We start from the raw sequence: 576716 nt of genomic DNA, 5'->3' as shown, positions 1-576716 counted from the left end.
AACATTCATTATCTTTTCATGACAGAGAAAAATCCAGTGACCTTGGCAGTATTTCTGTTTCTCCTTCTCCCTCTTTCAAAACAAAACTAAACCAAGGCAGCACCTCCCCCAGGTCCATCAAAGTCAAAGCCCCCAGCAGAAAGAAGCAGAGCCCTTTTAACCATTGAAGATGCTTTGAGATGGGCCTTTCCTACAGGGATTTCTGCATCTCCATTGCTGCAACAGCAAGCAAATGAAGTGAAGCATGGGCCACTGAGTCAAAGAGGGAGTAGGAGCAGGCGTAGTACAGCAAGTTATTTTAAATCATCATCCGAGATCTGTAGCTAAGCTCTCCAGTGGCCTGCTTCTAGCTAAAAGGCTTCCACTTGAGTGCCTCAGATCATGTAAGTTTGTTTAAGATGCATAATTCATGAAGGATACATAACGCCATCCTTGAATAACTTTTCGCTTACCACCTGCCTGACAGGAGAGAGCTGGCAGAGCAGTGTGACTGCAGAAATCTGGCAATGGCACGCTATGTGTCCTGGGGAGGGACAAGGATCCATTGTCTTAACTCCTTAGTTAGCACCTGTGCCTGAGGAAGTTAATTCCACAATTAGGACTATTTCCATCTCTTATTACTGACATTAAAATAAGAGAAACTTAAACAACATGGAGTTATAAGTACTTATGTTATACTTCTTGATAAGTGCATGTAAAAAAAAAGTCTGCTTTTACAAGCTCACAAAAAATATCTACTGTACACCAAAGGCCAAATACAACCATCACTGCACAAGCTGAGTAGTACCTTGCTACTCAGATAGTCCCACTGAAATCAATTTGGGGTTGTGTAATGCAAGTAAGAAAAGAACAGCCTGGCCTTTTTGAAGCAAAATAAGATGTGTAAGGAACAAATCTTCAGCTAAAGTTAATGGGATTTGCCTCATTGTGGCTAATGGACCTGTGCCCATTTACATCAGTCTGGAGCCCATTCTGTAACAGCGTGCCTGTTCTAGAGCTCTTGGGTTTTAATTACCACTGGTAAATACTCTGTCCTTAAACTTTATAGACCTTATATATTTGCACTACTTTATTTTGTAGATAAAAGCCCTACTGTGGCCTGATAGGCAATTTGGGGATGATTTATGGACTTGGTCTGCTGTTAGTAACAGTTTGTTCTGTCTGACAGAAGGGAGGGATTTTTTTTCTATTTTATTTTAAGATCATGGTTGGACTGGAACTGGCTTGTGTATATATAAATATAGCTGTTGTTTGTTGTTTTTTTTTTAAACAGGGATTTATTAAAAATGAAATAATATAATAAAATAGGGCAAGACAAGATATAAAGAGAAAAAAAAGACACAATAGCAGTGATGAAGGACCTAGCACAGGCAGGAAGAAGACACTGCTTTCATTATTTGTGCTGTGGGCCAGTTGTCCCAGCAGTGAGCCTCATCCCAAACCCATCCTAAATCCCTAGAACTCAATTGATTTCATCTCCTTCACAAGTGAAGTGAGCCTCCTGCTGTCAGGCTTGATGTGACATTTGGGTTAAGCACAGACACCTCTCAATTCCATTTAAAAGGCAGAAACAGCAAACACATGCACGCACATCAGCATGGGTTAATTTTCCAAAACAATACATTGAGAATGTCATCACTCTGTACACACGATCCCCAAAATAAACATTTCACATAAGCAATATTTTGCCTCCTGTCTACCGCAGAGCAGTCAAGTGAAGTGGGACTCCCATCTAGGGCACTCTGAGCATTTTAAAAGAAGGAGATTTTTCCTCCCTGGTGTTCAGACGGGTTTTGTAATTGGAGGTTTATATGATCCCACTGTGATTTCTGCCCTGTGCAAGAGTGCTGAGGCTACCTGAAAAGTGATTTTTGAGTCAGAGAGAAATAGTGAAATACATGGAGCTGGTGTGCTGATGTGCACTTTACCCATCTTTCAGTTTCTCTGAAAGCTAGCAGGGCTTCCTGCTTTTATAAGGGTCACTTGAGTCTTTTATCTGAGTCAAATCCTGCTCTTGTTTCCTGCAGGGCATATGAGAGAAATGACATCTTCTTACCAGAGGAGAGAATTTATCCCTGCAACATGGGGGCTTCCCATGGGGACAGCCAAAAAACTGACAGTGGGAAAGAACTGTCCATTCCTCTTGCTAATAGTTCCCAAGGTGTTGTTTGAAGAGGAAAAGTTGAGAAAGTAATTCTTTTGCATGCTTTCCTATGTAAATCTGGACAGCTGGGATAAGCACTGTTGGACATGGTAGAAGAGTACTTACATCTCTGCCAAATTCCTAGGGTCTGTAAGGGTCAGAGCCCAGCATCAGACTCTATTTTACCCAGAAGCCATCCAGCAAAGGGCCCACATTGACTTCAGTTGGCTTGATCCACTATTACCTGCGTCAGGCCCTGTCCTTTTCCTGCCTACCGTAGGTGACCTGATTTATTTGCCTGCTGATGAGACTGCACTCAAACCAAGAGACTGTCTCTGTGCAGGACTAAGCCTTCTCCCAAACAGGTCTGATGAAATAGTCTTTCAAAGTTTACAGAGTATTATGAGATCAGTACAGATCTGACTATTACTTATTAATTGTTCAATTCAAGGAATAACTATATGATAGAAAATGAGGTGGAGACTTGGGAAATAATGACAATAATGCAATCTCAGTGACTGATAGTTGGGAATATATTATTAAGTTTCTGCAGTGCAGCACTGACATTTCCCAATGCCCTCTGGAAAAGGAGCAGCATCCTACACTCCTGTGGGCAAGCCAGTGCAAAATAATGAAGTTGTTGATGTGCATTTTTCTCTGCATGTGAAAAGAATTATGTCTGTCCTCTCCAGTGAGCAATTCTTCATGACTTCTAATGGATAACATCAGAAGGCATGAAAAAGGCACTGAAAACTGCCTACCTCAAGCTGGCTGATGGGAGAAAGGCTTTGAACATGTCCCTTCTAAGTGCTATTCAACCTCGTAAAGGAAGGGTGGCTTAAAGGTTGCCCAGAGATGTGGTGAATGCCCAGTTCTTGGAAATATTCAAGGTCAGGCTGGACTGGGTTCTGAGCACCGTGATATACTGTAGATATCCCTGTTCATTGCAGGGCAGTTAGACCAGATGACCTTTAACTCAGATGACCCTTCCAACTGAAATGATTCTATGGTTCTATGAAAGGTCACTGTGCTGGACCTGGAAGGTAAAACAAAGCTCATCCCAGTTATAGATTCACTTTGTGACTATGAAAAAGGCTTGAACAGAACTCACTGAAAATCAGCTCTTTGGGACCTTGGGAAGACTGTTGTTGCACTAGAAACTAGAGTACATTATCCAACTAGTTAGGCAAAAGCTTACCTCTTGCCTATGTGCAACTCCTATTTACATAGGGGCATTGTATATCTTTACATGAGAGGTTCATCATGCTCCTGACCCCTATGGTAACTCCACTCAGTCAATACTGCAGCTAAATAGCCATCCTACCATTGCACAGCACTGTGCTAACTCAGACAAATTCACACTTCTGCATGCAGAAGAGGGAATAAATAAGTAAATAAATGAGAAATGAGTTCCTGCATGCTTAGATGCACAGATATTGCTTTTTGGCTCTACTCCTCACCCAAGTCATGCTCGTAGATGTGCCAGGCATGTGACCTGCTCTGTGCCTCGGGGACATGATGAATTGCTGTATCAGCTACATGGGAAGGGAATGAAGGTTGTGTCCGGCAGTGCTGAGTGGGTGAGGCATGGGGAGATGAGGCTCCCATCCCCAGCAGAGCTCCATTTGCAAAAAGAGGCCAACAGCATGGCAGGGCACATGTTCTGCACGGAGCACCGAAGGTGCAGTAAACCTTGACGTACAGCATATATCCACATAGCTATAAAGAGGTTAGGACTCTCTTGGTAGAAAACAGGAGGCAAGAGCTTCAGGAATGATTATATTTCTTTCCTGCCTGCCCCACAGGAGAACACAGGGAACAATTCCTCCTGCCTCAGCTAATGGCTTTTCCCCACAGCGTTTTGGTGCTGATTGAGGATGATATTGTTTATACAGGGATGCAGTTAGGATGACCCCACTTTAATACAGAAGGAAAAGATGACACCCAGTCTCAGCATCAGTATCACAAGTGGCACTGAAACAATTGAATCACTAACTGAATCCAAATTGTATATAATTTCATGTTTGCTATGCTGCAGTTTGGGCTTTTGCTCTTTATTTTTATTGTTGTTGGTGGGTTGGCTTTCTATTCCTGTTTGTTTGCTTTTGTTTCTTTGTGTGTGTATTTTTAGGTTACTAAAGTTACATGTTTTTAGGTTACCAAAGCTATCTGGTTTATAAAATCATCAGACAGCACCATGTTTCCTTGTGTCCGGTTAAGGAAATCCAACAAGATGGGTGTTTTGTGCTGTGAACATACATATATTTCATTCCCCTGTAATGCAAGACCTGTCAAAATGAAACTGAGAGGTAGGAAACAACTCTGCTGAAGAATCAAAAAGGAGAATAATTTTACTCTGACTAGTGAATTCCATTGAGTAAGCATCAGAGAGAAGAAATTAAGGAAGAAGGAGAACAGTAGGGTCTAACTGAGCAAGGAATACTGGGGTTTTAGATCTGCTTCTCCTGAGAATCTGCTGTATGACCTTGAGCAAAAGCACTTTTCTCTCCACAGTTGTTTCTTCTATTAGAGTTTGTTTTGTTTCATCTGTTTAAATTGGAAGCTCTTAGGATGAGTTTTGGCTCCTAGTGTGCTCAAACAGAAGCTGAAATGGAGAGATCTTCATCTCCACTGCGGGGCTCAAGGTGCTACAGTAATACAAACAATAATAAAAAAGGAATGATGCAGTATATTTGCATGAATAATAGGGCACCTTTTAAGACTGTTCTGCCAGATCATCTTTGTGCTAATAAGTTCTGTTTACTCAGGAAATATTCAATAAATAATAAATAAAACCTCAGGCTGAGACTTTTCCAAGCACAGCAGGTAATTTAGATGTATCCTCCATTAAAATTAATGCACAGGGTGCATCTAAATCCCTCAGCACTCTCAGAAAAACCATAGCTTTAATATTTTGTTTCCAAGTGTGGCAAATAGTGGGGTGTTCTCCTTATCCAGCAGAGAGTGGGGCAGAAATTAAGGGGAGTAATGGATATGTATGGGTGCAGAGCTCTACCTCCTCTGAGCAGCTTTACTGAGGTGGTGTTGCTCTTGCTCTCCCTTTGCTCTTTGAACAGGCTCTGGGAATCAGTCACTGTGTGCCTATACTGGGTAGGGCTCAGTGTCTGTTCCTTCCTCTAGGTTCTGAAGATCTTAGAATCATTAAAGCTAGAAAAGTCCTCTAAGATCACCAAGTCCAACCCCAAATGACCCCCACAGCGCCCACTACCCACATCCCTCAGTGCCACATCTCCATGGTTGTGAACGATGACTCCACCACCTCCCTGGGCAGCCTGTGTCAGTGCCTCACAACTCTTTTTGAGTAGAAAGATGCATTATGATGTCTACCTCTTCTACCTCCATAGAAATTCCATAAGCACTTGTTCCAGTCTGAAACTGGGCTTCAGAAATATCCCCTGCAGTGCTGCACTCACTTTTGGCAACAGCTAGTGGGAACCCATGGTATCTCTAGCAAATGGAAGCTTGGAGCAACTCTGAGCCACTTTCTCTCCATTCCTTACCTCCAGCTTACTTAAACCCAATGCTGGGGGAGAGAAACAGCACTACATTTAATACAAACGTCACATTACAATGTAGGACAGAACTGATGTGCTTCGAAAGGTGCTCACTGCAGCTTTGGTAGATCACTCCATCTCTGTCAACATGACAGATAACAGCCTGCAGACAGCTATGAACACATTAAAAATATACTTCTGTCTCCAAGCAGTGACATGGTGGTGCAATGCACTCTCACTATGGAAAGCAGAGAAGGCCGTACCTCTGAGAGAGCTGTACAAACACCTGTGCCTGCCACAGCTCTATTTTTCACTATTGTTCCTTCATGACAGTTTTGCCACCCCTGATGAAAATCCGAACAAGAGGAAAAATTAAATGAGTTCTTTCTGATGCGTGCATACATATTTAAGCATTTCTGTCACTATATGTTAGAGTTGCCGGCATGTTAACGATGCTGCTGAGTTCCTTGCTTTTTGCTTGGTGTCAGGTTGTAATATTAAGCTATGAGGTATCAGAAGCTGAACAAATCTCTTTTTTTTTCCCTTTTTTTTTTCTTTTTTCTTTTTTTTTTTTTCCCCCCATTTCATATTGGCCATTAAACTTATATTATCATCAGAATCACAACCGAACAGCAGCTCCTATAATTCTGTGAGGAAATGAGGCTGACAGAATCAGAACAAAATACACAACATTAACAAAGCCCTGCTCATAACAGTCTCAAACACACAGCTCTGTGACTGTTCATACTCTGTTTTTGAGGGACTCTAAGCTAAAAGTTGGAAATTTGGGTCTCCTGGGATCAGAGTACCAAGGAAGAATAACAGCTCCCAGCAATGCTCAGGGTATCTGTCTCTCCATAAACAAGGCAGAGACAAGTTTATCTACAAAATAAAGGGATGGCAGATTCACATTTAAATGTCTCATATCTCGCTTTTTAAAGAAGTAGATTGTGAATATTATGATGTTGGATTCCTCGTTAGAGGACAGAACAGATGGTGAAAGCACAGAGTACAGTCTCATCCCTATGCAGAGGGATTTCTACAATTGCATATTAACTGTTATGGAAGTTTCCATACACATGTAAATCCCTCTGTACTGGAAAGAGAATATCCTTTAATGCAAAGCATTACGTCCATTACAATAAGTAGCACGAGTAGCTAATAGTCATTGCAATTAAACTGAAAATCGATTTGATTTGCTGTCACTTTGTATATAAAGCAGGAATTTTATAAATGATGCTGCTTATTTAAACAGAACATTTAACGTCAGAGGCAACTTTGCAGATACAAATAGCTGGCAAGTTCAGTTACAGGTCAGTGAACTTCAGACAATATCTGAATGTTCAGAGCATACTGAGAAAGCACTGGTCTGGTTTAAGGCAATTCATACATATACTAACAACACAATATGTATGTACTTATATTTACTTGGGTGGATTTTTATTCTTTTTTAAGAGCTCTGTAAAACTAAAGAAAGACCAGAGTTCTGTAGGAAAAAGCTGTAAGCACTTGCCTTTAATAAAAACCCAGTGGAAAAGATTCACAGCCTAATGCCAAAATGCCACAGAAAATGCCCAGTGCTGGGAGCCCCCTGAGAGATAAGGTCAATTACTATTAGCATAGTCTTAATGTAGCCAAATAGCCTCTGAGACCTATGGCAGTCTCTTGGACCCACAGTTTCCAAGGGACCCAAGGTTCCTATAAGGCACCTGTGTCGAACTCTGGGAGCTACCATGGTATCCACGTTCCTGCACGAAGTGAAACAGTCACAGCTAAGCTCAGTTCATCATTTTCATTAGAAAGAGAAAAGAGATTTTGTTATTTCCATGCTGCAATGAGTTCCTGGGAGGAGAAATTCAGTGAAATGTATAAGATGTGAGCACAGCCATGGTGGCCCTACTGATAAGAAAGCTGACCTTGACACCAGTCTCTGGTTTCCTCACCAAGTCAGTTCAGTCAGACACAAAGAGATCTGCAAATTGTCTGCGCTTCCTTTTGTAGTCATCTGTGGTTTCAGAAACCATTATCCAAAAACAGTCATGTGACTCAAGTTACACCCTCAAGCAATGGTTCTCAATCTCAGAGCAGTCAGTGTGTTCTGCAGAGAATATAAACAAACAGACGCTTTGGATAGAAAATATTTGAACATCTGTTCAGAGCAGTCTTTGAGCATCCTGAACTATGCTAATAAAGTTACTTACTTTCCTCATTTCCTCATTCTAAACATTTTTGTTGCAAACGTTTAGTTGCCATTCTCTGTACTGAAGAAATTTTGCTACATCGGGATGAATTAAGCAGTCCCGTAGAAATCACTCAAAATTCAGTACTAGAAATATGCCCCAAACAAACTCAGAAAATATAAGCCTGAGAAATTATTTAGAATGCTTTCATTCATGCCTTGGCTTGGAAGCAGAACCAGTAAATATACTTTGCACGCTGAGTCACTATTAGTCACTTCATTGGTGTTATTTATCCTCAACCTCTCCTTAGCAGCATCCCTGGATGGAGCTCAGCAAATGCCTCTGCCAAGTGTATCAAGTCCATTGAGTCTGTTTATCACAATTGTTTTGTTTGGATCTCCCTGCCCGTCCTGCCTGACTACAGAATTTCATGAATCCAAAACAAGCAGAAATTATAAGAACTGTGGTTTATCTTCCATTCTTCTCTCCTCTGAAGACAAAGACCTGGCCTCTCATTTCAAGAAAGAATTTGCTTCAAAGAGAATTTATATCACTGCTAATGGAAAAATCCCACAAGCAATTCAGTTTCTCCCTGTAGCATTATAATTACATTCTTGAGGGGAAAAGAGTTGGGTGAAAAAAAGGATAAAACCCCACAGAAATACCAAGAAAAGCTTAATCCTTCCAAAACAAATGTTGCTTGCAAAATAAACACATGTACTGAACTGAAATTATTTTTGTCTTGGAAAATATTGTCACGCACATGTTCAATACAAAGCCTACTCATAGCCCACAGATAGCAAAGGTACCTTTCCTGTACGAAGTGAGCTTTCCTGTTGATTTCCATGTGGTTGCTTCAACTGAAACCAGTGTTCAAGTATTCTGTCATACTAAGTTCTTACTGTTCTTTCTCTTCTTTCCTGTTGGAGAGAGGACAAATAGATCCATGAAGGCATGGACAGATCTTCAAAGTGACCAGGTATTTCAGTAAGGCACACACAAACAAAAAGCTATGCCCATCCTTTGCTGCAGAAAGCCAGAGCTAAATTCTCATGCTTTTCCAGTGACTCTACTCCTTTACCTTTGGTATCATTTGCTGTGAGTGTGTGCATACGTGTACAATAAGTACAAACCTCTGTTTCACTCTAGAAAAGGAAAGGGGTACAAATGGAGGGTCACAGTAACAGTGCAGGATATGGGGAAGTCAGCCAAACTGCCCTTTCAGAAATGGCAGTCTTCCCAGCCTCACAGTCTTTTGTGGAAAATAAAATATTCTATTACATTATTTCCCAATTTCAGCTATGTCCCTTGCTGGGCTCCAGGGTGGTATACTTCCAAAAGTTCAGAAATATTTAGCTGCTCACCATCTGCCTCAATAGCTGGACATATTGGCCGCCAGCACCAGGCCCAAACATCTGTTGCCCAAGGACACCAAGCAGCCACCAGTGTCAGACCGGTGGGAATATCCATGCTCCAGATCTCTGCAACCTCACTGACCAAAAGCTGGTGGGCACGCAAAAATAAATCTCCCTATGCAAACTCCTTCTCTTCTTACATCAACACAGAGCTGCTGGGTAAGAGGAGTAAGAAGACCTGTTCTGACACACATATGCTTTCTTTCTCCTCCTTTCCCAGCCACCGTCTTTCTCTCTCACCCTCTCTCCCTCTCAGGCACTCACACATCTGAGAAAGAACTGCAGCTGGTTGTGTCAATGTATATTTTCCATCCTGTTTTCCAGTATTGGAAATCCAATTTTTGAGTTCCCAGTTTGGGGGGATTGTTCCTCACGGATTTTTTCTCAAAGAAAGAATAGATCATTCTGAGAATGGATTCCTCCCTTAGATCACACCAAACTGCCGTGGGGAATACCTACTATGAAAGTAATAAAAACAACAAAACCAGCCAGACAAGCCAGGCTCTGGGAAGCTTTACCCAGGCAATAGGATTTTAGACAGATTATCTCAAAAATATCCCCAGTAAGCTTTACAGCAGCTTCCTGGTTTTCTGAAAGCAGATGGGCAATTTCTTTGGATCTGGAGCAAAGCAGATGAAACATCTGGACTCTAGGTGTTGCTCTCACACAATTTCCCAGCTATGAATTCAGTAAATTCCAGAGCATTTGCTCAAGTCTCTCTCTGGAGACTGACTTGATTCGGGTGTCTTTTTAAATTGTAAAAAGTATCTCTGGACAAAGAAACTGGCTGGCAGCGGATCCCAGAAACAGGTCATTCATATACACACACAACGGCAAAACAGGAAAGGATGGATGTTGTGAATGCTGTAGGAAAAGATGCCCATACCTGGCTCCTGCTAGGACAACATCTGTGGCTTTGGAGCAGCTAGAAAAGAGTAAGAAAACAAAAATCAGAGCAATGTCACCCAGTAATTGAGCTGAAATTTCTCACTGCTTGTCTGTAGTCTCTCTCCAGAGCACACAAAAAGCACCCCTGGGACAGCTGTGTACGAGTTAATTGGCTGTGTCAGTCTGGAAAGGATCCCTTCTTGCTTTGTTAGACAGAAATCTGTTGGGGAAGGAGCTCAAAGGATACAGATAAACATATTCCTTTTCATTTCAGTGTCATCACACAGGTTTACATTACTGAAAGGCCTGGCTCTTGTCTACACATGGCTTGGAACAGAAGAAACATGATGGATTCAGGCCTGTGTAGAATAGCAGTACAGAAAATCTGTACAAAATCACAGTTTTTGTTAGAGGAAACTAAGGATGAGATTTGAGTTGCTGATGGAGAGTATGGGAGAAAAGCTGGTATTTTCAGGTCAACTACAAGCTATTGTATTTGGAAGTGAGAGGAAAAAATGGTTCACATTGCTTTTATGAAACGTGTAATTTTCCCTCTCCCTTGCCATGCCTTAAGAGCTTAATTGGACACAGTTGATGTAGACACCAGCCCAGCTCCTGTCTCAAGCTTATATTTCCAAAGGTCACAGATTTCACGCTGATCCTCTGCATTATGCTATCATTTCCACGAGAACCTGAGGAGGGGAACATTAATTGCCTGTGACTGTAATTGGCTTCATGATTGTCGTCAGGCCAGTGGCTGGGAACGCACACCCCAGAACAGCTGTCAAACATGTAACCTGGCAGAAAGTCACCAAGTGTCAGCGCCGTGCTCCAAGCAGGACTGACATTTTTGCTGCCCACAGTGGCCCTGAAATCAAGACAGATTTCTTGACATAATGATTCGCAAAAGCAACTAATTTGAAATAGCTTCGGCCGATGCAAAGCAAGGACACAAAGCATGCACAGGCTGCTGGCAACAGAGCTCATCTTAAATTGCAAAAGGGAAATGTGCTCTCTGAGACCAGCGTGTATTCAGGCCAGGATGAACCCACCGAGTGTGTCACTGATACAGCACTGATATTGCTGGTCACAGGTTAGGTTGGGAGAGCTGAAATCAAAGCAGAAAACCACTGGATAGCCACCATAATCTAACTGGCATTGATATCAGAACCTCTTGTGTTCTACTAAGTCAAAACCAGCCCTTTGTGATGGCAGGAGATCAATCAAATACCAACAGTCAGAAGGTGCGCTCTGTGTTACCAGAAATATCAGCTCTGCTCTCTCAAACCAATGAAAAACAACTGTCCTTCATGTAATATGTAACAGAGTAGAGAGGTCTGAGCGTGCTTTTTAGATCTATATCTGCCAGTTATATCTCTGCTCTGCAAGCAATTTCTTTTTCTCTCTGCTGGACCAGACTCCAGCTCCTTTTACCTTGATGGGATTCCTGCTTTGCAGTATCAGGGTGCGTGCTCCTCTCAAAAATACAACAGTAACCATTGGCTGCTCGAGTTATTTCTACTTTAATAGAAAATCCTCAGTTCCATCAAACTACAGGATAGTAGAAGGATAGTAGTATCGCTACCCACTTTTCTCCTGGGCTTGCTTTTCATTTCAGTGGAATTAATCTCAATTACAGCACCTCATTCACAACTTTAGCATGAAATACACTGCGAGGCTGAAGGCAAATTACAAATTCAAGTCAGTTTATACCTGTGGCAGCACATTTCCACATGGTTTTGAGAAGTGCTGTAAAAGCACCAGCAAATTGCTTTGGAAGTTTGTTCCACCTGCCGGCGGCAGGAAGATCCTATGCTACCAAGCAAATATATTCTTGGGCAGAGCTATGGGGTTTGAGTAAAGCCAACAGGATGGCTCCCCAGACTGCAGAAAAGGCCTTGCATATATTGCTCTGCCATTTGGACCTTGCTTCAAAGTGTGAGCTGGAAAATAGAGAACAGGAGCAGCAGTCATTGCAGTGACCTCTCTGTGAACCTGGCTGGGTAGCACTGTGCTCCCTCCCACACTTTAATTCATATTTCTGTGCTGACTGTAATGCTGTGTACTGGCCCCAGCAAGAATTAAATTAAATATTTATACTTTTGTGATGAGATACTTTGTTACTGCGTAAAACTCGCACATATGGAACTCTATTAATTTATGCTAATTCCTTATTCCTCCAGAAGAGCCTCTCTCCTCATTAGCATTTGATCGTTTAATACAACTTTACAGCACACACTAAATTGAAGCCCATAATCTTTTGTAATTGAAGCTTTGTGTGCATTCATTGCTATTTTTCCAAAAAAAAAAGGAAAAGAGAGGGGGAAGGGAGACGTGTGTCACATTGCCTTTGCATGGCTCCAAAGGTGATGAGCACCATGGGGAGCTGTTTGTAAGACCAGTTGTGAGAAACAGCATTGTGGGAGGCAGGGCTGACCCGGCTGCTATAGGGGAAGCATTTTCTTTTTGCTGGCCCCCAGAAGGGAAGGAGCAGCCTTCTGGCATGCTGCCCATGCCTGCCAGCTGTATGTGGGGATGGAGGCAGGAGGATAAAGGATTTCAGCCTGTGGAAATTTAGACCTGCAAAAAAAAGAGAAATCCTACATCTCAGCTTGCCCAAGAGAGCCTCCCTTGCCTTTGCCTCCTGTTATGGGCCATTGCAGTGCTCTGCTGTCCTTGCGGAACTCAGCCAGTTAAATTACTGGCTCTATTTCTCTAGTACTACTGGAAAGGAAATTAAATTAGTAGTTCTTCCCATAACGTAGCATTGTCCTTGACAAGTGAACCAAATTCACATGTACTTACTCACCGGTCTGACAGAAGGAAACAAATACCAAATACACCTGGATGGTGCAGACACTGTGCTCCTCATAGGGCTGATCTCTGCTCCAGTTTGCTCTCAATTTAAGGAAAACAGGTGGGACCAAGCAAGGCAACAACACACTAGGAGTATTTTGAAGTCTTCAGTGCTTTTGTGGTTTGGTTTTTTTACAGACGCTGACACTCAGCTTTATGTTGCTGAACTCTCTTCGTTGTCTTTCACATGAGTAAAAACTTTACACACTTGTGTCCTGCTACCATTGAACTTGAGCCTACAGAGTCTCATTCAGATTAGGACCTTATGATATGCTTATCTCAAATCATATTGAGTTTTAATATGGTCCCATAACTGCAGACCACATTCTGACTTCATAAAGTTCCAACATTTACAGCAATAAGTTTAACAGAAAGGCACCCATGATAGCTCAGAGCTAGAGCAGGGCTGAAAGAGCAGAAATCATCCAGCTGTGGAAGATTAATAATGGTAATGCATAGAGGTCCCACCACATCACTGGGGAGGAGTTTTTGAGCACTATCTGTATTCTTACAAATGCATAGAGGGAAACGCTGTACTGAACACTACCATCTATTCTCAGGGACAGGCTGACAAAGACATAAACAAAAGCTAAAAATATCCAGTGTCCCAGTTAAAGAAGACACCTGCACCTTAGCACTCATTTAAGACTCGTTGAATTTGGCGAGAGTTCAAAATGTGCACTGAATCAAGGTGTATAAGACCACATTACAACACCTGTGCTTCCATGTTGTGGACATAAAGTGATTTCACCAGCAGTACTGCAGCCTGGGGAAACTCATCGCAGCAGTGATGTACAATTGAAAGACCGACTCTCCATTTTTAAGTTTATAAAACACTTCCTATTTAAATGCAGTATAGTTTCACCGATGCTTGTTTAAATTGACAGTTAATCAATGAAATCTATTTGAGCTAGCAGCACTTCAAAGCAAATCAGTACGATCACCCTAATCTCCATTTAAAATTAAGTCAGTCCTCAATTCTGACCAGATCTAAGTCAGAAGTGAAAAACAAGAAGTATGCTTTACCAAATGCAGTTGTTGAAGCTCCCCCACTGCTAGCAGCCATTTATGTGGGGCAAGCAGTGTAAAGAAGAGAACTGATTCTTTCCTAGAATCCTAAGGCTTGTCTAAAACGCTATTAAACAGCTCTTCATGTTTCATATACACATAGCTCAAGCTGGGAACCAACAGCATTGATGTAGCAGCAAAATATATTCAGGTCCTCTATCAAGGTGACCATCAGCTAACAAAGGCAGCGTATTTCAAGTCAGGGCTCTCAGCCAGCTACACAATCTTTTCATACACTGACCATAAAATTACATGGTAAGTGCCTTTTAAAGACAGTTACCACATGGTTATTGCTGTTTTCCAAATTAGATTGTCATCACGAGTGTTAAGAAGTGAAAGATACAGGTAGGGAACCTGTTAATTCCTTAGATCTGGCAGGTTGGAACTCCCAGTGCTTATTCATTTCGCGTTAGCAAGAAACATCAGAACATCTCGGCTCCCCACACAAAGAGGTAAATTATTCCTGGAACATTGTACTTGGTTGCTTCAAGTTTAATTACCTTGTAATCTGCAGGTCACGCTATTACCTTGCGATTATGTGATTATTTTTTTTTTGTACCTATTTATACAGCCTATAAAAGAAAGTGACATTGGAATGATTTTTCCTAAATTGGTCCCATGCATATAGTTCTTCCAATGTCTGAAAAAATGAGATTCTGCTCTCAGTGTCTGCTGGGTCAATCTGTGTACTCTTTTAAGGACGAAAAACCTACTAATGTCTTAGCAAGGCACAATGATTTTCTTGTAAAGCCAAAACTGATACTAAAGTCAATTACTTTATATTAAGCTTTTGGGAATGGAGCACTTATTTGAGAAAGAATTTGTATTGTGGACAACATGAATTGCAGTTTTAAGTACTGATATCTGATCCCATTGCAGTTTGGGAATGTTCCCTGATGGAGATAATCCAGAACATTTTTATTGCAAAAAGTAAATTCAGATCATGAATTGGATCTCTCTTACACGGTATCCTATTTGATGCTTCCTATTTCTGCATATTCAGCCATAAGTAACAAGATTATTTGGTGGCTGGGAGTTAGTCCAAGCAAGTCCAAGTGGGGCTGAGTCTACATCACAGCCTGCATCCTTGGTTGTTTTTTTCTTTCAATAATAGTCTTCTCATCAAAACTTCTCTAGAAAGAAGAGTTTTGTGCTCTGATGGATCACAGATGTATACAGGGACATTTCCATAGGAGTGGAGCAATAATCTCCAACCTAAGGTCTGTTCTTTTGATAAAACAGAATATTTGTGTATAAAGATGAGGATTTTTTGGAGAAAAAGAAAAAAAAAGAAAGAAAAAAAAGAGTGTCGCATAGAAAGTTACTGTAACTACTGCTGATGGCCTGTTCTATATTGTATTTAACTGCATAAATATTTTAAGGCTTTCTTAATGTACGGCCTCCAAAGACATTAACCTTTGCAACAAAGAACGCCTTGAATTCTTTGCTGCATGGTAGTTGATTAATGTTAAATCAGCTCATTGTTTTTTAATTGTGGAGGACCTCAGTGTGTTATTAAACAGTGCATACATTCCTACTCCGCAATAGAAGCAGCACATACATATCTTGGTTGCAGGCAGAGTCTTTAAATATTTTTTGTCTCGGGAGCACTGCTAACAGATTTTACCCCCTTCAGTACAAGTTTTGTTTGTGTTCGTTTGGGTTATAAGAAACATCTCCAATGCCATCTGCTCAGTAATAGTTTGATCAGGAAGTAACTCACAGATCTGTTTGGGATGAAAGATGGGCTAATATGATGCGACTTACCTTGGATCTATGAGCATGTTTTTCTTCCTTCCCTCCTCCCCTACTTCCATGCTTCTTTGTGAATCAAGAATAAACCCCCAAAGCCCTCTGTGGTATGAAAAAGGGATGCGTTTCTGTAAGCAAAATTACTGAAGGCACTAAGCCTTGGGATTTCACCAGGTAAATCAGATGCTTGCAAGCAATTCTGTCTTTTTAATGGAATAGGTGGCTGTGCTTTTTTCATGCTAAACTACAATCAGGAGTGGTAATTTCCACACCTGAGTGAATAAATGTGCAGTAACTACAGCACAATGTGCACAGGTGGAATCTAATCAGGACTTTCTGGGTAGAAACAAGACAAACATTTTCCCTCTATTCCACTGAAGGAAAGTGCTTCGTACAAAACCAAAGGATGTCTTCCCAGTGCATGCAAAACATTCCAATATGTTTCATTTCCCACATGAGGAAGTAACAAAGGAAAGGCTTCTTGATGCAGCATGATGCAGACTTATTTCAGGTGCTGCTAATCGACAAAGCAAGCTTCAAGAGCCATCTAGAGGCTGTTTGGCAAGAGTCAATTTTACTATCGTAAGGAAGTGGCTTGTGTGTGCCAGAAACACAACCCTAGTTGTGCAGGTTTTGTTCAAGTGCACAGAACAGTAAATCAGGAAGATTTCTCAATCACTGGAGTTTCAGCAGTGTCAATTCCAGCGAAGGAGAAATAGCAACCTGACCATCAAGGCAGCTGTTTAAAGGAGAAGATGCATTCATGTGCAGCAAGAGAAGAAGCATTACAGAAGATGCTGTGTGAGCCAGAAAGCATTTGGCATGAGGACTGTGCCCCAGACACACTCCAGTAGATAATAGCAACTCAATAAGAGATAAGTAGATTTAGCCAAAACTGGCACACAGCTGGGATTTACTTAATTATGAAACTATTACACTCCCAATGGCATTGTCTGATCTATTCTGGCTTCCTCTTAAGTCTGTATCTAATCAAACCAAAATCAATAGTGCTTTGCACAGGCACTGGAGTTTGCAAGAGCATGGCAGAAAGAGAAGTAGGGAGGCTCAGTGAGTTCAGTCCCACGGTTTCAGACAAAATGTGCCAGCATTCAAACAGACATCTTTGGATGGACTCTCGGCTGTATAACTATGGCTGTATAGAGAGAGGAGAAAACAATGGGATGAGGCTTTTGTAGACACAGTGGAGGCAAACTGGGGGCAGTTCTAGCAGATATTTTTGTTTGCAACTGAATTATCTTTATAACACGTCATCCTCCAGCAACAAATCCAGTACAGTCCTTCTCTAGTGCAAGCTGTTTTGATGTCAATGCATTCCTTGCTTATCCCAATGAAAAAATCAGACTCAAATGTCCACATGTATTTTGCAATCCAAACTTTGCACTGACTGGTCCAATACCAAGCGTATCCATTCAAGTCTTCCTGAGTAGGAAGCAGGAATTGTATACACAAAACAACACAACAAGGCAGCACAACGCCGCAAGGATACATTCACCCTGCATAAAGAATATCTTTTGGATTTAGAGAAAACTGCCTGACATTTCCTGTGTAATTAATCTGCTGGAGGAAGTGCTTGAATACTATTTGAATACCACCCTGGAATGGCTGAAGCTCAGAGCAGGCAGGCTGCTGATGTAGCACCAGTAAAACTCAACCCGCATTGCTCTCCAGGGGTACATGGCACTGTGCTCCAGGGGAAGGAGCTCCCCATACCTTTGGTTCACTTGAATTTTCCACTGTGGCAGTTTTTTGGGGAACCAGAATGCAGCAGCCAGCAGCACGGGTTTAATTTCAGGATATTAAAACTTTCTAAAATGTTTCTAAAGTGATAACCCAAACAGCTGCCTAATGCATTCCCAGGGCTGCTCTCTCCAGGCCAGCGTGTGCACCTGTGAGATCTCTGCACAAACACTGCCTTGAAAGCCACATCCCAAGAGCTGCTCCAGCATTTGCATTATGCATGATCCTCATCACTCTCACCAGATGTGGGTGGAGAGGGGAACTGACACAGATGCTGCCAGGGTAATGGCAGGGGCTGTTTGAATCCTGAGAGAGGGAAAGAGAGGTTTTATCAATACTTATTATGAATGAGCTGAATTGAAATGTTTCCATAAGGGATTTCTGGCTTCGAGATGCATCAACTGGCTTCATCAAAATGCTGAGGGTAGGAGACAACAAAGAGGAAGGCTTAAGGGGCACAACTGGGTAGGATATGTCAGCTATTCCAGCCTTGCCTGAGTGTCATTGAAAATATACATTTGGTAGAAAGGTGGAGAATGGCAAACAAAGCCAAAAGGTTTCTTCAACAGAAATGTATTTCAGAACTGGACCCCCATTTAGGAATTCTATCCTTTGGACAAAGAATGGCATGATAAGAAAATCTGGACTTTTAAAAGACGTCAAATCAGAGCTTCAGTCACTGACCTTCACCATAATGTGACAGACAGTCACAAAAGTAAAGAAAGGGGATAAACCAAATGAAAAAATCAGAAAGTATAAATAAAAGATGGAAATATACGCATATATACATGCATATACACATACACGTAATACAAATACAAGGACAGCTGTTGTCATTAATTCAGCTGTGCTGCAGGTAAGACATTGCAATATGTAATTTGCTGAATGGGTGAGATCAAAATACCATAAATGACTGTAATAGTGTCTCTGTGACACACCACGGCCAGGGGTCTCCTGCAGAGCAAGGCAGGGCTCTCACTAGGAATGCATTCTCGGTTGGGGCTTCTGTAGGCTAGTGTAAAATAGGTGGTGAATGGGTTATGAATGTGAGTTTTGCATAGTAGTTCAGTACTCTGCAAAACCCCAAGTCTGTGAAACTCTAGGCTTTAATGGATAAGCCATTAAGGGTCCACATCCTCACAGTAACCACGCCTTCAGATAAAATCGAGCTGCCTCCACTGAGAATAAGTAAGACCGAAAAAAGACATTAGTAAGTAATGAATTATTGAGAACAAACTAAAGCAGCATGTAAACAGCATGTCCTTTAAAAGCAAGCTTTTGATGCCTTTTGGAGGCTTGAGAAATGCTCTTTTTGAGCCTAAGCTAAGTTGCTCACAGTCTATTACATGTCTGATTGCTTCTGACAGAGGGCAACACTTCAGCACAGACATAAAGAGCCTCAAATGCTCATACACATCAGTGAAATGTAAGAAAGAAATGCAGATAAGAGATTAAAAGAAACATCTTGGAATGGATGTTTGCTTCTGATTTCCTGGTAAACCTATCTGCAGCGTGGTCTTAGGAGTGATGAGGTCAAAATCTGCCTTTAATAGTAAAAAGCAGTCTCTTTTCCTTACCCAGGAATCAGAATTGTAATCCTCAAACAGTCCCACAAAATTTAGTAGGATTACTGTGGAGTAAGGAATGCGTGCGGGTTGCAGGTGCATCTATGTCCAATTTCAGAGGTAATATTTCCTCAACAAACGTGTTGGAGTTCTCCTTTGTGTAAAGTGACAAAATCTGAAGACATTACTTTTTAATGTGCCTGTAACATATTTCCAGTCCCACTTACCCCCAGAGAGTACTGTGGAGAACATAACAACAATAAAACTTGTGATATATAATCAGAATCTGCAGCGTTCAATTAACAGTTTCCTTTAGAATTTGCCATGCTGCCAGCTACACTTAGGTGCATGCTTTACATGATGGAGATGAATGTGTGCATTTTGAAATAGCTATTAGCAAATATAGAACCACATCCTACCTGTGGACATTTTCTATATAATTTTGTGCCAGTCGCAAGTCTCCGTGTTCATAAATTATAAGTGAAGATGTGGTCCAAAGCCAGGAACGTACGTCAGAGCCATGCTGCTTTCTTTACCTTCCATCTCCTGAAGAGCAATATGTATTAGGCAGAGTCTAGCCCTGGGCTCCAAAAGTAGTTTTAATTTGAATTCTCTGTAGCTGAAAAACCAAAAAAGAAGAAGAAAAAAAAAATCCATAAGAATGAAAATTTCAGTACGTGCCAATGTATAAATGAAATGGTGTCATGACCCTTTCTCTAGACCACGATCCTTGTAACCCTCTGACTTTGCATAGACTCAAATACTCCGTCCTCATCAGAAGACCAATAATGCACAGACAAGAGATGGGATCCTGTAAACTAAGGTATTTATGATTCCAAATGTCTTGCTTGCACAGCTGCTGTGTGCATGAGTTCCCCAGATACATGGGCTTAGTTTACCAGGCAAGTAACAGGCTTTCCAACAAAACCTGCCACAACTGTTAGTAACTTCCAACAAGTCAGTGAAGCTATTCATGTGATTAAATTAATTAATACACATTAATGTTTACAACACAGAAAGCAGAGTCAGATGAAGAAGAATGACATACATTAAACTCTCACAGAAAACAGAGCTAGGAAGGAGGAGGCAGAGCTATTGATGCGTTTGGTTTGATGGAGACAAATATTTCTAACCTTACCGAAACAGATCTTTCTGAACATCTTGAAATATTTTGCTCCAGCATTTTTCTCCTTAGCAATGGAATGCACTTTACTCTTCTTCTGTTTCATTTGCTATTTGTAACTGTTAAGTCTTTGTTTTCCACTTTGAAAAATGAAATATAATATAATTGCTTTTGATTAAAGTGCTTGAAAATAAAAAGGCACTGCCTTGGGCAAACATGACTCAGATGAACCCAGAATAACATTTTGTTTTAAGATTTCCTTTTACTTGTTGATTTCCACAAATAAAAACCAACTTTTCCTATCTCATGACCCCTAACTACAGAACCAATCCCGGATCTCAGCTTGGCAGGAGCTCTGCATGTATACAGGTGAGCTGAAAACAAGGAAGGGAATGAGACTCAGAACCCATGGACTTGGACCTTGCAGGAGGACAGTTATGAAGTACAATGCACCCGTTCTACATGTGACAACTTTCAGCTCAGACTATGAACATTAGGTTTGCAACAGGTCAATGGTTGTTGTCTGCCATATAAGATAGCATAACATTTAACAAGTTTTCTCCATGGATTATCATAGATAATGTCTTCTTTGTCTTGGCACAACCCTACCTTTTGCAGCATCCAGATTGAATTGGTGACTGAGACAACCTACATGATTGAGTAGAAGTATACTTAGTGGAACTGACCTGTGTTTAGGTCTCAAAACTGGTGACTTAGTTAAAAATCAATTTTTCCTATTAGCCAATCAATAAACTAAAGGCAGCTTAGAGGTCACTGGAGCAAAAATGTCCCCTGAGCCGTGAGCTGAGATCACAAACAGCTGGGTAGCCAACCTCGTAGCTCTCTAAGATCAAATTTCCCTTTTGCCTATAAAAATTCAGCAACCATTGCTGCAGTATCCTGGGATTCCAAATGTCCAAGTGAATAATTCTTGAAAGCTTTGCATGAAAAATATGATCAACCCCCCCCCCCTTCTTTTTTTTTTTTCTTTTTTGCTCTCTTGCATTACTTTCCACGTTGCTCATGATACCCTTTACTCAATATTCCTTTCATGATAACCTGAGTTTTACCCACATCAGGAATGGCTGACAAGATGATGATGGAAGGACAAACGAAAACAAGAGAAAGCTCATTAAACCCAGAGGCATTTCGGGCACACCTATCTACAATTCAGTAGATAAAATGCATATAAAATAGAAGATTCTGAACCAGATACTGAAGGGAGGATTTTCTGACACCAAACCTTGGCTTTACAGCCACTGCAGTGTTATAGGAAAGAAACTGAACATCCTGCAAAAGAAGCTGTGAAGTGAGGGTGAGAAGCCTAATATTCCCCAGAAATCTTATTTTTCTGAGTTTTTTTGTGGGTTTTTTTTTGTGGGGGGGGTGGGGGTTATTTAAGCAGTGTCTCTTAAAATACCAAATGCTGAGTTTAGTTCACCCCTTACTGAACTTAAATGCTCTTTTTATATTGTGCCGGGGCAATGTTCACACACACGTCAGTTTTAAACACAGACACAATCAATCACTGCTTTTTCTGACAAAACTCTGTCACTGACAAAACTCTGCAGAAATGTTCCATTAAACATCTGGTAATAACATGCCATAGATGTTCCACTGAACACCAAGTTTCACTAAGCCACACAGCATACCTGTAAAAATGGGAAATAAAATACTCATGCAATGGAAATATGTCTGAACCAGAAAACAATATTGTAGAAGTCATATGGGAGAGCTCAGGAAACAAGTTTTGATCTGGACTATAAAAAGCTAGAGGCAATCAAGAAAGACATGGTTCTGGTGACTGGAATGATGCCAGAGTCAGTGGCACCAAGGAAAGGACCTTTGGTGCATTTACCTCTTGAAAGTAGTGCTCCTTTCCCACTGCTTATCATCAGTAGCTCAGCATCCACAGGGTTCAACTTTGTTGACATTTTCCAGGCAACATTCTCACACCATTTTTATTACAAAAGCTTAATTCCTCACTCATTAAAACTCCAGTTGGAAATATTTAATTGTCTGATTTTGCAGAAACGCAAGATGTTTTCCACTTTTTTAACAAATCCACTTTCTACAAGTTTTTCCCCATCATCTCTTCTCTCTCCTCACCAGCCCTCCCAGCTCTTTGAGAGCAGGCTGTCAGGAAGTCACCAAAGCAGACAGAACCTGCTCTCTAGTTACAGGATTTTGTCTTTTTCCTCACTCCACTGCCAATTTTCTAACAGCTACTTGAGTTTCTCTCTTCATCAGTCTTTAGTCCTCTTGAGTATACACTGTCCCTGATCTTTTACTTTCTACTTTGTACACTTTTTCCCATGTTGGTTGTTAACTTGTTTTTCCCTTTATTGGTCACTGATCCTTGGCTCTTCCATTATCCTTTATCTTATACCTTTCCTGTCTACTGCTGTAAATTCCCATGTAACCTTTGAAGCCTTGAGTCAGAAAAACGCAGCATCTGTTAGAAGATTCTCTAGGCTGTCACCTTGTGGATTTAGGTATGTGTGTAACCAAGTGATTAAACTCCTTATTCTTTACTAAGGTCTTCAGGCTTGCCACTCTTCACCTATCTTCCTCAACTTGGAAGGAATCCTTAACATTAAATTACAAAGCTCTGATTTGTCTCACTGAGTGTGGATAGGTTTGTCACTATTCCCCTCCAATCCATGCAAATACATCTCCTTGTTTTGAAAGCCTTCATTTTCCAGTTTAACCCAGGAAATCTAGGCAGATCTTCAGAAAATCTGAATTCTTTTTAGCTCTGCAAAGCTGAAAACTAAGTTCAGTGGCACCAAGGGTTGCAAAAGAGATTGAACTGGTGGATCTAGAAACCCTAAACTTGTAACAACTTACATTAAGACCCAGGTTGCAGGCTTCTGGATATTGCCTGGTACAATGGACTGTGATTTGCAGCTCTTCAAGCACCTATGCTGGCAGTTCACCGTATAAAATATAACCCTTGAGGCTCAAATCAAAGTACAGGAAAAACATTTCTTCTCCCCAAACAACTGTCTCAATTAACCATCACTAAAAGCCTCCACTCTTGGTAAAGAAATTTTGCCTCATTGTCTTATTGTCTTACTTCCCATTTCTGAAGTGGACTAATCATATTCATTTTTTTTTTCACCTAACTCATGCCTATAGAATAGAGACTGTACCCACAGTGAAGTTCCTCATGATGCACAAGGGGAATGAAGAGACTGCCAAGAAAAGCTGTTTTAGAGCTGTCTATAGGATGGCAGCCCAAATGACGGTCACTGCACCTACTCCTGTGGTAGCATGTTTAAGTTTCTCTGGCCAAAGAGCCAGGAACACACCTTGCTGCACAGCACAAAGGCATGAACTCAGAGCTGCACCAGAATCTCCCTCATGCAGTATGATGGCAGTAGTAAATGTGGAGCTTTCCTCCCCAGGAAAACCACATCAGCATGCCCACGTACCTGCTGCACCCAATGTCCAGCATGAACAGTACAGCTTCTTCATATTCAGATCAGGGATGTTTGTCAGGGCTTTCTGCAAGAAGCTGGTCTGGAAAATAAAATCAGATTTGTAAAATTACAATGTATAATGTATTAGAAACGGAATTCTCAGGGGAATCTTCAGTGGGGCCAATGGCTGAAGATGATGAATGGATGCTGCCCTTTTCTCCTGCCAAATAAACATTTCGTCCCTCACCACTGGGGCTGGGCAGCAGATGCAAAAATACAGCACAGAAAAAGAGCATAATTTAGCCATAAAGATGTTGCAATAAGTGTGGTTATATAACTGAAATGCCACCTCCTTTAGTGCATCCACCCACTCATTTTACAACCAGTTAATATTTTTCTGAACTTTCACGCTGTATTCTAGCCTGCCGCCTCTGCAATCTTTTTGCCTATTTTTTTCTGCCAAAGCCATGAGAATAAAGCTGTCAGCATTGCTACCAAGCCATCTTTCTTGTCTGGCAAATTGTCTAGCAGAGACTATAACCTCCTGGCTGCTCCACTGTATCATCTAAGTATCCTATCTTAACAAAACACAATTTAAATATTCTTCAGATACAAGATATCTGCAGGCATCTGTGCAGAAACAAGTTAAATATATTTCCTTGACAGTTTTTACTTTTCTCCTGTGGGAATGGCACATTCATACTAAGCTGAACACGTATTGACATGCTTAGAGAGATGTTATACGACTTTTCAACTGAAATATCTCCAGGTATTTGAACTACAATAATAAATATGGCCGCTCCTGAGGGAAAGAAGAAGCAGCAAGAAAATTCCCCAGAAAAAATATGATTAAGAGCTAAAGTGAGCCAGTGGCGTACAGTAGTTATGTTTGGAATGTGATTGGGATTTATGATTTCAATTAATGCTGGAGCACAATTTTAGAGAATTATTAGCAAGCTACTGGCTACACAGTACACAGCTTATTTGTGCAGTCCTCTCCATTAGCTGTCTTGCTGTGCTGTTTACAAACAGAAGGCTGGATCCACCATGGTGTAACACGGAGTGGCACAGCCCATAGTTGTAGAGGAGCTGGGCTGGTACAGATGGGACAGAAATGTTGCCTATACTCTACTGTAGCATTTAGTGTTTTGAAGAAAAGAGATCAAATGAGAAACCCATAAGGGAACTCTCACTGCCTTTCCACTTTGCATCCCAGGAAAGGCCCAGGGCTGTGTGCTCAGCTGGTGTAAATTGGTGGGATTTATACCACTAAGATCATGTGCCTTCCTGAAATTCATTTGTGATTTAGAAACTAACCAAGGCCAGACCCAGCTGCACTTGTGGACATGTGCTGTATACACATACACATTCTGGCCTGTGCATATTTTCTATAGGCTTTCCACAGCTGCCTCCAAACTTCAGGATTTAGATGTCATCTGTATCTTTAAGTCAGGATGCTGCTCAGTGGGGGCTTTTTGTGCACGCTGCCCTCAGGAGAGCCCAAAAGCCAAGGTTTGGATCCTGAACATGTCCTGGCTCACTGAGCTGAATGAAGCTATTCAGAGAGGCAAAGAAAATCAGGTGTAAGCAGCTGAGGGCTAGGGGATTAATGAAGCATTCAGGAGGGAAAGCAGCTGAGTATTTTAGCCATGCCCCAGAGAACTGGAGCAGGGATGGGGAGAGGAAAGGAATGGTTACCCTTATTGCCACTAGTGGCAGTGAGTGCAGGAACCTGGCTGCATGTTAGTCCTCACACACCTGGCACACTCATAGCACCCTGTTTGCCTTCAGATCTCTTCTCAGGCACTGAGATCTTTATTGAAGTTCCCACTGTAACTACTTTGCTTTGTAATGCTGGTAATGACTGTCCTTCCCAAAAAAAGAAATACTAAAATCACAGGTATCTGAAATGCAAGTGACAACAGACTTAGGTCTCCATGTATCTATATACAAAATAATTCACCATTATTTTTACTGAACGGTTTTCTAGGAGAAGCATTTTTTCCTTCATTTGCAAAGGCTGCATATCAAAGCTTTGTGCTGGTTTTGAAGCAGTACTTTGGCTGCCACCATGAGTCACAGCTGCTCTGATGTAATGGTATTTGTCAGTGACTGGGAGAGAAATCCCAGTGATGCTTCAGGCACTTCCCTGTGACCACAGCGCAGAGTAATTAACTTCTAAGGATGACCATTTAAATCCCCATGCAACAAGAGAAACCTTCCACCTGCAGGTCTGGTGTGGTCCTGAACGAAGATACCCAGGCCAAATTGTTTTAAACTCTGCAAATGAAACTATAGAACCCACAGATGGGGTAATAGAAAAGAAATTCTGCTTTTTGGTAGCAGCTCTTATCTGCAATTCCTGTTGAAGCCCATGGGAGAAAAAAGCTCTGAAAATGAATCACTTGCTTAGAAATCTTGACACTGGTAGAAGCACCAGAGCCAAAAACTTACCCTTTGAAGCCTTGTTTTCAGTGTGCCCTCCCAGCAAGGCTCTTGGACACCAGTTTCAGCTTACCAGAACCTCTGCTGAGACCTCGGGCTGGCAAGGCAGAGGCAGCCCTGCTCTGTTTGGATCACAGTTAGCCCTCTTTCTATCTTGAGAAGAGAGAGATTCAAGATTAAGGTTCTGAAGAAGGCTGAGAAATATGCTGAAGCATCTCAGGAGGGAGTTTCTTCCTGTCACTGGGCATGGGGAGGGGAAAGAAAACCATTGCTTCTGAGTATTTCTGAAGTAGATATTAGTCCTTCATGGCCTCCAGCACATTCTTATCGTTACTGCACAGTATCTGTTTTACAGTTTCAGAAAATTGTGAGTAAAGTGTTTTTGGCTTGTTTGTTTTTCCATATGGCAAAGGCAAAGCTTTCCCCGTTGGTTCTGTTGGATCTAAAATTGACTGGGCTGTTTTTTCTTAACAGCTTGTGCAGTACCATATTCTGTCAAGACATCTTTGTTTGCCTACTAGCCACAACAAATGCAGTTAGCACAGGACTGGGAATACTGTTAACTAGTTAACCACAGCAGCAGAACTAGCAGATGGAGCATAGTATGTACTTGGTGAAGATCACAAAAGTAACGACTATTCTTCTCTTGGAGGAGACAGCAGCAAGACTAGGGCTGCCGGTTGTTACACAGAACTATTCCCACCAGCTTAACTAAGTTCCCTCCAGCAAAACAAACAAGCAGTAAAACAAAAAGTAAAAAAATTTGAGTCTTTTCATTTCTAGCATCCTGTACAATGAAGGAAGCATTGCTGGCATTGTTAGTAATCCCTGCAGTATCACATTACGCTAGTTTCCTTGTTTTCTTACAAACATCCCTTTCTCTACACAGTCTTTGCACTAGAACTTCCACACCTCAAGTTTCAATACCGAGAGCTGTCTGTAATCTTCAGGAGAAATGAACTTGAAGAATAAAGACCCACAGAATAAAGGGGTTTTCTTAGAACTCTGCTACTGTGCTATTGTTTGCATTTGGTTAAGGCTCATGAACCCTTTATATCCACGCTGTCCTGTTTATTTGGTCTTATAGGCAGTAAATTGAAGGGAAGAAGTCTTTCTGCATGTTGCCTCCACAGTGGAAGATCAGACCTCTGCAGAGGGTTAAAACTCTGTGGAAAAATAAATAAGTAAATAAACAAATAAATAAATAAATAAGAAAATCAACACCAATCACACCACAGCTACCCCCTGAAAAACTGAACGTGAAACACTTCCGATGACTGCATTAACACCTTCGCCAGATGTACCTTTGTAGAACATAACTTGCAGAGTGGACTGTACCTGCAGTGACACACAGAAGGATTTATGTTGTATGCAGTGATTTCATGATTGAGTGTCTTAACGCTTCATGCATCCAAAGAGCAAATCACTTTAGTGTTCTGAGCCTTCCATCAGCCTTAGATGTTGAGAAATAAATGCCAAATGACAGCAGCCATTCTAGCTACGGACCATGTAAGGTGTCTGTCTAGAGCAAAGGCTTTATAAAACTGAAGGAAATGAGCCATGGCCAGCAGAATGATTACAGTCACGATAAAATTCTTCATTGCCACTCTAACTCAGTCACTGGGCAAGAAGCACTGAGATCAGCAGTGGGACCCATATCTCTGGGCAACTTTTATTACACTGGGATATATTATGCCAGCCAGGTAGAGTTTAGATGCCACATCTAGCTCTCCTCTTTTTCTTCTGTTTTTCCTCCCCATGACAACTCTTGTCACACACATCCTTGCAGCCTACATCTATTTATGCACTAATCTCTGTAGTGGGAATTTGGTTTACATTCTAGCACCATATCCTCAGCAAGTTTGTCCAACCCTGATTAAACCAAAGGAATCCAACATTTTTTTTTTGCCCATAGGCTGCTTGCCATTGCCACTCATTTTCTATCCTTTTCTTTTTTACCCAAGAAAATAATGCAGTAACCTTCCAATTGAATTACAAATTAGTGATGCGAACAACAAAACATCAAGGCACCATTAAGAACAGAACACTGTAAGCACACAAGATCTTTGTTGACTCATTTTCATGACAATAAATAAATAAATAAATAAATTGTGGACTCCTAACGTCAGCCAATATTATTATAACCCACTGATAAATCGCATAACCAGTATCATGACTGCTGGACACTTAATCTGTTCTCAGATTGGATTTCATACTAGTAATAGAACAAAAAGAGCTATAGCAATTTTCTCAGAAATAAACTGTTCTCTCTGAAAGAAGAAAACATGCAGCAGACAATGGCAAACCTCTTCGACACAGAAATCTGCAAACAAAAGCAACAACAAAAAGTCCTTTTAAATTTATTTGTGTTTTGCTTCTGTGTCTAATAGGATCTCATCATCTCTAAGTGTTTGTGCAAACTCGTTTTATCAGCTTAAAGCATCTTTAATTCAGGAATTCTAGAAACCAATCAAAAACTAACTCACCATCTCAGACAGATAAATCTTAAAGGGCATTTGCAGAACACTTTGCTCTTGAAATAAAACAAAGTAGGATATCCACATCCTAAAGGGGGCTACCATAGATTTACTGAGGTCTAAGCAGAAAAACTTTTGTAGGGACATTTTCTAATCAAAATGTTTATGAATGGATAGTTGATAAAGATGTTTGGTTTAGACCTAGACACCCACATATTGGAATTGATTGAGCAGTCCCCTTAACAATTTTATAACACCACAGTACTATAGACATGCTATGGGAAGCCCAAACACAGGACACTGTCAAAACATTCACTGAAAGTCACATTTTCCATTTCAAAACAATTACTGATACTACAGTTTATATGATTTTAAATAATGTAAGACATCAGTTCAAACTTCACTGCTCTCTTTAAAGTTATAGCTCCAGTAATTTCTAATTCATATAAAAATCAAACAGAGGAGAGGCTTATTATGATCTAGGCTTGTAAGTACACAGACTTTCTCCTAGCAGAAGGACTTACAGGATCTGGCATGAATAAGATTGATTTATTTTCGATTTTATGTTTGATTTATTGACTTATAGGGGCATTTATAAAAGCGATTTGGCATTGGGCAACCATTCCATGAGTCTTAGAATATGACCGGACAGCTTGAGAGATAGGGTAAGAAAAAAAAAAGAGTAACAATGTTTAAATATAACCCTGGATGAGGGAGGAGACTTCCATCTCTTTAATCACTGATCTTTCACAAATACATGTAGGAAATTAGTGCGCATAATGTGTAAGAAGTAGTACAGTCATTATGAGTGGTAATAACTAGACAGAGACCCAGAATGTCCCAAGGATCTGCGCTGGTTGCAGTATGTCAGGAAGCTATGTTATAGTTCTCAGAAATATCCCCAGGACCTAAAGTTAAGAAGGATTCGAGTCAATTTCTGTATATATTTCTGACCATTTTTATATGCTTTTGACTACTTAGATTGTTGTCAAATGGGATCTTTGAAGGAGCCTGGTCTGCCATACAGCCCATATCAGCTCTGGGAGAGAAACCTCTTGTGCATGAATCTCATAGAAGGTGTTCACCCAATCTGCTTTTAAAAAATTCCCAACAGCAGAGCTTCCCAGCTCTTCCTAAGCAATCAACTCTGATGTTCACACTATCTCTGTCGGAAGAATGCTTTCCCCAGTATTAATTAAATTAATATAGTTCATTTACTTGAAAGATGCTCCTCCCTGTTCACTTCTGCTAGGATGTGCCAAGGTTACGCTTTGGGGATATGAATCAGAAGTGGCATCCAAAAACTTCTCACAACCTCATCAGAGAACCTGCAAAAGCTCTTATTTTCAAGCTTTCAGTAGGAGCATTTTATCGAAAGGACCCTTTCAGGTGACTTAAACCAGGAACTCAAGGATGCAGATCATCAGGATGATGCATACCTCTGGAAAGCATCAGCCAGACAGTTTATAATATGCGCTCAAGGAAGTCAATGTTCATCAAGACAATTAAATATCATGCTTTATACCGCTGTCACTTGTAATCAAGTTAGATTGGAAATGAAGAATGGGTTGTCTATGCAATTGCTAAGATAAACATCACAGAAACCGCGTGGAAAGATTCGCAATACAATACTAAGTTGCTATTATCTCGATGGCAGGTCCATCCTCTTACAGAGTGGTAAGTAATAGCTCCTTCACATTTGCAAAAGAAAGCAATATTCACAGTGCAAGGATGTGTCCTGTTAGTTTGAAAATAATGTCAGTAAGGTGCTCTCCTTAGAAACATCCCCACCATCCAATTGTTTCCCAATCACAATTCATTTGCTCAAGAACTGGACTCTGCTAGAGAGTAGGAACGGTCCTGCTTTTATAATTGCTCCTCCTACATTAAAACATCGACAGCACACCACCAATTCTGGCTGATTTAGTCAAGAAAAAGGTTAATGCTGGGCTACTGCAGCCTGAATATTTCTTCCAGCAGGGAAAAGTTCAGAGTATAATAAAACTTTTTCCCTGGCTACCTTTAAGCCATTGTGTTAGATCCTTGCTAAATACGGCTTCAAAGAGAAAGCAAACATTGAAACACAGTATTTCAGCATTGCACAACACTAAAATATGCATAACAAAAAAACCTCAACAGTTCTGAACCCCCTTCTTGTGCTTTACTGGACACTGCACTGAACAGGATTTAAGAAAAAGCCAGAACGCTTTACACACCCCAAGAGGAATTGCAGCCACAGACAAGGTTCTTCATCAATTATTGCTTTTTATGTCTTTTTTTTTTTTTTTTTTTCTTTCAAAGCTGTGACTTTAAAAACAACAATCTGATAATAACTAAGCAGTTATTTTATTCTAGCTTACAGTCCTCAAGATGTTCCATTCAAAGGAAAGTACTCAAGTGAGTCATAGTCCAAATTTCTTGGTTGACAGTCTTTGATCATGTTAAACTTTGGTAGTCGCAGGGTATTTACCACATCTCAACCAAATATATTAGATAGATTATCTCGAGTCATCTAAAGCAAAATACAGTTCTTGTGTTTTTCCATAGTAGAAATAAGCTGAACTAGCACTCATCTTAACAGATATATGCATGCCTACTGGCATTACTCCCATATTACATGAATAACAAATAGTTATTCACACTCGCAATAGAGCTATATTCACCCAAGTCTCACGTGGAATTTCAGCTGACTTCTTAGGATGCTAGACACTGTTCAAGCCTGGCACCAACAAGTTGAAAGATCTGTTGGAAATTTATTCTAGTCCACATTTTTGCAGGTGACAGATGATCTTGTGTGCCCCACACGTGATATAGTTAGGACAGGACTGATCTGTACAGAACGTTATTAAGTCATCCCAAAGAAATCATGCCCTTGTTACATGTCTTACAGCAAGCAGCCAAAAAATTTAACCATTGTATATTTCTGTTCGATGTTTTGAAAGGCAGAGAGGAGTTAAGACACCATGTCTGAAAGTGAATTCAGCATGTTTTGAACAGGGGTGGAGGCTAATCATTTGCTAGGTATATAAAACTCTCAGATTCTGATTAAGGAGGTTATACTTTCCATCGATAAAAAACAACTTTAATTGCAATAAGTGTAGGTGGCCACCTGGTGTATCAGTTGCTTTCTCCTCCTCCAGTGAGATAAAGCAAAGCAAACTGAAACTGTTAATAGTCATGCATATGAATATACTAAACAGCAACTTCAAAACTTCTCATATATATATATGCTGCAGGACAGCTGTGAGTAAAACAAGTATTTTTTAAAAACCAGTAGCCCTATTTACTCTGTCACCAACTCAGTACTTTATTTTTTTATTATTCTTCCATAACCACTGATAATTACCTAATATATTTTGTAAACTGCAAGTCCATTTTCAGAGCAGAAATGGCACTTAGACACGGATTGACTCCAATTGGCTTCGCCGTCTGCTCCACAGAGGAACGGCCATCATATGACTTTTAATCTCATATGAAACAAAAAGATTAAACTGTCAATATTAGGATGAGCCACCATGACGGCTGCCCTGATGGAATGGCGCTTCCGAACCGCTCCTAATAATATGTATGCAAGGAAAAGATTTTTCTTTATAATGCATGTAATTAGAGTACAGGACAAAATGTTCTGTTCAAATTCATGACATGCACAACTAATAGAAAGGGAGAGAATGAGGCCCTTGGCTATTTATTTGCATGAAAGGGCTTCAATATAGGATATACTTTAGAGAAATTAGTTTTTAATCTAGGTGACTAGATGAGATTTTGACCCTGAACTGTTTTTGAGTTGACCTGGGAGAATTTATGCAGAAATAAATGTGATGTCCTGAAAGCCAGACGGCTGTTGCTTTTTTCGTCAATTTCTTGAATGTCTCATGTAGTCAAGAGGAGCAGAAAATCGCTCCTTTTAAAGGCTCACCTTATGTGAATTTGCTTTGATGAGACACAATCCAAAAAAGGCAGATAGAAATCTTAGAAGGAATGTATTCTTTGTAAATTTGGGCATTCAACGAGTTAGATACATTGATTGAGCAGCAATTCCCCCTGCTTGACCTGTACAGAAGAGAAACCTACAACTGTAGCTTTCTATGAATACATTAAGTAGGGCAACTTCCTCTCTCAGCACAAACCTCATACAGAACAATACTGTTCTACAATCTCAATAACAACCAATCCAGTAAGTCGTTGAAGGAGGGTTTCAGAAAACAACTATCTTTCAAATAACATTGATCATTTAAGGGCTGATAGGGAAATGTATGACCACTGAAGGAGAAGATTTTGTACCAGGTCAGGGTACAATCCTTGTATCCCTGGGAAAAGGGTACTCTGAGCATACCTGAAAAGTGCCTGCATCTGTGTCTTGATTAATCACTGTTAACGGCATAAGGCAGGCACAACAATTATTCTAATGTGTCAGACCATTAAACTACATGTTGTTAGTAACTCTTAGCTTGAAGTCAGATTTTAGAAAGGAATTTGCTTTTTTTCCTATAAAAGCTATCTTTTAAATAATCCCACTGGTGGAGTTAACAGCACTTTTCTGCTAAGGGCTGTCCTGACCACCCCCTGGATTCAGCAGCCAAACTCCTTCAGATAGGGAAAGGAGTGATGTAATGAACACATGAATCACAGCAGCAGAAGACATGGAAACATACATTATTTCTGTAAAAATCATCACATTAATCAGGGGGAACACAGAATTTGTTTATGTTTTTAGGCTTTGAAAGAGTATTTGATGGTTGGGGAAAGGCAAGGGCAAAGTGTCTTCCAGTAAGATGACGGGTGAGCAGGTCACAACAGCAGAGGGAGAGTGAAAACTTCTGTTCTGGCTAATGAGAAGGATGTTTTTGTGAGTAATGACAGAGGTTGAGACAGGCCAGAGCCTTTTCCTGAGGCTTGGGTAATTTGAAAGACAGTCTACCCACAAATTTCTTTGGTAATTGCTAAAGCTGCTTTTCAGGAAACTCAGTTTCTAGCTTTTCCTTTGCCATGGTATCCTGGGAAACACAACGTGTGTTGCTTAGACTCTCCATGCAGCATGGCCTCCTTTGTTTGCATGGGACTAGAAGCCACGAAGCAGTACTGGTGACAAGTCACAGCTGTACTATGCAGTGCTAGGTGCTACAGCAATAGGAGGAGAGGCAGGATGAAAACCAACACCCTAAACCAAACAACAAAACACCTAAAAATGACCAACACACTAAAAATGACCATGGAAGAACAGTAAAGACTCTCTTTTTAACTAGAGCTCTTATGGATGAAGGAATAAAATTGAAAGTGTCTCTTACAACATACATCTGATTCTTCGGACTGTCCCTCTGTGAGACTTCGATGCAGTATTTCACCCACTCAGGTGACACTCAAGGAGTCAGCTCAGTTCAGCAGTTTCCATCCCCTATGGAGCCTTGTGACATGGTCCTTTGCTGACAGAGGCAGTTGGTAGCAGCAGCAGGTCAGTACCCATGTTCTAGTGCTCTAGAGAGGAAAAAAACAACTAAAAGAAAAAAAAAAGTTATTTGAGAGTCAATATAGATTATGCCAGAACCAATGAGTGTTTCTCTGTATCTGGAGAGTACGCATGCCAGCCTGTGAAGGGTGACATCCCTGGTGGATCAAAACACATTCTGATCACTGTGAAATCCAGAATCAGTAGGTCTGGAGGCAGCTTGACAGCTTTCTTGTGTGCTGAGCACATCTGTGCAGCATCTGGCACATCTGGGTGGTCTGTTTCCTGCAACACTCATCCCTTTGCCACTTGACATGATTCAATTCCTTTTATTATTATTATTATTATTTTGTTTTTGTTTGTTTGTTTTCTATTTTTCTAGAAGACCTTGATGGGTGAAAACAAGAAATGCAGATGGAAATGCATTTGGAGAATGGCAATGAAGGGCCATAAAGGGCTTGCTAATACAGACTGTACATTCATTGTAGTCTCGGCTTTCTTTATGGCCTAATTGCTATGCAGGCTCATGTTTGGTTTCCCAGCAGTTGGGAAACTAGTTGGAAGGTGTATGCTGAAGCTACACTGTCTCATTATGCTACATGCTTCCTCACTTGGAAAAATCATCTCTGACAAGCCACTTTCCTGGGTGCAGAGCTCAAAAGACGCCAAGAGGCTTGGGGCTCGATGAAAGGTATTTGATGTCAATAGTATTTGACATATGCGGGTTTGATACGTTCCTGGCTTCTAAGTGATGCCAAAAATGCAGCTTATGAGAATAATATAAAGAAAGAGGACAGAGATCTAACCTCCTTCAGATAATTGCTCGGAGTTGTTGCAAGGTGACCTTCATTTGCTCACAGACAGCTTATTGGTGGGAGTGCAAAAAACCTTTCTCTCTCCCCAGTTCCTGTGGGCATGAAGGAGGCAGACAACGCTCATGAGGAAATGCTGCTGACCCTGTCGGATGCACCAGTAGGTTGGATGGTAGTTGTATATGAGCATAAGGGCACCCACCCTAATACTTTCCAAGACTTCAATGTTCATGATGTAGTCCCCTTGGTAAAACCAAAAAATGTGGTTTGTAACCAGAAATGCTCTCAGAAATGCCTTCCAAAGGAATATGGCCACCATTCCCTTCAGCTTCCTCCTCCTCCCTGGCAGATATTCGGGCAATTTTGCGCAAAGAAAGAGGTGCTGAAGGCCAACACTGCTCCTTTTTCTTAAGCAGCAGGATATAAGGCTTCCAGCAGTACACACCTGCATGGCTTTGTCCCATCCTTTCCTCTCCTCAGAGCTCAGCTCCTGTCTGCATCCCCTCTCAAAAGTGTGATTTGCTGTGATCACGGGAGCCTTGGACTGGGCTACAAACTGCTTATAATTAAATTGGAAGTAGGGCAGAACATTAATAAAATGGAAACACAGCACCTGCATGCTGAGCAGCCAGCTGGACGCCCGTTCTTCCCTCAGACAGTCACACAAATGCAGACACAGACATGAAAGGCTCCATTTCCCATCACCTTCTCTGAGTTTCAGTGCAAGGCTGAGGAAAGGTGACAGGGGCACGGCTCTGAGCTGGAAGTTGGGCTCCCCCCAATTTCACAGCATTGTTTGGCTGTGGGTGTAATGCCTGAAGGGTCCATGCTTCTCTCCTTTCAGTTTGCAGCCCTGGCAGCAGTACAAGACTCAGTGGTCACCAGAGAGGTGTCTGCCATTTTGGACCAGTGTCTTCCATGGGCAGAGACCTTCAGAGGTCCTGAGACAGACCCACAGCAGCACAAAAGGGCTCTACAGCAAGGAGAGAAACCAAGGGAATGTGTGTGTGTCCATCAAAAACATGAGTTCTTAGTTCACTGTCCTTGTTGCATGCTACTAGATTTTTTTCCTTTAAAGTCCTTTCCTCTGTACAGTCCCTCCTGGTGTATCCATGCCTGGAACAGACATAACCCTATGCCTGGTAGGAGATACCAATGCTCAACAGCTTCTGCAGGCTCTTCTGTGGTAATTTCAGTAGAAAAACCCAGAATAAATGGCAGAATAAATGAGATTACTTCTAGCAACAAAGGCAAGGGGTGGCTGAGGTGTTCCCTGGCTGCTTAGACTCAGGTAAATGAATAGCTCTAATATACAGAGGAAATCACACAGAATCCTGTTGTCTGGATATTTCCACAAAATTTCCCTCCAAGGTAAAAAGCTGCTTTTCACATTGCACTCCCACATGTAGAAATAAACAGGAAAAACAAGCCTCTCTTTTACTGATTCATTTTCCTTGGTGTCAAGGCAGCACAGAGGTGTGAGTTGAGAATATTGATGATGCTCCGCCTGGCCAGGCAGCGCTGCTCAGGCCCTATCAACACATGCATTGAGCACTGAGAGGGTAGAGAATACATTTAAACCTTTCCTTTCTCATGGACCATTTCTGCCTGTGGCTTCCTTCTTTCAAATGCCAGCCTTACCTCTCCCTGAATGTTTCTGGTTGCAGATGGTTGTCAGCAAATTACTTTGCTGCTTAATGAGACTGGCTTCCATGTAAGGCTGCTTATATTTTACACTTCCTAATATGGCAGCCAAAGTAGTCTACCCTAATTTTGGGAAATGTTTTCTGCCCTCCAGCTGCCCCAGATCAGACAGAGCTGTCTGCTGAAAGCCTTCACCCATATAGGAGGCAGTTGCTCCTGAGAAACAGCCTGTTTCACTCAGAAACTTTTAAAAACCACCCTCCAAGTCTTGCTGCAAGCCTAGTATTCTTTTCTTGGCCACCTGGCAGACCAGAGCCTCCAGGGAAGATAGAACTTTTATCCACATGATTGCTGGAAGGAAGTTGGAACAGGCTTGCAACCAACCTTTACAGAGTGCCCATCCAGCTGCCTGTTCCCATGGGGCAAATGCTCGTCTTTTTGACACAGTACAGAGGTGCTAAATGGAGATACTTGCTTTCAGTTTGCACCCTTTGAATTAGATCTGATTTATCAACAGCTTGTAATGTCACATGATAGATAATGGATGGACAGAATGTAACGTACAACAGCGGGCTTCAAAATCATGTACCATGCATATGAGAAGCAATACTGCATACCCAGAGATATCAGGTAAAATCTCTACAACAGAAAATTGCATTTTTCTACCATTTTCTAGCCTGTTTGTGCATTCTACAGCTATCACTTATTAAAATCCACGCCTTTTACCTATTGATACATTAGTCCAGTGAGAGCCTATGTACTTCTAAATACCATAGATCACATCCCCTTTAGGGCAGGAACACAGTAAGACGTAACCCTAATTTGAAAGATGCAGACAGATAAACACTGGGGTACAAAACTCTGGAGTGGAATTCTTGTGTACCACTTATATCCTTTATGTAAGTTCCTAAAGTAGCTGCCCAGCTTGAAATCCAAGCATCAGACCTGGAAAGCACTTTTGAAAGCAGGAGCCAAAGAGAATGAGTAATTTGCTGAAGTCGTACAGGGAATCTGTACAGGAGCAAGATTCCCTGGTGAAATATAAAATGCTAGTCATAAAACTTGACTTAGTATAACACTATGCACCTGTTTCTCTGTCTTCTTTGTTGAATTTCTTATATATGCTTTTAAAATATCCTTTAATAACATTAAAAAGGAATAAAAAATATTCAGGTGCTTCTATTCAGGAGTAAGAAACTTTCTTAGAAGTTCACAAGAATTATATATATATATATATATATATATATATATATATATCAATGTGTTTTCCAAAGCACAATAAGATTTCTGAACAAGCCTTCTTTATTATTCAGTTTAAGCACAACTGAAATATATGGCCGCTTCAAATTTGGTTCCTACCTGAAGCATGCCTCGTAGAACAATGTTTCTGCCTCCCTGTAAGCCCCAGTTTCATTTGCCAGGCCTTGCGAACAATGATCTATCCATCCACGTCATGCATATTATGTCAAATTTATTACGGTAGCTTTTCAGCATATTTCCTGTCAGGGCTTCATTCTTCTTACAGATTCTGCAAATGAACAACATTTTTAGTTACAAATGCCTCCTCGTGAGGCAGCGCTCTTGACAATAGAACTGAACTTACTGTTCAGTACTTACTGTATTTCTTGAAGAACTCTGACACCGGTATAACCAATCATTATGACACATTGCTGAGAAACACCGTTTTGCTCTGCTGTTGATATATTTCCAATTCAAAATGAACAGGAGTGATACTCGGAGTCATTCAAGCCTTGATTAGTACTTGAATAGATCAAGCATACATCTTCATATCCCATTAGGAAAAGACAATGTAAAGAACTGGCCACCCCCAGCCAAGGCCCTGAACCCCGGGAGAGGTTTGTCCACAGAACAAATGACAGATACATGGAAACATGAACATCAAATATGCAGAGAGCGCATCGTGAAACAGAAAGAACTGCAAGATGTTCTTGACAAATGGTGGCAGTGCTAATGAGCGTCTGGACTAAATAATTATATTCCCTTTTTGATTGAAAGTGCTTACAGGTCTACATTAGCTCTGACCCAGCAAAGCATTAACACCTGCTCATAGCAAAGATGCAGAGACTTGTGGGCTGTGAAGGCAGCGCTCACGTGTGGGTAGATAAATGAACTGGGTGTTCAGGAGAGAAATGCCCCTGCTGGCTCTTCCCAAATGGCAGGATCAGTGCCCAATAAACATGCCAGTGAAATGTTATTCTTAAGACAGGAACCAGAAACTCCTTCTGATTTTGTCTGCAGAGGAGCCTTGAGCCAGCCCCGTGGACCTGTGTGTGCAAATTGCAATGCAGACAGCAGCACCCAGGCACCAGGTGAGTTCAGAAATGTTTATGAAAAGCTCTAATTCATTATGCTGAAAGTTTAACTGTGGTTTCCTGGTTGTTCCACCTCTATAAGCCTCACATTCCACGCCAAGCATAGCAGCAGTTGCATTTCTTTCAGCAGAAGTAAAGCACAAGGCTAGATATTTTGGAGCATCAGTACACATTAAATTCCCTGCTGCTCTGAGAACGCTTCTCATAAATACTGGGTGTAGGCTGTGTTACGAGTATCAGACACAGAGAAGAAGACCATTATGAATAATCATAAATGGACCAAGGAAAACTCATGTTGGAGTTCTGAGGATTGCTATAGGTTGTTCTTGGAGAACTTGCAAGTGCAAAGTTATCGAGCATCAAATGACTATTTAACCTAGCATGCCAGCATTTCTCTTGCTTTGGAAGTCTATACCAGAGCATGAAAAAAGCAGGATTTAAATAGCTGTCAGCAAAACTGAAAAGGCTTTGTGACTCCAAAGGTTTGGAGAAAATAAATACAATCACTCAGAGTAAATTTTAAGTCATGGACAAATGGCATTGAATAAGCTAACCATGGTGAATTTTATAAAGCAGTAAATAGGAGTATCACTCTTCAGCCCAAGATTTAACAAAGGAAAATGTCCTTTGGCAGATGAGAAAGTGAATTTCTTTCCCTCAGTGCCCCATGATGCTAACTGGGAGTCAAAAGGCAGGTTTAGTGGTTTTCCTACAAAGCAACACTGCTCTTGTCCATAGTTGTGTACCTACAGCTGATGACACCAAGTAATACTGCAGAGCTCAGTCCTGCAAGGTGCTGAGCTCCTTCAGTTTCTCTGCAGAGGGATGAGATCTGGTTTAATTCCAAGCTGGTGCTCTTCTCTCTGTGACACAAGCATGCAGGCTAAGCCATTCATGCTGACAACTTCTAATTCCCACCTACAGGGCAGCACTAATCCTGTTTTCCAAATCACAATAGTATCAAGACCTGTACTGGATTTTTCACTGAGCCCCATGCAAAGTGCAGCACAACGGAAGACCCTGTGTCACAATGGGGACTTATCCACCAGATTGGGTCATCAAGTCTTAAACTGTGTTAGGATTCTGCTGCAGAAATAGTCCCAGGGCTGAAGTTTAAAGCAGCAGCGCTGGGTGACAACACTGAAAGCCATGTGCAGAGGGACGAGGCAGTCTTCTGAAGGGATACAAACATTAAACCCCTCTGCAGGTCTTGGTTGCAGTACAGCTGGAAGTATGTGAAAGTCTAAAGAACTTTTCAGAGGATAAAGAGAACTAACAAAGACATCAGCATCCATCCATCAGCTGTCAGGGAACACAACCTCTGTCTTTCATCTTTGCTTATTGCAAAGCACACATTTAAGTGGTTTCCTGCAGTGGGGTGTCTTTGCTGAACCGAGGCCCGCCGGAGCCATTGATCATTTCCATGAGTAAACAACCTTGTTTTGCACTAAGCAGAGAACACATGGATGCAAAAATGCAGGTTGTGGTTCTGTAGCAAGCCCTGGAACCTCAAGAAGTATTTTTGGTATAAAAATTAAAACAAGCTTAAAGAAAAGTTGGGACTTTAGACTTCTCTCCCTCCAGTACACACCCCATGGCACCATCATCATCTTCTTCAGTAAAGCACAAAGAACATCTTCCATAACGTAACATCACAGGTAGAGCACAATTTGTGCATCCAAAGTTTTCTCATCAAAACCAGAAAACAACCAGGAAAGAACAGATGTTGATTCTGCTACGGTTTTGTCATGTGAATCAATCAAACACCGGCAAAACATTACTTTCGTTTCAGTACGAACGATCATTTCCACACTTCTAGTGAAAAACACCCATTCCAAATGGCCATTTGTCTCCAAGTGCAAAAGCAAATCTTCAGTTACAGTATTTCTAATTAACGTTACATTTCTAATAGGAAAAAAATAAATAAATCCATTTTCCAATCATCTGTGAGTAAAACACTTTGCAGCCTAATTCTAGGCAGGGCTCCTAGAGCAGAAGAATCCTTTGTCTGCCAGAGTATGGATTTAAAGTGGGTTAAAATTTTTGGGCCATTAACTGTAGCGATATGGAAAAGATACAAGCATTTGTAATTAAAATCTTCTAATTTAAACAATTCCATTGTCTGGAATGTTGAATTATTTACTAGTTGTTCAAAATACTCGCGGTATCTGAATAGAAATCTCTCAGGTGTTCGCATGCTTTGCATTTACTGCTATTTTTCTTTTATTTCCTGCAGATTTATACTTCTTTCCAAGTATGACCCAAGAATTAAGAGCTACAGGAAGGCAAGGCCAAGGAAAACAGCTCTAATCAGAATTCTTCAGGTAGGATTTTTGGTTGATGTGTTGCAACTACAGCAAAGTAAACAGAAGAATTTCTTAAGTTAGAAACTACTGAGAATCCAAGTGACCAGCAAATAGTTAAGAAACCAACACTGCATTTATCTCAGGATTAAAAGCTGCCCTTCTGAGGGGGTTAAAGATGCAACTTCAACACTTAGAAAAAAGAGGCATACCAAGAAATTAATTTCTCTTTAGCGTTTCCTTCAAAAGCGTTCCCATCTTCACTGTCTGCGAGTCTCTTTTATACCTGAGGGAAAAGAGTGCTTTAGCTGTGCTTTGGTAATCCTTAGATTCATCATAATTGCAAAGAGTTTAAAAAGAAAAACATGGTGATTTGCTCTTATGTACAAAAATTAGAACTGATGTCAGAGCTCACCCATAGCTTTACCGCTGGGCTCTCAGCTGACTTGGTCCTCCAGTTGAGGCCACATCCCCTTCTCTCTCATCAAGGTAAGGGAAACACTGACAGAAAGGAAAATGGAAAAAAAAGAGAGAAGGGAAGGAAAGCAAAAGAAAAGAAATTAAAACAAGGAGAAGAAAAGGTAAAAAAAAAAAACCCAAATCCTAAAGTTTCTTGAAATACATCCCGCCATGCTTTGGGCTGTTTTTGATAGGCTTCTGTATAATTAGTTCTTGCTCGCAATTTCTGTGATAATTGCACTCTGTATTAATTGAGCATATATTCTACTCCACGCAGTCAGCAAGTGATGAAGCTGTCGGTGTTTTGTTAGCTATTACACTGCCTGATTCTTATGGGTTGTTTGATATTGGTAACAAATTAGCCAATTTATACATCATAAATAAGATTCAAAAGCCCTGCTTTATCAGCTGGAGAGAAAAATACTGTTATCTTGGTTGACAAAGTGCTTGTGCTAAGATTCCCAGTGCCTTTTGGCAGGAATTCATCAGAGCAGATGTATTCCTTCTATTGGGCACCATTTGGTTCAATTATTCTTAATGTTTAATGGCAGAATAATTGGACAAAATGGTAATATATACTCCGATAAAATCCTTTCATCAAATACTTTAATTGCTGGATCTCCATAACTGTGGTGCTGAGCTCTTTACTCTGCTTATTGACATTTGACAGACAATGATCTTAATGGGCTATTTTTATAAATCTCTTGATGAGCTTCATCAGTGGTGAGCACTAAACCCATGGAAGCAGGTCCTACTTTGGTAAATGGGCTGGGGAATATGAACAAATAGGTACAAAAAGACAATGTGACATAAATCTGCTCCATGGTGCTACCTGAGGTAGGAAGAGGAAGGCTGGGAAGCTACTGGAAGATCGTTAATTACCTTCACTAGTTGCCATAAAGCAGGAATTGTCCATCACTGGGACTAGCGGTGAGAAGGAGAGGCTTAAATGTCAGGGGAAGATCTACAGACCAGAAGAGGATTGCTGGTATTCCAAGGCACTGACCAGTTGAATTGTGTTGCCTGTTTGGATGATGTGAGGTGCTATGGACCCTTGGTCACTTTTTAGAGCTCCTCACTGCCCTGGGACACAGGAATACATTTTGTTGTGCAAAAGGCATGCATTCAGAAGGCATCTTTCCCCACCCACCCTGTAGAAATATCAGGCAGAAAGACTTGGTGAGCACCTTCCCAGTTTGGATTCAGCTCAGCCTCACTGGAACAGGAGTGACCCTACAGGTGTGGGTTAGAGCAGAAACAGGACAGCCCTGCCAGGAAAGGAAATGGTGCTCCTGCAAACCTACTCCGAAGGAGTACCTACTCTTGAGTTGCCAAATTAATGTCGTATTGTGATTAATGAACCACAAGGACTGAGCTAGGGGCCTGGGACCACTGTAGAGATACTGCACAGCTGGTCCTGAAGGCTGGGAATGACACAGGCACCTTCTGAATTAGCTGCTTTTAGCACTCATCTTAGAAAAGGCTCGAACACAGTGGGTGGGTGGTTCTGTTACACCAGAAACAGACAGCAGAACAAAAGGGACCACACATAAAAGTCAGGCTGTGCTTTTGCCGCTGTTGCTGCCTGATCAGATCTTTGCAAGATCCGGAAACGACTGGGACAGAACTCATGCTGTGATGCGAGAGAGCTCCAGCTTAATGATGAAACCTGGAAATCAATCTTTAGGAGGCGGCACAGCTTTTGGCAGACCCCTTCGTGTCTCCTGAAAGGAAGCCATTTTCAAAGGGCAGCCTCATGAGGATGGATCTGGGAATTTCCCAGCTAGAAAAGCCAATGCAGCTGTCATGCAAGAACAGGCTGCCTTCAGCAGATGGAGCATGACAGCAAGAATTCTTCAGGCTTACAAGCAGCTATTTCTGAAATGGGTATAATCCAAAGAATAGCAGAAAAATCAATAGATGGGTAATGTTGAGGAAATCAATAGGATTGAAGCTTTAAGGCTGAGTTGTTCACATGGAGAATTGATGCTAGCCTGGTGTTGTCCTAAAATTTTTTGTCTTGATTCTAGACGGTGTGAAAGCAGCACAGCTCTGCACCCACCAGACAAATAATGGGAAAAAGGATTCGTTCTCACAAAAAGACATTATGCATGTCTGAGAAAACTCACTTCCTGAGAGTTCTCTGAAGCAATTCTAAGGAGTGATTTTCCAGCTGCTTGGTGGACAAGCTGTGGAGGTGAGTTACGCCAAACATTTCACCGGAGCTACAAGACAATGGTTATGGAAAGATAAATGCAAAATAATTTATGCTTCATTTTCCCCGTGTTTTGCACATGCTTCTTCAGAGCACAACTCAAAGGGGATTAACATCTCCACATCTGAAGTGGCAGCCCTGCTGTGCAATAAGGGAAAAGCACTTGGGAAAGCAGCAGAATAGGCTGCTGGCACTAAAAGCTTCCAGTTCTTCATGAACTTGGGATTTAGGCTGAGCAGCACTAATCAATAAACTACAAGGGATAGTCAGCTTATGATGGCCCAGGGAAGGGAAGGGCAAGTCACTGGCTCAGCTCACCCAAGTCTCTCCAACACCAACCAGCCCAGCAAAGCAGTCACGCACATCTTAGGCACCTACATGGAATCAGAGGATTTTAGGGCTGATAGCTTCTACTGATAAAAAACGAACAAGGATTCACACCATCATAAGAAGTTTGAGCTTGTCTGTATGTGGCAGAGGTGCAAAAGGGCAGAACCCAGGCCTGTTTGCTATGTAAACCCCATCCCACACATTTCTTGGTGGCATTAGTAGGATGAGCCCTTTGCTGTCTGATGGTAGAGCTGCTGTTCTCCTATTTGAAAGGCAGCACAAACCCTTCCAAAGCTGCAGGCTGTCTGCATTCACAGCCTGCAATACTGCAGCTGTAGGAGATTAATACCATGCTGCTGCCAACAGCCTTCAAATGAAGCCTCGGGACACAAGCAGCTGGGGAACACGTCCATTTTGCTATGCAAGCAGCCCACGTAAGGCAGGGCACTGAATGCCATGTATTTCTTGAACTGTGCTGCCCTTCATTGGCAAGTGATTGGTCACGAGGCTAACCAGAGCAGCACTCAGGTACAAAATGGCATTTTCTAAACCTCTCCACTGACCCATCAGGGAAAGAAAGGAGGAACGCCACTGTAAGTACTTGTTGCAATGCCCTTTCTTGCCTGTTATTTTTTACTTCTGTTTTGGTGTAGCTGGAGAGCAGCAATCGGCACCTAGCTGCAAAGAAGCTGCCAGATGCAATTACAGAGAAAGTCTTGAAGGACACAGTGCTGAAACAGAGACATCTGAAATAAAGGGAACTGCTTCGTTGAGCTGTGTGGCCTTTTGCTGCCCCGTAATTCTTTATGTCGATTATAATAGAAAGATCAAATTTCTCATTTTCCCATCTCTCTATCTAGAGCAATGCAAAAACTCACACACTTGATCTCTCTGAGCCCTCCTCCCCCATATTCACTTACTGATACTTTGTCACTGTCACCTCTCTGACAGCGGTCTCCTTGCATGCGTGCGTTCAGAAGACTTGCTCAGGTAAATACAAAGGACCCAGTTTCAAAATCCCATCATGCTGCACATCTCAACAGCACTTTTAAAAAATGGAGTAACCTACTTCTGTCAGCTGCTTCCTTCTCCCCAGACTTGGCTGCTTTTGTTAAGCTTCAATTCAAATTAGCTGGGATGTAATTGGGAACTGGGGGCCAGGCTACTTCCCTGTTGTCAGAGTCAAGGTGGTTTGGAATGAGGCATCTCCTGTCCCAAGGAGTTGGGAAAAGGTAATATATACCTTGTAGTGCTGCTTTTCCTTCCTCCTCCTTCACGACGTGGGAATGCTGTAAGGACACGCAGAGGACAGGGATGGGAAACTATCATGATTCCAATGTGGAGCTTCTTCATTGCCAGCAAGGTGGCATCACATCCATAACCTTTCCCTCTTAAGTGATCCAAGTCCTGTTGGAAAGGAGCACCCACAAGAAATGGAAAGCATCATATAGCTTCCAATACTGCTGTTCCTACAATACTCATCACCCGAGGACATGGGCAGGAAATGCAAAAGACAAATTCACATATGCTACTAGCTCTTGAATAAGGCAGTTTTATCTCACATGAAGAATAACATCCATTAATCCACATACACTTTTATTTTTAAGCTTTAGCTGGTACTTTCTGAGGCTGAACAAAGACAAAGATATGTTCAGGATTCTACCAAGGATGCATCTGTCACTGGATGAAAGGATCCTGACATCAAACTGAGTGCAGCTGGGCTGGAAAGTTTTAAATCACCGCGATCAACACAACTTTTGCACCAGAGTACAAATATGAATACCATGATTTCCTCTGGGTGACAGACAAATCCTGTTATTCTACTTATGAATGGGTCTCATTAAGTGAAAAAAAAAAATTGTTGGTGCAACCTGTTCCCTTTTAAATTAAACATATTAAAGTTGATAGATACCCCTAATTCTCTGCTCAGCCTTTTATGTATTGCAATAACACAGCTCCCATTGTTAGGGAAAGTCTTGAGTCTGCATAATCTGCTTTTCATTTCCCTGGCAGCTGCAGATCATTCTCAGTGACTAAATTAAAAACACCTTCTTTTAAGAATCCACCAGATCTGTCCTCCTTATTCCTCCCTGCACCTACAAGACACTACAAAAATAACAAAACAAAACCTTACCAACAAGCATTAAATCCTAGCAAATCAGGCTGGAAGGTCACCTCATCCAGCCCTCTGCCCTGAGGCAAAAATCAACTCTTCTTAAAGCAGCCCTGGCAGATGCTCATCTAACTCCAAAATGCATCCACTGACGATTTCACAGCTCGCTCCTTGGCTCACCTCTTGCCTACAAACCTGACCTACATTTCCTTTGCAACAGTTAAAGTGTCCCACTGCTTGTCCTGGTTGCAAGAAAGACTGTTTCTTCTTGGAGAGGCACTAAGGCTGGTAGGCTCCTAGATTTCTGTAGCTAAGCTGATTCCTTTCATGGTGTTGCCAGCACCAAGCCTGGAGAGCACAGCCCACTGGGGAGGCTGGAACTTGTGCTTTGGATGGCCCTTAGTACACTCACCAAGCACTGTGCACCATCCAGCACAATGGCACCATCCAGACCAAGCTGCCACAACAACCAGGGGCCTGAGAATGCCAGCAGTTCCCATGCAGGGCAAGCAGCACAGCTGTGCTCCCTATGGGTCAACAGGTTATGCTGCGGAGAAAAGGTGCTGCCGACAGATCTACGCCGATGTGCTGTTCCCATCACAGCAATTCTGGTGATGCCAGCTGCTTTTCCAGACACAGGGAAGGAAAGCCCTGACAAACAGGATAGCAAATGAATGTTAAGGATGTAACTCCAGAACTCCCAGCTGTTGCGTGCTGCTCGCTGCGAGAATTTCAGGGTATCTAGTTAAAGACATAACACAATGTCAGCATTAACAGCTTCCTCTTGCTTTCCCTTCTACATGCCCAATCCTACAGAGCTTTACTAATACAGGCTGAAATCTCAAGATCCAAAGGCAACTAAATCCCCCTTAAACTCTCACAGAGGGGATTAACTGGAACTCACTGCTGCTTCCACCGCTGCTGCTCTCCACAGGAAGGGCGATTCTCCCATGTGCTCCCCTTCATCTTTCAGTGCTACCTGCAGGACACTGAGCTGGAGACAGCAAACTTCACTTGTGCCAGGCTGCAACTCTGTATGCTAGAGCAAAGAGAAAAGTAGCCCTTCCAGGTACTTCATTACTTGTGATTTAGAACAGCTAAAACCACAGGAAATGTAACTAAAAGCAAGGGAGACCAGAACCAACTACTCACGTTTCCATGCGCAGAGAAACAACCCATCCAAGTGATAGCAAACCAGTTCACAGCACCGCACACAGCAAGCTGTGCATACAAAGCATGCCTCTGGTTACAGAAAGCCAGCGGTGCCATGGCAGAAGCACAGCATGCTGATTCAGAAACACATGCCCAGAGCTAAGGGAACTTTCAATGTAACAGCTGAAAAGTAAAAATGATACTATTATATTCCATGTATGGTTTAACAGGAATGAAACTTACATGTACTGCCACTGGATTATGTATAAGAAATGGGAGAAAGATTATTTTTTGATGGTATAAGGGTATATTGCATTAGCGAATATAAATTCCTATGTGTTGCACTTCATCAACCTCTAACAGAATGCTGAAGGGAAGAACACAGAATACAAAAAACCAAATTAAATGTATTTTCAAAGCCATTAAATGGGTTCATTTTTACATTTATTTGACCAAACAATTGGTGTAGATAATGTTAATCTTTGCAGAATAATCATATGCACACATAACAATGATGTTAGGACCCAAAGTAGATACACAGTGTATGACAACATTGCATAAACAGCTCTCCCACAGAATGCCTCGAGTTCCAGTATTAAAACACAGAAAAGAGTGGCTTTTGTATTTATAGTGGTGAGGTAAACATTTCTTCTTTCAGAGCTGTGCCACTTCCATGCACCTTCACAAGAACTGCTAACGACACCCTTCCGTGCCATTCAGTCACTAAGTGCATACCCAGTGGCATATTTATTGCTGTCCTAATGGCCATTCCGTTTTGCCTTGAGCAATAGGGAGAGAGAGGAAAGGAGAAGAAAAAGAGCTACAGAAGCTGATGACAGCAGCCTATCTCTGCTATTTGTGTGAAGCGGCAGAGATGAGTGCAGGTAATTTATTTCGAATGTGACCGTTTTAATGGAAATGCCAAGAAAAAAATTATTTACATTTTTCTAAGCAGAACGTGGTATTGATCAGAGCTGCTCAAAAATCACAATGAAGAATTTATTAGACAAATTGTAACCTCTCTCCCCATTTACAACCTCTTCAAGACTTGATCGCAATACTCACTCATCTGTTCACTGTTCAATTTATTGATGATTCCATGCAGCCCCTGAGCAGAGTGGGATCTGCACTGATTTCTGCAGTCACACAAGCCATTGGTACCATCTTCTGTTCCCCGAGTGAATGATTCATGTAACCAACAGCTTGAATTTGGACTGTTACAAAAGCATATAGAAACTAAATAAATTTCAGTCCATCTCTGGGTACCGAAACTCATTTCTAATGTAGATTTTTTGTTGATATCGTAGAAATGAAATACATTAGAGAACTTCATCTGTGTTTGATTCTCAATAAAACAGAAATGTTTTTGGGGGGGGCAAAGATACCTCAATTTAATAATATTCCATGATCCTGATAGAAGACCACTTCAGCATCTCACCTCATTCTAAAACCTCACAGCAGTGGTTTACTTCTTAGGAAAGTGGTTATTCCAAAAAGTGAGCAGCCATTTCCTACCTGACACATGCATTCTCCTCACATACCCTCTTATGTGACACGGTCACACCTAGAAGCACCGCACCTCATTTCCAAAACCTAGAAAACAAATCACATTCCACCTATTTACAGGTATGGTATAAGAAAGGAAAGACCAACTACTTGGTCTCTTCTACTGTGAGGTATACTTGTGAATCTACAAAAGAAAGTCATCTTAAGGCAAAATGTGTATTTTCTAAAAAAAAGAAGAAGAAAAAAGAACAGAATCTTTCATTGGAATAAAAATAGATATCGTGAGCACAAATTTTTTTTACATTCTTGTAAAAACCCATAAAAATATAAACCCGTTATCAGTTTGCTGAATCTTTACAATATAAAATTGACACTACTGCGAAATAGGTTTCTCAGTGTTTATCAGTGGCAATTCTGGAAGAAAAGGAGAAAAAAGATTTACGAAATTAAGTATTAATAAAACTCTTGATACCAAAAATTATCAAAGCTAAAGGCAGGCATACTTCATTGAAAAGTAACTGCGAGAATTTGTGAGGCCCAGTTTGCAAGTCTATTGTTTGCCACCTGTCACAAAGAAAGTCCCCCCATATGCTGATGACAGCCAAGGACAATTCCATCAATCCTCTCCGAAGGGACAACAGGAATGATGTCTTGTAAAACACGCACACTTCCCTGCAGATATCTTCGAGGAATTACTTTCTGGCCACACTTGCCACTGCTTTCTTTGCTGCATCTTCAAGGTCTCTTGCAGAGGTAATAGGGAGTCCACTTTCATTCAAGATGCGCTGGGCTTCATGAACATTTGTTCCTAATGAAAAACATTGGCTATAATTAGTAATTAACATTAACGAATAAATGAGTCTCTTCTACTAGACCTCAATTAGAAGTGCTGACACTTCAAGGTACGCAATATTCCATTTAACGCCATATTCAGTGACTGATTTAGACTGATCTGAGAGGAAGGAACTCAACTTCAGTGAGTTCTGAAAGGCAGTGCAATATGATAGCAGCCCTCCCTGCAAGAAGGACTTTGTGAAGATTAGAGGATCAGTCCAGTACCCAGCAGAGAGGGATAGAAAGATCCCACAAGCCAGAGCAGTGCATAATGGACCACGTACAAGGCCTTTAAAAGATGCTTAGAAATTCACAATCCACTCTTACCCCTCAAGTATAAAGGACCATGTACTGATGAAAATCTTAATTCTCTGGAGCTTTCCCCAAGCAAAGACACTTTTGATCACTGATGTTTTGAACTTCAAGTCAGGTAAGGCACTGAGCAGGTGGAATCCACCCTTCTGGAGTACATCAGCAATTATGCACAACACCCCAGCTCAATCCTCTTTAGGACCATTCCTACCCTCTCCTGAGCATAAAGTTTCTTGTTCATTTGCCACATCAAAACGTTTAATTACTTTGTAATTCCTAGACCTATCAAAATGAATTCTAATTATACTAGGAACTACACACTAATTGCACCCTTAATTATTAACCACGCAAGGAGCATATTCTGTATTGTACAACTTCCAGAATGCTCATTTTAAAGGGGGATTCTTTATTGTATAACGTCCGGCAAAAACAAAGTCTGAATTTACACAGTGTAAGTAGAGAAATTCCAGTCTATCTAAGCAGGGTCCCCAAGCAAGGGCTCCCACTCCTGGACTGAAAGACCAAAGGCATCCACACAGCAGCAGTCCCAGCACTTAGTGATGGGCACAGGACGTGGTGGGAAGAGGGGCACAGGCCCCATCTGTCCACTGTTGGATGGTGATGCCCGCAGAGGTCAGTGACTTGCAGAGGACACACACTGTGAGACAGTGGCAACTTGGGGAGGAGGGTCAAAGACAACTGCAGTCTCTGACAGAAGGGAGATGTGGTTGCATAGTAACATCCAGAATGGTCCAGAACTTTTCCTACAGAAGAGCATAATATTTCAAACAAGATCATACTGTTTGAGGTTTTTCAATCATCCTATACATTGTAGAGTGAAAGATGCTAATTGCCAGCAAAGAACTGTATATGAAAGTCAGAAGACCCTACATAGGTCCTCTTCCCCATTAAGTTTCTTACACTTGTACAGCAATCCCCACAAAGTCTCAAAGGCTTTATCTACAATTTCAATACAAGTGTGATAAACACTAAACACCTGACATTATACCAGTCTCTCAAATAGGATTCTACGAGTGTTATCAGGAGAACAAATGGAGACAGGGAGACATTTTTACTGGAAAGTTTCCCACATAGAAAAAGACGTTGTTTGTGATGCCTACATACTTAGTATTTGCTCTGTTCACCAAATTGCAAATATTAATTCATCAGCAGGTGTGAATAAAACAATACCTTGTCTCTACTCCGCACTGCCTGCTCTGCACACTGCTTGTCTAACATGCGTCACCAAATCAATATGAAACATAGTCCACCTTGAAGGGAGGGAGGAGTTTGTGCATTTGCATGAAAATATGGAAGCTTAAAAACATCTCACTGCTGTCACAGCACTAAGGTCACATACACTGTTTGTTAAATACAGCTCTATATGCAGGCCATACAGCCAGTTTTCAAGTCTTTCATTTGCAGCATTTTTTTAATGAAAGCTTTTTATCCTGTTTTAGAACAGAGAGCATGCAAATTGCTATGATGTCCTGTTGAAAGCAGAGTTTTAATGTGTTCAGGAAACGTGGAAACATTTAAGAATGTACGTAAGGCATCATCTTATTGAAGTAGATGTTAAAATAAAATAAACAATGCCTCTGTTCTGACATTAACCTCCTGCCACTGGATGGTGTCAGAGAACTGTACACAGAACCCAAACGCAGACTGCTGGAAGTAACTTGCTCTTCATCTGCACCGTCACTGAGAAAGTGAAAATGCACAGCACTGAAGGCTGCAGGGCTTTGCTTTTGTTGTTTTTTCTCCTCTTGTTGTCATTTGTTTTTTGCTTCTGTTTTTGTTCTACCTTTGCAACTTGATTGCTGTTAGGAGGATGCCTCTCTGATGAGAAAAAAGATGTTTTTTTTTTTTCCTTCTGACACATGTTACTACCAATGACACTCCAAAGAAATACAAGAAAGCTCTAATTTTATCAGTATAAACTTTCAAGACTTTATATTCCATTGGAAACCTGGGCTCTGAAACAACCTCGATATTTGTGTACATGTAATCTGGCACATTTACATTTCTATCACCTTGAAATCTCTGTTCTCCCTAGCAAAGTGAATCTACTCAACTCATTGCTCCTTGCAATAAATATTCTATTGGGGCCTGATTCCATGAATTGCAGGATTATATCTGCACACGCTATTAGTAATGAGACTGCACAGGTTGAATGAAAACAAAAAATAAAACACCCAATCATACTCCAGCAGGATCCTAAAGCCAGGATGCCGGAAGAGATGGATACAAACTTAAGTTCTAAACGTGACCTCAAAATGTCCCATTCTTCACTCTTGGCTGGTAATGCAGCATACTAAAATCACTGATAATAGATACTACACACGTTCGTGCTGACAAGCCATTGGGATTGAGATAGACAAACCAGAGCGAAATCTCACTAGTAGATTTCTGAATAGGAAAGTAAAGAGAGAAAAGTCATTAGATGCTGAAACATACAGATCATGGACCATACACAGCTAAATATATGAAGCTAGGGATTTAGGCATTTGAATAGAAGCCAGTTTGATTCTGTGTTTCCACATGTAAGTAGTTCTAATTCCTCCCAGTTCTTCTCATCCTAGGATGAGAGAAACAGAGAATTCATTCGCTGAGAGAGAGAATGGAAAATTTCCAGCACAGGAAGAAGGCACCTAATTCACAATTCTCTTTTTATTCTTTGCTATTTTCATCAAAGACTGAGCTACATACGTGAGAAACCGTTTTTGGCTTCCATACAGCAGTACTGGTTTGCTCTCACAAACCTTAATTGAAATACATTACATTTTAAAGGGGGGAACAAAGAAAAGAAAAAGCCCTGCATAAAAACAGCAGAAGCGAGTTTTCGACATCTGTAAAAGATAAAATTCAGAATATGCAGTTTCTCTGTTTGTCTGTGAGCCTTTCAAACAACAATAATCCCATGTCTCAGCTGGTGAGTTCTTTACTGATAAGGCAAGTAAATACATGTAATTGTAAAGTTACCATTTTCAAAGAGAAGAGTAATCCTTTCTTTATCCACTGGTAAAACAGCTTGTAATTATAATTCAACTGAGAACAAAGATTTGTCCACAGAATCCTGCTAAATCAAGGCAGATTTGACTGATTAAAACTCTAGTCATCACGACATTTGTAATACAGCGCATGTGGGCAAAGAGTCTTTAAAGTGCAGGTCACAGAGCTGTTAGATTTACGGAAATAACCACGAGCCTTCTATTGGAAAGATGGAAATCCAAAAGAGTGCTTGTCCCTTTTTCACCTTTTGAAATGTAAAGTGTTATCTTAAAAAGTCTTGGGTAGTCTTATTACCTCTACAGTACTCATTATTAATTCAAAGTCATTACATATTTGGATAACCCAGTACGAGTTCAAAGAAGAACAAGGAAGATGATTAAGGATCGAGAGGGATTGATTTCCAAGGAAAGATTAAAAGAACCAAATACATGCACAGTTGGGTTGGGTGATTAAGGAGCAGAGAAAGCTGGAGTTACATGCTAAAGCTCCTAGGTGTGACTTCTAAAGGCTGTAAACATCAGAGGTCAGCATCTAGAACGAATTCACAGGTAACACTAGGAATAACAGGAAGGATTAAAATACTTTTGAGGTAAATATTATGGAAAGGTGAGAGCTGAATGTTCTTTAATGGGACGCAACTTTCTAAGAAAACATGGTAACATTATCCACTGAATGACCAAGAAGCCTAACAAAAATATTACCAAACCCAGCAAAAAGTGTGTAATGATGGGAAGACAGCCAGTGCAAGATATTTGCATTGAATGACGTGCTGGACTTGCTAAAGACTGAGCTTTGACCTCTGGGCATAAGCAGCATGTGGCTTTGCTAAAGGTCATGGGCCCCAAGAGAGAAGCTCTCCTGATTCTCCCTTCTTCCAGGCAAACCCCATTGAGCAGCACCTTTCATATACACCCAAACATGAATATTTAAAGAGACCACAAAAACTCTACCTTTCCAAGTCTACTTAAGTAAAAAAGAGACGTTTTAAGCATATCAGTGCTGTGCTGATTTCAGCCAGTGCACTTTGTCTATTCAGTGGCAGAAATCTACCTCCTTCCTTCAGGATATTTCTCTGAAATCAGAAACAGAAATTCATACCCACTGCCTTTAAAGCAAAGGAAAGAAGAGGGGCCAGTAACCACCAAGGAATGCTTTTCCTCACCTCTTTATTATTTCTTTACTGGATTTCCTCTAAAAATTATTCAGTACCTGTAGCAACTCAGTTTTTTAATGGATTTTAGCTGGATACTTCAATACTTGGCTGAAGAACACACTGCAGTAAGGTCTCTCTCAGAAATACTACTTCTAACCTCTTTCTTTTAATTATATTGGAGAAAAATTAAGAAAACTATTTTGCTGCAGGTTTAGAAATAATAGAAATGCATTCAGCAAAAATCACATGAAAAGGAAATACCTTCCAGTGAATAGCAACTTGCATCAAAATCACTTCTATTTGCATTGCAAATGTTACAAGCAAAACCATAATGCTTTCATTGCAAAATTTCATCTCTTTGCACACCACCTGGTGCACCAGGGACATAGAAATACACAAGGAAAGAGAGTTTACTGGCCTCAGGTCATGCCACGAATAAAGAATTAAACACAGTGTGCACAGCGTGGACTTGCTTGTTTAGAGCTTAGAAAGCAACAAAAGCTGAAATACAATATTGTGAACATGAGAGAAGATTTTGTCTGGGACTACCAATACTCACCTTCCAGCCTGACCACCAGAGGCACTTTCAGCTCAAGCTCTCGGCAGGCTTTGGTAATACCATTGGCTATAATGGCACAGTTCACGATACCGCCAAAAATGTTTACAAGTATTGCTTCAACCTGTGGGAAAGAAGAGTGGGAAAGAATTATCTTTAATAAACACGTGTAAAAGATCCAAAGCAGGGTAAAAACTTCCCTCTGTTAGGCAGTTTCATTCACAGAAGGTTGGAAGCTTCATGGCTGTAGCTTGAAGAAGTCAATTTTGAGTGTATAGTTTCTATGGTATATAACAATGATTAAATGCCTTGGTCTAAAGCAGCATTGCAATGTACATCATAAAAGACACTACTAGGCAGAAAAGGAGAATTTCTGCTCATAAATTAACATAGAAACAGATAAAATAATCTACACTTTGGATTTGGAAGAATCTTCAGAGTTTGGGGCTCAAGAAACACTGGATATGTTTGATTTTCATGAAATCAACGATAGCAACAGTAAAAACTAATAGTAAAGATCTGTATCCTTCGCCAAAAACCCAGACTGCAAAGCCACTGTTTATCGCTGGCATGTTCAGTGCAATGCAGAACTCCAACGTCAGCTCAACAACCCTAAAATGAAGGTGACACTGGGAGCACATCGCTGACTTCTCTCAATACCCTCCGCTGCTCCCAGCTCCAAGGCGTCTCATGACACTGCCCTCAATAAACACAGGCCAACACCTTAATGTCATGTTAAATGCATACATTCACCAGTCGAGGGTTTTATGGTGATGCAACTATTTATTTCACCACTGTGTTCCCAGAAAGTCCTCACCTTTGTAGAAGCTACCAATGATGATGAAACCTTACAGGGCTCCTTCTCTGCTTTGCTCCAACTATCTACCTGTGCACATGCAAATATTCATGGGCTTGGGGTGTAAAAACACATTAAGGGAAAACAGAGCCCTTCGAAGTCTTGTTACATTAACCCCTACGGTAGGGAGCTACTTATGCAAAATGCTTTGATGTTGAAATGTACTGGGGATGTAACTCAGTAGGACAAGCCCCAGGCACTGATTTGCCCTTCCCAACACATGCTCCTTAATCATGGACATTGCATCAGGCATGTGACATATCAACTTAACCGAGGGTGTTTACATTATTAGAGATAAGGAGGAGGATATTATGCTCAGTACAGATATTTTAATTCCTAATGCAGACATTCTCATTTAAGGATCTGCTTTTTAGCTTTCAAGCTGAATTCTAATCAGGTCTTCTAATCCATTGGCAGCAAAGGGAAAAAAAAATGTTGAAGGAAATTAGATGCAGCTCAGATAATTGATGTTTGTATGTTTGACTTTAATAAAAATACACTGTTAAATTAGAGAGGAGTCTAAAAGGATTCAATCAATAAGAAACTGATTCAGGTGGAGAATTCAATCTTGGGTTTTATTGTAATCTTCCAAATAAGCCAACACATCAGTCCCAGTGATGCTGAGATTCACTTTAACTTCACTGAAACTTGTGAACATTGTTCATATATGCTTGTGTAGATGGACGAGATCTTGCATTTCTAGTTGAAAGAACTTTAACATTCAGACCCAGCATACGGATGAAAAGGTTTTCTGTATTTCATGTGCACAGAGAACGTGCATCATTACGTTACTCAAGTCTATAACATAAAACCTCTCTTTTTTTTTTTTTTTTTTAATTGGAATTGTAAAGTATCAGTGTGCTCAATATCTGTTGCATATGGAACAAGTGATTAAAAGCAAGAGGGTAAACTGCCCAGTACAAGACTTGGTAGCATTATTACCACATCTACCAAATAGTATCCCTCATTAATTTGTATTTCAGTGACATTATCGAGGAAACTCAAGATACCAGCATATCCAAAGGTTGGGCTTTTTCCATTCACCAAAACAACTGATGTGAATTAATTATAGACTCCTCTGGAGAAAGAGAAGAGCCCACAATAGCATTAAGATGTCACCATCAGCGGTGATAACAACCTGCAGGCTGCCAGCTCCAAGCAGAAGGGGTGGAAACTTAAGTAAGGGCTGCATTACTGCTGCCTTCATGCCAGGTACAGCATGAGGTTTTGCAAACACTGCACTGCCTGTTAATTTCACAGCTCTTCAATGCTGTATGTACATACATACAGACACAGCCTCCCCTCTCTTTATAAGAAATATTACCGTGTAGCCACATCTATATAAAATCTATATTGCTTACTACTAACAGTTCTAATTTACAGCCACTTTTTATTCAAGCAAGCCCAGATGAGGTTAGACACAGCCTGCAGTCATGCTCTAAACACCTGACACTGGAAAAATGAAACAAAAACCAACTAAAGCCAACAAAGTAAATGTAACAGACCAATGGCAGGTGCTTCAACTCTAACAAAACCCCAAATATCACATAGAAAAACCCCACCATGACTCATTAACCTGAGATTTCACAACCACCTGGAGATAGTCCAAGCACAGGTGGCTACCAGTGAGGGCTGTCTTGCCCTCTTCTTCCCTTATATGCACACACAGATGCAAGAATACTCACAATGAACTGTAAATATTATTGTAAAATCACCAATATAATCTCTGACCTTGTGCAAATTGTTATTTTATTTTAAAAGTAGCTACTCAGCAACTATCAATAAAGCCACACCTGCAGCAAATTAAAAGCTCTGCTAGCAAAGAGCTCACTTATACTTTGCTTTGCCAGAAAAAAAAGAAAACAAAACATAGCCACCTTTATACTTGGAGCTAACTGAATTCATTTATTAACCACTCCTAGCTCTTCCATCAGCTAACAGCATACGCAACTCTCTGAAACACCCTGTGTTTGTCACAAGATTTGTTATCCGGGATATTGCAGCTCACACCCACATTGAGGACAGTCCATCCATGGGCTGCAGTTGGCCAACTTATTCTTGCCTGGAGGCTTCCAGTGCTTCCCAAGGTTGTAACACAAATCCTATCTCCCAGTCCCGCTGGTCAGCAGGGTCTAAATCTGTGTCCTCAAAAACACGTTATTTTACCAAAGTAATCCATGAGTTCACCCAAAATTAAACAAGATAAAGCCAGGAGAACACCGTCAGGCAAAACTGAAATAAAAAATAAATAAATACACACATAAAATGGGATAGGTAGTTCTTCATTTTCAATTTAATAAGGCACAATTAATCTTTTCTGTTTTTCCACCAGTCTTTATATTCATTTATTCAGTTTTAAAATATTTGTTCCAAAGTGAGAAAAGCAGATTACCTTCAACTCCCAGCATCAAGGCACAAAACAGAGATGGCATACATTTGCATCTTTGCTCTTCATTTCTGCTCCAACTGATCCAAACGTTTCTAAACATCCTTAAATTACTCCACTTTTGTTTCAAGTCATAGTTACTTACTCTTATCCAGTTATGAAATCTTACTGTAACCTACTAGCTTCTTTTATCAGGCAACGCACATGTTTCTTCTGCAATTAAAGATTAAGCCTCCTGCATCAGTGCTACGAAAGTCACATACACAGCGACAATTGCTTCAGACACCCACTAGAGGACAGTGCAGCTCAATGTGGAAAGGGAATACAAAAATCCCCTTGGAGAGAAGAGCAGGGTTATTTTTCCTACTTAAAAGCTGAACTCTCTTATTTTACTTTACGAAACGAGAGGCAAAGTGATATTTTGCATCTTTAGGGTGGAATTTTCAAAGTCTGAAGGTGATAAAATTAAGGAGGATGAGTCATCCAAAAGTAAAGCAAGAGCGCCTGCAGTCAATAAATACCAATGCCATGCAATTTTGAATGTTTTTGACTGTTTTAAAATGGGTCAGGGTTTAAGATTCACTATAACGCACCGTTATATCACAGCTTGAAAGGAATGCTGATGAATCCTCCAAAGGTTCAGATTTTCTGGCGGGGGAGGGGGACCGGCTGACAAGCAGGAAAATCACAGTGAGCATTTCCATGATGCTGTCATTTGGGCTTTTATTTAAGAGGTTCCTGAGGATCGCGTGTGTCACAGAGAGCAAATGTGTGGCTCTCACTACATCCAGTTGCTGTACATCATTTGGGAGCAGAAACATTCTATGTGCACTGTCTCCTTCAAACTCCCAAACACCACAGCAGCCAGCATGGCAGCCTTTGGAATATTCATTTCAGTATTACTTTTCAGTGAGGCAAGTCACTGGAGAAGACCTCTGGAAGGGTTCCCCATCTGTGGGTCACACACTGGGCACACTCATCACAACGATGCCATCGCTGCTATGCAGCACCTGGCACATGATCACACTTCAAGTGTGTTTCACAAGATGCAAACCTTGCCATGTTTTCTGAGCTTGTGCTACTGCCTGACAACAGTCAGTCTCTGTCCAGAAACCATGTTCTCGACTGTGTTAACGTGATCTAATTAATCCTACTTCAGAATACAGGCAGAGCGGGCAAAGGAGTGCCTGCAACCATGCAGGCATGTTTTCACTGATAGGAAGCACAGCAACCCTCCCAGCATAATCATTATTTATAATAATAAGGGACAAGAATAAGGAAAGAGAGGGAAAGAAAAATCTCGAGGCCACGGTGCTATTCTAAAATATATTTGAGAATTGAGACAACAGCTTTTACCATCATTTGGGGGCTGAAATGCAACTGGCAGTTCCCAAAACAACTGTATTTTTGGTGCCAGTGTGAGAGGATAACGATCACAGGTACAAGGAATAAAAGAGCATAAATTAGATTTGTTCTGACTGTTGTTCAAATATCTGAGCTTCAGGGACATCAAGCCCCTGGATGAGCCCATGCAGATCAGAAGAAAACTAAGGGGTGATGACGAATACCTCCATGACTGCTCACTGCAAGAACAAAACAATGCACACAATCGATTCTGCATCTCACAAAGGTGCAACACTGCAGATGATTAACAATGTTCTCCTTGTGCCCCCAGAACCAAGGGAAGTTCAGGTCTGATTTAGGGAATTTATTGTAGCAAAAATATGACGCAGCCATCCACCCTCTCATTGGCATATTTGGAAAGTGCTGGTCATTAAACACTTAGGGAATTGGTGTTATTTGACTGCACCATATTAGCATAATTAGTTATAAATACTCTCCAAACCCACTTACCCAAGGTGGTTTATAGACTAGGAAAGGCCTCTTAAAATTGATCCAGTATTTGCTGAATTTTGCCCGTGTACTTTTTAATTTCTCAGAGAAATTATACTGTGTGCTACCGGTAACATTCATAGCATATGAAGTTGAAATCAGATTTCTGACAAACAATAATCAGCTTTCTGAAAAACAATGTAGCACAGTGATCCTCATCTGAGCAATGTCATACAACAGGCTGTGTGTGCCTGCTATCTCAGCGACATGCTGTGCCCCAGGATGGATCTGTGCACCGTCTCACTGGGGCTTTATGATGCGTTCAAAGGCCAAAGGCCAAATGATTTTACATCATTCAAACTCCAAAAACGCAATGTTCCTGGAAGGAGGGAGAAGACGGATAGATAAAAATGGAAGGAGCACAATACTCAACCACAGCACAGCGGCTGTCGGATAAATTGTTCACACTAAGTTGTGCTGCTCAGTGCATTTGGGGGTGTTAACAAACACTTGGCCAACGACCCAAACAATTAAATTTTGCAATCATGAATAACCACAGAACAACCTGACTAAACAGACCCGCTGATCTGATAATTAGTTTAAGTCTTCATTTCTATTTCAATTAAAAATGCATACGATGCATCTGTGAAGACCTTCAGGTGTGCCTTGTCTTGGCCTGTTGGCCACAGATGTGATTCTGACATGAAGTTCAGCTCCATTGCACCTTACTGTAAACTGAGAGAGTAACTTCAAAGTTCAGAACTGGTAGCAACAACCATCTTCATCTCTAATGGTACATTTAAAGAAAGAACAGAAATGCCGTATCTAGAGCGTCAAAATATTAAGTGATGGTAACCACCTCAAGGGAGAAAACATGAAGAATAGTGAATCTTTTGCTCTAGAGAAAATGAGATCTTCCTATTTTTTACCTGAGAACCATCTCTGGCACGTATTCCCCACACAGACAAACATGAAATGCTACACAAGCTCCTATCTAGGTCACACTTTTCTTATTGAGACAACGGAAACTTTTACAAAGGGATTTTATAATTCCAAAAGCTTAATTAGAAGTGTAAAAATGCATTGTCATGGGTACTGAACTGCGTGTACACGGCTGAAATCTGCTAATAATTAGAAACAGTTCTTTTATGGCAACATGCTAGTCATCAAAAACCCAAACTGCTGCACTCATTAGATTCTGAATCACTATCACATAAAATCAGCTAACTATTAACGCTTAAATGAAATCACAATGGAAACAGTAAAACTAAGGAAGGTACGAAGAAGGGTAACAAAGATACTGAACAAGCCTTGGATACAGAACGAGCGAACAGAACAAGGCTTTCTGTCTTAGAAAAGGGAAAGGTGAAACACAGTATTTAGGGAAGGCCCCAAGTAGCGAGCAAGGTGCAACACTGCCTGCCTCCAGGGAAGTTTCTTGCCTAGTCCTTCATTCGTGCAATGCCAGAGATGGCAAAGAAAACCCAGTAATAAAGGGGATGGTCAATTTTTCAGTCATTTTTAAAATACTGAATACTGTTACTGTGAGGACTGACACAGGATACTGTGGATGTGAAAAGCTTACACGAGTCCAGAATATACAGCCATATATATTCATGGAAAGAAAGGCAAAAGCTGGTAAATACAAGGATATCAAAGATCACTTGAAAGCAGGGGGCATGCATCAAAAAGCATCCTCACATACTTGTCCTCTTCTAATGCTCTAGGAACTGGGTTTTGACTGCTATTGGAGTCAGAAGATGATATATCAATCCAGATCCAAATGGTACTCAGTGCAGATATGGTCTTCCATTAAAAACCAGTATATCCATCATTTAATTCTTATTCTTATGCATCCCCTGCTCAAATTACATAACAAAGTAGTTAGGGCTTGAATGTTTGTTCCTTTATCTGTATCACTGATTATGGTACTGACCAACATCAGCAGTTTCCATTTAACACTGTTGAAGTACACGCATTTGGCAGATGACTGAACAGGTAAATCAATAGCCCACCATAAGGACTTGTTGCCACATTGGTGAGAACTTTTGTTCCAGAAACTTCTCTTTGGAAAACCGGTCTGCCTGGCATTATATATTGAAGACATTTAGATGAGAACAGGACTGCTGAAAGATGGATGACGATCCTTATCATTTGCAAGGTTTATTTAAAGTAATTTAAACTTAAAAAAAAAAAAAAAAAAAAAGAAAGAAAAAGTGACAGTTAAAAATGAATGACCAGTAATAATATCCTGACAAGTAGGACGCTAAGCTAAGAACGGTGTTATTGTGAAATGGGGTGACTCAGAGGCTGACGAAGTGGCTCTCCATCCTTTTTCGATTGTCTTGCTACTTGTGAAATCACAAAATGCAATTTAACATTATTGTTTTCCCTTAGAATTAAGAGATGGAAAAATGCCCTGAGAAATCAGCGACGTTACCTTATTCACTCAAATAAATCTAAACTCTCATCTTCATTTTCAGTAAACTTTTTTTTTTTTTTAACCTATTTTCTGCCTTGAAAAAAAGGAATCGGCTTCAGAGAAATAATTATTTGATAATGAACTACCAGACACTTTTCACAAATTTATCAAAGCATCTTATAATAAAAGCAGAGTGGAACGTTTTAACCACAACCCCAAAGCGATATAATCAGCAAATCTGAACTGTGAAAGAAGTTATACGGCTACATTAAGAAACAGATGGAGTGAGCATAAAACAATCACAGATAAGCCAGCATAAAGGAACTTAACTTAAGAGTAATCAAGGTTGAGATGCTCAAGGCAGCCATGGGGAGTCATAGACATTAAAATTAGCAGGAGAAGCATGTAAATCACAGTCTGCTTCTTCTACTTCAGTGCAGGTCTGCAACACAAAGAACTGGAATTCTCTCACTTAACCTATTACACTCCTTGACAAGAGAATCTGCAGTATGGGCAAGGAAAAATAACTAGGAGAGCCAGGCTGAGTAAAATCCAGATGTCTGTCAACTTCAGTGAGAAATAGAAAGTCATCGTAATTTTTCAACTCCCACATTAAATAGGAAAAAAAAAAGTCAAAAGCTGACCATCTATCACAAGGCCCAATGACCTCACTTGGCTAAATTCAAATCACTGATCCATAGTGTAACATATCACGAACCTAATATCAGTTCCTTGGAGTAGGAATCGAAACAGGAAATAAAAAGCCTACCCGGTTCTATTTCAATTGCAATATTACATACTAAGTGAACAGTTCAGTCCAGCGCTGTCTCATAGGCTTTAGTTTCAAAATCAGTTAAACAAGTCAATCTACAAACTGGTACCATAAAAGTGACGTCATAGTTTTAGGATCCTCTTGTGGCCACTTCTTGTACTTCTTTGCTGGATGACGCATGGAATGGAAAAGTTTGTCCTTCTCTTGGAGTCTGTTTCATCACCTACCACACCTTGTTTGCAGACAAGTGCCCAGAACCTATCGCAATTGGGCAAAGCTGTACAAATAAATGCAAATTCAACATCTCTGTTTCAAAGATAACAATGTAAATTCTTATACGTAAGGAAATTGATGCAGGCAGGAACAGTTTAATGCATGTACTGGGTGTCGATTTTGTTAATTACTTTTTAAGTACTTAAACACAGTAGTAGCTAAAGAGAATTTGAAAGAGATTTTACATACAAATGCTTCCAAGTGGGTGTTTCCTGCTGAGCCGCAGTCTGCCATAGCAGCACTGATTAATCAGCAAAGCCTTGCATTCACTTTCTAGTTCCTTAATGGCCCAACACCACCCCCATTCCTACCCTCTCTTCAAGAACCAAAAAGGCTGCTCCTGTCTCTATCCTGTATTGCCAGCTGATGGAGAACCAAGATCTCACCTTTTCAACTGAGTTACCTGCAATACAAAATCCCCTCCTAAGACTTAGAGCTCTTTTTATTACAGACTTGGATTTTATCCTGCATCGATGCACTATATGGCACAGTGGTCGTGGGCCATCGAGAGCCAGAGCAAGAAGAGAAATACAAGCAGTAATGACACTGCACTGTAACAGCAATTAGCCTCATCCAGCAGCTGCAAAATGACCGTTAGTTCAACAGGGAACTAATGTACTGGCCCTGAAAGCCAACCCACGTGCACTTCAAGCTATTGTCTTTTAATTCATTGCAGTTGGCATTTTAATGCTACAGTTCACCCCCATAAGGATAATGCTGAACAAATGTGGACACTTGCAGCCAGAATCACAGCGGTGGCGTGTGGACATACTCTCACCAGTACCAGCCCTAAACAGACAGATCTTAGTTCTGAGAAGCAAGAAGGTGACACACAGGTGTGTCCCAAAAGATCTTATCTGCTGCATACCTTTGCAACAAGTCCTCTGCAGAAGCAAAACTTCACCAATAACCCTATTTCCACTGGACACCAATCTGAAGCAGTGTGCTACGTTTGGTCTTGAGGGCACCAACACAGAGCTGAAAAACTTGGAATTCAAGAAGTTGCTCAGTTTGGTAATGCCATCTATCATTTAAGTGATGATGCACACTGAAAATCACACTGAGTACTCCTCTAAAACCAAGAAACCCTGCAGCACTCAGCAGCTCTTGCTTCAGTGACACCTTGGAGTGCTTACAAACAGCAAACAAGAGGACTCTGGCTTACTTCAGCCTAATTAAAATGTTTTAAAGGAATTTAATTACAATGTGCCAAACCACACAAATGTAAAGATCTTTCCTACAGAGAATTAGAGATGAATTGAATAATTTTATTTTAATCTAACTGTTGGCAAGCAATGTGGGTTTCTTGTTTGTAAACAGCCATACTAATGCTAAACATATTTATTCACAACTTGCCACGAAATACGACTCTGTAATTAATCATTTCCCTATCTAATTCAGACAAAATAAAACCCCAAACTTGTACCCCTCTCACATTATGAAATAGTCAGTTACACGCAAATGAATAATTATCTGAATTATCAACTATCTACAGATGCGCGGCTCCTTTCAGCCCAGACAATGGCACACCCCTGGTGCATACTGGTAATCTCTCACACATTCACTTATTCTTTGTTTTAAGTGAGAAAATCTTCTTACATATTAAATAAGCTCAATCATGGGCTATTTAAGCTATTGTTTCAGGTTATCTATTAATTGCAGGCTTCCTTATCTGCATTCACTGCTAAGATGCCAGCAGTCTTATTAATTGAAAAATGCCCGTGTGAGTGGGTAAAATGTCAAAGGCCACAGGTTGAGATTAATTCTGTAAAAATAAGGTAGCACTTAATTCCAGTGACAACTTTTCACAGCTTAACTGCTTGAAACCCTGTCTTATTGTGACAACACAAAAGCTAAGTCGCAAATAAAAGAATACTCGTTAGAGCTTATTTAATTTCACAGTCTTAAATAATTTGCAAGAATGGTTTGCTTTTCATATCAACAGATGTTTAAATCTGAAAGACTGTATGATTACACTTCCTGTAAAACAGTATTTTCATCTGAAATGCAACAATCAGGAGTCCACATGAAGACATTGAGAACTACGTTGTTCATGTAAAAAGATTAAGTTCTTCGTACGAATGTTATATTAAACCCAAATAAGGCCAGAAATGTAATATGCTGCTTGATTATGGTTTCAAATGTAATGGTAAAATTTGTATGTTTTTTTCTGCTCCGCTTAAAAGGGAAAAATAGATGCACAACATCTTCATAAGATCGTTGTGGTCTAATAGAATAAAAATAGCACACAGGCACGTCATGCAAGTGGCATCTTTGACAGTAAAAAGTTTCTGCTGGTAAAAACACAAGCAAAAACTATGACACAAACCACTGAAGACACAACAGAACTCACCACGTGCCACAACCTCAACTAGAATACCACAAAGCCAACACTCTATTTCATGGTGTTTAACCCCTGAACTAAAAAAAAAAAAACAAAAAAACAAATCATTTTTTGCAGACTCAACACAAGTTTTGCTCTAGGAGCCTCACTTAGAAACCAACCAACCTAATTTATGCACCTGTAACTCACTGTAGTATCACAGATTGGTTTTCAGTGGTGTGATGGAAAGATGAGTGGGAAAGGAAGAGAAATAATTAAACTTCATAAGCCAGGAAGTCAACTGAATGATTCTTGAATAACAGCAGACAATAATACACTTATCAAAGTTTCCTTTTGTCGTTTGTCTTTGCTGACTGCAGCTGACTGACACACTCTTTTATAATCCTGTGCCAGCTGCAGACTGAGAAGTCTTTTGAATCAGTCCCTCAGCTCAAGTCTATGAATTCAATTCTTTCCACAACTGACTGGGCAATGGTTCAAAACCTCACTTCAAGACTTGCAAGGCCCAATGTTCGACTTAGCAGAAGAACAAACAGGTTACTCCTTGCATTTGCAGGAATGCCAATTCATTTTAGAATTACAAACTGGATGAAAACTGTAGAGGTATTAGAAGCAAAGCACCATAAATGTACCTTTGCTCTTCAAACTTCTAAACAGTTCCAATTTTGATTCAAATTTGAGGCATATCTAAATTTATAGGAACTTCTGATAAGTAGGGTCTAAATAAATGCTTTTAAACTCACTTCATTGGCAACATTTTCTTTCCACCTAAACACCATAAAGTGGACGTTACTGTTTATAGCCACAAAGATAGATATTTAACTGTCTAAACTTTCTTTTTCATTCCAAAAGCAGAAGTTTATCACAGCTGAAACCATGTAAGCTTTACAAGAAAAGAAAATCCACAAATTAATGAAAGCCGAGGTAAAAGTACAGTCATCACTGCACCATTCCTTTCCTTTGGGATTATTCTGGTCTGAATGGTCATTCTGGTCAGAATGAAGATGTTCTCAAAAGCTCTGACCGTGTCCTTATGGTGTATATCTCAGAAATGGGGGGATTCCCATTTGCAACTCCAGGCAACATGTCGCTGCAATCAAAATTGATGCAAATCAGGAATGAGAAGCACAGGAAAAGTAAGCGAGGTCCTTGCTGAGATAATCAGAACATTTCGCTCCTAAATGCTCAAAAAACTTTCCACTCACATCTGTCATCATCTCTTGATTTTTTTCAACTAGACAGATGACAAAATCCAAACATTTGATTAAAAACGTAGCAAGAGGCTTCAGAACTCAGAACTAAAGAAAGAACAATCTGTGTCAGCAAGTTACGGCTGCTCATGCATTGTGATTAAAATAAACAAGCATTTCCAAAGGTTCTTTTGCAGGAGATTATCAAAGTAGTAACAGTGTGAAAAAAGCTGCATTAGGGCGGATCTGAATAAAGCCAGGTGGGATTCACAAAGAGGTGAGCAGAATGAAAGGGTCAGTGTTTATTCTGGCAGATATCTAGACTGAATGACTCAATGTTTCACCTAAGACATGCAGAAACTGTCTAGAAAGATGAGCAGTCACGCAGCCAGAGATATAAGGGAAGCAAGCTGGGTAGAGTCAATGTAAAGTAGAGGGAGCAATACAGCAATATTGAAATGATTCTGTTTACTCGCTTTTATTTTAGAATTTTAGGTTTTTAATTGTCTCATATAGCGTGTCTTTAGCCTTCCTCTTGGAAGGAGCCGTCTGTGAGAGGTTACCCTCAAAGAGATAGCTACTAGGAGAGATGACAATTCTGACTCAGACTGGTAATGCTTACGCCTGTTATTTACTGATTCTACTTTCTTTTCCTTGAAGGACAGGCTACTTTGGATGCAGCAGCTCACTGATGTTTCAAAGAAGCTTCATTCAAGCAAATTGCCAAGGGAAGACCAAGAACGTGTCATATCACTGTCCCCAGGATGTTTAAATTCTTAGTCTAAACAGTTACACCTCTGAAACGACCATTGTTTTTTTGCACTTACTTAAAGTGAGCACTCCTTCAATGTCATCATCTCAGTTATTTTCTGGCCTGGACTTCAATTTCCCTTAAAATTTCCTTCCCTACAAAACAACTGTGGTCCAGTTAATCACCATCATAGCCTGCCTCCGTTATTACCTGCTAGGTTTTGATTACCTGCACCTCAGCAAATCCAATATCACTGATTTCTGCCTATAGCTACAGCTGTGATGATGACTTCTAGAGAACAGTGGAACTGGCAGAAAATGCTGAAGTAGTTCTGCACTGACAGCTTGCTTTCCCGTTGGCATAAAATTCATGCAGAAGTTGCAAAGCTACTTTTGAAATATTTATTTATTTTTACTGTTCAGGCTTTAAAATCAAAAGCCAGCAAGACTTCACAAATCCTATTATTCGAATCCATCCGAACTCTTCTGCCATACTCAATACTGTTGAATTGCAACCCTCCTTTATACCCCACATTCATTACTGGACAAATGAAATCCGCATACACATCTAATGGGAGAGCTGTGAACACTCCCAGTGAATGGCTCACATGAAAAAGGCACTAAAATTCTTTCAAACACTTTGCTGCTGAAGAACTAAGAATCTACTTGTTACCAGCTCAGAAAAATCAGATGACTACACTGGCCAACATTTAGGTTAACCTACTGTGCCACAGCTTAAGAGAGGGAATCCTGCAACAGTTCACCTCATGGATTACTGGATATGGATGTTCGTGAACCTTGGTTCTAAACACCTCTGGTTTTAGCACTCATTAGAACAAGCATTCATTGCCCTAAGCTTGAGTACTTTCCAGCCTTCACTTTGTACATCATATATATTTACGTATTCAACTGAAACCATGTCAAACCACCCAAATATCAAAAAATAAGCATGGAATCCATTAAACACTGCACACAGCTGGGAGCGCTACAACTCCGATACAAAACCTCAAAGAAACAAGAACCATTCTATTGATTTCTGGATAGCTCTTCTGGTTTTCCAATTATGAAAAAGCTACAGGTAGCAGTTTTCTTCAGTATAACAAGAAGCTGAAGTTGTCGCCTATTTCTCATTAATTTTTCATTTCTACAAGTAAAAGTCTTTTCTAGGAGCGCTCAGTGGCAGTACAAGTCTGTTCCATTCACTTTTCAACACCAGACACGTATTTATTTCTAAGCTTTCAATTTCATTGCATAGCTTGCTATGCAACTTGCACACATCAGCCAAAGCAGCAGACAGCTTTTCACCAAAAACTTGTAGCTTGACACATACCTTGTCTTGCCTTAGGCTTAAATTGATTAATTCATCTTTCACTTGTGGTAAAATCTTCCATTTAAAATGTTTTAGTAGGAAGAGGCAGATTTTAAAAGCTGAACCAGAAAGAATACTTCCAGCCCTCTTTACATATATCGTTCAAATATAGTATTATGCTCTGCTGTTAAGAAAGTCTTTAACTTAAATTTGCTGTTACTACCTCCGTAAGTATCTGGTTTACATATATTCCTTCTTAGGCAAGAAGACTATAAAGCAATGGCTGTCTCAGGGATTTCTCCTCTTAGAGCTTTCAGGTGACTGAAGAGTTGACTGAAATTCTCACATCTTTTTGAGTTGAAGAATTCTACCACAATAAAAACATGAAAATTCACTTGACTTCAGAAATTCTAATACATTTTTCAATGGAAGATTACAGAGTACATTTTGTCGGTAAAATACTTGAGAAGGCAAGAATACTCTGCAACTTGAAAACACAAACTGAAGATTCTAATGTGAAAAATGGAATCATAGACATAAAATTAGATAAATCATGAAAAAGCTTACAGGTACATATATGCTACCTCCTAAATTAATTATGTTTGTATAAGAAAACTGAGAATTTCTTCTACAATATGGTATGCGGCCTATTCTGCCACAGGGCACTGAATTGAAAGCAGTGATTTTCACTCAAGAGTTCGCAGGAGGTCAGACAAGACATCATAATGATCTTTCCTAATCTTCAATTCTGTGTCTCAAGGAGTACATACAGATATCCTGAACACAATATATTTTATACACATTAACAACAAGAGTTTCTCAAGCAAGTGAAGGAAATCAAAGCTTGTGTTTCTGTGGATATATGCTGAAAGTCAGATAAACAGAAACAAGTAAGGCACCTTTTGTAATACTGATGCTAACAATCCATCAAGAAGGAGATGAAAGAGGCTATGGTAATTTCAGGGTTCATTAGAAACACAGGGGGGGGGGGAAGAAATCAGATTTTGCCAAATAGAAAAAGGGAAATCAGGAGGGAAAGTGGCTTTAATTTCAAGCTTATGAGTATTATAAATAAAGATAAAAAAAATAATAATAAACTGCATTCCCAAGTATTTGTGTAAGAACCCTTCAGAAATGCAGACACTAATTTATTTAAGCACAGGCTTCTGCACAAAAAATAAAGGTAGTACCATAAAGGTTATGAAGATGCAGCTCAGTGATGCTTCTTCATAGATGCCTCAAGCGTTCTGTCTCTTACTTTCCCTGAACACTCCCAGCAAGTGAATACCCAGTGACTGGAGAACACAGCAGGTGCTTCCTCAGCTGAGAGAAAGATAAAATGATCCATGCAGCATCAATCTGCCACTCCAGAACCTCCACTGGAACTTCCTAAAATCCAAAGAGAATCTTCTATTTTACTTAAGCAAGTGCTGGATGTGAGCAAAGGGTATCCCACTTTTCAGCAGGGAGAATCAGTAGAGACAGTAAAACAGATCCACCTAAATCCTCCTGCTGACCTTCAGTAGGTCGAAAAGGCTGGAAACATTGTTCGGTAGTTGGTATCTAGTGAAAAGGAACACACATTTTCAGTGAATATCTTGGTAAAATGTACCATTTACAAAGTACTGAGAGTAAGAGAGTCACACAGCATCATCCCATGGAACACTAACAGCAATAGCAAACTAGGTACACAGAGAACAGATGACTGACCATCAACATATCCATGAGCTGTTCTCTTGACAGCTCACTGTGATGGCAGGACATAAAAAGAGGCAAGTTTAACCTAGAAAAGCAGGCACCTGCAAAAGACCATGTTGAATGGAGACAAACAGATGAGAAAAATGAAAGCATTATTCACTCAGTTTTGTAACCCTAACAAAGATAAAGACAAGCCGGCTTTCAGCTGACATTACCCCTTTATCAGGACAAAGAATGGTAACGATGCAAAACACTCCTCATGTTGCAAACACTGTACTAGCAATGTACTGGAGGCTGCATTTTGGAGGTTGCTAGAAACACTCACTTCCATTTAACACTACTCCAGGGGACACCATCCTGTGGCTTGAAGCTGTAGGTCACAAACTGCAAACAGCAGCAGTGTTATTAGCTTGATTTTCACTTGTATTTAAGACAACCGGTCCATTTTTAGACCTTTTCATATACAGAGGAAGTCCAACTAGCAGGCAGTAAAATGCTACACCATGCTGCTCTGAAAAAAAAAAAACAAACAACATTGAAAACATCTTTGCTGAAGACAAGGAAAGACATATTCCTTCACACTTTAAGGGAAATGAGACATAAGCAAGTACCACATGCCTAAAGAGGGAACAGGGCTGCAGAATAAAGGATATTGGGTGGCTGCCATGACATCCTATTTAAGCATGAAAACTTTGAAGCACTGCTACGTGGCCTGTTCTCTAAGCACACAGCATTATGCACATTCCACTCACATTTCCAAAGCTGTATTTATCCTGATGTTACAGCCCGAATTTGTGAATATAATAAAAACAACCAAAGCAGTGGAGATCAGAAACTATTATTCAGCCTGTAGATTAATGCTGCTAGTGACACACAGTAGACACAAGGTAGATACTAAGCCATTCATACCCTGTATTTTAGAAGTACGTGAGATCCTTCCTTTCTTCCCCTCCTCAAATATTTATCTTCTAATAGCAATAATGACCTCAGATTTCAAGGCAGTCTTCAAAGATTAATGACCAATGGAGGCTAATGGTCCTTAGCTATTCTTCGAGCCATCAACTCCTCCCAGCCAGTCATTAATCCCCAGGAAAGGCCTTAATGCTTCACTTATTACTGCTTAAGCATCAGGCCTGTAAATTTTCAGGGCATTAAATCTCAAGAAGTAACCTTTCTCTCTTCATAGGGTACTATTTCAACAAAACAGACAGACAAAAGGAAATCAGTCACTTCATTTTTATAGGAATTCTCTCAGCCTTGCAAAACAGTACTATTCAAACCACAACACAGAGGAACTACTTGCATTCCACACTTCAGCTGAAGATGCCATTGATCTCTGCTACCTATATAAATATGCATACATATGCATGCACTTTTACATTTTCCCTCCCAAACTCAACAGCAGTGACCTCCTGCAGCAGAAGATAACACCGTCCAGAGGATGTGGCACTGCGTGACTCAAAGACATACAACAAAGCTTCTATTGAAGGCTCTGCTGCTGATATCTGAGTAACCTTGGGAAAGCCTCATTGCTTCCCGAGACCTTTTTCTCTTCCTGTTGTACCTGTTTAGACCAGATTGCTAATGAAAAGGAAGAGATCTTCTCAAGTAGGATTCTGAGTAAGAGAACCTTGATTTCAGCCCAGGGCTTCTATTCACTACTACAATGTAAACAGCTACAACAAATCTCTTCCAGCGGCCCATTAAACTCAATGTTTACATGGAAGCACTCTGTACACCACACGCAACAGCATGTAAGAAATTACCTTTCCTCCAAAGCATTTGTTTTTGGTTTCTTTTGGAAAGTTGTGATAAATGGTAAAGTACTTGCTTAATTGTCTCTGGATTCCAACAGAACAAAACAGCAAAACCAACAAAAATAAATGTCTTTATTCAAATGGTGAAATCAATCGGATTTAATCTGCATTCATTCAGAAGATCAATCATCCAAATGCATTTAATTCAGACTGTACCTGGTCCAGGCGGCCCATCAATCATTTAAAGGGCACCATTTCTTTGCCTTTTAACTTTTTCATTCTCCTAGTATTTTAAACAGACACCAAGAGTTACGTTCTTTTCCTATTGTCATTCTCCGGCTAATAAGACCTGTTCTACAAGGCATTTCCCAACTTGAATTCTCTGATGCTCAAAAGACAAAAGTATTCTCGAGTTCACTGTCCGCAGCTATGACAAACAAAGCAAGATGTCATTATTTTTCAATCATTTTTCCGTGAGGAAAACAGCGCACAGAAAAATGTTGACATTACATTTAGAAGATTAGACATATCTGACTATTATCGTACTCATTTATATTGGCACTCGACTAGCATTAGTTGTGAAGGCAACAGGGCGAGCTGTCAGACAACAACATGTGCAAATTGACAAGCTATTAGAGAATGCCAACTGGATCTATTCAATTAGAAAATTTACTCCAGTACTGGAAAAGCTTGCTTTCAAGATAAGGGAGAAACAACGTGTGTTGACTAGAGAAAAAAAAATGATAGAAATTAATAAACACAGAGGAAAACTAATCTCTTCCTTTTTCCAATAAACACTACAAAGAGATTAACTGTAAAATATTAACTCTAAAAAACTCCTTTAAAATATTAATAAGATGGAAAAGAAGAGGGAACGCTTTTTCTTTATGTCAGCATAGGAGACATCTCCTCTTGGTCTCCTGCTCAGATATTCCTAGATGTGCTGCTATGGGGCTGTTGTGACTACAGGAACTCTGTAGCATTAGCAAGGCGGCTAGAAATCCCATCTTCCAGCAAAGCAGCATTTCCAGCACTTGGTGGCTGTACTGCATTGTCCCCATCACAGCCTGTTTCCTTCTGGAAAACTGAAGCAATAAAAACACTAAAAAGATGACAGTCACACATACTACTTGGAAAATAAAACCAAAGAGGAATCTATAGTTTATGAAAACGAACCGCATTCCTAAACTGTCATAATGCCAGCATGAAGTATTTGCCTGCAAAATTCACAGTTATGTGAACACTGCTAAGGACCGCGTATGTGTGCATGCACAAAACTACATACAGCATCCCCTAGAAAAAGATCAAGTTAGTTCACTCTGCAGAAGAAAGAACTGCGTGGGTATTATGAAACCAATCTGATTTCAGTTAGATTAATACAAAACAGCACTAACACTTAAGTACCGGGGTTTTATAGCTAACAGACACTGAAAAGAATCAGACCTTGATTGCGCGTGGAAATAGATCTTTTTCTTAAGATAGTCATGACACTTCATCCATAACTCTAAAGAAAAAAACAAATCTGAACATTATGCTTAGTTAAATCCACAGAAGCACTGACCTTCAGCATCTACAACGTTTAAGAAAAAGACGCTTCTAACTGACAGATCCAGTGCAAATACAGCCTCAGCAGCTCCAGAGCCAAGGCTGAGAAATACAATCCAAGTGTCCAAAGCTCACTCAGTCTAACTCACTCAAGCAGGTTTTCCTCTACAATTCTCTCAAGAGAATTGAAAGATTCAAGATACAGCCCTTCAGTTAACAAGTAGTCAGGAAAGTACTATTATATAGGATTTGATCTTGGGTGGTGATATAAAGCACAAGTTCTTACAATATTCCAAGTCAACAGGGAAGTATATGCCTTCAACTCAAGCCTAAAATCATCCTTCATATTTACTACACAGAAAGCCCATAAATAATTCAGCTGAAATACTAAGTCTGAAAAAGCTTATTATATTTGAAATTCCATGCTGCAAATGAGACATACCTCAATGCAACATGCATGCAAGTCTAGCTGGCACAGGACAAACCTAACATGTTCACTGAATCTCTCCAGTTTGAGATTCCAAAATCAACTTCAACAAAGAGCACCCTTTCCCAGCATAAATCCTGCATCTCTGCCACACGAGCACTGACCCAGACAATGTAATGCTAGCACAAATACAAACCAAACCATGATGAAATGTCAGTTCCTCTCCTGCACTCTTCAGATCAACCTCCGAATCAACCCCAAAATATGAGAATACATCCAGGTTTCCTTGTGGGCTGAAAATGAAGAAAGAAGCACATGGTACGTGCTGCCTCTTCTTGTTTAAGTGGAAGATATTCAAAAACACTCAAAGAATTGTTGTAAAACCCGTAAAATTGGAGAGCATTGTTACAGCTTTAAGTGCTTTTGGCTCAAACCCTTCAAGGCCCTGTGTTATCTGTGGTGTTAGATAATGCCTCAGTGCCTTGTTACCTTAAAACCCATAGTTCAGGACTGAAAAGCTCTTGGATACGTGAGCAAGATCAAAGCAGGTAAGTTCAATAAACTGTGTAGCCACTGCTTAGGGGCTTGAGGGGCATCACTTCCACAGCATGCTGCAAGTAATTTTCTCTGGTGACACGCTATGTTTTGTCTTACTGAACATTTAACCTCTAGATTTGGACAGCACACATTTGGCATGGGCACATTTCTTTAGGGAACACCAGAGTGGTTACTTCAAGTGACAGTTTTCTAATTATTCTGTCAAGCATCAATCTGTGAAGTTCCAAGTTGCTCTCTGCCCTGACTGACAGGGCAATCAGCGCTTTACTTAAAGCCTCTGGAGCTGTTCTGTCCTGACAATCCCTTTTAAAAAACCCCCAACCAACCCCTCCTCCACAGCAATTGGAGGCTGTGTAAAATCTGACTTCCAAAACAGCTCCCCCGTTTCTGCCACTCAGCTCCCCAAGGTAACCGAAAAATGGCATCAGTGCATATAATGCAGCTGGGGAAAGAAGCACAGACCAAAACAGCATCTTTTTTTTCTGTCCTATAGCAATTCATTGCAGGCATTTTATTTTGGAGAAAATCAGCTGGTAAAAGTACATCAAAAACAGAGAAGCAGCTGATGATATAATGCAACCATTCTCACCAAAAAGTTTTCATCTCTTCTCTTACAAGGGAAAAAAAACAAAAACAACACCTACACAGCACTTCTAGGTTGATTCTGAGTTCCCCTTAATTCCTGAGCAGCATCATGCTCTGATGAGCATTGTGCTGTGAATTCTCTAGAGGTATTATGGTACCAGAGACCATAAGAAGTGGGAAAATGAAGTCAACACAGAGATGCTCTTCTTGGTTCCACTTAATGGAGAAGAAAAGACTCCATCCCAGTATGGGACAGCAGCACCAATGTGCCCCTTGTACATCCTATTGTGAACAAACTGGTATAAAGTTGCTCCCGCAGTTTTCAAAGTAAACTATGAATAATGCACATTTGGCAACTTGACTGTGAGCAAAACTGAGCACTCCATGGTACAACACACTTCAAATCAGCGACTCTAACAAACAAATTAATTACCAAGTCAGGTGTCAGAGCGGAAGAGTACAACACATTTGATCACAAATCAGAGTGAAATGCAGAAAATCTCTCCCTAGATTTAATGCTTAATTCTGTTTTTCTGAGGACATTAAATATGTAAATATATTCACACACACAAAATTCAATTTTTTTCTTGGATCTGAATCAAAACTCCCAGCACACAGACTACCTGTGATTTATGAAATGAAGAAAGGAAGCCTGTTCTAATCAAAGCTCAAGCCTAGTCGGAGCCTAGCAATGGATGCATAATTTTGTTTTTCTTGCTGGACAACTGAACGCTCGATGATTTCTACAAAGAAATTATCCTCCTCCTCAACAATGTGACACGATGAGTTTCCCTTAATGAACCAGATTCCTTTTGGATAAGGTTATGACAAAACAACATCCTATGAGAAAGCAGTTGCTCTGAATTCAACAGCAGCATTCAATGCTGGAGGCATTGTGCGATGCATGAAAAAATACCAGTCTGCTAACAGACCAAAGCTCAGGGCTGAAGCTTCCCTAAACCAGCACCATCCTCTGGGAGCTACTCATCCCATCCAGCAAAGCGTAGGGAGCCAATCTATTCCTGCTTTTACGGGTTTTGTCTTGCCAGGGCAGCTCCTCGTTGTTCGTTGCACTGTTGGATGAGCACCAGGGCACATCCAGGGAAGGAAGGTGCAAACAAAAGCACTAACTTAGATAAGCTCAAAATGCCACAGACCTGAGTGCCTCTGAGTAAAGGAAAGCCAGCGCTTGACTGCTGATAACACACACAGAGGAAGGAAGCTCTTTGATAAAAAGCCTAAATCTGCAGTGGTCAGTTAGGGGAAAAATCTGTTCCACTGGCAAGGGAAAAGGCTGAACTCATCTGTGTTCTTACTGAAGTGCAACAGATTTTTAACATTATTAAGGGAGATACGCTAATGCTGCTGAAATGTATGCGCTGTCTTTTTAAAATTGTTTTCATTTTATCTTTTCGGTTCAATTACTTCCACAGTTTGGATGATGAAATAAAAACAAAAACTTATTTTTTCTTCTAATACATACAAAAAAAACCCCACCCCAACCCACCCAAAACAGCTGCACGGGGCTCTGAGAAAGTTTTGATTAAAGACAAATCCTTCACAATTCAGAGAGCACATTCTCAATCAGTGGTTGAAGAGGAAAACCTCCAGGGTGCAGCAGAAACTAAACAATTCTGATAAGGTTTCTGTGGCTTTCCAGCAAACAGTAATTTGCTCTTTTATATTTCTTCAATGAGAAGTCAAGCATTGCAGTCCCAAACCATTAAATCAAATGATTTGCTGGGCATCAGGCATCCAACTTTCACCACCTACAATAAAATAATGACTCTGCACATTCACTCATTTCTATCCAATAATTGATTTTTTAATGATTTTTAATTTTTATTTTGCCAGTTACAAGCCTATAGCAGTGATCTAGGAGGGTGATTTCATCAAGATTTAGTTAAGGAAAAGAAATTCACCACATACTCAAGTTCTAATCTTGTCTACACCTTATAAGCAGGTATACCATTTGTTCCCTGAAAGAGATATTTTTACTCTTCCCCCCCCCATTACTATTAGAAATTCCAAATCTACCATGCATCCTTAGTTCACATGAAGGCCTCTGTCACAAAGCCAGCTTTTCCATTAAGTCAGTCCTGGAAAAACACTTGTAGTCTTCCTTCAATCCAAAGAAAAAACAAGAGTTTCCATGGAAAATCCAGGATTTTCAAATAGATCCCTTTACATACAGTGACCATTTCCACTATTACTTAAGACCTGCCATTGCAAGAATTCTATTCTACTTTACACAGACTCTTTCCCTCTATTCCCCACCCAGTGACAGAAGAACGAAAGCTGAAGACCTAAATCAGTTGAACTTCTGTGCGACTGAAGGAACCACGGTTGGTTGGGAATATTCCTGCTATTTCTCCCCCTTCCCAGAATGCACACACAAGAGAACTGGGCCATAGGAGATAGAATATCAAACATCTTCTGCAGACCATGTTAAGAAGTCAAGTATGAACAGTAAAGGAGATAAGCTCTCCCCTCATCTAAAGAAAACACCCTGTTGTAGGGAATGTCTAATACAGTAAAATACTGAAGGGTACAACACAGACAACATATTTTGAGAGACAGGCCTAATTTTCATCTTCCTATAACTGAGATACTTTTTCTATTAGAAGATGAAGCTAAACCTCTAGCAACAAGAATAAGAAATACCCATTTGAAGTAGATGTGGACTTGATTTACCAAGTACTTAAGCACATGACAAGCTTTAAAAGTGAATAGACTAATTTATTTCAGCTTTATCCATCCACTCAGAATAATAGATAATAAAATATTAAATCTGAAACAAGTTTGAATATCTTCTTGAATTGGAGCATGAATAATGAAGTTGTGAAATAATTCAGTCTCACCTGAAATAAAACAGAGATTCAAAGGAAAGAAATAGCTTCTCCCTCTTTCATTAAGCCATATTTCAAATAATTTTTGTCTTTTCCAATGCATTTTCATCACTCTGTGCTCCTCAATGCAAATGAATGGATGAACACAAGTCGAGGAGTACCTTTCTCATTCAAATATAATTAAATACATCCTTCTGACAGGAAAGAGCACATCCTGCTCCAAAAATGAAGTTTACATACGTCAGAAAAATATATTTCCTACCTCAAAATTATATGAAAAGGCATATACACAGGAATACAGAAAGCATCAGAAGATTCGGTGCATCTCAATTTCCATAGATACAGGGGGATACTCTAACAGCTCTTTTCCCCCCAAATGCGAATGAATTCAAAAGCTCCCTACTTGCCAGCCCTACACATTATTCTTAGTCACATCACTGTGCCAGACATTTCAGATGGCATATGGGATTAATAATAACTTAGATTATGATAGGTGATATTGTTCTATTTCCTTTATTAGGATGCAAGCCAGTGCGCAAGTTTGACAGCAGAGATGAGTGATACATCTGTATTTATTCATGTAATTTTCCCTTCTTTTCCAATAACCACATCACTGAACATGGCATACTAAAATTAAGCCTCTTTTTTATCTTAGAGAGAAAAGGCAAAAATCTCATTTAAAAACAATGCTGTTTCAGTCTTATTCCTCATCCAACCTCTACTCCTTCTATCTGCACTCCATCCATCAAGGGTGCTCTGGAAGTTGCAATTAAAAACAGTTTATATGCATTTCCCAGCCAGGAGAATACGTTCAACCCAGTGTAAATGGCTAAAAGCATCGAGCTGAAATATACAATTCATCATGTAGGTCTGTTTCTATCAGAAACAGGTGGGGATCAGGTGATTAGATTTCTTTATTTTGGTGGAAAGATCAAACCCCTTCCTTAGCAGCCACGACACCTGAAGCCCATTAAAAACAATAAGCAATAAAAGGAGATTTTCTCTACAGCGTAATTTAAGTAGGGAAACTAACATTTTTCTTATCACATTATTTCCTATTTATATCAATAAGTGATTATTCTTTCATTCTTCTGTCTGCTAGATGATCTATAAATAGATTCATAATAAACTACTCATCTCACCAAGATGAAGTGCCAAATAGAGATTCCCAAAATATCTTCCCCTTCTATTCTCAGTAATAGTGGAATGAATCACATAAATTTTCAAGACTTAATCAGTTTGTAAAGTACATTAAAAGATTAATCACTGTTCAGATGCATTACGCATGGCATTTCCTCTAACCCAGCAACTCTAACACACACACATAACTGCACATCATGTTGCACACGCTGCACACGAGACATACAGCATTCTGCAACTGGAGATGCCACCACAAGGTTCTGAAGATGGAAGTTTTCCTTCTTTAAACAATGGAAGATTCTCCCCAGTGTTACAATCCCCAGCTGTCACACTCATCCAGTATTTCCTATATTGGCTTTTGAAGTAACAGACCTTCAATACCACTCTGTGGCTACCAGCTTCCATCACTGCTCTCCAGCTCAAGTTTCTGATACACAGGATGTAAGAGCAAAATCTCTGCAAGACCTTTTCTTGCTTACTAAGTTTATTTTTGCATCCCCCTTTTAAGATTCATTATATTCAGCTTTAAAATGCCAAAAGGCACTCAGTTTCCCAGTGCCTAGAAAGAACTGTAAATTCACATTAAAGTATATTTACATATCAATTATCTAGGACTCAATAATACATATGCTTCTAAAAGATACATAACTCTTGATTATAAATCAAAAAAGTTCCATTGTGCATTTTAAAAATGCATAATTGTCTTCACCTTTTCATAAATATTGGCTGTATGCTAAGAGTCTATTAAAACGTTCAAATGAAATGAAAGAATGTCTTTTCAATACTTTAATTGCTCTACAAAATGACTAGCCACCTTAAATTAATACCTGTGAAACTACACAGACACATTAGTTGAAGTCATTGCTCAAATTCTATTAGGCCGTACTTCCTCACCAAAGCAACACTAATAAAAATTTGGGATAAGTTCTAAATTACTCCCGTAAGCCCAAACTCTGTAGCACCTGGAAAAGAACTACGAGCGTTAATACTTCACATCCAGATGCGCTCCAGTACCCTTGGTTATAGGTGAAGTACTTGTACAAGTTTCTGATGGAAAGCAGACAGTGTGCTTTTTTCAACTATGCTCAGCTCTACAGAACGTTTCTGTGCTCTAATCGGTCTTTTCTACATCTACAGACTGTCATCCTACCATAGCAATCTTAAATATTCAAAGGTTTAAAAAGACAGAGTCCATACAGAGCTACCCATTGCAGCATTAGGTTTAGGACAGTTGCAATCACCTGAAAGAAGAAAAGAAACCACAAGTCCATCCATTGGCCCCAGTGCATGATCAGCTCTTCCTGAAACACCCTCGGTAAGTTTTTTAAGGCAGTTCGTAAAAGCCTGCAGTGGTGGATAGACCTTATAGCTCCTTATGTAAACCACTGAAGGACTCAACCACCTTTTCTACTGAACAATTTCCAGAACACCTAACCTTTGCTGCCTTTGCACAGCAGACATTAACCTCTAACACTGGGCAGACTACCCAGCTTAACTGAAGGTTTCCTTCACCTTGCTGCGCCTTGTCCTTTCAACCTTTAAGTCTCTTCTAAATCTTAAGTAAGAGAAATGGACGGTCTCACCATACGTGTTCATGCTCCCCTAAAGCAAAAGGGGATCCCTCAACATTACTGAGAGATAACACTGAAAAGATGCCGTAAGATCCAGCTTCTGAAAACTACAATATACATCAGTATTTTATTAGACATCACCTTGCACAGACGTCAAAGTCAGAACAAAAAAACACTTTTATTGACTATGATTTTATTTTTTAAACTGCATATTTCATTTATACAAAAACATTTGTGACTAAAAAGCTGCCACTAGGATATGGCTGTGCAATAAGCAGTAAAAGAACAGCAGTATCTTATTATTTCCATAGCACTAGAATTCTTTTAACAGCCTTTATAGCTTGTGATTAGTCCTGAGAACCATCACCTATAGAAGATGAGTATTACAACCCACAGCTCACATAGTGCCTGCAGTCAGAACCCATTGAAGTACTGGGTTCTGTAGAGCACTGGGCTCTCATAGAGCACAGCCAGAAAAACATGCAGAGATGCTTATGAGGGAAGCAGGACAGGAAGAAGAGCAAGACTTCCAGGAAGGAGACTTCCAGCTAAAGTATGCCAGTGGGTGCTCTAGTTTGGCTGAAAGCAATAGAATGGTGGTCAGTTCTAGTCTTTGGAATTGCTTCCAGGTCTGATGCTGCTGACATACTGACACATTTTTCACTACAATAATACCTCAGCTACAGTTTTTAGAGTACTCAAAACAGCAGAGAATGCTTCACCTTCTTGTGTGAATCAGAAAAACACACAAGACATAAAGACTTTTCATGCTGTGTAAAGAAGAGCTGTGTAATGAAGTGTGTAAAGGGTGCATGATATTTGAATGAGAAAGCAAGAGGATTCCTAATGACTGTGTAAGAATAGGGTTCCTCTGCATTATCTGAAATGACATGCAATCTCACAATTCAAACAAATCCAATGCTAACACTATTATACATCTATAACCAAATGCTCTTTACATTTCATTTTGTTATTCACAACTATATACATGCTGACATAGGCCATGTGTGTGATACAACGAAGGTTCTCTGCTCCTATAGATTTATTATTATAACACTGAGAAATCCACTACAAGCAATTTGTCAGTGAAATGCAGAAAACGCACAGCAAATCACTCACATCCAGCTCAGTCTCTATGACAAGGTTCACTACCACTGCAAGTGTGGCCATTTAAACTGTTAAATTGTTGAAACCTTGGCACACTATTCCCTATTTGACTTTTAAAACTTAATAGCCTACATCCCCACTCCCCAGTGCACCTTCCTCTCACTCCACACAAAAGTACCAGAACTGACAACAATAACAACCACTCTCATCAAAAGACAAAGGCAACCCAAGAAGAAAATCAAGTTATTTGTTGCTTTTCCATTTCTGGATGTTGCCTTTGATGCTCAAGCTGCAACTCATCATAAATAAGACAGACTTGACAGTCTTGACTGACTGGCATGACAAATATTGCAACAGACATTCTGCAGATCCCATTAAACAGCTGTGCAAGCTGTCTGCACTCACAACTTGACTGCTGGTGTTATTCTTACTTGCTGTGATTACAATGTCTCAGTGCCCAACCCTGGATCAGGTATGCCCCTATGATAGTATTCATAGCATTCATTCCCCTCTTCTTCCTGCAGTCTCTCTGCTCACCTCCAAGACAGTCCTAGATTATACCTACTGCATGGAATAATTAGTTGAGAACACAATAAGCACCTGGCAGCCCGTAGGAAGAAAAAATTCACTGCCAAAACCTCCTTTTTGGCTCACGTTTGTAACACTACAGATAAACACTAGGCACAGATTCACTGAATGAGACAGATTTTTTGCATGACTTCCAGGACAAAATCCTCTGCTCTATAGTCAAGTGCAGTTGGAAGCCATACTCAAAAGACGCTTTTCCCCTAAAACTGGGAGCCAGTCTTTGATTCAAGTTGCAGAGTAAGAGCAAAGAGCCCAGAATCGTCCCAGCAAAGTCACTGTACTTCAAATTGCCTGAACGCTTCCAGATGTTCTAAACTGTCTAAACCGAACAAGTTCACTCAATTAGTTCTGAATTAGTTCAACCAAAAGGACAATAAAACCCATTACAAAAGGCAGCTATTTTTTTCCTTTTATTTCTGAAATATGAGAAAAGAGTATCACAAAGCTTTTGTCTTCGTAGAGAGTTATGCCTTCTGTTGCCACATAACGGACTGTAGCGTTAAGAAAAGTAATACCAAAAATCCCTCAAGCCAAATGGATAAACCAGTCATAAAAATATCTTATATAATAAGGATGGATAAGCAGTATTATTTTCACACCAAGCACAGCTGGAAAACAACTGAATTGCAAAATTATGATTTAATGATACCTTCCTTCAGAATTCTCTTCACTCTGGAAAATAAAAGCCCTGAGACTTCTGCTTCACACATTGCCACTTAACAGCTAGGCACATCAGTGCTGTTACTTCTCCCATCACCGAAATGGACAAAGAGATGCATCTGACATAAGCAAACAGCAAAGCAAAGTGACAGGAGTAAGAACACACATTCCACATTGAGTAAACAATAATCTGAATTTGGAGCAAGGAATGGCTACAGGGAAATCAAAAGTTTTGTGTGTGCTTGATATTAATTATTCCCTGGATACCAGTTACCAGATGTCAATACAGAGCATTTTTTCCAGATAAACGTCTGTCAATCTGTCAGGAGTTTTTTGCCTATATGGCAAGCAAACACTTGTTAACAGCAATTGATTTGATAAACCTTTTGTAGCACCACCAAGGACAGGAGCCAAAAAAAACCACCACAAACCAAACAACTTCAGCCTTTGAGCTCCTGTATTTCAGTGTTACTTTCTGTTAGGAATCAATCAGTATGTTCAACCAGTCAATGGCACGACAAACCTTCCACAGCTTACATCTATGCATTTTAGTGTCTGTTAGGGAGAGGCACGGTGTGCCACCAAAAACATGAGAAAAGACTGCACAGCTCGGTCACGTATTTGAAGCATACATAGAATTTATGCAAGCATTAATGAGAAACTCTCCTACACCAGTAACCTACACAATATTACATTTATTGTTATGAAAGTATGAGAGGGAAAGGCAGAGGAAAAGACTGTCTAGGGTTGTAGATGAAATGCTTCTAACTTCTCCCTACTAAGAGCCTACGTACTATGGGCTCTCGCTGAGGTTTTCAAACTTATGACATTCAAAACTCTCTGCAGTGAGTACTAAAAGGTTGACAAAAAACTTGTGGGTAATTTAGAAACATCAGCTTCGTGGGCTGCTCCATAGCAAATCAGAGGGCTGAGATGATCACAGAGCTGCAGTGTCCCAGACAGCAAATTTATTGACAAGACCACATTTACATCTTTAGCTGAAAAGCATGGGATGCTACAAAGAGGCAGTCTATATCTTCACCGTGAATAAAAATGAGCAAAGCGTGTGAGAATGCTTAAAGATGGGGACCTCAGCAAGAACAGCTGTACCACTGCTTCATACATGCAGGGAGGGGCCAGGCAACACTCAGTGCCTGAAATACTTAAGTTAAATGCTCTTCTATGTGCTTCTACATGGCCAAAGAAGAACAAGAAGGTTCAGTAGCTCCAGCTCCCAGAATCAAGCTCTCTTCCCCACTTTTGTTATGGAAAAGAAGGGTGACATTTCCTTCTGCCAAGCAGACACACTGAACAAACTCAGAGAAACAAGGCAGGCAGAAGGAAAAAAAGCCTGGAATTTAAATTGTGAAAAGAAGGGAATTCAGAGCCATAGCAATGACCTGCCCGACCTAGGAAGTATTGGATATGGCAGACTGCAAACAAGACCAGCGGAGCATAAAAGGGTCACTGACTCCAAAGACAGCATTTCCACCCAAAAGCCACTGCATAACCTTTTGCAGCAAACAACTTTTTTTTCCCCCCTCTTCTTTTTTAAAGGATTATAAACACTGACAGCAGGTAGATTCAACCAACAGCAAACCAGCAAAGATCGTTTTTCCCCTCACACACAATATCCCCAGTTTTACTAAATGGAATGGTGGCACACACAGACACACATGTATTTAATATAATACAGACATTTTAAAGCCAGCAAGAGAAAGGAAAAGAAATCTCCTGGAAAGTGCAGCTGAATATTTTCTTCTGGAAGATTTCTTTTCTTGCAGTGTCCTTAACACTGCCAGTGCCATATTTCAGCACAACCAGTCACATTGATGCCCTACAGACAGTTTTATTCACTCCTCAGAAGCCCCATGTTTTTGAACAAGGATTAACTGGCTTCAGAGTTCCTAAGAGCAAGTTCTTATATTCTCAAATAAGGTGTGAATTGGGTTAAAGGTTGCAGGGAAATTACTGACCAAATTATTGACCAAACTGTGAATGCTACGTTAGACAACTTCGTGTCTTAGGTAACATTAGATTTCCAGTCTCAAGAAAAGAAAGAGTTAAAGAAGATAATTGAATGAATTAACAAACACAGATGGAGAAAGGAAATGCATTCAACTGCAGAGCAGTAAGAAAAGCTACAAGAGCTTTGAGGTAACTGTAATTGTAATCTGTAACTGCCAGAGCTGCTACAGTCTCCCATTATGTACTGGGTTATCACTGGTAGTGCTGAGTAAGGTAACATAGAATGGAAGGTGGTTAGGGATTTACAAGCCAACATTGGGTATGCAGATGCAGTGCAGCTGAGAGCTACTGAAATGCCTTTTTGATTCATGATGGCTTAAACTCAGTTTTCGTCACCAAAATTAGTACCTGCTGCTTGCGCTGCAGCAGACAGAAAAATGTATTAGCATAGTGATAATCATAAGGTAATCTGTGCATTTAAACCTTCACCGCACCTGCTTCTCCACCACTAACACAAGTTTCAGAACTAAATTACATCTCAGACAAATCTTCATCATCACGCTAAGCAGGCACTGAACAAACACAAACAAATCTGTTGACGATGTCCTGAGAATACCTAAAACTGACACAAATACACACAAGTATATCAGTATCTACTAGCATCAGACAATGAAGGAAGCTATCATATTCTCTACCATGGATCCAAGTCCCATTTCCCTTCCATCCTACACAAGATAACCTGCTTCTCTACTTCTTCAAGTCCATGGTCTTTTAGATACATTACTAACTAGAGTAAGACAACAGGTTCTCTTACTGAGGGTATTGGGAACAACATAAACCTAGACCTCCACAAACAAAGAGTCAGCACTACCCAGGTCTATGAGAGTGGAAAAAGATGCAGGTGAAGCGTTTCAAATCTTGTTGATGACTCTAATAGTTGAGGCATCCAGGTACTGCATATGCCTTAAAAATATTAAGAATTGCAGCTGCTAAGGGTTTACAACATAAAGCCTACATGTGCTTATTTTGTACTGCTGATTTTCTTCCTGATTTTTGCCTTGAACGACTGCTGCAAACCTTTTCTATCTGAAAAATCACATTTTGTTGCTTACTGCTGCCCAGGGTATATAGTCACAGTGATGTAATTTTCACAGGAAGGTGACATTTAGATGGTTTGATAGCATACAATGAAAGTAAGGAAAAGGGAAGGAGACGAAGGAAGAATTTAAAAGAAAAAAGAAAAAAAGAGCCAGATCCACAAAAAGAAGAAAAATGCTGAAATTGGGACTTCAGTGGAGACGCTCAGGTGCAGAAAATGGATATGATGATCAAAGCCCTTTAGAGATCTTCCTGAGCAAGAGAAAAATCTACAGCAGTGTAGGTTTTGACAAAGAAAAGCACAACTCTCTGTTGGCAAGGCTGGCTGGCACTGCTCCAGTGCCAATGTCTGATCAATAGCCTCTCACCAGCTATTCTGCTTCTGTCTGCAAAAGGGCACCAATAACCTCAGCATGCTAAAATGCATCTCTGGAAATAGCTTCTGCTCAACACACACCGGTTAAAGTCTTCTCCTGTTGTTTAAGGAAAGAGCAACTGCACCTTCATCTCATGCAAAAAGCGTTAAGAGTGCACCAGGATCAGATGGCTGCCTTCATTCACACAGAGCAGGAGATCCCTCCATGCTTAAAAGTGCACAAATCAATTTTTACAATTCACTATCTGCTTAAATCAAATTTTCCTTCTCGCTCAGTGTGGCACAACACTGTTAGAAACAGCCTCTCCACAAATTCATCCCCTGTGTTCATGCTATTAACTGTATTTTCAGCATACTATTTGTAGCTCTGGAACATAGCAGGGCACAGGAGAGCTTCCTAACCAAAACCAGTGCTGAGCTTCTTATTATTTATTTCTTACCTTTGGGTCAGCAGTCAGCAGTTTAAATGCTTGATACACCTGTGCTTCTTTCACACCTCCTCCCAGATCCAGGAAGTTGGCTGGTTTTCCTCCATTCAGAGATATAATATCACAAGTTGCCATTGCAAGACCAGCTCCATTCACTGTAATTGGAAACATGCGATGTGTGAAAAGGATAAAGGCACCAGCGCAACCACATTAACATGGCCCAACATATTCCATAAATACAGCTCAACAGATCAGTACCTATTCAAGTTATCCATGGAAGTGGGTACCTATTCAAGGATATCCATAGCAACATGCTGTTTAAAATCAGGTACACATATACCAACATGTTGTTTTCTTTATGATTTTATCAATTATGTGACTTATTTATGCCCTTTCCCTTAGGCACATAACAGCATAGGAATGGAAGTTGTAGAAATTTGAAGAAAAAAAACCAACCAAACAAGAAACTTTCAAGAACAGGGATCCCAATACGAGCTCCTCTCCCTCCATTATGGCAGCAAGAGATAATGCTTAGTATTACTGTGAAGCAAACAACTACATTTTGTGACAAGTACTAGACATGCCTTAAAACTGTCTTCTGCTTTGTGTCTGCACCAGTCTGGAAGCAGTGCCATGGGCACAAATATCCTCTAAGCTAGTGACAGTAGATGAGAATTATTTGTCCCCAGTATGTTTCCCCAATGGATAAAATAAGACTTCCATATCATCAGGAATTTAACAGAAACATGCAATACTAGATAGCAATAGCAATAATAAAAATTAAAGAAGTGTTGACAATTCTCTTTTATATTGAGATTAAAATCTCACTGAAAACAGAGAAGACCCACCAGCTCCCTGTTCAGTTCCCCTTGTCCCCAACACATCACACATCCTGTCTGCCTGCTGCAGACCTCAGCGCAACTTCCACACAATTTCAGTTTCATTTCTGCTAGAAATATTCTCAAGGGTGAATTGAGCATCGGAATGTAAACAAAGTCTACACTGAACAAACATGAATGTCTTCAAATGCCTTTTGGATTTATTTGTTCTTACCGAAGCAAGCAATATTTCCATCCAGTCCTATATATTTTAAGTCATATTTGGCAGCTTCATTCTCTATGGGCTCATTTTCAGACTTGTCATCCATGGCAAATATTTCTTTTTGCCTAAATTCTGCATTGTCATCAAAGTTTATCTTGGCATCAAAGCAAACAACTGAAGAAAAAAACATAAAACAACATATAGGCAATTTAGAGAGTACAGTTAGACAGAGCTTCTGAAATACTACCATTGCTGAGTACTACAGGACAGACTTCCATTATGGTTTGGTGCTGAAGTTCCTGCATTGAGTCTAGTAGAAAAATACTGGGAGAAAGTACAAGGGCCTCCATACTACGCAGTCATGTGCTTTTGTTATGGCATGATCTTTTGTGTTTGCTTTAAACAGAATGAAGTTACAAAGGAAGGTTTTCAATCTGCAGCAATTTCATAAGGCTGTCTATGCTCTTAACCGATAACAGGCTATTGATTCCAAGCAAATACTAACACTTGTTTGAACTCAATTTTTTTTTTTTTTTAATTTTTGAATTATTTGAATTTTAATATCACCATCTATACACACCTTATTTCCCTGAAGATCTAAACTGAACTAACTTTAAACAATGAACTAACTTTAAACATGATCAAAACATGATTTTTATGCTAACATTTTCTATGGTTGCAAAAAAAAAACAGCTATCCTTGACTATATTAAATAAACTAGCTAGCAAACATAAGAATCATGTAAAATCAGACAGCAATAGAAATGCATGTAGAGAAACTGTTCTTTTGCCTATTCACTAACTCGTTTATGGGTTTGAATGGGCAAATACCTCATTAAATTTAAGTGTTCTAAGTAGATACATAAGACCATATACTTATCATTTTACAATTTCCATGATCTTGGTTGTACCAACTCCAGATAATTACTGACTGCAGCATATCTGATTTCTCAAAGCAAACCAGCCAGGTTTACAAGCATTTAGGTGTTGCATCCAGAAATTTCTAGCACCCTTCCATTCTCCTTTGATTCTTATTGCTTTGACATACACGTACGGTACACACACATCTACTCACAAGCACTGTACATCTATGCATTTAGAAGCCAATAACAAGTAGACAATTGGATACGGCTACCCATCAATAAAGATATCTAAACACAATACAGTTTGAGTAGAAGAATATAACTATTTAGCTTGGAGGAAAATACCACGGCAAGCAGAAAACAAACCCATTTAATTGCTCGACTTGCGTTTTGGCTTTTCTTGTTTTCAATTTCTTGTTGGTGGGTTGGTTTTTATTATTGGATCGCTTTTCTGTGTTTAATTTTTTGTTTTGTTTACCCAATACCTTGGACTTGTAACCAAATACCAGATTAAATTAAAACAGGATCTAATTTCATTTCAGAAACTTCCGTTTTAGAAAACCGTTCACAAATTTTCACAAGTAATAATTCTCTGTTGAGAGCCCAGATCCGACCTCATGACTCATCATGTGGGAAACTGCCAAAAGGAGAAATACCTTAAGCCTATTTTTTGTTAACAACAAACTGAGACCTGTGCCACTTTTCCTCTTCAAGCCTTCAGTTCCTTCAATTGTTCTAAACAGAAAACCCTCAAAACTAGACTAAACGTGCTCTAAGTCCTCAGAGCTCTAAGCTTGCCTTAGATATGAACATCCTCAATGACACAGTAATAGAACCTCATTTCTAAAGAAAACTCATCTTTAACAAAGGTTGTGCTGTACAAAATAGCAAAAAAAACCAACAACCACTTCATAATATTTATCAAACCATTTTCACCATCAAAAGCACATTGTTGCATGCATGACAGATTTTAGAAATGAATTTTTCTTCTGAACAAATATATAAAAAAGCTCCAACACATTTATGGAGTATTTCTGTTGTTTTTGTATAGCAGTATAGGATTTATGTCATCTGCCAATTCAGCAGCTTACACTGAGAACAAACAAACCAAAAAACCCTGGCAGTTACAGGCTTTTGACCCAGGAGCGCTAACAAAAAGAATTTGATGCAGAATTAAACAAAAGGAAGCACATAAGATAATGTATTTTCTAATGGAAATTCACACAAGTGAAAAACACAAAACGCAGCAAGAAATAAATCCATCTTAACCACTGCTTTGACAGGAATAATGCTCTTCGCATGCAGACTTATATTTCATTAGAAATAACTGCTTTAAGCTGCTCAATGGTTCTTCCATTTGTTTTATCTTTATTCTTAAGACATTTCAAATGGAGAAACTGCTAGCAGAAAAAATAAATAAATGAATGCAGGTCAGTATGTGTGTATGTCTGCCAGCAATGCAGCTTCCACAGCTTGAAGCCTGCTATGTTTCTGCTGCTCCTCAGTTTCCTGGATGCAAAATGCATAGAGAGAAACCTTGGAGAAAAGGATGAAAGCCATAGGAAAACGCTTAGCATCCTTCAAATTGTGCCTAAATCATTACTGTAACTTGGCCAAATCCATTTGTTTTTTGCACAGTGCTGCCTCAAAGAGTGCAAAATAACAACCCTACCCTCCACCCCCAAGGCCTCCAGCAAGGGTGCAAAGCTACTGCCACCACGGTCCTGTACATCAGCTTTTAGATCCGGCAGTTTTGTCTTCTCTCATTTCCAACCATCTCTTCCTTCACTTGCCCTATATTTCTCCCAGATTTCCTTTCTTTGTTGGCCAAACACATCCTCAGCACCTAAATAAAATCCCTTTCTTTGGTTACTTGACAACACAATTTTTGCCCTTCACTTGTCCACAGTGATCACTATTATCCAAGACGTACTTCAAGATCTTTCTGCTGAGATGATGCATGTACTGAATAGGGGATCTAGTTCTTTCCTCTGCCAAAACAACACAGTTATCATCTGTTCAACCAATTTTTAGAAGAAAGTATATAAATACGTACTTTACATTTTTATCAACATCAATTATCTTAAACCCAGAAAACGTACTACATAAGTACATCAGTTATACCAAACAAACATGCCAGTAAATCTGTATTAAAGTGACCTTCATAACCTGCTGGAATATTCCAGTACCTCTGTTCATTTTCTTTTCATTTGAATTATTCAACTTCAGAAAGTCAAAAATGTCACCTGTGCACACTGCAAGAACCAGAAAATTCCAGATCACTCATTTTACAAGCTACCACTTCATTGTTGTTCTATAACTTCACTGTGCAACACAAAAACCTCATTTCCAGATGGTTCTAATGAGGCCAATGGATCTATATGAACAGTGGGGTAAAGCAAATAACCTATAGAGCTCTAAAGGCATTCTTTTCCATTTCTATTTAAAATAGAGCCTGTACAAAAGAGCTGTACTGGTTGACAGCAAGGCTTTTTGTTTCTCCCCCAGTACACACTTCATAAATAGGCCAAGAACCAATGGAGTTAGAATTAGTTGCTAAGAATTTGACTTCCATTTATCAAGTTGAGTGAGGTTTACAATGCAGCAACTATTGATTCAATTTGCACATTATTATGGTACCTCAAATGAGCTGGAAATCTCAGCACACATGGCTGCAAAAGATTCTCAATGACAGTTAAAGTGCTCAGTGAAAATAATCCTCAAAGTGTAAAACCCACCTGGGGAGGTAAAGGGTTATGGTGGCAAGAACACCAAAAAACAATGGGAGTTTAAACAGTTCTGCTATCAAAGCACAACTCATGCACTTCAGCAGTACTTCCTTCTATCTTAGTTCAATCTCACTTCAGTTCATTAAGTCAAAAAATAAAACACCATGAAAAGCAACCTGGACACACTTCTGATCACTATTACCATCATCACCGAATTACCCTCAGATATAAACACAGCATTTCTTCATTGTATTTATTTTAAATACGTCACATTAACACACTGAAGGGGCGCATTTATGACAGAATGTAGCACCGTTTGAGATGAAATTTTGGGGGAATTTGTTTGAAATCTTTTAGAGTTCACAATTAGCAGAATTGTCGTGTTCAACTATGGAAATTTCTCTGCCAGTTTGTTCGCATTTGGTTTGTTCATAAAAATGGAAAATCGAGGTCAGAAGATTGGAAGAATGACATTCTTTCTAGCCACAATTCAGCTTCTGAATTCCTGACCAACTGAGCCAAAGCCATGGATTTTTAATGAAAAGCTGTTCAATTTACAAACCAGCTGTAGGCACAAAAAGTACTTTAAAAGCACTAATTTTTTTAGTTGTTTCTGACTTCTGCAAGGAGCTCACAGTCTTATCGGACAAAGCAGTGACTTTTTTACAAAAGTTCCCAGAAAAGCCACCAGCTACATTCCCAGTGTCTCAAAAAATGGGCCAAAGTTCTCTCCTTTTATGACTTCCACTTTAATCTGTAGGTGTATTCTCGAAAGCTTGTGAAAAGCTGGAATTGTCTGTCTTAAAACCCCACTGAAGAACACTAGAATACCCAGGAAATACCCACTACCACTTCCCAATATCAAAGACTTCTCTCAAATCTCACACTATTACACTTTAGGCAAGGCCTCCTCTAGGACATCGCTAGCAGGGTAGTAACTTGGATCTAATGGGATCAGCCTCACTGTACTTAAATATATAAGATTGCCTCTTTAATTCCTCTTCTCTCTGCCTTTGGCCAAGCTAACTGGAAAACCAACCTGCAGAACAACATGAAAGCTAAATCAGTTCCTTTTGTTTACCCTACTCCACCTTCTTGGACATACATTCCAGATGAGAGCAGATCAATTACCTTTTTTATTCCCAAAGCACGTAATAGTTTCAGCTGGAATTTCTCCTGTTCTCTGGTTGGTTGTGGAGTCAAGCACTTAGAATTTTCACTCTCCTATAAGTTTATAAACCTAAATTAACCTAGTTTTTTTCCCCCACAATCTCAGTAATTCCAGCAGTATTAACAGTAAAGCAAAATAAAAAGAAAAAACCTTTTGTACAAAAAGAGCAAAAAACATTGCTGTCTCTCATCATGCATAACATGTAGAAGCTGATACTTCCATTATTTGAATTAAATAACAAAAGATATTGAAATGTAAAATCTGCTGTGGGAATGTTTATGAATATTGCTTAAATTACATTGCAAAATGAAATTAATGCAAAGCTGCTGCCACCATCTTCCATGCAATTTAATTTATAGTTTGCATAAACAAAGAGTTCTAACACATTCATTCGTTTCTTACCTTGCCCTTCTGGAGTTTCACCAAAGGGATTCACTTCAACCTGAGTGGCATCAATTTTCAAGAAAAGATTATAAAGCTTCTTAATTTGATCTGCTGCCTAAATTTGATCAAGAGATTCACAATTACTGCACAGAAAAATAAAAGTTAATGCTTTCAAGGCAGAAGTAAGCTGATATTGATTATTTTTAATGTGTTAAATTGCACGCTGGCTGTAGATAATTATGGCTTTTATTTCTGTTTTAATTATAAATATAAATACTACCTAAAATAGCTATAAAGTAGCATTATGATGCTGCATAACACTTAGTAAATGTGCATTTAAAGACTACACGAACAAGATTTTCCTATGAAATAAACAGCATGATTAGTACGTACAATTTTAATTTCAAAAGTGCCTAACAGTTCATAATGACACATTCTCCAGTACGCTGAGATCTAAGTTGCATGCACGTTAATCAGCCTGAATTCAGAATCCATAAAGCAGTACGTGTATATAAGCATCTTTAGAAACAATAAGCATTTCTCCTTCCCACATCACTCTCAAATGTTTTCATGAAATTATATCAGAAGTATGCTTGTTTATTCCCTAACAGATATGCTTATTCTTTATTGCTTCTCACCACCTCTCTCTGTGACTACTTCTGGGGTCAAAGTATTGCCACTGTCTACTAACTACCAAGCTATTTGTCCATATGACATTCTTCCATTAAAAGAACAGCTTAGTCTTTGACAACAGCAACACAAACTTGCATTAAAAAAAAAAAACACCCTTTGGTTCATTACACAGCAACAAGCTATTAGCTGAAATGAGTCTGCAGATGAAGAAGTACACTAATAAAGAACTCTTCAAATTTGTTCCTTCATTACTGATCATTTAACTGAAGAATACAAACCAAAAACATTTGGGACCTCTCATAATAAGCAAATGAGAAGTCAGTTTTCTCCCATGACTTCATGCGCAAGAGAAAACATTTCAGTCAGAAAGTCTCAACCCCAGTGGTGCCATGCATCAGGAGGAATGTGATCTGCAGGTTGAGGGACAACCCTGTCCCCCTCTTCTCACTGATGATAAGGCTACACCTCAAAGCATTATGTCCAGTTTTGGACAGAGTTCAGTAAAAAGGCTTCCAAAATTGTTCTTGGTCAGCACATAACCTGCAATGAGAGGCTGAGGAGCTGGGCTTCATTACTCTGGTGATGAGGATGTGGAGGATCAGTGTAATAGCAGACTATGACTGCTGTGAAGAACAAAGATGGTGGAACTGAACACTTTTTACCAGGGGCAGACAATACAAAAAAAAGCACAACAACCATAAGCTGTGGCTTGGGAAGGTTCAAATTGAATACTGTGAAAAACAAAAGAAAACCAATACTTTTCAATAGAAAGCTTCTACAACACTGGAGAACGGTGACCAGTGTGGTCAGGGAACCTTTGACTTGGAGGCTGTCAAGGCTTGGCTAGTCAAAGTCACAGCTGATAAGATCTCATGTTTGCCATGGCCCCATTTTGAGCTGGAGAACAGACTAGCTGATCTCCAGACATCCCTTCTGACTAACACACCTAAGACTCTTTTAAGAAGTGCATTTTGTGCCGGCACATCACCAGAATTGCTTAAGTTTATTAAGGGCTTTTCTACCTCTCAGCACCTCTCTGAATCAGGGAACTTAATGTCACCATTTCCCTCTTTCAAGCCTCTGCAAGGCAAAGCATAAAATCCCAACCTTGAAGTACTGAATGCATAAGTAAACACTAGGATTCATCTGAATACAACCTATGTCCCTTCAATTCAGTGAATTCCTTTGAGGAGCTGATAGCACAAAGAAATGCATGCACTGCAGCATTAGTTAAATGTAATGTTGAGAAGTCCATGTATAGTTGTTAATTATTAAGTACTAGAACTCTTCAAGGGTTGAAAGGTTCTACAGAATCATTCCTCCTCATTAAACATACAGCCAACTCTTCAAATGTGTGTTAATCAACTTAATGGTTATGCATTTGTTAATTGCACAGTTGGGATAGAAAATAATTAAAACCGCTGAATTAAAAATAAGAGTTCTATAAAAATGACAGTTTGATACTACGGGAAAAAAACGGGCAAAAGCAGCTTAATATTGTATCTGTCTTACAGTTATCAATGTTAAACTAAACCAGTTTTTTCTTCTCTGCAAAATGATAAAGTCAAAATTCTTGAGTCCTTGTGTCTTGTGTTGAATTCCAGTAAATACAAGGAAAAAAAGATATTGAAAATACAACAAGCTCCTAGCCGTCCAGCTTAAGTTTGAGTTCAAGTAATAAAAAAGGTTTCAGTAACACAAAAAGATAAGCTTCTACTTTTCCTCATGTTAAGGGAAAGGTCTTCCAAAAAAGTGCCCATGTTATTCAATAAGCTCTAATAGCATTCCAGCGGAATTAAAAGAATTTCACACGGTGTAACAGCTTGTCATCAATTGCTTCTAAGACCAAGTATTTACAGTTTGGAACAACAAGGACCTTATTCAAATTGCCAAGTCCTGATGACAAGTATGGGTGCAATTTAGAATCTAAAATGTCAAAATGATCTCGATCTAATAGAAACTTAGCCTCTCGTGTCCACTTGGAAATCATTCACCATATAGCTTAGCTAAAATGTCATCAGTAAAAACTGAGGAAGCAGAGTCAAGTCACCTGCTGTTGCAGAGGTCCTTTGAATCCCAAATTTTTTGCCATCTGCAATGCCTGATGATCTTGTACGCCTTCGAAAATATCTATTTCTTCCTGTAACAACGACATGCATAAATATAACTAAATATTCTGTTGGAATGGAGATTTATAACTTCAAAAGGAAAACACTTAGTATATATTTGCAAATTGGTAATTAAAATGTGGCTGTTTGCCAAAGTTTCTCTGAGACTGAGGCTATAGCAGCTGCCTATAGGGTATGTTATAATTACCACACTATCTATGAAACAGTCCTTCCAAAAAAATATGTAAATCTTCAGAGTGGCATGCTGACAAGACAATGTGACACCAGTTTTCACTTTTAATTACTGTACAGATGGCGTTGACGAATATTTAGTCTGTTAATTTTTATGACATCTTCTGGAATATTTTCAAAGCGATGGTGTCACTGCCCAGTAACACTGTAGAGTTTATGTAATTTCAAAATATACATTAAATATTTCTATAATTTTTTCGCATAATTATACGTGTTTGTATCAATTATTTTCCCAGATGAGCAGCTTCAGTACTCATTATCATGCCTCAGTAACATCAAAAAAATATACTTAAATGTTATCAACGTTACGAAAGCAATTACATCAGTTGTATTGCAAATGCAAAAGTCATCCAGGTAGTAAGAAATAATTAACAACTCTCAATTAGGAAAAAACACAGCAAAATGATCATATTGGCCATGACCCACTTGTGAAAGAACTGTGTACCTTCCTGAAAGCAAGGCAACGACTCACTCAGAAAACATTTCATATGTCAAATTCAACATATCACGTAACAGCCAAATTCACGCTTTTAGAATCACAGAATCATAGAATCGCAAGGTTGGAAAAGACCTACATCATCATCTAATCTAATCATAATCAAGCTGCAGACACAAATGCTGACATAAATCAAATGTTATGCACACTTTATTTACTAGATGGTAGGTTCAGCCCCTTATTTAGTGAAATGCAATCTCTGGTTCTTGCTATCTTCTTTCCGTATTTGGAAGTGGCATGATTGAATTAAAAAGGAAAAAAATATGATATTTTATTTCTGATAACTAATAAGAAAAAACTGGATCTAAAATACTATTTCAATACCTTAAAGATAAGTTCCGGGCTAGTAACTGCGACTTCCTCTATGTCAACACCACCCTGTGGACTGCCAACCATTACAGGTCCATTGCAGGCTCTGTCCATCAAGATTGCAAAGTATGTTTCCCTTGAAATATTCAGTGCTTCTGCAACCATCACCTAAAAAACAATACAGGGGAGAAGAAAACAGAACAGTTCTGGGTGGTCCAGTGAGCTGGTGCCATCTGATCTGAGCACAGCTTTATTTCCTTTATGAATCAACATAGAGAGTGCTCTAAAATCTTCTGCATCTCGGCTTTTTGATGCATCCGTAAAAGTCATTTCAGAAACTAAGTAGTTTTACAGCTTGGAAAATGTTTCAGAAAATTCTGTGTTCTGATAGAAGAATACCAAATTCTCCCAAATGTTCCTCATCTTAAAAAAGAAAAACAAGAAAAATAAACACATCTGCATACAATCATTAGCAATTGTTCTTATGATTATAACGTGTGCCAAAATCTCAAGCGCAAAGACTGAGGCTCTGCTCTACCATTTTGCTTGTCAATTTGGAAGCTAAACAGTCACCTTTGCACTTCAACTCTCCCTACAGCTTCTCTTTCCGGCAATAGCTCTCTTTAGCAGAGCTACTGTTTTGTATCTTTCAATGGAATCAGCAGAAATCGTGGAAAACATTTCTTTAAGATTAATATAATTTAAAAAGAGTAAATGGCAGCGTCTCTCTAACACGGTCTGTTTATCAGGTGATGGTTTTGAAAAATGACCATAGACAAAGATCATCACTCTGAATGAAGCATAAGGTGAAATTCATTCTATCAGTCAGCAGTTCAAACTCCTGAAGTACAAAAGGAATCCACACACCTGCAGTATTAAAACTGTCTACCCAGCGAGATATGTTCCATCAAGGAAATATTCCTGGGGTTTTAATAGTTCAAGGACTATAAACAGGAAAGATGCACTGCACTGTACTTGCTTTTTTGACATTCTACTCTTGAGCACATAAGAAAGAATGTACTTACCTTCTGCCAGATTGTACATCTTAACAAAACAGGGGGAAAAAAAAAAGTAAGAGAAGAAATTAATTAAAATTAAATGAAGCCCTCTGTGGTCAGAATGGAAGGAGAGATGCTATTTCTTTATTCTTTTGACTTGGAAAAAAGAATTATTTATGGTAATTTTGCTTCCTTCTTTTACCTTGCTTTATTTACGTAACACAGGGTAACATAAAGCAATACTTCAAACTACCAACTGTTCAAAAGTAGACTAAAGAAAACTAAGGGAAAGGAGACAAACTAAGAATACAGAAAACTACCATACCACGTTTCTTACAAGCATCTGCCTATTTAAGGCTTCTATAAGGGGATGCTAGAAGCCCACGTCAGACACACAGCTCAGCTATCTGCAGCCTTTCATCAACCTAGCAGCAAAAACATCTGGATTTGTTACAATCAGACCTTTTACCTGCATGTGTAGTTTCACCTTCATACATATCCTGTATCAGTGCATCTGAAAAACTGGAGTCAACTGCTTTAGACACAAGTCAAACAAAACCATCTGGTCCTACTGGAGCTTCCTGGAGTAGTTCAGCTTCCAGAGCCCTCAGGATCCAGGCTTGGCTCATGTCAGAAATCAGCATGAGCCTTACAGACTACAATTTCATCACAGCAGGTGGGATTTAGGCTATTAAATCTGTGATCTGCTGCTTCAGATCCAAATGATTGTCCTCACCACTGTGAATTAACAGTGCCAACATCACCAGATACTTCTCTTACCTCACCAAATTACTGCTAGTCTGTCTACTCTGTAACAGCCAATATCAATTGTTGTCAGATTAGGCAATGTGTCACATCTCCCAGCAAAAAGTTACTTTCCTACATCATCCTCCATGTCCGATGCAAACCAAAAGCAGGTAAACTGGCACTCAGGGTCTATAAGCACTATTTGTTACTGTCTACCCACCATTCACATGACAAAACTAAAACAAGCACATCGATGAACACTTAAGACTGGTGCAATTGTATATACAAACCATTAATAAATCTAATATTTTGCCTGTTTTGCTTATGACAAAGAACGCAAAGTATTTTTAGCTAGTTTACCACATTTGGTTTATATTTTAAAACTGCCTTAGGGAAAAATATTTTTTCCCCAAAACTTCCTGATAACTTCAAGTTTTCCTTCTTAAAAACATCACCTGAAAATATAAGTCACATCTACTTTACTGAGTGTAACTGTAATGGCTCTTTTATACTGAATCAAATATTCAAAACATTAATTCTGTTATTGCTTGGGGAGAAAACACAGGTAGCAAATTCTCAGGTTGTCACGATAAGAAAAGACTGGCTTCTCAGATAACCAGACTCTCCAAATTCCAAGCTGCCACAAGAGGATTTTATGTAAGCTTACAAAACAGCTTCCAAGTTACCAAGTTACTGAGGAGACTGCTATTTATTTAAGGAACATCTATCTGAAAATGCACAAACACTTTAAATTCTGCAGTAGTTGCACAGGCTGAGAGAGCAAGCTGAAAAATCCACTTTCTGTTCCATATTACTCTAATTGTACAAAAAGAAGATCTTTTCCCCTTGCAAATACATTTAGAAGTTGTGTGACTTCCACTCCCTGCCTTGACACCAGCTCACTGTTTGCTTTGCAGAAAGTGACGTGTGACAAACGTACAAATTAGGCTAGGACTTTAAAAATTCAACTGTATCATCAGTGGAAAATGCCTGACAACACATGATCCACTTCTGCTCATGAAAAGTGTGGCACGGATTTATCATGCATCCAGTTAAAATGCTTGCAGTATTTCCTGAAATGCTCCTTATATCCTATATGCTATCAAGTCTACATTCCTGTACCACTGAAATTCAGTAGCATAGACTTCACATTAAGTTTCATATATTCTGATTCAGTAGCTATTCTGTACATGGTAAATTGGCATCTTAACATAATTTCTGTTTGGAAAATAATAAATAATCAGACCTTCCTTTGATTTCTATTAATTTCAAAGAAAAACTGGAAGTTCCTTTGTCAGAGCTGAACATGTAATTGAAAGAACAGACTTATGCTCAGACAAAGGAAGGAAATGTCCTGTATTGATATATTTTTAATTAGTTCAACTATGGAAAATGATAGAATCAAATAATTTATAAAGGAAAGCTGCTTTTTCAAAGCACAGCACCTTTATATGAGATATATATATATACACACACATATATATACCCTTTTTATATCCTTAGTGTTATCAAAATCTCTATCAAACATACCTTAATGCTGTTCCGTCTGTTTAATATCTAGTATTTAACAACACCTTATCAGTAGCAATGGCAATTTGCTGTCTGTGCTCCCCAAGAGAAGAATCACCTGAGCACTTTCCTGCAGCCCTCATTAGACAGCTTTCCAGACAAGTGTTCCCCTTCTATGCTAATACCAAGCTGTTCACAATATATTAAAAAGTGAGCTGCAGTTCCTTTCAGCTGATGCCAAGTTATCTCCTGGCATCAGATACAGTGTGGGTCTAAACTACACACCTGTCTGAAGAACTCTGCTCAGTAAAATGAAACAAGACAAAATAAATACACTAGGTATGGAATTGCTAGGATTTTCTGACTTTCATCAAGCTAAAAGTGAATCTTGTTGCAGTGCTATCTATGCTTCAGTTATTTAGACCAGCACATAATGACACGTTCCTTCCCAAAGTTTGTGGTGAATGAATTAAGACCATGATACTGCAAATTACCAGGTATATATTGCTTCCTTCAGTGGAAAGTCAATGAGCACATAGAACTATATCATACAGAGTTCTACCAGCATCAAGTACACATCTGATGAAGGATGAAACAATGAGAAAGGATTCTGCTCATTACAGGTAGCAAAAATGGAATTATTTTCCCACTACTAGGTATACTGAAATGGATAGACTAAACACATGTGCACAAAGAAAGAGTAATCGTTTTCATTTCTTTCATCAGCGAAATAGTAAAAGAACAGAAATTGATTGGTAAAGGAATGGGATAAAAAAATCTACAACATACACCCCAGTGTGTTAACACACAACGCAGCTTAACAGTTCTCAATTTTCAAGAGGCCTTACCTTTTTCACTTTCACACCATCCTTTGGAGTTTGCTTTGTTGACAGATTGTACCCAATCATCTGTTTAGCAAGCTGTTCGACAGTCTTAGGGCTACAAACAAAGGAAGAAGGTTAGCTTATCGAAAGATACTAAAAGACACCTACATAGCTAGAAGCAGTTTATGCATACTTTCTCAATGTTTAAGTCTTACTCTTTAGTTAGATGGACTCCTCCTTTCAATCCACTGTTGAAAGTACCTTTTCCTCTCCCTCCAGCCAGAATCTGTGCCTTCAGAACAATTTCCTTTGCCTCTGTAAAAGAAAAACATAATGCACTTCTACCAATTACTGAGCTTGTTAGTTTAAGTTTTAAAAGCATTTCCAGGTTAGATTGTTTAAAAACATCGAGAAGCTCAAACAATAAGAGGAAATTAAATTCACCATTCGTAAAGCCACATGGCAAAAAAGAAAAACCAATCAGACGTTGAAGAATAAACAGACAGTACCTATTAGCTGGATAAATACATCATTATTTAGACCAAAATCATGCTATCAATACTACATGACCTGCACAACAAGCTGTATTACCAGCACGCAACTTGACAGCTTACAATCTAGCATGGCCTTTTTAAAGGATGTATCAAGCCATATTTTGTATTGAATGCAGAACAAAAATGCTCATCAAGGATAATAAATTCCAGTCCTTTCTCTGAGTACGTGTAGGCAAGGCTATGGATGTGGTCATAAAAGAAGAAATCTTCATCCCCAAAGGACAGGTAATCGTAGAGCAAGGGCACGAGCTGTGAAAACATGTTATTCTGTTCATGAGGCAAGACATCATTTCAATCTGTGGTAATGTGAGTATAACAGTGTCAAGAAAGTGCAGGGAGACACAGAGACAGAATTAACTGCAATAAGATCCACATTCCAGACTGAAGGGATCTTCACATCCTTCTTATTAGAAGAGGAAGAATGGGAAGAAGAAAACAACAAACCAAAACCCAGACAAACTCCAAAGCACTTCTTGAACCACAAATGTCAGCTGGGTGGCTATGGAATGCTTATCAATAAAGAATACTGACACTTCTCTCAGCAGCCAAAATACTATCAGGTACTTTGCAAAATGTGAGACCCTAACAGGAAATTAATTGTTGTTAATTAACAACATTACGCAGTGCCTAGAAAAGGCTAACATTTTTGTTTCATGACTGACTCTTTCCCTCTGAACTCTGGGGAGATCTCTGACTGCAGTGGATGAGGTCACACCTTGAATCAAACTGGTTGATACAGGTACACAAGAAAACATGGTAATTTCACATTAAATTGACAGACTTGCTACTTAAATGGCACAGAGTGTATAGATACTCAGAGTCAAACAAACACCGGCTTCCTAGGCTCATATTACATGCAAACACTTTACGGATGATTGAATACAGGTTTGGAGGTGCAGTCTTTTTTTGGTGAAGACCAGTTCTAACACAGCATCATTTCAAAGTTTCAGTAACATAAACTTCAGTGAATAGAAAGCAAGTTGGATCTTAGGACAGAATAAATATTATGAAATAAATATTCTGTTTTGTGCACTAAGGCAGAAACGTATTTTAAAGATAGCTATTGGAGGCACTGTATCAAGAGTGACTGATTTCCAAGCTGCTCAAGCCCAAACCCTTCCACATATTTATCCGTTCAGTAACACCTGACATATATCACTCTGAACCTTAAAAGCCTCCTTGAAAATACTTCATGCATTTGAATATATGTTCTCGGCTCCCTATTACTCATGCCACTCCACAGCAGATAACAAGGAAATTTAAATGCAACAAAAAGTTTTATATCAAGCATTTTCTAAGCACACAAATTATTAAGATGAATTAAAACCATAAATCATTTTCCAAGCTACAGCAGTAGGCCCTAACGTTACAGTAGGTGCTGTGATAAAGAACCTGATATAGTATTGCTAATAGGTGCTGCTGCAAACATTTAATTAGGTCAGTTTACGTGCCGACCACACCGACAGGGTGGGTTTGGGATGTCAGTGAGACGTGATGTCAATTAGGGGAGCGCTGATCACCCCTGTGCACAGATCCTAAGCCAGCAGCTCCTTTTTACTCCTAACAGCACGGTACGTAGAGTTGATTTTCCTCATTTGGCTACAACAAACGAAGACAAAGAAAGGAATTAACGTCTACGTTTTCAGAATCCACTAGAGGACTATCAAGGCAATGCAATGACTTCAGAAAAACAACTATCAAAAGCATAAATAAGCACACTAGAAAGTAAGCATAACCACGTAAAGATTAGACCTGAGGAACTAATCAATGTGGGAGCTCGGCAGAGCACGGCACGGCAGGTTCTGCTTGCCCTGGGGAAACCAACAGGAAGCAATTTAATTCAATAGTTATTTGCCCAAGCTCTGTAAAATGAAGTAAACCAGCCAGATCTTATTTTACAGTAACTAGGCTTGATCATTCAGTACTTACCAAGCTGATTCACTACTTAACAACACCATTTTATTTAAAGAGCTGGTTTCCTGAAACGTTCACATAAAGTTGTCTGAATGCCATCTTCTGCCTGAGTTCCCAAATTGCTATGAAAATCTACCCCAAAAGACAAGCGTGGTTTTAGCTGGGATATATAAAGCAATTAATTCACCTTCACTTGTAGGCACTAGCAAAAACAAACAAGAACTAAAAAGGAGTATATAAAGTCAGTGTTACACTTATTAAAAACAAAAAGCTGTCATTAATTTAAATTAGCAGCCTTCCAAACTGTCGTAGAAAGGTTGGAAAAATGTTTTTAGGGTGGGTTGTGTAGTTATAAATACTGCATTTGAAGGCAACTAGCAGAAACAACGCGGCTTTACACCCCCGTAAAGCACAGTGCAACATTTTCAACTGCACTGCATTTGGTAATTAAGGCTCCAATGAACTTCTGTTTATGTCCAGTGACTGATAAGACTCTCTGGAAAATGAAAAAAGGAAGCAAGCAAAACAAAACCCACACGGATTGTTTCTTAAGTGCACACAGAACTGATGCCACAGATTCAAAACCTTCCTAAACCTTAAAAATAACAATAAAAAAAAGACTTTGGTGTCACTCGTTTAGCAGCAAACAGTTGCAAACTTCTTGCAGATTAATGACACATTGCTGGTAACAGTATGTGTTCTTAACTAATTTTAACTTGAATGCATTATTATCTCGGACTTGACAGTTTGCTCATTGAATCCCATACACATACATGTTTTACATTACCCTGCAGAAAAAAATTATATATATATATATATATATATATATATATATATATATATATGTAAATATGCATGTATATGTGTATATATTTTAGACCAAAATACAGCTCATGCCTAAGCCAGATGCCATTAACTACAATAGACCTGTAATCCCCCAAGTTTAAAATTTCACAACTGCAATTGGGTCCAACCTTGTTCATTTCTAACATTTCCTCCAAGAATAGAGGAAAAAGCCCTAAGTGCTTCTATTTTAAATAAATTCCATTGTTTCAGGAGAATAGGATACAAAAGTCCAAGGCACAAGCATCCCCCACATTGCATTCAGCAACACATCTCCTTCCCTACAGTCAACGCAGCGCATACCAATGGCGGAGCTGCTCCTTGCAATTGCAACAGGCTCAGCTCTATAATGAAAGCCTATTTAGAATCAATAAAATCAGTCCTGCTTTTGGGAGCTATGATTACTCTGGTCCACTGGTAATGCTTGCAGCAAAAATGAACAGCTTGTTCTCAGCCCACTGCTGTGTATATTTAACTACTGAATTCCTGATCGTGAAACAATATACTAAGAACCACAGTTCTACTTGTTATATGGTATGTTAATTTATTACCTGTGAACAACTTTCCATTATTATTGATACGACTGCGTGATTGCAAATTAGCCGTGTTAACAATCACATTAAAGCATGCTGTAGCTTACCAAAAATATGCTGCTGTAAAGAATAGGGAATGTAAGCCTGCACAGCACTAGGCCTCACTCCTGCCTGTTGAACAACACATCTGTGCTCCAGAGCACTCCGGCAGGGCAGCACATTGAGAGCACAGGGCTAAGCAGGAGGTAGCCTCACATGGCATCCTAATGACATCTCTGTCTCACCATGCAACCTTCTGCAGCTCAGCTTCTCTGTCTGCAGGGGTTCTGTGAAAATTAATTAGCGTTGGCACCTCTTGAAAATGCAGAGCCTGATTCAGTATTACATTTGTGTATTCTTGCCCCAGTGTAAGGCAACTGATGACAGGAAAAGGGCCAAACTCAGGCATCTCTTCTGTTATGAGGTTAGGACACGCTGCAAAAAGAGATGGAAGTAACCCATGGGAACAGTGTGATGAAGACACATTGAGGACAGGCCTAATTCACATCGTGCAAAAGCACTGTCTGCTCACTGACCCAAATGGGACCATAAACACTGAGTCCAACCTACTCAGTGATTTTTCTAAGCCTTTCCTGATTCAGCTTCCTCATCAGTGCTGATAAGCAAAGGTGCCCTTTAAGGTTTCTGGATAACATCCCAATCTCCCCCAAATGGTGTCTGCAGTTTAAAGCTCATAAAGGGAACTCTGAGGTGTGGAAGGCAGAGACAAACTCAACTCCCAGACTTGACCTTATTGGATTTGATAGTAAAAACTTTCCTTCTCAGCAAGGAAACCTCATTCCTGGGGTTTCAACTGTCCTCTTTTATTTTATTTTTTTTCTTGTTTTAATGCTACTGCAGGAGTTTCTAGCCTTCCTTTAGGAAAGAACAGCAATTCCTCTATACTGCTCAGGCAGGATCCTGCCAGGTGCTTACGGTTCTTTATATTGTTGTCCAGAGACACTCTCATGTACTTGCTTCAAGCTATAAGGTTAGATAATAAGCATAATATGATGATAGTTAAAAATGGTAACACAACATAATTCCCAAACTGAACACTGACTGTTCAAGTTTCTCCAATAATTTTTCATATTTGGGCCTCTTTACGTTGACTTTGAGACAATTTTTCCCAAGGAGCAGTTATTGCTTCTCCTGCTGCTACCAAATTCTGGGTGCTCCAGGGATGCCCAAGGTCCTTCCCCAGGCTCTGTCAGTGTGTCTTCTACAGACTGAGATGGGGAATGGGAGCTGACCACAAGGAGATTCCTCCTACATCTACAGAACTATTGCAGTGCTTAAACACCTTCAGTTGAAAAATCAATTTGAGTTTCTTCATCCCTCTTCTGATTTTAAACTCCTTTCTTCTGTTATTCCCACTCTTCCGCTCCGTAAAACCAAAAAGGAATTACATTCTTATACATCTACTTTCTATATGCTTCGGTTTTCAGACAAGTGTTGAATTAAATAAATCATCCTTTTCATGACTCCATGGTTTTGAATATATTGTATATTTATTGCTAGATTATAAGCCTCATTAAAATCTATAATGATAAATTAGTCAGTCTCTTGATTCTGTCAGTGCTGTTATTAATTGCTTTTGTAGCCATTACTACATACTCCACAAGTGATAAAAATTTTAAAGCTAGATAAAAATAAACTACACTAAAGTTCACTATTAACACTGCACCTTTAAACCTTGTAGTAAAAGTACTCAGGTATTCTCACTTATACATAAAGTTAAAGCTGATAAATTACTTATACAACAAAGAGCCAGTAGAATTAAAAAACCATGCATGTTGAGCCAGATATCCTACAAAGAAAAGTTTCCACATTAAAATTATTTGATTGTATTCATGTTATAAATTTGATCAGTCATCTTATCTGTGATATTTTCCATCCAGCAAGAATTCCTCTTTTCAACCTAAGTTCTCATTCAATTTAATGAAGATTTTACTCTGATAGACCCAGGGCTTATAAAAAAAACTATAAACTTTGGAAAAGCAAAGAAAAATCTCAGTAAATTCATTCCACTATAACCTTGTTTTGGTTTCAAGTTTCCTTTGCCTTCTCTCTCTCTTTTTTTTTTTTTTTTTTATATTTATAAACATATTTCAGAAATTAGCAGACTCGGGCAGTTCAACTGCATCCTAAATTCTTGATTGAACACCACAGCACCATTTATTTTAATGCAATTCAGAGAACAGGTTTCATGCAATCTGTAGTGCCGAAGTCAAGCAGTCATTAAGAACCAAACTCTGCTCTCCCCCCTAGCTGCAACAATACACACACCTGCTTTCCTGGAAGGATTTCAAAACTTCATTCTTTGAGATTACATATCAGGAAGACAAGCCAGAAAGACAGAAAGTCTTACTGACTGATTCTGCTTTTGTCCCTTACTGAACTGTTGGGACTATTTTGAAAAATAAGTAGTTAGTGTAGAGTATAGAAAAACTGAGAAACATGTATTAGTTGTTTCATAATTCACGCTGAGGAATGAAAGAGTTACAATAGAAGACGTGACGTTATTAAACATGGAGAACAAAATAAGAATCCCGAGTAAACTATCAGGAAATTCACATGGTAAAAACTAAACAAAACAGACATGAATGAAAAACAACAAAAAAAAACCAACCAACTCACAAATAAATATGCAGAGAGTAAAGATAACTGCCACGTCACCACCATTACTTGAAGGAGTGTCAACTCACTCATAATGTAATGCATGTGGTCATTACTTGCCAGTCAGCCCCTTGCCAAGCACAGCCTTACAACCAGGCCCACCCATGCACAATGAGATCCTTGAAGGATAAGCACTACAGACAAGAGGGCAAAGCTAAAAGAGATGGAACACATCACACCATGGCCACTGAGCACCAAATCAGCAGCCTCTGAAAGAATGAGAACACACAAGAAGGAAATCAGAAGCTGCTCTAGGCCCAATTTCTACATGTTTGGCAACAGCAGTGCGGCAGGACCCACTAACCCTAACCCTGACACCAACTAACCCCAAGAGTGCAAGATGTGCACGTGCTGCCCGGCCTCAGGCATCTCCCTGCTCCCTTGGCGCTCCTCACCACATCAGCAGCAGTCATCTCTGCTTCATAATAACTGAGAGTGATGAGCATGAATTCACAATACTGACACTTTCATCAAAACAGCTCATTATCTCCTTAATTTCAAGCATGCGCTAATGCCGTCTTAGCATTAGAGTACACGCATAAATATTTCACGAGCTGGAGTTTTGACATGTTTCATGAAAATTTCTTAATGAAACTCCACACCTAAAACTTTTCTATCTATTTAAGTAAAAGTACTTAATTGTTCTTAGCTGGAAATTTGCATTTTTAGCAAAATTAATGTTTCCTTCCTGAGACACCATCAAATAATACTGCTCTACCTCTAAGACTTGCAGCCCTCAGCTGTTCATTTTGTAGGGCTGCATTAAACACGACACCTATTGCTGCTCAGACTATAAATACATAAATTCACACCAATGCCAGAACCATGCAAAGGGACAGCAAATCTGGCAGTATTTTGATCTGAACCAATTCCAGTAGAACTGTTCTCCAGCAGTTCAAACCATCATCTGGCTCAGATAGAAGAGCTAAGTACAAAGATTTTTGCTGTAAAGCTGAACGTTTCCTGAACCTCTGAAGAAAATCGTGCTAGACTGGTCATCACCCGGGAAACAACTGGGTGGGAAATATTTGCTACACAAATCTAGTCTAATTTATGGAAGCACATTCTTTTTGGCAAAGAATATGATAAGGCACACAATGAATATAACTATCTCATTTAAAATAATAGTTTTTTTTGTTACATCTGGTAACAGGTCTGAAATCCAGATGAAGTAAAATCAAGGAGCAGAGCTGGCGAGCAAAGGGTTTGCACAAGGCTAAGTGCTATATAAGTTCTTTTGTAGATGTCAGTGGGACTTTGTAGATGATCAGGTATGGCCATCTGGCCATCTGGAATATTAACAAATTTCACCCTAGTGTGAAAAGAAAAGTCACAAAGAAAAAAACTGATGTGAATCGGTTCTGATGTTTCATTCCCGTTAAGGTTGACTAATGGCAGACTTCTGAGCAAAAGCTTATTCATTTCCAAAGGCCAAAACTAGAAAATCAAGTTAACCAAGTTTGAAACAGCCAGAGAAAAAAAATAAAAAAGCCCTCTTCATCTGAAGGCTTAAAAAAATGGTGAAATGATGAAATTAAAAAAATAAATGGAGAAATACATATTTAAAGCACAGAAACACTGCAAGAGGAAAATAAGCATATTTATTATGGCATTAGGCAGTACGAAGAAGAAATATCCTAGCCCTCTGGCAACAGGCAAGCAAAGTACTGCAAGCAGATGAAGTTTCATCTGCGGTAAGCCCAACTGTGTTTAGTTTAATGTAAGATGGAATCAATAATAAAATAAGCATAACGAATAAGGGAGAGGTTGTATTATAATCCTCTGTTTGCTTTTGTTTACTTATCATACATGAAGTAAGGGTGATGGCCAAAATAATTTGATATTGGAAAAAGGTTAGAGAGGAAACCCATTATCTAAATTTGCTACTACCTTATTCGGTATTTCAGACTTAATTTCCACCCACTACTCCAAAAGGAAAACTCACTGGCCAGTGATACACTGCTGAATTTAAATTCAAAGCCTAAAAAAAGTTTTCTTTAGAAGACAGTGCCAAACCTTTACCATCTGAATGACAGTCAATTACAGATCTACAAAGACAACCAAACTACATAATTCCTTCACACGCATGCATTAAGCTGAGGCACTCAACATAAAACCATTCAAAAACACATCCCTAATGATAACTGGCATCTCTGCCAATAGTAAGCTAAGAAAAATAATTACCTTTTAATGTTTTTTCTAGATTTCTTTTTCCTTCCTCTGTTTTCTTCTCTTAATTTCACACCACCTACAGACACTTTCCAAACACTCTGCAGAAAGACAACTTGCTCCAGGTATGCCAAGAAACATTTTAAGTTTTACTCCCAGTCTTGGAGATTTCTGTTTTTTTAAACTATTGTATTGAGAAAAAGTCTTCAGTTTTTAGTGTTTGGTGGAAACAAGATAACGTAAATGCTACAGACTTAGCTGTGAAGACTTGCTGCCTATTAGGAAAGGATATGAGAAAAACTCATCAAGTTTTAAATGTTGTGACTGCTGCTCCTTGAAGCTAAGATTGCAACTACTTAGTTGTGTAGATAGAACAAGTTTCTATTTGATTAGCTTTACAAAGGAAGAGAAAGTAAAACTGGGATAAAACCCTTTTCTCCCCAGAGATGAGGATTTTCTTCTACATTCACAAATTAATTATTTAGATCACACTGTAAAACAGTTATCAAAATACACAGTATCCTTAGTCTCAACCATTGGCTTTCCATCTGAACTAACAACATTCATGACCATGCCACTGTACCAATGCATGTAGTCTCTCTTCTTGTCTCAGCTACTTTTTACCCTTGCATTTTGCCTTGTGGATTTATGAGCTGCTTGTTACTATGCAGAGTTACAACATGCTCTGTATGAGGACACTGGGCAAGCTGTTAGCTCCATTAGCTTAATAATTGATTTTCAAGTGTGATTTTCAATTAATTTCATTTTCCCCATTCCACTGAAAACCAAAATTACAGAGCCATATGGTGCTTCGTAAGTAACAACTAAGAGTTATTTCCTAATCTTTATGCACCAAAAACAAAGGAAAAAAAAAAAAAAAAAAAAAGAAAACCATAAAAATCCTTATGGTCACAAGGGCACAGAGAAAATGAAGCTCTGGAATGTCTCCAGCTGTCCTATAAGCTCCAAGGACTTCCTCAACTTCTTGCCCCTTCACATATTTCTGGTCTGTGTTAACCTCCAGATAATCCAATTAATCACACTAAATGCCTCAAACCCACCATCAAGGTCTTTCTTCTGAAACAGCAACAACAGCTTTTACAAAGATCTGTGTAGCACATGGAGTGTTCTGATACTCAGCTTTACCTACTGAAATCCCTTAAGGTGAAATGGAAATAACATGGCTACCTGCATTACTGGACATTTCTGGAGTAAGGTCTACATACATTGACGGAAGTTTTCTTTAGAAGCACTTTGGATGACAGCTTTTAGTACTGCCCACTACAGGGAGTCACACTGATGGATAGAGAACACTTCTTTGCACAAGCATCCAGACATGCATAAGATACACTAGCCTTGGGTGCTTGGAAAGCAAGTCACCTCCAGTACAGGCAGATGTGAACACACAATATAAATGATTCCTATCATCTGCACATCTCCTGGGGATAAAATTGACAAGAGATTTTGTTAAGCAAAGAGCAATAGGAAGAAAATATTTTATATACTTAGGCATCAATGGATTACTTTAAAGTCATGGGGACTGTATGACTTTCTTAATATACCTATTTTTAAATCTGCTGAATTATTGCATTCAAAAATACCGTACACTACAATCCTTGTCAGTTCTCAAGAGTGCAGTTTTGTCATGCTCATCTTTCATGGAAAGACATTTTGAGGCTACATTGAAGGTAAGCCAAAGAGAATACAATGCAGCATCCTTGCACATTCATATTCACAGGATTATTTTCCCCTAACAATCTTTGTGCTACTTTTATATGAATGTTCATGCTTTATGTATATTTTTATACACATATACATATAGATCTACTGGCATAAAGATGTCATTAACATCAAATCTTAGAATTTTCATACTTTATAGTACAGAATACAAAATGTATGGTGACTGAAGGGACAAAAGAGGGGAAAAAAGCTTCCTCTCCATTGTGTATTTAATTTGAAATGATTTCAATTTTAACTGTTGTTTGCATAATACAGAAATATTCAATTAATGTCAAGCCTGTATCCTCCATTAATACTAATACAAACTAAAAGTACTTCACAAAAAAGATACCTACCTACGTACTTCACAGGTCTGGAATCACTTAAAAATGGGTATCTTCTATACAGACACAAGCTTACATACAATATTTTGCATAAACACACCTTATAATCTTAGCTATTAAAAGAGAGTACAGATGCTCAGCAATGTCGCTTGAAGGCATAACCATCTTCCCCCCAAATCCACAAGCACATTACAAGTAAATAGCTCTAATATATCTCACCAAACTGCATCAAGCCAGACATACTGTATTCCTTGCTTAGTTATGAAATGGCAACAGCAATCCTACACTTACATCTAGGCAACACATCACAATTAAAGAATTTGAGTGTTACGTAAGGACAAAGCTTATTATTGAGTGATGTGTTCAGCCTCCCATTGAGAATACTTCAACTTCTGCATTAAAGTCAACCTGGTTTAAGTCCCTGATCTGGTAGACACATCATTGGAGATACAGAAAACTAAGCCCTGGAGCTGGGATCTTTTTTCCTGGGAAGGTATATACAGCAGTTGATACATCTGAAGCCAACATCTGTACCGGGAGGCAAATCAAATCCCATGGTCCACTGCTCACATTTTCCTTCCTTGCTATGCTATCGGGCATTTCATGTTGGTATTTGCTTTAGGTTTTCTACAGCCTGCAACACGGCCTACATGATTCTATCAGTGTTAGGACACGACATGCAACACTGTGAAAAATACAGCAACCGCTTTGGTGCAAAACAGCACCCCACAGATATTTCCTTGTCAGAGAAGAGCTACAGCTTTTCTTTAAAGATACACAACCCCAACCACAGTCAGAGCAATCCATTTCACTCTTCAGAATGGTTTTTCAATATTCCATGCATATTTAAGCCGAAATACCATGTATTGCTCGAGAAAATACATGCAAGTCTGAATGAAGGCATCAACTTCCTCACATATGCACACATTTTTTTAGCAATGAACAAGGTAGTATAAGAAGTTACTCACTGTGTCTTAATTATGTATTATAAACATCAATAATGTTTTAACTACTAAGAAATGCTGAAAGGCAGCAATTCACTTATTAAATTACTGAAGAAAAACAGTTATCAAAAAAGTAGGCCTCATTGTACACTCATTCATCCCAAAGTGACATTTTTTAAGATCAGTAATTGATTTCATTTATAAAAGTAATTATTAATCAAACTCTTTCCAACTTCACCATGCAAGAAACGTCACCTCATGCACACATCCTAAACAAATGGATCTAAGCCATTCCTCATTTCCTTTCTTAGCTCTTCCTTTTCTATTTTCCCCTCTTTTATATATTCATTTCTATTGTTTCACAAGGGAAGTCTTTTTCGAATCTGTCACAGACGTAGCCATTCCCATATTTTTCTTCAAAGCAAATTGGACACACAGCCTCTGGACTGGTTTTAAAAGCAAGCATATTGGATACATGAGAAATGAAATCAGATAACATACAAGTAATTTTCTTTTACTTTATTACACCACTGATCTGAAGCTGAACATCTACAATCGCGTCCTTTCTTTCAATTGACTAACACAACCTGCTTTTCTGATATTACTTCAGCTGATGCTCGCAGAACTAAGTATGCATCTGCCAAAGGAACTTTCAAGCAGCAGTAATTAAATTGCTGTTGGGTCCTGCTCACCTGAAGCAAAGTTAAAATATCAAGTTTCCTGGGTTTCAGCATGGGAAACATTATTATGAAGAAAACCGATTTAAACAAAACCCTGGTGGGTCACAGAATAACGGCCTGTGAAAAACCCTCCAAGGCAGCCTGTATGGTATCCCAAAGGCCAAATGAGAAGATGCCAGAACAAGGCATAGAGGTTTGCCTTGCCCAGGATCAAGGGTAATTTGTGTGCTTGTAACCTAAGAAAATGGCAGCAGGACAAGAAACATGGAAGCAAGAGAGGAATATCAGAGTGAAGAACCTGAATTGCCTTGAGAAATCAAGTAATTTCCTCTAGGAGTAGAATTTTTCATAGCTCTGCACAGCGCAGCTCTAAAGAAAAGCCTCAGCCAGCACTGCAGAGAAAGGTGTTGATGGAAAGAGAACAAGACACCTGAGGCTCTAACCTTGGCCATCCAGGTTAGTGAGGCGTGCTTCATGCAGTAAACTTTTCATGAAGCTCTCAGCTGTCTTAGCCTAAAGAAAGAAGAAACAGAGCAACAAATAAAATGAAAAATCAAGAGCGGAATATTTTAACGGAGCTACACAAACTTCTGTCCACGCAGTGAAGTGGCACTGCGATGCCATCCCCTGACACCACACACACTCAGTGGGCAGAGCTGGCAGCCTCCTGTCAATGTCTCCAAGGACCTATTCTGTTACACAAGTCAATGAACAAAGGAAGAGAAATCCTGCAAATATGCAGTCAGAAGATCATGCACATTTTATTACTATTACCATTCCTCAACATGGCTTCTTATCAGTCACCTCTTTCAGAACAGCCATCAAAAATTAAGATTTAATTCTGCAGTATGTGAGCTACAATTAGTTTAAAGTGGCTCAAAGTCTATGCTGATCAAACACACAGTCAGACTTTTATCACTTATTGACTTCAGCCTTGCAAAGCTATCACACAGACATCCAAAATAAAGGTCCATGGGTTTGCTCTCAAAGCTCTCCTTGAGTACATCTGATTTGATGAAGGAGGACGTGGAGCTTCTCAGTGCTTGAGGAAGTCTGGATCAAAAAATATAAAATAAAATCACAGGCTAAGCATTATAAATCATTCAATCTCTGGCAACCAATTGAAAGCCTTTTATATGAAGGTTCTGTTGTTCAGATGCTACAGTGCAAAGTACCCTGCCCTGACAACTCTGGACTCCAAATAACCCAGAACTGTATGATAATTCTGCTGTTTCTGAAACTCCAGACCATCTGTATTTGAAATGAGCATTCTGTAGACAGTTCTCTGCACCTTTACCATTCCAAGACGTGCCAAAGTACAGAGCCCCAAATGTAAACACCTTCTGGCTGCATGGGTGAAGACAAACATATGGACAGTAGAAATAGTATTTCCCTACAAAGATGCACCTCAAGTCAGATGCAGCCTATTTATTATGCTTATAGTATCCACTGTATTAATATATTATATGGCAAGATCACTATTGTCTATACAGCAATCCACTTTAAAAGGTGGAAACACATTGAAGTCAAGCATTACTTCTATCATTCTCTACCCAACAAAGCAATTCAGCCACATACAGTTAAGCATGCGTCTTACAGTCCCAAGGCTCCTACAGCCACAGGGGCCAACTGTGCCTCCAGACCCCTCTGTGTGCAAAACAGAAATGAAAGCAAACAATTAGCTGCAGTATCACAGTGTTAACAAAAGATTTGCTTTCCCAACTGAGCTAAACTTATCGCGCCTGTTTGTTTATGTTTAATTTATGCAGAAAATAATACATTTTATTAAAGGAATGCCTTCAAAGTTGTTTCTCAGTTTGGGGCTTTTAAAGTTTTCACACTCTTCCCTTTTCTGTTTTTCCTGTTGACAATTTAACGTCCTCCTCTTGTAAATATGTGCCTCTAAGAATAAATCACGTTTTATTATTAAAGATAAAAATATGATTGAATATAAAGCAGAAAAGCCAATCTCCATAAAGTTTCCCAATACAGTGACTGAAATTAGCTTTTATATGATGATTCAAATATGCATCCAGCCAAGCATTTAAGCAAGAGTAAGAGTAGCCTAGCTGTGCGTGGGCCTGAATATCAAATGCATTATATACTACCCTTAAAAAAAGGACTCTAGAGAAGTACAATCAATGATAATTCTTTATAATGTAAGTATTCTGCAATGAGAACCCTGGTATATCTGAGAACCGCTGTCTTTATCAGCAACAGAAGTCCATAAAATTAATATAAGCCTTTTTTGTTTGTTTTTTTAAACATTTATATTCAAGTTTTTTGTTGTTTTTTTTTTTTTTACTCCCCATACTATTGATTCAGATGAAAAAAATAACACAGAAAAAACCCACTACTTGATTCTTCTGTAAATGTACTCTGCTTGGAAAAGTGCCTGCATGAAGCACACCAGGGAACAGGAGTGCCAGCAGCCCGTCCCACCTCACCCTTTGTTTAGGCTGTCAATTCTACCTTTTGATCTTTCTTTGCAGTTGAAGAACCAAAAATTGATTTTCCCTGTTGAACTGAAGTTATATTAAAAAAAAGGGGGGAAAAAAAGGAAAAAAAGGACAATACTTTATGTAAGATCCTTCACTCTCCCACATAAGCCTATTTCTTTGTTTATATACAAAAGAAACTGTGTTTATGTTCTGGCGAAAAGTACTTTCAGGTAAGGAATGTTCTCAGTGCACTGACTGTGGTTTCATAGTAAACTTTAAAAAAAACCTGGGGCTATAAGTCCCCTAAATTGGTCTCCTGAGGAGGAATGCACGTACCTTGGGAGCCTGCGGGACTTCCAGAAGCTGAACTGCAGGAAAGCAGCAGTCCTATTTCTTAGGTGACTTAGTCAACCTAGGCTGCTCAAGATCTTGGTCATAGGCAAGGAGAAAATGCAGTTTATATAGAGACAGATACAAATAAAGCCAAGAAAATACAGTCAGTATAAGTGTTCCACTCACTTTCTCACAATCTTCAGAGATAAACCACATAACTAAAATATTGGATCTTCTCCATACTAACATTGTGAGCACCATAAACAAGCAGGTGACCGTGCCATTTGTTATCTCCTTCCAAAACAGCAGTTAATCATTCAATGAGAAATATTCTGCATACTAATTGATTATTAAATATGCATTTTAACTCGCTGCATCACCAGGATTACCAAAGGTAGGAATTAATTCCTTTGTGATTACATTTGAATTTCAGCATGAAGTGCTGACACAGGCAGAAAAGAAAAAAAGGTTCCCTAACACCTACAGGTATCACTGGTAATAAGAGACTGCACACGTTCTGTAGCTTCTGGAAGGAAGCTGAGCTCACAACTTGTTGAGCTGATCCTGAAGCTCCAGAAGAGCTTTGGACAGGCTCATGACTTCCCACAGGGAGCACAAGCAGCCCATGCCCCTTGCAGGCTCTGAAGAGTGCAGCCATCCACTGTCTCCCATGGTTGCTCCAGCCTTCTAATCAGTCTTCTTCCATGAACTTGGGAAGGCTTACACAGCTTTGCCAAAGCATTTTGCTTGAATCAATTCAGCATTTGATTTGTCACATGGGATTTATTCAGAACAGTGGGTGGATAGCATACCAAATGCAGTGTAATTGGGACCGAGCAGTCTGTAGAGAGGCCAACCACTGACAAGTTTACATCCAAAGAATACAAGCTGTGACTCTCCTTAAGCTATATGATTACCTCTTTAAATCTTGCAGAAAGAAGGATGCATAACACAACCAAATTTAGTAGTGAAAAAGGCTCTTTCTAATCCGTTAAAAGATAGATAGAAGGCCACGGACACTTACATACAGTAGGCACTTTAGCAAGCCTCATAGTGTTGAACTGGATATTTAGAAGCTTTCTTTGCCTTCCTCATCCATTAAACCATCCCATGTAGACACCCCTTGGTCCTGTGAGATAAGGCAAGCATCCTACACACCAGTTCAAGCAGCTTACCATTTCTATCCCAAGCTCCAATCACTCATCACCTCTGCACCAAAGATAGAACTATATAGTACATTTATACTTAAGACTTAAGAGTTTTCCAGATTTTCTACCATTGGATAAGTGTACATAAATAAATGTAAAGGCACCAGGGAATTTTAGCTTCTCGTCTGGCAGTCAGCATTTACAAGGAAAGATGCATCTCAACACGGAGTAGAAATCAGCACTGCTCAGTTCCATTTAGGCTCACTGCAAGATGAGCCCTGGGGGGACACTGCAAGTATGTATATGCCTGGAATCTGCATTCTGCATGTTTTAATGAAATCACACAGTCCTGGCATCACAACGAGGGAGCAGTTGTAACAAATTCCAAACTGCAGCTTTCTCAATTACTCACACATAAAGGGAAAAATCAAAACACTGAAACTGGAATAAGCAGCAACCTATGTTTGCAAAGAGACCCGTATTAAACTTGTCAGCAGAGAACCATATCTAAACACCATCTTCATGACTGTGGTCCAGCTGAGAGTTTGAGTGCTCTGTCAGTCTGCCGTTTAGATGACAAATGTGTGACCTAAGCACCATCCCCACAGCCCCTGGTATGTATCCTCAAAACCAGATGCAGTGCCTGACATCCCAGTAACTATTAAGACCAGGTTAATATTTAATTAGCAAGTTGCCTTACCATACAGGGGAAACTCAATTCTCACATTGTTCACAAAGTCACTGAATTGTGCCTGCCTGGTTTACAAGTGCTGAAAAGAACATTACAATATATGACTACTTTCTTCTGCACTGCAGAAAATAGTTTCAGATTTTGTTGAGGTGTGAGATATAGAATAGGGCAATTTTTCCTCTAAGAAGCAGAATTCTTGCATGAGGTTTACCTGTGCTTCTGCTGCCTCTTCCACTTCACCCTTCTTTGAGATCAAGTTCAGATCCTCTGTTTGAGGAAGCACAAACAGCATTGGTGGGAACAGTCATCACAACTAACTCCCAGAATGTCTCGTGACATAATTTACCCACCTTGCTAAAACAACTCACAGAAAGGCAAGAGAATATATAATTAACATCACCCTGCCTGCTGTCAATTGCACTAATTACATTCCTTTCTGCACAACTGACAGTACAACATTAGATAGGCAACTTGAGTAGCTTCACTTAGCTACCTCTGATCCTAGCCATTCAGAGTCTCTCTCTAGTATTTAAGCTGACCCATTTACTTCCTTTCTTTAGTAGCTCATTCCTTTCTGAAGGAATACTTCATGCACTCTGTGGAAGTGAGTATGTATGTATCACTATTTACAGGATGCTAGATGTCAAAAAGTGTAAAAACAGCCATAAATCAGAATCTGTAACATTCTGATTGTTACAACAGCCACAAAGCTGAACAAACCCAGAAGAGGCAAGAGCCTTTTTTGGGAACTGAACAAAGTGCAACATGGAGAGACATGAAATGGTTTTCATCCCAAAACTGCCAAGTGACTTTTCACTAAGTAAGGATCTTCAGGCACACAATTTCTTATAAAGAAACAATTATTTAAATAAATACTATCTGCATATGGACTTAAGATCAGACTGTCACTCAAAAGCTATTTATAGTACATGTTAAGTGCTGCATTTAAATGGCAGATCACTTTATGGTAAGAGACATAAGATTTTATTTATAGGGAAAATTTGTATAAGCAACTAGTTTTGTTTTTTTTGTCAAATAGTTAAATTTGCAGTAATCTGCCACAAGTCTCTCTTGTTCCATTTTCATCCCAACCACATATAAAACAAAAGCTGCATTATACCGCAGGTAAGATGTGGAAAAGCAAGTAGCCAAAAGAAAATTCAAGCTTTAATGAGCTTTAAAAACCACCACCACCAACAACCCCACCAGAACCCCTGCATAGAAGATCCCTCTGAGATAACAGGCACAAAAGTGGATGCTGGACAAGCAGATGCAGAATCTGGATTGTTATGACAACAATCTTCAGTGGAGCACAATGCTCACATACCTGACAGGCAATGAGATGAAGAAGGCTGCTGCTCAAACACACAGGTGAACACCCGCAGGGATGAAGGGCTGAGATTTGGCAGAGAGTGAAGGGAAACACAGGGAAATAATGAACAGTCTTCCAGTGACTTGAATAGACTTAGGATGGGGCTAAGTGAGAGGTTTTTCTCCTTCTAACAACCCAAAAATGAGCATAAACGAAATAGTATTAACAGATCATTCTTGAGCAACTGTTAGAACTGCTCAAATACACTAAGCAATGAAATGATGCTTCAAGCTCAAAAATCTCACTTATCACAGAACATTTCAAGCATCTGACTTTTCCCCCCCAAGACTTTCAAAATAATTCTGCATGTGCACCATAGTTACACCGCTGTAACATTTCCTTCTTGCCATCTACCACCTCCTCTTCCTCCTCTTTTTCACCATTTATATCGTTTACTATTTATACTGTAAACTTCTCGAGGTTGCCTTACTTTCCTCTCCCTGCAAAAAATCCAGAGTTATTCTTAAGCATTTAGAACAATAAACATATTGAAGATTTATAGCATGAAGTTTGGCCCTATTTATCTTACTCAGGTGAGCAGTACAATTGAGCCCAAGGGAGGTGCAAGAAAAATGTTCTCCTTCACTATGAGGCAAGAAACAATAGCTGACTTGAACAGCAGGACAGGGGACAGTACAGCACGCGGTCAACTTGGAAATTTTGTAAGAAAACAAATATCACTTAAGTAATAGCACAGCTAACTTCTGGAACTAAGTGTTTTTCATGACAATACTCTCGAGAGTTAATGCCTCATTTAAAGTACACCATGGTACATGAAGTTAGATAGCATCTCCCAACTGAATTCAGCAGAGTTACAAAGACACATTACATTTTCATGAGTGTGTTTAAACGTTTTACTTTTCTGAAACAGCAAATATTGGAAGAAATGTAGATAAACATATTTTAAATTCACAGCACTTTCTCAAATAGGAGGCAGCAGATTAATGATGTCAGATCATCTTCAGCTTCAAAAAACTGCCCTACCACCTTCAGTTGAGATTATCTGCATAGAAAATATCACAGCCCCTTAGCGGTTGTACTTCTCAATTGCTGGATGTATTCAGAATATCAGATTGTAAACTCCTTCCATCTTCAAAGATGAAAAAAAGCTCTTCCAAGTCATACTAACCTTTGCAAAATAACGCTTAAGCTTACTCCATAGGTCAAAGGAGGCTGGGGGAGGAAGGGAGGGAAAGGAGATATCAGACAATGTTTCTATTGCTTATTTTGAGCTCTCTGAGCATTGTGCAGCTCACAAGGTCATCTGTGACAGAGATTTCCAGCTTGGTTCATAAACCACATATTCATATCGCAAACAAACAGGTTAATATTCTTATTCATTGATCACAGCCCCTCCTAAAACAGCACCTATTCCATAAGGACCGACATATTTAACAGAAACAACTGACTTAAAAGACGTTACTTCTTCAACTTGCATGCTGAAAATGGTTATCTAACAACTGTACTTTCCTGCTACATTCTGTCACCTACGGGATGCTGGTGGAGAGCAGGGAAATGACAAAGGCATCCAAGTAGGGCAATAACCAGAACATAACCCATAACACTCAGCACAAAAAATAGTAATAAATAAATAAATAAATGGAGCAATACTTCAGAATTCAGTTAAAGAAAAGCATCTGAGCAAGAGCTGTTTTTTTTTCAGCACAATGTTAATCATTCAAGAATAACTACTCAAATTTTACTCTTTGCAAAGTTCCTCAGTTTAACTTTCACTACATTTGGTCTGGTTCCTCCTACTCCTTAATATGTCCCCCTTCTGGGCTCTGATTACAAAAGGAAGAGTCTCTGCCAGTACCCAGGATACCAGTTAACGATGAGACAATATCAGACCTACTGTCATCTTTGCCCCCTTGAAGATGAAACTGCAGCCTCAAATAAAATCAGTTTCAAACATAAAAACATCCACAGTATGGAGGAAGGAATAAATAAGCTATTTCACCCAAGCAACTACTATCAAACTGCTGACCACACAAAAAGCTTTGCCACTGAGGACCTAAGAGATGCTATAAAAAAGGATTAATTGTAAACCATTCTCATCTCCAGGCAGTCATCATTTTAGTCTTAAATTATATACTAATTCAACGTAATTTTACTACTTGTATTCCCATTAGAAAAGCTTAAAGTAAAAATGAAACATTTTTACAGACGTAAGTATCAATTACATATTTTACACTCTTCTATGTGGGATTAAATACCATCACGCAGCCATCAATCTGAGGAGCGCTGTCATCTCATTTCCAGTTTCTAACCAATATTACAAAATTAATACTTGAAGCATGTCTCCTGCTGAGAGTTTGTTCCATGTAAACAGAAGAACTGCAATTCCTCTGATCAAGGTCACCCCAAAGATCACAACACAACGCAGCCGTGGTAATGAGCCCCAGAGAGGGCAAACTGCAAGCTGCCAGCTGAGAAGCAGATCTTTCCATCACAAGTTTAACCAATAGCATTGGCAGCGTTTGTTATCAAAATGTGCTGAGCTATAATTAATATCAACATTGATATTTATTTAAAAAATTAATCAGGCTTCCTATGAAGTGAGAGAATTCTCAAGGAAGTAAAAGTCACATACGGCTTCTGGACAACATTATTTGAGTCGTATGCTTTGTTAAAACACTAATGGCAACTAAATGGTCATTAAGCTAAGCTGGCATTTCTTTCAGTAGTGTATACTTGATATCACATGAAAGGCTTGTATTCCTTTCTACCTTGAAATGTACTCAGCAATGCAGTCGTTGATGGCAGAATCCTAACAAAACAACAAACAAAACCAAAAATCCAACACATTCATTCATCTTCCATCAGAAGCAGACAGGCCCAGGAGGGGATACGCTGTGGTATTTGGATAAAAGTATCCACTACAGACACAGGTGGATTTGAAAAATGGCTATTTGGTGTCACAGATGGATCTTTTTCAACAGAGCTTTATAAATTAAAAACAACACAAATGCTTTATCACATTTCCAGAGCGAGCCAGAGAAGCAAGGAGCAACAGAATTTGGTTTCAGTAATCAGCCCCGAACATTTTAAAGCAGATGGGCATCTAGAGAGCATAGGAGCGATTGCTCTCCTTTGCAGAGAAAAAAATTGTTTATTTTTTCTGATCTTATACATAAAGCACATCTAATGGTTCTGATCTCATGCATTAGAAAAAATGAGAATTTCATGCAGCTGCTTCCTGATTACACATCTGGTTATTGTTCTGAGGCTGCAAAACTACCCTGAAGAACTGTGAAATACGGTGTGACCAACCCGAAATAAACACCAGCACTCATTTTGTACCTTCCTCGTGACATGCTGCACTTTATACCACCTCTTCAAATTTTCATACCAAGAGCTATGGCTTCTGCCATCGCCTTGTTTTATAAACAAAAATCCACTAATACATTTAACTCAACAGGAATCTATAAGTGACCGCTTTCTCCGCCATGCTTTAAATATGATATTCAGTACCCCATTTCTAGAGCCTTTTTTCCTTCGAGTTCTTACTTCCAAGTAGCTATTTTGGTAATTTGATCAAAATATCCAACATAGGGAACAATAAGTCACAACAACATTAGTGTCAAACATCTGAAATGAGATTTTGATTTGTTAGCCCCCAAGCCATTACTCATATTACTATAAATCTATTAAATATGAAGACATTCGATGACAAAGAATAGTTGTAAAATACCCAACAACTGTAGGCAGTCCCCAGCTTGCATTTACCGACTTATATTCAGCATGTAATTTTCCAACAAAAGAAGCAGGTAAGACAAACAAAACACATTTGTTTGTCACAACCATGCATTGGAAATTAACTATTCCAGTATGTTTTCACCAGACTCAGGGTCTCTTGAAGAATTTTCATCTCCAAACTATTAAAAATGCTGAAATTTATAACTTATGCTGGATCCAGAAGGCTCGATTTGAAACACTTCAATACACGGTGACCAACTTGGACAACATCCTTTCATTTATTTTGCTTCAAAAAGAACAAAACCCATATTTGCAGTTAGGAAAGCTGGAATAGCTTTGTCAGTGTTTCTGGCACACAGGACACAACACGTGTGGCCGTTACCAACAAATGCACATGCTGTTGGACAGCTGCCCATCTCCACACAGGTGCTTGGGGCTGCTGCTCTAGCACGCATAAAGCCAAGTGAGGGAGCCCTTGCAGTGCTTACCAAGGACATTACATTGCTTAAACATTGCAGGGCTGAAAATTTTGCCCCTTCTCAGCAGCATCTGTGAAATAGTTTCATTGCATAGAACTCAGCAGGAGGGGAGCAGGGAGAACAAAAAGGAATTACAAGAGTCATAAACAAACCAACCACAACACGGGAAGAGGAGGCAGCAGTGGTATTTAGGGCTCACATCCAGGAAAAGGGTCCTCTGATTCTCCTGGATTTCTTCATCCAGCAGACAGGGTGAGCGAACTGGATCACTGACACAGTGGTCATTATGGATCCCACACACGCACACTAGTTTATTATTTGCATCGCTTTCAGACATGAGTGAGGTTTTTGATGTTGTCAGCACAACTAAACTTGGAAAAAATATTCTGACAAAAATCAAACCATTTCAACGTGAACCAATAGAGAGAGAAATATTATTAGAAGTGCTAGTGATCTTTACTTAATTTGTGATCATACGCACAAACATTCATTTCCCAACTGACTGTTAAATAAATGGTGGTTTCAGCAAAAGACTTTAGGAAAACAGAATAGTGAGTGTACTCAAAATACACAATGCCTTTCAGCAGAATGCAGCTGTTGCATTAATTCGTTGTAAGCAAGATATTATATGGCAGACTTCTGCACAACAAAAAGAGGACGAGCGAGCTCCCCATCAGAAGACACAAAGTGAGATGGCAATATGAAGAGACAAAAGGCAGACAATGAGGAAAAGGCTCTAAGAAAAAGATAGGAAAATGGAAAAGGGACAGATAAAAAAAACCACAGACCACAGCAAATTCTGTGGAGCTTTGAAATGGATGACAAAATACATAAACTGCACCCAAGAGGCACCTACCAAGAGAAGACTGGGAGTAACAGGGCAAATACAGGTATTTCCTAATACAAACTCACAGCAAAATGTAGGTATCATCTAGTATTGGATTTCACCACCTAGACTAGGCAAAATCCATTACCTGTGTGCTAATCCACTAACTGGATTGCTAAATGCAGGAGATGTTTGTTCTCAATAATGTTGAATGAGGTCCAGAACAAACTCAACCACCACTAGCTTTCTATTAAATATTGAAGTCTGTTTTCTAAACACTCGCCCCATTTGAGAATAGAATCATATTAGTCAATAACTTACAGCATCATCTTGTCTGAAAGGATAGTTCTGCAAAGACATAACTTAGGTACAATGAACTTTAATAAAAGCTGTCAGAGAATGTAAGAGGACTTTTGGGAGAGCAAGTCTAACAGCAAGCCAAGCTGCTGCACACAGCTTGTTGCAGCAACATGTGAGTGTTCACCAGATGCAAAAAAGTATAATCCAAAGGGCTTTAAAAAAATAACTGGTTAAAAAACATTAAGAGCACAGTGGCTTTTGGAGAAATGAAATGTAATGCACCGGTGAAAAACTATTACTACACAGTGAACCACACAATAACATGTAAGTATAGGTTAACTGTAGGATTAGGGTTTCTATAGAAAAAAAGAAAATTACCAATGTAAGGACCAAGTTTTGATTCCTTCTACACATACACTGCTTTCAAGTGGTTTTCTGACCTGTAATGTAGATGAATTTTGAGGTAAGGGATGTAAAACAACACCTACAAATTTAGACTTCATCTAAAAGTAAGCACAGCCAAGGAAAAAATCCCCACATGAGACTGGAAGGAACAGAGATCACATGACTGAAATCTCCACATTGTGAAAAACACAGTGAATAACAGTTGACAGGTAAATTATCTCATAGCAGAGGATTCTGAAGCCTCTTTCTGTTTTTCATAAAGTACTTTTACCTCTTTAGCCTGATATAAAAAGCCTGCCTTTTGTCCAGAGCAGAGTTCAGTCATGCATAAGACAACAGAAATCGGATATGTAGAGACTACATGTTCTTATATTTTTCTTGAGGGGAAAAAAAAAAAAGGAAAAAAAAAAGAGTGAACAAAGGCCCTGCACTCAATTCAATTGCATTTCTCTGTGATAGAGTGTGAACACTGCACCTGACTGATTCCTAAATGTAATGAAACACTCTAAGTGGCAACAGGCAGCACTCTATTGCTTTTGTTAAAAATCAGGCAAAGAAATGCCAGAAGCATGCCTAGCTTCTACCATCCATTTAGGATACTCAGCATTTTCAGCCCCCTCTGTAAGTTCTCTACTGATTCAAAGAGCCAATTGACAGTACATAGTAACACCCTCCAGCATAATTACAATTCCTTTCAGCTTTGTCCACCTACTGGTTTAAAACGATGGTTCCCCTTAACAGCTTCACCATCAGACAGAACATAAAGCACAGTGCAAGAGCTGTAGTAGACTTAAGTACCCTTGGTGGGGAAGGGAAAATGATGGATCCTAAATGTTGCACAGTACATCTGCTCAATGCAAGCAATGAAAACGCTCACATCCTAATAACATGCGTGTATGCATGCATAGATAAGGACTTTTTTTCTCCCCATCATATTGTTACTGTGTGAAAAAGGAAACTCCTTCCTGGGATAAATGAGCTCTAAATGTACACCTGCATTTAGTGAAAACTGGATCAAAAGACTTGAGAGTTAGTACAGGAACAGCTAGATTGCCTTACATTTCAAGCACATGCTCAGCTTCCAAATACTTCACATTGTTTTCCATTAAATAGAGGTACTTGAACTATAAGAACTTGTTTACAGGTTGTGTTTCTTCAGATGGCAGATCAAGCAATGCCTTACTGATCCAGCTAAATGGCACAGCACCTTTTTCTTTCACACCTAAAAACTTAGGAAATTCAGCATGAAACATGAAGCCATTTATAACTGCACTTCCTGATGGTCTGCAAATACTACCTTCTTTACAAGACTTAAAGCTGAAAATTGCTTAGCACGTAAAAGGCAATTAATTCCTTGGGATCTAATTCTGTATTCCTTACTGTACTCAACTTCTTTTGAAGTCAATATTAGTGATGTCATTTTAATTTTCTTCACATCTGCCATTCTTATCTTAGGAAGAAAAACAATCCTTTCATTCCATTAAAAATTCCTTGTAGGCTGCCTTTTGTACCGTTAAGTTTTGAAAATATCTCTGCAAAAATTAATATTCAGTCTATTCAGTATACACAAGAATAAAACAGAGCAATGGAAGAAATGAGCAAACTATAACAAAACTGCTGATGCCAGGTAAAAGTAAATGCATGTGTTTTTGAAAGGCTTAACACCTTCCTGACATGGCGAAAACAGCAGCAAAAATGGTGTAATCCCATCCATTCCCATTTCCATCAACAGGAAAGCCAACAAGTGAACACAGGCACTGCAGCAGTACAACCTGCTCAGTCTTCTCTTTTTGAGAAAACTATGAATTTAATTATTTCTCAGATTTACACTTTGTCAAATCTTCAATATCGGGAATTTCTGTCCCTTTATTTGCACCATTCTACCACATACAGAGATCCATGAGAATGACACAATGCTGCACGACTATCTAGCAAAAAAAACCTGCTTCTTCTGTATTCAAGGAAATATTCCTACAGAAAGAATCTTCTTTCCCCCAAAAATACCTTTTGAGTATGAATACCGTTTGAGTCTGCTGGCAAGTATCCCTTCCTGTTTGCAGAAGTGAAAGTGAGGCATATGATACCTAAAACACCACATTTTTTTTTAGTAGGCCTTAGCAAGGGTGATTGACCTCTTTTCATCATCTTCTACTGCAGAATGTCTGCCTATCAAAAATATCCCAGTGCTACCTCCATTCCTTATTTTATTTTGGAATATTTTGTGCCTGTGGTAAACTAAAGGCTTCTGGTTTGCTTCAAACCTTTTACCAAGCAGCTGCATATTCAGAAAACAACAGCTCACATCACATCATGCAGATAATACTGAGTGATAGAGATACTATTTGCCAAATGGATCACAAAGGAGATGTATCTGATGAAATCTTGGTACGACAACAGAAACAGAACGTGTTCTTGATTCTTAGTTTTCAAATACACATTAGAAATACAACAGCGTAGTATCAGAATGATTACAAGGATGCTTAATTATTTAGTGGGACAATGGGTTGTGTCAATCATTTCAACATGTAACAGCCTTCATACTCTACAATTCTTTAACGCACAGTAATGTAGACTGAAAATAATTCTATAAAACAAAGAAAAGCTACTTTTGACTTGTAACTTTTAACGTGTTAACAAGTGAGCCCAGACAAAAAGCATGTGGTTGACTTAATTTGATTAACAAATATCTTTTTGTTTTTATCTTTTTCAATTATTTGAATTTCAACGGGTTCCTTTAATAGACCAAAGCAATTTGCAAAGCAACCAAGCTACAGAAGGTTATTTAAAATAAATCTGGCGTCATAGAACAGAAAAGGTCTACTGCCTTTAATGGAGCAATTTATTTCTGCAAATAGTTATAGGGATCTAGAATAGTTACAGTTATTGGATAGGCTAATCCATTTATGAGCTCAATCATGGAAAAGAGAGCTTAAGCACTGAAAGATTTGTGGAAGAAAGCTGCCATAGCTTCATAGGGCATTTTCTGGTTTTCTCAGATGTCCATGCACAAAGAAACCCTCAAATTTTATAAGCTTTGCTTTGTGCTGGCATTTCTTCACTCTGCACTGACAAATGACCATAACAAAACCGTTAAATGCTTTTGCTTGAAATATATTTTCAGATGTTCTAGTTGACATAAGAAGGCTTTGATTACTGAAAAATACATCACCTTCATGACATTATAAAGATTTATCAAGCCATTATGCTAATCCTATTCAGCTACTTGAGGACTGATGAGATCTCTGAGATCAGTAAATTGTGTTATTTACTTTCCAGTGTGTAAAACTGAAATACATTTAACTAAGTGGCTTGTGCATTAAGTAGAACATTAAAAAAAACTTCCTGTTATTAGACAATTAGACTACAATAACATTTGTCCTCCGGCATGTTGATTTTAACATGTTCATTTCAACAAAAGTTAAATCAAAAGTGGAAAACTAGAAAAAATACTGTTATTAACTTCAGAAAAGTATAAGACCTTTTTGACATCCACAAATGGGTGAAAAACATACTTGCATGTATGCATACCCTTCGGATAGGACAGGTGTTACATAAATTCCTTTCTGATCCACAATCTCATCTTAATTACACTAAAATGAAGATGCTGTCTCCGGAACCACAACCTTCTCTTCTGGCCACTATCAAATCCTTTTGTGATGGTAACCAACTCAACTCACCTTTTCTCTTTTCCTCAGATGGAATAAATGTATGTGTGAACAAACATGTAATTCTCTGTTGCATATTTTATTCCTTTAAAGACAGGTAGAATAGCCGATGCTAATAGGTTCCTCTGGTTATTGTCTCGTCCACCCCATCTGGCTCAAAGCAAGATCTGCTAAAGCAAGTTCCTCAGACTGCATCCAATTCAGTTCTGAGTATCTTCAAAAATGGAGAGTTCAAAACCTTTTTCTTCTTCTGCTTTCTAATAGAGTAAATGTTGGAAAAGAACTTTTCCCACAAGTTTACTTTGGTTTCTTAAATTTTATCAAGTGTACACAACATGTATTCGCAAGGGAATTCTCTGTTCTAAATTGGCAAAATGACTTAGATAGTATCAAGTAAAGACTCCATGCTATATGTTGCCTACCCTTAAGAAATAAACTTCAGAGAAAATATTGCTGTTAAGCACTGCTGATCATAAATAAAATAAATATTTATGGCTTGAAAAATATATCAAACCATTTCAATAAACATCAATTTGAAGATTGTGTACAACTTATTAGAAAGCAATTTATTTTCCAGATTGCTATCTGGTGAAGCAGATTACTCCCATTATCAGTCAACTTACTTAGTCTCTGAGCAGCCTCCAGGGCATCATCGGCAGAATCAGCCACAAAGAATCTCTGAACTGTAACCCCGTGGTCTGCCATCAGCTTTTTGCTTTGGTACTCCTGCAGATTCAGCCATCGTCTAGGGGTTAATTGAACAGCCTAGAAAAATGAGAGGGGAAAATAACATAATGCTCATTAAGAACAGTTCATCAGACAGTCAACTGAGCTCTTCAGCCCCGTGGTTATCTCAAGCCAGAAACTAAACAACACTGTTTCAGAGGAAAGCTGAAATATGTTATTGATTCACTTAAACGTTAAGAAAATGCATTTATGTCTTTAAAATGTTCTGAACGCTACAGAATATATTAAGCTATGCAAGGTTCCCTGGGTGATCTTCTCTAGCTAAATCGTCTTACATTTAGTATTATCAACATAGACCAGCAAACGTCATTCGAACCACATATTGTCTTATGTTAGCCTGAGCTGTAGAAATTCTGTTTTAAAAAAAGTTGCCTTAAAAAAACCCACACATTGTTTCATACTAAATCTTTACTTACACTAAACTTCACATAATTTCGCCTACTAAAATTATTTCTACTTATTCTACGCATCTATTGTAGCACAGCTAGAAAGAACAAAAAAAACCACCAGAGAATTAGCATCACCATGTAGGAAATAGAATCCTGATATTTTCAGTGGTCCATTACCTGTGCTCAGTTGGTCACAAGCATGTTTTGTAGAAGAAGCCAGCAAGGCCAACAGCAGCTAGAAAATTTATACCTTCCATTCTCAATATGCATGCTTAGATGCTTCTGTATGTATATATGTTTATATTTATCACAAAAAAAAGATATGACAAAGTTGTACTCGTGCACACACATCATGTTTGCTTGTCTTGGAGGTAAAAATGTTTCTTGTTGACACTTCAGAAGTCAAAGGTTCCTTACTGAAGGATGTATAGAAAGAACTCCTTCTCCATGCACAGTGAGTTGCAGATAAAAACAAGAATTAAGGAGCTGTTAACATTGTGTTATTACTACAGTTCTGCAGTGTTGGTTTGAAGTCAGTAACAAGCATAATAAATACTTCAGGCACGGCTCTGAAAAAACATTTGAGTTAAATGCAGTTTTAAGTTTTTTGTTTTTAATCACAAGAAACTTTAACTGACTTTTTTTCCCCCTAAATGGTATTGAAAAGCACACTCCTGAAAATACCATTTGTTGATAATGATATGCTGATATGCATAGCAAAGTGTTCATATTTACATAGACCTAACACATCTAAGACAGACTGTATTTCAGGCATCCCGATGGACCAGTCAAGCCTCTCTACTATAATACAAAGGAGTAATGACATCAACTAGAAAAACAAGAGAAATTGAGAAGTTATTCTGAAAAGTCATCCTGCTATTCTGATTGCTGGCAACAGTAGGAGCACAGCTTATGTCTGAGAAAGATGCTGTTCCCACATGGAGAGACGAAGTGCTGTCCTCCTGGCAAAGAGCCCACAGCCAGCTCTTGGTTCCTCCTGAGGTTCAGGAGCACAGTGTGTAAGCTAGGACCGCATATTCAGAAACATCAGACAAAGAGGACTATTTACTACACTAATACTTTCATCTCTAACAGCATGATCAAAAATATTATCCTAATGTAACTTTATAGTGAAAACAAAAACCCCCATGCTAAAGTTGTTCAATAATGCATACCCTTTATCAGAACACTAGAATTTTAAATGTTGCATTGCATCAAAAGCAAACCTCTGCCCGCTCTTACTTGCTTTGAAAAATAACACAAAAGACTGATGCATAAAGGCAACACAAAACCCATCTTTTGCTGTATATAATCATGTTGGGGGGTTTTTTGTTGTTTTTCTTTGTAAAACTGACTCCCACACAGCTTAAACAGCTGCAAAAAGCTCAGAATTACACATCTGAAGTTCTTCTAAATGCAACCTGGTTAATAAATTTTAGAAGAATACAACAGCACATTGTTAGTATGCTCTATGGCTACGTCTAATTCCAGGTATCATACCAGCACCTCAGCATGTTTTATTCCCTCCACATTACTCAGAGACAATGTGTTATTATATTTATGCAGCGCCTTCAAATTACAATTTAAACCCACTTTCGTAACTGTTGACTTTTAGTTTGTTTTCCCTATTGTAAGGACTCTGTTAGACTCCAGCAGCTATTGCTTCATGACGACTCCCACGAAGGGATTAACACTAGGAGACATGAGAGGACCTGAAAGTCAACTCCAACCTCATATTAAAACAGGACAGAGAATTTCAACCAAAAGCTGATGCCACAAACCCACAGTTTGCCAGTAATGAGAGAAAAATTTGTTCCAAAGAATTAGCAAAGCAATCCCCAGTGAGACAAAGAAAATCCAGCCAAACAGAGTTTGGCACATAAAAGAGAAGCCTACAAACATAAGGTTAGAAAGCATATAACTTTGTCTCTTTCAATGTTACGCAATGCTTAGGGAGACCAACTTCTGAAGGCCAACAGAAGACTTTCAGCCAAGAGTACTGATAAAAGACAGACTCCTGGCTGTGAATAACAGACTTCCTAAAGCAAGTTAGCACAGCCTACCATCGCACAGCAGAGTACAAGATATTGAGGAAACTGACACAGACTGTATTAGAAGCTTTGAAGAGCACAGAACATGAAAAAATCACTTTAAAGCCCTTGCAGTATACACACCATATGTCTTGAGAAGCACAGACAAAATAAAGAGATGAAATAAAGCAAAAACCTTGAATCTGAAGATGACTGCTCTTTCAAGAGTATCTTGAAAACACACAACAGCTGTAAACATGTGTTTTAGGCTTGCGGCACAAAAAAAGTGACCATAAGATGTTAGAAATGTGAGTAAACATGATTCTCGAAACCAATTCCCAGTACAAAGATGTTCTGGTTGCAATAAAAGTTTGAAAGATTTAAAAGGAACAGCAATAAAAAGAATCAGCACAAGACTCTTGAAAAATCCTTGCAAAATGAAGTTCCAGACCCCCCTCTAAACATTTACAACAAGCAATCATAGGAATTTGAGATGGCCTTGAAACAGTGCAAGTTTCTTGGGCAGCATAAACTTCCAGGCACCCTACATAGAAATACATACTCACATTTGCCAATGCTAACACACACAGATCCTGCCTTCAGACAACCACCAGAGTATGCAGTTATGTTCAAGCAGTTTAAGACATACCTACTTTCTATCTGCTTCTTTATGGCAAGGTTGCACTGGAATGCAAGGAGTACAAACTTCATCACAGGAATTCTTGTGGAGAAAACACTGCAAGCGTTAAACAGCCTTTGCTGAGACTTAAGTCCCTAAAAAGCCTTTATATTTCACCAGCGTAAGAAGATGGCAAGGACTTGAAAACCTACAGGTGTCACTTTGCTATTATACTTATTCATTTTTTCTAACAACAAAACAAATTCAGAAACACAATTTACTAAACTCGTGTATTCCTTTTTACTGTAAATAAACCTCAACTTTTTTTTATCTCAAGCCCTGAACAGCCCAAAGAGGGGAAGCAGGATTTAAAATGCATCTTCCTAAATCCTGTTTCCCCTTTTATTAAATGACATTTTATTTCTTAGTATGTTAGCTACAATTTCTATAGAAAAGGAACACTTTAAAATCACTCCAAAGAGCAAATGTGAAAGAACTGAAAATCTACATGGTATATTTTCACAGCCTGGAACAAAAAGAAAATCAAACTAAGCCAAATTAAAGGACAGAAGTATTCACAGCTCTACTGAACACTTCAAACCGACCTTATATTACTACAATTAAAAACAAAGCTTTTATATGAGCTTTTAATGCTTTGTGTGCACAGTATTGGTAGAGAGCAACTCTTCTTTGAGAACGATATATGGCAGGTGAGTTGAAAGGGTGTTTTTTCTTTAGTTTAAACCACGAGCAGAAGCAAAAATAAATGACTTCATGAAAATAAGCAAAACATCACCAGCAGATACTTCCATGATTTTATATAGCTTATGATTTTAAATAACTATAATGGTCTTAGAGAGGAATTAAACTCTTCCTGCTAGGACATTTTTTTTTAAGATTAAATTTCTACTCAAAGAGATTAATAAACTTGAATAGGGCTCTCTTACAACTGATAACATTTTCTTAGTCTGACAACAGCATCAAAACTCCAGAACTGAAATAAGTGAAAGCTAAGGCCTCAAGTGAACAGTAAAATGAAGCAAAACAAAGCCGGAATTATTTCATCCAATACAAGTTTCACAGTGCATTTTCTCCTGCTGGCTAGAATTCTTTGGTACTTTTCACAAGTACCAATGATATGCATTTGGGGTTCCCTTCTATTCTCACTTCCTTTCTCTGCTTTCCAAGAGTTCTGCTACCACGTCAGACTCAGAAAAATATGGAGCAAATATGTACAGACAGACGAGGCTTTCAGAAAAGCACTGCTACAAGTAGTTGACTACTTTGTTCTCAACAAGCCTTATGTTCCATTACTTTATATACATAGACACCATGCATCTAGTCCAATTACACATGTACAGTGCTACTAAAATCAGCAACATAGGCATACAAAGAAGTTAAACATCTTTTCTTGACCATCTTCACGAGGCAACGTGCTTCATAGTGTAATGCTTTATTGACTAGTGCAGCAGAAAAAATTGATTGTTCACATAACCTGCATAACCTCTTATTTTTCCACTGCTTGGCTTGGTTTATTTTATATAAAATACTATGAGTAGCATACAAATAATGTATTCGGAGAGCAGCCAGATTAGATTCTTCCACTACTTGGTTTGCCATTTCTTCAGCTAGCAACAAAAACAAAACAAGATAGGCTAAACTATATGGATCCTTAATCTGGAGTGGAAATACAAGCACATTTTATGGCAGGAGTCAGTTTCAATACATGGGAAAAAAAATTAAATACAATTAGTGAACATTACAAAGAGACAATGTTGTCCTTAAATATATATGCACCATTAACTACTCTGACACCCCACGTCAGATGACCCAGGAGATCTCCTTGAAGTGCTTGCTTTTTATGTGTATTCTTCATTAAAAAAACATGAGAAACTACCCTGATGTATCCACAAAAAGTCATCAAGCTGCATGTTAACTACTCCAGCAAAACTGCTCAGGAATAACATTCCGTGTCTCCACTAATAAGAGCATCAGTAGAACAAGCTTCATCAAACTAAACAACCAGTATTTCTTCCTTTTAGGAATCAGCACGCTGAGGGGTCAGCTCAGCTTGTTTTTTCGTTCTCTTGCTTCCTTGGTGAAGCCACCTCTCAGGGGGGACTATTAAACAGTGTGTCCTTTCCTTAAACACAGATGAAATGCTGAACTCTCTGCCACAAGTATTCAAAGGAAGTGGAAAGGAAGGACAGAGAGGTTAATCCAGCCAAGAAAACAACTGCTGATCACTACTATGAACTTTCGGTCTTAAGCGTTGTACTACTGACACCCAGTTCCACATGAAAACACATTGGTTAGGAATGTTTAACTACACAGCTACCTTCCTCCACTGAGTTCAGTAATCACCTTTAGACAATTCCTTCTAACAAAGTGTAACCTTGAAGATACATTTTACCTTTGCAAATCTTTACAGGTGGAATTCTGTACTTCCAGAAAATGCCGTATGCAAATGGCACTATTAAAAAACAACAACAAAATCACCACTCAGCACATTTCAGGGGTAACTGAACATCCCTTGGCACAGCTATAAAATCTGAACAGCTCCACCGTTTACATGAACTTAGCTTAATGGACTTTATTACACCAATGTTAAACACAAGACAGACTTTAGTGGTAGCCAACATTCCCTTTCCATCCATAGCAGGAAAACCAGTATTAACTATGTGAAACAAATATGGACCACTTAAAAACACCTGAAAGTAAAGCTGGATAAATAAATGCATAATAATTTTCCCCTCTGCTGCTCCACTGAAATGACACAGCATAATAGGTCCTGCACACCATAAAGTGGCTCTGCCAACACAAAGTCTCTGGATGAATGCAGATTATATGAGAAATGTACATAACATCTAGTTTCATGAAATGGTTCTACCACAAAGAAGTTATCTGGGGTAAAAAACGTGGTTCTCTATAGATGCATCTTTCAGATGCAACCTGTCTCAAAACTATAAAGTGTGCATAACTTACATTATATAAAATAAAAGCATCCAGCCAAAAATCCATTTGCTTACCCATCACATTCTGCAGCATTCCAGTTTATTCGATTTGTGTAATACAATTCCAAGCGCATATGAAAGAAACAGATACACCATGATGACAGTAATGAAACAGCATACCATCCATCAATATAAGAAATAAACTTTTATTATATTTATTGACATACAGCTGCTGTAATTGACAAAGTTGTAGCAGAAGTTCGTAACAAAAAGCAGCATCAAAAATACAACTAAGTGGCAGGCTTCCTTATAAACCAGTTCAAAGAGCAATACATTTTACTATGTTATATACTTGAATTATGCCATGTCAGATACTGAAAAGAAATCAGAATACTTAGTTTGCTGGCAGCATGCATGTTAATAAATGAGTATTAGTAGCATTAGTCTGACTAGAAACAAACATTTAGGAAAAATGCAGCACACTGAGAGGAAAGTTTATCACATATGGAAGTCATGAAATGCAAACGCATGGAAATTACAACAAATCATTAACAGATTTGTTATATAGAATAGATATATAGATGTAGATATCTATATAGATATATAGATAGTTTCTATAGATAGTTTCTATAGATAGTTTCTAGAATAGATATATAGATAGTTTCTATTTTAAATAGAAAGACGGGCTCTAAGGTCTGCCACTTATACTAAACCACACATATTCTTCTCCACAGAGATGACTAATGCCATCTACCTATATGACACACGAGATGATGGAGAACATCTTTCCCAGGTGACATCATCTAGGCTATCACAAATCAGTTCTCGCCTGCTAAGACAGCAGCAGACCCCCAGACTTCAGAGTCAAAGAGAAAAGTATTTTCCACCAGCACCCCAAAGTGCTGACTTCAGACTGGGTACACAATAAGCACACTTTGATAGTAGCAGAGACCAGCTTCACCCGGCAGTGGGTGTTTTCAGCAACACTTCAGTCAATGCATCTGTGATATATTTTTTAACTTGATTATGAAATTCGTTTAATCCTTTAGGATGAAGCCTAGAATATTTTCCTGGCAAAAACAAGTTTTCCATGCTTTTTTCTTTTTCCCTCACAGCAGCTCAAAATTGTTTATTTATTGTTAAAATTTGTATCAAAACACTATAAATCACCTTAATATCAAGTAGTGTTGCTTCAGCTTCAAATCCTTCAGTTCCAAATTTACTGCTCAGAATGCACCACACAAAGCACCCTGCACAGTAAAAACAAACTATACCTCATAAGAAGAGAGGGAAAAAGAGTTCACGCTTCCAAGTCCTTTAAGGCTACAGCATTTTGATCAATAAACCACAGGAGCAATTTACTTTTTTACACCACTGACCTGTACACTCACTTTTCAGAATGAGTGAGATCTGTTGCTGCAGCTGTTGAGGTTTATGTAACACAGCTTCTAATAAAGAAAAACCCACGTGAAATATGCCACTGTGCTGCTGTTTACTGAAGCCAGGCAGTCAGTTCTGGTAGGCAGTACTTAATACTCCTCCTAACAGCTCTGTGACTCTTTGAAACGAGGCATGTTAAATAAAAAAGCGACTCTATCTGTGTGCAAAACAAAAAGGAGAAAAACTGGTGGTTTGATTAAAAGAGAAGCACCAAATGTTAATGTTATTATTAGGATTTTTGCTGGTAAACTGACGAAAGTGAGAGTCAAATGGTGGAGGGCACGGCCAAAGGTTTCTAAACTGTAGGTTTTATTTTAGTATGCAAACTGTTTTCAAACAACAGAACAGGCAATGGTTTCTGCTTAGAAGTTCATACTACTGAAAATCAGGTCACTACCTTGAGTGAATAAACCTTGATAGCAAAGCCTAAGGTTAAATCCTGCACTGGAAAAATCTTTGCCTAGCACTGCTTCAATATTGTTTTTCAATTACTCAAACGAGCTTATTCAAAACTGAGCATTCTGTAGTCTCTGCAAACATTAATCCACCCTTAAGTCATGATTACGCAAAAGGAGAAGTGCGTCAGCTCAGTCCAGAGGCAATTTAGTGACATTTAGAGAGCAGCACTCTTCAGCAATCAAACGATTGCTTCGTGTGCTCCTGCCATCCCAGAAAGCTGCTCCAGCCTTCAGTCCTGCCTCACATCTTCCTGTAGTTCTCCAACTGCACCTGACATTGGTTTAGGTTACACCACCACCTTCCCATACAACAATGACATTGCCTCACACATTTTATTGCACCAATGTTAATGTAACAGATTATAACAGCATCATATTCCTAAGAATGGAGAAGCCACGGTGCTTGTTGCTACAAGGCTGCAGTCTTCCTGTTTAAAACAGGGTTTAAAAAACTAATAATAATAATTACATATGTATATATATTATATATAATATTATATATATATATATATATATATAATTATAGGAGGTGTTTGCATCAAGATTTTTATTCTAGTTCATGCAATAGAAAGTGATCAGTTAAATCCTTCTCTGAAGACTTCCACAAAGTTTGTGGAAAAGCCTATTTCTCTTGTCAAGTTGCAAGGTTCTTTTAACAGGAGCCCCTGCAAAGGAGAGATAGGAAGGCAGAAATCTCCCAGCAGGAAACATTAGAACAGTAACAAACAAGAAACAAAGTTGCTAAACTAGTTTCTGTTTCTAATATTGGCATGTTACAGTTTAAAATGAAAACTAGAGAAGACATAGGTAGCCATTTTACCCATTTTAGTTAAAAGAACCTATCTCCTCTCCCATTGCCAAGCAACGGTGATTATTCAAAAGCAATGTAATAAGGCGAGGATATAAACTACACATTACCTACCTGCAGATAAAAGAACATACCAGAAACTAATAGATGCCAAGTGGCTCCACTCACCTGCTGAGAAACAGGCAGTTAGCAATTACTAACAGAACACAAATTTGTTTAATGATTATGCTGAGTTACTGAAGCCCTATCGGACAGACATACAGGCAGTACTGATGGGTTCCATAAAGCCCCAGATAACATGGCTGAATTATTTCAAAACAAACTAAAACAAAACATAATTGCACACTACGTAAAGGAATAATAAGCCTGGTAGTAAGTGAATTGTCAAGATCAGCTCTGAACAAGACACAAGTTTTCAGAACCATGCAGGCCAACAAACCCAGTGCTGCAGCAGCAAACTTCCCAACTACATATGATTATACCAAAGAAATAAGCCTACTGGATTTGACCCCAAAGTAAAATCAGATTGCCTCATTCTCCCATTGATTTCCTCACTGCAATGGGTGAACCTTCCCAAAACTAATTTGAAAACACATATGTGTGTGTCTCTTGCCATGCTGATACTAACTAGTTGGAAGTTGGAACATCAGGAATACATCCATTACTTTCAAAGAGTCTTGCTGTTAGCAAGGCTTTTTGCTCTACTTATCTCCTTCATTGAAGCTCATCTTCTAAACCTTTACCCAGCAGATCCAATGCTGAACAGCCCTCTAACAGGTGCTACAACCAGAGGAGGACTGACAGGAAGACAACACCAAACCAGCTCACACTATTCTCCATTTTGAAACAGACTTAATTTACGTCAAATAGATTGGATTAGAGAAGTAAAAGTCCCTGAATAGTTCCTGTTCCATTTTACTCCAGTGATAGCAAGGCACACATAAAAGAAATCCAAGGCTTTGTATAAGTTTTAGAGGCATCTCAGTTATGTCTTGAATATCTCTCAGCATTGCAGGTAAAACAGCATGGCTTAGTTAAACTTTGCCTGTTTCTAAATAAATGCACTCTGAGTAGAAGTGGGGCTGGAAAAAAACTAAGCAGTTACTTTAACGAAACTATAAAGCCTCCCTTAACAGCTCTCCTGAATGTTCCTGATAGCTCACTGCTAAAAGAAACATTTTTAGTTCAAGAGTTCCTGAACACTTTTCTCTACAACTCTATGCTACGTCCTTTTGCTTTTACCTCGTCTGCCTTCCTGTCCCTTTATACTCAGTCTGATTGCAAACTGATTGTTCCCAAGCTTAGCCTCCACTCTCCCCGAGGAATGACGCAGTGTGCTGCGATGTTCGTACACTGCACACCTCACTTGGGCCATTAGCTCAAGGAAGAAAAATAAAAAAAGATTAGAACACGACAAAGTTCTGTTCCAGCGCATCTTTAAGTCACGATAACAAATGCAGCTTTCTCATTTACCCTTCTGTTTACATCTCATGCAAAGAAGAAGAGACAAGAATGAACTGGAAGCAAATCCTTCACTCATTGTAGATTTAAAGCCTCCAGTAATGATTATACTTTACAGACTCTTTTGCAGCTTGCTTACACACAGGGATTTTGACAGCTATTCTCTAAATACACTCTCCCACCCACTAAGCTCCATTGTAAACTACAAGGAACAAGCACAGGGTCAGACTTGAGCTCCTTCTGTCAGCCTTATTCTCCTTATCTCGAAAACCAGCATCTGAGCCCACCTCCTTGTGCACTATGAGGCAGATATTTAGCAGCTACCACCTGGATAATCTTAATGGGTGTGTGTGGACATGCGTTTCTGAGGACTGCAGATCTCAGGGGTACAAGAGATGATGGCAGGAAGAACAGCCCCTCATCAGGAAGGCCCTGACCTCAGGGCTCCCTTTCCCACGCCTTGCCACCTATGGCTCTGTTCAGCAGTCACATGTTCATCCCAAATTAAAAGAGTATGCACTCTTTAATTGCCAAATCCTTCACAGCTCTTCACCACAATGCAGGGTAGTGGCAAGGTCTCTATTTACATACAAACACCAAAACAGAAATTGCTGCAAATTAACTGCCAGCACATTTTAGACACTGACAAGTTCTCTGATGCGCTCTGCTTAGCATTTAAAGGCTGAGCCCGCTCAAATCCCACCGAAGTTCAGCTGAGAGGTGAATCACTGAGCTCTGAAAACACAACCTAACTACAGTGGGCTCCTCATCCTACAGGATCACACAGAAACATTCCGGATTGAACAACATGCTTAAGGCTATGTGAGAAGTAGGATGTCAATAAAGCAAAGCTGCTTGCCTGGACACAGAGCTCTCAGTCCTCTGCCCTGGCTGGGCAGCATTCCCTCAGCTTACTTCAGAAACCATTAGGGAAAAATAAAAAAATAAAATAAAATAAAATAAAATAAAATAATGTATCTCGCATTCTTTAATTAAACTTAATAAATAAAACAATATTAAAAATACTTATAGTACATCCACATAAGAATCAGTTTTCAGAGCCTTTGCTTGGACAAAATAAAGAAGAATACAAACTCATGGATTCAGTTTCTCCTTTTGGCTAGCTATCAACAGAGCTCTTTTGCATTAGTAATTAACTTTAGTCAAACTGTGCCCATTTTGTTTGTTTGAAACTTCAAAGCTTTTGGAAAAGCACACTTCCCTGACCTAAAAAAATAAAGGCTTTGAAGTATCTGAATGAAAATCAACTTATCACCATATACAACTGAGTCATCAGTTGCAGAAAATACCATGATACATTACCTGACTTAGTAAATGAAGGAAGACTGCTGGTGATATGCATTTCTTAGTCAAAATAGGAGCTGCGCCACCTTCCTCACATAAATCAGAAATAGTCATTTACTTTAAATGCATTATTTCTGCTCTTACCTTATGAAGTGTTTAAGCTTCCTCATTTTTACAAGATTTTAATCACTTTATTATACAACTATGAAGAAGGGTCCTACATACTAAATACAGCTAGGAAAAAACTACCTTGAAAACTATTTTGCCACCAACCATGAAATATAAAGAGTATGAATATAAAGAGCCCACTATGATTTTTTTCCTACAGCTCACCCTAATAAAGCTCCCTGAGTTATTAGGAACGTCACAGCATGGTCAAAGAGTTGATCAGGAATGCTTCTGATCTCCAGCGTCAAATAATCACACCTATCAAAGACAGTTTTTGCACTTGCCATGCCCTGGAAAAATACTTCCTCAAGCATTAGGAATCACTGATATTTTAAGAAAAAAAAAAAAAAAAAACACGATTAAATGTCAATTTAGACAGTCTGAGCTCTGTTTCTCAACACAGAGAAGCAAATATGAAACATTATCAGAGGGTTTGTTTCAGCTCTTCGATACTTGCAGTGAAATCATGATAATTTCCACGCTATCTAATTATGTCATCACAAAGACTACAGCTTTGAGCACTAAGCAGCATAACACTCTAAAGCAATAAACATGCAAATGTCCATAGCAGTAGAGAAACATAGAGAAGTACCTGCAGTAACAGTCTTACTGCATCCATAAGTCATAACTGGTTTACCAAACAACTGCACTGTATGGAATGGACTGCAACACTTTCTATTCCAGAAGCACCACAAAAGTGACTGATACAAAGCTTTTGTTTAAATCACCTTGGTTTCAGGTAGACCACTTAGGCCTATATGCAGTGAATGTAAAGGAATGAACATACAATTGGAAAGACAGGCTCCTGGTTGTTTTTGGCACAGCTGCACAGAAATCAGAATGTGTCACAGAACAGAGGATGAAAGTATGCTTCTTTAATAGGAAACCAAAGGTTATGAGCATTTTTCCTGACTCCGTGGGACACTTCTTCTTTATTAATATTTCTTTATTATTCACTCTGAAAATTCACCCTGCTGCCATCCTGAAATCTCAAAGCATTTCTGGGACAACACGCGCAGCATTATCTCTTCATCATCAAACAGACTGACCTTAAAGTCTATTTCTACATTTCTTACACCACTGATCAAACATTCCAGGCAATGAAAGTCTATTTTAAGTCATCTTTAAAACAAAGCCATCTCCAGTTTCTTGCCTTATGAAAACTCAGACACGTTCACAGCCTGTGCTCAGTTGTTTGCAAGGACTGAGGCTTTCAGACATGTAGAAGTGCAGTGCACAATAAAAGCTCATCAGCGAGCCAAGGAGTAGAGGAGAGCAATCCTTCACCAGAAACATGTTCATCAAGCAGCTCTTTAGAAACACTACCTACCTGCAAGCTGATAACATTAATCAGGCACTAAGCAACCAAAGGCACCAATAAAGCCAATGCGACTGCTCGTAAAAGACAGCAGAGAACTGAAGTCACAAGAAGGCATGAGGGGGACAAGGAGAAAATCACCAACTCTGTAGGGTCAGCAACAATCAATGCTGCTCTGCGACCAAATCCTGTGTGAGTATCCCACCTCTACCGCGCATCCTCAGTTCCACATCAGCAGTCTGAAAACAGATTTGCAGACAACTGGGAACGATGGATGGTTTTTCTGAGCATCTTTGTTACTAAATCTTCAAAGAAATAAGGTGGGTTATTGTGGTGAGTGAATTAAAAATACGTATTTTACTTTTTAATTATGGCCTGCCCAAGGAGGTGGTGGAGTCACCATCCCTGGCAGTGTTCAAGAGGTATCTTGAAGAGGAGCTACAAGATATAGTTTAGTAGCTTGTGGTAGCAATGGTAAAGGGAGGATGGTTGGACGAGATGATCTTGCACGTCCTTTCCAAACTTGTGATTCTATGATTCATTTCACTCTTAACAGGAGCTATCGGTGGGATGTGACATGAGCCACCTCTGCACTGGTAGAAGAAAACACTGAGGAACAACCAGATTGCAACCCTGAATCTAAAACAAGTTCTAAGACTTGAAGAGAAGTCGAACCCCTCAGCTTCCTCTGTGTGGCATCATTTTGTCTCCCTGTATGGACTACGGGTTAGCTGGAAAACTGACTGACCAAAGTAACCTCTGTTAACATTATATAGAAAAGTAATTACTGAGAGGACACAGAGAAAGACCCCAGATGGGCAAGTTATGCAGGAAGGTTCCTTCATCTCCATCTGACATCTGACATAAGACCAGTGGAGCTCCTAGAACCCCAAAAGACAACAGTCCTAACACAGATCTCAGGTAAATAAAATGTAGCCCCAAATACATACTTTGAGTATGTATTATTTCCCAGCCCCACCTCTCTGTGTTCCACAACATTTAATACAAGCTCTAAATACCAGCTCCTCTGTTCCCTAATTTTACAGCATTGCTGTAGACTACTTCAGACTGAGCCATCTAACTGAGAAACAAACCCAGACTCAAACTCTGCATGAAAGAATTTAATTAAATACTTTCACTGTTTCCAGTGTGTTTAGAGAAGCAGAGTTGAGGAAGCTAAATAATTTAGTTCTCATGCCATCTTCAGACCTTAAACAGCTAAGCAAGAAAACTGTTGATAATGAAAAGCATTCTGCTGCTTTTAATAGCACTTTCATCTGTAATTTTCATAGATATCTATGTTATCTTTACCTATCACTTAACTATAATTTGCATATGTAATCTTTCCCATAACTGTAATTTTCCAGACAGTTTCATACCAATATTATGTAGAAGCAACTTTTTTTTTTGCAAGGCTGTAGCTGGTTTCTTGGCTGCCATTAAGTAAGCAGATGTCAAATTAAGCTGTTCTTTTTGCCCGTGGATCCCTCAGAGGAAGAAAACCAAACCAAAAAAAAGCAGCATTCCACAAGTGACTTGTTCCTGGCTTTTCATTTGCAGCTTCCTATTTTTTTGTCAAAAGTTTCAAGCAAGAAGACAACTCCAAATATAGTCAAACATCTCCCTTACTTTCCCATCCCAGGCAATTCCTATTAAACTTTCACATCACCCCAAGAATTTAAGCGGACGTGAGTTAGACACCAAAGCAAAGTAACTACAGAAAGAGATTCTTCTCTCCTGACACAAGTTGAGACTCTTGTTCATTGCTTATATTCCTCAGAGTCTATCTACCCCTGTAATACATTGCTGTTTTTCATCTTTCCCAGCTATTGCTCCCACGAGCTTGCTTATTGCTCCAGAAGTATTCTAAATGCACGCTGTACGAATGCGTTTGAAGTTGCTGCTACCAATGCTCTCAAAACATCTACCTATTTTCAGACAAACAAAATCATTCCCTTTACAATTTAATCATCAAAAGCAAACAAATATGCAAAAAGTCTCTTGCTCTGCATCGAGTTAATGCCCATCAAATCCTGAAGGCCATTACTGCATCTCATCCACCTTCCTTAACACAAACAGGACTTGCCGCAGCATTCCACCTTAACTTCCCCTATTAGTTGGGAACTAACACTTACCTGGTTAAAATAAGATCAATAGCTCACTATTAATTATGGATCAATGCTTAATTACCATTCCCAAAGTTACTGTCATAATCAGTTGCAGTGATAACCTGACTCCTGTCTGTGCCCTGTATTTTATTAAAATGCTGAGGTGGGAGATGTACATCCAGCTCTGATACACAGATGGCTAGAAACTGGCTTCATCAGCAGAGAATATTAAAGAAGGGAATTTTCAGTAGAAAATCCTTAGGGTATATGCTCAAAGCTGCAGATTATAGTCTCAAGCATGCACAGAAAGATTGGACTGTCTGAGGCAATAATGAGCTGAGCTGCTTGCTGCAGGTGTGGACCGCAGCAGCAAAAGAATAAATCAAGAAGGGTTCAGTAATCCCAGAACTGTCCTAGTAAGTGCCTCCTCAAGATGGGGCAGGGATCATTTCTAGGCACTAAAGTAATTTCCAACTAAAAATTAATATTCAAAACAAAAAGGGGAAAATTATACACACCTAAGAAACAATCAAACTTCAAGCATTTCTACACACACCTCACTTTTCTATATTCCCAAAAGAACTTCACCATCTTCCCACATCCCTCACAGCATCCTTGTTCGCAGTCAGACTAAATGAAACTGAAATAATAATAATAAAGAATTGCTACACACACCAACAATATTCCAGGGAATAAGAATAGGAGGAAAGAAAAAAATTCTCAGACACCCATAAAGGAAACAGAGTTTGTCTACTGACAGCAGTAACAAACAGCTCAGGAGGCTGATCAATGAAAAAAAGCACTTGCTTTTATAGGAAAACATTTAGTTAATCCTAACTGTACCCAAGCAAGGGCTATCTTTGGGTGAACTGGTTGGGTGTTCAGAAGGTGGAAGAGTTTACTGGTCCGTGGCCAGGTTTAAGAACATAGGTGTCCCTGGTAATTCACAACCAAATGCCATATACATAAAGCGTACCCCTTCTCAGCTCATTGGCCCTATATTGGAATATACCTAGATGAAGTATAAAGAATGGCCAATAAAAACATCAATATCCTCCAAAGAGGATTCTCCAACTGTGCTTAAGGGAACTGTCAGGAAGGAGTGGGCCAAACTTCCACTGCATATCAGCATTTCAGTGCTGCCTACAGATGAGGACTATAGTTGTTCTTTCTATTTAGGCACACATACTAAAAAATACCACTTCTGGCAGTCAGGAGGCTCATGTAATGCCTGCCTCTAAATGTAAAATATTAAGAATTATAGTGAAACTGATAACCAGGCAAAGCCAAACATAGAAGCAGACTGAACCCTCAAGAAACTTTCAACAACTTAACATAAAGCCAAGAAAAAAGCAAGACTTCTGGCACACGAGTAGCTGCTGAAGTCATAAATTACAAGTTATTGAAAATAACACTTCCCCTTGCGTGGAAGATCATTAACTTCACTTTCAGCTGATAACTTCTTAACAAAGACAAAACTTCCTCCATTCAGCATTAACGAGGCTTCACAAGTTGTCAAGTTTAGGAACTGAAGGCATCTGTAGTGAACAATCTTGTCTATTTCTAACCCACACAGAATTCAGTAGATTTTAAAGCAGGACTATTGCTGCATCCAATCTTTTCCTATTTATTTTAAAATAACATGCATGAAATCTGGAAATGTCAGGGTAGGACTGAGGATGAGTTTTGAAGGCCAGAGCAGGGCTGTGTAACGCACCAGCTATTATCTGATAGTTGTACTGGAAAATTTGAGAGATACCTTAAGCATCTTATTATGGCTCTGACTTAATTGTTCCTTATTTATATTCATCGCCGAAATTCACTGCATCTGAAGCTATTTTGAAAACACAGCACTCTCCCAAAGGGCCGAATCCAACTCCCATTAAAATAAACAGCCTTCAACGGAGCCTATTTGTTGCTAGCCAACAAGATTGAATTCTGCTGCAGAACGGTCCCTGGAGCGTTTGTCACAGCTCTTTACAAATACTGCTCCAGTAAAAGCAGGTCTAAATACGCCTGTCCACAAGCACTGCAGACAACTGAAATTTATCTTTTATCTTCTTGAAACACTTGGTCAGATTGAAACTCCAAGAGCGCAAAGAACTGAATCCATGAAGAAGGGGGGAAAAGGGGGGGGGGAAATAAGTTATAAGAAGTTAAAGTGACAAAGAGTAAGCTGAAGGATGATAAAATATTTGCATGCGATAGGATCAATGTGCACCATTTAGCCCACCCTTAAAGTTACAGAGAAAAGAAACTTTTCTTCACTTAGGTTTTTACACACACAAACTCCTCCGAATCCTTGTTTCAACAGCTGTGAGCAGCACCAATGGTCTTACAATCAGTAACTGCAACAAAGTGCATGAATACCACTCCTACCACCAAGCTCATGAGGAAAGATTTCAAATCCCATCAGGCATCGACTTACACAGGGTTATGAAAACACCAGAAGGCACTGGATCAGAAACAAAACCCATCTGCAGTGCTCCTGCCTGAGCCTCCTGGTACCAGAGCTCCAACAAACTGCTCAAGCAAATGCTCAGCTGGTTACAAGGCTGGGGCTTTCCCAACATGCAATAATGAGGAGAATCCCAGAAGAAACAGTTTTAGAAGTTTAAGATTATTTGTTGCTGTGGCTTTGAAGACAAAACAGGTTTTGCTGTTTTAGAGTAAATAAATTATTGGTGCCATTTTTGGTCTATATTAAGTAGGGAATGGGTCAAATGAAAGCGACTGTATTAATAAGAGGCCTCCCTCAGATTCCTCATCTTGCTACTTCATAGCACCGCAGAAAGCAGATCCTACACCAGGAGAAAGGTTTGTAGCTTGATACTGTCAAAGGTAAAGCATGATTCAGATATGAACTCTATAATGCAATGTTGCAAAAATGAAGGCCTTTCCATAGGAAAAAAGAAATGTATTACTTAAATAAGTTAACTTGTTGTTACATTGTATAAAAAGGGTTCTTGAAAAGTTTGCATGGAAGGAGCGTAACTGGGGAGATGTGCTTATTAGCTGATAGCTCACACACAAGAACATGTAATTTACAAGACAAGCTCGGTAGCTCTATTTTGTAAGTAACACACAAATTTAAGAAGTTGATGCGTTAATATGTTAATAATTTTGAGAATCTGAGCAGATATGCCCTATAAAAGCTGCCCAGATCAGAGCTCTACAGAATCAAAAAGAAGCCGCTTCTGGGTTTGGTACTGTAGGGTCTGAGTTATTTAAGCCATCATGACTGAAACACATCTTCAATGTAACACATGAGCACCAAACGCTGCTGGGGCTCTTTGCCAATCAAGGCAGAGTTAAGTGTGTATACATGTATCTGTATACACATGAAACAGACGTGCAAGTGCTCAAACTGCACTGAGTTCCACTGTACCCACCATCAGAAAACTAAGGCTCCCCCAGGCTCAAGGACGGTCCATACAAAAGGTGCACAATGCAAATTCGGCTCAGCTGATGGCACACAGCCACGAGCACCCAGCAACAGCACCACGCAGCACTCAATCCCAAACCAGCTATGCTCCCCCAGGAGGCTTTTACTCTTGGGAAAACATTCAAGTGCACGGACCAAAGATCTCCCGTGCAGCTGCTGATCTAATAAGAAAACAAAGTAAAGGAGAAGGCACCAGAACTAGCCCAAATGTATGTACACCATTTCATCTTCAGCGCCCTGCTGTTCCGTGGCAGAGGTGAACGAAGGCCTCCTCCCATCAGCCCAGCAGAGTCCCTGCCCCCAGCCGCACAGATGGGAGCCAGAGCCACCAGCTGAACGCAGCTGCTCCTGACACCGCTTAAACTTGCACTACGGAAGCGGACAAGTGACTGCTAAACGAAACTAATGACCAGCACCAAAAGGTCACGCGATTTCCTCCCAAAGACCGGTTTAACCCTCGAACCCCTCGGGCAGAGCCGCACTCCGACTCTAAGCTGTTTCCAGACCTTTGCCCCGGGCACGTGGCAGCGAGAGGAGCGTGTTTGCTGGCTCCCAACGCTACAAGCATGCTTGTTTCCACCACTACACATTGCTTGTTTCCAGCGCTCCCAACACAGCGGGGTTTCAGGCTCATCACACCTCCCACAGCCACAACCTGACCAGGGACAGCCTGCGGGGCGTGAAGAGGGAAAGCAAGTCACTCTCCAGAGACACGGGCTGAGCTGAGCCCCGCGCCCAGCGGGAACCCGAGGGAGGAAAGTCTGCTAGGGACGGCCAGCAGCAGGCTGCGGGACGGGGAGCAGGGCGGTGTCTGCAGAGCCTCCCTCCTCGGCAGGACGCGGCGGCCGGGGCTCACTCACCGGGAAGCTGCCCCGCAGGCGGGCGGATCGCAGGGCCAGGTCCCGCAGAGCAGCGCACGCCCGCGCGGTCGCGGGAAGCGCCATCTTGGCCGCGCAGCACGCCTGCCTGCCCGCCCGCCGGCCGCTGTCTCCGCCCTTGCCCCGCTCCCCGGGCGGAAGCTCGGCGCGGCCCCAGCGCTCCCATCCCTCCACAGGGAGCTGTGGAAACACCTCATTCCGTCCACGCGGGGATGGAGCGAACACAGGTGTGATGTGCGTTTCAGTACAGAGTCTGAAGATGCAGCTCCTTGATAGCATTGAGCAATAACGTATGGTATCCAGTATTAACCTGTGTATTAATGTTTGCTCGTTCTTTCAAATTGCTGTGTATTGGCTTCGGTATGATGATGGAGGAATATAATTTCATTTTTAGCTTCATAACTGTGGCTCAATAAGTGTAGTGTTTCCTATTCATACAAACTATTATGGCTTTCTGTGTTAGGTTTAGATATATAATAGGTATATAAACCTTCAGATAATGTGCATGGATTACACACAACTCTATCATTTAATAATATATGGAGCACTTTCACTACATAATATAAGTTGTGGAGAACCTTCCTTACTACACTTTTATTGTTTAGATTTGGTAAGTGGAAAAACACTGTGCAAACACATGGTCTGTGTTAGAGGTGCATCTCTAGTCAGAGATATCTGACTTTTGAAGTATGAAGAGAAAAAAAAAGTATAAAGATGGACTGTCTTCATGTTTAGTTTCCTTGTTCATAAACAAAAGCCAAAGAAATGAAGAATAGACTAAGCAGGTCTCACACAGCAGGGCAAGCAAGTGCCAGCTTCCTTGCAGTGTGGGGTAGAAGGATGTGTGTGAATGTTTGAGAGATGACACACCAATATGGATTATTGTTAGGAAACCTCACTTAAGATGCAGTAACTTGAGATCAGCTAAAGATCATTCCCAATGCACTATCCCCACAGGAACATAAAAATAGGGTCAAGGGAGACTGATTTCAAAGCACATCCCTTCTAGGCTTCCAAAGACACCTCTTTGTACCTCTCCTGGAAGTGCAGCATTAACATGCATTCCCCAGGATGCATATAAAGCTTGACTATAGCTAAGCTGCTCAGCAGTGGTTCACTGAATTTCAAAACACTACTGGTTGTTTTGCTTTAAGTAAGGTTCAAAAAAAACCTTGTATAATGCATGCTGTAATGTTCTTATGATCTGATCCTGGTTCTACATAGTTGATAGTATTTAGTGAGAGCACACAAGTTGCACAAGTAAAGAAAAGCATATTTTTAATGTTCTTGAATTACCTGTTCATTGCATCTGTATTTGTTAACGATAAGATTGTATGTTCATTTTCTCACCCATACAGATTACCTCCTGAAACATTATTTGCTAAAGATGGACATCACAGCCAGCACATGGATGGTGTGCCCAGCAGTTCAGAAAGGTTATTTATCATTAACTTATCAATTAACCATAAAGCCATTTGACAAATACAAGCTCATTATAGCTAGCAGAGCTGAATGAGTTTTTTTTCTTACTAATTTTTCCTGAGTAACATATCTGAGCTCATGCTGATACATGTCAGGAACAAAACCATTATTACAGCAATGAAGCAGGGAACATTTGTGTTTTTACAGAAAGTGGAGTCTTCTAATTTAGCCTGAAATAAAATTAAGACAAATAATCATTCATCATTCAGATGATTAGTCTTACAACTTCAAAGGAGTGCCTACGTGAGCCCTCACACTTCTAGTTTTTAATCACTGATTATACACTTGCCCTAATCTGCTTCTGATGGGTTGCAGCCTTATTTTCAGAGCACTGTTAGCACTGGGCAAAAAGACATTTCATCGTGTACTTATCACCTAGTAATGATACTTGTGTCAGCTGCAGAACAGTCTCCATATCCACATACATTTCCTGGTGAGTATGTTTCTGTGTAAGACATCTCACACACAGCATTCCCAGGAGTAACACATGTAGAGAAGCTACATGGAATTCACCAGAATACCACTGACAGTGGCTGAAGAACAGAAAATAAGTTCACAGACTGAGCCTTACAATGTGTAGGCTGAATGATACCTGCAACACTGAATCCGTTCTTCACATTCCTCATCCCTGTTCTCTGTTCATGTTTCACCTCCAAATACAGAAGTAAGAAAAAAGATAAAAATGTTATGGTTAGCAGTAGATATACCTGTGAGTAGAGGGAGGGTGGCAGAAGGGTGAAATTAAAATAGCAGCATTCAATGCTGGAACACAAAAGAATGAAAACTATTTAAAAAAAAAGAGGAAAAATAGAATATCAGAATTTGTAAATGACCTTCTAGGTCAATGAGTTCAGTCACTGCACACAGCCACAAAGCCTCCATTTGTTAAATAATTACTTGATCATAACATAAGGGATCCAGAAAGCTAGAAAGATGGAATGTTTCTTGGCCAAGTGGGATTGGATTTTGTGGTTGCAAGCTTGGACAAATATGAGCTTTATCTACTGCTGCATCATCAGTCTGTGTAAATATCAGTTTGCGTTTTTCATTTTCAAATTATATACACTTCTGTCATATCTAGTGGATATCTTGTACGTGGCCAGGAACAAAAGAATAAAGTGAGACTTAAAACGGTTCCTGAACTCTGTGTTTGATAGGGCAGGAAGTCAGGGAGCTGCATTGTAACACCATGTGATAACTTTATTGTATAGTTAATACTAGAAGCAGGAAATAAATGACTAAAATGAGGAAGGCTTTAAATAATAAAATGTAGCAATAAAGAGAAATAGCAGCAAAGCAATCTAATTTTAAGAGATTTTTAGCAAGCAAGGAAATTCCAATGGCAGCAGAATAGTAATATTCCTTCTTGATATCTAAACATTTGACCCCATGGAAAGAAAACATTCAGGAATTATGACATAAATTAATTGACTGAAAACAGTAGAAGTGATGCATCAGTCTACAAGTGATATCTTCCTTTTGCCAGCAGCCTGCTGTCTAATAAGGCAGGCAGGGGACTTCAGGTTTCTCAGCAGAGATAGACTATCGGTCTATAATACTCAGTTCCAACAATGTTGAGAATCCTGATATCGTGGATAGAAAGACAATTTTATTGAGCTTCTGTCAGAGACAATATAGAACTGTGAATAGAAAAAGTGTAGAGAACTGAGCTGTGGGATACAGTGGAAGAAATACTCTGAGGTTGGACTTCTTTGATAAGATGTGGCTCTATCCCTACAAAGGCTTGGAAGCCTTTAAAAACTATAGAGAGTCTAAATTCAGGGAAGAAATATCTAACAGCCCAAAAAAGAAGGGGGGGGGGGAGGTGAAGGGTTACTTGGGGAAGAGGAAAGGAAGTTATAATAGCAAAACAGCAATGGAATAAGTAGGTAGGCTCTATCATGTATGTGCTAGTAATTCAGTCTATTACTAAGGAAAGCACTCAAAAAAAAAAAAAAAATCCTCTGGCTTACCAAATATGAAACAGAATTACTAGATTAATATTGTTTTGTAAACTACAATTAACACTGAGTCATTACATTTAAAAACATACTCAACAGCAGGCTAACTAGAATATAAAGGAAAGCTCACAGATGAGGATGTCCAGTTAGATGTGTAACATCCATACTCAATGACACATGCTTACTAATAGGAATCAGTGGGCTCAGTATGTACTAAGTAATTAAGCTCTCTAACTATTTCATAGTAGGGCTAGAATAACCATGTAGAAAAAACAAAGGCAAAATAGCCTAAGCCAAAAGTAACCAAAACCTAACAGATTGTTTGTTAGGTAGGATTGTCTGAGTCCTGCACAGCCTCTGCAAAAAACTGAGCATTTTCCAGAAATGGAACCTGTATATATCATGACACTGTAGGCAGCTGTAATTGAGGTGTTTCCATAAGCAATATTTGCTTTTTTGGTAAAGAAAAGCTAGAGAAATTAGGAAAGCTATAGCTGTTCACATCTGTAGCTATAGAACAGATCAATACAATGGGAAAGATGTTACAACAAAGGTGTGATAACAAAAGGGTTAGCACTATAGAAAGATGCTATAAAGGAAGGGAAGAAAGTGGCTCACCTATATTTAAGGAGTTCAGATTTACAATGGAAAACTTCCCTAAGGAGAGACCTCCAGAAAGAGATCCTTTTCCACTGGCAGTCAGCCCTTAAATTAGGTCTAAGGGAGGTGCAGTCGGTGTCCACCCCTTCTGGTTGCACGCCTGAATTGCCTTCACCTGTGCTCCCAGGGCTGGCCAGGTCCTTATCCCAGGTGTTCAATCAGTGGTTCAAGCTGTGACTCAATAGTTACCATACAACATTGCATCTAATCTATGTTTTAATTGATACATTGCAAAAGACCTTTTAGCACATCACCCCAACCTGTTACAGGGCTTGAAATCGTCTATTGTAATTAAATTCTAAACCTGTAGGTTGAAGGGACTGATAATATGTGAGGGGTAATTTTTTCCTGATGAATTTTATGGATTACAGAGGGAGAAAAATTGATTTTTCTGCCGAATTAAGTATTGATTTAAATGTAGCTCTCCATGCTAGCTAGTTTGGGGTCATGGGGACCATTTCAGTGGATTTTGTAGACTGCGTGCTGTGTCTTCCTATTTCAATAAAATCTTTCTGGCATAGATGGAGGTTTCACTTTCATTACAGCTGGATGGACATCAGCAAGTGGTTCAGTGATTGTGGAAGTTCATGAAAACCATAAACTTTTTAAACAGCCTTTTTAAAAAGAGAACTGCAGCACTGCGTAAAAAGTCTTAAAACCTGAATGCACCACTAGAGAAAACTGAAATACCTGAACGCAAATCAGATATAGCTTCTGCTATGTAGATTGTTTGTCCTTAATAAATGTTTTGATGGTTTTGTTTCTTTAGGAAACCTGGGTGTGTTTTGATGCATAAGAATGAGTCTACAATCAAAATTCTACCCCAGTGGGTATTTGCGTACTCTCTGGCTGTGCTTCAGAAAAAGCTGCATTTTGTCTTAAACAGAAAAGCGGTGAAGGCCAATTCATTAAAAACAACTGCCATAGGAGGTATGTGATTTGTTTTGAGGATCATTTCAGCTCAAGATGCAAACAGTAATAAAAATTCAGAGAAACAATTGAAAATCTACAAGGACAGCTCATTTAAAGGCTATGGTGATTTTATGTTTGGAATTAAGGTAATGTGTTTCTAAAGTGTAGTATTCAGAGATAATTACTCATTTATTCACTTTAGATTTAGCTTCTTTGGCTTTTAACTTATTTTTAGTGAGTGTTAAGCTACATACTGAAATGACTCTGTGTGTTACTCAAGGCTACATGTGGTTTATGCAATTCAGAGTAGGATTCCCAACAAATGAGAGAGTTTGCAAGGATAAATGTCATGATTTTATCTCTGCTGGTCTCTGGGATCATAGTTATTACAGTGTTTGCGACCCATATGTACAAAATATTGAATTTACTTCATAATAGTTAACTGGTTGAAATGAATCTGAGTGAAATCTGAGTAGGAATACCAAAATGCAGCGGAAATGCTATGTCATGGCTTGAACCAGTGATGGAGCACCTGGTGGGAAGGCAGGGCCAACCCAGGGGAGCTCAGGTGCATGCAGTGTACATGAGTTACTGGAAGAGGTGGAGCCAGGATCCACCCATCCCCAAACCTCATTTAAGGGTTGGAAGTGGAGTGGGTATCTCTTGCTGGAGGTCTGTACCTACTTGAGGTTTTCCAGCTCTTTTTCTTTGCTTCTATATCTTTGGCTGCTGTATTTGGTCTTGTTCTCGTTTGTTGTAGCTGAAGACTTTGCTACCCTGCTATTATTGTACCATTATAGCATTACATCAAGTCATCAGGTGGTATTTATAACTGAAAGTATAGTGTGTTAGTAAATACTCCCTCAAATTCTAATGGAATTAGTGTGTATCTGAGAGTTGATGAGTATTTCCTTTAATAATTGTCACTAATGTTGCCAGACAGGAGAAAAGTAACAGAGCAATATTGTATGACTTGAATAACGTATACAAGTGGTTGTCATGTTTCAACAGAAAACATAGCTATTCTCATTCTGTGAAGCTGAAAGCACTCAGTTTGTTATTTAAGCACAACAAATAACTGAAGAATTTGAAAAATACTTCAGAGTTCTGTGAAGAGAATAATTTGTTTGGCAATGATTGTTATGAATTAATCAATCAGCTTTAATGCTGAGTATAATCTTGTGATGCAGCATATAAATACAAGCTTTAGTCAATACACGGGCAAAGAAAAGGCTTGGCAAGAGATTTGTCTCTTGTTCAGATTTTCTGGTAAACAGCAATGAGTCTTTATGCAACTCTCATATCTCAACATAAAGAACAGCCCAGCTCATGCTGTCTTACATTAGAAGCACAGGTCTAAGCAGTAGCAATGCACCTTCTGTAGACCCTTTATCACTAGGCCCTGGTGAAGCCTCTTACTCTTTTCAGGCCAGTAGGAGCAGTAAGCTGAAGATTTCTGGCACTATGTAAAGCTCTATATACGTATATTTATGTGTGTGTTTATGGGTATATATAATGTAGTCCTTTATTGACAGGATATTTTTTTATAATGATGTAAGAGGGAGGGAGAAAAAAAATCTACTAAAGGTTGTTTTTGGACATAAGAAGGCCTGCAGTATTTTTTTTCTGTAATGCCTCCATTTTCTTCCTGTGTTATTCAAAATTATGAGTAAGTTTCAGTACACCTAATTTTGTAGAGATTACCAGCAGAGTGAAGGTTAATTGTGTATATATGTTGTTAATGAAGCCCAGTGATTTCAAACTGAAGTTGTCTAACAGTAAGTAGCGCTTAAAGACACCAAAGGGCTGAGAGAGTGAGAAACAGCTCCATTAATCCCCCTGCTCCCCCCCTCAAAGTGAGAAAATCAGCCCTCAGTGAACTGTGAGTAAAGACCATCAGAGGTCATTTTTCTTGATGGGCAGATGGAGAAATGTGTTTTTGAAGGTAGGCTGTTAAGTTTTTGAAAGGCAACTATCAGAGGTCATTTAAGACTGTTGATTATGTCCTGGGCCTTAGTCAAGATTAAATAGCAAGTTCAGAAGTCTCATATGTACAGCAGAGTGAAGGGTACTTATCACAGATGAAAGTTAAAGAAAAAAGACGAAGTCAGAGGCAAATTCAAGGAGAAGAAGGTTAGCATGCTTATTGATGAAATGAAAGCCAGAGATTGTTTTATCATGTGACACTTTTCCTTCCTTAGCTATGTGAAACTGAACCAGTGTTCACGTTTGGTATTCAGTTTCTGTTCATCTTATAAAGAATGTTGGTGTAGTTATAAACACTCAGTTGTATACTAGAAAGATAAGAAAAAAATAGAAATACAGAAGAGGAGATGAGCATGCAGCAACTGTCATCCTAGTCAAAAAAGGCATTTAGAAGCACAACCTTATCTCTGTGATGTATTTCAAAGCTATTTAACGTAGATGAAGCAAAAGCTTACAGGGAGGTTTGATGCTGACTTATTTTTGTCTCGTTCCCTTTGTTAACTGCCAAACAATGCAGTAGTTATATATGACAACTCTCCTTTACAGATGAGGTTGCCATACTAACTGAATCCAGCTCATCTATAACTTAATTCTTGTGGTGTCTCTAGGCAAGTGGTCTGCACTACTGCTAAGGCTCCTGCTCAGATACCACAGTGAAACCTAAGCTAAGAGGTCCTAGCTCAAGGAAATTCTGTTCATGTGTAGAAGCAAGCCAGATTTTTCATCAGGGAGCTATTGCTTCTCATATATAAAGGAAAACATCAGCTACTGTGGTAATAATACAGAAAACCTCATTAATTACAGCACACAATAAAGAATAAAGTGAGTTTAAAGAAGTCTAACAGATGGTGGGGTATAAACAGACTTTTAAAAACAGTAACCTTCACAGTAGGGAATGCTATAGACAAGAGTGCAGACTGACTTCCATTAGAACATTTTTATTTCTATGTTTAGAACATAGAAGAATTTCCAGATATGTTCTTTACTTAAAGTTGAATTATTCTAGAAAAACAAAAAGCAATGCAATTGCTTTCTAATTACAGAGATTATAAGGTTGAGTGCTGGGGAATAAGAGGATACGCTATAATGTTTTTACTGTTTTTCTGTCAGTCCTTCTGCAGTTTTGTAACTCTCTAAAAAGTTATCAAGACTTTTTGGGGAAGAAGTTTTGTGATTAGTAAGGCAAAGAAGAAACATACAGACACAGGAGCACATGTAACTAATTTTGGGGTTAGGAGAAAGGAAGGTTAGAGATAGAGGCATCAAAAGAGGAGCCTTCAAGATGCCATTTTACCCAGAATGAAGCAAAAGCAGGGTGAGGGATTGGACAAGCATAGAATCGTCTGAATTGGAAAAGACCTTCAAGATCATCAACTTGACCTACGAAGTCACATCACTAACCAGTGTCCCTTAGAGCCATGTCCACCTGTCTCCTAAATACCTTTAGGAATGTGGACTCTGCCAGTTCTGTGGGCAGCCCGTTCCAATTACTGAAGTATTGTTATATGTTAGAGGCCATTTTAAGAGATAAACCCACAAAAGATACCTCTATCAAGCATTCTTCTGTACCTAGGAAACTAAAACATGATTTGCCAGATCCCCTTGCAAGCATCCAGATATAGATACAGACCTATAAAGTATTTGAAGAAACCATGCCTTAGAACTAAGCTTATGAGGTTTAAGAACTCAGTTCCCATCCAGTTACTCAGTAGCAGAATTGTAAGGAATGAACAGAAAGCTAAGGAAAGGCTACCCTCTGTTTCACTGCAATAGTACAAGGACAACTGTTCTTATCTGCTGATATCTTAACAGACCAGATCAGGTAGATGCTTAGTATCCATGCTATCTTTGTAGGCTGTCTGTTTATAAATTCCACCTGCCTTTGCAGACACTGAAATGAGAAAAATGTCTAGCCTTTTTATTTTTTCCCTGGTGTTGAGTGAGTTCAGTAGGAAAACAGGATAACAGCTGAGGAATGTCTAAGTGGGGGCTGAATCTAGACAATCATTACAGTCCTTTTCAACCCAGGCCATTCTATTTGAGTGGGGTTGTTGGGTATTGGACAGTTGTGATGCAGTGGTCAGGTGTCTTGAAAACCTGGAGTTGGGGGGTTTTGTTCTAATCTGTATTAAGGGTGTATACTTTTCTCTTGTGGACGGTTTTAGTTTCCACTCACTTTTCCATTATTATTCATTCACTTAGGCTTTATTGGATTGATCTTGAAATAAGGTACAGAACTGAAGTTATTCACAGTACCCACTCCTAGTTCTTTCAACTAAGAGCTTTCAGCTGCCTCAGTGATCTACGTATTACACTTCAGCCTGAAGTGACAGTAGGTTCAGACTAGATCTCTAAGGATTCCTTCCAGCCCCTACAATTCTGTAATTCAACTTCATTGTGAATGAAATCCTATGTTCATGGCAATAAACTGAGATTCTTTTACTTTTTATTCCTGATGTAATTGGAAATTAAGCTTGGTTTATTTTTAGTCTATACATTTAATTGCAAGAAAACAACAGCGAAATAGTCTTTGGAGGAAACAAAAAGCTTATTAAGAGAAGACCTCTGAACTCAAGCAACTGTTATTTCAAAGCTGAAATATACAGTCACATGGAATTGTAGAGATGAAGTTTGTTCAACCTTCTGAGCTGGCATATGTTTTGCAGCTGGACAGCAGGAAGCTGAGATACTTTATGCTCTAGCTCACTTATTGTCTCTGTTTCATTTGTTGTCTTGAGGTCCCCAGTGTCCAGCATATGATAGCACAGAGAATATTCAGAGTAAGGTCAAGTTAATGGCTATTCTTTCAAGTTCTGGGGTGATTCATTGCCAAAAGCACATGTACATTATTCCTTGTTTTATATGAATCAAAATCAGCTCTGTATGATGCTGCCATAGCCTTCCTTTGGATATCATTCCTACTGATACTAGCCTGTATCATAGTATGCCAAGCCCTGTAGACTCAGGAAGGTGTGGTGTTCTATTTTTAATGTATCAATGATCATGTTAACCTGCTCCTTGTATGTGGCAATAGCAAGAGAGAAAGCCTTGTCTCTTGAGGAAATCTTTCAGTTGTTATCAGAACATTCTGTTAGGTATCATTTCTGATGCATAGTTGTGTGTTCACAAAACAGAGGTGTAAAACTGTGACAGCTCTGAAGCTTAGGAAAGGAGCTCTTTGCTACAGTCTCTCAGTGAGCTGAAAAGAGAACAAGTATGTATGTATTTTATTGGTGTATTAACTTGTCTGCCCTTTTCCTGACGGGCATCTTGATTGATTTTTCTAGAGCACCATTAACATCTGGGGACTTGGAGAAATGAAATAATGTTATATTTGTTGAAAATCAGAATAGTATTTAAATATAATCTCATTAAGAGTTAGCATAATGGAACCTCAGTCTGATGATGGATACTAAATGAAACTGAGTGCGTATGTATGTGTAAATACATGTTTGTAACTGATGCGGTGCATTGGGTGTGCTGAGAAATGGAGTGCAGACATTGGTATGACAGTTGACGATAGTAGCATCATTTAGGTACAATGATAGAGGATTAACATTGACAAAGGATAAAAATGGGAGAGACAGTAAATTGCTTCCTCTATGAAATGAGACAGCTCTTCCTGAAAGTATTTTTAGATCTCTCTTCCCTTGTTTCATAATAAATGATGAAGAGGGTGCAGCTGATGGGCAAACTATGAAATCATTTGTTCATCAAATGTTCAAACTAGGTGAAAGAATATACCAAAAGATGCTGTGTAAGTCTCTGCATAGGTGCAACAAAGCTACTCTAAATACTGACGTTTTGTAGAAACATTGCTGAGCATGTGGTGCAAATCAGTGCTGAATTCCATTTCATCTTCATTTGTATGAAAGAATTAATTGGGGAACTCAGAAAGTGTTTTAGCTATTTCAAGATTTCTGGTGTTATATTCTGGGTGAATTTTTAAGAAAAGATGATAGTTTCTGAGCCTGTTCCTTCTTGTCAGCAGCAATATTTGGAGGAATAGTTTGATGTTTGTTTGTATCATTACAGGAAGTTGCCTTAATGTAGCTCATAAGAATAGTCTCATTAAAATCAAAGAGCGTGACTATATGGCTATGCAGACACCAAGTTTGACCCACAGAAAGATGATGTGCTAGAGTTTGTGACGTCCTCCAGAGAATTCACTATTGCTATTGATTTTTACATGAAGGTGCTCAGATAGTACAGTGATGGACGGCAGTATAAAACCCTAAGAGAGATGGATAGACATGATTAAGTGTTTATTGGCCAGTAGTCAGTACCTTATCCTCTCGGGTCCCAGTCCACAGATGATATGCTGTTACCGCTTTTAGCTACAGGGTTGGTCATTAAACTTGAGAAGAAATAGCTGATATATTTAGGTCCAGAGGTCTCCTGTTCATTGCTTGTTTATCTCTGTACTAGAGTCTAACACAGTTACAATGCAAAGGCCTAAATCGACAGAACTATTGTGAATATTTAATTTGTTAAAACCTTCTAATTCAAATATCAATCTCTACAGTTTTCAGCTATCTTGTCTGTTCCCTGGAGAATTTAGTTTCCCTTGAGATTGTGGTCTGTTGTTATTTGTTCCAAAGGAATCATAGAGATCATATTTTATCCTGGAAGGATTATTCTCCCTTTGTGCTTTGTTTAATGCTTTTAGTTGAACAGTGTAAACTTTCCTGAGCACATTTCTAGGATTTGTAAATTAATATCAGAGTTCTGATAAAGATCCTCTTTATCAGATAAGTAAACCTGGAAGAGAGTCTGAATCTTAACAGTGGGGATGGAGGTTGGAACTGTTCTCTTAAAGCAAATCTTATTGCATTTGAGTGACACACAAGATGGAGTGCCTTGATTTTGTTCACTGGTTATATTATTTCTACAGTAAAATACGTAAGCTCTGTAAGAAGGAACTTGTGGGATGTGGATGTATTCAACAGCAATGTGTGCTAAGAAGCAATGAAAATATTTTGTTGTTTGCTACTCTGTGATATCTGGATGGCCAACTGTCTTAAGAGCATTTTCAGATCCTGCAGATCCACATTCTCCTAGTTTCTGGACATAGCATTGTTGATATTGTCATCAGTGCCTTGCTATGAAGAAATATATTGTTCTGGATTTAGGCATGTTGTTCTTTCTCAGGGTGTACTGCACTTCTTTGCCAGCCATTGCCATCAATTAATAGGGTGCTGCTGGTACCTTAAACTTATTTTTGTCAATCCTGGTGGTCTTCATTGGAAATTGAGTTGTTGTTTATGTAACTGTGCCTTCTTCCTCAAGATTAATCAACAATTTATACCTCATTAGATCAAGTTTTTGTAGCAAATCAAAGCAGCCTGACCTACTCAATTATTTATGTTCCAGAACAATTTACTATCATAAAATTGTATAGGAGAGCATGGGGGGAGAAGAAAACCAAAGCTGAACAATCCTAGGAAAGATGGAAACTTTATGTAAATTCAAATAGTATTCTACAAATACATAACATCAAATACAATGTAGGAGGTAGAAGATACCAATAAAGCAGCGTAGAAGAGAAGCAATGGTAAATAGTGTAGTCAGATGTGCTAATATCATCGCTATGTATTGCTTTTGTAGAGTGTGTATTGTAAGCAACCAATGTTCTCAGATGGTTAGCTGGTTTATGACACTGGTTTATAGATGTTGCCTAAAGATTCATGATTCACCTTTTTTTCTTACTGAAACTATTGTACGTTTACCAATTCAAAATAATGCCTAAGCATTCAATAGAAGACAGAGGAAACAGAGTGACTTTATACCTTTGTGTATACTCCCAAAGAAAATCCCTGAAAGGAAATGGAGAGCTCAAACAGAATGCAGTAAATTTTGAACAATTGCACTATTTTTATCCAATTAGTTTGAGAGGATTTAGGTTGATCTTCTAGGAGGTGTTTGATAGTGATTGTTGCTGTGATAGTACTGGTGTTATGGTCTAGTGGTCTAGATCCCCAGGAGCTTTATCTCAGTCGGCAGCATGTGAAAAGACCTTGTGCATGTCATCTGAAGCTCCAGAAGAAGGAACACTGATCTCCTTTAGTCTTCTCCTTGCTTCCATACTACAGTTCACAGTTTTTCTTGATATGGTTGATATATTTTTTTCATGGTATACCGGCTGTAGAAGCTCAGTGAATTTAGAAGTGGGAAAAGACAGCTGTAAATATTACACAGAATTAGAGAGCAGTATTTAGAAACTAATAGAGTAATGTGCCTTCCAGCTATAATTTCAGTTTGCCTACAGAAATCCTTGTGAATTCTGATTCCTTTGCTTGGGTGAAAATAGAGGGAACGGATTATGAAATATAATTATTGTAGTGTCGTAGGTTAGCCTAAATGTCATAGGTTACCCTAAAATCTACCTGCACCCATGACAGGGGGGCAGTCGGCCCTCAGGCCGCTGGCCCAGAAGGAAAAGAAAAACAGGGAAAAGGAAATAAATACAGCGGCAGCGATCTAAGGAGGCACACTTATTTACTAAATACTATATCGGAATACAGAATAACACAATATAATACAATATAATTGGAATTAAAGCTAACAAATCAAGTAAAATAAGAGAGAGTGAGTCCCGAAACCGAGAGGCCTACTGTAACTCTAGGCGAAACGGCTGGAACGCTCCCACACGGCTCTCCCCCTGGCTGGCAAGGTCCAAGAGAGCGAGTCCAGCACTGAAGTGAGATTATATAGTCCTGGTCATTTGACTGACCGTGGTGCTCCCTGGGACATGTAGTCTTCTTTCTGTGAGCAGCAGATTCGTCAAAATTATCTATGCTTAACATGATGTTATGATGTGGAATACTGATAGCAAAATTACAAAATTGCAAAACCATGACATGTAGTCAAAGCAAGGAAATGGGGGCTGTTAGAAAGAAGGGGGACAGACTGTTTAGCAGAATCTGTTGTGACAGGACAAGGGGAAATGGTTTCAAACTCAGAAGGCAGATTTAGATTGGATATAAGAAAAGGTTTGTGGTTGTTTTTATGTTTGTTTTTTTAATGGGAAGGGAAGTGAAACATGGGAACAGGCTGCCCAGAGGGGTGGGGGATGCCCCATTCCTGGAGATATTTAAGGAGTTATAAAAAATGGAGTAGCCTTGCTTTTCCCAAGTAACTGATACATCTTAGAATGGCACTGTTTCCCTTGGGCGAAATGGTCTCTGCTCATCCTAACCTCATCTGTATGTCATACCTAGCCTCTCTAAAGAAGTGGAAGGACCATAATGATCAAGAACAGTCCAAAAATGGAGTAGGCCAATTGTGAACTAGGCTAGGGTAGACTGGTGGAAGCATTTTTTTCTATTAAGCATACATATGGTTCTTTGTCCTATGTTGACTGGTTGAAATATTTGTCAGACAGATACTCATTGTAGTACTGCTCATTGAAGTCTGGATAGGAGAACGATGTGCAGGATCACAGAGTCATAAGCTCCCAAAGTAGAACTGACAGCTCTGACACAAAGACAGTGGGTATTCTCAGAGCAGGAGTAGTAGTTTCAGGCCCATCATATGTAAAGCAATTACTGTGCAAGCTAATGAAATCAGATGCCAGCTTTGCTGTTATAACTAGTTTCACAACCTCTAGCCTTCTGAGCATAACACAGAATAATTCATAATGGGGCTGCACAGAACTCTTTCAATTAGATTTCAGCAGTGGAGCGAGTTATTTTAGTTAGGCAGAAGTATGCGAAGCCTGTAGGCTCTGGCACATGGTAATTGAATAAATAGACTCAGGCTTCTGCTATCACAAAAGAAATTAAGAACTCAGTGTAAAAGATGTAAGGGTGTACCTCTAAAGGACACCCATTCTGCTGAAATCATCTCGTTGCATTCGAACTCCAGTCTAAAAAACACTTCTGTATGAGGGGAGAGGTTGCTTTTTCTCAGAAAACCTCTCAGGGGTGAGGATGCCTTCAAGTGCAGACTGTGAGCGCAACTAACTTTCTCATGCTACAAATGTCAAAAATGCCTGCACTGCATAAAAGAAATTGAACTTTAATCAGTAAACAGGGACTGCGAAGACAAACTCACTCAGGGATGCTTCTTTTAATAAAGGCGATATTTCAGCATTTCAGGAGAGTATCAGTGCTAATCACTTGAACCTCACACAGCATAATCTCTTGTGTTTCTGCCTTTATTTTTTTATCCTTTTAAAATGTGTTCTCCTCCACTGTTTTGCAGTGTCTGCCTCCATGCCAAAGCATATTGCAAATAGCACCTAAACATTGCACCAGCTGAGCGTTTCTGAACCAGTGTGTTCACTGCCTGGAAATTTCTTCCTGTCTAAACCATGTTTTGCACGTTTCAGTTAATGATCACTGCTAGGTGATCAGGTCTTTGGTCACTTAATCTTTTCCATTATTGTTGGGAAGGCTCTCCCCAGGTGGATGACTTGTTCCCTAGACAAATCACTTCAGCCAAGAATGTTTGATCCAAGACTTTCACTCTGGGCTTCAGGTGCTTTCAAGTAGCAAACTGTAGGTGAACATCTGGCTGGTTAACTCTTGACTTACTAATAGACTTGAAGAAATCAGAACAAATTCAGGATTCTATGAAGGAAAGTTCCAGAGGTCCCTAAATGCCCTTTCAGCTGCCCAAATGGGCAGTAATGGCATACTGGAGAATAAGCTGAAATAGTTTTGTTTATAATACTTTTATATGGGTTTTTTTTGTTGGTTTTGTTTTTTTTTTTTTTTCCAGAAATTTGTTATAATCCTTCAAGTGGCATCATGCTGAGGAAGGAGCATTATATGCTATGGCAAATTGTTAAAAAATACTCATATGAATTTTGATGATGGCTTCAAAAAGGGAGAAGAAATAATTTTTGCCTTCTAGGTTTGAATAAGAATGGCTTATACTGAATACAGATTTTCCAGTCCATTAAGTTCAGTCAGTATGAAATGAACTTAACTGGCCAGACTGACACCTTGAGAATACACCTTGTGCTGGAGGGAATCCTCATTTGGGTGAAGCTGGTAGAGCTAATTCTGTTACTACTTGTTTCAGAACTGACATTTGTATGATTTTTTGCTGCCATATCTGTGTTTTGTGTGTGTGTGAACATTGTGAAACAATAGAAGAAACAAGAAAAAAAAAAAAAAGAAAGAAAAAAACCACAGGGCAAATCAATGCTATTCTGCTGCCATGTCCTCAATTAGCTAAATAAGCAGAGTGTGTGGGCTTACACCTAATGTCTTACTGCTCCAGAGCCATGCAGATCCTACTCACCTCACTCCCCCAATACTCGTATCTGAAATGCAAATGTTGTGATGTAAGACATCTAATCCTTTTGATACTTTCGTTTAATTATTATGGAGAACAGACATATTTTCTGGCTTACTAGGAAGAACTAATGTCCCTTCCCTAATAGAAACAGCATAGGATCAACTGCTGATGTAAACTATCAACATTATTGACATTCAGGCATTGAGAAGAAGATGAGAAAGCAAATGTCTTCTGGAGATGTCCTGGTCAAAAAGTAGAATGTCCAAAAATTGTTTGATTGTAATTCCTCTTTACCCTTCTCAAGTCTCCATTAAGTGATAGAGTATGATGTTGGCTGTCTTAGGGTTCATGTGATTCAACAGCAATTACACCAAGCCCAGTAGTTAACTGAGTGGAGTTGTTGCTGTTTAGTCATTGAAAACCGTTTTGCATCATAGTCCTAACAAATCATGAGCAATTGACTATCTTTTCCAAAAGCAGGAAATTGTGAAAGCTCTGTCTCTTCTACATAATGTCTGGCACTGGCTTTTAGTCTCTTAGTAACAAATGGGAGAGATAGGTTTCATATTGTCTTGGTTATAAACTTAGGAAAGAATTTTGCATGTTTTTATGAGAATGCTGCGGGGAACAAAGAAGTCATTAGAAGTGCTTTAGGCAGCCAGGCTAACTACATAACTGACCAGTCTGACTCACGCCCACCGGTATCCAAACCACATCACTTCTGAGTGCTTTTTTGGGAGACAACTTCTACCTTTGCATAACTCTGTAGGCAGAGCCCACAGCTGCTTTTGTTCTCAGGAGTGGGAGTGGACTGTGGAATTATTTCCATTGATTGTAACTCAGGCATTTGCATTCTCTTTTGTTTCTTTATTCCCTTCCCTTTTGAAGAATTGATCTAAATAATGAAGGCGGTAGCAAGAGAAGATTGGCTGTATTGAATTCACATTGAACTGATTAAAAAACACAGAAGTTATTAGAAAAATAAACATTTTTCCTTTTGCATTATGTAGTATTTCATCTCCAAATTTATTAGTTTAATATACTGTCTAAGTAAAAACAACGATGAATATTATTTAGCATCATTGGAGAATAATTTTGGCAGCTGGCAAACATATTTTTGTGTGCATTAGTTTGAATTTTTTTAATGAAAGAAATCGCATTTTTCATCTTATGCAGCAAGAAATGAATAGTATAAGGCTGGTCTAAACATTCACACTTCTAATTTTGCTTACATATTTTTCTTGATTATTGTTAAACCTTAACTATTGAAGTTAATCTTGGTAAAGTTCATTTGGAAAATAATTAAAGGATAATCCGAGCATGCAGATACTGTCATTATTTCTATTCTTCTAAGCTTGAGGTTTTTGTGCTGTGAAGAGTCGTTGTAGATGGTGCAGGAATCTGTTTGCAACTCAGAAAGATAACTGGCAAAACAGTCAGATGCAGTGCAACCACTGCCACAGGAAGGCCTCATTGATTTTTAGTATGAGCAGTGCCTGTCTGTGAGCTGGAGGAAAAGCTGTGCCCCAATGGTATGGTCAGCAATGCCTTCCAGAGGAACTGATGGTATATAAAGCAGAGACCCTAAGTACCTATGAATTATAAAGCTTTTGGAATAGTTTGTGTAAAGAATACAGGATCAGTCTGAATTAAGTTCCCTCAAGTATTCCATTGGGCATATTAAATCTTTCCCTTCTTTTCGTTCTTGGATGTGTAATGCTGCAATCTACTGTTAAACAGCTGATTGAAGACAGGTAAAGTAGTCTCAGATCTTTTACCTGCCTCTTACAGGTGTTATGAGGTTTAATAAACTTATGCACAGTAAGGTCCTTGAAGAATAGGTAGTATAAGGTTATATTCCCTGTTATGTTGCATTACTGGCTTAGCAGATTGCTTAGAAATGCAATTTGGTATGCACAGGTGGCACTGCCTTCTGCGAGCTCCTTCATTTGTGTGCTTTCCATGGGTCTGATCTTGTTCTTTATCCTTTAGAATTCCTTAATAAGGGGTAAAAAAAGAGAAGGCAGGTCAAAGAGATGCTTAGTGAAAGACATCTTGCAATGCATTACACTTTTCCAAGGAGGTCCTGTTGTATTGTCCCTTGTTCTGATCAATCATGGAATCTTTTTCTCATGAGCACAACTCCAGGAACAGATAATGAGTTTACACAAATAAAAGTACCAGAAGATCTTGATATGGAAAACAGACGTGCAGAGACTCTTGATGTGCTATGCGACTTTGCTATTTGTTTTTGTAATATCCCAGCAAATCTGTTAGGGCCCATTCTCAATCATGCCACATCCATATATGTTCAAAAAAACCAAAATGGCTTCCTGTTTTTCCATCAGGTAGCTGATCATAAGAGCCTTTATGTCTTTCTTGCTCCACTCCCTCAACTTGGGGTTGGACCAAGAATGTTTCATCAGTACAGCTCATTCCTTCTTTTATTGGTACATTTTCTGTTGTTGCAACTGTTAACACTTATTAGCTGATACTATTAGACCTGGGAGATGCAACTTTCCTCAGGGAAAAAAGCATGAAAAATTGAAATGACAGCATTGTACTGGTGTTGTGATGGCTGTGTGAACTCCAGCTCAGTCATAGGTTCTGCTGTGATATTACAGATGCCTTGTTGTGACTCGGGGAAATTATATCAGTGCCCACGAGCCCTACCACAGAACACTACACATTTTCCTCTTCTCTCTCTCTCTCAAGTGCATGCACTAACTCTTAGGAGTGACTACATTGTAATAAATGTTACACAAGAGGAAAATGTCATACCTGCAAAGTGCATTGACAGAAATTCAGGCAGTGTTTTCCAACCACTGATGTACTTGTTACAGCTTCTGATTGTCTAAAGTTGGATTATTCGGGGTATAGCACAGCATTTGAATCAACAAGTCACAATCAGAATTGGAGGGGTTAGAGGGAACCTCTAAAGATCAAGTCCAGCTCCCCATGACCTTAGAAACAAAGTGTGCTTCATATACAATAATGAGCCATGGCCTTAATGTATCTAGGAGCAGAATGAGGTCCTAAACCTGTATGATCAATAGTTAGGTGTGTCATTAATTTTTCATTGATTTCAGTGCAGCTCCCGGGCTGTTGCATTGTTTGGGCAGCTTCTCTGGACTGGGGCAGAATAGCTCAACAAAAGAAAGTTATTTATCTCTTTCTGGACGTCCCACTGTAAGTGGTTCTTAGATGTAGTAACCAGACTTTAGTTAAAATTCCTTTGCAAGAGCTTTCTGAGTGGTAAGAAGTCTGGGCTTTCACTGCACTTTTCTTAAAGCCATTGCCCAGATAGCAGCACACTGCCTCTCTCTTCAGGTAATAGGATGAGACACTTTGCTGACATAAGCCTGTTTTCTCGGTGACCTTTAATGATCTGCACCAGCTAAACGTATGACCCTTACATTTCATACTTATTTTATGCATCTGTGCTCATTAGTAAATCAAATCTAAATATTTGCTCACTTAAATGTTTGAAATCTTCAGGCTCACCTCTATTTTGTGAGTTTTTTCTTCATACTTTTGAACTTGACTAATGGCACAAAGTGTTTTGTATCACAGTGCCTGTGCATGATCCTCCCAGCTTAAAAATTCATATATTCAGTAAAACATTAGAATATTCCCCATCATGTGAAGATAAATACAGCCCATAAAGGCAGCCTTTCTTATATATTATAAAAAAATATATTTCCATCATTTCAGGTGAGTGCTGAATTCTGCTTGTTCAGATCAGTAACATAGACTGTACATCAGAGGTGTTGATGGGCAGAGATGGCTGTTCTGCAGCCATATGGAAGATGAGAAAACCATCTGAAGTAAATCAGGCTAATTTAACCTGTTACCTACTTTGTTCTAAAACCAAAGATTTAATTACCGGAGTTAACTTTCTGTTTGTTGAGAACACTTATTCTGTATAGACAAATGACAACATACACCACAGATTTAATTAAGGAGAACAGAGATAAGTACTGTATTGTATGCTAAAGTAATGTTTACTGTAGCAATTGATTACTTTGCAGACAGCTTGTTATTTTCCATTCCAATTTAAAGTGAAGATAAGAAATATAGAAGGTTGATAAATATTCAATCTGAATTGCACCTGTTAGGGAGGTGACTGAAAGATACTGAGAGCATTTATGAGGAAATACAGCTATAAAATCCACAGGTGATGCAAATTGGCATGTTTCTATTTGATGTTACTGAACGGTGTTTTATACTCTCTGAGAAACTGACTCCCAGAAGAAAAAAAGTCATTGGTATCTTCAGACCATTCTCAGAAGAGCTGAGCTTCTTAAATCAGTGTGCAATGGCCTGATAAATCATCCACCATTTCTTCTGAGAAAGTGAGAGAGAAATGATGGGGAACAGCATTGTTGTACTTTGGAAGAAAGCTTTGGCGCATAATGGAGGGATGTATCATAGCCCGGACTCACTGGTGAGTCCTCTTCAGAGCCCGTGGTTTTGTCATTTCTGCAGTTGTTGCTCAGTATTGCTCCTCTGATTTGGCCTGCTGGCTGTGTGTGCTACAGAAGATCAGGCTTTCTGTTGAGGTCATAGAGTAGGAAAAAGTGTTATCCTGGGCTCATTATATGGCTTTGGCAAACTACACTGCTACTGTATGATTCAGTTTCTTCACCGATAATACCCTTCTGAGCCACCCTTTCTGCTACCTCTTCCTTTCTGAAAGGCAGCATTGCTGTAGGTGAGAAGGGGGCTGGTGTTTAAATTCAAATCATTTGGACTGTAGCATTGCCCTGCCTCAAACTGCTTGTGTTTCACTCAGTGACTGGGTTATTCTGTCCCTGCTACAGCTGACTGAGTATAAAACAAGGACAAAACAAAACTTAATAAATGTTGAGCTAGAAGTCAGTAGGGCCACAGCTTGCCAGCTCCACAAGATGATGGTGTGAAGGGGAAAACAGCTTGCATCTTAAAGTTATCAAGGGAAAATTAATCCCTTAATCATGGCACAATGTGCGCTTCAGGATCCTGCAGAAAACACGTGGTTCAAGTGCTGGAGGAGGCTGCGAGCTGTGAGCACTGCTGGCTCCCTGCTCTGCTCTCAGTCATGCACTGAGCAGGGACTGGAGTGCTCAAAGCATTCAGCTCGCTTTTGTGATGTACCAGAGTAAAGGCAGGCTTCACATGTGACTAATTTGTACAAAAGGAGATCTGGATTGTGAGCTTCATCATTCTTTTATTGTTATTAATGTGTAGGTATCGCATGTAGTTGTGGCATGAGCTATGTTAATTAATTCCAAGTAGCCTTTTTAGCTAGGAAGTATATGTTGTATTTCATTACTGCAATATTCTCTGGCTTTCCAAGTTTCCTCAAAATAAAACAATTCTCTTTTCAAGTGTACATCACTGAAGCCAAAAAAGACATAATATTCCCAACTGTATAAAACAGCCCGTGGCAACTAAGTTAGAGCTGTCAGTTTTACACATGGGGTGCCTGAGAAACATATTATACATACAACTCAAGGCTGACCTTATACTGCACCTGAATTTAAATCTGTGTACTGACTGATGCTTTATATCCTAAATAGGCTGTTAACACAGTCTTCCAGCCCTTCCCTTTTATAATGGGCTGTAACTGCAAACTCTAAATGGTCATGAGCATCAGCCAGAAGGTAACACCATAAAATTAATTTTAACATAAAGATGTCAAATCCCTGCTGCATGCATTTAGAAAAATAAATAAATAAATAAATATTCTTTTAAATGGTTGCATGCTTGTGGATAAGAACATTTCCATCAAAACGTCATCATGTTTTCCAGTGTTTTAAAATGTCTGGTGTATCCAGAACACCTGGGATAAGATAACACATGGGTTGGTAGAGCTGGGGACCTTTGAGAGAAGCCCAGAGAGGAGGAGGTTTTGCAGATGAAGGCTCTGCAACCTTGTGCTGCCTCTCTGGAGGTGTGTGCCCTCAACCTGTATGCAGCCCGACAAGTGTGCACTGTGAGCCAGGGCAGAGCCCAGCCATGTGCTCACTGTTGAGCACTTTGCCTCTGAGCTTTTGTGAGTCATCTGAAGGCATTTCATGTGCAATTGCATGAAGGCAGTCCCTGGTATGGAGAGAGGAGCTTCTGTTGATGTTATACAGATTGTTCTTTACTGAACACTGAAGTAACTTCTTTTTTTTAACTAAAACCTCCTAATTTATCTGTGAGATAATCATCTAACTAGAAATTCTTGTCTCTACTTGCCTGGGGATGCTGAGATATTAGCCAGTATTTTCGAGATATGTAACAGTCATTTGCAGGGGATGAAATGCATGCCAGACTCCTGATGATTGCAGCAGGGTGAAATTTCCACTGTAACTTTAATGAAAGCGTGGATATGCAGCACCTGCAGAGAAACCAGTGGTGGTGCTTCTGCTTATGTGCTGGGGATGTAATAATTTGTTTCCTCCCTTACTATGACTGGAGGCATTACGAAGTCTTTGCAAGGGATGGTGTAACTGCAGACAGGGAGGCAGGGGGTGCTGGGGGAGGATATGAGCAATTTTCTGCAGCACAGCCTAAACTTCTGTACAGTATACGGAAGGCTAAAATGGAGGAGTGCTCTGCACATAGGCAATCAGACATCTCTTTTGGTACTATATGGTTGGAGAAGGCATCATGGAATGTTTCTATCCTCATCTCCCTTGTGTCAGATGCACTCTGTGTTGGAATGCTGCTCTCAGTAGCTATGCCCTTGCTCAGAACAAAAAACAAACTCTGACACTTGCTTTACATTGCTGTGTCTATCTTTCAGGTGCTTGTTGCTGCAGAGCTGTGCTGTTTGCATGTCAAATCACCTCCTTGTTTCTGCTCAGAACAAGAAGTTCATTCAGACAAGGCAGGCTCAGGAGGGATCTGGGGCAAAGAGCCTGATTTCAGACTGACTCGGGCAGTTGGAAGGTTGAGAATATAATCTCAGCCTGAGCTCTGTAAACCAGGCTGGGCTTTTCAGCTCATTTCCAGTCCACACAGGAGCTGCTTGTGTCTGGCTTTGGGCTTTGTCTCCGGGAGCTGGTATCATGCTTGGCACCTTGAGCAACATTTGGAAAGACGACTGTTTTTCTTGGCGTAAACAAATCCTTTTGGAAATGTTTTCAGGCATTTTTGAGGTCTGCTCAGAAGTATCTCACTTCAATCTGTAGGCTGCTTTTGCTATTCTTGTACATGCTCCTGTCAAGCACTGCAACTGATAGGTACCATTTGGGTTTAAATTCCTTTGGAAGTAAAATCCTTAGGATTAGTGTTTTTGTTTTCTTTGATTTGGTTAGTTGCCAGTCATTGACTCATGTCAGGCTTTAAAAAAAAATAAAAATGGGCTGCTATTCTTGCTAGAGAAAATGAAGACTAGGGTGTAGTGTAGCATGTATATTGTTATAGTTAATGAAATTATGGCTCACTGGTGATGCTTTACTAACAAACACTAATAATTCATTGAGTGGATTAGTTTCTGTAATTGATTTCCAGCTTTCCTATCAAAGCTTGTTCTCAGAAACTTTTAAACATAAGACAGTTCCTCTCCTTCCTCTGGAGACATCTCGCTTGTATGCATTATGAAATGGGCACATCCTATTAAGGTATTCTTCCCTGCTTGAATATGACAGATATTCCCAAAGGAACTAAACTCATTTCTGCACAATGTGCTAGAGACCTGAAGAAGTAAACTATAATTTATCTTCCCTGAATAACACTTCTCAGTTCAGTGCCTAAGGTAGATCACCTTCCCATGAACTCTTCATATGGATACTTATCTGCTGACCCAAAGCCATATGGAATTATTTTTATAATATACAAATCACCCTGTATGTAATGAAAACAAACTCTTTATTACTTACTTTCTAGAAATTAGAGTTGCCATTGACAAAAATTGACTAGTTGCACAGATTTTATTACATTCTTGCATATTGCTTTTTAATTATTCACTGTTTAATAAAACAAATGTCTTTCCCCTTGAATGATAGGTAGAGCATACGGACTCTGGCAGACATATAATAAAACTCAAAGTGGAGAAAAGGGTAGGAAACTGTAAGCAATTCCTTTCGGGTTTCTTCAGCAGCACGTAGTCACTCAAACTTTTTCCTTTGAGAGAAATGATAACTTGAGCAAAGTCATGGTACAGCTGCTGCAGGAAGTGCCTTTGTCCCTAGAGATGAGCAGGCACTAAAAACAAGGCAGCTGAATGTCCCAAATGTCAGCTTCCTAAGTGTGAATAGGTTGGCACCTGCTGAATATCAGCCTCAGCATCCCTCTGAGTAATCTGAACGTTCTGCTCTGAAACTCAAAGCCGTGAGACTGACTGTGGGTCAGCATCTCTTCATTTCTGTGTGTTCCTCACCAAATCCTGATATGTGCCTACATCCTTTGTGCTGCGTGGATATGTGCCCTCTTTGTGTAACAGAGAGGGGAATAACTCATTGAGATCAAAGAAATACAGAAAATTAGTTTAGAAAGAAATGCGAGAAAGCTAATGACTTCTGATAGCCTGTCTCTAAATGCTTCACTTCAGAATAGCAATGTTCTGTCTTTTCAACTTCAGGCATGTTTTTGATTATCCCAAGGCTATTTGTTTCCCTATAGCAACTGTTGTAATTCCTCAAACCATTCCTAAAATACATTTTAAAAGTAAAAATAAATGTAAACTGTAACAAGGATGTTATTCACATACGAAACCATGGTCTGAACTATTTTCCATGTGTTTTATTTGCTAATTGGTCTGGAAGCTTCCCAGAGTTTATTTTAGAGTCTACTTTATAGATGTGTGCAGCCAGCATAGTAGTCTGTGCTGAGGCATGTGTTTAGAATATATGCACAGAATTGCTTTATGTCTGTATGAAGAATAATCGTTGTTTTCTCCAGATTGTAGTATCACACTTCTAAAGAATCAAAGACAAAGGGCTCTGTATTACAACCTTGCCAACAGAATGAACAGTAGTTATTAGTACTTAAACTTTTTTATTGCAGTGTAAAAAATACTTATCTGTAGTTTCTTCTCACCTCTGCATGACATCAGAGGGTAAGGCTAAGGAGTCCTAAAACATTTCAATTTCTTCTTATATAAGAGACGCCAGCTATTTTCAATTGCTCTCGCTGCCAAGCAAGCTGGCAGCAATTAATTCTTTGAAGAACAACTATTATTTCAAGTGGTAGAGCTATTCCTTTAACAGCTCCTTCAGTTAGGAAGTTACTGGTATTTGGAGCCAGAATGAAGTGAATTCCCAAACCTTTCTTTGTCAGAGAAATTTGGCTCATAGCCATTGTGGGTATTCATACTCTTTAATTATAAGTGGAGTTTAAGATGTTTCTTCCCTTTAGGCTACTTTTGTAGACAGTGGAGAGATACTAACTTCTTCAGGTATGAAGATCCAGCATAGTCTAAGCCACCTTCTGGAGATGCAGAACGTTTTTCTTGGGATGTAGGACTTTTGTACTTATAGAACAGACATCTCTGGTAGATGCTTACACTGAGCTGAGTTGGGATGAAAACAGTCTTTCTGTGTGTCAGAAGAATATAGACTAAATTTACCCCATTTCTTTATTGGCTTAAAACTTTCTAAAGAAGAACTAGTTTATTGCTTCAGTGACTTTAAATCCATTCCTATATATCCATTGTGTAATAGGTTCATTCAGCTACACCTCTAATTCCCAACATCAGGCGAGTATAAATATATGTACAGTGTGCACATACATTAATGGATGCAATTGGAATCATAAAAGTTCATTTAAAATCAAGTTCTGACCTTCACATGCAAATGGTTTGCAAAGAGTATTAATTAGTTAGCTGCTGCCAATTGCATGTTAATTTACTATTAATAACTGTTGCTTAGTAACTCCAGGACAGGTGCAATAGGAAATGGTGCTATAGGTACATAGGTATAAATCACAGAATCACTAAGGTTGGAAAAGACCTCCAAGATCATCTAGTCCAACCATTCACCTACTACTACTATTTTCTCACAAAGCCATCTCCCTTAGCACAGCATGCTCTTGGTTAGATGTGAGTTAACTTACTGCTGCGGTTTCTGATACAGAGGGGCCATATATTCCATGGTCAAACTCAGATCAGTACATTTGGTGAGGCATGCTGTTTCCTCCCAGGAGAAGGAATTAGTTGGAGACGTAGCACTAGCACTGTACTTTTGCTCTAGCAGTACAGCATGTGCATTTGGAGCTTGGAATCCCAGCTTCAGCCCTTGAAGCCAGCTAACCTGGTTAAGTGCAGCATGTGCATCAGCAAGAACAGCTATCTTTAGGCTAACAAAGGAAGGCTCCCAAAGTGGAGGCTTCCATGCCTATACCGATGCTGTATTACAAGTAAAACATGGGTGCATTAAAACACTCAGAAGCTGAGTTTCCTATATTTTTGGCTGTGCTCTTATAAAAATGGCAACTTATCTGTGCTCTTACATACAAGAGAAAACAATGGGAATTTCTTAAGAAGTAATCTCAAGAGGCTGAATCACAGCTCCAGCAGAGAGATGTACCACTTCTCCCTATTGACCTTTGATATAGCTTCCACAGCATTCCGCAATCAATGCAATCTTTTCACTATGATCATAATGACCATTGTCCTGAAGACAATTGATACAAGTAGAAATAATATTAAATGAGAAAAATAGCTGAAGGGTTTATTTGTTTTCTTTATGGATTTTTTTTTCAAGTTGTGGCTGTTTTTGTTTTTTGTTTTTTTACAAAAAGTGAGAAATATTTTTACACTGGAACAAGTGGTTGTTCCCATTAATATTACACACCTTCCTCTGCCTCAATACGTTGCTAACAGTAAGGTATTATTTAGGGGAAAATATAAATGCATAATAAACAGATCTATACAATCATTACTGAAGTAAAATAGCAGTTAGGGAAGTATTTTTATTGTGAAAAATGGCCCTGTAGGACTTGCTGGCTATTTGTAATGTTGCAGTGTAACTCAGATAAATTGGTGCCCAGGAGTGTGACATTTCAAAAGCTTGAAAATACACTGCATTTTTCTGGAACGCCATTTTTGTAATTCTGCTAGCTACTTTGCAGTAGCGAGAAGCAATTCCTCTATGTCCAGGCAGTTCAATTAGAGTGTTGTAGATGTTGTCAGAAAGACTCAAATATAAGTGCCCCTGAGCAATGGTTGCGATTTCATGAAGTATCCAGTGGCCCTTCTTCCCAGCAATTGACATCTGTGGTCAGTTGTGTGCAATGCTATGAACTAACTTCTAAAATAATGACTCCTTTGTGCTGTAAACTTTGTATGGAAAAACTCTCCCATTTGGTGCTTTTCTCATGAAGAAGGGGTTAATAGGTGAAGACTCCTTCAGAAACAAAAGACTCAGTGTTTGTACTGACAAGCAGGAGTTCCTGCTCGGAGATCGGTGTAGGGCAACCTGGCAATGTTATCTGCTTACCCGTCATTATTCATAATACAGATCAGGAGTTCAGGAGCTATCAGAAGTCTGTAGTGAATCAAAGCTATGCAGTTAAAAGGGAAGATGTGGGTCAAGCACTGACATGGTTGACCTTTGACTAAGTAGGAATCCCAGCTACCTATAAGCTAGCACTGCATTTTGAGCTGCAGAATTCAAAGTCATTTGGGACTTTGGATGTGTGAATAAAAGTTCTTAGAATGTGGGTTTGTTTGTATGTTCTTCAGTTTTCCTTTTTCATCCCCCAGTGGTTTAGGAGCTGTTAGGAGTCCCATGGGTGCACAGTAAATGTTGTGAGGGTTATTAGGCAAGATGGGAGGAATGGGTAAAGGCCTTTGGTGCTGCACTCCATGTGGCTGGAATGTTACTTGGAACTAAAACCAGTTTGAGTTTCTGACCATTCCCATCATTTAGGTGGTTTGTTGCTGCAATCTCTTAAATTCCAGCAAGGTCTGGAACCTGTCTGACACCTACACTTCTATGTGAGCCAGGCTGTCATGCAGTGAGTAGAGGCAATGTGGGGATTCACTACTGCTGCACATCAGATACAGCCCATTGCACCTTTAAGCACCTAAATCCCAGTGGGTGCATTCTGAAGAGAAATGGCAACCATGAAGGTTTGAGAACAGCTCACAGGCAGTGCAGGAGTGGTGATAACACCATATTTCAGACCTTGAGCAACAGGGCTCAGGATTGCCATGGCTTTCTGGGAGCATAGACCTTGGAGCAGTTTCATTTTAACCGAGTGCGAAGCTTACAGGGCCCTTGCTGGTTATTCTCAGTCCTACACAGTTGCCTAAATATGTGCAGTTTTCACAGCTTTTCCTTTTTTTCCCCCTCACTGACTTCATGCAAAAGGAAAATGTTTGTGCATATTTAGAAGAAGTGAATTTGCTTCCTGCTTCTGCTTCTGTTTTCACACAATGCCCTTGATTTCCTTGCTTTGAAATGGGACAATAGGATGTTTTCTGATCAATCTAGATTGTACTTGCCCCTGTGAAGTTAACTTTTTGCAGGTTTTGCAAAGCAAAACACAAACTCCCTAGTTAACCCCCTGAGTCTCCTCAAGCTGAGAAATGGGAAATGCCTTCTACAGGTGAGATTTGCAAGGCCTATTTGTATTAATTTTCTCAGTTTCTACTGGAAGCTTGCACTGGCTGCTGCAAGCAATAGCTACTGACTAGTTGTCTAAAGACCTCTTGGTAACAGGGAAAAGTATCAGTTTTGCATTATTCAAATTGATTCACGAGTAGGAAGACCAGTCTTTATAGAGGTGGAGTTAGAATTCCAGCTCCCAAAGGTAAGTAGTAGCTTGGCATTGTGTGGTCTTTATGCCTTTGAAAAATCTGTTCATGTGATTTAACATCAGGGTATGCGACAGCATGACTTGATGCAGGCTTGGTGTTCTTACCCAGAGGCTTAAATGTCATAACACAGCATCATGTGATGGCATTACTTAAAAGACATTTGAAAGCTTGGAGATGACAATATAAAATAAAATTATGGACATAATACAGTGTTGACAGTTTCAGTTTCAGGAATCAGAACACATTCTATTTCTTTAGTCTACAGTTGTGACGTTCCACATTGAATCACTTAATCTCCCATTAAGTAGCTGTCTTATCCTATTTTTCTCATAGGCATTCATCCAGATGACATCAGCATCATTGTCTAAATAAAATCAAACACTAATACCAAGCGGGGAATTTGTGCTTATGTATATTTTATCAAGGTCTGTCCACTCAATCCACTACAAAGGAAAAAACAAACCAAATGCCTTAATTGTAGCATCATAGCTTCATCTATCTTGTGCTTTCTACATACTTCAATGTTGGTCTGACTTTGAATTTTCTTCTGGAGGAAAGTATTGTTGTTTTCTGTTGGTGAAAAGGACAACTATGGAGTATGGGGGAAAAAAAGCAACACTGACAGATATAGTGAATTATAATTATAAAAGTAGCACACAGTGCTTCCTAAAATTGCCTTTGGCATATGCTAAATTTATAGCATATCACTTGGAAATCTATTATCAGAGGCTGCAGTTAAAAAGAGCAGTTATTGTTATAATCGTCATGCCTGCATCTTGTTCAGCCATCTTGAGGGTGAGAAGCTGGGAGAAATTCTCTGGTGCATATGAAAAGTTCAGCCAGATTTTATCCATTGTGCTCAAATAAAGAGGGGGGAAAAAAAACACATGACTTACCTGGTCTGGAGTATTTTATAAATCAGCTTCTACAGGTGCTGCCACTGAGTGTCTCCATTATAGTTCAAGATTGGTTTGGGGTCTGTATTTAAATCCTTATCTAATGGGAACTGTAACAAGGAGCCGCGGTACACAGACATTACCCACCATCAGAGATAATAACCAAACAAACCACTGAACAAACAAGTAAACAAACTGCAACAGAGTTCTTCTGACAAAGTTATTCAGAAGATGATAGTACTATGGAGAGCAGTTATTGTTGTTGTAATCATTGTGTCTGCAGCCTGACAAACGCTGACAGGCGCCTCTTTACCTTGGCAATAGGGAAACAAAATGATCAGCTCACAAAACTCATAGACTTTGATATCTGATCACGTCTAGACAGTCCCTGCCTTTTTTAAGACAGTCGTCAAATGCTTTCCATCAATAATTTGATATGCTGCTGTTTTCAAGATGTTGAACATTAATGTCACCTCCTTGGATCCCAAGTGCCTGCCTCTTTTGCATTCATTATTTCTAGGCAATAATGGATACTTCTGTTTCTTCTGTATAATTTTAATAATCTTTTAGAACAACCAGATTCGATATCTGAAATAAACTGCTTTGCAAATTAATCAAGTGCATAACAAAGCCTTTTAAAGTACACGTCAGCCAATAAAGTCATTTGAGATGCATTATACAGTACGTAGCCTTTTCTGCTCTGCACTAAATACTATCACCAGCTGTGGAGATGGAGGGAACTCTGATTAGAAATCAAGTTCTCCAGGAGTTTTGACAGAAGTGTAAAACTTGATTTTATACATTAAGGCACAGTCATTTAATGGCGACCCTCCACTTTCAGAGGATTATTTAAGAGACTGCATGTCTCATTAATAAAGTGAGCTGAAAATGGAATTGCTCTTGTGTTCTAAAGAAGTCTTGGATACATTTGATGCCTTGCAGGCAGTTGTAGTTTGAATTTATCACGCTGGAAAATACAATCTATGCCTTTGTGTGAGTAGGACTGAATTGTTTGAGGTTGAACAGTAATGAACTTCCCTTAGCTCAGCAGCTGGCTTGTTGAGCTTTTAAATTCTGTGTGGTTATAGGAAATAGCTGAGTTATATGCTGCAATTTTGCATCAGCCCATCAGTGCGGTAGGAACTGATCAGAGCTATCATTCATTTCTCTTCTTTTTTTATTGGATATGAATAAAAATATAGTTGTAATATTGAGATAACAGTTCCTCTTGCTTCTGATAACTCCTGGATTACGTTTAACTCTATCTTCAATCTGTTTAACAAATCCATGTCCCTAGAGCCTTTATGAAAATAACATGGAGTACAAACTGCCAGATTAGCACTGATAGATATGCAGAGAAAATGATGGTTCCAAATGTATCATGCTGTAGAAGAGAAGATCTCAGTATAAAAATGATCTCCTGTGTAAAATCTATGTGAGATATATAGAAGTTACTACACAGAATATTGGCTTATTGCACTCCATAGATTTGAAAACATCCTTCTTGGATGACTGTGGGAAGCTTCAATATACTCACATGAATTATAAATGATGTCTGGTTTTCAAGCTCAAGTAGGTACCCTGTGTTTTTCTAACATAGACACTCCAGGCTTTAGAAAGCTACTTTATGTATGCACAAAAGCAAAAGACCTACGTGTGGAAACTTTTACTATTATTAATACCATTGCATGCTCTATTGTAAATATTTATATTGTAATTGGGAGTGCCACAGATATTCCCTTAACATGGGATTGAAATAATGGCTTTTAAACAACCGGTTTAGAGATGGAATTGATTTGGAAGAAGTAATGCCTGTGAAGACACAATATATGAAACCAGGATTGATTGAAGGCGACAATTCCTGAGTAGTGCAGACATTTTGGTGCCTTGAAATGAACATCTTTTCCGTCATTTCAGAAATGTAGCAATACACAACATGGCAGATCAAAGACAAGGAATCACCATGTTACTTTCCTGATTTTCAGCAGTGATGCAATTTACATTCTTTTAGATGTCTTTGTATTGTTTTCATTTCAAAACCAAGCATGTGATGTGGTACTGCATATTGGTAGCCTGAAACATCAATTCTCTGTACTATTTAGCAAATGGTAAAGGTTACAGTGATGACAGTAGTGAGTTCAGTACCTGAGCTGGATAAAATTCACAAGGTTGTGTGACACAAGGTGCTAGAAAAAATGACCTCTTAGATCCTGCATGGCTATAAACTTACTGCTGCTCCTTGGCAGAAAGCAAAAATCTGTACAGTCTTCATTTAGAGCAACCAGAATTCCCATTAAATCATCAAAACAGCAGTGCTTTTAGATTTGGCACGCACTTCCCAAAGACTGGATTGAGATGACATCGATTGCCATAGATCTTGCACAGCCCTATCTGAACAAAGCATTTTGGCTCTCCTGCAAGACCTGTCCAAATCCAGAGGAGGCTGGAAATCCAGCTTTCAGAGCTGGAGTGTTGCACTGGGGACAGAAATGTGAGCAGCTTCTCATTTAAGATCAGACATGAAGGGTTTTTATGCTACATAGATCTCATCAGGATCTTAGATGACTGAAGTGGTTGCTTGCAAAGCTATGCCTGTGTTTCCTGGAAAGCACTGCCCTCACTAACAGCACCAGACTGTGGATAACTGAGCTGATAAACAAGGCATTAGCCAGACTAACCCAGCAAAGGTCAGTCAAGGATAAATAAATCTTGGCAGACTACTTGATGTAAGAATTACTTTATGCAAAAAGGACTTAATGGGAAATAGAATGCGTTTCCTGGAAGAACAAGCTGACAAGGATGCAGTGCAAATAGTTATTATGTGTGCCAAGAACACAATGTAGTCTAGACTGGAGAGTGCCAATGGGAGTGAGTTTTACTCCATTTCAGACCTATCCAAACATGGGAAGGCTGCACACAAACTCCAGAAAATCTGTGGGATATTTACCTGGGATAAAAAGAGCGTATTGTCAGAACTGAGTTACTTTAAAAACTGTCTGGTTCCAGTCCAGCAAGAGTCTGTCTTTCAGCTGCTGCAGAACAAAATCTGAATCACAAAACCAACGCATTTCCCTGTCTGATGCCACAACTCGGGTCATTATCACAGATGCGATGCATTTCAAAATGTAAGGCTTGCCCTCAAGCAAGTGCATGAAGAGACCCATCACAACGAGTCTGATCAGTCGAATGGTGACAGCCAGAGTTAGTGTGACAGCGCAGAAACATGCCCACTGGTCACCTGTGCAAACAGGACTCACAGAGGGATTGAATGAAAAGACACAGACCTTAAGAGACCTGAGGTCACTTAAAAGAAACATGAGTTTGTTGGAGAAATCGTGACAGTGTTCAAAAGGGCACCTAACATAGATTGACACTGTGTAAAAGGAAAAACAGACTCAGTGAGGTTTCCTACACCATTGCCTTATCTAAGCTCTGACAGAGCACTTTTTCATTACGGATCTCAAAGCATCACAAAAAGGAAGATAATTATCATTATTTTTTTCTGCATGGCCTGGGTAACCCAGAAAAGAGGAAATACAATTTACCTATTTTCATGTAAAGATGAATACTAAGCTAGAATAGATGGGCTTCCTAATTCAGTCCATGCCTGCTATCATGTGGTTCCTGAAGTTGCAGATGAATGAACTGTAAATTAGAGAATAATATTTTGATGAATATTTAACTCACGTTTAGAGTATTTGGAATGATATATTTGCACCTTGATCTCTCTACTCATGGTACCCACCTGCACTTCATTTTCTGCTGCTTGTGTTCTATGCTTTTTTTTCATAGTCATGGCATCGTTTGGCTCAGCTGATATTATTAAAGGAAGTTGTTGAAATTTCTTACTGCATATTGGGTTTTTGACTTAGAAGATACAAACCAAATTCCTTGCTAGAGTAGTTTGATTAAAATAACTAGAACAGTATCAACTCAGCTTAAGAAAGACCTTTGCTTTTTGATTATCGTTAGTACTTCTATAACGTTAAGGCTTCAGCTCCTCAGGTTCAAAGTCTTTGTATAGCAGCTGGCATAAACTGAGTGTGAGGAGAGCATAGATGGAATCATCACAGTTAAGGAAAAGAGGAATGCTGGGAAGTGCGGTGTTCTGGAAAGAGAGGAGTGGGTGCATAGCGAAGCCATGCAATTCCTAATTGGCCCCATTACTCACACAGCTGTGCATGCCAGCTGAAGAATTAGGATATAGGAATCCTTGTAGTACATTCACTAAATACTTCTTTGTAGTTAAGAAGATGGCTTAGAGGTCTTCTTCTTCCATTGCTGCACTATTTATTCTTTTGCATTAGCAAATATCTACTTTGCCTTTCCCATTATCCTGTTTGTCATCTTTCAACTATTTTCCTTTGTATTTTATAATGTACGTGAACTAAATGCAATAAACCTAAATATATACAGTGCAGAAAATACAAAGGATCTCACACAGCTTTACATAAAATAATATCTGCAAGCTTTAATACTGAGCTGCATTTAATGCTGGAAAAGCCAGACTAGAAAGATAAGACTTCAATTTTGTCTTAAATGAATTCACAGAATCTGCATTTCTGATGTCAAGCAGAAGCGAATTCCATAGTTCTCATGAATAGCAAGCAAAAGCCTTACAGCTATGAGAATTTAATCTGATTCTTTTACTTTTCATGTCCAGGATTTTTAAAAATACATCTCTTTCTGTATGTTCTGAAACCTTTGTGGATTTTTGATCTTACGGTTGCGTGGCTACTTTTTTCCTCTGCAGTTGTACTTACATTCCAAATAGCTAAATGATACAGTCTTCTGGGGAAAAAATATGTTGTGAACACAATAAATAGCTTTGACATGACTGCCATGATTCATTGGAGTTGAATACTTTTAAGTGGAAAAGTTTCTCACTGTACTGTTTTCTCTTTGACAGAACCTATGCATTCAACAGCAGATGAGTACGTATAAACACAGTTATAATCATGCATCAAGAAAAGGTATAGAAATGAAAGGTTATCAAGAACTTTGGGGTTTGAGTGTGCTGCATTCTGTACTCTAATATATAGGACCACTAACCAAAAATGCAGTGCTCGCAGATGAGGTTTCTATTGCTGTGGTGTGCTTCTCTACCTCCTCCTGGCAATAATCACTATGATCTCAGGGCACATCCATATTGCAACGAATGTAGAGCTTATAGGCTGTCTAGGGTAGCTTTAAGCAACCTAGCTTGGTGTTGAGACCATTGCAGTAATGGCAAGATAACCACTGGATTCATTTAACAAGCCTGGCACCACCTCTGCTGGGTTGCCTAACATGAGGTGAGATGTGTGCTTTTTATGGCTACTGCATTTTTGCTCCCTGACCAGTTAATTTAACAGTAGTTTGGATATGTTAACAAAAACCAAGGGCACACAAGTACACATGCCTTTGGTGTGGCAGTAAATGTGCTAATCCATCCAAAGGTCTGATGGGCCCTGCTTTAGTGACTTTATCACTGCAACCAGCTGAAGGAGACAAATGCAGTGACCAATAATAAGCTAAATTCTCAGAAACGTATTATTGCATATTTCCATCTATAGCCAGGAGTGCTATCAAATAGTAAGTACTCCCTAGTTCCTTGTGTTCAGTGCAGAGTAGTGGGAATAACCCCTTTTCCCCTGGCCATGCACTGGCAAACTTGGAGGGGTTTCAGTGAATGTGGGAAGGTAAGGGACTGGAGAACAACTGCTCTCTGCAGTATGCTTGCCAGGTACTGGCAGTGATACAGGTGGGTACACATGCCAAATGTAATGCCTCACAGACAGAGAATACTGCTCTGGCTTGGGCAGAGTAAGTGTTGGCCATGTGGTTACAAAAGGGCAGATGTGTAGGGCATTTTCCAACTTGGCTGGCTCATCCAAATCTCCGGCAGCTGTTATTAATATTTGCATAACATACTAGCATGCACTATTTGGACTCAGTCAAGCTGTCTCCTGTGACTCCCCCTGTGCAGTCTGGTAAGCTGTGTTCTTTACTGCCATGTTTAGCCTCCCTGAAAGCCAGAACAGGGATGATGGTATGGGTATCATTCCCGGGGCATACGTTAGAGCAGACTTGGGGTTGCTCTACCATCTGTTATCAGGGAGCCTCCAACTCTCTGTTCCCTCTACCAGTCCATCTCTCACATCTGTTCCAGCAAACTTATTTAGTGAGATGCTGCTCTCAGTCTTCAACAGAAAGCCCTCTCTAGCCTGCATGTAAGGAACAAACTGAACAGAAAATATACTTTGACATGTGCAGCCTCTTCTGATTTCAGTCTTTGTAGTGGAAAGTCTGTTTCAGCTTCCTCTGATTGCAGAGTCCAAGTAAAATTTGTAAGTGGGTGGAAGAAAAGACAGGCATGGATCTGTGGCTCTGTCCTCTCAGATCATTTCCAAGAGCTGTTGTTTATTTACGTAAAAAGCTGCTAGCTGCACTTCTACAGAATTTCTAATGATCATCAGTGTCTCCCAAGATTTACTATAAGTTATATAAACTATCCCTTTCCATAGAGAGCACTTTAAGGGACTATAGATATCAGTGCCAGAGGTCCCTTTAAGGTGTTCATTGGCTCCTGGTATCTCTTGTTGTATCTCTATTCCTTCAAAGAGAAATCTTGCTACCATGGGCTGCTTGCTTTCTGCCTCTGTAAAATGTGGCTAACACATACACAACACTTACTGTAGCTAGGAGGTCAGAGCTAACGATGCTCAGAGAAATGCAGGTGAGGCAGTTTTGCACAGGCACAAACATATCGGGGTTGTTTAAGTGGGAATAGGTTTTCACAACAGTTTGCATAGTCAGATGCTGTTCATATCAATGTTCTATCCGTATGTGTATATCTATGAAATCCTGTGCAGGAAACAGTATCTCTCATCTACCTCTGTTCCCTGATGTCTGAGCCCTGAAATGTACCTACGTGGCTAAAAAGCACCCAGAGGAGCTTGAATATTCAGTGCTGAATAATTACCATGTTCCAGTGTGGGAGAGATGAAGGAGCAAGCAGTTTGGAATCAGTTCTAAATGAAAGTGTGCTGTGGGAGCGGACGCATCTCTCTGCAAGAACATCTGGCCAGAAGTAAAGGGATGATGCTGTACCTTGGTGAGAAATTGGTTTCTTAGTCTGCAGAGGTTTATAAAATTTCAGAAACAATAATTTTGAAATAGAACAAAATTGCAAGTGGAAAAATCCAAAGCAACTGAGCAACTTGTGCAGCATCACTTAAGATCTTCAATCGCTTTGAAAATACTGGCAATCTATTAGACTGGGAAATGAAACGTCTTGGCAAACAAGTTGTTTGCTAATTTTGGTATTTTGTGTGAGTCAGAAACGTGTGGAAGGAAATCTATTAAAACTAAGCCCTCCTTGTGAACTGCCTCAGGTTGCATAACTGACATTTGCCAATAAAATTTACATCAGAAATATCAGAACACGTCCAAAAGAAGAGAAATTAGAAGCTACTGCAGACACTCTCCCACATGTCATTAAAGGACATTGGTCACCCTGAATTTTCACAATGGTCAACATGAAAAATATCTGCTTTCTTCTGTGCCTGACTCTTGTTAGCCACGAAGTGGATGGGAATTGCTAAGTCATGGCCTGAAACACTGATTGAGCACCTGGTGAAGGGATACAGCCAGCCCTGGGAGGACCAGTGAAAGCAGTTCACCTACAGACTGGAAGGGGTGGAACTCACCCTTTCCTAAGTCTCATTTAAGGGCTGACTGCCACAGGGAAAGGGTCTCTACCAGGTGATCCCCCCTGTTGGAGTGTTTGGCAATCCCTGATCCTTGTGTCTGGTAAGCAGATCTTCCTTTCTTTAACTGGTTTGTGACCATCACCCTTTTTTGGGTAATTCAGAACTGGTTTTCTGCTATTGCTTTTCTCTGCTCAAGGTGGTTGTGTTTGTTTCTACACTTAAGAGTTTTCACATCATTACCTTGATTATAGAACTACACTGTCCCTTCTTATTTTATACTTTTGGCTGCTCCCTGAAAAAGTGGGGTGACAAAAACATGCTTGTTAAAAATGTGGATGTTTCATCTACTGATCAGTAAAGAAGTCGTGGTTCCCTTCACACCCACGTGTATCTAAAACTCTTAAACGTTTGATTTTTGTACATTTTAAAATGGAAATCATTGTTGTGAAATTACAATTGTGGGGTTGAAAAACACCACGAAGTAGTTTGATTTAAATTATCCACAATTGTCTGTTTTTCTTCCTGCTGAGAAACATGCCACAGGTTCTTAGTGTTTCCTCTGAGTGATGCTAAGAAGCCTTGCACGTTGCTTGTTTGCCTACTGTACTTCTGAACTGAAGCATTTGATGTTTGGAAATAAGCACTAAATATACTACAGTTTAATTGGGGAAAAGCAACTTTGGGAAGAATTTGAGCTTCTGCAACAGTTTAAAAGTTACAGTGAGATGTATTTATTCTTTCTGTCTTTATTTATGAGAGTCATGTTGAATTTCCATTGCATTCAATGGGCAAAAATCCATAAGGGCTACAGATGCTTGTGAGGGACAAAATAAAGTGAGCAAATATGTAAGTCATACAAAGAGTAGAGAACTTAAGTCACATTGGCGATGATTCAAGGTGAGTGAGGCCAGGGGTGAGTCCTCAGTGAGACAGATCTCTGTAGAGAAAAGGATATGCTTTCGTAGTGGGTTCAACTAAAGCCAAGGAAGGAGAACAAGGATGGCCAATGACTTTTGTTTGGGGTGGTGTTTCCCTGATAACCGCAAGGCTCTCTGTCTATGGTTCTCTGGGTGAAGTTGAAGGGAGGTAGCGTTGTAGCCATCATCTACTGCATGTTTGTTTACCTGCTTTTCTGTTGGTGCCGTTCTTTGGTTATTTTGCAGAAAGTAAAGCCCTGGTAAGAGAAGTGCTGTGTATTTTGCAAGGTGTCTGTGCCCCTGTATTGTCAGGTCATGTGGCAGCTTCTAACTAAATTTGTGTCTAGTATTTGTATTAGTGTCATAGCACCAGAAGAGACAAAGGAAGAGCAGTTGTGCTCTAGTTAAGTCTTCTTGCCAAGCTGTCCCCTCATGAAGTCAATGTAAAGTCAGCATGATGGCAGCTGGTGGGATTTAGAAGTGCCCTTACTCAGAATGTCTTTAGATCTGATTTCTTCTGTGTGGTGAGGAGGACGTTAAAAGGAAAACAAAACGAAACACCACATTGCAAGACACTGAGAGATAATGAAACAGAATTCTATCACGAGTTAAAGCTGTTTTTGGTTTTCAACTCCAAATGTGGGTTCTTTGTGGAGTTATTTCCAGTAATGACACGTGGTGGGTGGTAGGTTGTGTATTCAGCTCCCCAGTTAGTTTTCTTTGCATGAGCTCCACTTTTATCAAATTAAATAGAACAAAACTCGGGACAGATGCTGCCTGCTGATCAGGATGGTGTGGTACATATGCCACAGGAATGCTGTGATGAAACCACAAAGGCTGAATAATCCAGATTGTGATTTTGTTGTTGTTGTTGCAGCTAGAGTAAAAATTGATATTGATCTAAGTTCGAGCATCAAAATATCTTTGTGTCCTCCTTCACAACCTGAAAATATTCAAAGTTGATTTTTATTATGTCTTCAAATTCCAAGGACTCTTGGTTTCTTTGAATACACCAGGCTGGCATAACCCAGATCATAGTATCTCTGTCACCACAGACTTACTATGGGGGAAAAGAAAAGGAGATATGTAACAGAAACTATTCTGTACAAATGAGTAGTGAGAGAGATGGCAAGTCATTTTCCAACTCATAATTCAACATCTTGTCAGGGCACAGCAGAGTTGATGTGTCAGCTCTGAACCAGGTGCACTAGTTCTTCTCTTTTCAGCATGGCTTTGTAAGTCCACACATCTTCTGTGTCTCTTTGCTTTGAGAACATAAAGGAAACTCCTGACTCTGTGTGGTGCAGAGCCTTTCCCATGGAGGGATCTGTGCAACTGCTTATCCTGCTTCTAGCACAGGGATATCAGGTGCTTTTTTTTCTTTATCAATGGGTGGAATGAGAGAACAGAATAGCTGTGATGTTACCAGTGGTTGTGAGTTAACTTTACCATAAGTTCAAATCAATCCAAACTTCCCCCTAAATTTAAAATATTCTCTGAAATTATTTTGCTGAAATGCTTAAAGCATCCATCTCTGTCAGCATAGATTCCCTTTTTCATTGTGTATACATATGCAAACTGTTTAAACCACACGTTATGTCACAGATATGGAATGGGAAGAAAAGTGTGAAGGCTGTTTTGCCCATATGTTGAGGAAAAAATCTGCAGCAGCCAGTAAAGAAGCTGCTAACAGGAAAAGTATCTGAAGTTATGTTACAAGGTAAAAGACAAGACTGTGGCTGTGAAAACAAACTAAAACAAGAGATGGAGATAAAATACCCTTTACAAGATGAAGTGGTAATACTGTGATGCTGTAGTTCCTTGGAGGGTGATGAGGGTGTTTTAAGAGTGTGGGTGCTGGTACAACTGACTCTGCTGATATTGCACAAAGTTCCCTCTCATCAAAAAAATATGAAATGAAGTTCTGACCAGGTGAAAACCTGGGGGTGGGGGTTGGAAGGGAAGACAAGAATGCCTGACTGAGGAGGACAGGAGGCTGCATTACCCTGAGAAGGAGTAGGTTGTTTGCAGCTCGGGCTATGCAGCTAAGGGAAGGAATCTCCCCCCTCTGAGCTTTAACACTGGAGAGCTGTAAACAAGCAGTTGGATATTATGTTTCATTTGACATTAATAATGCAGTGCCTAAAGTATGCTGGATGTGCTTTACATGTTACGTGTGAATCCCAAACCTCTCTTGTAGTAATTTTAGGAAATATCCATAATCTTGTCATTTTAACAGCAGAACAAGTTTTCTGGCCTTTTCATCCTTCCTTATGTATTAGGAACTGAGATATGCGTGCCTTCCCTACATAAAGAAATTGTACAGTTGCTGCTGCCTTTACATCTATGCAAGCAATTGCTTACCTGATTTCAGACAAGTTAAGTAAATTAAGAGAGGATGGAGACCCAAGCACAATAAAACTGCTTTGTAGTCATATGATGTTAGCATAGAAGAGATAACTGGTCAGGTCCAGGTCTGGCATCAACAGTCATAGCTCCAGCTCTTACAGGAATTGATTGTAGACATCAAAGTTACCTTGGTATGTCAAAGTTTGTGCTGATTGGAAAATATTTGGGTTTTGGAAAGCAGATCCATTTGAATCATCAGTGCAGGGTTCTTGCCAACAGGATTTCCATTGGCTTATTTCATTATCCAAAAGAAGCATTACTGTACACCCAGATGGAGATTACCCAGCTCTTTACAATGTACAGCATGAGGAACAAATCTGATTCATTTTTCTACTCCATGATTTGCCTTGAATTAAAAAGTAAGTAGTACCAGAATGCATGCAGACAAACAAACGGGGGGAGATTTTTTTTCCCTGGGAAGAGAAATGTGTACACTTCCAGCTTGCATTAGTGGGACTTCTGAAGCATGCATGCAAGAACACATTTTGTTCTGTAGATATTAAAAGGTGCTCAGTCTACTGCTGTCAACAATACAAGATGGGCAAGTGACAATAATGCCTGCTTGAGCAAAATCAGTACATAAAGTACGTATGGATTTCATTTTTGTTTGGTTTATCCCACAAGTTCTGTATTGCTGGATGGCAAAGGTCACAGTGAAGCCTTCCTTTTACATTGGGAGAATTACTAAAGCAGACCTTAATTAAATAAATCTGTGATATATTCAAAGAGCATTTGCTATGTTACACCAGACCCGACTCCTCAAAACTAGGCAGTGACAGCTTCAATCTGATGGAGCCATAATGATTATCTTCCTATTTTCTTACTATTTGGTTGTAATCACATTTTTTTTTTCTGTTATATATGATCAAAACACTGTTTGTTTGCTTGGCTACTCCTACTGATAAATGCACCTACCCCCTGCTGTAGCTGTGGAGTAGCACTTCCAACAGAAGCTGTCATCATCCCAGTTTCAGTAGTGAAGAGCAGAGAGGGATGGGTCTTAGGAGAGCAATTGTCCTGTACAGTGTGTGACTACAGGCAGGTTGCGTCACCTCTGTGTTCTGCCTCTCTTTTTGTTGGCTTTGACATGCTTTGAAGCCAGGGATTGCATCTTTCCTTGTGTGTGTATGAAGCTCCTGGGGTGTTTTCCCACTGATGTTAGCTCTTGATCTTGAAAGAGGTGCCTGAGGGCACCGTGCAGATGTTTCTACCTTGCCAAATGTCCACATAGCGAATGGGAAAGCTGAGTAGCTCAAGCAGGAGGCTCAAACTGTGATGGATCTGTTAATTTCCTGGGAGTTAAAATTTCAGTGATGCCAGGTACAAGTCAAGTCCTTTGCAACCTGGTGGGGACTAGGGGCATGTCGCGCAACTCCCTTTTCTCCATCCCAAGAATAGGGTGTGCTAATGTGGGGGGTTGCAGTCCCCTATATCCCTTTGAACTATATCTGCTCTGGGAATAGCCAGATACGCTGCCCATGCACATGCGAGTGTAGAGAAGATCCTTCAGGAAGTTATTCAGCATGGAAGTCTTAAATCACACAAGTGTCACTTCGGTGATATGTGAGGGCACCCTTAGATAACAAGCAAACCCAAAGTGAAGTTAAAAATGGCTTCCTGTGGCCAAGACTGGTAAAACACAACATTTTGATGTGGGAGAAGGGACTCCGGCAGTGCTCCCGTGTTTATGTGGTCACTGACGAATGGGTATGTGCATAGAAAGTAGGGAACAGCTCCACAGAGAAGAAGAAAGCTGGGAAGAAGAAAGGAAACCACACAGAACTCGAGCTGTTAATCACATCCCTATGTTGATAAAATATTTATGAGATCTCATTCAATTAATTAGAATAAACTATGTAACACTGCAGGAAACAAATTGAAAATTTAATAAAGTAAGTTCACTTCCAATTTCTTTTGAAGAAAGAAGCTAATTATATTTAGTTCTGTAATTATAACTTTAATTAAAATATAATGCAAAATATTCCATAAAGTGAAAACAGTTCCATGTTAGAAAATGGAGCCTTTAAGACAACTTGCTTCTCAGATAAAAGTTCATAACAATTTCAAATGAACATTTTAATGTACCAGCTTCTAAAATCTTTTCTGGTTAATTTTAAAACAAATCCATCTTAGGACTGCTCATTAGTGTTAGCTTTTATTTAAATAGTAATGCCTTACCTTCCTGCCTCTATTTAGAAGTGTTTCTTATTCTGAGTTAATGATGTTTTTTACCTACTATATTTGAACTAGTGATACACTTCTTATTTATTTTTGCCTATTGCAGCCTGCAGAATCCAATTTTTGTTTAGAGAATAGTTTCAAAATACACTGTGAAGTGTATCCACATGGCAGCTGGCCTTCACTCAAGCAGCAAGGGAACAGAGTGCCTCGGGCGGAGAGGTCCGGGTGAAATTTGGGTCTAGCAATATTAAAGGAGAATATTGAAAAAAACATCTTTTGTTTATGTTTTTATGATAATTGAATAGGAAGAGAGTCTCCTAGGCTCATGTAAAATGAATTTATCTTTAGGACTAAAAACAATTTTACAAATGATTTCTAATGTACAGTTCAAAGGGGAGTCTGGAATGAATGTGTAGCTTGTGTATTGTGTACTGTCTGTTAATTAGCTGTGCAAAAAAGGTAGAATCATAGAATCATCAAGGTTGGAAAAGACCTAAAAGATCATCCAGTCCAACTGTCCACCTATTACCAATAGCTCCCACTAAACCATGTCCCTCAACGCAACATCCAGTTGTTCCTTGAACACCCCCAGGGTTGGTGACTCCACCACCTCCCTGGGCAGTCCATTCCAGTGCCTGACAACAGTGCCTGTTAATACACAAAGGAAAAAATGAGAAACATATTATAGGAAGAATAAGGGTTATTGCTCTTACCAGTGTTAATGTATGAGAGTGGTCCCTGATGGCATGTGTTGCAAAGGTGCTCTTTGCAGCTCTTCTGTCTGGAAGAGAGTGACAAACTTTGCTTATCCTTAGTTCCAATCCTAGGGATGTACCTCTTGTCATCGTTTTGAGAAAGAAGGGGACAACCAACCTTGGGGCTTTCTGACTTTGACCTGTTCCTGCCGTTGCTATAAAGTCACCAAACTACAGATCTACAGTGCTAACAAGAACTCCTTCTGTTCTCCCTGAGCAGATGAGCAGTGCCCAGAGTGAGTCAGTTCTAATAGTGTTATTTGAACAAGTGGGAACCTGGAATAGAACACATTGAAGGAAATGCTGGACTGACATATGTTGTTTTCTTACATTTTGAACGTTATTGAGCATTTCTAGTGCAGTAATCAGAGAGTAGGAAAATATCTGGGGGTGTTTATTTGATAGAGTTTTCATTATGTGGCCTGCCATTCAGCCAGGGTGGTGTTTTGTGATCTTTCTGATCATGTTCTTTTTCTTCCTCTCTTTGCCAAGGAATCTGTAAGGATCAAAGCTGAGCACTAAGTGACCAGGAGCTGATGTTTCAAAGTCTGTCTAGTGAATAAGAAATTCTTCAGCAGTGTAGTCCTCCCAGAGTGGATCAGAGAAGGGGCTTTTGTGTTGCAGAGCTGACTCCTGTTCTGAGGCCATGGCAGGGAGTGCTTTCATTTCACGCAGTCTCTAGCTTGCTCTGCCTGATGAGTTGATTGAGGTGGTGGCCTTTCTTTTCCTCACACTATAAATCCCTTCATCCTTCAGACCCCTTCTCTTGGTGTTTCTTCATCTTGAGGAGAACAACTGAAGATTTATGCTGAAATTGAGCTCACTTAGTCCCTGTTTGGCACAGCTGAGCTATCCGGTGACATTTCAGCCTCCCTGCAGATCTGGAATGTTAAAGATCTGGATCCAGGTGAAAATCAATACTGAAGTCAATGAAACTAAACCAGGACATAATTTGTGGAAATCAGTTTTAACACCACTAAATTCACTGAAATTTGCTGCCATGTCAAATGTAAACTAATCCTGCTAAAGTCATGGGATATATTGGGTGTGAAAATAACATTAGAATATACTTACTTGCTACTGTGTTTAAGAATAATCCTGTGTGTTGCTTTGTGCCTTTGCTCTGTAAGTAAACTTACTGGACTGAGCAAGCCTTGGGTGAAAATAAATGCTTAAGAAGAACCTAGGAAAACTGTGAAAACTGCGTGCACGATCAAACACACAAACAGGTTGAAATGTATTTTCAGTTTTTCTGTAACAACTGAAGAGAGAAAATCCTTTTCCTTGGAAGGAAAGCTTACTGCTTAGTGTTTTGTAATTCCCAAAGGAGATCAGCTCCCAAACCCCACTGCTTCCCAGATGGGACTACGAGAGCAGAGCATGCTTAGCAGAGGGTCAGGTGGGCATTTACTCTGAGTTAGTTAATACAGAACTACTTAGTGAATCTTAGTCACGGTGAAATCAAATCCTCCAATACAGACAAGGAATTATGCTTTTATTTTTGTTGTTGTTTGGTAAGTGGATTAAGAAAATTAGGTGCTCAGCAGCAATTAATTAAATTTGAAGAAAAATATAGTTTATATTCATATCTCTGCTGGTACTGTAGCATATTGTAGAAATCATCTGTGATTTCAGAGTATTTTCTTTTGCTGATTGTTATGGATATGATCTGAAAGGTGGGGATACTTACAAGACATTTGCAGTCTAAGAATCATCTCTAATCTAAACATAACATATTGCCAGGTGTGCCATGAATCTGCTGTACAACCATTTTCTCTTTTCTGTGCAGCTCTTTCTGCTCTGATCTTTTGCCTGTCTGGTTTACATGAGTTCAGTGTTCTACCGCGGGAATTAACCTTTATGGTATGCCTCTAAAATGCCTAGAATAAATGGGTGTTATGTCAGCGGGGAACTTCAGACATCATCATCATGCAAATAAGAATTTAATATGTAACATATCTGACCCTCTTTCTTATCAATGCTTCTTTACACACAAAGAAAAACAATAATGAAGAGAAACAGACTCAGTTGTCATACAAGAGATGTGAATGCTTAAATAGCTGTCTGCTCTCTTTCATATATTTAAGATTTAAAAGTTTGTGGGTTTTCTTTTTTTCTGCCTATGTTAAATGAAAATATCTTTACTTGATATTCATCATTCTACAATGGCTATTTTATCACCTAGACAACATGAATAAAAGTTATTATTCATAGTCATTAGTCACTCAGTCAGGAAAAAGAAAAATCGAATGCTTTAGAACATTTTACTTTTCTGTCATTTTAGAGTAAATGACATTCCTAAATGATGGCCAGTCAAACCTACAGAATCTATTAGTAACTTGATAATAAGTGTGGAGGGATGCTGGGACCCAAAGGAGTCTTAAAGTGGCATTTATCAGGCATGTCACATCATTGCTACTGGTAATAAAAGCATTTTTGTTTTATGCTGTAGCGTCTGTAGAGAATAATATTTTTTGTGCTATAGCCAAAAGTGATATTGCAACATTCATCACACTGTTTGATATGAAATAGCCTAAAAGCTCTGGAAACTGACTGTCATTATTTGTTTCTTCCTTTTATTTTTTTTCTTCCTAATCAAGGAGCCTGTTACAGTGGTGAGAAAAGTTTTCCTAGCCTTCAAATTAAGACACACTGACATAAAACAATTTCCCCATCATGATTCTGACCCTTTGTTTCTAGCACTGCCTTCTGTTTTGTGTCCTTTCAAGAAGAATATGATTAACTCATTTCTTTTTTGTTTCTCCTTCTGAATGTAAGGTTCAGGGTGATTGGTTTACTATCCCAGCCTTTCTGGCAAAACCTTTAGTGAACATTATGTGTTTAGGGACTGCAAGATGATAATTTTGTGTGTTAGCTTCTGAGTGTTAAAAAATCAGAAATAAAAAACCAAAAAAGAACAATGAAAATCCAGCAAAAATAACAGCAACGAAAACAAACAAAAAGACAACTCTGAGAGAGCCTGTCTTCTTTTCAGCTGACTTCTTTGGTAGGAAAAAGATCCATCAGTTACTTTAAATTGATGGATCAACCAGTCCTACCCTTGTACTCTGTGGCCCCTGTACAGCTGCAGCGAAAATGTATGAGAAAGCTTGCGCAGTTTCCTATGGAAATGTAAGGCTAGAATAGGCAAATGCATCACAGGAACTCACTCAATAGCAGAGAGGAAACAAAGCACATTCATCATATTGAATTCTTACCCACAGATATTCATCCTTTCTATGTAAAAAATGCCATCTGATTTTTCTCCCTCATAAACCTGGTGTGATGTTTTCCCTTCTTCTTGTTGTTATTTTGGTTTGGACTTAAATCTGTCGCTTTTGAAAACACATGGCTTCCAAGCTACACTTCTCTCTAGAAGAGAAAACTTTGGGGGACTGTGGGAGATAAAATAACCCTTCTAAATGGTGTCCGTGCACCTCGATGGGCTTTATTCTTACTTGAGCCTGTTCTGAGTAGAGGGGTTTCTCTCTGAAGGTAAATTCTGCCCTGTTTTCTTTTTCTTTTAGAATACAGAATTTGTCATATTGACTGTGGTAAGATCTGGCACATCTTATTAATACTCTTTAGCAAAGCAACCTGCTCTTTGTTTGAGACATAAAGCCATGCAAGACAGTTGGTACAGCTAAAGCAACCTTCACGCTCTGAAGGGGCATGACGGCGTCAGTGTTTTTGAATAGCCCTCTGCTCTTCCTTCAATTAATCTTATTCCCACTTTGCAACATGTGGACATATCAGCTGATCCCATGGGACATTCAGTCTGGTAAGAGGTTGATGCTTTGACAACTTAATTGAGGATTTTAGGAGTTCATGCAGCTGGTCAAATAAATAAATATATATATATATATATATATATACTACTGATATGTTGAAAAATATAACAAGTTTGGCAATGCTGTACCCTTAGTATGAATGGCCACATGCAAACCGGGTAAACAGCTTGTGCCTTTCTTTTCCTGACTTCTTACTGCTAGTTCTCTGCTCATACAACTTTGCACTTGTGGATGAAGCAAGATGCTGCTTTGAGGTCAAATAAATCACTCATTGAGTACGGTGGTAAAGAATGGCCCTAATCAAATACACCAACTTGTAATTAGCACTTATTGAGCTCTAGAAATCACTGTTTGAACCTGTTCAGACTTCCATAAAATGTGACGTGCCCCAAACCATGTGTTGAAATATCCAATGGTTGCAACAACTTGCAGATTGCACTGAGAGCTGCATGGCGAGAATCATTTTCTTTATGAATGTCTTTATAACTAAATACTCATGTCATCGTGCAGAGACTTTGTTTTTTCTACCTTTCCTTTCTCTGACAGCATTTCTTTCTGGGGCTGTTTTTGGTTTGGCCTTAGAAGTGCTCTTGCGTTGTGAGTGCTGTTTTCTGATGGTGGCTGTTCTCTCTATTCCTTACCCCTTGTTCTGGGAGCGTTTGCTGATTTACTTCTGAAAAGATAATGCATACACTAGCAGTCAGTTCTTCAATAATCATGTCTCAGCAGTTGTCTTTGGTCAGCAGTAATAAGAAGAAAGGAACGAGCTAGAGAAAATGCTCTAATTAGTTCCTGTAGTTCAGAACGCTGAAATAAGCCACATGTCTTCAGGGTTAATATCATTGTACTGAAATGTCCCCTTTTCTGGGGAAAGAAATTGCAGTGTTTTAGGGGGCAAACTGAAATGATTTCATCATGAAAAACAAACTAGTTGCAATAGGCTGAGGAGATGAAGTTCAAGCTTTGTATCTGAAAATCTCAAACAAGCTTGTATTTATATTATTAAGGATCTATATTTAGTTTGTTATGCTTAGTGCTCCACAGATATTTTCAGTGTGCAAAAATTCTCCTCTTTTCAGTCACTAATTCCTTGCTTGTTGCTTTCAAACAGCATTCCTCCTCTTAGTAGGTTTGAACTTAACAAAATGACCCACTTTTCTCTTGTTAGTATTTGCACGCAAAGCTAGAGATGTTTGCAAAGAATCTGTGAATTTATTCTGCAAGAAAATTCTGCTTGTAGTGCCAGCAAAGACAGTTTTCTGTATGTGAGCACAGTAAAATTTCACCAGGAGCAAGCCACAGATGTGTTGCATGAGCCAGCTTGGCATTTGTTAGTGGAAACTCTAAAGCTTCTAAAATATCACTTCTCTCAGGAGCAGCTGCCTCAGTCTCCACTGTGTGCTCGTTCTGTTGGGTAGGGTGGCTGTGCAGATTGCTGACAGCCATTGCATACACACATCCCCCATATGTATGCACTCACTTCAGGCTGTCTACCTGTAGCCTCTTCAAAGAGAGAGAAAGCAAAATATTAAGTGTTCCTACTCAGCTGTTTCTTGGTCTATGTTTATCACTTCGCAGGGCTGTATCTGGCTGTATGAATGGATTGTGAACGAAGTTAAAGGTCCATCTAGGTCAATATGCTGCCTCTCACACTTGTCAGAAATGGATAGATGGGGAGGAGCTCAGGAAGTGTCACATCTGATTCTCCTCCTTAAACTTTTGTCAGACTCCAGCAGTTCTCAATACCTCTACTAAGTAAACTTCAATGGATTTTGACTCCAGGAATGTTCAAGTCCTCTAACCACTCTAAACACCTAGCATCCACGATCCCTTTTGACCAAAGGATTTGCAGGCCTTCTATCTGTCTCATGAAGTACCACTTAGGTTTGTTCTAAACCTGGCTCAGAATTTCCCATTTCAATTTTTGTTTTTGTTTTTTTTTCCTTTTTCTAATTTAAAAATGGCTTGTAGCATGTCTGTGACCCCTTTCCTTACCTCCCTCATATAGTACCTTGCTTGGTGTACTACTTTTCCGTTCAGGACTCCAGCATTCTCTAATTCTGCTTAGAATCAGCAACCAAGATCTTAAGAACATAAGATGCTCAAAAGTATATCTTTTTTAGAAGATTCTCCCCTTCAGCTTTGCTGGTAGGACAGATGTATTTAAATAAGGAATATGCAGACTATATGTTTGAGGGCTGTCATCTCACTGGGGCATAACAAATAAGATCCACTCGTTCTATGCCAGTGTTTTTTTTTTTCTGCTACTGAACACATAAGAATTCACTTCTTATCATCCATTCAAAAACCATCCTGAGGCATTTCAGAAAAACATATCGGAATGACTCAGCAGTAGTAAAGTGTTCCGTGCTCAGATGTAAAGTAAAATGCAAAAACATTACAGCTTTAACTAAATTCTAGGAAAGAGAATTCTAGTTTAGGAGCCAGACTAGGTAACGAGTAGTGATTACCTTGTAACTGAGGTTCAGTGCTTTTCCAGCTGACTTTAGTAGCGTGTCTGACACTGATTTGAGTGCGCTCAATATCTTATGAAACAAATGCAAAAAAGAAGCTGAACTTGCATGGAAAGTAAAACACCAGATGGAAAGTCAGGAGGCTCTCTGTAACAGAGAAGCTTGAAACTTCTGTTATTAATCATGGTCATTCGAGTAAGAAGAAAGCAGTTGAGAAGTGTCTGAAAAATAGCGAATGTACCTTGATTCATACCTCTGCTACGTGAAGTATATATTTGATCTTCAGGAAACCAATGGAAGGGTAAATGAATTCTTAAATTCCTTATTTTCATGAAATGTTACTGATGCTCTAAACAGCTGAGGAAAAATGGAGTGATCTTGAAGAAGAGTAGAATGGTTATCTCTGAAGTTCTAGACTTATTACTGGATGCTTATAAACTTACAAGGAAAAGCTTCATTAATAAGGTTATGCTTGTTTGTCGATTTGTACAGATTATATATAATTATATTTATAAAACCACCTTACAGAAAATAATGTATTCATTTGGTATAGAGCCACTTTAATTAAAGCTGTGACTGTTAAAAATGTCACTCATCTTTAGCAAGCAAACTATGAGTGTTTTTGCACGTTCATCTCTTTGCAACAGTCCTCTGCTGTTTGTGGAAGTTAAGCACTATCGTTCCTTGGACATCCTTGCGTGCAAGAAATTCAGTGTCCCAACTTCCAGAAGAGGTGCATGCAGTGGTGAAATCAAGAATGCTGCATAAAACAACAGTGATAAAGTAGGCGTTGCATTCCTAGTTTTACTCTGCATGTTTAGGCTTTGAGAGGCACTTTAGATTTCTTCTGCAGCATCTTAGTTTTTGAGTTAGTTGAGTTAGTTTCTACAGCATCTTAGTGTTTGAGTATACTGTCTGTGTGTGTATGTAGTTCCAAATCAAAGCTGATGAAGGTGGGAGGAATATAGGAAGACAAAAAAGTAATGTTTGCAGGAGAAGAGCTGGAAAGAAAAGGAGAATTTCACTTGTCTGGACAGCTGTATTGCAGTGGAAGGTAGTACTTGATGGAAGGCCCATGCAAATGTCAGGCAAGAACGCAATACATTCTGACAACTATCGGAGATTTAAACAGAAAGCTGCCTCTGAAAAGTAAAATGTAGTTCTGCAGCAGCAACATCTCAGGTGTTTGGGTTTTTTGCAGGGTGGAGATGTGGCAGTTAAGACTGAGTAGAAATTGAATGCTTTGATACAATGTCTTTAAAATCCATCTGAAGCTGCAGATAGGGAGGGAATTGTTAAGCAGATTTCTTGCAGATCTACCTCCAGATATCTGAGCCAAAGATTGTGCAGAAAAAGAAGACTGCAATTTCTAGTGAATTCATTGCTTTTCCATACTACTCAAAGCCTGAATAAGCAAGCCGTCAATTGTAGTTCACAGGGACAGTAAAGAAATGAAAGACAAGGGTATAACAGGTTGGGCTGGTAGGACTGCATACAGAAAGGGATGAAAGGCACTGTATGAGTTTAAGTCTAGGCAACTGAGATGTACAGGTGTCACCTCCCAGTCTTCCTGCACAAAGGAACTTGCATGGTCAAAATCACCAGGTACTGCAAGAAAGTGCCCTTATTACTGCAGAGCAGATTGAAAAGGTGCAGTGTTAAGACTTGAGTTTGAGAAGACTGATAAAATATCTCAAATAACCACCATTTCCACTGCTACAGTCACTTTTGTATCAAAAATAAAGCAAGATCCATGCTTATCTTTCTGAATAACAGTTTGTATTGTAGTGGGAAGGCCTCTGTAAATTAATTATGTGTCAAAGACCTTATCTCCTGGGTAGGCAGTAGACTGTATAATGCAATCCCAGCAGCTAACGAAGGATCAGAGCCTGCTTTCCTAATCGTAGGAAGAGGGCAGTGTTCCTTTTAGTTCTAAGCATGCTTTTTTTTAAGAAAGGAAAGGGCAGCATGAGTGAAATATCTAAGATATTTCCTTTGCCTCCTTCTCTGGAGGAGGATTTTTATCACACATAGACATGCTTTGGATGGGGTAAGAGAAATTCTCAGCCCTGCCCACATGGGAAAATATCAGAGCCATAGATCTAAGGGAGGAATCCTGTATCAAGGCTAGGCTCATTTCCTGGCATTTAGATTTTATCAGGATGTAGGCTTCTGGGTGCTTTGTAGGTAACTGTGTCCATGAATTAATCAGATGGAAAACTCTGAACTGCAAGTTCAGCCAGAAGGCTGATTATTTACAGCAGCACTTTGCATCAATGTGTTGCAGCTTAAAGGATCAATTGGTAACATATAGCTATTAAGATTGAGGTCAGACTATGATATTAGATTATTTCAGGTTTTGGAATTTGGGGATATAGTCTCAGAACATGCAACTGTTTGAAAAACTGACTGTAAGTATAGTGCTGCTTTCCACGTCAGTTTCCATCACTGGTCATTGGGAGTACTTGGCCATATGAAGTCTGCTGACACCTTACCCTCAAACCTCTTCTCCTTTGGAAAACAAACAAACAAACAAAAACAACAAAGCCAATGTAGAGCAGAGGTTACTGACCAGCATCTCTGCCAGGTGAGCTACCATGTTTATCCTGCCCAACTGTCTATCTAAAACATGTGACTTAAGGATCACTCTTAAATAGTATATTTTTATAACTCAAAATAGGAGTGATTGTTATCTGGCCAAGTGGAACAGAAATAAGATCCCATAGTTTGTGATAATAGCTTCATAGTATGTCCTAAGGGCAGCTGAGCAACTGCAGAGCTATTGATTTGAGGATATTGCATACAAGGTCTTACAGTGTTACTGAATAGGATTTTCTTCTATTATTTGTTATGAATACAATGTGAAGCAACCCATAGAAAGTCATGTGGGAAGGACAGCTGAGATGAGGGGTGAGTATGGCTTGAGATGCTGTTGTAATGATGATGCCCACCTTGCTCTGATGCTGACAGGTTTGTGTTGAAGGGCCGCAGTAGTTTGGAAGTGGAGTAAGTTAGTAGTCCTTTGGCTCTTTTATGACATTTTTAATCCCGCAATTTAAAGGAAGTAAATTTCAGCCACTGACTTTTGCATTGCTTTCTAATAACTGTAAAATTGCCACGTTCCTTGGAAATTGCCCAAGGGTCATGCACTACAACAAACCTTTGAAAATATTGTTGTAAGTTCCAGATGCTCTTAGGAGTGTTTCCAACAGGCTTCAGTGATGAATCCTGGAAACTTTCCAAAGCTGTTAAATACATCTAATTCCCTTCAAGTCCAATAGCTACTACAACCTCCCTTGGTGCCTTGAACCACTTGCACGCTGGACTTTTGTTGGGTAACAGACTTAGCAGATGATCAGAATGTGATCATGTTAGCGGTGAATTTTACTTGAAAGCAATTCCAAAGTACTGCCAATCACTTCAGGTTTGTGAATTGCATCTCACTGAAATGGACCTGACTAGTAGAGGGAATTGTGTAAAAGTCAGGTAATCCTTCCAGAGAACTGCAGGAAATTCTGTAGCAATTCTTTTAAGCTGTTATTGGAAGATGAAAGCACTGCTTTAACTGTTGAACGGTAGTAAGTGGGGCTTTTTTTGTACACAGCACTTTATTTCTGGTCATCACTTGATCATCCATATATTTTAATCTGATATTCTAATGGTTTACTTCTGCTTTTCTCTTAGTTCTTCTCAGCTTGGAGGTGTTCTATTTCATTTACTTATGTTCTTCAATGTTTCCTTATTATGCATTTCCCGTTATATTCACTATTGTTTTTCAATGATTTGCGATTGGAAAGATAGCACAGTTATTTTACCTGCATGCATTCCAACCTTGATGGATTACAGAACAGGATTGCTCCTTTGCATAACAGTAGGTTCATGTATTAAATCCTTTCCTTTGGCCTGTGCCACAGAGCATTCAAAACTAAAAACTGTAAAAATAGTTGGCTACAGGTACATGACTAATTGCATTCTAGTTCTAACAGCTAACCAAGTTCACCTGCACAGCTGGGACTCTCTTGATAGCTAAATCCAACCTGTTTATCAGTCGGGAAAAACACAAGCAAACAACTGGTCTGTTTCAGAGTTCAGCTAAACTGTAGATTGCAATGTGAGGCTGTTCTCACTGCTGGAGCAGCCTGAGAAGAGGTGTCTTTTTATGTACGTAACTCCAGAATGGTCTGTAGAGGCTTCAGTGTCATCTGGGGGATGAAAATTGGATTTCAAGTGTGCCTAGACTTTCTAGCTCTCAGCCTAATCTTGATGAAAATAGGATAAAAAAAAAATATGTTCAGAGACCTGAGAACATCTGATGAAGAACTCCTAAAACTGTTCAAGTCAGTGCATTAAGCGAGCTGATCTCAGGTTATGTAATAGACTAAAGAGAAAAACTGATGAGTCTTGTGTAGAGTGCTTGTGAAGAACCACCATTTGCCTTCTGTGTGATAAAGACTGCAGGTGGTGACCTCTTGGTCTGGCAGAGTGCAACTCATGCTGCAATGTGTGGCACGGTCCCAGTGCAAAACAAGAGACTGTGCCACACAGTTTGCACTGACAGCTTGAGAGCCTGAGCATCCTTGCAGACAAATGTTCAAATTTATAACCTATTAGTTTTATGTCAAATCAAGCAGCTATGATCAATATATATTTTAGAGCTGTGTATTACATGAGACTGTGGAGAGGTTTTCTTGCTTCAGTGCCTCTTCTGGCATTCTTCAGGATGCTGAGATGATCAGGCTTTAGTGTCATCCACTAAAGCAAGATGCTGGTTCATTCTCTCAGTATAGGAGGACTCTAAAAATCGCTCCAAAAATCAATTCCATTATCTTTTAGGGGTTTATTTATTTATTTATTTTACCTTTACCTTCATCCATATTGAATGCTTCCAAAGACTTAGTGGAATTTCAATTATTAAGTTTTAAGCTCTGAACTCTGCCTGGGATTTATGACTTTAAATATGGACGGAGCTCAAAATGCAGGGCTTGACTTCATCAGCAAAGTTCTTCATCACACAAACTCTAGTAGAAGTATTTTATTTTTTTAATTGCAAATTTTCTTTAGTGTTTGTGGTGACTGTAATGTCACCATCTGTTCAAGGAGAAACGGAATAAGGTGCCAGCTCAGATGTGTCAGGGAGATTAAAGCCCTGAGATGTTACAAAATTTCATGTTATGCTAAATCTATTTGGTTTCATTTAATATATGTCAGTGCTGTTTGGTTTTTTCTATAGTCAGAATGCCCAACTAGAAGAGTCATCCATGAGAGATGGATGGATGACTGACAAGAGTCAAGACTGATGAGATATTTGAGACATAATCTTGATGCCAGAGAAGCCCAAAGCAGATTTACTTTTTTCTGACTTCAGTTTGCAGTGTTTCTGAAGTTCACTCCAAAAATTGCCTACTTATTTTGGGCCTGCTTTATGAAACACTTCAGTTCAGAGCAAACATTTGAGCAGATCAAGCTATATTCTCTCTGGTGCTACATTTCAGCTGTCATAATCACCAACGTTCAATGCTTCAGCAGTAATGATGCATTTATCTTATCCTTGTCTGAGGGACGCTAGACTATACTAGGTACAAGCTATTTACCTCGGTCCTGTGGTTACATTTAGATGTCTGAACATTTCCCTTTGTATAACCTTCAGAAATATACTGTACAGAAAGTACGAAAGTCTGACTCTAGCATAGCTAAGTAGTAAATCTGCTTAATTTCACTCTAACAGAAAACAACCATTGGGTTCATAAATGACCTTAAACTCAGTAATATTCCTTCAGGCATTTAGTTTGCTATCTAGAATGCTATCTAAGTAAGAAATGGATGCATCTCAACAGCAAATGTACAGTATTGAAACAGTTCCTCCTTTTGTGTATAAAACAATGAGCAACTCATCTATGCAAGAAACCTGAAGTACTCTTAGATCAGACATGCTCTGTAGGAATAGTTATGTTCTGGAACAATCTATGTTACTTCAGAAGGGAATCGGTACAGTTGAGATGACCATCTTTTCAATCTGGACAGTAAGATTATCATGCTCCTTGTGCAAGGCAGCATCTGGGATTCCAACAGCTTGTATGGCTTGTCAGGCAGGAATCCTTCCAAGATAATTCATCATGGAAGACTCTCAGTTCAGCAATTTAGCACAGTACCTGCATTATCCAAACAAAAATACAGAAACAGTGTTAAGAAATAAAGTGCTGGACTATTTGAGCTGTGGTATTTAAAGTTCAATCTGAAACAGAATTCTTAGCAATATACTTCAATAATTTATGTTAATGGTAATGCTAAAATCCAGATACTTTATTTCTACAAAATAGAAGTAGGTGGTGATAATATCCCAAATCTGTGAGGCTACTTTTTTAAGCATGTTTAGCCTAGAGCTTAGTCAGCATGAGGAAATGGATGAAAAAGGCTTTAGGCATGTTTAAAAATCCCTGAAACACACAGTGACAAATTTCATGCAACGGACAGCACTGGATGATATATACAATCCCATCAAGATCCTTTTCTACAGCGCAGCAGAGGCCTCTGGGCATGCAAGCTCAAGTGTGTGAAGAAGTGAGAAAATGTTTCTAGAGCAGTTTAGTTGTTTCATAACTATTGGGTTTGATCTTGCAATTCACTGTAGAGTAGGATCCCTACAGCTGTCCAAGGCACCAAGTGACGATGGGTGATTAAAAATTACAGGGTAATTATAGAGAAGGCGTGATCTGAGGTCAGTCATGCTGTCAGTCATATTTCTATTAATGGTTGGTGCCTAAAACCAGAAGGACTGAGTAAAAAGTATGATGGTATAAGCCAATTTTTTTTTCCTGATGGTAGAAAGGCAGGGAATAATGTTTGACCCTCATGAGCTGACTGGCATATGTCTGGAAGTATGAGTTTTAATTGAACAGATGGCAGCACACGTTACTGCTTTAGAAATGTGATTAATCATTATAAATGTTCTAGGTACTTTAAAAGAATGACTAGAGCATCTGGTTGTCCACACTGAGACAGTGTACACCCACCTGACAGGAATCCATCCCCATAGCATAGATGATACTTGTATTTATGTTAATTGCTTTGAGTCTTTATGCTTCAGCTGAATGGACAACTGCTGGCACGTTCTTTTAAATAAGATCAGTTTTGAAGCTAGATTGCTTTTAGTTTGTTTACTGTTGAATTTTGGCATCACTACGAAGCACAAAGCAAACAAAAAATATAGTCTTAGCCTACAACTTTTCAAGAAGCAGTGAGATGAAATTTCATGTACAACTTTAGACTAGAAAAGGCAAAGTGCCTTTTCCTGCTGTTGGAGTACTTTTCTTCCCTAAGCCATCAGATCAGTGAGGAATTTCATCACTCCTCAGCATATGCACTGACGTCAGTTCTAATGTGCTCTAGCTGGAGTGCTCACCTACTATTGCAGCATCTCCTGTGTTACACACTCTTGCTACCCAACTTTTTCCTCAGGCACTGAATAGAAATGCTGCCTGTCTGAAGTTCACTGTTCTTCCTGTATGTCATCCTGCCATTTGTGACCACTCACCAGGTGGCTTTGCAGCATTCCTTCTGCAGGTGCTTGGCAAGTGCCTAGCGATTTTTAAGGGGCATGAGTCAGGAGGAGCTGGCTAATGCCAACCAACTATTTCTGCTGGGTATGTACCTTTCAGATCCTGCTCTGGTTATGAGCATGGTGATTTATTTTTCTCATATCTCTTTTTTTTTTTTTTTTTTTTTTTTTTTTTCTTTTAGTCCTCTATATTTATCCACATTCTGTCACTTACTTCCATCTGCTCTACACAGAAAACTTAGTCTTTATTATTGAATCTAGTTCCACATAGTGCCATCATCTTGAGACTCTCAGTGCTTAAAGCTGCACAGGACTTTTGTTTTCCGCCTGCTTTCTGCAGTGCATGACTCAGTTCATTTATGTCCTGCAATTGTGCATTGCTGGCTGGATCTCTAAGCTATATAGCAGCTGTGCAGGAGCTGTTCAGTGCTTAGCAAGATGGAGAGATGCCCACAAACTGCTCTGACATTCCTCTTCTTGGAAGTCTTTCATTCATGCTCAGAGATGAGATGAGACCAGACTGAGGCTGAATGATAGCCTTGAGGTCGGTAGCCAAAGTTGCAAGGCAAGTGTTGTAGTCTTAATATTCAGATATCTGTATAGGTTTTTAAATATGTCTTCGACTGCCAGAAGTCAGATTAAGAGACAAAGATACCAGGACGAGGCAGCTTGCTGTTTGTTCAGCAGCTCTTGTTCAACAAACTGGTGGATTAACACTCTCTGTCATTTTCATATGACTCTAAAAGGCTTACAGAAACAAACTTACTTCAGAGGATTACCTTCTTGTTTCTGTGCATTTATAACTGCCATCTGTTCATATTTGAGAGCTGGGTGTTATGGTAACCTGAGTCTCTTAAACTTGAGCTAATTGCAGAGCTCATGCCTATGCTCATGGAGCACATTTAAGTGTGGGTGCATAATGCTGGCAGGAGCATGGAGACCAGGAACAGCCCAGAATTTGGGAGGCCCTTCAGTCAATGTTGTCTGCCCAGCATGCACAGGAAGGGCAGGGAGGAAGAAAGGAAGGTCTGTCTCCTTCACAAGCAATGTAAGGGGAGCAAGGAATGTTAATATGGCAGCATGCCTAGAGGCAAGAAGGGCTTTGCTCTTTTGACAGTAAAAAAACAAGCTTTGGGGAAAAAAATGATGGCAGGGCAAAAGTCTCCCTGCTGCAATTACCTTTTCCATATAAACTTTGTCACATCTTGTGGGTGTTTTCATGATATGCTGACTGATTCAACGTGAAGGTGTCACCTGTCTGCTTCCCTCCATCTGTACAAAGAAAAGCTCATGATTATTGTGGCCATGAGGTCAATTTGAATCACCGTGTGCACAGCTCCTTGTGCGTTTACTGTGCTTCTTAGGTTATTCTTCATAGAAAGCAATTTGGCATAGGAACAAGGTGTTGTCTCAAATGGTTTTTGCTCTTAAAAATGTCTTTCAGTTTATGTCCATGTAGATCTAATAGAAGTTAATAACACAATATCACAAAGTTAGATAGGTGCACAGCCTCATTCCCTGCAGTTGACTGCTGTATGAACTAGTATCTGTACTGTTTCCTTCCTCTATGCATCCATTAATTATGGATCAATTATTCAATGCTTTAAGAACTCGGGTGGTGCCCGGGCTACTGAGTTGTGAAATTAAAGCAATGCCACAGTGAACAGGAAAGAAACATACATTTACTATAGCACCATCATCCCATGATTCTGATAACCCTGGGATAAAAGCTTTTTTCTTCAATAACTAAGCCAGTTTGTATGGATGTCCCTTTTCTCCCTGCTGCTTCTAACTCTCCTAACATAATGCCTATCAAGGCTTTCTTTTTGACTAACAGTCCTTCCATGCATTATCTAATGGTGCAAACAAAATCGGAGAGCCAAATGCTTGTTGTCATCATAAGTGTAATTAGCTGTTTTTCCTAAACAAAGCACAGTGCAATTAGCAAAAAGAAAACTGCTTTACAGAACAGATCTTGTAGTCTAGTAATCTTTAGCCACTGAGGATCAGCCTAACAAAGTATTAATTTGCAATTTGAGGTACTGGAAAAAATATCAAGAATGATGGCTTTTCAGCTTCTGGGGCCTGGAGTTGTGCTCTCCAACACATCACTCACTGAGCAGTCAGTCTCTTGCTTAGAATTTCACAGAGGTGCCTGTAACATTTAGCTGGTTAAGTGGTTCCTCTTTACCTTTGGGGAGTGAAGTTTCTGATGACAAGTCTTTTGTTAGTGAAAATTGTTTGCTGTTGAAAAATGTTCTGTAGTGTAAGAGTGTGAATAGAATTGAAGGCAAATATTTACACAAATCGAAAATATGCTAACAAGTAAAAAGTATGGCCTACTTTTCATTGCTTTATCCTTTGTTCAGTCTTCTACATTGATCAATTAAGCAGCTAACTAAATTACTGGAAAAAAAAAAAAATCTAACGTTTTGTTTTTGTTTTCTTTTTTTTCCCATTGAGGGGAAAGGGAAATTAAGGTGTTTGTTTTCAGATATTTGTCATTTTGTTGAAGTGCTGCATTTTAAAGGAGAATTGTACTCAGTGCTCATCAATGGCCCTGTTATTAATCATCTTTAACATTGTAGTGGAGGTCAGGCTTGCATAGGGAGGAAGTGCCTTTGTATTGCTTCTCCATTGGGGCTGAAACTCGTCCTTTTTTTTACCCATTTCTTGCATTTCCCTGAGCCCACTTCAAGCACATCCCGTGCCATTTAATGTGTTTCCTGATTGCTTTTTCCTTTCTTTCCAACATCAGAATCCATCACATCAGGGACTGTGGATCTGTGACTGAACTTCTTGTGTTTGTCTCCTCCAAATACTGCCTGATGTGTCAGCAGTCCAGCTGCTGTGATGTTTTTCACTTCACTCTACATCTTGGAGGCAGGCAGTGCTAAGCCCTGCCCAGATGCTCTTGCATGGCTTTCTATGAAATCTGATGCTACATTCAACTGCACAATACTTGTAGCAGGAAGGGCAGGTCTTGAGAATGAAAATCAGAAGAAAACAGGCTCATCTCAGATATTGAAAATGCTTGCAGAAGTTCTATATTTCCGTATATAGGGCACTTCTGTTTTGCCAGTTTTGGAGTGCAGTGTGCATTAATAAGAGATAATAATGCTGCACTATAGCCTGAATATAGTCACTGAAGCAGAGTGAAATTAAAAAAGGTTACTTCTTATAAGGTGTGATATAATGATTTCTGTCATGCTTACAGGATATAATGATTTCTGTCATGCTTACAGCCATAAATGAAAGTAGCAATTCATTACACACCAAAACTAAGCAAATGGTTGAGGCTACAGGTAGTGCATAAGCAATAGAACCAACATAAGGACCCAGAGGCTGAATGCATTTTCAACTTTATTTATTACTTTTGATCCAGACTAGAATAGACGAGACTAGAAATAACCATCCTCCTGCTCTGAGCACCCTGCCAATTATTTCAGTTTACAAAACCAAAATGCAATACGAACAGCTCACGCTTCTAGCAAATACCCATTCAGATGTTCCCACCCCTTCCCACCACTTCTTTTCTACCAAGGCTTAAATTGACTTCTTTCTTGCTCCCAATGCTGGGTCTCATACATAAGTATTGCAAGCACTGCTGATATGTGCAATAACAGATTATTCTTTTTCTTTTTGTTCCTTTATTTTTTTGGAGTGAAAAGTAGGAAATGCTTTCATTGAACTTCAGGAAACATTTTACAGTCTGTTTAGAAGCAGCTATGTAAAATATTAGACTTTTGTTCTTTAGTCTGACCTCACTTAAGAGACCGGTTTTTGTCTGCTTTTCTGTGCTAAGCTAAATTATACAATGCTTTGACCTAACAGCATCCTATCTTTGCTACATTTCACCCTATAACTTACTAAAATGTGGGAGTATGGCTAGCAATATTGCTTTGAGTAGGAGAAAGGTATGTGAAAATCTGCCTACACTTCTAGCTACTTAACCATCTTGCCCGTATTTCTTTTAATCTCATTAGAAGTTAAATGCAAGAGCAAATAATGCATTATTCTAAAAGCATCAACACCTTACCAATTAACATTTTTAACAGTGACTTTAACAGGTGTTTCTATTGTTTAGAGACAGGCTGAGAGAACAACTTCTTTTTCCCAGACGCATAGAAGTGATGCTGCATTGCAGTCATAGTTGTGGTGAAATGTAGACAAAATGTTCATGCCCTGAAAGTCAGTGGTAGAACTTCCAAGTGTGCCAGTACCCCCAGTCTTTGAACAAATTAAATACCCAAACCCCAGTAGGCTGTTCTTGGTCTTTTCCACAGAAATCATTGCAGAACCTCTGAGGTAAATCTTGAGGTACCTTTTTTCCTGCTATTTTTAGTATTAGGAGGCAGTATATAAATAAATCTGGGAACTGTATATGATGGCACCCAACAGAATACCAGTAAAAAAACCACCCGTTGCTTCTATCTTGTCTTGAACAATGATTCCCTTCCCAAAACAGGAACCTTTCAAAGGATCTTACTGCAGAGACTGCAAACCAGCTGATGCTGTTGCTCACAGGAAACATGAAAGCCTTTGTTTAAGGAAAAGGTGTTGTACAACCTGTTTAATACTCATAAAATTGATTTCTGAGCAAAACTTAGAGATGCTTGATGCACAACTTGCCTTATGTGTTTTATAAAAAGGCTGAGAAGTGTTTCTGTGCTTCTAGACTGTTTCCTTCCTCTTTTAGTAACAACAACAGTTTCGTGTTGATCTGAAGTACTTTTGTTTATTGCAGAATTCTATTTGAAATGGCATTGAGCTCTTCTTTAAATACACTGTCAAATACAAGGGGATAAAATCCAATAGCTGCAGATTCTGAAATTCCATATTTGGTACCTTTTAAGTATTGCAATCCAATGCTCTTGGAATTCCTTACAGATATGTTATCAGGCTTAGAACTGAGTAAAGGTGAATTTCATTAAATAGGTTCATTATAATGGTATTTCATAGGTTTGAGCTTTTGATTAATGGATTGTACATTTATAGCTTAAGACTGGAAGAACACGATCATATAAATAGTCTTATTGAAGTTAACAGGGCTATTCTTTGATGGAAAATGCCATTCAGCAGAACACTTAAGCACATGCATGGCTCTATGCATATGTTTAAATTCAACTCAAGTCAATTTATTTGGTTTTAAGAGGGTTTGACTGTGCTTATGTTCCTTGAAACATCTTATTAATATATAGAATGGCTGCTTCAGCAGCCTCGGGATGTCATTAATATCTTAAAAACAATAGTCTTCTGAAGCACGTGTGACTGTTAGCTAAGGGAACTGTTAGTAGTTTGCAGCCAAATCCAAGCCCTAAAATCTCTGTAATCTGTCATATTTATTAAACTTCCAATGTGTTAAACAGGTGCAAAGAAGAGTATTTAGCTGTGTACCAGTTGCTGAAATCTATTCCCTGTTGTCAAATATTATAGATAAGGAGTTGCTAGACAAAAAGTACATCTCAAGAATAGTGGTAAGAGAAGCAGTTTCTGTCTCTAATTTTTCTAATTAGTTACTCAGAAAAAAAGACTTTGGATTTCTTCTGGAAGTCATTTTCCTCAGGCTGTTTAGGACCCTTCACATAGACTGTCAAAGTACCTTGTGGGAGAGTAAACATTTGTGGTTATCTTTTTCTCTAATGGGGAAAACACAGTGTGATGAAGGAGCTGTACAGTGAGATGCTGTGCTGTGTGAAAGTAATTTGAATGGAAAAGATCATTTGTTATAGTTCCGTAACAAGGGCATCTTTTGTCCTAATTACAAGAGATTAATACAAGAAGTTTCTACATTATTAAATGAGGATATAAAGGATAAGTGTACTTTTTGCTTTATACACTTAGGACACTGTAGATGCAAAGCCAGCTGTTAAAGAAGAACTCCAAGTCTAATCTCAAAGTCCTCATCATAGCTAATCTATCAAAAAAAAATGCAAAACAAGCAGCCCATTTAATCCCTCTGCTTTTTAAGTGTATCTATGGGTTACACGGCAGGATAAAGTGATGACGTGTTCCACAGAGCTTTATTTCCCTGATGGGAATGAAATCATACCATAATTTTTCTCCCCTTGTTCTCCAAAATATTTTTTACAAGAGGTCATTTTTATGCATCTGCAGTTATGACTTTTTCCAGAACTAAAGGATATCACTACTGTCCCACTCGTGTCCATAGTCCAGTTTCTACTGTCTTTTCTGCTGTGAGAAGCTTCATTGACATCAAAGAGGTACTACAGTTACTTTTGCCTTAGCATCCTTTTATCCAAAGTAAGAAAATTGAATCTAAGAACAGAAACAATGATGACTGATCAAAACTGCCCTCTTTATGTGTGAGCAAACATTTTTGGACATCATTTTGCCATACTGTCAGCAATGTTCTCAAAACGAAAGAAAGAGAAATAGAGGGAGTGTAGCATAGAACCTGGGAGCCTTTCTTAGCCATTTTTCATCCGTGGTCTGAACTCAAATATTCATTTGTTGCTGTCTTGAATAACAAAATTCTCATTTGCATAAATGGGCTGAAAATCCAACATTTTCTTTAAGTTAACTCTTCCAGATAAATGCACAAAAGCAGCAGAATTTTATCTCTGTGCTTTATGCTGGACAAAAAAAAACCCTGCCCAATTCAAAAGAAAGTCTGTTGTGCCTCTTTTTTGAGATATGCACAAATATGCATGACTCAAAAATAGGAGAAGTCCTTATTTATCTACTGGTACTGAGATGCAGAGTAATAGGTAAGTGTTGATTAAATGCCAGTTACACCACGCTGGGCAGTGCTTTAAGCAATTGTTTTATATACTCCTTAAAGAGATGCATGCTTTGAATTAAAAGCTTTGGGGGAAAAAAAGTCAGGAGTGCTCTACTCAGTTGAATGCAGAGAAATGGTAGAAGTATCGTTCTAACATTTTCAAGTTTTTTATGGCAAAGCTATGCAGGGCTTACAAAAATAGAACATCAGAAATGCAAGCTTTCAACATTGCTGTTCTGCTCCAGTAAGTGGCCACAAACATGACGTTTATGAAGTTTTGTGTTTGGCATTCGATCATCCAACATAAAACCTATTAAGTTTATAATTAGAAACATATTCTGTTCCGTTCTTCAAATTCCAGCCTGCACTCTGGAAGTCAAGGCGCAAACTTTCTGTCATGCACGCCGACAGCCAGAGATGAAGGCTCTATGTCAAATTAGACCCAAATTAACACCTCAAGAACTTTAGATTCTTTAATGTGTCTGCACTAGGCTAGGACTTATTAAACAGCTCAGATGATGATGGTGCAAAAGAATTAATTTCCATCTCACTCTTTTATCTCTGAGTTGGTTCTCAGAGGCTGAGAACAATTAAAGTAATTTCTGTCACAACAGTCAGCCAAATAAAAAGACAGATGTATGAAAAGGACATAGGGCATAGAAAAATGTGTTGTTCTTAAACTGCCTTTTCTAACTGCAGCCAAAGCCTGACTTGTAGTGGATATTCTTTATTCTTCATAGAGGAAATTCTTATGGAGCTGGCACAAGAGTGCTGTATGCAAGCAGTCCCTGGGTATTGATGTATATGGAGGTTAGGTGAATGCCATTTGTATTTCTTTGGTCAAGTAGTACCGTACTGCATTCACATGTTCACGTAGCATATATACACAGAATCATGTGGCTTGGGTTGGAAAGGACCCTGAGGATAATCAGGTCCCACCCCCTGCTACATGCAGGGCCATCAACCTCCAGATCTGGTACTAGACCGGACTGCCCAGGGCCCCACACGACCTGACCTACAACACCTCTGCAGAAGAGGCACCCACAACCTCTCTGGGCAGCCTATTGCAGCACCTCACCACTTTCTCTGTGAAGAACTCCCCCCTCAACATCTAATCTAAACCTTCCCTCCTTAAGCTTATAACCATTCCCCCTTGTCCTATCACTGTCTACCAGGGTGAAAAGTTAATTTCCTCCTTTTTATAATCACCTTTTAAATACTGGAAGGCTGCAATGAGGTGTCCTCACAGGACCATTGTCCAACAGACTCATGCTCAAAATAGTTGATCAGCAAAAAGGCATAGGCTCTTGCTTTGGAACAGCACCTATCATAATGTTTGTTGCTCTGCTTCTTAGCAAATATTTTGAATAAGATTTCAGAGGCAAGCTGTAAGTGTTCTTTTCAATTGAGTTTTTCAGGAAGAAAGATGGGCCTGTAACTCTTTGGTGTATCCTTGCTGATTTCTTCTGTTTTGAATCAAAATTAAGTTCCTGTAAATGGAAATTTCCTCTGCCATTTAGCATTTAGAGAAGCATTTCTCTAGTTGCAGCTTAGTGTGGAGGCTCAGGAATAACAGAAACTTTTTAAATTATAGAACTAATTACCTCCTTGCAGCTGATCAAACACTTTGCGCTTCTTGCTGTGAACACAGCTCACCACATCTGTTGGCCTCTCCCTGGGTAAGTCTACACTGCAACTTCTGCTGTGAATGTTACAGAGCAGAGATATACCACAGGCAGCACTAAACTAACCAGCTTTAGATTTGTTAGCATGTCAGCATAAAGCTTCCTGGTGGCTTGTTGCTGGGAATCTTCCCCAGCTTGGAATCACCAGTGAGTTTGGGGGTGCCACAGCAAGGCCTGTGTCTGTGTTTTGGTTACTTCAGCTGAAAGTTGGCTGGGCTACAGATTGCATGCAGTGCTTTTAGAGGGCAAGTTGGCCTGAAGTCAAATCCAAGCAGGAAGAGAAGCCAAGCAGTCTATGAGGTAGTTTGTCAGTCCATGAAAATTTTGACTATTCCTGTGTGAAAGGGGAAAGTTGTCTGACAGTCTTTTCTTGAGTACGTTACAATACATGTATTATACGTATATACATTACATAGTGTTTGCTTCCCACTCTTAGATCACCAGAATTCATAGAGCTGCAGAATACAGACACTACTAATGTACGATGTACTCATCCTTGCCAGTTGCGTGGATGGTTTGAATGATTGGGCTTTCGTAGATGCTTTTGGACTGTCTGTATTGTCTGTCTATAAAAAGAGAGATTTTCACATGCAGGAGTGGATGTTGGGATGTTGTCATTTGGGTGCCTTGGGAAAACCTTCACTGGTTCCTTCTGTATAACTGCTAACTTGTGCTGTGTCCAGGTTTAACAGTGCACAATAGTAACAGAAGTATGCTATATGATGCTCCATTGTATGTTTATGTATAATAATAATGCTAGAAAACCATGTGATGCTCCATATTCTCTTTGTGAGCAGAAGTGAAGAAGCAGTTGAGCCTGTTTTGTTGAGAATCACGCCGTTCTTCACCTACTGTCATCAGCAATTGTCAGCCCGCTATTTAAAATTCCCTTGTACTGCTCTTGTTTGTAGTACAGAACAGCTTGCTTTGTCTGACTAACAAAAACTTCTTTTTGTTATTATTTTTTCCTCCACTGAATGAAAGAATAAAGCCAAGCAATTTTTGATTTAACCTCCTGCTGCTGACTTTTCAAATTTTAAAGCATTAACAAAAGAGGCTGCGTGTTTTCAGCTCTGAAAGCTCTGACTGTACCACGGCACGGAGTTATAAAAATCAAACGCAGAAGGAGAATGGCAAGTTAGAGAGATTTGACTCTCTTTAACAACTGGTGGCCTCCTGTACTGGAAATTGAACTTTCTCAGAAAATGCAAGCTGTAAAAAAAAAGAGGCTGTTCAGCCAAGTCAGAGTCTGTATCCGTTGTTGATAGATTTAGTTAACCTGCAAGGGAACAACAATATTGACATATATCACTTTGAAAAATGCCAGCCGAATGAGACATTTTTGTTTCCTGGGTTACGTGCTGAAGCCATGTCATTTCTTCTCATTTTTTCCCCACTAACACACTCTGTTCCTGTATTTTATGACTGTGTCCACTTTTGAAACTGCTCTGGTGTTATTGATTAGACTTTTTCAAGTGAGTAAAAACAAACAGCCTACATGAAACTCTCGTGTTTGTTTCCATTTATCTTTAGACTAGAAATATAAACAAATGAGTCAAATTGTTATCATAAAGAGCCTGGCAAATAATTTTTGATGGATTTTTGGTTCCATAGATTTCCTCAGGTGACACCCCACATGAGAAAGTGTTGCCCTCAAAGGAGAAAACTAATGAGGTTAGTTACAGTTACAGTGGGGTGTTACCTTTGCGGCTATTTCCTGACAATAAATAGCTGCCTGGCTGCATGTCTTTTGAGTCACCATCCTGGAAATACAGTGAATATTGGGGGAAGGAATCTTAATGTATTTTAGATTCACCATAAAGGCACAGATGCAGCTACCTGCTGAGGCACTCGTGATGTAGAATCAGATCTGAGATTTTCAGATTCAAATCTGTTAAGATTCAGAGCATGATCTGAAAACCAGAAAGGGATGGACAATGTCACCACTGCTGTTACTTACAGCTTGTTTGGTGAGGAGGGTCGGGGTCAGTTTGTCAGGAGACTGATGTGAGCAAAGCTTTTACAAGAGATTTGTTCTCTCTTTCTTCCAGTCTTATTTCATCCACTTCCCACCTGCATAGGAAACAGAGGTCTGTGTGGGCAAAACCTGTATTCATTGCTGTTTGCTGAGCCCCTTCAAGTTAGAGGAGGCAGAAGCACTTGTATGTTTGCTGCTGGTGGGGTTTAGGATGCTAGTAAGAGATTAATTCCAGGGAAAGGTACTGCTCTTTATTTAGGAAGGCAGCTGATAGTTTTGATAGCAGTTTGGAGCAGCCTTGCTCCCTGGCCAGTGCCAGAAAGCAGATGTGTGATGTGCTGTTTCCTTAACAGATGGACATGCCATATGCCATTAAGAGTGCTTATCCAACATTCTCTCACACTGTGTGTGAACAGGCCCAAAGCATTGCCAGGCAAAAAAACAAAGGTGTTAACTCCTTGGGGAGGTGAGTAACTCAATGGAAGATTTCCCAAGCACCTCCCTGAGTTTCTTAGTGGTGAACACCTGTGTGCCTTTCAAGGCTTTGTCTGTCTGATGTTTTGTCCTCATGTTCCTGTCAGAAGGAGGTGTCCTCTCCCACTCACTGTCCTAGGATTATACTAAGGCACATCCAAAGCAGAGCTAAATTACTGATTTTTGTCTTCTCTCACTGTATAAATTTGATCTGTTCAGTTGGATGGACTGGGCTTTGGGCTGCTTGGTGTTTTAGGTGGAGATGGTGTAAAATGGGAGTAGAGAGGAAAGGATGTAGTCAAAATCTTCATTGGTAAAGTTGCCTTAGACCCCAGCCAGCTTGTGAGGGTGGCTGTGTTTCTGTCTCAGGTAATTCAGGGCCCCTAATGCAGGAGGATTAGGATGAATGGTTTTGATTTGGCCTCATCTTTGGAGAGTCTGCGGCATAATGCGAGACAATGGCCACAATAAAACCTACATGGATTGAATAATGCAGAATCAATAAGAAAATAGAAGTGTGTTACAAGGGTTGCTATGGCATCTCCTTTATTTAATAAAAGAATAAATAAAGGAATGGAAATGTCCTTAAATGGTCTGAGCACAAACGAGAGCTGTTCTTAACTGTTCTAATATATGCAGTATCATTTTTTGAAAATTAATTATCGTCTTCCTTAAACAATAATGTTATGTTTTGATCATGGCTGAAATTACTTTAATTTGCCTAGATCTATGCCAATTCTAGTTAAATAGTCACCAAAGCACTTGGGAAGTAGGGGAATTATTTATAGAGAGATTTGTACAAGTGTGTTGTTCAAATGCATTCTGCTGTTGTGTGCTGAATGTGTAAGAAGACAGGTACAAATACACTCCAAAATGCAGTTGTTTAGAGATTAGGGGACCTAAATTTCCAACTTGAGCCCACAGTTTTATTACTGGCCTTGGCAAAGGAGGGAGAGTGACAGGATCTACTCCACATGGTGAAACCAGGCTGAAGTTAGTGCTGGAGTTCACCTAAATCAGCTCTAAACTGATTCCCTAGCTAGGGTGCTCCTGAGCTAGAAAACCCACACTCAAATTCCAGATCTCACATGCTTAAAATTGGGTTCTCTAAGGAATTAACAGGATTACACAATGTGGGTGTGGAGAGATGAAAGGACAAGTAAGTTACATGCAATGCATAATTAATCCATGGAGTTAAGATCTGGTTTTGCTTGTCAAACATTGATTTTCTCATTTAAGCTCACTAGTACTTGATAATATCACACACATTCCAATAGTTGTGCCTGACTTTAAACTTTTGGGGTGTGTTGTTTAATTTTATGCAGTTAATCGTGTGACAGTTCTTCATCTTGAATAGGACAGCGCTGAAGTTGTGAATCACATCTTGTAGGTGTTTAGATGCCTGTATCATTTACTGTCCATAAATATTTCCTCGGTCATGTTTCCTATTTGTAAAATCATAGTATCATAGAATGGCTTAGGTTGAAAGGGACCTTAAATACCATATTGTTCCAAACCCCTGCTGTGGGCTGGTTGGCATCCATCAGTTCAGGCTGCCCAGGACCCCATCCGTAGCCTTGAACACCTCCAGAATTGAGGCACCCACAGCTCTGTGCAGCTGTGCCAGGGCCTCATTGCCCTCTGAGTAATGAATTTTCTCCTAACAGCTAGCAGAAATCTTTTTTTATTTTAAAGCCATCCCTCCTTATCCTATCGCTGTCAGAATGTGTAAAAAGTCGATCTTCCTCTTATTTGTAAGCTCCCTTTAAGTACTGGTAGGCAATGAGGTCTCCCCAGAGAGAGACCTTCCACACAGGCCCACTGCACTGTTTCCCATTTAGTTTGATTACTGATGCATTGACTGTGATAGAAGCCAAAAAGCCTCCTTTCCAAGCCTCCTTCGGGTGCAGGATTGTTTGTCCCCGTATTTATTCTCATCTGGTGAGCATTGTCTTTGCTCTTCTCACACCAGTTGCATTCCAGACCTGTAAGGGATGGGGCAATGAGTGCTGCCCCACTGCCAAACCTCTGCATCCTCTTAGCAGCTGCCTGTTCCTGGCCTGGCCTCCTCCTGCTACATCCCCCAGTGACCTGCTCTGGGACTGCAACTGCAGGCAGTGCTCAATTCTCAGTCGTTCCAACAGTTTCAGGAAAATGAATTGCAAAGGGCCATATTGTGGCCAAAAGTACTACAAATAACTTTGGGGCTTCTCTTCCCTTTCAAAATCGAGTGGAGGCTTCTCTGTGCTTAAATGTATCACACCCTCCTATCTCTTACTGTTCCTGGAGACTATGTCAACCTTTAAGTGAAGAGTTTAAAGCTAATTTAACTTTCCTCAGAACCAGTTCAAAGTAGCTGATGCCCACTTCTTATCACGTTCTAGGATATGTGGTGAATAAATTATCCTTTTCTTTTCCCTTGTATGGAACAGTCCTTACTTGTGGAATGCACTTGCTAGTCAAAAGTACATACAAACCACATTGCATGCTTTGTGCAAAAGGCCTTCACTTTCATGAGTCATGGGTGAGACTGTGCTTTGACAACAACAGCAACAAAGCAAAAAAGCAAATACCAAATGACAAATGGTTAATATTTGCTTAGGAGAAAATACCTATATTTGCTTAGGAGAAAATATCTATATTTGCTTGCAAATTTAGGCATTTATGTGGTCCTGGTTTAAAGCCTGCCACTTATCTGAAAGACTTTACACAGGTCAAGCAGCAGAGAAGGTGCTTTTTCCTCAGATTTTTGTGGAAAGAGAAAGTAATGTATGTGAATATTCAAAAATAGTATAGCTCCGTATTTCCTGCTGTTTGTTTTAGTTGGAACATATTAAAACAGAGCAAATATACGTGAAATGCTTAACCTTGTGAACCATGGCCAATAGATGATCCTGGCTGAAATGCAAGGAGGTGATGGGGCATGACCTCCTGCAGCCTGCTAAGGGGACTGCGAGTTTAGTTACTTACATGCCATTAATTGCTGATGTTAATTAAAAGTATAAATAGTTTGCAACAAGAGAGAAAATTATTTGTCCGCATATTGATTGCAAGTGTAGTTTTCAAATCCCTCATGATGTGGTGAATCCCAAATGCCATAAAAAAAACTTTGGGCTGGATCATTAGCTGAAAAGTCAGCTCCATTTGCACTGAGTTCTGTAGTGCTGAACAGCTCTGCAACACCAGCAGCTCTGCTCTGTACATCTGCAAGCAGAATTTGGTAGCTGAGTATTTTGCTGTCTGTAGTAAACTGTATGTGAGTGTTTGCGCTACCTCTCCTCCATGGATTCATATATCCTGTTACTCCATCCGCCTTCCTTTGGCATCGTGTCACTTTTCAGCAGTAATGTATTTTAAAATTTAACAAAGCTAAAATATGCCTGGCAGGTTATTAATTTGTTTTTGCTCATTCTTTAGGCCACATTTTTTACCTTTTTGCGAGAAGATCCTTACATATCTTTTGACCAAAACTATATAGTAGGGAAGTTTGTACAGTAAGAAAGTTTATGGCCACTTTGTTTTGTGAGGGGATTTCACATGTGCCTCGGGTAGGGACAAATAAACAACTATGTTTGCTATAATATCACTCCGTGCAACTTTCTCTTGCCACTAGTTAGGCCTTAATACGCTTAGAAGGTTGCTCTTCTAATTTGAACTGTGTGAGACTTTGGCTGGAGGCTACTTCTGTGTCCCAGTGATAAAAGAAGACATAAAACAAGCTGGTGCCTGATCATTCTCCCTGGCTGTCAGTGAATCATGTTTAATAGCATCTCCATTGCAGTTTTGGCCAATTTGCTTGCAATGGCATCCTTTTCCATGGGCTTACTGCTCAGCAGGCCCTGAAGCAATCTATGAATAACTTCCCAACAGATGCTGTTTATGAATTGAAGCAAATGGCTTCCCTGTTTCTCTTTTTTCTCACTTCAATAATTTTCAGTTACATTACGATGAATATTTATAGTCCTATATCAGTGCATAAAAATGGGAACAAGCAGACCCGTGCATTGTTTCATACGTGAGTGCTGTTCTAATGGGTTTTGGCTCAATGGTTTTAATAATGTTGTGTTGATGGACTGAAAAGAGAATGCAAATTGTAGATCAGTCACTTCCATTCACTGTTTTAGCAGACCGGGCATTGATGGAAGACTATATTAGAAGCATGTATAGTGCATCTTGTCTTCTGGAAATAATACACCCCCTCATACAAGCCTGCAGTACCTTTCTGCTCAGCTTTATCCCCAGTGAGTGATCCCAGCAGCACTGCTAAACACAGGATCTTATGCTACCACGGCAGGTACTTACTAGATTTATCAGAATCTTGATAAAATGTCATGTGATTTACAGTAAAATTAATGTTCGGAGGTAGGAGTAGTTAGTGTTACATGTATGTCATTCCTACAAATTAAGATGGAAAAACTGATTTGTGATCAACCATCTTTCTTTAGCAGAACAGCTCAAAATTCTTGTTCAATCCTGAAAAGGCCACTTTACAACATTTTATAGTTCTGTAACAGTTTTTTAATGTTGTTTTGCCAAGAAAAGTGGTGAGATTTACAGCTGTATATGTTTATTGAGTTTTTTTTCCAAGGGAACAGTTCTCAGCATTGCTTCATTCATCTTCAAATGTCTGATCTACTTTGTCATTTCTATTAAACACTGAAGGCTGAAGAAATAATGCTTTTACTATTACAGTAATTCCAGGATTAATAAACCCATTAAATTACTGGATACACTTGTACAAACATATTTTGCAGACATGAATACCACATGCAAACTTAAATACAGAACGTGTTAAAATATTTCATTTTCCATTGCTTTATAATAAATTAATTTATACCATACAAGTAATAGGAAATATGAATGACTACGTGCGCTATTCACACTATGTATCTTTAGCACAGCATTTTATTCTCTGGTACAGAAGTTGGAAGCAGTCTGACCAATTTCTTGTAACTTAATGTGATGGCACTCGTGATTTAAAAATCTGTTGTTAATAGGGCACACTAAAAAGTATGACTATTGTGCCTGTGAAACTCAGACTATGTGGTTTCATCACTTTGGACTCCCCTTAAATGAATGAAAAGCATTTACCGTGTTAACTTGTATTGTCAATTGCCATCTCAGGAAAGTAAACTCAGACATGCACTGAGTCCTGAGTTCTAGGCCATTAAGTAGCAAAATAAACTTCTACTTTAATATTCTGAAGTCTCTTGTAAAAGGCACTGATAGCTGATGCTTGGCATTTCTAGTTCACAGGATGGTGTGACATTTTAGAATGAGTTCTCGTTCTGTTTCTCATGAAATCAATACCCTGCCAAGCTGTCTGATGGGGTCATTCAGGTTTCCAGATTTGGACGTCAGTGTGAGGTCAGTCTCCCCATACTGGGTCAGTCTTGTGGCCACTGGAACTCTGGGCTCCAGCCTTATCTCTTCAGCTCCTGACCAACTCTCCTTCCTCTCCAGGCTGTGCCATCTCCTACAACTGCTTTATAAGTTACTGACGCTTTGTTTCTGCTCCTTTTGAACCATGAGAGTGCAATGTGAGTCTTTCTCACATCTTTGTCTTTTTCTGGTCCTCTCCATGTGACACCCTACATCCTGTATAGAATCATATATGTGTCTTCCCTTGAGATTAGACCTAATTAAGAGATCTGCAAAGCCCACAGTAATGGAAAGGCCTAATTTGAATGTTTCAGCATCTTTTAAAAATAAAGAAAAAAAAGTCATTAAAATGTTGAGCAGGTATTCACAAAAATGCCTTCTCGCCATCAATCATACAAAATGCTTTTATATTTAATTTCTCAATATAACTTATCTTCCTCTATAACTCATTTCCACAGCTCCCTGCTTCTTGGACAGGTTATTGATCTGAAGTGTACTGAGAGGGTCTTTTAAAGGCGGTCTTTTAATAATAATCACCTATGCACATAATCAAGGAGCTGTTTAATGTAAGCACTGGTAGAAATCCGATCAATGTGAGCATTACAGCATTAGGCATTAAATTAATTGTTTCAGCTTACAATTTTGGTAGCTTTGACATCATTTCAATATCTGTTCTTTTTGGAGTTCTGTCGTGGAGGAAATGTTATCTTCATACATCACTGTCAGCTAAGAAATTTTGCTGGGGAAGGAAGTAAAGTAAGTGGAGTAAACAGTTTTCCGCTGGAGGCTGGAGACTGAACGAGATCCCAGCCCTCGTTTCCAGCTCCCATAACAGTGATTTAATACCTCTAAAGTCCCCAGAGAAAGCAGGGGGAAAGATCCGCCCAAAACATTGGACAGAAAGCTGCCAGCCTGTTACAGAAGCGTCAGTCAAACAGGCAGCGAGAAGCAGCAATTAGTGGTGCTCGAAACAAAGATTGGGTCTGTATCTGAGATATGTATGTTTTTCTTTCACCAAACAGATTTTGAATGCTAAAAATGTTGCTACTAGTCACGTTTTCATTTTGAAAAAGAAGTATTGTCTATTTTTTATCCAAGGAACAAAGATCACCGCTCTAGACCCAATACCTGTCCTTGTGAACCTCAGCTAGGAGTGGTAAACAAACACTTTCTCAGGTTAATCATAAAGAATTGATTTTGTTTCAGTACAGACACCCAAAGCAACATCTCGACAGTGAGCTGCCGGGTTTGGGCACCAGTGACATTCAGATCACCCAGCAGGCAGCCTCCTGGCTCTCCCCATCGACCACCCTGCTGCCCTCAAGCACCCCTCAGTGATGGGAAGAATGGGGCCCATGGAGATGAGGGAGAAGGGTGCTCTTCCCAGGAGAGAATGCCTATGTAAACGTACATTTATTCCTTCAAAGGGATTTAATGGTTTGCATGCAGTTGTGAACAGCTTTAAAGCTTAGTGTTTCTGATGAGTTGTTTATTACTGTGGACCTTCAATTTGCCACACACTGAGCAGGCTATAAATATTGCTCCTCTATAAATTATTGATAAAATCAACCTCTTTTATCACTTTCTTGCCTGATGTGAACTATTTTGAGCCTTATGTCCTACAGATGCTTTTCATCCACCTCTGCTACCCTTGCACACACAAACCAAATATTTGCTTTTATGCTACTGTGGAAATGATTTTGCTGCAGCTACAGTAAATTTCCTCTGATTTTTTTACAGCAGGTACCAGTAACCAATACCAAAGTAGCTTTGTTATTGCCTAACAAAAGGCTAGCAAGCTTTAGCTTTAAAAATCATCTCTCTCCTATTGTTCTTTTCATCTCAGGCTTGTTTTCTTCTGTAGTTAATTATTTTCTAATAGACAAAATAAACCCCATTAGTACTAACAAGAGAGAGTCAGATTAAGGGCTCTCTCAATCACAGTTTTCATGTGATTTATGTCTTTAATTTATTTAAATCAGTGACCCTTCGAATGCAGACACAAATTAGAAGCTCAGCAAAAAAAATTCAATTGCCATAAGGAAATACTGAGTAATTATTTGCTCTCCTCCTGTGGCTGACAATCCACATTGCGTGAGTTTATCTCAAAATGAAGCACAGTGAGGACTCATCTAGCCAGAGTATTATTGGTCTGTGATTTGGGTACCAGGCTCAACACAGTGTAGACACAGATGTGAAAGAGACAACTTTCTCCCTCTCGCCCCCAGTCTTTTCAGAGAGTATTTGGTTTCAGATACATAAATCTGTAAGCATTTCATAGCAATTTTGTGACCAAATATACACTCTGTATTACTTAGGAGATTTTTCAGTAAGCCAAGAATGAGTCGGTGTCCTTGTATTAATCAGATGGTCATGGTTTCTAAGCTGCTGATAGCCGTGTCACATGGCCCAAAGGGGTCCATAAACAGCAAGCCTGCTCTGCAAGGAACTGAAACGAAGGGTTTTTTCTGTATTTTTTCTCCCCATTGGTTACAGTGGGATTTGGTTCAAGCTCAATAAATTCAACAACAAGCACCGGATCTTCAGCTGGTATAAATTTCACACGTTGCTACAAAAGCAGCCGCTGCCTTTCACGGTGGGAATTTTCCTGGTATCTTGGGTATACACATTTGGCAAGTGATGAAGTTGAAGTGTCCACCTCTGTAACTTCAGAAAAGATGCTTTGCATGTTTCCATGCTTTACTGTTGTCCGCACTCAGAGAAGCAGTTTTCTCCTCCTTTTTACTCTCCTTGTCATTGATTAATAAAATTATTATTTGTGCAGACCTTTTCCAGCAATACGTGAACAAATTGTGCTCGCAGCACAATGAGAAAAACATGTTCCATGTGTCAGGACGAGGCAGACAAAAAATGTACAGCATGAGATGTACTTGAATTTCTTTTAGGAAATTATAGTATTTTTAACAGTCTGGCCCGCCCTGCCAAAATAATCCAACCTTCTTTCAATGTTTGCTGGGAAAGCTACACCGATATATCGATCTTTAATTATAGAAGACCGTGTTTAAGTATAGAAAAAAGGGAAAATGTAATTCTTTTCAAGACACTGATTTCTTTTGCAGTCTCTGAGAACTAAAGCAACCTTCTTGGCCTCAGAGTGGCCACTAACTCAGAATCCAGGCGGTGTAAGAAGAGCTTGATGGGGTACAGTTTACTTGTGGGAGTATGGTGCAAATGAAACTCTTCCATCAGTGACTGCCTTACCAGAGAGCCAGCTCACCTTCATAGATCTGGAGTTGTGCAAGCACACATCAGAAAAACTGTTTTATCTCATGTAGAATGGGGTTTGTTCATCTCATGAGCTTATTTATTCCATAGGAATGTATCTTTAGGATTAGACTCTTTGAAAAGCAGCAAAGACAAGTTGCGCTTTCTAAAGACCACGATGTCGTATGTAAAAATTCCTTCTGAAATTTGACCATTTATATTATTTTATAAATGAGTTTGGTTTTGTCTTTTTCTTTATCCCCTCAGAAACTTTTATGCATTTTCCTTCTGAAGACACAACATTCCCAGGCTTTCTGACTGCCTGATCCTGCTCCACTGCCTGCTGCCATGCTGCTGTGTGACAGCTCCTTCAGAGCTTTGATAGTGATGGACAACAAGCACGGCACCCAGCTGTTTCTCTAGGAGTGTTTCAGCCACATTTAGATGCAGATTTGATCTGCATTAGGCATGGACACTCACTACATTTGTGTCTCATTGACAGGATCCCCTAACAGAGAACTTGTGCCAGGTTTTTTTGAGCCCTGAGAAAACAGATAATGCCAGAATGACAACCAGTGCAGCATATTATGGTAGAGACTCATGGTCTACTACTCATGGCAAAATCAAGCCCCACTCAGCCTTTCTAAAGCAAGTATGAGTCAGTAGGGTGATTTTATACAAGGTCAACTCTTTACATTTTGCTGCTGTGACTTAACACAAGGACTTCAGAAGCTGCACTTACAACACCATCATCAAGCCACAACTCCAACAGGAGTCTATAATCCTTTCCCAGTGTCATCTCCATTGATCTCGAAAGGAAACACCCTCTTGCCATACTCCGTGGATTATGGAGCCCTCTAATGTCAGGAAGCTGTACTGGGTGAAATGTGTCAGCTCCGTTGAAACACGGGACAGTATACTTTAGGAATGAAGGGCATGCATTATGTACACTAGCCCTATATGCATGCTTTTAAATTGTACTCCTTTTACACTCTGAAAACTGCTGACTCCAGTGGTACATCATCAAGACAGAGCTCAGCACAGTATCTTTAGGAAACTCATATTTTTCTTACTGTAGACATTCTTGGTGCAATGCTGACATACATTGTTCTATCAACTTCTGATTAGAAAATGAGGTAAATAAGTGCTCTGCATTGCATTACAGTTCTCTTCAGAACAGATACAAAGCAGATTTCTGGAAAAGGACATTGAGTTAAAGTTAAAAATGAAATCCTTCCATTAATACTGCACAAAGTATGTGGTTTCCAAAGAAACCAACAATACAGAAAGCCATGTCACCAAGCTTCAAACATTGCCCACTTGCTAAAAGACAAAGTAAGCTATGCTAACAGTAAAGAGCTTAGCATGTAGCAATGAAGAAATCTGTATTAAATGGCATAAAAAGCCACTCTAATTTTCTACGACCCTACATAAGCCTAGTAATACTCATTAGCGTCTAAATAAATTTGTTAAACCCTCTCAGCACTGAGAAAATATGACTTCTCTTAATTTGGATTTGTTTGCAGCTACAGCTTTCATATGCTGTAACTTTCATGGGAGTGACAATATCCTATATTTGAGGATTAAGGAAACACATGTATTCCACATCTAATCAAAGTCACTGATGGTGTAGTCTACCACCTTTCTCTAAGCAATCAAATGGACAAATCCCTGCCCCTTAAGTAAACAAGCTTGCCTGTGACAGCTGCATCCTGGATTTCATAATTAAGTGAAAAATTAGATGAACCCAAGTGAAGTTGTGAGTTGATGCAGCTCGATTGTAACAACAAGGCCATTAATAGTTATTAATGATAACTGGGATAAACTGTCAGATATCATCCATGTGTAGCTAGGTAGACATGAACGGATGATTAATAAATGTATCCTAAAGAAAAGGAATCCTTGGCTGAGACTTTGGTGAACTTGCAAGCTGGGAGAGCAGCTACAACAAAATGCAGAAACAGGTCATTTGTTTTAATTTTGGATATACTCTACTTTAACACAGACCCCAGCATCGCACGATGCAATGCCATAGAAACAGCAAAGTTACTGATTTTAGAAGTAAGTAACAATGAAATGCCCCTCTTGGCTCAGAAGCCTTTATTCACCCCTGACTAATTTCATTATGCTGCTCAAGCTGACATACTGATTAAAAGAAAGTCATTCCATTTACTGTTCCTTTTAATCATTAGGTAAACATAATAGGCAGCGCTGGGTACATTTAGTAAATATGGAGTAGATCAGTTATTGCTCCTCAGGTGCTGATAGCACCATCACACTGGATTATCTCCCCTGTTATCAGCACCCCATTCTGCCATATAGCAACTTCTTGAAATTGCAACGTTGTAAACAGGAGGCCTTTGGGTGTTTGCTTTCTCTTTTTCAAATACACATAACTGCTCAGTAATACCGGGATGGTTAAATTATCCATACAGCTAAATGACTTTGAATTAGATTTCTTCCTTAACTACACCGATGCCCCAAATGCCACTGATATCTATAGAACTGAGACATCAAATATTTTTTTCCTGTTGGAGTCGTATTCTGCACCCATTTCCAGGTTAAGGTGAATCTAACTGCTTGCAGAGCACACTCTCCTTTGGGTGAAGGACTGCCCAGTCTGCCCACACCGCCTCTCATCTGGTGGCTGCCAGACTCCTCTCCTGTGTCCCTGCTGTCACCCCATCTGAAGCTGATATGGACCCAGTTCTTCTCAAGCTGTGGGAGCTTTACTGTTGGTTTACATGAGAGTGGAGTAAGAGAACACCTCCCCAAACCTCTTTGCAGAAAATTGCAGGGCATATTTTAAACAACAGGAACGACATAATGTGGATTAGTTTTCCATGGGTGTCCATCCTTTCCCTCAGATCCACAGAAACACAGAGCCATGCTATGGTGCCTTACAGGGTACCACACAGAAAGATGTATCTTTAATTCCTGGTTAACTCCACTAACAGGGCTGTCCTACTACTCTGCAAGAAACAGCCTCCAAATGTCCTTCAGGCTGGAGTCTCAAAATCCTCAAATTTATAATTGGTTTTTCGTTTGTTTGTTTGTTTTGTTGTTCTTTTTCAGTCAGTTCCTGTCATATTAGTTATTACTATTACTGCCATTTTGGCCATAGCTGCTCACTCATTTTTGACAGAGCGAGGGTAAAATTGGAACTCAATTAATTTTTCCAGTTGTAGTCTCGCAACTCTGAAAACAAAAGAACCCAGAAGTTGTCACCAGCCTGCCCATTATCTTGTTTGCCTCACAGATCTTTCCCTCCTCAGCAGCTGCATCAAGATGAGCTTCTATATCTGATGCTTTGTTGTCATTTCTCTTTGTTTCCTCTTTGCGAGACGCTGATAGCTCATTGCAGGAGAAGGCTCCCGGCACGGCAGCTGTCTGGACAAGCTGCAGGAACAGGTTAGCAGGAATAAAACCTCCCCGAGACACAGGCTTAATACTGTTTGCATGGCTTCCACTCTTTGGCTTGCAATCACTCTGACATCAAAGAAGTGTTTTACGAGATCATACATTCAGAGCGTTGTAGAGAAAAGTATTTGTTCCCTTCAGCTACTCCCAGCAACAGCCTGACAACAGTTGGTACAGGGGAGGCGTTTTACCCTTCTGAGTCCCTTAAAGCAGCAACATCTTGTACGACCGGAGGACAATTATAGGTGCCACAATGTTTTTTACTATCATCCTCCCTGGCTTGTCTATTCCAGTTTAATACTCGTGTCCTCACCACTGTGATTTTCCATGGGCATAATTAATATTTTGCCTTCTGAATGCAGCAAGAGGCATTTGTTGGTCTGATGAGAGGCTGAGCCAGAATGCACTGCTTCTTACTTGGTAACATTTTAATGTTCTCAGGGAACACTGATGTATTTGTTAGTTTTGTTCAAATAACAAACCAGTCAAAACCAATACGAGTCTTTTCACATTAATCTTTCCAGTGTCCTTGTTTTAGGTGTGGATTTTCTTCAGTAGCTTTTTATTTACTTATTTGTCTATTATCAAGGACACTGCAGATGGAGAAGAATAAAATCAAGCAGGCAAACCTGCGGGCTGCTGAGAGGCTCCCATCCTAATAGCAGTGTACAGTGAGATGCAGTATCTGTCTGAGGATAAAAGTCTGGCCATGAGCAATGACCAAACTCACAGTCTCCAGGACATCAGCATTTCCTCCAGTGGCTTTCTTGTAAGAGCAGAGGTTCACTTTTCTTTTTGTCCGAGTCTTGCTTCCAATTAATTCTTTATCAACTCTTTCAACCCTACCAAGAACTTTATCCACTCTTTCTCTCCCCCTAAAGAATTATATTTCTTGAAGACTGACTATGAATTCTATGGAAGTATCCTGATTTAGGCAAAACCTCAGTTTATAGCTGTTTTTCTTTTGTTTTTCTTTTTCTTTCTGTAAAGAAGACAGTAAGATCATGGCACTACTTTTATATCAGTGCTGACAAAATGTAGCCTTCAGGCCTGAGTCTCCTCTTGCTTGATTTATTACAGATTTTTCTCTTATCAGGTGAATAGTTTCATCATTTGATTTCATTGTTGGTTTCTTTCCAGGTGCCAAAAGTAGTGAGTATTTAAATATATATCTGAAGTGCAGCAGGAAATTGAAAATTGATTCTCTACAGCATTTATTTGAGTTGTGGTTCCAGTTCTTGCTTCAGGTTAGCCATAGCAGAGCTAAAAGAGTCTCAGTGGAGTGCCGGCTAAGCAGACAGTCTGGAGTTGTTTTGGTGGCATCTTTGAAGAGAAATTCAGACAGTGTGCATTTTTTAAAGAAGCTTCTTGTTTACTGTTGGCACTTCTAAATAAACATGGAAGGTAAAAAGAGACCTAGAAGGATTCTGAACTACTTGTGTAATGTGCAGGCATCTTTCAGTGGAAACAGGTGATAAGTTGGCAAATCTGAATGATGATCAGATTACAACTCCTAATAGTTTTCTTTAGTTGTGCTGTGGAGTGACTACACGTTCTGACACAATTCTTGTGTTAGGTTTCATACACACAGACATAAAGCAGGTATCTTCTGCCCAAAGAGCTCACCCACAGACTGCAACAGGAGCCAGGCTGGAGAGGATAAAAAGCAAAGAGGGCACAAGATGGCAGTCCATTAGAGAAGCCTGAACATCTGGCAGAGAGACATACAGCCATAAGGCTGCTCCCACCAGCATCCATCCACTGCTAACCCATGTTGGATCTTGTGGCTCAATTTCTGCCATGAAAGTGAATTTACTCACCTTCAGCTTTCCAAACAGTTCCCCAGGCTGTTAAGTACAGCTGCAACACACAAGTGTGCTCCAGGAAGCTAAGTGCCTACAATGAAAGTAAGTGGCGAGACATGAAGTCATATTTACACTGATGTTTCCATCACTTTGATACACTAACAACAATATACTTACTCAAAATGGTAACCTTAGTCACTCTGAGTCTTATATCAATGAGTGGTTGGAACAACACTTGGGTGTCACACACTTTAGTGATGATATTCACAGCAAAACCAGTGAAATGGGTCTTGAACACTTGCAAGAACCTAATTGTGAGTTAGACCATTCTCTGCCTCAGTTTGAATTCTCTATAGCAGCACCTCCAGCGGTGGCCCATAAAATGCTGCTTGGACTCAGGGAGCTGTGAGATGTGAGACAACTCTAACCACCTCTATGCTCTGGCAGGAAAGAGAGTACAATAACAATTGTCTATTCCAGGCCCATTCAATACAGATTGATTTGGGTTCTCTTCCTTTCTGTTTAAGGTGTATTTCCACACAAATGAATTTGGAATGTTCCAAATTCCTAAAAAAATAACTCCACCAAAATTTTGAAATAAATAATTTTAAATTGCTCTCAAAAATCTACTGGAATTAGAAACAAATCAGCAGATTCTCTATTCAGCAGGAGCAATAAATCCTTTGACTATCACAGCGTACAGTGTTTACATTTGCCTAGGGGCTCTAAAACATTATGAGATGAAATGATTTTCCTGTTCCTTGGTGTCTGGCTGCCATAGAATTTAAGTGTTTCATGAATTTAATTGTGAAGAGAACAGTTTAACATTTTTCAGCCCCCTGTGGGAAGTGGAAGGAGGAGCCAAATGGATATTACACTGCCTGGGAAATGATTCATATTTAAAATCTCACTATGGTGACTCTATCAGCTGAGATTCAGAAGGCCAGCAAATGACCCCAAGTCCATCAAAGCAACGTGAACTGTCAGAAGGCAGTTTTGGCACTGTAGGAAGGGCCTAGCTTTCTATTCACGGTGAAATTTCATTCCAGGTTGCATAAATATCTTTATTTATGCAACATTAAGCTAATTTTCAGCATTTTCCTTAAAGTCTATTAGTCGCTTTCAGGCTCTCTGAAAGGTATCATACTTCATGGTTGTGAGAATTCATCTGTCATACTTTGGTGAGAGAGTTTATGCCTCTAGCAGCCAAAAGCTTGTAAAAAAAGGGCTGCAGTCTTTTGCTGGAGCATAGATTGAAGGAACAAAAAGTACCGCTGTTGCTTAGATGTAAAATGAATTATTATTTTTTTCACTGGAAAAGATTTTTCTGATTTACTCTCACTTCTGGAACCAAGGGAAACATCCAACCTAAGTCTGCCATACCATTTTTGTACAATGAAGAAAATGAGGGAGAATCACTGCAAACACTGGGGGGGAGGGGGAGGGGGCAGGGGGAGAAAGCTGACCTACTAGGTGAGCTTCCTTTAAACACATATCTGTTTATATTTTCATTTTCCAATCTCTGTCTTCTTACCTTGACCCTCTTTATTCATGTTCATGTTTTGCAAGCAGTATGGAAAGATTTCTGTGCCATTACGTACGCTCACTTGTTCTGACTTCTCTACTTGCCGCACAGCATTCAGTGTGACGTGAACAACAATTTGATGTACAGAGCCTACAATGCCAACAAAAGGCAGTGTTTTATTCAGAAGCAAATGACAACAAAATCTTCAAAAACCCAAAAAGAAGGTGAGGTAGTAAAAGGGATGTGTGGGAGAAGAGGAATACAAAAAAGGATCAAAGCAGATAAATTTCAGCTAGCGAGTGATAACATACTCCTCAGTTTCCTAGAGTTAAATCTGTAGCTTCCACTATATCTTAGTGACAGATCCCGCATAGCAAACTTAACCAAAATTGTCCCTTATAAATTTGTTTCCAAACAAACAAGCAAATAAGAATTAAAAATCATCTTATAAATTTTACAGTTGTTCTTGGGAGTGAAGCAGAATCAGCTGTCAGATGAAGAGCACTATTGACAATTACAGTGAAGAGCAAAATCAGTAGAGTATAATGTTCATAATTCCTTATTTGCTATGATAATTCAATCCCCCAGCATTCTGCATTGTGACATGCATGGCTTGCCTTGTTCATGATGTTACACACATTAATTCTTCAGGCATAGTCGTCTTCCATTGCCACCACCTCCATACATGCTTTTTAGGATATACATGCACTGAAAATGAGTGCTTCCAAGCTTCCCGACCAGCCCCACACCTCTCCACGTGCATACCAGATAACATGGAGATAAATGAATTTGCTTCCAGGTACACAATTGCATGAAGTGTTTCTTTGCTTCATTAAAACAACTGCCTGGATCCCCGCTCAATAAATGTTCTTTATCACTGAAAATTAGCAGTGATGCGAACGTGTCTCTTGAACTTCATTACTACAGTCGGGGTTACGAATGGCACGGGCTGAGTGTTGGGAATTGGAAGAAATAAAAGAGTAAATCTGAAAACAGAACAGACTGGAGGCTGGAGCACTCCTGCATCTCTCTTAGGGTGGAACTGCGCATTAGCAGATGGCAGCCTAAAAACAATATGTGCTGAGAGAGCTTGAGATGTATGGCAAGATTTTCAACACCTACGCAAACGTTCAAAAGAGTATTGTCTGTCAGGGGTGGTGGAGCAATTTACAAGTTGCCTTTGTGTGCATTTCTGAAGCTATTATCTACATAGGATCAGCTAGGAAATGTTGGAGGCAAATTCAAGGCAAATTTTTGCAGAATGGAATACGATAACTAGTCACAATATTAATCCATATGTTTTGATGTGAGTATTGTAAAACTCACACAAAGCGGCCCAGGCCCTTCCTATTGGCAGATCATGTAGCTGGGTTGTTTGTGCGAGGCAGCAGAAAATTGCAACTGAAGAGCAAATCGTGATCTTGCCATCTGCCTGGGAGAAATTATTATATAGGGTTGGCTGTCAATCAACCAACCTGTTTTGAGGCAAAAGCAGAACAGTATATGATTTTTATTTATTTATTTTTTTTCCAGTGTTCATTTTATGCACTAATTTCTTATCCGTCAGCTCTTCTTTTCCAGCTGCAGTTCAGCACACAGGGCTCTGGCCGCAGCACTCTGCCCAGCCCTGCAAACAAGTAGATGAGCTGTGGAAGGGAGTGCCTGCAGCGTTTTCCTTAAATAATGGCAAAGCTGGTGGCAGTGACAGGGAGTTAAATCTGAAGGTATTGTGTTCTTCCAAGCGATGGCATCAGGGATCCGTTGGCTCCTGTATATCACATAGTCATGTTGATTCTCACTTTGTTTTTTTGTTCCAGGGAATGAATTTTCCCCAACTTCTTGTTTCCGCCTCTTCAAGGGAGGCTTTTGTGTTACTTTCCAATGCTGTTTTTTGTCTCCTCAGTTTTACCATTTCTTTATCTTGTTCTCTCCTCCACCTCCCTCTTTCCCTGCTCTATCTTTCCAAGGATTTTCCTACAAACTCCAGGCTACTGTATCTTAAGCTAGTTTACTTAATTATAGTCAGAATTGCCTTATGGAACACCTCTAACCCACGGTGCTTCAAGCATGCTAAAATAGGGATGTGGAAAACACACCTGCAAAACCCAGGACATTTTTTTAAGCAATAAAGTGAAACAAATTTTAAGATCACACTGTGAATCCATTCTGAGAGCTGGCTTGCAGGGTGCAGGCAGCAAAGGACCCTCTGAATTTGCTATCTGCTTTCCACTATCGGTTTACTTTGTGGGGAAGTGGAAGAAATGCACAAGTTTGCAAACTATCTGTTTGGTTAAATGCCCTGGTGCAGCACAGGAGCTGATACTCCCTCGGCAGCTGAGACCAATGCAGAGTAAATTGACTTTTAAGTGCTATTTTCAGAGTAGCACCTGCAGTTAAGGGGCTCGAAAGTGATAGGCTGAAGGGCAGAGCTGGCTCTTCGGATTTGTCTTTTGCATAAGCACCAAGCACAGCTCTGTTTGTGAAATAAGCTCTTTTTGAGGACAGCTGCTGAGCTGGGCAAGGTGAGCATTCCTTGTACGCTGGAGCACACAGGAATGGGACCTGGAAGCATCTCAGAGCAGAAAAGGGCATTGAGCTCATAAACACGTTGGCTTCATTTGGTGTTCCCTATCACACAACACAACCCACTCTGGCACACTTCCCAAATCCCTCTGGTCACGTTATCACAGGGATTTATTCTATCTGAAGAAATTTTGTGTGGTGGCTTTGTTTTTGGATCTGTTAGAGCACCTGGACCCTGCACCAGGCTGTCGCCCATTAGCAGCTGAGGTGTTTGGGCTTGCAAAGCTCCTGTACCCCAGCTGGGGTGCAGCTGCAGGGAGTGAGGGCTGAGCTGAAGAGTTTGCTTCAGGACCGAGGTAAAGAAATGCACTCACAAACTTATAGAATTAGGTGCAGTCAGAAACACCACCTAAGCCTGCTTGATTGTTCAGAACTCTGTATTTTAAGGTTGGAGCTTAGGATCTAGGTTTTGGGTACTGTTGAAGATGCGAGCTTTCAGCTTTTGTGGTGAGCTGGGGAAGCTCTTTCTCACCCCATTGATATTCTATGAGGGACTGGGGAGAAGGGGCCACGTGGTCAGCATGGTCCCTGGATGTTCCTCCAGCTGCTCTCCTTGGGTTCAGCAGTCCGACCCGGTTCAGCTGGGTCTGAGACAATGAAAACTTACTGCTCGTTAAGCTTTATTTAAAGCTGGGAGCGTACCGAGGCAGAAGGGAACAAAAGCACCCCAGTGACCATGGCTGAACTCTCTGCGCTCTTTGCCTACCAGCACGTAGCAGGTACTTTGTTCTGGTTGAATTGCTTTTATTTATGTTGTGAATTTAGAAGTTACTTGCTCCTTCATATAAAACTTGACTTTTAAGCAGCAAAAGTAAGCACTAAACTTATACCTGGAGGCTGATATTTGATTCCCTGAAGCTGATTAACCCAAAACCAAGTGTCTTCTCTAACTACAGATGCACTTATTTTCAGTTCATGTACCCTGGCCCCTGATTGGCTGCTGTATCTGGATCTTCATGGAATGTTCTAGTTGCATCTGGAAGGGAACCTGTAGGCTAATGCTAGAAGGAGTTCCTTCCTAGGAACTGGGATATTTCAATAGAACTTCATTTAATGGACTCAACTGGCTAATGTAAGAATGCATGGGCTGAAGGCTCTTGAGTTTATGCCATGAAGACTTTGAGATTCAATGAGAATAAGAGATTCTGAATTTTTCAGATCAATGTGATCTCTCCAGCCACTGGATAGCTGGTAAAAGATAAAAAATAATGTTGCTTGACAAGATCACCACGATCAGCATCTCTCTAGGGCTGCTTTCACTTAGGTTTTGTTGTTAGGTTATTTTAGTTTTGTTTTGCTTTCTTGAAACTTTCTGAACAGAAACAAGATAAACAGCTTATCTCATTATAAGGCAATTATGTTCACCTGCCGTAGTGTGATGAACCTGTGTTGTTGTGGTTGTGTTTATAATATGCTTTGTGCTACTGAAGTTTTGTTGCTCACTGCTTAGAAAATACTGATCTAGTTGGCTAAATGCAAGTTACAGATAAACGTAGCAGAAATGCAAAGTCATGGCCTGAACTTAATGAAGCACCTGGTGGGAAAGCAGGGCCAGTCCAGGGGAGCTCAGGTGCATGTAGTGTAACTGAGTGATGGAAGGGGTGGAGCCAGGATCCACCCCTTCCCAGACCTCACTTAAGGGTTGGTGGTGGAAGTGGGGGGATCAGTTGCTGGAGGTCTCTGCATATGTGAGGCCTTCTGAAGGTAAGCAGCTTCTTTCCTTTATTTCTGTGCCTACAGCTGTTGCATTTCTGCAGCCTAGGACCTCACTGTTCTGCTGTCATTGCTGTGCTTTCCATTGCATTACAATAAGGGTTCTGATTTTAGTGCATTGTTCTATGTACTTCAAAAATAACTGGGACGCAAATGTCTTGATATGAATTTCCTTGACAAAGATAGATTAACTTCTTTACTCTCTTCTTTTTTTTCTTCTTTTTGTCTTAAGCTGGGGCAAGATGTAAGAAGCAGACTCTGCCTTCCAAGCATGGGAACTGTGAAAACTAGGCCTTCTCTTAACAAGGGCGAGTGGTACCTTAAAGGTAGGCTTTTGTGCTCTGCTCTCAGTTTTTCTCCTCATTCCATCAATATTTGGACTGGATTTTTAATTCTTTGTTGCTGTTTATTGAAAGTGACTTACAGTGCTCCTGTGTTTGCTTTCTAATGGCTCTGGCTTTGTTATCTTGCTGGTTGAATCTTTCCTTTGTGTTTGGGAGTGGCTGGAAAACAGTTTCTGTTAAGCAAGGCTGCTATGGCTGAGGAACAAGAAGGGGATACAAGGATGTGGTACAGACAGGATGATGGGAAGGAGCCACCAGGTATTCGTGTACCTAGCAGAGCTTCTCCATTGAATGTTGTGCCCTGATCTTACTCTATTCTTGAGAAGACCCCTATGCATACACAGGTGCCTTGGGAACAGAGCGGACTTCCTGGAGTGATGTGGTATGATAACCATGTCAACTAGTTCCTAAACTTATGAGGGAAGTGGTTTCCCTGCATGTGCTGTCTATTGGCTCTGGTTCTGCAGGCTTTGGTTGTGTGCTGTCTTGTTGTTTGACCAGTAGAGGCTGTGGTCACAGCCAGACAAATCACCAAACCATTCTTTGATGTTCTTCCTTCAGGAAAAATCATGTAGCTTTCTAGCTGAGGTTTTCATGCTCAGCATGGATACACATGAGCAAAATCACTGCATCTTCTTTCCACTGGAAAAGCTAAAAGAGAAGAAAACCTGTCAATATAGACTAAATAATTTAATGCTGTTGCAGAAGACATGAGAAAGAAATGCATTCAGTTCAAACACTGAGGTTACAACAGGCTCCTCACAAAAGAGGAATGAAGATGGTGGGGACTTAAAAGAGAAAGTGCCTGGGAAAAGTGGGGAGGTGAGATTTTCTTGGGAACATATAGAAAGTGCTGGAAAGGAAGTGAAATACCACTGTGAGCATCTGGCTGACCATAGAGGGTGTGCACATAACATCAAACACTGCTGCAGGTACTCATACATTAAACAAAGCTTATAAACATCTTTTTTTCTGGGCAAAGCTATGTCCACAAATGAGTTTTAGAAGACCCTCAGTCTTATGCTCTCCCTGAAAGAATCCTGCATTAGCATTCTCCTGTGGGAGGAAGCCACGAGTCAGAGATGCTCTGGATGAGGGTTGCTTCTTAGCTGTTTTTACTGAGAGCTAACAGCTTCTGTGCAAGCTATTACATGTATGCATACTGATCATCCTGTGCCCAGTTGCTGTTTCTTCACCTGGACTAGCTTTCCTTGGAAGCCGCTGTGGTGATGCGGTGGGATAGGAAAACTTCTGCTGTGTTGGATGTTAAAGATAACTTCCATAAATGTTGTGGACATGAGAAAATAGTCTGTGATTTTTCTTTCTAGTGAAGGTAAGATTAAAATGTACTGTTAGACTGCCTTGGCTCACCTGGAGAAGGAACATGTAGGTACTCATGAGCTGCAATGTGCACTGGCTGTTGCTCAGGCAGCAGATGACGCTCAGTTTGGTGTATGGGAAGGAGCTTTATAGGGTGGGTGGAAGCAGCTGGCTGGGATGGAGAATACAATCTGTGAAAACCGAAGCTGCTTTGTCCCAGGAGCACTAGAACTAATGAGCTTTGCATTTCAAAGGTGCTGAGCCTTCTTCAAGCCCTGTAAATATGCTCCTGGGATTTGTTGTGTTAAATCTCTACATGGGGTCAAAGGCGTATGTGGAGGAGGAGAGGAGCAGAGATGGCAGCATGAGAAAGTAGAGGCCAGAAGCCCCTATTTGAGTGCAAGTCCCCAATCTGCTGTCTGTGTGAGTCTGCCCGAGTTGCATATGCTCTCCTTTTCTGTCTGCATGGAAACTTCTAATAAATAGAGGCTCAGGGAGTGAAGAGCATTTATTTTTATTTGCCTATTTTTGTTGTCCACTTGGCATCTTTAGATGAATGGTGGAACCAGGAGGAAAAAAGCTATTCTTGTGAATACAATCATTGTTTGTGTAAGGCAGCCTGTCTCAAAGGCAGTTTGATGCCTGCTGACCCTTTTGCAACCTACTTTCACCTTGGAAATATCACGAGTGCAATGGTCTGCTTTTGGCAGCCCTGCAGGCAACCCCATGGAGTTTTTCAATCGGAGCAGTGGATAGGCAGTTTCCCATTTCTCTTTGTTCAGGGTAGCTTTAAACTCATGGTTTCTGTTCTTTTTTTTCTGTTTGCTGTCAGGTGTCATAGTGGAGGTGGATGGGCCAAGTGAGGAGGAGGGCAGAGAAGACCAGGCCAATGTGAGAAGAGCATTCACTGTAAATAGCATAAGCTAATAACTGCACCCTCACCTTTGCTGTCCCTGGCCTTTTCCATACCTAGAAGCCTCTCTTCATTCTGAGATGAACAGATGGCAGGCTACTTCAAATGTTTGGAAGGAGATGGGGCAAGACTGTTTAGAACACCCTGCATCCCTGTATTCCCACTTACATGACACTATGGGATAAACAGTGTCTTGTATTGTTGCCTCTGGGTGAGCAAACTGCAGCTCTCCCTGGTCTGTCTTTGCTTTTGCTACGTCCCCTCCCAAGAAGGTATCGTGCAACCCAGGGGCTGATCTCCTCACTGCAGGTCCTGGGTCCGTCTTATTCCAGTGCTGGATGGAGCTGCCATTCTGCTGGATGGATGGTGCAGCCTTTTGCTGCCTCTTTCTTCTAGAAAGGAATTTCTTTCAGCATTCCCTTGTTATGACAAAGGATTTTGAAATGTGCAGACTGTTGACTCCTATCTTATTTTCCTTCATGTTTTCTGTTTCTGGCCTTGTCAGTGTTAGCATCTCCAAATTCAATACACGATCCCGTGGGTGTATGTGAAGATGCATCCCCTTCCTGTCAAAGTCAGTGACTCCTGATGTGAGGAGGCAAAAGTAAAGCCCCAAAGTGTCAGATGAAGGAGATGCTGAGACAGAATAAGAGAAGCTTTTTCCAGTCTTACTGGTTAAAACCTACAGGAAGGGCACCAATACAGGTGTGAGGCTGCTACTGCAAGGTTTGCCAAGGCCTCCTCTGCTTCCAGCTAATGCCACAAGCCAGGGCAGGGAGGAGACTGTGCAGCCCATTTGATATTCTACACTGTCCCTCTGATATCCCTTTTGCCCCACAAAAGCAACATGTCCCATGTTTCTGCAGAGCTCGTCCTGAGCCATAGCAGCATCTATCAGGGGTTATGGTGGCATTAGCCTCATGGTGCTGGGAATTAGCAGTGCCTGGCAGAGTGACAGTTCTGCGGTACCTTACGTATATCTGTATCTTGCATAAATCTGACTCTGCCTCCTCTGCTGAGGTGTGTGGCCACAATTATTCTGATTCCTCCTGTTGTCCAGGGGGTCTCTTGCTTTCCTAGAAAATCCTTCTATCTTCTTGAGGCCTCACTCTTGCCTCACACCTCACCATACTATACCCTTCATCACCTTTCCAAGAGGGAATGTACCTTGTTAAACAGGTGCTATTTTAAAATAAACTCCCATCACCAGGTACTGCAGAAAGCTTCCATCTTCTTGTAGAAAGGGGGAAGGTCTTGAGCCTCCCTGTGGCTTTGGCAGCAAACCAGGGCTGCTACGACCATCAGCTCTTTGCCCATCACCTCCTGCTGTGAAATGGCCAAGGTTGGTTCCTCAGGCATCAGCAACCAATATGCCTTGGTTACCTCACTTAGCAGCAGCTTTTGGAAATACCTAGACCCTTCTGAAGCCAGAACGTAACAGCAACTGCTCCAGTTCTTGGCTTTCTTCCAGTATCTAAGGAAATTCTTGGGGGAAACGAGAAAACATTTTTAGAGAAGAATATTGTGTGCGCCCAAGTGAACTAGTGTCATGTGTTTCCAAATGAAGCACCAAAAAGAAACCCTGACCTCTTGAAAGCATCTCTGGCTACCACAGGGTTTGCCCTGAGTGCCCTACCAGGAGTTCTGTGGCAGTGGTGGCATTGACTGCTTCGCCCCTGTGTCACTTCGTCCCACATCACCATTGCTTTATTGTGGAAAAGCTGTGATGAAGAGCTGCCTTGAGCACTGTGCTGGAGATGTGTGTAAAGCAGTGCTGGTGGGGCCAAACTCTCATTACCTAATGACACAGGGGCTGCAGGGGAGTGTGTGCACCACCAGGTAAACTTGTCACACCTCTCAGCAAACGTCTCCACAGAGACATCTGTCCTTGGTGCGAGAGTGAGGTGCTTGAGAAGAAAAGCACTTATTGCTGTTACTTGCTATTGTTGGTGTCAGGAGCGGGTAAGCGGTGAAGGTAGAAAGCTTTTCTACAATAGGTTAAGTTGGAGAGGGGGGGAAAAAAACAGCGTTGTATTACAGTGTGTACACAGAGCTCTTAAAATGGAAGTTTGTTCCGTCTCCTTGCCTTCCTCCTTTTGTAGGCAGGCTTGAGAGCTGTAAAGCTGAGTGAATGGCATTGAGTACATACAGTGGCTCTTTAAGAAATAATTACACATGGTACAAGAAAGAGAGGAAACCACGCCATTCCTGTAAATGGCCACTTCAGATGTGGACAATAAATAAAGAAGTGTAACAAATAATTGTCACAAAAACAGCTTCAGCAAAGCAAGGCTCCTTCCTATTGTCAGTGAGATGCAGGGGCAGTGCTGGAAGGGAAGCTTTCCCCCCCTCACTTACAGTGAGGTGTAGCAAAGCCCCGCGAGTGTGTAGAGCTCACACGCGTGTGTCAGGGGAGTGGCTGCCTCAGGGCTGTGATGCTGTTACCAACAAGTGCAGGGGGACGCCTGGGGACAGCACAGCCTCAGTGCTGCACTGGGCGATCCGGAGCTGTGTCGCTTTAAGGCATGTGATACTTTCCTGAGCAGGGATGCACTGAAATAGGCTCCGGTACTTCCAGCATCCTATAGCAGTGTACGTACAGCTGCCCGGCGCTGCACTGCTCGCACTGGAGTGAAGCTGTTCCATCTTTAAATGCAAACTGCTCCTTATCCTTAAGTAGCCTGGAAGCTGCAAATTGTCTCGATCGCTTCAGAGGTCTCATCAAGCAGAAGGTGATGCTAGGAGATGATTTAAAGGTGAAAATGAGAAGGTTTCCACCCCTCAAGCCTCGGCCACTTTTCTGACGGCAGTGCCTGAGAGCTCAGATGTCGTCTTTACTCTGGGAACAGGATTTGTAACAAGAGATTTTTTTTTCTTTCCCCTCGTAATCCTGATAAAGAAGATTATTGGGAAGCTATTAAAAATCCCTTATTGTGGTGCAGATGGATTTTAAAAAGTGTTAGACCTTTCCAATGAACACTAATAGAGTGCTCTGCTCGTGGCTGGATTACTCAGGTAAGAAGCTTCTTTAGGATTTAGGATTCAGAAAGCAGATCTGGAACTCATCAGATAATAACGGGTGGAATACTTGGTGCTGTGTTTCTTAATAATGAGGAGATGATCTGTGTGTAGAACTGTGATAAGTGCTGATGAATGAGAGTGGAAAGAAATGCTTATAGGAAACGCTGGGGCTTCAGCAAGGGCAGTTTACAATAGGACAGTTTGAGAAAGGTTTGGGAAAAAAAGGTAGAAATAAAAAGCACTAAAAAAAGAGAGTGGGTTAAGGAAGTCTGCTGTCCATGTGCTTTGGAACATGATTCCTGAAGGCTGACATAAGCATTTAGCAGACTGGAAGTTTGGCTTTGCTTTGCTTTTTGTTCAGGATTTCAGAAGTTTGGTTTAAAATAGCCTGAATGTCTGAAACATCCCTGCGTGTGAGAGTGACCTCTCCCTCATGTAAAAAGCATGGGAGCACCAAACGTGGCATAAAGGCATTAATTCCTATAGAAGTGGGGAGCCTGCTGGGAGCTCCCTGAGCGGAGGGGACAGAACGTGTTTTGTGAGGGAACTGGGTGTGAGGAGAGGAGCAGAGTGCGCTGTATGCTGGAAGTAAACAGTCAGAAATGGAACCAATTATATGCTGAGTAGTGCTTCAGATACTCTGAATGGGGGAAGGAAGAGTCTCATGCTGATCAAAACAATGTTTTGCTGTTTGCTGTTAATTAGACTTGTCAGTTTATGTGGCTCTCTCCTGCCAGTTAGTCTTAAAGCTACCCAGAGGCTATGTCTGCTCCTTTAAAATTTGGGGGAAAATATTTTTCCTTGCGTATATTTTATAGATGCTGAGTTTCTCTCTTCTCATGCTGCTGATTTTCCTGCTGCAGAACCCCCTGATAGAACACACAGAATTATTACTTCCACCTTTTATTTTTGGAAAGGCACGATTTTTCTATGTGAGAGATTTAATATCTAAGTCTTTCTTCCTCTGTGAAAGCGATGTTCAGCTGATTGGATTCTTAGATAGAAAATGGCATCGTGTCATTGGCTGAATAAGGAGAGTGCCTCAAGTTTGATTAATTTAGCAATATGAAATGCAGCAGAAGGTGTTGTTAAGGGAACCGGACGATGTGTAGCATAGCTGAGCCTTACAAGCCTCCAGATCCTCACAGGCATTGGGAAAGAGCAGCCAAAGTTGAAAAGTCAGAGGGAAATTCAGGCAGATAGTACAATAGTGAACACCAGTATGGAAATGCTCGATTGTCTGTTTTGGATGCCCAAGTATGTCAGCGCTGGGAGACAGAAACAATGTGCTCTTTGCCTTTCCTGTAAGAGTTTCTGTAGAATTTTGGCACAACCTGCCTTGTGAAACAGAGCAAAGCTTTTACAGAGAACAAATGAAATGCAGGATACAGCCGGGCTGGTCCCTGTGCACATGCAGGTCAAACAAAAGAAAGCTGGTTGTACTTGGGGGTTAGAGGATAATTCTGAGAAACGGCTACTTTCTTTAGCAGACAGCATCGGAATTAAAAATTAATGCTCACAAAAGTCAAAAACAATAATCCGGTACCTTCTGGGACAAAACGAACCTCCCAGGCTTCAGGGTGGAATGCTTTTGCAATGCCTGATGACATTGCATGCCTATCTATAAGGCGTTTAAATTAGTTTTGTTGCTGTCTGGACATCAGTGTTTTTAGCTGCCTTTGTGATGTTTTTCTCGCAGCTGTAAATTAGATGTTGGACCAGCATGGGGAAAATTTCCCAGCCTTGTTTTTTTTTTCCCCCCTCTGGTCATCAGATCATTACAGTTTCATTTTTGTCACTGAATTATTAAAGTTCTCCTGGCTCCTGCATAGTGTTACAGCAACTGTCCTTTTTTGGACATGACCTTTGTTGTATGACAGTTGCATCCTGCAGGGGGGGGAATAGGCAGGGAACAAAAGGTTTTTAACCAGAGAAGTAGAAAAGTAACAGCATTGTTGTAATGGAAGCTGACTATTCTATATACTGCAAGGCAATGGATTATAACGTCTGTCTAATATTTTGTTTAGAGAATGGCAGTGGTCTCTGCAATGTCCTGGGTCCTGTATTTGTGGATAAGTGCCTGTGCAATGCTGCTCTGTCAGGGATCCCTCCATCACACTTTCCAGCAGCATCACCTGCACAGACCAGGTAGGACTGACAGCATCCCACAGCTGATCAAAGATTGCAGGCTTTCTGCCGTGCTCGTGTCTGTCTTGATGAATGACTGAATAATCATAAAAATCCATTTTGTCATTTAACTTTTCTAAGTTGACTGCCTTTATGTTACCGAGCATGATTGGTTGGTTCTTTTTTTTTTTTGGTCAAACGTGTTGTACTTTGCCAATCTGATGTTAGAATATTTCTTTTAAATGCTGTTTTCTAACGATCTAACATGGGAATCTCATTTTGGGTATCATTTTAGTCTGCATCCTTGTTTCTGTCCCCTCTTCACCCCTTCTCATGCAGTTTTGGAATGTACAACTCAGAAAGACATAGCAATAGCAGTTTTGGGTAACTCTGTAGTACTGAACCCAAACAGGACAAGGTTTTGCAGTTTGGAATGCTGGTACCATATCTCCTCAGTCTTTATTGCTCACCAGAGGTTGGGAGTGTGCCTCAGTGTACCTGAGAATTGAGCTTGTATACGATTCTCAAATTTACCTCTCGAAATTGATGGGGATGTGGATGTGTGGCTCAGAAGAGAGTTTGGGCTTGTCTTCCCATGGAGTTAAACACGCATAAGGTTGGAGTTAGTCCCACAGGTCTGCGGTGAAGAACTCAGACACATTTACCGCTGTGATCCATAGAGACTGCACATTAGTTTTATTGCACTTGTGTTTTTTATTGGTAGAAATTGATCATTAATTTTTCAACCGTTAGTTGCCCTTTGAAGGGAATGAGCCATGTTTAAAAACCAAGGAGTTGGCAACTTCTGTCATCTGGTTGAATTTGGATAAACTCAGTGTTGTATTACTAATCTAGATCCGCAGAATGAAGGGAGAGGTCTTAAGAGCTTAAGAAACTGAAGATGGCAAATGTTAACTTGCAATGATGCATCATTTAATATTTAATAAAGAAAACTTTGATTTTTTAAAAATCTTTCTTTATCTAATGACCTATCTTCAAAGCGAGCCTGCAGATCTTTAGCAACCAAAAGTTTTTCTGGCTATTTTCCTTGAGTAAAAGTCATAGATCTTCTTTCTTGGCATCGTCTGGTTTGCTTGTAATAAAATAAGCGTAGTACAGAATAGACCTAAGTCTTTAACAAGTAGCTACTCAGAGCTGATCTATCAATCTAATCCCATCATCTTTACCAGCTGCCACTGGAAGTCTGAGTCTTTGAAGTCACTTGCAGAGAAATGATAGAAATGTTTGTTACAATGCGTGAATATTACTCCTGGTTATTTGAATCTGTCCTCCAGTGAAGGCAATAAGAAAAAAGGGTGCAGCTAAGCAGATAGGTAAAAGGAAAATGTAATCTTGTTTTGCAAAAATTGGTTGAAACAAAGTGACATTATGAGAAAAAATGAGCTGGACAGATTCAGAACTCTGCAACATTTGCCTAAGCTTGAAAAATCGCCTCCTTTATGAGGCGAGAACAGTGAGACACTGAGTGCATACCAAGTGTTGGGGAAATGCGAAATATGACTAAATCTTTCACTCAGAGATGTGATACAGATAGAGTGAAGGTTTTACAGCTGCCTCATCACCTTCTTAGAAACAGCCCAGCTTTCCCTCTTGCGAGCCTTTCTCAGGCAGCATCTCCGCACCCTACGTGAACAAGATTGATGGTGTTCTGATCCCACGCAGCCAATTTCAGTCTCTCAAGAAATAATCCACTACACTGACAGATGAGTGGAATTTGACATGATGTTCACCTCTGATTCAGGCTGTGTGGCACCTGGGAAGTACCTGCAAGCAAACATCCTTTAGGGAAACCGTTCCCAATTTGGGGCAGTTTCCGCTGTCACAACTGAAAATCAAGAGTGTGTTTTTTATAAGGCAGGGAATTTGCAGTCTGCCAACCGAATGGAACACGTTGTATGTAAAGGGGATAGAAATATGTTAATTAGCAGCTGAAGTGATTTTAATGTATTCAACTGCAGTCCCTGAGCACACCCTATTTTTCATATTTATGATATTAGGAATGCGTCATTTACTTTTAGTTAGTCACTGTGTAAGTAAGATTAAAGTGTTCAGCTAAATAAAAGTGAGTAAAAAAAATGGATGCAGATGAACCAATAGGTGATTTTTAGTAATTTAATATCTGGTATATGATATTTCAACTTAGTGAATCAGCAAATCTAGCTGTAATCAATAGCATGCTCAGCATGCCTTTTCCTTCAGATTGTGATCTTCCATAGATAATTAAAAGCTCCGAAACAAGAACAATTTGGAGCTGTTCAGCTCCATTGTGGGGTTACTTTGGTACAAGATGATGAAAAAGGTAAATTCCAGGCAGTTGTGTGCTTCTCATACTTGATGAATGGAAGTCTCACTGAGCACAAGAAGGTGCAGTTAAAAGATAAAATCCTCATGGAGTGGATTTAGCATAATAAACTTGAACTGAACTCAGTGGATTAATGCAGTGACTATACCTATCTGTAGTGCTGTGGTTAATCCCATTTTGAAACACTGGAAATCAAGGGCAATATAGTTAATAATCAGATATTTCTGACCTTATTCTTTTCTATTCCCTCCCTGAAACTTTCTTAAGCGAGCGTCTGAGTGGATTGAAATAGATTTCTACACACAATGTGCAATCACAGAAGTTTAAAGCTTCCTTTCAGTCTAGATTGCAGTTTTATTATTCAGGCCTTTATTTGGTTAGATGACTTGGCAGAGGGTGCAAACCTGAAAACAAATGTGATAAACCATTTTACGTGACAGCGTTTGTAATTGAGTGGGGCTGTGTTTGCTGTGAAAGGTTGGCAGGAGGGCACAGGTAGTAAGAGGACAGTAAATATTGCTCCATGTTAAGATGGATTATTCTGTGTTGTCTGTACCTGTCTGTGAATTCCTTCTTATCTCATTAATGCAACAAAAAGTTTCAGTGCCGCTGTTAAGTACCTTCACGTGATGGTGTTTGTTCCTTTTTAGTTGAGACAAAGGAGAGGGGGGGCAAGGTGGGTTTTTGGGTTTCTTCGATAGAATCTGAAGATCGTATTTGGAGGAAGTTAACTGAATACCTTTACAGTGTGATTCCCCCTGGGTAATACACATCACTGTCTGCAGTGTTTTAATGAATATTTTTTCATTTTCATGAAAGCTGTTAGACAAAGGATGTATGAAAGCATTCATGGGAAATATAACTTTATGGGGGGAGAAAAACCTTCATTTTTTAGAAGCATGTCATTTCTGTGTGATTTAATAAGAACCGGCAGTAATGAGAAGAATTCCACGTTGGCCGCTTTCAGCTGTAAGATGCAGACGGTTGTAGAGCTGTTGAATTGGCCTGAGGATTAGAGTGGACAGGTTGTGATTTGCAGAGTTAGCCAAGTGCCTGTGATAGTCCATTGATCATCTGATTGACAGTATTGACTCTGCCCCAGAGACAGTGAGTAGATGCCGGCATTTGGCAGGAAAATGAGATATTTAAAAAGCGAGGGGGGTCTTAGGGTTTTTTCTTTCCCTAAATTAAAAATAATAATTTGAAAACCTGTGTAGTGTGCAGTTCTTAGGGAATTTTCTGGCTTTGCTCCCTAAATGAGGGATGTCTTGCACCCAGTAAGGACTGTTAGCTAGCACTGAATCACAGTGGGCAATGCTGGCAACGTGTTGCTTAAAGACGCAGGAAAGCACACTGGAGCCTGTAAGTTCATGCAAGATAACTAGCTACATATTAAGGAGGCCGGATTAGTCTTGCATACAGCATAAAGATGTGAAGCAGACACAGGCAGAAACATGTACTTACTATAGCAATGCTGACATTTGCAAATATGTTAATTAAAAATAAGTTTATTCAGAGGAAGGAGTCACAGACTGAATCAAGGATGGCTAGAATCTAAGTCTACTAAATATAAAAGTATCTTCATTGGGGCAGTTGTTAATGATGTGCCCATTAAAAATCATCTCAAGGAATCTCTATACCGCATACTGTGAGGAGGAAAATCTGTATCAAAGCAATTCTGCACAAGTTAATGACCAACGTCAACATAAGTGTTCTGAGCATCTTTCTTAGCAGACAGTGTTTTGTGGAAACTTGAGGTTGTGACTGTGAGCAGAACATCTTTGTTCTGATCTTGGCCTTCCCACTGTGTATTTTATAGTCTTGGGAGGAAACAGTATATTTTCTTATTTCAAAAGACTGCTATTTTCATATGCTCTAAGTATGTGGCTATTCCATTCAAAACAGCCTGGGAAAGAATGCTGGTCTGAATCTCATTCCCCAGCAAAGTGTAAATAGAATGTTTTCTGCTTGCCAAATGAGAGATGGAAGATGGATTTAACAGGGTTTTTGTTCTTGGTGTTGATAGAAGCAGATGGGGAACTAAGTAGTTAATGCACAGAAGTGTGTGGTTTCTGTGAGAACTGTATTCCATTAATCATATGGTGGGGATGCAAGTTGTTACCTTTATTATTCAGTGTCCATAATGGCATGCAATGACTCCACCTGTGTGCAGTAGATCAGCTCATGGACGTGAAATTTGGCAACTGGTGCTTCATGCTGTGCTAATTGGAAGAAACAAACTTATAGCTCTAACACCTGATTCAGTTCTCATTTATGCCAGTAAATGCACTTTGAAACATCTTGTTTATATACATCTTGGCTTGTTCAGAATCAGGCAATCCCAAATACCCATCTTGGTATCCCACAGGTGCTTGTTGGAATTCTTTCTCAGTACTTTTGTTGCACAACTCTGGTCTTCACAAGCTGTTCTAGAAAATGTGAAATTACCTACTGCAATGTAAAGCAATCCAGCCTGGAGGTACTGGCTGTGTTTCCTGGTCCCACACAATATATTTGGATATAAGTGGATGAACACCCTTGTGGTTTGTGTAGGCAGAGAACTGATGTAATGAAGCCTGTGCCTGAGGGTGAGGTAGGGCTGCTGCCTGCATGATAACACTGAGTTGCCTGCAAATCTTGTGCGGTGCATTTACTGACAGCAGCAGGCTTTATTAGAGGTGTTGCAGTAAGTGATTTTTGAGGAGTCAGACATCCAAATAAGAGAAATGTGGCTATAGGGGGTCCCTGCATCTGAAGACTTGGCTGTGTTTTTCTAGGGCCTCTGGGCTGGTATTTTCTGTCTCAGATAGAGAGGAAAGGGTCTGCAGTGCTGCTGAGGAGTATATGGCCCTCAGTGGAAGGTGGATGGCAGGGAGTGCCTCTCTCCTTCACGTGAGATGGGTGCATGGCTCACTTGCAGGTGGAGGAAAGCTGTCACCAGTCATGCTGTTGAGCTGCCTTGTTACTCCTGATCCAGGGAGGCAACACAGACTGTGGGGAGCAGGTGTTGCAGCTCAATGGGCTGTGAAGAACAGCATGGCCAAGGCGCATGATGGGCACTGGATACCCACTGCGCACAGCGTGGCTCTGTGAGCTGCTATGAGCGTTGCTGTCCTGTTGTGTGACAGCAGGAGCCCAGGGTGCCGACAGTGGTATTATGAGAGAGCTGTGTCTCTCACAGGTGCAACTGGCACAATTTCTCTGTGCTCAGGTTTGGTATGTGCTGCCCATGCCACCTCAAGTTCTCCCTCAAGCTTCTCTATGGGCAGTCATGCAGGCAGAAGCGTGGAACATCACACTGCAGGGCTAGAGCTGTTGTGGGGGAGTAGGGATGAAAAAGCCCCCCTGAATGCAGTGCCTTCCCCTTCTGGAGTTGCCCTGGGGCTCCATGAGTCACAGAGGGGACCTCTTGATGCTCTGCACTATTTGTAGCTCGCTGTCACAGTTTTAAAGACAGTGAGAATTCATACTGTGGTGGCTGAGCTCTAAGGAAAAGTTGGCACCTACAAATATAACCCCCAAAGGCAATACAGTTTGCTCTGCACAGAAGTATTTCTGCTGATAACATCAGAAGCCTGCCTTTAATGATTAGCCTACTTAAATCCAAGACTCATTTATATTTTAAAAGGCAATATCCAAGCACATTTCCTCATAAGATAGGCGTCTTTTCTCCCATTAAATTTGGTATTGTTTTATCCTATCCCTCTTACAATCTTTGGATTTCTTTGAATGTTTTCTTCTTCTATGCTGCTGTGAAATCAACCTTTGCTGTGAGCAAGATTTATTCTCCTGTTGGGATTCAGCATTTTTGCCATTTCCAGATGCTCTGTATAGAACAGTTCTCTCCAGCTAGACTTATTTTTTGCATGGTAGCAGTGCTGGAGACTTTCTTTTCTTTGTGCTCCAGGTAGGCACTGCTACGATTGCGGCACAGTTGGACTCTGAATTTATTAGACTCAGTCAGTGATGCACAATGGGGAATTGGGGTGTAAATTAAGCTGAATGAAGTTACAAAGCCCCATGTATGTATTTGTGACTCATATTTCTATGCTCTATTTAGAAGATTATATGACATCTCTCTCTCTTGCCTTCTTTATTCCTTTCAGAACATCAGTCTTCCCCTTTTCCTTTGCATTCAGTGAAGAAACCAGTCTTGCTGACCTTGGAAGGTCACTTGTCCAGTAGTAACTGTGGTTACTATTTAATGATAATTGTTCATGGTATTCCACAGTAATCCTTGTTTTTCTTTGATAGGATGGGGAAAAAAATCCCCAACAAATAAGAAATTCAAAAACCAGATGAGCTTGGGAAGTGAGTTGGAGGCACAAAGGAAGGACCTTGTTAGTTTTGGGTTAATATTGAGTAAGTTGGGATTTTAAGAATCAGCTCCTTAAATGTTTACTGTGATCCAAGCACCTTACACTCCAGTGGCAGGCACCCGTTTGCTTCTGAGCATTTCTGGAATTCAGCGCACTCTTATGGCTTAATCATTAACGGTATTTGGCTGGTTCTGCACTGCCCAATGGGCAACGTTCTTCCAAGGCTTGGGGCTTGCTTATCCCTTCAGAATCAAGTGAAGCAGGATGTAATTTCTTCAGTTATTTTCTCACTGTGATATTTTGACTTTGAACCTGGGGGAACACTGATCGACACCAGCAGTTCCCACTGAAAGTTACGCAGGCTGAACTTCTTATAAAATTGAGTCTTAATATTTTTCCTACAAGCTGTAGGCGTTGTATGGAGTTGGATGTCATGCAATAGGCAGTTCAAATAGAGATTAAATGGTAAGCCTTGTTTCTTTTTTTTTTTAAGAAAGCTGCTGCTTCCAGTATGCATTTAATCTGTCATTTGATGTGGTCCAAAGTTCAGATTGTGTAGGTGACAAATCAAGTTCACTGTGGATCTACTAGATACAAGGAGTTAAAATCTCTCTTGTAGTCAACTTGCAAGTGAGTGAAAGCCATAATACAGATGGAAGACTTGATTGGGAAGCATCTCTGATCATATGTGCTGCTTTGTTGGAAAGCAAGGAACTGGGCCTTTCAAGTTCTGGTGTGCAGTTGATAAAACTTATTTTAGTGCCCTCATTAATGCTATTAAAAATGCCATTAAGTATTTTTGTCAAGCAAAGCTTCAGTGTAATTTTAGTGTATTGTTAGGGATTTATTAATTATAATCTTTTCTCGTGGAGTCTATTTATTTGATCATGACATTAATTGGCTGCCAAAACAAACGAGAGTTAATTGTGTTTAATTAAGTGTTTGGGAGCAAGCAAGAATGGTTTATTTGGAAAATCAGTTTCATTGATTAGTATGTTTATTTTTAATAGGACACGAATAAATGAAGGGAACTTACTGTTTAGCAGCTTTTCCCCTAAATGCTGAAGAGAAATCATCAATAACAGCTATGACTTCAGACAGATTCAATACCAAAGCAAACCCAAAGAAGTTCTCATGTGTTCTAGGTGACACCACTCTCGTTTAGTGTGTGGAATTACTGAACAGTAAGGAGGACTTCTGTTACTAAAACTTGCTCTTCTTTTTTTTCTTTAACTTTCTCAGTCTGCTGTTGCAATAGCAACCAATAGTGTTGATCTTAAGTCTTGCTTAAATCTATAAGCCAGTAGGTCTACACTAAAGCTCTTCACTGTGAGTGTCATTAACTCATGAAGAACTTTTTGGCTGCTTCCATGGGGTGCTTTTGAATTTGAGTGGTCAGTCATCCAGAAGGGCACCATTGTGCATGGAAATGAGAACTGAAGAGATGAGTTGAAGATAATGGAAGTCTACGAATGAGTTTGTAATTGGTTTCAGTTTGCCAGTGCACGATTTGACAGAGAATGATTGCATCTAAGCCAGCTCCCACATCTGTAGTATAATTATTTCTGTAGTAAGATTGTATTTTTGTGAGGCTTTAATGACCTGGGGGGAAAAAGCTGCATTTTAGAAACTGGCTTTCCGTGGCTGAAACCTCAACCCTTTCTTTGCAAATTCAGCTGCCCAGGTGGTGTTTATCTTAACTTTGTTTTGAGTTTCTCCAAAACTAAACTGTCCTTTAGTTTTAATTTAGCTTCTCTTGGTATTTCTATTATCTTTCTAGTTGGCAGGCAAGAAAATCCAATGTGCATCAAATGAAACCATTTGTCACGGATTAGTGCATGCAAATACCACGATGACAGCAATAGACAAAAGCCTGAGACTGTCTGAATGCAACTTTGGAAGAGAAAATTAATGAGGCCCAAACACCACAGATAGCAGTCCCTAAATGAGTTGATTCAATGCCTAAGTGCAAGGCAGCTCTCTTCTGTTCATTTCCATAAGATGAAAAAAAAGTGAGGAAACTTTAAGATGTTTGCTGTTCCTTACCTAGTAGGAAAGGTGGCCTTGGGACCCCCTGATTTTTCCCAAGGCTACACAATGGCAGAATGTTTACAGCCTGTTAACACCCATCTGCAGTGGAAAAGAGGTATGGGGCTCTTGGTGAAGCAGATATAAAGATGCCCCATCAGTGGTGCTCCACTGTGCTGATCCCTGTTTGTCACAGCAGGTTGAGTGCAGGTGAGCAGCCAAGTAGGGTGCTCCAGTGACTCCAGAGGTGGCATTCTTCTTCCTTGTTGTCTTGGCTGGAAACTTTCTGCATTTCCTTTATCCCTGAAAACAAAGTAGTTGTTTAATGCTAGTCTCCCATTGATAACTGTCAACTCATTCAATTCCGTAGGTTATTAGATCTTCATCTCCTGCTGATATTTGTTACTCGAATTTCATTACAAGCCTACTTAGGACTCTGTAGAGTGTTAAAAGACAAATGTGGGCTTTGCCAAGGTTTCTGCTTAAAGAATGGTATGAGGAAGTGTTGGGGAATGCAGTTGTTGAAAAGAGAATCTGAAGATGCCCTGATTGGGTGCAGGCTGTGATTAGTGGGCACATGGTGTTATCACCCCTAGGAGAGCACCAGGCAGAGAGGCTGTATCTCACTGGAAGGTTCTCAGTGTAGTCAGGCTGGCTGCTGCTCCTTATAAGTTTTTAGCCACATGCATTCTCCACCCACCCCCTCAGTTTATTCTCTTTCTAAATGTCACCATTTGAATCAGTTTCATTTACGTATGCTCTTAAGGACCCCGCTTTCCTACAAGGTTCTGTAAAAGTCTTCAGAGCTGATGCACCTGGATGAGAGGTATAGCAACAAAATAACACTCAAATTCATCCCAATTAGAACAACATATGTATTTGTCCATCAGTCTCAACCATTTCTGTTTGGGGAAAAAGATTTGATATGAAAGATACATTCTCATTTTCTGACATTGACACCAAATTTTATTAACTGTATTTTTTAACACAGGAAAATATGATCTATAACTTTTTTCACCCACAGGAAAGACCCTTTCTGTGAATCAGATTTTCCAGTGGGGTAAGTTACGTGTTTTGTTTCTGTTCCTACTGCAGACTGTATACAAAGGAAATTTACCATTGCAGTGGTTTATGGCTTTTGTTTGTATTTTTTTCCTTCTGTGCTTGGATTTGTGTATTCGTGCAGGAATCAGACCCTCATCCTTTATAGCCCTAATTTTTTCTACTGCTTTGATGTTGTAGTAGAGTCAAGACATTGCCATAGAAATAAGTGTGCTGGTCAGGTTGGGGGACGCAGGCACTGGAAACCAACAAATGCTGGGGATAAAAATAGACACAAATTAAAGGGAAAGGGATTTCTGTTTTCAATGTGAGTCATTTGATGGTTTCCCCTGGTAAAAGAGTTCCTTGACTTTTTAGATTGGATTTGAATTGGCTTTGAGCTGCAGTGTTTCATGATGATGTGCTTTGTACATGCAGTAGGGTATCAAGTGGTTTCTTTTTCAGTATTACTCTTCTTCCGAGGCTCAGGCTGTGTAAGTCCCTCTTGAACTTAGTTCTTATGTAAATTGAATTATTTGCTTATGTTCTTGTTTTCTTTTCTAATCTTTCAAAGAAATAAAGGAATCTATAGAGTCTAGAGATGGAAACAGACTGCAGAGTAGTATCACAGTTACGTTGCAGTTCTTCTGATAAGGATTATGCCTTTATGGTGCTGCTCCCTGCCTCTGAGGGGGCTGTGCAGTTCAACAGGTGAGAAGGGATAATCCCTTTGTCCTGGTAGAATCTATGAAGCGAAGTCTGGTTGGGATTTCACTTCAACTCTATATGAATTTTCCTGCTTTCAGATTTAAATAGAAAAAATTGTTTTCTCTGTTTAGGTACTGACTACGTAGCACACCTTAATAAAAGGTTTGGAGGCCCTTCAGTAAGCTGTATCCTCTCTGCTTTTAACAAAGGGCTTTAATGGCTGTTTCATATCAGAACCAAGTATATAAACAAAATTCTTACGTACTATTGTTGGAAGAATATATGCTGGCAGCACATGTAGATCTCCAGAGCATCAATATTTGCTGTGAAGAGAGCACCCAAAGCAGCACCTGCTAATCTGTTTGAGGTGTCTCTTTCCCTTCATGCCCAACCATGGGACGGCTGATCCCCATGTGCAGCACTTCCACAGCATCCAGCACTGCATCACTTGAGGATACTGAGAGATCTCCATCACAGATGTATTTAGGGTAGTGGAGGCTCTGTTATTCTGTTCCTTAAGTGAGCTTCTGGTGGCTGTGAAAGAGTCTGTCCTCTCATCTGGTACCCACGGCAGTCATACTGTCCCTGGGCATCCTCCGCATGGCTTGGTGAGCAAGTGAAAGCATTGCTGTGAGCTGAGTGAGGATCACGGAGGCTTTTTGCTTTTCTCTTTTTATGAAATCAAGTGCTTTAGTGTGAGCCAACTTCACAGCAGCTTAAACTTTCATGGTGGTTAAGCTATAATCTATCTGACTGCCCCAGCTGTGAGGTGTAAAGAGCCTTCACGTTCACTTACTCCAGCTCAGTTAACAAACAAGTTGTAAAATTAGTGGATTTCTTTTCCTTATATTCCTGTTCTGAGCTGACAAAGAGGCTCAGCACGTGCAGATGGGCAGTGTTCTATTGGCTTCCATGTGCAACTCTCTACTTTTTGCTTAATTGCTTCTTTCAGGGCACGAGAAGGCTGGGCTTGTCTTTGGACAAAAAGATTTGTTTTAAGTGTGTTTATCTCTCCATGGCTGTGCTTCTTACCAGAGTGCAATGCTTCCAGTCTCCTGCAGGCAGTGTGACACCGATTCTGCATAACTTAGAGTGTATTTTTATAACACGTCTGACTTGCAAATCTTGTTAACTGCATGCTGTTATCTCAAAATGCTTGCAGGCTGGCTACAGCAGCATAAAAACTTGTGTCAAGATAAATCTTTTTTTTTTCCTAATAAGAGGGGAAAGAATCAGCCTACTTGCTGTAAATGAGCTTTGCTCTATTGGTTGCTTCTAAAGACATGGATTGGTCAGAGTTGAGACTTGAAAGGTCTTCCCCAAGAGAAAGATGCTGTGGAGACTCCTGCTTGGACTCACAAAGGCTGGAGGTGTGGTGGGAACTGGTGTTGAATGCTTTTTGACCAGCGTTACGTTTCCTAGAAGGGTTTTGTGATGTCATAGAAGCATAGCAGGAATCCCATGTCCCATCTCATGTTGGGTTGGACTGGGTTCTTCCACAAGATCTTCTTTCTCTCATGCAGTATGGCAGCGAAGCTCCAGCTGGTGGCTGTTATCTGGCTAGCAGAAGGTATCTAGAGGCTCCTATTAGGCCTTGAGAATCAAACTGGCACTTGATTTTTGTCTGTACTGTTGCGTTAATGTAAAAGTAATTATTTTTAACATCTTGTGCTTATGAACTTCTGTGTGCATAAGGAATTGTAGCAGACTTTTCATTTCTATTGTGACAATTGTTTATTTTCCAGGCAGGAGGAATACGCAGGGTAACACTGCATTTTGCAAAGCAATATTTCCTTTGTGTGACTAAAGCAGTGTAAATAATTGAATTTTTTTTATGTGACAGCCAAAGCAAGATATCAAATGCTGATTTGGCACAGTATTTATGTTTTGAAATTAGTTTAGAGCAATTTAATTGTTTTCCTTGCTAACTGGAAAAGAAAAAGAAAACAAAACCTGAAATAATTTGTCTGATTTCTAAACACTGAAAGAAAAGCAAAGAACAGCCAGATTAAATCATTATTTTATGGGAAGGGAGGGGAGGGGGAAGAAGTCTAGAGCAGAAGGTATTGCTTCTTTCCTTAAATTGGGTTTTGTATTGTATCCGATTTGAGATGCTCTTATTTTATTGGCTTCCTGCTCTTCTTTCTGCCAAGATGGAGTGCTGTGGTCTTATGATACCAACTCTGTGTGAGGTGGGCACAGACTGTCTGCTGTTCTGCTGCTGCGTTTTGGGACATCGGGGTCTGAACTGTGGAAACTGTGAAGGGGGTGTTTAGATTGGATATCAGGAGGAAGTTCTGCACAGAAAGTGTGGTCAGGTGTCATAATGGGCTGTTCAGGGCAGCAGTGGAACAGCCATCCCTGCAGGTATTTAGGAGATGTGTGGATGTGGTGCTTAGGGATGTGGTTAGACTTGCATGAGGCTGATTGTTGAATCTGATGACCTTAAGGGTCTTTTCCAGCCTCAATGATTCCAGTCTGTGATTTTTCTCTGCCTACTTCTGGAGGAGGCAAGAGCTGTGCCTTAAAGCCCCACTTCTGGCCACTGCACTTCACTCAGAACAGAAGCAGGAGCCAGTGGGGACCGAAGGTACAGCTTGGGCAGGTTGATGTCTGTGATGCTACTGCAGTATTAGCTGACTTCTGTCATCTCCTGACCTCCGCTAATTTAATGGTTTCACTTGTCAGAGTGATGTAGTTATTTGTCTGAGATCAGTGCTCCTTCTTCATCAAATATACACCTGTAGCACTTATTTGTTGTCCTTGAAGAAATACAGATTGGAATCTCACTTTAAGAGGTGGTGCTTCTAGGGTTTCACTTTATGTTTAGCTGAGTCTTTATATTAGAAATGTCCTTCTCTAAGTGATAGCATCGAGTTTTGTCATTTTTATATAAACCCAACTTTGCAAAGCACCACTGTTTTTTCTTTTCCAGAGAAAAATATGATTATCAGCACTGATGTTGTCTGTGCTATAATATTAATCACTGGATACAACAGTTATTTAAACTGTATCTACTTAAGCCTGTTTCACAAGCATTTCTTGGGGGATGAGTGGAGTGTTGTGGGAGACATAAGTGACAGCAGGACCAAGGGCAACATTGCTGCAGCTGTATGGGTTTGGTACGATACCTGCCTAGTTGTGTGCAATGTGTTTTTCTGCTGTCATGCAGCTCAGTGGCAAGCCAGTGTCAAATAGAAAACGTAGATTGGTTTCATAGGTAATTGTTTGTTAGAAAACAAAGGATGTCTGTGTGTTGGTTTAGTGTGTATTTTCACACCGCTCTCGTATCTTGACAAATTAAGATGAAGCAACAAACAGCCCTTGAAACCTGTCCATCTTTTTTTTTCCTCCAGTGATTTATGTAGAATGATGCCTATAAATTATAGAGGATATTGGATATTGTCAATGAGCAAATACTTTGTTTGCAGTTCAGTTTTGTGAAATATCTGTGTCTGCAGAAGGTAATGGTGCCATCCTACTAAAACCCTGCTTAACACATTCAGGACAGTAAGTCATGATGCAAAGGTGCATGTTTTTGATGTCTTCTTAGCATTTATGACATGAAAGTGTGAGTCTTTATGCTGGATTGTACACATTTCTTTTCTTGTTGCTTTTACTGTGGCATGTAAATGTCAAAAGAACAAAAATACACATCTTGTAACAGGAAAAAGATGAAAAAAATTCCATTTTGCTCTGGTGCTCTGAATACTTTGACATCTGTAATGTAACCATTTCTCAGTAAATAACTGACCCAGTTTTGGATACCCTCTTCTCTCTGAAGTCTCTCTCCCTTCTGTAGCTGGAGCTTGTGGAAAGATGCTCTAAGAAAGGAAGTTTGACTTTGTTCTGTTGCAAAGCCTCCTTATTCAGGGATATTCCAATCTCTTTTAATTTCTTTACCTTTAAGCTCAGCTGGCCAGTTAGATGTCAGTGCTCTCAAGGGTTGTGTTTTCTAACAAAGCACTTAAAATCATAAAGGATAAACGTATGAGGCATGGAGCAATATGAGTTGTCCTGCTTTTCTTCTCACGTGTCTATAAATATTTTTCTTACTAAATTTTGAGTTGTGGCTCCTGCAAGAACTTGTCAAATATATATTGGTGCAAGTGGAGAAAGTGCCTGTAGTGTGCTATGTCTGTTTCTATCAATATTTGATATCTGGCTAAGTGCACTTTATGCTGTAAACAAAGCTTTGGTATATTGGTGGAAGGAAGCTGAGGTGTTCTCATGTACATTCATATCCATACCTTAGCCATAAGCCGACTCATTTTCTGCTTTGTGCTTAATGCTATCATCTAGATTTCTTTGGTGGCTTTTTGGGTAGCTATACACTTAATGTGTATATGGTGAGATCCAGAAGTCTCAAAACTATACAATCAATCCCCCTGGGGATCAGCTGCTCATAACACCCAGGAGGGGGTGCAGTTTCTCAGCTGGTAGCCATGTGTGCTATGGCACCAAGGGGATGCTCAGGGCTCCTGGCTCTGTGCATCTGCCCTGCACTGTGCTGTGTTTTTGTGTGCGGTGCAGAGATGTGCTATTCAGCAGCGAGTGGAGATTGGAGGTAGTAGCAGGCTTTCTTTACAGTGAGCTTGCCAAACATTTTGGTTTCATCACACCTCCTTTGGCAGTGATGGATGTATTAATTAGTTTTTTTCTCATGTCGTTGTCTATAGCCTGAAAATGTCAAACTGTGAGCACATTTGTAGATTAAACTATTAGTGCTTTTCCAGGAATTATGTATAGATGTGTATTGCCAATAAATGAATAATAATATTAAGTCATTGTAGTTGGAGAACTGTACATCTGCTCTTGATTCATTTTTCCCCTGCCACCAAGACACACACAGACAGTGCAGCGTCTCACCCAGCTGTCAGCATCTGAAGATGTGTTCTCATTTTGAAGTCTTTTATATAGATATATATAATGTGGGGGAGTGGAAGATATAAAGGTTCCATTGGTGTGTGTTTCTGCAGCTTAATTTACATTTAGTATTTTTCTCGAAAGGAAATTTCCTCACCTGCGAGGAGAAAATGAGGTAGACTATAAAACATTGTTGTTAATGGCAGCAATGAAAATGTTCAGTGATTTGGGATGTTAGAGCAAGTCTGCTGGGAAGGGGATTAGTAGGCCAGGCAGAGGGTATTGTGATCAAAGTGCATAGTAAATTAATTTACCTCACACTTCTGCAATTTATCACGTAGATATCACCTCTGCACACGAACAGATATGAGTATGGATGCAATATTGCTCTTGTGCTTATATCTTATTCCAGAACTTAAATAATTTAACACTCCTGCTTTAACCTTATTGAAATATTAAAACCTCGAGATCCTTTAGATTTGCTTTTGTTACAACTGTAACATTACATTTTCATGTCATCATGACACTGGTTCATAATTGCAGCCCAGACAGATCTTTGGCCATTTGGAGAGAAAGCAAAACTGGCTTTGACTGGTAAGCACAGAGCAATTTTGGCTTGAGCCCAGATTCACGTTGCAAAAATGTGGGAATTATGGATTCATGGATATTTGAGGCCTTCCTCAAAACTAATTTGCTTGCTTATCCTTGCAGCTCACATTCTGACTTTGTCACTTCACATCTATGTAACACTTGGCAGTGGTTTTTTTCTGAGCTGCAGCAGTTACACTTCACAATTAGACTTGACTGGGAAACAATTAAAAATAGCTGCTTTAAAGTATAATGAAAAGTCTGTCAGAGTTTTGATGGAGAGTGGAACAAATTAAAGATCCGTGAATTGTTGCAGGGTTGAACGTGGTGGTGCAGGAAAGCAAAGTGTGGAAAGGGCAGAGTTAGGTCCTGGCATGGGCTGTGGTGCTGAGTGCTGATCTGTTATGCGTGGTCCAGGGCAGTGCCTTGACAAGGCTGCTCTGGTCAGTCTGTGCCTTAAGCTGAGGGTTGCCCTGACCCTCAGCAACTCCTTCCTATTAAAATCACTGTTAAATAGTTTCAATGCTATTAGGTTTTAAATATTGTTACCTTGAAAATAATCCTAATAATAAAAAAAAATCTGATTAGCATTAGTCACCGTGCTTAACTCAATTAAGCTGAGCTGATCCCCTTTGCTCACGGAGATGCTAAGCCCAGCATCACAGAGGAGAGGGCTCGCTCCTCCTGCTGTCCCACGTCCTCTTTGCAATCACTGCACAGCCATCAGCTTCTGGAGCTGGAATCCCTTCACTGCCTGCATTCTTCTAATTAAATACTTATCTCCAGGTCTTTTAAAAATTTCATAATTGGTGTATGTAGCTGGTTGTTTCCCCTAACGTCTGAAGCCATTTTATGTACAACTTATCTGAATGTACAATCAGCTAAATTGATACTAATTACCATTTGTGAGACTCCCATGAATTGTTCATTTTCTGAAGGGAGAGAAGTTCTCTTGACTGCTTTTTGTGGGTAGAGGTCATGAATATCATTGTGCTAATCTCTTTTTGATTACTAAAACCTGATGACTTGGATTTCTTCTTCCTAAAGTATGGGCACAGGGCCTTTACCTGCAGTGTGACAATACAGTGCACACCAGGATGGCGGGGTCGATGTCCTTGAGTGATGCCAGATGAACTGTGCTGTGGGAAGTAGTTCCAGGCTCTCCTGATGTGAGAGAAGGAGACTGATTCCAGGAGCCAAGACAGGCTGCAGGCAGCAGTGGGGGAGAACAGCCGATGCTGTGAGGGTGGCAGTGCTTCTGAAAGCTGCTAAATGATGCAAACTGGAGCTCAGACTCCAAAACTGGCAAGGAAAAGGTGATGGAAGAAGTTGCTACTCCTGTAGAGAAGACAGAACTCCTTCCAAAACAGGCATTTGGCACTCAGTTGAATTTTCATCGTAGTGTTACTCCATCAGCAGTCATGGGTTCTGAAACTGCACTGATTCAATGGCATTTTACAAGCCTTGCCCCAAAGTCTTGGGGCAGTGGAGAACTGTTTTTTGGGGTTATACATATATATTTTATATATGTATACATATATGTATTATATATATATATATATATATATATGTCTGTAGAACTTCTTACAAAGCGAGTTTTACTCGTTGCTCTTATGAAAGATTTGCTAAGTGATCCGTCACAGAAAGGAGTGAATGGTTAATAGAGGCTCTTGATCTTAACCACTGCAAAATTAACCTCTTCTACTGAGGCAGAAAATCTGTATCAGGACTACCACTGTTCAGTGCCATGAGGGCGGGTGATACATAACTGTGTCTGCAGGCAGCAAAGAGGTGTCTGGCTAGGACAGGGAAGGAAAAAGAAGCAATTGTCTTGAATAAAGGAGGCCAAAATTGCCAAACCCCACCTCACAGTGCACTATTATGACCACAAATCAACCACAATCTGGGATTCAGCAGACTAGAGGTTTAAAATGACTAATGAAAACATCTGCAGATGTGCTGTTTTCTGTTTGCAGCCCTTGTTTTAACAATATAGGTCTATTCACCACTTAATTTTGTCTGTAATGCGAATTTCAGTCATGCCTGCACAAAAATCTGCTCCCATCTCTGATGTCCTTATCTTTTGGCTTTTGACACTGACCACTGTATCTAGAGCATTGATTTTTACCGTGGCTGAAGCAGAACTCGCTGTGCCAAATCACACTTTCCAGTATCATCCCCTGAACAGCTCCATCCTTCCTGTAACAGTAGTGTCACTTTCAGCTCCTCAACTGTGTCACCCAGGCCACTTCTCCATTGTGCTGCATGAGCTGCCTAAGGTGTGATCGTTCCAGCTTACGTGCTCAGTCAGAAGTTGAGGCTCTTGTCTCATGCTCTGATTATTTTTACCTTTGCATGTCTACTCTTCGTGTTTTTATTCTGTCCTGATGTCCGTCTGTAAAGATGAAACAAGGTCTCTCCTTAGTCTGTATCTTCTTGCTGTTCTTATATTCTCTATTATGTCAACCATAAACCCCTTGATTTCATTTTAATAGCCTTTTTGGTCTGTCCTCAGCAGATTTATTCCCTGCTTATTGTGTTTTCGTGTATATCCCATTGTTCAGGCTTTCATGCGGTTCATTCACATAGTGCTTTGTGTTCTCTTTTAAAGTACTAAGCCACTTCAGGGTTGTTGTTGGGATAAGGCATTAAATGTAACAATCGGTTTGGTATGCTAGAATAGTTTCTCTGATAGCATACAGAAGGCTGTCTTTAGAAACTAACTGCAAATATCTGTAGTTTGGGTAAGAGATTTTTCTTGAACTCAAGAGACCGTGTCTGATCTATAAGGACCCCTCCTGGGGCACTGGTTTAGATTTTTATTAGGCACCTACTGTGATTAGGCATCTAGTTTAAAAAGGCCAATTGCACCAGGCTTTTATTTCAATGGGTCTTAGTCTTCTGAACGTTTCTTTCATAAAAAGATTATTCTGGGCATATCTGCATGCTCTAAAAGAAGACAGAGATGTCCTTGTTGGAGCCTATGCTGGCTCCAGAGCCAAGGTAGTTGCAGCAGGTGATATAAGCTTGATCTACTTGCTGTGTGTGTTTGTTGTCCTGCTACCCTAGCTGGGCTACCATGCGTATTGCTCCAGCATCACATCTGGTTTCTTTGCAGTTCTATGTTCTGTTGTTTAGCATAGGCTGGTTTTAGGGTGTTGTACTTCTTTTGAATACTCCTTTTAATAATTAAAAATTAATGGAGGATTGTCTTAAAATCACGTGTGTTGTGTGGTTCTCAGACTTTGATAAATAATTACTTAAAAAAAGCTATTAAAATGTGTGGGTAATACTAAATTAACCAATATTAAGTTTTAACTTATATGAGTATGCGTAACGTGGAATGGCCCTGTTGTATTAATGTGAGCCAAACTGTGCTGCTCTGCAAGAAGGAAGACGTTATTAAAGTGAGGTATATGTGTATGGCTGGGCTATAGGCTTACAAACTGCAGCTGTAAACCCAAGGCTTTGGAGCTCTCAAAAATATATAGAAGTGCATGTATGTATTTGTTGATAATAACAGTCAGACTTAAGATGTCTGTTAGTGCTTGTAGCCCATGCTCTGGCAGCAGCCAGCAAGCACTTAATTAGCATCTAAGCCCTGTGTTAGGGCCTTAAGGGTGACCTTCAGTAGAGGGGAGCAATCAGACACTTAATTTCCTAATTAGTGAGTGGGGCTAATGGATGCATGGCAGCATCAATTCCACAAAAACTGTTCTTGTTCCTCTTGGGTTCCTCAGACTCCTTTGCTAGAATCGATTGTATCTCTGCCCTGAAAAATGTATAGGCAGTGTGAAAGAAAGCTATTTTGGCTTGAGATGCTGTGAGATCAACCCTGCTGTAGTATAAAAAGTGATTTAAGTGATGCTCTAAAATGAGGGCAAGACATTGTAGCTCATCTCTGCTGAAATATGTTGCTAATAACTATGTTCTGTTTAAAAATAATACTAATTAAAGCGTGGAGTAGGGAATTCCTTCAGAGCTGGGAGGCTTACATTGCTCCAATCAATAGTACACAGAATACTGTCAGTAATACTTATTAAAGATGACTCTCTGAAAAGGAGAAACTTGCATTTCTAACATCTGTGGTGCTTCAGTGACCAATCTGTGTACATGTGCAGCATGCTCACAAAGCATCCCTTATTTGCTGAGGGTTGCTGGTGCTATGGCTCAGTAAGCTGCTGTTGGATTCAGTGGCGATAGGGAAATTATTTCCCTTGCAGCAGTGGGATACAGGGGCCTGCTTTTCCCCCTTTCTAGCTTTCTTTTCCCCTTTCTAGTATAGCTCAAGTTTGTGTAGTGACCTAGAGCTAAGCAATTACTGTGAGTGAAAGTGCATAGGCTTGCTGGAGTAAAATACTGATGAGTGTGCCATGATTATTAAATCAATTGGGTATTGGGCATCTTTTAGTGCTCTTCTCTAGTTTGTTTTTTATGTTTACTATGAAGAATGGTAAGTAACTCTCTTCTTGATCTTTCCATGTCATTAGTTACATCTTATGCTTTCCTTTGTCCATGCCCTTTGTTTGTACCTGCTGGAAATTAAGTATTTAAATAGTTCTTCACTGCCCTTGCTTATTTCCTGGTCCTTTTGCTGCTCTCTCTGTCCTGTGTTGCTCCCACTTCGCCTTGTTCATAGTGAGGATTCTGAATTGCATACTTGTAAAACTTGTTTCCTCTCTACTACATCTGTTTCCAAGGTATTATTTTTTCTAGCTCCCAATTCATATGACATTATGGCTGAACTGTGTTTTCCCAACTTTGATGTTGTGTGCTTTAGAAGCATATTGGAGAAGACAGAGTTGACCATTACGGCTTAAAATAGGCTTGCATCAATTTTGTTAACTCTTGTTTAATTCAATGTTGTTGTTTTTTTCCTTCTTAAAAACAAAACAACAACAAAAACTGGGAGAAGTCAATTGAAGCACCGTTCAACAAATTAAAATAACAATTAATGTTGACCTTCAAAGTGAGGAAGGGAGAGTCGATGCCAGTATTCCCTTAGAGCCCCAGCACTGTTTTTCTTCCTTTGATAATACCGACTAAGTGGAAGCAGCTTGGGCAGATTTGTGTGGGGAGGTGTAAAAGTTGTGGGAGTGTGGAAATAGAAAAATAAATTTATCTTCGTCCCACTGCAATGTGTCATTGCAGCTGTTTATTTCAATAGTTGTTCCACATAAAATACCGACACAGAGTCAGCTTCTCCACTGCCTCAGACTGGCAGGTAATGGGCCAATAAGCAACAGCAGCCCCTAAAGTTGGCTGCATGGCCACAGCTGGCTTGGTCTGGGTGTGCAGTTCTTGCTTAATTAGGTGACAAAAAGCCACTTTCTGTAAAGTGCACAAAGGAGCTTGAGCTGAGAGGATGTTCTTGACTCTTAAAGGCAGGAGCATCCCCCCCTTTATTTACTTTCTTTTTCCATCTCCTCATATAATTCCTGATGGAGCTGTGGGAGAAACAATGAAAAGGATTCTCCTCTCCCTCAGCCACCTTCTCCATCTCAAGTGCTTCTAGGAGACACTTCCCTTAGAAAAACAAAACATGAACTCCTCAGGTCATTGCTTCTGCTGCTGACAGTTTGGAGGGTGACCTCCAACACCACCCTGACAAGCTAGCATCTCTGCCCTTGTAGGGCTGTCTGTTTTGGCTCTGATATAAATTAAAGCCATTAGTTCATCCCCAGGCCTCCTATGGCACCCGTGAGTTGTCACAATGGAGAGCAACCTCGCCATCTGCTCCCAGCTTCCCTGTCCCTGACCAACGACTTCTAGCAGAGGTGTGTCTTTGGGCAGAAGAGTAAGAAAAGACTTTGGACAGCTTCAAACCTTTTCATTATTTAAACGTGGATTCTTTAGTATTTATTAAAACATAGTAACTGTCAAATTTAAACAGAAAAATAGCTGTTGCAAATGCAAATTATTTCTAAAGTTCAACTGCTGCTAAATGAGATTCTGTTGCTCCTATACTTAGAAATGCTTAACATAAATTATGACCTAATTAACATTTGAATGGTAATCTAGACTTCCTACAGCTTATTCTGCTAATTAACACATGACAAATGATCAGAAATTAATATTTCATTGAAACATAAGTTGTCCAAGAGAGCCCATTAATGTTGCAGAGAACATTTCATTTTCTTACAGTTTTATACCTGCAAAGTGTTTTCTTATAGTTAAGACTATTACATAATATTTGTCATTAAAATTATTTGTTATTAGCAAAATAGGTGTGAGAAGGACAACTGAAGGTGTTTCATCATAAATTCTTCTCAAGTTTATTAAAGTGCATGTCCTGACATGATCGCCTGGGTTAATTAGGATTTGGGGTAGCTAGGATTCTTCTATAGTACCCCACTGGACTTCAAACAGGCAGCTTCAAACAGATTGAAGCAGGTGCAAAACCCATGTGCTGTTTTTCACTTACTGTTAATTTGTAATGTGGTAGCACCAAAGTGTAATATCCATTCTGTGCAATGCAGTGTTAGGAGCAGATCTGCAGGTTAGCTCCAAGCAAGCCAGTATCAGTGCAGAGCACAGAGCAGTGCCACACAGAGATACCAGCTTGGCTCCTTAGCTGTTTCTGTATTTGCTGTTTCATGTTATTTTTCCCTTTCTAATGCTTCAAAACGTCCTTGTGCTCATTGCTGCTGCATTGGGGCCATGCTTCCATCACCCCAGTGGGACCCATCTCCTTTTCCTCACCTTTCTCGGGAGATGGGATGGCTCTTTGCAGGATACAGGGCTCAGAATTCCTGCTTTCAAGTTTCTCATCTGAAATGGGTGATAAAGTAGAAATTATCGCTAAAACAGGGAGAGCTCACTCTCCAGAATATTTCCTTTCTTTTGCTTTGGATATAAAGAAAAGAGCCCAAAGACTTGAAAAATGTGTGTAGGCTAATGACCACTTACGTCATAATTAGCTGCTAACTCATATATCCAAGAAACTGAAGTTTTACATCAGGGTTGTAGTTGGGATTACATGATCAATGCAGCACACAAACCCAATGAGTTAGTTCCTTGAGTTTGAAATGATTAAGTACTGACCATTCTTACCATGCTTTGTCAAGCATTTCTACTTCTAAGCAGTGCTCACTCTGAATATGAATAAGGATGTGTCTCCTTGGGCTAAAATACTAAGCTTGATTACCCTTTAAAAAAGTTAAATGGAAGCAGGTTGTTTCCTTCCTCACGCGTTCCTCTGCAAATAATACCAGTTAAAATGATAGATATGCTTTTGCAGGAATGTACGACTCATCTTCAGTGTCTGATCATCAGACACATCCCTACAGACACCACTTGCTCCATTTCTTTTAGATAATACATCATTTGTTCACTAGGCAATAAATCCTTAGTGATTAATCAATCAAAATGCTTATTGGCTTCAGGAAGGAATCCCAGCTGCTTGCAAAAAAGCAGGACCTGCTCTCACAGGGAAGAGCAGAAACACATGCGCACATTAGACTAACATTTGCTTAGTTTTAAAGTCAAATTAATTTAGCCTTGCCTGAAGCTGAGAAGGAACTTAATCATATATAGAGGGTCTGTAATAAATCCTGCGTGTCACCTGGTATTTTCCTATGAGCTCTCAAATGAGGGGGCACAGCAGACACGTGGGTCATGGACAAAGGTCTGGTGTTTATGAAGGACCAGTTGAACTCCAGTGTTTTGCATTTGCTTTTCTGCTCTTGCAGCACATGCCCTTGTTGGAAGGAGTTCCTTGCTCACTTTTGTTGCACATGGCTGCTTGTCACTATGCTCAGCCACGAGCACAATGTAGAAACGTATCTGAAAGCTGTTTAATAGGTGTTTCTCAGCTAGCCAGTCTCCAGTGTATAAGGTCACTGTCTAAGGTTTGAGCTTTATGGATATCATACCAATCAGTACTGCTATGCTGATGATCCTTATGCAGTCATTCTCCTGTTGCCTCCTTGGGACAAACTGAGTCCCAAATCAAAATGAGTACTAGCTATAATATATTGTGTAATTAACTATTACGGCTTTAATGTCATAATGTTCTGGGTATTAGTAGAGCCATATTTTTAAAATCTGCTTTTTGTAAGGGTTAAAAGAATTTCCTTCATCCACAGATGGAAGTGTAGAGACTGGTGATATTGATCTGCCAGGAGTAATATGTATTTTACAACAGAGCCTGGAAGATATCATCCCTTTGAAGCTCTCATTCTTGTTTAACTATTTTTCCTTTGTTCTCTTCTGTGTTCTGGCATTGATGCCCACGATGTAAGAGAGCTGAATGAAAAGCCTGTCAGGAGTCTAGCAGTCAGTGCCTGTTTATGTTTTTCTGCTCTGCATTAGGTACTCAAACACATTTGACCCTGAAGAAGACTTCCTTTAAGGCTTTTGATTCACTGTGACAGGTTACTTGTGTCTGCATTATGCAGGTGGCATCATGACTTTTGCCCTCTACCGTAGAGCTGGAGGAGAAAGTAATAACGTGAAATTTCATGTCAATCACTCCAACTGTAGGTGGCCTTTCAGTGCTTCCAAAAGCCTAAAGTGCGTAATTTTCTGTATTTCATGGAAAACACTGAAAGGTTTCTAGTGTGTGACTTGCTCTTAGTACAAAATACAGTGCCAAGTTCTATGTTTTCTTCAACTAATTCATAAACTGATTCTTTTGAGTTTGGGGAATCTCTGGGTCAGCTCTGAAGCTACAGATATTATACTCTTTCTTCAAAGAAACCTTGAAAAATTTGATTAAAATTAAGGTTTTCTTGGGGCCTTGAATCTGTAACAGCCTCTGAGTCTTTGGGCTTTTCAGGTTCAATTATATTTTCGTGTTCTCCCAGGAAGGAGCAGCACATGTGGCAGGATACATCTGGGATAGCTCATACCTCTGATCTCTAGACTGCCTTGTAAGCAAGGCGGAGTAGATATTGTTGGTGTCCCATAGGCCAGTAGTGTTCTCTATTTGCAAGTTGCATTTTGGATAAATTCACGTTTATCCAGGCTTATGTTGCACTTAATTGCGTTGAAGCAATCTGATTCATGCAAGTAAGTGACACTAAAAGTCGGTGCTTGTCTTCTTTAAGATAACGGTAATATAAAAGAAAGCATCTCAAACATCTTCAATTTATGACAAAAGGTAAAGTTTGATATGCAGGAGACATGGCACATCACCCATGGATCTGGGGATAGCAGATATGTCAGTTAGGCTCCTGCTTGCTTTACAGTAACAGCAAGTTCTTATCTCCAGTGGTCCTACATCCTCCAAATGTAGAGCTCGAATGCTTGTATCCATCTCCAGAGTTTTCACTTTGAACTTCTGAAGGTCAGCAGCAACTTGGGCTGCAGACTGAAATGAACCTTCAGCCATCAGCTCTTGCTTCACAATAATCACATAAACAGAAAAGATGTTCAAAGTTGGCTGCCTAGCTTTGGTATTGTGGAGTCTGGGGACCTGTGCTTTTTGACGTACTTATTTCTTTATCCTGTTAAGCTGGAATGTTTCATTGTATTTTGGCTCCTTTAGGTCTGCAGGTAAATGTACAGCTGCTTCAGGAAAGACTTTTCTTCTTTCTAGTCATTTGAAGCAAAAAATACCTCCAAATAGACAGCAAGTCATTATCAGTTGTCTTTAAGAAGCAGCGGTCAGTGCAGTAAGGAATGAACTGCCCTTCCAATTTGGCTAAATGCAATTAAATACTGCTACATTTGCTGTAACAAACTGATAAAGTGTCACAGTCATCAGCTAAAGGAGACACCTCTGGTTATTGAAGGCACTGCTCATTTCCTCCTCCCAGATAAAGGATCTGTCAGGTGTCAGTGATGCTGCTGTTACTGGGCTGGGCAGAGAGTAGCACACTTCCTATGTGTTTTTATGTATTTTTCTACTTGAGTTTGCTGCCTGTTTTGCATTTTCAGCTTCCTAAAAAAAGGGCTTGAGCTCATAACAGATGGAGTGCTTCCACTCTGAGCCTGGCTGCGTGAATTTGCAGTCAGAAGGGTTTTGTTTTCTCTTCTCAAACTCATGCTTTGTTCTGAATGTCTCTGGTCACAGACCATTGCAGTCAGAGAGAGTTAGGCTGAGAGAGAGAGAGGAAAAAGTGTCTGTTTTGGTGATTTCAAAGTGAATTCATTATGGGATAGGATTTTCTTGCTGAGAATAGAGGTCATGCTACCTGAATTTGGTCTGTCTCTAGCACTGGACTATCTATTACTCTAAGTCAATTGATATTTTTGCTTCTTGTTTTGCTTTTGAAATGGAAAGAGCACACCCGAGTATGTTTCCAGCATTAATTCTTGCCACTAATTTGAGATGCTGGAGAAACCCATGATGTGGCTGTGATATTCTTGTTTGTGCTATGGCCGCTCCTACTGATGTTCATTTTTCCTCATGTACTAATTTAGTTGGAGAAGAATTGTCCCTTCTCTGGATGGGTGTTAACTAGCTCTTTTCTGTCCTCTCTCCTCCAAAGCATCTGGGGCTCATGGAGCATCTGCCTGCATTCTAGGTTACTGCCAAATGAAAGTGGCTGTGCGCTGATGCACACATTGCACATTTTCTGACTTGTCTAGCTAGATCGATGCTGGAAGGCAATGTTTTGGCTGCTGGGGCCGGTATTTACATTTAAAGCTGAAATGTCTGCTTCTCTGCTTGGAGATGAGGTTGTCCATCCACAGCAACTATGTAACATCGGAGAGCCCCTTGGGCCGTAATGAGCACAGAGGATTGCTTTGCAGTGCGTCCTGTGGGCACATAACCCAGGCATCCTGCTGCAGTGCCCCCAAATGCAAATCCCATCCAACAGATTGTTGCAGAGCAGCCATGTGTATTAACTCTATTTATCAGATAATTAATTTTGGTCACAGAGAGCAGGGATGACCATAATTTACAAAGTACTTCAGGGCAGATGTGGGAAAAGAACGATGCTGCAGTGTTGTGGGCTGCAAATGGACAGTGTGAGTATGCTGTAGTGTCTCAGTGGATGTACTGAATACATTAGGGAACCTGAAGGTCATCCTTATGGAAACAAGAGAGTCCAGCTCACTTCCATCTGAGTGCCTTTCTGCACACATATTTCTTGGTTTTGATTTAATTTACTGCTGCACAGCTCACTAAAATGTTATTGGTTCTCTGGCGACAGCCATCTTTTAATAATCTTAACCAATAGGATGTTTATAGGCCAGCAAATGATTTTATAATAGTTTTAAGCCACAAATGCTGATTAGACCACGGGGTGTGGAACCCTATAAATATATAATTGGTCCCAGTGCTATTTCCTGTCTGAGTTTTGCTGCTGAATGCCCTGAATGACTTCACTGCTGTCTCCCTGCTCCTTACTAGCTGAAAAGGAGCAAACATCAGCTGTGTCTTCCCTGGAACCTTGGGAGCGCTGCTGCCTTCCATCCTTCACCAACAGTATGGGTGCAAGGCATGTGAGGCACGTTCACAACAATCCTGTCTCTTCCTATTCCCTCAGTATCTTCAGGCTCAGGGTTATCCTATTTGACAAAATGTGTACAACATGCATAGCTTTGTCTAATTTTTCATCACTGGAGTGCTTTCTGTTTATCAATAGCTCAATGATTATTGATATTACATTTCCTGTAGAACATGTAGTGTCTCTTTAAATTTATTCTCCTTCCTTACAGTTTTTCTTCATTTTCTACCATGTTTGGCTAGAGGGGAGAGAAGGAGAATGAGCATTCACTTTTATTTTCCAGTTCAGGATCCCTTTCATTCCTGCCAGCAAAATACAAATCATATTGCAAGCAGTAGATAAATGGCTCCCGTTTTACCTCATCACCAAGTGAAACTTGTTGCTCAGGTTTTTTTGCTGTTACAGTATGTTTGCTGTTATTCCAGTCTGATGAGGTCCTGCCATTCCTTCTCAGTAGATGGTCTCAAGAGGGCGAGTTGTTATTGTAGGAGAGGGAAGGGACTGGCAAAATTTCCTTCAGCACTGCTTAAGGTGCATTCCAAATGTGCGTTGTTAATTTGCTTTCTGTCTTTGGTAGCTGAGATTGGTTGTACTGAGCATTGTGAGCAGTAGGGATGAGATGAGGCTTACACTGACTGTTGCATTAGCATGAGGAGCTTGATGTTGCTTTGAGGAACACATCCATCTGGCAGGGAATGGCAGCCAAGGGAGATGACCTGGCTGGGAGGAGTTGTGGCTTTGCCTGGAGCAGTGTCCCTGCTGACTGTGACCTCCTGTTCTCTATGGATGGTGTGTGACCACTCTCTAGCTCTCCTTCCCAACAGGACATCAGATCTTGGGCAAGGTTGGGAAGTGGAACTTTCATTTGTTTTCACGTGAAATTTCTTTTGTTCTTCCAAATTTACGTATTCTATTTATTAATTTTGCAATGTGTTTTTACAAGTGAATAGTAGTTCGATATTCCTGCTTCTCTTTCATGTTGTATCTCCTTTCATGTTCTTTTGAAAGTCGGTATTGGTTTGCATTGATCAAATGCAGTTCCCTTTATTTAGAGCAAAGCGTCTGCTTTGAGATGCAATGAAGGGGAAGTCTGACACTTGTACAAACATCATACATTAAGGCATGTCAGTAGAAATGTAGTGCAGGATGTTACTATCATTGTGTTGCAAGATGTGAAATACATCAAATGCATTTCAATACACAACATCTAAATACGTCTACTAAATTTTCATTTTAGGAAGTACCTTATTGGAGTGCTTTATATACTGCAGTATCTTTGTTGAAGTTTTTATTGAAGTCAACAGAATCTGCAGAACAATATCCATTTTGACAAAGACTGGCACTTGTATCCAAGAGTCTACAAACAATATAGGATGGGGGGGGGGGGGGGAAGGCCCTTTATGACACCATATTCCTTGCCAGAATCTCCAGTAGATTGGTGCTAAACACCCTTTTTATACTTGGGAGCTTTTTCTCAATCAGCCTCTATTGTGGGAGAGAAGGCAAGAAAGACTTATTCTTTCAGTAAGCCCTTTTCTGATGGTCTGAAATCTCAGACACAATCAAGACTTTATGCACCACAGAACTGACTGGTAGATGTCAACCTAAATAGGTTAGATGAATTATTAATGCACCTATTTTATAGATTGACAATAATCGGATGAAGAAGACAACTCTATTTTCATGAGTAGTGTGCTCCTTGACACAGCACCAAATGGAGAGTCTGTGCTGGGGCCCCTTAGTTTGGACAGGAGAAGGCTGAGAGGCATGTGGTTATCAGATGGCAAAGGCAAGGCAAGCTGCTCACCAAACCCTTCAAAATGAAGGGTGTCCAATGAAAGAGATTAAATCAATGAACTTCTTCAGTATAGGGCTGGAGATGCTGGGGAAACGCAAGGGGATGGGATGGTATTAAGCAGTCACGACTCATGCACCAAACAGCACCTCACTGCTTCTGTGGGAGAGGGAGCATCAAGCAACCCCCAGGGCATTTCTTTTGGTAGAATGCCATTTCTAAAAAGTCTTCCTGCCTTTTCCTCATACATTCTGAGAAGGCAGCAGGTATAGGAATTTGAGCTGAGAAAGGATGCGTTGGCTGTTTCCCCCACATCGATGAATGTGCCTCTGTAATGACTGTTTGTATGAGGAAAACCTTATCCTACTTTCTAACTCTTCTCATTTTCTCACCTGCTAACAACAACACAGTCTCAGCTCTGGTCATCACCTGGAGGCAGATTGCTGCTTTTGAAGCACTGAATGAAATGTTGGTGATACGGACAAATACTTTTGAGATTAGTTTGCAACTTGCTTAATTTGTTTCCTGAGTAGATTCGCCTCAGATGGTCCGATATGAAATATTAATCTTCTGTTTAGTTCCCTTATTATCCTGTGTCCGAGCTTGTGCAAGGTATGCAGCTTTTTAGGGTGTAATGCTATCAGGCCTATGCATGCATAATGCATTAAACCTATTTGTAAACAAATACAGGATTAAGTTTACCAACATTTGCTACAAGCCAATCTTTTCAGCTCAATTTATATTGATTATTTTAGTCTCATTTCTGCCTTTTCTAGGAGATGTTTTTGAACTGATGCCCTTAATTCTGTCCTCAGGAGCTGTAAGGATGGCAGAAGTGATGCTATTGTGTTGCTCTTCAGAGAGTCGATGGTGGCAGTGGCAGCTTTCACTTCAGGTCCCCAGAAATCTTAGTGTGCGACTGATATTCCTATATTATTTTCTTCTCTCAGTTCAATTCCAAAAAAAAGGAGAAACTAATCCAAAAGCTGTACAATTCTATCACCTCCAGAAGAGAGTACAGTGGAGGCATTAACAGCTGGTACAGCTAACACCTCTGCTGCCCTTTAGAGCCTCTTTTAAATGACACAGAAACAACAGCTTTGCTTTCCAATCATGCACAGGAGGTTAAAATTTAATGATTGAACACTATCCCACTTGTAAGGTTGTCATGAATCTGCAGCCTGCTGAATGAAAAGGAGTCTCCTTGACAAGATACCACCCAAATCCCAAGGCTGAGCTCTCTTTTTAGAGGTGGAATTCTCCAATGTTTGCATGTTTTCCAGTTTGGCATTCATGGCTTATAAGAACTGTATGAAATATTTATGTGTTTTGCAAATGGCACTGCTTAGTTACTATTGGATACCTGTCGTTGGTACAAGGCTTGAATTAGAATTATGCCAAGTCTGAATTACAGAATGCAAAAGGAACCCCCCCAAACAACTCTGTTTTGTTGAAAGATGCTGATCCTTCAGTGTGAGGCTAAAAGATTCCAGATTCTGTCCATTTCCAAAGGGATTCTGCTTTTGTCTGGATTTGTTAAATCAGGAGAGAGGTGAATGCTTCCCTTTACATATTCTGTGAGAACAATAAAGATTTCTTAGCCACTGTATTCTAGGTTCTTAGATCTACTCCATAGGGAAGAACAAGTCGAATTGACCAGCCTGCTGCTTCAAGCTATGTCTCTCACCTTGTGGTTATCAGTTAGCAGATTAAGAACTGTGGTCAGCAAGATGCAAGATCTTATTTTGTATTTTTTTTTTCAATTAAGGTGTAATTATTATTTCTCCCTAGGAGCTGATGAAAACACTGAGCATCTCACACACTATGGTCAGTGCTTTACAGGACTGGTTCTGAAGGTGATGCTATTAGGGCTAATTTTGGAGGTGAGGATCCATGGAAGTGGTCAGTATTGCTGCTGTCCTGCAGCATCTGCTTAGTCCTGCTTAGCTTCTTAGTGTTCTGTGGTTCTTGGTAGCAAGGATAACAGCTATGTTGGTACCTGAAGATGCTACCAGAAATCCCCCTAAAGCTGTCTGTCCTTGTTGCTGTGAAGGTTTTACTTTTGTGGATCTGCCCCTTGACTCCTGGCTCCTTCCTGATCTTTTGCAGACCCTGCCTAAAATCTGTTTTGAGTGTTTTGAGTTTGATTTCGGATCTGTTTCTTCTTCAGAACTTCTGAGGCAGAGCCATCTTAGGTTATTAATTCCTTTGGAACCCTAAAAGATTGATAGACTTCTTTCTTTGATGGATGTGTACAGATGTCAGCCCCATTTGCTTATTATGGGGGTGAAGAGACCTTTAATACAGGTAAAAAGTTGATGACATCAGTTCTTAATCTGGAGTTTAAAATCTTGTGGAAGTTTTTACATGCTCTCAAGTTATGTTCATTTCGTGCCTTTGTGCTTCCTTCCACATGATAGAATGTTAGCAACCACCCCCTCTGTGCCTTTTAGGTACAGAACCACACTTGTTCCACTTTAAAGTTACGAGAATGGAAACACTAAGATTAACAGAGCCCTCCCAAAGCATTTGTCTAAAGGCCTATTTTCACTTATACTATTTAGGGATTCTCATCTTTGTTTCAACTGTAGTAATATGTTGATAATATGATACCTGGGTATGGATCTAAACCAAAATTAAGGTGTATGTAAATTTAATAGCTCTCCCTCTTCAAACTGATGCATAAACATTTCTGTGGGAACTAGTTGTATACGAAAATGACAGTCCTGCATACGTTGCAAAACCAATTAAGGTCTGATACTGTAATGTACATCTTTGGTCACCTCCCTGCTGTCTGCTCACGACAGTCTCAGTCTCTCCCCACATTCTGAGCAAGGCAGAGCTCTCTGCATACTTTTGGATCTGATGTGTTGTGCAGTATTTGTTGGTTCTGGATTTGTTCTTGGACCTGTTGGAGGGCTGAGATGGAATGAACAGTGGTCAACAATAGGGTTAACAGAGGGAATGGACTCCCTCCTTCCTGAAATGAGAAGTCATCAAGGAGTTCTGTGTTACTCACCTGGAAATAAACAACTCCTGTATAGAAAGTTTAGTGCAAAGTCATTTTCAGAAGTTTTTCAGGTGGGTGTAAATGTACCCCTGGTACTAAATTACTAGCTGAGAGAAAAGGGGAAAATTACTACAATTAACTTTAAATGCTCTATTTTATTTTATTTTTTTTTTTTAATGTTCAAGTATATTGCATGTAGCAGCATGGATTAAGGAACTCTCAGGAGTTCACAAACATTTCTTTAGGTTGACCTTCATAAGTTCCCTGGGACTTCACTGTCTGCATTGGAGACTGTCCTGATGAGTGGCAATTAAATAATTACACCAGACCATATTTTTGCATATATACATATACATATATATACATATACACATATACATCTATCTATCTATATATATGGGCCACCATGAACATTTCAGAACTTGTTTACAGATGCTGTGTTTTCACCACAGTTATTTGCTAATTCAGGCATACATGCAAACAAAAACGGTGTCTCAAATAACTCTAACGGTGGGAGAAATACTAAATTTTTAATTGTGAGCTCTGTGTATTCATGTGGTTCGTATTGTTATTTTAAATAATTGGGCCCAGAAGCCCCAGCTGAGAACAGCAGTCAATTGCACAAACTTGCATGAGAATGTGGCCAAATACTTTTGCTAAGGAAGAGAGCTGCCATTCATAAGACCTTCTGCTGTTGGCTTAATGAAGGTAGCTTTTAATTGAAGGTGAACCCAGAGCGTTCATTTACAGATCATGTCAGTGCAGGACATGAGGATATATCACAGCAACATCACACTAAAATAGAAATAACACAAGATGGAGGTTCATATAAAGCTCACCGCTGGTGTATCCTTACAGTTTCTTCTCACTTTGGATTTGGATTTCAATGCAATTTACAGTCCAGTGCTCATAGTGGAAGTGATGTTTCTCTTAAGCTGTAGTGATTCCTGTGCTTAAAGGGTATAGCTTAATAAAACACTGCTTCTCTTTGAAATATGAGTTATCAAAACTAAATACCCCAGTTCTCCAACAAACATCAGATGAAGTTGTGATAGTTGGCACTGGTGTGTTGAACACAAAGTGCATTCCCATTGTGGGACTTGCTTCACTTCATTTCAAAGTGGCTTATTCTGCACATTGAGCATTTTCAGTTGTAAGCAAAATAAGCGATGAATGAACTTGACAAGTAGCAAAAATTAAAATGTACTTTTAAGTGTGCGTTTGTAGTGCTACTACTATGTAAACTTTATTCAGAATGAATGGTCCCAGTTTGCTTATTTACTGAGCTCTAATCAGATTCAAGATTTTGGGCTGTTTGATTTTTATACTTTTTTTTCCCTCTGGTCAATAGAGAAATCACATCCAACCTGGTAAGCCCCAGACACAGAGGCCCCATCCTTTTCTGCCTACATGGAGATGACACCACAGAAATACCTTCTGCTTAGGCGTATCCATGTTAACAGTGCGGCCTCTTAAATAATCTGTTCCTTTAAAAGCAGCAGCTCATTAGATCTTTCTACTTGTAGAGCTTCAGAATGTTTTGCTTAAAAGCCTCAAGCAGTGGGCATTTGCAGTCACAGCTTCTGCAAGTTTTGCTTCACTGAGAGTAATTCATGGACAGACTGCTATGGACAAGTGATGCGTCCTTGCTCAGAAGCTCTGCTCTGTGGCTGTGCTCTGGGTCACAAAGCTGAGAGTCAGGTGCAGCTTTTCAGTGGATCCGTCAGGAATGAGGCACTAATGATTTCCCCCAATCCAGTCACTTCAACCGGGCGTACTGGGAGCAGGCAGGATTGCGGGTCTGTATTAGGAAGGGCAGTCAATTTAATGCTAGTGCTGTGCAAGAAGCAGAGCACTGGGGGTGCCTTTCAGCCCAAAAGTTCATCTGTGGGGTTTGAATCAGGGAGGTTTCTCAGCTTATTCATGACTGGGAACTGCTGGCTGACAGTGTGGAACCCCAGAACAAGGCTTTAATTTGCCAGTGCCTTGGAATGACTTTGTTTGCCCTCTTCCTGTTTTGGATGTTCTCAGGGCCATGGAGAGGCAGAATAATTGGCTTGTGGTGTGTGTCCTTCACACAGTGAAATGGGCACCTCTGAGAGGTGTGAGATGCACTTCTATTGGCCCTGGTGCAAGTGACAAAGACCCACACAGGGGTATTGACCACCTGGTGCTGCACAGGGAACAGGCAGTCATGCTGCCACTTGCTATGGTAAATCACTTGCTAAATGAGCAAGAAAGCAGGTGAGCAGGATTTATACAACGCTAGGATGTCATCTCTTTACACAAACAGGCACTTAAACTGCTTGGTGCAGTTATGTCTTGTTCCCTGGGGAGTCTGGAGTCACTCTTGAGAGGGGGCAGTTCAGTTCTGCTCAGAGCAGGCTTATCTGTGCTCCTTAATTTACGTCACAGTGAAAGCTGCTGAACTACACCAGCCTGTCCTTGCTCCCAGATGGTTGGGCTATGCAGTACCTCTGTTCCCCCCAGCAACTCTGTTAATTCATTTAAATCTCTCCTAGGAAGTAACTTTTGCAGTCTACCTTCAGATGGGGAGTTGCAGGGGAATTACAAAATCAATATACATAATAAAGACAAACTAAATTTAGAGAGACCTCTGTCAAAACAGTGCATGTACGTGTGCCTTATTTAAGAGAGATTTACTTTTTGCATTGTTCCCTGCGTTCCTCCTCCATCTGTCTCTTGATCCTTCAGATCAAATGTAGGAAAAAAACGCTATAGATTCTGAGGTGTGAGTTTATGTGTGCGTTTCGGTGTTTAATTGACTCATCTTTTTCATCTTGCTATTTTTTAGAAGTAGTTCACAGTTTGTGCAGTATATAAACACTATGGCGTGTTTGTATGTGTGTTTAGGAGGGGAATACTTGGAAGAGGTGCATTCTGTCTGGCTGAGCACATCACTGGGTAGAGAGGCAAGCCCAAATCCATCCCAGTTGCTCATCTGACTGCAGCTATTGTGTCAGAATAGGGAAGTCCAAATCTGGTTTTAGTGATCGCTAGAGTATGAAGCCCTGACATTTGGGGAGGCAATGATATTTGATGGATGCACGTTAAGTGCTCTGTGTTTGGATCTGGTTTAGAAAACATTGGCAAAGAGATGAGAAGAGTTTCTCTACAGTGCTGAACTCCCACAGTATGCCCAGCTCTTTAAATAAAACCCCCAGGACTCTGGCAGAGCACTGAGATTTCTTAGGAACTCAGGGAAATCTGGAAATAATGGCAACTAATGGGCATTAGCCTTTACTCAATTGGCACAAACCCTTAAGAAGCAAATCCTCTCCCTTTCAGGAGGAAAGGGAAGCCTCTTGGGCTGCAAGAGCTCTTCCAGTCCAGACCCTCATGATGGCTGAATCAGAGCCAGGTTTTAAAACTATGCAGGAGACCTTTTCCTGCTGTGCAAACCCCAGGCTTTATATAATATCCCAACATTGCTTCCCAGACATCAGTGAGCTGTTTGCAAACTCTTCCAACGTGAGTCACCATTGCAAGGAATGTAGAGTGGGATGAGCTGGACTGGTCTTTGTCAGGGGAAAGCTGGTTTGTGTTCCTGCATCTCCTGCCAGCTTCCAGGAGACGAAAGCTAAACCTGGAGTGCTATATCAGTCCTGAGAAAGCCATGCTTAAGCCTAATGCTTTCAGTCTGCAGACAGGGCAATTCTGACTTGTGTATCTTTGTAACCTGAGGCTGTCAGCCAAGGCTATCCCTGAGCCATGAGGGTTCAAAGGAAAAATAAGATAAAGCTGCTTTGAAATCATTATTTTGTTTTGGTTTGAAGTGGGTTGCTTCTTGGTTTGTTTTTAAACTACACTCACTAATCGCTAGCATTCGTATACCCCAGGAAACTCTGTCATAATCAAGTGGACACATTGGACATGTTTCCTGATTGCTGGTTTCTCAGCTGAAACTGAGTGCACAGCAGGCTCAGTTCTGCACGTCCTAAGATCAGTGCTGATCTTAGCACTCAATACAAACCTCCACCTCAGGACAGAAATGTTTTGCAATATTTACCCTCAGGAAAGAGCAGGTTTCTCAGATTTCTTCTGTTCAGTGCATGACAAAAATGGATGACCCAAGTATGTAACACGTGAGCTCCAACATATAGCTATGTGTTTTGTTACCTCCTTTGTCAATGATTGTGTAGGTCCTGGCACCGCCTCATTGTGTTGATGATCTTTAGTCTCATGCAGCATTTCTGCTTGGTGGCTTTAAGTAGGTAATGCTGTTTTACCTTTTATGGCAGGATAAAAGCCACCATCCACTCTGTTCTGCACTGGGGCAAGCGAAGCTCTCCTTTTTATCACTTGGAGTCAACTTACGAGCTTTGCCGAGTTAATTGCTACTTTCCTAGAAATCTTGTCTTAATGTTAAATGTTCTTTTTGTCCTTATTATTAATCAACTAAATAATGACTGACATAAACCCAGTATTTAGAAGCTCTTCTTTTCCATGGATCATGACAAGCATCAATTTAAATTGCAGAGCACTACTTTTGGGATGAACAAATAACATGTAGCCTCTGTCTTGTAGTTATTTCTTTATTCCGAAATCATCATCAACAACTACTGGCTATTTAATTAACCTTTCATTTTAATTACTTAGTTATTTATCTACCACAGCCTCATTATTTAACACTAAGAGAAGTGTTTTGCTTTCAGAAATCCTAGTGCTCTTTCTGCCTGGTGCTGCTGTTCTATCTGGGAGCTCTCATTACAGATTATTTTCTGTATTTGTTTTTGCAATATATATGAGTTTAGTATTCAGCCCTATGCTTACTGTGTACTAACTGTCCTCATAGATTTCTTTTAGAGTAGCGAAGATAGGCTATGTTTATAATTTGCTTCTCAGCAGTTTTCCTGTGTTGACAAGCCCTAAAACAATTATTTTTGACCCAAAGGTCTGGAAAAAAAATTTGACTGCCCAAAAAGTGAAAACATGATCTTAAGGAAGAGGAAGATTCAGCACTGACTGCATCCAGTGTTGTTCTTCATATTCTCTATAGGTTCTCGTGGGTTTCACATCCACACTGCACCTGGAAACCTTTTTGCTGTTTATTATGTAATATTGTTAACATCTGGTATGCATTTTCCTTCTCACCTGCTCCTTGGGAAGAGAAGTGTGAGCTGCAGTGTGCCTGGGTGTTTTTGTTTGGTTTATGCAATATGCACATTTCTCTGAGTTTGCTCAATTCAAGTGACTGGTCTCGGAAATGGGGGGTTGAAGGGCATGTAGTTTCTGTTTCAAATTGGGAAAGCTCACCATCTTGCACATGTGATAATAATCCTCATTGTAGCGTTATTTATCCCACACAAAGCCATCCTGCAGCACAGATTTCAAACCACTCACACTGTGTAGATTCAAAAATTTGGTAGAGATGCAATTTACCAAAATCTCTTAGCCTGGCTATTCAGAGAACTATGTTTCAATGTTGATGGAGGTATTTCACCTATGGCCTGAGATTAGTTGAGTGGGTGCTGGGTACCATGGCTCCATACCCTGATGTTTAGGCTGCAGTTGCGATTCTGGCTGTGAAAAAAGGGCTTTGAATCTTTCTGAGGTTTTTAACATAGAGAAAAGAAGAGTAACCTGATTGACTTGCAGTTCCTGTGAGCTACAGGGACTGCTGCAGCTTTCTGTGCTCCCTAGGGATTCCATGGCCAGCTCCTGTACACCCCTCTGTAGTAGGTGCAGATTTGCCTGAGTCTCAGTGGGCTGGAACCAGGGTCCTCAGCTGCAAGGGACAGGGAGCAACCTCTGTGTGCATGGATGCTTCATAGCCTCAGGCTTCTTCAGTCTTAATGCCGCTGTGAAACTCTTCTCAAGCCAGTAAGAACCTTGAATCCTATTTCAGCCACAAAAGAAAACTTCTAACAAATTTTGTTATTTTCTCTCAAGGATTGGAATAGACTTCATGTCAATTGCAACAGCACTTCAGATTTTCTATTAGTCTATGCTGTATCATTTCTTCATGTCAGTGATTCTTTGTTTGGTCTGCATCGCTGCAGGAATATATTAAGAATCTTTATAGCCCAGACATGCTTAGACATGATGATTCTTCATTTATTGTTGCAGGATGCACATTGCAGAGCAAGCAGAAGGCTAACCATTTAACACCAAGTGTCTTATTAATCAGCTTTTGTTTATTTAATAAGCAGCTTTTGACAGCTGTGAGAGTCTGGTCATATATTTAATTTGAGCAGCACTTGGATCTTTGCAATCTTTGACATCAGCCTTCCTGACACTTTGCAACTGCATGGCAGCCTTTGGGTCTTGGATTTCTACTTAGAAGTTTTGTCCGTTGTGCAAACCTGCTGGGGCTGAAAGGTTTACACTGCTTGGTTCTAAAACGTGGGAGGTAGCTGGAAGCACATGATGTTCAAGCAACTGTTTGCCCCTTGGCACCAAAACTTAGAGCAGCAAGTGCTAGATACTGCTGTCCGAATTCTCTCCTGGTGTTTGGGAAGTCATGGTGGCTTCTGTCCATCCTCCCTTCTTTCCTGACAAAAATATGCATTTTCATGCATCTGTGTTCAAGCAAGTCTCATTATTTTGAGGGAGAGATGAGGTCTAGAAATCACCTCTATAATTTCAGGGTCTTCTGGTTTCAATATCTTCAGGTTTTCTCAGATGTTTATTTTTAGCATTGAAAATGCTGACATGCCATGTGCTGCATTTCTGCACCTGGTGCTGCAGGCATCATCTCTTTAGGGATCTGGGGTCCAGGAGATGGTTGTTGTTCTGCTCCCACTCCTCAAAATTCCAGCACCTCTGGGAAGCTTTTCTCTAGTTTAATTTGTTTCACATAATCAGCATATATTTATTAAGTAATTAATTGGCTTGTTTGTTTCTAAGCTAGAAGATTCCATGTGTTTTCGTATCTTCCATTAGTTCAATCATGTCACGTTAGCAGGATGGGTTTGCATGTACTGCCTGTAGCTCCAGATGGCCTCAGGCCTTGTATGGGATCGAGCAGCTGAAGTTGGACTTGACTGTAGCTAGGACTGAAGAATTCTCCTTGATGTCCATTGCAACATGACTCTATAATATATGGAGGAAAATGAGGACATAATATTCCTGAAGGAAATTTACAGACACGTGAGTCCCAGGACGTTATTTTTCAAGCAAAGAAGGGATATAAAAAACCTTCTCCTACTCATGATAATCATGTTTGTGCATTTTTACAGCGCTAGATTGACATGGAAACTGTGTATTAAATTGACTTTATAAATATGTCTAATTCTAATGGCAGTGCTGTGGGCTATAGTACTGTGTCTTTAAAGATTGTTCAGGATTAAGTCTCAAACTTTATGATGCATTGCATAAATCGGTTAAATACCATGTAGGGGTGGGGAAGGGATTTTCATAAAGAGGATAATTTCAGTTGTTTTGTGAAATGCATATTGACAGGGTTAATGTTAATTTCAGAAACTCTTAAAAATAAATAAGAAACCACAAAAAAAACCCCAACCTACTTGTACTGTTGATGGTGCAGCTTTTGGCAGATCCTAATGTAGTCAGAGAAATGGAAAGATTGCTAACTGCGGAGTGCTACGTTTCCTTAGCTGCAAGGAGCCCCGTTATGCCATTCTGATATTCACAGGTTGATATGTCAGGGCCAGTTACTCGGTGCTGCAAAGCTATTAAAAATGAAATAAATCTGTTAGAAAATTCATTGTGCTGCCTATTATAAAATAATAACAAGAAAGAAATTCCATGCTTGGTAGAAAGCCAAGGGCATGGCCAGATTTGATTTTCAAATAGGTGGGTATGCAACTAATTAACATAACAAAGCTTTTAAACCCAAATTAAAAGAAAAGGGTGAGGAAGAGTTTTGAAGCGCATAATTCAGTTTCTCTTTCAATTTGTTCCTGTGCCTTCATTGATTTTTAACGGGCTGTTGAGTGGTTCTGTTGTAGTCGTTGGGGCCCTAATTCTCTTAAGAACTTATTAAGCAGTAAATTGTTTGCTTATGCCAGATCTTAGTGATTCATTGTCTTGAAACAAGAAACAGCAAAGATTGACATTGGAACTGTTATTTTTCCCAGTGTTATCAGGCAGAATAGTAAGATCAGCGTTTTCCAACATGTGCTTCTCTGCCCTTTAATTCGAATGTAGGAGAACTCCAGAAATGAAGGAAGTGGTTTGCCTAAATGAGAATATTCACATTCTATTCTGGTATTTCATCCTGCCAGGAATGAACTTCCACATAGAATTCTTGGTACCCAACATCCTCCATTTCCAGATGAACTGACCAGTGTGTTCAGAAGCAATTTAATATTCCTTTATCCACTAAAAATGGGACTTTCACCTTTCCAAGCAGGATCTGAAGCAAAGTCTTAAGAAACTAACGTGGGAGAGATAGCTCCAAGAATGGATCATTTCACTTACTATGCTCGCAGAGTCTATGTGGACATCTAAAACATATTTCTGCTTCAAATAATGTCACAAGGTTCATAAGTTAATTCTATCTAAATGCTGAAGTTCCTGAGGGAGGCGTAAGCTCAAATCCAAACGATGCTGTGAGCATCAGATACATTAATATGGCAGTAATATCTTTGGCACAGATAATGCTGAAAGTGGAAGGAAGCCTGTTGCCAAGCTTTGAGTTCCTTGGCTCTCCTAAAAAAAAGTATCCCTCTGAAAATCAGTCTGTGAGAGTTCTGTGCTCTAATGGGATGGCTGATGTGCAGAAGCATCACTGAGTGCTGTTTGACAGAGGAATTCTTGATGAAAGATATCAAAGATGGTCCCTGGGGAAGGGGAGAGGGGTGAAATTAAAGTTTTAAGTTGGAGGAGGAGTCAGCTCCTTACAGCAAAAGGCAACATCGTGTTCCCTGTATGGGAAGGGCAAGAACTCATCTTGAAATGAACTAGGGCCTGTTATCTGTTAGTGACCTAAAATGATGTGGGCATAAAGGAACTATTAGAGGGCAGTGGAGGGAGAGGGAAGAAACTCCTTTAAATGAAAAATAAGTCATTTGAAGAATGAGTTTGCTTGTATCTTTTTAAATGTAATTGCTTTTCTCTCTATTAGCTAGATATCAGCTTTGAGATGTGCTATTCAGGCTCTGGGAATTCGTCAGCAGTATTTCAAGTTTGTTTCTGTCTATTGGTTTTATAGACTTGTCAGCAGAAAATCATGGGAGGACATAAATCAAGAAATCTTTAATTGGGTATAACTTATCAGTTCATTTCCATGCATACTTCTTGATACTCTTATTTCCACAATAGTAAATGAGTGTATGCTTTTTTATTTTCAGCACGGTCATTCATTGAAATAAAAATATCAATAGAAGAATGTTTTCCTAAGTGCAATCTTGCTAGCATTGTAATGTTATGTCTCCGGACTCTTATTTATGCCAATGAGGGTATTTAGTACTGCCACTTTCACAAATTAAGATGCAGGCTTTTGCTCCTTGTTTGTTTCTTGCATTTTTATACACGTTTGGGATTTTAAAAGGAAAGAAAAAAAGAGAGAGGTTTGCAGGGAGAACATCATCCCTCTCCTTTCTCGTGTTCCTGTACCTCACTCCTCTCACAGGCAGTGTTTCACCTGCTCTGGTTTTCTTATTTCTGTTCAGAGCAGTTTATTTTGGCTTACACCAGGGCTGTTCTACACTGTGTTGTGGAAACAGTGCAGAAACGAACCTTTCTTTAAGACTGAGGAAGCCCTGGAGGTGTTTTGCTGGCTGCTCCCCAGTGGCCCTCAGTTGGCCAGATGTGGGAGCATGTGGACAGGCTGCAAGGACTGTGCTTGGGTTCACAGTCCTTTCGTCAGCTGCTGCTTCCACTGCTTTGCTTCCACTGAGCGAGGCACTTCCCTTCCACCCAGCCATCTGCCTGGTGTGAGCGTGCTCCTTCCCTTATACACTGATGAAGAGTTTGCACCATCTGCGCCTGCCCCCTCGTAGTGGTCAGAACCTGTAATGTTGTAATGGGTTTTCTAGTTGGCTTCCTTGTGATTTCTCTCTTTTGGAAAGAGCCCGGTGGATTTTAACTCCATTGCCCTCCTCAGACACATCTTACTGCTGGTTGTCTGTAATCTCACTGGCCCACCTCAGCCCTAATAGTGTCTTTTGGAGTTTCTGGGTACTACTGAGGGCTCTACTTTGGCTCAGCCATGCCTTCAATATGCTGCAATCATGTAAACACTCTGATTTACCCAGTTCTTATTGCTGTTGATAGAACACATCCTCCTCATTTGTAATGATAAAATACACATTTGTATCCCCAGCCTCAGCTTTGCCTTTCCTGGCTGCAACCAGGGTTGCTGTATTTTTTTCTGCATCCCTCAGTATGATGTAGAGAGCAACTGTTTTGTCTGTAGCTCTGGTTTACTCTGGGGAATATAGAAAAGCATTCTGTGGCGTTTCCTCCTTTGCGGAGGGATGGGACATCCCAGCCACTGTCTGTTTGCAGAGCCAAACAAATGGGTGTGATGCTTGCTTCGGAGCAAAGCATTTACTGCTTCACTAATTTAACTGCTTTAAGGATTTTAAAATAAGAATCATTACCTTCAGCTTTATTTAATTAAGTTTTTTAATTGCGTACTCTCTTTGCTGCGTGAAGTAATTTGGGTACTTCAAGGGAAAAAAAACAAAACAAACTCTTGTTACTGGGTTGTAGATTTTGTTCCTTTAAAGTTTCCCTCAATATGATACCCATAATATTAAAGCACATCAGGGAAGCATCTGCCATGTACAGTGTGGGAAAGATGCTGTGAGTCCTGGGTAAATGGTGACATGGCTGCTGGAGCAGGGTCTGACTTCTCAACAGCCCTCCAGTTGGTAATTGATGGATATCATTCCACTGCTGGGAACTGATGCTTCTTTTAGGATTAGATCACAGAATGAAAGCCATGGGTCATTTAAGCCTGATCCCAGTTCTTAATGATTTTATCATTCCTCTGAAATGGATATTGGAGAAGAGAAATAGGCCCGTGGGGTGTTAGGATCATGGGGTACATACCACAGTCCAATCCTTGCGTAGTCTGTTTAATAGAAGAAAACACACCAGAAGGATCCGTATGAGTGGTTTTAAGATCATCATCTCTCTAAGCATTGTCCTTATTTCCCAGCGAAATTTCATAAATGGTAATCACTGCTTTGGGAACAGACCACTGAGTGTCTGAGGATAGTTGGCAGTGCTTATAGCCCAGGGGCTTAAGGGCTTTTCCACGTGGGGAGATTTACTGCAGTAATTACATCAGTGCAATTATACAGCTATAAATGTACCAACGTAAATATCCTGTGTCTTCCAGAATGAGGGTGACTTCTAGCTCATTGTGTTGCTGTCATGATACGCTTTGTGCAAGAGGGAGCATACTTTGGCAGGCATGACTTGCCCTTACTAGGGAGCTGGAGCTCTTGCTGTGCCAAGCTGTCCACAGATGGACATCCCATCATCTCTCCAGCCTTGATGAATGATGTCCCAGCACTACTGTAAAACTAAGAGGGCTGCACTAACCAGTGGGGTCACCATGACCACGTACAAGCTGCTATTCTGTAGAATAGAAAGCAGCTATCTAGCAGGAGCCCATCTCTTTGGTGCCACAGACTCTGAAAGGGGATGAAGCAATGAGCACATTCAGCAAGATGATATGAAAGTGTATTATTAAACATCCAAAGCATTGCTTTAAAGCAGTGCAAGCAGCACACTCAGCAAGTGTTCCCTTCAGGGCTGGGAGGAGAACATTTCCAGTCTCAGGGCTTTCCTCCCAGGGTAAACTGAAGTGTGGGAGATGTCGTGCAGGTGAACTGGGAGTTAATTTACTGAAGTTTCTGTGCAAGCTCCAGTTAAAAGCATCAGGAGTCTTATTTGCATAACCACTGTTATTTGAAGAGACTGAACTAATTTTGGAGTTATTTCTGTTCAGGACAAAGAAATGTTGCTTCTTTCTGCCAGTCAGCATTAGTAGCCAGCTGGAACCAGCCTAAAAAAAAAAAGAGGTTTCTCTTTAGATTTGCAATTATTAGTTCTGATTAAATTAAAAAGAGGGACCTCATTTTGTTTTAAGCACACGTTCGGCTGTATTTCTGGTACTGTGGAAAAGAGCACACTATGCACTTAAAAAATAAATAATAATTACTACTCATTAATTAGATTCTTTGATCCTCAGAGTGAGAACATCCCACCTGTGCTATGAGGTGACTCGCAGTGTCTTCTTCGGGAATAAAAAGAGAATTTTGCTGAAAAAGCCCATCTTTTCTGCCATGTTATGCAAACAAATGTTTTTTTTCTTTTGGTAGGAGTTCAGTCTGAGCTCTTTTTCTTTTCCTGGCTTGCTAAAAACGTGCGATAACAAGTTGACTTCAGTGGGAGTTTTGCATGGGTAAAAGCTGAAGGATCAATCCCCATATTGTATGTGATTTTTGCCCTAGTAATTATTCTTCAGTGGAAAAATTTCTCCATGGCAACTGCTTCAAATAAGTCTTGTGTGTCTTCACCTATTTTTAAAGAAGGACATGTTAGGATGTATGTTTGAAAATTTACTTTCACCCTAGAAATGGAAGGATGGGAAGGACCAGACAGAAGCAGAGTATATAGGAGGATTTAGCCAAAGATGCCCTTTCCTCCATTCACATCCCCATTTTTCTCTGTTCTAGGAGGTAATATATATATATATATATATAGTTTAAAATAAATTGTCTACCTTGTCTTTCCACGTCCCCTTCCTGAGTATCAGACATTACAACACTGATTTGATCAATCATCCCACATCCACCCCGACGTTTCCTTAACATCAACTTTCTTCTCCCCACTTTTTCAGCCACAGTCTGCTTTCTGTCTGGCAATTAATTGTCCTACTTCTGTTCTCAGAACCGCCTTCTCATCAGCTGAAGGTCAGGCCTTGCTAGCTGCTTTGTTTTGCACCTTCATCCCAGAAACAAGAGGGAGGAATGTATTTTGTGACTGGATTATTCTCTCTCATATTGGACTCACCTCACTGGTTATCAGTGATGCTTCCACATGCTGTTCTGCTCCTAAAAAGGGGGGCTGTCTAGTTTTTTGGGGTTTTTTTGCCAAAGACTAGAAAACACATCCATTGTCAGCTATACAATAGTCACCAAAAAATCCAATTATTTTAGACTTAATTTTCTCTTTTCATTTTAGTAAGGCAAGTGTGGTTTCCAACAGAAATCCAAGAGCAAGGGTTTCATTAGAAATCAGCTTCTCTTTATGGTTTCCTATTGTTGGAGACCGCTGTCTTTGGGAATAATGCATTCTTTTGGAAGGTCTTTTTTTCCATGATTCATTTCCAAATGCAAGGTTATTGTTGTACGCTGGATGTGCTATTTTGTGTTCAATTCCTTATGCTGTGCCACATTATAGAAGCTAATGGGGCAAAATGGGGCCCCCTCCTTTCTGCTGAACGCATGAATATGCAAACTGGTGGATAAGTTCACCTGTCCTGTGACATGAATTTGAAATGCCGCTCTCTGACAGTTTTGCTGGCAGGTTTTCACCCGTGGCTTTTTAAAGCCGATACATAAAGCCACATTACATCTGTTTCACCTGAAAACCCACGTAGTGTGACATACAAAAGTCATTATCTAATAGGTTTCAGCAAGGCTATGTACAATGTGAAAGCTCTTTTGTCACATTTAAGGTTGCTTCTGGAAGCTTTTGCAGGTTGTGTCTAATTTTAAAATCATCACTCTTCTTTGTGAGAACCATTCAATGCTGACTTGTAGCAAATCCAGAATGACTGGTGCTGGCCCAGTCTTGCTTTCTTTGTCTGCTCAGCTTTCTAGTTATAAAAGGGTAGTGAGGCATGGGCACAGGCTGCTGGGGGAGGTGATGGAGTCACCGTTCCTGGAGGTGTTCAGAGCCATGGAGATGTGGCACTGAGGGATGTGGTCAATGGGCATGGCGGGGGTGGGTTGAAGTTGGACTTGGTAATCTTAGAAGTCTTTTCCAACCTTAATGACTCTATGCTGTTCTCAGCCTCTCTCTAATGGACATCACTATTGGAAATCCAATCTATATTATAACACAATGAAGAGCTTTATAAGCAGAACTAAGATGCCAACAAAGGGTCAACACAGGCTTGCTGGTACATTATGAAGCAGTGCTTTTTGCTGTTTTGCAGCCATCAAAGCAGAGGGAGTGATTAATAAAGCTAAGCTAGTTTTATTCAGTTAAAATATTGATGGCCTCTTTACAAAGGCCATTTTAACTCTGATATTTAACTACAGTTAACACTGTAGTGGGAAGTTTATCTTTCTACCTTTCTATCTTCTCCAAAACAACACAAACTTATGAGATCTAGCAGCAGTACCACAGGTGGGCTTGACAACAGGCTCTGAAGAGCAGCTGTCATGTTTGATACAGTGCCATTTGATAGAAGAAACACTATCTAGATTTTAAATAAGATGCATCTATTAAGTTTTTGTTACACGTATTTGTCTCAAACAGTTAAAGCACCAATTTAATTGTCATTTGGCATTAAGAAATCCATCAGCCGTATCAAAAGTGAAATAAACAGAAGGAGAAGTGAAAATCTAGGATTTTTAAAAATATATCTTGGCAAAAATAGTGATGAAACACAACATTGTCAGCCATGTTGGGAGAAGAATTTGACTCCTGAAAGCTGTGAGAGAAAATTTGTTATCCTTGCTTCTGCGCTACCTATTCTGTCACTTAGCCTAACATTAATTAATTCCAAAGAGCTCTCTTGAAAAACAAATAGCCCAGGATTCCTGCTGAAAATAACGGAGATGACTCCACTGGGAGAACAAAAGATAAACAATAGTTAATTTTTATCACGGAAATATGGACTCTTCTGCTTCATTGAGAACTATTGAAATTCTCAGAGTACTCTCTGAACAGAAGTTCACATACATTTCTAATGGTTAAAATGGACGTGATTTGGTACTAGTCATCCGTGCCTGTACAGGTCCTTTAGAAAATAAACTAAAAAATCATAGAGGGTTCTGCTTTGTTAGCCTTATTGCAAAGCTTTTAATAATAATTGAAACAATTAAAGCATTTCATGGCTTCATGTGTTTCCATGGGTCACTGTGAGTTGCTTACTGCTATCTTGTGGGCAACCAAAGGGAGCTGGGGCAGCACATGGGATCCACAATGCGATCCATGAACAGCCTTTGCTGAGAATGCAGAATTTCTATGGGCAATACGTTTCAATCAGCACCAGTTTCCCCATGTGGGAAAGAGAAATATTTTTTGCAGTAGCAATAAAATGATGGATGCTGTTGTTTTTTATTACAGCTAAGTCTTAAAGCATCCATTTATCCCGTTTGTCCGTACCATGCAGATTTTAAACAAAGTGACATCTTTTCCATGAGTCTCCCGAGCTTGTTCCTCTCCCTGAGGCATGGCTCCTTCAGTCTTTGTATTTTCCTCAGGACGCCCATCTCCTTGCTTGTATAAGTAGGATAGTGAATGAAGTATTCTTTGGTGAGGAATTCAGCAAGTTTATTGTTTCGTTTATTGCTGGATCTGGATTTTGAGCAAAGGCTGAAGCACTGGGATTGTGCTTTGAATGCTGAAGGGAAAAATAGATGTTGCACAGTCTGCATTGCCAGCTGAACTACATACTGATTTGGGCATGGTCCTGAGGAGCAGGGAGTTATGTACAGTCCGTGTGGCAATGCACAGGATTAATGTTGGAGGATTAGAACCAACAGTAGATTGGATCCTGCTTTTTGAGAACTTGACCTTGCAAGTTGAACATTCTTCTCAGTCATTTTGTGATTATTGTTCAGGGAGGAACTTTCTTTAGAGACCTTCCAACAGCTTTGCTGACAACAATCCTTGTAGTCTAGGCCTGTTTCACTTTTAGTAGACCTTGTGCCCTGCTGTATTATGGGTGTTATACTTCCCAAATTCAGCTGGTGACTGCACAGTGTGGCTATCCAAATAATGAAGAAATGAGTGTGTCAAACCTAGATGTGGGAGGAGAACAGAGCTTAATTTCCATGATTGCAACACCTGAAGAAGTAAACTTGTCATATCTGCCTTGCTCTTGGAAAATGATTTTCACCACCTGTTCTATAGGGCCCTATAGGTTAGTTTTCCTTTCCCCATAAAGCTGTCTGTTCATATTTGCCATAAACTGTTTATTGAAAGGAGAGTGTTGTTTAAAATAAGATGACGATTGCATCTCTTGGTTGTTCCACTGGCAAGAGATGTTGTAAACAAGGCAGCTAAAGTCCTTTTGTACTATAGCATGCCGTCTTGTTGTCAGTTAACATGTGGTAAGCCAGGTATTCGTTATCTTCTCAGATCAGAGCTTGCATCATGAGCATCAGACTAGATGGGAAAAAAATAATGTATCAGCAGTCCAGCTTACAATATTGAGACTTAAAGAAAAATAAAAAGCAAAAGCAGGGGTTTGTATGTGTTAATATCCCATAAACTTGAAAATACCAATTAAGCTAGGAAGTCTAACACATGCTCCTGTCAAATAGCATTTCTGGCTGTGGAAAGTACATGAGTAGATTAGGGTTTCTTGTTTTTCTCAAGGCGTGTTTGGTTAATCTCCATCACAATGTTACTGAAAGATCTGCTGTCTACATGTGTTTCGTTATGTCATTATGTTTGTATCACATGCCTGGATTTAGGCAGCACACGAGTGAAATTTTGCCATGTATTAAGCAATTAAAAGTGATCCTACTTTTCAAGAATTCATTAGAATGCAATAGAAGTAGTGACATTTATCTTGCAGAGTCATGCTTTTGAAATCTAAATGCATATGGAATATCTAGTAAAGAAATTTGACTCGCTGAGCTGGATTTTCAGGTCACGCTGAATTTTGTGCAGTCTTTTCTGAGGAAACAGCCTTTGCTGTATTCCTATCTTTGAAGGAATGTGAGATAATGGACTTTTGCACTACAACGTTTATACTTCTAGAAGAGCTTTTCATGGCCAAGAGCGATGCCCAAGCACTTCCTTGGCTTTGATAAGATTAATTGGTGAAGAGGCATTCTACATTTAATGAAAATGAGAAAAACATGTTTTGATGACTTTAGGGACTCTTTTGTCTTCCTAAAAATGACCGTTTGAGCCTGCTGAGGATGGAAAGGCCTGATACATTGAAATAAATCACAGAGAAATATATTAGCAGGCAGACAATGTAGTTTTGGATGTAATATAAATTGTATGGCTGTGATTATAGATACGGAGGAGAAATCCATGAGGTGAATTCTGCATGTAACTGTGCTTGTAAGCTAAGCCTTTGCAAAATAATAGCAGAAGGAATGGTGTATGCTGTAAGGTTGGACTCGAATAATCGTTCTGCAAGCTGCCTCCTTTTTATTTAACAAAGATAGAGGAATCTTTGTAGCACGGAGAAAATTCGGACTCTATAATGTGTTGATTATCCTTCCATTAAACGTTATTCTGACATAGAAATGGAATATAAGTTATCTTTATAGGGGAAATATTGACTAGACAGGATGGAAACGTAGAGATTGATTTTATTATTTAGGAAGGCAGAATATTAGGATACATGAGCGTTTCTTTTTTTAACCAAAACGCTCGGCTGTCAGTGGTGAAATATTACTGCAGGAGAGTTTTCTTTTTATACACAGTGGTAAGAAGTATGGCTTCCTTTCTCGGCACTTCAGCCACAGATGCTATCAGCTAAACCATCTGTGGTGACAGATTTGTGTTATATCACTTAAAAACTAAGCGAAACTGGTAGAGCCTCCCACTACAGGATATAAGTAGCTCCCGCTAAGGCTGCGACGTATTCCGATTCTTTCTTTCTTCAGGGGGCAGAGGAGTGGGAGGGCTGTGTGGATAGGAACCCACAATAGCTTTCAGTCGTGCCTTTGCTGGGTGTTGAATTGCTGGTGCAGATCTGCTGGGGCAGTGTTCATAGAAAGTTGCTTTCTTGCTGTACCCTACAGTGAGAAGTCTGGGCCAGCCTTGTTCCTTGTGAGCTGCTGGTAAGCCTGGCTCACCTGGAGAGGTCATGAAGAAACCTGGGGAGCACCCACTTCCAAGGAGGTCTATGATAGGTGGTACATACCAGGTCTGGGTTTGTCTAGAAGGATGAATCTGCCGAGAGAAGGATGTTTCCTCAGACATACATTGTCTTAAAATGGTGTCATTTGGCATAATAATAGATTCCTACGGCCCAATTATTGTCATGATTTCCTTCTGCTGATCTTCAAAGTAAGCAAGTCCTGACTATGGACTGAGCAGCTGAGCGCTGCTAGGACTGAAACCGCTCCAACACACATGCCAAACTGACCACACCAGGGGCAGCTTCGCAGGCATGGCTGTTCAAGAAAAGGGTGTGAATGACATACAGTGTCTGACAGCATTTCTGTGCAGTCAGATGTGGCAGTTGTTTTGGAAAAATGGTGAGCAAAGCTTTGCTGAGCCAAGAATGGAAACTTTCAGTCTTTGTATTTGTGACTGTCCAGAATATAGAACTATGTTCATCTGGAAAAAAAAACAGCACATCTTTTTCATGTCTCCATAAGCATTAAAGAAATGTGTTTTTAGACTGTGAAACAGGTTTTTTGCTTCTGTGATGTCGTTCTGCATACGTCCAGAATACTCAGTTACCAAATAAGCACAATTGAATTTAAGCATGATAGCTTTCCAGGTATTTTGTGCTGACAATTATGGGCTTTTTGCCCCATAATGCTGACAGCTCATTCTCTGTTTCATATTCTAGCAAGTAATGACAGCTAACAGTGTTGAGCACCTTTATGGGAGTTGGCATTTCACGATCTCAGGCTCCCCACTTAGAAAACAGAGATCATCCTCTTGGTCACGTAGAGAAGTGGCCTTGATTGCTTTCAATAATAGAACCCGTAAAACAACCAAAAATAAAACTATGTCATTTTAGCAAATCTAAGTTAGAACAAACACCTACTTGTCAGTATAGATATTCAAAATTGGCCTTCCTTTTTTAAGAGATGACATCCTACCAATAACTTCTCTTTAAATCCAGCAAAGAGACTTTCAAACAGATCATCTCAGGAAAGTGATTTTTGTCTTTGGGAGATTGGGCTTGCCATGCCTCACCCACAGTAACTTCACAGAGGAGAATCAGAGCAGTGGTTCCCCAGATCCCTGATTCTGTTGGGATATAATGCCAAAATGGTTTGGAGGATTTCAATAAAACTGCTTAGTGTAATAAAAAGATCTGCCAGTGTGTCAAAGAGAAACATGCGGAATTGTTTCCTTTCTGTCTCTGCTTTCCAGAAATAATTACTTTTTGCCTTTAAAAATGTGAACTGGCTCTCATCCATTTTAAAGCAAAACAAAACCAGCAACAGAGGTTGATGCATTTAATTTTGGGTTGTTTATTTTTTACATATCAAAAGTATTGCGTCCAATGGATTTGTATTATTAAAAGAGAGAGGAAATGGTGATGGATTTTACTTTGAGATTAGTGATGTCTCTTGAACTGGGTTTTTTCTGTATCGGGTGTTTCTCAGGAAGGTTTGTTTTATGTATTTGTATGGTAGCATTAAACTAAACTGAGCAACATTTATTCATTTTGCGGGTTTTCATGTTTATCAGGGGTGCTTATTTTGCAGTCTTTAATACCTTTAACTTGCTTTTACCAACTTTCTGCCCTGCTGGCCTTGTGTTAGAAGAGGGAGCTTCATGGTGTCTTTGCAGTGCCTAGGAGCTCTAGGAACATACATGTAACAGTTGTCAGACTTCTTGGTCTGTGCTTATGGGGAGTATTTTCATGAAGGACCTCAAGTTCTTGAGCATCTTCTTGATGCTGTCATCTCAAGTCCTGCTTTAGGAGACATTCCTCAGTGTCTGTGCTTGTCTGGTATGCTGCTGTCTGGACAACACATGGCTCTGACAAAATACTTCTGAAGGGATGTTATAAAACACAGCACTCAGACAACCATGGGTTCTTGTTAGTGGGGAGACACCTCTGAGCATCACCCAGTCTAACCTCTGCCCTCACAGCAGGGCAGGAAGGACAGGCTTCTAAGGAGCAAATCCAGTCAGAGTAACCCATGCAGTGTGAAGCCTTGGTGAGGTCTGTTGGTCAGCCTAAAATTAAATGCAGGCATGTGCTTCTGCAGTAGGAAAGGCACTACCAAAAAAAAGATCATTGCTATACAGTATGTAAAAAGGAAGACAAGAAAGCCAAAATCTGTGGCACAAGTTGACTTTTCTATGACAGCCTTCTCACGTCCTTGAAGTCAGGAAATCCGTCGGCTTAGTAGTTTCGGTCCAAGGTAGGTTCCGCTGCAGGGATGTGATGAGTCTTGTGTAAAGAAGAATACTTTATTAACGATATGTTTAAGTTATGTCAACTGCCAGCCATTCATGAACTTTTATTGACAGTCAGATGGAACCTGAATGACATGAGTTTTGGCTGTCATTCAAGGGTGCTTTTGCTTTCAGGTCTATCTTAACCTGAAAGCATGTAATTTATTTCACTTGTGGTACTGCATAGGAAATGAACCTAGGTCTCTAGTGCTCAAAGGCAAATGCAGTAATCATCTGCATGACTTGATTCCTTATTCCGGTAATATGAAAATTGTCAATTATGGATGAATTATGGGTGCTACCGATACCTGTAATTTGGTTCTGCAGTTTTGTAAACATGCAGCTGTATTTAATTGTATTTTGCTAGTCATGTAATTCATTAAGGTGCACCTGCAGTCACCTAAGATGTAGATATTAATGAAGTGAAGAGCTGTATTTCATTGTCTACTATTTATATTGACTTTTCTTACAAGTGTTTGCATTTAATCACATCTGTGTATCTGAGTTGCTGATTAAAAAAATCATGAGATAAACAGAGAACATAGTTAACTGCTATATTTTAGGTTTCTGAAAGTACTTGCTTAAATAATTAATTTAAATAATTGCCTTTCCATGCAAAGCCCAAGACTTTGGAAGGAGGTAAAGCTGTAGAATTGATTTTTTTGCAACTGTTAGCAAAGATGAATCAGTAGATAACTGATTTCAGGGATGTGAGCTAGTCAGGGCCTTGCTCTCTATTTCCATGGTCGAGCGATGATGGATGCTGTTCAGCCCTGCACGAGTACAGTACCTTTACCTTTCAGTGTTGAATACAGCTAGTAGAAGTTATTGGGAGCATAGTTTTAAAATAGATTTGTTATGCTGTGCACAAACACTTTAAATATGCACAACCTGTCCCTCCTCTGCTTCTAGATGTTCCTACCGCTTTGGTTTAAAAACCTAGAAAAGAAAAAAGCAGGTAGCTTTATTATCCATATAACCAGTCTTGGGTTCGGTGCATTTTGCAGAATATACAGGTAGAGCACTGAGACTCAGATCATACAAATAACATCTCGGGGTTCTTTTTTTTCCTGTTATTTTTCAGCACTTCTCATTTGGCCTGTTATTATGGGGATAAAATCTGGTCTTACGGTTTCAGCCGGTCCAGAGTAAACTCTGGCTCCACAGGGAACTGTCAAAACATTATTGCGTAGCATGAAGATGGAAAAGAAGGTGACACAGAGAGCTTCTGTTCCCGTCTGTGTCTCGGGGAACATTGCTCTGTGGCTGCTGTCTGTATGGGAGCACCCAGCAAAGAGTGATGAGCCCATTAGCTGCAAGCTGCTTAGGTGAAGCTCAAACCTTTCCATCAGCACAGCAGAAACACTCTGATCTCCTTTCACTGTTTGTGTCTGCCCATTTCTGCTCTCTGTATGAGCTGCCTCTCGTTTCTGACCAGGTGTGATACTCAGGTACATTCGTCTTATCATTTCTGTCTCCTTGGGCAGAGCATCGTTCTTCCTCTTTCCCTCAACTTGACCTCAAAGGATTGTTCTCATTCACAATGTTATATACAAAAAAAAAAGCCACACCACCAAAGTTAAATAGCACAGAAGCTGAACAGAATAAAATGACCGAGCCTGGGAGAGAGGTAGAGTCACTTGCCATAATTTAAACACAAAGGTACTGTGTGTTTCATGAAGAAGTCTCTTTTCTTTAAAAACAACAACAGCAACAAAACAACTGTTGGTTGCCTGAGGATCTTTTCTAGAAACTTGCTGTGTATTCCATGTTCACTGATTTTTTTGGTTATTTTTTTTTCAGGAATGTTCTTGCAGTCTAGCTAATAGAATACGCTTTCTGCCTCAAATAAAGTTGGTCTTTTCTGCCTTGTAATGTGGGCCCTGGGGCAAAAATAGATTGAATCCTTTCCATATATCTTGACATGTTCAGAGATGTGTAAAATGTTTGTCACAGGTTTTGGAGGGGAGGAGGGTTAAGTCAGTGTTTCAGAAGTTTCTGTGCTCTAAGAGAGTATGAGAACATAGTAGAAGGTGTTTTATGGCCTTGCCATCAGATTTTGAGATAGGTACTTTTGTGGTTGCAATATTTGTCACAAAACAGACTGACCCCATCACTCAGGTAATAGACTTTGTGCCTTGGCACCACCTTACCATGCAATGATGTTTATTCTAAGTGTAAGCTAAATATTCTTCATCATATCTAGGATGTTAAGTACTACCAAGCATCACACCTCCATTTCTTGTGGTGCTTGGCAGGTACAGTTTTCAGCTAGGAAAGTGCCAGGCAAGGAGATAAATTGGAATCAGAACAGCAAGGCTTGTGTAAGGGGACATGGGGAACTGAGGTGAAAGAGGCAGATACCAGGACAGGTGCCTTCAATTGAAAGAAATTGAGAGCTAATGTTATAATGAACTTCCAAAATAATAAAAATAAATAAATAAATACAGGAGATACTGGAATTAATAATGTTTGTTTCTGTGCTGACATCTGTAAAAATACTGGAGTGTCCAATGGTGGGACATCTGCATGGGAACAATAAAAGTACTCATGTTCTTCTTATCCTAGAGTCTAAAAATAGAAGAGATAATAGCTTGTATCTTCTGGTTTTCTTGTTTGTTTCTTTTGCCATGCTCATTAAGAGCAGGGAGACGAGTGAAGGAAAAATTAAAGTTAAAAGAACAAGAAACTTCCATTGTTGTGGAAATGCCTGGGAAATGAGGAAAGGTGGATGGGAGTTCGTTGTATGTTGGATTAGGGATAGTATCGTTCCCTATGGAAATATTGGTTGGACATCTGAGTGGATCCTGGCTGTTTCATGATTCTGTTCTACTGACTGTATTAAAATGAGGTATAAAAGGACAGATGAAATACAGAAAAATGTTAACAGTAGGCTACATTTTCCAATCTTTCTTTCCCAGCTGTTATTTCCAGGGAAGTATAGGATAGATGAAGTACATTTCCAATCCGTTATTGTCTTTGTTGGATCATTTTAGAGTCATCTTTCTGTGTAAGATCAGGATATGTAGAGATGATGAGATGACCAAATCCTACAGGTTGGTCCATTTACTAGGCCTTGCATTTAAGTCAATTCCAGTTAAGGTCATTTTCCTGCTTGGGCTCAAATAGTTTCCTCCAAAGCCTGACCTTCACTGGTCTTTGGATACTGTCTTTGCACTATCAGCATCTCATCTGCTTCTCTGGGAGAAGGAAAAAGATTTAGCTCTTATCTCTGGTTATTAACAACATCTGAAGTTGTCTTTAAATAAGATTCTCTTCCAAGCCACCTAGATTGAACTACAACAGTCACTAAATGATTCCTTCTTGTTGCTGCAAATCATGCAGTGTTGGAAAATAACTCTATTAGTTTTGAGTTTGCAAACCTATTGATTTCCTCTGCCTTTTCCCCCCTCTGCCAAGCAATGGGCGCTGCTTATGACAGCACTTATCTCTTATTTTTATGAGAAGGTTCCACACACAGCAACCAACTTCAGAAATGAATGGCTTTATGACAAACTTACAAACTTGTTTACTCTGATCATCACTTTGTGTAACAGTCTGAAGTGTTAGAAGAGAGGAGAGGTGCATTCAACTGCCAGCTGACCAGCGAGTGCCACATCTAACTGATTCTTTTGTGCCAAATGGAAACTGAGTTTTCTAGGCTCAGGAAAAAGTTCCTATTGCTGGCATTTGCTAGAATGTAAAGCTCTTCTGTTCGTGCTCATGATTGCCATAGCCACATAGCACTGTAATTAGCTTTTTGCTGTTGATCCCTAAGTATGCTGAACTAATGAACTTTAGTTGAAAATCTTAATGCTTGTTTGTATAATTGGTTCCTGCTGCATTGAACACTTACTCTTGTATCGCAGATCTTTTATTGCTGATCTCCACTCAGATACTTCAGTGATGTAGGCTTACCCTGGCCACAGAATTGTTCGATACACAATCTGAGTAATTCAATGTTTGGTTTCCTGCTGCAACACATATCAAGGATAGTTACCTTAAATTCAGTTTGTCCTGAATAAAGACAGAACTATTATTTTTTGCATCAATAGAAGACCGGGGGCCAGAAAAATAGAATCATTTTCTCTTTTTCAACAATATTGGCGATTTCAGGATGCTGCAGGATGCAACCTTTGCTAACGTTCAGCTTCCTGCTGTCCATTGATGCTTTCTGAAAAGATCTCAGAGCAGAACTCACAGTATGAAGCACACAGTAGCTGTGCATTAAACGCAGCTTTAATTTGAAAATAAGCATGGGACAGTTTGTAGTTTCTGACTTCATCTATCTAAATAAGGTAAGAAGAGGGTATATGAACTATCCTCTGTTCTGCAGCTTGCTTAAACCTCCATTCCCAATGAGAGGACTGGGAGAGATGGTAGGCAGCTCCAGGGGCTGGGTAACACCTTGGCTCAGCCCTCCCACTCCCTGGGTCAAAATAATCAAGCTGGCACCCACGTATGAGGAGATAACCCAGTCCTGTTATAGGCCAGTGGTAAATTGCTAGCTACGCTTTCTCTCCCACGGGAGTAGGTGACTGTGATTCAGAGATGCATCTCTGAGTCAGGTGGCTTCCTGCTGCTCACCATGGGCTGCTTGCACTCGGTTTAGTGTGCAACAATTCCCAAGAGTCAGTGCTTGTTGGAAGGGGCTAAATTGAGAAGAAAGTATCAGGAACTGATTTGCTCTTTGGGTTCCTACTGAACCAGTCTCCCATCAAGTCTTCAGTGGTAGAGAATGGTTTAGCATCCTGAAGTTGAAATTTTACATCTGGTTTTTCCAGCTGTTTTTTGGAAGTGCCTGTTATGAAGCATAGGAACATAATCATAGTAACTGACCCAAATATCCAAGAAACATCTGGTTTCTCCTCTGCTGGGCCCAGTCACTCAGTAGCTGTTCCTAGACAGTTAAATCTTGTCTTGCACAAGGGGGACAAGAGAGTTATTACTTGTAAATCTATCACTAGCCAACAATTGATTAGCTGAAAGTGTACACAAAAACCTTCCTTAGACAGGAAAGCGAATGACAGAATAGGAGAAATTCATGGTTTTGACATGTTGTAACAGTAAGTGTCTCAAAAGCATACAAGGTACCTTTTATTCCTGTCTTTTGAGCACAGTGCTGCTCTTGTCTTTTTCTCTCTGTAAAGCAGCTGTGGTACTTGTGAAAAGGCTGTCATCAGTGCCAGAGAGAGAAATACTGCATGAAAAGTGATGGTGGAAGTTTTTCTGTTCCACAGGTGTCCTTGCCTTGATTTTCTTAGGAGCTGTGTCGTAGATTAAAGGCAGTACCTTGGCCATTTTGGCCATTCAAGGAAAACTAGCTACAAACGTCTCAGTACAGTTGGTAGACTCTTCCCCATGCAGAAATGCCTGCCACATGCCAGAGGGCAGGCTATTCTCCAGAGCAATGCTTCCCCATGGGACTGGGAATTTAGCCTTTCTTTCCATTACTCTTCAAGACTCTTGGTGGGAACCATGATTGTATCCATCTAATAGTGTCTCAGAAAGGACATCTTGCACCTTGGAAACGATCTGATTGTTGATCCAGTGACTACACTGTTGGCTGCTGGTGTTGTTATGGGGAACTGGATGTCATGCTGTGACTGAGACAGGACAGCAGATTGCCCAAAGGATTCTGCAGGTGATTCACACTTCCCTTTTAGTGACTGTTTGCTGAGTACTTCTAGATTTCCTTACTCCTGTTCCTTTGAGTGAGTCCTCTAGCTCTAGTCTTAAAACCCAGGTTGAACAGTCAACCAACATCTCACATTAATGCAGTTGTTCCATATTAGATGATCCCACTTCATAGAAGTGCCTTCTCACGGTCTGAAAATTATGTTATAAAACAATAAGACCCTAGAAACACTAATGAATCACCATCTCCAGAACTGAGTTATCTGAAAAAACACTTGAAGTGCCTTTTTCTTTGCACTGTGTCCAGAATCAAAATGAGGAAAGACAAATTTTTAAGATAAATTGGTTTGTGAAAAATTTATGTGCACTTTCCTAGTGCAGGCAGGATGTAATCTGTTTTGTATTGAATCTGCTGGGAAAAAAATAAAGCACAATGATAATGAGATTATTTTAAAGGCACTTTTAAATTCATGCTGGCAAAAGACAAATAGTCGTGACTTTTAATTTCTATAAACTTAACAGCTGGAGACAAAATAAGCATTATTAACTTAAAGGGTGTAAGGAAGTTGCTTTTGTTTCAAGAACAGAATAAGCGGTTCTATTTTCAGTGTTATTCATCTAAGCTGTCCATCTGATCTTTCTGCTGATATAGCCAGGCCAGTGAGTGGTTTTATTTACACTGCTTTTATCGTTAGCTGTGAGAGAAGAGGGGCCACAAACATCTCCTGCCATCCCCATGTAGCCCAGCCCAGTACTGCTTGGAAGAGCTCTGCATATTAAGGAACAGTGCTGCAGGGACAACTTGCTTTGCTACTAAATAGGTTGTAGCCCATATTCAATACGTAAAATGTATTACCAAATAGTAAGGAGCTTCTTAACCTCGTTTTATTGTTTAGAAATATATTTGTTGTCTTTTCTATCATGACAGCCGTTAATGATAAGATGTTTCTTGTTGTCAAACTGAGTTCTAACGCTGATTTTAATTACATTAAGTGCACTTTGCTGTTATCAGAAGCCAGGTTATGTTGCTTTATCACCGTATGTTTTATATTGCAACAAGAGCTAATCTGATTTACTTTTTTTATATATATTTTTTTCATTTTGATTAGAAATTTAATGATAATTCTAATGCCAGCTATGGTTTCCTGTTGTTCTTATGTACCTGCTGATTCTTTTGACTGATATATTCAATTCTGTTTCAGTCAATGGTATCTTTTTCTAGTAAATATACTTCTTAGCCACCTGCTGGCTCCTCCTGTGTTCTCCTGAACTTCACCATAGAAGAAGTTGTAGAGTATATTGTATTAACAGTAAACCACAAGTTCATGTTTACGTACCATGGGGTTTCCCTTGAGTCCCGAGTCTTTACTAACCAATTTGTCATAGATGAGAAGGTCACAACCTCTGTGTTTAGGAAATCAATAGCAGCTGCCACTTCTATTAAGGAATGTTGGCTGAAGCTCTTCTATCTTTGCATATTGTACTGCTGTCTGTATCAGCTCATGGTCTGAAGCTAAAGCTGGGACAGACCAAAAGGTGTAGATGGTTTTTCACAACTAAGTGCATCTTCTCCCTCCAGCGTGGAAGGGCTGATCTGAATATGGCTTGAGGAAAAGGGAAGGCAGAAAAATTGATTGATCTTGATGAACAAGCAGCGTTTTGAGTTAGTGTTAAGTGTGGTAATAGCAGAGAGCCACACGACAAGAGCAGCTGTACATGCTGTTGTTATTTAAGTACTGAATCAATGCTTGACCCAAGGCCTATGGACCTTTACTGGGCCCCATGTTGCTGTCCTTTCCGTCATTTCACATCATCAAGATGCATTTTGTTGCTGGCTTATCTCTGAAGTGCAGAAATGCATGAGTGCACCAGCACGTCGCTGTCATTACAAAGTCAACTCACCTCACTACATTCTGGGGAGAAAGTGGGCTGAAGCCATCCATAAATACTCCTGAAGTCAGCATGTGCAATTGTGAAATGTGTTTCATGATTTCAGCTCAGTGCATCCCAATTGGCACTGACAAACGAGAGAGTCACTTAATGATCATACTGCATGTGCTAAGGATAAACTCCTCTCACTGTGCTGCTCATGGGTTGGCTCCTGAAGTTGGAGCACCTAGGCCTGAAGCATCCCAGCCATGGTGGTGTGCAGGTGGGCTAAGGGAGAACCTGTTTGCCCTGCTTTTGGTTTGTCATCTTGCTGCCTGCTGTGGTACTACATGTAGGTTGTGTTCTCTCTCCAATGCATTTCAGATGCTGAACTTTTAGATACTGACATGAAGCAGAATGATGCCACTACTGAGTGCTCTATTTACAGGTGGGGTGCTTCTTAGGGAACAAGCATTTCTATGAAAACTGTAAGAGGCAACTGATAGAAGTGTTTCTGTTAAGGCTTATTAAACACTATCAATTTTATCTTCTATTTTCAGGGATTTCTAATTTTGCAGAAAGAATTCACTCAACCTTGAAACTTGGCACCCACAGTTTCATTTTAGAAGAGATTTTATAGGACACAAAAGCAAAAACATTCTGGCAATGGCTTAAATGGATGACAACTTTCAGTCCAAGAATGGGCAGTTCTGAAAGCACTATGAACTAACAATTTTGCAACAGAGTTTTATCTTTGAGTTGCAATAAATCCTGTATTACTCAAGTGCTTAAAACTCTCAAAGGAGGCTGTAGTGAGGTGGAGGTAACTGTGATGGGATGAGAGGTAATGGCCTCATGTTGCACCAGGGGAAGTTCAGGTTGGCTGTTAGGAAAAAGTTCTTCTCAAAAGGAGTGGTGATGCAGCGGCACAGGCTGCCTGGGGAGGTGGTTGAGTCACCATCCCTGGAGGTGTTCAAGAACTGTGGAGATGTGGCACTGAGAGACACGGTTAGTGGGTAGGGTGGGGGCGGATTGACAGTTGGACTTGATGATCTTAGTGGTCTTTTCCAACATTTATGATTATATGGCTTGGCAATGAGCAAAACTGCACTGAGTTTCAGTACTCTTTAGACTTAACTGGAAACAGGAAACAATCTTTCTAGGTGTTAAGTCTTGGGACAGTTTCTGTAGGGCTGCACTGAATTTCCATTATCAGATCATCAGACTTCAAACAGGACAGGCAAGTAATGTGTCAGTAGTGGGCAGAGGGAGGGATGGACTCTCACATCCTTCAGGCCATTTTTCACTCATTTTTCACCATGATGTTCTTTATATACTTTGTCATTGGCACTGCTTATCCCTTTCCCTGTTTCACCAGGCGAGTCCTTTATAGTCATCTTAAGTGGGTTCTTATTTCTTAATGCAGAGCAGAGTTTTATGCTCTCAGTAGAGGTCTCCATTTTCCTGTCCTTTTTACCTAACACATCTGAGCCTGGTGTCGTCTTGATTTCATTGGCATTTAAACTGCTTGACATCTTTAGCCCTCAAGGATGCTCTGAGCTGTAAAGACTCCTTGCTGAAACTGCTGTTCTGGAGTAATAGGTGATTCACGATTGGTTGGCTGCTTTGTGCACTAAAGGAATCAGGCAGCATGTAGCTTCTCCCATTAAAAATTAACACTCTGCAGCAGGCTGTAAAGACCTTTAAATGTTTTGTTGTTAAGGAGCAAATAATGGAAAAACACCACCTTCTTGTTAAAGAGTGAAGGACGCTTCAAGTAGGGAGCTCCTTCCTGCTGTGTGATGTTTGCTGCATTGAAGCTGATGGTAAAGAGCAATGGCCAGCACTGTGATTGTGTGTGGGGGGTGTTCAGGTGTTATTCCACCATTAATAATCTCCCTGCTTCTACCTGAAATGGCCAATGTGTGTATGCAATATGTTAAGAGATGGATAAGTACCTGTGTGATTTGATAGTATTTTGGGTATCCATTCACATACCTTATGTGCACGTAAAGCTTCATGAGGCTGCAGATGGCTAATTTGAAAAGAGACCTGTGGGAAATTTGGCATAGAGCGTGTCTGCTAATGCAAATAACAATAATTCATGTGGGAAAGAGTGAAAGGATCATTTAAAATGGAGCGCTGATTCCACAACTTCCCAGACATCTATGGATATTCTGGGTGAAGGGGCTAAGCCTGTGCTGGGGGAGCCAGGGACTTGGTAATCATTCAGGGCTGTGGGAAGATGAATTGTGGGATGTCAGTATTCATGTCTATTCTGCACACTCAATTTGCAACAGGAGATTTGCCCGGTGCACGGGGCCCTTTTGCCTTGTTGCAGCTGTCTCAAGCTGTTCTTCACTCTGCAAAATAGCGATGAGTGGAAGTCTGAGATATCCGCAGAGTGGGATGTGGTGATTAGAGATGACCTGTGGACAGCAGGCACGTTTCCTCTGCCTGTCTGCAACAGCATAATGTTTTTGGCAAGGGACACAGTGAGAGAAATGAGAAGGGGCATTCTGTCCAGCCAACTGTCACTGCTCATGTCCACTTCTCCTCCTCCTCGCTGGTGCACTGGTCCTGGTTCAGTTGCACCATCTAAATGCTAAATAGCAGGGCTGCTGCGTGTCTGCAGCTAGGAAGCACTCCCCTGTGATGCTCTATGCTTCTAGCAGATGAGGGAAGAAAAATAGTTACCGTCTAATCAAAGATATCGGAGAACAGTAAAGAATTGCCATTGAAATAGGAGGAGAAGTAATGCTATAAGAATTAATTGTTGAGTTTGTTTGTGGTTTTTCTTGAAGAAGCTCTCTGGAGTAATATAATGTGAGGCTTTGCCATTTAACAGGGTTGCAGCAGGGGGTCCTTCTGTTCATCTGCATGGTGATGGGCTTCACTAGGTGTATAAGCCAGTGCTTCCAATGTCTGATTGAGAATAATTGCAGTAAACTAGTGATATAACACAGAGGAGTTGGAATAAATGCTCCTAATGACAGTAACAGTCATGTCTGTGCTAACAGGATGATTGGTGGGTATTGCTGGGTAATTGTTAGCTTTAATTTGAATTTCACAGAAGAAATTACTTATTGTCAGCCACTTGTCCAGTACAATGTGAAGGAAAAGCTAAGACAGATGCCTGTATTCAGGCTCCTTTGACTGCCTTACCCAAGTTGCAGTGTGCTTCCCTTTAAAGCCTGACCACAGCTTCCAATGCGCAACCTTTACGGAACGAGAACAGCAATGTGACTTTGAGGCAGATCCACAGGGTTTAGACCAACTTTCCATTTCCTCAGTTAATTACCGGCATAATCTCTAGATAATCTCTTCTCAAGTCTATGAAGATTGGCTGCCTTTGAATTCAGAGGACACTTGGTCTGTTTGGATCCCAGCCATAGATTAAACTTCTTCAGAGCGGAGATAGCTGTACTCTCCCGCTCTTGATTGAAACACGCTGCTGAACGCTTCTGAAGTTGGATAACTCCTCCAGAAAGGCAAACAATTGCTGGCCTCCCCTTGTCCTCCCACCTCAGAGGCGCCAAATCCCATTATAACTCATTTCTGTGCAGACAGTCAATCACAGCCCTGTTGTTCAATGTCAGAGTTATGCTAGGAAATGACAGTCAGAGTTATCAGTTGGAAATTACAGATGATCAAAGAGCCATTCCCACCAAACTTGCAAAATGATGTCTATAATGTGTTTATTTTTACATTTGGATTTTTATTTTATTTTATTTTATTTTATTTTCCATTGCTCTTGAAGGGAACGTTACAACTTTATTTTTTCTTAACTATTCTCATTGCAACCGAGTTCTTACATATCCTGTGTAAGGAGAGACCTCCCATCTGCAGCAGACTACCGCTGTCATTTGCACACCTCTGCTGCCTTCTGTCCAAGGCATTTTGGCATGCTCTGCAGAGAGCATCTGCCTCCAGAAAGGCTCTGAGTTTGTCTGACATCACCTCTGAGAGCTTTGCAGAAGATCAGAGAACTGTCAGAGAAAAATGAAACATTTCTGGGAGGGAAGGAAGGCCAATTTCTTCCTTTTTCTTTTTGGTAAATAAACAGATTTTGTGCACTCTCTCCCTCTGTACCTGTGCAGGTGTACGGATCATCTCAGGCCTGTCTATGCCTGCCTGCCTGCCTATGGCTGGGGGTGCAGACTTGCAGAAATCAATGAGGTTTCTTGTGAGCCCCATGAACTGTTCTCACTGGTGCTGGGCAGCCCTTTAGCAGGCTGTAAGGCCCTGTCCCTCCCTGCCCTTCTGGCTATACACTTCTAATCTTAATGGGCTCACTTAAAAATGCTGGCAGCTGAGGGCCTGTATCCCTGTATGTCACTGTGGGGGAATAAAGCTACTGATTTTATTTATTTTTTTTTAAAATATTGAGTAATTTATGATACAGCAAGAGAATCAAATGTTTAATATCTTCTTTCCTGTAGGGCATCATTTGAAATTAAATTTTGCTTGTCAGTGGGACTTATGCTTCCAAGCTATTTCACATCCAAAATATGCAGAGAGATACCTGGTCATGTCAGTGGGCTCTGTGTCTGGTTTCAGATGGTGTCCCTGGCAGCAGACTGTCACTTGATTTGCTGATATTTGTTTCCTGACTAAACTCTACCCTTATCTGTAGGTAACTCAGTGAATACCCACATGGTTCCAACAGGAGATGTCCCAGCATTCTGACAGATAGCCATAGAGTAATTTCCCCCGAGCTCACAGGAAAGCATTTTGTCTCCCAGAGGACCTCCAGTAGCATTTCCTATTGTACTCGTATTTCCTTTGCTTTCGAGTATTGCACTTCTGCCCCCAAGCCCACGACACACACAGGCATTCTGATTTCTGGGAGCAAGTTTTTGATCAGATTTGCTTTGTACTCTCAGGCTTTTTTGAAAGCTTACCATTGGATACAAATTTCCCTTTCATCAACTTCACGTGGCCTTCTCTTCCCCTTTTCCTCTGGAAACACCTGAAATTGGTAAGGAAGGAAGTTGCAGGCACAGTTTGCTTGTTTAGTTGGTAGGTGTAAGCTTCCGCCTCCCCTGCTCTTTTTATCTTGTGACACTAAAATCTGGAATTTCTGCTTATAAAGCCTAAGACAGCTCTTTCCTTCACAAGCTGTATATTTCTTACAAATGTCAGGCTCGGTTCTGAATGAATGAGTGCGTGCAAATATAGCTGCATGCTTAAACATGGTGCCATAATGGCACTGCAATAGGCAGAGATGGAGCTGGCACTCTGTGTGTGTGGGGGAGCAATACAGTGTTCTCTTCTGCCCTGTCTGATATTTTGGATGTCATCTGCAAAACACAACAGCTGATGAGTTTGCTAATCAAATCCTGCTCTCTACCAAAGCACTGATACCATGACTGAAATGTTTGTCTGTATGAAATGTTGAGAAGTGAGAAAAGTGGGTGAGAAATAGCTTTTAGAGAATGACAGTGATTTTAGTTTAAGCTGTAGGAAACTGGTTTGGCTTTCTATCGGGAAATAAGTAGAAGATGAACTTAAACACAACCTCTGAAGCCACTGATGTGGCAGGCAGCAGCCTGCGTGTTAAGAACTGTTGGGCAGGTAAGCACCATCCTGCTTTGTCTCTACCCATGGCAGAGGCTCTTCCAGCACAACTTTCCTGTACAAACTGCTTAGAAAGGCAGTAAGTAGGTTCCCATTAGTCATCTGTCCTGCCATTCCCACCACTCCCATGGATCAGAAGTGACCCGTGACCTGGGGGAAACTGCATGAAACATTATTTCAGTAACATGCTGCCTGTAGTGTTGCATTTTCCTTTTCTCCCTGCATCACTTCTATTTTCCTAAGCCAATGAACAGCATCTAAAAACCCTACAAACTGCTCCTGTTTATTAAGGTCTAATGCTGAGTCCAGAAAGCATAAAAGTAGCAAGAAAAGGGCTTCTCAGTTGGGACATACTTTACAGCTGCACATGCATGTATTTAAATGTGTTTGCACACCAAACCCTTTAAAATCTATGAATGACCTCTGATTGTTGATTAGTGTGGGATAAAAGGACCCTACTCAACCTGGTAGGTGAATGTAACTCCATACTGTGAGCCAGGCTCCCAGCTGGTGCCATGTGGTGTAGTCTCAGTGACACCAAGAGAGGGCCAAGAATTCAGTCTGCTCAGTCAACAAGTTTCAGAAATAAGCTATTAATCCATGTTGCTCTTAGAATGTTTTGTGGGGTGGGATGTTTGGAGACAGCAAAAATAAACAGCTCCCCAACTTGCTAATCTAGAAAAGACTCTAATGCTGCTAAAAGGTGTTGTTTTACTGAATGCAGCTTATTACTTGTATAATTGGCATAAAATAGAAAGCAGTTCATGATTATGGTATTGTTCATACTTACATAATTAAGATTGTATCAATGTTTCAAGGGCATAATACCCATTTAGAAAAGTGCATGCAATTAGAGTATTAATTCCTTGGGAAGGAGATCTTTAGCTAATTTTTATGGGAAAAAACACTGCTTTGGTCAGTGACCAGGTAGAGGAATCCAAAGAAAATGATTTTGTGTTCCAGCATGCCATCAGGTGCTTTGCATTCCTCACATAATTAAAGCCTAATGTAGAAGAGATGCCTTAACAGACCTAACCAGCAGAAATGCAAATATTAGACCGACTTAGTATGTTCCACTTTTGCACTGTATTAATTGCTGTAAATATGCAAAGGTATGCAATTAAAAGAGAGAACGAGTATTTCTAATTAGGATGGAACAGTAGCACATTTAATCAAAGTAGGACACAGTGTGCTACTTAACCACGTATATGTTTTTGCCAATTAGTCAACAAGGAATCCTCGTATGAACAATTGAGCCTTATATAATTAGAAAATGAGTGCTGAAGCACTAAAGTCCAAAAACAACATTTATGTGACCCTGTAATGCAACAGGGTATTTCTGGCCACCTTGACAACTGGGGAAGGGGACGATTTGTTGACAGAGCCAAATAAAGCACTATGTGTCAGTCTGGGGACACAGTGAGACCTGCATCCTTCCCAGCTCCCTGAGCAGCCCATGGCCTGAGCTGCTCTTTAATCTCTTTCGCCCTTTTGGATGAAGTTCTGTTGTGTCGTGGGGATTTAGAATCTGGGTTGTGCATTCACCAAGTTTAGGGGGTTCATTTGAGAGGAGGAAAAGCCATTTCTCTCTCGTGTAATAACACAAATAATTTTAGATACAGGCTCTACTTAAAGAACTGACTGGCAGCCACTGTGATGGATGAAATAGAAAGTTCTGGGGTTGCAGAAGCAAATAATGTATTTCCTACTGTACCAGGCAGCCTCTTGCCCTGCGCCATGACCCCTCAGCAGATATTCCTCCCATAACCTCCTGAAATATTCCCAGAGCTTCTTTCACGGTGAAAGGTAGCTTGCTTAGTGCTTCTCCTATGCTCAGAAGGTACTGGCTTGTAGCTATAAATAATTACTGACTGCTCACACTGCCTAGCACAAAGTTTGGGCTTGAACTTTCATTCAGGTACCTCTGTGCCTATTGGTGCTCGCTGTAGGTGGTAAAAGTTGCATCTTTTACATCTACCCTGTTCATTCCAAGTTAAGGCGATTCTGTCATCTGGTTGAGGTGCTCAGACTGGGAATTAATTTGGGATTTTATTTTTTTTTTCTTTTTCCTTCTTTTTCCTGAGGAAAGTTTCTGATACCTTTTCTTTCCAAAAGAAAGAAGGAAGATGGCAATCTAACTCTGGATCATTGCTGTCTGAGTATGCAACTCCTGCGCTCCACTTCGAAGTGCAACCAAAAGGCTTTTGGTTTGCCCTACAGCTGCTTTTAACTGTCCTCAGGAAGTGGGGAGGTCCCAGCCATGATTCGCAGCCCCTTCAGCCTAGCTGGATCCCATGTTTCTGTATGGGGGATATCTTTTGTTACCTGTCAGCCCTGAATGGACTGAAACTGAATGCTGATATATTTTTTGCAGCTCCCTCCTGCAAAGCCTCAAGTTGCATCAGATTTACCTCTGCTTGCCTGATCTCGATGCACCTCTGTGCAGTGTTTGTTGGGTCATTTAAGGAAGGGGAAAGTCTTCACGGGCATTCACATGGAAATTAATAGCAGTTAAGGGAAAGGTGTACTGTATCAGAGGGGCAGCATTTCACCTGCCCAAGCTTTGTTCTTAGGAGTTGAACGTCAAGTAGGTTTGTAACTACCTTGCAGAGGAGAGCTGCTCACTGGGGAACCATCTGCTTTGCAGGACCATACCCAGAGAGCTGTGGATGCTCCATCCCTGGGGGTGTTCAAGGCCAGCTTGATCTGATAGGGGTCAACCAGCCTACAGCAGGGGTTGAAGTGGGATGGGTGTTACAGTCCCTCAGCACTGTATGTGAAAGAAAGTAACCTTCCTGATGTATTGAAGGTGTTTAGTACTTTCATTTGACCTTAGCTTTAACTTGTTCATATTTGTCACTGGAAAGAAAGGTGATTAGGAAGATCTATGGCACCCCATACAGATTGCGGACAGTGGATGTGTGGTGCTGTCAGAGTGGGCATCTGCTGATAGAACTGTTTCAGGTGCTGTGCAGTTGGGATCTCAGGCTCACTTCTCTGTCAGCTCTATTTGAATATCTCCTAGCACAATTTCAATATTTACTTCGTGTAGAATAGAGAACATCTGGGATTTATGTGGCTGCTCACAGGAATAAAGAAAAAAGAAGTGATTCTGGGGCTTTGCTGACAAAAAGCCTCAACTTTCTGAGCAATGCTAAATGGTGTTTGGCATTGCTACAGTAGAAAATTAGAATGAAAATAGTAGAAAGGCTCCTGTTAGCACCAAAAGAACTTGTACTTCTGGAGAATTTGGCATAGCAGCATCGTGCATTCCCAGAACTCTCCCTACATATTCAGAAATAATGAAGTGAAAGCAAATTGGGTTTGTGGAGTGTATTATAGGTGCCAGCAGTCTTGTTTGTGTGTGTCTGAGATAAATGTGCTCGTGCCTGTGTTTGTGTTGTGTAATTGTTATCTGCTAAGTGGTGTGTGATTCCCCTCCCCCCTGGACTTACAACACTGCTCTATGATGCGGATATCAAAGAAATACTGCCTAGATGCTACCATTTCTATGGCCAGACACTGTTTCTATGGAAAGAGGCATGTTGAGGATATTTTTAATCCCTTCTGCTTTTAATTGCCGTTTTCCCTGCTTCATTCTCTCCATTATTGCCGTTTAGTCCTTGCTGAACTGAAGAAGTGGCTTTTACAGAACGTTCTGTAGTTATTGAGATATTTGGTTATTAAAGGTACATGCAGTCTCTGTTGCCTTCTGTAACAGAAATTTGCACGTGGGAGTAGTGAGGGCTGTGCTGACAGGTGGCCAGAGCCTTAGGAAACCCACTGACATGAAAGTGCTGCTCTGCTGTGCTCTGGGGCAGGATCTCTGTCACCTCTGTCCCCTCAAGGGTAGTGATTTTGCCAACAAAATAGGGGTTCCCGACAGTGTCAGGGCTCTATTATCCCAGAGAAAGCCGGCTGAATTTCAGGGCAGCACAGTATCTTCCCAGATGTTTGATGCTGTGATAATATATACTTTATTGACAGCCTGCAAGAGAGCTGAGTCTTTGCTCTCTAAATTAAGAGCCGTTCTGCAGTAATGGCACAGTGATTCCCTTCCTGCAATGCTCTTTTTATTCCACAAGTCCCAATTTCTTCCTTAGCTCAGAACAAAAATGACTTGCACCATGCCTTGCCTGAGCCAACTGATCTTTATGAGGTTAAGGCACTCAGGGCAAGGGCTCTTGCAAGAAGTCACAGCCCCTTGGTGCTAACTCAGAACTGCTGATACTGTCTAATTCCAAATGTTACTTCCTACCCTATATCATAAATATATATATACATTGTGAGTCAAACTTGGAGGTACCATATGTCTGGGGTTTTCTGTACTGGTGTTCCTTTGCAATGCTATCGTGTTTTTCCAAGTGAAAATTGCCCTGTATATGTAATGTTTTTCAGCTACAGAATAGTCTTTATTTGCACAGCTCCTGGATGTCATGGTCAGGGGTACTGCAGGAACACAGAAACCTTCTTGCTCAGGGAACTCCTTGAAAGGAGGCTGTGGTGAGGTGGAGGTCAGTCTCTGCTCCCAGATAACAGTAATAGGACAAGAGGGACTTTATGCTGTGCCAGGGGAGGTTCAAATTGGATATTAGGAAAAATTTCTTCTCCAGAAGAGCGGTGATGCAGTGGCACAACTGCTCAGGGAGGTGGTGGGGTCACCATCCCTGGAGATGTTCCAGTACTGTGGAGATGTGGCACTGAAAGATGTGGGCACAGTAGGGATGGATTGGCAGATGGACTTGATGATCTTAGTGGTCTTTTCCAACTCTCACAATTTCATGAAAGCCAAACTAACTCTGGTGTTCCAGGAGAGCATGGGCTTTGTTAGAGAACATGGCTCATGGCTACATGTTATGGTGTATCTCCATGCTGGCTCCTTTTTCAGAGTGGGTCTTCCTAAAGGGTGACCAGACAAGTCTGAGAATGGACTGATCACCTGGAGGTTATAAACTTGTTGGGGAGAAAAAAAGGGGTGTGTGACTGACTGGGGAAAAAAGTGGATAATCACAAAGGAAAATCACTTCTGCTTGGTAGTTCTCTATAAATGCGTCGTTATACAGAGATTTTACTAACATCTCTGTAATTGCTTAGTCACTGTGTCTCATATCACAGTGGAGCAATTCTGCATGTGTAGGTGCATATAATGAGCAGAGATGGTTTTATTCATCTCAGAGAGACATCAAAAGTCTAAACTGTACCTAAGCACTGGCATATATTAGTTGAATGAATCTTGGTTTGCGCTGACTTCTGTATGTGGATTTCAGCATTAATTCCACCATCAGGCAGCTACAGGTTGTCACTGTGCCAGGTCTAGGTATATTATTGCCATATCATTTTTGCATGGATGTGTTGATATTTATGCATACACAAATAAAACCAATAAAGCACATATCTAGTGCATATTTTATTACTAATGTAACATTTACAGCACTTTATTTTTAACATAAAATAACCATGTAATGATGGTACACATATAAAAAGCAAATGTTTCGGCATAAATCACTCTAAATGCTCAACCAGCATGACCATCTCCTATAATGTTTCCATTTATCCGTCAATATGTCAACATGCCCTGGTGCATCAGATGTAAATTATCATCTGAGGTATCTTTAACTCCTCAAAACATCATCCATTGACCCGAACTCATTCAAGTTCACCTTTTACCTTTTTCCCCTAGATGCTCACTGTCCATCAAGTGTGTGAAGAAGGTCATAAGTTAATGATTCTTAATTGGACTTCGTTATGTGCTAATATAGCACCTTGACTCCCTAATTATACTCAAATATTGAAGAACAGTGTCATAACATTAGGATGTAATGAACTGCATGCCATGAATTATCATGCACTGTAGCACTTCATGACTTGATATGGCTCTCTGCATTGTCTCCAGTGAGGTATAAAGCTTGGTGCATATTAATGCTGTCAGATTTCAGATCTGAAAATTATTTGAAACACATTTTTACTTGATGAATTTTGATTGAACGAATTATGTTGTAAGGCAAGGCCAGTATCATACGGCTTCTATTATTACTGTAGTATGTAGTTCTTTGTCTGTGATATTTGGGTGGGAATTGTATCCCTTCACCTCAGGTAGGGTAAGTCAAGCTGAAAAAATATCCTTCACTCAATGTCTCCCAAATTGTGTGATGTATATTTGCCATATATTATTGCCAGGTCTTATTCGGGAACAAAGAATTCAAGTAGTTCATTAGGTAATAAAACTTCTACTCAAAGATGGAATTAGGCTGTATCCTTTTCAGTTTCCATGTGGAGGGTTGCAGGCCGTGTGTAGAAAATAACTGTCCTTTGTTTCATAGCTCAAAAAGTCTGCTTTTAGGCTAATGTTTAGCAACTGTAGTATGGAAGATATTAGCAAAGGTGCTGCAAGATCAAAATACAAGGAAGGAATAATATGTGGGGTACACTGTAATTGCCACTGTACACACATGCATTTGTTTCCCAAATTTCTGTAATCTGCAACAATCCCATTTTGCCAGTAATTTTATAGTTGTCATTCATACAGTTGGTTTGTCCTCTGATTTGAAACAGGAGCCAGGTGCAATGTCTGGCTGCTAGAAAACATACCTGGTGAATAAAAGTTGTAGCAGAGAGCTGCGTAAATAATTGATAGATCTGTTTGTCAGCTGAGCTGTTTTGTTCTATTGTTTGTTTGTTTGTTGGCCTTCTTTTCTTCTTGTTACTGGTGCCAGCTTTTGCTCCCTGGGATCCTGAACAGGTCATACAGAGATGGCATGGAGCCAGGCACTGAACAGGCTTCCCGTACATGTGTCTGCTGCCACATTACTGTCCGTGTTTTAGGAGGTGTTTGGATAATGCCTTCAATAATATGCTTTAACTTTTGGTTAGCCCAGAAGTGGTCAGGCGGTTGGACTTCATGATCTTTGAAGGTCCTTTCCAAAGGAACTATCCCATTCTGTTGGCCAAAGTTCTTTGTGGATTGTGCCTTACAAATGCAATTTTCCTTGTGTGAACTATTCACTTTTCAACGTTTCCAACTGTTAGATTATTCATTTTAGATGAATTTTTTCTTTTCATCTTCAGAAGTATTTCCTTGCCAGGCAAAACCCAACCATCATCTCTTCTAACATTCTCTATTTTGGCAAAATCTTTCTTAACGATATGAAGAGTCATCTTTAAAAACAACGGAGAGTCATCTTTAAAAACAAGATGAAAAACAGTAGGGCAACTCTGAATATCACTGCAGAGAGAGAGAGAACTTTAGTTTGGCTTACATAAGGAATGTGCTGATTTTCCCCTGATGTTGTAAATGGCATCTAATTTAAAGTTGTTTTTATAAATAAATGATTCTCAGTCAGCAATGGAGCACCTCCATTTCTAAGCTGGAAATAGTAATTTTCTTGAGGACTTTCAGTTGTTATGAAAGGAAACCTCATTATACACTACTGTCTATACCATCAGGTGTCCTGCTTTGAATCCAATAACCAAATCCAGCAGCCTCAAAAGGGTATTAAACATCAATATCCTTTCCTCAGCGAGAACTAATCAGTTCCATCTCTCTAGCTTTCAGGATGAAATGAGGCTGCCTGGTTGCTGCAGGATTTACAATATTTATAGTTGCATTTTACATTCTCCGTTTCCGTTTCCTTGTTTCCATCGCTCTCTTTCTCTGTATTTACATAGGATATGCGTAAGCTGAGCGTAGCGCTGCAAATTGCTCCAAGCAACCAAACAGTAGGGTGTCTGCCTTAGGAACAGCTATGTTATTTCGCTCCACAAACCAGCGCATACATCATGTGTATATCTTTGTTATTTCCAGTCTAGAAGAACATCCCCCAGGGCTAAAGAACCATTGGGCGGACTCTTTGGACATAACCATGACATAGTCTTTGTCTCCAAGAACGTGCCCACATCTCCTAGGAGTTGGGCTGCAGGGGGGGGGCAAACCCCATCAGCCTTTGAGGTGTTTGATGTGATAGGATGTTTGGGGATGGCAGGCAGAGGGATTTCTGTTGCCACTAAATGCATCATCACGTATTGCCTCCATTCCTCCGAAAAGAAATTTTCTCTGAAAACAAAGGAAAAAGCATATAGATATAAATGGTCTTTGAAAGCATATCTGAACCCCTAGTAATTTTTAAACTGGTAAAAGACATTCCCCTGGAGCATAACACATTACTATTCTCTTTAAAATGTGAAATGAATACAAATAACCATTGACAGTGCGGAATCAACATTTAGGTGGGGTTCATTTGGTGGTATTCTTTGACGTTTTGATAGATTTCTGACAGTTTGGTTACATGTACAACAGTCACACACACATGCTCCATACCCGCAGGGACAAAACAGATTCCAGGAAACACAATGAGCATTCCAGCAACAATCACTATTCAGGACAGCGGTGTCTTCAGTCTGGATATCAGTGGCAGCATCTAATTATAAAGAAGAAAACGTCAATGCTTTTCCTTTATTACTAGCATTGTAGCTGCATTAAATCTAACTTTATTTGACAGAGACTACTCAAAATTATCTCCTACAGAAATGTGCTATCAGACAGCAAGTGTATATCTATGTCAAAACAGCAAGCAGTAGCTGCTGTTAAGCAATTTAGCAAATATGGAACCTTCAGGCACACATACTATATTTCATTCCACATTTACTGATATGACAATTAGCCTTCAGTGTCAAGATAAAAAAGATTATGGATGCAAATATGGCTATTCCTTTTCTTTCAGTTGATTGTATCTGATCACAGCCAGATACTTCTTGGAGTGATGAGTTTAAATATATTCTACTCTTAATGAAAAAAGAAAAGGGGGGAAAAAAAAGGAAATTGACAGCAGAGTACTTAACTGCTGAGATTCATATGTTCAATTTATGTATGTATGAAATGTAATTCAAGTAGCTGCAAACATTGACTAATCCAAGAATTCAAGCTTATTTGAGTTTTCTGAGGAGAAGCTTAGATTAGATCAACTTGATGAGTTCTTTTGAGTTGTGTATTACAGTGTCCTAAGGCCGAACTAACTGTATTCACACCAAATCCAAGCTGGGCTCCTACTCTCAGAACAGAACCAGAATTTGCATTTTCTCTTCAACTGAGGCAAATCTGCTTTTTGATTATGGGAGGAGTTATGCAGATTGTCTCATTCTGAAGCAGCAAAATGAGATAAAATAAAAACCTTATTGTGGAGTCAGTTTGCATATATGAATTTTTTCATTGTCATTTTGTAACCATGAGCTACGCTTCAGATTTGCAGCCTGGAGGTGGCTAAAACGTGTCCAAGAAATTCAGAGACAAAGTTGTCAAAAATATATATATATATTCCATAAAATTAGCCAGAAATATGAAAATGCATAAAGTGAGTCACTTCTATATGGCAGATCACAGAGGAGGCATGTGGCAGAGTCCATGGTGGGACCATCTATCCAATAGCCAGGCATGGAGGAGCTCTGCTGAAGGACTGGCCCAGGTTGGGCTTGACCAGATGCTTCAGGTGAACACAGAGGGCTCATTTCCATACCAGTCTCTGCCTAGAGCACATGGTAATGGGGACAGCAGAGCTTGCTGTGGCCACTCTTGAGTACACTCCTGGGCCCTTGAGAACAGAGACCTTTTCCTTTGAATCTACACCCCTCCCTAAAGGAGTTGTGCTTTTTGTATTTGTTTGTTGGTTGGGCTTCTTTCAGCTTATTAGCTGAAAAACAGGCATAGCAACACAAGGAGTGCATGTGTTAAAGAGATGGAGCTAAATAAAGAGAACAATAAAAGCTGCTGAGATTATGCTGCTGGCAAAAGAGTTGGATGCAGGTAAAAATCCAGCAGATCAGCTCAGTAAGATGAAATTCATTGAATGACGCTAGGAAATAATCAGAAGAATGTGTTCAAGCCACAACAAAAACTGAAAGGAAAACACGGAGATGGCCACAGCAGGTGCACTTTGTACTGCTGGCACTCCTGAGACCTGCCAGAGAACATTGCAGGCATGTGGCAGCAGAGTGTTTGAGTATAAAAGGAGCATAAAGTTGCCTTGGCATTCACATCTGATACAAAAGAAAAGCACTGCTTGGATACACAGAAAATGTGTATCTTCCAAATATTTCACACGGAGATTGCGGTGCTTATGCAGCTCTAATCAAGAGGACATTCATGGAAGAAACCAGCAAACAGCAGGCTTGAACAAATGCTTTCCTGGCTCCAAAGTAGGAATTATTTTTAATCATAAGACATAAAGCATCTATTGCAGTAAACCCCTGATCAGTATCTTGTTGTCATGCGAGTTGTTTCATTGATTTCAATGGAGCTGTTAAAGATAAGCATGTACTTAAGTGCTTGGCTGTGTTGAACAATAATGCAGGTAAGCGGTTTTTGTAAAGATACCTGAAAAAATCTGCACTCATTTGCAAATTAACTCCCATTTCATAGTTGTGTCCTTAAAGGAAACATTAGCTTCACTGAGAAGAAGAAAGGAGTCAGAGACCCAAACTGTACCGAAACAGAGAGAGAATGTTTTCCCTGCAGAGATTTTAACAATGTGCAATGACCTCCAACAACTTAATTAAAGAGAAAGTGCATGCAGGAGAAAACAGTACAAGGATATAGCTAGGGCTAACAATTCTGCTCCGCATCAAAAGTCAGTAAATCATTGTGCTTCATGAAAAGCAACTGTCAGTCTTTGGCTAACTACAAAACATACTGGGATGCACTGAAACAATGAAACTTTTGCTGACTACTTAAAACCCAGCATGCAGCTAACAGTCCTTTTAACTACCCAAGGGAATTAATTAATTGGGAATGAATAAACATCACAAAGTCAAGGTCCATGGGGGAGTTAATTGCAGGTATCTGCTCCCGAGCTCACCTGCTTCTTTGGCTATTGGTCCCCGGAACTGTCATTGTTAGCCACTGCTGACCTCATAATGTGAGGTTATTCTATGGGCTTGCCAAAAATTGAGGTGCTGTAACCCTGGGCAGCATTTGTACTATAAAAGACATGGTTGAAGCTTGGACTTTTACCTGTAAGTAGCTAAGCAGTGTAACAATACACATTACTAAAATCTTCTAGTACAAATCAGACTCGATAGTTTTTCCACAAGGCCACTTATTGTGTACAGTTTTGGAAATGTGGATGGAAAGAGTCATTTGGAATTAGAGCAGGTAACCAGCAAGACTTGCTGTACTCCTTGTACTTTCTGTTTCTTTATTGCGGTGTCTCACAACCATACAGAGTACTATTGCAGAATCCATAGCTGAAACTGAATAGCCAAGTAGGTCTTGAAGTATTTATTTGAGCTTTTAATCTATGTGTGTAGATCAGAGTTTACAAATGAAAACATGAAGGAAATGCTTCTGTTTCTTCTGAGTAAAACCCACAGGATTGCATTCTAACATCAAATTTAAGTTCCAGGTTCAGGCAGTAGGAGTTGTAAACTGAACTCACTGACTCTCACCTCACTGGTAGGCACGGTGATGTGGAGAAAGGTACTCTGGCTGTTAGTATGACATCTGTAGTAGTGCAGGCAGACGTCTTGTAGAGTGTGTGTTTCATCTGAACGGTACCATTTAGCAAATAAAAGCCATTTAGTAAGGTACAGTAGACAGATGCTGAAATTGGCCTATTAAAGATGCTTTAACAAATGGTGTAAAGAAATTCTCTGCAGCTGAGACGCTAGGCTTAATATGACTCAGAATAGATAAAGCAAATAGTGACTAAAAGTAAAAGCACTTTATAGGAGATAATTATCATTTAAGCAAGGTACTTTGCAGTTGTGAGGAATTTCTGCAATGTGCTTGTATTTCTGCTAGCATTAAAGGTAGTTTCCTCTCAGTAGTGACTCAATGTGGAGCAATTTGTTTCATAATTTGGGAGTTTAAAATGTAGTTTGAAGGTTTGCTAAAATACCTCAGACTCCTCATTTTGTGATGGTTAGAAATCAGCTGTGTATTTATGAATGATTTCCCCCCGAGTCTTTATTAACTAACAACCACAAACCCCCTCATCCTCCAACACAGACTCCTTGTGAGTAGATTTTCTTACTGCCTGTGTGATATTTTCATATACAGCAATGTGCTGCAGGGATACTCCGGTATAATTCTGATTAATAAGCCTTTCAATTTAAGGTCACATTTCAAATGCTGGTTACATATCATAGTTGCATGAGCGTATGGGGTCTGACTGGGTCATAAAGATGCATCCATGTTACAAATATATATCTGTTTCTGCTGTGTTCCAAGCAGGATTTCAATACCTCCTTCAGATATCAGTCCTCTATGAAACACTTTGATTTCCAGAATCTGAAGCATAGTTTTTGCTCTTCATCACAAATAAAGGTGCTGGGAGCAGGGAGGTTGAAGATGGATTTCCATCATGGGTTGGCGACCTTCTTTATGTACATCTTTTGTTGAAGTATTGCAGGATAGTTACGTTAGGAACAACAGCAAACAACTGGATGTGCACATTTTTGCTTTGGAAATAGGTCCTCTTTTGCATATTCAAGTCTCCAAACTCAGGCTCAACTTTGGGAGCCGTGTTTATTTTCTTTGTGTTTATGCGTGTACGTTTAAACTCTCAGTATTATGGTTCAGCACAAATCTTTTGGAAGTGTTCCCTGAACACTTGTGAAAACCTGCTCTGCTTTTTCCAAGTCTTCCAATATTCTTCAGAGAAGCAAGGCAAATATCTGTTATGCTGCCACTCATTTGCTTTACTTCCTCACTATTGCTTTAGTCATCAAAGTAAAAGCCCTGGGTGAAATACTGGCTATACCCACATCCATAAACAAAGCTTAATAATGAAATATTTTTTTCCATTACCTTCAGTTATTATACATAGTTGGAGAATGGTGTCAACTGGCCCAAAATAATTCTTAAAACATTGGTGGGATGTGAGTCCATTCAACCGTTGAAGTTCTAAATATTAAAACTAAGTAATATTAATAGCTCTACTATGGCTACTAAAAATGGCCTTCATAAAATACAATTAATAATAACTTAAGGGCTAGTGTTAACAAATCAGGAAGTAAACAGTAATTTTTCTTCTCACTGGTGTGTGTTCAAATCTGACTTTATCTTCAGGCATTAATGACTCTTTAAACTTACCTTTAGATAGCAGTCAACTAAAGGTAAAGAGAGACGCTGTCTGGATCAGACATGATCCATGTGATATGGCAGAGATGTCTCATGTGCTGTTTTTCCATCCCTTGCAATCCTTGTTTTCTTCTGGGCAGAGTGACTGCTTGTGGGTTGAGCTCTTGGCAGAGTGAGCCTCCCTGGATGAGGTGGAGAAGGTTGACACACACCAAAATGATTTTGCCTGCTTAAGATATCTTCTGAGATCTGATTCCTGAATCAGTTTTTAAGTAGGTGACTTGATTAATTAGATTTCTGCAGTATGTGTTACTCATAAGCAGTTTGGAAGCTTTTCCACCTCATCGCAAAGCACTTTTATTGCACCAGGCGTTATATTTATATAATATGCAATCTATTCAGCAACTGATTGCAGTGCACCATACAACATTTTTATGGGTGTTTCTGTATGTTTTAGTAGTCCAGGTAGTTATTGTAAGGTTTAATGTTTGCAGTACTTCTGAAACGAATGACTTTTCAGTGTCCTTAATATTTTTATCCTATCGGGAGTGAGCTAATATTTGAATGCAGGACAAGTTTTATATGACACAGCAGAAAAACAATATTAACGTACCATTACATTCTCATTTTGTATTGAAGATGTGACTGAGAATGACTTCTAAAACAAAACTGAGCCATGTATTACTGAATAAAGAATGTCCTGAGAAGGAGATGCTGCTGTTATGATGAGGTTAAACGGAGCTTTGCTTGTTGATAAAAATCTCTTCTTCTAAATACCTTTCCCCATCTGTAGATTAGAGCATGGCCTCGTTGTTTAGGTCTTGCCCCATGGAAGTGCAGCAGCAGCCCCTCCCACCTTCATTTAATTCCTCAGGCTGAACCCCCTATGGTGTGGTCACTCTGAGGTGCTCTCTTACCCAACCCTTTCCCATGCATCTGGCACGGTTGTACACATCTCTCCCGTGCCTTTCTGCCTTGGAAGGGCTCCACAACCTGTGCGGTGAGCACTGCAGATAAAGATTAGATTTATAGTCGGGCAAATGATTTCAGGGATGAAGCTATTCACACACACAGGTTGGAGCTGGCCCATAATGCCTCACTGAGAAGTTCAAATCAGATTTGCTGAATAAAATATTTCAGGGTAAATCCAATCAGAGGTTTGGGCTACCTGCACATGAGGAAATTTTGTTCCCTCACTTCCTTTTGCATCGCACTGCCTTCAGAGCCAGCCGTGTCCTGGTCTGGGTTGGCACACCTGGTTTACCTTTCCACACCGTAGCGATTTGCAATCCCTGTATTTCCCTTTCTTGATTTCAGTCCGTTCCCCCAATTTATCAAGATCATTTTTCTAAGCCTGTCCCCGGGAGACCTTCCTGACTCTTCCAACCTCTTGTCGTGGGCACGTTTCAGAAGTGGCTCTCTTTTCTAATTACTCACTGTGTAAAAAGCAGTACTGCTGCCACTGATAAAGACTGGTAATCATTTCTTTGCAGGCTGCAGAATTTAATGAGTGCTACACTGCTGCTCTATGAGGCTATAAATGGGCTTAAAACTCTCCAGAAGATGTATAATTATTTATTTAAATGCAGCGGGTTTATTGATTCCTGTGGAATCTGTTTCATTTCATCCCTGTTAAAGCCCAGGTGACTACAGAAGGTAGCCTCTTTGATAAATTAGTGATTGGACGTAATGAATTCTTAATCACGTCTCTTGTTCTTCCTCTGGTGGCGAGGGGTGCAAAGACCCCAATTAATTCCCTCCGCCCCTTGTTTCATTCGATGAGTTTCCACACCAAGTTCATTCCAAATCTAGAAGAATAATCTTAGGTGTGTTCTCTGCCTGTCCTGTTGGTAGAATGAACTGCATATTTGCAGTGTCTGAAACTTAATGAAGCTATTTCAGTTTTTCTTGCATGACTGTTTTAAACATACATGTCTGTTCCTCACCAGAAGGTATTGAATTCCACGAGTGCGTGCTGTGCTTGTATGTAAACGTGCACTCCTTCACCTCCAAATTATGGATCAAAACTGCAAGTGCTCTAAAACAGTTATTGAAATTACAAACCGTATGTTCACGTGGCACAAATACCCCATGAAACAAAGAGCCTGAGGATCAGGTCTTGAACCTTGTGCAGAGCAGTAAGTGGAAATCGTTTGTGGTACAAGAAAAATTGGTTTAAGGAAGCCCTGTCAGTGCTATGGGAGAAATCGGCCAAATGTACTGCACTCTGCTATTTGCTTCCATTTCAAAATCACTGTTTGCTCTGAAGACCCCATTTACTGCAGCTGCACACATCGCTTTTTCTCATGATCTTGACTTATCTTCTTATTGACCTAATGGGGGAGAACTCGATATTTTCTCTAGAAGATGGGATTACAGACAGCGCTGAACAAATGATCTCTCCTTTTCTCATCACGGCCTCAGCTACCTGGTGGCTCACTGGCCCAGAGACCAGCAAATCTGCTGCTCAGCGTCACCCTCAGGAAGCAGCAGCTTTGCAAAGCGTCCTTGATCTCGCTGAAGGATTTTTAAGTAGCACTACCTCATTTCCAGAGGTTTTATTTTTTCCCTGAATCATTTTAAAGCAAGATAATCTCTAAAAGGATTTATAACTTACCATTAGAAATCCTCTTCATTGCTTTTTATCCCTTTAGGATTTTGTCAGGATTACTATCGGGATTTTTATCTCTAGGGAAATATGGCTTCAAAACTCATATTTAAAAAAAAAAATAAATCTTCAGTACAGACTATCAATGAAGCAGCCAATGCATTTATATTCCTCTCTAGAATAGCTTGCCTTGTAAACCAGAATATTCTTAGCAAGGTGTTTTAATTCTTTTGCATGTTAGCCTAAAGCAGAGCTCTTCCTGAGGAAGTCTGTCCCTACAGATGTCAGCTAGACACTCCTGCTTTACTGTTTTGCTACCATATATGTTAAAATGCTTCACCTTTTTTTTCACTACAGCTGCATTCTTACTCACCCTGCTCCCATATTTAAATGCATTCTTAAGTCTAGCTCTGCTCAGCCATTCGGGACTGTAAGCATGTGCATAAGTAAATCAAACAGCTTCTCAAGTGCTTTCCTCAGCAAGGCCTCTCTGATGTGCCAAGGAGGAGCAAAGAAAGAATTAGGGACGTTAGTTCCTGCTGCTCTAGACCCAGGAGGCATTGTAGGGTACAAAGCATTCAAGCTCTCCTGTAAATCTTTTCTGTGGGCGTTAACAATCAGAAAACACACATGGGGTAAAAACTGAGCAGGCTCGACTGCAGATGTGAGCTTTATATGTGATGTTGTTGAATGGCTTTTCTACCCAGGCTTCTTATCCGGACTTAAAGCAGTTTTCCCACCTAGAGTAAAGGCAGTCAGCAGGTTTTGCATTCACAGCCTCCTGCTTATGCGGGAATGTTATGCTTATGCGTACTCTGTGAATGAGCCATGCAGATAGCTCATCAGCAGTGCTTTGTCAGAGACTTCTTCATGGCATCACAGTGTCTCCATGTTATACAAGTGCATCCATTAGCTGGGGAGTGGCAAGCAAGTGAGAAATAAAGCTGGCCTGCAGAAATGCTGTGTCACAGAAGAAAGTTTGTTCTGTCTGCCTTCCTTCCCTTCCTCCTGGTGCAAGCAGTTGATCTGCAGAAGGCATGGCTGGGCCGCTGTCCTTGTGGGTCCAGGTCAGAGCTGGGGAAGGCCCTTAGAGCAGGAGGTGACAACTCTGTTTCTGGAAGTGTCTTCCAAGTCTTGGTTGTGCCTGGAAGGTTGGCTCCCCTGGTGGGGCTGTGTGCTCCATGGCCACTGAGGCTCTGAATGCTGTTAATTGTAAATCAGTTAAAACGGTTATTGAAGTAACTGTTTTATTTAGAAAATTCTTGGCTTTTATTTTATTTATTTATTTATTTATCCCATATCTCCTTTTGCTTTTCTGATTGATAAAGAGAATTTATTGGTAAGTAACCCATCCAGCAGGCAGACTGACCCTGAGTTAATTGGATGAAATGCATGACACTGCAGAGGTTGGTGGGTCACGTCTATCTTTTACAGCCAATAACTCTGTGATTTGGAAAAAAAAAAATAAATAAATAAAAAAATACTTAAAATTGTGTGTCTGGGGATGGATGCACTATCAAAGCTGGGTTAATTTCACATCCAGTATTATTATGAAATTGGCTCTAATCTATTATCTCTTCATCTCAAATGCAACCAATAGGAATGAAATGTTGTGGTTATAACATTTCTAGCCACTGCGTAGATTACGTCTAGGAATTCTCCAATGCTTTGGAGTAACTTCTGAGTTATTTTTATGTTTATCTTCTAAAAACTTTCTGGATCACTTAACAGTAAGTCTAGATCCATTAACATGATGAGCAAGATACAGAAATTCCTGGGGATGATAGAAAATCCAAGCTATAATTAGCATAATCCATCCACATCTGCATGCTGAGGGATTTGCCAAGCTGTGACCATACGATGTCCATGAGCTGCATTCTGATCTTCCATTTACAGCAGTATTTAGGATGTTCTCCAGCACATCATTGTTTTCCTGAAGAGTATGAAAAGGTTTTGTGTTAAAAAGCTCTCAATGAAATGTTGTTCACTTTTAAACTGCTGAGCACAATCCTCACAGCTGGTAGCTCTATGCTATTTACAGCAGGAATTATCTATTTATATTTACAACAGGCCAGGTAGTGATTAATGGGGGCAGCTTTCCTTACCAGGCTCTGCTACCACTGAGGTCCTGCAACAGAGTCCTTTTCCCCATGTCTCAAACAGCCCACATCACCTTTGTCCGCCTGCAAACTCTAAGTTCCGCTTCTGCTCCACTGAATTATATAAGTCAAAACTCATGCAATTGGTTTAAATGTGTGTGATCTTTAAAAAGAAGCCTGTGTCAGGTAACTTTTATTTCCATCCTTGGCTTTGACCCTTCAGGCTTTAATCTGCTTTCATTTTCAAGTTCATCTTTGAACCCACGAAAGCTCTCTTGTCAAAGGCAAGATATTGTATCTAATCACTTGACTTCAAGAGATGGGCTTTAAAATTCAAATACCAGATAGTTAAGTTCACAGTAAGGACAGGAAAAGTCATCCATAAAACCAAAGTTAGCAGCATTTCTTTTTTAATCTTCCGTGCCATCTCCGAACCTCTGGCACAGCCCCACGGATGGAGCCAACCCTCGGAGGTGCACAGTGAGGGGTAGGGGCATGGCAACCACACAAGTTCTCAAATGTCACCAATACCCATCTTGGCAGCTTGCCTTACACACGTGGTTTGTTTTAGCAGGAGAGCAAACAGTTTAATTGCTTTGATTCCAGGCCCCGACATCAACTAACCTTAATTAATTAATTAGATATCGGCACAAGTCATCAAAGCAGTAGGTGAGCAGAGGAAAAAGCTTCTATTTTAAGGCCTATTCTAGGACCTTTCTGTTTGTCTTTGCCAGAGGAGAGGAGTGAGAAAAGTGCTTTCTATTGCTGTTAAAGCAAGATCTGGAGAGGCTCGGATGGGTGTGAGGTGAGCAGCAGCAGGCAGAGCATGACTTGGGACTCTCCTCCATGACCCATTATGCAGGAGTTCATGGGGCTCCTGTCACCCCAAGGTGGATAATGTCCATGTCCAAGCTTTACTTCTGACCAGCTGAATCTAGTTTATAGAAACCAAATGTACATAAGGGCAGGACTGCTATGGCTGGGATGGGTGTTAGATTCTATCTCATAGACAGTTTCCTTTAACTTTCTAACACAAAAGTGCAGTAGGGTTGGTGGTAAGCTTTGCAACAAAGATTTGGTGGTTACAGGGCAATCTTATCTCCAGGTAGAAGACTTTTAAGTCTATATACACTCTCTGGATAGTGAGGAGAAATAGAACCATCAAACAGGCAGTTTAGGAGACTCAACTGGTGAAACTCCTTCTCTTAACACAAGCCCCTGAGCTTCCTCCTGGGAGCAGCTGCCTCCACAAATATTTCCAAGGATTCCAGGAGGGAAGTGGTATCAGCAATAGCTCTCCTACGGCTTTGGGTGGCTCTAACTCAGCAGGACACAAGCCTGTTTGTCTGCAGCCTCAGATTTGGGATGTAAATGCTTCCTTTGGAAAGGGAAACAGAACTACCCTGAATAATTCATGCCTTTTTCTTAATTACTCAACAATAGGTGCCCATTCTTCTGTACTGAGATCCTAGATTAAATGCCAACAGTATATTATGTCTCTAAATCCCATTTTCAGGAGTAGTTTGAGGCCAAATTTTCAAGGTTATAAAAACATCTTAAGATAGAGATAGCAATTTGCAAGACCAGTAATTAAGCTGGGCATCCAGTTCCCTGGGAGCACAGCCACTGTAGCCATTCCTGTAAATGTATCTTTTGGCACCTAATGACCTTGGCATCTCTCTCAAGAACAGAGGACTGATGGAGTTTGGATGACTTCCTATGGTTAAATTGCTGTGTAAGCTTTTGTTAAATAGGAAATGCAAAAACGGTCTTTTAGCATGTTTATTTGGTTAGCTGCTCACTTATAATATAGCAGAAAAGACAGGTCTTGTAAATAGCTGAAGTGACAAGTGAACTAGTCTTGTCACTTTAGGGGAGAAAAAAATAAATCATGTCATGTTTTTCTTCTAGTTCATCTTAGATTTTATATCCGAGGCCATGGTATCAACTTTATATGGCGTCCTTGGAATACATGTATTTAAATTAATTTTACACCATGGGTTTCTTAGAAAGTCTGATGTCTTCTAAGCTTGGCCTTCCTAGCTGCACACCACTGCTACTTGCTTTGGCAGAACCTCAGCATGGCCACGGGTCCTTTCTGCTTTCTGTCCTCAACACGTTTTCTGGATCAGAGCTTTTGTCAAGCAGAGTGTGTGCAAGTGTCATGTTTGACAGCTTCAATCACTAGGAGGCATTTGGACCAGAGTGACTCAGTATTCTTGCACTGGCTGCAGCAGCAGCACACTTGTTTGGTTAGTTGAGATTCTGGTCTGTTTAGGAATAAAAGATTAAATGTAGATGAATGTTTTGATGTGTTAATTGAGGAGTTTGGTTGTTTGCCTGTTGTGTATGTGATCTCTTTTATGGTGAAATACTGTTTTTCTTTGCAAATCTATGCACGTGTGTCTTTACGGTCAATTAAATTAATAGCAGCAAGTGGAACAACAGAATGGAATGATTTAATAAAGAAGAGAAAGTAGCAAAATCTGTGGCGCATTGATTTCCATTTGATTGGAGCCCCAGCCTCCTCTGCTCCATAATGCAGGAGGAGCTCCATAATGTCCTTGCTCTGACTGGTGGGGCCGGTCAGAGCACTGGGATTTCTCTTCCCCCGAGTGCAGTGCAGGCAGCTGGCTGGGTTCTAGCAGGAGCATGGCCATGTCAGCAGGCGCTGGGAGGGAGGTTAATTCTGCTGCTTGACCTCAGCTCAGAGATCAGCGTGTTGGATATTATCTGTGATATAGACTTGCCGTGAGTTTGGAGTCTTTAAATGTATTTAAAACTGAAATATGCAAGTGATTCCTGGTAGGCTTGCCCAAAGGTCACAGATGAGGGCTGAGCGTGGAAGCAGCAAAAGCTGTAACCCTTTGCAATCCCTACAAAAAACAGAACATTTGTGGGAATTGCAAAGTGTGTTGGGCAGTGCTAGAACTCTGAGAAAAGCATTTAATTTGGAGAAATGAGCAGGACACTGATAGGAAGGTGGCCTTGCTCCTGGTGAATGTGTGCTAACCTCACTCCCTCCATCTTCTGGTACCCTAAACTTGCAGCTCCTCCTTTAGTAATAAACTAAACACCACAAGCTATTTACAGAAATGACACGGTAAACAACAGTGCACAACAACTATATTTGGTTAAAAGATAATCTTCTTGCAAATAATTCACAAAGAGGAAAAAGACAGGGGCTTCATATCTTCATATCCCTTCTTACTGTCTGAATTAACCTGGATTAAGGTGGCCGTGTCTTTTGTCTCTGTTTCACTTTGTGTTTCTGGAAAGTCAGCTGAGCAGGCATGCCTCAACTCAGCAACTATCTGATGTTTGTATGATTCAGTTCATATTTTGTGGATATTCAGAAGTAATATGACAGCGTGTAGGTTGTATACATTATTGTATCACTAGCTAAGGCAATGGTAATGCAGTAGAAGCAATAGTGAGCAACATCAAAGCCCCATGCAGGTGGGTAGCCATGTAGTCTTATGATCCCAAATAAGTTTATATTAAACTTAGGGATTTTTAGGCTTTAAGTAAATACATTGACCAAACTATCCATGACTTTTTATATTACTGTGAATGTAGAGCTGTTGTGATTTTTCCCATCCTGAAAATCCAGACACAGTGTTTTAAAATTGCTTTTCTGACTTTTTATAAGCTTCAAAGGTAAGAAGCCTATGATGAGCAGCCCAGCTTTGAAAATGCAGCAGTGTTCCTTTCCTGTGGTAGCTAGGGAACAGGCTTGAAAGTCAAGCTTATACATATATGCGTGCATATATGTGTGCTTATTTGAAATGTGTATATCAGTAGTTTTGAAGCCTTTAAATATACATATTCACAGATACACATATATTTACAGATGTAAAAATAATCGATTGATGTGAAGTCTCAAATGATTCTTAAATGAAGAACCAAAGTTTTCTTCCTTGCTCAAGAGATGCAATCCAGATAGCGTGCCAAGCAAAATACCAGTTTGAGTGCCAAGGTACTGGGGGTTTTGCCTATTTAAGAAACTGATTTCAGAGATGTTGTTTAACGAAAATGCTTGCTTTCTTTCACACTGGCGCTGTTTATTTTTGTCTGACTGTGGCTGGTTTATTAAATATCACTAAATGATATTTACAAGTTTGCAATGCTCCCACGGACCAGGTGCAATGATTCTTATGCATCTATCTATCTATATGTGATGTATATATATTCCTGATAATGCATAACTAAAAAGAGAAATTAATGGCAATTTCCCACCTACCCATCATCAGGAACATTACTGCTTAAATACCATAGCATTTTATCTCTTTTCAGTGTCATGCTCAGAGAAATGGATCAGACTTTATAGCCAAAAAGGCTGAATGTCAGATAGTTGTCAATGAAACTTTTGAGCACATAAAGGCTAGAATATCTCTGTCATGGACTCATGACCTGATTTTACCAGAAACTCCATCTGATTCCTTTACGAATCCCACAGTTACTGCTGTTTGAATTTCTTCCTCTCTACAGCCCTGGCCATCTGGAAAAGCCCATATATGTATCTACTCCAGGAGCTCACCATCTATTCCCAACTATCGGCCATAAATATCTTCTTCCTCTTGTACATGACCCCTAGTTTGTTTCGCCATCTGCAACCACATTTTAAGTGTTGATTTTGCAGTTTGCATTTTGGGATGCAGGTTGCCCTCATAGTTGTCGGTGTACATGTGTGGGTGCCTGCACAGGGAGCACCCAAGGGAAGGAGCACAGACACCAAGAGGGGAGTCCCTGTGACCTAATCATAATCCCATTAACCTCAGCTTCTGGCCATGGGGAAGGTCAGCACTGTGGGTCCTTTCAGTATGACTGCAAGTTTTGAGCCACAGATGGTTTTTGCAATTATTTGAGTGCTTTCTTTAAGGACATCTGAAGAAAACCATTATCTCAGCCCATTTTCTTTGTTGTCTTTAATTGTAAAGGGCAAATAATTTATTTTTTTTTCCCAATTTATTTTTTTTTTCCCCAAATTATTTCTGAACTTTGCAAAACAGTTGCAAAACTGATGTACACGTAAGTTGAATTGACGGCAGCATTGAATCAGCCAAACACTTATCATAAAACCTTGTCAGGTGCCAAATAGAGCACACAGCCACAAAGCATTTTACCCTCTACTTCTTCAGGGAACTGTATGGGTGATGCTAACTGGCATATCAGTCTGTGCTGCCCTGGTTCTTAGTACGCAGGTAGGGTTTCACCTGTGTTTATGTATTAGGAAAGTTGCTATGTGCTCTATGGTGGTTATTGCCACCTCACAGTATCTTAGAACACTTTAGTAGTTCTATTAGGTCTGTAGTCAAATTTTTCTGCTTAATTCTATGGCATTTTGCATGGTCCAAGGAACTGTGTGTTCAATCGGGGAAAAAGTCCTAATTCTTGCATGGAAATGTAGTTCACCTGTCACATGCCAAAGGTAAATTTATGACACTGATTCTAATTTGAGCCACAAGTGGTGTTCAACCCACCCAAGCACAAAGAAAGACCGTTTGATTGATAGAAAAAATATGTGATCTTCCTGTCTCTCGGGTACCATCTTTTCCCATTGTCCTTCTGAGCTCTCAATTCTGACACAACTGAAAACAAGGGGTCAGGTTCCTGCTCAAAATGGAATGATTTTATGCCACTTACTAATGCGATTTCCTTGTAGGCCAGCCAAAAATATGGAAGAATTTGACATGCTTTTCTGCTCCCTGAAATGTGGTTTTGAAGATCATATTAGCATACGCATATTTGTTCCATCTCTTTCTTCTAACATGTTCTAAGCTCAGTCTGAAGGAGGTTGCTCACAGGGTAGGAATATGCTTATTTGAAAGATTTCTTACATTGATTTTTTGACATAAAATCTGAGCTGTATTTAGATTTAACTATTGACAGACAAATGACTCCCCTGCTGCTTTCACTTCCTGTTATTTTGACATTTTGCTGGTAATTGTCACTGGTGAGTCCTGAAAATTAGCAAGGCAGAATCATCCAATACAAACAAAGTACTCTGAATATTGAGATACCGAAGTGGAATGGAAATACATCCACAACGACTTTCCTGCATGTTTTTTTTTTTTCTCCATAATCGCTTTGGGGCGGATGTTTATGTTTCAGAAACTGCAATTTATTCTGCTTAGATCCTTTCATGCAGAAGAAATGGACTACAAGGTGCTTTACAGACTGTGGTAATTTAACTTACAGCAGTAATATAGGCACAACATGGCGCACAGGCCTTCTAACTGGCAGAGCACTTAATTCCCACTGAACATTAAGCACCTCGGTAGTCCCATGATGAAATCCACTTTGAGACTGCTGACAGGCTGTTTTAATGTTAATCACATGCTTACAACCTTTGCCATATCAAGGACTTAATTTATCAACACTCGAACGGTATGCAGCCAAAGAAGGAAAAAATAGGGAAGATTGTAAGAAATCATTCCCATATAGAAAGCACTGCACTTCAAAAGTTGCTGAAATGGTCACACTCTCAGAAATGTTACTGACACTTGACTTTATGACAGTATATTGTACATTTTTCCTATCTGGACCATGGGTGAAAGATTGTCTTTAATTTCAGAGGGATTAATTCATTGGTTTGGGCAGTTGAATTTAATGGTCTTGTCGTTTTCTTACTTGCTTAGTTTTTAATGTAAATATATATCTTTGTAAAGATACATAGATTAATCTGTTTGGGATCCAAAAAATGAAATATTTATCTTACAATTATTAATATCTAATATTCTAAGTGGAATCTCACATAAAACAAAAGATGGAGAGGAGCAATAAAACCTTCCTCTACGCATTGAAACATACGTCACCAGAACTATTTTATTGCAGCTGGAAATAACAAGAACTGTGAAAACTAATCATTAGAGACAATAAAAAGTGTTGTTTGTTTGGTGTTTTTTTTTTTCCCCTCCACGTAGGTAAATCACTTTTTGAGAGGTAATTGTTAAACTAATGCTACACAGCCAGCTGTAAATACACCATCCATCCCAAGGATGAAATATATACTTTCTTCAGTCATAATCCTAAACCTCCATCAAAGATCTAATTTCCTCCCTTCAGCAGCAAAAAATACAAGCCTTTATCAAACAGTAATCCTTTTAACAGAGATGCCAATTAAAACTACCCTTTTCTTTCTAGTGAACAGTTCTTACCATCTGTCTTGCAGCTCAGTGCTGTAAATAAGAAGGGAAATAAGAGGATTCTAAGTTTATTATAGCTTTAACTGTAGGAAACAAAATTCGAGCATTCCCTTGATGTCAACAAATATCTCTCTTGGCACCCAGTGAAAACATGATTGTACTCTTGCACTTCTGCTTGAATTAACAAGTTTGAGCTTAATGCTTGGGGTGTGTGGCTGGGAGCCAGGGGCTTGTAACCTGTAACCCAGGGCTGGAGGGGCTTTCCTATATTGAGAGTGAGCAAACCATTGAAATGCTTTTGGCAGACCACGCAGCAACTCCTAACCAGAGTAGCAGTCAGCCTGGAGAATTTACTACATACCTGAAGAAGAGGGGAATGCAAATTGCATTGTGGCATAGGCACTTACCGTGGTGCTATTAGTAGTTCTCTATACCATCAATTAAAACGTTTTGGGAACAAATCAGTAATCTCTGTTGAGCATAACATTTCATTTAGTATGAAAGCTGGAAGTCTTCTGTACTTTTCTACAGAGCTGTGAGCTGAGAGCAATGTCCTGTATCATATTTGGAAGTAACATCTACCTCTTCTCCTTTCTCCATTGTGCCTACATAGAAAAATATCTCAGCTGCTCAAAATTAGAAAATCATAGAATCATTGAATCACTGAAGTTAGAAAAGGCCTCCAAGACCATCTAGTCCAACTGTCCACCTACCACCAATATTTCCCCACAAAACCACATCCTTTATTTTACATCTTAACATTTTTTGAGTATCTCCAGGAACTCAACCACCTGAGCAGCCCATTCCAGCACCTGACCACTCTTTCAGAGAAGAAATTTTTCCTAATATCCAACCTGAATCTCTCCTGGTGCAACTTGAGGCCATTCCCTCTAGGCATACGCACTCGTCTAAACTATTAGCAGTTTAAAATCACAACAGGAGTCAGTACTTCTTCATTTTGCAAGGTATCTTCAAAATCCTGCCATACTTTGAGATGTTCAAGAAGTTTTTTCATGTATAGGCCTATTTTAAGTATTCCACAACCCTTTTTCTTTCAGTTTTAGTACATGGTTAATGAGTTTATGCCATGTCCTCTCGGACTGATGTCCTCAAAGCCTTTTCTGGTCAGTTAGGTAGAGGAATCTGTCTGTGTGCAGAAAAGCTGAAACCTCCAAATTTGACTGAACTCTAAATTGTTACTAAAGGTGGCACATGAATATGCAATACAGGGTACAGAGATTTGTTTTTCTTCTTCTTTGAATTCTGTCTCTGAGAAATGTCCTTCCTGTCTGGCAGAGACACACAGTTGTTTGGCAGTAGAGGGCTATGGGACAGTGTGAGAGTGGGTGCCCAAAGTTAGTGTTGGTTTAGATAGACTTATCTGGTGGACTCTGTGGTATGAAGAATTCAGCAGCTTATTTCAGTGCAGGAAATGTGTGTTGCAATATGTACTAAACTGAGTGGAAATATATATATTTTTTCCCTCCTCTGTATAAGAATGAACACACGTCCTCCAACACCTTACTTCTGGTTATAATTAGTTATGTGCTTATTAGTGTTATAATATATTTTTCATTAATTTTTCCTGTTTTTTCAGCTTTGTCTCCACTGTGCTAATAGTAATTCTGCTTCTGATATACCTTGCATAAGCCTAACTGTGTGTTTCTACAAATTCCTTTAAAGCCAACAGTTTCTCCTCTGAGACTGGAGAAGCAGTGCTTTAATTCCCCTTTGCATTCAGGAAATACACTGCAACACTTGCTGCCATCCTACTTCCTATCCTTTTAATAACTCCTTTAACTCTCCCATCTCCAGTTTGATGGCTCGTGTTTTATTGCAAAGTGAGCTTTCCTCTTAAAGATAATGACACCCTTTGGTTCCAAAGTACCTAATAAACTGGTCCCATGGTGTCTTATGACTTTGACTTGTTGAAACATCCACCCCCATTCATTGTACAGCTTCTCTCTTGTAAAAATGTCTTTATCCACTTTGTGGCAGTGATGGTGTTTCCATGTTGCGCCATTGGTAATGACATTATTGATTAATCATCTGCACATCCGTGATATTGGGAAGTGGTTGCTGCCATATGTACACACACTGAGCTCCAGTCGTGGTGTGTACACTAACGCAGACATATGTTTTGTTATCGGAAAATACAATATATGCTGCATAGAAATTACTGGATTAATTATTGTCTTAACTGTTAAATTCTCTTGCCTAAAAATTCTGAGAAATGAGAGACAAGCGGTTCCACATAGGGGGCAATGTTCTAAAAGGAATGATTTCTATTAAGTCAGAATTGCTTTTTTCTACAGATGCCCAAATCTTACTACGAGCCATTTTTTCATCTGTTTTTCAGACAAAATTGGTCAGATTTAATTGTGCTTCCTTGAAACTTGACGGCTTGTAGGATAAATGTCAAATGTGATCCCAGCTGGCAGTAAATGTTGGGATATTCAACCAAAACTTTGCTGTATTTGTCTCAGGAGAATGCAAAGGACTTCCATTTCCAGCAATGTGTGTTTCTAGGGAGCACTAACCAGTTGTGCAAAATGGGAACCCTGTCACCCTAGAATGGCCCTATCACAAATATCCAGGAGAGTCTAAAGACAGTGACTCCTATGGAAAACATAAGACAACTCAGAAGCAGTCAGAAGAGCAAATAGCACCACTAAAATACTCTATTCTTGTGCAGGACATACAGGTTTCATTTCCCTGAGGGCTTCGTAACAGTTGCTACAGATGTGAACTTGCTTCAGGCAAATACAAGTTAGTGAGCAATGGTGAGCAATGCCACTGTCTGTATGACAGATATCACCACATTGATTAGCACTCTGCATACGTGGTAATTAATTCATTTGCTATGTAAAATGGAAAGTGGCTTTCTTGTGTCCCAGTTCATAACCAATACAAGTAATCCCCATGAGGATTGAGTCTTTTTTCCCAGCACCCCTTTCTGAATAGCTTCCTCTGAATGATCCGCTTGGCCTGCCATTCTTGTGGCTTTTGAAATACAGCAATCCTCCTTATGCGAACGCTCAGTTGTAATTACTAAGGCCACTGCTTAAATAACTCTGTTGGAGTCACCCGGTCTGTGAACTGAGTGAACCTACCTAAAATAATTCACTGTCCATGTAAAAGAGAGGGAGGGAGATACCTACAGGAAAATTGCAGATAGCCCCAGGGCTTAGTGGTAGGTCTGCTACAATTAAATAAAAGGTTTTCTGAAGGTGACCTTGCTGATGTTCATTTCTTACTCTTGTCAACAGTGGACCATGATGACAAGGCAGGCAGAAGGTAGTAATGAGACAGTTTGATTGATCAGTGAATGTCAAATTAATTCAGCGGGAAGCTTGCCAGAGCAAAACACAAAACTGCATGGTGCAATAAATAGGAGAGTGGATTTGATGCCTTGGCTAGAGTAATGCTCTGAAACCATTGAAGAGATGGCTCAGGCATGGAAAGGTAAAAAATATATATATCTATTCTGTAATGAATTACTTGTCATTCAAAACAAATTTGGTTTTACAACGGGAGATAAAAACTATACACAAATCTTAACGTCTTTGCCAAAAGAAGCAATACGTTAGAAAAATGTTACTGGAACAGATGACGAATATTCATTTATCTTTAGGCAATCTGCAAATTCAGCCTCTTAGATTAAATCAAAGGCACCAGTCTGGAGAATTCTGTAATTTAAAGCATGAAGGAAAAAAGCCTGGTTTTCTACTTTCTTTTATATGTGTAAGCACGTATCTCTTTATAGAGCTTCTTGAGAATCAATCTTGAGAAGATTGCTCTATTAAATATATTTATTTCAATTTGATTGCAATCATTTATGAGATGTTTATGGTCTGCTGTATACACAGAGGGAAACCCCAACCTACTGATGCAATGGCAAAGGCTCCCTGACTTTAGTAGGTGCTGGGTATTACTGCTGTGTGTACAAGGAAAAATTGCTCCTCCTGAAACCACGTTTTATCTGATTATCAAATATAGTGGCTATTTTTAAGCTTACCTAATTTGACACTCATTTCCCTTCTATTAGCATGAAAAATAACATCCAGTTCCTTAATTATATTGCTTCTTGAAAAAAAAAAAAAAAAAGAAAAGAAATTCACATAAGTTATGTCTCCAGATAGTATATCGTGCAGCTCTGTCCCTTGCAACGTGGCTGCACTTCCAAAAAGCCTTCTTGCTGCTGAATGCAGCTGTTCTGATACAACAGAGCTGGGAGGAAGAGAAGTGATGGGGTTGTGGGGAGGACAGGGCAAGCTACAGGAGAGCAAGAGGTGGGAGCACCTCAGGCATAGCCCTGTCAGCTGGATCACCCCATCCTGCTCTTCCCCAGGGCTGTTTTGAGATGTCCATGCTGTTGACAGGTGCTGTCTTTGCAACCACAGTGTTGTTTTGTTTTGTTTTGAAATACTAAAAATCTGGAACAATGAATGTGAAGTGTACACCATGGAAATGTCAGCACGCAAGTCGTGTCAGCTGACAGCAGTCTGTAACTACAGAACTGCAGGTTGCTACACACTCTCTTTTTCATTAAAAGAAAAGAAGAAAAGAAAGACATTGTCCCATATAGACTGCAAAGATACTTATATCAACTTGGTGATGCAAACATATGGCACGAAGTGGGAATTTGCTACTTTCACACAGAACAGTTATTTATGCCGCAATTGTAAGACCTGCATTTATCAGTGTACAAAGACATCTAGCTGGGCTTCATTATCAGCCCTGTGTGTGAGTGCCATTCTGCTGGATGTGGAAGAATTTTTCTTTCAAGTATAACACTAATGTTGAAAGCACCAAAAGAGCTATGACAACTGGAGTCAATTCAGTTGCTCAGTGTTTCCTGGGAAAACTCATTCCATCATACTTGTAAATGAATTTCCTTTGGCCATTCTGTGTTCCACTTGTGTTCATTTTCTATGAACGTTTCTGTAAGACAGTTGTATCAATACAAACATTCATAGAATGACTACGTCAAAGCCAAGCTATGTTTGCAAGGCCACTCCTGGTGCTCACTTGTGCTTGTACTGAAGGAAAGCTCTTGCATTGTTTGTAAGGAATTGGTTTTTTTAATGCCTGCTGAAAACAATAACAACTTAGACAAGTGGTTTTCCTCCTGTATTAACTGAGTTCTAGTGTTGCAAGTATAATTTGTTGAATGCCAGGAAAGGCTGATAGTAAGGTTACTCGGTACCACCGCATCTCCATTTCCTTGTGAGACTGTTCTGCAAGTCTGGTTTTTTAACAGAAGAAGTAAAAGCAAATTCCTCAGTATGAGCTGCCTGTGTTTGTGCCCATCAGTACCTGCAAGCTTGACTTTGCACGGTCTCAGATGCTGGGAGCTCATTCTGCACAGCATAAAGGGGCAGAGGCATGAGCACATAGCAGTAGGACCTGGGTCCTGTGGGTTTTCCCCACAGGCGCTGCTGAGCAAATCCAAGTGCTGGCACACTTGTTGTAAGCCTACACCAGGATTGCAGTGAGCAAATCTGGGTCTCAGGGCACAGATTGGATGGTGGGTAGAAACAAGACATGGGAGTTTTGCCACCAGCATCAGTGGGAAACAGATCGAGCCCAAGGTGTTGTCTTTTTTATGCATTTATCTGCAATGATTAATTTTTCAGGGAGCCAGGGGCAGCCAGCTGCCACTAAGCTCTCTGTTCCTAGGCTCCAACTGCTCAATAACTTCCCAGATGGAGAAGCCTTTTGTCCCCACCTCATCTCTTTTTTGGTCGCTCACATTATCACTCTTGATAAATATCTCATGGCACGATGCTCGGCTTTACCCAGACCTGCACCTCAGAGACCTCCATGCAGCTCCTGCCATCTCAGCCCCAGGAATGTAACGCATCAATAAAAAAAATGATGGCTTGATGTGACATGAAGAGAGACCTAAAATACCCCTGATGCTCTGCATTAGGTACATTTCAAACCTTCACAGGCTGCAGGGTTTAACAGCTTGCTACAGTTCTATAGGAAAACTTTACTTGTTTTTTTGATTCAAGTAGAAATTCGTCGTACACAGATGAATGGTTAGATGGACAGCAGAGTCTTTTGATCCATTCTGTACATGATGCCTATTCTTAGCTCATTCTTTTCCTGTAAGTGTATCAAAATACTTGCTTGGACACTATTTGTCCTTGATGAAAACTATTTATTTTAGTAGAGGTCAACACACCTTGTTATGCAGTGAAATGCCTTATAGAAGAGAAACTCCAATGTGAAACTTGTGGTATCTGGTTTCAGTGCCATGAATTAGGCTCCTGAATTATGTGCTGCCTTTCTTGGAGTAAACAAAGAGATGAAACTGACCACTGACGAGCAGGAGCTGCCAGTTTGTTTCAAGGCAGGAAACACTGCTTTTCGAAGGAATCTCTTTCTTGCTCTGCCATTGACTTCAGTGAGGAAGATGTCAACAGCATCTGACAACCCAGGCCTTGTAATTCCGGCAATTCTTTCTTGAAATATTAAGAATTAGTTTTTTCTCCACTGTGTTAATGTGATTTACCATTCTAGTTCATGTTAATTATAACATCTCCTAATATTTATTGTACGCATAGGAAACTTGATCTTCATTTCCCAATAATGTCTGTATGTCAAGGTGATAACATTTTGATTTTCCAGCTGATGTACATTCCTCAGTAATGAAGTACTTGAATGCACAGCCAGAGCTCTGATCTTTAAAGAGGTGTCTTAGGACTGGGATTAATGTATATGTAATTGAAAAAGTCTCTCCTATCTAAAAACAATGCACACACACACACAAATCAAGTGTGAGGCATCCAGTTGACTAAGGATTATTTAGCATGCTCGAACCGCTTTCCAAAAATGCAACTCTACACATGTAAAACTTTGTCACATTTCTGTAAACCTGAATGAGTGTTTCTGGCATGGCTTTTATTAATGGTAAATGAAGGAAAATGTTTTAGATTTATTTTTTTTTTTTCCCAAAGGAAATGCCAGGTTTTAATGTGATGAAGAGGACAACCATCCTTTGCTGAGATTTCTGTTGCTATGATTCATTTCCTCGTCCTACTCTTCTAGTAATTAACTTAGACTTTGTTCCCTTTCTGTGTTTGGCATTTCTGGAGCATCCGAGGGGAATCCTGGTGCTTCCCATTTCCATCAGCTGAAATGATCTCATTTCCTGGGTCACTTCTGAACACACACTTTGGCACTGTACTTCGCTATGAAGTTGGCTCCACGACCCTCCTTGACTGTGACACTAATTACAATGCCGTGTAAGAGCAGTCGGTGTGCTGCTGATGGACAGGTGGCATCTCAGAAGTGTCGCCTCAGGGGAGGGAAGTGTAAAGCCTATGAGAAGGAAAGGCTACATTGGAGATTCTTGGTGCCTTGAGTTTCTAAACTGGTGTGTGGATATGAGATTGCTGCAGTGGGGATTTTCCTTCTCCCTAAAATCTCTTATTGCATTTTGTAGTACAGTGCATTCTTTAAGTGGAAGGAGGGGGAAAGTAAAGAAGTATTAAAGATAAGGATTATATTATGGGAAGTGACCAGCCTTGGAGCCAACCAGCAAGTTAAGATTGAGGTGGAAGTGCAGAGACAGATTTTTGATGTGGATAATGTAACTTAAGACCATGACTATCACTCACAGCTTTACACACTGTAATGAAGGCAGACATGCAGCAAGAACAGTTTGTGAGCATCTGATATGTGAAAGCATGAATATATTAGGCAGTTTTAATTGCTTGACTTTTGGCGTCTCATGCTCCATTGTTGCTTTTCTTTCTAAAGAAGCCATAAATGTGTTCCTTAGATTTACAGAGAGCGTCGGACACAGAAATGTTGAAACCAATTGAATTGTTTCCATACTTCATGCTTGTAAGTGATCATTTTGAATGAGAGCAGCTTTTGCGATGCATCTCCCTAATTAAGCTACTTAAAGCACCCTTCCAAGTGCAGTGTATATTGGCCCAGACTCAAGATCTGCTTGTTGCAGAGGAGACATTCCAGGGAGCCAACTGCAGGTCTCAGACTTGCAAAGCCCATCTGCTCCAGCCTTGTTTTCAATTAGAGCATCTGAAGGGGTGGCTCCAGGTTGCCCCCGGTTGTTCTGTGGCCTCAGAGATGCTCAGTTAGCTGGGAACTGAGAAAAGGGAGATTTGTAATCATTGTAATAATTATGACTGGGTCGGTGACAGCTGAATATGTCCCCAGCTGGGGCCATACTATGCCCAGATGTGTTCTGTTATTGGTTGGGATGAGTGAACAGAAAATATGGACTCAGTATAATATGACTTTGCCATTTTAACCATCTTCTGTCAGCATTGTCTGCTATTCTCCTACATCTTCTATGAGGAAATATTGTTCTCACCAGACCTTTATGCTTGCAACAGAGTAATTAGGAAGGCTGTGAAAATTTAGTTGCAATCCACAGAAGTTTTCTTGGGATGTTCTTCTCAAGGAATCCTCTTTCATAAAAAGTAGAGGTAGTGACATAGCCTCACTGAATTCATTCAGATCTTTGATGTGTTGATCTTTGTGATATAATTCTGTCAAAAACATAAGTTAAGCTGTAACTTTTTTACCAAAGTAATATTTGATCTGCTGCCCTGGTGAGGCAGACACCGATAATGAGACTGGGGGAGGATGCGTGTATTGAACAAATGCACATAAAAATTATTCTAAGTATGGTCAGTATCTGCAAATGCCATATTAGCTTTAAGAAAAAGGTGGAGATTCTGTCGTCCTTGATTAACTGAAATCAAGTGGTTGTAGGGTGCCCTTTTGTAGCACACTCGCTGACATTTGAGGCATTTAAACTCATCTACAAAGGATCCTTGCCAGAAGTGGTGTTGTACTTGAGCAGCTCTGAGACTAAATTATGAAACTGTAAAATTACTAAAAGAAAATCTTCCTGCTGGATGAGTCAAGGACAAGCCTGAGGTTATGGAGAATTGAACCAGCATTTTCTTTAAATTATTCTGCCGGACTATTTAAGAAGGTTTTCCAGATGTGAGAATGTTGGAGATGGCTGCTGCATGCTTTTGTTGTATGTTTACGTTGTTGTGACTTGTTTAGGGGTTCCGAAATTTTATCTAGTTCAACAACATAAAATCATTATGGGAATGCTCGAGGAAGGTGCTGGAAGGCCACTGGGGAGGGTACCGGCAGCATTGCATCCCTGCAAAGTCTGTACAACAAGCAGCTCTGCTGGCATGGAAACTTCCAAGCAAATGGCTCTTTCTGATCTCCAGAATTCTTCTTTTGGATAGAGCTCCCAAGGGTCTCTTCTTTCATTTCCCCAATAGACTGAAGCAGAAACATCTAGGTGGTGCTTGGAGTTTGTTCTCTAAATACTGACAGAATATCCTTGCCAGGGACACCTTACATCTGAGCTTGAAGAAAACAATCTACATCAAAATGTTCTTTCCCTTATTTTTTTTTTTTTTTTCCTTCATTCTTACATAAAGTGAATGGATGGTATTTACAGAAAAATAAATCGCCAGGAGGAGACTCTTTGAGCACTGCACAACCCAGTTCTCTACCATCAATATCCACAGGATGATACTCGGGTCCAATATATAGATGTTAATGAAAACAAGGACCTTAATAAAAGCGTATTTTTGGGGTATTTATTTTTCCTATTTGCAGAGCTAGTACTTCACAAGAGCCATTAGGAGACTCCTCTAACTGTGCTCCCTGTTGGAGAAGGATGTCACGTCTTAAAATGTTGTCACCTTCAGAATACTGTGAAAGTCAGGGGCAAGTTATTTTAATACAGCAGTGCTGGAAGCTGTGGGTAGAATAACAATGGAAAACTGTTTTCCTTTCTATGGCCAAAGCAATAATCTCAGATTCTCTGTGTGGATGCTAGGAATTGTGTGGAAGGTGAGATTCAATTCTGAAGATTTTAGCTGCGAGAACAGTTAGCACATTGGCTCTGTAATGCATTACGAATACTTAACATTTCTGAGTTACCTAGCCCCTCACTTCATAGGTTTGTTGTACCCATGTCTTCTTTATTGCAGTTGGCTCTGGATACCTTGAGAGATGGAGAAATAGGAAGGCTTTCTGAAGGGAGTGATTGATTGGGGTGAGATAGGGCTCCCGCAGGAGGCGATTGAAGCTACCTGGCTCATGCCTTGGAAAATGCAACTGAACAACAGCACGACTTTTATGAAGAAAGAGATTTTCTGGAACAGGAGGGATGTTGTGTTGTGCAGGAAGAGCCTGATGGTGACTCTCAGAGGAAGGGTTAATAGGAGAGGAGTTTTGTAGTCGACATAAAATTCAGCTTGCATTGATGACTTCTTCACTTGGAGAGCTCTTACTTCCTGCAGGGGAAGTCACAATAGGGAATAAAAGAGATTTCTTACCCATTCTCCTCCAACTGACCTCAGGCCTTGCAATTTATGCATCCTGTTCTTTTCTCTCCCTTGATCCATCAGCTGCCTCCACCAACTCTGGTGCCAGTAGTTAAACTGCTTCCAGTTTGGGTTTTTCACAGCTTTGGTTTTAAAGTTTCATGTCTCTCTTGTAGGCTCTCATCCCAGATTCCCCACACTTACTTATTTATGCACAAAAGCTGCTTCTTAGCAGAGGTGCATACCTGGGCAGGAGACACAGTGACATGTCTAATGTTTCTGCTGTCTAATAGAGGATTGCTGGAAGGGTCAAGCCAGCACAGCAGAAACAACACACTTCACGCAGAGCCCAGGCAATGCATAGGGGAGCTCTGCTCAGCCTTGGATTTGTTTGTAGCCTCAGATTAACAACATTTCCACCCCACATCTCCTGCTGTGCTGCGCTTTGCTTGCCTGCCTGCTCCTTGCTGAGACCCAGAGAGCATCATGCACTCACACAGCCTTGGTAATTATCCCAACTACCTTGCCTCCTTCCTCTCCAGCCAAGGCTGCCAATCTCTATTCTATTGCTGACCAACCAGATTTGCCCTGTAAGTCCTCTTAATTGGCTTTTGGGATAACTGAAGTTACCCTATTCTGTCTGGCCGATTGGCTAATAAGGCTCAGTTGCTTTCCCCAAGCCTTTGCAGGCTGGAGAAGGATTTTCAAGGCTTGCTGAGGCTCAGAGGCTTTGGAGCAGCTGCTGGTGATACCTGGGGATGGCTTGCACTTCTCCTGTGAGAAGTTCCTTGCATGTGTCCAAAATGGGGATTTTTCTTGTTGAAAAAAAAATAGGTGAGCTGCCCACCTCTAGTGCTCCTTCACCAACCCCTAAATGTCCTCTTTTCCTCCTCACAAAGCTATACAACAAGTGCTGTGTGCCAAGGAAAATAATGAACCTGTGCGTGGTGTTTCACTGCGTCTTGCTATCTGTGTATACTGTGTCAGGTATATTGAAAGTAATTGGATTTATAACACTATTATGGTTCTGATAGTTGGCCATATCTACAGCTAATCTTGTTTTTCTCTGAGCTCCACTGTCCTTTGCTGCACTCTGATTTGATTTTTTTGAATGTAGTGATATCAATCTCTAGGAGGCAATGTTCTGTCACAATTAGAGTTATTAGATGGCACTGTATATAAAAAGAGGCCAAAGTGACTTGATAGTTATTTCTTTTCTTTTTTTTGTAGCTGTAGACTCATTAGAAGAGCCTCAGCCACTTGTGGCAGGCAGGCCAGAGCACACCTCATTAGTGTTTAGGATGAGAATATCCTGGCATGTGGCACCAAAGGTTAGTTACAGATGTGTTTCATGATAGATCTAAAGCTCTCCATTGTAACAGTATCTCTAAAGTAAAGCTACTGAACCGTGCCTCTGTATTACAGTGCATTAAAATGCAGTGATAATTACCCTCATTAAGAAAACGTCTCCTCATAGCTCTTGTGATACTTGCTTCAAAAATGTATTAAGGAGGAGTACGCCTGGGAGTCAATTCACAGAAGGGGGATGAACACTAAGAAAGCCAAAGTACAGGTAGACAAGAGCAATGGTGAAGAGACATCTCAGCCTGGCAGCAGATCCCACTGCAGAATGCTCTCTGTCAGCCAGGCTGTGTGCCTATGTGTGCAGTCACAAATCAGAGGTTTCCACAAGCTCTGGAGACAGCACATGATGGGTCCCAGTGCCCCTTTTTGTCTGGTACAGGTCTGCGTGAGGACTAACCAAAGTCAAAAGTGCTGTGTACAAGTGTGCTCACCCAGCACTCCCTCACGTGGAACTGTGGCTTTTTTGTAGTTGTGAGATGATAGAGTGAAAGGTGTCATAGCTGAAATCAGAACTCATTAAAAGTTAGGCTTGTGTTTCCAGCCTCGCCACGCTCACAGGGGGAAAAGCAGTCATTGTGCGTTGTATGTAACCCACAGGATTTGGTTTAAAAAGCTGCATTAGCCTGGAGACAAAGAGGGAAACCTTAATTTGGAGAAAAATAAGCAGGCTCTCAACACCCCTGAAAGTGGTGGGATACAGGAGAGGCCTTGTAGTAAAAAAGCCCCTTGATCTGTCAGGTTTCCACCAGTACTGCTGCCTGGAAAAGCTTTTATATTGAGTAAAAGGACAAAAGTAGGATTTATCTGCCCATACCAAGCAGTGGTAAGGCTTTCTGCAGTGTTTCTCTTAGCAGGGGGACAGCAGACTGATAAGGATCAGCACCTGATCCTTACAGTTTTGTGCAAAACCTCGCTGATATATGATGCCTTGTTGCTTGTTTGTAGCCTGCAGGAGGAACAGGAGCAGAAAACCACTCAGTTGGGCAATCGTAGTAATTAGAAGAGATGTAAACTTCCAAAGTAGCTGACACTTAGTCACTACACTAAACTGTCACGCTTGACTGAACTAACGTTAATTCCAATGTCCAATCATATCTAGCTGATAACAGTTTAAAAGGTAGCTGCTGTATTTCTTCAGCAACTTGCAGCTGTGGCATTGATTGCAGTGCACATTTGACAAACCTGAGATGTGTTTAAATGAAACTGTGCCATAGGTATTCTTTTGCGTTTACTGTTCAATGCCTTGTGGACTCCAAGCATATCTGAATTTCACCTCTAACATACTACAGAATCTGCCTGAGAGGTACAAGGGTGAGAGGATACCTTCTTCAGGTTGCATTTTTAGCTTCTTGGCTTCTTCAGCCTTTTTGATTTTAGTATGTGAATACAGAGTCAGCACGCAATGGGAGAAAAAGCAGGTCTTTAGCCACCACCACCATTTGCCTTGGGATTTCACCATGTACTAACTTACAGATCTCTGCCAAAGCGGAGCAGTCTAGTTGACACCAGCAGCCTTTGATGCAGGGGATGAGTGCAGCAGTTTTTTATTTCTAGGGAATTACCTCTATATTTAAGAGTTATTTTATCTTTTCTTTCTTGCTGCCATCAAACTGTTTTCCAGGTAGCGAAATATTCATTTTAAGACCTCATTAGGTTTCTGTGAATACTAAAACCTGAGCACATGGAAGCTGCTGGGAGCCGTAAGGGAGCTGCAGAGAAACTCTCCCTTCCAGGACATAAACTCTATGGAAGTGGTGAGCTGGGCTGCTCACAGAAGACCTTGTTCTCATGAATGTTTAGAGGACATGAAGCTTTCTTGCTCAATTCTTAAGTGATGTCTGTTTTACCCTTCTGCAAAGTATCCCACGTATCATTATGCTGTGAGTTATATAACCATCCATTAGACATCACATTTTCAACTTCTTCTTTGTTTCTTCATGCTGTTTGGGATCAGTCCGTATGCCACAACTGAAGCATGAGGAAAAGGCTGACAAATGTCCTGAGATAAGAAAACACGAGAAGGGAAAAAGAAAACAAAAATCATTTCCCTTTAATAAAAAAGTCTGAAAATTAAAAAGAAAGTAATAATAAAAAGGCAAAAGGCAATTACTTTTGTCTTTCTTTAAAGTCATATGCTGGTGCACAGCAAGGCAGGGGGAAAAAAAAGTCAGGAGCAGACCCTCAAACGTACATGAGAAATGGGAACAGCAAAATGAAATGGCAAAAGAATTATTCATAGATTTATTTCTCTGGCCAAAAAAACTGGTGACTCCGAGGACTTTCACAGAGACAGGCTTGCTGGCGTTATGAGAAAAAAGGCCAAAGTTCACCCCTAGCTAAAGATTCAAAAGCTGTCATCAGATCAATGTTTGCCTTCCAGTGTAGCTTGCAAAAATCGTTTCTCAGCTAATATCCTCAAGGACAAGATATAGTTTGATTTGGCTCTTCCAGGAGGTATTCTTGATTGCTTTGGAAAGCAATATTTTAAAATGGGGACAAGGGAGGGAGGGTGGTGTGGAGTTTTATTTTTAAAGTTCAGGCAAATCACAACATAAATCAGCCGTGAGGATGGAGACGCTGTTTCTTTCTTTGCAAAATGAGTCTTGACTCTTCTATCTTCTGCCTAATTGGGAATTGTTTTAATGAGTTTACAAAAATCAGCCTGCCTTCCAATATGTTTCAGGGGTTGTTTATGTTTGGGTTGGTGACTTCTTCTGCTTGTTGTTTCCTGCACTGCGATATGAAGAGTCCTTTGATTTGTCTGTTTATTTATTAACAATCTTTGCATTTGATTCATTTGTGGATAAACTCTCAACACTATAGAACCGGACTTGATGACCAGTTTTATCAAAGGTTGCATAGGAAAATGCTGGAGACAGCAATCGAGTAGCTCAGAGCCATTATGGAGACCAACAGTTCAGTTTTTTTTTGGTTTTGCTTTTGTTCCTTTTCAGGAAGATGATTGACACAGAAAATGAATGTGGTAAATAAATGTTCATGCTACGTTTATTTAAAGAGGTGCTCTGGCTTTTGGTGTGCATCCCACAGGTTATTTAATAAGATTTGTGCACAAGGCTCCCACACCGTGCTTACCACCTGATGAGTGCATGGCCACTTTTTAAATGTGGAAGCCTAAGAGGCCTAATTCCTATTTCTTTATTCAGTCAGCAGTGCTATTATTGCTCTGGGAAAACGAAATCTTGTATTTTCCAAAGCGCCGATATTCCCCCCAGCACTGCTGTGGCAGCGGTAGCTCCAGTGAACCACATGTGAGGAATTACTGATGTAGAAATACCAGCTGTAAGACTTCTCTGGAAAACGCTTATGCAGAGGTGTTTTTGCACAAGAAGACTTAGAGGGATCTCTAAAGTGAGAGGGTGTCATCGCAGGTTGGAATTCTCTTCATGTTGCTCTTGGTGGGATGGTATATTTGTGCCAGGAATTTCTGTAAAAAAAGAGATTTGTGGTATAGGCCCTCTGCAGAGCTATTGTTTCCCCCAGCCCACAGCAAGGTGGGTGGAATTCAATGATCTTGAAGGTCCATTCTCATCCAAACCATTTGTATGGGAGATTGGTAATCACAGCCTGAACCTCTGATTAATCAGCTGAGGCAAGTGTGGGGTCAGCTGTGGGAGCACAGGTGAGAGTGATGCAGCTGTGCTCCCAGAAGGGGTGGAGCTTGACTCTACCTCCTCTGTGACCTCATTTAAGGGCAGACCCCCACTGAGGCAGCATCCCTTGGAGACTGCTCTTCAGTGAGGACTGCCCCAGCTTCCTCAGCTAAGGCATCACCACTGGTGAGTCTCTCTTTTGCTTATAACCTTTGTACATTTACTACCATCTTTGCTAACATCTGTATATCAGCTACCTATACACCATTCAGTGATAGTATGATGTGCAGACTAAAGGGAACAATGGGAAAATTCTTTTCCCCTTTCTCCATATAGGTCACTACATAGCCTATAATGGCACATAGCATCATTGATTGCTCCATCTTTATACTGAAGTGGCTTTCAGCTGTCTTTGCTAAGATGAAGAAATGCCTAAATTCTCAAAGTGTGTTAATTACCATCAAAAGTGTATCTGTGAGAAAACAAGGCATGTCTTTCTAATGGCTTTGTTTCATGTAGAAAACAGAGAGGTGTGCTCTGTTCTGGTAGTGTTGCATATCATGTCTCAGTGATAGTGGGCCACTGTTGCTGACTGACTTTGTCCCCTTAATTCAGCCTGCTGTTTTCCTAGACCTTGGTGCTGTTTCTGCCCATCTATCACCAGGTTTGCACCAGGTGGAGCTGTAGTGCCTTTGGCTGGAGGAGTAGCAGTTCCGAGGCCAGGCTGGATGGGGCCCTGGGTGGTCTGATTTGGTGGATAGCAACCGTGTCCATGGAATGGGTGCTGGAACAACCTAAGCCATCTATGATTCTGTGAATGTGGCTACCAGCTCAAAAGTGATGAAAGTTACTGAGAAGCTAAAAATTTGCAACATGATGTGTTTTTTTTCTGCTACTTCCTCGAGTGCAGCTTCCTTGTATTGATTTAATTTGCTTGTTCTCCAGAGTCTGGTGCTTTTATCATTTAGTGAGAGTTGAAAACCAGATTAAGTAAAACTCAATAATTTGAACAAAGATGTAATCAACTATTAAAAAAAAAAAAAAAAAAAAAAAAAAGCAACCTTAAAGACGTGGGAATCTTTCATTTAGTGTCCTGTGCAATGATACTGGGCTGGTAGTTGTAACTGTTTATCACTCTAACATAATCAATACTGTAGCTAACTGCAGCTCTGTCTTTCAATACCATTGATTGCAGCAGCCCCGACCGGCAGTCGCTTCGTGTACACTACATCTGTAGCAACATATTAACATGACTTCTGAACGGCTGGGGAGATTTAGACTCAAAGGATGCTGTTGTACACTGATTTACAGCCCTTGCAATATTCCTGAGGCTACGTGGAATGTAAATCAATGGGGAATGTGGCCTTGATGATGAGCTATTCCATTACAGAGAAACGTTATTTCCTTTTTGGTGTAGTTACAGTATAGAGCACTTGGTATTACCTCTAAGATGAAGTTGGGTGGCAATGTTGGGATGTAAAACTAAAAGTAAATTGAGAAAAAAGAAAAGAAAAAAAAAGAACTAATTGTTCTTTGAACACATTTGCTTACAAAGTTATTACTAGCACTTCTCATAGATTTTGAGTCAGCAGAACTGCACAAACATTAGAAATGCATTCCTGGCAGACTCCCTTTGATCTGACAGCAGTTGAATGTACCTACCTGACTTTTACACTCTGCTTTGCTTCCTTGTGCTGTGAGGGTTGTTAACATGAGTGAGCTGTGAGCCTCCCTGGGCCAGAGATGGTGCCCATCTGCAGGAGGGTGCAGAAACACCAGGCAGATCCTAGGGCAGGACAGGGCCAGCAGATGTGCCCAGGTCCCTGTGGGCAGCCGGTTCTGTGCTGGTGCTCAGTCCAGTGCAGGCACTGTGTTACGAGTTTATGTTTGGAGATGACTGAAGTGGCTTTATTGTACTGATGGCCAACCCAGCCCCAGACAGCCTCGGGATCTGGAAGCAGACAGCATTTTTCAACATTTATTTCTCCTGGGATCACAACAGAGTCGCGTTCTGGCAGCTTAAAAGTTTAGTCTTTGATTTTTGTCTCTGACAATAAGTATAAAAAGTGGAAGGTAATTCCCTGTCAAGACAAAGCTACCATTACACTCTCCTCCAAGCCCTGGCCATTAACTGAGCTGAACAAATTGATGGCATTGCTTCTGCTTCTTATTGACAGCTTTTAGACTTCCCTCAGTTTACGAAGGCTGCTTATCTGGATTAGTGTGGAGGTCTGTTAAGCAATCTATTAATACTTCAGGCTATTGAAAGACCACCTTGAAATGCTTAAATTGCATTCATTGGGGTTGGCTGAAAATAAAAGGACTCTTAGAGTTCAGAGTGAGAACTATGTCTCCTCTTTACCCCATCCCTCCTTTAGTCGGGGTGCTGATGCAGTCATGATTTCTTTCTGCTGTACGCCTATTTCAAAGCAGGTCCATGTCTAAGCAAAAGCCACTATACAGAGTGGCACAGAGCATGAGAGGGAAAAAAAAAAAAGCATATGGCCTACATAAAATAAGTTCTGTTTATACTTTTCTTGCCTCCAAATCGCCAATCACAGGCGCAGAGGCAAAATCTGTATCTCTAGACTCCCACTGACTTGCAGTGAGAGATTATAGAGAGGTACCTGAGGCTAGAAGAGTTTGCCTGAGCTTTACTTTACGTTCTGGGAAAAGGAAAAAAGAAAGGGGAAAAAAAAAAAAAAAAAGAGCTAAGAACAAGTTGGAGCTCAGAATTGGAAATTAAAGACCCCAAGTAAATTATTTCTGTGCACCTACATCTCAAAAACAGGTTGTTTTTCCTGCTTCTTTTGTGCTGGTGTCTCAGATGCTGATTGCCTTATTAACGAGCTGACATGCCCTCTGTTGCTGAATAGCTGAGCAAATGAGGATATTGCTACATGTGTGTTTCTTGAAGGGCGTGCTTCAGCTGGGATTTCCTTCAGCATCTTGTATCTGTGCAAGTCTAATGTAACTGCTTTGTATTTAGTGCTCATGATGGTGCCTCTGACCTTCTGAGCTTCCCCTCTCTTCTTGGAGAAAGCACCTGCGTTTTTGACTGACTTACCATGCATGTAAATCACTCTAAGAGGCAAAATGATGACTTCTGATTCAACGCAGGGTACTAAGAACTGTGCTTTTGTTCCCTACACTACTGAATATAAGAGTTGGCTAACTATACATACTGTGAGAGCTATTGTATCACGCTGTTAAAAGCTAAGGACCTTTTTATTGGACTTTCATGCTAAATAACCTTAAAGGTACCACCTGGTGTTTTTATATAAATTATAAATGTTTTAAAATGCATCAGAAAAAATACTTTAATAGCACAGTTTCCTACTGTGGAGCCTCATGCTACGTAAACTTTTGATTATGGCTATTTCTCCCTTCCCCCACCAAAGACAGTTGGTTTCACAGGACTCGATTATAGCTATTTATTCATCTCGAATAAAAGAATCCTCCACATCTTTCATTCATCTTTATTTTGTAGGCAGGTAGGAAACAAAATGTTTGGGGTTAGTTGGAAACGCCCACAAATGTGATTTCTGCTTTAGTCCCTCAACAGTGGTTGTTTGTGAAAGGTGACATAAAGACCATCATAAGAGAGAAGCACCTGCTCTTTCCTGGAGGAACATGGAGTTTTCCTTATGTTGCTCCTACCCCCAGCTCAGCGCTGCACCAACACTGGGAGCGTGATCCTGCAGCAGCTCTGGAAGGTTCTGCAGGCAATGGGCCATTTTCCCACTGCAAGAGAAATCAGGTGTAACTCTCTACAGCCTCTGCCACAAACACGACTTCTCCTGAACATCATTTCCCTATGGTGGAGGAGAAGCTGTGCTGGCTGGTGGTTGCCATGGGCTAAAAGTGTGTGTAGGCAGCTGGTGCAGCTCCATGGGGCTGCTGGAACTTGTTAAGCTGCAGCAGCTCAACTGTGAGTCTGAAATCCAAGCCACTGGTGCTTCTTGACGATAAAAGAAATGTCCCGGGGTCATGGAGTGTTTCCTATTTCCCTTTCATGTGGGGGATTTGCTTGTTATCCTTCTGCTAAGGATTGTTTCAGAGCTGCCTATGATAACTCCTAGGACAAGAGAAGCTGAAAAACTTCTGCTCCAGGCAAAGGTAGCAAGTGAGCCCCAGCCAAACCCCCAGCCCAGCTCTGCTCCTCATGGAGTGCAGCACTGAATGTAGATGAAGGAGAGAAGCTCTGCTCCTCTCTGCACTGCTGGCACAGGAGAGCAGTTTATATTTAAGGTTCTATATGGAGCTGCACTGCTCTGAGATGAGCATTCATGTTGGCACCTGTGGAAATGGTGAAGAGAAAACCAGCTGACAAAATGCTTGTAAGGGATGTATAATGGGCTGTGCCCCATGAGCAGTAGTGCAAGGATAAAGCTCCTCAGTGAGAGAGGCTGCACGGGGACATTTGGTGTCCCCCCTCTTAAATGGTAGAAGCTGTTTGCTTTTTTAACTTAATTATTTTATCCAGGCAATTTTTCTCCCTTCTCTTTTCTGCCTTTTTCATTAACATTGACTTCAGAAGAATCTCTTGTACCCCATTTAATGAATACATGATCTTAGTACAACAGCCTTCTACATTCAGTTGGCTGCAGTGAGGGATGGAGCCCCAGTAGGGAAGGGTCCATGCTGAATCCACTGTATCTGCTGTGGTCCACAGTCTCCAGGAGGAAAGTGGTTGGGGTGAGGTTGGGTCTTTTCTGTCCTATTCCCAGCAGATTTTGGTGGTGAGTTAAATGATGAGCAGTGATAAAACCACAGGGCAGAAACAGGCCTACTCCCCACAGTTTGGGTATCACCGGCTTAGAGATGATTCAACAACAACCTAAATGAGCAAAGAAGCTCATTTGTATAGAAATCGGATTGTTTCTTTAAATATGTAGCTCCTTTTCATTTGCAACTCTTGTGACCATCAGCTGTGCTTACACTACAGATCAGTGTATAATACTACAGTATTTTTGAAGGCCTCAAAACCGCTGTCTGGAGTGAGATGCAAATGATGCATTACAACTGTTGACAGAGGAAAACTGTGTTTTGCATTCTAGTATGGCAAAAATAAATTAGGAAAATGCAGAACTTGCAAGCATTACAGTCCTACAAATATTATTTCCTTTTGCCTTACTGTTTATTCATACGTTTGTAGATGCCAAAGTGTCTTTTATCTGCCCTTTCGCAAGGGCAGTTCCCTAGTGTCATAGTAATTGAAAATTAAGAAGTTACAGTATCATAATTAAATTCTACCCTTTGAACTCTTGTAGACTGTAGCTGCATATTAACAACATCCCACTCAGATCATGAGTGGCAAGAAGTATTTTGAACACCAACTGCTGCAAGATAACATAACAAGCTCTGACAGTTCCCTAATTACCAGACTACCCACTAGTTAAAAACCCTTTAATACCGTAGCAATTCTCTTCTTTGCACATAAGTCAAAAGGTATAACTAATTTGTCCTTTAATTGATATCTATATTGCTGTTTAAATAAAAGACACATATTCCCTCAGTATACTTAAGCATTAATTTATAACCTATGAACCAAATTTAGAAAATAATTGGAATGACTATAAAGTCTCTTTTTCATTGGCTTTCATTACTTTCACCAGGAAATTTCACCTCTGATTTGATCAGTAGTTATGATAAGTGATCATCATTGCTGACCTAAGCAACGCCAAAGATAAAATGCATCTGTACCTTTAATATATTCCCACCATATCATTTCCCCATACTTATGGCCGAGTTGCAAATTAACGAGTAAATAAACCTAAAACAAAGGCTGCAGAGTCACAGTGTGTCACCTAAATCAAGTCCTGCCTGCTGTAAGACCCCTCATTTGTAGTCTGTGACCCAGCAGGATTAAGTGGGGGCTCATTTGCAGTTTGCTAATGAGGGGTTAGTGACTGCATTGCTGAACTCAGCAGCTCCAAACCCCCTGACCAATATCTTCTGCTCTCAACTGACAGCCATCCCTATCTCTGTGCTTTTGCTCTGGTTGTCTATAATTTAGGGGGAATAAAAAGGGACCCAGATGGTTTGCCAGTTGAAAAGTAAATGTGGGAGGGCGATATGGAAGCTGCTGAAAGTGTATTATCAATGCATGCATGAAGAATAAATTTCAGAGATACAAAAGTAGAAGTGGGTAAAACCAGGATGTTCTGCTCACGGGAGCACAGTGATTTCTATGAGAGATGAGGACTTCCACAAGATGTGACCAGGGTGCCTGTGGCCTCCCTGAAGGAGGCGGCTTGCTGAGATCGATACGTGCATCTGCCTGAAAAGCTGGCTGGAGAAATGCACGCCTCTCTTGGGGCTCCTAATGAATATGCTGTAGATTTCTTAACAACTTCTGGCTCAGTGTTCTTTGGCACATCGTGAACATGTCATGATTGAAGCTTCTCCTTAAATTGCAGCCAGAGGAGGTGGGAGACCACTAATGAGGCTGGTTTTGGGACATTCCTCATGCTGTGTAAATACCCCTCAGAGACTGTACTATATGTAAGATAGTAAATATGAGTTTCATTTATGCTTTTCTCTTTTGTTCAGTACCTGGCATGAGTTTAATAGAAATGCTGCCTCCAGTGCAAATAAATGCAATGTGATGTTTTGATTATGACTAAGGTTATTTGCATTATTTAAGTAGCTGAAGATGAAAGCAAGATGTTCTGTGAGCATCACTCTATGCCTTGCTCTCGTGAAGGATCTAGCAAGAACAGGGGTTCAAATAAGCTCATATGTCCTGGTATTTAGGAACAGGGGTTCAAATAAGCTCATATGTCCTGGTATTTAGGAACAGGGGTTCAAATAAGCTCATATGTCCTGGTATTTAGGAACAGGGGTTCAAATAAGCTCATGTGTCCTGGTATTTAGGAACAGGGGTTCAAATAAGCTCATGTGTCCTGGTATTTAAAGTCACATTGTGACTTTAAACCCACTTCATCCTTCTCTTCTGCCTTTTGTGATAAAGAGAACATACACAATGTGTTTATTTGAATCTCCCCCCTTCAACAATGTGCATCCTTTCCATGTATTTTTTTAGTATATCACTGCTGAATTCAAACTGCTTGCATTCAGCCAGTGAATGGCACAACAGATCTATGCCCTTACAGCACATCTAGAGATATGAGTTCTCTGATGCGTGCAAAAAGGCTCAAAAAGTCTTTCAGAACTTTTATTTGTGTTTCAGTTTCTCAAAATGGCAGGGCAGGAAATGATTGACCTAGCCCAGAAAATGGCTCCTGTAATATAAAAACAGCAAGCAGCTGACCCACAAGAAGATGGTGACCTATTTCCAAATTATTGCAGAGAATCGTTATTAAAACTTTATTTTGGCAATCATTTTTCCCTTGTAGGACTTTCTGGGTCACGTTTTTAATTTGATCCGAAGCAGAGTCTGAACTGATTGCAGCTGTGATTGACACAGTGAGGAAAGTGTAATTTAGAAGAACGCGTGATGGTACAAAATAATAACAACAATAACATTCTGGTTGTATGTAATATTTGTCATTAAACTATTCTGAACCAGTTGCATTTGCATTACTAGAAAGGAATATCTTTGTCTGTTTACTTTTCTCCTGCAAATAGATAGAAAATATCAGTGCAATTTAGCAGAAGAATGTCTGAGTAAATATTGAGTAAATACTCACAAATGCCAGTGCACAAAAAGCCCCTAATGTTGGTTCATGAGAAGCCAAAAGCTGAAGTACAGCTGTGGCACAGATGACGTTGCAGAGAGGAAGAGTAGATGCTCACTCAATTTGTATGCACGTATTGTAGGATGAATGTTATCCCCAAGTGGCTCTGAATATAGAAATGCACGTTCCTGTGATGTATCTCATGTAATGTATGCATGGGTCCATCATGATTGTCTGATTTCAGGAAATCTAATGAGAGTGGCCAGCATCTCCCTAAAGAAAGAATATTATATAGTTTATTGCACAGATGTTGTGTCCATTTGGCTTCTCCACTACCTCTATGTTTCCCTGGGAAACTTGCCTTCTTCATGCCACTGTGGGCCAAGTGGAGCTCCTTATGTGAAAGATGCATTGTCTGAATACCTTTGTGGTATGACAAGTTACCCAATCAAAATGATTCTCACCAGAACAAAAACTGTAGAACCAGCTAGAGGAAGGCAGGTGAGGAGATACCACAACTTTAAAGAAAATCTCGAGTCTCTTTGATTTTCTGGATACAACCACCTGGCTTTTTGTGCCAGCTTTGAAATGTGCTATAATCATGTAAAAGGGATCTGTAGGCAGAGATCTATTTTTTGTTCCTCTTCGCCTTTGTATTAAGTGAGCTCTGTTTTGATGTTGCTTTTTATACCCTATAATCATAGTAATTATGTTTTGTTGAATCTTTCACAGTAGTCTAACATTTAGTAACATTTATCTCACTGTGCTGGGACTTGAAATCTTCCCTGCCATCAGATGTTAATACGGTTATATTATTGTGGCAATATGGGAGCTGAGCCTAAGTACAGTTGTTCCTTGTTACCCTTGTTACCTTCAGCAAATTACTCCTGGTTATTACGAGTAACTGAAATCAGAAGGTCAGTGTTAAGCAAACTGTGAAGTTATAAGCAATAGATGTGTTTAAATATCCACACAAAGCTCAGAGTTCAGATTTCTAACGCACTGGTCAGCATCCAGCGGTCAGTGATACTTGCTTTCAGTGCTGTGCTCATTGCAACAATCATTTCTTGCTGAAGATCCCTTCATTTGTTTTTAGAACAGAATGCACATGTGGCAAAAAAATAAACAACAACTGCACATCCCTTTCTCTTTCTGTAACCTGTTCATTTGCTCTCCCACTTTATAACTGACATCATACTTTGTGTTGTAAACAGTTGCCATTAAACTTAATGGAGGCGCTTCCAGTCAACAGCAGAACTTACACCTCCGGTTTATTTCTCAATATATTCCTCCAATCTGATCTGCTGTCATCATTCCAAAGCAAGATCCTCAGCTAGAGGAAATCAGCTGAGTAAATCTGTATCAGTTAGGAGGTACCCTGTGATAAATGGGCTGTCTGTAAGATGTGTAGAGGGTTGACAGGTGGTTGGGCTGCGTGTTTGGAAGTGATAGATCCTGGACCAGCAGTGGGAGAGGCATCATCCACCCCAGCTCATGTCTGCTGCTCTCAGCTCAGTAAGTTGCAGTGTGGATCTTAATAGTTTTGTGCACATATTGAGCTTGAATAAGATTGATCAAACGGCTGATATTTAACTAAAAGCATTTCTCTGCTCCTTTTTTTTTCTTCCTTGTACAGCCTTTTCTCAGATGCTCATTAGCAAGGAAATGTAGTCACTACAGTTTCTGCCCTAAGGCAAATCCTGTGATATACCCTGTGCACTTAACAGAGAGATATTGCTTTAGTGAGAGAGGAGACTTCTGCCTTTAAATAGGATGACACAAGAGTGTTTCAGAACAGTAAAATTCTGAGCTTTCGTGTGTGACAGAACTGAAAACCCTTTGAGATTCTGTATCTGTGTTTCCATGTGGACCCAGAGAGCACAAGGTGGCCAGCGGGCAGCATCTCTCCGCCATGCAGAGCAGGGCTGTCTGATAACCACAGCAACACGAAGGCTTGGAGGGTTGACCTGACATCTCGTGTAGCTGTGAATGATATTTAAAATGCTGTAAAGAACATCTTGTGTAATTGTAAATGATATTTAGAGTGCTGCAAAGGCAAATAGATTTCAGTGAAGACAGGTTGCCACGGGTGGCACACGCCGTGTCATGAGTGGTTAGGAGTGAGAACCAGAGGAGGAATTCCTCTTCATCTCCTGCCTCTCCTCCCAGGCATTGATTGGTGTGTCTTTGCCAGGAGGTTCCCTCCTCCTCCAAGTTTCTTTGAACTTCTTGTCCTTTCTGTCTGGAGGCACCAACGCTTCTCCCTGTAGGTTGTGGTTTTGACTCAGCAAGGAGAGGGAGAGCAAACTTTGTGTTCCCTGCAGCAGCCATGGGAGCATGGGAAATGGTGACATGCCGGCAGCAAGAGGATCGTTTGCAGCAGGGCTCTAAGGAAATACAGAAAAGCGAGTGCTGAGATGCAGTGTAACCATGGCAGTTGATTTTTTTTCTTTTTTCATTTTCCCTTTGTAATGGCATCATTTAGATGGCCTTGTTGCTGTTGCTGCCTAGAAGGGGCTGGTGGTGCTCTGGGAAATGTCTCTTTCCTCTAGAACAGACTGTTTAGCACCAGATCTCTCTATGTGCCAGTAGATTCCCTGTGCCTTCAATATTTAAAAAAAGAACAATGATACATGCAGCATCCAATTATAGGGCTTTGTGCTGCAACAAACTTGTTATATAAGAGAAGTCATTATTGATTTGTAGTGCTATTAGAGTTTCTTTGCCCTCCCACCACTCTGCTTCAATGCCTCTGACAAGCAATTGGCTCTCAGGTCCTGGAACAGGAACAAGCAAGACAAATCCAATAAAGGATTTAAGCATCACTGTAAGGCTTGGGCAGAATTCAGGTTCCTGTGTCTGAAATTGCGACTGTGAAAGCTCAGGCGGCTACCTGCTTCTGGGGATACCTGAATGCTTTGGTTGAACAGTGTGCCTTGAGTGATTGGATAAAACATGTCAGTATTCCTGGAAGTGGGGTCCAGCATCCAGTGCTGTTACCTTCCCAGAGGTAGTGATCAGCTCTCCTCTTATCTCTCCTACCCAGCAGCGCAGGGCTGCTCTGCCTGTCATTTAGGACCAAAGTGCTCAGCAGAGGTGGATGATGAGGACACCTGAGTCTGTTTTGCTGGCTGAATGGTCAAAGAACAAAACTGCTTTCCAATAAAATGGAAAGCTCCAGCACAGGCTGCTACGTTTAAAAGCCAGAAGACTGATCAGAGCCCATGTTTTCAAAGAGAGGGCATGGCTGCATGTTTTCTGAGAGGGTCTTGGGTGGGACAGAAATGAGCTAGAAGTAGGGCTTTTGGTAAGTGGCACTTCGAGGTGCTTTATAAAAGAAGTAGATATAGCAACAGCCTTTACTAGGTCTGCTCAGACAAATAAAATATTCTTAGCGCATTTTAGGTCTGTGCTTTCTAATTGTACTTTCTAAAACATCTGATATGTAAACTATAGATATCAATGAAGAAGAAATGCAAGTGGTAGCATTAGCCACATCTATTTGCTTGTTTTGCATGGTATGCCATATTTTAAGCCAGTTTTGCACATTTTAAAATGCCTTTCATGCCAAATCACCCACGGAACGTACAGATCATCTCAATTGTTAAATTCATTAACCTAACAAACTGCAGACTAAAAGGCACATTTAAAACATGAGTCCTAGATAGTATTCTCATTATGTGGAATCAGATTAGTCCCTAATCAAATTTGACTTGGAACTTGGACCAAAAAAATAAAGGAGTGTGACCCATGATGTAAAACAAGGATAGGTGAAGTCAGTATCTAGCACCACAACATCTCAGTTTTGTTCTGTGCCAACTAATTCCCTCCTTTCTGATCAATTTCATCATCTTGTAAACAGATTTGTGCTTGTTAGCTCCTTACCTGCCAAGATATTAATGATATTCTTCCCAGCATCTTCATGCTTTTCCACATCCTTGCCTTGATATAACTTTAATAGCATGGACCAATAATAATTATCAAGTCTATTTTTGTCGTGCCAACAGACACAGCATTGATGGGACCCTATGGTTTGAGACATAACAGAGACAGAATGGAAGAAAGTGTCTGCTTCAAGAAGTTTACTCCATAAATAGAAAAGGCAGGAGGAGGTAGAATACACAAAGGAAAGGGGGAAAATAAATTAACAAGTATCACAACCAGTACCTTCCATCACAGAAACTGGTGGGGAAAGGAGATGAAGAACTGAGAAAGGCTGAATATAGCTCTGGCTCTCCCTTTAGACTCTTACACCTTCCTTTGAAATTGTTCCATTTCATACCCTTCCATATGTGATTCACTAGCTTACTGTCCACTGGCTAATTAACAGTGAAGTTGTTCATGTGTTAAATGAATACCACATTCCAGAGTTGGTTCTGCTCTTTGCTTTCTTATCCATAGTAAGATGAAAAACATGGATTTCATTTACATATTAAAAATTAAGAAAAGAATGTTTAATATTTCTTCTAAAAACATCCCTCTGATATTCAGAAGCCCAAAGAAGGACTGTCAGCTCTCTGGAAACCAAGAGACAAATGCTTTTCAAAGTGTGGTCAAGGACATGAGGTGAGGTTACTGCAAAGCAATTTAGCAGATAAGAGGGTGCACAGTGGTGCCGAGGTCGTTGCAAGCTGCTCATGTGCTGGTAGCAGCCTGATTTGTGATGGGGTTTTAGACACCTCATATTTGTTGCTGTCTGTTTGAAGCATCTAGTGCTCTGTCACACTCTTGTACATATTGCCCTGCAGTAGGGTAATGTAGTTCCTTCTTCTCCCTGCTTTCTGTAATAGGCCTTTCTGAGGGTGTAAATGTCTCTTTATGAGTTAGCAAGTGCTGTTTCTCTTTTCCTTTTTACATTTTCGTATGAAATGGATTACCTGAACATATAAACAAACCCATTAAAAAAACTCGTTAGTCTGGAGGCAGCATGCATTATTTAATCAGATCTGCAGTTCTGGTACGAGGTGATGTGTGCAATTGTATGGCACTAAAATCCATCTCAGAGTGATGTTTGGCAGGTTTTGGTGTGCAAAATCAGGGCACAAAGCTATCAGTGGTAATCTGAAATAGACAGCAGCCCTTCCTAATGAAATGGTGATTTTAGATTCATTTCTTTTTTCACTTTTTGGCACTTTTAAGTAAAAGGAGGTTTTGATTTTTGACTTTGATAATGTCTGTCTTTCTCACTCTTGAGGAAAATGCAGTTATAAAATGTGAAGTAAATCAAAACCTTTCTTCCTGCTGAAATCAAATAACCCAGTGCTGCCCGTTTAGCAATTACTCTCACATTGTCTTTCTGCCGACTTCTGGGGTGCTATTTGGTGTCAGCAGCTGAACTACAATTTGGCTGCAATAAATCACTTCAGATTGAAAACTGGAACACAACATGAGTATTGAAAAACAGTAGGGGTAAAAAAACAGGGGGGGGGGGGGGGGAAAGCAAGCAAGCATACCTTGATAGGTACTCTGTGGCTCACAACACAGCTTCTGTGTGAAGTCCAGTGAAGTCCAGGTTGGAATGTTTGATCTGGTTCAGTTAACCTTATCTGCTGGGAGAAGCATCAGTAACTCCCTTACCCTGAACCCTTTGTCTTTGGGTATAAAATAGAAATGTGACTATTTCCACCCAAGTTCTCACCTAGTGTACAAGTCCCCATTTAAATGCACAGAAGTTCTTAGGAATGTAGTTGCCAAGGGGGATGCACAGCTCCAAGTCCCTACACCAGCATCCAGAGATCCTGCAGCATCAACCTGGAGGACATCTGAGCACTGGTGTGATTTCATAAGTCTCTTGGGCTTCGATACCTGTGTTGGACATAAGAAATGTCCCTTAAAGAAGGCATGGAGCAGGGAATATATCATCAAATAGGAGAAAGCTGTGTTTTGAAGACAGGGTAGGTCTGTTGTGAGGGTCCTTTCTTAGGAAATCTTTTTAAGAATAGAAGTGCAGTAAGGACTTCCCGTAGTTCTCCTTTTTCTGAGGTTTTTAGGAGTTATTTTTTTTTTAGGAGTTATTTTATTGCTTCCTCTTGATAACTGAACTGATTCCACCTTTAGATCTGGCCACTACTTTACAGGACAACTAATAAATTAGTTGAAAAATAGGAGGTAGCTGGGAAGAAAAGAATGTGGGTCAAATTCTATAAATAGCTCCTGATGAAACATACAGGAACAAGAAAGAATTCATGGCAAGTACCAGAACGTTTCATTTCAGTGCTTTAATGATCCAACTCTTGAGCTTTTTGCTTCAAATCAGCATTATTATTTTTCCTTTTCCATAAAAGAGAACCTAGGTACTAAAAACCAAAACAAAACAAAAAAAAAGCACAATAAAATACTTCATTTTAGATTAAATGAAGTGTTTCATATTGTCCATATTCTACATGGAGAGGTTTTGTTGATAATGAGTTTTTTCACCTAAACCAATTTCCTTCTCAATCTCAGAATGGGCTGAGAAACTGAAGAAGCTGTTCTTTTGTCTCTTTTTTCTCCCTGTTCCAGCATTCCTGAAGCATTACGTTTCCTTAGAAGACTTTTCTGAGAGAGGACAGGTTTTTATGGAAGCAAACCTCTCCATCTGTGAATAGCGCAATATTCTCTGTTGAAACATTTTGCACATGCGTTGTTTCTGAGGCAGACTGTGTTGCTCTGTGGAGAACTTTCCTTGGCCTTGCACTCAGTGAGGAGTTATTCAGAGTTTATTTGTGTTGTTAGGATAAATTTAGGTTTTTCGATTCCTGTAATAGGAATCTGCCAGCAGTGAAGATGTGTCCATTGCTGCCTTTCGCAAAGACTTAAGGGTCAAATGATGGATCTTTGCTAAGCACAGAAGCTCTCAGGTTAGCACTGGTTAGTCAGAGTTACCTCAATCCCTTATTTTTTTTTCCAGTTAGGCTCTCTCCTGGCTGGAAAATACATCTCTAAAAGCTGCACTGACGTGTTCAATGATGTCCAAATGATATAAGTTTAGTGCTGCACTTTGGTATCCTTATCTCTCACTCTGGTGTCCTTATCTCTTTTAGTAATGCTGAAAAACACTTCAGGAGTGTGAAGAGTGGCACAGGCAGAAAATACAAAGACTGAATATTTTGCTCAGGACTCAGCTGTTGAAGTGGGTGTCACTCATCTATTGCTTTGTCTGTAACAAAGCAGCTCCTGTCCTCTTTCCTGTTCTCTGTAACATGAATGCCATGCAAACAGAGAAAAATACATGCATATCTAGCACCCCCTTTGTGGTCCTCCTATTATGAATGCTCAGAGGAGGTAATAGAGGGGAAGGGCAGACAACCAGGACAGCAACTGCAGTTGTCTCCGGTACTCACTATATTTGCCTTTTTCATTTCCTATAGCACCAGGATCTGGGTGTATGTGGGATATGATGCAGTCACTGGGGTCCAGCTTTGAGCTCACAACCAGACCTGCTCATACCCAGAGCATATAATGACAAGTTTACCCACAAACCCTAACTGATGTCCATGAAGTTCTTGCCTGAAATTTCTAAAATACAGTCCAAATCACACCAAACAGTACTGTGGGTCTACAGCAAGTCTTCATGCATATTCATAGAATCATAGGATGGCCTGTGTTGAAAAGGACTACAATGATCATGTAGTTTCAACCCCCCCTGCTGTGTGCAGGGTCACCAACCACCAGACCAGGCTGTCCAGAGCCACATCCAGCCTGGCCTTGAATGCCATTAGAGATGGGGCATCCACAACCTCCTTGGGTAACCTGTTCCAGTGCGTCACCATCACTGTATCACGGGGGTTGGAAAAGACCACTGAGATCACCAAGTCCAACCATTAGCCCATCACTACAGTGCCCACTAGCCACGTCACTCAGTGCCGCGAACACATACCTTTATAGGTACCTTTTAATTCTTTCTTAGCACTATCTTCCCAGTTTTCTGTTTGGGAAAGAGATGAAATCATAGATGATCATAGATGAAATTAGACTTCTGCCTGCTCTTTGCAGCTCGGCTGTGATTATGTGTATAGGGAAGAAGAGAGAGGAGAGAAAATTTAGGTTCTCACAATGTTATGGAACAAAAAAATTGAGAAAATGTTCATGAGGACAAAAAAAAAAAACAAAACAATTTGTGCAGATTTGCTATAACTTAGAGTAAAGCATTTCCTAGATATATGTATGTTATTATCTAGATGAAGAGTATTAGATGGAAATATCATTTCAGGCCCTAGTCCCAGTTTGATTTCCACTAAGTCAATAGAAAAGATTGTGATGTGTTGAATGGAAGTGAGATGCAGGCCTATAAACGATGCTTTCTTCTCGCAGGGGATGTTGCTTTGCTATTTGTACTCTTTGTTTCTTAGGAACGTCTCTCAGAGGTACTCCCTCTTTCATTTCTCTTGTCAGAAACATGTGATTAATGATCTCTTTTTAAGCTTTATTGTTCAATTCAGCTCACTAATCTGGTACACATGTGCATAGTTCTGAAAACCTGAATTGTCACCACATTCAGCCACACTGGTATGCGTACTCTTACAACTATCCCAGAATCTGACAAATCAAATCATTTTAATGAACCACAGCAAACAGTTCATGTTGAAACAGCTGTAAGCACAATATGCAAATCATGTTTACTGGTAGCTTATGCTCCAGAGAAATAATCTTTATATGACTGCTTTATTATTTACAGTAGTTCCAAAATTTAATTTTAGTCAACATTGACAGATGCCATCCATGCTAATACTTGGACTGCTATATGTGGAAAATGCTAAACATATGCAGAGATCTCGTGTTTGTGAGTTGATAATGTGGTTGACAAATGGGTTTAACAATATCCACTCATTTCGGAGCAGTCAGCTAAAATTCACCTGAGGTCTGTGGTAACAGAGTGAAGAGGAAGGTCAGAGGAATATGAATGAAGAAGAAATAAAGGAATGACTCCAGAGAGCAGCGAGTATAATAAAAGCATGACAGAGGATGATTAATTATATTTTAGAGTCAGATAATTCCCAGAGAATACGTGTGCATGATAAAACTTTCTAACCTTTCCAGTTGTAATTAAATGAGAGATACACTAATCTGACCAAGTGGAGACTATTCTCTCCCTATAACAGCACTAATGCACATATTAAAAATGTGTTATTTTAAATAAGCAATCCTACCTGAAATGAATAAAGGCAGAGGTATTAAATTCAGAAGACAGAACTGAGAGTAAAACTGCCAAATTAGAACAAAAAATAGAGATTGTTTGAGTTGTGAATTGTAATTTGTGCAAGTGTAAGACGCGGGGAACAGAAATAGCTGCAACATCTGTTGCTGGAAGTTCATGATTGAAACCCTCTAAAGTTCTTATCTATTTTTCATCCCAGTGCCTTCTGCTTTGTTTTGAGATTGCGTATTTACATCTTTGGATACTTGCTGTCAGTGACTTTGGTGGTTCTAGTAGAAGCAAATGGTTTTTTGCTCAGGTCCTGAGTGGCTGGCAGGCTGATTTAGGCAAAAATTTATGTGTATTCAGTAAGATAAAGCATGAATAGCAGAGAGGAGGGCTTGTCTTCTGTTACTGTTTAGTACCATTCAGTAGTATCAAATAATGAGGAATAAAATACCAGGTACAAAACCAGAGTGCTTTAGTTCTTAATTCACTCAAAGGGAAGAACTTAAGGACAATGAGCCATGCTCTCTGTTTACTGAACTTAATTTTTTGTTGGAGTTGGTATTTTCTCCTATAGCTAATGCTACAAGAGATATTATGACCCTCACTATCCTCCCTTGCTTTTAAGCACGGGGCAGTTGCAAACCACATTTGCAGTGTGCTGGACATGTTGTTAAGCAGGTCTGGATACAGAAACGTGGCACTTATTCCTGAACTAAAGCTGATTTCAGATTTCATTCCATTTATTGCACTTTGCACTGATTTTTAAGGGAGAAACTGATCACATTGTTCTGAGATGGATGTGCTGGTGATAGAGCAGTCCTTGGTCTGCCTTCATATAAAGAAGTCTATTGCTTTTCTCTGTTGGCTGAGAATCTACAAAGAGTATTGACTATAGCTGTTGTTTCTGGTATTTATTTTTTTTTTTTGCTCTTTCCTGCTGGTTTGTTTGTTGTCTTTGTGTGAGGAGCACCCACAAGAGCTCATATTCCCATACTTTTCCTCCGGCTGATCATGGAACTGTCCCCATTCCAGGCTGTGATTTCATCTTGGCCTCCACACCAAGGCAATATTGGATGGGACCATGGGCAGCCTGGTCTAGTATTAAATACGGAGGTTGGTGGACCTGCATGTGGCAGGGGCATTGGAGCTTCTTGATCCTTGAGGTACTTTCCAACCCAAGCCATTCTGTGATTCTACACTTGTTCCCAGCATGTCTTGCTGTGCAATATTCTTGCTGGAGGGAACAATGTTCCTTCTCTTTCACATAGTTTTCTTCATCTTCTTGGCCAGACTTCCTGAGAACCCCAAGCTGTTGCATCCCTGCTTTGCAGTTGCGGTGGTAGATCAAATAAAGCAGAGGTCATCCTAAGCTATTTGCAAGAGGTTCAGGTTGTTACTGTGGGCTTTCCTTCTTCAGATTCCTTGTGTTACTTTGCCACGTATCAGGGTGACTTCTGGTAGTAATTATATATAGCGGTTAAAAGCTCTAACCAAAAGAAGTGGGAAAACTCTGTCAGGTCTTCCATTTCTCTTAGAAAATATTAAAATACTCATTTGCTATTTGCTCTTTTTTATCCATGCATAAATATGGAGCATTTTATTGAGGTGATTGGTCACACAGTGGGGAAAAAAATGACCAGATCAAGATGGATTTGAGAAAAAGATTTTAATAGACCTGAATGTATCAGAAGCACTGCCGTACAGCAAACCTTTAGATTCATGGTCCACTTAGCAGAAGCCTGTAATTTGGCATTAAAATCTGAATCTGTGAAACAGTTAAACACATGTTTAATCATAATGGATTGTGGACCCACTCGTGTATGTCAATTCCCACATTTTTTCAGTTCTCCTTAAGTTCTAGAATAATAATGCAGTGAAATGTGCTGATTTCACCCCGATTTCACTTTTTTTTTTTAATCCTGCGGGCTTGATCAGCAAGTTTTGAATCGCAGCATTTCCTGTGGCTTCTTAGATTAAAGTTAAAAAACACAGCTCAGCTGTTTATATACAAACATGCAGCAGTTATAATGAAAGAATTACACACGACACCAGTGTAACTATAGTAACGTGCATTCATACAGATCTACTTTTTGAGGTGGTTAAAGCCAAACACATATTTGTTTCGCATAGACAATACCTTTCTTGCGGCAGAACACAGCAGAAGGATAGGAGCTATAAGGAAAAAATCAAACCTTTATACAAACAGAAGAGCAAAAGATCTAAAAGGAGCTATCTTTTGCATTTTCTTTTGAAGGTGGCACCTGTGGAGAGTAGACATAGAAGTCAGATGCTGGAGTTCAGTGGGTTTGGTTGTAAACATAAGCATAATGTACACATATAAAAACCTCCACATTCACAGTCTGCTAAATTAAATATTCAGTATTTGAGTTGTCTCTTCAACCCTGCTTTTTCTATTTTCTGTGAATAAAAACATAAGATGTGGAGTATCCTACAAAATAGACCATACTTCTGCTTTTGCAAATAGTGTGCAACCTCCCAGGGTTCTTCAAGCATGTCGGAAGATGGAGTCATTCATAGGCTTATTTCAGCACAAGAGCTGAAAGTCAGTTTATCCAAACCCTCAACCACAACAGTGTCCACTGGCAGAGGTCCCGTTGCTCAGAGCAGTGGTGACTTCAGCAGGATCGTGCAGGGCTGAGGTGATCCCTACCCCATGTGATGGGGTGTTTGGCCATGGCAGAGTCGTTTGTGATTGAAAGTGTTTGACAAAGAAAGGTGGAAAAAAAAAAAAAATGAAATGAAACAAATGGGAGGCAAGTGGAGGAAATAAAATAACATGTGGATATACAGTGCAATCAAAAGCTCCTCTGTAGTTTGTATGAACTTTGAAGGATTATGTTTTGATACACTTTATGATGATGCTCTGTTAAAGAGACGTGTTTTTTTCAACTCTGCTTTTGATTACAAGCAAGAGCAACAGCCGATCAATACATTCCTCCACTGGGAATGGAGCATTGCCTGGAAATGTTGTTAGCAAATCTATTTGGCGTATTGCCTTGCAGGTTTATTCAACTCCATCTTCACAATTTTTTCAGTTCTCGAATGCGGAAAAGTCAAGGTTGGCCTATCTCCATCTTTGTAGCCTGATAGTTTCATGTTGAAACAGTTTCTTTAGGGGTTGACATGGAAGACTGTGGTGGCTGGGTCCTTCTGCCTGCTGTCAGAAGACATTATTTGCCCCAGAACTGCATCCACACAGCCTGCAGTTTTGAAATATAAAGCAGCTTGAAATTAGCTGCATTTTGTTATGTCTGAAAACAAGAACGTAATTTCAAGTGAGCAGTACAGAGCTGTCAGCTGCTGCTTTCTTAACATCTAAAAGTTTAATGAAATTCCTTGTAGGTGAGGAAAGAGGAGAGGAAGTGTGGGTATGTGGAGGGGAGGCCAGCAGGTAGAGGGGTTTGTCAGTAAAACATGTCCATCAAATCTGAAGTAAAACTGAGAAAGTGAGTCAAAATGTAAATTATTTCTATAAATAGAAGGATGCATGAAAATAGAGAGCAGGCAACTGCACAGCTGGGGTATAATCTTTGTTACTACAGGTTCACAACGGAGGACAAAAGTTAAAAATCTTGCTCCTAAATCAATAAAGAAGAAAAAATGACATAATTTACTCCAGTGAAATGGCTTTTTGAATATCCATATATCCAAGTGAGAGTAGGTTGCCATGGCTACTGAGTGTTATTGAATGTCTTCATATCTGTATAATTGCTGAATATTTGTAGACAAACAGTTAAAATGCATCTTTCATTTTCTCTTGAAAACCTGGAAGACAACTAGTTGTTGATGTGAGTCCCCTGGTGTCTCCATGAATAATTGGCTCAACATTAAGCTACAATTAGCCCGACACAGACAAAAAGACAGATATTCAAACAACCTTCATACACACATACATCAGGCCCAGATATCATTATGTGTTAACATACTGCGTGTCTTAATCCTGCAGCGCTTTCCCCATTTAGATAAATCAAGAGCTGCTGAAGTGGTTGACTTGATTTTATGAGGCTTGCCTTTGAGCTGTTTGATCTTTGCCTCCAAAACTTGATAGCTATTCAGAGAGAAGTGGATCCCTTGGCATAGCTGCAGAGGTCCTGAGTGTGAGAGCTGACAGCTGTCTTGGGGTAATTTTACATGGAGTTATATAGTGTTTGTCCACAGTGCCTCTTTTCAAATGGTAGATAGGAGATCATCTCTATCAGGCATTGCTCATGTTGTATTATTTTCTTTTTTTATTTTCATTTGAGTTAAGCTGCTCATATGCAAAATGAGATTTGAAACTTCCAGTCTTCATATATTATGCATACATACTTTACCACATTTGCCTGCTAAATGCAGCACTTCCCACTGTCATAGAGCTAATTGATGTGTAGTCCCGGGTAAGCAAGAATCGGCCCAATGAGGCTATGCCCATAGCTTTCACTAATATTACTAACCTCAAATTTTGATTAATGTGTAATCATCCGGAAGTTTTCAGCTAAGATCTTGTGGTCTTTGAGAGCTGAGCTAAAACTGAAAGGAAAATAGTTGAGGAAAAAAAGATCATGAATCATTTCCATGTTTTTCATCCAAGGAATATAATTAAGTATTGGACAAACTAAAGGGCCTGCTTCTTCCATTTCACTTTTGATTAGGGTCTGCTTAGGTTCTGCTGGATTTAGGGTTCTCTCTCTTGTAGTTGGCTTAATTCTAAGAGTGGTATTTCTGTCCTCCTTAAGCAGTTTTTGAAGATCCACACCTCTACTTTGTTGCTTCTTTGCCTGTAGTTCTCCACTCTTCCTATTTTGCACACTCCTCTCTTATGCTGCCAAGCCCACCTATGGTTCCTGTGCGAGGCAAATGATTCTTCTGCTGAAGAAGAATTTATACAAATAAAGTTCATGTTAATTTTTCTTTAGTTTCTTCATAGTCATGGATTTTTCCCCATCACTCCTCAGAAAGCAGTTTGGGTTGCTCCATATGTAAGCATGAGTTCCAATACCAAAAATTTCATATACTTTCTCTTCATAAATGTCTTCTGTTACATCATTTTAATGAGTATAATTCGTGCAATTTTGAAGTTTTTCATTATTCTATATATTAACTCCAGCGAATTAGTTGGAGGCATAATTGTGTCAGATACTTGACTCAATCTCCTCTGTATCTGACCATCTAAAATTTCAACAGCTAAAAAAAGCTTAAAAAGGAAATAAGTGAATTAATCCTTTCAAGGTTCATGGGCTCAGCATTTCAAAAGTGCGTGAAACTTCTTTTTCTAGTATTTCATCGACTCAAAGATTTTTAAGGTCAGAAAGTGTCATCGGAATTATGTATTCCATTCTCTTGTGCAATACGGGTCACAGGAATTCATCCAGCTGTTTCAGTGCTGGGCCCTGAACGCTCTGTTGAATAAGCATATTTACCAAGGCAGAAGTCAACGAACTGAAGGCATTAATCGAGTTCTTCTCTTCTCTCAAACTGGCAAAATCCCCACTTGCCTCTCTGTTTTCAATCAAGATGCCAATCTTTTCCTAAAAGTTTATTTCCACATATAATCATAGAATCACCAAAGTTGGAAAAGACCTAAAAGATCATCCAGTCCAAACCTATTACCAATAGCTCCCACTAAACCATGTCCCTCAACACAGCATCCAGTCGTTCCTTGAACACCCCCAGGGTTGGTGACTCCACCACCTCCCTGGGCAGTCCATTCCAGTGCCTGACCACCCTTTCTGAGAAGTAATACCTCCTAATGTCTAGCCTGAATCTCCCCTGCCGTAGCTTGAAACCATTCCCTCTGGTCCTACTAGTAATGACAGGATAATGGTGATTATTTGTTTTCAGAACAGCTAATGAGCTCTTCGTTGTAAAGCAGACATGTGTGAGATGTTCCTTTGAACACACATGCTCACGCACACTAGTCTTTATTTCATAAAATCTTCCTGAGAATAAATTATCTTAGATCTGCAAACATTTGTAATCCCTCTGCCATGATCACTTCTATGTCTGTAGAATCCATTTGTTTTAGGCAATGGAAACTCTTCAGAAACTTCACAAAAGCTTTACAGATCAAATTTACAGAGTGGAGAAAATTCTGTCTCACAGAAGCGATGCTTCTGGAACGAAAATGAAAAATGTGTGGTTTGTGCTTGTTTGTTTAATTTTCCTCTAACAAACCTTCAGTGATCTGCTTATGGCATCTGCAGCCCGAATGACTGCAGTCAAATTCAAAGAGGAAGGAATGACTCAGTAATTAAGTTGAGCTTCCAACCTGGTAGAAAAAATGTCCCTATTGAAGTTGCTTGGCACTGGTTTGTCACTACTCCTGTTCCTCAGGCACCACAGATGGCCAGACGTTCTCTGGGTGCCTGCTGGCTCTGATTGCTGCCCAGGACACCAGTGGCCAACCTGATGCTTTCCAGGAGGGTGAAGAAGTCCTTGGAACTGAGGTGGGGTCCCCCCAGCCCATTCTATGTCAGGAAAGTAGCTGTGATTCATTATCCCCCAGGCTGGGGTTGGAATGAGGAGTGGCTGAGAGAACTGAGATGGTTCGGTGTGGGGAATAGGAGGCTCAGGAGGGACCTTATCACTCTCTGCAGCTCCCTGAAAGGAGGCTGTAGTGAGATAAAGGCAATAGGATGAGAGGTAATAGCCTCAAATAGCTCCAAGGGAGGTTCAGGTTGGATATTAGGAAACATTTATTCTCTGAAAGGATGGTAATGCTTTGGCACAGGCTGCCCAGGGAGGTGGTGGAGTCACCATCCCTGGAGGTGTTCAAGAACCATGGAGATGTGGCACTGAGGGATATGTTTAGTGGACATGGTGGGGATGGAGTAATGGCTGAACCTGGGGATCTTAGAAGTCTTCTCCAACCTCAATGGCTATGATTCTCTGGTGCTGGATGAGACATTTCTTTGTAACCAAACCAAGTGGAAGCTCCAATCTGTATTGTAACCAGTAAGAAACTGCTACAGAGAAGCATGAAACGGGGTGTTGTTTAGCCCTGATGCATATGGAGTGAGAAAGAACTTGACAAATGCTACGCATCAGTTGTTCTGCAGAATGTACTTGTTCATGGAGAATCTTAGGAAAAATTGAGAGAAAAATCAGGTTCTGTACCAATGCCAGCAGAAACTACTGACACAGCTCTTGCTACTGATAAGTTGAATATCCTGGGAAAATTTTAGTACAGTTTCAGGTACCTGGAAAGCTTCAAAGCTTAGAATAGTAAAATCAGCGAGGTTGGAAAACACCACTAAGATCATCTATTCCAACCATCAACCCATCACCATCGTGCCCACTAACCGTGTCTCTCAGTGCCACACCTACCACATGAACACTCATGTCCATAAATACAGAGGTACAACACATTTCTCAAACGTATTATCACACCACATAATGCTACAGCTCTGCATGTACATCTGAGAGGATGGAGGATGCTATGCAGGAACCATCAGCAGTCTTCCCGTGCTGGCTCTCCCTGAGTTGCAGGCAGTGACCACAGCAAGCAGCTGTGCATGAGTACCAAGCAAGGGGATATTCATGCAATGGAAAGGCCAGAGTAGTCCCCCCAGTGCATTCCACCTAATGGCTCGTTTCTCCACTGAGCTGCTGCAGTAAGCAAAGGGGGGCAGGCTGAAGTTTCAGTGCTGGAAAAACTGACGTCAAGGGAAAGTGCCACTCAAAAAAAAAAAAAAGTCTTGTGCGAAGCATAAAATCTTATTGAAAATAAGATTTTTCATGTCTTAATTGTAATACAGAGAGTATCTTTTATTCTTCCTATGCCTGAGATGGCAAGGTAATTTCAGAACTGAAACTGATTGTCTCAGACATTCACGACTCAAATATTTAATCTAAAGGGGAAAATTCCCAGAGTACTTCTCTCATCATTCCTCAGTTCTATAGAGAATAAAAGCTTCAGCTTTATATGATCTGATATTATTTCCATTATTGGTATTATGCTGGAGGCAAATATCCTTCAAAAGGCAAAAATCCACTTCCCCAGCGCTCAGTACGTTACGCATCACAAAGGCCCAATCTCTCCTCTGCAGTGTGTTCTGGAGATGCCTTGTAATCTGCCGAGAATTTAATAACAATTATTTTACTTCTTGTAGTGTAGAGCCTATAAGATGTAACATAAAATATTCATCTGAAATCTGCTGTATCCAAATTTCAGGGGCAATTTAGGATTGAAGAATGAATTTTTCCAGCTAACTTGAGAGTTTTAATAGTAGCATGCATCTGTGCGTGCGCAGCTGTGTACCTCTCCATGGGGTGTGCAAGGACTTTTTCTGGTACCACTCTGATTTTACTGTTCCGATAGCGAAAAAGACTGCAATGAATAATAGCTTACTCTTGAGTAGTTCCTACAATTTCAGAGCTCCGGCTTGAGAGCCAAGTATATAAGTAACAAAACCATCTTTGGGGGATTTTTTTTTTTTTCCTACAACACCTCTGTATTTTTTCCCCCTTTAATAACACCTCAAAGATTTTCATATGATAGATCAGAGTTCAATTGCTTTCATGTAAAAGTGCTTAAGAGCTGCGAGTTTTCTAACAGCATGTAGTATAATGTGACAAACTAAAGTATTCTGCAATTGAAAACAGTGGGTAATAGAATGCACTTTACTTGTAATATGGAAAGAAACTCTTAATAATATCAGACAAATTCCAGATGTCCCTTTTTTTTTCATATCTTACTGAGTAGAAATCCCATTGACTTTATCACCTCAGTGGGGAGGGATTTTATCCGTCCTGCCTGATACCATAACGACATGTATATGGATTGCTTTCTATATTTATTGCAATGCAAGGGAATATGCTTTGTAATTATGCAGAACAAGGTTTGCAAGGCTATGAGCTGTGTGTGTCTATCTGCACATTAGCCACAGACATGCAAGCAGGAGATGGATACAGTTTCTCTGCTATTGATCATTTCTAAATACAGAGTGTGATGGTGGGGAAGATTGCTTAATGCATCTGCACAAAGCAGTTGCTGCATCTACAGAAGGAGCTCGTGCAAATAAGCGTGAGGAGAATAAATGCACATGAGTTCAGGGACACCTGGGTGATAATTGCATGATAATTGCATGATGACACATACACAGAGCAGCAAGATCAAAGATTAGACAGAAATATTGAGGCACACAAATGTGCTGCATCACCAAAACTTGTTGCTTTCTGTGTTTTGGATATTGCTGGAAGACATGATTTGCTGTATTTAGTTGTCGCATCAGATTTGGAGATGTCACAGTTGGGCTTTGGTCAAACAATGGAATAATGGAATCACACACCAAGAATAAATAATTGTGATTCAGGACTGTGTAATAGACTGAGGAAAGTGCAGTCACAACCTGAGCCAAAAAGTAAGAGTGTTAATATGTGCTTAGTCTGAATTTCCATAAGAGTGCAAACTAGGAAAAGAATCCACTCTGGATACCCAAAGAGAAACCAAATGAGGACAGAAAATGCAATCATTTAATAGGAGATGCTGCAGGCAGCTCATGGTGATGCTTGCTTTGTGAAACAGATTTTAATTAATTGAAGCATTATCAGCTAGTCATATCAAGCCATAACAGTTACCATAATCCACATAAGTTATGGATCTATTTCAAGATTCTGATTTTGATATTTTTAAAATATGAGGGAACAGAAAAACAAATCAATGAGTTATTAAACCTGATAAAGTTAATTACCATAACAGATCATCCTTTCTCTCTCTTATCTGGGTGTATGGGGAGGTAGTATTCATTGGTTGAACTGGGGTTATCAGCAAATTGTGACATTATATTGGAGAAAAGGATATGTATGTTCACTTTCTTACCTAACTTGCAAATAGCTAGTAAATGTCAGGATATGCCAGATGACATTAAGAAAGTTATTCAAGCAAAGCTATCTTAAAACACTTGCTAGTGCCTGTGGTGTTTTTAGATAGAAGTAGAAGACATCAGTCAGCTCCCTCTTGTTTTGGTAATAACAGCAGGTAAAGGCAGAACAGTTGTTCCAGTGTACCTCGAGCTATCTGCTAACAGCACGTATCTTTCAAGACAGTCACAGACTTCTGAGGAATATACAACTGAATTTAAAAGCCTGAGCTAACCGAACCTTTATGCATATATATGTTTAAAAATGAATATGTTTATAGGCATGTACACACATTGTAGAGATATTCCCTCCATGTGCAAATACATCCTTAAATGACAATATAATCTCCACGTAAGTACAGAACATGCTCTGCTTCAGTCAATAGATAACATTTCTCTTTTCTCCTTTATTTGCTTCCCCCCCCCCCAAAGATCACAGGAGTGAACTGCACTCAGACTTGATTTTTATAGGTAAAAATAGATAGTATCATTTAGCATTCATTGATGATGCTTTCATTATCTTCTCTTGCTTGGTCTCTAGAACAAACATAATGCAGCTTACTGTAGCATGAAAGCCGTACTAATAATTGCTGTCTGGTGACTTGAAACAGGTTTCCTCACCTTTAGTAGAGCTGGTATTTCTCAAATGGTTATGTGGTTGAGAATTCTATTCTGCATTTTTAGCAGCTGTTTGCTGCACTGTCTGTCTTTCTGAGGCACGATGTCTCTAGGAGACATCAGTGTTCAGGAACAGTGTGAAGATTAAAACAGAATTAGAGGAGCAGCAAGAAAACAACAGACAAATAATAAGAGACACAGTCACTCAGAAAACAGGAGTAACGCCTGGGTTGGGAATAATGATGGCCAAACGAAGAACTCATTCAGTGTCTTAACAATTTGCATCACTGCTCAATTCCTGTAGTAAAAACAGGAAAATCTCAGCCATACAAGCTGACAAGTGCAGGAATCCCAGAATCATATCATTTCTGAAATGATATTTTCTTTCCATAATAAAACAAGCTGCCAAGTAACTTCCAGTTATTCTTGCCGTGGCAATAACCTTTCTCAAATAAATCAATGGCAGTGTTATTTTATTAACTCATCCAGGTGGAAAACTGTCTCCAGCCAGGCAAACAACAGCTCTTTTAAGAAAATGCAGTGAATTTAAGCATGGAGGAGGGAGATACTTGATGCTATGATGGCCTCAGTAGATCACCAGGAAGAGTTGATACGGTGGTTCATAAAGCAGACAGTTCAGGGTCAGTGTGGGGACTTGCACCGCTAAAAATGCACCTCCCTTACAGTGATAACCACTTGTAACCATTACGGACATGATAGCATTCCTCATTTAGGAGTGAGTGTGTTTCTACTATGTCAAAGCTTGATGTTAATATAACACTGTTTCTAAAGAAAATGAGATGATATGGTCTAATGAGGAAATGTCCTGGTTGTTCTTGACATGTTACTCACAAAAGGCTGGAAATTATGGTTGTATAGTTTTGTCCAACTATGTAAAAATATTGATCAGAACCAAGCAGCTTCAACATTTTTGGGTTTTTTTTGCTCGTGTCTGTGAGTTTTCTCAGGAAAACCATGTTCTGAATGGAAATATTTCAATATTCTGCAGCATTTTCAGCAGACTCCATAAGGCAAATGTTAGGATATATAGATAATGTTTTTTACACTCATCCATACTTTTTATTGTATAAGTTTTGTAAGGTGTGTTGCAGTGGAAATTATGAAGGTGTTTGGATGATATTTGAAGGCAAACAAGGCAATCTTTGACGATGTTTTTTGTACATGACTGTCTGTAATGCTTAGGCTGTTCCATAGGAAGGTAGGAGGATGGAAAAGCAAACCTGGGAGCTTACAAAGTCCTCACATGAATGCTTAAAATACCTTTCCTGAGAAGATGTATGTGGTCAGGTGCTGAGCTGATTGCTGCCTGGTTAACTTCTGATTTTTACTTTGTTCCATCTGTAAGTGACAGGACTCATTAGTTACTGGATCTCAGTGGTATTATTGTCAAGGCTAATTCAAGACTTCCTTCAATAACAAGATGCCAACTTGCACTGCCACCTAGTAAATTCCAACAGAAAAAAGGGTCGGTGGATGGAAGAAACAGGACAAAATTTGCTTTTTTATTTGCTCAGTAGATCTGCCATTCGATACATTTCTTATTACAAAGCCACATTCAGCAGCTTGAAAAGTTGCTAATTTCTTATTGGTAATATTGTTCTAGTTAGTCACTTGAAATATGGCCTATACAAATAAATATGACGTATGCTGCCATTTAAATCCACAGCTTTGCATCCTGCTAAGACACAAAGATGTTTAAAAGAGTGATTTGTTTGGAAATCCTACTCTTTTATGCTGAACAAGAATCTATGCATTCAAATGTTAATATAATGAGAGAGGGAGGAGAAAGTTTCATCACACATCAATGAAAACAATTGTGTATTTATTTCTGTAAGTGTTTCCATAGTTTTGGACAACAGTATCTTAATACTTTTTAAATCATATGATTGGAGGTTTATAAAGCAGTCACAGTGCTGTTTCTGTTATTCCTGCATAACTTTTCAGTTATGAAGGCAGAAGTACATTATATAAAAGAAATTCATAAGTTATGGAAGGAGGCATGGCAATATAACATGATTTTATTCATTTTGCCTGAGTTCCAAGTTAGGTTAGGCACCAACTTTTAATCCAGATAAAACATGAATATAACTAGGTGTAAAGCCTCATTGTCTATTCCACTCAAGCAAAAACAATCAGAGCATAATCCAAATGATATTTTATCTCTCAGTTAACACTTTCGATATTAAAATAGAAGCATCTGCAAAGGTCATACAAATACTTTGGGTTTAGTGAAGTTTTCAGGAAGCACTAATTCATATCAGTGTGGGGGTTTGCTTTAGAAGCAGCGAAAGGATGCAGCACTGCCTCTGTTAGGGTCGGCTTTTAAGCTGGATCCCTTCAGCCCCAGCGCATTGATCAGGTGTTGCACACTCTGAATGTTTCATTTCATCCTTTAATTGTTTTGGGAGGGGGAAAAAAAAAAAAGAAAACAATAAATCTGGGAGGTTAAAAATAACCAAAGAAGGGCTTGGATTCTTGGGTAAAACTGCAGAACTTAGGAGGTATTCTGAAGGTGTCAAAGTAATTGAATCATTTGCAGCCCAGAACAGTGGAGGAGGGAACAATTCCATAAAATGAGCTTTTGAATCCCACTTAACCTCTTGCATTTAGAGGTTGGAATCCCTTATCAGAGTCTGGAAAAGGAGCTGTGCAGATGAAATTAAGGCAGATTGATTTAATGCTGTCCACATCCCATAAATAAAGCAAATTGTAGTTTCAATAATTAAGCAGGTAGAGGGAAGTCTTGCCTGGATTTGGCACTGAGACCAGGACTTTGCCTTGAGATTCTGTGGGACCAAATCCCCAGTCAACTTTAAGAGATGTCTTGACAATTTATGTTTCTTTTTTATGGGTAGTTCAGTAGATTTTACTGCCTATTGTCAGAACAGGTGCAGAAACTCAAAGTGACAAAAGGGGGCTTATCCAGAAGTAGAAATGTTTATATTCTTTTGATATTACTGATTCTGAACTTCACCCTTCACATTTTTTTTCTTTTCCTTTCTCCATTTACTTATTATAGTTATATATAGTTATTATACTATCTGGTTACTTAATTATTGCTATCAGTTCTGCTGTAACAGATAACTGTTCTGTTGTGTTTCACTCGGGCCTGATAATGAGGGCATTAACCTGTGAGCTTATTTGGGAAGGCAAACCAACATCTCATATCCATAGTCTAAAGCATGCTTATAAGAATAAAAAAAAACACATTATCTGAGGGTAACAGCATTTTACCTTTTCTCCATTTGCTCTTTACTGATTGGCATCATGAATCAAAAGGCTTTGACAGATCCCTTAGGGACAATACCCTTGAGGCATGGATGGTACTCAGCAGAACTGGCTTTCCATGGATAAAACTCCCACATTTAGGCACAAAACCCCTGATGGCAAATATCCAACAATGGCCTCAGTCCCAGCTCTGTCTGCAATACTGTCACTGTGCTGATTAAGTTTGTGAAGCTCGTAGCTGGAACAGTAAAACACAAAATTCGCAGTATGTAGTGCTTAGTATTGCTTAGCAATGCAGTGAGAATAGCCTAGTGGAATTATATACATTTGTGCATGTTCTTGTATGTATTTAATGAACTGAGCTAAAAATATATTGAGCAACATATTTTACTGTGCTGAAAAATACAGCAAAATGTACTGCTTGTCCCTAATGAACACAAATTTTCTGTAATAGGCCCTGTGAGTATAACATGCAAAACCCTGCAGATCTGCATGCCAGCCACAGCCAGGCGTGCTCAGCACTGATGGCTGCAGACCTGGATGGGAGCTGATGTGCACAGTTGCACAGCCAGAGTTTTCACAAGCTGGTGTGCACAACCTCAGCCAGAATACATATTTGAGTCCACATTCCCTACTGTAACATGAAATGCTCGCGTGCTGTGTTCAGGCCGGTCTTACAATTAAGACCTTCTTCTTTTTCAGCAGCCAAGACAAATTAAAGCAAAATGATGTTCGTGTTACAGAATGTGTGTACATTATAGGGTGAGGGTGTATATGCGCAAGCAATGAAATTATCTCCGCTGCTGTCCTTAATATGCTGACACTATTTTCATGAATATTCCAGGAATATTTGTTAGTTTTATCTCATTTTTAATGCTTATAAATTAGCACTAAGGATGTGTTTACACTAAGTTAGTTTAGAAGAAAGGCTAGGGCAACCATCTGACGAGTCTAGAAAAGCATGATGTTAAAATCTCCTCTTTTTTCTGTAATAGACAGAGAGAGTTAGAAAGACTGATAAAGTTGATAGTTTTTTGTGACAGAGAGCATGGCGGAGAGTTTCACACAGACTAAGAAAACTAAATGAATGTGTAGCATAAGGGTACTTTGTTTTCTGTGTTGATGAAATCAGGAAAAATGGAAGAAAGAATGCATACATAGGGAAAAAAATCAGAAAGGCACATTTTAGCCTTGGGGCATTATCATGCCTTTATGCTCAGTGGAAAGAGCATTCAAGTTGCCACCTGAACAACCATCTCTAGGCTAAAGCTAGTCCTTGTGCATGTCCCCCACAGTACTGTTCTCTAATTAAATCATAGCTATTCAATTCAAAGACTGGTTCATCGCTTAAGTAGAACATCTGCTCGCTGTACACTGTGGTTAACATGATGCAGTGTGTGATGTGGTTAGCAACATTGTTCTCAGGAAATGAATAATGGATTCATGAAGGATCACGTAAGTGAAGAACCAGGGAAGGTGATGTTATCAAGATGTAAACTGCAGAGAGAGAAGAGCACCCTGGGGAATGTGTGGGGAATTGTTTCTTGTCTCTAGCAGAGGGGCAGAGACTGCAGGGTAGAGTGACAGGAGTTCAAGCCCAAAAGGACAGGAAGGAAGTAGAGAAAGAGGTTGAGAATCATTAGAAAGAAAAGCTAGGCAAGTCTTCAGGGTGGTTCACCTGGGATCATCTACTGCTCCAGTGGCAGTGAGAGAGCCATTGTGCATCTGCTGCCACTGCAAAGGAGCTGAAAGAGCTGGTTATTGAAAACAACAGTGTCAAAGTGAAAAAGGTGTGCTCATATGGAGACTGCTGAAATTCTCGCTTTAGCACACTGCTGTAAAATGAGGTGGGAAATAACAGAGTGAATGCTGAATTTTTGAGTGTTTTAATGGGAATCAAAGTCTGATGGGTTCACATCTCCCCTTCCATTAGCAGATCTAAAGCAGTTTTAGTTTTAGAAAACTAAAGAAGGACCTGCATCATAGATTTGAGACACGAGGAAGTAGGTCTGTGTGAGCAAATATTGATGTGTTTGTGAGGTACAGTACAGGAAAAGCTCATGAGGAGGCATGAAATAGAACTGCATAATGGCAGCTAAAATTTGCAGCTCTCTTAATGAGTGCAGTCAAAATATTTATGAAACTGATGTACAGAATCAGGATTAAGGTTCTTATTTATAGTGCACAATATATATGAAATACACGATTCCAGTAGTGCCAGAGACATAAAATGATATGGATATTTTGCCTGATCAGTTGAGCATTATGTCTTTGTATAGGATTAAAATGTTTCAGAAGGGATGGGAGCTCTTACTGCTTCTGATATAAGTATATAAGCAAGCTTTATTGTAATTGTCCCATTTATGGGCTTCTTTTGAAGCCCTCGTTTTTTACTGTCAGAAAGAGGGCAGAGCAGATGATGGACAACTGTTCTGATCTAGTTTGTCAGTGTTTATGTTCCACATTTGTACGTGTTTAAGGGCCATTTAGCAGTGAACCTGGGATGGTCTGAGGATTTCTGGGATGCGCTGGAGATACAACCCTCACTTGAAGCCTAAGCAGAACAAAATCTTGGAGATGGCATGGCTAGCAGGAAAAACAAGGAATAGGAGGGTTGTTCTGGGGAATGTGCGTGGCCACTTTGACATTTCCTTCCTTGTTCTGTCCAGTAGCAGTGATGCTGGACGAGGCTGTGCAAGACAGGCTGTCAGATGGTAAATAAAACATATGAAACTCTGAGTATGTACTTCTGATGGCATTTCATAGCATAAGTCTTCTTTTGAGAAAGCATGTCAAAACTGATGTCATTGGAGTACAAAGAGAATAGAGGAGATGGAAGCGTGATGGTTTGCTCTGAGTAAGAACAGAAATAATGGCAATACAAATCCTGCAATGGTATATCAAATTCCCAATATATGATTTATGTAAGGAATACATGTCCTAAATAAAATGGTAATACTTTGCACCAGGTTGCTATTTTTGGATGATTAGAAGAATGACCTCTGGGATATAACAATCCTTAAGGGAGTTCCTTCTCCAACTGCTTTGCGAGCCCATGGAAAAATGTTAGCTCATGTACTGTGTGAGAAAGCCTGTCTCATCTGGCTGAACCTTCAGCAGCAGTCAGCCATAACTTCTGGGGATGGTGCTGGAAGAGAGTGGGAATTCCTACTGCCATGACTTGCAGTGGCACGCTGATCAAACGTCATTTCCAAAGTGCATCGCTTGTTCAGCAATCCTAGTAGTAGTCTTTTTCCAGAAACTCACCTATTTTTCTGGTTCAAAACTATTCAGATTTGGTTCTGAGCTGATATTAGTCACTATATTAGTATATATTTTACAGTTGGCCAGCTCAGCTCAGTTCTGTGCTTTAGGGGTTACTGCATTGAGGACAAGTTGACCTCTTTGTCCTCTTCTATTCACTTTATTGTTATATTGCTGAGTTTTGTTAGCTTTTTTTTCTTTCTTTTCTTGCTTTTGCTTTATCATGAATAAGTTCAGACCTAAGGTGAACGCTTTCCAGAATGATTGTAGGGCTCTGTTTCAGGGGCTGCAACTGAAATTCCTAAATGGTGCCCGATTTGCAGCCTGTTAATCTTTAACCTTTTCCAGCGCTTGGGTGTCTTAGCACATCTTCAAGTAGTCACCCCAAATCAATGGCTACTGCAGAGTTAGGTATTCTCTTAGCTCTTGGGCTCAGTGGAGAGCTGTTTTGCTCACGGGAGTTAAGTGCTCACACCGGTCTGCAGGCAGAGAGGTGCAGAGCTGCTGCTAGGAGTGGGATCAGGTGTTCTGAGGACTGTCCCGTGCAGGAGCTGCCCTTATAGCTGCCATTTTGTGCTCCACACAGAGGCTAAAAGCACGGTCACAATTCTTTCAGGAACAGAAATATGCACATTCCTTTGAAGATACACGTGTACTTTCTTGCAGTTTATATTTTTTCTTTGTGAATTCTGAACAAACTGCAAGCTCTTATTTTTATTCTTCCCCAGTAGCACCTTTCATACTAAAAACTCAAATAGTTTCAAGATAGCACCTTTCATACTAGAAACTCAAATAGTTTCAAGAGAAAAAGTGAGAAAACATTCTGCTTATACAACTCCACTAATAGCAGAGAGGCTGTGCTGGGTCCATTTGCCAGGTAAACCCTGTAAGAGGTGTTCTATCTCATGCAAAGAAGTAAGAAATGTATAATGCCATCTTGAGTCACTCTGTGGTACAGTCTTCTCAGGGGTGGGACATGAGGACCTAAATCCAAGCTACATGCAATTCCAAGAGTAAAGAAATGGGCGTATTTGTTTGGAATTATGTCATAAATTTATGTGCAGTGGAATTATTCAGGTCAGAATTCTGCACCATTTTGTACACCTTTTATTGGCATTTGGCATCATAGTTTTTAAGCAGCCCCCACTAGTGAAAGACACATTCATGTTGCTGCATTCTTTGCCTAATGGAAATAATATATTTCTATGTTATTCTTCACTGTAATTCTTACAGCATACAGAAGAGTATGAGTGTTATCTGGTTTAGCTTTACAGGGGAAAACCAGGTGGAGAGATTGGTTCTCCTGTGACTGAATATTCCTAATTCATCTGGCAATATGATTGAGCTGTTCAAAGCTCATGTTTCCTTTCACACACACACACACACACACACACCAAATCCACCTTCTGTCAAGAAGTGACAAATAAGACTATAATATATATCATGATATGATGGCTGGGTAAGGCAATCCATAATTCTCTACAAGACTTTCAAATATCTGTGGGGCAACCATAAACTTTGCTGGATGATATTTCTCAGAAAATAATCCTGACGAGAAGATATCTTCTGCTTTGTGGAACTACTGGGTTTACTGGGACACTGTTTCATTCCCATTTACAGGGAGTTTGTCCAAAACAAGAGAGTAGATTCCATCATGTATTGCTTGCATCTTTTGCAATGATGAATGCCATTATTTTTCGTAAAAATTGCATTAATTTTTTTTTATTATTATTATCATCTACAGCCAAGAATATCTATGAGTTTATGTTAAACATCCACTTTAACAAAACCTATATTCCTTCAAGAATTCACAGCGCGGTTTTACACTTTGTGTTTTGTTCCACTTTGTTTTTATGCCGAAGTCCCTGCTCTGCCTCTGGAGAGTCAGAAACAGAGCCATAAAACCTAAAGCAGTTGACTGGGAGGCCCGTAAGTTAGATAACTGGCAAGAAGGGAGCAGAGATATCATCAGTCCATCATGCTGATGACCATCTGATGGAATTCACAGCGTGATGAAAGTGAGGGTCGGTGAGTGAGCAGCAACAGCTAAAAGCCTGTTTGTCTGGGGACATTGATCAGTTGCATATTTTCAATCTTCCTAAATATCATCTCTTTTGAAGCAGTCACAGCTAGTAATTTATTTAGGACACAAAACCTTTAACAGAAAGAGGGATTAATCTTGGAAGAAAACTAACAGAGACAACAGCTTTGTGCCATTTCTTTTGTTGGTATAATTAATGTTCAACATTAAGCGTCCACTCGGCTGATACATGCATGGTACCAGCAAAGTAAATTCATTCAGATGCAAACAGTTTCTCTTGTATTGTGTTCAGAACTGTACGGTACATTTGTTCAGCTCCCTGGTAATACTTTAAAAGCTAATTACTTTGAAAAGTAAACAAGTATGCAAATATACATCAAGAAGTGCCAGTTGGTTGTTTTTGAGGTTTGCGGCTGAAAGAAACCAAGAAGTGAGGGCCATGATTTTGCTGAATTCCTGACAGTGTTGTATTTTCTGTTTTCTGCTGTAGCTCTCTGCAGCAGTTTCTTCTATTGTCAGTCTCCACAATGCTTTCTTTATTCAACCCAGTTTAAAAGGAATCAGAATCAGTACTTTAAGATTGTGCATATTTTCATCTGAAGCAAGTCAACAAAACTGATAGTGGGAAGGAGACCACAAGTGCCCAGGAGGTTTGATCTGTTTGTAATATTTATTCATATATCGAACAGACCTCAAAGACAGCTTACCTACATTGGCTGGGAATGATAGGCTTTGGATCACTGCAATGAAAACATGAAGGAACAGAACAGGGAAGCAGAATGGGAAATATGAAGTAGCTCAAACAGTGTCCTGCTGTGCTGAGATGAAAGGTCTCAGGCTTAAGGATTCCCTCCCTAACACTGCTACTGCTGAAGCTCAGGACCATAGATGTTACAAGCATGTGTACTTTCTGCTCCAATGTCATTATCTTAGATGTAAGCAGGAGGGAAGGGACGCAAATTTGCACTTCACTGGTTGCTAGTGATGCCAAGCATCCTAATTGCTAAGGCGATGGCAGTGAACTATCTGTGTTCATGTACACTCACTACTCCTGCCTTGGTCTGAGAGGCTGCCTGCTTAGCTCTGCTCCTTACAGGTCCCCATCAGGAGAAAAGGAACTGCAGCTGCCCCCTGATGCCATGCTCTGTGGTATTGCATGATGTTCCCCAAACATAGCCAGAGAGTAAGAAAACAAAACTTAATAGTTTTACCTTATAGATCTAGCTGGGACCTTAGATTTTCCAATGATAAAATCATATCTGTAATACTTAGATATTCACTAGGCAATGTCAAGTGGCTTCACAAAGGCAGATAAAACTAATAGTTCATAACCTTGATAAATGGAAAATCCTGGTCCATGTCCTTATGTGGGCAAACAGATTATTAAGTTACCCACTCAAAACCTGGGGCAAGCAGCCTTACATCTTCTGACAAAGCAATTATTCAGGACCTGGTGCTATCTCACTGAGATAGGAAACTTCTCACAAAAAAGGCCATCTTTTGGTTTGAGAAACAGCAGCCATTAGATTTCCATTCCACCACCATTCATTCTCTGGAATGCCCTTGGTATGAAACTGTGATTGCATATCAATCGCTCAGAACTGTTATTAAGTCTACAGTTCCAATTTCAGTGTGGTTAAACGTTAGTAACTGCTGTGAAAAGTATCTGATCCTGAAAGTATTAATATGTATATCCAAGCATTGTATAGGTAAGTCGTCCCACAGAGTGAATTATGCTTTCTAAATAAGAGAAGGGCTAAGATGCAAGTGACTGTGACTCAAAGATGGGAATGGCATAAATGAACTTCATAACGATTTCGGTAGATTACCTCCTCCGGAGAATATGTAAATTATTTTAATGCATTTAGACAGATATATTTTTGTAGACAAACTAATATATCAGAACAAGGTTTTCTTGGATGTTTTCTGTGCGCTTCTTTCTGTGGTGTTTGAAATAAGACCCACGTCCTAAAGCTATTATTGTAGCAACATGGATTTTCTGGCTGCATTACTTGTTCACAGATGGTTAGCCTTTGACATGGCAATGAGATTGTTCACTTCTGCAAGATGTTAGCACAGATCAATAAGAAAACTGTCTTACAGCAAGAACACCTGTTTGTCAACCAAGCCTGCCTTTAAGGTATTACTGATATTACATTTTTGTTTGCTCAGTGAAGAGCCAGTAGCTTCCTGGCTGCAGGGTTAAAAATCCCTCTTTGCTACTGTGGTGTTTGTTAGCAGTAAGGAGAAAACTCTCTTTGGAAAAAGATACAAGCCTGCATCTTTGCGTTGTTGGATATCGGAACAGGTTAGGCTGAAAACTCTGTTCCACTTACTCCATTTTGAGCCACAGGGGTAGTACAAGTGCTAGTTCTGAGCCAAGCAAGAAAATGCCTTCATCTTTTGAGTTTTAAAGTGAGTATTTCGCAACTGCTCTATCCAGGTTGTGGCTTGTTGGAAATGGCTTCAGCCTATCTATTTGTGATGTTAAAATATGTTTTATGACTGATGAGTCATAATAAAAAGGAACAGAAAATTTGAAAAATGGGCCCAAAAAATAGCCCAAGTGGAACTCAAAAAATGTGAGCTAATAGAGCTGGGGAAAAAGATGTGTTCAGCTACTGATGCTGGAAAATTGTTAGCTGTTACAATGGAGAAGAAAAAGCCAGAATGTGACAGTGTTTTGTCAAAGAGCAGGAGATAGAAGCCACTTCCTGACTTGCCTGGTTGTGAGCACTGCTGGAAAGCACAAAGCGCCATTTCAATTAGATATGGTATTCCTCTTCCACCCTCAGTCTGTTGGCTAGTTTTTCTATTACATAGCATCTGTCTCTGTTTCCATCTATTGCTTGTTTTCTGTTCCTTGTCTGTCTCCATACAGCCTAAGCAGAAACAGAAAATGCCTGTGTAAATTTCAGTTTATACGCTGATGTGCAAATATTTTTGAAACTTGATTAACTCATGTTTGTTGCCTGTGTTTAGCTAACAATACTGTACTGAAGAACAGACTAGAGATAAATGCTAGGTTGGGAAAAGAGGGCAGATTGCCTGTCTTAAAAGGAGATGATAATACTCTTCAACTTAAGTGTGCTGAATTTTTATTACCGTTAATAATAATGTTATTATTATATAGTAGAATCCTAAGACCATCAGTACCAGTGATGTCAATGATGCAGAGAAGAGCTGTAGACATAATTAAGGTGTTGGAGGCAGGCTTATGAAGAAAGATGAAGAGAGGCAGCAAATGCACAGCTTGGCTAAGTGGCGATAATGATGATGGGGGATGTGATGACCATCTAAAATGTATCTGACATCTGTAAACATAGAATGGGGAGTAGTGGTGTTCAGTTGGTCATAGCATTACAGTTAGAGTTAATGAGCAATACAGAGCAAAAGAAAACAGAATATTTTTTTTTTCTGCTTTTCAGCCCAATATTAGATCACATTAAATGCTGGAATGTTGTCTTCAGAGGATCCCTTGTTGAGCCAGCAGAAGCCCAATTGCTTAAATAATGTGAAAATAAATTGAGCAAGATGGTCATGAATGTGCAGAGCAAAGCATTTTGTTACTGAGAGAGGAATGGGCAAGATGACCTCTTCTGCTTATAATTTCTAACCGTTTATTAGAAAGAGTTGGCAGAGATGCCCTATTCTAGTATTTTTTCATTCAGATTATTTTCCATGGCAGGTATTTTTCACTATTTCCAATGTCAGCTCATTTAAATTAAATGATATCCAACATTTTCAAGACTGGAAACACCAGGTGAGAAGGGAAAGGGGAAGCTGAACTGAGAATGGAGAAAATGAATCTGCCCAGAATGGTGAAGTTTCCCAATTCTCAGGACCACCCAACACAGTTTAAGTAGTTGATGCTCAGGTTTCATTGTTTGGCCTTCAGCTTGCAGGATACTCTCCCTTTTTGATGAAGATATGCATATTTTGTGAGGTTTTCTGTATAGTAGTAGTGTTGTATAGAGAAGAAACTGGAAGCTATTCACTAAAAAGAAATGAGCTGTTTAAATAATAATCCCTTTGAAACAAACGGATTGTTCTAAATTTGAAATTTATTGATGTTTGCCAATGAAGCGCCAGTATTTTTCACAAACAGTGTTTTAGTTACAAAATATATATATATATCTGTTGAAAAGGCAACTATTAATTAAGAAAAAGCCAAGCTCAAACTCTCAGAGATAGTGTTTGGATGAATACTGATCGTTACCATGGGTAAACAGGAGGAAGAATAATACCCACATATTCTGCCTGGCCTCTTTGCTTCTGTGCTTTCGGCACACTGCTGCTGTTTAACTAATAAAAAAATAAATTAATATGAATTTCAAGCCAACACTGTAATGTATCACACATTGCTTTGAAAGTAGGAAATTATGTGCTCACAAGACTTCGTGTATTTCCACTCAAGTATGCAGCCCTTTTTATTTGTATTATAAGGGAACAGAGTGAACTGAATTGCACATGTATTCAAAGAAGCAGTACAAATCTGAACAGGAGCCAGATGATCAATTATCAGGAGGTAGTATTGTATTGTGTTGTTCACCGGGAGCTTCAAGAGAGACGAGAAAGAAATTGTCAAAGAGAGAAACATTCAATGCAGTTACAAAAAAGGTAAAAAGAGAGAACTAGAATAAATCATGGTTTGAATTGTGTGCTGAGAGCTGGAGCGGAAAGACAGAGCAAATCAAGGTGACAGGAAATAAAATATTGCTCATCAACAGCAATAGAGAGGAGAGAGACATCAAAACATGGAGACTTGAGATAAAGGCAGCTCAGGGTAGAGACTACTCAAAAATATAGGGGAAATGAAAACTTGAGAGTGATTAAATCTGTTTGGGAAATGAGAAAATCTAGCAGACTTGTTTTGTTTGAAATTAGCATCACTGAAACAAAACAAGAAGCAAATACAAGGAAGCAAAAGTTATAATGAAACAAAATATTGCCCATAGTCCTCATCTGCAAAATGCTTTTGAGGAGGAGGCAACCACCCTTCCACTAAGGCTTCTCATGGAAGTAGCCACAATAAAGAGATTAAATTTGAGAGGATTGAGGGCTGAATCCCACATCATCTTTTGCATCTCTCCCTCGTACTCAGACCTGTTTTGGTACAGATTAGACATTAAACAGTTCAGTTATGCTTCAATCTGGATTAAATAGATTATTCTGACAAAGAAATGTTTAAAACTCATCAATTTATAACTCTCGTACATTAGCCTGAAAATTAAAATACTGCTCTTCACCTATCCGGGCTGTAACATTTCCTTAAGTATTTAACTAAATACGGTTCAGTAATGAACGTGCTATAAATTCCTTGGGCTGCAGAATATAAGGTTCTTCTGCTACAGATAATATATATGATGTAAAACACTTTCCAGTGCAAAACCAGCTGATTGCTTCTGGTCCTTCACTTCCACCCTCTGTCTCTCTGTACCGTTGCACTTCCTTTAGAAAAGGGATAGTTTTCCACTCAAGTGTCAGACCAGCTGCTGGTCAAACGATATGAACGGCTCTAGGAATATATGGGGTGGAATAATGTGCACACTCATCCACTGAGAAATGACTGCTTGACATTGTGTGGCTGCAACAGAGTATAGAATTTACTGCTCCTGCTCATGTCACACAGCACCTGTACAATGACGTTTTCATTACATATGCTGTAACTTATGGACCTTTGTTTTCTTATTCATGAATTTTCTAGCAGGTGGTCAACCCCATTGACAAAAAAAGTTATTGTCACTATAGCAAGACAACCTGTCTGTAAGAGATCCCATTTAAAATGTCTACCCTGTGATGCCACGCTACCACCTCATTTTCACATGTTGGTCAAATTCTCTCAGTCCTGTGCCTCCTTGTTATTTTATTTATTGCCATTCTTTGGAAGATTAATGCAGCTTCTGTGCTGGTAATATTTCTCCATATCAGTTCGTCCTTAGTATCTATGCATTTGTGGCTCTCTATCACTGTACATTCTTTATGGTTCACATTACTTTCACCACCCCTTATCTAACTACTTCATAAAAACCACCTAGCACATTTTTAAAGCATGACAAGAACATTACCATAAACTATGTTACTCTGCTCAGTAAACACATCATAGTCTCTCCATAGGCTAATCACCTTAGTGGATAAAATTATCTGGGGATGGATTTATTTACAGCAATCATGTCAAAAGGCAAACTGTGTAGAATCACATGGTTCTGCTTTTTGACAAGTTTAAGAACCCTGCTTCATGTTGTTTCCAATGAAAGTCTGGATTTTAAACTTGGTTACTGATGATCTTTTAACTTGCTATATATTGTTATCAATGTTTTTAAAAATGCCTAAGTGAGAGATTCTCTAGTGTTATATGAAACACACAAAGGATAATTTATGAATATAGCAACAGCAGTTTGGAGTCTCTTTTGAGATGGATGGGAAAAGGAGTATTCTTTACTGGTTTGGAGAATAGGGTGAAGCTGTGAACATTGAATAAAAAGTGTCAGTCATTTTGAAGATCTGGAAACACTGTAGGCATGGAATAACATCTCAAAACTTTCTCAGCAACTGCTTTTCATGCATACTTCCATGTTCATCTCTCAACAACATCTGTGCCTCAATCATGTATTTCTTACCAGCTTAATTATACTGTCTGAACTGAGTATCATCCTATCTCTCACTGTATCTGTTTAGTAAGACTCATTCCATTTGATATCCATTCTTTGGATTGCATTGCAATATTCTGTGGCTCACCTCAAGTTTTCTTTTAGGGCATTTTCAAGCCTAATTCCAGTATGGATTTTCTGTGTACTCTGGCAAGGAACTGGAGAAGTCAATAGCAGGATAGTTCATTTCTCCACAGCTTTGTTAGCATCATGGGTCTTTTCTATCTCTAGCTTATACTGCTGCCTGCAGTTTAAGTTATATAAGGAGCACTGCCTGAATGTGGGCATAGTACATCTATTTTCCCCATATTATGTTTTCAGATCCTCTCTGAAGAATCAAATATTAAACTTTGCAAAGCACTCAAGCGACAGAAGGCAAGATTTCTGTAAAGACTCAAGATTTTCTGCTCATCTTGTCCAGGCCGACATCACTTTGTCAAAGAAATCCCATTTACAAGTGATACAGAAATTCAGTGACAATTAGTCATGGTGCCTATTACTTTTTTTTGTATCAAACTTAAGTTTTCTCAAAAATAATGTTCTTCTCTTTCTGAGCTGCTGAAGTCCTGTCTCTTTAGATACGTCTCTTAATGTCATTCAGGAGCTGTAAATCCGCCAAAACTTCTAATTTCTAGCCTTCATTTCTTGAAGTTGCTGTAAGCTGATCTCCCTTTGAAGTAGAAAAATCTCATTAAAAGACTGAAGATCCCCACTAAGAGAACGTTGGATTCTTGGCTGCCTCGTGGGTTACATCTCTGCCTTTTGTAGTTCATCTATACAAGAATGCTAATAGTACCTATTACAATTCACTTTCAACACTCCCTGTGACAAAAAAGCAATCAGACATACAGGATTCGTGCATGGTCGTCTGCAGGCAATGCTGCCTGATAGCTTGCACTCTGCTGCCTATCAGGAAAAGCACGTGCACACAATAGGTGGGATTTTCTCCTAAATTCTGTCATTTAGACACGAGCATACAGTACACAGGCATGCAGAATCATAATCAAGCCTACCAACAACTTTACTTAAATGCTAGAAACAAGCTCCTCATCAGCATTCCTCCCCAGCCCATCCTGCCCTGTTGTCCTGCTGCGCCCAGTGATGGTTATTGCGCTGCCATTTGAAATGCAGTGTGCCAGAGGCAGGAGCTGCTCCAAGCCTGCCTTGTTTTCCTGGATACCGTTTTTCCTTTGATTCATCTTTAAGAGATTTCTTTTTCTTTTTTTAATTCTTTTTTTATTATTTTTTTTTATATGCATAAGAATAAGGTCCTGTGCGAATTTCTCAGGAGATCAATTTGCAAGGCTCTTTAGTAGAAAGACCTATTCTCTAGTGTGTATATTGGTTTGATATGGAAATCCATAAGCCTGCCCTAGATCCACCCACATCTTATACATTGGTGTGCCCTGTGCTTTCTTTGTGAATTTGAGAGTAGAATCCATACTATATCTCCTTCTCAAAAACTCCTTATTTTTAATTTCTGTGAATAAACCAGCTATTGCAGATCAGAGTCTGTTCCGAGTGTAAGTGTAAGAATCTGTAAATCTCCCAGATAAAAAGCCTCCTGTGGCTGATGGGAGAGCATTAGTAAAAACATTATAAAAGGCTACAAATCCATGTGTTAATTAGAGCTTTGCATATCCCTTCTTTCACTATTATACTGAATGGGAAATAAAATGCAAATGCACCCCAAACAACAAGTCACGAGTTAGTATTCAAATGAAATATTAACATTCCTTTGAACAAAATACTTTAAAGATAGTATATTCTTCTTGTTGTTATGGATTTCTTTTTTCTTGTAGAAAAGTTGGATTTCATGGAAACAGCCCTTTCTGTCAAAAAAGGGTCTTAGAAAATTAACTTTGAGCACAGTAAATAACCGGAGATGTCTTTGCTGAATGCACATCACCCCTCTTAGGTTTTGAATTCTGACTCTAAAATCAGTCAGAGATTTTACCTCCTATGAAATTTGTTCCAGCTGTAGAGGACCTTCTTTGCCCAGCAGTTCATGTCCAGACTCAGATCGCATGTGCCACAGGTCAGTGTGAACCAAGAGGATTAGTCTGATGAGAAATTAGGGTCATTGTATCAGTGATACAGGAATTTGGGCCCTGAACCAAGAAGACAAGTTGCACCATCCACCAGGAAAATGATCAGACATCATAAGAAGCTTTGGTAGCATCTTGAAATCAACCAGGATCATAGGATCATTAAGGCTGAAAAAGACCACTAAGATCACCAAGTCCAACCCCAACCCATCACACCTCCAAAGATGGCAGCCTGTGCTACTACCTAATCTCTTTCATGGAAGGCTTTTTTTCCAGTGTCCAACCTGATGATGTGAATCTGTCAGAATCCAAATTTTGTGACTTCCTCGTGGAAATACTTGTTCTGGTCTTTTGCAAACAAATAGCATTTTCATTGCAGGAGATACCCTCTGTCTCCAGAACTCTCACATAGCAACAACGTTCACAAAAATGATATCCCAACCTAAAACTTAATGATTCACAGTGGGAATCGTGTGTGTTGCATGGAGTGTTCCACACTGAAAATAATATATATGCCACATAATGACAAAGAAAATACTGAATATTAATGAAAATATAAACATAAGTTTAGGAAACAGAACTCTGCAGCCTATTCTGATCCCCAGGGCAAAAGTAATGCAGTGCATAACCAGGAGGACACGTGCAGTGAGTTACAAATACCACCCTTGCTGCAGTGCTGCATATAATTAGTAGCCCATGAATCTATTTATGTCAGTTATCATAATGGGCAAGAATTAAATATGAATTAGAAACCTGGGTTCTGGCTTAACGCTACAATTTTATACTTTTATTCATTTTTATTTTTATTTCAGAGGGTACCTTTGTGTTATTAAACGTTCATGGGCCCAATTCAACTGTTCTGTAACTTGGTGGCACTCCAGCAGCTGAGCTGCAGTTATCCTCCCTCACATTCATCAAAATGAATAGCAACCCTGAGCCCTGCGTGCTCTGCAGCCACTGTCACTGTGTGTGAAGAAATGTGTCCTGTAAACTCGAGCCTTCTCTGTCTGGAGCAGAAACAGTGTGTCAGAGGATGATATGTAAAATAAAAATGGGAGTATAATTGCACTGGGGCTATGATGAGTTTTTTATTTGTTCACTGATGAAGTGGCTCACGGAGTAGCATGGGGACTTTGTTTTTCCATTTGTATGCGCATTGCTGTTAGAAGCAAAAATGTTCCTTTGTAGGTAATAGAGTAGTGCCTTATTATTTCTTAGAGTAAAGTAAAATATGATATTTTCCCCTGAGCGCAGTGTAGTCTGTGGTTCTGGCACATTAGCTGGCATAAACATTTTGATTAAAGCGTATGAATGTATTAATTACACCTGGGAAGTTTCCAAAGCTTATTCAAACCACAAACTTCAAACTGCTGCCCCCAAATCTGAATCCTTTTTAGAAACCATCACAGCATTACCTTTTCTTTCTCTAGGATGTTTGTATAAAGACGTGATGTGCCAAATGTGACGTTTTTTTATCCATTGGTTTCTGTAAGCACTTGTGCAGTGTGTCTGTAAGCATCTGAAGAATTTTTGCTGTCATGTTCTTGGTTTCTTTTCACTCTAAAGGACATTAATTCTGTTCAAAGCTTTCTGTGACCCCCACCTAGGTTTAGCAGTATCTGCATATACTTAAGCACTTTTCAGAATAATGTCATTGGGTGTATGAATTCGCATAGGATGACAGCACTGAAACTCAGACCTAACTGAGGCTGTATTAATAAGTACAGCTATCAAATCTGGTCATATGTCTAGTAGGATACCTGGAAATGTTAGGATCTGGTCCATATGATTTCCTTTGTTTGTTTTCCTATGGTTACTGTATATGGTGTAACAGAGGGCACAATCTGACCAGCAGAGCATATGAAGTTGTCTGGGTATCAGTGTTTTTCTGCATGAAACAAACAATTTCTCATAACAACCCTCAGCTGAATCAGGTTGCGTGATGCATTGAAGATGAGATAGAAACAAATGCAACAGAGGGTCTGAATTCTAAAATCACTGGGCATGTGACCCCAAAAAGAAAGGCCTGTCTGATCTATCAGCTGCCTGTGCCTCTGCCAGACAACCCAAGAAGTCTCACCGAAGTGCTGCTTTGCTCAAGCGTTCATGCACACACACATTCATTATGACTGACCTGCCCTAGGAAGGTCCATTAAATGGAGCTCATTTCAAGCACAGATGGTCCTGAATAGCTTAATGTCTGCCTGGTGGCCAGAATAAGTGAATTCTTGATGGTCTTAGACTTCTGATCACATACATGCAGCCAAGAAGGAAATGAAAACATGTTTATCATTTTGATAAACAACCTTTCTCATTGCTGCAGGATGCTCAGTGCAACTCAGTAGAGTCAAATACTATTAAATTGTCATCACTGTCAAAGAGAGAACGTATAAGTTTTGCTACCTGAGTCAGAGTTAATGACTTCCACAATGTATAACACAAATCAGTAGTGCTGTTTTTCCTTTTTTATGTTTGTTTACTGATAAGTTCAGGCTCTGCTAGAATACAGAGGCAAGTTATAATTTTGAAGTGCAAAATATGCTTTTATTATTACCTCTCAGCTAGAGATATAAAGAACAGAGATGACTAGAGGATGGCTTCTTGGCTTCTGCCAGGCATGCACTCAGCGCCTGTAGCTGATTAGGTGTTTTAAATCACAGCCATCCACTGTAGGTTCGTACTTACGATAAAATATTTCACTCTGCGATGTGTAAACTCAAGGTGGCTTTATAACGGAGATAAAAAATGAATGTGTTTTCAGGAGTTAGGTGTCCTCCAATTAGAATTAATCCATTTGCAGGCAGTAGCAACCAGTTGTCCCCGTCTTGCAGTAAGAATGATAGGTCATTTCTACACTTTAATACTTTAACTTATGCAGAATAAAGACATCCAGGAAGCGAGGACATATGAGGGTGGTCATTATACCATGGACAGTAGCAATCCTTGGTAGTCCAAATTCCTTTCCAGAATTTGATTCTTTCTATCTTGCAAATTCCCAAATTTCAGGGCATCCTGAACTGAGTTCTCAGAAGTGATCAACTGCTCTTCCTATCAAGTCCTGCTAATGACTGTTGTCAATAAGATGTAAGTCATGACAGGACATTTCTGTTCATCTCCGAAGTTTCTTGAAGAAAGAGCAAAACTGCACCTGATTTGTGAGTTCTATGCATTTCTAATCTTCCCATTTTCCTGGAAGAGGGGAAATAGCAAATATTCAACCAAACAAAGCTATTTCTCTTGCCCTCTTACCTAAGCAATCACCTCATGGGATGTAGCTGTCAGCAAGACATTCAGAACACTCTTAACTGAGATGTGTGTAGGATGCTTTCCTCTCCTTTTAAAATCAATGGAAAATCCCCTATTGACTTAAATGAATCGGATAAGGCCATTATTGTAGAAACAAAGACAGAAGACACATTAGCTCAGCAGACCATGAACTGTTAAAAAAAAAAAAGGTGTCGTTTCTGTTGTTTTGTGACAAAGATTCAAATTTCCACTGCACTCAGACAATAATCCACATTGTTATTTAAATCCTTAAGTATGCCTTTGTAATAGATGGGAATGGCTCCCGTGGAGATCTTTGGACTCAATAATCCATGTTCTTTAAAAGTCTTAACAGTTTTGAAATACATTTGTGATATATATATATATATATATATTCTGTCTACCATCCAGGTCAATACTGGTAGGCACTACAAAATGTCTTTGAGTGTTGTTTCCTCTCTTTTTTTAAAAAGCAAGTTGATATATCTATGAGATGTATATTTTTATGTTTAGTATAGTATGAGCATATTGCAAGCTTCTGTGATTTGTCAGAGATCTGCTGATGACAACCAGGAAGACAATGAAAAATAATGTGCTCTGGAATCTCTACTCATTTCCATGACAGTAATGGAACTGAGGGGGGAATGTTCCAGTTTCCAACTTTCAAAGGGTGCCCTGAGGGTTGAAATTCATACTTATCAGCAGGATTGAAGATGTCATTTTTGACTGGGCATCAGTTTTGTTTCAATAAAATTTACTCCTCATGTGAGGAGATCTTTAGTAAGCAGCGTCAAGCTCCAGGCAGGTGAACAAAATGTACTGACTCTCCAAATGCAATGCTTCTTGTGAACAACATCTTTTTTTCCTTCCTTTTAACTAAAAGTCGACATATGTAATTTCAACACCCAAACAACAAACAGCATCAAGAGAGAACAAATGTCATAATGCACCCGCACTGCACAAACAATCTTTGTGTTCTGCAGCATGAAGTCCAAAATGTTCTCTGTGCACTGTTTAAGTAGCAGTTTTATTAACAGCTCACCTCTTGGCACCGTGTGAGGTTGCTACTTCCATGCTACATCTCCCATGGAATGGTTTCAGTGAAATTAATCTTTGATATTAAACCTGAGAAGCTCAAGCAACCAGACAAATGAAAGTAAGGGGAAAATATTTTTCGTTTGCTCGAGGAAAATACTTCCAGCTACGGTTCTGCTGACGTTTCCATCCAAGAAACAAACACTGCAGAGAAAACTTCATAATGCATTGCATAATCTTTAGTGCTAGCAGTAGCAACACTGTGGGTATGTTCTTATATTTTTATAGATGGCACAATTAAAAGTTCCAATTAATGTACATAACGATCCAGTGGTAACAAAAGGGGTTTTTACATTGCTTTTATAGTTTTGTTATGTTTTCCCACTCCTATGCAGCCATGCACTTGGAGTTAAATTCTTTACTGCTGCAACAACTTGAGCTTCCACATTACAATTAAAGGTGTTATAAAGCTCATCAGCCACAACCCATTATTTTGAATAGATAATCAAATGAGAAGGACTAGCTCATGTGGTTATTAGTACTCATACAGGAAATTAATAGAGAAAACGAAGCATTTAGTTTATTCACAGATATTTACCAGATAGTATACATAATCTAAACTTAGAAATGCTTATTACCACGTACATTATTTTTATTGTTATATTTGCAATCAGTAAAATCACAAATCCTTCTTCTCTTAGGACATGACCATAAGATGAGTCAAACCAATGAGAATGTTTTTATGGCTTTCAATATGATTTGGATGGGGGAACAGGGAGTTTATGTGAAGAACTATTTCTTAGAAAAACACAAGGATTTGGGACTGAGCTGATTGTCACAATTCCTCTTACTCCTAAGGGACAACTAAATGACCTTTTGTCAGATAATGGCTTTCGGAATTGTTGAGATCTCTCTTCTGTGATACCTATTGGCTTTCAAAAATCCCATGTCAGCAGACCAAAGGCACCTGATGAGTAGTACATGCAGCAACATTTCTTTCCAGATGAGGCGATTATTTTCTGCAGTCTTGTCTCAAGCTTGCAGACTCATCAGTGCTTGACCCCAAGACCTTGCAACCCAAGCTCATGTACCTTAATGCATGTTCACAAGCTTTGATGTACTGACTCATCCTGGAAGGCCAAATTCCTTCTTCACATCCAGATGTGGGCCAGCATCTACATACTCTCCCAAAGCTCTCAAAGCTTTTTCAGTAAAAGAATGAGTGCCAAAGTGCCAATCATTGCACTACATTGCTGAGGTTAATGGGAATGGTACATGTGACAATTCACTTCTGTGCATAGCATACGCAACAGGCACTAGGGATTTGTGAACCCTATGGCTTCGTTTCTCTACCTATCTCCTTTGTGTACTCCACCCAAACAAATCATTGCGAATAATAATAAGGGGCAATGAGGAGAGGACAAATTAATCCTTGCCCATGATGACAATGTTTTCTGGCTTGAAACTGCCCATTTTGTGAGCAAGGTAGTGGAGGGAAATGATGTTGCACCGTTCTCTACTTTGTAGAGGCTGATTACCACACACTACAGACTAAAATCAAATACTTGGAGAAAAGATCCTTCTAGATGGATGCCTATAACCCCTGTTTTTGTACAAGAGAATACTTGGGAGAAAGGTCCTCCTGTATTACAAGCATAAAAGCATCCAAGAATTATTTCATTTATGCATGCAACATAGGTAGTACATTACCTGCATTTCTTCAGGCCCAGACTGTGACTTACTCCATTTTCTTAGTTCATAAGTCTACAGATGTCAGAGAAGCTTTTAATACATGACAGGCAAAAAACATCTACTCTAGAGGGACATTAATCTGCATTTCCTATAAGTATATCAAGATCTGCCTTAGTAAGGGTCACACACAGTGGGAGAAAAGTAGTATTGTAGTTGTGGCTGTAGAGAAGCCATACAGAGATATGGACAGTAGTATGCCAAGTGCTTTGATTAACTACTTCTGCTCTTCCTAATCAGAATGTCAATACTGTCTCTTTTTCTTCTTTCCCTTTTTTTTCCTTTTTCTGACAGAAGGAGGAACGTGTGAAGTTATAGCAGCGCACAGATGCTGTAATAAGAATCGAATTGAAGAAAGATCACAAACAGTAAAATGCTCCTGTCTACCTGGGAAAGTGGCTGGGACAACACGAAACAGACCTTCCTGTGTTGATGGCAAGTAGCTTCTCTTGTATATACATCTCTTTATCTGTACTGTCCAGTAAATAGCTTCAAGTCTATAGATTTCACGTAGGAATTTTACTGTGTTGTCTGTTCGGCTCGATAGGAAAGCTGTATTGAGCACATGGATCACTCCAAGGTGTACTCACAAAAATATGAGTAAAGCATTCAGTACAGCCAGTGATCACTGTAAAAGATATTGTGGCAGGGTCAAGTCCTTAGTAACTAGATGAAATTATTTGTTGTATCACTTCAAGAATACCTTAAGTGAGACAGAAGAATAGTTGGGTGATGTAGACTGGAGGACTTTGTAGACAAAGCTTAGAGGTTTTTACTTTCAGTACTAAGGAGGTGAAAGGCTGGAGGTACCTTCAAGGCATGAGAACCTGATATTTGTGGTGAACGTGTGTTTGGTTTATAGGTTGAAGTCTAAAAGAAAATATTGCATGATTTCAAAAAGACTTTCAGAGCCTTAAGTAATCTGTACCTTGTCAGGCTGGGTGTGCCATTCAGCTTCTGAACTCATAACTAAAAACTCACAATGAATGGACCTCTGAATGACTGCACTGTAATCCACATTCTATCATTTTCTTATTGCTTAATTAACTCGATAAGAAGAACCTTTTCTGCTGAGCACACTAAAAAAAAGACCCCAAAAAACAACAACAACAAACCCAGCAACAAAAAAAAAAAACCAACCACAGGTGAAATCTACCACTGATCTTAACCAAAGATCAGCTGTAGAAGCCTTGAAAGGTTTCATGTTCTTCAGAGGGTCATGAGAAAGAGAGGCACTGGGTGGAACAGACACCATTAATTCGCATCTTACGATTCTGCTCAGAAGACAGGGGCTCAAAGAGCGCTCTGTTAAGAAAAGAAAGCTGGGTGCAGGTGTGGACTGGAGCCTAATTGCTTTGTCAGGATTACAATAAAAAGAAACGTTTTTGTCTGGAATTTTGAAAGGAGTGAAGGATAAAACAATGACTAATATAAAAGTGCAAAGCTAGTTCCATTGAAGTCACTGGTAAGATTCACGGTGACTTCAAAGCCCAAAAATGTGAACTACAAAGGAATGTCTTCCCCTTTCAAGTTTAGTTGTTGTAGTCAGACCATTGCGTCTTTTGAGGATGGCTGGTGAACAGTTCAAAAGCCCAATATGTTGCTTGTAAAAATTAATAGAATGGGCATTTCCTTTGGCCTTTGTTTTATCCCAGGCTTTGCTTTGTGACTTTTGACTTACTGAATGGTGTTAAGTCAGATCTTTGACCTGTTTGGTGCAAAAAACTTCCTGCCAGAGATCTGTAGATAGCAATACTTTAACTCACATGAAGATCTGGAGTTTGATGTCTTTTTTTTACATCCAAATGTAAAGGTCATGTTCAACTTGTTACCTTGTTCACCTATTGCAGTGAAAGGATGGACACCTTTTAGTCACATTGCATTTTACAGTGTGCATGATTTCCAGCCACTGTCCATCATTCAGAAAACTTATTTGGATCCATTACTTTACTGGGGATATTCAGGAACAGCACTATACTCTCAGCTAAACAGGTCAGCCAACTTTGAGGTTTGAGGAACCAAGAGATACCATGTCAGCAGTCTGAATCTGAATCTGAAACTGAATCTCAGTCTTGCCCTGTTTATACCATTAGCTAAACTGTGACTTAATGAGATCAGAAGAAAATTTTTGGTGTTTCTCATTCCAGATAGCATCAGAAAACACATCAAGGCCAATGCTTGCCTGTTTATTGGGAAATTTGCAATCAGAATTGCTCCATGCACACACAAACACAAAAATGCTGATTTTATTTTGCTTTTGCTTTGTTACTACTCAAAACACTTCCTTAAAATACATGGCTGAGGGCTGCTTGAGTTTTGGTGGTTCTACTAAATGTTAGCATTGTTTGAGGTCTGATAACTTCAGACAGGCTTTAAAATAACTTTGTTACGACAGCATCAAAAGTGAAGGTTATACCAACACTATCACATTTGAGTCAGGACTGTAATGTCCACCCATGGTTCTTCTGTGACTTAATCTTCATGCAAAATTGATGTCACCTTTCCGAATAGGATAAGTTTTCCTTTTGTGGCTGGCACCAATCAAGCTGACTGGGTGAACAAGAGAGCAGCAATGAACAAGTGACAGCAGGGAACTGATTTGTACACTCAACTCATGTCTTTTCCCTCTCCTCTCCTCTCCTCTCCTCTCCTCTCCTCTCCTCTCCTCTCCTCTCCTCTCCTCTCCTCTCCTCTCCTCTCCTCTCCTCTCCTCTCCTCTCCCCTTCCCCCTACCCCTACCCCTTCCCTGCTATTTGCACATGACTTGCAGTTTTCTTCAGTTTCCTCCATTAGCAAAGCAGTCTTCTGGTCACTTTTGTGTTGCAGGCAGAGATTTTTTTGGAAAGCTACATGTACTTTAGTACTCAGTAAACTCCACCTGAGTGTTTGATCAGACACAGGTGTAGAATACCTTTTCTACACTGATGTAGCCTGGTCACAAACAACAAATGTGAAGGAAGTGGGCACAGAGGCCAAGTGACCCCCTGGGGTTCCTGTGTAAGTATCAAAAGAAAAGCTTTAGAAATATTCTTGCAGATCGAATACTTCACATCATTGCTCTTAAAATGTAATAGGAATACAAAATGTTCATAATTTTAGTACTGTCACTTTCATGTGGCAAATAATGTGCATGTTACCATATCATTTACAGAGGTATTGAGCCATTCTGTACACTCAGCAGGTGGTTATGCCCATGTGTTCTTCAGCGCCTTGAATAATACATAATTTGCTCAACAGTGCTGAAGTTTACTGTGTTATGGTTAATGATGCTCTCAGGCACACATTTTTGTAGTGCTTGAATTCCCAGTTTCCTTCCCTTCACTCTTCCTCCACTCTCTTTCAAACTGTCAGAGCCAGTCAGCATCTTTTACACAACACTCTGCGAAATTGATTGGACCACAGAGCATGCAATAAAAGAAAAGCACATGCACTGGCTTTAGAAATTGGTCAAGAAGGGACCATCGCACAGGCTGTACATGTTGAATGCTCTTAGGAAATGAGAGCTTTTTAGCACTGGTCAAAATCAGTGAGAAAGGAGGAAGGCGTTACAAAAACTGTTCCCAGTTTCTGTGCATTCCCTCTTTCTCCCAAGTTGTTCCTCTAGGAAATGTCACTGCCAAGGTCTAAGAGATTGCCCTCCATGTTGTCAGCAACACAGGATTTAAAGTGTTTGCTCCCATGGAGTGGGACCAGTGTGCTGGCATCCCATACCTACTGCTGGCCTACTTTACCCCAGCCATGCATCAGGGCAGAGGGAAATCAGTCACTGATATGAACAATAAAATGAAATGAACCCAGTGTTTCCTATTCTCCTAGCCTGGCCTTGGAGCACATCAGCTTTCAAATCATTCTGTAATGTATGAAATATTCACTCGCATGTACATACTTCAGGTTTCTATTAGTTTGAGGACCATCCATCACTAGCCACCATGCAGCCCTGTGAATTTACATCAGACTTTGTCAGGACAGTGCTAACAAACTCAAAACAAGTCTTAATGACTCTTGGGAGCACCACGACTTTTAATGCCACTCTGGGCCAGTACTTCACAACTCTCCCTGTGCTACTGATCGTAGATACTGCACATTATTTTTCCCTGTGCATTATTAGGAGCAGGGAGAGGACAGCATTCATCAACACTGGGGCTCTTTGCTGGCATTCGCCCTCCTTGCTCTTATCCAGAGCCTACACGTAAAAAGGTCATGGCCCATAGGTCACTCCTTGGGCAGGAAGTAATTGCAGCCACGCTGCTGACAAGAGCTAGGTTATTGTATTTTTAAATTATGGACAGGTTGCCAGCTGTAAAGTGAGCATTCATAATTAAAGGGCTGTGCTCCTGCACCAGCAGAGGCTCAGCTCACCCCCTGCAGGAGCTTGAGTTGGCTCCTGCCCACACACCCTACCCCAGCTCATACCAGCAAGAGATGGGCACAGGAAATATGGAAAGCTCCCAGAGTAAAAGCAAGATTCGAGTCCTGCAGAGTCAGATGAAAGATTCCCATTGACTTTGAGCCAGATCTTTGGCAAATACTTTGTTAAATATAATTCTGTATCTATCAGCGCTTACATCGAGTGAAAATGGTTCGCGTCGCAAAGCCAGTGGTTTTCTATTTATCTTGTGTGTACTTTAGGTGGTATCCCCAAAAAGCCTCTTTTTTTTCTTGTTTTCTTTTCCTTCCCCACTCTGTGAAAATACTTTCAATCAGTTTTTATTTCTTGAAGAAAAAAGGAGAAAAAAAGAAGGTGCTTTTTTTAATTTTTGCAACGGAAAGAGTCAGCTTCTCATCCCTCTAGCTGCGCTTCAGCCTAGATGAGAGGAGATCTCAGGGTCCCACATTATTAATGCACTGTCTGTATGAATAACGAGCAGGCTTGGTGAATTATTTCACACTCCTGGGAAAATCTATAGCCCTGTCCTTCTGCAGCACCACGGAACCGAGCGGGAGTCTCGTATTTTTTGATTTGGTGAATTCAGATGACTTCATTTGTGAAGAGGAAAAAAAAAAAGTATCTGCTCCCTACTGACACCCATTTAGTAAGCTCAAAAAATAAAAAATAATAAAAAAAAAAAATTAAATAAAAAAATCAGAGCGTATTGCATACACTGTAAAATAGAGGCAGAGAAAGAAGCCAAACTTTGTGCTGGAATATTTTCAGACTTTGCTTTTGTCTGGAAACTCATCTTCTTGAAATGACCTTGGTGCTGCCCCGCCATTGCAGCTGGTGCAGAAGAGCTGACTTCATGGAGGGTCGTCCACTTCAACGTAGCACCCAGTGCTGTTTGGAAGTGTAGGCATGTTCTGGTGGCTGAGGCACACCATGGGAGGATATTCGGGTGTCAAATTTGTAGCCAGTATGGGCTGAAGTTCCCATTTGTGCCATGTGTGTTCTGCCTGCAGACCTCGGCCAGGCACTGAGGAGAAGCAGATGGATGAGCTTGTCTCCCTGGAGTGAGGATGGTGCCGCCATTGAGATCACCTGAGCATCTCTTCATCTAAGCTAGAATTTATCTCCCTACCCACATCTTATATTTCTTTCTTTTCTTATTGACATTATGGTTTCCTGCAAAGCAAAGCAATCACCCCTCTAATACCATGCCCAAAGAGCTGACTAATCCACCTCTGATGGAGTATGGAAGTGTGCAGAGCTCAGACTTCAATCCCAATGATTTTCTTCCACAGGAAAACATATTTTTATTCTAATTTTGTTGTTGCTTTTCTTTTTTAAGAAGGGAAAAGGCCACCATCAGCATGGCTGTATCTCCACCTGCACAGGGTGGGCAGGCACTTTCCACACCCCAGCTGGCAGCCTCAGTGACCACATAAAGGAGGAGAACCCTTATAGTCACCAAGGTGCACAAGCAGCCACTTTACAATGAAACGAGAGCCCAGCATGGCTGCTTAGCTGCAGGAAGGCGCACAGGAACATACAGAGGAAAGTAACATTTCTCTGAAATACTTCTCATAAGCCAGCCAGAGGCTAAATGGAAAAGCAGTAGGAGTTTTCTTGTCCTACAGGTGGAATTAAGTGTTAATCATAATACTGAAAAGGGGGTTTTGGAGGCAGAGGTAGTGAGCTGGCTGGAGAAAGAGCTTTGTTATCAAGCACTGTGTCTGTATGGAGCAATCTTGCCAGCTGAAGTAGGATGTGTGGCAGCTCAGGAAGTACAGCTTTAAATATTTACGTTCTGCTTTTAAATGAACACTGAGGTAATCTGGGTCGTGGCATCCATGTGTGGTATCAGTACGATGATCAAATTGCATCCAGAAAGCACTGGGCACCCAGAGCCAGCTTTTCAGCTGTGAAAATCCAGAGAAAGCCGCTGGTTTATACCAAATGAGGACATGGTTTGTCGAGTTTAGGAAAATGAAGAGAATGGTGACTGTCTATTAATCCTTCCTATGGTGTTTAGGGAATGTCAAGAGCCAGCATTCAGCTAACCAGTGGCCAAGAGCTGCTTAGAGAAACATTAAGGTCAGGTTAGCATCTGTACTACATCTCCTTGCATCAAACCTCTGCGGTAATTCAGATGATAATTTATCTTTGTCAGGAGGGACCATATTTCTCAGTGGCTAATTCTGCATAGGGTCACGTCGTACATCTTTTCTGCATCAGCTACTGTGTTTTCAGTGTGTCAGGGCTGTGAAATGCTGCTTGTCTACAGGCGGCTCCAACGTGGTGAAGAAAATACGTGATTGGAGCATTGCAGAGCAGTAAGATTTTTTTTCTTTTCTTCCACAGCTACCTTGTGTCTATAAACAAGGAGCCAGTTCTTAAGGCTGGAATGTGTTTTGTAGGATTAGGATATGAACACAAAGAAAATGGATGATTAAAAATGGAAAACGCTGCTCTTTAGGAGACAAGAACCTAAAGCTATTGCAGAATGAGATTTTAAAGAGACAATGACCAAATTGTTGTAAGGAGAATACAGGTCATTAATTCTTTTTACTGATGCCATAAGTTCCAGTGAGAGTCACTAATTTAGCAAGAGGATTGTCCGTTGTGTTGAACTCCGTGGATTAATCTGGCCACTGCAACTGGAGGCAGACAAGTCAGCAGGTGTTTTATTGATTTCAGAGAACTGATAATCCATAAAATTGATCACACGCGTTTCCAGTCTCTCCTCCCAGAGCACAGCAGGTAGCTGTAGGAGCTGCTGTCTGCCCATAACCTCTTTTGGGTGATTTTCACACACTGACATTGCAGAATTGCCTTACATTTAGGAATCAAGTAAGTGCATTTCAAGCACAAGCTTTATTTCAAGTGAGACTTTTTGCCAAGTTTCCTACTCAGCAGGTACATACCCTGCAGGTTTTGAAACAGGCCTCCATCCATATTTGTCAGAAAGCAGTTTGCTAATCTGCTATCCCAGAAAAGCATTATTCCAGTTAATGTTTCCATGAACCACTTAGTTCACTGCAATAACTGCTCAAGGTTAAGCAAGCACAAGCACTGATGTAGTGTGGCAAAATACAGTACTATTTTTAATAGTGAATGTAGTGACCCTTATGTACAGATCTTCAGTGAAAACACCTGCATGTGTGCCCTGCACTGAATCAGTATATTTCAGTATACTGAATCAGTATATTTCATTCACTTATAACAAGATCTGGGTGAGACCCTTTCCACATGACTCACTTTAATTTTAAACTCATCATTTATGGTAAGCACAGCTACGCTCTTCATGCATTTTACTTATTCAATTTTCCAAGCCAAAATATGGGAGCTGCATTAGCTCCAGCACTCCCAGCAGGTAATCAGCCTTCTGCAATATCAAACCTTATGTCACCAGCAGTAATGGGCTGAAATAGTCAGAGCCCCATAAGGACTCTTCCTGCCCAGTTCCTATTAAAATTAATGGGGACTAGGCATCCATTCCCTTTAGGCAACTTTGAAAATATCAGCCAAAATGTAGTTGTAAGTATTAACCTTTAGGAAGTTAGTGTTGGCAGCTTCCCACTACTCTATAGCTGCTTCCAAAGTCAGTGATTAAGCAGAAGCTCCACATGAGAGCTCCCACCCAGGTTTAATGATGACTTCCTTTAGGGTGAGAGGGGGAGCAGCTGTGGGCACTTTGCACCTTGAGGCTCTGTTGGCCAAGCAGGTAGTAGGGAGGCTGAAAGTTAAGTGTGAGGTTGGTTGTTGTTTGTACAGGAGTACAAGCTTTTTTTCTTTCTTCCTTCTTCTTTTTTCTGGTTCTCAGTGGTGAGGAAGTTGGTCCCACAAAGGTAAGGAGAGATGGTATGAAAGGGCTGTGTGCATCTGCATGTGATGTAGTGTGGAAGTCTGGGGCAGAGTTGCTAATAATATTACAGCCTAATTGTTAAAAAATGTATTTGATGTAGAAGAAAAAATGATTGTGAGTGCTTTTATAATTTAAACCCTGTAAGGAGCTTCTACCCTACTGATTTAACCTTCTTTAATTAGGGTTTTTTTTTTCCTTTCCTCTCTGTATGAAAGAAAAGCAGCCTGGTATTTAGAAAAGAAAATGGGGATTAGAATCACTTATTATTGGATTACTATTAAACCAATAGAAATAGCAATAGAAAATCTTGCTTTTAAACACCCCTGAGGTCTCAGATCTAATCCAAACATATGACCTGTGAGGAAGCAGTACTTCAGTAGTAAATCAGTGGTGGTTTAGAGCAAAGGACTTCAGCCCAGCTAACAAACTGGCAGTAATGCATGTCTGAAATGCTGCCATGAGAGCTGGAAAGCAAAATGTCCTCTCAAAATTTTTCACCCAATAGTTCTATAAGAACCAAAGGGTAATCAATGCCCTCGGTGAGCAGGCTGCTCATGGATGGAAGATACATTCCTAAATCAAATAAACTGCTGACTGTGAAGCATTAGTTAGGCTTTGCTTTACATGGCGTGAGATAAGATGCAAATATAACACATGGATCTCTGTTGCTGCTGCTAAAAATGCAAAGTGATAAATGCACCTTCTTGATTTCACTGGTGTATCATTAGTAGAAATCCTGTAAGAACCTGGATCTTAATGACCTGTTCTGCTGTATTTTCAATACCACTTTGAGTGCTGGCTCTGTGGTTTTTTGTTTGTCTGGGTTTATTCGAGTGGATATCTGCACCTGATTAGGGAGTATTAGTTGCATTTCGCTGGAATTTTATTCTGATATTGATGCTTTTTTACTTTCCTTTTCTAATTATGACTGTTTGATGGTCAGGAACTTTGTAGTTGAGAGCATTAACACTGCTGGCAAGTCCCAAAAGAATAGAGAGGGCCTTCCAGAGCACAGCCTGGTTCTGCTGAGCTTGTAGGTTTGAGCAGAGTTATGGGCAAGGCTTTATGTGATATCCCTGTGCTCAGGATGTGGATTGTGAGCTTGTTCTGCTGGCTTTCCCTGAAATATTAGGTCTTGCTAACTCTAGCTTTCCATGGACTATAAATCAGCTGTGTAAGAATGGTGTCCTGCCTGTACAACATATTTTGGTTGTCTACCCCATACTCAATTCATGGCATAGTGCACTATATCAAGGAATGTAGATGCTGCTGCTTTTTGCCACATTTTTTAGCTAAAATGACAGGTGCCTGAAATTATTACAGCCATTTTTTTGTTTGTTTGTTTGTTTTCACTAAAAGAACAGCTCCATCGATGACTGGGAGGTTCTTGCCAGGAGTTTTGCAGGGACCAAGAGGGCTATGCTTGGTTTCCTCTCCCCAGCAGGGGACTGTAATCTTTCTTTCTTAGAAATGCCACTGTGCAGTATCTAAATATAGTAAAACCATACAACTGTTGCTGTATCTGTGAAGAATGAGATAAACATATAGAACGTATAGAAGGGTGAGGGGCAGACTGGCCGAGTCCTGCTTTATGCTCCATTTTAGGTAGCCCTAAGGTAAAAGGAGATACTCCTGCAGCCTGCTTTCCATTCCCATTCAAAAAATGTTTTTCCTTCCAATTTTTCTTGAGTGTCAAAATAAATGAAAATGTTTCATAGTGATTAATGGTGCTCTGGTTAGGCAGTGAGTGCTGGTAGAGATGCAGCCGATCAAGGAAGAGAGTATTTTGAGAAAGCCTCATCATGTTTTGTTTTGACTTTATGCTGATATGTTGAGTTTTGGCAAAAGAAAAAAGAAAAGTGATGAAATTCAGCCAGCTGCCTTGGCACGCATGTGTGCACATAGACACACATGTGGAGAGAGATGATGGATGGTTCTGCTGCTGGATGGAGAACTTTCTCCATCTAAGCCTCATTGCTTGACACGTGCTGTACTGCTGGTCACCATTTCCTACTACATTGTCTGCTTCCGGGATTAGTTCTGCAGCACAGGCAGCAAAAGCATCCCTGTGGTCAGCAAGGTCACCCAGTGCTGTGTGGAGCTGCAGGGCAAAAGATGAGGGGATGCCCAGAAGTTGGGTAAGGGGGGGTAACCCTCCAGCTCTAATGTGTCACCCTGGGGAACAGAGGAGGTGCTGAGTACTGGCCCATCTCTGTTTTCTTTAATGTTTCAGTGAATTTACAAGTGCTAACTGAGTTCTGGTGAGAGGTCCTACGTGACATCATTCCAATGTCAGTCAGCTCAGAACTTCTATTTGGTTTTGACAGAGTTCGTTCTACATTGAAACTACACTGTGTTTATTCACCTGGAGACCTTAACTGCTATGTACAAAAGAAACTGCAGCACAATACAGTTTCTTTCACTGCTATTGATCTTTAGTTTCACATTGTGGTTTTGCCCTCTAGATTAAGGTGTTTGTTTCTCTCACACTGCTCTGTGTGTAAGCTGTTTAAAACCTGTTTGATATTTTACTTCCAGAGGGTTCTGCAGGGCTAAGGTTGTAGCTTATCCAATATTTTGACAAAGTCCAAGCTCTGTGTTGAAAATATCAATATAGTTTTAAGCTGTTTTTTCACTGCAAACTGTGAATAATCCAATTTTTAATTATCTTATACATTATTTTTTTAATGTATTTTTTGATTAAAAGTTACTTGTTTGTCATTATAATAATTCTAATGGAAGGGATGCTGGAGGAACCAAGGGATGCTGGAATAGATTGTTATCTAGTGCAGTGTATTGATCAGGTCAGGTGGTAAATTAACAGGAGCAGAACACCATTAAATTTTGAACTTAATTGCCTTCTACTCTTAATTTCTATTGAATATAATCAATAGGTGTCAGAGGAAAGTTAAAAGAGTTATTTAGCAGGCCACTATTTCCTGCAGCATAGTGGAAAACTACTGTTTCATCCTCTAGTTGATGCAAATAATTCGCAGTTCAAGTGTGGCCACTTAAGCATTTCATCAAAGACACACTTTTAGTTCCGTCTTGATTAATCTTCTTCCGTGCCGGAAAGAAAGGTGATATAGTGATGCAATCTGTTTAGGTTTAGCTGTCCCTTTAGTCTTTTCATTTCCGATGGTGTTGCAGCACCATGTTAATGTCACTTCGTTCAAAAAGAAAATGCTACAGCCAATGGAAATGAAGATCATAGCCTTGTCCTTGACTTCTTGGTTCTTCCACTAGCTTGCTTGGGCAAGTTTCTCTCTTCTTCCTTTTTCTTTGCTTGCAAAATGCTGACTTAATTTCCTTTACCAATGTCTGGCATCAAACTGACATGTTGCGCTCCCTTCTAGAACTCCTTGTGCTGATGATGCATCTTATTCTCATCTCCAGCTTGCTGCTCAGTTTGTAGCTCCTTGCATTTCACGTTTCTCTCTCCAGTAATAATTCAAATACTTTTTTTGTTATTTGCTGTCAGCCTTTAAGTATTGCTTATACTGCTGTAATCTAAAACCAGTTCCTTATAAATCGATATCTCAATGCTATTATTATTTTACACCTCCATGAACGCTCTTTCTATTACCTAGTCTTTTGCTAATAAAATGCTGCAAAGGAAACACCATATTTCAGGTGGCCTTATGCCAAAACTGCATGTCCAGTATCGCTGCCCTCTGGAATCGCAGAGACATTAAAAAGCCATTGAATGTAGGATAGACATTTGATGCAAATTAGGGGATTACTGCAAACCTTGGTAGGCCTTGGAAGCTATATTACTGAAGCAGCACATAGAATAAAATAGACCAAGGTAAGCATTCCTCATATTTCAGAATAGTGTCAGTTCTGTGCCAGTGGTACTATTCCATATTTATAACCTTATATTGGCATGAGGCAATTCACATTCAAGCTAATGGGAGTTTTCCAGGAGTGTTGATTCAGGTTCTTGACAAGAAATGAGTATAGCCTCTTTTGCACAGCTTTAGAGCAGAAATAGCATTTAGAGTAGAGAAGAGTCTACTTGAGATTTTTATGAAGTGGTGCATAATGATGGATCACCAAATGGACAGACCTTCATAGAAGTTTCATTTTCTAAGAGATCTGATCTACACACTCCCTGAAAAGTGAATATCTTTAGAGAGTGGCAAGTTACCCAGCTCAGAACAGTCAATACCTAAAGCAAGGTTTGCTCTCAAATTCTGACCTACATTTGTCCACAGCTCTCTCCATTGTGAAATGTCATTAATGGGTATTTTACTCTGAACTCTTTTGATTTTATTCAAGTCTGCAAATTTCAAATCTGCCAAATCATCAAAAGAGCTAAACAGGAATTTACCTTTTTCACAGTTGCTCCTTATGAGGAATTAATTGTGCTTACAGTGCATTCCTGCTCTTTATAATTAAGGGTGTGGCCATGAATGAAGTTTTCTAAAGATGCCCCAAGAAGTGAAATCCAGATAAAATACAACTCAAGGCTGGAGTTTTCTGGGATTCTCTTTCCTGCTTAGGAACTGCTGCCTTAGCGGAGTGGAGGAAGGGAGAGGGAGACTTTAGGTGTTGAAAACAGTTAGGTGCTAATCACGTTTATTCATGTTTTGTTGACATTGTCATATGTCTTTGGATCCACACTAAGACTTCATGAGCCTCCATGGCCCTGTGTGTATTTTAGCTTCATGCAGATGGTGAATTTGATCAGAAGTTATAAAATGTTTTATTCTCCTCTCACTGAAATGCAGACTGCAAGAGGTCATCTATTCTTACCGCTTGATTTGAAGGCATGATTAAATATACTCACACCCCATCCCAGGCAAATACTGATCTGATCTGGCCTTCTGGCCTTCACCAGTAACAGGGATTCCACAGTATCTGTGTTCAGGTGACTAGAGCCTCTTGCAGATGGGAATGATCTCTTGTCTTTTTATAGTCAAAGTAAGACTCCACACTTCTTCTGAATTAGAAGAAAATTATCATTTATTGTGGAAAAAAATAAAAGGTGCTGGTATGGGCTCCCCAGGGCAGTAGTCAACTCACCAAGCTGCCCAAGTTTGCATTTGGACAGTTGAATTTTGGATGATCCCATACGGAGTCAGGAGTTATGCTTGATGGTCTTTGTGAGTCCTTTCCAACTCAGGATGTTCTATGGAGTATATTTTCCAAGGGAAGGTTGGAGAGTAAAGTTTTGTGCTGCAGCTGTACCATTGGCATGCTAACAGGACTGCCTCTGCAAAGGCATGAGTTATTGGTCTGTATTACAGAGCAGAATGGATTGTGAAATTCTCACAATTCTAGCTCTAAGGATGGGCTGAAATTTCCCTGTTCAGGTCACTCAGGTGTTGTGCCTATGTGTACCCATCCTCACATTATAAGCATACATATAAGCTGGTGTTTTGCCTGCAGTATGTGTAGGGAACTGAATCACAAAGCAGGGCGTGCAGATGCCTACTGTCAAAAAGTGAGTTGGTTAATTGAATATCTATCTCTGGCCAAGGTGGTGTCAGCAGTTCTAATATCATTTGATGTTTCCTGTGGAGAAGAGCTTCTCTTGTGTTTCACCCTTCTGCCAATAAAAGCATAAAAGGAACTTCTGTTGCTAGGAGAATCAACAAGTCTCATTCAAATTATTTCAAGGCACTAAATTAGTCTCTCTATGATATCCTATTGACATTGTTTCTAGATAAACACATAGCTGACTTTCTTCTTTCACCATCAACTGCTATAAGCAAAGTCTAACTTGTATGATAGTCTTTTCCCACTATCTCCTGCCATGGAATAACTCTACAGGAATGTTTCAGTGTACATATACTGTTCACTGAGCAAGCAGAGATTTGCTGTGCATTGGGGTAAGCTTTTACCCTTCACTTGTTTCAGAAGAAGGCTCTGGAGGAAATGCTTCAAGGAGCTGACACAGTTTCCTGGGAAAGCAGCAAAGAGAGGCAGCTGAGATGATGTTTGAACACTGATTGTCTTTTCAAGCTGTCTTGACTGTTTCCATGCCTTTTGGAAGGGAAGGATCTGCTTGCACTATGCAGCAGCCTATGGCAATCCATTCTTTTCTATGGTATAGACATCTGCAAAGATCCCTGGCTGATTTGTAATCACATGAGGATAAAAAGATGACATTTACATTAAGGTTGATGATGAGAATGGTTTGGATCAGTTATGTTCTCTCTCTGGGTTGCTGTCATCATAGGAATCTTGAGAACTATAGCTTATAGCATTATAGGTAAACAGCAATGGCAAATAAGGTAGGAAGTTTGAGACACGCATGAATTAGGATTAAATGGAGCAAACTAATTCTTAATCATATCCAGTCACCACTAAAAAGAAGAGGATAGAAAGAGACAGAATCAAAATTAGCAGGATAACAGATTGCATATCTGGTTAGAAAGAAGTCCTGCATTGTGAAGTGCTTGTGGATTTAATGTTCGATGCTACCCTTGTTTGTCGTGCACATTGTAAAGCATATTTGCAGTCGTCGTCTTCTAGATGAATTAGGGCAATGATTTTTTTTTGTATTTTTAGAATATTTTATAGCTTAGAGCCTTGGCTGAAGTCCATCTGCTGTAATATTGAAGATTCATGCCATTGTCAGGCTGGAGAATGCAGTTGTTGCTTTTTCTCTCCATACTCCACTGTGTTTGTGTTTGTGTTTCCAGCTGTGAATTTTCCTCATGATTTCCAAATCCAGAAATGGATCTGCATCATTTTTTATCCATAGAAAGTTATTCTCCGCTTGCAATTTACCTTTCCTGAGAAATGGCCACGTGGCAAATGGAAAGCAGATAGTTAAGAAATTAATAAGATAGTAATTCTGATTATGATCAAAAGTAAATTAAAAAATATTAATTAAAGGAAAAATAAATCCAGCCCTGTGTGAGCCAGAATAGAGGGGGGGTTTTGCCAATAATTTCATGGCCAGTAGAACAAACAAATAACAACTACAGAAAAGCTGTATAAAATGCTGCAAATGGGAAGTTCTTTATGGGAAATAGCATCACTGGAAATGCAATATGAGTATTGTGTACAATACCCATTTTTCCATGTGTGCGTATCTTCTAATGTTTTCAGCAAAATCAGCAGATTACAGCCTCCTTGTCTTGAATACTAAGTGTATCTTATAAAGATGTGCTCAACATTCATATAAATAATAGTTTATTTTCATCTTTGCAAGCCACCATCAGAGGCTGAATGCATCTCTGCCTCTTCATTCTTTCCCTTCATCTTCTCACATAGCCATAGCTGCATGCATGCATTTCAGACTTGCAGCTTAAATGTCAAGTCTTACTCTATACTCTCAGATCTTCTTTTGCATACAGCATGGCTGACTTCTCTTAGGTCTTAAAAATGGAAGAAGGTGCATCTGTGGTTCTTTCTGGTAGTTGTCTGTTACTCTGTGGTTCCAGAACAAATGTGTGATGCAGCATGCTGTACTGAGATCAATCACACCTAATCCCTGTGGGTTATCAAATATATATATTGTCTCCGTGGTGCTGATCCCTTTGCTCCCCTTTGCTTCAGAATTCAGCAAGATCTGACCAAGCTGCAATACAAGCAGACATTTTTTATGTGATCCTGCAAGGGGAGATGAAGCTGCAAAAGTGTTTTCTTGTTGCCCATCACTTCCAGCATCCTGAAATGGTACAGATAAGATGTTATACTGTATATGTTTAATTCATTGCACAGTTGTTTGTCAAAATGGTTGTTGTGGGTTTTTTTTCCCCCTTCCTCTCAGTGTGTCTCCTAAATTCCTCAGCTGGCCACCTGCTTGACTTGGCCTCAGTGACTGTCTGAATTAAGATTTACAGTTTCTTTTAAAAAAATAATAATAATTAAAAGCACTAACAACCATGCAGTGTTTTCTAAATTTTCTCTGCCTGAAACTAATAGCAAATACAATGACTTTAAAAAATAATTTTATAAGGCTCCTTAGCTTTCAAAGAGTTTTCTTCTCAGCAGTGATAATAAATGTACATGTGTGCCTTTTGAGCTTTCTCCTGGGTCCAATTTATTTAGTCTTAGGGAAACCTGTTTTTATAGCTACATAAAAGGTTACGACTGTTCCCAAACAATTAATCAGCGCCTTTTTATTCTGCTGCCTGCAGAAACTGGAAGGAAACTTCTCACATCTCTCTCTCCCCAGCAAAGAAGACACAAATATAACCCAGTATTCCTCCCAAATATTTGGTGCCCATTGTGCCTGTGTTTTCTGGAGCAGGCTGTGGGGATGGGAATGCACTTTTGCTTCTGTTGTTGCAGGACTTTGCCATGTCAAGGCAGAGCTTGAAAACTGTTTGAAATCCTGGTGGAAGAAGTGCTAAGGGCGACTATGGTGTCATGTTGCACTGATTTTGCTGTGCCGTGAGCCTCCCCATTACTACTGAAAGGAGGAGTCAAAAGCCATCCTAACTTGTCTATTTCTACCTTCTTTTTAAATGAACAAATGCTAATACTATTTGACTAATTAATTTCTATTAAAATATGAAATCCTGAAGCAGCCACTAAAGAAGGCACTGCTTTGCAGGAAACCTCCTGCATTTCTCTGCTCAGATTGCTGCTCCCGGTGAGGCAGAGCTGGAGATGTTTCCTTGAGCTCCTATTGCAGAACTGAGCCTTGGATGCTCCCTGATACCAACTGAGCCTCTGAACTCACTTGGGCTGAATATTCTTTTTGTCCATTCTTCAAAAAATACTTACAATGTAAAATACAAGAATAGCTCCGTTCATAAGCCACAACATGAGACAAGGCTCTGTCACCACTGCCGTATCTGCATTTCTTAATAAGAAGCGAACAAAGCCCATGTATTACGAGGTATAAAAACGCGGAGAAAAGATATGCAGGGAGAGAAATTACCTTTTTTGTCACAAAGTGATGTGGGTTGATTATAAGCATAGGTATTATTTCTCTTTGTTGTTCACCTCGTTGTGCAGTACAGGAGAAGAAGGGAGCAGCGCACACCAGCTGCATGGCCAGATGAAATTAGGGTTTCAACATTTGAAACAGCGGATACTTAGGGTAAAACTTTCCCTGATTTGAGCTGTCATTAATCTTCCATGCAGAGCCAGGCTTTTCATATTTCAGAATCTGTGGAGAGGCAGCTTTTTAATCTGAATTCAGTTTTTCTTTTTTTTTTTTTCCCCTCTGAGATTGGTTTCTCTTTGCATATAATGCTGTGGTAGTTTCCATTTAAACGGAAACCTGAAATGAAACAGTTGAATATGAAACCTTTGCAGAGAGAAAGGAAAGAATTATCTTGAATTATTTTTTTTTATTATTATTATTATTTCAAGAGGTAAAATCTTCAATGACAGCACGGCTGGCTGACAGAATTGCCATGTATTTCAACTTCTGTTTCAAGCAACGGATTATCTTAATTACAGCAAGAGGGCATATGCTCCTGGATGGGACTGTAAACTCAATTAATCCCAGTAGTAATTCTCCGTGCAATTCATATTAATATAATACAGCACCCTGAAGTAAGTAGCCACATTAGAGCAGCTGGAGCTGGGTAAAGGTGGGAGGCAAAGGCAGAAGCTGCTGAGAGCTGCTTTCTCTCATCTTCTGCACCAGCCTGGGGAAGAGGCAGACCTGGGGTTGCTGCTGAGAGCAGGAAAATGAAGGAACAAGAAAGGAAAATGTCAGGAAAAGCAGGAGAAAAGGCAAGATGGATGTTAGCATAGCAACCGGCTGGGTTTATGGCCTGAGCTGCTGCTGAAAATACATGAATGGCAGCAGCTCCAGGTAACAAAGCGTTTCTATCAAAAGTTTCAGGTGACCATGGGCAAACTTTTAAGTGGTTTGCATATCTCTCTGAGCAGTTGAGGTGATAACAGCTGGCTGCTCCTTATTTTGCTGGTCATTTATACAGCTCATTTTCTAAAATCTTCTCTGTGCTCCACATCTCAAGAAAGGATTTCATTGAAATCCCAAACTGCTTACCATTTTGCAGAGCTCAATCTGGACACGTAACATTTAGGATTCAGCAGTGTGTGTCACTATGGGAGCTGTTTCTTCCACTATACAGCCTTGGGATGGCACTGGGAAGTGTTTTGACACTTTGTGTGTGTACGAATCTGCTGGGCACACACACACACATAAGCATTCGAATGCACGTGTGTAAAACTTACTTATAATTAAGCATTAGCATTGCCACCATTTCTTCTTATTGTGCTCCATTTAGCATAGATTAGCAGTGTAGTAAGTCCAGCAATCAGTCAATTACCAAATTCCTTTTCAAAGGAAGGAAAAAGGAAGATTACAAAACTCATCAAACCAGCATAAATCACCATATCTTCACCACCTGAGGACCTGACCTACTAACCGTAGTTTCTTTCTTCCTCATAGAGGTAATTATTCTATTAAAATTAATAGTAAAATGAATACTGCTGTGAATGAATTACATGGGATAAGCATGAAATACTGTGATCTTTTCTGCTGCGAATTAGTAATTATTGTGCGCCTGGTGAAATTTGAATACTTTCCTCTTCTTCCTTGGTATCAGCCTTGGTTTATTTGCTACTTTTATCTCTCTTGTTGGAGCTGGAGATTACTGGTGCTTTCCTCTGGTGCAACAAAGAGGAGGTGTTCCTAAAGCACAGTACCCTTGGTTTTATGATAGCAGAAGTTACAGGAAAAGCTTGGATTTGTTTGATGTTTGAATTATTTGCGATCGCCTTTCTAAATGTGGTGCTTATATAAGCTTCTCTTTGTGCTTATGTATGTGGGGGAGGAAGGGGGAAGGAGAAAAACCCTTCTGCCTCCTTTCCTTTCTGCCTGCTTTTTTTGTGTTTGATTTCGTGATGTGACTTAGAGTTCACCCTGTCTGGAGCAGGGAGGGCAATTGGCATCTCCAAGGGATGGCACTCAGAGTAAGAGAGACTTGGGATCATGTGGGGAATCACAGACCTGCACTGGCTCTGTTTTGGGGATGTTTGTGCTCACCTGTGTGCAGTGAGGTGGTGCATGTAAAGCTTCAAGTGGACTTTGAGGAGTGTAAATGATAGCAGGACAAAAGGTGACCTTTCCCACACATGTATTGGAGAGATGTGCCTCAATAAATATCACAGAAGCACAGAATTGTAGGGGTTGGAAGGGACCTCTAGAGATCATCGAGTCCAACCCCCCTGCCAAAGCAGGCTCCCTACACCACGTCACACAGGTAGGCGTCCAGGCGGGTCTTGAATATCCCCAGAGAAGGAGACTCCACCACCCCCCTGGGCAGCCTGTTCCAGTGCTCCGTCACCCTCACTGTAAAGAAGTTCTTGCGCACATTCGTGCGGAACTTCCTATGCTGAAGTTTCAGCCCATTACCCCTAGTCCTGTCCCCACGCACTACTGAAAACAGACCAGCCTCGCCACTATGGCTCCCACACTTCAGGTATTTATAAACCTGGATCAAGTCCCCTCTCAGCCTTCTTTTCTCAAGGCTAAACAGACCCAGTTCCCTAAGTCTCTCCTCATAGGGGAGATGCTCCAGGCCCTTCACCATCTTTGTGGCCCTCCACTGGACTCTTTCCAAGAGATCCCTGTCTTTTTTGTACTGGGGAGCCCAGAACTGGACACAGTATTCCAGATGAGGCCTCACCAGGGCAGAGTAGAGGGGGAGGATCACCTCCCTTGACCTGCTGGCTACGCTCTTTTTAATGCACCCCAGTATGCCATTGGCCTTTTTGGCTACAAGGGCACACTGCTGGCTCATGGCCAACCTGTCGTCCACCAGGACGCCCAGGTCCCTCTCAGCAGAGCTCCTCTCCAGCAGGTCTTCCCCCAACCTGTACTGGTGTATGCAATTATTTCTACCCAGGTGCAAGACTCTACACTTGCTTTTGTTAAACCTCATCCGGTTTCTTACTGCCCAGCTCTCCAGCCTGTCCAGGTCTTGCTGAATGGCAGCACAGACCTTGGTGAACCCATGCTGAGTACTCCTGATAACCTCCTTTTCTCCCAGTTGTCTGGAGATGGCATCCAGCACAAGCTGTTCCATCACCTTCCCTGGGACAGAGGTGAGGCTGACTGGCCTATAATTACCCGGGTCATCCTTCTTGCCCTTTTTGAAGACCGGAGTGACATTGGCCATCCTCCAGTCTTCAGGCACCTCCCCAGTTCTCCAAGACCTCTGAAAAATTACAGAGAGTGGCTTAGCAAAAACCTCTGCCAGCTCTCTCAGCACCCGCGGGTGCACCCCATCAGGTCCCATGGATTTATGGACATTAATGTTTCCTAAGCACTCACGGACCACCTCTTCCCTGACTAAAGGGAAATCTCCCATTCCCCAGATTCTCTCATCAACCACCAGAGTCTGGGATTCCTGGGGGAGAGCCCTTTCACTAAAGACAGAGGCAAATAAGGCGTTCAGTATTTCCGCCTTCTCATCATCCCCCGTTACCAGAACACCCCCTTCACTTAGTATGGGGCCCACATTCTTTCTAGCCTTCCTTTTGCTGTTAACGTACTTAAAAAACCCTTTTTTATTATCCTTTATCTCCTTAGCTAGATTCAGCTCCAGGTGGGCTTTAGCCTTCCTGGTCGCATCTCTGCAGTCCCTGACTACATTCTTATATTGTTCCCAAGTGGCCAGACCCTTTTTCCACATATCGTGTACTTTCTTCTTTCTGCGGAGCTTGCACATGAGTTCCTTACTCATCCACGCAGGTCTCCTGGCACCTTTTCCTGACTTCTTAGTTACAGGGACGCACCGATCCTGAGCCTGGAAGAGGAGCCGTTTGAATGCTAGCCAGCTCTCACAGGCCCCCTTGCCTTCTAGCACCCTGGCCCACGGGATAGCCCCAACTAGGTCCCGGAGGAGATCAAAGTTGGCTCTCCTGAAGTCCAGGGTAGCAATCCTACTTTTTGTTTTGCTTCCTCCACTCAGGATCTCGAACTCACCATCTCATGGTCGCTACAATCCAAGCTACCCCCAACTTCTATTTCCTTAACAAGTTCTTCCTTGTTGGTGAGAATAAGGTCCTTGGGGAGCCTCAGCTGTGTCCCAGGATCCCGGGGCCAACAGGGCCTGGCACCACCAGTCAATTTCATTTTCGCTATCTTTAATGGAACTCAACCTCTCCACCTCTTCCTTCAGGCAGACCACCATACTAAGCAAATCATTTATCTGGTCACACCTGACACAGGCACAGCTGCCATCAACCGGCACTTCAAGGGCCAGACTGTGACACTCACTGCAGCCTGCGACTTGCATGCTAGCATGCTGCTTGTGGACCTCGGTCTGGGTCTCCACACTCCTCCTGGCAGTAATTGCTATTGTTGGCTCAACTAGTAGGTAACTAGTAGGGACAAACCTTGATCTCAATAGTCCCCAGACTTATAGAAAACTGTTCTCTTTTTCTCCCTACAATAGTGTGTGCAGTGCATAGCTGAACCATGTAACCAGATTAATAGAAGCACTTCTTCACCCCAAGAAAACAACTTTCGACTACTTAGAACAAGGTCATATCAACTCTAGATGCAAGGCATTATTTTTAATTAATGTGGTCTATCTGTAGTTGCTAGCACCTGAACAGGCCTTTCTGAAAATTACATTCTTTTTGTGAATATAAACAGTTTATTAAATCTCATGCATTAATTATTTAAATGAGGTTATAAATATTTGAGGAAGCCCGTGCAAAAGGCACTCACAATAAATCATCATATTCTACATTCATTGAAAGTTGAATTACAGAACTCTGAAGACAGCTGCTGTGACAAATGCGTTTCTGCTGCCTGCCATCACAAAGTTCAGGGTATGAGCGTTATCTCCAGTTAGCGTCAAACAAAAGAACAACAGCACCTGAAGTTTAAAGGGAAATATCAACACTTCAGTCTTAGACTGGTTGCAATAAATGTGGCACACAATCAAGGACAAGAGTGAAGAACTACCTGTGCTCAGTGTCTTCTTGGAGGCGCCATTGTTATCCCGCTTTGACTTGGAGATCACTGATGTGGAGACTGAATGAACAAGCAGAAAATGAGATAGGGATATAGGAGAGAAGCCTGGAATAAGTGAAACAAGATCAACTGAATGAGTGAGAGGTCAGACACTGTAAGTACAGGGAAGACCATCAATCGCACAACTGTATGGTAGATAACTCCATTGCAGTTTTTAAGTTTTCTGATCTGAGGGGATGGAAAATAGAGAAGGAAAAAAAATGGCAGTAACCTAATTGCCACATCAGGGGATTCACTAGCCAATTATATTTCCTATTCAGTTCACTTACAAAAACTTGTGAAGGTGTCTGTTTAGAGAGAAAACCCAACTATTTCAACCTAGAGTAGTTTAAAAACAATTAACAAAAAGCATTCTAAAACTTCACCTGAAACATATTCCTGTTTGCTTTTCAGTCACTACTGCAATTCTCAGCACTTTTGTTTAGCTGTTCACCTTTGGAGGGCTCCTGCTTGCAGACATTCTGCAACTGGCACAGCTGAACACATTCTGCAAAGTATTTCACACTAATTCATGCTCAAATTTGTAAAAAGAACTGGCACTGGGCACTCTCAGCCTCCATTTACATTCATTTTGTATAAACATTAATGAGATAAAGTGGAGTAAGGACAGATATTTGTGAAAAAATAAAGCATTAAACTTATATTTATGGTGACGGCAGAAAAGCTTGTGGTTTTGTAGCTAAGCATCATCTGACCAGAGCATGCACAAGATTCCTGGAGTATCTGGAGTCCAACACTCACAGCTCCTTCCCTCTGGTTATTTTTTCAAGAATGCATCTTGTGTATTACAAATGTAGGAGATAATGATCCTTGCATAAATTCACCCCAAGGAAAACAGAGTGTGGTCATCATATAAATTATCTGTAGCAAAGAGTGAGTTAGAAATGTAATCCAGGGACTCTTCCAAGGTTAAAAACAACAACAACAACAACAACCCATTGTAAATGGTACTGAATTAGAATCTTTTAAAATAATATAATTTAGAGTTACATTGAATAGAGGTAAAAAGACGTGAGCTGTGCCAGCGCTGTGATGGCCATGAAATTTCAAGTGCCCATTCCCAGAGTTCTCATCTCTGTAAAATGCTTCAGAATAAATAAGTATTATGAGCACTGAAGGAAAACATAATTTCAAAGAAAAGCTTGTCAGTTAAGGTCAGTTTAATATCCACTCATGTACTGCACTCTTTTGCTGATAAGTTTTTATAATTTAGTTACTTCTCTTATTCAAGCATATTGAAGCAGTAATTAAGCTATGATGTGAGATACAAAGTATTGTGTGCTCAATTCATCAGTTTTTTCCTCAGTCTCACAGTTCTTGTTCTGATTGCACTGGCATTGTTGAGCTGAAATATCTCCAAATCTATCGTGTCAAGATTATGCATGATGTAATTTGTAATTGTAACTAGGGATTTGTTTACAAAAAACAAATGTTGCTTTAATCTTTAATACACAATTAGACTTGTCTTACATCACAGAACAAAGAGATTTGCATGAATACAGCACTATTATTAAAAGAGTAATTACCTTGTGCAGTGGCAGTTGGCTCATTTAATGTAACCTTTGAAAACAGCTTCTTCCATACAGATTTTAAACAGTGCCCTTCTGAGAGCTGGCCTGGGGAGCTTTAAGGGCTCTATGGGTCTGTTATTTATACTACAGCATCCCCCATTTCACAGAAGAGAATTTGGACTGTATCTTCCCTACACAGTAGAAGTAATTGCAAGTTATCTAAACTACTTAAAAGAAATCTGCAGGCTCTGCCTTTTGGTACCACCATGAATAAAACTGTTCACCATGTGCAGGTCCACAGTAGAATGACTAGAACACTAAACCTACCTTTGTTTCCCATTGAAATTGAATCACTCACACCCTGAAAGCATGGGCACCTGACACTAGTTTACAGCATGAGTTTGTGGGTTAGTGCAAGTTCAAATAACACCAGTTCTAATCCAGTCCATCGTAAACATATTTCTGTGACTGCAATGGCCTGAAAATTACCAGCAAGTACAGGAAAAACTAAAGGAATGCTCCCACTCTTTGCTTGAGCCCTCAGGGTCCATCCATAGCTTACATCTGTAAGGGCTTTGATGCACACAACTCTGCCTTGAAAATCAGCCAGCTACACAGCAACAGGAGACAAACAAAGGCTGCATAAGTGTCCTGGCTAACAGTTCTATGGTTTGTTTGTTTGTTTTAATCAAGTTACAAGACACAACAGCCAGAATATTTGGGTGTAAAGAGAGTATACCAAGAATGCATTACGAGGCATTAGGTCAAGAGCTGATGAACTTCAATTACTGGAGAAGAGTTTCAATCACCAGTTAGGCAGCTTTCCTGTGATTAGATAGATAAAAGCCATGTGCTTGATGGGTGTTTTAGACATAAGCATGACTGCACTGACTGAGGCTTTCACTGGAGAGGACAAGTGGGGCCCTTGGGAGCCATGTCCTGCTGCCATGCTGATGCCAGCACATGGCTGCTCACACTCTAGCCCCCATTTGCACGTGGTAGGGTCAGCCTGTGCAAAAGGATGAGATCTTAGGCATAACTAAATCACTAATGCAATAGCTGAAATCCATATTTAATTGCACTCATCAAATTGTTAAACCTGCTAACATTTCTCAACCCAGCAAGAGATCCAAGTCCAATGATGATACTTCTAGGATATCCAGTTCTTATATAGACGTCAAAATTTTGGGGTGATTTGATTCAGCGATTTCCCAGCTTGTATTGTTAAGCTCCTTCGATCCTTTTTAGGAGGAGAGTGGGAGACGGTTCAATGTACTCAGTGCTTTTTGAAGAAATGCTGCTAAAAATATTCCTTGAAATCCAAACTAGAGGAAAAATATCACCCTTCCCCTACTCACAATATCTGGCCATTGTGCTTCCCCCCCCCCCTTTGCCACTTCTCCTATTCTCACACACTTCCTTCACCAGCAGATACCCACGTGACAGCCCTCACTGTTACAGAAGAGATTCTGTATTCTCAGACACACCATCAGCATTTTCCAAGTTTAGGGATTCATCCTTCTGGGATGCACAGAATAATTCGGGTTTGATGTGACAATATAATTAATATAAATAATCATTTTTCCCTGGAAAAACATATGCAAAGTTTAAAAAAATAAAAACAAGTATTTCTCATTGATTAGAAGCACATAATAGCTTTGCATGTTATTAATTTCAAGAAATACAATGGAAGTTGTTTCCTTATCTATTTGTTTAGAGGAATCTTACATGCAGAGTGGAAACAACTTGAGTTAAATACTTCTAGGAGCATACCAGATCTTAATTTCATAACAGATAACCATCCAATGCATTATGCATGTTTTGTTATGCCTTATGAATGCATTACATTTGTATAATTTATTCATTTCCAATGTTCTTTCATACCTTTTCTGCTAAGCTATGTTTCTGGCACTTCATTCAGACAAAAATGTCATTACAGGCTTTCACTCTTTGGACCCCATCTTACAGCTTTTCCCTTCCGCTTCACTAAACCCAACCTCCCAGGGCACAGGGAGTTCACATTTGAGCGAACATCAGCTTTGACAAACACCAGATTCGGTTCAGAAGCCCACAAATATGAAGGAAGACCTCTTGCCTGCTTTTGTTTTTTCAGTAAGCATTGGTTCAGACCCTAAACATGGATCATTGGTTTATAATGCGAAGACTATAATTGCTCCTCTTGGGCACTCGATGCCACAGTCACAAAGGACAAAGTCATAGCAATCATATCTCTGGTTCAACACTGCCATTTCCTGGCATTAACAGCCGTGCGAGCAACCATTTGCACAGCAGAAGCAGGGCCATGACAGTTCATCAGCAGTATGTACATAACATAGAGTCCCTGCTGCCAGAGGCATAGCAATGCAAGGCTACCCACCGACCTCCAGGTATCCCCATCATCTTCATCTCACAACTAGGATATCCCCACTCTCCATTTTGACTCGTCCATTTTCTCTATTAATTATCACTAATGAAAAATGAACATTGCAGAGAGTCATTTTTCTCCTTTGACAGCATGCTAGTCCTCATCCCTGATCTGAAAAGTGTGAATATTTATAAGCAGCTTCCTATTGTCTCTCTAAAAATGTAAAATTATGCTGCAGTTCACAGGCAATTCATTAAATATATAACAATAAGATTAAGCATTCACTAGGCTATTGAGAGGCAGTTCAAATAGGATATAAATAACACTGCTAAAGTGCACAAATATATTATCAGCATGCTCTCAGCTTTGTCCTGCAGCAAGGGACAGCCTCAGTTCCAAACATAGTGCTAATTGCAACAAGGAATCTCCCTAACCTACAGGAGATCAGTTTTCCTGATGCAGGTTAGGAGAAGATCCTGTCACATGCATGTCTTCCAGCTGTTTGCATGCAAGCCTTTCATGTTTTCATTAGTCTTATTAGCACTCAGTGAAAGCAGGTTGCTCTGAAATGACCCACACCCTTTGCAGTGAGATGACGTTAATAATCACTGATAAGCTCACATGCTTAAAACTATGAATATAGGAGATCCACACTTGCATTAGATACATGTTGCTGTGCACAATGTTAATTCCCAAGAAAAACAAATACTCATCAGCACCTACATGAAACAAATTTTGCTTCATGAAATCTAAAAGCCAAAGGTTCGGTGCTATATCAGATATACTTCATTCAGAAGATGTCATGCAAATCCTACTGCTCTCCTTACAACCTGGATGTATTTATACCTAGCTGACAAAAGAGTCTTTCCCTCTGAACAGCTGTACTCATTTCCTAAGTACTCAGAGGAGTTGAGTGCTGTCATTATTAATGCACTCATGGAAGTGAAGATGCACATTGACTCACTATGAAGGTGCCACCCATGAGAAACTGTGGTCCTGCTTCTGTTACAGATGTCTCTCGGCCATATGTTCAAGCAGTATTCATTTCCTAAGGTGCAAAGAGGGGGACATAGATAAAAATGACAGAGTTGCAGCATCCACCCCCCCCAAGCTGAGCAGTATGAGGGTTAGAAATTCCCTTGCAAGCTCTGAGCTATTTTGGTTGAAATCTGCTCTTTCCCAGACTGTCTCTATTCAGCAGAAAGTAATGCACATGCTTAAAAACCTCCTGGCAGCAGACGGACATCACAGAATTTTAATGTTATTATTGGTTACCATAGTACCTGGAGTATCTCATTACTGTCTGGGACAGCATTCTCCTCAATGTTGTGCAAATGACCAAAAAGGGTCAGTCCCACACTGCTGCAATACAGCATCAAAACTCAACAGGTCGGTAAATACAGAAAGGAACACATGGGAAAACAGCGCAAAACTCTCTCTTCAAGTAAATAATACTACAGATGAAAAACCAGGACAGCAACAGGGTGATTTCACTGTTGTAATTGAAGAAGTCGGAAGCAGAGCTGGGATTAAAGGAGCCTCAGGAGTTTCTGGTTCCCAGGCCATTAGCCAACGCTGTCTCTGTTAGACATATTGTTGTGAGAGAAGTATACACTCGTGTTTGTTATTTTTTCCAATTTACCTACCAGTATGCCAACTGTTAGAAAATGGCAATGTAAGTGTTTTTTTCACTCCTGAAGTCTTCTCCCGCTGCTGAATTTTTGCTGGCTTATGCAGATCTTAAATGGAAATTGTTCAGGGATTCTCTGCATCTAATCTACCCTTTCATATTTTATGGGTGTATTTTAATGCAGCCCACAGAGTTCTTTAGACACATATTACACCCTTAAAAAATATCTTGCTCTGGCTGCTGAATACATTACAATGAAAGAGCAAGAATTCTGGACAGAAAGGGAAAAATGTAAGAACCTTAAATCCTCTGTAAAAGAGGAGAATTAATAAGGCATTGTTTAAGAACCTGGGGAGTAGATTGGGAAGTTCTAAAAGAAAGAAATATATTATCTTCTTTTAAAACATTTACTACAATTAAAACATTAAATTAACTTCACAAGACTAGCTCTATGGTAATTAGGAATAAGAGACATCACTTGCCTCAATGATGACACTGTTTTAGACAGAAAAAAATGTCAGTTTTCCTGGTGTTATTAGAGGTCTGTTATCAAAGTCTGCCAAATATTACACTGAGTGAGCATTAGATTGATGCTTCTAAAATGGAGTAAGATTGAATAAAGCAGATTGATGGACTCCCAGTAGGAAAAACCCTGTATTTCTCCTAGACAATATTATTCAACCTGAAATTCTCAGTTTTGGATTTGTATTCTTTAACTTATCAGACTGCTGCTCCCAGAGTAAATGGTACCTCGCTCTGTTTATGAAATACATAACCCTTCAAATGACATGTTCTTTCTCTCCAGCTTTCTCATCCTCCTAGCATTCCCTCCCCTGTAATTCATTCTGCACCCCATGACATCCCAATAAAATAGGAGAAACGACATCTCATTCAATTCTCTGAGATTTTGTTTTCTAAAGCATATGAGCACAGAGTACAGATCCAAACAGTCCTAATCTTGCTTATATCAGATTTCTTTTCCTTGAAGGCAAAAAAAGGGCCAGAAAGATTTTACCTCAGCGCTATATCTATTGCCAAAAGTCCCCATCAGTACATGAGTCTCTCACAGGGAGTTTGAACTTTCCTTTAATCTAATCCATTTAGAAAATGACTCACAATTTATTGAATAAAGTGGAGAAAATTGATATCTTTTCATTAGACTGACAAAGTCTTTTTCACTGCTGGCATCTGTGAAATGTGTTCTCTATTTAAATTTTATTTATATCAATCTTCTCTGGTGGAAACTAGATTAAATGGAATGCTTTACACTTACAGTAAAAACCTTCCCGTCCCCAATGAGTGTCATACTGGCTCTGTAAGCCATCTCTGCTCATTATTCCTTGGATACCTATGATCAGGAGGAAGCACAATCTAATATCTCTCTTCCTTTGTATTCTATCTGTAAATAACTCAAATGCGTATACTTTATCACGGGCAAAAAGAGATAGCTGCTGTGGCTTTCTAATGGCAAATGCAGAAGTAATCTTGCAACACTTTCATACGTGGTGTGCTTCTTCTGAGCTGTTGAAAAATGCATGATGAGACTTTGCTCTGATTCCATAATTCAGGGCTTTCCATAAACATGAATTTAAGTTATATCTAACAATATGACAATACAGTCATATGGTTAAATACATCTTTATCCTCATTGTCATATATGCTTTGTCACATCGTTAAAACTATTTCCTAAAAACAGATGTAAAAAAGTTAAAGGAGCATTGCATCCACCAAGATTTGCATTTTGTGTACACACTGGAGCAGAAAACATGACACAAGTCAAGTGCCTGCCAGTTTCTGGGCTGTGCGTGCACATTTGCTCCCAGACCTCCTCCAGCCTCATTACCCCCTGTAAGAGAACAGTTGTTCACTGCTTTAAAGGGCTCAGTAGCTGCAATTTAATGCAAGAATCTGAAGACTGGAAAAGGTGAAAACAAGTTTAGGAGTTTCAGCAAGTAAGTTCTAATCAAATGCATCGTGCATTTACTTTTTTTTGCTAAATAGCATTAGGATCAAATGCATTGTGCATTCACTTTTTTGCTAAATAGCATTTGGATCAAGAGGAAGGTGATTGAATGCCTAGTAGATCCGTGTTGATTTGGTTAAAGTTTAGATGTAGGTGTTTGAGGGAGTGCAAGTGCATTTCTACTGCATTGCTGTCATAGAATAATTTGTCTCTGAAATTCAAGGGGAAAACATCTGCAGCCAGCTCTCTTCGTGCACCCAACCTTTGTGCTCCAGATAGTGCATGAGGGGACAGAAAGCCATCACTGCCCTTATGCATCCCACAAGGGATCTCATCAACTCTGCATGCTGAAAACCATTCAGTTTAAACTGAACTTGAAGTTCCCTACAGCCATCTAGGGCTTTGGGTGCTGCGTTTGGAAATAAATGCATTTTGAAACGCAGTAGGGTTGTGCAAACACAAGCAAACGTAAGCTGTGGTCTCACTCTTTCCATACACACAGTCTGACTATCAGATCTTTTATCTGTTGTTTTATTTCTCTGATGGTGAATAGAAAATGACATTTCAAGCAAGTGCTTTTTCGTCTGCTAATTTATGCAGACTAAAGCCATCCAAAAAGTTCTATAGCTTTACAAAACCAAAAAGTCCTATAGCTTTACAAAGGTGGTAAAAGTGAATTGAGATGGAGACAAAAAAAATGTTTTAAGAAAGTTCCTTTTCTCCCCAGCTCTGTTCATTATATGCTTCGAGTTTAATATTCTCATAAAAGATGCATTTTATTGAAAAGAACTCGGATAGAAGCAATCCCTTATTTACCCTAACAGGAGCTGGGGAAAAATAACACAAACGAAGCAGGAGCCATCAGGCTTCTTTTCTATCACATCCCTTTTCTCTCCCTGTGGCTGAGGGTATCTGTCTCAGTCAAATCAGCCTTGCATGAAGAACAAAAAAATCTCCACTTCATGTATTCCCCAGACAGTGAGAAAGAATGCAGTGAAAGCTGCTCCAAAATGTTACATGCATCTCATTCAGTGTGATGTGAGCACTTACAGTAGTGGCTGTGGGGTGCCAATAGTTCTCACCCAGGTGTAGCACTTCAGGTCAGAGAGGAGCTCAGGTTTCTCGTGATCCTCAAGATCTCCAATATAAACCATCCCAAGGGAAAGCACCTTAATTTCAACAGTTCTCTCTCACACAGCTGCCTCAGCACACGTCAAAGCGACAACACCTAAACAGAATAAACCTGGATTGTGGTCTCCGGAGAGAGGTGTTGTTGTTTTTTTAATCCCTTTCCCTATACGAGTGTACATAAGCTCAAACACAGCCAACTGTGCTTCATTTTGAAGCTTTTGCCTTCTCCTTTGAACAGAGCTGCAGGTGTAAAACTTTGAAATTGAGCAGACCTCAAAGGATCAGCGGTGCCCAGGAAAGACAGCTGGTCCTAGAGATTCAAAGGCTCTTAATAGAAGTGAAAACCTATAAACACAAGACTCAAAGGAAATCATTTTCATCGGGCTCCGGATGCCCCTGCCACAGCATGGGGCCAGGGACAAGACAGCAGGGAGCTTTGTAGTGCTTCAGACTTACAAAGACCGTGTTCACATATATGTTAGAGACAAATAGGTGCTCTTCATCTAAATGACCTTAGTTTCCCCTTTACAAAAAGAACCTTTTTCCCAGCCCAGTTGTACTACTTAGGGACTTGGAGTGAGGACTACTGGTGACTGTGATTGCGCTGTGATCACAAAAAAATGGACACATACACTAAAACCTGCACATTGTTTGATGAAAGAGGTGACATTACAGGTTAGCATTCACTTTGTGTTTGACTTCTTTCAGTGTCAATATCCAAGTAGCTGGGTTGTCTTGAGGAACAACATCAATGAGTAGTTAAGACCACTTTAATTACAATGAACAGCATTGCTTTCCCATGCTCCCCTTAGCCTGTATTAAATCATATCACTGCCTTACACTGCAAGCTCCCTGTGCCAGTGTGTCTTGTGCTGTGAATTTTAGCACCTAGCATCTTAGGATCCTTCTCCACGGTTACTGAATGCTAAAGCATTAACACTAACAAATAAACATGATGATCATTTCTGATTCCATGTCATCAGATTGTCCTCATGCACTCTGAGGATGCCCTGCTCAGATGCTTGCAGTGAAGGGCAGCATTTAGCAGGACACAGTCTGCAGTTTGCCCATTGCACAACGTATTATTAGAGTGCAGACCCACCACCATGTGCCTTTACATACATAGCAAAGAAAGGTTCTTTTCTCCACTGTTAGCAGCATTAATGATACCCTTCAGGAAGCTATGTGTGAATAGCATAATTACACTGCCTTGCAAGAAGAGGTGTAAAGGCTTTTGTGTGTGCAGTACATACGGAGAAAGGGTGTATTGCATGATATAAGTGAAGCACAAGCTGTGAGAAAAAAACAGGAGAGAGGAAACAAAGACATTAACTCATTTGTTCCAACTTACTGACCTCTTCTTTAGGACCAAAGGAGCTTTCCATGCCAAGATGTTTACTTCCTGGGTTTTGAGTAAATTCTGTGTGTGAAAAGTGTGTTCTTATTGGGAAAGCTATTCAGCTTGCAGACAAAGCTCTCCTACAGCTTCGCTTATGTACCTGTGAATTGAGGTGATAGACATAACGAGCAGTACGTGTCTTTGAGTGTTTCCTCTGGACTTTGTAAGCATAAAAAGATCTCTGCTAGATAAAAAAAAATAAATCAATAATTTAATTATAAGCTCTAAGACATGCTTAAATCAGTGCATGCACAAAAGGGCATTTTCCAGAGCTGAAAGGTATGATACGAGTCATACTGCTGCATCAAAGGAATTTCATGGGCTTGAAGAAGTCGTGAGGGGAAGCAGAAAAGAGTTAAGTCTCTGTCTGAGTGTAGGAGAACCCTTAACAGTTAGTTTTCAGGAGCTCAACCAAGAAATTAATTCTTGCCAGGGAAAACAAGCCACAAACAGAGCCACTCAATCCCCAACTATCTGCAAATTGCAAGATCAGCTAAAGTTTATCCAAATCCCCAGACAAAAATTGTCATTAAGATACAGCTAAGGTTAGAGGCAGATACCAATTCCCAGGCAAAAAAAAAAACAACAACACCACAACTTTCATTAAGATACCCTCAAGGTTGTAAACATACGTGCCAATTAAATTCAAACAACAAGACTCAAACTCTGCAATTACTTAGAACGCTAAACACTTAGAAATTAAAGGCAACTGCTAACGATAATATGGTTTCCATAAAATTCATGATCACATCTCAACAAAAAGAACTTCTGCAATTCAGTATTAGCTTACCTTCTATTTCCTGTTGAGCTGCAGTACTCCCTGCAACAGGATACTGCAGAAGTTAAAAGGCTGCGTGGGTTCATACAATTAGGCACAGGTGTGGGGAAGAAAAAGCCAGCTGTGGGTACTTAAGGCAAAGCTGGTACCGCTGATTTTGAGCTCCTCAAACCTCCAAGTCCTAATGAATTTCCTATTTCAACTCTTCTTATGCATTCATAAAGACCAGATTGGCTACTCAGAGTGAAAGGCTCTGGTTCTTTGCTTTGAAATAGTACTGCTGCCATCACAGCATCATAGTAGCCCAGATCTTATGTGTAAGAAAGCTATGGCAAGCAATGCGCTGTTTTGTAAGGACAATATTTGATGAAAAACTAGTACAAATGTAAATTCCTTGCAGCTAAACCTCAGATGAAAGGTTTACATCTCTTAAATACATTGTCAGCTTCTTGAGGTATTATTTACTATTCTTTTCATTACAACATAACTGTGGACATTGTCTTTCCTCCTTTAGCTTCAATAGTGATTGGGAAATGGTGGTGTGAGATGGAGCCCTGCCTAGAAGGAGAGGAATGTAAGACGTTGCCTGATAATTCTGGATGGATGTGTGCGACTGGCAATAAAATCAAGACCACCAGAGTAAGTTGTCTTTCTGTCCATAGCTGTGAGATTTCTAATAGTAATGGGAGTCAACAGCCGTACCTTCGTTTCCAGCATCATGTCTGCTGTAAATGTCCCAAACTTTGCTGCACACCACCCAGGCCAGCCAGAGCTTCTGGTTACAACTTAGTGAGATACAGATGCAGAGCGAGAAAGTGGAATGTGAGCTGGCTGAGCTTCTCCCATTATGAAATTACCTCTGGGGGAAAAAAAAAGAAGGAAAAAAAAAAGTCTTTTTCAGAAGTGTATTATTTTACACTGCCCAAATATTTCACAAACGTTTTCATGAAGCTGCCATCTACACCTGCATTCAGCAGTTTTAATTAGATTATTTTCATACCACGACTGGATTTTTTACTCAGTTGGCAACTCAAAACATTCTTTTTACAAATGAATACGTCTTGATATTCAGTGAAGTGAAAAACACCTACTGAAACCTGGTAAGTGGAAGAAGCAAAATACTCAATATTTTTTTTCCTTCTTATTAAAAAGCACAGCATGCTCAAACCTGGATTCTAACTTGCAGAAAGTTCACAGTCATCATTTTCTGGCTTCTCCCTTTTCCTGTCATCCCAACTCTGGTCATTTTGGTCTTGGTCATGGTCTGGTCATGGTCTTCCATGCCACTTAACTGAAGGAGATCTAACCCCAGCTTACCAGCATGGCTCCTGAATTCTTTTATTTCCCTTCATGTGATTTATCCTAGGAAGAATGATTTGTATAGCAGACTCATCTTCTCCTGGAGTGACTAGATTCACCACCACTTAAAGTTATGTTGCTTCTTTATATACTTAAAACCCAAAAACAAAACACCTAACAAACCAGCATATGACCTTTTCAGGGAGACAACAGCTTTCTCGCTAAATTAGGAATTTAAAATGAAGAAAAGGAATGCTAAAGAAGTAATGAAGAGTATGAAGAACTACATTGTACTTTTCTGTTTAAATTACAATAATATAGTAGCTCTGCAGTCTCTCTGCAAGTTATATAATTTAGGCTCTGTGAACTTATCCTACCCTTAACTCTCCCAACCATCATCATATAAACTCATTTTAGGCAAGTCTGCATCTAGAAGTGATTGCTAGAAATTTAGCAGCTTCATTAATATGCAGATGTATGGTCCAATCTATTCAGTATGCATTATTGTATTTCATTTAAATTAAATACTTTCAGAGTGAGTGCTCATAACTGAAGAAATATTTCTGTCATTTACCCACAGGAGTTATTTTAATTAGCTTGTGAGGGGAGTACCTTATGGTACTGCTTCCAGTAGAATTTTGCTTTGTTGCTTTAAAGTATCATTACAGAGCCCAACTGACAAAGGCAACATGACATGATGAGTTTAGCAACTGTCTCTTGCAGTTTCCAAGCAAAAACCCTACTTTATAATCCCTGAAACTTTGCTTGAGTCTGTACTTCTGTGTCAAGTCTAGCAACATAAATATAAACTAATGGAAGCAATCAGATCCTGAAACAGGCATTTTTTTCTTTGTTTTGTCATTTCAGATGGCATCAGAGAAAGCGATTACACTATAATCTGTACTGACCCCAATCTGGGCTGCAAGATTGGGCCATGTGTGTCTAATTTATGTAGTTAAGGAAGCGAAGAAAGCAGAAGCAGCAACACAAATCACTCAACATCCTAGATATATCTGTGGTGATTAGCCAGAAAAGCTAGAGAAAGTCACCACAGGCTGTAAACTATTTTAATGAAGGCTTTCCCTTACACAAAATACATTTATGTTAGGCTGCTGCTGTCCTGACAAGGGAAACATTCAGGTTTATGACTCACAGTATTAAAAAAACCTATTTATGTTATCTTCAAGGCCTGCGGTGTATCACATATAAGCATGTATATATATATATGTGTGTGTGTGTGTATACACACACACAGTATGTGCAGTTTTACAATGTATTGCTCCATGCTTGGTTCTCAGGAGTGATTAATGAGTAATTAGATTCAGAAGGTGGACAGCAGATCCAGTGAAGACTTTGCCAGCATGGCCTCCACCCCTTCTTTTTCATGTATTTATTCCTGGGCTTAGTCCTTTAATACAGCTCACTAATTAAGTTGTTAAAGCCAAAGATATAGAGCTCACAGCCTCTGTAAATTGATCTGTTTTCTATTGATAGTCAGAGCAGGTGACAAACACTGGAAAGAAATCATTTTGTAATTCAATTTTTGGACCAGTATCAACCCTTTTTGAGTCCCTATTCACTCCTATTTCCTTTTCTCTTTTTCTTTAAAGAATGTGAATTTCAAAGCTTTCTTTGAAAATGTGATGAGTTATTTTTGGAGCAGTACCAGGACCTGGTTGGAAAATACACCATGACATTTCAGGAGAGCAATCAGGAGAGGGAGGACAGGAACATGTGGACTCAACCTCGACAGTGGGAGATGGTGCATCAAGCACACAGTGAACACCAGTGAGAAACAGACTTGTTGATAAACACAAAACCATAACTCTTAATCTTGGGCTGCTGTCTACACCTGACCTTTAGGGCACTGTTTTGCAGGGCCCGTAAAGAACACAGTTCTCCTCCCAAGGCTTTGTGCACTGCCAAATGCTCTTCAGTAATCTGCACTAATAGCACCTGGCATTCATATAGCAGCCCTTGGAATTCTTCAACAAGCTGTTTTTCTGCTGATACTGTGGAGAATGGAAATTTGAGCCTTCAGCACTTGGGGACTGGCACAGCAGCTCTGCTTGGAGCAGCTTTCTAGCTTCACAGCCTGCACCCTCCATTGCAGCCCACTGGTTTACAGCACGCATCTTGCCATTGGAGAAATGCAGGTCATTTTTACAGTGACCCGAACAGCATGTTTCACAGCAATCATGGCTCGTCTCATGCCACAGCAAACAGCACCTGAAGTGTTGGTGGCCCCTTGGCACTCCCTGCTCCTTCACCAACCATGCACATCCATTTAGCAGGGCACAACAGAACAGGGATGCATGCATCCCTGGGAAAGAGAATTCCACTTGTCAGCAGCAAACCAGGAGAGCAGAATAAGGCAACAGGGAAGGAAAATAAATGGGAAATGAAACAAATAGTTTTTGTTTTGCTCTTTTTTTTTTTTTTTTTTTTTTTTTTTTGTCTGTGTTGTCCAGCAAGTTTAATATCAGACGATTTTCATACTACATTTTTCTTTAAAGAGAAAAAGAAGAAACCCCTCTATTTTTGCAATAACTGTCTATGTAATTAGAGGTCAGTTCAAAGCAGCAGAGCACAAAATAGCAAATATCTCTTGCTATGAGATTTACTGTGGTATTTGATGATATCAGCTGGTGCTTAGCTGACAGCTTTTAGCCACTAATTTAATTCCCAGTCCTGCTCCTATTCAAGTTACCTGGATTTTCCTTCATGACTTAATCACCTGGCAAAGTGTTGGACCCCCTTCTGCTATTCATCTATATGTATCAGTCGCAGTGTTTGTCATGGAGAGAGATGATTCCATGGTCTGTTGCACTATGCAGGTAGAGTTGTCTCACCTGAGGTGAGCAAGATGAACTGAAACTGAGTTATGGGTTCTCTCTCATACCCAGCCCCTGTAAGTGGGCTGGTGGACCTTCCTTGCAGGAGCTAGGAGAAGGTAGAAGGATTTTGGATTCATGCCCAAAGCAACAAAAAACGTAGAACTGAGATTTGAGCTCAACTGCATAGTAAGCAGAGCAACATGCCAAAAAGCCTGGCTCTTTCCTTCTTCCCTCCCTTAACATTTCTAACATAACTGACTCTCACATTTTCACCCTGCAGATCCACCCAAGGACCTAACAGAGCCTGCATGGAGGCAGTGAAAGCCCAGCTGATTTATGAGGACAAAGTATTGAAAGTTGAAAACCATCTCAGCATTTACAAGCCAAATGGATTTCTTATTTGCACTCTGACTGTTTACCAGATGACAACAGTGGCTTTACTGTGTGAAAGAGAGCATTCTGCGGAAATAACACCCCTGGTTTTTGACAGCTGAAAAGAAAAATGAAGAAAAATGGTTCCTTTGCTAACGTTTCTGAGATTACAAAGTACAAACAACAGTATAAGTTTGGATCTACAATTTACTTTATACCATTTAAAGTATATATATAGAAATATATATATATTAATATATGATATTTTGAAATAAAAGCCTCACTCTTCAAGAAATTAAATAGTACCACACTTTGCTGCAGCTGCTGTAATTTTTTTTTTTCTTTACTGTAATGGTCTGGAAGATCCCTACCTGTTTCAGAGAGAAATGTGGCAGTGAAGAGGCAAAGCAAACCTGCTGCGGTACAAGGACGCCTAAGAGTTACATGGATCCTACTGATATGGCATCCAGAGCTTCCCGTTCCCTTCGGCAGAATTTTGAGGGCATTTCATTGTTTCACTTTGTGTTCTGGAGGCTTTTCCCCTTGTGCAATACTAGCATGCTGGCTTTGCTTCATAAACATACTTGATACTCAATTGATATATAACGATGATAATTCTATCCTCTTCCAAGAAAATATTTTTAGAGCTGTTAGATATTCCGTGGAGAAGAAATGGACAACTGCTGAGTGAAGTACAGTATGTATTAAAAGTATATTTGGCAGAGTTTGGTAGACTGTGAGCTCCCTTCTTATTAAAGATGTACCGTATGTACAATGTCTTCAGACTTTGTATAGCTCGTAGAGACTACAGTAAAGTCCCAGTAACCAACTCCAAAGCTTTCCGTTGTTGGCTCACTAATTATTTGAAACAACAACAAAGCTCCTTCTTTCTAGACTAACACGGGAGAGGGCTTTTGCATATGGTTTCTTTTCTTAAGGCCCAATTTGCAGTTGGGCTGAGATGAGATGCTCTTCAGCAGGGATGTGTCGGCAGAGCCATTTGCCTCCTAGCAGTGAATGGTCTGAGTTCATATTTCTAGCTCAGCTATTGCTGTTCACTGTTCAGCCTGGCCCTTGCATTACTGAGGAAAGATCAGATCCGAGGGTTCAAACGCTCAAGCCTAGATCACATTGCCAGGCACTTTTGTGAGCAGTTCAGTTAGTTTCAGGGGGTTATTCATGTGGAAAGCATCCTGCTGTCACGCATAAGTCTGCACAGCCCACCCTTCAGCACACCTGATGCTACCAAATCAAAGAGGAATTTAGAAGTGTAGAACTCATTTTATCCAGTCCAGGTTGATTTCTTTAATATTTCCAATTTCCTTTCACCCTGCTCACCTGTCTCTCACAGGACCCTTTTGGCCATGCTAATCACTTTTAATCCAATGGAAAAGAAGTGCTGCACTTTCTAACCCAGAGTTGGTCAAAATTCTCCAACTAACTTTCTTTCTCCTTCAGGGCAACCACTTCAGTCCCTGATGTTCCAAGCAGCAGAAATTTGTCACTGTAATTACACTGTGCATTAAAGCAGCTACATGACATGTCACGCAAAACTCCATGCAGGCTTCCCATGCTGGTCTCTGCCTAATGCTCACAGTGGAAACTGGAGACACCTCTTCCAAGTTAGTTCTATTATTTCCCTTTTAAAAACAGATCAGAATGGAAAGGACCAGAAGATTTTTTTTCTTTAAACAGAAGCACTAAATAGGAGCACAAGGCTCACAAGCAGACACACTGGTGGTCCCGCTGAGTAGGCTGTGCATGTCTGGCCACAGATATCACCTAAACCACAGAAGATCCCTGTGCCTTAGGCTGTTCTAGACATGGTCTGCCATGGACATATGTCCCTAGTCCCATCCTCTTAGTTTGGCAGGGACCACTGCACTCCCCATCACCCACAGACAGAGGTGTTCCCAAAATGAGCTCTTTGCACCAACTCCAAGTTTAACTGGCACAGATAAGAGGAAACTCTTCCCAAATAAATCCTTAGCATTCCCCATTTTTCTTAAAACAGCACTTAAAAAATAAAAGAACGAACAAGATAGGACTCTCTAGAGTGAGGAAACACTTGATGCACTAAGAGAGAGATGTTGCTACAAAGATCAGGGGGGATTAAAACATAGGAGAGGTTACCAGTGGGATCAGAGGCGCACCTAGCTAAATAGCCATTCAAAATCCCAATGGCAGGCTGTAGAAAACAGCAGAAATTGATCCTAAGTTTCCTTGCTCCCAGTCTAGTGATGATCTAAAACCTGACTCACACAACAAACTAGCCCATGGCTTCTTGCACCTTTTGCCACATTCCAAGGTGCCACCACTGAGCAGCATTTACTCCACAGTAGCACATCTGATGTGGCTCACTATGCAAGCAAACAACACTTATGTCTGTGTCTATGAAATATACCTGTTAAGACTGGGAAATATTAGACTTGCTAAAATATAAGAAGGAAATGTTGTCATTTCCACAGCAAAGTTTCTTAAAAGATGTTTACGAATCCTTACTTTGCCAGTGGGCAGCCTCAAATATCACCACACCAAATTCCATAAACATCTGCATGACTTTGAAGTTCCTGCAAAATCTGCTCATGAGGCGCAGCACTCAGAAACAGCATTTAATTGTTTTAATTATAATGTTTTAAAGGGGAATTAAGATCTTCGCAAAAATAACGGCTAATAAAACATGAAGTCAAATTAAGAGCTGGATGTAGCTAACAGTCATTGTTCCCGTGAACCAAATTGTAAACAGAAATAAAAATCTCCAGCCAGCCTGAAGTCATGATGATCATGTATCTCAGTGCTATGAGCAGCAATGCAGCGCATGGAGGGAAGATGTCAGAGCTGTCTTTTCACCTAGGCAACCCTGTGTGTGTCAGCAGTGGAGTGGAAGGGTCCCCCAGCCTTGTGCAGGAGAGTCTGCATAGTGTGAAAGGTTATTTAACATTCTCTACCGTTGAAGTAAAGTTCTTTGTTTTGGGCTGAAGATGAAACAGAGGGATAACAAGGGAAAAAGAAATAATTGTAAATGCCTCAAAGATAAATTAAGTTATATCAGTGTTTCTTCTTCAGATGTGTGGAAGCAAGTTATTTAAAGCTGAAGTGTCCCAGCTGAAAAAATACTGAAAAACAAAGTAGTTACCACTGGCCTATTGATTCAGAGAATCTAGATTACATGTTTCTGTCCAAAAGTCTCTAGTAATAAAGAGCTCAGTGTGGTATGATTTGATATTGTCTTGAATGTGCTTCATGCTGTATTTAAAGAAAAATGTTCCATGGAAAAATCCAGTGCTATGGCCAGTGACTTTGAATAGGATGACGTGCGCCAAAACCTGACCTTACACATAGAAAGACCTGTGGAAAAAAACACTGAAGGTGACTGATGCGGTTTATGATGAGTGATGTGCCTATCAGACCTATTGATCCACCATTAACAGAGCATGCAGGTACTTGCAGTGGTGTATTGCTTGTATATTTTCCTATTCTGAAATGATTCCTTATGTTTCAAGCTCTCCATGCTTGCCATCAGTATGGCATTTCTCATGGTCACTTTGTCAGAGTAAAGCAGTGCTTTTCTGATTCACTGTATGGTCTAAATATAATTACAGATGACAGAGAAGCTCTGGAGGAGATAAAGCTACCTTGGCTTGGAAAGCAGATCCATCTCATCTGAAGGTGGCAGTCTTTGTCTCTTTTTAGTGGCAGGATGAATGCTGTGTCCTAATACAAGCTCCTTTTGTATCACTGTCTCATTCACATCCCAGCACGTAGGGCTTAGAGCTTGCCTGAAAAAGAAATGGGTCATGAGCCTTTGGTATTCTGCTTTTTTTTTTGTCAGAGAAAGATAGAAATACATTTCACAAATGATCTTTCAGGTAGACAGAAGGGGAGAACAGGGCAGTTGGTTTAAGGCTGTCAACACTTTTTCTAGCTCACCAGTTTGAATTCAGATCATAGTCCTGACACATATTTATGGTTTCTTGTCTGAAATACTCACACAGTCAAAACACTTAACTGCAAGTATTTATACTTATATAAAAACTGCCGCTGAGGAAAAGCAACTGAATCCTCTGCTCTGCAGCTAGGGAACCAAGCCTCAGAAGACTTGAGACCTGCTCAAGTTACACTAATTTGCAGAGCCAGCAGTAGAATCAAGGACTCCCAAGTTCTAGGTCAGCACCACAGATGGTTCATCTAAAGGTCACGTCAGTGTGACCACACTGACAGTAGACCCCATCTTTCATCCTGGGACATGGAAAGCAGAATCAAAATGCCTGCAGCCAAGTGTGGACAATAGCATGCAAGTGTCAACTGGGTAAAGCTTGCCTCCTGCTTCTAATAAGATCTGTAAACTACTGATGCATAGAAGACCACCACTAGACCTGGTCCAATATCTGCTACCACAGGGACAGTGACACAGTCCCATCCTGGCACAGACTCAGAGCAAGAAACATTGAGATGATGACAATTATTGCTCCTGAACAGAAGCTACTCAGATCAGAGTAAAGATGAGAAAAGACACAGAATCTGGTTTCGCTCAACACATTTGCATTGTAAGTACCCAAGTGCAGCCAGAAGTCCTACTTTTGGAAGGCCACCATTATTCAGAAATGTTCGGCTGATAGAATAACTTTGTTGTCTTGGAGCAGAGAAAGCACACATTCCCTGACATCAGAAAGTGCCTGAAGCAGCCATCAGGCGACACAATGAACTTGAATTCAGCAGAAGAACATGAACACCACTGCTACAGGAGAGGATACTACAGAGTAACTAAGGAGAGGAAAAAATGTCAGTACTTTCAAAAAGCATTCACCTGTTGGAACATTTGGAAGATCTTTGGGGGAAAAACAAACAAAAAAAACACATTACTGTTGCTTGACAAGTGCTCCTATTTCTGGAGTACAGCGGCCTTTCCCATATCTGTCTGGATATGACATCTTTTCATCTAACGTTCATTGTGAGCTTACTTCCATTTTTCCACCGTGCAGCAATGCCATCAAATCTGTCTGACCAGAAACAACACACATGTTGAAGCATCAGGTTAGCAACCCGATTCCAATTACTTCTCATCTGCTTTCTTTGTCAGATGGCTGTCCTTGATTCAGTTAGAAATGAGAGCCAGAGGCCCACCTAGATGTGAAGTAAACTACCCATAACCTAAAATATTGCTGAGGGGGAATATGCAATTTCTTCTTCCCACCCGCCATTCCTCTTCATTTCCTATTTCATTTCATTTTCATTTCTTCTCATCCTCTCTTTTCACACCACCTAATTATTTTCATCCATCTCTATTAGTCCTTTATCATCAGTACTACCCCACAAACTAACCAAAAGCAGCTGCACTGTCAAGACCCAATTCAGAGAGCTGTTCCCCCAGCAGCAGTGATTTATGTGATCATCTTTCTTTTCCTTTTTCTTGTGTACTTCGGAAGACGAGAGCCTGACCTCGCTGCTGCTGCCGTGCCAGCAGCTCCAATATTTGCACTGCACACACCAGCAATCCTCAGCTCAAGGCCACAGGGTCCACCTCAGCTGTGTCCTCCTGTATACCAAGCAGCTGCTGCCGATTCTTTGTTTGCAGCAGAGGACTAAATTGCCAGCTCCTTCACCTGTCCCCTTTGTTGCATCACCTACAGTCGTTTACACCCTGACCAGCACCAACAACTCAGCATGCTGATCACTGTGGGGCTGCCATTTCTTTATGCCTCCTCAATAAGAAAATTTATCACTACTGGTTTGTTTGGACTGTTCTAAGGGGACAGCCTTAGTTGCTATTAAATGCTCAATTTGGGATCCAAGCACAGGGATGCTCTTTTTTTTTTTTTGTCTGGGCTTTCTTCCCCAGCCACTCTTTCAGATTCTTTTTCTTTCTAAAAGACAATCCAGCCAGATTTGCAGAGGAGACAAGTGAAGCCCCAATATCAGCTCACCCACACCAGCGTGAAACAGAGCAGCAGTTAGGAAATGCTACGCGTTGAAGGCAATAGTCCGTGTCCTTCCTCTCCTTCAAATAATCTTTCCTGAAAGTATCTCTGAGACAATACTCTAACCTTCAAACAACTCTGCATTCTGAAGAACCTCAGTACTAAATTAATGCTGAATATCAGCTAGAAATCCTTAAGGACAAAATGGACTTGGCTCTTGGTGAGTTCAAACCTATGGTCAAATCTTCCATTAGTTTTCTCCCGGAGCAGTAACTGATGGGTCACCCTGAGACTTGTTAAAATCTCTGTAATGAATGGAAGCAGGGAAGGAGACCTCTCAGAGACATCTCTGCCTCTCTCAGTGCTACCTCCAGACACCCTCCAGCCTTTCTTCATCTGCCAATGGCAAGTCCAACATTTACAACATTTAGCACCAAGTACCTGCTACCAAAGGACTGCACTGGATCCACTGTAATCAGGTTTGTTTCTCCATCCGCTTTTTCTGATCTAAGTCTAGCCTGAATTTGATTGATGTATGTGTGATAATTGCACTTAGGGCTTCGCCACAGAGTACAAGAATCTAAATAAAGCTTTTCTCCAGAAGAAGGCATGCAACCTTGTTATAACTTCCTGCTTTTTTATCAGAGAGTGGGATGTATCTTCAAAGCTGCTCGAGAGGAACGATCAGGTGGGGATGCTTTTCCTTAAGCAGCTTGGTGATTTTCCTCCATTCATCTCGGCCACCAGACTCTCAAAGACATAAAAAACTAAGCAGCACCTGCTAGTGCAACAAGAAAAAGAACATCTCACAGTCTGCATGTATGCCTTGAAGAGCTGGCTTTAATGAATGCTTCATTCATGTTGCTTCATTTTCTTCTGACCTTGACTCCTAAGAACTGGCAGGCTCAAAACAGCACCAAACAGCAACTACATAGGAAAAAAGGTGGATAAAACAAGTCACCTTAATTGGTAAACCCTTACAACTCTTTCTTGTGAGCTAATGCAGGATGATTTAAAAAAAAAACAAGGCAGGGGTCAAGGGCAGAAAACTCCAGTACCTGAAGCCCTAAAAGTGTTACATGCCTAGACTGGCCTTTCCCGCCCATCTGTGCTGAAATGTGATTATTACAAGAATTTCACATTCTCTGTAACTTTTCTATTCCCTCAGCAGCTGATTTCTGAATATTTTTATACACCTATCTCCTTTCCAGCCCATTTTTTGCTCTGCTTTTGTTGTAGGTAGCAAAAAATGATATTCTGCTTACACAAAAGCCTATTCTTTTACTTGACATACAAAACAAGGCAGATGATAAGAGCCCACTGGTTTTATTCAGCAAAACTAATCTCATCACTTGCTGCACAGTGGGCTTATAATGAGTATTCCACTCTACCCTCATAACTGAAAAACCTTTTTTTAGATCCCATCTTTTCCCTCTTTATGTCAGATAACTTTGATTTGTTTACAGCTCCAGCCTCTGCAACCCTTTTCTAATTCTTTGATTTGAGAAGATGGAAAAATCACTCCAAACTGGCAGGCCCAAACTTACCATTTTCATCTGCAGATCTTGTGTCTGTGTACCCCCGTTTCCCCTTTGGAATGCTCTCCCAAGAAGAATTTTGTTCCATGTTTACCATCCCCGGGAAACACAGAACGAAACAGCCAACCCTGAACTCATAGTCCAGACACTCACATATTTTACAAGTTGAAATACATCTTAGGTGGTTTAATATTTACTGTTAGTATTCTTACTTTTATCCCTCACCTCAGCTGAAGGCACAGCAGAACTTAACCAACTCAAATACACCCGTTTCCCCTCAAAAGAGGATTTGGCCCACAGTATTTTCTTCTTTATGGTGTTGCTTTTCAGCTCCACTCTTGAGTTAAAAGTGCCTTTTTTCCCCAGTAATTATTTGTATTCCAGTTGTTAAGACTGCCTGTTATATATGATCTATGAGACATTTGAGTTAGGGGCAAACCTCAAGAGCTCTCAAATCTGCCACATCTTTTCTCAACATCAGCGCTTCAATAGTGCCTCTAATAGAATCCTACAAAAACACTTACACATCTCCTACCCCATTACATCCCTTTTTCCATCACAGAATAAAGCTGCACGGAAAAAAAAATACAGATAACAGAATTTCTTATAGTCATTGTTGTTCAAGATTTATGGGCAAAACAATGTATATCAGCCCAAAGCTTTAAAAGGAGCTTAGCACATCTTTGTAATTGATTACTAGTCCTTACAGTCCTTCCTTCTCACACCAACCTGGACACTGTATTAACTCCACTATGAAGCACCTCCTATTGGTACGCCATTCATAGCCTTGACACAAGCAAAAGAGACCCAAAAGCCAACTACACCTCACAAAGCACACGTAGCCCCAGTCCACACACTGATGCCTTCAGCTTACATTTTTCCTCTGCTGCTCTCATGCTCCCAGCAGAATCTGATTGGAATAGCTATGGGATACATGTTCTCCATATATTGCTGTGAGGCATGAAAGTTACCCGTGCCTGAATAATTAAAGTACTGAACTCTACCAAAAGTCTGTCTATTGCTTGCTTTATTTCTCATTAACCTGCAGTAGCCCTGTGTAAACTGATCTAATTAGCGCTTTTTTATTAGCAGCAGTTCAGGATAGAAGAACTGAAGAATATAAGTTCACAACAAGCAAAGTTATCGATCAGGATTATATCACTTTGCAAGTCAAAACCAAAGTCTGCATAATGAGGATTGCTAGGAACATATTGTCTATTATATAGGCAAATTATTTGCTTATCACTGATTGACCTCATCTTTCTCAGGCCCTTTCTCACAGACAGAGACACCCAGAATCAGGATTTCTGAGCACATACAAGCCTAACATTAAGTTAAATGAAAACTGAAGAACTGACCTGAAAGCAAAGATTACCAACCTTAACTTTCAATTTATCGGAACCTTGCCATGATTGAAAAGCTGCCTGCTCTGCTGAAATACAGAAGGTTTTCACCCACAGCTCTTGATTCTTCTGCACTGCTCTACAACACACAGGCTGAAATGAGTATAAAACCCACACAAAATACCCTCCTTGCCTCAGTAGTAGTATTCCTCACCTGTTGCCAGCAAGATTCACAACACAGGTGAGCCACTCAAGCATGACCCAACATCCAGCACTGTGAATGATAATGACTATTTGGTTTCAAGTTTGTGTAACATAGAGGTAAAAATATACTCACAAGAGGAACAAATTGGTATCAAAACTGGTGTGTGGACAGCTGAAGATCTACATCTCACAGATGATTTACAAGTAAAGAGAGCATATACAAGGGCTATGCTGATCATTTCTTTAGGATTTCGAGAAATGAGCAACTTTAGCTTTACAAGCTTCATGGTTGCTTGATCTCACTACGGTAAACAGCTCCATATTTTTCCTTTTCATGTTTTATCCTGAAGCAACAGAGCATTACATTAATTGACTTGTCTTATTAATTCAATAAGCTGCTTCCAAGATGAAATGCTTAGCTATGCCTGCTTGTTTTTGGCACTTTTTGGTTGTTGGAAGAAAAGCTTTAAGGCTAGAATTGCTCTGATGTTTTCTACAGTTCACTGAATAATTTTATGCACTACTGAAGATTTGCCACATTTGGAATTACCGCAAACTGCTACTTTTTCATCATATTATAACTTAATTCACACTTTTAGTACGATAAGAAAACATTTAACAGTTTGCACATTAGAGAAGTGTATTTGTTCAGCAATACAGTTGTGGTTAAGAATTCATTATAGGTCACTCCTTTCTAGGACTTATAATTTGGATATAAGATGCATTTATAAGATTAAAGATGACGTAGAAGCCACTCCATTCAAATGAATTATATGCAAGAAAATTCAGGGAGAATAAAATTGACCTTGCTTTAAATGTATAGCAAACATTATTTACTGAAAACTTGAATAAGATGATGGAGAATTTCTTTTCTTTTACGATTACAGCAACTTACTGCAGGGGAATGTATTTTAAAGTGTAACAAACTTACATCCCTACAAAGATTTCCTTTATTTCTTAAGGGCAGATCCTTATGTAACTATGTGGATTTCTTACATTTCAACTTCTATAGGAAATATGAGCTTGAAATTTGCCTTTCAACTGGTAAAACAAACAAACAAACAAGAACAAAAAACCACAACTGATTATTATCTGTTTATTTTTGGCTGTGAAGTGGGTGAAGGCAAAGTTTATCTTGTACTGAGCTTGTTCTGTATCAAGAAGGTTGTACTAGTGTTGTCAGTGCTTTGAGAACTTCACTTCTCTGCTCCAAGGCCGATGTCTGGCCCAGCCTGAGTTGCTCCAGGGAGCAAAGGCAAGACACAAATGGACTGAAAATCAGAAAGCTACACAAAAAAAGTTGCCTGTCGCTGGGTAATCAGATCAGTTCCTATGGCTCCTGATTAATATGTCTACAAAACTGTCCTTCCCACCTTCCTTCCTCTGCAGCAAGCTGTGAGTCTGGCAGCTTTATGCCCAGAGGGGGGGGAGGGGGGGTCCTGGTGTGGGTTGGCACAGTGGGTGGATGGAAAGCTTCCTCTTGCCACAGAGATGGTTACAATCGCTGCTTCAGTAAAACCAATCTGGTGGTCTCTGGGCTTTGTGTCAAAATGCTGACTCCACCATCAGTGAGGTCTTATTTTTAAATGAAGGTTATTGATCAGGTTGCTGGACTTGAGAAAAGAAATCAAAACATAATTTATAGTTCAGAGTGACCCATAAGCTTTTTGCACTACAATTAATACCCACAGTTGTGGTAATGCAGCTGGACATGCTGCAATAGATCTTTCCCAGCAACGTTTTACCCTTACAGCCACCACATCTAACTCTTCATTATGTCTCCCCATACTCCTTGCATTCTAAAATTATTATAGTGAGCAAAGCTCAGTGCACTGTTTAAAAGAGGAAGGAACATCTGGTAAACGGAGACTGCTGGGACTCCACGGACAGATAAAGTCGTAGCATTTTTCTTCTGTATATGGAAATGCATTGTAAATGAAAGCTATGAATCCTATGGAAAGGCACAGGTCAGAAAGGAGGTGGGGAAGGGACATCACCATGGCAAGGTCAAAATCAGTGCAGTGTAGCATAAAGTCACAGCAATTGTATGTACTTGGTCAGGATGGTTTGCAGCTGATATCCTCTAAAACCTGACAAAACATCTGCTTAGAAAAATACTCTGTTCCTCCTCACACCTTTTTTGTTGTAAGAAATGCAAGATAATATTGAAATCTCAGTGCAGGGCTGCCTGATATGGAGCTGCTGCCTGCTGATCCACCTTATTGTTTTTTTTTCCTCAGACAAGGAACAAGTTGTGCAGTAGGCCATCTGCCGTGAAACACAAATGTCTTGTAACAGCAATGAGCCGAGAGGCACAAACCACTCAGCCTGAGGGGAAGATGTTTCAGCAGGGTAAGCAGCAGGGAAGGCCTCGCAGGGATGAGGTGATGCTCTCTCTCAGCTTCGGCTGCCTCTGCAAACCAGGCTGTTCCCTGCAGCATGCTCAGGCTGAGGCTTCCTGCTGCTTCACCTCGACTACCAAACCCCATGAAAATCCCTATTATTCTGCATGCATCTGTACCTCAGGAACTACCCTGACATACCTTACAAGCACAGCCCAAACGTCAAATGGGATTAATAGGAACCAGTAGGACAATAGAAACTGTTTATGCTGAAACAGAACTAATAACAAAAGACAAGCAGCATTCAGCACGATCTAGGGTTAGCTCAGGTCACAGCAGCTGTGTAGTGTCATTTTAAAACCCTAAAGGGGAAAATTTCACAAAATCTCTTCCAGAAATATCCCTGCTCTTGCTATTGGTTTCAAGAAGAAGCAGCAGAATCACAGCACCTTTGTCCTGTTATACTACAAATGGCACTAAGCATACGAGAAAAGTGAGTGCTAATTGTTTATAAGGTGATGGGTAATATCCCCAGCTGGCTATGAAGGAAGAGACTGAAAGGAAATAAACAATCCTTTGGATTTCTCCTTTCAAGGTATTGTTTAAACAAAGGCAGGAATGAAAGCAGTAGCAGGAGTGAATCTGCAGATGGTTCTGATGCCACAGAGCATTCATCTTAAAGCCCACAAAAATGTGACAATGTTCTGTTCCCCAAGGTGTTTAAATACAGCTTGGTGACTGTTTAGAGATAAGGCAATAACTGCATAGCAGATCATACCTCTTTTTTAGTGCAGCACTATAGGGGTATGGCCATGGGGCTGATGGGCTCCAGGGAAGGTATATGGACATAAGAAGTGCCCACCTCACCACCCACTGTGCAAATTTCCCTTGAAAAATCAGGCTTCCACCACTCGTGGAGTACCCTAGCCCTAATTCTAAAGGATGCGGTGTGCATCTCTACATTGGCAGCATCTCCCACTGATATGGTAACCCATAGCCATGTCCCCATCAGCCTTCTTCCCTCCAAACGCAGTGGTCCCATCCTAGACCTTCAAATTAGTGCTGTGTCTGAATATTCCTGTTTCAGGTTACAGTCCCAGAGCCCACCTGAGGATGTTCCTCACTTTTGCAGCCACATATTTCTCAGCTTCTGCCCCAGGTCAGGAGACCTTCTGCTGCTCTGGAGAAGACATTGTATGTTCCCCACATACAGGTCTGTGACTCCATTCAACAAAGCAGGGCTCAGAGCAGCTGAGAAGAAATGAAGGCAACAACATCCCATATCTGAGCAAAACACACCTTCTAGTTCAGGGCAGTCTGACATTAGTTTTGTACAAGCTGAGGGCTGCAAAGGACAGTGCAGAATCACTCTGACAGTTCCCTTATATGCGATTATCTGATGCAGTTGATATTAATCGATGCCCAAGGGCAGAGTGACTGGTATTAACCCAGAAAACCTCTCGATGCCATGAAAAATAAGTCCATCCTTGGTGTACTCCTAGCAGAAGAAAATAAAGCTGGAAACAAAGTGTTTAAAAACCTGCATTTGTCAGACTGATCCTGCTTAATTAAACAGGAAATTGCAGGGCAACTAAATCAATCTTTACAAAGAAAAGCTGTTTGTCTGTTTACTGAAGAGGAATTTGTGGTGATTTATCTTAAAGAACTTAATTGCCTAATGATTAATACTGACCAGAGACAGTCAAAGGGAGGAAATGCAAAGCAGGAGAGATGACTTTGTGCATATTTGAAGCACGGCAGAAGTATATGCCACTGCCACAGTTAAAGACTCCATGCGCTAGTCAGAAACAAGTCTTGTTTACCTAAAAACAAACAGGAATTAATACTTGAGGGATACTTGGCCTTCTGATAAATCCATCATCTTGCTTAAAAGGACAGCCTGTTCTTTACAAAACAAGATCATGGTCTTTTTGCAGACGTTCATCTCAAGATATTCTCAGAAATACAGATCAGTGGTGACAGGCTAGACAAATGAGCATGTCAGGGTTATTTTTTCATTATAATTATTTATTTATGTGTGAAGTTTTCCAGCCTGACAAAAGCAGTAGGAGTAGACACTGGAATGATTTGATTGTCCAGAGAACAGCTAGATCCTGGGCAGCTTCTCACACAGCTGCTTTCTTTTACTACTAATACAGCACAGCTTTCCACTTTAGAGATCCTCAGCACCTCATGAGGTGTCATTATAACTTGCAGTCCTACAGAACCATACAGGGTTCTGACTTGGTATAGAAGTGCCTTTACAGGAAGCCCTGAGTGTTCCCTGTGTATTTCCAGGAAAAAACATGTAAATTTCTCAGGAGAGAAACGAACGTGGAGTTCCCTTTCTTCCTAGGCTGAGCAGTTAGGCTCTGTGTTGCTTATTCCCTTTTTATGACCCCATTGATTTTCTGTCTTAACTCCCCAGCAGGAGGCTGAGCACCCAAGTGAGCACCACAGTGGAGCAACGTAGCATATGCCTGCAGCATACATCTGCAATATCTCCCTAGGATTTGTGCCCAAACCCTGCCCTGACTTCTAGACCCCTGCAGTGGAGGCAGGAACTGATCACAGCCTAGCTGCACCCCAGTGCAAAACTTCAAGCACTAAATACTCCTTTCCCTTCCAAAGGATGTCTGTTCATGGCTTTACAGGAGATAAATTAGATTTGCTGCTCACAGCTGATGGTTAGCAGGGCTAAGAAATGTGGATTTCTCACCCAGACAATAACAGATAGATAGCATGAATGCAGAGTGCTGGTAGGTTGGCCAGACATCCCTCCTACTTCTAGGATTTAATTTGCCCATTTATCAAAGCAATATCCTTGAATTAAAAAATAGGCAGTAGAAGCTGAATTTTGAGTGAAATCTGTCAGAAAGGACTCAAAGAAAGGGCAAAGTTGAGCAGGTGGGGTTATCGTGGAGCTTTCCTCTCCACCTACAGCATGGGCACAGTGGGCTTCACTGGCTCAGAAGAGCAGCCCAGCATGCAGCTGTGCTTCCTGAAAGCCGCTGGGAATAAGGCTTTGCTCACCTGCCTGCACGTAATGCAGACTGAAAGCACACAACTGCTCTGCTGTGGGACTGACTGAACGACCCGGGGTTTGATGAATTGTGATTCAATTCAACAGCTCCTGACAAGGTCAGAGGCAGCATCCTCTGCAGCCACAGAGAGGAATGCCATTGCTGTCCCTCTACCTGCACCAAGTGGATTAGCAAATGGAAACAACTCTTATGCACTGCTAACTGGCAAAGGTGAGGTTAAGACTGTAACTTTTTAAAGACCTGTAGATTTTTTTATTATTTATGGTAGGTACAGAAAATGCAGGCTGAGGTCTTGTAAAAACATGTGAGAAAGCTGTCACAAAAACCTCATGTTTTAAGCAAATGAGGATCACTTGCTGCTACTCTAAGTTGGCTTGCACTGAGCTGAAATTCTGAAAGACTCCCTCTGAAGGAGGTGTCCTAAATTCAGCCAGCATAGGAACACTGCACTGGTACTACAAGTATTCCTCTATTTTTCTGTTGTAGCTGAAATGAAGCAACACAGTACTTGTTCTCCAGCTCAGTCACATTTCATCCGCACCTCCTGCATGAAAGTTCTGATCCTGAGAGTTAATACTCCTTCCTTGGGAAAGCACTTTACCAGCATTTCAGCCCCTTACATTAAAGGGAACATTATACTTCCAGCAACACATTCTTACCCTATGGATAGCTGGAATAATACAAGTGTATAGTTGTAATTACAGAGTAAATAGCCAGAGAATATCTAAGAAAGGACTCACCAGTGCTGAGGCTTTCAGTTGAGATGAATGCTCTCCACAAAGGAACAGTCTCCAGAGAGATACTTCCTTAGTGGTGGTCAGCCCTTAAATAGGGATCTAGGGGGGTTGGAGTCAAGCTCCACCATTTCTGGTAGCACAGCTGAATTACCTTCACCTGTGCTCCCACAGCTGACTCATCGCTTGCCTCAGATGGTTAATCAGAGGTTCAGGCTGTGATCAACAGTTTCCCTTACACCCTATTCCCTCTAAACGACTCTAGGAAAAATCTGCTCTTTGTTTTACCCCGTAACTTCTCTGTGCCCTTGTGACCTAAAACCTTGCTTCTTATAAGGCAGATTCACAGTTCAGAGCATCTTTCTCCATAATTTAGAAGTGGTCATAAAGCACAACACAAGCATATCTGTTCCTTTTCCATACATCATTTACTGATTATTTATAGGCAGCATCATAACTACTTGTTTAATGAGTGTTTTCATTACTATGCCCCCATATGAAATCACTCTGCTAGTCTAATATCCACAGATTGCAGTGTGAATTCCCTATTAAGCCCTAACCTTTGTAATTACTCGATCCTAAATATTCTCATTTCTTCCTCTGTAGGTTCCAGAAATATCTGGCACACGAGGATTCCACAGCCACCCTCATCGATCCCCTGCCACCACTTAATTGAATTATAACACCATAAATAATCTGGAGGGTATCTCTGAGGTACCCCATAAAATTTTCAGGGATGCTGCCTGGCAGGTGACCTATTTGGAGAGCTGCAGACAGGTTTCTTGGGATTTTCTTCAAACTCATTATCTCAGTACTTCTTGATGGGTCTTAAGCATTAACCATTAAAAAAAGAAAAAAAAACACAAAAGTATTAAACTATTTAATTTCTGTACAGTTAGTCCCAAACCAAACTCCCAAGGAGGAGAGATATTGATCAGATAAACTGCAGGAACTGAAAGCTCCAAGACAGCAAAGCTTTTTCAGATGTGGATCTGAATTTTGCAGCTGGAGACCATCTCCTGACAGTGAATGGATTAAGGAGATTGTTCAGGGAGCCAAATGAAGATGCACTTATTGCCAAGTACCTTCTGGCATCCAGACATAATCTCCTGAAAAAGATTTTCACCACAAAGAGGTGCTTCACATATGCATCCAGAAACACAATTGCTTATCTGAATTAAAAATTCCAGGGCATTAAGGCTAATCTATTGGCAGCGCTGGACCTGCACTTCAGATAGACGGAGTGCTTGTGCTGTATTGTAGTCCTGCATCCACTCAGCAGAAGGCATTCAGAGAACTGCTCTTTGCTTGCCCAGCTGTAGAGTGCATGCCTGCCCTGCTTGGGGAACAATAGATGAGAGTGGAGCAGACTGTATGCCAGCCACATGCCGAGTATTTGTATGCTATTGTATTAAGCAGAGCTCTGCAAAACACATGCAGTCTCCTGAGGGGTGAGAGCTGAGCCTTGTCCTCACCCACCTTCAATTAAGTGGCACTGTGCATGGAGTGCCAGCACCACCACCAAAGTCCAGTGCTGTCAGTGCGGGTGGTGGCAGCAGGTTCCCAGGAGCCAACTGCTAACACTAAGAAAACAAATGCAGCAAAACCCAAAACAACTCTCCAAGCCCAAATTTCTGATTAAATACCACTGAAGGTTCTCATGCAAGCCATCCCACACCAAGGCACGAGGGAGATGTGCAGAGCACCGGGAGGCCCCAGTTGGAGTGTGGCTGTGTGTACTCTGCCTTCAACCAGGAGAAGGGAAGAAGAGTTCCCACAGGAATAACTACGACTGGACGAGGCAACCAAACTCAGGACTGGTTAGAAGAAAACAGAGCCTACAGTGACAATACCTATCATTCACCCCGATTCCAAACTCATGGATTCCTACTTGTCTTTAAATTTCTGCAAAGTCTCCACTGAAACTTTATCACTAGGACACCCAAAGTGTTCATCCACCATAAGACTGTGGAATCATTTGAGTTGGAAGGGATCTTCAATGATCATCTAGTCCAACTCCCCTTTGACAAACAGCTACCTCAGGTTGCCACAGCCTGGTCCAGCCTGACCTTGGTTGTCTCTGGGGACAGAGCATCCACCGCCTCTCTGGGCAACCTGTTCTGCCATGCACGGAGCCCCCATCCAGCCATCAAAAGCCAAACTCAGGGCCAAACTACATGCCTCATTGCCAGCTGCAGATGCAGCTCATCATTTTCAGTTCCAGATATATTTCTGTTGTAATGTAGGACAGAGTGAACAGTGATTTAAGCTTGTTAACTGATTCCAGTCTGCTTTATCTACCCCAGCGTTGCAATTTCAGGTGCCTAGTTAACCTCTATACCATGGCAGGGTTTGTAGCAGACAAAATCTTTCTTTCCAAAGCCTCAGCAGCTCCTGGCACATGACAGGGGCTCATTATAGGACTGACCTACACAGAGAGAAGATGTCTCCAAGTAAAAATTCCACCTATTCAATTATCTCCCCCTTTCTCCCCCCTGCACCAAGCCATGAAGCAGGAGGGTGCAGGGAGATGCACAGTGCTCTGGGTACCTCACTGTTTTTGGAGACATCTGAATGTGCTCAGCACCTCCTCAGGGTAGTGAAGTCCCATTGCTGCCTCTGTGTTCTGCATCACCAAATTCCCAGTAGCAATTGGGTCAGCACCATCTGTCCCATGAAGGAGACTATAAACTAGGTTACGAGTGGAAAAAGAAAATACCATCACCCTATTAAAGAAAGTAAGTAAACATCCTCCACCAAGTGATTGATGCGTTAGAAAGTCACACAGCCTAATGAAGAGCACTATGAGCTGCTGGCATTATTATATTTGCCGTGACCTTAAAAAAAGAATAGCTCCAGTGGTCTCCAGAGTAGAGCAGTGTATGTTCTTGGATTTCTAATACTAGAGGGAGCACAAAATCCAGCACTGATTAAAATCATAGAAGCTATTTCTTCTACACTGTGGAAGGGGTGAGAATGGATTGTATTACAGGCGTTTTGACAGAAAAAATATTTGCTTTCTCAGTGGGAGATATAATGTGTCAGTCATCTAGTCAAATAGCAGACAGGTTCACTTCCACTCTAATGCAGTTTCAGCAAAGTCTGGTTTTACTCTATTGCATGTTGCACAGTACGTGAGCCTGAGCCCTGTGCAAACATGCCCAAGAAGTTCCTTTGTAGTCCTCCTGGTGCCAGTGAAATTGGCTGCCCAGGTGAGAGGCATGGGAGCAGAGATGTGCCACGGAACTGCAGTGAGCAAGGTTGCCATGCTGCAGCTGCATCACCTGCAGAGCTGTGGACCAGTAAGGGCTGCAGAGGACACTGTGTGTTTTCCACTTTCTGCCAGTTACCCTCTCCACTCTGTCCCAAACAGCAGAAATGAGGGTGATAAGAGCCTCACATAACACCAACTCTCAGACTGCACCAGTCAAACTACCTGACATATATCTCAGAAATACAAGCAGAGGTTTTTTGTGACTCAGCACTCCATAAACAGTGTCCACAAAGCCATCACATCAGGTCACCTCCCTGGTCTAAGAACATTCAGTAGCAGGATTGTAACGAAAATAAACCAGCTTCAGAGAAAGCAGTGAATTCCAATTGCATTTTCATTTCTGTACAGAGGCTGATGGTGAGTTTTGTTCCATCTAACACAGCATTCAACAATATGTGACTAATTACACCAGAAAACAAAGTAACGTGAATACATTTCCAACTTCATTGGCTTCCAGTTGGAATTTTATTAAACAAAAAATGGAAATAAAAATGAGGTCTGTCTCTTTGAGATTGAAGTAGAAGATTTAAACACATATTTTCAGACTTTATACCATTCTTTCATATTTAATCTTTCTTTCTCAGGTGCAGTTGTGAGCCTTCAAGTGAACAGAATGCCTTGTGCTTAAGACAGTTGTTTATTTTGGAAATAATATGGGAAGATTTCAGAGAAGAGAAAGTGAAGTTTCACTTGCCTTGAGAGAACATGAGGAGAGGAATACAATGCTTTAATTAAACACGTTTATAGAACAGAGTCTGGCAGAGAGTATTTCTCCGGTTGTTGAGAAAACAATGGCATTCTCCCCTCTTTTGTTATACTACCTAGGAAAATGAATCATTTCCTTTATCCGTTGTTTTAATAAAATGTTGATATTTTTATCAATACAAAACGTCAGATCAAACCGCGTAGCTATTTGCTTTGGAGTAATCATAATATTACCCACAGCTGTATTCAAAGAACATAATAGTGTTAACTATAATTAGATTATTTTTCCAGAGAGTTGGAGCGATTCATTGCAGTAGCAGAGGTTTTCATAAAGAGCTGCTTTGCTGAAAACCTCAAATACCTCTACACAAAATGGACTTGGAGAATTCACTTCCCTTTGTGCCTGGGTTTTATTTATTCTCCTTTTTTTTTGCTTTGCTAATGCATGGATTCTAATTATCACATTGTAATGATATAATAGATGATTTAATAGTCAAACGTGGTCTCAGAGTAGTGCATTAGCTTATCCCACTCTGCTCTGAACCTCCTGGCTCTACAGCACATAGCGCAACAACTCTTGAATACCACCATTACCTTCTATGTGGCCAACGTGCATTTCCTCCAGAGAAGATTTCCTTTCCACACCACACTCAGCGTCATTCCCAACACCGTTCCAAGCAGAATTCAGGACAGGTGTTTCACTGCTACCCTCCAAACAGATGGCACAACACTCTTGCTCAAATTGCTATCTGTTAGCACAACAATACAGGGTTAAAAGCACTGAATCTGACATTTCAAGGCTGTATCTTCCTGCCTCAAAACAGGCAGGCTATCACAAGAAATCATATCACTGATGTTATCAGTTATTTCTAAGCAAGCAGGTATCATGGCTTAAATCACTTATACTTCAGAAGGTCTCCTCAGTGTTTGTTGTCTTTTTTCACACCTGAGGTCTGTGTCCTAGTGGATTTTTCATGGATGACTCATCTGGCATCTAAAGCAGAGACTGAAGCCCTTATTGACCTGTTTGGTAGGAAGTCAGTGCTGATCATCATCGTATCTGACAAGTTTCAAGGAATCCCAGATAAATGGATGTTGATAAACTACTTGCTGTTATACATCTGGCACTTTTGGATGTACAGGATTTATAGCAGCTGTTTCACCTTCAGTTTCTTGGAAATTAAAAGAAACTTAGGAAATCTTGAAATACAAGGTAACTACAACTGCAATTTAAAAGATGCTGCACAGTAGAATGGCCATTTTGCTATGGATGTGATACCCTTTTTGGGAACCATATTGGCTTCCAGTCATAAATACCTTTTCATTTCCTAGGATGTACGCTAAGTGCTAGTTAAATAAACTGCTCTGCTAATCAATATAGTTCTGTACTGTTGGTCTGGAGAGAATGAAATAAATGCTGGTGTGCTCCTTTCCATGTCTTCCTGGATGTTTTGTTGAATCAAACAATTTTTAGTACTAACCTTGGTCTCAAAATCAATTTCTTTTCAGTTCTGCTGGGTTCCTGTGTGTTTTCACGCTCTGTGAGCAGTGAAAGGATCAAGTTCACATCTTAACGTTTGAAGGAAGGGAATCTTAAGCACCAGCTAGTGAGCCATAGGGTTCCTCATCCAGATAGGAAGAACAGAGCAGTTCCTAAGAGTTCCTGAGAGTAATCAGATACTTTCAGTCAGACCAGAGGATAAAACTGTGCCTAATTAATTTTGGAGACTCATCAACACATGGTGCAGCCTTGGCCTTCAGCAACATAATAGTAGCCCTGTAAGGTCTGCAGGGAAAAGCCCCTACCAGGCTGTTAGGAATCACCATCACACACCAACTATTAAGAGACCTTTCAATCTCTCTTCAATAAATTGATAACAAGTATATTTATTAATGTTCCTTGTTTTGGAAGAGTCTCTACTGGCTTACTGTCGTGCGACTTTCCAGAAATGACCTCTCTCATCTCAGAGGAACCTGACATGAAAACCAATGGAATGGCACTGATCAGAAGAATGCCAATTTATTGAATTATATGGTTGATTTTTATCCACAAACTGAATTGTTGTTGGAAGTCTTCCATTCAAAATGGACATAGCCCAAATTATCTTACCTTGCAAGACTTCTATCCAAATTTCTGTGGCTTTGGCTGTAGGAACATATTTGTTTCAGAGAGAGCCAAGTAGGATCCATAGCAAAGCTACTGCTGGCTGCAAGTGCGATTTTGTGTATCAGCACTGAGGCTTCACAGACAGTAGCACTGGCTGTGGAAATCACATTATTAACTCCAACTAAACAGAGCTTAAGCCATTACAAAGTCAGTGGGAGGTTCTAATTGACCTTTGTGGGCTTTGGATCAAGTCCCAGGAAGAATATGACTGAACTGGGCAGCGTTATTGCAACACGCTGTTCCTAGAAGACTGCTTTGCCCATGAGAACACTGAGGTTAGTGGACAGTATTCTTACAGAGAGCTTGTGCTACTAAGGGATGTTGGTTGGTTTTTGAGGGTAATTTCATGTTGGCTGCTCTAGACAAGTGCTGGATAAAGAGCAGCCTGGTTTAGTTCAGTGTTCCTTTCCCTGCAATATACTCCTCCCAAGATGTTACTAAGCACATTTCTCACAATCGCTTCTTTCCCTTAAGGTTTGTAGGTAGGGTTTCAGGAGAATGGAGACCTGGGGGCTGGTTTTTGGGCTCCTCACTGCCCTGCCAATGCAAAGCATGATGACATATTATTAACAGAAACTGCCACCCTAACCTTGAGACTACTGTTTCTTTTGGAGAAAAGGAATAAATACACTGAATACATAAACATGAACCTTGGCTTCCTTTTTCCAGACATGTTATTATACTGGTAAAAATTGTTTTAGGGGCACCAGAATCTCTCACTCCTAATACTACACAGAAATGGGAAGGAAGGCAGGGTCCAAAGCATGCCATTAAATGTCTGTCATGATTACTTGTTGTTAGAAGGGAGCTGCAGCTATGCTAATTCCATGTGCTCACTACAAAGAACCCTGTAATTGGGACAAGGCAGTTGCAAAGCTTCCCACAGCTGGCAGGAATTGTGACTGTTCACTTTGGTTTTAATCATGGCTTTTAAAGCAGATCAGTAACAGCAACAATTAGCCTTTTAGATGGGTCTCAGAAATTACCATTTTTAAAATATGGTGACTCTGCAGGCACAAAACCAAAAAGCTCTGAGCTCTGCATAAAACAAGCAGCCAAACGCTCTGGGCTTGTTTGTCACCAGCATGGTTTCTCCTTTGTTTCTGCTGAACTGTGATTCTGAAAAGCAGACAGGAGCTTGCACAGTCAAAAGGAAATATCCTTACTCACTTCCCTTTCCTCTCAAAACCTACCCTCCGAAACAGCTTTATCTCTGAAGAACTAACTGCCTGACATTCCAGCTATGTAAGGAGGCACAACCATGAGGCTATGCAGAATAGACTGCTGGTTCGATGTCACCAGAATGACTTTGAACCTTCCCTCACTGGACAAGTCTGAAAGACAGCCATTTGGGATGCAGAAACGGTGGAGAATGAATCAGAGGGGAATATTCAGCCCAGAAGAGGATCTGTGAGGGCACTATCCCCTGGGAGAAGGCAAAAAGCAATGCAACAGTAATAAAATCCTCACCAGAGCAGATGTCACCATCACAGGTCGCAGATGAGTGGATCCTTTGCAGCATCTCCAAGCATTACAGTGAGGTCTCAGCCTGGCTCCCAGAGCTGGCTGGAGCTTGATCTGCTCAGACCTGTCTCTGCTTGGCCACTTGGAAATTTTTGCCTGTGCAGCAAGGTTATTCAGTGACCGAACAGCTTTTATGCAGCCTCTCTTTTATCCACGTAAGTCCTGGTGTACAAATACCTATTTTAAAACTCTCTTGCTCCTCTGTGTGGCATTACCCATGCTTCATCCCTTCTAGGAGAGTTTGCCAGCACAGCAACACAAAGGAGCTTTTTCAAGTACAGATCTGGCCTTTGTGCCTCAGGGCTTAATTCTCTGATGCTAGGACTTCTTTGTACGGCTCTGCCTTACAGTCTTTAAAGTACAAGTGTAAGTGCACTTCGGTGGATCTACGTGTCAGCTGGTAACAGGACGTTTCTTGCCTACCTCAAAGAGTGGGTAGGAACCAGCACCTCCACCAGGCTTTGATTTCTCTCAAAAAAGCACTTACATTGACACTCATTTCTCAGTCTGATTGAAGCCTGCTGCAAATCCCACGTGTGAGCTTCAGGGTATGGCGTCCCTGCCAGGCTGTCGTGCCAGCTGCTGTCCAACATCTTGAGTTTCCAGGCTTATTTTCCTGTCCCAACTGTGCACGTGCCCCAGGCTGCAGAGAGCTGGGATTCCTGGTTGGGACTGAAGGCTACCAGTCTTCACAAACAGTTCATTAGTTCAGCTGGCACTGCACTTATACACCAACAACAGCTGTAACGTGATTGGCATGGATATATAAACAACATACCTGCACATAGAAGTAGCATCAGAGCATGGCAGCATCGATTTAGAAAACACCACTGGCTTTAGTGCTATAGGCATTGCATCCTAAGGAGCCATTTCAGATGGTTTCCTCAGATACCTGTGCTACTATCACACCTGGGTGCCCTTGTTTGTAGTACTGCTCCTGCTGACAACAACACAGATGATAACTTATTTTAAATCTCTCTCTCATTAGAGGATTTAGAAATAAAATTTAGTAATGGAATATTTCTGTCTGTGGAGAGTAGAACATTATCTACTATGTGATGTCAACATTATCCTATACATAATGTCTTTCTTCTAAAAAACCAAAAAACCATATACACTGGATAACTTTTGCCAGCAAATGCAACTAGGAAATAGTGACATGATACAATCTATATAAACAACAAGTGCTCCATATCTAGATGTTCCAATCACAAATGATACTGACATTTCCCTGCTTCATTTCTGTTACAAAACTGTTGGGAAATTTAGAAACTCGTTTTTTTCAACGTCACAATTTGTCTTTCTCTTTGTGCTCTGTAGAACTAGGAAGGAAAGAGCAGAAGCCATAATTAGAGGGGTTTCCTAAGAAGCAAAGGAAAATCAGCTTTATGGAGCAATCCTGCATGAGTAACGATATGGGAAGTTTAGGTTGAACATGTCATCCCAATGGGCTGCATGTACACATGGACAGAAGTGCAGAGTTCCTATTTTTTTTAATTCAAGCCTATCATTCACTGCGCATGTTCAATCAAATGGCATTGAAAGGTGGAAGTGCAGATTTTGTCCATGACAACTGATAAAGGGTTTAATACCACCCTGGGAAGCTGCAATAGGAATTGGCCGGAATATAAACCTTCTATTTCCTGAGGCCATATTTTGCTTTTAAAATGTGAAGAGGTTTTTGTTGTGTTTTTATTTGTTTGTTTTCTGTGAGTTTTCATTTTTTTTTCTGCTGTAAATATGGTGAATACAGAGCCAAAGCCATCATTAGGGCTTGTATGTTCCAAGCTTTATGTTACTTCACTTGGCTACCTCAAAATCTGCACATAACAGGCACAGCAGGAGTCTGATAAACCAAATGCTTTTTCAATGTGGTTACTAGTTTAACACAGGGCTTTCATTCTATTCCTACCTTCTGAAGTTATTCTTTGAGGCAATGTGCATTAATAATAAACCAAGAAATATTTCATCTAATCAGGACGTGGCAAGGAGGAATGCTATTACAATAACCACAAACAATTCCTATTATAAATAGCCATGGCTTCATATAGGAAAGCAAAGGAAATGTGTTTTTTTCAGACACTAAAATGGTCAGTATTGCCATTCCATAACTTCCAAAAGCATATTCCTTTTCATTTCTACAATAATTGGCAGTAAACTGGAGCACAAATGACTTAGTGCTTGCATTAGGCTTACAGAGCTGACCTCCTTTCTCCATACTCACCATTCTCCAAAGGTTACATTTGAGTCAAATGTCCTCTTTGTTGCTTAGTATTTCACCTTATGTTTTCCTCCGTTTCCAATGGTATCTCTTAGAAACGCAAGCACTGAGCATTAATGGAAATGTTCTAATAGAAAACTCAAGAGAACTCTATTAGTAAGAGCAGAGCCCTGTTCGAAGCTGGATGACTCTGATGGATCTGATGTGTTGAACTTGCTCACAATGTATGAAGTGGTCATTGTAGCCTTGATTTTCTCTTTCATGACATACAGTAAAACTCAGCTATATTCAGAATTTCTGTCCTTGGGAAAATAGCAAGCTGTTGCCTTCCTTCCCATCCCAAAATGGGACAGGAGAAATCCTGAGAGAGGGGGATAGAAACTGTTTCCATGCTTTGAAGAATGTTAGTACAGAGACATGTAACCTTGTGGATGTCCTTTAGGCTGTAACAATCCCAAGCAGGTTTTATCATGTTTCAGGTTTTATACATAACTCTTCTCTAAACTTCTGAAAGTTATTTCCTCCCTTTCCCCATTCACCCCCCAAAAAAGTATTATTTTTAATGACTGATTAAAATTTCAACAGCTTGTGAAAAATTCAAGGAAAGCCATCCCTTATAATGAAACTTTTAATTGATATCTGCTTAAATATGTTATCAGGTTCTTATTGAAATTCTATTTTTGCTAAGCATTTTTATTAAAAAAATTCAGGGTTTCATTAAAAGAAATGTGACAGATCTGAATGCATTGAGATGAAAACTAGTTTGCTTAATGAATTGTATGGCATTTGAGCTAATCTCGTTGTCTGCCACTGTATCTGATAATGCTATATATATAAGGAGCTACTCAGATCTACGGCAATATAACACTTGACATCACTATTTTTGCAATTGCTCTATTAGTGAGCATTGCAGCTGAATTTCCTGATGTCCCAGAATGAGGTTTATGGATTTGCACATAGGGATACGACAGATGATACTATCAAATATTCCAGCCTGCCCATGAGTGTATCTTTTCCTGGAGAGCCATGCTGGATAATGTTATCAACTCTGAAGCAAAACTGAGAGTTGTCCTAGCCTGGTTGCCAAAGCTTCTTTATTCCTGGAGAGCATCTCACTTGGTGGCTGAATGAAAGTAAAACAGAAAAATAACGGGGGAAGAAAAAAAAAAGAAGAGACAATGTCTATTTCTGCCTAAGATGCTCTGTAAGTTCTAGACGGTGTCCTGCTAATTGCAAAAAACATGACTCATTCGAGTCCTAAATCAGCATTTCTTGAGGCAGCAGAAACAGTCTTTTAAATTCATTGAGGTAAGACTGCTTTATTATACCACTGGAAAAACTGCTTCCCAACAGCAGCTCCCCATTTCACACAGCTATCTGCCAAGATTTGATAAGACAAATAGGGAGGTTGGGGAGGAAAAGAGGAAAATGATGAAAGAAAACTTTGCTGCAAATTAGATACAAAATGGTTTTAAGCTATCTTGTTTCAAGTGTCTTTCACCTCCTCCACATCCTTCAGTCACATCCAGGAGGGCTGGATTACGCTGAGGAGATCAACCCAGGCTCATCCCTTATTCAGGCAATCTCTAAACAGCAGCTTTCCCAGCAAGAGGTGGGGAGTGGCCTGTAGGATTTTTCTCCTGCTGCTTACAACAAGCGAGACCACTGAGTGATGTGTCAATGACAGCTCTCTATTCAGGGATCCAACTTCCCCACTCCTATCCCATCCCAGATTTATGTCCCTTTTTTTCTTTCCAATCTCCACCAGCTCTGCCCCTGCCTTATCACCACTCTGCAATGTCTTCCCAACCAAGAGGAAGGAGTGATAATTCCACAGCTCACGGTGACACACTCCATCACTTGCAGAGTTTTTCAGAATGATGATTGACAGCCCTCCTGAAATTGTGTAAAAATTAACATGTTTAAAAAAAAGAAAAAGAAAGAAAGAGAGAAAGAAAACCAGAATCTGTGGTCTGTTGATCTGACCCCGGGCAAAACACAGCTCTGGCTGTGGCTGTTTTACATCTAATCGCAGCAGCAGAAGAGCTTCCAGCCAGTCTTATTTGTAATTTTTTATCTCACTGTCCAGCTAAGTCAATCAATTGCTGCAAACTGTGTTCTGCTTCAGGGGAAAGAATAATAGAGAAATATTCAGCCAAACAATACGAAACTTGTTCCTACTGCTGTGTATGTGTGTTGAAACAGCAGCCTGTCCCCTGCCTGCCAGGTAATGCCACCAGTCCTTGATAAGACAGCTACAGCACTTCCACTCTCAGGAAAAGCAGCAAAAAAAGCCATCACTCACACCTTGGGAAATGTCCATGGAATAATTACTCCCTTCAAGACAATTATATCCACAAAAGCTCCTTCCCCTCAGAGGGAAAATCCTGGTGGAGGCTCTTCTCAATTAAGGTTTAATATATACCTCTATTTCTTCAGAAAAAGGGCTGTTCTCATTCCCGCTGGAACCACTCAGAAACTTTAATGGTTTTTGAACCATGCCCAGTGATGATGCATCTTCATCAGTGAAAAGAGTGCTTCCTTGCTTCAGGTTTTCCCGTGTTTTAGATACTTATCCATCACACTGCAGCATGCTGGGGATGAGAAACTGGACATACGATCACACAGATAAGTGAGATTTCCTACTTACTCATTTGCTCCTCATGTCTGCTCTAGGGACTGCATGGAGAATGGCATTTTCAGTGACTTTTGCTTTAGGGACACTGTTTGGTCCAGTTGCTGCCTCCCACACCAGCATGGCTGGGAAATGGGGTTGGACAGATTGGCATGGATGTTTAAACCCTGCTGTGCTCCTCAGCTGGAGGGTTGGAAGCTGACCAGCCAGGAGAAGAAAATGAGTAATAAAACTTGCAGCTTTCTTGCTTTGTACCCCTGTAAAACTGCTTCAGAGTAACTTTCATTTCAACTACCCCACAGCAGCTACACCTAAGAGTCCTGTGAAGAGCAGAGATTTTCTTTGATTGAATTATCATTTAATTTTTGTTCTATATTTAGCAAACCAACCTCCCAGCTGCTAGCCTGGGAGCTCCCTACAGGGTCTCTCTTACCTGGCAAGGGAGAAGAGAGATTGCCTCTGAGTCCCAGGGGCTTCCCATCAGCTCTTCCGTGCTTTCCTTTATGTCCCATTACTTTTCCCAACAAGCTGGGTGCACATCTTAGTATTGATTGCCACTCTCCATCACACGCAGACACATTTCTCTTCCTCACTGCTCAAAGAAAACTGCACTGTTGACCACAGACCAATAGCCGGGCTTTTATAATATCTGTATTGGTTATTAAATTTCTGAACTCTGTGAGAAAAAATGAGAAATACATATGAGAGTTCCTTGTGAATATACAACCAAATCATTTCACTCAGGGCAGCTGAGCTGCTTATCAAATAAATGAATAAAGCAAAGCATTCTTTCTTAACATAAAACTTACATCTTTAATAAACATCCGCTGCATGTTCTCATAAGAATCCTATTATACAACTTCCTTTATTGATTCATGTATTAATATCATTTTGTATTAAGCTGGTACATAATTGATGATATGGAAGTGTTTTCATATTACAGCTCCTTCACTACATAATATAACCCACTTATCATATTTTCAGCACGAAATTCAGAAAGTTCATGGGTGCATTATACATTGAAATGAACAAATTAACTGTAGAAAAGTACAGTATATCATTTGCAAATTGCATGCAAGCTAAAGTAAATACACAGCGCTAAATGCTGACTTTGATATAGTTCAGGTTGAAAGGCGTACATCAGCTAAGAGAAAAAAATATCTAAGCATTCAGTAGAATGGAAAAATCTCCCTCAGAAAACAAGACCTGATCTAGAGTTGAGTGCAATATATAGCCTACACAGCTGTGATTAGTGACTCTCCACAGGAAACAACGTCCCAGCTCCAGTAACTTTAGTGCTGGTACTGCCTTCCTGCAGCATCAAGTACTGCTCACTGTAAGCAAAAGAAGCAGGAGAAATCCCTGAGGGGATTTATTTTCCTTTAGGTTTTTAGGGCCTTGTTTTGTTTTGGCTTATCTGCAATTGAATAACCGGCTTCTGTAGCACTAGAACACCCAGTGTGGTGAGATTACACAAGGCTTAGGAGCTTGCTCTTTCTAATAAAACATACTTTAAACTAAGCTCAGAAAGGCATATAAGGAAGTCTTCCTGCCAAACAAAACACCAGAGCAACAGTGGCACAGCCCTTACCCTGCAGCCCTAGGAGCCCAGTGTTCCCCTGGCCTGACTTACCAAGGTTTCATCCTTGGGAGCTCATGTGACAGGTGCTCAGTTAGAACCATTCCTGTTGCACTGCTCCTCTTAATACTTTCACCAATGGAAAAAACATTGGTTTGCAAGAACAACATGCATGACACCTCAGCCTTATGCAAACATAAAGTGGGTTCATTTCTATGCAGCTGCAGCAGCAGCTCTCTGCCCCCAGTCTTGCAGAGCGACTGATGAGATGCCACTGCCTTCGCATGGACGTGCGCCAGCACAGAAGCAGCTCCAAGTTGCTGTTCAATTACCTGTTATCTCCTCCGTGCTGTTACACAGCTAAATAGCTCTAAGCTTTAATTGAACTTGAGAAAATAAGTGAGGAAAAACACTTTTTTTTTTTTTTAATAAAGACACCAACTAGCTGCAGCCATTCCATTCAAACTCCTGATTCCTACATTATCACGCTTCAGTGTTCACTGAAAGTCAAAGCATTACACCAGTGTTATACTATGAAATTAAAGCTATTGATGCTACCAATGCAGGTTTTGCCCTCAAGCTTTACCTTGGCCAGAGTCAGTCTTTACTTCTGTTGCCTAACTCTCGCCCTGACCCTCATGTTATTTCAGTGCCCAATACTTACTGCCCCAGAGAAGCTGTCTGTGATGCTCAGAGCCTCTCTCCTCGTCTCAGAAGCGCCTCATTGCTACTTTCACAACCGCCATTATACAGTCAATGCGTTCAAATGTAGTGCTACATAAGGCAATACCTACAATTCATCCACTCTCCTCCCATTGCACCATCGTTCACTTTCTCACCCACTAATAACATCCATCCTGTGCCCAGAAAAGTGATTATTAAATATTCATGTTTCAGGAACAGACACTTCTTCCACAGATTCGCCCACATCAAGTACAGTATTTCCTTTAATCTCCCTAATTCTTCCTCCCCGGTACAATATAATTTACAGCAGGCTCAAAATATGAGTTAATGCATCTTTTCTTTCATTACCTTTTCCCCAGCTTGAAAATTTATTATGTGTTCCAGCTGGTTTGACGAGGGTCAGATACATATGGGATGTTTCAGATTCATACACAGCATTTCAAGTAAGGCACAAGGCACAGCTCTTAGGATTTCTTCAGTGGAGTATAGGTGCCCCTGCCTGGGGACATGGCCTGAAAACATGATGAGAGCCCAATAGGGAGCTATTTCCTATTTCCAATGATTTGTAAACATCTTTGCTACTATACTCATTGAACTGCAAACACTGAATGTGCACCTATTGTCCGTTTGACCTTTTTCTTACAGCATTTTAATCTTGGATGTATTTTTAACAACAAATCACAACAATAAGAGATTCAGTTGCCATCTGATTTGATCAAAGTCACAAAGATCTTCCAGACAAGGAGAACAGCTAATATTTCTGCTTTATCCTTTTGGTAAGAGGATTAATAGCAGAAAACCATCCCAAGGATTTTTCCCCAAATCATCCTTGCCTTTTGCATGACTAGCATTGCACATGTAAGTGCTTCACTACTCATTTGTTAGTAGGAAGCAACGCAAATACTTCACAGCCATGGAATCTTTAAAATAAATTGCTATTGAGTTGCTGAAGCAATTGGCTGAGTTGTGCTCTGCAGCTCCAAGCCAATACCTTCATGCTGCCTGTAGGTGCTTGTCCATTTGAATCAAGAAGCTATTCCATAATACCTACATATGTGAGCAAATTTTTGTATCCAGATTCTTTTGCTTGGATCCCACAACCATCAGGTGGGAAGGGATGAAGGCTGAGAACCAGCAGATCCTGGAGCTTCCCATGCTGATGGGGTGTGGAGCAGCAGGTTGTCACCGTGACACCCACGGGCAGAATTAAAATCTGAGCAAATGGCAAATGCTGTAAAGTCTGACAGCTCTCCCAAATTCCCCTGAGCACAGGCTGTCTCAGAGTGGGTTCTTCAGTTTGCAGCTTAAGGTTTCGTAAGCAAGTTGAAATAATCAGGCATAGGTATCTCTAAGGCAACAGTTCTCATAAATACACACACAAATATAGATTTATATACATACACACACATGTATATGTACAGACACTTCCTCATTTTCCCTGCCTCACATTTAGAGGGCAGAAAATGGAAAGGCCCAGACACTTCTGCACCATGATTTCTCCTACAAAACCATTTCCTGGCACTTCCACCACTACAGCGCTGACTCATCTCATCTCTGCTGCCAGAAAGGCTGCTCAAGACCCATGGTTTCCTTACAGTTCCCTTGGACAGGCACTGACCCTTACTATGTGACTTTCTAACTCCCTCCCCTCAGAATGACCTGCCACTTCCAGGTTCCTCTGTGCAGTAAACAAGTCCTCCTCGAGGAGCATCACAATCCATTATTAATCCTGCATCACTATGTCTGGGACTTTCAGTCCAAGACAGAAATAAAAAGACTGCAGCACAGACAGACTAGGGCTGCAATCGGAGCAGGGTTTGTAATTTAATAGAACTACCTGGAGTAATGCTGTAATCTCTAACAACCTTCAGAAGTAGTTCAGAGAGAGATTCCCTAAATCCTCAAATCAGCTACAAATATACAGTTGCATTACTACTACGGATTGAAATGCCTTTGAAGTCAACAGAGAGGTTCTTATGGTTGTTTTTTTTTTATAGGCTTATGTGTTTATATATATATATATATATATATATATACACACACATGTATGTACATACACGTCTCCCTAGGAGTTTAATCGGGCTGGAGCATCTCTGAAGAAGGTAAAACCCTAAGGAACAGCACAGTCTGAGAGCCCTCTGTCTGTAGGATTTTTTTGTAATGCTTTTCTTTTTTGAGAAGAGAGGTACCATTAACTACCATTTTTCTTTCCTTCTCTGTTTTGGCAAGGTGAGAGTTGTCTCTATTCTTTAATGTAGACATCACCAACTCAGAGCACGGTCCCAAGGAGGCCAATTTGGAGACTGACAAGAAAATCATCCCTTCTATTTGGACAGAGAGAAATGGTGTTTTTCCAGCTGGAAAGAAGAAAAAACGTAAACCCTGTTGTGTAGTCCTGATCAGGATTGTTGGACAAATCAAGGAAAGCTTGGGCTTTTGCCAAACCAAGGATCACAGTCATGAGCTTTGTTTCCTTGCATCATAGCACTGATTTTTCCCAGGTTGTGTTTTTCAGGGCAGGAGCATCCCCTGCCAAGGGAAGCTGGATGTTCACAGGAGCCCCATGGGTCCCCATGCTGCCAATACCATTGAATCATTGGGTCACCCATTTATTTTTCATCCCCACTTTTACCTCACTCACCTTGCTCCCTTTATGGCTCTGTACCTGCATTCTCATATCCCTTTTGTGTTCACTTTCAATTTTATATTGTTAATTTTAACTCCTCTTTTCTCAGCTCCTGTTGGAGTCAGATCACTGCATCACCAGCACTGATGCTGGCTTTGATACCAGTAGAAGTACGTGAGGTTGGAGGTAATAATAGCATCCCCCTGCTAGCCAGATGCACTAACAAGCAGGACTGGATGGGAGACCAAAGGACAGAGTTTTCTACCTCTTTCCACAGAAGGGCTCAATGGAGCAGATCGGGGCAGAGAAAGGCAAAGGAGGTGAGAGACCGGTTAAAAACAAATGCAGGTATCCTCTGGAGGGCACGGGTCAGCTCAAAAATCTCAGGCATTTAAACTTAACCAACGACTATGAAAGCATTTCCAGATCAGAAAGAAGCTCTGCAGCATAAAGGGGGGAAAAGGAGAAAATCCATATTTGGTGACCTCAGCAAAATGGAAAGTTTTTTTTACATATTTCTGTCTCATATTAATTTGGGGGTGGGAGTTAATAACTGGCTAAGGGCCACCACTCATCACAGCGGTCCCACCAGGACACCACCCTTCTCTTCAGCTCTGGGTGCTGATGCCCAGTGAGGGCTGAGCCCATCCTTTGAGGTCCCATGGAGAGCAGAGCATCGAGTGGACTCAGTCTGCCACTGCTTTGCCAGGAGCTCAGCCCCAGAGCACGGCTGCACGTACAGAGAAAAGTTCATACAGAAATCATCTGAAAACCCAAGCGCATATTTTACCAAATCGTTCTTAATGTTGCCCTGTTTCTTTGTTTCAAAGCTTGACAAACGGAAACAAAAGAAAGGAACTGCAGACAGCAGACCTGGAATAAAAGCCTGAGTGGAGTGAGCATATTGGATGAGTAAAGCAAAGGAGGGAGCCTCAAGCTTCTCTAAACGTCTTTCTAATGCTAATTAAAACACAGCATAGAATTTCCCATGGGAGGCATCGTGGAAATTGAGCCTTGAGGTGGGAGTCTGAGTGAGGGAGAAAAAAATTCTCTGCTGGGTTTCTCCCCCAGTCCTGTCTCACTCCATCAGCGTGCTGCTGCCATGGCAAAGTCCCAGCCCTGACCTCACGGCCCCAGGCCAGCACACAGCCTTTCCCTGCACCACACAGAGTGAGCATCTCGTCCTCTGCATTCTCTGGAATCATCTCGTGCCATATCCGCAGAGATCAGGTGGGATTTATTTCTGGGATGAAACTCGGCTGATAAGACAAAGTAAGTTATTAATCCACTCAGGCCAGCCACCTAACACCCAAAGCCTGTTACTCTTGCTGACTGGAGAGAGGTATTTGATTGAATCAAGAGGGATTTGTTTAGCTCTCTCTTCTTGTTTAAGTTAGAAGACGCTTAAAATTCGCAGCTGGGGGTTGTGCCCCTGACAGCTCTGCAGCACCTGCGACAGAACCCACGAGCTGTGGTGCAGCTAAAACAGGAACGAGGGCAGGACCTGTGTGCTTTCTGCTACAGCCTTGTTTGGTATCAGGATGTCAGGACTGGTGATAAGAGCAACTCTGATCACTTGTGGCATTTTCTTTTTGTCCTGAATATTCTTTAAATACCCGTTCCTTTCAGGCTTCCTGACACTCCTCTGGCTACTTTGCAAGTTCTTTCTCTTTACCTCTCCCTTCAGGACACTCAAGACACACCTCATGAGATTCCCAGGACAGCACCACACTGCCCAAATTCCAGCCTCCAGCAGTTCCCTGTCCCAACCCAGGGGCTGAGTAGTTGTGTTTCTGTACCTCAGTGCTGGAAAGATGATTTCTCCATAGCGATGATTTCAATCTGTCAGAAGTCTGTGTTTAGCTGCTGCTTTAACCAACAGGGACCAGATTTTCTCTCTTTCTGTCAGAGGGTTGGATGGCAAAAACTGGTATCAAGAGGATCAGCTGGAGGGTGACAATAATGCTTATAGCATCTGAGCCAAAGCCCATTGCCTTTACTGAAAGCCTTTCCATTGACCTCAGTGGGGCTCGATCAGCCCTATGCTCCATCGCAGGATGGGGCCACTTTGCTTTGAACACATTTGCAGAGCTGGGCACCAAAGTTTCCAAAGACCACGGTCTGCTCCAAGTAAAGAAGTTTGCTAATAGGTAGGGGAAAAGGGAAGACAGAGGAAGCACTGTTCTTTCCTTTCCACATCTTTTCACACCTCTGTATGTCTTGCTGCCATTATACTTCTTGTTCAATATCCCTTAATGCCCACTAAAGGATCTGAAAAGAAAAATATATTGATTAATTTCTAACAGAGATGTAAAACCAAAAGCTCTTGCACAGCTAAACAAATAAGAGTAAGTAACTCAATTTTCTCCATCTCTATTTATCGCATTAAGCCCAAATTCTGCTTTCTGGAGAGCATGGGACATGCTGCCAACGTTCCCACAAGAAGACTCCCAAACAGCCCCAATAAACGAAGCCCTCCCACCACAGCAAACCCCATGCAGCTGCTCATTTGACTCAAGGTGACCACCCAAGGGTTGAAGTAATCAGCTTCACTCCGGAGCTGGTTGGCACCATATTGGTGAAGCCATAGGCTCTCGCTTTCTTCTTAGGCTCTCTCTCTCATTACACACAAATACTGAAAGTTAATTAGCTGCTTGCATAAAAAGGAGGAGGGCTGAGGGAAGGTGTGACAGAGACAGGTGGCTGTCACAGAGGAACATCTCTTCACGTAAATACCCATATCCATTCGCAGGCTCCAGGAAACCTCATCCCTGAGAAAATACATGCCAGATGCAAAGCATCTGATCCGCAGCAACTTCCTCTGCACAGCTCCTGGTTAATTATAACTTTGAGGAATAGCAGTCTATAATCACGTACGTGGAAACTCATTTCTCTTTAAATGGAACCTGGCTAACAGTTGCTTTTTACTGGAACAATTTTCAAGTAAACAAGCTCTGAAACTTGAAAGGAATCTTAAACTCCATTAAATAATACAGTTCCTTAGCAGGAATTTCTCCTGGGAAGGGATGTCTTCTAACTCAAGTGCCATGTTATGACAAGCATGACAGACTTGATAGCGATCTGTTCCAACTCATGACATTGCTTAAATTAGGTTAGATAGAATCTGTACAGGCTTTCTAAGGAAATCTCCTCTGGGTGAAAGCACTATTATTTTTGTTAATGGCTGTGAATTATGATTTGCTTCTCCTAGGAGTCATAAACAATGTTGTTACACAGTAGTACATCATGTAATGTATGTAATACATGATGCCTTAGTAGGGGAGGAAACTATTACATTTGCATACATTAGAGCTACGGCTGTAATCAGAATGTGTTTTCCCACTCCTTCACTGAATATGTATGGCTTTCTTTCCCACTTCCCTTTCTGTTACGGACGTCTCTTCCTTGACCTGGTGTCTTGCTCTATTTTATTCAGACTTGGGAAGGGTGCACCCTTACAGCATGTTCCCATTGCTCTGCAAAGACCAAGCAACCAGCTTCCTTTCAGACCACTTCCCAAACCTCAGCCGTGCCTCAGCCATGTGAAAAGACAGATGGAGGCAGAAAGCAGCTCAGCTCCACAGCTGTGGGCTCACTCATACATTGCATACATCAGGGCAGCAGTCAGCAGCTGACGGCACCAAGGACACTTGCAGGTATCAAGGGGATTTTAAGGTAGTAGCAATGCCCTGCAGCCTGAGCAGGTGTCAGCTTACACCTCAGAGGGCTGCCAGACAGGGCTGTGTGGGAAGGAGGACAAACCCATCCTGCTGCTCCAGTCTCCACAGAGCACAACACCTCTGCACAACCAGTAGCATCAGGGTGGGAAGGCCCAGGGCAATGCATCCAGCGTTGCTTCATGCAGTTGTTTCCAGGGGATCACATCTTCAAAGGTGCAGCTGGGTTCCTAAATCACCAAGGTCTTACTCAGAAATCCTGCACAGCAGTTTACCAGTAGAACCCACATTTGTATTCTCACACGCCTTTGATCATTCATGTCTTGAATTTAAGGAAAGCCATTCAAGTACAAAGCAAGATGATGAAGAGACAGACTTAAAGTGATTGTTCTGAGCTTACATGAATACATCCATTTCCCCATCAATAAAATGAAAGCTGAGAAGACTGACACCCATTTGTAATTTGCAATGAGGAGCTGGAAGCCACCGGAGCAACATGGACAAAGAAAATCAGCAAATGGTTTTGCTGCTTCACATAAGCACAGAAATGAAGCAGCAGAGCTGCTCTCAAATGATGAGAAGGCAGTATCCCAACACAGGAAATAAATCATAGAATGGCTTAGATTGGAGGAGACCTTAAAGAGATTCAGTTCCAACCCCTTGCCATGGGAAGGGCTACCAACCATCAGGGCAAAATAACACTTGGGACTTTGGGAAATACACTCCCAGGTACACTGATGCTGATCAGCACAGAGCAGACCTTCACCATGTCCATCACACCACCAATGGCTTGAGCAGGGGAAGAGGAGGGCTCAGGTCTAAGTGTCAAAGCCTTACAGTATTGCTGGGCTGCATGTTCATATCTGAGTTATTGCCGGTGTGGAGAGGTTATGGAGAAACCAAGAGCATTTCTTACTGACTCGAACCAATTTCAGCACAGGTTTCCAGAGAGACACATTGTTATTTTTGAGCTGAAAGATCACTGAAGGCAAACTTCAACCTTTCAGACAGCCTATGGATAGCACAGCAAGCAGTGAGGGGCAGATGCCTGTGGAACTTCTGTCACCGAAGGGACACATAAGGATTTCACTGTCTTGCCACACAGAAATATTCTCTGTCTCAGAGCAGATTTATTGTTGGGCTGCCAGGGAAAAGCTGCTCTTGTTCCTTTTCATTAGAGAGAGGGTGGTTGCAATGTGAGGTTTCTGAGTGCTTGCTGAGGAGGAGGTGGCATGCCTCGGTACTCCAAGGGTTTTAATACATGACCAAAGATGTACTCAGAGCTAAAAGATGTTTACGTGCCTAAAGGCACAGAGAAGAACATGGGCCTACATCCTTAGGGAAGAAAGCACTGAAATATTTTGTTTCCTGGGCAGGGCTTACTGCACTTTCCATTTCCTCAGTGCCAGGAGCACCGCATCTCTCTGCTCCGGAGTTTTGTGGAGCTGCTTGTGCTCCTACTTGCACCCTATAGAGAAATAAATGACCGTGCAGAACTGGCCTTTGTACTAAAGAACAGCTAGAGATTTCAAAGGAAAACACATTTCTCAGAAGGGTGTTGCAATTTCTGAGCCATCAGGACATCTGCCATCTGAGCCAATCAAACAGTAGCTGGTGGTTTGACTTTCTACATTTGAATTCAATGAAAATGTAGAAAATTCACATTAAAACAGAACAAACGAACAAAAGCAATGCATGATAACACCTTAAACATTTCTTGCTTCTCTCTTCCCACATGAGACCCTAACCAGAATCACATGAGCATCATTTACCATCTAGGCATGGACTAACACCAGCACTTGCTCCTGCATTCAGTCTGGAAATATGGTTAATGCAAAGCAAACAAGAAAGAAGCAGACCTTAAACCACCATTCCAGCTCAGCATCCCTATAGTAGGAGGTCATGCATAGACATGAGCCCCTCATGCCTGCTCAGCTCCAGTGCAGCCTGTGGGGAATTTGGTAATCGTATCGTGTGATGATTTTGCAGTGGATAAGCAACAGCATTCCACCTGCAGTGCTGTTAGTCTGGCTCCTTTATGAAAACAACACTTGTTTTCAATTAAAAATGGATACTTAAGGCTGATAAGTGTTATTTGATCGTTTTTGTGAAATTTTATGCTGTATGCTCTCCAAGCTACTGCGTAAAGTTACACTTAAGGAAAAAAAAAGATATAAATCATAAGCAAACTCATAAAATCCTCACCCCTTAAAAGTACTGCATGAGTATTATTTAACCACCATGTATGCAAATTAAATAGCAATGGGTGTGGCACATATGCAAATATCTAAACGTACCCAGTCCCCATTTCTCCATTATGAAATGCCTACAGCTATAACTCCCTGACTTGACGAGCTGCTCAGCCTCTAATACGATCTTTGCCATTGTAATGAGGCCAAAAGAATGGCAGATGGAGCAACATCAGCCCATCTTCACAGTCTTTCAAAGCATTTTGTAGGTGTCTTTGCAAGTAAGGCACGATCCAGCTCTAAAAATGACCTGTGCTTGGGGCACACTCATTATCACTGCTGTTTTCAAAGGTGGGGTCAGTGCTTTTTTGAAGGAAATATGACTGCTCTTCTGACTGACCTACCTGGCACTGTCACAGCAATGAGACAGAAACGCCCACAGCGTGAGCTGAGCCCCACAGATGGGTGGGCTTCACACACAGTCTCTCTGTGGCTCAGGGCTGGTGTTTGGGCTGGTGTAACTTCACAAGCATTCTCCTCCATCTTCTCCTGATATCTGAAGTTCCCCCCAATTTTGCCTTCCTTTGAAATTTCCTTTTGAATTGCTTACCTGAGTATTCTCACTAGAGATGTGAGGACTTCCTTGACAGCCTCCCCACATTCTTCTCAGAATTTCACAAAGAACCCTCCAGCTGCTCAGCTTCCATCCAGGGTCCTCATCAGAGGAGAGAGATATCAAATGTAGTTGCAACAGACTTGGTAACAGAGGAGCTTCTTTCAAACACCACCTCCCGTACCTGGCAGACTCAGACTTAACACAAGGATTATTCCTCTACCCTTTAATTAAAGGGTTTTCCTTCAGTTTCAAAGCAATAGAAAAAAGCAGCCCAAACGTGTCTTGATCACTTTCTTCCTTTCTAGCTCTCATAATATAAAAGGCACCTGACAGTTTTTCTCTCCTGTATCACTCTCATCACACCTGTCATCAGGACTTTCCTCTGAGGATGCATTTTTAGACACTTCTTTCCAAAACCAGTTCCCCACCACCATCCACAGTAAAGCCAAAAAGCCAAGGCACAAGGAGGGGAACACCATCCAGCCCCCTGGGTACAACCATTTAACTCAGTCAACAACAGCCTTTGGAGATCAGCTTCTTTAGGGAGAGCAAAGATGACTCCAAGGAGAGCTGGAGGAACAGAAGGGACGAACAAGAAAACAAACAAGGATTTGTGGGGACACTCTGAGCACAATATACAAGAAGCCCCATCCACTGCAGATAGGACATCCTGACTTATGACTGCAGATCTCACAGTAGCCTGATCAAAGACACTGTCCAAAAAGCACAGCATTCATGACTTGCGCCTGCCTGTTCTGTTCTCAGCTAATTATCCCTTCCTTAGCTGAATGGAAGACATTCTAATCTGTTTTTTCAAAGCTCATTCCATCAAATTAGGCATCAAGGCACACAGTGCCTTCACTGCTGGTAAAGCTTGTACCAAGCAACTACTGAAGACAACCAAGCCATCTCCTGTGCTTTGGTCTCATGAGTCTGCCAACATAGTCATCCATTTGACATTTCCACAACCTGCTGCACATTTTATCACTTTATAGCCTGTTTCTCCACAATGTCACTGTATACATACATTTAATGTGATCTGACCTTGAGAAAAAAAAACAACAACAAAACTGTTGTTATGCAACTGCACACATAAATCCAGCTCAGCCTTCATGTCCCATTGCTCCTTCTCCATACTGAGAATAAACTAGGTCCTGCTGAAGCATATGGAAAACCTCTAGATCTAAAGCTATCAATCTCCATCTTGCCTTCATGCTGCTTTGACCAAGTAAACTGTGGTGCCACTAAACTTTCCTAATAAAAACAATCCTTCCTTAGTTAGAAATGTATAAAAGCAGTGAATTACAGAAGTCAGGGCCATAAAGGGGGCTGAAAAAGCCTACTTTCTCTATACTGATGGAGGAGCATATCTACACAAACTATTCTTGAAATAAGTTTTTTTAAGCTGTTCTGAGAAGTACTGGGAAATAATCCTGCTGTACTTCTATTTTGACATAATTTTTTATTTTTCCATAGTTTGGTCCTTTTATTGTTTATTTTTAAATAAATTCTAGATCTACATACATTTGTTCTAGATGGAATGAATCAAATTAACAATTACTACTTGTGTTTGGTTTTGGTTATATTGTTCCCTTGGTTTTTTTATATACATTAAGCCCATGTGTAAAATACACAAGACACTGTCAAGATGAATTGGAATCCTTTTGACTTTAATTTCCAATCTGAAAAGATTTCAAACCATACGCCACACAGAAAGTTGGAGAGTATCCTATAGGGAGAAATAATGAATAAATCAATTCAATGTCTTTCCAATCTGACAAAACAAAGAAACATTCTAAGCAGAGGTTCTCAGGGACAAAAATCACATTTTCATCTTTTCACTGTATGTGTTAATTTATGCTTTACATATTTAGAAACTAGTAAATTTGAATCTTTAAATCCTGCTGCTACATCTCACCATGAGCATCAATCAAACAACACATCGTGTCGCCCTGGTAGATTTAAGCGCCATGTACGGTGCACTTGCAGTTACTACTCTTCCTGGTTTGCTATGGGATGGTTCTCCACTGAAGCTTTTTTTCCCCCCCAACCACAGATGCACATCTCCCTCAACTTTAGGCTCCCTCCTGACCTGTCATGTCAGTGGGAGAAAGGTCTGAGGACATTTGGCTTTGCCACCTTGCAAGAATATCCAATGCTTTGAAATATACTTCAATAAGTGAAAACAGTTGTACCCAACTAAGCGACAAACATGAACCTCCTAAAACAGAGCAAAATAGAGCAGAAAGAAGCTACCTCTTTCAGGGTTCAAGAAGTGGAAACCAGCAAGATGAAATTTCTGGAATATCGTTGTCCTCCACCTAATAGAAAATATTTCTTCCAACCATGCCATATGTTGAAGCAGTTCTGAGCTCAGCTTCTCATCCTGCGATACCACTGAACAAAAGGGAAGGAAAAAAGGGCTCTAATGTTCTAACAGCTCACTACAAGATCAGATGCCAATAAAGCTAATCATATGAGCCAGGATTACAGTTTGTGTGTTGTATTTAGTCCTGTTTGCATCAATAGGACATGAGTCAATGGTATCTTTGACTCTTGAGCAGACAACCCTTTTCACAAAAAAAAACTCTCAGGTCATTCCCATTTTGAAAGCCCTATCATTACCTGGATTTTCTCATGAGGCAGATAAAAATATAGATATAATAAAAACTAGAATCACTATGTATGAAAGAGATCAATGACTTTCCTGCCTGTTAAAAGTCAGAGAAGAACAGAAGACTCTTTTATAAATACAAGTAAACAATACCTCATAAAAAAGAAAAAAAGAAAAGAAGCATCAGGATTCAATATTAAAAAAAGAAAAAAATGCCTTCAAAGTTCTTCTTCCAACAACCAACAGTTTCTTTAAGCTTTTCAAAAACTCCTTCTTGACCTTGAACATCCCTGCATGCATTCCTCTGTTACCACTCCCTCCTACCTTCCAGTGGAGTCACACGGGCTGACATCCCGTGTACCTATCAGAGAAACTATCACCAATGGCACAGCACAGGGAGCTGTGCTGTAGTTGTTCTCATGGCTACCACCATCTTTACCATACTGGCTCACTCTGCAGCTTTTGATGCAAAAAAAATCAAAGAAGCTAGTAATAGCAATTCATACCAGAAGTAGACTCTTCATCTTCAACACAGTTAATATCACTGGTGATCAGCATACCCAAATGGAGACAGGTTCTGCTCTCCCTCTCTTGAACAGCCCACAGGCATCCAGATAATCCCTTCTTCTCTTCATTAATTATGCAGGATGATTAGGAGCGACATAGAGGTGCTGCAGGCTTGGCTGCCAACAGTCTGCAGTGACAGTCAGAGTTCTTGTCCTCCACAGACACAACCATTGACACTAACAGCATGCCAGAACACCTCCAGGAAATTAGCTCTTGGAGAGGAGCAGATGGCTTGAACTGAATCCAAGTGAGGCTGAAGTGAACGAATCCAAGCACAGCCAAAATGCAGGTCCAGAATAGGGATTTATTTTTTTTTAAGAACTCATGGAAACATCATCTTTCCTTCGTAGAAAAGCACACTGTCCACATTTGCCAATGCTGTGCCTTGCGTCTGACACTTGGCGAACTCCAGCTGCTTGGGTTGCATCATTAGTCCCAGAACATGTCACTTCTGGGAAGTATTGTAATAACTCAATGTGTCTTGAAACTCAGCTTGGGAATGGTACACCAGCTCCAGCTGGTTGGGAATGGGGAACAACTGCTTTTTCTATGGCTCACATAGCCAAGGGCATATCTGATTTGCACTGAAGTCTTTTTCAGAGCTCTCTGTCAGCATCTAATGCCAACTTAGGGCCCCACTCCCATTTTTTCAGAGCAATTAGTGTCTTAAGACCCATCTAGATCAAAGATGGAATTTTCATCCATGAACACCCATGGTAACAGTGCTCCTACGAGAGGTCGTAAAGCTCAGAGCAAAGTCTTTAGGAGAGCAATGAAGAAAATAGGCCATTTTTGTCAATAGCTCTGGAGTAATTGTTTTAATGGAGATGAATTAACTTCAGACATGATTTCTTTGGGGTGGACTTATTGCATAATTTAATCACACCAATCAGATGACTGTTACGTCCCCAAACTTTTCTCAATTTTCTCACATGTTGCTGATAAAATGCCACAATTTTCTACTCACATTTGGAGAACTGGAAGAGTCTGTGTATGCCCACTCCCTGGAAGCATTTAAGGCCAGACTGAATAACCTAGGCTAGAGGGAAGTGTCCCTGCCTGTAGCCAGGAGTGCTGGAACTAAATGTTCTTAAAAGTCCTTTCCATCCCAAACCATTCTATGGTACTATGTTTCTAAGTCCACTGGAATCTTAACACCTCAGTCGATCTCGCCCATGTACAAATGCTTCAGCAGTTAAATACCCTCAAAGGAATTAAGGAAAAGGAAGGTTTATTTGCACTGAAAGAAGTTGGGTTTTCCAGCTCTCCACCTTCTTAAGAATTACAGAGAGGCATTCTTTTGTAGATGGACACTATCTTATACTCCACGCTCATCCTGAGCTTCAGGAACCGAATTATTTCACAAGGCTGTGGCTTCCACCATTCCCCTCCTTTGTTTCTCTCCCCAGAACACGCCTCTCCTGCTGATGTTTTTCAGCACTGAGCCCTGTTAGTGCTGAGATTATCTTGTTGTTCTCACCAATCTCTCTGGCATCAGTTGTTAAAAACACACTCAGAGCGGCACCGGCAACCCCTCACATCCATCATATTCTACCCCTACGCAGACAAGATTAAAGACCTCTCAGTAATTAAAGATGGAAGGATGTCATTGAGAGGTACAGGCGAGCCAGGGAAGGTGGGTTATCCAAGTGACACATCTACGATTCTCTCCTCTTTTCTGACCCTTGTTCTGAAGGCTAGTGTTTTGTAAATCAAGATTAATGAGAAGAACAGCACTTAAGTGCACCTGATCATAAATCTGGGAGAGTTAGTACACTCTCTGACAAGATTAATATATTTTATATCTGACACTGCCTGTATAATGCTCCGTGTTCAATTTATTACTATCCCAGACCTGAAAGCAGAGCATGAATTTACTTGCATTGTCACTTGCGCTTTCTGCAGAGCATTTCGTGGACAATCTTATATTCATTTTCATCCCTCTCGAGGTTATTTTTGTTATGAAAAAAAAACAAAACAAACCCACAACTTTTTATTTTAATATAATTCTAGCATCATTATATACAAAATATATCTGCAAAAAGCCACAGATGACTGCTGCTGTTAGTCAGACTGGAAGGACAACAGGTGCAGAATTTTTTAAGGAAACATATCTGTAAATGCCAATTCACCTACATCAAAACATTTTGTAGATAAAGAGTGATGTAAAAACCTGTTATTTTGGGAAAAAAAACCTGCAATCTGTTTAAGCTACTTTTAAAGATTTGTTTCTCTTTGAAACAGACTGCTAAGAGAACTGCTTGCTTTCTCTGAAATTTAAAGTCATCAGCAGATCATTCTTCTAAGTTTAAAAAGGTTTGGCTTAAAATCTAGTGACTACAATTTACTGAAACATTTTTCTTTTTCCTCCTCCAAAATTCCCAAAACTGCTGAATTAAAATTGTTGAGATTTTTGTGGGTCTTTTTTGCCTAATTTGGGACAACAGTATTTTTCAGATCTCAAATTCCTGGTAGTTTAGGAAAACAGCCCCCATTCAGCCATAACTGATACCCAGACTCTACAAGGAACCAAAGCCCACTTGGGATAGTTCCTTAGCAGGTCTTCAGGCATCAAGAAGTTCTTGACCATTGTCAGAGAACACACTGATGAATTTCTTTCTCAGATGATCTCCTCGGTGGGGTAAAAACATCTAGGATTGGCTTTAGACACTGCAGGTTAAATCCCTTTGCACAATGGCCAAATCAAGAAATGCAACAATCTGATACAAAACTATCAAAAATAATACAATCCAACAATCCCACATAGTGGGCAAGGGGAAATGGGACTCAGTCTAGTGGAAGGAACTCCTCATCTGTCACTTCCTCCCCATTTACTTCCCTGTCCTACTCCTGTGGGTCCAGCAAACCACCCCAGGGATGATGGGGAAAGGAAGGGCTGTCAGCACACCTCCTCCCACAGCCAGTCCCACCCTCCAGGACTCTCTTACAGCCATACATGCCAGACAAACAGTTGTTGTCCCCTCCTGAATCAAATTCAGAACCAGCAGAGGTCCCCAACTTTTCTTCCTTCAGGGAGCAACATATGGGCACAGATCATCAAGCTTTCAAAACGCTCTTCGAATTCACATCAGAAGTTCAATGGCTTCCAGGCTGACATATGCCACGAGAAATATGTGCATGATGGAAGCTGACTGCACCACCCAAGTTTCTCTCTCAAGATTCATCCCTGTTCACAGCTCCCATCCTTACACACTTTGATTCCCCTGCGCACGCAGCCGTGCTCCTCACCAGTTCCTGCCCTCTGCCACAACATTTCCTAAGTCAGCACCCTACCAAAAGTTTGCTTCTTATTATAATTTCTTGCTCTTCAGTACCACTGTCACCTCCTCCCACTGCACCATATGTTCCCTTTCTCTTCCCTGCTGAGCACTCTCTGCTTCTGCAATCCGACAGCTGAAGCAACCTCCTCTCCTTGATCCTTCTGAGCACTCAGTGCTGTGGTTGATGCTCTGCCCTCCTCAGGAACCAGACCCACACCTGACAGTCAGGGTAATGGTAACTCCCAGACTTGATTCACTCCATCACCTGGTGCCCGGGGTATACTGGGACACAGAATCTCTTGCTATTTGTCACTTAACACAGGACATCACCAGCACCACCAAAAGGCTTCCTGGATGAACTCTCTAAGAGATTCACAAGTTCAGGATCTTGCCTGTCAGTAAACCATGTGCTCCCTATACGTGCCCATGACTAAAACAAGGCAAAGTCAAGTCTCCTAATCTTCCCTGCTATAAAACACCCAGCAATCAGAGCCTTATTAGCAGATAATGATTTACTTTCTACCCACCATCTATTTGCAAAGATCATCCACTCTCCCTGTCTGAAGTACCATCAGGGTTTCTCCATAACTCTGCTCCATTTATCAATATAGGGATTTACACTGTAAACAGGACAGCTGCATTACTGAGTCTAATTATACCCTGAGAAGACAAAGCACCGTGTGCCCACACACTGTACTGGAATTAGAAGTCCAGGTAGAACAGAAGAGAGGCTTTTAATTAAATGATGTCAGTTACCTTTCACAGAAAGCCTACAATTTAATTTAAACACACAAGCAGGAGGAGCAGTAGGTCAAACACCTTCCCCCACCTTGTGAACTTCAGGCCCAGCAGCCGCCAAACATGGCACCATCATTTCCGCCCACCTGCCTCAACGTGTAGAAGTACTTTATCCTCTTTATTTTTTTTTTCTTTTTAGTTTAATTAAGAGCAAGAAAAAGGCTGTAGTGACTCCATAGCATGTCGGATTTAATCGGCGTAAGACCCCACTGTATGTTGGATGTGTGTGTGGCAGCAGTTTTTAATAAAGGATTACAGAATGCACCTGCTGTGGCTGAAATAGTGTGAGCTTTTCCCAGCTCCAGGAGGCCTGCATTTGGTCATGCTGGGCTCCAGCATTTATAACTTATCAACCTTTGGAGTTGGGATGCAGTCTGAAGCAGGGCAATGATGCCAGCTGGTTTCATTTGCCAAAAAAACATACCAGGTTTTTTGCACGAAACTAGGTAAGTGTTTGCCTCTATGGCTACTCCAAAGATGGACAGGAGTTCTTTGTCTCAGGCAACACCTAGATAATGACTTCTATGCCAACAAGTTAATTGCAAGAGCAAAACTGCAAAAAATATTCAGATTCATAGTCATGTCTCCTACAATTGCTCCAAATTTAATGCAATGAGCTCTGTCTTTTACAAAAAAAGCTTACTGGGGCCATGAAAAATAAACACATAGGGTAGCCATCCCCACAGCCAGCTGGTTTTCTAATTCTTTTCGAATTTTCTAATTCTTTGCTTACCTCACTCCTCAGTTGCACCACTCACAGGAGGTGAGACATGGGGTCATTCGCTTCCTCCATCAGATCAGTGCGCCCCAAAGCTTACAGCACATGCACCTGACGTGAACACTGTGTTCCCACCAGCTGAAGCAGCCATAGGTTGTGTGGGCAGAGTCAGGGTTACCAGGGCAGATGAAGCACCTGTGGGCTCTCTGGAGGCCTGAGGAGCCTCCTACTCATGAATCTGTCTCAGTGCTGGTTTTGAGGTCATTTTAAATGAAGAAAAGCTTGTCACAGACCACAATTGGCACATGCAGCTCCCCAGCTCCATTCAACAGCCCTTACAAATACCAAGCAACAGAAGAGCAATTAAACTGACTGCTTCACCTGCACAGGGGCTGCAGAGCTGTACTTGTGCCTGTCCAAAAATGCCTGGGAAACACACATCTTTGGAGTGTTTGATATCTCCTTTTGACTAAATCGCTTGTCAGCTCATTGCTCGCAGCTGCCAGTGTATACCAGACTATTTACTGCATCCAAGCCATTCCCATTCTAATAGTACACAATAGAAGAGAAAAGCATACTAGAAATACACAGAGCAGTGACAAGTGTTAATAGGGCTGCTATCCTGCTTTAAAGCAATTCTATTAACGCATTATACTGCAGCTGAGGGTAATTATTTCCAAGGGAAATGGGTTTTGCGACCATGACCCATGGTAGGCTCTCATAATGGTGATTAAATTCACATCTGACTAATATACATAAGACATTAACTGAAGTTTGAGGATTTATTAAGATTTGCAGAGACATCTGCAGGGCCACAGAAGATAGTCTCCTTGAGGTAGAGAAGCAAAACAAAGTGAGAAAAGCTTATGCTGGCCCATCAATTACTGATTATCAGTAGTATATCTTAAAGTGGCACTTCTGCAGATGTAACATTTCATTCAGCTAGGAAATGAAAATAAAAGAGTTCTGGCTGCTTATAATTTGTTACAAAATATTTCATCTTCAGTTAACACAACTCCAATCTACCACTGGAGATCAAGCTAATTTGGGAGCACAGGGAAGAGGAAGGAAATAAATATGGAGCAATTAGATTCACAGCATCTCGTCCATCATGACCTTCTTCCTTTCTGCACCATGATGGCAGCCCAAGGCTCTGCCTCTCAGTACTTCCCTGGCACACAGATGAGCAAAGCAGTGGTAGATATGGCATACCCTTATTCCCTGGTAGCATCCCACTGACTAAGCTAGTGCTGGAGTTTTCAGAGCCAGGAAAAGATTGCTGCTCCTGCAGCAAAATCCCCACCTCTGTCTCCCCATAGACCATGGGCTCAGGATTGCATTCTGTCTGCACTTACAACGGTCCATATCAATCTCATCATGAGGTATCAGAGGGCAAACAGCAGAAGTGATAATGCAAGTTATGCTGTGCCTGCTACAGCATTGGAACATAAAAGCCTTTCCAGCTTCATAAAATAAATCCTTCTATAGTTTTCCACCATGACTTGTTATGATCTCTACGGATAAATGAGAGCAATACCATCAAACTAACAGCTTCCCACATGCTCTGAGGTCTGCTGTGCCATGTCAGCATGGCATCTGGCTGCAGCTGGGGAGCATTTGGCAGACCTTGAGCCGTGCTTGATGGGAAGCAATGCTGCAGCACCCGTCTACAGGAAGCAACCAGGAACACGGCTACAAAGAGCTTCCCCTGCTGCACAACACCATGAACACACTTGAAGAATAACATGCTATTTTAAATGGAAAAAAAACCCAAACAAATGCATTATTGACTACTTCTGTCCACGAAACAGAAGCGCACGAGATTTGAACAAATCTCTCCCCACTTTCTTTCAAATGACATCATATCATACATAAGAGAGAAAGGGAAAAGAGGGCAGAAGTGAGGAAAAATTGGATCTACACATCAGGTAGATTGAGTAGAAACAGCTTTTACCATCCAGCCAAGTCTTCAACTGCAGATCCCATCATTCCTCGTGGCTGCAGCATGCAGTCAGTATTTGACAGACAAGTTGGCAAAGCCCTTCACATCTTCCATCCCCGACTCACTGAGCACAGATCAGAGCTGCAGACAGCTGGGCAGCACTGCGGTCTGCCTCTCCCTTGGCCTTGTGCCACAGGGATGGAACAGGAATGGCTGAGGTTTCTTAGCCTGCACTGTCATAGGCAGCAAGGCAGAGAGAGATGTAATTGCTTTCAAACATTGATTGAAATCCTATCGGCTCCATCATTCATGCAGACATTCTACTTGATAAATGCGTGCACTGAGATGGCCACTGTCTTTAAAGGAGTGTCTGTACTTACTCAACCATTTTGTCATTCTCTGGACACAACACAATTTCCAAGTGGATCTCAGACTCATTGCAGAACTCTGATTAACTACAGGACCAAACCCAGCACTTCTCTCAGGCAGGTGACGAATTCTCCCTTACTGTCCTGTTTGGCCACTCCCCAAAATCAACTGAGAGCCCCTAAGGCAGAATTGACATAGAATGGGCTAAGAGTTGGGAAGGAGCCAGTTTTGTTGGTGCAGAGGAGGGTGGTTTGCTATGAATTAGCTCTTTTGGGAATGGACTTTCTGAAAATGTAAGGAGAAAGAAAAGAAAATATTCCATCTGTTCATGAAATTCTGTGTTGGGAATTAGAACTCTGCTTGTACAACTGCAACAGAGGGCTTCTGGAGGGCAGTGTTCTTCAGGTGCTTCCTAGAATAAAAGTGACATTTAATAAGCAATTTCTCCATCGCACATCAGGACTTTTATGGACTTAAGAGAGAAAAATAGAAAAGATTGACTATACTATTCACCAAACATTGATTTTCCCTAAATTTCAGGATAGAGTAGATCATACCTCAGAATGTACTGTGTTGTAGTAGAAAAAATTAAGAAGGGAAAGAATTCAGTTTATCGTTTCAGAGGATATTCATTGAGCATGGAGAACATCACTGGCAGGCTCAGCATTGTCATTCCTTCATAAAAAAAAACACCACTCTGGAATCTACAAAGCAATCCTTAGATTGACTCTCCTAAGGTAAAAATATGTGACTGTTGTTGAAGAGTACAAGCAGTGTTCCTGACTCGATTTCAGAGTTCATCTGACAGAAAGTAATTCTAAATACATACAGATCATCAGATCAATGACCTGGGAACATAACTGTGTTGAAATATTCTTGACACAGTGGACATTAATGGCTTGTAAGAGGCCCATAGGGTCTATACCATCAATGCAGCTGCAGCAATTCAACAGACTGTAGCATCTCTGAAATTACTATCAGCCCATTAAACCATAGGTCTGCAAATGTACATCTCTAAAAGAAGAGCAAAGTCTGATTTGGTTTGACAGACTGAAATAGGCTCATCAGAGCTATTAACTAAAACCTCTCCAAAGGTGCTTATGGGGATCCCACTCTGTTTACACATCCTGACTACAGAACTTCAGTGTGATGCTTGAATGGACAGACCAAGACTTCACTTATGAAACAGCATCAACTCAAAACACAGTCTCCCCACACAATCTAACCAAACTTTTCAATTCATGATCATCAGGGCATTTTCCCAAAGGGATAATATCCACGAGGGCCTGAACTTGTCGTATCATTGTTCATTACCAGAATTTTGCTCTGATGTAGAGTACAGCTGAGTTCAACACCGCCAAGCCTCCTTCCTGAGCCAGGAGAAAAGACCAGCAGCCATAGCTGCTAGTTTTCATCCAGTTTGAGCCCATTATTTTCTGCTGCTTCTCCTTTCCTCCCTGCTGTTCCAAACGCTCCTTCTTTTCTTGCCTCTGCCCTCGCCAATGTATCACATTCTTGGTGGATGGTACAGAGGAACGAAGTCTGAGAGGCAAATGCTTGGGAAGGGAGTGGCCAAAGCTATGAACATTCCCTGTGCTGACCGCAGCTTTGTGCACTGGGACCCACAAGAGCTACACCAACTTATGTGAGACCTGGCTCAGCAGACAGTTATTTGCCCCCTGCTCATTCACAGAACTCCATTCCTCATCGCTGCTTGTCAGAAAAGGATCCCAGGGTCATGAGCTGCTCTTGTGGCAAGGAAGATAAGCTGGTGGGTGAGTAAATGAAGAAAGCGTAAGGGCACAAGGCAACAAAGGCACAACCATGAGAACCAGAGTTACAACCAATTCATATTAAGAGTGCTTCTCTGCAAATATTTTTGGATGAATTTTTTTTCTAAAATGAAACTAAGATATGGAAGCATTCACCATTGATAGGAATACTGTATCACAAGTGCAGTTCTATGGACAGAGTCCAGAAAGACACTATAGCTGGCTCAGCATTTCTTCATCATGCATCAGCTCCAACATTCCAAAACTATTTTATTGCTAGGCTTAATTTTCAGTTGGAGGGGTGAGGGAGAAGAAAAGAGAAAGAGAAAGAGAAAGAGAAAGAGAAAGAGAAAGAGAAAGAGAAAGAGAAAGAGAAAGAGAAAGAGAAAGAGAAAGAGAAAGAGAAAGAGAAGAGAAAGAGAAAGAGAAAGAGAAAGAGAAAGAGAAAGAGAAAGAGAAAGAGAAAGAGAAAGAGAAAGAGAAAGAGAAAGAGAAAGAGAAAGAGAAAGAGAAAGAGAAAGAGAAAGAGAAAGAGAAAGAGAAAGAGAAAGAGAAAGAGAAAAAGCACCTCATAATAAAAAAAATGCAAATATTGATGTCCTTCACAAAAGAAAGCACCATTTTTGTCAGGGTTACGCCAATCTAATTAAAAACTGTGCTTGTCACATCTTCGAAAATTAACTGTCTTCACACAGGATAAGTGCTGTCATTTGGAGAGGTCACAATAAATTACTTATAAACAAGAAAAAATATTACTTCCTTTTCTAAGTACCAAGCTCTACCAGCCCAATTAAAAAGCAAAAATTAGCATCCTGAAGTGGATCGGAGATGTTTCCCACTTGCAGAACAGAAGTGTGTGTGGTTAAGGGAGCAACAAAGCACATTTGGGAAAGAGGCAGAAGGCACAGAATGAATAATATAAAAGATGAGAAGCAAGACTTTATGCAAATGTATTATGAATATCAATGCATCCTAACACTAGAACGGTGAGAGTATCTTTATAGTGGAAACTGGGGGATTGACTTTCTTGTCATTCACTGCCAAAAATCAATGCAAAGCATCCTTTTCTCATGATGCTGTTACAATTCATAAATTATTAAGCTGAGTCTTTTGTAAAAAGTTCCTTGTAAGTTAAAATGTTTGTTTCCCATCAGGCCCCTACTGTAAAGCATCTGTGGGTAGATTTACATGATGAAGTTGATAGATTTGTATTTTGACAGTACATCTGTCATCTTCGCTTCATGTGTCAAGAGGTCAGGTGTGCACTTGGTAGTATCAGGTGGCTCATTAGTGTCCTGTGAGATACACTACCTTGTCTACTTTACTTTAAGTGACAAAAATTGTTATTTTTAGCCCTTCCTTCAGGAATTCACACCCCTTTTGTGACTGTTTATATTTTTCTACCGTCAGATGATTAGAAAGAATTTGCAGTACATACACAGAGAAAAACGTGTGGAGGCACAGCACCATGTGAAAGAAAAAGCTCAGTTCCTCTGCTCCTTCACACTTGCCCCCCTCGATCTGCTTTGCTAAGGTTGCAAGTGCCCTCATGGCATGTAAAATACAGAGCTGGAATACATATTTGGGCACTCAGCAAAGCCATGTTACAACCTGTACAACCTCCAACAAACAAATACGTTAGCCATCAGCAGCAAGCCATCAAATATTTATGCTCTTTACAGAGGTAGGGTCTAATCCATAGGCTGTGAAATGTTTCAAAGTACAATGAAGTTGCCTTGCCAAAGACTAGTTGAAAGTTGCAGCGCCGTTGCTTTATTCTCCCTGCAACATTCCACATAGATTTGTTAATGCTTCTGTTGTCTGTGGGTACATCTTCGAAAGACAGACTAGAAAACATTGTGCATTCATCCCAGACCAGCGTGAACTCATTGACTTGAAGAGTTTCATATGAAACCAAGTGAGGGCAGAGTCCCAGTCCTGCGAATGCTGGAGTTGTTTTACAAAGCACCGATCGTATTTTGCAGGGACTTAGAGTAATGTATTTTGCATTGATTTTACCACTGTAGTAGATTGCTTTTCAGGCCAATTAATTTAAAGGGTAAGCAAACAGCTGACGGTTTTGCTTGCAAATCACTTGTTCGAGTGAATTTAAAGCAATGGGCTTATTTGTTACAAACACAGTAAAAGAAAATAATTATCGTGCTTCTGTAACTGGAGTCATTCAAAGCATGAGTTTAGGCGGATCTACATCCCATTATATAGCAGATAAATTACATATTTTTTTCATAATCTTTAGGCTACTTTTCCACTGTTGCAATATTCCTCACCTCTCAGCTGATGGGTGACATTTTAGATGCTCCATTAAAGTACAGGGAAATTATTTTTCCAATTATTGCAAATCTCTTCAGTTTCAGGAATAGAAGGGCTACAGGTCAACCATCCTTGAAAATGCTATTAAGTAATAATCCTCAATATAGATAACATGGAGTATCTTGAGGTGAAGTTATCCTACCAACAAACCTGTCCTTACCTTGTTACTTTTCTGGCTCCATGTAGAGACCATTTGTGCGGTAAGATGGAGCTTGCCCCTTTCCTTGCTTTCTTTTCATACCCGAACCAAACTTTCCTCAGTAGACTGAGCGAAAAGATTCTTGGCTGGAAGGTATTTATGCAAAAAAACTCCCTGATGATTCAAATTAAGAAGATTTAAAATATAAATAATAATAATAATAAAGAAAAAGAAAAAAGAAGAAACACAGGCAAAAAAAAAAAAAAAAAAAAAAAAAAAGAGAAGAAGAAGAAGAAAGTACACCCACCCACAACCCTGAATCACAGAGAGCACATATAAGGACTCTATAGCTAACAGCCATGTAAATGGGCTTAGCAAACCTTCACCCAGTGCATACATTAAAGAGAAGAGATACAAGATTCCTACAGTCTGCAAACATTTGCGTAAATAACTTTACTAATCTGTGCAATCTCATGCCAGTATGGATTGCTGTGATATGAAACATGACTTCAGTGGGTAGACAAAATATTTGAGTTTCAGTTCCTCAGCTGAGAAGTCTTGGATGACTCAGTACAAGATCTGAGTGGAAAGAGTCAGTTCTGCAAAATTTCACTTGCAAAGAGAAAACCCTTTAACACTCTACATGAAGAAGTCACCTCTAGTGCTGGATGTCCAATGTCCCTAAATGTCCAATGCCCCTACCACTACAGGCAGGCACAATACTAGTTACTGAGGAGGCAGAAAACTATAAATGAAACAGTTAGAACATCTTTAAAAGCAACAGACTCCTAGCTAGAATCTTCACAGGTGTTACAGCTACCTTTCTTAATTTAGCAGACTACAAGTATGCACAGTATGCACTCCAGGTTAAGGCCAGTATCTTGCTAAGATGAGCTACGTAAGCACTTGTGATCTGACCATGCCCATAGATACCTTCTAAAATGAAAAACTTGTATTGGCTATCTGATAAATAAACTACCTTTTAAAACTGTCTAAAAAAATCCTGTTTTGGAAAGGGTTTTTTGTTTCTGAACTAAATTCCCTGAAGGGGAAATCAGTTCATACTCTCCATCCTCATGTTTCTCCTTAGCAAGCAGTGAGCTTCCCTGCAGCCATAACTATCAAGAAAACATCCTCATGAGCTCAGAGAGGCTCTCCATAATCAGCACATCCCAAACCCCAAGGTGAGCAAATCCATTCTGAATCTGCCCAGAATTACTGCCACAATGCAGTACTTTGGGATTTTGTGCTGTTAAAAAAAGTCCTTAAAACCACATTACAACAGTTTATAGGCAATTATTTATCCTAAATAGTTAAGTTTCTTACAGGATCATCTATATTTCAGTAAATACAGAAGCATCTCTTGCTGTGACAGAAGCCTTGGCTGCCTTACCTCAGGGGCTGCTCGGTCTGCAAGCAAACTGCTACTCTTTAAAGACATTTTCTATTGTAGTAGGTTTGTTATGAACTAACCCTTTGAAGAAAAAATTACAGCAAATGTAAAAAATTTATTCACTCTCTTCAGGAACCAATTCTAACAGAAATCCTTGAAGATAACAGACTTAGAGGAAAATGGAATAAAATCCATCATGGATTTAACAGAGTTGTAAGACACAAGAGAAACCTTGCAAGGATTTCTATTAAGATAATTTTATTTTCTAGATAAAGAAAATGCCATGAATCTAGTTTGACCTACATATCAACACATATATCTTCTTCTATATATTTATTTTGATACCACGGAGATTTCCCTGTCTAATTTAGGAAGATAAGGACAGTGGTGAGGAACTCACTGAGCAGTGAACAATGGCACTTCCTGTTCAAAATGGGACACATTGAATATCCTCCTCAGTCAGTCCTGGGCTCGTTCAGCTGTGGCTCTGCCACAAGGCACACAGAAGTCCCCAGGGACAGGCAACACCCTGAGACCTCAGCCTAGGAAAGTAACAGTGGGTGATGTTCAGCAGCAAAACTTCCAGGTCACACGCTGAGGTAGAACTGGCAAGCACGTATACTGTCAGCAAGAAGGTATGAGCTGAAAAGAAGCAAGCAGTGAATAGCATTTTATCTACTGAAATGTCAACTCAGTGAAGGAAAATACATCAGGGTCATACTAATGAGAGGAGAAGAGAGCAGAGTTAAGTGAGATATAGGTATAATCAGGACACAAATTAGCTCAGCCTGCTTATCAGAATAATATTTTACCAAAGGAGTGAGTGTCTGCGACAGCCTTTGGTTAGAAATTGTATGGCAAAACTTGGCAGTTTTAGGACAGAGGGAGGGGATGAGTCTCTGAACCAGTTTGCAGCAGGTAATGGTGTCCTGAACACAAGAACCCACACTCTGTAGCCTCACAGAAGCTTAACAGTGGGAAGTAAGCAGAGATTGCCAGAATGCTGCTTACAAATGCTGCTCTTCTAGAAGTAGATATGCATGTACTAAGCCACTTCCATAGAGAACACACAACAAATCTGGGATACTGATCTCTTCGACTAACAGAGCCTCTGGCAAAGGCTTTAATTTTGCAGTCATTCAGCAGAAGGGCAATACTGGTGTCAGATGCCAAACAACAGCATTAGAAGAAACAGCAATCCTCCAGAAAGAGACAGGTATCTATTACAGCATTTGTGCAGAGAGTCAGAAAAGGCTGCAAATCATCCCAAGATCCCCTGGAATTCCTTAGAAATACAAAAATCTTTGTCATCAGCAGAGGATTGAGGAAGGAAGTCATTCATGCGGGCTGCATTTCATAATCCCATGTTATCAACCTTACGCTCTTGTTTTCCCTTTCTTTAGGGACACTGGATGCCCCTTCCAGGCGGGTGTTGTAAGGCATGTCATGTAGATGAAAAGATACTCTCCCCACAAGAAAAGCTTAATCTAATGTAATAAGGTTTGGGTCAGTTCTCAGCTCTGCCACAAATCTAGTGTATGAACACTTGTAAGTAGTTTTTCTTTGTGTTCACCATCAGAAAAAGAAAAGTAAAATTCTCGTTTACCCGCATAGATGAGAACACCTCAGCAATGGTTTTTTACTATGCTTTTATATACAGAAATTAGCAAAATAAATAAATACCAATTTTGGGCCAACATTGTACAAACAGGAAACAAAAAGCAACTTTCACTGATGATATTCTTGAATAGTTGGATACAGAAAAAATAGAAAGAGAAAAGGCAATATTAAAACTTATTCGGAAAATTGAAACAATGGAAAAATACCAGTAATGCAGAACTCATTAGGGAAAGCAGAGTCTGCTAGGTAGAATCACTGTTTAGCTGTCTGAGGACAGAGCAGAACATTTCTATTTTGCTTATCACCAAGTGCAATGACCACTATGATCCCAGCTGCCATCAAATGCACAAACAAAAGTGGGCTAAACCAGAGACATCAGAAGAAAAAGAACACAGGGCCAGACCTTCCCCCCTAACTTCTGTGGAATTATCTGGCTGAGAGCTCACACTTACTCCAGCAAATCAAAAGCTAGAAAAGCTAAGCATCATTATTCTGAACAGCTTCACAAGGCTGATGGTATCTTCCCCACAAAGCTGAAAGCATATGCACAATGATCTAAATTAATACAACATACTTTGGTTTTTGTTGTTTTTTTTTTTCCTTTTCTTTTTTGTCTTTTCTAGCTATATAAAATTAGATTTACATTGTTACCCTCCTATTTACATAAAGCATAACAATGAGTTCAGTAGCTGGGTCAGCAGCAGTTCATCTGCAAGATATCCATCTGCATCATTGCATTTCAGTCAGTTTTAATGCATCCTAAGTCCAAAATGATATACTGGGGATCAGCCTGGCTACAGCTTCACTTCTACTTACTGTTCTATTTATGAAGACTGATGACAAAAAACTGCAACAGGCAAATAAGAAAAACAGTATGAAATGCATCTACAATAATATGGAACAATTACGTGTCACAAAATGTAATCACTTGGAAATTCAGTCTGTCAAAGAACTGGACGTTTAATTATTATAATCAGTCTAAACAAGAACTAATTGAAAGCGAAGATTCACTTTTATCTAGGATTTTTGCTCATGAATTTTAAGTATGTTACCTATTAGGATATAACCAAAGCTATGAAAATCCGAACAAATTACCCTCCTTCCAGTAAGCCCTCCTTATGCAGTGCAAGCATGCTCGCTTTTCTTTCTTTTTCTTTTTCTACTTTTTTTTCTGAGACATCCGAATGCATATTTCTAGCTAATGGCTAAATTCTTTTCCATATCTAGATTCAAAGAGGCAGGGGATACATATACTTTGCTATTCCCCTAGAGAATGGATTTATTTTAGGACAGCAAAAACTATATCTACTTTCAAATGTTGCCTCTTCCTCATGCTTCCCTGCCATCACTTGTGAATGTAAAAATTAAAGTACCTATAACTACCTAAGGAAATAAATTTAATTGCACAGATAGAACCAAAGTATGCCCTACTATAATCATTACTGATTTATAAGTGCCATCTTCTCACTTTCTAACAACCTTGATAGCTACTAAATCACAGCTGAAAATACACCTATATGTTATTTACTAACACTGTCCTGTCAGCACTGGGATCAGCTTTTTATTTTTCCGTTGTACTGTGAGAAGTACTTCAGACAAACCCATAACGGTTCCAACATGAGAATTTTCTTTCTATGGTATCCTAGGTTAATTTCATAAGCTAAACTCCTTTAAAGCAATTTCAGATATCTCAGCATCACAAAGAAAGCTTTGCCCTTGATGCACTGCAGAAGTTCAGGTTTGTGCTTCTACGAATTGCTGCCAGGTGGCAGAAGCTGGAGAATCCAAGGTGCATTTCAGGTAGAGCCAAATCTCCTCATGTTTTCTCACCAATTTAAACATTCATTGTTCTGTATAGCAAAATCCAGGTTCAGGAACTGCAGCCATGGTTGAAAGAAGAGCTGTTCTTTTCACTGTCAGTTTGCAAGTTCAAAGAATGAAGTCAGTAGCACCCTCACAAAACAGGGTCTCTGTCTAGCAGCCAAGCAATGCAGTTGCACACGCAGTGTTGTTCCAGTATGACACCCAGGTTTATTCTTTGCTACCGTGTTACCTATAAAAGAAGACGAAACAGTTACCAACGTGGAATTCTTCCAATGAGGAATATAAAACATGCTCCATTGTAGAACAAAACACATCATGAATGAACTAACCCCTGCCAAACATTAATTATACTGTTATCCAAAATACAAAGATTTGTAGATGAAGGAATGGCTGTTTACCATTAAACAGACACCAACATCGCATGAAAATACTCTTCTACTTCATTTAGCTTAGCATCATTTTCAACACCAATGCCTACAGCACCAACGTACCACTTACATCCCCAAGAACCATTCATGCAAAGTGCCCATTCCCAGCAGCACATCTAATGGAAGGCATCTACAGATCTGAGATAACATGATGTGCAGTGGGAATGAACTGCTCTTGCAGCTGCAGTCACTTCTGGACAGCACTTCCCACCCTGGGATCCCATCGTCTCTTCCCCTTATTACACTATGCACACTCCATCAGGTGTGTTACGGACGCATGTGCAAGCCTTAATGCATGCACATGGTGCTAAGCAAACCCAGTGGGCTTGTCTGCACAGTGAGAGGGGTCATATCAGACTTCCCACCCTACCAATGGGTAACAATAAGGCAGCCCGCAGGGAGGAATTTTGGTCAGCTCTGCTCTGTAGCACATAAACATGTTACAAAGCTTAACAAACACATAGCATGGTTTTTATTTCCCTCCCCACAGCAACTGGTTTAAATACAAGCCCTTCAGCTTTCCATGTATTTAGATGTCCCACTCAGCTACCACCCATACATCTAAACACTGAGTAGCATCAGGAGTCTCTCCATGCTTCATACACTTCAAGTCACTCCAATATTTTTGAGTAAGATAGAAGACTTAAAAGTGATTACTTGGCATTTTCTCTCCCGGTGTGTAATTAACCTGAGGAACTCACTGTCCCAACTAGCACTGATCCCAAGGTCTTAGTAGGCTTTAAAAATTGATTAGAAATTTAAATGGTAATGAGACCATCTTCGCTATATAACATAGAAAAAAAATAATATTGAATGGATCTCAAATCTCATGTTTCAGATATAAGTCAACTACAAACCTGAAAGCATTTCATATGTGGGTACGTTTTCTATAATTGCCCACAGAGGTTTTGCTGTGTGTTTACTATTTAAGTATCCCAGCACTAAGCTACACAGGCTGCTGTATGGTTTGGACTACTGGTCATTGTACAGTTCACTATTTGTGCTGAGTTTTAACAATGCAGTTAATACACATCTTGGAGATTGAACTGAGTTTGGACAATTGTTTTACCAAACAAAGTTATATCACACTTTTTCTTCTATTGGGGGATTCTTCCTTACATTCCTTTCCACTCTCTATCCAGTTCAATATTGTATATGCCTCAAGCTTCTGTTCAGAGTCTGGAATTACCTTTATTCTAGGGTTAGGGTTAGGGTGAGGGTTTAGGGTTAGGGTTTAGGGTTGGGTTAGGGTTAGGTTTAGGGTTTGGGGTTTGGGTTTGGGTTACCTTTATTAACCTTACTAGATAATCACCCATGAGTCATACAAAGCATATACAGAGGTAACATGGATATGCTCTTTAAGGTAGCCTGCTCCCTTCTCTAAAATGGCCAATCACTTATAAAGTTTAAGACTCCTCTCAGTAAGATGTACAACCATTAACTTTGTTATTCATATCTATATTTCTGTTGTTGTAGAACTAGGATCTCCCTTGTGCTGTCACTAAGCACACACACAATGAAGCACAGCCCTACCTTAACATGTGTAAGTCTATAGCAGCAAAGGGTAGCAAAAGAAAAGTCATGCAAGAAAATAAAACAATCAGCAATGCAGTAGAACAATTCATATCTAAGTACACATACCATTTGTTTGCTTATCCTTTCAATTAAATACCCTTTAAAGTAATCTCCTATGGTGATAAAAATCAATGTAAAAAAAAAAATTACTCCACATCCCAGCAAAGTAGAGGACGAGTTTAATGAAATAACACTTGCTCTCATATTGCTACATTATGCCCTCTGTTAGACTCACACAAACTCACCAGAGCTGACGAATTTGCACAGGTCTAATTGCAGGCAGGATGATTTGTCCCACTCTAGCTTTACAAAGACATCCCTAAACTCATCAGAATGCATTGCTATATTCCGTAGTTTGCTGGTTGCATTTTTTGTCATGGATAATAAAATAAATGATCCATGCCAAATTTGCCCTTCTATAACTCCCACAGAGTCAGGCTGCCTCTTTTCACTGTTTAAAAGCAAGACTCATAAGCACAGGCTATATTATTCATCTTGGGGTCAGTTGACCTCACTGAACTGAGAGGCAACTGCACACGGAAGGAAGAGACAGCCATGTGAATGAAGATCTGATGCTCCAGTTGTCAATGCCATAGATGTTGTAATCTTATTCAACTCCTACTTGGCCTGTCTCATCATTCTGTCTAATGCCACCCCCACTATCCCTTATTTACATATGAGCAGCTGAAGTCAATGCCTATGAAAAAATTCAAAATCTGAGGGTATTTTATACCTTTCAATAACTCCTCTGACTTAGCAGTGGGGTTGGACATGATGACCTCCAGGTTTCCCTTCCAACCTAAACCATTCTGTAATCTTTAGAAAGCAAATAAGACTTTTCTGGTCAGATTTCTCCAGTGAACTTGCCACCATGGCAAGTGGCTCTGGACCACTGAACTCACTCCACAGTTGCCCAAAATTAATTTTCTCTTTCATCCTGAATTAGAATACATTTTTCTCCTTAAAACAGCCATTATTAAACAGCATTTGGTGTCAGTGTTTGCTTATTAATTCAGATTGTTACCTAATCGACAATATTCATTTCCATTTAAAAGAGGCTGTAAAGGAAAAAGCTAAGCATATGTCTTTGCTGCCATTGCCTGCTGAAAGCTCATGTTTTATGATATATTTAGACATGCAGTTCACTATGACTTGTTGAACTTCAATGCACTGAGCTCACTTCAGACTGTTAAGTAGACAGAGAACACGGTATTTTCTTTCTGCTGGCCATTAATTAAGAAATCGAATGGCAGAGCAAAGCTTATTTTAAAAACAGGCTGTCTCCACGATGGCCCATAATTAGAAATTATCAGAACCAGCTTGATTTCCACTGGTGCTCAGTGTCCCACAGTTCCAATGACGTCAGTACAAATGCTCAACTCCAAAGGTTAGCTACTTCATTCCAAAACTGAAGGGGCTTTGCAGTAGTGCAAGAATACAACTTCAGATAATTTTATACCTTGGATCTACATAATCAGCACACAGATAGAAGAACTGATCCTGGAACGTGATCATCTCACTACACCTATCACAGCAGGATCATTTCTTTGGTTTGACTCCAACATCCAGTAACTCAACTAGGCTGGGAGCGAAGAGGCAGTTCTTACCCAGCACTTTCCTGCCTAAGAACAATTGCATTAATCACTGCTTTCCAGAACACTGAGGAATCCAGCACCGGTGCTCACAACCACAAATGCAATGAAATTAGCAAATGCCACCAACAGACTTCTATCTATATTTAAATAGGCGATCTCTGTACTTGCCTTTGTGGTTTTGACTTTATTTCCACTGCTGCAAGACCACCCTGAATAGTCTGGTAGTACCTTACAGTCCTCTCCATCCAAACAGGGGTTCATATGACACCACCACTTCTGCAGGACAATAGAAGCTTGAAAAAGAAATGGGAAAGAGAAACAGAACACAATCTTTTCTTAATACAGTTGTTTTTTGTAGGTAAGTTTCCTGCAAGCCGTTCAGTTGTTTGATTACAAAACGTAGAACCCACAGTTATTGCTTTAAAAGCTTATCACACTGATCATACTTGAGCTGCAGATGGGGTTCAAAAACTTTACCAGCACACAGAAGGATAAATGGCATACAGACCAACAGTAGCAGAGAGCGATCCAGCCTCTGGAAGTGCCTTTCCTCCTTTGCTGACTACAAAGGTTGCACACTTCCTTCATTTACATGCCTTAGCAAAGAACCTGCTGTAAGGCGGTAGGAAACTAAGGCTTCTTGTTTAATTCAGATATGCATATGTGAGACTGGACAAAGAAATGGCAGCTTCTCCCTCCACTGGGTAAGAAAATAGAACTGCACAGAAGTTAAGCATGTGAAGTCAGTCAGTAGGTAGTGCAAATCAGGAGACGAAAACCATTGAAAAGCATTACATTATGAACTAAAAATCTACTTGCAGCTACACTGCCAGTTTTGCAATATGTTTAGCAAGGCTTCAGTAGCAAAAATTTGCACTGTGCAAGTTTATTAATTTTCTACCCTTAAGCCAATTTTTGTTAATAAGAACACGCTCGTTATTTTTATACCCTTAGTCGTGACTTTTTAATACTGTTGGTAACAGATATACTTTCCCAAAAACTAATGCAGACTTCTGCATGCATTTCTCAGTTTTGCGTTGTTCACAGGATTCATCCAATCTCAGAAAAAAATGCTTCTGAAAAGTATCGGTTTGTAATCACACACAAACTAAACTGGATTTCAAAATAAAACATGGTAGGGAATGCTGATGTAGTTGGTCTGCAATGTTCTACTTGGTACACATTATTGAAGTCTATGCTTTAAAAGACAGCATATCCAAAAGAGATGAACAAAAATAATCTGGTCTAATTCTTCCAAAGCGCTTCTTTTTCCTTCTAATTTCAAGGTAGATTCGTATCTCTGCAACCTTCAAATGAGGGTGACAAGCAGGCAAGCTGACATGGGGATATTGCTGAAACGCTCATTTGATTACTTTTGTTTTGTTCGTGGGCTACATGAAGAGAACTAAGAAAAATGTATTTCTGAAACACCAGTTTAGCTTCTATAAATGATTCTTTCACATTATAAAATAAACGCGTGATTCCTGTCACAACCTATTTATATCCTAGATCATTTGCTTTGATGCTGACTGATTGCTGATGAAACACATGAAACCTGGTTATGCTTCCCTGCGAGGTGAGGGTTCACTTCCACTCCAGATGAATAGTCCAGCAGTTTATTTCACATCTTTTCTACTTCCTAATAAAAAATTGAATAATTTTTATTCAATTTCCATATTACATTAATCTCTGTTAAACGTAACCCACTGCAGAAGGTGAGAAGAAGACTGAGGGCATCTGCAGAGACATCTGGACAGGATCCTAGCGGTAAGATAGCTGCATCTACAGAGATCACATTCAGAGCCAGAAAGACCTGCTGGGAGGCCTGGCTACCACATTACACAGCTCTGCATTGTGCTGCTGTGAGCATGGATGCACTGACATAAGAACTCGCCTGCACTTGGACATGTGAACCTGCTTTCATATTTATAGTGTTACCCTGAAGATATAAGTTCAGCTTCAGACATTGAAAACAACCTCTCTTTCTGCTGACCCTTCAGGTGCCTAGAATCCCTGGTGCCTCAGATATTGTGATAACTCCTCAAATCCAGCCTCTTTCAGATTGTCTTGAGCACAATTTCTTCTAAGACAGCAGAAGTGCACCAAACGCTGCAGGTTTTATTTACCAATACAACCTACATTAACCTGCTTCTAACAATTTATTTAAAAAGGCATGCACTGACTGCCCAGAACTGCAACACAAGAATGGGTTCACACAGCATGCTGAACCACTATCACCAGGTAGCTTCCTGGTCCATGAAATGTGAGCCGTGTACAAAAGGCAGTGAATCAGCTCCATCACTTCCAGCAGTACCATCTTCCACTAAAATAAGCAGAGACATGAAAAGGAAACACTGTGGAGTCAATCTAACTCAAACAAGCTCTTCAATAGCCTGCCTAGTTCACCTTCTCCTCATCTCTTGTTTAGACACTTTCAGAGAAAATGACTCTTACCCTTCTCCTATTTGATTTCTATTCTGTGCAGACATCTTTCTTCTAAGTAATGGAAACACTCTGAAATACCTAATGCAGGTCTCATTCTATTAACTTCCAGCAAATCCCTTGTCCTTTGCTGTAGCACTGCACTAATTCTTATATCCATTTTATGTCCAGTCTCTTAGTTGATCTAATGTCCACTCTGCTGCCTATATATCCTAAATGGCTGTGGCTGTTTGTGTCAAACACGCTCCTGAGATTAGTCTATTAAAATTCTCCATCAGACACTTAGGCTTATCTTCAGAGTGAGAGTTCTTTAACCATTGCTGTCCTTATAACCGTGTGACACCACAGGACTTAAAAGTTTCCACTTTCCAGATTGAGGCACTTTTGGAGAGGCTTCAGGAGATGACTTTTCTAAGAAATGAGAGTAGCTATGTCACACTCATACACAATCACCCTAATGAAGGAAAAGGAGACTGCTTTAGCTTGACATTTGCCAGTCAATTTGCTGGTGGTTACCCTACCAGAAATAAATCTTCTGCTGACATTGCTCCCTAGATGATGCAACTCCATGGAAACAGTAGATTCATAGAGATTAAGGCCAAAAGGTGCCAATACATCATCTTGTCTCGCCTCATACAATTCACTGTGTTGTGCCCTCAGTTGTGTTGGGTTACATTGTCTTCTAAGCCATTCTGGCACAGGTGAAGAAAGTAACTTCTCCCATTGACATTTTTCACAACAATTAAACAATCTCAGCATGAAACACACAGCTTTAGGGCGTTGTTTTTTTCTCTCCTTAAACCTCTTCTGCACTTTCTTCACCTACTTCACAGTGCCTGTTAGTAATCATCATTTTCTCCCCGTGAAGGTATCGAACGTGCTGCAATCAAGTCACTTTTCAATCTTCTGCCTGATAAGCTGAGCTGATTCAACTTCTTCAGTTTCTCGATGCATTGCATTTGTCTTTATTAACACAGGGTTTTTTTAAACAGGTTCAGCTCCCAACAACACAGGACTATGCCATGTGACTGCCTTGGGCTCATCATTAGTTACTCCTTTGATCCACCACCTGAAATCCATACATTATTTTTTGGCAGGATATTCTATATTTCCTTTCAGGTCACTGCTGAAAATTCTGCAGAGGGACAGATCTGTGGCACCATGAAATCCCAGTAGGTACATGACATTTCACTGCTACCTCCTACTGATGACTGCATGGAGATGCGTGGTTTTGGGATATGATAGGCCACTGACACTAAGCAGTGCACGTATGAAATAATATGTTTTATGGTTTAAAGTTGAAGGGATTACAATAAGTTTATTTAATGATTACTTTGTATTCTGCTTAAACAAATCCACGTTATCTGTAGTCATGACAAACACAGATGCCTTTCCTACCTCACTGGATTAAGCTTTCCCTATAAATTTTCAGCAGACTATTCATTCTATTGTATGTTTCCTTTTCTTCTTTGAATACTGACACAGCATTAGCATCCTTTTGAGTTATCAAGTATCCTGAAATACATCCAAACAAGGTAAAAAAAAAAAAGGAAATCTCCTCAGCCATTTGTACTTTTATCTGCTTGCTATGTATTGACTGACTACTTTAAGTGTAACTGTTGATCATAGAGAATGAGTTGACCTTTGTTAAGCAAAATTTTCTATAGCTGCAATCAAGTAGTATAGCTATAACTCAAGGAAGAAAAAATATCTACAAATGAGGTGTGCCTGCATACAGAAGCAGTAGCCTTGCTTTTCTTGTTTGCCAATACTTGCCAATAGCTTTCAGAACTAAGTTTAAATACACAAAATAGAGCTTCTTGTTAGCTGCATCCAAAATACAATTATCTGAGAGAGAAGAAAGTTAATGAGTATGTCATTGTGGACAAGGGATTACAGAAATATCCTGACCCAAAGACTTCTAGCTCTACACTCTCATTTAGGATACCACAAGCAATCCTACTATGCTATTTAATATCCCAAACTATAACACTGACTATAGTCTTTATATCTTTCTTTTTAGACCAGCTAATCTGACTATTGCTGCTATCAGTGTTTAAAGTTTCTGGGATGAATGACACTGTAGAAATGCAAAGCACTCTATAAATGTTAGTTAGGCCCCTCAACGCTGTAGGTATTACCACACCACATTGAAAAGGAATGGCTCATATCACACAAGGCACTTAAAAGTTTCACTTGATGTAGTTATAAGATTTAAATATTTTTACATTCCTTCCTGTACAATTTTAACACGTTTTCCTTGAAAATTATTCAGATATTTACTCTCTCTCTGTGTCTGAATGTAATCATGCAAACATCGAGTCTGACTTCTATCAAATAGAAGGCTTTCTCCAATTCTGGTAGCTCTGAGTATTGGTACACTATGCTCTGTTTCTCTTAGCCTTACATACAGTACTGCTTTAATAAAGTGCTGCTTTAATCTGACCTTGTGTAAAGTTCTTCATCATCTGTCAAGCTATTTCAAGATGTAAATATCCAGCTGGCCTATGACTGCATCCTAAAAACAATCATGACAGGCTTTATAAACCTATTTTACGGCCTGTTTATGCAAAAGGGCACAGTGCCCAATACCTATCAAAAAGGAGCTGCATCTGATGAACTAGATTCTACCTCCACCCAAATTAATCAAAAATCTGTCACTGAAATCCTGCGGGAGTTGGGTCTGAAAACTCACATGCTGAAAGAGTAAGGAAATCAAAGGGAAAGAAAAATAACATTTTTAAAGCACCAAAACCATAAGTACAGATTTCAGATGAGGGAGGCTTATTTTAATTGTTACAATTTTCAGGGGAAATAAATATATATATAAATGTAGCTGAAGGCTACACAAATGTGGTTTCATTCCAGAACAGAACAGCGAGTACAGTTTGTCCAGACAATGCTGAAGTCCCACATCTTTACTATCTTCCATATTCTGAGAGAATCTATTTGCTGCAGTAGTCTTAATTTCTTGTGGATGAGCTACAATCAGTGATTTGCCAGCCTGGGTGAAATGAATGTTAGAGCCAGCTTACTGTGCTGCCTGGATCATAAACACTAGAACAGAAACCAGACCTTCATTTAAGAAGAGCAAGAAGCGGCAAACTTCTTTAAAATCATCACATTGACATCAAAATAATTAATTGTAATTATGTAATCATGTAAGCAACCATTTATTTGGTCAAGAAAGAAAAGTGTTATTTCATTCTTATGGCTTTATTTTAAGGCTACCACTCAGTGCTGAACGTAAAACATGAGCTCATTTACCCTCTTCCAGTAATCTCTTCAATGCTGCTAACAGCTAAAATATACAAAACCTGAAGAGTTCAGTCAGTGTTAACATTTGGTTGATTTCACCCTGCTTATTTTGCTTGCCACCATGACTTTCTCAGTTATTTCCTTTCTGAACATGTGCTCTGGAGAGGTTAAAGTCCAAATAGAACATGTTTATAGGTATATACTTGGATTTAGAAAACATTTTCTATAAACATTACTAAGCACTAGTCGTTTTTTTAATCAAGATTTCAATCTGTAAAAGCATCTGTGTGTATGACCAAAAATCACATTGTCTGACACAGCCGGTGGGTGGCACCTGATGGACTCACATTTGGTGAACATTACATGCCATACTTCCTCTTTTTATCTGAACACAATCTAACACGTATGTAATGTGAGGAAGGAACTGCAGGCAGCAGCCACTATGTGCGTGCTGTGCATGTTCTAAAGCACAGAGATAATTGCAACTCTAACGCAAATAATGATTACTGCTGGATAAGGCCTGAAGCTCAAAGAAAATACTTTATAATACTACTGTAAGACAGTTGCTCTACAAAACATTTTCTTTTGGTTAGAAAAGTTATAATTCAAGCATGTCCCTCCCTTTAAATTCAGAGAAAATGTAGGCAAATCAGATATCCTTCTGTTTGGCAAAATGGTGTTAGAAAACAAAATGTCTGTATCAGTCTAAAATACGCTAATTCAAGAGGTGGGGGTCTTTTTCAGAAAAGATTTCTGGTTTCCACAGCATAGAAGCCAACTGAAGGCTGTGTACAGAGTGGGGAAAAACACATTTAATCCTGAGGCTGAGTAAAAACAGTTATAGTTTCTATGCTACAGCAACAGAAAAAAACACTGAGTGTAGGCTTAGATTCTTGCAGGGAAAAGGAACCAAAAAGAGAAGCACTACACTAAGAAATGAGGAGGAATCAAAGACTTCTACTATAGAAACCAAAACCTCACATTCATAATATTCTGTCTTATTTAATTTCAACTATACTTGAAGGTAAAAAAAACAGCCACTAAATTCTTTCAGCAAGTATTTGCACTGACAGACTGAATTAAGCTTCTACCATATCATACATTTATGTCTTTCTATCACCGAATGTAGTGTCACCTTTGCAATCCTTAGGCAAGTTTAGAACACTGACTGACTTTTATTATCCATCATACTGAAAAGTATTTCTGATGCTTGCTGTATCACCTGAAAACAGAGGGCATTTCACCTTTAAAGAGAAAAACACTTAAATTCTACTGTTAAAGCTTATTATGCTCCCAAATTACAAGAAAAGAAAAAGACATTCTGCATGTATTCAGTTTTATTTCTAGAACTAAATAGCTCTGGAAGTTTAAGAAAAATGTTTTTGAGGCTTTTGTTTTGTATTTAGCTCATAAAGGTTGTATTTCACACAGAAAAGCTTGCACTGCTCTGGTCTACCAAGTCCAACTCATCTGGAATTACAATGTATACAATTGAGTAGACATGGGACCCTAACACATAAAATGGTGAATCACCCATCTGGAAAACAGTTTTCAAGATCAGATATCCCAGCACTACCTGCATGCTTGCTCTTAGGGCTGCACTTATTATCCAGTGACTTTCCAGTCACGTTATTAGGACTAAAGGTAACTGGAAGGGTTAATATCATTAATTTAAGTATTTTATTTCTGCTGTTTCCCGACCAGTCTTAAAGTAGAATTCTTATGAGAAGAAAAAAAGAAAGAAGTTTTGTTGGCACAGACATGAAATGGACGAGTACATATATTAAGAGGATTAATTACACCCGGATTTATGCACAGACTCATTATAATCAATGCACAGCGATGTTTTCAAAATTAACAAAAGGAAGGATTATGCTTTAGAGGCAGCGGGGAGTCAAACAATCAAGGAGAATAAACTTCTCAGACAATCCTTATGAGCTGTGGGTGAGCAGGAGGGCTGCTTACCTTCCACACATGAGGGCTGAGCCCGCGTTGTCCCAGCCACCTGCCCCGGGAAGCAGGAGCACTTGACTGTTTGCGATCGTTCCTCAATCCGGTTCTTATTGCAGCAACGATGCACTGCCACAACCTCGCATGTCCCTTGCTTGACTTGGTGCTGGCCTAATAATTGTAAGGATAAGTGGATGGAGAGCAAAATAAAACATCAATGCATAAAGAAAGAGCCAACGCTCTTCAAATAGACTGAGAGGATTGGCAACCATATTTCCTCAGGGCACCGAGCTCCTTGTACTAGACTGCTTTTCCCTACCCACCTTTGCTCAGAAACCCACTTCATAATACTCTTCTCTTTGCAAAACTCATTTCCACATGCTCCCTTTCCTGAACTGCCTTCAAGTGCTTCATCTTGCATTTGTCTGTCTTACAGAGCTACTCCATGAATGCTCTTAATCTATGTTTGCAAAGCACCTTGTCAATAAACACTACTGTGGAAAAGGGTGCTGGTTTTTGTTTGATTTTAACATTAGTAAGCAAGTTAGACAGATGACAAAAATATTCACCACCTAACTACGAGAAGGGACTGAAGTACAGATATTCATGTAGATGTATGCATTATCAGAGCTAACGAGATGTAGCAAAACAAGTGAAAGCATTACAGTGGCAAGCTTGTAGAACTGCTCTGCTTGCCCACTCAGTATCTGTAATTAATTAAATAGAGAGTACCTTGCTCTGATTCAATACAGACAAGTTTACATAGTTACGTCCTTATAGGAAAGATGTTACCGAAGTGGAAAACCTTCAACAAAGTTAGCAGTGAAATTTAGGCCTCCAAACAGGTCTACCATGCCAGCAAGCAAGAAGAGGATAGCAAACAAATATATACATAATTTTTAGAGGTTGGCTTTGCTGTTTGTGTTTTTGTTCCACAAGTACTTCAAACACAGCTGGAGGGCTGCCTGACTTTTCTTGCCAAATTTGTATTCACAACCACCTCAATGGGCAGAAAACTATGTATACAAAATCCTGGAAAGGAAATTTAGTCTTTATTTGAGCACTGTAAATGTAAAAAGAAATTCTATGTACAGAGGTGTTTGGATGTTTTCTTTTTTCCTCAGGAAAAAGCCACACTGTACTTCTAAGCAAAATATGCTAGAGCAGGAAAATGCGTAATGCATTTTAAGGAAAGTAGGAAAAATGTTGAAGACAGCATAAAAGTATCTCACACGGCTACTGTATTAAGTTTACTGGCAGACTGAATTTCCATGCAAGTACCTAATACCTGTTCCATAGTAAACATGAAAAAAAGGTGAAAACAGCTATGAGCTTGTAGGGCAGCAGCTTCTCTGTAAGTCAGTAAGAAAACTAAAAGCACAAACAGACAAACTGAATTGGCTGTGCCACTTCATTCCAGAGTATGATTCTACAAACACCTTCAAACAGTGATTGGAGATAATGAGTAGATGGACAGAGATTCTGACAGAAAAGATTTTGTAAATTGAGGTTGTTAGTCTGAGAACATTTCTCTATTTATTTATTTATTGGATCGAAGTCGTGTTTGGAGTAAACAGGGGAAGTTTCCACTGGCTTAGAGTAGTGGTCTTGCACTCACTGGAGTCAATGGCAAAATTCCTCCTGACTACAAGAGAGCAAGGTCACTGGGCCATCCCTTGAGAAGGACATTTTATAATGAAGTGAGGAAAGAAAAAAAATGGAACTGCTCAAGCCAAATACTTGGGTTTGCTATGTATCTCACCTGAAAGGCCAAGTGGCCAGGTCTTGTTTAATTAAAGTCATTATTCACCCCACATTAGATGCCAAGATAAAAGAAGAAGCCATTTTGTCAGAGACTACATCATAAGGATGGACTAGAGCCAGCTCCAGGGATCAATATGCAGCTGAAAGAATATCTCCTTTCAAACCCAAATCCTGCTTCCTTGAGGTGAATAGTCCTGAGAAGTCAATACCAAAATAAATCAAACAGGATTTGACCCTGAACACACAGAAAAAACAAGCAAACAAAAAAATACACACACAAAAAAAGCCAAGGGCTTGCTTTCAATTACCTTATTTGAATTTTGAAGCACAGGCATTGCTCCTGTAAAGTGCTGGGAATGAACAGGAGCACAGATACTTGTACAAGGCAAAATTAAGCTACATTGCAGATGTGTCCTGTGGCTCAGTAGCTGTTCTGCTATAAGCTCATTCACGCACAAGCAAGTAAGAGAAGGTGTTTCCTCTTTGCTGGCAGGGGTAGGATTTTAAGGTTTGAGAGTGCTGCTGCCATGCAAAGGAAGACAGAGCTCCTATCCTTTGTCCCTAGCATACAGATCCTATGGAGTAAAACAGTGAAAGGTACTAAAAAGCCAAAGACATCTGCATGCATCATTTGCATTAATTGGATTGCCCTTGTAATAGTCTTTTCCCTCCTACATACTCACATCTGTATTTCCTCCTGCTTGTTCACGCACATCTTAACAACCCTTCATTCTGTTGAACACCCGTATGCATTTCCTCTTAATGTTCAGGCACATTTGTGAACAGGTGCTGAACAATTGCTAAGCATTAACAAGCTAGCTCTGTGCACTATTCTTCTCAACATTCAGCAATCTAGAGGACAAGCACTCAGTGTGCAAAGCAGCTTTCAGAGTTCACAAAACTCAACGAGTACTTAAACATCAACTCAAACAGGCTATTCGCTGCCTAAATCTCTTGAAACCTATCTTATCTACATTCAGGTGCCCAAAGGCAGAAAAAAGAAAGAACACAATAATATTTTTCTGCACATTTTAACCTTCGTTTTGCACGAGATAAACCTTCAGCTCAGATTTAGAGTACATTTAAGTTATGGCTGAGAGTAGAAGAATCAAAATACTCAAGAACATTCTTAAAACATTTTATAATGAATGGATTCTCAGGAAGACAACGTACTAGACAAACGGGAACTGAAGAATTGTTTTTAAGCGAGAAGATCACAGTAAGCAAATTCTATGCTAGACACACCAGGAAAGCCATTCCAGGGAGAACTGCAATGAGAGACAGGCAGAAAACCAGAGTTGGGAGAGCAAAACCCCTTTGGGCTCACTTAAAAAAAGACTATAAATTCACAGCTCTTCACCTGTAAACCTATTCAGATCTGCAACCTAAGGGCTGTCAATATTTGCAGTTGAAATTCAGTTACATCTTCACATTTAAATAAGAGAACTCTCCAAGGAGAGATGCATTTTATCAGCAACAGAACTAGAGAGAGGTTCTTGTTGTTGAACAACTTCTGCATACTGAAAGAGGAGATGTCTGCCAGTCAAGCACTGTGGAGAACCAAGGACAAATCCTGAGAACTATAGGACACTGGGCAGCCTCTGGTAGGAGTTTGGCACGGGTGATGTTCTACATATCCCTCATCTCTTAGCTTCTTCAGTATTACTAATGCTAACTAATGACACCCTCTCTCTCTCTCCATATAGGACTCAGAATGTTACTAGCCAATCCTGACCACGTGCATTTCATCTCTGACTAATTCTAATCACTCCCAAAGAGCACTCTTCCAATGCAACATGCACACAGGCCACATGCCTTTATCAGAAAGGCTTAATCCTGGATAACCTCCCCTTCTTCTAATTTCTTAGCTCAGAAACATATGGAAACAACACATATAAAGAGAGTTTTTCTGTTCTGTAAGTTGTTCCTTTTGATGAGGTAAGCAACTAACTCTGAGAAGAATGTATCTAGGATAACACAATCCTATCTCAGCACATTCTTCACTGAGCCTTGAAACCAGCAAGCTTGGTCTGCACAAAAAAACCTTGCATCATTTATTTAAAAGGTAAGGGGATGTCTGTCAATAAAAAGATGAAGCTAATATTACACCAACAGTATTAGAGACAATTAAGTTTAAAAGTCAGCAATGCAGTTTGGAAGAGAAAATCACTCTAAGAATCTTGGTAACAGTTCATCTGTTCAGCCTTCATTTCATGTTAGTTTTTGCTTATGAAAGTGCTCACCAAGAGGTGAACATTCCTCCAGAAACAAATAAGTAAAGGAAATAGAATTTGTTGGTTTTCACATTTTGTTACCTAACATACATTTGAGAACCTTGAGATCATTGTTGCACTGTTTGTTCACAAGTGCTTGAGAAATGAGGGAAGGGGAAATGGAGAGGGGGCATTTCTAAGGACAACAGATGTTTCTACAAGAAAAAGTTGCAAGTCACTTGGAATATAGAACTAAGTCACCCTCTTCTAAGATGAAATGAAAGCAGAGGGCTTCTCTGCTAATATTTCACCCATCACTGAGATTTTTCACAATCATTTCACATTCACATCAAGGTCCTGACCCACCTGCTCTCTTTCAAGGTTGCACAATACTTACACAAACGCTTTCTCATAAATGGTCTCTGCATAGACAGTTTGGTCTGCTTTTGCTTGTAAAGCTGTATCTTTTCGCTTTTGGGCATTAACGAGATAACTGTTCAGAGGCAGTCCAGATCTGCCACAAAAGGACTGCTTGCCAGATAAATAGACAAGCGATATCTTCCCATAATCACCTGCCCAGGAAAACAGGCAAAACAAGATGTAGTACAAAACCAAGAAGAGAGAAAAGGTATTCAGCTTGCTATCTGTCCATTACTTTCATGTTCCTCAAATACGCAGCAGTATTGTGGTTACTGAAGCTAACATCTGTAACAAAGCAAGTAAGAAGAGAAGCAGCGATCTCCCACATTAAGAATTTGACACAAATGCTCACACAGTATTCATGTTTCCAACCAAAGAGTTCCCATAAGGTTGCATCCTGTCTTCCAAACAAACATTTCTGCATCTGCTGTTGCAGCAGCCAGAAGCGTGGCATGTTCAAAATCCCAATCACTATTTTAACAAGTGAACCAGCACTGAACACCTTTAACTTGTCTGGGGTAAAATGTGACTATGACTCTCAAACACACAACCAATTTGAGAGGAACCATAGGAGGAACATATTCCAAAAGAAGATGAGTGACTTCAAGCCCTGATAATGAAACTGAAAACAGCTAATGAAATCAAAAGCATAACCTTTCATATGTACAGGTAAAGGAACATGCTGACACAGTTGGAGTGAATCATGTAACACAGTGAATTCTTTGTCAAGCAACAGAGGTCACATCCATATGGAGATTAAGGTCCTCTGGAATAACTAGTGTAAGTGACCTTAGATCAGACACAAACACTGAGACCATGGAACAAAACATTAAATCTTAGCAGTCGATAAATCAAAACAGCTGAGACCAAAGTAAGTGCTGCATGTGAAGGAAGGAAGAGGGAAAAGTTGCTGCAGATGAAAAGAAAGGTGGATGAAGAATGACCTGGAAGCAAAAACAAATTAAAGCATGAAGCTGTCTACCTGCTGGAGTGATATGCTGAAGCTAATCAATAAGGATTGCCTTTCAGTCAGCCAGTGATATTCATCCCAGTTCAAGCACACATACCGCTTGTACAAACTCAACCTAAGAGCGTAAACTTCATTAAGTACCTTGGTGTAGAGTGGTGCTTATATTTCCTGCAGGAAACTTCCCAGTGTGTACCCATTTAAGGTGAGGCATGAAAAAATATGTAAGGGGAAGATGTGTAGAGATCACATACTATAAGATCACATCTGGTAGTAAAAGAGCACTGCTGTGTGCTGTTACATGAGCATGCATGCATGCTATTATGTATGGACAAGCCTTTTTCATGTTTGTTTCTTCCTTCACAAGTTTATCATGGGAGAATGGGAAAAAGAATGGAAGTACTTTTAACATTATCATAAACAAGAAAGAAAGAAATGAAGGAAAGAAAAAAGTTTGTCTTGTGCTTGCAACAAAATAAATGTGGGGGATTAGGCCTTGTGCCCTTCTGAGCATTCCTTCACCATCTGAAATATCAAATGACTGCTTGTGGGCTTAGCTGCATAAAACAAATGTTTGTAATCTACTTAATGCCAGAGGTATTTCTGACTCAGTTCAAGGTCATTCATCAGACAAGAATGATATTTGTTTAGAGAACACAAAAGAGTAATTCTCAGCTAAGACACGAGCCTCTGCAGATTAAGAAAATAGCAGTTGCCAGAAAACAGAGCAGATGTTGGAGAGAAAAGCATTTTTTTCATCTCAAGCAAAAATTAAATTTTTATAGTCATGCCCAAGTATAACAAGTAAAATGGAAGAGAGCAAGTAAGGGAACCTGCACTCTCTTGCATTTCAGTGCAGTACGGTTCAAATACACAATGCACAAAGAGCTCACCCTTTTTACCTTTTCTAAACGTAAAGCTGAGTCTCCCTTCTTTAATTACCTTTTCTGTGACTGCGAAGGAACAGGACTGTGCCTGAATTCGGCAGTCAAAGGTAAACGAACAAGTAATTACTCATTAGTGAACCCTCATTTGATAATCTGCTCAAGAAAGATCCAAGAATAACTGGCCATTAAACACCACAGTTTATGAAAGTTTTTCTGGTGCCATTTCCTGTTCAACAGCCTTAATTTAAAAGCCTGAATTTGGCAGTGAAGCCCTTCCATTAATTGCTCTGTGTTTATTACAACCACGTAGCAATATTTGCTGCTACTAGAAGAATCTTCTCTTTCAAAAACAAGGCCAGTGAATAACACAGAGAATTTGAGTGATACATTTCATTGCTGAAGTGGAATGAAATTTTCATGTGATAGGCAAACCAGTAAATGGAATTTCGAGGCACACTGAAAGCAATCAGATCGGTTAATGCACTGGGCACAGGGCCATCAGCTCCTCAGCTGGTCTTTAATCCCTGGAAAAGCCTCTATGCCTTGATCACCACTGATTAATTATTTTCAGAGTTTGCTTCATTTTAGATCAGGTTTTATATAGCTGTAATGGTTACCTTGGGTTTATTCTGATGGAGTAGACAAGAAAAGCATTGCAGCAGTCCAACTGTAAGATCCAGCTGCCAGTTAAGCAATAACAGGTCATAAAACTAAATTGCACAAATGCATTTTTAATTCTGAGTGACGTGAGGACTTATAAATGGCTTCAGCAAGTGCATACTATCCAGTGCATACTGGAACAGCTAATTGAACTTAAGCTGTTTTAACTATTATATCCATAAGGGCAGCATTTAAGTGAGCTTTCCAGAATGCTGACAGACTTTTTCAGACAATACTATATATTTTTTTCCTCTATGGAAAAAAAGTAACACTGCAGAGTACCCACCATTTAGTGCCAAACTGTAACAGTAAAAACAAACAAAACAAAAATAACACATAAAATATAGTCACAGTCAAATAAAGAATCAGAGACTGATCACAGTCCCCCTTCACACTGTAACTCGTGATCCTGAATTGTTTAGTATTATCCTGAATTAATGGTAAAATGATAATTTAAAAGAAGGGCAGGATTCAGATGTTGTAAAGGTCCATAGATTTCTTATGTCATGCTGGTGGCTCTTTTTCCTAGTTTTACCCTGACAATATGGCCTTCATGGCCAAAAAGGCCAATGGCATTCTGGGGTGCATTAAAAAGAGCATGGCCAGCAGGTTGAGGGAGGTGATCCTCCCCCTCTACTCTGCCCTGGTAAGGCCTCATCTGGAATACTGTGTCCAGTTCTGGGCTCCACAGTACAAAAAAGACAGGGATCTCTTGCAAAGAGTCCAGCAGAGGGCCACAAAGATGGTGAAGGGCCTGGAGCATCTCCCCTATGAAGAAAGGCTAGGTGAACTGGGTCTGTTCAGCCTTGAGAAAAGAAGACTAAGAGGGGAGCTGATCCAGGTCTATAAATATCTAAGATGTGGGGTTAGCAGGAACATTTGTCACAATAGGGCAGGTTGCAGAAAGAATGTAGTGAAATTATCTTTTCAGAGCATCCCAGGTAGTTTGTCAGATTTGACAAACTTAAATTCTAACTAGAAAACAACAGACTGCCTCACCTGGTGAATTTTCCCTTGACCTTAATGAGACTATCAGCAAATGCAGAGATGAATTAGATTAGTCATTAAGGAAGCAAAGCATAAAAAACGAGCCATGGGAAAGGTCAGAGCAATGAGGGTGAATGAAGAAGAGCACGTGCCCTGTCACAATCACTGCAGATGTGAAGGAAATAACCAGGGGAGAGAAGCAGATGTTTCTGTTAAAACTGTGCAAATTTGACGGCTGCTTTCAAGGATAATGGAGCAAGCATAGGTGGCAGGAGAGAGCATGCCATTAACTCACACAGTGCTACATAGTCTCCCCCAAGAGCCATTGACTTTAACAGAAATGTTGCACCATCTCCCCAGCCAGAAAAGGACTAAAGGTGACCTGGCACAGTTGTCATTAGTTCCACAATTCTTCCACAAGGGTGGTCCTCTGATCACTTTAATGAGGCTTCTCCTCTTGTAGTGCGCTCGTTACAAAAGGGAAACTTCTCGAATGTTTATCCTGATCACAATCTCAAGAAAAATAGTAAAATCAGCAGTTACACGCCTTATTTCTCTTACCTTCTAAATCTGTGTTGATTTTAACTCATTAGGAAAAAAAAGTTACTGCTTATAGTGATTGATTTTTTCTTAATCTTAAAACACACACTGCCTTGCTTGCAAAATAAATTACCAGAATTGTAGCTATCTCCACAAATTCATGAACATAGACAACATACCTTCTGGTACTTCTTATAATTCAGCATCCCACAGGAGACAGAGTGGGAAGGACCGAGAGGCGCTGTGATAGTTTTTCTACAGAGCAGTGGCAGCTCCATGAAAGCAGGTATTTCTGCAAAACCAGGGTTCTGGGAATCCACACAAAGGTCAGTTTAATCACTCGTGAATCAGTGACAACTGCATTAGCACCACTGTCAATAGTGATCTGTGATGCCCTCCACAGTCAACACAGCTCACTTGCACAGTGGCTGGATGGCTCATGGAAAAAGACCTCTCCTCCACTAACACCTTTTCATCTGTTGTTTCCAGAGTTCCACAGGACAGCGAGTGTGGTTGAAGCATCCTGCTCACACTGGTTTTCCACTCGCCTTTAAATATGAACAACTTTACTACCTCTTCCTGCTAATGTGTCTCCAGTGCCCATAGCAGAAGACTCGTGTCTGACAGCATCATTGCTGCCCAGCAGGTAGTTCTCAGCAGCAGTGAAACTGGCCCAAATCCATTGTTTTTACCCAATCAGCTCAATACAAGAAAACAGCAGAAATTCTGTCCCCCATCCAGATAAGAAGGAAGGAGACAGCCAGAAAGAAAACCACAGCCACAGCAATTTTTCTCAGGTAGACATGTACTTAGTAACACCACAATCTTCAACTAATTTCACACTAACCAGCTATCTGAAGGCACTACCAATCACTACCCAGCAAATCTGGATTAAAAATGATGACTTTGAGGTAAAAGGCTGTGTATCTCATTACTAATCCATTGAGGCCTCCTGTTCTCTTGTGATTGCATCTTGTAATTATTTACAAGTGCTTCTTTTGAGCACAGGAATTTACAAGTCTTTCTTTGCAGGCACTATACGCCTTCGGAGTACGTAAAACTGGCCATTTGAGATCAAGCAATATAATTATCTTATTTGTTTCTTCACTACCATTTCTGAGAAGAGAACCCTCAATTGTCAGCAAACTGACAGGCCTGGCCAGACAAGTTTAAATTCTACCTTGACAAGCAGAATATCCAAGGAAAATAATTCAGACACACGGACTGCCAAGCTGTAACTTCTTTAATGAAACAGTCTAGCTTTTTTGTTTTTTTTTTACTATAAGAACACTTCCATTTCTCTGTTAATAAAAAACCCTGAGTTTTGCCTGAAAAAAAAGACCACAAAATTTTATTCTTAGGCAGAAAGCATGGCAACATTCAGCATAAAATTGCTGAGAAATAAATGGATTTTCAAGTCCTCTTGTCACTTTATATATAATCTATTGCCTGCAAGTTTCTTGTTTGAATACTTCTAACAGTCATTCAGTTTATACTCATGCATTACCTAAGAAATAAGAAGAAATTTTAACTGAGTTCTCCAACTTGCTTCTGAGAATGTAAATGAGGCAGCACAGAAGTTAAGGAACAAATTTCCTTTCTGGATAAAGGCTGAGCAAGAATCAAAAGAGGATAAAGACTGAAGAGATTCTAGAATGACTACAAAATAGTCATGGTTTTAAAACAATAAAATACAGAAAAAGATACATTTTGCTGGCTGTGATAAGAAGGATGCATCTAGGATGAGTATTTTTCTTCCTTGTGAAATTGGTGGCAGATCAACAGATGGCCTGAGGTTATCGTAAATATGTACGCTGTGGAAGTCACCCCTAGCTGCAAAGGTATCTGTCTTCCACAATGTAACCTGAAAATAGTTCACTTCCAAACAGGAAAGCAGTTTCCCAGTATCAATGGTGTTCCAAGCAACCTGTGCTCTGAGAATCTAGAAAAATAACAATGCATCTTGAATCACAACAAGATGTGAGGTGGCTAAATGACATTTCAGCTTCACATTTCCCCAGGATCTGTTTTTCATTCTAACACCTTCTAAAGACTAGATCTGAACAAGACAAACCTCACAAAGATGTAAGCAAAGGCAATACCTCCAAGTATTAAGAGCACAACTCTAAGGAAGATACTATCCACAAAGATGGACCCAGAGTCACGTGTTCTGCACTACCCAGGTATGTGATGCTCAAAGCAAGGTGTCAAAGTGACTCCTCTGTTGCCTCTACATGGAGCCCAGCTGAGCCACTGCAGTGTTTTGGTGATCTCAGTTAGAAGATGACTCCTGTCAAAAAAGCTTGGAAAAGATTTCATGTATGGCTTCCAAACTGATCACAACAGTCAGGCATCTGAAGGACTGTAATTTAGTGTAAACTTAATTCCCTTTCTGAGATTTAAGTACAAGAACCTCAAAGATAAACAGAAAAATCTCAGACCCACAACTCCTTCTCATGAGCTACGAAACACAGCCCTTCCTCCTCCCCTTGAAATCCATTCAGAGAGTGAGCTGGGGGGTACTTTTGTTTCCTAGGTGCCCCAGCTTCACATTTGCTCTTTAACATTAAGCATTCAGAGCACTGAATGGCTGCGTACAGGTAACTTTTACAATAAAATGAACAACAGGGTGTGTCAAGGAAGAACTCGGTTACCTCCCTACTGAGAACCATCCCATTTTTTCAGTTTATACTAATTAAATTTTGCTAACTATTGGACATGAAACAGAACACATTATTTGGCAACAAACTTGACAGTTACTTTCAATGGACTAGAAAATACAGCATCATTTATCTCCTGCAGGAATGTGCTCTGTACACTACAATTGAAAGGTACGGTCTCTTGAAAATCGTAAGTCAATTTTCCTTTCTTTTTTAACTTAAGAATAGACACATTCTATCCAAAATTTTGTAATACATATATATGAAAAACACTGAAGTTGGGTAAGAAAGATTTCTATTTTTTTTTCCAGTGTTCCCATCAGCTTAAACATAAGAATTTATTTTTTTTTTAATAAACTTTTTTTTTTTTAACATGTCTATCAAATTACAATACAAATCTCAATAGAGAGGAAAATTCTTTATCAAGACCATCTAAGGATGAAAATACTACGGTGACAAATGACATACTTGTGCACAAGACACACAGGCCATTTATGCAGGCCTCCTGTTAGAAGTGGAAAACATCTTTGCAAGACCATGGAACACTGGAAGTCTTGTGTTAAAAATGTTGAAGAAAACCATTAGCACAGAATGATCAGTTTCCAGTTATAGGCAGACAGAAAATGTACTCTAGATTCCCTCAGCAAGCAATCACACCTTGAGTGTAAAAGGAAATACAACATGGTTTACATCTTACCTCCACCAGTACTGAACCAAGACAGGCAATTAGGCAAAACGACACTGGACTTTGTGAGACCATTTGTTTTTTGTTTACTATACAGTACGATCTAATAGAGACTCTGCAGAAACAAAATCCTTTCCTGGAGGTCCTGGCTTTGCTCATAACTCATTACCCTAGAGACAAGAGATATCACTGATGTTATTTTAATCCGCTAAGCTGCCTTTGCTCAGCTATATAGTAAGTCTTACAAAACTGTTGAGTAAAAAGAAAAAAATCTCTCCCCTGGCAAGACGACCTTGAACTTGAAAGTTTGATTCTACAGCAAGTCAGTCTACTGCAAAATGATTGGTCATAATATACAGCACAATAATGCCTCATATTTTCAAATCTTCAGTTTTGATGAACAGTGTCGGTGCACAGGCAATAATCCTCGTCACCAATAATTACTGTTTCACGGCAGCTACCCCAAAAATTCTCACCAATTAACTAATTTCATTTTGAGAATCCTGGAAACAAAAGAGAAATACCGATGTCTCCAAAGCACAGCCAGTAGTTAACACATATCTTTGTTCTATCTGAAGGAGCTGCTGTCAAATGGATTGCTTAAGAGTGTATCTGAAGTGGTTCTATAGAATACTTCAAGGATGTACTGCAGAAACTTCTGCAAGTATTAATTCTTGGGGTACTGTTAAGATCTGTACAAATGAGAAATACTTCTCCATGGCCAGAAGTGCCAATCTGATGTAAGTGCTATTTCTAGATGGCCAACGTTTTAAGGGCTAAAAGAACGTTGAGAATTGCAATTGCAACTAAAAATAAAAATAAAGCAATTCTTGACTTTTTCAGCAATACGTGCTAAATATTTTATAAGGGATCCTGGAGCTCTGAAAGGTTTAAGACAGTGTGTTAGAATATTGAACTAATAAGCTCCTTCAGTAAGTCTCTAAATAAGTATAGTTAAACACTACCTAGTTTATTTTAATTATTTAACACAGAGACTGAAGGAGGTTAATGTGACCCAGTGGACTTGTTTATGTTGAAAACTATTGCCTCTCCTTACTCAAAAATCTGCATGCTGAGCTGCATCATAGCACACGGAGCTACAAGGGAGCAATACAGGATAGAGGTTTACAGCTGCTTGCTAATGTCCAAATGATAGCATTTATACCAAGGCAGTGACTGCATGAAGGCACAGGTAATAGGCAAGTCAGGCCCATTGACTTTGTTGACATCACTAGAAAAGGTAACACGCGTACATCAGGTGAATACTTCAGAATAGCCTGGATGATGGAGGATTTTCTTGTTAAAATTTAGTTTTATATATCTATGAATCCCCACTTAATATGCAGCTTACAAATCATAACCACTGACTAGCTGACTCTCTTTAGACCACGGATGGTGCACCACTTTGATCTTCAACATTCCCTTCCAGTTAAGATAGTGGAGAAAGCAGCCTTCAGTGAGTCACTGAAAATCACGAGGAAAACAAAAAGAAAAGAATACTTGCATTCAAAAAGCCCAAAGGATAAACATTCAACAAAAGGAAAACAGAAGGGAAAAGAGGCCTCACTAGAGACGAAACAAAGAAAGGCCAGTTCTAAGCACTACCAGCTAAGGTCCAGTGTACTCAAGCAAGAAGATTAATAGCTTGAATAAGTGATAAAGGATTTGAGTTTCATTTTTAACTGGGTAACAAGTTTCATAAAAGAAACCTTGTTCAAGAGCATCCATTTCCATTTGTCCTCAAGAATGCAAACACAAGATGTTGCTTATGTCCCTTCTCATACATGAACTGCAAAACTGTAAGCATCATCCTCAGCATGATGTGTCAAGGAAAAATGTGGCTGTTTTAGAGTTTGGAGTCATCATTTCTTATTCTTCAAACCAATACTTACGCGGCAAACATTAAAGATAAAGGAATAAGCCATGGAAAGCAGAAGTCACGAGATTCTTAAAAAACCAGTTGATAAAAGGAATCAGTTTGGAGCTACCTGCAATAAAGGTGTTTAGATACATTCAGAAGGGAATAAATAATGGACATTTTGCACGCAGTTTCACAGAAACACCCAGCTGTGCTAGTGCAATCCTATTAGCAAATCAATGCTGAACTGCAGCTTTGTGTCATTCTAGCCTCGAAGATCAAGTGACTTAAACTGCCCAAATGCCGGGTAAGCGCTGTCATTGCAGCACTGGGGTCTGCACCCTTTGCATTCAGGCTCTCCCACCACCACTATCACCTTCCCTATGGGTTTAAGCAACGAGGGCAGTGACTCTGCTTTGTTTCCACCACAACTCTGTCTCCTTCAGTGAAAGGCTCAGCAACTTTAAACCCTTTCTCAGATTAAAGTGCCTAAATTTCAAAGCTGCTGCATTTCAAGCATTTAAATAAGCTGGTTTTGGTACCTTGGACAAAAATTACCACTCTCACTGAAAACAAGATTTTCAAACAATACTGAGGTAAACTGATCCAAAAGCCTCCAGACGAAATCAACACTACCTTTAATCACCTAAAATGTTAGTAATGTAGGAATCAGTGGGGCAGAAACAAAGAGAGACGCTTATCCATACAAGAAGAACACTTACAAATGATTATCGATTCACATGTTTTATCTGAGAATAAACCCAGAGGTACCAGAGCCTTTTTCCTCCCAGTCCCAGATAAAAATAGCACACTTAAGTTTTAATTTTGTTGGCTTATTTTTCCTTTTCTGCAGGATTTTCATTACTGCTTTCCTTTAGAGCTCCCCCAAGACTCAGCTATGTGCCCGGAGAGCTTTTAAAGGAAAAGAGCTTACTTGCCTGTCATCTCTTTCCAGCCTATCTCAGCTCTAATTACAAGGTGAAGATTAAAAAGACAAATTAGTTTTATCATCGCATCCTTGGCCTTTTGGAAGGGAAAAACAAAACAAAACAAAAAGCAGTGTAGCTTTCCAATCTCAGATGAATTGTTGAAGTCAGCAGCTTGTATGCTGGGTGGGTGGGGGTGAAAGAAAAGATGAAATCCGATTTATTAAAAAAAAAACCCAAAAAATAAAAATTCACTACAAAGCTTACATGCCTTGTGGCAGTCTTGCTGGAGTACAAAGCTGTACAGCATGCAGGTGACATAATTAGGTCACTGGGGGCAAGGTTTCTTAGAACTATCACATAAATAAATCTATAAAACTTCTCAAATTAGACTTCTCCCAGGTTTCAAAGGTAGATGTTTCCTTTTCGCTGCCATGGCTCAAAACAGTGACTCTGCAAGAAACTTGGTGTAAGTCCTCCCTGGCAGCACAAGCACTGCAGTTACACATTCTGGCTGGCTAAACAGTTGCTTTTCATCACTATTCCACTCTCTGCTTGAAATTACTTAGGGGACATTGCTAAATACATTTTAGAACTTTGATGCTGAACACAAAACAAGATTAAAGTGGTGCAATAGGCAAGTTGCCATTGGTGTTTCCCTGTCACTTCAGGATGAGGAGTGACATTGCTCATGTAATACAAGTGGATAATAAGGGTTAGACTTTGTAGGTAGGAATTTCAGAAGTGACCAAAGGGTGACTCATGAGCACTGAAATCAATGACCTTTACTGCTCAGTATTATAAAAAAAATAAAGGTGGTGCAAATTAGACACTAAATTCAAGTCTGGGAGGGACAGACCTCAGTGTTGAGATGATGGTCCACACTCACACAACAGCTACAGCTCACAACTATAAGCAGCTGCCCATAAGCACCATTATTGACTATTATAAGCTAATGCAATACCTGTTCATCCTCCTCTATCACCACAGGCTGATTGGAATTGCCACAGAGACAGACAACCTTGTAGCTGGCACATCTCTCAGTAGCAGTGGCATAAAAGACAGTATCCAAATCATCATTGTCTTTTCTCATCAGAAGAAACCAAATTTATGACATTAAACAAGTCAAATCCCACTTCAGAAGGGGCCACCTCTGAGCAGGTGCCATAACCTACCTCACTTCCAGAAACTCTACAACACTGAAGATCACTGTTTGGTTGGAACTGGCCCAGCAGGTTCAAAAATTTATCAGGGATTCAGTGACATCTGGAGGCACTGTGAAATTACACGCCTTGCCTTTTTTAGGAACTTTTAGTCCTTCTGGGATAAGAGACGTTCAAAATGCAAGATGCGCACACAGTTCTCATTTTGGAAAGCACTGTAAATTGGCTCACTAAACACAGTCAGACTCAGACACCTCTTGTTCTCTGCAACAGTCACAATTCCATTTCCTTCATAATTAATTCAAAACACACTGGACTACTGGATTGACAAGTATTGTAATACACAAGAGCAAACTGAAAGGGAACAGACTAAAGAGAAGGAAGAAATAACTTGCTCAGGACAAAAAACAGAACTGTTCTTGTTGCTCATTGCTAATCCCTATACTTGGGAACAAGACACCAGCATCAAGACCTATTTAATACCAGTCCTTAAACATGATTATTGTAGCTACATTAATAACTTCATGACTGTATTATGTCATTTTCCAATGAATGTATGGGAAAGAATCCTAGTGTTTATCTGTGTTGTACCCTTAAAACTCTCAAATTCCTTTTTAACTGCCCAACTTCAAAATGATTATTTCATGGGTCTTCTAGCTAGAACTGCTCTTCTCTCTGCGGATCTTTCATCATCCTTCACCTTGGGCATACGCAGCATTATGCCTAAAGGGCCAGTCACAGAGTTAGATTAACAGTGCTAACCAGTTACCTTCTCTTTGTGACACAATTAACCCTAATATCTCCTTATTTTTAAGAAAACATACAAACAAACAAACATCCATCAATGAGACTTTTCCTTTGGTCTTTTATGCTAACCAGATCCACCCAACTGTTCTTCCAGATCCATACACTGAATTGATCCTATTTCCACACCACAACACCATACATTCAGCCATTGCACATTGCTTGTACTGATAAAGTTAGGTTTGTGTCACTATGTTTGCAAGGAAATAGCCAAAATCTTGTTTCAGCCTCAGACTGAAGGCCAAACAAGGTCAAGCCTATTTCTGCTTTAAGTTTGAGTTTTTCCCCATATGACTTTCCTGTATTGTCTCCACATGCTTCCCTAGCACCATCATTAGGACCCTGTAGCTGGAATTAAGCCTTTCCTATGTAACCAAAAGGAATTACTGTGTAATTACCATTAACTCTCCAGTCACTGCATGTCACTGATAGAGCACTTACAGGACCTGATGCTCTTTTCTGACCTCCTTCACACTTGCATCAACATCTTTACCCACTTGATACCATACTCAGCTCCTCCACTCAATGAAAGTATTTTCCCCTAAACTTTATGCAAGCAAGAATGACGTGCTCGGACACACATCCTGTTGTCTTTCAGCACAGTATTTATTAAGCAATCATGACTAAAAGTATCTACATAAAATCTCTAGTTGCAAGTGACCAGAAGTCAAAGAATAAGAAAGCTCTCGTTCTGCTGATCGAAGCTCAGTCTCCACTTAGATACCCAAAAATGCCATCATCATTAACATTTTTCTTTTTGTGGGACTTTCTCACTCGGCAGAGGGAAACTTACCTATTCAAATCTCTCTTCTCATACTGTACAGGCTGTGCCCACAAACAGCTAGAAAACAACGCAGTGAACTGCCCACACTTCCATCCCAATGACTGTTAGCGAGCTGGATCTCATTTAAATGCTGGCACAAACATAAAATATTGCAAGTCCAAGCATAAAATCACAGCATTTTCTTCAGAAACGTGTTATGTTACAAAGGCGCGGCGCTACAAAAAGTGTTGTCACAAATTTTAAGTGACATAATTTAAATGTTAAGTAGCCTCAAAAATTAAGAGACCGCTTCAAGTAGCATGAAAATATGTGGGATTGCTCAAGGTTAAATCTAATTACAAAGCTTGCTAAGATGAAGACAGTTTTTTAAGTAGTGGGAAATTAAATTATTTGTCCAAACTATCTGGCAGTAAATACCTGCCTGTTATAATTGCTGTTGATTCAGCCTAATAAATATTGGAAGGGAAATGCTCATGTTCTGCATCAGTTTCCTTTCCATGTAAAGCTCTGCCCGATGTCCAGTGGGTTGGTGTGGTCACTGCTGCAGCCTGCACCACATCAGGCACACCAGTAGATGAATGGCTCACTGGCCAATTCAGTCCCACTAGGGCTGGTACAGAAGAATGCATTCTTAGGCACTGGGAGGAGACTGAAAACCAAGCTGTACCTCTGCCGGGTACAGAAAGGAAAACAACAGAAGATTAAGTAAGAAGAAAGTCACATGAAAGCTGGAGGAATATTCCTACTTGGATGGTCCCAGGAACCAGTCAAAGAAAAATAAAATTAAAATAAAATATAAAATAAAATAATAAAATAAAATAAAATAAAATAAAATAAAATAAAATAAAATAAAATAAAATAAAATAAAATAAAATAAAATAAAATAAAATAAAATAAAATAAAATAAAATAAAATAAAATAAAATAAAATAAAATAAAATAAAATAAAACAAAACAAGAATGAATATATGGGCACGTTCTGCTGCTGCCACCCGGTGGGAAGGTTGAGTAAAAAGCACTTCAGTAGATCAGTGGGTATCGAGGGCTGTGCCTGAGTCACGAGCAGGCTGATATTTATGCTGTACCTCTGCTGACAGTGCTTTCCAAGACAGATTTTTTCAGAGAAAGCAAACTAAAACTGAAGGAGAACCACTGCAAGTGTCTGCACTTTCCATGCAAGAGAGTCACTCTGCTGCTTTGGCTCATTACTGGTGTCTGTGAAATCACTCCATGGACCTAATCCACTTCAGTCTCACAGCTCTTTATCTCTGGTGTGAGCTGTTGATTTTTGGTGGTCCTCTGTGGAGCCAGGAGTTGAACTCGATGATCCTTGTGGCTCCTTTCCAACTCAGGATATTCTAAGATCCCCTAAGATGCTGGAGTTGACACAGAGATGGTTGAACAGAGCTTTGTCAAATGCGGGATCTCAACTTACACTATTCCAACATTCAACTCTTTAAATTTACAGGTTTTGCTGTAGCTAAAATTGAAGCTCACCACATATTCTGTTACACACACCTGAAGAAGCCTACTCACTGCAAATCTGCAGCAATGGGGATCTAAATGCCTTGGTAAATTTGGTCTTAAAAGTCCATACCTGCCTTGTCCATACCTACTTGGGAGCTGGCAATACAGATGTTCAGGGTAAAACCAAGAACTCAGATACTCTGTTATTCACTTAGCATCTCCTCATAGATAACAGAGGGCCTCTGAACTGGTAAATAATAACACAACATTTTCATTATCAACATTTTACTTCTGGATGATAAAGCAGAGGCGATGACGACAATTTAAAGTCAACTCAAGTTGTTGCGGTACAGTCTACAGGGCAATTATTGAAGAAGATAAATTTCTGATGTTTAAGGATTCTCCAGCAAAACCTATAGGCAAGAGTTCCTCCAACAAATCAAGCAGAATGGGAGGGAAGTGGGGGGAAGTGGACTACCTTGTGACAATGAGAGATGAAGAAGATAAGCCTCTCCTCAGCAGCCCAGCTGCACAAGCAACACTGTTTTGTGAGATGCTGCTCAGACTGACTCTCATTCACCTCTATGTCTATTTTTTCATGTCTCCATATTCCCAGTAGAATGACTACAAGCAAAATTATCAGTGACTCTACAGCACCAAACTGCAGTATGTAGAGCTCTGTCAAGCAGCAGTAGTGGTGTGTGAGTTAAAGAATGGGATGAAGCTTTCCACTTGGTGCCATGAGAGGCAGCAGGTGAACTGCATAACAACAAACACCATCCACCAGCACTGACATCCAAATACACCATCAGCAGAACGAAAGAATCAACGTTCACATTTCATCTGAGCAAGACACCAACCCTGGGATCCTCTCAGTACTTCATTTCAGAAGCATTAATATAAGACACCAGCAAACAGATGTCCTTGATTTGCCACCATACCAAAACACAAGAAGCCTTCCTTCCTTCCTTCCTTCCTTCCTTCCTTTCTTTCCTTCTCTCTCTCTTTCTTTCTCTCTTTCTTTCTCTCTCTCTTTCTTTCTCTCTCTCTTTCTTTCTCTCTCTTTCTTTCTCTCTCTCTTTCTTTCTCTCTCTCTTTCTTTCTCTCTCTCTTTCTTTCTCTCTCTCTTTCTTTCTCTCTCTCTTTCTTTCTCTCTCTCTTTCTTCTTTTTTTTTTTTTTCTTTTTTGCATGAATTTTAATACTAAAGCCCCAGTGATATCCACACCCATACAAACATTACACAGAAAAACACTTGCATAGCATGTAAGATGAAGAATGACCTCTGCCTTTGCACACTGCTGTTAGGTTACTGCTCAGCTCAACTATTTTAAACTCTTAACAGTTGTTTGGCTACGGGACAGCAGAATTAACCAAAGATGTCAATACATTATTTGATCTTTGATTCAAGTCAAGAGGATGTAATCATTAGCACAGACCTATTTATCTTCCTCTCATTTCATCATCCTGTAATTTAAATGATTTCTGGATTTCATTTGGCTTATCAAGTTCTCAACAACATCATGAGATCCTGTCTCCATAGAAAATGATTTCTGCCTTTCTTCTTCCTTGAAAACTGTCATGTCCTGTTCACTCCATCAATCAGCCTGACATTATCTTCCTTCCACAGTGTGGCAAGCTTAAGTTATCAGATTTATGCAAAAAATAACAAGTAGTTCTCATTGCCCCAGAGATCACTTCGCAATTGGATGTTGTTCTTTAAACAGAGTTATTCCTATTGAAGTACAGGGTTTATTCCTGTGTATTTCATCCTCTCTTCTATTTATATTCATCTATTCATTGCTTAATTCTTTATTTACAGCGTGTTACAACATCAATGACTGTTTCTAAGAAGCTACTACTTACTGAGTTTTGATCAGATACGGAAAAATAGTTACAGAGGAAAAAAATAGGACGACAAGCATTAAAGAAATCCATTAACACAAAACAGAATCAAGATCTGCAACACACACTCACTCCATGTAAGCCAGTAAAGCCCATCTATCAACACACAGGTTCTCAATACACAGCATCACCCAGATAACTCCAAGGACCATCATCTTCCTTCCATGTTTCTCACCCTGTGGCGTGTGCCCAATAAAGACAAAAAGCACCCTCTGTTGTTGTTTTTTTCTTGTAAGCCTGTGAATTCATTCTCAACTACCAAGCAGCCTCTCTGCTGTTACAAGGCAAATTATGTCTCACCCAAAATAGTTAATTGTTTTGTAGGAAGCAGAATGTTAGACATTCTCTCTCAGCACTTGTGCGACCCATTTGGTGTGCAGTGATGTTATGATCTCTTCACCTCAGAGGGAAGGACTCCACTTTTCTCCCCCATACCCATATGCAAGTAGCAAACCAGTCCTCGGTGAACATGCTAATAAGAGCAGTAACAATTAGCAATATCTCATCACGACCATCTGCTGAGACTGCCACAAAAATGCCATCTTTCCATTGCGTGTCTCCTGACTGAATTCATCATTTCACAACATTCAGTTTTTCTTTGGTCAAGAAATGACCTTGCTATTACTATTTATTACTTAATGGATCTCGGTCTGAAAGCCCACATCATAGTCTATAATAAAATATAGCAAGCAGAACTTCACCCACTTTAAAAGCAGAGCATTTAGCATTCAAGGCAAAATGTTAATAATAATTCAAAAGTGCCATTTCTTTGTGTGAACTTTTGACCAGCTTAGCTAATGGATTCAGGACTAAGAAGTATTGAAAATAATTCTGAGAGAGAGCTTGCCAGACACTTGTCAGCTTTCAAATGTTTTTCACTGTAGCTGGCCAGAACAGTGCAATGATGTTATTTAAGTGCCATACTCTGTTGTTTGCATAAATAAAACTCTGTAAGTACTAGCCCAGCTGCCAAGTCCCAGACAAGTCAATCTAAATACAACTCCTGGCACCATTTTGCAACTAAGTCCAATTTGTTCCTAAGACCTGGAGACATTCACCAAGCACACGTGTGTTTTAGCCCCCCATCTGTTAAATGAGAGTGATCATACTTCGCATGCAAAGCGCCTCACATTCCTCTGACAAACACCTTGCATCCCTTCGATTGCAGCGAGCCTGGCTGAGGAACTCCAGCACACCGCTGTTTATTTACACTGAAGCACTTGGGACAAAGACCTTTCTTTTTTTGTTGAAAGACAATACAAAAGAATAATTGGAAAGAATTTGAAAAGAAAAATGAATATATATATATATATAATATTTATTATAAATATATATTATATATATATATATCACTGTATCCAGTCTACAGCATATTCAGGCCTTAATTCTGATCCATAGTTCACTTAGCCCAAATCCCTAGATACTGAGGAAGGGCTGAAAAGTTAGGAACATGCTTTCTGTGCTCACTGTTGGGTTAGATTTGTTCCTTGAAAGAGGACACGTTCTCACAGCAAGGCCTCTTTTCTCTCCAGCTTGGTAGAAACCACCTGCAATACAGCCTGGATGTTTCTTGACTTTAACATAGCACAATTATTTGTCAGTTGTAGACTAATTATTCCCATTCTGTGTCTGGGGACTATGGAATCCCTTGTAGAAAATGGCATTTTGCTGAGGACAGCAATTTCACTTCATTTCTAAAAACTGGTGACACAAAGTTGTGGATCAGCACGATTTTAATTCTTTAACTCCAGCAGGATGCACCCAGACAATACTTTGAGGACCTTTTTACTACATTCCAACTGTTTTAGATGAGAAATTTTATATGATTTCAGTTTGGGGTATTTGTTTGCAGTTGGAAGAACACCAACACCCGCTGAAAGGACTGAATAGACAGAAATCATTAGCATAAACACAGCTTGGGCCAGACACTCAAACTGCTGGCGTGATTTATGCCAACAGACATAATTTGCGCTCTGTTCAAATTATATCCTGACTTGATTTTCATACTTTCAGTAAATGTTATTTTTTTACAGATAATCTAGAAATACCTAAGAATAGGAGTAAACATCACAGTCAATACAGATATCTTTCTGTTTGGCTTTCTTTGAAGAGAACACCTCTCCACGATAGTAAGTCATGAAAGTGCAGTCACCAATCCTTCCTCTGGCTGACCAATTATTTACTGCCTCTCATTAAATAACAATAATAATAATAATGTGCCTGTGCAATTATTGCTTATTCATGAAATGAGATAATATGCTTCCTTAATTTTCAGAGTCTTAATACACGTTTTATTCTACCAGGAGCAGACTGTGCAAAGGACATCACTGGGACAAGAGCAGGGAATGTGTCAGAAAGCCTTGATATTCTCAAATTGTTTTGTCCAGGGGATGTTATTACATTTCTGTTTTCCCTGGACATGCATGCTTTCATAATCTTTTTCAAGAGATATTATCTTTCATTGTGCTATGCATTTTGGATCAAGAAGAGCACTGGATCCAACCTGGAACTTTACAGTGGCCATAGTTACAAATGAGGAGCTTGCATGCTGTCCTTCTTTTCCCTTTGCAATGTTAGCTGCTGACCACCACTTGTGCTGGAGCCAAGCATGCAGTTGCCACCCCAGGCCCTCTGTACTCTCACCTTTATGACCCATCCAGTGACGAACCAGAGGCACTGTGAAGGAGAAAGGTCAGCATGGTCCTCATTCACATCTATTTCATGCTACATAGAAAAAAATCTCCCAAAGAGAAAAGGAAATAAAGAAAAAAAGGATACAGAGAGCAGAAGAGATATTCTTTTCACTCAGCCTGAAAATAGGATGCATGGGAAAGACAACCTCGATACATTTAAATTCCATTCATTTGTGCTAATAAGGCATCAACAGCCAACATGAAACCCAGTCAGTTACAGACAACACCTTACAAATACCTGTTAAGACAGCCATGATCTGTTACACACCAATCATGATGTTCCACCCCCGAGGTATAACACTGAGCTACTTTGCAACCATTTGTCACTGCGCAAAAATAAATACATCAATTAATTTTTAAAAAGACAGTGAAAGAAAGCTGTTGGTTCTGAAATACTCACTACATCTTTAGATGCTCCTTTAAGGAGACTCAGGTGCAAAACTAATGGGATGACTGTAATCAAGAAGGTATAAGCAGTAAATAAAAGCTCAGAGTAAGAGCCTGCCACGTGTTTATCTGATCATCATCTCTTAGCCAGATAAGTAAAAAAGACAGTGACCATCACTGGACTGTAAGTCACATAGATGACTTCCATCAGAGAAACAAAAGTGGAAATAAAGAAAGGGGAAAAAAAAATAAAGGCAGGGCAAACAGTAAGAAATAGAAATGTTGATCCTTGAATTTTCTGCTCATAACTTCTGCTATTGTCAGGGTACCATTACTGATTGCCTCCCTGGTAGATAATGAATGTCAGGTGTAGCATCAGTTCGTGTGCTGACACGTAGCATGTTCAGTCTGATGAGGAGAGATCACCCTGCTGAACCCTACAAGGCATCTTTAACCACCTGATTTAGAATCTGTTGTCTTCCAGCAATGGTCATTCTCCTGAAAGAACATGGCCAAACACTGAAGAACAGACCACTGCAGCAAAGGAATAGAGGCAGCAATTTAAATATTAGGGTTTTTTTTAAAGAAAATCTCTCACAATTAAACATTCTTTTGTTTCCAAGATGAGATGTTTGCTCCAAAATGTCCTTGACACCAGACTCAGTCACACCACAAACTTCTAAATGTAAACCAAGCAGCAGCTCTTTTGCGGGGTAAAATAACCACACTTGGCATGAGAACAGAGCTGAGATCTTTACGTGGTCTTAGTGGACAAGGTGCAGGCGAGGCCAAACATGACAACTGATTTCCTGCTTTTAAGTACTTGACTTTTTAAAGCCTGTGCAGTCACTCACTTGGAATGGAACTCTCCAGTAGCACAAGGCCTTACAATTACATTAAAATTGGACTTGAAATCTCAGACAGGCTCTGTGCTGCTATTACAACTAATGCGATTGTAAGGCTGTGACAACGCAACCCATGCAGTAAGCACAGGCATGTCGATCAATAGCTGAACAGACCCTAAAGCAATTTCCATCCCTCAAAATGGCAGTGATTTGCAAAACACTGAATGATGAATTCAGTAAGAATTTTATTAACGCTCAAGTGTTAATAAAATCATAAGTACAAAGTCTAACTTTTCTTTGGGGACCAAGCACCATATGACATATCTGGAGCAGGCTGGAAACTAAATCACAGGAGAAACACAAACTCCCTGTTCAGTTTGGTCAGGACTTCCATCTTAAACCTGTCTTTCAATCAATTCAGAGAAAGGAATTCAATGCAAGCCCTTTACATTTCCATCTATTGCCTTCATCACTCAAATATCAACCTTCCCAAGGACTCAGCATGTTGACCTCCATGTAAATCCATAGCACAGCTTCTGAGGAGAGCATGTCCCACTTTCCACTGCATCACTATGCTCAAGTAAACACTGAGATCAAGGTGCTTTCCATCCTATTTGCAGATTTCTACTTCTTTCTCCCAACACTGGTACAAGCACACACACATCAAATATAGCACTTTTTCGTAATGTAAGTTCTAAGTTTGGGGAAGGAAGGTGAAAAAGAAAAGGGAAGAAAGAAAGAAAGAAAGAAAGAAAAAGAGCAAACAAAGCATGCTTGGTTAGAATGGCAGACAATGGAACGTAAAGATCACCATTTCTACACATAGCAACTATATAAAAAACAATGCCGATAGTATTTTCACAAGTTTTTCCCAGAAGTTTTAGAATAGGGTCACCCTGACATTGCTGGAAACAGCTTGGTTTTGGCCTCCTGCTTCACATCAATACAATGGACTTTCCATTGTTTGGTTAAGTGAGATTCAACCTTCCTAAAAAAATCTCTCTCCTTTTTGCTATATATGACTGCTTCTGTTTCTGTAGCATGATGAAGTGCAATACACATAAGTACACATTCTTCACTTCATGAGTAATTTTTTCCCCATAATTACCTGGGATAAATTTTTTTCGTATACGATCACATTCCGCTCAGCTAAAGCAGACACTCAGGCTACGTTTTACCCATTAAAAGACTAAATTAACGCTGAATGTCTCTTTGCTGGTAGCCTCTATGCACACACATGGATTCTGAAAAAGACTATCATACAGCAAGTTCTCAATGTTATTTACAACTCCTTCTTCACCCCTCCACCCCAAATAAAGGTTCAGTTCTTCCTCTTTCGTTTTCCCCCTCAAAAATACACCAGCAAACATCATGCAGAAAACTCCATCCCATTTTGTCTTTAAGGAATCCTATTGCTCAACTGAATTGCTTTCCCTACCCTATTACTTGAGATTACAGCCAGGGCTGTATATTGTAGCTTACCCTATATTTAGAAACTGGATAATAAAACACATAAATAACACACTGAATAAAACATTAAGACATAAAAGGAGTTAAACAGCACAAAAGGCTACAGCTTATTGTGCACTAAACACATCTGACCTGCTGAAATACAAAAGACACATAACTCTAATTAGTAAAATGCACCATTGTGACTTAAATCACGAGACACCAAGTGTGCTGTCTGTCCACAGCTGTGCAACAGAGCCCTTTCCACAGCCTTGCAGGGCCCTCTGGTGGAACTGGGAACCAAGTCCCTAGTAATCCAACAGCACTGTTAGAATGAACAGTATCTCAGCCCAAAAATAAGAGGACAATCATTTCACTTTTTTAGCTTGAAAGCAGAAATATTTCTAACATAAAGTTGCATCTTCCATATAGCCTTCAAATTAAAGTAGATTAAGACATGGAGCCAATGTAAAAGTTTTCCTATTTGAATCTACTGAGGACACAATTCTACTCACAAAGCCCTTAAAGCTGTGAAAAGCTGCAGCTGACCAAGTAACAAGCAGACTGTTTCTATGACAAACAAGTGACTCGGATAGTCCCACTGGTAGGCTAGATCAGAAAACAATTAAAGACAGGCAGAAAATCAGAAACAGACACATTCTAAAGAGACTCTGCCTTCCCTAACCAACAGCAAGGGAAGAACAGCAGCATCAGAGAGGAGAGCCTTTGTTTTCTGCATCAAGGCCACAACTACAAAACTCAGATGATGAACTGAGTCCCATGCATCAGCATCATCCAGTTCAAGCATCAGTCAGAAGGGCACAATGGAAAATGATTATGGAAGCCCAGAAAATTATCTCAGATCCCTGTGCAGACCCTGTACAGTGCAATCAACAAACAAGCCCATCTTTTACACACAATGGAAACGCCTGGTCCCCTGAACACCAGCCAAGACAGCAACCTGGTTGCAGGAGATCGCATCTAAGATGCCAAGCAGCAAATTAGATTTTCTGCTGCATTTCACTAAGCAAAGAGGCAGAGTTTTCAACACTTCAGGCTGCTGTTAATTCCCTTATGAATCCACTTCCCAATCTCCACGGTCTTGCACATTTGACTTGTCACTGCAATTTTCAACAAGACTCCCAGTGAACCTCTGATAACCTTGTAAATTAATCCATCTGCAGAGCAATGGGAAATAAACTCTGTGAAGTTACTACTCATTCTTCCAGTTGGCAAGAAGACCAAGCTGTCCCAGTGAACTCAAACAGAGTGATTTATCCCTATGCTCTGCATCATCCTGTATCTGTGGGAAGCAAGCAGACTATTAGGGCAGAACTCTTCACTTGAAATCACAAAGAAAAGAGAAAGTGAACCAAGTGAGACAGTTCAGAGACAAGTTTGGCCCTACAGATGTGTATTAAGCAAATAGTTTCCAAGAGTATTAATAATGGCCTCTCCAAAAACTGGAACCTTCAGCAAGCAGAAGGAGGCTGAAAGTATTTCAGGTAGGAATCATCACATAAAAATAAAATGCAGCAGCCTCAAAAAAAGCCAAGATGTATTGGTTAATCATGATAGAAATTGTTCAGCTGGTTATACCAATTAATGGTCTATAAGTCCAGCCTATAAGTGAGGTGACCTGAGGAAGTATCTGTTCAATGTTTCACCATTTGTGGATCCTGACTTACAACAGTGAGGACGAAACAAATCTTCTCTGGTACTAAATGAACATTGCTTCATTCAGCACAGCATGGAATTGATAGTTAGACTGGTCTCAGTTAGGAACTCTGAGAGCTTGAAATACTGCCTCATTTTAAATAGCTGTAGTAAGGTTGGTGCTCAGCCATTGTCAGTGCAAAAGACAAGCTCTTCAAAAGGGCACTTCACAGCAGTGAAGATAGATGAATTTTCTGTATTGTCTTCTCTCCACAGATGTAGAGGGAGCCTGCTGAAATAATCTGCATAAGCAGAATCTTCAGGGATCTAATGGTAATGAGAAGGAACACCTCTCCTCTACCTTTTGCCTAGTTAATTCTGTCAGTCAAAACAATTGCACCGTTCAAATGAAAAATAGGTTGAGGTCTTCAAGCTGGGTTCGAGATCCAAACTTCCTCAAAGCAACGGCAGAATTGGCTTGCTAGATTGAACAAGGCTCTTTCTCCACTAAGAATTATTTGATGGCAGCAAATATATTGCAGAACAAAAGAATAGGCCTGCCTTGTCCTACACTTTATTACAGTGATGAGGCCCTTTTTGTCAAAGGGACCGTTCAATGCCCTTGTCTTTCACTTTTCAGCAACAGGATGGTTTCTGGGTCCTTAAAGATCTAGCCTCTGTTCCTGTCTGAATATTATGGAGACAGCTGTCAAATGTCATTCTTTCGAGTGCCATCTAAAACAACCAAAGTCAATATGTGTCTTTTCCAGGATTAGACTCCTTAAAAACGGCAGTATTTTGAAAAGAAAAAGAAGTCAATCCCATTTTTCAGCTTAAATTCTATTGTCTGCCCTTGGCTAACAAACTTTCCTGGATGTCATGAGTAAGCACTTTTTCTAAAAGAAACCAAATACACAGACTGAAACACGGGGCTTTTCAGGATTGAATAACACATGCTTAAAAACAAGCTCCTTTTAAAGTATCACAAGCTAGTTACCTTGTGTCTCTCAAACAGCAGGTATTTCCCACCTTACTATGTACCTACTGGCTTACAGCCGCTTGATCTACGGAACACAGGACAAAAGCCTTGCCAAACCCAACGCTTGAACTCATCCCTCTACCACAATAACATGCTCCAGCATATTTTACTTTAAAAAACATTGAAGTTGTCTATTAACCAGGAAAAAAAATGCACCTCCTGTTAATTTACATTAACCAGATGAGGTTTATTACTTGCTTTCTATGAAATGAGCTGCACTAAAAGAAAATTATTTGCTTTCAGACACAAATCAAGAAGCTGCAAGACACTGTTTTGCTCGCATATCCAATTACATCACAGATCTGATCATACCTCAATACATTGTATTGAACTGCCAAAGAAAGATGATGCTGGGAAACACAGGCCCCATCATGAGGGCCTTCCAAATGCTCTGTGATGCCATGCACCAGATAAGAGAATCAAAAATGGGGTGAATTGCAACTGGAACATAGAATCAATTTGGGTGTATACACTGTATTTCAGTGTATGTATGAGAGAAGATCATATCAGGGGAAGAATACACACCAAGAGACTGAAAAGGTGAGAAAAAGCTCCAGCCTCAAGGCAGTCTGTTTGAAGAAGAAAGAGCTCTATAATCTGACCATACTATTATGCAGAACCTTTCTTTAGCCTACCAGAGTAAGCGCTGTAAGAAAATTTGCTCAACAGTTGAGAACCTCAATTGTGTTTTACAATCCTTCTTTGATAAAGGGAAAAAAAATCTTTAGTGCCAGTTAAAAGAATGCAGTCAAGCATTCCGAAATGTTATGTTAAAAGACTGCCAAAATTTACATGACACATAATGAGCATTCATCATATGAGCCCACAACAGGGGATCACTGCTGCCTTATTACATGTATTTCCCTTAGGTACACATGCAAAGTGCATCTTAACAAGACAAAAAATAACATTTCTCTTTGCAAGACTCTTCCATGAATGACAAAAGGAATTTCAATGGTTTAATCAGCTCCAAGATGTGCTGATAAGCAACAGTTCTTTATAGGAAGGGTCAAGATTGCCTAATTAAGTTAGCATTTTATGTAGACCCTTCTCTTCAGCGAAGTGATTTAGTCGGTTACCATAACAGCTACCTGTAAAATGGTAATCTTGTATTCATGGGAAAACCTTGCAGGCTTTTGCTGAAACTTCTCTATTTCTCCATGACCCATGACCACATCATCTGGCAAACACACAGTACCATGGAACCCAGAAGTTGTTGATGAGGCAAGGTATTCTGTGCAGTTCTTAGATAGACGCATTGCTAACATGCCGTGGGCACGTACACAGAGACAGCAGCTGTATGCAGGTCAAATTTAGAGGCATGTGCCAGGTTTTTTTGGCACGCACATGAGGGTCCTTCAGTTCCTACCTAGACAACCACCAGCAGCAGCCAGGAAAGAGATCGATAGGTTGTCTCATCTGCAGGATGAGCACTCTAACAAATGTATCCTCTCTTCCTAGCACTGAGCTGAAGTGTATGTTAACGTTGCACGCAGACCTAGGAGAACATGACTCAGAGTTATGAACGTTTCATATGGATTAATGGCAATACACCTGATTTAAGAATGCGACTACATCGCAAACAGGAAGCCTTGCAGAAATCCCCAGGCCAGCATGACTCTGACTACAGTTCTGAGAGCTCACTTTTCTCATCATGAGGGTGCAGCCAGGATTCTGAGCTAAAAGCAGAACTCACTGGTACTACCACGTTAACTTTATGTTTCTTGCTTCTGGGATCAAAGTTGATACCGGGCATTAGCACTGGTACATCTATGTATCTTTCTGCAGTGAGGCTGGGGTCTCTGCACAGCCCCAGCACAAACACATTGCTTCCAAGATCCAGTCAAGGATCAATTCACAAAGCCAACCCAATTAGTTCTAAGCTGTTTCTGCCATATATAATGAGATACTTACACTGTTCTGGGTAGATGTATCTCGCTAGAATTTAAATGCTTTCCTTTAAATGCAATTATTTTTGCTTTAATCTGCAGGAAAAAAAACGGAGCATGCCACAAGATGAACTAAACCACAGTCCATATCTGTGTTACTCTGTGAAAGAACTGGCTCACACAGTCTCAGAGCTTTGATCTATCACTCACCAAAGCCAAGGATATCAATATAAAGTCTCCTAGTAAGTACTGGATGAGGAGGGAGAAGATAAAGATACATTTCAGAGTTGTTAAACAAACAAACAAACAAACATCCTGAAGTCCTGGCAGTCATGAAGCTCACCAGAAAATTTTTGGAGGGATTTCACTGCATGAAATTGCTCGAAACTCCATGAAATTTTACAGCAACACGTTTTGTTGCTGCTGTATTTTTAACCCATTGCATTGTAAGATGCTGTCAACAGCCTCATCAGTTATCCACTGCTAAGAAGTGGGCTTTAACATTCTGCAAGTGGTATTAATTGGTCTCGGACGCACATAATGAGTTCAAAAACTCCTACCTGTATGTCCCCGGGGATGGTGGTTAGAGGCGGACAGCAATTTACAGCAGACCATTAACACATAGACCAGAAAGAGCCAGTCAGATAGAAGCATTGATTTGGCACAGAATCTCATCCTGGAGGCAGAAAAGGAAGAAGATGAGTGAAAGAACAATGCAAGTAGGGAATAACATAAAAGCAATGCTGAGAAGGAAACGCTGTGGAGATACTGAAGAATAACAAATAAGGCAGCACTGGCAAAAATCACTTTCACAGTTTGGCTGAAATCAATTCATTTTTTAAGTATGTTTTACCAACTGAAGAAATGGCTACCACACATCAGGTTATCACATGTACAGTTATTATAACACCACACAACTGCAGTACATCTTGAGCGGTTTTGTTTTTTCATTAAGGTCCATCCACACAGCTTAAATATGTATTTTGATAAGGCGTGCCACTACTTCTAAACCGCACTTGCCTGGAAATCATAGAAACACCACAGAACAACGTCATCTGTATTTAATACCTCTTTGGGTGTATTTGCTAAAGGCACCAACACTCAGGTAGGCACGCATATAAGCTGGCTGGATCTCTCAAGTACAGATTACCTGCTGGCTTTCCTGGACATCACTAGGTTTGCTAAGGGTTAAACAGTCACAAAACCATCACCTCAGCCAAATATGCCAGGACTCATCATTATGCTGCTGGTGTTAGAAACTAGTTCAGAAAACAGTTGCTCAACAGAAGGCAGATGCTGTTAGTCTTATTTATGCGAGTGATAGAAATACGGCCACAAATCCCCAGTAATTTTGCTGCAAATATCTACAATTAAATCCTTCAATAGCTTATGTTATGCCATTCATCATATAGAAAGTTAATCTGATCATTTTCTTAAACCCAATTACGATGATTTATTACTCGTGCAATACATAAATGTGCGTTATGCACTTGAGCTCCTAGATGTAACATTCCCCACTTCCAGAAAATGCTGTAAGCAGGAATACATCAAATTAATTAAAGGCAAATCATAGATTTGCATAAACTGAACTAAATACTGCTTTCATAGCAGCGATGTTAGTCTGCAGTTAATCGGCATGCTGGGATTTGGACAAGCCTATCACAAGCATTTTTATTTGCACCAAAAAGTCCTTAGAGAACTTTTCCCTGCAGATTCTAGTTCTGATTCCTCTAGGTGCTTTCTGAATACTTTTTTACATCTATCTTTCTAATACCTGAAACTGTTCAACCAATCAGATCCTTCAAGTGCTGAACAGCCTGATAATTTCCAAATAAGCAAATGCAATTAAAACACAGGCAGGTGAAGGTCCTGTTTTAAATCCAGCAACCATCTGCCAGTGAAACTAAAACAGATCTTATGTTTTCTCATGTGAAAGCACCTGCCTGATTTTCCCTTTCGCTCACCACAAGACAACCCTGTTCTCTCAACACATATGTATGAGAACATCGATAAGGCCCAAGCAATTCAGAAACGCACCTCTTCATATCAAAAGTTAAGAGGACAGAAACCTGCTGTAAATATATTTTAGCAACAAACCCTATTTGCACCTGCTGGTTCCTTGTTTGTTTTTAATCAAGGGATTGTACTCCCCCTTCAGCTGTCCTTGTAGGCTTCAGCCCACCATTATATGTAATCTATTTTAAAAGCTTCACATTTATTGTGAAATAACACAGAATCTCAAAGAAAGAATAAATAAAGAAGCTATATTTTAAGGATCGATTGGGGAAAAATATGGATATTAAACTGTATTAAGAAGATGCTCTGTTTTGAAATTGATATAAGAAGAAACAGATCCTTTATAAACAGTGAGTTAAACTCTTCTGCAAGCATGAATCAGCCTGAAAAGACTTCAATGCTCCTTACCTGTCCTAGAAATATCCTCTTACAGAGCATCCTAAGCTAATTCACAGCAGTTACTCTGCAGCTGATAACCATAGGCCTAATTCACCTACACCCAGCTGAACCACATGAGGCCATTGCAGCTAATGGTGCTGATTGAACGTGAATGCAGCACGAGTGTTGTTATTGCTGCTGATCTTCATTTAACTAAACTGCGCTGCAGGTACTGAAATCAATCCACCATTTCAAAATCTGCCATTTCAGAATTCATTCCCCAGATTTTCCCCAGGTAACAACAACAACATCACTTTACTGAGGAGAGAGCTGGATTTAACCATCGTTTTCCTTCTCCTCTTATGACAACGGTTAACACGTGGCTTGCACCTCATAGGCCAATACCTCTAAATAGGAAGCCATGATTTACTCATCTTGCTCATCAACTCTGCCACCCTAAAGTCAAACACAGAAATCTGATCCAGGTATCAGCGGACATCCCAGCTCTGGTTTCACTCTTTAGTAACATAAGGAAGATAGGGGCCTTCCTTCAGGTTTCCAGAGGTGTAACTGAAAGCAGGATTTAACCCTTGGAATTAAATACTACAGATCATCCATACAGTCACATCCAAACTGAGAGGCTGCTAAAACCATTCAGTGTCAATGCAACAACACAACACTTGCAGACCTCAGTCTGTCCTGCAGGTAGACAGGATACAAGTCCTCAGCCCACCGATACAGAGGGAAACAGGGTGATCTTTAACAAGACAAGGGAAGAATGAAGTTTGGCAGACAGAAGCAACAAGGGGTGCTGGGCCCTTCAGCATCAGCGGGCTGCCACTCTCAGAAATGTCAAGCCTTAACTCCCTTGGATTCAAGTGGATAGTGTTGCTAACCACAATAGCAAAGCTTCAGTGTCATTTGAAAGCTAAAAAGCGCTCTTACCTTGGGGACTTCACAAGAATTTTGTTCCAGTCAAACACAATTATTTCAGTGTGTTTTTCATAGTTATTCCAGATTCCCATTTGCGGCTGCAGATAAGCCTTTCTGCATTTCAGAATGTTCTCTTCACTTTGGGGACCTACAAAGAAAGCCGTATTACACTGCAATTAATGGCTAGAATGATGCTGTGAAATAGATCTTTGTTATCAAAATCGTTGCTTCACAGTGCCATCTACAGTACAACCCGATGCCAAAGGCAGCAGTCATGCTGCTCTTTTCACTTGTTTAAAAGAATACAGGGAGACTGTGTTGAGACAGCTCTGGAATACCACTACATTAACAAAAGACAGAGCTTGCTCCCCTGGAAATTACACATACAAGGCACACTGCTTACTGTGGTCTATAACCAAGTGCCTTCCCTCTCCACACAATGCCATGGAAGCTGTTAGATTGTGGAAGGACACCACCACAGTGCAAACAATATCCACGTGATTGCTCGAAACCTCCAACAAATTGAACAAGAGGTTATTAAATGTGGAGTGAAACCCTTCACTGTATTCATAAGGATTTGGCCAAGGCCCCTGGAGTCCAGCTACCCCAGGAGCAGAGAGGGTCCATAGGGCTGCATCCATAGGACTACATCTGTGTGATCAATGTTTTACTGCTCTCACTGATGCTTCTGTTTCTATTTACACCACATTCAGGCCAAGCCCACCTGCAACCAGAAGCTACACTTCCAAGTCATTACGTGAAGATGGTTTTCTAGCAGCAGTGACACGCATGCCACAGAATAATGAGCTCAATCACCCCATTTCATAGGCAGCCAAGTCTCTTTGCTTTTATTGTTAATATTTGTTCTCTCACTTCTATCCCTGGGCTCAACTTGACCTTCTGCTATTGGAAACACAACACGGTATAATTTGTGAGAGTAATAATAACGTGGTCTTCCCTGACAGATTGACCACAATAACCTTTTCTCATGTTCTCCCACCACTCCTTTCATTTGAGTATTCCTTTGATCAATCAGAAACCCACTTTTTAAGACACACAAAATTACATTAACACACACTGGGGTCAGAACAGTCAGTAAGCAGACACCTTCTAGGAGCTTAGGACAGGAATGGCCCTGGCTCAACACACTCAGTTTCTTCCTGCTCAGAACACCAGGAGAAAATAGTAATCACTGGAATTAAAGCTGTACCAGACCAACAATCCATAATTAACCACATTTTACTCCACCTTCATCTTCAAATGTAGAGTTTCAGAGTGAGCCAAAGTCAGCAGTTCAAATCAAATCAAAACGTGGGCAAAAAGATGTCTGAAGGCAAGCATTATATCCAGCCTTCCTTATTAGTAGTTCTTAAGTACATAAAATATTAATCATAATAAAAAATCAGCATGCTTCTGAGAAGAAAAGCAGGCAAACAGGCTTTCCAGTACAGTACTGAATGACTGAAGTGGCTGCGTGGTACATTTTTACCCATTTCATAATAGAACAGATGAATATATCCTCACAGTGCTCCTGCAGGAATCAATATCTCAACACACCAAATTAGGTTTTGGCGCTTCTTTGCTCCTTTATTTTTATCAGAGAGAAGGAAGAAGAACTTGAGATGCACCTACAAGTAAATACTAACTTCAGTGTCACAGACACATTAAACACTGGGTAGAGACAGAGAAGCACTGATTATTCCAACCCATTCTAATTAAAGGGATACAGCAAAAGAGGCAGATAATACTGATATCGTGGGGCTTTCTGATGCCTTGCAGGCACCGTGTATTTCTTCTGATAGAATAAGACGGCGTTCTAAAGTAAGTACTCTTCCCACCAATATTTACATGTTGCAAAATGCCTCTTACAGCCGCTTTCTGCAAAGGATGAATTACCAAAGCTTTTTAAGCCATCTCTTATAATAAGCTATTCAATAATTTAGACAACCTCCATCCATTAAATATTTAGAAAGCCTTAATTCCTCCATTCTCTCGAACTCCTGAGGGGGGGGAGGAGAGGGCAGTCAGCTAAAGGGAGGCTCTTAAACGGCCACCTCGCAACGGGACCGCGGCTCCCGGAGGCTCCCGAAGGCTCCTGGAGGCTCCTGGTGGCCGCCGGCTCTGCCGTGTGGCGCTGCTGCCCCCTGGCGGCGACGTGTCGCCTCCGCACGGCGGAGCTGTCGTCGGCTCCCGCGAGCTCTCCTTCGTGCGGGAATGAGCTGTCCGTGCAAATTAAGTGTTGTCATTAATCATGCTAACACGCTGCTGTCACAGGACTCCTCCGTTCACACCCCCCCCTTCCCCTCTGGGAGCCAGGCGGCTGTGTGGGGCAGACTCCAGGCTGAGCGCTGCTCCCAACCCTCGAGATCCTCCGAGAGCCCCCAGAAATGGGCCAATAATGCTTCAAATCACAGCCACAGGTTTGATCTGAAGCCTTCAAATTGCAGTAAATTCAGCACGGCAAAGTTATTCCAGCAGTTCATTAACCTCCCTTTAAACACTGCGCCTTATTTCTAATCAGCGTTTGTCCAGCTCCGCTTCCAGGCATCCGATCTCATTAGGCTGTTTCTCCTTCTCCTCTGCTATCACACGCAGCAATTGTGGCCTGCAGTCGAGCCCTTGCTGAGCAACTTCACATACGTTCGTTCGATGGAGGAAGCCTCTCCTTGAGAGGTTTTGCAATATTAAATCCATCACGTCGCTCTTCTCTGTATTGCTGCTGATTTCTCAGCATCAGGTTTTTTGAAGTGAACACCAAAAGGTAAAGTAACTAGAGATGATCTGTATTAATGCCACAATGAGAGGTAACAAACTTTCCAGACTGATAGATCCTGTGCATCTTTTGAGTGGGGTTATCACAGTTCTGCCCATCCTTATTCACATTAACACCTACCTCTAGTAAGAAGGCTCAATGCAAGCTGAGAAAGAACACAAAACTGTGCACAGAGTAACATGAGACCATTCTCCCACTATAAGAAAGCAAAACGTTTACTGGGATGAGTTCCCATGTCCTTTACTCAGAGACCTAACACCAGCTTTTCTGCTGCAGTTACTTCCCTGCAGGTAGCACTGAGGAAAGCCAGATCACCAATTACTGAACTGCTGTTATATCCACAGAACATGAGATATTGGCCCCAACAACAGACAGTCTATCCACACTAAGGTAGACGTCCCATGTGCCATTTGTCTGGGGGCAGATGTGTCTGTCTTCATCAGCATTTGGAGCTCTCTCTGGTGTATATCTGTCTTCACTGTCCCTGTTAGAGATGAGAACAAACTGTCCATACACTGTGGACCTGTTAATAGGATGAGCTGGGAGGGCTGTAGGGAGTAAAAATATGGATCCTCTATTAGAAAGCTGTCTTTAGTAGGACTAAAGGCCTCAAAGTTTAACCCGATGGAGCTCAGGTCACACAGAAGCAGTAACAGAAGCATATAGAATAGGAAAACAAATTCAAGGCGAGAACAAACTGAAGGTGAAAACTAGAGGAGTGCCACAAGCTCTCAAGCTCCCATAATGCAAGGAGGATCTTGAAATCACAGCAGTTAGTGCCTGTGCTGAGGCAAAACAAGTCAGGTATCGACTCAAAACCTGACACAATGTGAACTGCAGAGCCTAGCTTAGGTCCACTCCATGCAGGAGAGCACTCAGGTCTTCAAATACATTAACTCCAGCACCTGTGATTCCCAGAACTCTCATTTTAAAGAGCATTTACATGGCTGATAGAACTAGCAGCTGAGTTATGCTGGCACAAGTAACTGATCACTTGCAGCCCAGAAATAAAAGAAAAAAATATGAGAAGATCATTTAAATGAAATAGGACATAATTTGGTACTTGAAATGTTAGGAAAAGATGTTAGGGTTGCTCTCTCAACTCAAACTGAGCCAACATCTTTCCTTCAGGAAAAGAATTCTACTAAGACCAATAGGATTACAGCTGTAATCCTGTAAATTGTAGCTGTAAAGTGAAGACAGAATGTACCCTTTCCTCCATATAGCATTATTTATTATTCATAATCACCCTACAAAGAACCCTTCTGCCAAAGTAAATGCACAGAGAGGTAAGCACTGCTATCAAGGTTTCATTTTGAAGGCTTCGCAAACAGGCTTCTCGACTTAAACAGCAAACACAGGATATTTCCTCATTAGAGTTTCAACTCTTTCAACTACATTTATCAGAGAGAATTTTACACTGTGATGATCCAGGTTCTTTCAGGCCCTCACTGTAGCCTGTGAAACAGCTCAAAGTCTTCCCCACCTTCCGGTGTATGGCCTACTTAAGAAATAGGCAGAATTGCAAGCACTGCGTTCAAGGAAGCACAGGAACTGCCTCAGCTCTGCTCAAAGAAGAGGCAGTGTCCTGCTCCACTCCCAGCTGACCTCCCTGAAAGCAAAGCAGTGCTGTTGCAAAGCAGGCAGCATGCCAAGAGATACGGAGAAACGCATATCTGAAATAAATCTCTTCAGCAGAGTGTTTCAAATGCAAATACACATTTCCCCTACTATAAGCTTTTTCTACCAAGCATGCGAGAAGCAGATGATCCCCAACTATAAGTCTTCATACCTCAGTACCCTGAGCACAGCCATCCAGCGTACATCTCTTATAAGTGGAGGCAAATAGTGGCAGAAAGAAACTGGAAACACCTCCTAGGTGTACTGGAGTTTTACTGGAGTTTGACCACGGTCAACTTGTGGTGCATCTAGCTGTCATTATGCCTTTCTGCTGGTTCTAGGGGATTTATGCAGACACATCTAGTTCTTTCCAATCCTACTGCATTAGAATACCACATTCCCTCATTCCCTAAAACATTTCACTCATAGTAAATAGTCACATCACATCTGTTCATTCTTCCCCCTCGGTCCCCATCAGGCCATGACTCTGACAGGGTCTGTCCATTTCCGCATCACCAGTGTGATCTGATCTCTGCTTCCATTTCGTTCCATGAAACACTCCAAGAGGGAAGCACAGAACAGTTAGATTCACTTTTAGAACACAAACATGCTTTATGAGCAATGGATGCGCATTGGCCAATGAAGAATCCCAACTGCCTGGGTATATGGGATAATTGTCCCACTTGGGACTCATTAGCTAATTGTTAAAAGATTCTAATGAAAAGCATCTCATAAATACAGCACTAAATTTCCAAAAGTGTAATTATGGACTGAATGCACACTTTTTAGCACCTGTGTTATCAACTACACAAGCCAACAGCAAAATACGTTCTGCTATGCTATTTCTGTTCTTGCTCCCAGTTACACTGTAGCGCATAGGATAAATACTAGCAAACTGAAAGTTTAATATTCCTATTTTTGTACAAAAAAAAATAGCACAGTTAGCTTTTGCTTGGCCTCATATGCTGGAGAAGTATCCACTTTTTGGGGACTAATTGGAACATGACCATAACTGTATAGACACAGCACAGGTAAGTTTAGTTCTCATTGAGTTTGAGAGACTTGAGTGAGGATTTACATCCTTTATATCATGCTCTGCAAGTACCAGGAGTCTCATAATGTTTTCTACATTGTGACAGCATGCCCTGGTGCAAGAGAGTTTCCAAACTCCTATTATTTACATTCTGCTTCCTCCTCTCCAGAAGTGATTTCCTTTGTCCCTCCCTCTTACAGCCTCTTCACACCCCCTTCACTGTCCCTCCTCCTCCCTTTCTTGTCTTCCTGCCTCCTCTGGGAATCCCACCTGCTCTGCAGCAGTGCGTGAGAGCATCAGGAGAACAGCTGGCAGACAGAAAGAAACCTCAACTGGAGGTCATGCATTGATCAGTGGTGAAAGGCGGCCTCCTTGCTTAGGGGAGGTTAATCAACTGCTGGCTGCTGTTTGCATCCCTTCACAGTCACAGGAAAGCCAGACAGACCCCTTACCTCTGCTGAGACAGGACAGCAACAGCAGCAAGCTGATACTGTTTGTCAGAAGCAGTAAGAGGTGATAGCATGGTATTTACCTCTGGAGCACCTGAAGTGTCAGAGGGGAGATGGAAGCAGAGCCCTCTTTCTGGCACCTGCCGCAGCTAAAGGAGCAGCATGTGAATGTGTTTCCACACAGGGGGCTCAGCCTAGTTATGTTGACTGGGGTAAGAGCATGGCCAGACTTCAAACAAACAACGGCACATGCAAAGTAAAACTTCCTTCTTTATTTGCTTAAGAAAAGGGGGAAAAAAATACACTTTTAGAAACCTTATGCTTTCTGTTCCCAATCTGCCTACAATAGGTTTTGGTTGTGTATGGCCCCTTTGCTCATGCACAAACCACTTCATGATCACATGAGTGATGGGGAGGAGCTGGAAGAAGCTAAGTGGCATAGTTTCCATTATGCTTTGAAATGCTCAGGGTTGGAAATGAAGTATGAGATCCGCTCACTTTCCCATGATTATGATTGCCTTAAAAAATGTGAGATCTCTTGAAAGTAATAAATTGTTGATCGTTTGTTTGGTTTCATGGTAGACAACAATCAGCTCCTAATCAGCTTTTCATCACCTCTGGAGAGCTATTAACTATCTTAAAAATAATTACAAAGCAGAAAAGACAAATTTCCTCTAATTATTTTCATCCGGGAACTCGAGACTTTATGAATAAAATCAAGATTCACAGGGAAAGAAAAAAAAAAAAAGAAAGTTAAAAGAAAACAAGCTGGACTTGGTAGCACATTTAGATCACTTATTTAACATGAGCTACTGTTTGCCAGAGTGCTGGGGGAGCAAAACATGCACAGAATGATAGTTATGTTTTTCACCATGCCCGTTGCCCAAAGCTTTATCTCAGCCTGTGCTGAGCTCTGACTGACTCATATACCTCGTCACAGCCAGCAGTGCCCTGCCCTCCTCCTCTCAAATCTCTTTGAGGTTTTTCTCCACCTTTTGTCTCCCGGAGCTCTGTCCTTTTGCCACAGCCTCCAGATTTACTATCAGATTGGCAGCTGTTTCCCCTTGCTTCCCCCAGATACAATTTGTCTGAGGTCATGCTCACAATGGCAGAGCTAAAGAAAATAACCACCGTTTCTGTTCCTGGGTGTTGTGCTTTCTGAGCACGTTACAGGTACTCACATCTGAATAAGAACCACTATTTCCAGCCACCTTGGATGGACAGTTAATTTGGTTTGGTTTGGTTTTGGTTGTGATTAAAGAAAATGATTGCAGGAACCTTTCATTTCTCTGATCTCTGACAGAATCCCATTTTTCAGGTCCCCACAATACATATTTCTGCACTTTTTGGTAAATGAAATGTGAATATCGTCAACAATCCTCAACAAATCCTACAACAAAGAGAGCAGCCTCCAAATTTCCATCCTATCCTAATTAGCAGCAGATAGGAAACGTCTCAGCAGATGTCACCTTTCTGTGGCTTCAGATAGACAATATGAACTAAACAGAGCACCTCCATCCCACACACAACTTTTCAGTCACTGACCCTACCGATAATCCCATGAAAACAGAACAAGGGGGAATGGTTTTAAACTGAGACAGGGAATGTTTGGGTTGGATATTAGGAGGAAGTTTCTCACCCAGAGGGTGGAGATGCACTGGAACAGGTTGCCCAAGGAAGCTGTGGATGCCCCATCCCTGAAGGCATTCAAGGCCAGGCTGGATGTGGCTCTGGGCAGCCTGGGCTGCTGGTTGGCAACCCTGCACATAGCAGGGAGGGTTGAAACTACATGATCATTGTGGTCCTTTTCAACCCAGCCCATTCTATGACTCTGTGAAAATAAACCCTCAGCATACATCATTTACCTCCATCCTAATGCCAGCTGTAGCTCAAATGAAGCTGTCCTTCCAGAAAACAAGATTATGAGAACTTCACTAGATCCTGACTCAAGTTTTCAACAGATCTTTCCCTTCCGGGTTGATGACAATGTCCTACATGTTCCTAAATTGCAGTTAAGCAGCAAGCAGCCCTTTGTAGTTAGACTGTGAGACAGACATGTTTGATTGTTACATACCATGAAATGTGTCCTCAGACTCAAGAAAAGATGCCCTTCTTGGAGGTAGGCATGAATCAAATGTATTTCTCAGACCCAGTCAGAGCTAACGGAACAAAAATGTAATGGACTGTGAAAAACAGATCAGACTGGATTATGGATTTTAAGGGACGACTAACTAGAGTGTGTGAGGGGCTGAGCTAATTAAATACTCCCCCATCAGGACCACAGCTGCATTTTATTTAATTTTTCAATTTCCCATTGGAGATGAATTGTGATTCACTTTAAAAAGAGATTCTTCTTGTAAATCGATCAGTGTTAGACCCATTTGACCTACCAGTGTCTCTTTAAAGATTGATGAACTGAAACACAAAAGTGAAATTCTCTCACTTTAACCATTCCCATCAGAATTTCCTTCACCGTGAGATACATTTTTAAAGAGTCCTATGGAGTGGTCACATCATTGATTCAAATCCAAGTTTTCAGGTTAATGCACAAAGCACTTCCATAGCCTGGTAATAGGCAACACAGCCACACAGAATGAGAGACAGTCACAGGACTATTGCAGTTGGAATCTCGCTGTTAGTAGAAATGCTCTATGTCTCAGGAGCAACAGCAAGAATTTCTCAGGCCTTTCAGCTTTAGCAGTGGTAAATAACACAACGGAAAACAGGAAAAGCTAATGGAATTGAAGAAAAAAAACAAAAACAAAAAACAAAAAACAAACAAACAAGAAATCATACATAAAATATATAAAATCTCATACTACATTTATATTTTCCCCTCTCCAGATGAAACTCCTTCCCTGCAAACAGCAACCTCCATGATCAGCAAAAGAACCTGTAGGTAACCAAACCTCTGCTCACCAGAGGCTTCCACTGCATCCAAAATGAAAGGCGGAGCTTTGCACTGTTTGGGGCAGATCCCTCTCATTCTCCTGCAGCCATCTGCTGCCTGTCTGGTCTGACTGGTTTTAAACCATCTCTACCCTCACCTAAAGCTCACAAAGAATGATCAGAATTCCCTCCTCTGCTCGCAGCTGCTGACTGATGAGTCCCGAAAGGGTGTTTTAGAAAGAGCCCCATGGAGACAACTGTTCATATGTAAGATGGAAATGAGCAACATCTCTGCTCCTGAAATATTCTTTTTATTTATGTTACCACCCTCTCGGTCCTTTTCCCAATTTTGATGGCTTTAAGCAAATAGGAGAAGTACTCTGGTAGTTATCTACTCAGCTTCCTTCAAACTGTTTAATTCTGAGGAGGTATTTGTGAGTATGAGGTGTTTTATAGCATCTTTCTGGCAGAAAGATACCATAACTTACTTGGTACACAGACAGTACTGCTTAAAGCAGAATAAATGGCCAGTGGGGGTGTGGTTCATCATTTTAAATTATTTTTGTGCTCAAGCCAGAGACAGCTGATCATGTCCTTTTAATTTGACTCAATTGAACAGGACTTCCTCATTATTTTTCTGCTTGCAGTACCACTCTCCAACTTATTACCTGAGAACAGCAGTATCACATGAATAATCTACTGCCTTTTGAACCTGAAGGTCTCAACATCTGATCTTGGAGAGCATGAAAAATTTCTAATTTAATACTGGAATATTCCTATAATGGTCACTCTAACAGGAAAGTGATTGGTTCTGAAGCTCACTGTTCTCCATTCTGAAGTATTTAGGGTCAAAATACTTCTGCACAGCAGATGACAGTGCAGAGATGCATAAGTATGGAGTTCAAGATCAGGCTGCCTATACCACGGAGAGCCAGGATCTGTGTGCTGTTTGTCAGCATTCAGACTAGAAGTGTGAGTATTGCACCAAGAAGAGAGCAGACTGCAGGCTACCATCATTGCTATTGCTCTGCTTGGGTCTGTGTTAAGTTAGCAGAGCTGTTAAGCTCCAGAGCAACAACCTGGTCATTGGGGACCGCATGAAGCTCTCCCAGAACAATATTATTTGGAACACAAATGTAGAGCCACAGCCATACCTGTATGTTGTGAAGCACTGAAGAAAAAGATTTCAGGATGAAAGAACTAATCCCACAATTGCTCCCCCGGCACTGAAAAACCAGTAACAGTATCTTGCTGTGGCTGGGTTTCTTTCAGCTGAATTTGCACAAGTAGCAGGATTTGTTTTTTCTTTTTCTACCATCTCTAAGTAAGATCTGCTGAGCACCATGTAATAACAATAAAGACAGACCAGACTTGACAGGTTTGCAATTAATTTTCCTTGGCTCTTATTTACATCTTTGGTCCTGGCAGCCTTCCTCTTCTGAATGACAAACACTGGCTCCCCTCATAGCTCCTAACGTAACAAAATCCATAATGTGGCAGGTGTTTGCTACTCATTTCATTGACACAAGTATTATCTTTAATCAAAAGCCAAAGCAAGACAAAATGAATAAAACAAGATAAACCCACACAAAGCCTGAAGCAGCAGTCTGTGCTCAGCTCTTCCCATTTTGTCAGGGAGCTGCTGAGTAACAATCTCAGGGTAAAGTCTGTCAGTCTAGGACAAAAATCACACTCTGTATTGTCAGATCATCCCATGTAAGCTCAATAAAGCCATCCTAACAGAGTTCTCATCTCCTATCCTATGTGCTGATACCACACCCAGGGAGTTTACAAAGGCACTGTCCAATCTACTCCCAGTGGAAGCGTGGCATACCCACGCCTTAGCCGCTCTCTTTTGCATCACCCAGCTGAGATTCCTTGAAGAGAGCAGCCACAACAGTAGGAGAAGGCAAAATCTGAAATCTTCGTGATCCAGCTTATGCTTTACCCTTGGAAGATAACAGCTGTCACGAAACTATAAGAATAACCAAACTTCAGAACAACTGCTGGACAATGCAATTGCAACAGAAAGTCAGTGACCCAAGGACCCGAAGCAGCAGCTCAGCCATGCTTGTCAAATGATGTATTTGTAGCTGCACTGAGATTTGAGAAAATATATCCTGAAAAAAAAAATACAGGGTCTTCAAGCTTGAAAACCAGCATGACTCGGGAGTCACTTAGAATTTAAGCATAAGAATAGTGAAAGCTTTATTCCAGGCACAGTACTGTGCACATAAATACTCCGCTGGGGGATCCAACAGTGGAACTCATGAGAAGAAAAAAAGAAAAAGAAAAAGAAGTTTGTGACGGGGCAGCCTTTCCAGTAGAAGGCCATTTATCTCCTCCTTTAATGAGATCAGCTACCATGTCGTCACACAGCAGCTCCTTCTCCCTCCTCCTCCCCTGGGAGCAGTGGCCAGAAGAGCAGACGACCAACCTGGCACTCACACAGAGCCCTCCTCCTACACAGCACAGCAAGGTGCCTGTTTGCAGTTAGCTGGGCTCTGCCCTGACAGGAGGTGCATGATATCTAAAGCTACACGGGCTGAAGGACAGAGGCCATGAGACTTCCCTTTTCTATTATGTGCAATTTGTAAAGCCAGGCCAAAAAACAAAACAAAACAAAAAGCCAGCAAGATTTGAGCCTGGGATTTTGCCAGCTATGATATTCATAGCACAAGTGATCAAAGAGAAGAACTTGCCAGTCACTGGAAAAAGCAACCTAGCCTCCACCACGTAAAGCCTGTAAATATTACTATTGATCAGAACAGGACTATTTTCATCTGGCTGCATTGCACTGGACATTAAGCATCTGCAGAATCAAGTCCTCTGTAAGCTAAAGCTGGGACAGGCAGTCCCAGGCAATATCCAAAAGAACAGTTCACCAAAAACACGATGAAACCACATCAAAAATTAAAGGAAGATATCAGAAGTTGATTTTACGTAACACTCCAGGTTATGTCACGGTATATTGACATATACAACAAATTAGAACAGCTAATTCATCTCACCACCTTCCACTGATAATTTTGTAATTAAGTCACTTATCTTTATCTGCATATTTAAGAATTCGGATCTTTCATTATTCATCTCTTAAAGAAAATCAATGTCGTCCTGATTTTGCCACAGCTCAAACAAGGGAGCAGTATTAGTTAAGATAAGACAGCCTAATAGGAAAATCATTCATTAACTTCATTAACAAGCCCTAAGAAAATGTTACAAGGCAAATTTTCCTACTCCTAAAAGTCTGAACTATGAACCAAAACTTAAAGGTGTTCGGTGTGATTAAAATACTCATAAAGGATCTTAAAAAAAATAGAGTAAAACAAGACATGAATAGAAAAGGCAGGTGGAAAAACCAATTGAGTTAGAGTTCAGTGAAACATTACAGACGCTTCATCCCTAATACCGAGACACGTCATGAAAACCTCTGTCAAAAAGCATAACAGTCTGAAATGAGTGGAGAGACTGGGAGTTAATGTGCAGCGCTGGTGAGAAGTCAGTGCCTTCCTGCCTACCCACTGTGCAGTTCTAAATATTTGCACATCAAAACAGCCCCTGGTTTCACACTTGGGATCCTCACGCTTTGTAAAAGGCACCGTGCAATGAGTAAACTTTGAATCTCTGTTTCTTGAGGAAGCGGAGCTTTCTAGTCATCTTAAGTGTCCTTTTTTTCTCAGGGTGACCTTAACTTTCAGGTTTGTAAAATGGTTTGCTCTCGTGCTCAATCCTACTGTGTAATAAATTCTAAAAATGACTATTTATCTTCTTTAATATATTAGTCATACGTAGCAGGAGAAACCTCTGTGGGATTTTTTTGCTATCGAGTTTGCTCCAGCTTAAGTCAATGCTGATTTAGAAAAAATAACTTATGCTTAGCGACAAACAATCATGAATATATTTATTGGAATAACATCTTTCCATTCCCCTCCAGCAGCGTGTTTGGTTTATCGTTTGCCATCCTATAGATCGGCATATATTTACAGTGACCAAGGCAATTTAAAAGCAATGCTTTTTATGTTGCCCATCTTATTACACTTCTGCAAACCTGGTCCACTGGCATTTGGAAAACAAATAGATCTGATCTGCTAAAGAAATGTAAATGAAATGCAAATTAACCGGGCAGGTCTAAGTTTTATTTATCTGAGAAAAGTGAGAATTGGTGCCATGTTGCAAAAGTTCCATTTAAGCAAGTCGAAATGTTTCTAGATGGTGCCTCACTAATCACGACCTCAGCTGCCTGCACCATGTAATGACAATAATGAATAAACATGCCGTGCTTATGAAGAACTAGAACCTAACAAGCTGATCAATTGTTAATTCTATAAAGTGACTAAAACGTGTCTCTACTATCAATAAGTAAATCAGCTTCTATTCGTGGGACTAATGCACCTTGCACATATCCTCCAGCTATTCTGCCCTTCTCTGCAATAATGCAATTATCAGTTTGGTCCTATTAAAATACAACCTGAATTAGATTTATTTTATTTTTGTCTTGTATGTGGAAAAATAGAAGGAGAAATTAGCAGGCTATTTAAAGAGAGACACCGCATTCATCTGGAGGTTACGGATCTTCCGTTCGCCTGCCAATTAGTAATGCACAATCATTCATTTGAAAGCCAATTATTTTTAAATATTATTCTTAAATGTTATGGATTGTTATCGGATAGCCATTGCAGAGAAGGTGTCCCTTTTGTTATTAAAGCTCTCTTACTCTAAGCCTCTATAATAAAGAGTTCAAACAAAAGACAACAATACTCATTAACCGTAATGGATTGTATTACTTCAGTACAAAATATATATATATTTAAAACAAAATCAGTCTGGCTTTATTCAAGCTGTGGCTTTCATTTTAGATGAGGAAAAAGAAAAAAAACAGAAGATAGATCATTTTTGTAGCCACGATACAATTACTTATATTCCGAATATGCCGATTACAAATAGCTACCACTCCCATCTACCCTCCCAAGCAAGACTTAACAGCAATCATTTACACATTACTGAAGCTTCTGTTCAAGAAGAACATGGAACACACACACAAAAATACATGAGCTTTGCTTAAAAAAACCCATTTTCCTCTATTTTCTCCAGCCATCTGCAAAGACACTGGGTGCAGGCAACTACCTTTGCATCCATGCAACAGCACGGCTTGGCTCAGCTGGGGAGTGACCAGGCAGCGTGTGGTTGGTGACTGATGCACACCAGCACAGTAAGTAATTGTGTTTTATGCTGCTGCACCTCACTCAGAGCTATAACCAGTAATTAGTCTTAAAGGTTTAGAGCTTATATGTTTATTATGTTGTTAAATTTAAGGATAGACCACCAAAAAAACCAACAACAACAACAAACCACACTGGGAACATCTACAGGAAGGAAATGTTCTGGAGGGAAATGGTATTAAGTGTGTGGATAAGCTCAATACCAATTAATTTCTAACAGTTAACAAACCGAATGAGCCAATTCATTTCTCAGGTGGAATGTTTCACTGATTCTGCCAGAAATTGCCCTGCTTCACCTCATATCCATCCCTCTGTGTCAATTTGGTGTAGAAACAGAGGGACAATCCTTCTTATCTGATGCATTCATAAATTAAAAGAATCAGTGCAGCTTCTTAAAGGTAAATTTCCTAACATAATTTTGGTCTCTTAATGGGCCCTAAACAAAAACCAATCTCTAATTAAACAGAAGCAGAACAGACCATTTTAGCAGCACACAAAAAAACGTGGGGTAATTCAGCACTAAAATGATTATTTTGCTTTTTCCCCTCCATTCAGCTCGTTAAGCCTATAACAGGTAAATACTTCCATAGTCAAGCTGGTTTCCTGTAGCACATTTCAGCTAAACAAGCCAGCATCAAAAACTCTCTTGTGCTCTTACAGGTAATGGATATCAGTGCAAGGGTTCAGAGATGCTGTTTGACTGTTCTAACAGGAATACATGCATAAGACAAACTTGCTATATTCCACAGAATTGCTCATCATTTTAAAGATTCAGTGGCCTATTTTATGTGCAAGTCCTCTTGCTGCTGTGGACACATGCTTGGGGAAATTTTTATAGCACTTGACTTCTAACCACCGTGCTTCACAGCCATTACATTACTTTGGTAGTGCTCAGTACAAATAGTGATGCAGCCAAGATGAGCACACTGGAAAGTCAGGATCTCTCACAGCTACCTGTATTCATACTCGGGGCATCCCAGTGAAATCAATGAAAATCCCATGGAGTGAGACAAAGCTGCCTATGTGCAAAAAGGAAAAGTTTGGCTTCCTAACAGCAATGCTAGCTGATCAACATTAAGTTCAACAGCTCACTGCATCATAACGCTTCTTATGGAAGGAGCAGTGCTGAGTCCCACCACCAGGTTTCAGCAGCCTCTTCTCAGCTGCACAAATGAGAGGGCCCTTCCCTGCATGCTTGGCAAGGCAGAACCGAGGGGGTATCTCTGAGTAACATAGAGGCTCAGCCAGTTCCCCCCAGAGCTGATAAAGATGGTGTGCAGGTGGCAGTGGGAGAGCATTCCCAGTCATCACCAAGATTTCCTTTGCCCTGGCATTGACATGTCCCTGGCAACAGCCAGAAGAAGAGACAACAGTGAAGATGACTCCTCTTCCTTCAGGAGACTGTATCTGCTGGGCATTTGTCAGAAAACTGGAAGGAAGCAAGGAGTCAAATGCTCACAGGCTGCTGAAATGGCCAGCATAGGGATCATCACCATTGCTTTTGCATTCTTGGAATACTAATGAAGAGCCCCAAAGGTTAATTTAAGTGGAGCATACTAACCCTATGACTTGAGTCCAAAATCATGCTTCTGTTAAAGATGTCATCCACATCTGTTTTATAGTTTAAACAGAACAATAATTTCCATTTAGGAGTCTTAACTTAAATGAATTTCATTGAGAAATTATAATATCAATGCATTATATTTATTTCGGGAGACATTCCTCTTCCTATTTCCAACATTATTAGCATGTTACAGTGGCTTAAATTAAAAAAGAAACACCTTATCACTCTCTGATATCAGCTCACTGCAATATAGCATTTTTGAAACAGGAAAATATCACAGCTTGGCATCATAAATTCAGTGCTGCAACGAGATAAATCCTTCCTATTAATGTAAACCGCTGTATTTCACAATATCTCTTTATCTGCAATGCAATTCTATTTGCTGATCAGACTATCATAAACACACATAATTCTCATTGAATAATGGAAGCAGCAAAGAAAACCGAGCATAACTGTGCTCTCTAAGCTAAAGCAGCCACAGCCTGGTCCTTCAAACAGATCCACTCACACAGGGATGCTTCTGCTCACCAGTGACAATATGAAATACCACAGCCTCCATAATTGGAGTCTGGATGACACAGCAAATGACATCAAAGTACAGTCACTCCTTAATTACACATGCACAGAATGTACGCTGGAAGCTTTAATAACTCTCAGCATATATAAATCCCAGATGCACCTGTGTAAGGCTATGGACCCTATCAACTAATCATTGCCAAATTTTTTAATTGAATATCTGAAATGACTCAGGAAAAAAGGAAACTTGTTTAATTTTGTTGAGAAGAAGAATCACTACCCATCCAGTGCTGCCTACAACAACTGAGTTTCCTCCTCTTCAGAAACTTACACCAGATGTGGATTTGGCACACAGCTTAGGGAATGCAAACAAGGTTTCGATAAGAAACCTGCATTGTGCAGATTGTAACCTGAGATCTGCCCAAAGATTTTGTGTCAGCTGGTTTGCTCATGCCTGGGCACTACTCAGATGGTTCTGGTTGAGGCAGCAGTTTCTTGCTGACTAGACAAAAGCCTAGGAACATTTTAAGAGCTAAAACATCAGCGTCCTGCTTTCTCCTATTGCATGGTTAGTCGCTTCCAGAATCAGAGTCAGGCTGGTGCCAACTATACTGCATTCCTTGGCTCACCAGGATGCGATGCAGAGCCAGGTGCTGCGAGTGGCAGGATGGAGAACAGAAAGGGGCAGGAGCTCTGCACTGGGGGCTGGGGACTGAGGCCTTTAACCAGAATGTCGCTGTCACGTAACAGTGAGGCTGGAAGTAGAGCCACTTAATCCTTTATCCTCATGGCACTCGGCTTGTTATTTTAAAGGAAGGAGGGGGAAAGCTTGTGCTGATGCTGCACAGAGGGAAATATCCTCCAAGGAGAAAGGCCTGACCCCACCAGAGTTTTTATTCCACAGATGTTCTCTGTTAAGTGTAACTGAAATTGAAACACAACAGAAGGGCAATAAAAACAACGGGTCACCTTCGGAGTCACAGAGATACCTGATACTACTTTCCTTCATTTAAGCCTTGCTCTGGCATAGTTCTACTGACTCTGAGGAAATCAGTCTTTCAGCTCACGGTCTTTCCAAAATAATCACTGAAGGAAATAAAAGAAAGAAAGAGGAAAAAAAAAGCAAACCTGGTGAAATCTACCATTCTTTGTTCCTCCATATAAGACTCTTCAGAATAGCAAAGGAGCCTGACTTCAGTGACACAACCCAATAGAAATCCCCATAGCTTGCAAGTATTCCGGATGCTTTGCCACTGTGAAGCAGCTCACGTTGCACTGCCTAACCTCAGGTGAAAGTGTGCTGTGATCTTCTGATCTACAGGGTTGGCACTGGCTTCAAAACAACTGCTTGCATGATGGTTATCAAATTTTTAAAAGGGAAAAAGAGATGCTGAGAGAGTTATACTGAGTAGACTTTGAGAGGGGGCAAGAAGTCCCAGGGCCATAAACTGTAAGAGTGAGACAAGGAAAATCCAATATATTGGATGAAACACATACATAGAGGAGAGTTCCTTATTCTGAAAACTTCCAAAAATTAAGACAAAGCAATTTCCTTCACACTTTCCTCAGGACGCTGCAATGAAGCTTAGCACACAAAGGCATCATTGCTGCTCCTTATTCACGTTGTTAGTGAGTTAAAGATTTGTCTTAGAGTGTTATTAAATATCGATGTTCCAAACAAAACAATTACTTGCACTCACAAATTCAAGCTTAGCTCTAGATTAAGGAATTGATGTTTCATTGGCCAACAGAGCTATGCAGTATTGAAAGAGCATATCAATTTCAAGACTTCACAAGAAGCCCTATTCTAGATGAACCTGAGTATCTTAGTGTTTACCTCTTCAACATACATTTCTTTCTACCACTTAAGCAATGCTGGCCAAATTCTGCCCTTTTCATTCAAAGCCCAGTCTGGTCATCTTGCCTGAACAAGGGCAGCAGGTATTGGCCTTGGATTGATTAAAGATCAGCTTTGGGAGACCAAGAGCTGCCCTGCACAAGTACCTCCAACTGGTTGCCAGTTCACAGTTAACCCAGACCTGTCATATCTGGGAGGCAATATCAGGGAACGCTTTCTTGGTCAGACATATGACCTGGAGAACTGCTAAATTTAATCTTGTTCTTAGGAGCAGATATCAGTCTCAGTTTCCATGCAATTTCAGCCATACCCCGGAATTACCAGAACTAGGGCAACCTTCTAGATAGTTGGGTAGAAGTGCCACAGAATACACGGGCACGGACCAGACCATCTCTGCACCCTGGTGACACAGAAAAGCTGTCCAGAACTGGACTGAAATCTACCATTAAGCTTCTTGTGTCATTTTGCTTGTGTTTTTATTATGCAATTAGGAGCTTTTAGCTACCGGGATACATCAAACCTTTACCTTGTGCCAGCAATGAAGTCATTCCAAAAAAATAATAGTAAAATAGTAAACATAGGTGTGAAATTAGGAGAAAGAAAAGAATTCTTCTACGGCATCATCTAAACATGAGATAGTAAGTAACAGCATTTAGAAAAATCTATTTCACACAGATGAAAATCATTACAGTTCTCTAGAGACCTTTTCTCTCTGCAGTAGCCCATGTTATTTCCTAGCTGGTAAAAATGTGCCACAGGATACCAAAAGGCGCTAACATTCTTCTCATTTTAATACTCCCCTAATCCAAGTATGGCTTGTTTACTGCTTTCTGATTTAAAGGTAATTCATTAGATGTATCCTGTCACGTTTTATTGGCATCAAAGGTGTAAGAATCACGTGTACCTCTGAGGCACGTCTGCTCTATTGCTAATCTTCTGCGTGGTTCCCTCAATACAAATGGCTATCTATGCAAAGGCACAGATAAGAGAGTTTGTGTGTGTGTATACACATAACTACAGACAAAAAGAAATATTTTAAAACTTCTCTTCTTTTAAAACACTCTGGACCAAAATGTTACGTTTGAGAGTAAGAACTCTAGAAGAAAATAGTTAATAAACTGATAAACACATGATATGTGGGCAAGTATCTGTGATACTGACCCATGTCACACGCAGCCAGTGCTGAAGACCCCCACTGACCTGCAGGGAACTTGAACTAATCTGCTGCAGAATGATGAAGGTTAACAGAAGTAGAAATGCCCATTCCAGGGGGCAGGCTGTGCTTGGTAACATGTGCTGTGATTCTGCAAAAGCTACTCTAGACAGCTGAGTTTAAGCCACCATAAACAACATAGCAAGATCAGAGGCCGAGAGCTTCAGCCCTGCTGGACCTTGGCAGTACATGGGCATCCAGGTGCTGGGGTGAAGGCAAAAGCACAGCAGAACCTGCCAGCATAGCATGGGGACACAGGCTGCCCTGCCCCACAAACTGTGCCTATGCCCACCTCCACGTGAGCAGCTCCGCTCCAAGTGATAAGGTGCAGTTTGTACAAGTACAGCCTCTGCATGCTCTCACACATTGCCCGTGCAGCCTTCCTGCCACAGAGCCTGAGAACTCTTTGGCTGTTTGTATTCTGCCAACAAGCAGCTCGTCCACATCGTATCTATCAACATCAGGAAACTAATATGTCCAACTCTTCCCAAATCTTTGATCCATTAGACTAACCATACACATGTGCCTGCTTAATGAGCTGTGCCTATCTCAGAGGATACAAGACAGAGCAGAACAATGAAACCATGTTAGGAAGCCACCCTGTATGTCCAAACTCGTGTTACACCATCAGGGCAGCGCAGGATCACCACATTGGTTTGGAAGGCAGTTTGGGTCAGTACGTGACCAAAACCATCCCCTCATTGGCTGTCGATGATGTCATGCCCATGCATTAATCCCCAGTGACTGCAGGTTTAACATCACACATATCACCACATCATCTACCTAACGATGACAAACTCGAGTTTGAGAGGAAATTACTGGATCAGAGAACAAAGCAACTTGTTGAAACAAGGAAAGTAGCATCCCCAAAAAAATAATGTTCAGCTTTTCCTTTTTGTCAAACCGAAGTTGGTGGGGTCAGAAAATAACACACACCTCACTGAAAGGAGTGGGAGCTCTATTAGAGCTCTGTTGTAAAGAAAGTCTTCAAGCCCTCCCGCTTGTAAAGATAAAAGTACAGTGGTGAGAAACCACCTGATCTGGGAAACGAAAGTATTTCAGAAGCTATAAAACTGGTAGTGAAATTAAAAACATTTCTAAAAAGGGAAAAAGAACACAACCCCAAAGTAAGAGTGATATCTGCAAAGCAAGCTGCCCGACCGCCAGTGCCATCTGAGTCACTGGATTCACCGGAGTAACTATGGCAGTAAATGAGTTTCACACACAGCAATACGTCTTTATATTTCAATATAAAAGGAATACTTTAAGAGTGATTCCCACAGCTGCTCTCTCGCTGCCAAACCGTGCCCAGCCCGCAGCACTCGTGAGCGACGCTTTCTAAAGCTCTAACATCCCATCCCAGCCTCTCCAAGCCGGGAGGCTGCCCGCTGCCTGGCACGGAGCCTGCGGGCCGGGGCAGCCCGATCCCAACAAGTCTCTGTGGGTGAAGCCGAGCTCTCCGGCGCTACCCCATTGCCGCCCGTGCGGGACGCGCCGTGCCGGTGCTCCAACCCCCCAGCTCCCTCCGCCGCCTACCTGGCTCCGCGCCTCCGGAGGGCAGCGGGCAGCGCACCGCCCTCCAACTGCCGGCAGGATGATGCTCCGCACCGGCTCGGCGGCGGCTCTGAGTGCTTTCGGAGCAACCCTCCTACTCCTCCTCTTCAGAGGCGGGCGGGGAGGAAGCGCGGTATCACGGCCCTCCTTTCCTTGCCTCCCTCCCTCCACTTCTCCCCCGGTACCGGGGTTCCCCTCGCTCTCCAGGCGGCTCTCGCAGTGCCTCTCCGCGCAGGGCGGCCGGCACGCTGCCGGAAAGGTTGAGCTGCTCGGAGACGGAGCTGCCCGCCCCGCTGGGCTCGGGCGTGGAGCTGCAGCGCAGCCCGGACCTCAGCTGAGCCCCACCGCGGTCCAGCAGAGAGAGGAAGAGGAGGAAGGAGACGTTTCTTCAGCCCGCAGCATCTTCCGGAGACAGCCGCAACTTGAGAAGGGAGAGGAGGGTCAGGGCCACCAACCTCCCTCTCCTCTTATCACGGATCTGGTCAGTGCGGCTCCGGACACCACAGTCCTGCGTGTTATCAATAAATCATCACGCTCGGGAATTTAGTTCAAATGGAAAAAGTGAAAGAGCGACTGCGAAGCCAGGGTCAATGCTTTCCAGCACGCTGGGAAACGGAGTCTGCCTCCTGCTCTGCCACTGACTTTCTGCGCAGCCTTCACCAACTCACTTTGCAGCCTCCGCTCCTCCTGCAGCCCCGGTGCGTGCTTCGCCAGCGATATCCCAATACGCGCTACAGCGGGAGGCAGGTGCTTAAATATGAGGGAGGACACCGTCTCGCAATAAGTGGTTGTAGAGCTTAATGCGATGGCAGGGAACACAGCCAGGATCAGACTAAGTGCTGCTGTAATGCAAATCATCATCTAGAACAAACATTCTTTAAATAGGAAGAACCACTGAATATATGCTTTGTGGAACACGGCAGGCTACTTTTATTACAAGAAATCACTTATCTGCTATAGATTTGGAATTGCATATTTGCCTTCCAAGTTGGCCACTTGCAACTTTTAAGCATGCTTTTGAAAACCAGTAAAAATCTCTGTAGCTTTTACACCACTGCTCATTATGAATCAATAACCCAGCAGTGGATTCTCATACCTTGGATAAATGTATTCAGCCTGAAACAAAGGGTCCAAAAAACCCATCTTAGCTCTCTCCCTCATCCCACATTAGCACAACCCATCTTAGCTCTCCTAAGTCAACAGGACTTACAAATGAGCCAAAAAAAGGGGAATGAGCCCACTGCATCAGGTCAATTCTCTCAGTCTCAGTCTTTACTCACGGAGCTACCGTCCCTTTGCCTACTGCTCCTGACACAGTTACTCCCAGTCTTTACCCCAGACTCCTCTGCCTCAAAAAGGAGGCAGAAATTGGTGGAGAAAAGAAGGAACTCCAGGCTTGCACAAAGGATTGTGAGAAGTAGGTCGGAGGAGAGGCGGGGGGGGAGGGAAGGAAGAGAGAACTGGAGGTATTGGCAGCAGAGGGAAGGATTTAGGGGACAGGAGATACAAATGAGAAGAAAAAGGTCAGGTCTTGCTCTGTAGGGAATAATTTGTTGAAAAGAGCCCAGCCAGGACGTCAGGTGGGGATTACATGAGATCAACACCCCCAGCATGTGTGGATAGAACAGGCTGCTGGCCACAGGTGCTTTTATAACTGAGCTGCTGGAGACAGGAGCTCACTGCTCCCCTGCCCTGGTGCCCCCAGCAATCAGCTCTCCTTCCCATCTGCCTCGGGCCGGTCGTGGACTCAGTTATCCCATCCAGACAATGGAGACGGCCACATTTCTTGCGCAGGGCTGCTGTCAAAATGAATTAAGTGATGTCCAAAGAGTACTTTGAAATGCAGATATTATGCTCGCTAGTTTTAATGCCTCCAAAGCGGTCTCCAGATATCTCTAAATCCTCAAGATATCCCTGATCAATTCCTGTTTTACAGATGAGGACGCTGAGCAGAGGGACGAGAGCTTTAGTCCATCTCTTTTATGTCAGGCTCTGCGGATCCCCCTGACCTTGCCATGGCTCAGGCTCCCAGCTCCAGCCCATAATGACTGAGCCATATTTTGCTGATGACATAGAAAAAGCATCACACACCCAGCGCATCCCCACTGGATTTCTACCCCACTGCCTTTCTCCCCATATTTTCCTTTGTAGGTACAGGATGCAGGAGCTCCCAGTCCCCAGGCCTGTGATCAAATTATCTCCCCCTCTGTCACACATCCTAATCATCGCAGCTGGCGGTCATGCCAACAATATTAACGCTGCTGAGTAGCTTTCAGTTTTGCAATTAGCAAGGTTTTCTGCTTCCTGCAAATATAAAATAGGCTTGTACTGCTTAACACTGCATAAATGATACAGATACATCCAGGCCCACGGTACCGTCTCATTGAAATGAACTGACGTTATAAGTGCTGTAGATATTTTAAATCTTTTGAAGATTACAATAGTTACAAAGCTCATTATTTCTAAATGTGTTTATCCTTCCTCTCCTTTTTGTTTGCAAAATTAGGCAATACGCAGTTTAAATAAACAGCTATTGTAGTATTAAACATTGATTAAAGAAAAGAGCTCCATTTAAATTATTAAGTGGTAAGATAAAAAGCATCCTTTCTCTTTCGTATGCTACTTTATTCAGAAGTCAAACTTCTGTAGTCTCACAGAATGCTAATGAACAGCATAATAATGCACAAGGGCAAGAGGGGGCTGAGTAATTAAAAACAGAGGCCAGAAATCAAAGGGCTTGAAATATACTTACGAAAATAATTCAATTATACATTAGAAACTTGGGATAATCAAGACACGTCCCTCAGTTTCATTCATCATTACGCCCCAGTTTAATATCTCCACCAGTATATAGCATGCAGGGAGCAGCAACTGGGACTGCCACATGTGATGCTCCAGCTGAAGAGACAAAGGCAACGTGTGCTCATGTTCTGCTCTCCATATTCTGCAAGCTGGAAATGGCTTCACTTGGCTGGGTGACTATTTTTAGGCACAAGACAATTCTATATTGGTTGTATATTCCTTTTCTCTCCAGCTTTGCAATTCATTAATAAAAATCTCCACACCCACCATTTTAGCTTCCCTACGAGTTCATCTCTTTCCTTGGCTTCGCTTCTTATGGCTTCATGCCTTCCTGGTTATCTACAAAAGCCTCTGCCCTGCTGTGCAGTGTGTAGTCTTATTCAGTAAACCGTGCATTTAGCCAGGATGGCACCTTGAGCCTCTGAGATTTTCACACAACAAAAACTGGGTCAGAATATCCTGATGTAGTTTCACAACATCACCTCTTTCATGGGTCAAGGAATCCCTGCGCCACTTCTGGTCAATGGCAAGTGGGGACCGTGCATTTCAAGGAAGCTCCACGGCCACGTGATAAAACAGGGAATAAAGAGCCAGTCTGACCTTGCTCAGTGATTTTGGAGATCAGCACTGAGTTGGTGTTGTTTTGTGAAGTTTTGATGTAATAAGCAATGATGAAATGTTGTCCTATTGGCTCTTGTGAGAGCGCTTCATGGAAGAGCTCCAGGTGGGGCACTATTGGGAAGCATGGAAAAAAACAAATCCAGGAGAACAGAAGAAAAGAAGTATTCAGCTGATGAAGGACAGTGCTCTTGTTTACCAAGCTGACAGATGAATGAGTTATCTCATCCCTTCTGGTATATAACTAAGCCAAAACCAGGCAAAAATGGTTGGAAACAGCCCATGGCAGGAATTTCAGCAAAACCAACACTCAGTGGTGTTCAGCTTCCTGAGGAATCAGAGTCTGATTGTCTTATTAGGATTTTTAAAGGTTTAAGCACAGAGACTGCTAGTTGTCTCTAATGAGTGCAGAAGTCAAACAAAATACTGCTGTGCTTCACAAGGCGCCAGGGGCCTGTAGGCCAGCACAGGTCGAAGAATTAGATGATGGAAAAGAGAAAGCAGAATCTCAGGTCAAGCTTTCCAAAACTCGAGGTCTTAATTAAAATGAAGGTTATGACTTCAGCAGATGGGTGCCATTTAGCAAAGTCCCAGCTATTACTCAGATTTGCTGCATCTTCAATTTAGAACAAAACAAAACACTGTATGGGGAGGAGTGAGAAGGGTTCGGCCTCTCGGTGACAGCAGCAAACGTGGCTGCCTCCAGCTTTCTTCGGTCCTACCAGCTTCGTTTTCCTCAATCAGAGATAAAACTCCTTTTGAGGTGTGTCAGCTTCCCAAAAAGATGTCCATGCAGCTGATCAAAATGAGATCATTAAGACCAACCAGCTCATAATGTGAGCCGGAACAGTGTTTGCCAAAGGGGAAGAGGAAAAATCTACAAATTAAGATAGACACAGTTGCAACATACAGCAGGACAGAGAGCAAAGTACCTATTTTTCCCCTATTTTTCTAATGAAGATTTCATTTTCAGAAGAGAAAATGCCAATGCATGCTTTGCATGATTTTGCAGGGGGATGGCCTGGAAGGGAGGACCACAGCAGAGCCTGGGCTATGCTGGAACCCAACTGCTCAATATTCAGTTCTCAAGTTCGGCAGTGAAATACTCTAATAGATATCTTAGTGACATCTTTTTCTTGAGAAACAGTCTGGGGCAGTAATTCTAACAGGACAAGTCAGCTGTAATGAATATCTTTCCTCAGCGCAGATGGGGCCTCGCCTTACTTGCATGCATAGCTCCTTCAACTTCCAAAGACTGCACAGAGACAAGAGCAAGGAGCTCTGGCCTCTTATGTTTACCTGCCTTAAACAATACAGTGGCAATCAATAAATGAACTTCATTTCTTTTAAATATGCAATTACATGGAATAGATTATAGAAGTGACAGAAACCAGAGCGACTCCACAAACACAGAGCCAGGCTCTGATTTCTATCAGTACAAGATCAAAGTAGCGTAGTTGCTCATTTACAGCTCAAAGCTGCATTATTTTCCCTAACTCAGGCTCTATTGCCAGCCAACTGAATGCTGTAATGCAGAAATATCAAGCCATCTTGATGTTCCTCCCACAGTAAATAACGATTTACAAAGGAGGGGGAAGATCTCCCTTCCCCTCCCTCTTTTAATTCATTAAGTTCAACTGTGATAACCAGTGAGGCATACAGGGACGGGTTAGGTATCTCTGCCTCTGAATATTTAATTCAGGTCTAAATGTAATGCACAGCATCTTTATACCCTCGGGAGTTCAGCAGCCAATATGCCAATGAATATATCCTGACAATAGTGATATTTTCTGCACTTTGGAGGCATGAGTGACATTTGCTCACCACATATGTTACATTGGATGCTGAGGTCTACACTAGTGAGAAATTAATCAGAATCCATCTGTTTCCTTCTCATCCTGGACAATTTCATTACAACTTAACCAAAGATTATAGGATTCTCATGACTGTGTCCCCAACCCCCAGCCCAGTCTTGGTGTTTCCATACCCGTTGATTAAAGCTGCTTAGTTTAACTAAGGTCACAAACAATCTTCCTTCCTGCAGGAAAAGGCATAATGCTTGTGAGCGGGGTCCAAATTCTGCTCTAAATTACATGTAGGCAAATCCAGAATATCCCTACTGAACCAAACAGGGTTTAGATTCATTGCAGAGCAGAACCTGGGCCTGGATCTTCCCATGCACGTTTCTGGTGACTGGTTTTGATGGGCATTAGGCTCGAGATGGCAAAAAGCCACTCACTCTGCAGTCTCCTGCTACACTTTCATTGACCTGACCAGGGGGTGCACAAAGGGATGGCTCAAGGCTAGCAGATATTATGCTGATGTTGAGAAGAGAAAGTGCTCTTTCTTAAGAAAAATGAAAGAAACAAAGAAAAACCACCTCCCTACAAGGAAGCTTCACAAAAACTTTGCTTGTTCCTTATTTAATTACAGCTCCTTACTTACCAGTGCTGTCGATCAGCCTTGGTGAAGACAAGCTTAGAGACACGAGGTTTCCCACCAGCTTCGGCTCACCCCTTCCAGCAGGGAGGTGGAAACCAGATGCAGAAGAGATCTGCAAAGCAAAACACCACTGGGGCAGTGTGAGATGGGGAATGGCACGAAAGCTCCCTGACCCCGCTCGGTGCTGTGCTGCCTTCTCCGCTTCTCACTGCTATTATTCCAGCTGACTTGCAGATACCCGATAGTTATTTTTGAAATGAAGGTGCATTCGGATCAGGCTGTCGCTGCCTGTCTTTTCAATCATGAGTCACTTGATCAGATGCTTTTTTGCTGTAACGTAATCACGAGATAGCAGGGCTTTAGACAGGACCAGCATTCTAGCTCCAGAGCTGGTACTTCCTCGCCAGAAAGATATTGACACACTGGGAGATGGCTATAAAAGAAAAGAAAGATCTTGCATAAATTAACTTGTGCTATTTATAGACATGGAGAGCAGTCTATCCATGGGACCATCTGCTAATCTGTGTCCCATGGCAATTAGAGTCAACATTTCACCATATCTTCTCCATCAAGGGCTGAGATTATGCACTGTACTCTTTTTTTCTCCCCCGTACGAGACCGACCTTACATCTGTGCTGCTTCGTGTTTCTCTCCAACTTCTCATGACACTTCCTATATCTTCTCCCTGAGCACCTGCCACAAGAAGGGGAAAACTGGAACATTTTGTTTTATTATTGTGAGGCTAAAGGGCCAGCGGGTGACAAAAGCTTAGTTTAATTCACTAATTCTCAATAACTCCCCCATTTCATTAAGAATAGACATTATGTACATTATGAACATACAGATCAGGTGCAGAGCCAAGTGTGGCCAGTTAAATTTCTTCCTTGCATCTTTATTATAAACATCCCATGTCACACATTCGTATTCAGAAGTTACTTGTAATTTTGGATGTTTTTTGAGCATCCAACCCCAGATGCTTTCCAAAATTACAACAAAACCTAAAACCATTAGCAGACCCTTTTCATCAAGGAACATGGGAAACCTAAAAATTGAGGCATCCAAATATGTTACTTTGGAAAACACATGAAGACAAACAGAATGACTGTATTTGGGGCATAGCTTGTCTGTACTCTAAACAATAGAGAATGTTCCAAAGTAACTTAAAATCTCCAGTCACTCTGCCTCATTCTGTATCTTTTTATGCACAATACATTTTTGTGATTTTATGTAATTTTAATGATTTACATTGGCACCATCATTTCAGCAACTGTACTCACTACTTATAGCAAGAGGAATTACTATAAAAGCAAGAAAATACAAGCAATTCAATTAGTAGAAGGACTTGCAAGAAAGTAAGCCTTACTGCAAAAACTAACCCTGATGGACTCCTGTTCACGCAGAGGATACCAACTTACAGAAATGGGACTGAGAGATAGGAGAGGGGGAGAAGGACATGGAAATGTTAAGCTGTGACACAACAAAACATCCATTTCAGCCTGAAACTTGTTGTAGTCCCAAGATACTTTGCAGCCACATGAGAGCAGAGGTCCCTACAACAGGTGCTGCCTGAGCTGCTCTGTACAGGAACCTTTGGCCCTCCTGCATGCAGCATCCCCAGGACTTCCCTATCTCCAATTTCCATTTCTAGGAGCAGGATACAAAAGCTCCGAGTTACCGAGTGCCACAGCCTTGAGACCAAAGGTGCTGAGGATGAACATCCACAACCATGACCAATAGTCTGAACTCTTGGCTCAAAACCTAAAGGTTATTATGCAAAGTGCTGGAGGAGAAAAATTGTTTTAATACCCTCTCTCAGCATCCAAAAAGACATAACAGACCATTACTGCTGCGGATATAACGTACACAAAGGGTACTATGGCACAGACCTAAGTACGGCGGAAAGTTTTACAGCCATTGTTGTCCATTCTTGCACATTAAAACCCACAAAGAGATTTATTTAGAGCACTAAATCATTTTGTTTCTCTCTGGCTAGAGTTTTAACTATTAAAATATTCATCACGCACTCCAAGAGTCTCCATGCCAAGTGTTTATTTTATTGTATGGCTTTCTAAAGAAACAGCTTCTTCAAAACACCTACGGGTAGAGACATGACTCTTAAAAACACTGAAAATAACAGCCCATCTATAGTCTCCAATGAGTAAGGGATGTGCCTGTATACAATTACTGTACCTGTTCTGTTTTCTCTCCCAGACACAGAGATTAATGCAGAAGGCAAGCAAGACTGCATATGTAGACACTGACTGCATCATTACCTAACACAGAACTTAACACCGAGCGTCTGGGTCATGTAAAAGGTGACATGTATTGGTGAGAAAATGCATTTGGCTTATTTATGGACAACAGAGATTCGCTAGCTCACAAGTGAAGTGCCCCAGACAAGGTAAAGCAAGAGAAGATGTCTTGCAGCTGAGGAAGAAGGCTGGTCTTCTTCAACATGCTGCTTGTATATGGTGTATTGGATATCATTAATGGACTTCAGAATCTTTACTGAAACATGACCCGCTATTTCCACAAACAGGGCCCTTACCTTTACCACATTTACTTCCTCCAAACTCTTTGATTTTTCATTTCATGTTCATCTAAAGACCCAGGCACTCCACTCAGCTGCATTGACGTTGTCTTTTAATTAGCAGAGGTCACTTAATGCTTTTAGTACAATCAGTGGCTGCTTTCTTTCCACGATCAACTGCAAGAGCATCACCGTTAATGCCAACTGATTAAAACTTGAAAATCCTTTAGCACAGAAGTACGTAATCAAGCCTCTGAATGTAGATCATTTTCATTGACAGTTTTGATTGCCACTCCATTAGTGTGTGACTGATGGCCACCGTGCAGTATCACTTTACAGAATACACCCGTTTCTGCAGCACTGACAAGCCATGGGAAGAATAGCTCAGGATTGCTGATATTTGCATCAGGGGTCTGTCCAAAATGAATCAGTTTGGGGGGATAGGAACCATGCCCAATTCAAAACAACAGCAAGGCTTTCCACACCAGCGTCATTTCCTCTTTTAAGAGAGGGATTTTAAGAGCTAAAGGTAAGCAGGCTGGTCTTCTGTCTCTGATTACCAACAGTTTTGTTAATCCTTGCCCTTCTGACCCACGCACAAAGACTATTATTCCAGGAAACCATTGGTAAGAACTCCTTCATAATCCCTGTATTATATTATATCTGCTGCCAAGTCCCCAAAATTAGTACAATGAGAGGCGCTCTTACTCAGCCTGCTACAAATTAACGGAGGCTTCTTAGTCTCGGTAGCTTTTTATTGCTAGACAAGGAGCATATGTCAGAAAACATATGGCAGCCGACAAAACCAGGATGAACCAGACTGAAAAAAAAAATACAAACAGAGCAAGCATTTCTATTTAAAAAACAATTACATAAAGCTCCCTTGGAATGGCCACATACATCCACAAACCAGCCATTCTCATCTCCTGTGCTGCATTTAGGTTATGAAAGGATTTTGTTTCCCAGAAAAAGAATTTGAGACATAAGGAATGCAGGACAGTTTTGAATTAAACAGCACGGCTATGGTAACATCTGCAATAGATTGGTTGCCTGAAACACAATACAGGAGATAACAGTCGTCTTATCTACGGTTTGGTAAATAATTTCTCCTACCTCAAGGGTCATTACATCTTCAGCTCGTTCTGTCATTTGTGATTCAGCTGAGGGGCTGAGCAATAAAGTCTCTACAGGTGCTTCTGGTGGTGGTGAATGGCTCTAAATCAGGGCTCTAAATCACAGCCCTGAGTTCAGCTGTGTAGGATAGGGAACCTCATTCCTGTCCCAACATCAACTCCACAGCATCTCCCTACACCAAATCGGGCAGGAAGTCAGCAACAGGAGCCATTAGGGAAAGCCTTCCTGCTACATCCTGAAACTCCATAACAAGGAGCTTGTAAGGGGGAGAAAAATGAAAAATCCCACCCAAGGGCAGGTCTCCAAACTGATGAATCAGCAGGAAACCCCTCCTCTGCAGTCTTCAGGTTTGGACTCATTGGGTGGGGGTTAACAGCAGCCAAAACCTGACCTCCAGTGCTTGGATAATGACTGCACTCGTCAGGGGCAAGTGGAGGATGGGCAGCTGCTGCTGAATGCTTGGGGAGCAGTGCTGATGGCAAAACAACCCCACAGGTCTGCAGCTGGAGGCTTTCTCTGCCCTGGGAAAAAGATGCAAGAAGAGGGTCACCTTAGCTTAGGAGAGGGAGGGCTGGAAAACAGCAAGACTGATTGTATTAAAACTAAAAGCTGTGGAGAAGGTGAGGAGCAGAGCTGAAGCGATGCATGTAGATGTCCTGGGTAAAGGTGAGGAAAGAAGCGACAGCTGGACCGAAGAAATAGCACTGAGATCCACTGCCCTGCCAGGAAAGCCCAACAGCGTGGACAATGAGGAAGTCCAATAAAAACGGGCAGGCAGAAAAAGGGCACAAGGTACATAAATACACGCTGACTGAATAAAGCAAGAAATAGAAATTGAGCAAACAAGGCTGATCAGTGATGGGAGACAGCCCAAGTTATTTGCCTTGCTGAAACACGGGAGCGTGGCAAACAGCAGGGAAAGTGTGTTGTCTCAGTAGGAATTACTCAGCTAAGGAGGGTGAGGTCATGGTGAGAGCATGAGACAGAGCCCCTGGAAGCCATTGACAAAGGAGGAACAGTCGCACAGACAGCATCTGATGGGTGTGGATGCATGTGGAGCATTGTGCTGCTGGCTTGGGCTATGGAGAGGAAGGTATTAAATTTAATATATACTTTTTAAATCAACAAAGGGTTAATGATGAAGCAGTTGTGGTTTTAATTACCTGCATGCAGCTGATTACTGCCCTGCACAGTGACAAGCTGTCTCTTAGCAACTTGCAGCAGCTTTCAGCAGGGCTCAGCCCAGGGACAGAGGCTCCATTCCCAAGGGACCAAAGTTTAGCTGTGAACTCTGCCCAGTCCAATGGGTCCCAGGGGCTGAGCGCATGGCATAGGAAGGGACCACACCAGAAAAACACTTGGCAATCATTGAATCATTAAGGTTGGAAACAACAACTATGCTCACCAAGTCCAAACCCAGCCCATGCCCACCAACCATGTCCCTCAGTGCCACATCTCCACAGTTCCTGAACAACTCCAGGGGTGGTGACTCACTCACCTTGCTGGGCAGAGTAAGGAATGTGGATAGGAATAACAAGATTTCTCAGAGAAGAAACTTGAAAGCTTGGATTCAGCACTGGCAATATACAGTTCTGGCAGAAGCCATGACTTCTTTCATTGTAGAAGAAATTGATTACTACTAGACATCTCTGAAAGTTACTCATGACGAGGTGAGCAATAAGTTTCCATAGAGGAAAGCTGCACTTCTCTGCAAGTTACTCTGCAAAATAATAAGGAAAAGTCACCTATAAATTGTATCACCTTTGAATAGGTCTTTGAGAAGGTCTGGACCAACAGCACTGGCAAAGGCCTATGGATGACCTGAAGAATCTGTAGACGTGAGTAATTCACCAGAAACTGCTTCACATAGGAGCTAATAGTGAAAAAGAATAACAGGAAATGGAGCTGCCTAAAGGAGCCCTACTAAAACTTCCCCCTGTGATGGGCTGGCTGGAAGAGCAGTGGGCAGAAGAATCATTGCATAAAATGGTGTCATCCTTATCTGATGTCATCTGAGGTGGGTTGCACCCAGAACAGCCATGGCAAGCCCCATGCATCACCTCTGACCCTCAGCAAAGCCAAAGGGTAGCAGGAGAAAGTTGTCTAGGTACAGTCAGCTCCAAGTGGAGATGAGTAACGGAACAGAGCAGAAATGCACATATACCTGTCCTGAGCAGGAGAAAGCCAAGTCCTGCTGCTGAGATCGAGCTTCTGCCACAGACAGGGTTTGCATTTCCAGCTATTGCTCCCAAAGTGATAGCAGCATCCTCAGTTGATGTCATTGCATGAAACTAATATTAAATGCTTTCAAATCTGATCAATAAAACAGTTTAACATTAAATGAGCTGAAAGCTGTCAATTATTTTTCTTAAATCCTCATCTTACTCACGAGGTCCCGACTCGAAAGGCAAACATTATGGTTATTAAGCAATGATTGATTTATTACATACCATACAAAGTGTTTTCTTTGAAGCGTGCATTAAGAGATCTGATACTCCCAAATTTTCCTTTAGGTCGAACGTTAAAAAACACTGAACAGCTAATGTCTGGGAGAGCTTCGCAACCAAGGGCATTAGAAGGAGGTCTGTGTTCCTCTTAATTTAATTAACTTACTTTTTTTTTTCCTCTCTTTTTAATGAAATGTTTTAATAGTCTGCGCTGAACTAAACACACAGCTCTCCTTCACCAGGGAAGGCAGCGCTGAGAACAAACAGCAAATAGATTGCTTGTGAGAACTCAAACCCAAACACCGCTCAGCTTTCAAAGGCACAAACATATTTTTCAGCTGCACTTCTCCCTGTTGACAATTATCCAGCTTTGGAATTAATGGCAACGTGGAGAATTCTTGGTGCTCCACATACACCTCCACCAGGGCAGTCGTCTGCATTTCAGACAGAGGAACTGGGGGTGCTGGGAGGAAGTTTTGTAAAGGAGAACCAAGGCTGCTTAAATTATGAATTAAGAGGCATCAGAGAGTGCACAGGCATAAGGACAGAAGCAGGAGGACTGATAGTTTAGACCAAGTCAGACCACAATAAATAAATGATAAGAGATGCTGAATACTTTACTAGGTATAAGAGTGTCCAGCAAAAGTTCCTATGATTCTCATCCTCTGCTGGGTCTCCAAGGCAGAACTGAGACCTCAACTGTTCCATGAGGGTTTTTCCCCCTGCATGTGTTCCCATCCAAACTGAGCTGCCCTTATCTAACAGCACCCATGCTGTCTCTGAGGCTCATATCCTTTTACATGGGAGACAAGCTTGCTTATTTTTCTGACACTGTTAAAGTTCGTGCAGTCATAACACACTAAGAGCAGCCAGTCAGTTTGACAAAGATGAAGTGATAGGTAGGAGGCATATTTCATTACACTATCAAGGCTTTGGCGTGGTAATTGGTGAAGAAACAATTGGGTGCTGTCAGCTCAATGCACACGCCTGTTCACTGAGTGACGCATCGAGTCCTTGATGGGGTAATGAATGATGTCCAACCGCCATCCCTGCTGCACTCACACCCTCCTACCTGGCATCCTACAAAGCCTGAGCTGCACACTGAGGGCAGGGCAGCTCCTGCACAAAGCCCTCACAGTAACTGTTTTTTTTTGAATAAAATAAAAACTATTGGCAATTTATTACAGTCTTCTGAGCATCAGCAGTCTGCATTTCCAATGGTGCCAGATGTGTGCATGCACACACACATACTCGATGGACTCAGTGGGAGAAGTAATGAGGTGCACAATGTATGGTATGAGCAGGTTGTGTCAATGCAAACACGAAACCCAAGGCTGCATCAGAGCAGGGATTGTGTCAACTGCTAAAAAGCCCTGTTTGGGGCACAAAACCTACTTCAAAAGGAAAATGAGATATATTACTTTGCAACAAAAGATGAAATGCAAATTATTCTTCCAACACCAAGTTGGCTTCTAGAAAATTGGAAGGAAAAATATTTGGCTACCAGAACATCTGAGTAATCCACTGCTAAAACCTAAAATCTCCCTAGATTATTTTCGCCAGCCATTCCCTTCCACAAACAGGAGGGAAAGACAAAATCATCACCTGCAGGAGCA

At 40.4% G+C, this 576716-nt stretch overlaps 3 protein-coding genes and 4 long non-coding RNA genes across 12 annotated transcripts; 1 reads left to right on the top strand and 6 right to left on the bottom strand.

The window, feature by feature from the left end:
• Positions 1-47803: 47803 nt before the first annotated feature.
• SUCLG2 (succinate-CoA ligase GDP-forming subunit beta) lies at positions 47804-149369 on the bottom strand. 2 transcript variants are annotated; one of them, XM_072347059.1, is made up of 11 exons: positions 149228-149369; positions 129741-129882; positions 101556-101655; positions 101365-101455; positions 97278-97430; positions 96148-96237; positions 93483-93579; positions 88331-88492; positions 87290-87432; positions 54791-54911; positions 47804-49728 (listed from the first exon to the last, which is right to left on the bottom strand). In XM_072347059.1, the coding sequence occupies exons 1-11, from the start codon at positions 149309-149311 to the stop codon at positions 49613-49615; spliced, it is 1299 nt and encodes a 432-aa protein (XP_072203160.1). In that variant the 5' UTR covers positions 149312-149369; the 3' UTR covers positions 47804-49612. The 2 variants fall into 2 exon arrangements, with proteins under 2 accessions (XP_072203160.1, XP_072203161.1); XM_072347060.1 differs by lacking the exon at positions 97278-97430 and having other exon boundaries at positions 47835-49728.
• A 92983-nt stretch (positions 149370-242352) lies between these two features.
• On the top strand, positions 242353-442054 carry TAFA1 (TAFA chemokine like family member 1). Of its 4 annotated transcripts, none has more exons than XM_072347063.1 (6): positions 242353-243030; positions 245064-245184; positions 254858-254893; positions 401659-401799; positions 434838-434962; positions 438740-442054. In XM_072347063.1, the coding sequence occupies exons 2-6, from the start codon at positions 245067-245069 to the stop codon at positions 438755-438757; spliced, it is 438 nt and encodes a 145-aa protein (XP_072203164.1). In that variant the 5' UTR covers positions 242353-243030; positions 245064-245066; the 3' UTR covers positions 438758-442054. The 4 variants fall into 4 exon arrangements, with proteins under 4 accessions (XP_072203164.1, XP_072203165.1, XP_072203162.1 ...); XM_072347061.1 differs by lacking the exon at positions 242353-243030 and adding an exon at positions 244264-244340; XM_072347064.1 differs by lacking the exon at positions 254858-254893 and having other exon boundaries at positions 242360-243030.
• On the bottom strand, positions 423200-433725 carry LOC140257629 (uncharacterized). Its single transcript, XR_011905088.1, has 5 exons — positions 433502-433725; positions 432066-432243; positions 428387-428470; positions 423478-423546; positions 423200-423388 (listed from the first exon to the last, which is right to left on the bottom strand). It is a non-coding gene; the product is annotated as an uncharacterized lncRNA (long non-coding RNA).
• On the bottom strand, positions 442047-454006 carry LOC140257630 (uncharacterized). The gene is made up of 3 exons (XR_011905089.1): positions 453961-454006; positions 442467-442610; positions 442047-442179 (listed from the first exon to the last, which is right to left on the bottom strand). It is a non-coding gene; the product is annotated as an uncharacterized lncRNA (long non-coding RNA).
• Positions 454007-467075: 13069 nt separating this feature from the next.
• On the bottom strand, positions 467076-485945 carry LOC140257950 (uncharacterized). Of its 2 annotated transcripts, none has more exons than XR_011905145.1 (3): positions 485845-485945; positions 473169-473640; positions 467076-467156 (listed from the first exon to the last, which is right to left on the bottom strand). It is a non-coding gene; the product is annotated as an uncharacterized lncRNA (long non-coding RNA). The 2 variants fall into 2 exon arrangements; XR_011905146.1 differs by lacking the exons at positions 467076-467156; positions 485845-485945 and adding exons at positions 477846-477950; positions 480108-480184 and having other exon boundaries at positions 473527-473640.
• Positions 485946-496566: 10621 nt separating this feature from the next.
• TAFA4 (TAFA chemokine like family member 4) lies at positions 496567-563853 on the bottom strand. The gene is made up of 6 exons (XM_072347347.1): positions 563110-563853; positions 542452-542587; positions 539673-539788; positions 508483-508638; positions 500986-501110; positions 496567-497448 (listed from the first exon to the last, which is right to left on the bottom strand). Exons 2-6 carry the CDS (start codon positions 542529-542531, stop codon positions 497437-497439), a joined length of 489 nt encoding a protein of 162 aa, XP_072203448.1. The 5' UTR covers positions 542532-542587; positions 563110-563853; the 3' UTR covers positions 496567-497436.
• A 5161-nt stretch (positions 563854-569014) lies between these two features.
• Positions 569015-572700, bottom strand: LOC140257979 (uncharacterized). The gene is made up of 3 exons (XR_011905156.1): positions 572633-572700; positions 569613-569682; positions 569015-569422 (listed from the first exon to the last, which is right to left on the bottom strand). It is a non-coding gene; the product is annotated as an uncharacterized lncRNA (long non-coding RNA).
• Between the last annotated feature and the right edge of the window lie 4016 nt (positions 572701-576716).

This window comes from Excalfactoria chinensis, chromosome 12 (genome assembly GCF_039878825.1).
Source record: "Excalfactoria chinensis isolate bCotChi1 chromosome 12, bCotChi1.hap2, whole genome shotgun sequence".
Classification (NCBI taxonomy): Eukaryota; Metazoa; Chordata; class Aves; order Galliformes; family Phasianidae; genus Excalfactoria; species Excalfactoria chinensis.
This window is presented reverse-complemented; position numbering and strand designations above follow the sequence as displayed.

What these genes read in the sequence shown, in the direction of transcription:
- SUCLG2 (XM_072347059.1), bottom strand. Translation starts at nt 149,311, where the DNA reads ATGGCGCTTCCCGCGACCGCGCGGGCGTGCGCTGCTCTGCGGGACCTG. An exon ending in GGAGTCCATCTAACTAAAGA is followed by an intron (nt 101,456 to 101,555) that starts GTAAGACTTAAA and finishes CTTTGTTTGTAG; the next exon opens with CCCTAAGACTGTCGAACAGC. An exon ending in TGAAACTCCAGAAGGGCAAG is followed by an intron (nt 88,493 to 93,482) that starts GTAAGAAACGAA and finishes TTTTTTCTTCAG; the next exon opens with TTGTTTGCTTTGATGCCAAG.
- TAFA1 (XM_072347061.1), top strand. Translation starts at nt 244,296, where the DNA reads ATGTCAGCGCTGGGAGACAGAAACAATGTGCTCTTTGCCTTTCCT. An exon ending in ATGTGCTCTTTGCCTTTCCT is followed by an intron (nt 244,341 to 245,063) that starts GTAAGAGTTTCT and finishes TATTTTGTTTAG; the next exon opens with AGAATGGCAGTGGTCTCTGC. An exon ending in GCATCACCTGCACAGACCAG is followed by an intron (nt 245,185 to 254,857) that starts GTAGGACTGACA and finishes TTTCACCCACAG; the next exon opens with GAAAGACCCTTTCTGTGAAT.
- TAFA4 (XM_072347347.1), bottom strand. Translation starts at nt 542,531, where the DNA reads ATGGGAATCTGGAATAACTATGAAAAACACACTGAAATAATTGTGTTT. An exon ending in CCATCCCCGGGGACATACAG is followed by an intron (nt 508,639 to 539,672) that starts GTAGGAGTTTTT and finishes TACAATTATTAG; the next exon opens with GCCAGCACCAAGTCAAGCAA. An exon ending in TCAGCCCTCATGTGTGGAAG is followed by an intron (nt 501,111 to 508,482) that starts GTAAGCAGCCCT and finishes TTCTTTTTCAAG; the next exon opens with CTTCTATTGTCCTGCAGAAG.